The sequence below is a fragment of the Aspergillus vadensis genome (genome assembly GCF_003184925.1).
Source record: "Aspergillus vadensis CBS 113365 unplaced genomic scaffold BO88scaffold_1, whole genome shotgun sequence".
Lineage (NCBI taxonomy): Eukaryota > Fungi > Ascomycota > Eurotiomycetes > Eurotiales > Aspergillaceae > Aspergillus > Aspergillus vadensis.
In genome coordinates this window covers 718,815-1,186,992 of record NW_020292039.1, presented here as the reverse complement: position 1 = coordinate 1,186,992, position 468,178 = coordinate 718,815, and the positions used below count along the sequence as shown (strand labels likewise).

At 50.6% G+C, this 468,178-nt stretch overlaps 164 protein-coding genes, 4 non-coding genes and 1 pseudogene across 169 annotated transcripts; 91 read left to right on the top strand and 78 right to left on the bottom strand.

Moving 5' to 3' along the window:
* Positions 1 to 1,603: 1,603 nt before the first annotated feature.
* On the top strand, positions 1,604 to 5,322 carry pmcB (putative calcium-translocating P-type ATPase(PMCA-type); the record flags this gene model as incomplete). Its single annotated transcript, XM_025710425.1, has 4 exons — positions 1,604 to 2,392; positions 2,447 to 2,877; positions 2,932 to 3,074; positions 3,128 to 5,322. 4 exons carry the CDS (start codon positions 1,604 to 1,606, stop codon positions 5,320 to 5,322), a joined length of 3,558 nt encoding a protein of 1,185 aa, XP_025568232.1.
* A 712-nt stretch (positions 5,323 to 6,034) lies between these two features.
* BO88DRAFT_420862 (actin-related protein 2/3 complex subunit 5 family protein) lies at positions 6,035 to 6,705 on the top strand (the record flags this gene model as incomplete). Its single annotated transcript, XM_025708472.1, has 2 exons — positions 6,035 to 6,393; positions 6,489 to 6,705. The coding sequence occupies 2 exons, from the start codon at positions 6,035 to 6,037 to the stop codon at positions 6,703 to 6,705; spliced, it is 576 nt and encodes a 191-aa protein (XP_025568231.1).
* BO88DRAFT_400112 (uncharacterized protein) lies at positions 6,492 to 8,149 on the bottom strand. The gene is made up of 2 exons (XM_025705484.1): positions 7,810 to 8,149; positions 6,492 to 7,736 (listed from the first exon to the last, which is right to left on the bottom strand). The coding sequence occupies exons 1-2, from the start codon at positions 8,080 to 8,082 to the stop codon at positions 6,900 to 6,902; spliced, it is 1,110 nt and encodes a 369-aa protein (XP_025568230.1). The 5' UTR covers positions 8,083 to 8,149; the 3' UTR covers positions 6,492 to 6,899.
* A 97-nt stretch (positions 8,150 to 8,246) lies between these two features.
* BO88DRAFT_377646 (putative dynactin Arp1 p62 subunit RO2) lies at positions 8,247 to 10,575 on the top strand (the record flags this gene model as incomplete). Its single annotated transcript, XM_025704412.1, has 3 exons — positions 8,247 to 8,378; positions 8,450 to 8,826; positions 8,892 to 10,575. The coding sequence occupies exons 2-3, from the start codon at positions 8,486 to 8,488 to the stop codon at positions 10,573 to 10,575; spliced, it is 2,025 nt and encodes a 674-aa protein (XP_025568229.1). The 5' UTR covers positions 8,247 to 8,378; positions 8,450 to 8,485.
* A 733-nt stretch (positions 10,576 to 11,308) lies between these two features.
* BO88DRAFT_377645 (40S ribosomal protein eS7) lies at positions 11,309 to 12,864 on the bottom strand (the record flags this gene model as incomplete). Its single annotated transcript, XM_025704411.1, has 3 exons — positions 11,309 to 12,108; positions 12,257 to 12,339; positions 12,709 to 12,864. 3 exons carry the CDS (start codon positions 12,862 to 12,864, stop codon positions 11,745 to 11,747), a joined length of 603 nt encoding a protein of 200 aa, XP_025568228.1. The 3' UTR covers positions 11,309 to 11,744.
* Positions 12,865 to 13,184: 320 nt separating this feature from the next.
* Positions 13,185 to 14,999, bottom strand: BO88DRAFT_400110 (Rab family GTPase). The gene is made up of 4 exons (XM_025705483.1): positions 14,916 to 14,999; positions 14,530 to 14,770; positions 14,353 to 14,416; positions 13,185 to 14,197 (listed from the first exon to the last, which is right to left on the bottom strand). Exons 2-4 carry the CDS (start codon positions 14,611 to 14,613, stop codon positions 13,557 to 13,559), a joined length of 789 nt encoding a protein of 262 aa, XP_025568227.1. The 5' UTR covers positions 14,614 to 14,770; positions 14,916 to 14,999; the 3' UTR covers positions 13,185 to 13,556.
* A 12,628-nt stretch (positions 15,000 to 27,627) lies between these two features.
* Positions 27,628 to 29,506, bottom strand: BO88DRAFT_400109 (putative acetate kinase). Its single transcript, XM_025705482.1, has 5 exons — positions 28,556 to 29,506; positions 28,439 to 28,501; positions 28,315 to 28,387; positions 27,888 to 28,265; positions 27,628 to 27,808 (listed from the first exon to the last, which is right to left on the bottom strand). Exons 1-5 carry the CDS (start codon positions 29,248 to 29,250, stop codon positions 27,764 to 27,766), a joined length of 1,254 nt encoding a protein of 417 aa, XP_025568226.1. The 5' UTR covers positions 29,251 to 29,506; the 3' UTR covers positions 27,628 to 27,763.
* Positions 29,507 to 29,513: 7 nt separating this feature from the next.
* On the top strand, positions 29,514 to 32,843 carry BO88DRAFT_483488 (putative phosphoketolase). The gene is made up of 8 exons (XM_025712228.1): positions 29,514 to 29,882; positions 29,937 to 30,011; positions 30,070 to 30,304; positions 30,355 to 30,507; positions 30,556 to 30,865; positions 30,916 to 31,536; positions 31,598 to 32,423; positions 32,481 to 32,843. The coding sequence occupies exons 1-8, from the start codon at positions 29,720 to 29,722 to the stop codon at positions 32,516 to 32,518; spliced, it is 2,421 nt and encodes an 806-aa protein (XP_025568225.1). The 5' UTR covers positions 29,514 to 29,719; the 3' UTR covers positions 32,519 to 32,843.
* A 1,287-nt stretch (positions 32,844 to 34,130) lies between these two features.
* Positions 34,131 to 35,167, top strand: BO88DRAFT_327362 (RTA1 domain-containing protein; the record flags this gene model as incomplete). The annotated part of the gene is made up of 3 exons (XM_025702507.1): positions 34,131 to 34,353; positions 34,413 to 34,505; positions 34,569 to 35,167. The coding sequence occupies 3 exons, from the start codon at positions 34,131 to 34,133 to the stop codon at positions 35,165 to 35,167; spliced, it is 915 nt and encodes a 304-aa protein (XP_025568224.1).
* Positions 35,168 to 36,208: 1,041 nt separating this feature from the next.
* BO88DRAFT_327061 (uncharacterized protein) lies at positions 36,209 to 37,329 on the bottom strand (the record flags this gene model as incomplete). Its single annotated transcript, XM_025702491.1, has 2 exons — positions 36,209 to 36,960; positions 37,026 to 37,329. The coding sequence occupies 2 exons, from the start codon at positions 37,327 to 37,329 to the stop codon at positions 36,209 to 36,211; spliced, it is 1,056 nt and encodes a 351-aa protein (XP_025568223.1).
* Positions 37,330 to 37,580: 251 nt separating this feature from the next.
* Positions 37,581 to 40,052, bottom strand: BO88DRAFT_377628 (ATP-binding protein). The gene is made up of 5 exons (XM_025704410.1): positions 39,404 to 40,052; positions 38,985 to 39,350; positions 38,681 to 38,922; positions 38,288 to 38,628; positions 37,581 to 38,231 (listed from the first exon to the last, which is right to left on the bottom strand). The coding sequence occupies exons 1-5, from the start codon at positions 39,703 to 39,705 to the stop codon at positions 37,788 to 37,790; spliced, it is 1,695 nt and encodes a 564-aa protein (XP_025568222.1). The 5' UTR covers positions 39,706 to 40,052; the 3' UTR covers positions 37,581 to 37,787.
* Positions 40,053 to 41,369: 1,317 nt separating this feature from the next.
* BO88DRAFT_459863 (uncharacterized protein) lies at positions 41,370 to 43,392 on the top strand (the record flags this gene model as incomplete). The annotated part of the gene is made up of 3 exons (XM_025711101.1): positions 41,370 to 41,655; positions 41,722 to 42,016; positions 42,142 to 43,392. The coding sequence occupies exons 1-3, from the start codon at positions 41,471 to 41,473 to the stop codon at positions 43,390 to 43,392; spliced, it is 1,731 nt and encodes a 576-aa protein (XP_025568221.1). The 5' UTR covers positions 41,370 to 41,470.
* An 846-nt stretch (positions 43,393 to 44,238) lies between these two features.
* On the top strand, positions 44,239 to 44,365 carry BO88DRAFT_t29. Its single transcript has one exon. It is a non-coding gene; the product is annotated as a tRNA-Asp (tRNA).
* An 88-nt stretch (positions 44,366 to 44,453) lies between these two features.
* On the top strand, positions 44,454 to 44,580 carry BO88DRAFT_t30 (annotated as a pseudogene). The gene has a single exon. The product of its transcript is annotated as a tRNA-OTHER (tRNA).
* A 2,530-nt stretch (positions 44,581 to 47,110) lies between these two features.
* BO88DRAFT_448245 (uncharacterized protein) lies at positions 47,111 to 49,084 on the bottom strand (the record flags this gene model as incomplete). The annotated part of the gene is made up of 8 exons (XM_025710424.1): positions 47,111 to 47,428; positions 47,484 to 47,613; positions 47,676 to 47,782; positions 47,845 to 48,119; positions 48,167 to 48,233; positions 48,294 to 48,338; positions 48,415 to 48,959; positions 49,027 to 49,084. The coding sequence occupies 8 exons, from the start codon at positions 49,082 to 49,084 to the stop codon at positions 47,111 to 47,113; spliced, it is 1,545 nt and encodes a 514-aa protein (XP_025568220.1).
* Positions 49,085 to 49,385: 301 nt separating this feature from the next.
* BO88DRAFT_400101 (uncharacterized protein) lies at positions 49,386 to 50,914 on the top strand. Its single transcript, XM_025705481.1, has 3 exons — positions 49,386 to 49,431; positions 49,540 to 50,059; positions 50,154 to 50,914. The coding sequence occupies exons 1-3, from the start codon at positions 49,429 to 49,431 to the stop codon at positions 50,801 to 50,803; spliced, it is 1,173 nt and encodes a 390-aa protein (XP_025568219.1). The 5' UTR covers positions 49,386 to 49,428; the 3' UTR covers positions 50,804 to 50,914.
* A 771-nt stretch (positions 50,915 to 51,685) lies between these two features.
* On the bottom strand, positions 51,686 to 54,121 carry BO88DRAFT_400099 (cation:proton antiporter). The gene is made up of 5 exons (XM_025705480.1): positions 53,784 to 54,121; positions 53,389 to 53,721; positions 53,162 to 53,333; positions 52,565 to 53,099; positions 51,686 to 52,503 (listed from the first exon to the last, which is right to left on the bottom strand). Exons 1-5 carry the CDS (start codon positions 53,818 to 53,820, stop codon positions 52,090 to 52,092), a joined length of 1,491 nt encoding a protein of 496 aa, XP_025568218.1. The 5' UTR covers positions 53,821 to 54,121; the 3' UTR covers positions 51,686 to 52,089.
* Positions 54,122 to 54,667: 546 nt separating this feature from the next.
* BO88DRAFT_329346 (translation initiation factor 3 subunit CLU1) lies at positions 54,668 to 58,639 on the top strand (the record flags this gene model as incomplete). Its single annotated transcript, XM_025702595.1, has 4 exons — positions 54,668 to 54,704; positions 54,777 to 54,842; positions 54,913 to 54,968; positions 55,040 to 58,639. The coding sequence occupies 4 exons, from the start codon at positions 54,668 to 54,670 to the stop codon at positions 58,637 to 58,639; spliced, it is 3,759 nt and encodes a 1,252-aa protein (XP_025568217.1).
* Positions 58,640 to 63,246: 4,607 nt separating this feature from the next.
* BO88DRAFT_10687 (ferric reductase family protein) lies at positions 63,247 to 65,533 on the top strand. Its single transcript, XM_025701241.1, has 4 exons — positions 63,247 to 64,118; positions 64,175 to 64,236; positions 64,287 to 64,472; positions 64,526 to 65,533. Exons 1-4 carry the CDS (start codon positions 63,458 to 63,460, stop codon positions 65,396 to 65,398), a joined length of 1,782 nt encoding a protein of 593 aa, XP_025568216.1. The 5' UTR covers positions 63,247 to 63,457; the 3' UTR covers positions 65,399 to 65,533.
* Positions 65,534 to 66,152: 619 nt separating this feature from the next.
* On the top strand, positions 66,153 to 67,278 carry BO88DRAFT_400095 (glutathione S-transferase family protein). The gene is made up of 3 exons (XM_025705479.1): positions 66,153 to 66,458; positions 66,511 to 66,564; positions 66,626 to 67,278. The coding sequence occupies exons 1-3, from the start codon at positions 66,379 to 66,381 to the stop codon at positions 67,242 to 67,244; spliced, it is 753 nt and encodes a 250-aa protein (XP_025568215.1). The 5' UTR covers positions 66,153 to 66,378; the 3' UTR covers positions 67,245 to 67,278.
* Positions 67,279 to 67,442: 164 nt separating this feature from the next.
* BO88DRAFT_10621 (uncharacterized protein) lies at positions 67,443 to 68,658 on the top strand. Its single transcript, XM_025701232.1, has 3 exons — positions 67,443 to 67,716; positions 67,777 to 67,990; positions 68,054 to 68,658. Exons 1-3 carry the CDS (start codon positions 67,551 to 67,553, stop codon positions 68,472 to 68,474), a joined length of 801 nt encoding a protein of 266 aa, XP_025568214.1. The 5' UTR covers positions 67,443 to 67,550; the 3' UTR covers positions 68,475 to 68,658.
* On the top strand, positions 68,659 to 70,052 carry BO88DRAFT_10622 (uncharacterized protein). Its single transcript, XM_025701233.1, has 4 exons — positions 68,659 to 68,750; positions 68,958 to 69,163; positions 69,222 to 69,737; positions 69,792 to 70,052. The coding sequence occupies exons 2-4, from the start codon at positions 69,050 to 69,052 to the stop codon at positions 69,831 to 69,833; spliced, it is 672 nt and encodes a 223-aa protein (XP_025568213.1). The 5' UTR covers positions 68,659 to 68,750; positions 68,958 to 69,049; the 3' UTR covers positions 69,834 to 70,052.
* Positions 70,053 to 70,424: 372 nt separating this feature from the next.
* On the top strand, positions 70,425 to 73,037 carry BO88DRAFT_377609 (anion exchange family protein). Its single transcript, XM_025704409.1, has 5 exons — positions 70,425 to 71,023; positions 71,101 to 71,249; positions 71,323 to 71,410; positions 71,464 to 71,960; positions 72,013 to 73,037. The coding sequence occupies exons 1-5, from the start codon at positions 70,605 to 70,607 to the stop codon at positions 72,903 to 72,905; spliced, it is 2,046 nt and encodes a 681-aa protein (XP_025568212.1). The 5' UTR covers positions 70,425 to 70,604; the 3' UTR covers positions 72,906 to 73,037.
* Positions 73,038 to 75,626: 2,589 nt separating this feature from the next.
* BO88DRAFT_377605 (putative eukaryotic translation initiation factor eIF-2C4) lies at positions 75,627 to 78,596 on the top strand (the record flags this gene model as incomplete). Its single annotated transcript, XM_025704408.1, has 6 exons — positions 75,627 to 75,830; positions 75,879 to 75,991; positions 76,043 to 76,245; positions 76,300 to 76,448; positions 76,504 to 78,340; positions 78,400 to 78,596. 6 exons carry the CDS (start codon positions 75,627 to 75,629, stop codon positions 78,594 to 78,596), a joined length of 2,703 nt encoding a protein of 900 aa, XP_025568211.1.
* Positions 78,597 to 80,622: 2,026 nt separating this feature from the next.
* BO88DRAFT_409777 (SAGA histone acetyltransferase complex subunit SPT7) lies at positions 80,623 to 84,313 on the bottom strand (the record flags this gene model as incomplete). Its single annotated transcript, XM_025707973.1, has 4 exons — positions 80,623 to 81,244; positions 81,302 to 81,987; positions 82,035 to 83,173; positions 83,236 to 84,313. 4 exons carry the CDS (start codon positions 84,311 to 84,313, stop codon positions 80,623 to 80,625), a joined length of 3,525 nt encoding a protein of 1,174 aa, XP_025568210.1.
* Positions 84,314 to 85,116: 803 nt separating this feature from the next.
* BO88DRAFT_420843 (VanZ family protein) lies at positions 85,117 to 85,941 on the top strand (the record flags this gene model as incomplete). Its single annotated transcript, XM_025708471.1, has 2 exons — positions 85,117 to 85,141; positions 85,334 to 85,941. 2 exons carry the CDS (start codon positions 85,117 to 85,119, stop codon positions 85,939 to 85,941), a joined length of 633 nt encoding a protein of 210 aa, XP_025568209.1.
* A 138-nt stretch (positions 85,942 to 86,079) lies between these two features.
* BO88DRAFT_10365 (uncharacterized protein) lies at positions 86,080 to 86,613 on the top strand. The gene has a single exon (XM_025701209.1). The coding sequence runs from the start codon at positions 86,219 to 86,221 to the stop codon at positions 86,492 to 86,494; it is 276 nt and encodes a 91-aa protein (XP_025568208.1). The 5' UTR covers positions 86,080 to 86,218; the 3' UTR covers positions 86,495 to 86,613.
* A 522-nt stretch (positions 86,614 to 87,135) lies between these two features.
* ptpB (tyrosine protein phosphatase PTP1) lies at positions 87,136 to 90,062 on the bottom strand (the record flags this gene model as incomplete). Its single annotated transcript, XM_025709741.1, has 5 exons — positions 89,796 to 90,062; positions 88,913 to 89,023; positions 88,438 to 88,865; positions 88,037 to 88,302; positions 87,136 to 87,978 (listed from the first exon to the last, which is right to left on the bottom strand). The coding sequence occupies exons 1-5, from the start codon at positions 89,810 to 89,812 to the stop codon at positions 87,136 to 87,138; spliced, it is 1,665 nt and encodes a 554-aa protein (XP_025568207.1). The 5' UTR covers positions 89,813 to 90,062.
* On the bottom strand, positions 89,518 to 90,062 carry BO88DRAFT_400086 (uncharacterized protein). Its single transcript, XM_025705478.1, has one exon. The coding sequence runs from the start codon at positions 89,998 to 90,000 to the stop codon at positions 89,824 to 89,826; it is 177 nt and encodes a 58-aa protein (XP_025568206.1). The 5' UTR covers positions 90,001 to 90,062; the 3' UTR covers positions 89,518 to 89,823.
* Positions 90,063 to 90,067: 5 nt separating this feature from the next.
* On the top strand, positions 90,068 to 90,979 carry BO88DRAFT_483472 (uncharacterized protein). The gene is made up of 4 exons (XM_025712227.1): positions 90,068 to 90,207; positions 90,277 to 90,294; positions 90,351 to 90,465; positions 90,545 to 90,979. The coding sequence occupies exons 1-4, from the start codon at positions 90,160 to 90,162 to the stop codon at positions 90,625 to 90,627; spliced, it is 264 nt and encodes an 87-aa protein (XP_025568205.1). The 5' UTR covers positions 90,068 to 90,159; the 3' UTR covers positions 90,628 to 90,979.
* Positions 90,980 to 93,404: 2,425 nt separating this feature from the next.
* midA (putative cell wall protein) lies at positions 93,405 to 94,612 on the top strand. The gene has a single exon (XM_025701203.1). It carries the CDS (start codon positions 93,526 to 93,528, stop codon positions 94,354 to 94,356), a length of 831 nt encoding a protein of 276 aa, XP_025568204.1. The 5' UTR covers positions 93,405 to 93,525; the 3' UTR covers positions 94,357 to 94,612.
* Positions 94,613 to 95,540: 928 nt separating this feature from the next.
* Positions 95,541 to 96,977, top strand: BO88DRAFT_483470 (uncharacterized protein). Its single transcript, XM_025712226.1, has 2 exons — positions 95,541 to 96,350; positions 96,421 to 96,977. Exons 1-2 carry the CDS (start codon positions 95,753 to 95,755, stop codon positions 96,717 to 96,719), a joined length of 897 nt encoding a protein of 298 aa, XP_025568203.1. The 5' UTR covers positions 95,541 to 95,752; the 3' UTR covers positions 96,720 to 96,977.
* A 774-nt stretch (positions 96,978 to 97,751) lies between these two features.
* Positions 97,752 to 98,303, top strand: BO88DRAFT_459838 (uncharacterized protein; the record flags this gene model as incomplete). The annotated part of the gene is made up of 1 exon (XM_025711100.1): positions 97,752 to 98,303. The coding sequence occupies one exon, from the start codon at positions 97,752 to 97,754 to the stop codon at positions 98,301 to 98,303; it is 552 nt and encodes a 183-aa protein (XP_025568202.1).
* A 92-nt stretch (positions 98,304 to 98,395) lies between these two features.
* On the bottom strand, positions 98,396 to 99,980 carry pex19 (putative peroxisomal membrane protein receptor Pex19). Its single transcript, XM_025705477.1, has 3 exons — positions 99,678 to 99,980; positions 98,792 to 99,607; positions 98,396 to 98,754 (listed from the first exon to the last, which is right to left on the bottom strand). Exons 1-3 carry the CDS (start codon positions 99,904 to 99,906, stop codon positions 98,663 to 98,665), a joined length of 1,137 nt encoding a protein of 378 aa, XP_025568201.1. The 5' UTR covers positions 99,907 to 99,980; the 3' UTR covers positions 98,396 to 98,662.
* A 3,456-nt stretch (positions 99,981 to 103,436) lies between these two features.
* On the top strand, positions 103,437 to 105,531 carry BO88DRAFT_9962 (bZIP transcription factor). The gene is made up of 4 exons (XM_025713315.1): positions 103,437 to 103,747; positions 104,229 to 104,445; positions 104,554 to 105,054; positions 105,134 to 105,531. Exons 1-4 carry the CDS (start codon positions 103,559 to 103,561, stop codon positions 105,436 to 105,438), a joined length of 1,212 nt encoding a protein of 403 aa, XP_025568200.1. The 5' UTR covers positions 103,437 to 103,558; the 3' UTR covers positions 105,439 to 105,531.
* Positions 105,532 to 106,770: 1,239 nt separating this feature from the next.
* On the top strand, positions 106,771 to 108,344 carry stm1 (putative telomere and ribosome associated protein Stm1; the record flags this gene model as incomplete). Its single annotated transcript, XM_025708470.1, has 5 exons — positions 106,771 to 106,791; positions 107,106 to 107,124; positions 107,325 to 107,492; positions 107,564 to 107,705; positions 107,792 to 108,344. The coding sequence occupies 5 exons, from the start codon at positions 106,771 to 106,773 to the stop codon at positions 108,342 to 108,344; spliced, it is 903 nt and encodes a 300-aa protein (XP_025568199.1).
* Positions 108,345 to 110,391: 2,047 nt separating this feature from the next.
* On the bottom strand, positions 110,392 to 113,447 carry BO88DRAFT_328033 (uncharacterized protein; the record flags this gene model as incomplete). The annotated part of the gene is made up of 3 exons (XM_025702535.1): positions 110,392 to 112,736; positions 112,767 to 113,015; positions 113,078 to 113,447. 3 exons carry the CDS (start codon positions 113,445 to 113,447, stop codon positions 110,392 to 110,394), a joined length of 2,964 nt encoding a protein of 987 aa, XP_025568198.1.
* A 1,013-nt stretch (positions 113,448 to 114,460) lies between these two features.
* Positions 114,461 to 115,532, bottom strand: BO88DRAFT_439885 (uncharacterized protein; the record flags this gene model as incomplete). Its single annotated transcript, XM_025709740.1, has 3 exons — positions 114,461 to 114,698; positions 114,731 to 115,308; positions 115,497 to 115,532. 3 exons carry the CDS (start codon positions 115,530 to 115,532, stop codon positions 114,461 to 114,463), a joined length of 852 nt encoding a protein of 283 aa, XP_025568197.1.
* A 7-nt stretch (positions 115,533 to 115,539) lies between these two features.
* On the bottom strand, positions 115,540 to 117,579 carry BO88DRAFT_400078 (uncharacterized protein). Its single transcript, XM_025705476.1, has 2 exons — positions 116,664 to 117,579; positions 115,540 to 116,597 (listed from the first exon to the last, which is right to left on the bottom strand). Exons 1-2 carry the CDS (start codon positions 117,345 to 117,347, stop codon positions 115,977 to 115,979), a joined length of 1,305 nt encoding a protein of 434 aa, XP_025568196.1. The 5' UTR covers positions 117,348 to 117,579; the 3' UTR covers positions 115,540 to 115,976.
* Positions 117,580 to 118,233: 654 nt separating this feature from the next.
* On the bottom strand, positions 118,234 to 119,982 carry BO88DRAFT_448224 (uncharacterized protein; the record flags this gene model as incomplete). Its single annotated transcript, XM_025710423.1, has 2 exons — positions 118,234 to 119,046; positions 119,098 to 119,982. The coding sequence occupies 2 exons, from the start codon at positions 119,980 to 119,982 to the stop codon at positions 118,234 to 118,236; spliced, it is 1,698 nt and encodes a 565-aa protein (XP_025568195.1).
* Positions 119,983 to 126,741: 6,759 nt separating this feature from the next.
* BO88DRAFT_9862 (uncharacterized protein) lies at positions 126,742 to 127,135 on the bottom strand. The gene has a single exon (XM_025713306.1). It carries the CDS (start codon positions 127,030 to 127,032, stop codon positions 126,826 to 126,828), a length of 207 nt encoding a protein of 68 aa, XP_025568194.1. The 5' UTR covers positions 127,033 to 127,135; the 3' UTR covers positions 126,742 to 126,825.
* A 2,288-nt stretch (positions 127,136 to 129,423) lies between these two features.
* BO88DRAFT_9806 (uncharacterized protein) lies at positions 129,424 to 132,410 on the top strand. Its single transcript, XM_025713302.1, has 4 exons — positions 129,424 to 129,508; positions 129,662 to 131,734; positions 131,800 to 132,179; positions 132,245 to 132,410. Exons 2-4 carry the CDS (start codon positions 129,868 to 129,870, stop codon positions 132,290 to 132,292), a joined length of 2,295 nt encoding a protein of 764 aa, XP_025568193.1. The 5' UTR covers positions 129,424 to 129,508; positions 129,662 to 129,867; the 3' UTR covers positions 132,293 to 132,410.
* A 2,661-nt stretch (positions 132,411 to 135,071) lies between these two features.
* Positions 135,072 to 137,674, top strand: BO88DRAFT_400075 (putative MFS transporter). Its single transcript, XM_025705475.1, has 7 exons — positions 135,072 to 135,813; positions 135,879 to 135,981; positions 136,030 to 136,193; positions 136,260 to 136,420; positions 136,476 to 136,707; positions 136,758 to 137,205; positions 137,261 to 137,674. The coding sequence occupies exons 1-7, from the start codon at positions 135,559 to 135,561 to the stop codon at positions 137,431 to 137,433; spliced, it is 1,536 nt and encodes a 511-aa protein (XP_025568192.1). The 5' UTR covers positions 135,072 to 135,558; the 3' UTR covers positions 137,434 to 137,674.
* A 339-nt stretch (positions 137,675 to 138,013) lies between these two features.
* BO88DRAFT_420832 (glycoside hydrolase family 35 protein) lies at positions 138,014 to 141,336 on the bottom strand (the record flags this gene model as incomplete). Its single annotated transcript, XM_025708469.1, has 6 exons — positions 138,014 to 138,806; positions 138,867 to 138,954; positions 139,013 to 139,084; positions 139,139 to 139,432; positions 139,489 to 140,488; positions 140,536 to 141,336. The coding sequence occupies 6 exons, from the start codon at positions 141,334 to 141,336 to the stop codon at positions 138,014 to 138,016; spliced, it is 3,048 nt and encodes a 1,015-aa protein (XP_025568191.1).
* A 1,483-nt stretch (positions 141,337 to 142,819) lies between these two features.
* BO88DRAFT_329408 (elongation of very long chain fatty acids protein) lies at positions 142,820 to 144,516 on the bottom strand (the record flags this gene model as incomplete). The annotated part of the gene is made up of 2 exons (XM_025702600.1): positions 142,820 to 143,659; positions 143,725 to 144,516. The coding sequence occupies 2 exons, from the start codon at positions 144,514 to 144,516 to the stop codon at positions 142,820 to 142,822; spliced, it is 1,632 nt and encodes a 543-aa protein (XP_025568190.1).
* A 1,862-nt stretch (positions 144,517 to 146,378) lies between these two features.
* On the bottom strand, positions 146,379 to 147,600 carry BO88DRAFT_9743 (uncharacterized protein). The gene has a single exon (XM_025713298.1). It carries the CDS (start codon positions 147,402 to 147,404, stop codon positions 146,445 to 146,447), a length of 960 nt encoding a protein of 319 aa, XP_025568189.1. The 5' UTR covers positions 147,405 to 147,600; the 3' UTR covers positions 146,379 to 146,444.
* Positions 147,601 to 148,828: 1,228 nt separating this feature from the next.
* BO88DRAFT_420830 (uncharacterized protein) lies at positions 148,829 to 150,125 on the top strand (the record flags this gene model as incomplete). Its single annotated transcript, XM_025708468.1, has 2 exons — positions 148,829 to 148,930; positions 148,995 to 150,125. The coding sequence occupies 2 exons, from the start codon at positions 148,829 to 148,831 to the stop codon at positions 150,123 to 150,125; spliced, it is 1,233 nt and encodes a 410-aa protein (XP_025568188.1).
* Positions 150,126 to 150,364: 239 nt separating this feature from the next.
* On the bottom strand, positions 150,365 to 151,182 carry BO88DRAFT_377568 (alpha-galactosidase A precursor; the record flags this gene model as incomplete). Its single annotated transcript, XM_025704407.1, has 1 exon — positions 150,365 to 151,182. Exon 1 carries the CDS (start codon positions 151,148 to 151,150, stop codon positions 150,365 to 150,367), a length of 786 nt encoding a protein of 261 aa, XP_025568187.1. The 5' UTR covers positions 151,151 to 151,182.
* Positions 151,183 to 152,105: 923 nt separating this feature from the next.
* On the top strand, positions 152,106 to 153,481 carry BO88DRAFT_439877 (uncharacterized protein; the record flags this gene model as incomplete). Its single annotated transcript, XM_025709739.1, has 3 exons — positions 152,106 to 152,369; positions 152,432 to 152,572; positions 152,639 to 153,481. 3 exons carry the CDS (start codon positions 152,106 to 152,108, stop codon positions 153,479 to 153,481), a joined length of 1,248 nt encoding a protein of 415 aa, XP_025568186.1.
* A 359-nt stretch (positions 153,482 to 153,840) lies between these two features.
* BO88DRAFT_459813 (Zn(II)2Cys6 transcription factor domain-containing protein) lies at positions 153,841 to 155,464 on the bottom strand (the record flags this gene model as incomplete). The annotated part of the gene is made up of 1 exon (XM_025711099.1): positions 153,841 to 155,464. Exon 1 carries the CDS (start codon positions 155,443 to 155,445, stop codon positions 153,841 to 153,843), a length of 1,605 nt encoding a protein of 534 aa, XP_025568185.1. The 5' UTR covers positions 155,446 to 155,464.
* A 533-nt stretch (positions 155,465 to 155,997) lies between these two features.
* BO88DRAFT_377562 (pseudouridine synthase PUS7) lies at positions 155,998 to 158,455 on the bottom strand. The gene is made up of 2 exons (XM_025704406.1): positions 158,205 to 158,455; positions 155,998 to 158,148 (listed from the first exon to the last, which is right to left on the bottom strand). The coding sequence occupies exons 1-2, from the start codon at positions 158,417 to 158,419 to the stop codon at positions 156,150 to 156,152; spliced, it is 2,214 nt and encodes a 737-aa protein (XP_025568184.1). The 5' UTR covers positions 158,420 to 158,455; the 3' UTR covers positions 155,998 to 156,149.
* A 544-nt stretch (positions 158,456 to 158,999) lies between these two features.
* Positions 159,000 to 159,134, top strand: BO88DRAFT_t31. Its single transcript has one exon. It is a non-coding gene; the product is annotated as a tRNA-Ala (tRNA).
* A 1,086-nt stretch (positions 159,135 to 160,220) lies between these two features.
* BO88DRAFT_325184 (uncharacterized protein) lies at positions 160,221 to 160,892 on the top strand (the record flags this gene model as incomplete). The annotated part of the gene is made up of 1 exon (XM_025702482.1): positions 160,221 to 160,892. A coding segment is annotated over one exon (672 nt), but the record flags the coding sequence as incomplete, so codon positions are not given.
* A 178-nt stretch (positions 160,893 to 161,070) lies between these two features.
* On the bottom strand, positions 161,071 to 162,804 carry BO88DRAFT_377558 (DUF2293 domain-containing protein). The gene is made up of 3 exons (XM_025704405.1): positions 162,171 to 162,804; positions 161,861 to 161,983; positions 161,071 to 161,790 (listed from the first exon to the last, which is right to left on the bottom strand). Exons 1-3 carry the CDS (start codon positions 162,414 to 162,416, stop codon positions 161,329 to 161,331), a joined length of 831 nt encoding a protein of 276 aa, XP_025568182.1. The 5' UTR covers positions 162,417 to 162,804; the 3' UTR covers positions 161,071 to 161,328.
* A 4,996-nt stretch (positions 162,805 to 167,800) lies between these two features.
* On the top strand, positions 167,801 to 169,924 carry BO88DRAFT_409752 (PHD finger domain protein; the record flags this gene model as incomplete). The annotated part of the gene is made up of 1 exon (XM_025707972.1): positions 167,801 to 169,924. One exon carries the CDS (start codon positions 167,801 to 167,803, stop codon positions 169,922 to 169,924), a length of 2,124 nt encoding a protein of 707 aa, XP_025568181.1.
* An 882-nt stretch (positions 169,925 to 170,806) lies between these two features.
* Positions 170,807 to 172,207, top strand: BO88DRAFT_400067 (sideroflexin family transporter). Its single transcript, XM_025705474.1, has 4 exons — positions 170,807 to 170,966; positions 171,033 to 171,166; positions 171,238 to 171,332; positions 171,405 to 172,207. The coding sequence occupies exons 1-4, from the start codon at positions 170,863 to 170,865 to the stop codon at positions 172,083 to 172,085; spliced, it is 1,014 nt and encodes a 337-aa protein (XP_025568180.1). The 5' UTR covers positions 170,807 to 170,862; the 3' UTR covers positions 172,086 to 172,207.
* A 2,339-nt stretch (positions 172,208 to 174,546) lies between these two features.
* Positions 174,547 to 176,845, bottom strand: BO88DRAFT_327277 (putative protein kinase (Lkh1); the record flags this gene model as incomplete). Its single annotated transcript, XM_025702505.1, has 6 exons — positions 174,547 to 174,750; positions 174,803 to 174,890; positions 174,939 to 175,401; positions 175,457 to 175,804; positions 175,858 to 175,936; positions 175,994 to 176,845. 6 exons carry the CDS (start codon positions 176,843 to 176,845, stop codon positions 174,547 to 174,549), a joined length of 2,034 nt encoding a protein of 677 aa, XP_025568179.1.
* Positions 176,846 to 179,905: 3,060 nt separating this feature from the next.
* BO88DRAFT_409749 (uncharacterized protein) lies at positions 179,906 to 181,685 on the bottom strand (the record flags this gene model as incomplete). The annotated part of the gene is made up of 2 exons (XM_025707971.1): positions 179,906 to 180,552; positions 180,608 to 181,685. The coding sequence occupies 2 exons, from the start codon at positions 181,683 to 181,685 to the stop codon at positions 179,906 to 179,908; spliced, it is 1,725 nt and encodes a 574-aa protein (XP_025568178.1).
* Positions 181,686 to 182,421: 736 nt separating this feature from the next.
* Positions 182,422 to 185,585, top strand: ysh1 (cleavage polyadenylation factor subunit YSH1; the record flags this gene model as incomplete). The annotated part of the gene is made up of 5 exons (XM_025702558.1): positions 182,422 to 182,574; positions 182,632 to 182,859; positions 183,053 to 184,219; positions 184,277 to 184,937; positions 185,002 to 185,585. The coding sequence occupies 5 exons, from the start codon at positions 182,422 to 182,424 to the stop codon at positions 185,583 to 185,585; spliced, it is 2,793 nt and encodes a 930-aa protein (XP_025568177.1).
* Positions 185,586 to 187,350: 1,765 nt separating this feature from the next.
* Positions 187,351 to 188,428, top strand: BO88DRAFT_430958 (uncharacterized protein; the record flags this gene model as incomplete). Its single annotated transcript, XM_025709281.1, has 3 exons — positions 187,351 to 187,861; positions 187,899 to 188,108; positions 188,202 to 188,428. Exons 1-3 carry the CDS (start codon positions 187,534 to 187,536, stop codon positions 188,426 to 188,428), a joined length of 765 nt encoding a protein of 254 aa, XP_025568176.1. The 5' UTR covers positions 187,351 to 187,533.
* A 53-nt stretch (positions 188,429 to 188,481) lies between these two features.
* Positions 188,482 to 190,543, bottom strand: BO88DRAFT_400063 (aminotransferase, class III). The gene is made up of 5 exons (XM_025705473.1): positions 190,372 to 190,543; positions 190,013 to 190,318; positions 189,608 to 189,954; positions 189,057 to 189,509; positions 188,482 to 188,970 (listed from the first exon to the last, which is right to left on the bottom strand). The coding sequence occupies exons 1-5, from the start codon at positions 190,382 to 190,384 to the stop codon at positions 188,713 to 188,715; spliced, it is 1,377 nt and encodes a 458-aa protein (XP_025568175.1). The 5' UTR covers positions 190,385 to 190,543; the 3' UTR covers positions 188,482 to 188,712.
* An 803-nt stretch (positions 190,544 to 191,346) lies between these two features.
* Positions 191,347 to 192,635, top strand: BO88DRAFT_400062 (RNA-binding signal recognition particle subunit SEC65). The gene is made up of 2 exons (XM_025705472.1): positions 191,347 to 191,901; positions 191,997 to 192,635. Exons 1-2 carry the CDS (start codon positions 191,475 to 191,477, stop codon positions 192,380 to 192,382), a joined length of 813 nt encoding a protein of 270 aa, XP_025568174.1. The 5' UTR covers positions 191,347 to 191,474; the 3' UTR covers positions 192,383 to 192,635.
* Positions 192,636 to 192,866: 231 nt separating this feature from the next.
* BO88DRAFT_377535 (putative C6 transcription factor) lies at positions 192,867 to 197,021 on the top strand. The gene is made up of 7 exons (XM_025704404.1): positions 192,867 to 193,270; positions 193,328 to 193,860; positions 193,911 to 193,950; positions 194,005 to 195,037; positions 195,090 to 195,406; positions 195,453 to 195,523; positions 195,580 to 197,021. The coding sequence occupies exons 1-7, from the start codon at positions 193,058 to 193,060 to the stop codon at positions 196,802 to 196,804; spliced, it is 3,432 nt and encodes a 1,143-aa protein (XP_025568173.1). The 5' UTR covers positions 192,867 to 193,057; the 3' UTR covers positions 196,805 to 197,021.
* A 306-nt stretch (positions 197,022 to 197,327) lies between these two features.
* BO88DRAFT_420816 (translationally-controlled tumor protein) lies at positions 197,328 to 198,217 on the bottom strand (the record flags this gene model as incomplete). Its single annotated transcript, XM_025708467.1, has 4 exons — positions 197,328 to 197,412; positions 197,471 to 197,630; positions 197,701 to 197,986; positions 198,203 to 198,217. The coding sequence occupies 4 exons, from the start codon at positions 198,215 to 198,217 to the stop codon at positions 197,328 to 197,330; spliced, it is 546 nt and encodes a 181-aa protein (XP_025568172.1).
* Positions 198,218 to 199,269: 1,052 nt separating this feature from the next.
* sur2 (sphingosine hydroxylase) lies at positions 199,270 to 201,014 on the top strand. The gene is made up of 2 exons (XM_025713264.1): positions 199,270 to 200,146; positions 200,205 to 201,014. The coding sequence occupies exons 1-2, from the start codon at positions 199,456 to 199,458 to the stop codon at positions 200,789 to 200,791; spliced, it is 1,278 nt and encodes a 425-aa protein (XP_025568171.1). The 5' UTR covers positions 199,270 to 199,455; the 3' UTR covers positions 200,792 to 201,014.
* A 222-nt stretch (positions 201,015 to 201,236) lies between these two features.
* On the bottom strand, positions 201,237 to 202,712 carry BO88DRAFT_328646 (uncharacterized protein; the record flags this gene model as incomplete). The annotated part of the gene is made up of 1 exon (XM_025702565.1): positions 201,237 to 202,712. The coding sequence occupies one exon, from the start codon at positions 202,710 to 202,712 to the stop codon at positions 201,237 to 201,239; it is 1,476 nt and encodes a 491-aa protein (XP_025568170.1).
* A 1,378-nt stretch (positions 202,713 to 204,090) lies between these two features.
* Positions 204,091 to 206,203, bottom strand: BO88DRAFT_483443 (PLP-dependent transferase). Its single transcript, XM_025712225.1, has 3 exons — positions 206,080 to 206,203; positions 205,916 to 206,010; positions 204,091 to 205,857 (listed from the first exon to the last, which is right to left on the bottom strand). The coding sequence occupies exons 1-3, from the start codon at positions 206,125 to 206,127 to the stop codon at positions 204,213 to 204,215; spliced, it is 1,788 nt and encodes a 595-aa protein (XP_025568169.1). The 5' UTR covers positions 206,128 to 206,203; the 3' UTR covers positions 204,091 to 204,212.
* A 689-nt stretch (positions 206,204 to 206,892) lies between these two features.
* Positions 206,893 to 212,064, top strand: BO88DRAFT_354602 (putative ABC multidrug transporter). The gene is made up of 4 exons (XM_025703680.1): positions 206,893 to 207,441; positions 207,500 to 210,123; positions 210,172 to 211,837; positions 211,904 to 212,064. Exons 1-4 carry the CDS (start codon positions 207,338 to 207,340, stop codon positions 212,007 to 212,009), a joined length of 4,500 nt encoding a protein of 1,499 aa, XP_025568168.1. The 5' UTR covers positions 206,893 to 207,337; the 3' UTR covers positions 212,010 to 212,064.
* A 63-nt stretch (positions 212,065 to 212,127) lies between these two features.
* BO88DRAFT_t32 lies at positions 212,128 to 212,209 on the top strand. The gene has a single exon. It is a non-coding gene; the product is annotated as a tRNA-Ser (tRNA).
* A 468-nt stretch (positions 212,210 to 212,677) lies between these two features.
* Positions 212,678 to 213,448, bottom strand: BO88DRAFT_400056 (aegerolysin family protein). The gene is made up of 2 exons (XM_025705471.1): positions 213,214 to 213,448; positions 212,678 to 213,141 (listed from the first exon to the last, which is right to left on the bottom strand). The coding sequence occupies exons 1-2, from the start codon at positions 213,306 to 213,308 to the stop codon at positions 212,799 to 212,801; spliced, it is 438 nt and encodes a 145-aa protein (XP_025568167.1). The 5' UTR covers positions 213,309 to 213,448; the 3' UTR covers positions 212,678 to 212,798.
* A 760-nt stretch (positions 213,449 to 214,208) lies between these two features.
* BO88DRAFT_459755 (uncharacterized protein) lies at positions 214,209 to 216,492 on the top strand (the record flags this gene model as incomplete). Its single annotated transcript, XM_025711098.1, has 12 exons — positions 214,209 to 214,441; positions 214,519 to 214,635; positions 214,698 to 214,793; positions 214,854 to 214,987; positions 215,047 to 215,077; positions 215,126 to 215,428; positions 215,482 to 215,563; positions 215,616 to 215,676; positions 215,736 to 215,824; positions 215,885 to 215,968; positions 216,028 to 216,094; positions 216,179 to 216,492. Exons 1-12 carry the CDS (start codon positions 214,395 to 214,397, stop codon positions 216,490 to 216,492), a joined length of 1,425 nt encoding a protein of 474 aa, XP_025568166.1. The 5' UTR covers positions 214,209 to 214,394.
* A 167-nt stretch (positions 216,493 to 216,659) lies between these two features.
* xlnD (beta-xylosidase XylA) lies at positions 216,660 to 219,149 on the bottom strand. Its single transcript, XM_025705470.1, has one exon. It carries the CDS (start codon positions 219,133 to 219,135, stop codon positions 216,730 to 216,732), a length of 2,406 nt encoding a protein of 801 aa, XP_025568165.1. The 5' UTR covers positions 219,136 to 219,149; the 3' UTR covers positions 216,660 to 216,729.
* Positions 219,150 to 219,367: 218 nt separating this feature from the next.
* BO88DRAFT_439861 (MmgE/PrpD family protein) lies at positions 219,368 to 221,152 on the bottom strand. Its single transcript, XM_025709738.1, has 2 exons — positions 220,741 to 221,152; positions 219,368 to 220,667 (listed from the first exon to the last, which is right to left on the bottom strand). The coding sequence occupies exons 1-2, from the start codon at positions 220,987 to 220,989 to the stop codon at positions 219,459 to 219,461; spliced, it is 1,458 nt and encodes a 485-aa protein (XP_025568164.1). The 5' UTR covers positions 220,990 to 221,152; the 3' UTR covers positions 219,368 to 219,458.
* A 1,392-nt stretch (positions 221,153 to 222,544) lies between these two features.
* BO88DRAFT_420807 (citrate synthase) lies at positions 222,545 to 224,367 on the bottom strand (the record flags this gene model as incomplete). Its single annotated transcript, XM_025708466.1, has 5 exons — positions 222,545 to 222,594; positions 222,647 to 222,729; positions 222,778 to 223,542; positions 223,592 to 223,789; positions 223,841 to 224,367. The coding sequence occupies 5 exons, from the start codon at positions 224,365 to 224,367 to the stop codon at positions 222,545 to 222,547; spliced, it is 1,623 nt and encodes a 540-aa protein (XP_025568163.1).
* A 668-nt stretch (positions 224,368 to 225,035) lies between these two features.
* BO88DRAFT_400051 (2-methylcitrate dehydratase PrpD) lies at positions 225,036 to 226,245 on the top strand. The gene has a single exon (XM_025705469.1). The coding sequence runs from the start codon at positions 225,069 to 225,071 to the stop codon at positions 226,065 to 226,067; it is 999 nt and encodes a 332-aa protein (XP_025568162.1). The 5' UTR covers positions 225,036 to 225,068; the 3' UTR covers positions 226,068 to 226,245.
* A 2,498-nt stretch (positions 226,246 to 228,743) lies between these two features.
* On the bottom strand, positions 228,744 to 231,526 carry BO88DRAFT_400049 (putative ATP-dependent RNA helicase DBP6). The gene has a single exon (XM_025705468.1). The coding sequence runs from the start codon at positions 231,451 to 231,453 to the stop codon at positions 228,865 to 228,867; it is 2,589 nt and encodes an 862-aa protein (XP_025568161.1). The 5' UTR covers positions 231,454 to 231,526; the 3' UTR covers positions 228,744 to 228,864.
* Positions 231,527 to 231,680: 154 nt separating this feature from the next.
* Positions 231,681 to 233,528, top strand: BO88DRAFT_9066 (phosphatidylinositol N-acetylglucosaminyltransferase subunit A/GPI3). The gene is made up of 4 exons (XM_025713249.1): positions 231,681 to 231,904; positions 231,963 to 231,997; positions 232,048 to 232,436; positions 232,487 to 233,528. Exons 1-4 carry the CDS (start codon positions 231,874 to 231,876, stop codon positions 233,451 to 233,453), a joined length of 1,422 nt encoding a protein of 473 aa, XP_025568160.1. The 5' UTR covers positions 231,681 to 231,873; the 3' UTR covers positions 233,454 to 233,528.
* BO88DRAFT_377505 (uncharacterized protein) lies at positions 233,506 to 234,414 on the bottom strand. Its single transcript, XM_025704403.1, has 2 exons — positions 234,246 to 234,414; positions 233,506 to 234,185 (listed from the first exon to the last, which is right to left on the bottom strand). Exons 1-2 carry the CDS (start codon positions 234,339 to 234,341, stop codon positions 233,664 to 233,666), a joined length of 618 nt encoding a protein of 205 aa, XP_025568159.1. The 5' UTR covers positions 234,342 to 234,414; the 3' UTR covers positions 233,506 to 233,663.
* Positions 234,415 to 234,811: 397 nt separating this feature from the next.
* On the bottom strand, positions 234,812 to 236,083 carry BO88DRAFT_400047 (ADP-ribosylation factor family protein). The gene is made up of 2 exons (XM_025705467.1): positions 235,816 to 236,083; positions 234,812 to 235,759 (listed from the first exon to the last, which is right to left on the bottom strand). The coding sequence occupies exons 1-2, from the start codon at positions 235,862 to 235,864 to the stop codon at positions 235,062 to 235,064; spliced, it is 747 nt and encodes a 248-aa protein (XP_025568158.1). The 5' UTR covers positions 235,865 to 236,083; the 3' UTR covers positions 234,812 to 235,061.
* A 543-nt stretch (positions 236,084 to 236,626) lies between these two features.
* BO88DRAFT_9034 (uncharacterized protein) lies at positions 236,627 to 238,666 on the top strand. Its single transcript, XM_025713243.1, has 2 exons — positions 236,627 to 236,828; positions 236,921 to 238,666. Exons 1-2 carry the CDS (start codon positions 236,744 to 236,746, stop codon positions 238,477 to 238,479), a joined length of 1,644 nt encoding a protein of 547 aa, XP_025568157.1. The 5' UTR covers positions 236,627 to 236,743; the 3' UTR covers positions 238,480 to 238,666.
* A 235-nt stretch (positions 238,667 to 238,901) lies between these two features.
* On the bottom strand, positions 238,902 to 240,295 carry BO88DRAFT_439854 (uncharacterized protein; the record flags this gene model as incomplete). The annotated part of the gene is made up of 7 exons (XM_025709737.1): positions 238,902 to 239,166; positions 239,191 to 239,240; positions 239,348 to 239,493; positions 239,646 to 239,649; positions 239,720 to 239,836; positions 239,944 to 240,073; positions 240,213 to 240,295. The coding sequence occupies 7 exons, from the start codon at positions 240,293 to 240,295 to the stop codon at positions 238,902 to 238,904; spliced, it is 795 nt and encodes a 264-aa protein (XP_025568156.1).
* A 6-nt stretch (positions 240,296 to 240,301) lies between these two features.
* On the bottom strand, positions 240,302 to 241,678 carry BO88DRAFT_400044 (mRNA splicing protein PRP18). The gene is made up of 2 exons (XM_025705466.1): positions 240,734 to 241,678; positions 240,302 to 240,681 (listed from the first exon to the last, which is right to left on the bottom strand). Exons 1-2 carry the CDS (start codon positions 241,630 to 241,632, stop codon positions 240,489 to 240,491), a joined length of 1,092 nt encoding a protein of 363 aa, XP_025568155.1. The 5' UTR covers positions 241,633 to 241,678; the 3' UTR covers positions 240,302 to 240,488.
* Positions 241,679 to 241,971: 293 nt separating this feature from the next.
* Positions 241,972 to 242,610, top strand: BO88DRAFT_317577 (SAP18 family protein; the record flags this gene model as incomplete). The annotated part of the gene is made up of 1 exon (XM_025702460.1): positions 241,972 to 242,610. A coding segment is annotated over one exon (639 nt), but the record flags the coding sequence as incomplete, so codon positions are not given.
* Positions 242,611 to 243,104: 494 nt separating this feature from the next.
* On the bottom strand, positions 243,105 to 243,579 carry BO88DRAFT_448183 (NADH:ubiquinone oxidoreductase 6.6kD subunit; the record flags this gene model as incomplete). The annotated part of the gene is made up of 4 exons (XM_025710422.1): positions 243,105 to 243,158; positions 243,217 to 243,332; positions 243,470 to 243,505; positions 243,561 to 243,579. The coding sequence occupies 4 exons, from the start codon at positions 243,577 to 243,579 to the stop codon at positions 243,105 to 243,107; spliced, it is 225 nt and encodes a 74-aa protein (XP_025568153.1).
* Positions 243,580 to 243,976: 397 nt separating this feature from the next.
* Positions 243,977 to 245,164, top strand: BO88DRAFT_400043 (glutathione S-transferase). Its single transcript, XM_025705465.1, has 3 exons — positions 243,977 to 244,161; positions 244,230 to 244,630; positions 244,702 to 245,164. Exons 1-3 carry the CDS (start codon positions 244,121 to 244,123, stop codon positions 245,052 to 245,054), a joined length of 795 nt encoding a protein of 264 aa, XP_025568152.1. The 5' UTR covers positions 243,977 to 244,120; the 3' UTR covers positions 245,055 to 245,164.
* A 14-nt stretch (positions 245,165 to 245,178) lies between these two features.
* On the bottom strand, positions 245,179 to 247,134 carry ugd1 (UDP-glucose dehydrogenase; the record flags this gene model as incomplete). The annotated part of the gene is made up of 3 exons (XM_025710421.1): positions 245,179 to 246,296; positions 246,350 to 246,820; positions 246,879 to 247,134. The coding sequence occupies 3 exons, from the start codon at positions 247,132 to 247,134 to the stop codon at positions 245,179 to 245,181; spliced, it is 1,845 nt and encodes a 614-aa protein (XP_025568151.1).
* A 638-nt stretch (positions 247,135 to 247,772) lies between these two features.
* Positions 247,773 to 249,066, top strand: BO88DRAFT_354567 (glycosyltransferase family 4 protein; the record flags this gene model as incomplete). Its single annotated transcript, XM_025703679.1, has 1 exon — positions 247,773 to 249,066. A coding segment is annotated over exon 1 (1,269 nt), but the record flags the coding sequence as incomplete, so codon positions are not given.
* Positions 249,067 to 249,351: 285 nt separating this feature from the next.
* On the bottom strand, positions 249,352 to 251,039 carry BO88DRAFT_400042 (fatty acid desaturase). The gene is made up of 3 exons (XM_025705464.1): positions 250,762 to 251,039; positions 249,828 to 250,681; positions 249,352 to 249,779 (listed from the first exon to the last, which is right to left on the bottom strand). Exons 1-3 carry the CDS (start codon positions 250,865 to 250,867, stop codon positions 249,468 to 249,470), a joined length of 1,272 nt encoding a protein of 423 aa, XP_025568149.1. The 5' UTR covers positions 250,868 to 251,039; the 3' UTR covers positions 249,352 to 249,467.
* A 1,047-nt stretch (positions 251,040 to 252,086) lies between these two features.
* On the top strand, positions 252,087 to 253,280 carry BO88DRAFT_354560 (2-hydroxyacid dehydrogenase). Its single transcript, XM_025703678.1, has one exon. It carries the CDS (start codon positions 252,128 to 252,130, stop codon positions 253,175 to 253,177), a length of 1,050 nt encoding a protein of 349 aa, XP_025568148.1. The 5' UTR covers positions 252,087 to 252,127; the 3' UTR covers positions 253,178 to 253,280.
* A 197-nt stretch (positions 253,281 to 253,477) lies between these two features.
* Positions 253,478 to 254,823, top strand: BO88DRAFT_483426 (kinase-like protein). The gene is made up of 4 exons (XM_025712224.1): positions 253,478 to 253,753; positions 253,807 to 254,078; positions 254,131 to 254,348; positions 254,398 to 254,823. The coding sequence occupies exons 1-4, from the start codon at positions 253,512 to 253,514 to the stop codon at positions 254,740 to 254,742; spliced, it is 1,077 nt and encodes a 358-aa protein (XP_025568147.1). The 5' UTR covers positions 253,478 to 253,511; the 3' UTR covers positions 254,743 to 254,823.
* A 419-nt stretch (positions 254,824 to 255,242) lies between these two features.
* On the bottom strand, positions 255,243 to 257,349 carry BO88DRAFT_400041 (choline transporter). The gene is made up of 4 exons (XM_025705463.1): positions 256,876 to 257,349; positions 256,731 to 256,777; positions 256,596 to 256,675; positions 255,243 to 256,545 (listed from the first exon to the last, which is right to left on the bottom strand). Exons 1-4 carry the CDS (start codon positions 257,077 to 257,079, stop codon positions 255,293 to 255,295), a joined length of 1,584 nt encoding a protein of 527 aa, XP_025568146.1. The 5' UTR covers positions 257,080 to 257,349; the 3' UTR covers positions 255,243 to 255,292.
* Positions 257,350 to 268,957: 11,608 nt separating this feature from the next.
* On the top strand, positions 268,958 to 270,037 carry BO88DRAFT_327203 (FYVE zinc finger domain-containing protein; the record flags this gene model as incomplete). Its single annotated transcript, XM_025702500.1, has 2 exons — positions 268,958 to 269,404; positions 269,612 to 270,037. The coding sequence occupies 2 exons, from the start codon at positions 268,958 to 268,960 to the stop codon at positions 270,035 to 270,037; spliced, it is 873 nt and encodes a 290-aa protein (XP_025568145.1).
* A 569-nt stretch (positions 270,038 to 270,606) lies between these two features.
* On the bottom strand, positions 270,607 to 271,374 carry BO88DRAFT_354548 (GNAT family N-acetyltransferase; the record flags this gene model as incomplete). Its single annotated transcript, XM_025703677.1, has 1 exon — positions 270,607 to 271,374. A coding segment is annotated over exon 1 (669 nt), but the record flags the coding sequence as incomplete, so codon positions are not given.
* A 307-nt stretch (positions 271,375 to 271,681) lies between these two features.
* On the top strand, positions 271,682 to 273,647 carry BO88DRAFT_377468 (rRNA (cytosine-C5-)-methyltransferase RCM1). Its single transcript, XM_025704402.1, has 2 exons — positions 271,682 to 271,917; positions 272,034 to 273,647. The coding sequence occupies exons 1-2, from the start codon at positions 271,717 to 271,719 to the stop codon at positions 273,537 to 273,539; spliced, it is 1,707 nt and encodes a 568-aa protein (XP_025568143.1). The 5' UTR covers positions 271,682 to 271,716; the 3' UTR covers positions 273,540 to 273,647.
* On the bottom strand, positions 273,582 to 275,280 carry BO88DRAFT_8777 (uncharacterized protein). The gene is made up of 4 exons (XM_025713223.1): positions 275,003 to 275,280; positions 274,824 to 274,949; positions 274,702 to 274,770; positions 273,582 to 274,649 (listed from the first exon to the last, which is right to left on the bottom strand). The coding sequence occupies exons 1-4, from the start codon at positions 275,145 to 275,147 to the stop codon at positions 273,625 to 273,627; spliced, it is 1,365 nt and encodes a 454-aa protein (XP_025568142.1). The 5' UTR covers positions 275,148 to 275,280; the 3' UTR covers positions 273,582 to 273,624.
* Positions 275,281 to 276,522: 1,242 nt separating this feature from the next.
* On the top strand, positions 276,523 to 279,179 carry BO88DRAFT_8766 (long chain fatty alcohol oxidase). Its single transcript, XM_025713221.1, has 3 exons — positions 276,523 to 277,060; positions 277,116 to 278,227; positions 278,278 to 279,179. The coding sequence occupies exons 1-3, from the start codon at positions 276,675 to 276,677 to the stop codon at positions 279,042 to 279,044; spliced, it is 2,265 nt and encodes a 754-aa protein (XP_025568141.1). The 5' UTR covers positions 276,523 to 276,674; the 3' UTR covers positions 279,045 to 279,179.
* A 9-nt stretch (positions 279,180 to 279,188) lies between these two features.
* BO88DRAFT_354538 (glutathione S-transferase family protein) lies at positions 279,189 to 280,272 on the bottom strand. The gene is made up of 2 exons (XM_025703676.1): positions 279,967 to 280,272; positions 279,189 to 279,888 (listed from the first exon to the last, which is right to left on the bottom strand). The coding sequence occupies exons 1-2, from the start codon at positions 280,015 to 280,017 to the stop codon at positions 279,280 to 279,282; spliced, it is 660 nt and encodes a 219-aa protein (XP_025568140.1). The 5' UTR covers positions 280,018 to 280,272; the 3' UTR covers positions 279,189 to 279,279.
* A 921-nt stretch (positions 280,273 to 281,193) lies between these two features.
* Positions 281,194 to 282,846, top strand: BO88DRAFT_430928 (uncharacterized protein; the record flags this gene model as incomplete). The annotated part of the gene is given in 4 exon segments (XM_025709280.1): positions 281,194 to 281,555; positions 281,647 to 281,830; positions 281,850 to 281,881; positions 281,960 to 282,846. 4 exon segments carry the CDS (start codon positions 281,194 to 281,196, stop codon positions 282,681 to 282,683), a joined length of 1,302 nt encoding a protein of 433 aa, XP_025568139.1. The 3' UTR covers positions 282,684 to 282,846.
* Positions 282,802 to 283,526, bottom strand: BO88DRAFT_8732 (F-box domain protein). Its single transcript, XM_025713214.1, has one exon. The coding sequence runs from the start codon at positions 283,453 to 283,455 to the stop codon at positions 282,862 to 282,864; it is 594 nt and encodes a 197-aa protein (XP_025568138.1). The 5' UTR covers positions 283,456 to 283,526; the 3' UTR covers positions 282,802 to 282,861.
* Positions 283,527 to 283,675: 149 nt separating this feature from the next.
* Positions 283,676 to 285,235, bottom strand: BO88DRAFT_483417 (putative voltage-gated K+ channel beta subunit (KCNAB)). Its single transcript, XM_025712223.1, has 5 exons — positions 284,867 to 285,235; positions 284,787 to 284,809; positions 284,577 to 284,731; positions 283,969 to 284,523; positions 283,676 to 283,918 (listed from the first exon to the last, which is right to left on the bottom strand). Exons 1-5 carry the CDS (start codon positions 284,959 to 284,961, stop codon positions 283,694 to 283,696), a joined length of 1,053 nt encoding a protein of 350 aa, XP_025568137.1. The 5' UTR covers positions 284,962 to 285,235; the 3' UTR covers positions 283,676 to 283,693.
* Positions 285,236 to 286,087: 852 nt separating this feature from the next.
* Positions 286,088 to 288,622, top strand: BO88DRAFT_483416 (Zn(II)2Cys6 transcription factor; the record flags this gene model as incomplete). The annotated part of the gene is made up of 4 exons (XM_025712222.1): positions 286,088 to 286,648; positions 286,742 to 287,236; positions 287,287 to 287,764; positions 287,816 to 288,622. Exons 1-4 carry the CDS (start codon positions 286,344 to 286,346, stop codon positions 288,620 to 288,622), a joined length of 2,085 nt encoding a protein of 694 aa, XP_025568136.1. The 5' UTR covers positions 286,088 to 286,343.
* Positions 288,623 to 288,770: 148 nt separating this feature from the next.
* Positions 288,771 to 290,784, bottom strand: BO88DRAFT_483415 (putative MFS transporter; the record flags this gene model as incomplete). Its single annotated transcript, XM_025712221.1, has 7 exons — positions 288,771 to 289,009; positions 289,063 to 289,588; positions 289,647 to 289,742; positions 289,801 to 289,926; positions 290,017 to 290,301; positions 290,374 to 290,469; positions 290,539 to 290,784. 7 exons carry the CDS (start codon positions 290,782 to 290,784, stop codon positions 288,771 to 288,773), a joined length of 1,614 nt encoding a protein of 537 aa, XP_025568135.1.
* Positions 290,785 to 292,014: 1,230 nt separating this feature from the next.
* On the top strand, positions 292,015 to 293,313 carry BO88DRAFT_420780 (TauD/TfdA dioxygenase family protein; the record flags this gene model as incomplete). The annotated part of the gene is given in 5 exon segments (XM_025708465.1): positions 292,015 to 292,237; positions 292,295 to 292,389; positions 292,409 to 292,895; positions 292,949 to 293,052; positions 293,104 to 293,313. The coding sequence occupies 5 exon segments, from the start codon at positions 292,015 to 292,017 to the stop codon at positions 293,311 to 293,313; spliced, it is 1,119 nt and encodes a 372-aa protein (XP_025568134.1).
* A 457-nt stretch (positions 293,314 to 293,770) lies between these two features.
* BO88DRAFT_8631 (putative pyridine nucleotide-disulfide oxidoreductase AMID-like) lies at positions 293,771 to 295,695 on the bottom strand. The gene is made up of 5 exons (XM_025713205.1): positions 295,286 to 295,695; positions 294,865 to 295,206; positions 294,444 to 294,801; positions 294,088 to 294,395; positions 293,771 to 294,039 (listed from the first exon to the last, which is right to left on the bottom strand). The coding sequence occupies exons 1-5, from the start codon at positions 295,491 to 295,493 to the stop codon at positions 293,996 to 293,998; spliced, it is 1,260 nt and encodes a 419-aa protein (XP_025568133.1). The 5' UTR covers positions 295,494 to 295,695; the 3' UTR covers positions 293,771 to 293,995.
* Positions 295,696 to 296,812: 1,117 nt separating this feature from the next.
* BO88DRAFT_329322 (SDR family oxidoreductase) lies at positions 296,813 to 297,916 on the bottom strand (the record flags this gene model as incomplete). Its single annotated transcript, XM_025702594.1, has 4 exons — positions 296,813 to 296,887; positions 296,958 to 296,959; positions 297,068 to 297,229; positions 297,307 to 297,916. 4 exons carry the CDS (start codon positions 297,914 to 297,916, stop codon positions 296,813 to 296,815), a joined length of 849 nt encoding a protein of 282 aa, XP_025568132.1.
* A 256-nt stretch (positions 297,917 to 298,172) lies between these two features.
* Positions 298,173 to 300,296, top strand: BO88DRAFT_430921 (uncharacterized protein; the record flags this gene model as incomplete). The annotated part of the gene is made up of 4 exons (XM_025709279.1): positions 298,173 to 298,351; positions 298,408 to 299,130; positions 299,191 to 299,483; positions 299,560 to 300,296. The coding sequence occupies 4 exons, from the start codon at positions 298,173 to 298,175 to the stop codon at positions 300,279 to 300,281; spliced, it is 1,917 nt and encodes a 638-aa protein (XP_025568131.1). The 3' UTR covers positions 300,282 to 300,296.
* An 875-nt stretch (positions 300,297 to 301,171) lies between these two features.
* Positions 301,172 to 302,713, bottom strand: mpkA (mitogen-activated serine/threonine-protein kinase SLT2; the record flags this gene model as incomplete). The annotated part of the gene is made up of 5 exons (XM_025707970.1): positions 301,172 to 301,809; positions 301,864 to 302,178; positions 302,240 to 302,306; positions 302,382 to 302,559; positions 302,601 to 302,713. 5 exons carry the CDS (start codon positions 302,711 to 302,713, stop codon positions 301,172 to 301,174), a joined length of 1,311 nt encoding a protein of 436 aa, XP_025568130.1.
* Positions 302,714 to 303,538: 825 nt separating this feature from the next.
* BO88DRAFT_8276 (glycosyltransferase family 31 protein) lies at positions 303,539 to 305,385 on the bottom strand. The gene has a single exon (XM_025713169.1). It carries the CDS (start codon positions 305,208 to 305,210, stop codon positions 303,774 to 303,776), a length of 1,437 nt encoding a protein of 478 aa, XP_025568129.1. The 5' UTR covers positions 305,211 to 305,385; the 3' UTR covers positions 303,539 to 303,773.
* Positions 305,386 to 305,399: 14 nt separating this feature from the next.
* Positions 305,400 to 308,303, bottom strand: BO88DRAFT_400021 (threonine--tRNA ligase THS1). The gene is made up of 6 exons (XM_025705462.1): positions 308,166 to 308,303; positions 307,663 to 308,101; positions 307,349 to 307,613; positions 306,720 to 307,295; positions 306,000 to 306,660; positions 305,400 to 305,943 (listed from the first exon to the last, which is right to left on the bottom strand). Exons 1-6 carry the CDS (start codon positions 308,224 to 308,226, stop codon positions 305,789 to 305,791), a joined length of 2,157 nt encoding a protein of 718 aa, XP_025568128.1. The 5' UTR covers positions 308,227 to 308,303; the 3' UTR covers positions 305,400 to 305,788.
* A 404-nt stretch (positions 308,304 to 308,707) lies between these two features.
* Positions 308,708 to 309,389, top strand: BO88DRAFT_409702 (H/ACA ribonucleoprotein complex subunit GAR1/NAF1; the record flags this gene model as incomplete). Its single annotated transcript, XM_025707969.1, has 4 exons — positions 308,708 to 308,806; positions 308,866 to 309,011; positions 309,069 to 309,097; positions 309,157 to 309,389. 4 exons carry the CDS (start codon positions 308,708 to 308,710, stop codon positions 309,387 to 309,389), a joined length of 507 nt encoding a protein of 168 aa, XP_025568127.1.
* Positions 309,390 to 309,931: 542 nt separating this feature from the next.
* BO88DRAFT_327206 (CDP-diacylglycerol-serine O-phosphatidyltransferase) lies at positions 309,932 to 310,948 on the top strand (the record flags this gene model as incomplete). Its single annotated transcript, XM_025702501.1, has 5 exons — positions 309,932 to 309,983; positions 310,041 to 310,098; positions 310,163 to 310,200; positions 310,334 to 310,515; positions 310,580 to 310,948. 5 exons carry the CDS (start codon positions 309,932 to 309,934, stop codon positions 310,946 to 310,948), a joined length of 699 nt encoding a protein of 232 aa, XP_025568126.1.
* Positions 310,949 to 312,283: 1,335 nt separating this feature from the next.
* On the bottom strand, positions 312,284 to 312,851 carry BO88DRAFT_400019 (uncharacterized protein). The gene has a single exon (XM_025705461.1). It carries the CDS (start codon positions 312,834 to 312,836, stop codon positions 312,630 to 312,632), a length of 207 nt encoding a protein of 68 aa, XP_025568125.1. The 5' UTR covers positions 312,837 to 312,851; the 3' UTR covers positions 312,284 to 312,629.
* Positions 312,852 to 316,084: 3,233 nt separating this feature from the next.
* On the top strand, positions 316,085 to 317,360 carry BO88DRAFT_8168 (WSC-domain-containing protein). The gene is made up of 3 exons (XM_025713163.1): positions 316,085 to 316,590; positions 316,647 to 317,152; positions 317,207 to 317,360. The coding sequence occupies exons 1-3, from the start codon at positions 316,266 to 316,268 to the stop codon at positions 317,228 to 317,230; spliced, it is 855 nt and encodes a 284-aa protein (XP_025568124.1). The 5' UTR covers positions 316,085 to 316,265; the 3' UTR covers positions 317,231 to 317,360.
* Positions 317,361 to 319,471: 2,111 nt separating this feature from the next.
* On the top strand, positions 319,472 to 320,732 carry BO88DRAFT_400015 (flavin reductase family protein). Its single transcript, XM_025705460.1, has one exon. The coding sequence runs from the start codon at positions 319,657 to 319,659 to the stop codon at positions 320,488 to 320,490; it is 834 nt and encodes a 277-aa protein (XP_025568123.1). The 5' UTR covers positions 319,472 to 319,656; the 3' UTR covers positions 320,491 to 320,732.
* A 1,782-nt stretch (positions 320,733 to 322,514) lies between these two features.
* BO88DRAFT_400013 (uncharacterized protein) lies at positions 322,515 to 323,263 on the top strand. Its single transcript, XM_025705459.1, has 2 exons — positions 322,515 to 322,540; positions 322,622 to 323,263. Exon 2 carries the CDS (start codon positions 322,942 to 322,944, stop codon positions 323,257 to 323,259), a length of 318 nt encoding a protein of 105 aa, XP_025568122.1. The 5' UTR covers positions 322,515 to 322,540; positions 322,622 to 322,941; the 3' UTR covers positions 323,260 to 323,263.
* Positions 323,264 to 323,324: 61 nt separating this feature from the next.
* On the bottom strand, positions 323,325 to 324,070 carry BO88DRAFT_430913 (uncharacterized protein; the record flags this gene model as incomplete). The annotated part of the gene is made up of 1 exon (XM_025709278.1): positions 323,325 to 324,070. One exon carries the CDS (start codon positions 324,068 to 324,070, stop codon positions 323,561 to 323,563), a length of 510 nt encoding a protein of 169 aa, XP_025568121.1. The 3' UTR covers positions 323,325 to 323,560.
* A 5,363-nt stretch (positions 324,071 to 329,433) lies between these two features.
* BO88DRAFT_8059 (uncharacterized protein) lies at positions 329,434 to 329,907 on the top strand. Its single transcript, XM_025713157.1, has one exon. The coding sequence runs from the start codon at positions 329,491 to 329,493 to the stop codon at positions 329,776 to 329,778; it is 288 nt and encodes a 95-aa protein (XP_025568120.1). The 5' UTR covers positions 329,434 to 329,490; the 3' UTR covers positions 329,779 to 329,907.
* A 763-nt stretch (positions 329,908 to 330,670) lies between these two features.
* On the top strand, positions 330,671 to 332,029 carry BO88DRAFT_459686 (uncharacterized protein). Its single transcript, XM_025711097.1, has 5 exons — positions 330,671 to 330,935; positions 330,965 to 331,020; positions 331,084 to 331,191; positions 331,249 to 331,804; positions 331,860 to 332,029. Exons 1-5 carry the CDS (start codon positions 330,810 to 330,812, stop codon positions 331,980 to 331,982), a joined length of 969 nt encoding a protein of 322 aa, XP_025568119.1. The 5' UTR covers positions 330,671 to 330,809; the 3' UTR covers positions 331,983 to 332,029.
* On the top strand, positions 331,935 to 332,724 carry BO88DRAFT_400011 (uncharacterized protein; the record flags this gene model as incomplete). The annotated part of the gene is made up of 1 exon (XM_025705458.1): positions 331,935 to 332,724. A coding segment is annotated over exon 1 (221 nt), but the record flags the coding sequence as incomplete, so codon positions are not given.
* Positions 332,725 to 332,894: 170 nt separating this feature from the next.
* On the bottom strand, positions 332,895 to 335,097 carry BO88DRAFT_377416 (uncharacterized protein). The gene is made up of 3 exons (XM_025704401.1): positions 334,399 to 335,097; positions 334,012 to 334,330; positions 332,895 to 333,949 (listed from the first exon to the last, which is right to left on the bottom strand). Exons 1-3 carry the CDS (start codon positions 334,668 to 334,670, stop codon positions 333,206 to 333,208), a joined length of 1,335 nt encoding a protein of 444 aa, XP_025568117.1. The 5' UTR covers positions 334,671 to 335,097; the 3' UTR covers positions 332,895 to 333,205.
* Positions 335,098 to 335,272: 175 nt separating this feature from the next.
* Positions 335,273 to 337,759, top strand: BO88DRAFT_354490 (gamma-glutamyltransferase family protein). The gene is made up of 4 exons (XM_025703675.1): positions 335,273 to 335,835; positions 335,893 to 335,911; positions 335,970 to 336,319; positions 336,377 to 337,759. The coding sequence occupies exons 1-4, from the start codon at positions 335,671 to 335,673 to the stop codon at positions 337,661 to 337,663; spliced, it is 1,821 nt and encodes a 606-aa protein (XP_025568116.1). The 5' UTR covers positions 335,273 to 335,670; the 3' UTR covers positions 337,664 to 337,759.
* A 338-nt stretch (positions 337,760 to 338,097) lies between these two features.
* On the bottom strand, positions 338,098 to 342,703 carry BO88DRAFT_8015 (PE repeat family protein). Its single transcript, XM_025713153.1, has 3 exons — positions 342,310 to 342,703; positions 341,943 to 342,200; positions 338,098 to 341,891 (listed from the first exon to the last, which is right to left on the bottom strand). The coding sequence occupies exons 1-3, from the start codon at positions 342,587 to 342,589 to the stop codon at positions 338,221 to 338,223; spliced, it is 4,209 nt and encodes a 1,402-aa protein (XP_025568115.1). The 5' UTR covers positions 342,590 to 342,703; the 3' UTR covers positions 338,098 to 338,220.
* A 2,158-nt stretch (positions 342,704 to 344,861) lies between these two features.
* BO88DRAFT_400007 (uncharacterized protein) lies at positions 344,862 to 345,128 on the top strand. Its single transcript, XM_025705457.1, has one exon. It carries the CDS (start codon positions 344,927 to 344,929, stop codon positions 345,104 to 345,106), a length of 180 nt encoding a protein of 59 aa, XP_025568114.1. The 5' UTR covers positions 344,862 to 344,926; the 3' UTR covers positions 345,107 to 345,128.
* A 1,061-nt stretch (positions 345,129 to 346,189) lies between these two features.
* BO88DRAFT_439822 (MFS transporter) lies at positions 346,190 to 348,104 on the bottom strand (the record flags this gene model as incomplete). Its single annotated transcript, XM_025709736.1, has 3 exons — positions 346,190 to 346,549; positions 346,650 to 347,659; positions 347,720 to 348,104. The coding sequence occupies 3 exons, from the start codon at positions 348,102 to 348,104 to the stop codon at positions 346,253 to 346,255; spliced, it is 1,692 nt and encodes a 563-aa protein (XP_025568113.1). The 3' UTR covers positions 346,190 to 346,252.
* Positions 348,105 to 349,728: 1,624 nt separating this feature from the next.
* On the top strand, positions 349,729 to 350,845 carry BO88DRAFT_400004 (putative thiol methyltransferase). Its single transcript, XM_025705456.1, has 2 exons — positions 349,729 to 350,321; positions 350,409 to 350,845. Exons 1-2 carry the CDS (start codon positions 349,818 to 349,820, stop codon positions 350,763 to 350,765), a joined length of 861 nt encoding a protein of 286 aa, XP_025568112.1. The 5' UTR covers positions 349,729 to 349,817; the 3' UTR covers positions 350,766 to 350,845.
* Positions 350,843 to 352,178, bottom strand: BO88DRAFT_7593 (deubiquitinase OTU2). The gene has a single exon (XM_025713111.1). The coding sequence runs from the start codon at positions 351,871 to 351,873 to the stop codon at positions 350,869 to 350,871; it is 1,005 nt and encodes a 334-aa protein (XP_025568111.1). The 5' UTR covers positions 351,874 to 352,178; the 3' UTR covers positions 350,843 to 350,868.
* A 243-nt stretch (positions 352,179 to 352,421) lies between these two features.
* Positions 352,422 to 353,715, top strand: BO88DRAFT_400001 (short chain dehydrogenase/reductase family). Its single transcript, XM_025705455.1, has 3 exons — positions 352,422 to 352,911; positions 352,986 to 353,289; positions 353,354 to 353,715. The coding sequence occupies exons 1-3, from the start codon at positions 352,722 to 352,724 to the stop codon at positions 353,571 to 353,573; spliced, it is 714 nt and encodes a 237-aa protein (XP_025568110.1). The 5' UTR covers positions 352,422 to 352,721; the 3' UTR covers positions 353,574 to 353,715.
* Positions 353,716 to 354,489: 774 nt separating this feature from the next.
* On the top strand, positions 354,490 to 357,223 carry BO88DRAFT_409689 (putative potassium uptake transporter; the record flags this gene model as incomplete). The annotated part of the gene is made up of 10 exons (XM_025707968.1): positions 354,490 to 354,526; positions 354,583 to 354,918; positions 354,989 to 355,178; positions 355,238 to 355,371; positions 355,425 to 355,466; positions 355,518 to 355,850; positions 355,911 to 356,025; positions 356,082 to 356,796; positions 356,848 to 356,891; positions 356,947 to 357,223. The coding sequence occupies 10 exons, from the start codon at positions 354,490 to 354,492 to the stop codon at positions 357,221 to 357,223; spliced, it is 2,223 nt and encodes a 740-aa protein (XP_025568109.1).
* A 1,061-nt stretch (positions 357,224 to 358,284) lies between these two features.
* Positions 358,285 to 360,918, top strand: BO88DRAFT_7547 (alpha,alpha-trehalase). Its single transcript, XM_025713108.1, has 5 exons — positions 358,285 to 358,519; positions 358,592 to 358,667; positions 358,742 to 358,863; positions 358,927 to 360,665; positions 360,735 to 360,918. The coding sequence occupies exons 1-5, from the start codon at positions 358,394 to 358,396 to the stop codon at positions 360,859 to 360,861; spliced, it is 2,190 nt and encodes a 729-aa protein (XP_025568108.1). The 5' UTR covers positions 358,285 to 358,393; the 3' UTR covers positions 360,862 to 360,918.
* A 2,172-nt stretch (positions 360,919 to 363,090) lies between these two features.
* On the top strand, positions 363,091 to 365,350 carry BO88DRAFT_7443 (isocitrate lyase 1). Its single transcript, XM_025713100.1, has 5 exons — positions 363,091 to 363,443; positions 363,505 to 363,660; positions 363,715 to 364,057; positions 364,112 to 364,664; positions 364,723 to 365,350. Exons 1-5 carry the CDS (start codon positions 363,240 to 363,242, stop codon positions 365,081 to 365,083), a joined length of 1,617 nt encoding a protein of 538 aa, XP_025568107.1. The 5' UTR covers positions 363,091 to 363,239; the 3' UTR covers positions 365,084 to 365,350.
* A 537-nt stretch (positions 365,351 to 365,887) lies between these two features.
* On the top strand, positions 365,888 to 367,705 carry BO88DRAFT_420759 (hexadecenal dehydrogenase; the record flags this gene model as incomplete). The annotated part of the gene is made up of 4 exons (XM_025708464.1): positions 365,888 to 366,033; positions 366,131 to 366,353; positions 366,457 to 367,282; positions 367,338 to 367,705. The coding sequence occupies 4 exons, from the start codon at positions 365,888 to 365,890 to the stop codon at positions 367,703 to 367,705; spliced, it is 1,563 nt and encodes a 520-aa protein (XP_025568106.1).
* Positions 367,706 to 368,842: 1,137 nt separating this feature from the next.
* BO88DRAFT_420758 (kinase-like protein) lies at positions 368,843 to 369,969 on the bottom strand (the record flags this gene model as incomplete). Its single annotated transcript, XM_025708463.1, has 4 exons — positions 368,843 to 369,159; positions 369,284 to 369,538; positions 369,619 to 369,707; positions 369,791 to 369,969. The coding sequence occupies 4 exons, from the start codon at positions 369,967 to 369,969 to the stop codon at positions 368,843 to 368,845; spliced, it is 840 nt and encodes a 279-aa protein (XP_025568105.1).
* A 393-nt stretch (positions 369,970 to 370,362) lies between these two features.
* Positions 370,363 to 372,236, bottom strand: BO88DRAFT_7336 (integral membrane family protein). Its single transcript, XM_025713093.1, has 9 exons — positions 371,933 to 372,236; positions 371,852 to 371,881; positions 371,577 to 371,796; positions 371,434 to 371,468; positions 371,281 to 371,386; positions 371,181 to 371,235; positions 371,069 to 371,131; positions 370,911 to 371,009; positions 370,363 to 370,858 (listed from the first exon to the last, which is right to left on the bottom strand). Exons 1-9 carry the CDS (start codon positions 372,089 to 372,091, stop codon positions 370,423 to 370,425), a joined length of 1,203 nt encoding a protein of 400 aa, XP_025568104.1. The 5' UTR covers positions 372,092 to 372,236; the 3' UTR covers positions 370,363 to 370,422.
* Positions 372,237 to 373,368: 1,132 nt separating this feature from the next.
* Positions 373,369 to 375,308, top strand: BO88DRAFT_399994 (tyrosinase family protein). The gene is made up of 3 exons (XM_025705454.1): positions 373,369 to 374,255; positions 374,311 to 374,396; positions 374,453 to 375,308. Exons 1-3 carry the CDS (start codon positions 373,854 to 373,856, stop codon positions 375,183 to 375,185), a joined length of 1,221 nt encoding a protein of 406 aa, XP_025568103.1. The 5' UTR covers positions 373,369 to 373,853; the 3' UTR covers positions 375,186 to 375,308.
* A 129-nt stretch (positions 375,309 to 375,437) lies between these two features.
* BO88DRAFT_327790 (putative AP-3 adaptor complex subunit mu) lies at positions 375,438 to 377,477 on the bottom strand (the record flags this gene model as incomplete). Its single annotated transcript, XM_025702523.1, has 4 exons — positions 375,438 to 375,776; positions 375,924 to 376,899; positions 376,972 to 377,391; positions 377,443 to 377,477. The coding sequence occupies 4 exons, from the start codon at positions 377,475 to 377,477 to the stop codon at positions 375,438 to 375,440; spliced, it is 1,770 nt and encodes a 589-aa protein (XP_025568102.1).
* Positions 377,478 to 377,502: 25 nt separating this feature from the next.
* Positions 377,503 to 378,214, top strand: BO88DRAFT_399991 (uncharacterized protein). The gene is made up of 2 exons (XM_025705453.1): positions 377,503 to 377,870; positions 377,933 to 378,214. The coding sequence occupies exons 1-2, from the start codon at positions 377,657 to 377,659 to the stop codon at positions 378,112 to 378,114; spliced, it is 396 nt and encodes a 131-aa protein (XP_025568101.1). The 5' UTR covers positions 377,503 to 377,656; the 3' UTR covers positions 378,115 to 378,214.
* BO88DRAFT_399990 (uncharacterized protein) lies at positions 378,158 to 379,628 on the bottom strand. The gene has a single exon (XM_025705452.1). The coding sequence runs from the start codon at positions 379,347 to 379,349 to the stop codon at positions 378,561 to 378,563; it is 789 nt and encodes a 262-aa protein (XP_025568100.1). The 5' UTR covers positions 379,350 to 379,628; the 3' UTR covers positions 378,158 to 378,560.
* A 217-nt stretch (positions 379,629 to 379,845) lies between these two features.
* Positions 379,846 to 383,948, top strand: BO88DRAFT_399989 (putative SNF2 family helicase/ATPase). The gene is made up of 5 exons (XM_025705451.1): positions 379,846 to 380,178; positions 380,279 to 380,305; positions 380,368 to 380,511; positions 380,572 to 383,532; positions 383,599 to 383,948. The coding sequence occupies exons 1-5, from the start codon at positions 380,059 to 380,061 to the stop codon at positions 383,710 to 383,712; spliced, it is 3,366 nt and encodes a 1,121-aa protein (XP_025568099.1). The 5' UTR covers positions 379,846 to 380,058; the 3' UTR covers positions 383,713 to 383,948.
* A 108-nt stretch (positions 383,949 to 384,056) lies between these two features.
* Positions 384,057 to 385,842, bottom strand: BO88DRAFT_483386 (RNA methyltransferase). The gene has a single exon (XM_025712220.1). The coding sequence runs from the start codon at positions 385,719 to 385,721 to the stop codon at positions 384,216 to 384,218; it is 1,506 nt and encodes a 501-aa protein (XP_025568098.1). The 5' UTR covers positions 385,722 to 385,842; the 3' UTR covers positions 384,057 to 384,215.
* A 146-nt stretch (positions 385,843 to 385,988) lies between these two features.
* On the top strand, positions 385,989 to 390,879 carry BO88DRAFT_483385 (putative chromatin remodeling complex subunit (Chd3)). The gene is made up of 3 exons (XM_025712219.1): positions 385,989 to 386,447; positions 386,519 to 390,080; positions 390,135 to 390,879. The coding sequence occupies exons 1-3, from the start codon at positions 386,139 to 386,141 to the stop codon at positions 390,728 to 390,730; spliced, it is 4,467 nt and encodes a 1,488-aa protein (XP_025568097.1). The 5' UTR covers positions 385,989 to 386,138; the 3' UTR covers positions 390,731 to 390,879.
* Positions 390,880 to 392,383: 1,504 nt separating this feature from the next.
* On the top strand, positions 392,384 to 394,049 carry BO88DRAFT_439806 (uncharacterized protein; the record flags this gene model as incomplete). The annotated part of the gene is made up of 3 exons (XM_025709735.1): positions 392,384 to 392,827; positions 392,897 to 392,927; positions 393,025 to 394,049. 3 exons carry the CDS (start codon positions 392,384 to 392,386, stop codon positions 394,047 to 394,049), a joined length of 1,500 nt encoding a protein of 499 aa, XP_025568096.1.
* Positions 394,050 to 394,695: 646 nt separating this feature from the next.
* BO88DRAFT_399986 (mitochondrial 37S ribosomal protein mS35) lies at positions 394,696 to 396,297 on the bottom strand. Its single transcript, XM_025705450.1, has 2 exons — positions 395,703 to 396,297; positions 394,696 to 395,619 (listed from the first exon to the last, which is right to left on the bottom strand). Exons 1-2 carry the CDS (start codon positions 396,259 to 396,261, stop codon positions 395,030 to 395,032), a joined length of 1,149 nt encoding a protein of 382 aa, XP_025568095.1. The 5' UTR covers positions 396,262 to 396,297; the 3' UTR covers positions 394,696 to 395,029.
* Positions 396,298 to 396,433: 136 nt separating this feature from the next.
* alg13 (N-acetylglucosaminyldiphosphodolichol N-acetylglucosaminyltransferase catalytic subunit ALG13) lies at positions 396,434 to 397,422 on the top strand (the record flags this gene model as incomplete). The annotated part of the gene is made up of 4 exons (XM_025709734.1): positions 396,434 to 396,945; positions 397,010 to 397,148; positions 397,208 to 397,280; positions 397,342 to 397,422. Exons 1-4 carry the CDS (start codon positions 396,606 to 396,608, stop codon positions 397,420 to 397,422), a joined length of 633 nt encoding a protein of 210 aa, XP_025568094.1. The 5' UTR covers positions 396,434 to 396,605.
* Positions 397,423 to 398,114: 692 nt separating this feature from the next.
* BO88DRAFT_420745 (actin-related protein ArpA) lies at positions 398,115 to 399,381 on the top strand (the record flags this gene model as incomplete). The annotated part of the gene is made up of 3 exons (XM_025708462.1): positions 398,115 to 398,882; positions 398,946 to 399,260; positions 399,319 to 399,381. The coding sequence occupies 3 exons, from the start codon at positions 398,115 to 398,117 to the stop codon at positions 399,379 to 399,381; spliced, it is 1,146 nt and encodes a 381-aa protein (XP_025568093.1).
* Positions 399,382 to 399,558: 177 nt separating this feature from the next.
* BO88DRAFT_7188 (uncharacterized protein) lies at positions 399,559 to 400,446 on the bottom strand. Its single transcript, XM_025713080.1, has one exon. The coding sequence runs from the start codon at positions 400,246 to 400,248 to the stop codon at positions 399,736 to 399,738; it is 513 nt and encodes a 170-aa protein (XP_025568092.1). The 5' UTR covers positions 400,249 to 400,446; the 3' UTR covers positions 399,559 to 399,735.
* Positions 400,447 to 402,277: 1,831 nt separating this feature from the next.
* Positions 402,278 to 402,745, bottom strand: BO88DRAFT_420744 (DUF3602 domain-containing protein; the record flags this gene model as incomplete). The annotated part of the gene is made up of 1 exon (XM_025708461.1): positions 402,278 to 402,745. One exon carries the CDS (start codon positions 402,743 to 402,745, stop codon positions 402,278 to 402,280), a length of 468 nt encoding a protein of 155 aa, XP_025568091.1.
* Positions 402,746 to 402,965: 220 nt separating this feature from the next.
* Positions 402,966 to 404,272, top strand: BO88DRAFT_420743 (uncharacterized protein; the record flags this gene model as incomplete). Its single annotated transcript, XM_025708460.1, has 6 exons — positions 402,966 to 403,000; positions 403,026 to 403,125; positions 403,211 to 403,587; positions 403,642 to 403,695; positions 403,746 to 403,980; positions 404,177 to 404,272. 6 exons carry the CDS (start codon positions 402,966 to 402,968, stop codon positions 404,270 to 404,272), a joined length of 897 nt encoding a protein of 298 aa, XP_025568090.1.
* A 2,538-nt stretch (positions 404,273 to 406,810) lies between these two features.
* Positions 406,811 to 407,987, top strand: BO88DRAFT_399982 (uncharacterized protein). The gene has a single exon (XM_025705449.1). The coding sequence runs from the start codon at positions 406,979 to 406,981 to the stop codon at positions 407,966 to 407,968; it is 990 nt and encodes a 329-aa protein (XP_025568089.1). The 5' UTR covers positions 406,811 to 406,978; the 3' UTR covers positions 407,969 to 407,987.
* Positions 407,988 to 408,328: 341 nt separating this feature from the next.
* On the top strand, positions 408,329 to 409,927 carry BO88DRAFT_7167 (putative U1 snRNP complex component Yhc1). Its single transcript, XM_025713079.1, has 5 exons — positions 408,329 to 408,560; positions 408,749 to 408,850; positions 408,909 to 409,037; positions 409,113 to 409,190; positions 409,262 to 409,927. Exons 2-5 carry the CDS (start codon positions 408,784 to 408,786, stop codon positions 409,600 to 409,602), a joined length of 615 nt encoding a protein of 204 aa, XP_025568088.1. The 5' UTR covers positions 408,329 to 408,560; positions 408,749 to 408,783; the 3' UTR covers positions 409,603 to 409,927.
* Positions 409,928 to 410,533: 606 nt separating this feature from the next.
* BO88DRAFT_328167 (transient receptor potential ion channel family protein) lies at positions 410,534 to 412,834 on the bottom strand (the record flags this gene model as incomplete). The annotated part of the gene is made up of 2 exons (XM_025702546.1): positions 410,534 to 412,395; positions 412,462 to 412,834. The coding sequence occupies 2 exons, from the start codon at positions 412,832 to 412,834 to the stop codon at positions 410,534 to 410,536; spliced, it is 2,235 nt and encodes a 744-aa protein (XP_025568087.1).
* Positions 412,835 to 421,856: 9,022 nt separating this feature from the next.
* On the bottom strand, positions 421,857 to 423,686 carry BO88DRAFT_399979 (SIR2 family histone deacetylase). The gene has a single exon (XM_025705448.1). It carries the CDS (start codon positions 423,264 to 423,266, stop codon positions 422,286 to 422,288), a length of 981 nt encoding a protein of 326 aa, XP_025568086.1. The 5' UTR covers positions 423,267 to 423,686; the 3' UTR covers positions 421,857 to 422,285.
* A 209-nt stretch (positions 423,687 to 423,895) lies between these two features.
* has1 (ATP-dependent RNA helicase HAS1) lies at positions 423,896 to 426,425 on the top strand. The gene is made up of 5 exons (XM_025709733.1): positions 423,896 to 424,632; positions 424,698 to 424,943; positions 425,000 to 425,475; positions 425,528 to 425,788; positions 425,857 to 426,425. The coding sequence occupies exons 1-5, from the start codon at positions 424,044 to 424,046 to the stop codon at positions 426,103 to 426,105; spliced, it is 1,821 nt and encodes a 606-aa protein (XP_025568085.1). The 5' UTR covers positions 423,896 to 424,043; the 3' UTR covers positions 426,106 to 426,425.
* Positions 426,426 to 429,780: 3,355 nt separating this feature from the next.
* Positions 429,781 to 434,838, top strand: BO88DRAFT_448123 (uncharacterized protein; the record flags this gene model as incomplete). The annotated part of the gene is made up of 3 exons (XM_025710420.1): positions 429,781 to 433,143; positions 433,198 to 434,622; positions 434,683 to 434,838. 3 exons carry the CDS (start codon positions 429,781 to 429,783, stop codon positions 434,836 to 434,838), a joined length of 4,944 nt encoding a protein of 1,647 aa, XP_025568084.1.
* A 210-nt stretch (positions 434,839 to 435,048) lies between these two features.
* On the top strand, positions 435,049 to 436,657 carry BO88DRAFT_7071 (putative metallo-beta-lactamase domain protein). Its single transcript, XM_025713072.1, has 3 exons — positions 435,049 to 435,548; positions 435,686 to 436,313; positions 436,378 to 436,657. The coding sequence occupies exons 1-3, from the start codon at positions 435,415 to 435,417 to the stop codon at positions 436,570 to 436,572; spliced, it is 957 nt and encodes a 318-aa protein (XP_025568083.1). The 5' UTR covers positions 435,049 to 435,414; the 3' UTR covers positions 436,573 to 436,657.
* On the bottom strand, positions 436,658 to 437,809 carry BO88DRAFT_7058 (uncharacterized protein). The gene has a single exon (XM_025713068.1). The coding sequence runs from the start codon at positions 437,607 to 437,609 to the stop codon at positions 436,743 to 436,745; it is 867 nt and encodes a 288-aa protein (XP_025568082.1). The 5' UTR covers positions 437,610 to 437,809; the 3' UTR covers positions 436,658 to 436,742.
* A 150-nt stretch (positions 437,810 to 437,959) lies between these two features.
* On the top strand, positions 437,960 to 439,123 carry BO88DRAFT_483373 (putative haloacid dehalogenase-like hydrolase; the record flags this gene model as incomplete). The annotated part of the gene is made up of 5 exons (XM_025712218.1): positions 437,960 to 438,199; positions 438,265 to 438,297; positions 438,361 to 438,570; positions 438,654 to 438,825; positions 438,899 to 439,123. The coding sequence occupies exons 1-5, from the start codon at positions 438,033 to 438,035 to the stop codon at positions 439,121 to 439,123; spliced, it is 807 nt and encodes a 268-aa protein (XP_025568081.1). The 5' UTR covers positions 437,960 to 438,032.
* A 57-nt stretch (positions 439,124 to 439,180) lies between these two features.
* Positions 439,181 to 441,418, bottom strand: BO88DRAFT_399975 (zinc knuckle domain protein). The gene is made up of 2 exons (XM_025705447.1): positions 440,290 to 441,418; positions 439,181 to 440,231 (listed from the first exon to the last, which is right to left on the bottom strand). The coding sequence occupies exons 1-2, from the start codon at positions 441,265 to 441,267 to the stop codon at positions 439,356 to 439,358; spliced, it is 1,854 nt and encodes a 617-aa protein (XP_025568080.1). The 5' UTR covers positions 441,268 to 441,418; the 3' UTR covers positions 439,181 to 439,355.
* A 1,165-nt stretch (positions 441,419 to 442,583) lies between these two features.
* BO88DRAFT_399974 (ORMDL family protein) lies at positions 442,584 to 444,086 on the top strand. Its single transcript, XM_025705446.1, has 3 exons — positions 442,584 to 443,151; positions 443,314 to 443,672; positions 443,731 to 444,086. The coding sequence occupies exons 1-3, from the start codon at positions 443,019 to 443,021 to the stop codon at positions 443,776 to 443,778; spliced, it is 540 nt and encodes a 179-aa protein (XP_025568079.1). The 5' UTR covers positions 442,584 to 443,018; the 3' UTR covers positions 443,779 to 444,086.
* Positions 444,087 to 445,367: 1,281 nt separating this feature from the next.
* Positions 445,368 to 447,605, top strand: BO88DRAFT_439789 (uncharacterized protein; the record flags this gene model as incomplete). Its single annotated transcript, XM_025709732.1, has 3 exons — positions 445,368 to 445,790; positions 445,812 to 447,235; positions 447,281 to 447,605. 3 exons carry the CDS (start codon positions 445,368 to 445,370, stop codon positions 447,603 to 447,605), a joined length of 2,172 nt encoding a protein of 723 aa, XP_025568078.1.
* Positions 447,606 to 447,970: 365 nt separating this feature from the next.
* fetC (putative ferrooxidoreductase Fet3) lies at positions 447,971 to 449,885 on the bottom strand (the record flags this gene model as incomplete). Its single annotated transcript, XM_025709731.1, has 1 exon — positions 447,971 to 449,885. Exon 1 carries the CDS (start codon positions 449,813 to 449,815, stop codon positions 447,971 to 447,973), a length of 1,845 nt encoding a protein of 614 aa, XP_025568077.1. The 5' UTR covers positions 449,816 to 449,885.
* Positions 449,886 to 450,752: 867 nt separating this feature from the next.
* On the bottom strand, positions 450,753 to 452,610 carry BO88DRAFT_459562 (FTR1 family protein; the record flags this gene model as incomplete). Its single annotated transcript, XM_025711096.1, has 4 exons — positions 452,084 to 452,610; positions 451,901 to 452,022; positions 451,382 to 451,827; positions 450,753 to 451,317 (listed from the first exon to the last, which is right to left on the bottom strand). Exons 1-4 carry the CDS (start codon positions 452,112 to 452,114, stop codon positions 450,753 to 450,755), a joined length of 1,164 nt encoding a protein of 387 aa, XP_025568076.1. The 5' UTR covers positions 452,115 to 452,610.
* On the top strand, positions 452,611 to 453,180 carry BO88DRAFT_6982 (uncharacterized protein). Its single transcript, XM_025713064.1, has one exon. The coding sequence runs from the start codon at positions 452,733 to 452,735 to the stop codon at positions 453,129 to 453,131; it is 399 nt and encodes a 132-aa protein (XP_025568075.1). The 5' UTR covers positions 452,611 to 452,732; the 3' UTR covers positions 453,132 to 453,180.
* Positions 453,181 to 454,182: 1,002 nt separating this feature from the next.
* BO88DRAFT_t3 lies at positions 454,183 to 454,266 on the bottom strand. The gene has a single exon. It is a non-coding gene; the product is annotated as a tRNA-His (tRNA).
* Positions 454,267 to 454,579: 313 nt separating this feature from the next.
* Positions 454,580 to 456,864, top strand: BO88DRAFT_6953 (uncharacterized protein). Its single transcript, XM_025713062.1, has 3 exons — positions 454,580 to 454,761; positions 454,819 to 454,860; positions 454,915 to 456,864. Exons 1-3 carry the CDS (start codon positions 454,653 to 454,655, stop codon positions 456,591 to 456,593), a joined length of 1,830 nt encoding a protein of 609 aa, XP_025568074.1. The 5' UTR covers positions 454,580 to 454,652; the 3' UTR covers positions 456,594 to 456,864.
* Positions 456,832 to 459,356, bottom strand: BO88DRAFT_377324 (calponin homology domain protein). The gene is made up of 2 exons (XM_025704400.1): positions 458,843 to 459,356; positions 456,832 to 458,780 (listed from the first exon to the last, which is right to left on the bottom strand). The coding sequence occupies exons 1-2, from the start codon at positions 459,007 to 459,009 to the stop codon at positions 457,142 to 457,144; spliced, it is 1,806 nt and encodes a 601-aa protein (XP_025568073.1). The 5' UTR covers positions 459,010 to 459,356; the 3' UTR covers positions 456,832 to 457,141.
* Positions 459,357 to 459,652: 296 nt separating this feature from the next.
* BO88DRAFT_448111 (uncharacterized protein) lies at positions 459,653 to 460,337 on the top strand (the record flags this gene model as incomplete). Its single annotated transcript, XM_025710419.1, has 3 exons — positions 459,653 to 459,725; positions 459,794 to 459,910; positions 459,985 to 460,337. The coding sequence occupies 3 exons, from the start codon at positions 459,653 to 459,655 to the stop codon at positions 460,335 to 460,337; spliced, it is 543 nt and encodes a 180-aa protein (XP_025568072.1).
* A 903-nt stretch (positions 460,338 to 461,240) lies between these two features.
* On the bottom strand, positions 461,241 to 463,141 carry wetA (developmental regulatory protein WetA; the record flags this gene model as incomplete). Its single annotated transcript, XM_025712217.1, has 1 exon — positions 461,241 to 463,141. The coding sequence occupies exon 1, from the start codon at positions 462,930 to 462,932 to the stop codon at positions 461,241 to 461,243; it is 1,692 nt and encodes a 563-aa protein (XP_025568071.1). The 5' UTR covers positions 462,933 to 463,141.
* Positions 463,014 to 463,562, bottom strand: BO88DRAFT_6919 (uncharacterized protein). Its single transcript, XM_025713056.1, has one exon. It carries the CDS (start codon positions 463,446 to 463,448, stop codon positions 463,095 to 463,097), a length of 354 nt encoding a protein of 117 aa, XP_025568070.1. The 5' UTR covers positions 463,449 to 463,562; the 3' UTR covers positions 463,014 to 463,094.
* Positions 463,563 to 465,853: 2,291 nt separating this feature from the next.
* On the top strand, positions 465,854 to 467,545 carry BO88DRAFT_6890 (uncharacterized protein). The gene has a single exon (XM_025713055.1). It carries the CDS (start codon positions 466,194 to 466,196, stop codon positions 467,295 to 467,297), a length of 1,104 nt encoding a protein of 367 aa, XP_025568069.1. The 5' UTR covers positions 465,854 to 466,193; the 3' UTR covers positions 467,298 to 467,545.
* Positions 467,546 to 468,178: the final 633 nt, after the last annotated feature.

Sequence of the window (468,178 nt, the reverse complement as noted above, 5' to 3'; positions counted from 1 at the left end):
CAAGATTTGCCATCGTGAAGTCCACTCAGCAGAGCCTAGACACTCACCAGCCACACCCGCAGTGCCTGATCAGAGCATCCAATCTCCGCATCCGAGACAGCTCGCAGCACCAGCATGAATTAATCGCCGCATCCAAAAGCCATTCGTCATGTACAAAGCCTCAGTCAGTTGAAGTCATGACGCCACATCAGATAATCTTATTTTCTAGGATCTCGGTGATTTCCTCAGCCACAGGGGGGGGGGGGCGAAACAAACTTGAAAAGGCGAATAGGAACAATCCGTGGTAAGTGTGGCGCAGGAGGTGTGGCCGTGCACATTCTTCAGGATAGAGCCAACGTGATTGAATGCTCGAGGCGAATGAAAGGCCGGATCACCAATGCGCACTAGGAAATCTGGAACGCAACTAAAATTCATTGGCGGCAACGGCATGTCGTGACTCCTCATTGACCGACTAATCGTCTGACTTCCGAACTAAACGAAGGAGGCGCAGCCGCCCGCTAGGAACTCATTTGCTGGAACTATACCTCACCCGGCGGCAACTTCCAAGGGCCACTTTTCTCTCGGCATTTCCATTTGGAAGGGGTTTTTGAGTATGCGTTGATTGCAACGCTCCACTCAGAGTTCAGCATGCGTCATTTGTCCAAGGTTTTGCGCGCGCCTCGATACAGTTGATGAAATGTGATTGCAGGCTTGTGATCGGAGGTAGACCTTCCGTTTCTCTAAATTCCCCCCTCCTGGTTGCTTCTTGCATTCTCATAGGAGAGATAAGATTACGCTGGAGATGAACAGGAGCTCCGTCGGCGTCTAGACTGAGCAATATAACTTGCTTTGGTAGAGTGGAGGTGTCATGGCGTCTTCAACTTTAAGATAAAGCGCTTTGGGTATATACCCCCGCTCGTTAGTTGCAGCCATGGGTCATATCTCTCCACCCCTTGGTCTACGCCGTCGGTGATAGGACGGATTGAAGGAGGCTGTGCAGCGCGTTGTGATGCGACCAAGCATATGGGTCAAATCAACTCACTCACACTTCATGGTTGTTTTGGCGTATGGCAAAAGCCGGACTCTTGCTAGCCTCTTCCTCGGACCTTGCAACCGCTTCCTTTTTTCATCCCGTGCTTGTTGGGGAAGGCCCTTGGCGTTACAATATCTCTTCTCAGTGCCACGGATGATACGAACCAGACAGGAGGATTGATACGAAGAAATCCGTTATGAGACAATCAGACTATTAAATTTTAGACTACCCTTTTCGGAAGCACAGCCCCCAGACCAGATCTACTAATAACGGGTGTCGCTCGGGCACAGAACCAAACAGTAGCAGGTGCAACACTTTGAATTTGATACTGAATTCACCAGGATTTATGCCCATTTCTTTGTCTTTGCCAAATCAGATCTCGTTCCGGTCGCATCAATGCAGACCCCAGACGAGCATCCTCAGTCTGGCTTCTTGAACCCTTTCGGGGTTTCAGATAGAGAGGTATGTTCAACAGCGCTAGAGCTTAATGAGAGAGCCATATATTCATACGCTTACCAACAGCAGCACCCTATATCATCCGACTCAATACGAACAAGCATATCATCTATTCGACCTTCTTCACCCGCGGACATGGCGTCCACTCTATCGCCAGACAGGCTCAGGGTACGGAGTGACACGCGAACGTCGGCTCAATCGCTGGACGGTGAGACGTTACGTCCGCGAGCAGACTCTACCATCTCCAGTGCAGATACAGCTGTAAGGTCGAGAGCCAACTCTGAAGCCACTAATGCCCCGACCAAGATGGAGTACGATGATGTTTCGGTGGCCGATGCCTTGAATCCCGATCCTCGAAACGAACAGGACTTCATTGTGCCAGATAATAAGTTCGCCTTCTCTCCAGGACAATTGAACAAGATGCAGAACCCTAAATCTTTGGCTGCGTTCCAGGCACTTGGAGGCATGCAGGGATTGGAACGAGGACTGCGGACAGATCTGACGTCAGGTCTGTCGGTTGATGAGACTCTCTTGGAGGGTTCGATCAGTTTTTCGGAAGCGACTTCCCCTGACTATGCCTCTTTCAAAGAAACCGCTCCTCCAAACATTGACGCTCCGATAATAGAGTCCGGTACGCAGTTTCAAGACCGCATAAGCGTGTTCTGTCAGAACAGACTGCCGGCTCGGAAGTCAACGGGATTCTTGAAGCTGTTTTGGCAAGCCTACAACGACAAGATCATCATTTTGTTGACGATAGCTGCTATCGTGTCGCTGTCCCTTGGTATCTATGAGACTACGAGTGAAGGTAGTGGAGTGGATTGGATTGAAGGAGTTGCGATCTGTGTGGCTATTCTGATAGTCACCATTGTGACTGCTGCAAATGACTGGCAGAAGGAAAGACAGTTTGCTAAGCTGAATAAGCGTGTAAGTGCTTACCTTTCTTCTGTTATTAACGAAGACCACCACTGACTTCTTCAGAACAACGACCGAGAAGTCAAGGCTGTCCGATCTGGCAAGGTCTCCATGATATCGATACACGACATCACAGTCGGTGACATTCTTCATGTCGAGCCGGGCGACTCCATCCCTGCGGATGGGGTTCTCGTCTCGGGTCATGGCATCAAATGTGACGAGTCTTCCGCTACAGGAGAGTCTGACCAGATGAAGAAGACTGATGGACATGAAGTTGGGCTCTTGATCATGAATGGGAAGGCTACGAAGAAGCTCGACCCGTTCATGATCTCTGGCAGCAAGGTGCTCGAAGGTGTTGGTACCTATCTCGTCACGAGTGTCGGACCGTACTCAACCTACGGCCGGATCCTACTGTCTTTGCAAGAATCGAATGATCCAACACCTCTTCAAGTCAAGCTAGGTCGACTTGCTAATTGGATCGGCTGGCTAGGCTCAGGGTAAGAGCGACCCTCCTTTGTATTCACATGGTGTTGTTTGCTAACTGCTTCTAGTGCTGCGATTATCTTGTTCTTCGCTCTGTTCTTTAGGTTCGTGGCGGATCTATCCCATAACACTGGAACGCCTGCGGCCAAGGGAAAGGAGTTCGTCGACATCCTCATTGTTGCTGTTACCGTCATTGTCGTTGCGATTCCTGGTTAGTAGTCTCCCTATGCTAGATCTATGACTGTTACTGACTGATATCCACAGAGGGTCTGCCGCTTGCTGTAACTTTGGCACTGGCATTCGCCACAACCCGAATGGTCAAGGAGAACAACCTTGTGCGCGTCCTCCGTGCCTGTGAGACAATGGGAAATGCAACAGTTATTTGCTCCGACAAGACCGGGACCCTTACCCAGAACAAGATGACTGTTGTGGCAGGGACCTTGGGCTCGAAAAGTTTCAAGCATACCCCAGGCGAGGAACGCTCATCTGAAGTCTCGACTCCCGCTGAGTTTTTCAAGCAATATTCAGGCAAGCAGCGGGACCTCATCCTTCATAGCATCGCCTTGAACTCTACTGCTTTCGAGGAAGAGAAGGATGGGTCGAAGGAGTTCATCGGCAGTAAGACCGAGGTGGCTCTGCTGCAAATGGCCAAAGATCATCTCGGCCTGGACGTTACTGCAGAGCGTGCCTCTGCGGACGTTGTCCAATTGATCCCCTTCGACTCTGCACGTAAGTGCATGGGGGTTGTCTACCGGGAGCCTACAATGGGTTATCGCCTCCTTGTCAAGGGTGCTGCTGAGATAATGGTCGGTTCATGCACGACTCAGATGGTCGAGGCAGACTCTTCTCACGGCCATATTTCCACTGATGCCTTGCACGAGGGAGACCGACAGGTTATCCTAAACACAGTCGAAGCTTACGCAGGTCAGTCCCTACGGACGATCGGACTAGTGTACCGCGACTTCCCAAGCTGGCCGCCGAAAGACGCCCGATGCTTGGAAGATGATCCGGAATCCGCCAGATTTGAGGATGTTTTCCGCGACATGACCTGGATCGGGGTTGTGGGCATCCAGGATCCTCTCCGGCCCGAAGTGCCCGCTGCCATCCAAAAGTGCCATGCGGCAGGTGTACAAGTGAAGATGGTCACTGGTGACAACATTGTAACCGCCAGTGCGATAGCCTCGTCATGTGGTATCAAGACAGAGGATGGGATTGTCATGGAAGGACCCAAGTTTCGCCAGCTTTCTGACGAGGAAATGGATCGAGTCATCCCTCGTCTGCAAGTGCTAGCTCGCTCGTCACCCGAGGATAAGCGGATTCTGGTGGCACGGCTCAAGAAACTAGGCGAGACTGTCGCCGTCACCGGTGATGGTACTAACGATGGGCCAGCCCTGAGAACAGCTGATGTCGGCTTCTCCATGGGAATTGCTGGAACAGAAGTCGCGAAGGAAGCCAGTTCGATCATCCTTCTCGACGACAATTTCAAGTCCATTGTTACCGCCATTGCATGGGGCCGGGCCGTCAACGATGCTGTCGCCAAGTTTCTTCAGTTCCAAATCACGGTCAACATCACAGCTGTGGTCTTGACCTTTGTTTCGTCTTTGTACAGCAGTGAGAACAAGAGTGTCCTGAACGCGGTGCAGCTGCTCTGGGTCAACTTGATTATGGACACATTTGCAGCTCTTGCCTTAGCGACTGACGCACCAACAGAGAAGATTCTCAACCGCAAACCTGTTCCCAAGAGCGCATCACTATTTACAGTGATCATGTGGAAGATGATCCTCGGTCAAGCGCTCTATCAGCTGGCCATCACCTTCATGCTCTACTTTGGTGGAAATCAGATAATCGGATCGCGACTTGGAACCGACGACCCGCAGACGGTGCTCAACACTATTGTGTTCAATACCTTTGTGTGGATGCAGATTTTCAATGAATTCAACAACCGACGACTGGACAACAAGTTCAACATCTTCGAAGGCATGTTCCGCAACTACTGGTTCCTAGGAATCAACTGCGTCATGGTCGGCGGTCAAATAATGATTATCTTCGTGGGAGGAGAGGCTTTTGGCGTAACCCGTCTCGATGGGATTCAATGGGCCATTTGCATTATCTGCGCGCTGGGCTGCCTCCCATGGGCAGTTGTTCTCCGTTTGGTCCCCGATGGGCCATGCGAGGTTGCTCTCAATTTTGTCGTCCGATGCATGAATTTTATCTTTAAGCCCATCGGCCGGGCTATGAGTCATCTTGCGGCCATGATTCGCTCTTGTCTGCGACCGGTGAAAAGAACAGCCCAGCGTGTTGTGAAGCGCGGTGCGAAGGCAGAGCAGAACACCAGCACTGATGCCTTGCCCGACGAGGAGGCAGGAAGGGCGTCGTTGCACGAGTTGAAGAGAGAGCCGACGCCGGAGGCGCCTGTTACATCAATTCCGGTGCCTCCAATTACTATTACGACTTCTTGATGATTTGTATGATGTCTAATTAGCGGGTTTTGAGCTTCTGTATATATGGGTATACAGCGATTAAGCATGCGTGGGTATGCAGATAGTGCATGGAGTTGGTGGCTTTTTGTTAGATTCGAAACAAGCAGTATATGTACAATAGATGACTATAATACCCAGAAAAGTGTCTCTATAATCAAAGCATAATAAAATCTATCCGTGATAATACTAAATTATTCCCCCTAAATGTATGTTCAAATGGTAGTTATTGATTGAATAGTCTAGTCCTGACCCTGACAGGGGTTGCCTCAGGCCTGCCGGCCCGCACTCCGCAGCGACCCTCGCTCTCCGCCGCCACTTCACCCTCATTCATCACCACCATCTTCTCCAGGAGCTCTTGATTCCTTCTGTCCGTTCCAATCCACGCTGTCAATTCATCTCAGTCAAACACAGTAAGACTGTACCCACCTAACTCGCTAGGAACACCACACCCATCCCCCTCCTAGCCACCCACCGCATATCTCTCTACCTGACCACCTCCGTCATCTCCTTTCCCCGCGGACACCTGGTAATGACGCTGCCTACCTACCACCCAGCTCCAGCTCCAACCCACCACAATCGCTAACCAGAAACTTCACCACCAGATACAGACCTCCTCAATTGACACTTCAACAAACACTACCCAATATACTACACTCCCCATCCCTAAACCTCCAGCACAGCAACCGCAACAATGGCCCAACTCAACTACCGCACAATCAACATCGACGTCCTGGACCCCGAGTCCTCGATCAACTTTCCCATGGAGACTCTCCTCCCACCCACTCTCCCCGCCCCAACGACCTCCGGCGCCGCCGCCTCCGTCGTAAACCAGGTGCGCCAGCTCCTCCGCAGCGGCGACAACGAGGGAGCTCTGCGGTACGTGCTCGAGACGGCGCCGCTGGGCGGCGATGACCGCGCAAAGGGGGTGCATTTGGCCGCTGTCGTGGAGGTCTTGCAGGGTATTCGTCAGGGAGAGATGAGTCACGTGCTGGAGTCTGTGTGTACCGGTGAGGGTGGGTCGGAGAGAGCGGATTGTTTGATGAAGTATTTGTATGGTTTCCCCCCTTCACTTCTCTGTGTTATACCAAGTGGTGGGTTTGGTGCTTGTGGATGTGCATACTAATGAATCTTTGTGTTGTGTATAGGTACAAGGGCATGGCTGCGCCAGCTCCCAGTAGCGCGGCACAGTCGCCTCGCATGTCGCCGCAGAGTACGGGATTCTCGCAGATTCAGGCCCGCAATCTGGGTGAGGGAGGTGGTGGACAGCAGATGAGTGTGTTGTTGAACTGGCATGAGAAGTTGGTGGAGGTTGCGGGGACGGGGTCGATTGTTAGGGTCATGACGGATCGGAGGACTGTTTAAATTGCATGATTCTTGTTGTGTTTAGATTTGGGTTGTTGTATGTTGAAGATGGAGGTGTGTGATCTGTGTACTCGTGTTCTTCGTCAGGATGATATCCTAGATGTGCCTCTTTTTTTTTTTCCCCCTTTCCTCGTCAATATTATACAAGCACATTATTCTATACTATACATGAACCAACTCCACTGAAATCATGATCAATTACCGATAGAACCACCACCCAACAAATCCTTCAGATTCAACTGCCCACTTCCTCTCTCCAACGGCTTCGCCTGACCCTCACCCTCCTTCCACCCAATCATATAAATCAACCGAAACGTCGCCGGCACTCCCCTAGAGCCCTCCTCCTTATGCAACTCACGATAAATCGCCTCATTCGCCAACAGCACATCCCTCGACATGGGCCCCAACTCCCGATGCAGGATGGCGTTATTCTCCCCCATTGCCTGCAAATCGCCCATCAACGCAAAGGTATCCGGATACTCCACCACAATATCCTCCACATCCACCGTCAACATCTTAAATCCCGCCTTGTTCAACAATCCCCCAACATCCCTCACATCCGCCAACGGCGACACATGCGGACTGACACCCCCGCGCCGCTCCAAATCCGCCAACTGCAACGACGTCCGCAGCTCGAACAACGTATCCCCGCCGAACATCGCCGCAATGAACGGGCAATCCGGCTTAAGGATAGAGTTGACCTGCGCCAGCAGCGAGGGCAGATCATTGATCCAGTGAATCGAGAGCGAGGAGAGCACCGCGTCGAAGGAGTTCTCCGGGAAGGGGAGGGATTCGAGATCAGGCACGATTTGCCGCTTTAGAGAGATCTGGTCGTTGAAGGGCTCGTCTGCGTCACGGTACAGAAGGGCCTCGGAGGTGTCGATGCAGGTTAATTGTCCGATGCGAGTGCTGAGGGGTGGGGAGCTGCCGTTGGGAGCGTCGGGGTCTGGATCGGGCATTGTGAGAGCGCGGGCGATGTTGCAGCTGTTGGCGCCGAGATCGAGGACTTGGGGGAAGGTGCGTTTGATGTCCTATTTTTCATTGTCATTTCCCATTCAGTATTATGTTTATCTCTATCTGTAGGGGATGGTGTGGAGAGCATACCAGCAACCGCTCACATAGCCGCATGGCTACTTCGTCCTTGATGTAGTCGGTCTTGCGGCTCTCCTCGACATTGCGGGCTGCGCGGTCCTTCTGCATGTGCTTTGTTTTGCGATTGAAGATTTCCATGACTGGATTGCCGGGCGTTTGGCTTGCGTAGGTGCGGCGTGATGGACATGATGATGCTGATGATGATGATAATGTGTAGGTGGGTGTGCGTTTGGTGTAGATGCGCGGGGAGCGCAGTGCTGGTCGAAATATGTGAGATAGAGACATTTTGAGGTCTCTGGGTTTTGAATTGGAGTTGGTTTGTTGGAATTGAGAGGAGGGAGAAAGGGTTTAGAGGGAAGGGAAAAAAGTTGGAGGCAGCTCAGCAGCAGCGGAACGTGACGTCGGCGAGAAATCCCATTCCATCTCCGCATTTTCTCCCGCCACGTCGCGTCCTCTTGTCGCGGGGTTGTTCTCTCTAGAATTTCTTAATGTGTGATGGGTCTTATGGGTATGTTGGAAGCAGATTACATTGAGGTGTCAATTTGAATGGTTCTATGTGATTCGATTTATCGGTGCTTTAGGTGTGGTGCTTCCTGTTTCCCCCTGATGTTGTTTTCGGGCTTCCATACTGATTTGTTGATGATGCGCCTAGAATGCAATAAGCAATATCTTGATCGAGCTCTACAACATGTCACGTCCCTTCCCTTACACTTTTATATCTTGTCCTTGCGCCAATATCCCTGTACCTGATCCGGCGAAGAAACGGAGATCGAGGGAGTCGCCGCAGAAATCCAACCCCGATCAACCCAAATCTCTCCTGCGCCCGGATGACGACGAAGATGAACAGGCTTTTGATCCTCGGTCTCCGCGCGCCAATTTCTCTCTGTATCCCCCGGAGCAGCTGCTTTACTGCGAGGACTGCCATCAGATCAAGTGCCCGCGATGCATAACGGAGGAGATTGTGTGCTGGTACTGTCCGAACTGTCTGTTCGAGACGCCCAGCAGCATGGTTCGGAGTGAGGGGAATCGGTACGTTAAGCAGGATATACGAGCCTCAAGCTTTTATAGGTGTATGCTAATGCGGCGAATGCTAGATGCGCTCGCAATTGCTTCAACTGCCCGATATGTACCGCCCCCCTGGGCGTCAACACCCTCGAGAACGTCGTGACAGGCGGCACCAGCCAACAGGGCCCCTGGGTGTTGTCTTGCGGATACTGCATGTGGTCGACTTTGGATATTGGCATCAAGTTTGATAAGCCGACCAACATCCGGACTCAACTGTCCAAGATGACCGAAGTCACTCCTGCTCGCTCGAGACAAATGTCCCGGACATTCGGGGACCTCAAATCTCCCCTCTCCACTTACTCCTCCATCGATGAGCAATTCCTACCACCAGGAGAGACCAAGCCTGAAGATTCCCCTCTGGACCAACCCAGTGCTCCTCTCACTCCTGATGCTCGATTTCACGCCCTCAAGAACTTCTATAAGAACCAGATCTCCGCGACATCCTCCTCCCCAACAGACCCCCTAGGCATGGACTTCGGATCTGGGTTCTCCTCCCCCGGTGCCCTAAACCGCATCATGTCCCTTTACACTTCGTCATCCCGCCTCAGCAGCCTCTACGGCGGAGCCAACAAGAAGCCCAAAACCAAACCACCCGTCATGCGAGAAGCCCTCACAGCCGGCGAGGGTCTCAAGATCCCCTCCCCGGACGCCGAAGACACACTCATCCAACGCATGTCCTCCCCGGACTGCGGATGGGACGGCCTGGCTTCCATCGAACAACGCGCGTTCCAATCCCCAGACGCCCGGTTCGTAGAGGACCTCCTTCCGCTGCCCGTGTTACTTCGTACAAAACGGTCCAAACGATGCAAGTCGTGCAAGCACATCCTCGTCAAACCCGAACTGAAACCACAGTCCACGCGGTTCCGTATCCGCCTGATAGCCCTCAGCTACATTCCCTTGCCGACATTACGGCCGCTGAACCCCAGTCCCTCCCCAGCCACCACCACTACCACCACCGTTCTCCCGGCACCTTCAAGTTCCACGACGAACCCGAACCTGGATGCTCTCTCCCCACTCCGACCCATCCAACTCCTCCTCACGTTGAAGAATCACATGTTCGATCCCGTCCGCGTCACACTCGCCACGCCATCCGTCACTCCGGGCCGCGTGGCCTCCAAGGTAACTATCCTGTGTCCGCAATTCGACATTGGCGCCAACAGCGACGTGTGGGACGAAGCCCTCCAGGGTACTTCGGCTACCACTACCCCAGCCACATCCACGGGAACTGACCCCCGCGGATCCCGATCCGGAGGGCTCGGCGTGTACGAGAAAGTCGCAGAAGCCGGGAAAGTCTGGGACAAGGGACGGAACTGGACCACCGTGGTGTTGGAAGTCGTACCGGGGACATTACCTGGTGGTGCAAAACAACCCTCCGCCAACAATACCAAGAAAGACAAGAAGATGAAGAAGACGAAGGCCCCCGTCGATGATGAGCTAGACGACCAGGATGACAACTCTGACGATGATGACTCCGACTCCGACCCGGGATTTGATTGGAGCGGACAAACATCTGACCCCAATGAGCAGTTACAGCCGGATGAAGATGTGTTGGAGATCCCGGTGTTTGTGCATATGGAATGGAATTCGGATAATCAGATTGACAGTGAGCAGGGGGTGGGGAGGGCTGGAGCGGGTGGAAATGATACGGTGAAAAGGGAGTTGGCGTATTGGATGGTGTTGGGGGTGGGGAGGATAGTAAGGGAGATCGTGTAGATAGATGCATGGATGTTTAGTTCTGACGTTGCTTTGTGTATAGATGTGATGATTGATGGATGTTGGTGATACCTTGTTTTCTTTTTTTTACTAGATATACATATATCGCATCTTTCTCATTTTTGATTCCAGAGCAGTCAATAGCCATCAAATGCTGGTGGGTATAGTAGTGGTTCACGACCTATGACATGATGGCTACTACTACTAATTGACATGATATAACGAACCCACAATAGAGTAACTATAAGGCTTAGCCCCCTTCCTGGCAGCAATAGCCCTAGCGACTCCTACCAACAAGACTCAAAAGAGTCCAGTTACTTAAATATTGCAAAATAATATAACAGTCACATGCTACTAGTACCAGCTCAATCTACAGTATACTACTCAGCTACCCAACCCCCCACCTACACTCTCAAAAAAATTAAATGTCAAAGATCATACACTCGACAACACAATGCATTTTCTTTTCCAGGCAATTCCCCTAAGCCCTATAGCTAGCTAGCTACCCTAGCAACCAAGTTTCCTTCTCCTCCCCCCCCTTTTTTTTATTTTGAGAATGACATGACAAAATGAACAAATGAAACTCGAAGACAGACATGAAGATTTGAACTTTGACTTTCCTTTTTCAAACTCTCAATTCCCTTAATACCCGATTGTTTTTTGTTTTTCGCCCCGAATCCCACCCAAAGATAAAACACATGTACCATGTACCGGAACCGACCGACCGACTGACCGAAAGAAAGATACCTGACCAGAACCTCACTGTCTCAATCCTCAACCCCACAAGAGCCGCAAGCAAGAAGGTGTCTAACTGACTGACTGACTGACGGCTGAGGTGGGTGTGTGGGAGGGGAACATGCAGGAAACAAAAAAGGGGGGTTGGTGATGGGGGATGGGGAGATCGTAGTTTAATGTTTCTGCATGTCCCTGAGCCCACGTGCAATATATGGTACGTGATTTTCCGAGGGAAATCGACGAGTAAAAAAAATATGGAAGAAACGGCAAGAAAGATGGGAGGAGAGAATAGGACGGAGTAAGAAGAAAAAATTGAGGTAAGAAGGTCAAATCAAATTTTTAGTCTCTTGTCTTGTCACATTTGTCACTTGTCAAATTAAAAAAGGAAAAAAAAAAGAGGGAAAAAAAAATTTGATTCCTTTTTTTTTCACTCTCTAGTAGTCGGCACCACCCTGGGGGAATTCAAAGACAACAGCACGGCCAGTCAACCGACGGTAGACCTCGCCGTAGGCATCAAGGCGGTGGTCAACACCACCACGCTCCTTCTCGTCCAGGATGACCTTGAGGGTCTTGGAGCCGTCCTCCTTGGTGCGGGTACGCTTGCCGACGATCTCGACGGGGTAGACGAGGTCGGTGAGGATGGCGTCGTGGACAGCAGTCAGAGTGCGGGAACGGGGACGCTTCTGCTTCTGGTTGGAACGAGAGCTGGCGGAGCGCTTGGGGCGGGGCAGGATGCGGCGCTGAGCAACGAAGAGGACGTGGCGGTCGGAGAACTTCTTCTCGAGCTCACGGGTCAGACTATAGAAGGGGAGTCAGTTATATGGTTTCTGGTGTCGTTTCTTTTTGCTGCTACGCTTCTGGTAGTTGTGGGCATGTGGCTGGCACATTCCGGGGTTGGTGTATTTTTTTTTTGTCTCATGTGGAGGTGTGGAGTGGAAAATCGTACCGCTGCTGGATCTTGTGGAAGCCCTGGAGGAGAGGGACAGGGACGAAGATGATGACTGCCTTCTTGCCGTGGCCGACCTCGACCTATGGTGATAGTAGAGTCAATATCAAATTGCGCACAATCCGAGAGAAAAACAAATGAATTTTTCAAATTCCCAATTCGCGCAGCAGATCAGAGTTGAGTGTCGATTGGTTGTTGGGACGATTCAATTCGTGTTTTTCTTTTCTCTTCTTCTTCTTCTTCCTCAATGCTGGTGGTATGTGATCCCAAAGCACACACGTATACACCATCCAGGTGCAGACCGCACAAACACACAATATCCACATTGATATTTGATATTTCCCAGAACGTCTCTCGTATGTTGGCAATTTCCGCGAATTCACAAAACTCTCGACCCTCTCTGATCTGTACACGGACGGAGGCTATGAATGAAAAAACCAAATCATCCTTACCTCACGGGCAGAGACAAACTGCAGGGGCCTGAGGGTGGCCTTCAGGTCCTGTGTGTTGCTCTCGAGGTCGAAGAGAGCACCGGCGATCGCGGTCTCCAGCTCGGAGGGGTTCTGCCTCGACGGCGAGTTGATGGCGATCTTGTTGATAGCAGCCATGATTGCAGACGAGCGACGGGTAGCTGGCTGTGCTGCGGATGCTGCCTTCTGTCGTGAGGTTGGTTGTCGAGGTTGGTGGTTGAACGGAGATCTCTCGAACGTCCTCCAATTTGCGCTTGGGTCGGCTGTGGGATCGGAGGCTCGGCCTCTCGCTTAGCGGGTGGCCGTAGTCCCGTTTAGGCCTAGTTAGGGGATGTCTGGTCCCGTGACCCTTCTGCCCTTTTCGGATCATCAACCATTAACCAACTACTACCATGCAGGTTTGCGAGAAATGCTTGCTTATCTATCATACTAATCCTCATATAATACAAATTTCATTGCATTTGGATCGCAGAATTCGCATTCTATGACTATGGTTGACTGGCAATGAACCTGACCGGTTCTCTGTACAAATCTTTGCCATTCCCTTAATCGCCATACTAACTCTGCATAGTCATTGGGAACAAACAGAAAAAAAGATAAAGAAGTAGTGCAGTACCATAGCAGAGCAGAACAGAACAAAACACTCGAGACGCCGGGAAATGAGAATGGATCAAGCCGCATGTCAGTCTGGTCCTGACGGTCGGGGAATCACTGCCGCAGGATATTACCGTGTAATCAACCTGACATTGTATCGAACAGTAAAAGGACGGTTGCAAAAACAAAAGAAGCACGACCAAAATCTCATGACACGCTGCAAAAACAATCCGAGATTAGCAGGCACACCCTTCCTTTGCAGTTGCCGGGCCACGCTCCCCCAGGTTGACCCGCGAGTCTTCGGCCGGACGACCGCTGTTCAGGCTAGTCTGGCCCGTGCCAGCGCCACCTGCTCGTCCGCTCTTCAGGCTGCTCTCCGGGATCGCGTTAGCAATCGCAGTAAAGACATCCACGACATTCGTGCCCGTCTTGGCACTGGTCTCGAAGAACAAGAGACCCTCTTCCTCCGCGTAGGCGCTAGCTTCCCGTGTAGGCACCTTCCGAGCATCACCGGAAGTGACATCCTGTGCTTCCTGAGGTTCTTCGGCGGTTTCATCTGCATCGGCCGTAGACGATTCGCCCTCGGCATCAGCGGGCGACTCCCCGGCCGCCTCGTTCCCGTCGTTTGTCAAATCCAGCTTGTTACCAACGAGAGCGATCACAATGCCGGGACTAGCTTGTCGCTGGAGTTCCGCAACCCAGTGCTTAGCCTTTGTGAGAGAGGACGGTTTGGTAACATCGTAGACCACGAGCGCCGCCTGGGCGTTACGGTAGTACATGGGAGCGAGCGAGGCGAAACGCTCCTGACCGGCGGTATCCCAAATTTCGAACTTGATCGTTCGCGTAGGCAGAGAGCATTTTTGGGTGAGGAATGCAGCTGTAATAGATAGACAATGACATCAGCATCGGAGATACGGCCACTTTCGGGAACCAAGAGAACCGGGAACAATTCCCTTCTTCCTTTTCCTTTCTCTCTCTCTCTTCCCAAACTGGAAAAGTGATCTGTAACTGCTACAGTCGGGAGAAGCTTACCTCCGATAGTCGGTTCTTTGTTCTCTTGGAAATCGTTGTTGACAAATCTCAGCACCAGTGAGGACTATAATGGGCAATCATCGATTGGGTTCATTGTCAGTCTCTTTTTTTTTTCTCTCTGGTTACTCAGGTATCACGCGGAGGTCAGAGCTAGGAAAGTGACGAGGTTGCTCGTACCTTTCCCACAGCGGCTTCACCCAAAAGTACCAGCTTGACGCTGCTACTCGGCTTGGGAGTATTTGTGCTAGTTGATTCAGACATGGCTCGAGAGCCCAACGAAGGCGATGAAGGTATGCGATCAGGTCGTCTTGCAGGACAAGCCCACACTAGGAATGATTATCAATCTGAAGGATGATTTCAGCTCGCAAAGGGCGGCTCAGGCCGGGCGATACAGAGAGCACTGCTCGGGAGTAGAAGCCTGAAGGAAGACGTAAGCAAGACACACGAGGGAACTCCGGAGGAGGGGGTGTGGTGGAAATGGCCAGAATCGAGCAGGGGTTAATGTGACGGAGGGAACATTGGAGGAGATAAATGGACAAATAAGAAGAAGGTATACTACGCACCAGTACCAGAGTGAAATGGCGGTGGACGGGGAAAGGTGATGGAGAGAGAGCGCAATGACGGCGAGAGAGAGGGAGAGAGAGATGCTACGGCCTAGGTAGATACGCAGTGAGGCGGAGGGTGAAGTAGATGGCGGCGCGATGCCTGACTCGGTTAGCGCGCCCAAGGCGGGCGGGCAGTCACGGGATGTTCCCGCAATTCTCCAAACAGAAAAATTACTATCTTTATTAGTCAATTTTTTGGTGCTCTTCAGGTACCAGTCAGAACTTCGCGGGTGCTACTGGTCCCATGGGGAGGAAATGGCAGACAAGACTTAGGATGAGACAATTGTGGCTCTGCGGGTAAACCAGGTGACAACAGCGGAGAGGCACAGGTTGGAAGGGTTTAGGGCTGTTTGGTATCTCCTTCTGTCCAGTTGATTTCCCACACTCGACCTGTAGATACATCCGACGTACATGGGGAAAGCAGCTGCTGCTCCCCTAAACTATTTCCTGAAACGAAGCAGCTTACCCGTGACACCTGCTGTCGATACCCATCGAGACATCAACCGGCTCCAACGCAGAAGATAGATAGTATTTCCTCATACACTATCATTCCATCATTGGGGCCTGACTACCGCGGGAAATGCGACAGATCATCTTTCTAGAGAAACCCTCCAAACCCCGACCACAACCCTCAGGGCTTCCATGATTGGTAGGCAAGCGATCTGGCCCAACTCAACGCCAGGATTATCCATAAGGTGCATATCTATAGGTCGCAAAGTAGGCACGGGGTAAACAACAACAACAAAGACCGAGAGAACAACAGCATGCCATGGCGTCCGAGCCATGACGTGCCAATAGGTCCCTCAACGGCCCATGATCGCCGGCCAGACAGTTGGAAACGCCTCCCCAATGGCATCCAGTCGTGTCACGGAGCCAACGTTGCACGACATGATTTGTGCAGAGCCGGTGGCTGCCCAAAAAAGAAGCACATGCACGCCGTTCAGAACTTCTTGATTCTCGACCAGGGATCCACCCAGATAATGCCACTGCCTTCTCCCCGGCAAATCAGATTGAAGAAGCTCTGTGGGCTCCCGTCAAACAACCCTGAAGACAATCACGGTTTAGATGTCATCGTCGGCGTCTCGTCCGAGTGCCGAATTTCTTTTCCCCAAGTCCTCACTTATCCAGCTGACTTGCAGTTTTCCCCCGTAATGGTGCAGTGGGTTGCGATTTCCAAAATATGGAGTGACACGCCAGTGTAGTAGTACTAGTAGTAGCAGTAGTCATAATTACCCAAACCATGGACTCGGATTTATCTGTGCCAGTGCCAGTGGTAGTGTGCACATTCGCGCAAACTCATACACAATTGTCCACATTGACGCAACCACGATGAAGTTCGCTCGGTTTAGAATATAATGAAGCATTGAAGATAACTAGAATCAATTTTTAACAGCAAACTGTATTAAGGAGCAAATGATGACGAAATTGTAAGGAAAATAAAAATAAAATAAATGAAATCCAGGTATTTGACCGCGAGGTCCAACGTTCTAGTCTGTCTTGGTATCAATCCATGTATCCCAAATCAAAGAAAATAACCCCATCCCGTCTATTCCCAACGCCAGTAGTAAAGCAGACCAAGTAAAAATAACAACAAATCTCGACAAATCACTTTTGGTGGAACAGATCATAGACCTGAGCTGGTTCGTGTCGGCGGATTAAAGGTGTATGAAGGCAAAAAGAACGGTCGATCGAAGAATTGAAAAAGAAGAGGTGGTGGCCGTGTCGTTCCATGGTGAGAAGAAAAATGTCCACGGCGGAAAGGGCGTGATTAGAAAGTATGTAGAAACCGAAACCAGTGGCGGCAAAAGGACAACGCAGTAAGAGCAGGAAATAGTAGTGGTACAGGAAACTATGATTCGTTGTTAGTCGGGAACCAAACCACCCGGGAAATGCTGTGTCTAGGCAACTTACAAGCTCGACTTCATAGTAGTCACGTCAAACTCCAGGAGCCATGCGCCAGTTGCAAGTCACAAATAACTTTTCGCTCGAGAGAACAACAGAACAGCAGCATGTGGTTGGCAGATGTCTCCAAGGGTTTCATCGGGTCGAAGGCGGCGGCGGTGGTGCACCCGGCTTCTTGACTCCGGTAGTGTCGTAAGCTCCTCGTCCCATGTTGAAGGCTGACAGATCTCGCAATATCATTTCAGATTCTGAGCGAAAGGCCATGGTCAGATGCTGAAGGTTTTTCTCTTTTGGAAAGGAGTGGAAGACGGTGGGAAAGATATAGAAAAGCGAAGGCGGATGTTTTGATGGGAAGTGTGTTTCAAGCCTGGGAGAAGTGTACTCACAGGAAGATTAAATAAACACACGACGGGCCCCCCAAAAAAGAAAAATACCAATAATCAAAAAGAGCTCGATTATTATTCTGACTGTGCGTCGTGTTGATAGATCGTGTGTAGGACTAGCGAGGTACCCAAACTATTCCCGGCAGCGAACAGGCGGTAACGACGCAGACAGATGATGCAGGCTGCAGGTCAGATCGGAAGTGGGATCCTTATTAAGGCGCACAAGTCTGACACTGGGTTGGAGACGAGACAGGGTGGTGTAGTGTAGGTCGCGGCAGATCTGAGTAGGGCAGGAATGCGACTGTCGAAGTACCAAGAAATGGGCGTGTAAGAATGAGGAAGGGTGGAGTCCTTAAACCCAGTCGACAGGTCGCTTTTTTCTTTTGTTTTTTCCCTCTTTTGATGCTCTTTAGACACTCATGCGGTTCGAAGACGTTTATTTTCTTTTTCCTTCTTTCCCCTTGGGAACTTTTTTCCAGGTGGCAGAGCGATGAGAGATAAAAAGTACGCGAGACGTGCAGATGGTAATAGGAAACAAGCGCGATCTGATCAAGAACCAGCGACCAAGGACACGGAGGACGACTAATGCAGCCGGCAAGGAGGTGATCCTGGAAAGGAGCACGGAAGTGAGCTCCGTCTAATCCGGTAAAAAAAAAAAAAGAAACCAAGCTAGACTGGACGTATCGCAAGGGAGGATGGAACGCGGCCTGGTAACGTCACGGCGAGGAGGATCGGGAATAGAGCCGAGGGCGAAGGGAATGGGCGAAAGTACGTAGGGAGGAGGACGAGAGGAGCTGGACGAGGAGGAAGGGTGAGTTTAATTGATTTTAAGAATGGATGGATGAAGAATTTAGTAGCCAGATGGTTGAAGGGGGTCCATCCCATAGATATATAGTGACTAGACCTTCTTACTTTATGGTTGATTTATTTTTTTTTTTAAATCTAAATTTTTTTAATGCTCAGATTGGGGTGATTTCCAACTTGGACAGGAAAGAACCTAAACTTCTGAAAGTAGGAAGTCAAAAAAAATAGAAAATCGAAATAAAGGTGGAGGATACCTAATTCAGATATGGATAAACAGAAAAAGTAAACAGGAAAAGAAAAATCAAAAAGGAAAAAGGGAAAAATCAAAGGTGGAAAATCTAATTGGGAAAATGGGAAAACTACGGAGAGAGTAAGAGGCTAAACCTGGCCAGAAGAGTGTGTAAACTGAGCAATGACAGAATAAGAGTAATACGGAGAAGACTGGAAATTTGAGAGAGACACAGAAATTAATAAAAGCAAAATACGCATACAGTAGGAGTAATAGTAATAATAACAACAATAATAGTAGTCGAGCAACAGCTCTCTTTAGCATAGCTAGGCGGCTCTCCCGTCCCGAAGGTAAGGTACCGTAGTACGTGAAGGGAGTGGGTGCGATCCATTTCCCCCTTTCTTTTTCTTTTCTTAGGGGTTTCTGGCCCCCGTCACCAACGTCGTGACGCCTCTCTCGGACGGGAAACTTTGTAGCCACCTTCTAAGTAATAGGTAGCTCAGGTGAAAATTGGTATCTTTTTTACCTTTTCGTTGCTTTTCTATCCTATCCCTTTGCTTCTTTGTCTGAGTCGCCTCATGTTATTCCCGGTCACTCAAGTGGTTCCCCATCCGCATCCCATCCCTCTTCCCCCCCGTCAGTTACTACTACTAGACCTTCCCGATGATGGCTGATACCTAGACACGGGTTCATCTCGGAAATTGTAGGGAAACCACAGGAAGAGTCCGTCTAATCCGTAACGGAAGTGTCCTTGCCTAGATTGTTTCTGAATAGAGAAATCCATTCCATCGATCATGGCCTAGTTCGGAGAAGACTTTGCCCAAACCAACCAGTCAAGGGACCGACCTCTCCGACTACAGTAAGTAAAGGTACTGTAAATTTGTAATGGCATCGAGAATTTAGCCACTCTTCAGCAGTCATCATCATGATCATTCTGACGACCACCACACCAGTAATGGAAAAAAGGAAAATACCACTACAGAAGAAAATTTGAGGTCTCCACTGACTGTACGGAGAACATCAGTCAGAAGCTAGGAACCGATTCCTCGGACGCGACGGGCAGGTTTGAGTGCAGGTGAGTGGGGAAGGCAGCCGCTCACAGGATCCCGCGGATGGATCCGAATCCAGCACCAATGGGTCCGCTGGGGCTTGACCTGATGCTTTCTCGCGTGGTTTTTGGGGGGGTGGGAAGGGAAGAACCAAAGTCAGGGGCCCCTGGATGGTGGGAGGAGTCTGTTTCCCGGAAACCCTACGTATTCAAAATTCCATGGGATGCCAGCCATAGCTAGCTAGCTCTGTCTGGGTGCTTTTGCACAGCATGACCCCATGTAGATGTTTTGACTTTTCTCTTTTCTTTTCTTTTCTTTTCTTTTTTTCCACTTCCCTTTTTGCTCATTAATATTTGCCTCTTATCCTATGAAACGCGGTCTCTGAATTTTCGGGCTGGATCTATTATTTACCAGTGGTGGCTGCTAAGATTTAGAGCGGCGCACCCTTGTCGGTAGCTCCCCCCTAATACGGCTAGACATCCTGGAAAGGGCCAGAGTACCTGCATAGCCGCACTTATCTATCGAGCTCGACTACTGTACGATCGAGATGATCGAACTTTGATGGCGCCAACCATGGTTTGATAGGTAAGGTCCAGAGCTCTGGGCTATCACTTTAATCATCCTGGGCGTAGAAGTATGTAAGTAAGTACGAAAAGTACTCTCAGTACTTTGATGACCAGCTAGCTGTTTCTGCTTTCATCCGCAATGGGTAAGCAAGCAGGCATTCCATCAACCCTACGGGAAGCTGGCCTACTAACTACTAGTAAGTAACCGCCGGGGATACGGAGGACCAGGGTAACTAACCAGGTTCAGAACCAATCCAGAAGCTTTCCGTCCGGTAGTTAGTCACCTGCTGCACTTTAGTTTGGAGTAGTTTCGGGAGACTATTCGCGACCAAGATCACTGTTTATTGATGGACCTCTCTAGCCTGGCCCACCATTTCTCCTGGTTTGATTCATGTCAGCCACAGAGAGATTAGCACCGGTTTCTGTCACCTCTGGCCCTCGTTTGTCGTCTCTGAGTGAGCAATCAACATACACAGGTCAACTATCTACTAAGCGAATTGGAGCTGACCTCAAATCATTGTCTGTCTTTACTTTTTCTTTTTCCTCTCCTTCATTTCCCGCTGGACTTCTTTTCCGCCCTCTGATCTTTTGGCACACTCGCGTCTTCCTTCCCTTTGGTCACCGGGGAAATCGGCTGGCTGAAAGGGGCAGTGGGGCCCCCTAATAACGATCCATGATCCGGCAAATCCACTGTTACCCGCCTCCGTTACGTATTATTGTGCAACTCGCATTCTTCTCGCGCGCTTCTAGTCCTTCTAGCGCCCTCGCCCTGCCTGTTCGCCCCCGCGACCGCGGATGGAGCTACGAGCAACCAGAACCAGCGCGCCAATTTTGCAGCTTTTTGGTCCTACGATCGCAGACTACCAACCTTTAGTAAACGATAGGCTCAATTTACGCTGGGTCCAGGAGCCCTCTAAAACTTCCCGAAGAACAATCTGGATGTTCTTCCCCCCCCGACAAATTGGGGGATTCGCAGCCCTGTGCGGATTTCTGGGGGTTGACATCTCCGGCTGTATGGAGGAAGTTAGTTTAGTTATTGCTCAGGTAAGCAAGCTCTCTCACTTGTCTGTTGTTCTGTAAATTGTGGCTGGAATTACAAATTACCACTGTCGCTTGACCGTCGTTACCCAGTATGGGCTAAATTATTCGACTCCACAAGCCCATCCCACTACATCATTCTTACCACTTCTATTCCTAACCTTCGCCACAATGGGGCAAAGCAATGTAGTAACGTCGAGACGAGTGGAATTCTAGACTGACTCGAGCTGCTCAAAGCCGCCCACGTTTGCCCAACCTCTTGCTCACTCGGGTAGCTTCTGATCCTCTAATAGTTATCTCCGTTGTAGACCGTCTTGACGTCGCCGTCGATCTGCGCGGAGAAACAATGCCACAAAGCGCCAAGCGACGCATGTACCGGGATTCGCAACATGGGACACCCTGCTAGGCTGGCGCGTACGCGTGTTTCAATCCAACCGATGGATTGGAACTAGCTGTCACAGTCACACCGTAGGCGCTTTATCTTTGTTTGGGGATGTCTGATTACACCTTATCTCACAACCGGTTCGTACTTTTCCCGTCTCATCTCTGACTAGCCAATGACGTGAATCAATTGAAAGGGACATAGTTGGCCTTTTCTTTGTGGTCGAATAAGACGTTATGACTGTGTCAGCAGGAAGAAGTAGACCTAGTAGTTGCTGATAGCATCAGATTCTGAGACATGAGACCATCCCATCCAATGGCATGGCATGACTTGTATCTTTAATCCTTCATTTTTTTTTGCGACAAGCCGTCCTCGGCTACATGTGACACCTTAGCTTGGTTTTTTGTTTATCATCATGATCCTGGACCAAACAGCCGAACATACACACCCACACAATAACAATCACTCAGCAATAATAATAGAACTCGTCAATTGACCCCAGAATCCAGGCCCAACAGCCGGCACACCCTCTCACGCCCAGTCTCCAGCAATGGCTACAGAAACAGAAACATCAACAAAAAGCAAACGCAAGCAAGTGTTCCACCCACTTGCGCCCGGATGGGTCAAAGTCAACTCAACAACCTCTTCCAGAACGATTCTAGAAGGCCCATCCGGATGGTTCTTCCCTTCCCCATCCAACCATGGTTCGCTCGCGGATCGTACCATCCGTCCTGGTCCCCGGGACTTTACGCCTCTAAACCCGCTGGCTGCCAAAAAGAAAAATAGAAATCGGGGATACGCAATAAAACCCACAAATTGCAAAAAGAGCTACTGTAAGGCAGAAATAGCTATTAGATCCCCGTCTCAACGGCCCGAACATGTCCCCAAAACAGGAAATTACTCGATAGGCGAACTACCACGACTCCATCGAGAGAAGTGGATTTGACCTCCGTAATTGGTTTACGGGGAGGCTAGAACGGCGCTAGAAACCGGAGGAACGGGACTAATGAGTACTTTGGTCTAGCGAGAAGGGTGGAAAGGGAACCGTTAGGCGGTATTGCCTTTTTGGAAATGGAGGTGAAGGAAAGCCAGAGGTAAGTACTCCGTAGGTTGAGTTTTTTCTTTCCGGGTTCCGCAGACGCTAGAGTGTGTTTAACTTGTGGATATTATGGCTTTTCTTCTGATTGGGTCGGTCGGTCTTTGAAGGCTAGATTGTTGGAAGGATTGAAGAGGATTGGGAGAAACGGCATGGCATGGTTGTAGTAGTATGGATGGGATCCTTCCGATCCGACATGGTTAATTATTTACTGACTGTCGATAGATAGTTGGGATGATTATTCAAGCTATCTGGCTATCTATTTGTCCGACTACTGACTGACTGGTCTTCAATAGAGCGGTTGGGGATATATTGAATTGGATAGATAATGGATACATCCATCAATCAATCCAATCATTGAGGGTCCGTCGCGAGCTGCTACTTGCTTACTTGCTTACAATTTTTGGTAAGTGGTAGATGGTAAACAGGGATCAGACCACATGATTGTGATAGGTTTCATGATCCATCATTTCGAACTTTTTTTTTCCTTGCAAGCCACTAATAATTCCCGCACAAGGAAACAGCGATGAGAAAAACTGACCTGTCATGCGTGAACGTTCATCTTGGAGTTCGTTCGAAACATGTCTAGGATTTTCCGACGGTGGTGGTTGGATGCAGATTGATTGATTGATTGATCAATGGATGGGCCGAAGTAGTCCGAACACGGAGCAAGAAGTACTACTAATTACCTTAACCCACGAAGTGAGCCTGTACTTTACTTCACTTTACCTCCGCATGGCTCATTCGTTGGTCCATAGGTTCCCACAACCAGGTTCAAGGTTCAAGGTTCAAGGGTTAAGCATGGTTTAGTTTTCCCTACAAAAATATGACTGGACATGATTCAGCCCGCATCGGCAAGATGCATTAGCCATGCAGGAAAAACAAAACAAATCTACTTCTAGCAAATAGTACAGCACCTCAACGTCCGAAATTATTTTATTCCCCGTGGTAAGCAAACATACCAGAATGATCGAGACCCTGTTCCACTTGCCATGGTATCGCTGTATAGTATGCCGGGTATCGGGATTATTCTGCAGCAGATCATTTTTATTCCAGCCACAGAAAGAGGTAAATGGATGTATGGACTGCATGTGGCTAGATACATACATACATACATACATACATACATACATACTGCAGAGCTACATCCCAGATGAAGATTACAGTAGCCAGAGAGGATCGACCGATCTGCCGTGAAACAAGAAAAACCAAACCGAACCACTATAACTTACCCTTACTGTACTACTTAAACTATAGCCAAGAGGGAAAAAGGATGGATGATGTGCTTCTGAAGAGGGGGAGGGTCTGTTCGCCATTGCATAGTACCTTGCAGAAAACTATGGGACGGGGAATGGGCGAGGGTTATGCGACTGACGCAGGGGGAATTGCATTTGCTAGATTGATTATGGTTAATGCCAAAGCGTTTTCACCTCTTGTTGATCAGAGAAGCAAAGTACTTTTGGCGATTTACCCTGTGCAGAAGTGGGAGTGAAGACATTGTCTTGTTTTACATAGAGGGATAGTAGTCTTGCATTTTACATGGTAGCTTAGCTTAACCTGTCTCTACCCAGTAAAATATGTATGTGCGTTGAGTTGGTCAGTTAGGAGTGAAGAAATCCCCGAAGAGCTAGAGTGTATGATCAAATTGCCATTATGGGTACATGTATTTCCTTGCTGATAAGTAAATTATTCCCTTGTTCATCATCTGCACTACTAGCCATCAATCAAGGCGGCAATTTTTCAGTTCTACTACTATCCATCCAGGTGGAACACGTGCCTTGACAGTGGCGTGAAACCTGAACTTTAAGGCCGGAAAATCTACTGGTACCTGCCAAGGCTCTAGGCAAAAGTTCCTGGGCTGAGCTGAGCTGAACTACTAGCTGATGAAGCTGAGAATTGAGTTGAGCTATCTGTCCGTCTGTCTGTCATTTAGTCAATCATTTTAGTGTTTTTTGCTCCCATAACTCAAAATCAATAATGCAATTAGAATCCATGCGACTTGACTGATCCAGAGAGAGAGATACAGAGAGTACTCCGTACCAAGTAGGTAATTTGCAGTTTAACAACAAAACAACACGTCCAACCCGTTATCCCTAACCAGGTAACGATATTCCCCCTTCTTCTTTCTCTTTTTCCTCTTTCTCTCTTCCCCCCCCCCCCCCCCTCCCCCCTTTTTTTTTTTTTTTTTTTTTTTTTTTTTTTTTTTTTGAACTACAGCACTAGAGGCGCGCGGAATCACAGCCGGCTTCCCTTTAGTGTCCACTTCTCGTCCACGGGATGGCGTTCTAGAAGGGGAAACTTGATCGGATCGTCTGCAAATCCCTTTGGGTTCCCGGCTCATTATTACGAACGGGGCTGAACTGAATGAAAGAATACTAGGAAAGGGGAGATGTGTTTTTTTATTTTTCCTTTCTTCCCAATAACAGTGCGGACGGATGATGGCGACTTTTTCGATAGATGGATTTGTTTCTTTTTGATGATTCACATGATAAGGATGTCCCGTGTCGCCCTGTTAATGTATTCTTTTTCTTTCTCTTTCCTGTGCTTGCTATCTTTTATTTTCTTTTTCCTCTGCTGAGGATGATCTTCTAGATTGATTGATAGATAGAGAAAGAGATGGGATGGGAAGGCGCGCGCGGACGGACGGACGGGATAGGTGCATGATAGTTACACAGCTACAGTAAGTCACGGGAGAGAAAGAAAAGGGAAGGGAAAGAGGTCCACGGTGGATGTATCAAGTTCCATGTCAATCCAACTAACGCATCCACCCGCCACTCTGGAACCTCATTTCGCTTCCCCGTTCCGGACCATAATTCAATTCCCCTTTTTAGGTCATAGTGCATCCCTCTCCTCCCCGTCTCTCCTCCCCCCGTATCACCTCAAAGACATATTTTCTTTTATTTCTTCAGCCACCCAGCAAAACCACCAGATTGATGCGTGATGATCGCCTTGCCCCGTCCGTCAGCCTCATCGTTAGTCTGGATGCTGAGCGACCCTCCATCCGTCCCAAACGGAAGGAAAGGAAGGGAAGGGATTGAAGGGGGCCCGGTCCATGCACCCATCCCATCCCATTCCCATTTGACAGACTTCCCGATTCGGAGTGATGATCTTCAGGTCGCCTCCGTGGCGGACCCAGCTAGCTAGCATTATTATTATTATTTTTACTATATTTATTTTTTTTCCCTTTCCTGAAGAAAGCTAGATAGTTAAGTAGTAGTGAATGAATAGATAGATCAGATCATACTTTACAGTAGCTGAGTTATTTCACCTACCTATCTTCCCGGAGATGATGGCGCAAGTGAGCGATCATACATCTCCGCCGAGATGAGGCGGTCCCCCCTCCCCCCGCCTCCACTTCTCTTCTTTCGCCATGAAAGCATTGATCTTAACTGAGAAAGTTCTAGAATGGTTGCTACGCGATGTGTATGGAGTAGTAGTAGTAGTAGTAGATGAGTACCTACCTCTTTAGGTAGATGCTGGATCCCTTGTCAGTGGAGCCACTTCTTCCTTCACACGGCATATGGCAGCTATACACATCCAATTTTAGCTGCCATAAAGGTGCTCCACTAATTCAATGCCTGCCGTCAAAGTACTGACTTACTCCATATTGTAGTAAGGTAGATAGTCTAGACTACTGGGTACTTAACGCCCTCTATAATAGAACCGGAGCATTATTCTTATGATTATTATTATTATTATTATTGCTTAGTGTTTCTATACATGGATGGCCCCCGCCCCGTCTAGACCAGATTCTTGTCCCAGCTAACCCTCTAGCTGCATGAGCAGTGAGTGAATGACCCCGATAATCGTGCATCTATCTATCTTTCTTTATCAAAAGTACGACTTGACTATTAGTTTATCCTGTCAGACGGAGATGAGTGACCAACTCCGCGGGTCGAACTAATTTCTTTTTGCTTTTTTTGCTTCCTTCCTTCTTTCTTTTCTTTCTTTTCTTTCTTCCTTCTGATCAGGTGATGGGGGGGAACAAAGCGACGACTAGAGGATTTCCAATGTCTGACTGGATTTCCTATCAAACTCTGCCAGAGTGAGTGAATGAGTGAGTGAGTGACACCCACGGGGTCATCACATCATTTACCAACTCAACACCATAATTATTAGCATAATTCCTCTCATGGAGTATCTCCGAACCACTGATCCCTAAGAAGAAATAAGAATAACTAACCACCCAATCACAACCCCCTCCGTCACCGGATTTTGCCACTTTTATCTACTAAGTAGCACATTCTACACATTCCTATCTACTAATCAAGTCAGATACTACTAAAGTGTGTTCAGATTAAACTTCTCCCTTTGACAATTTTTCACAATTCAAATCCCGCGGAGAGAATTACCCGCCACCCACCGTGCCCCCCCTTTAATCCCTGATGGAAGTGTCCAGACTGTCGGGTCCGAGACGGAGGGGTAGTGGTAGTGGTAGTGATTGATGTGATGTGATGGGATGTGATTATGGTTTCACTCTTTGGAGACGCTATGCTACAGTGCGTGGTGTAAGACATGCTTCGTATCCTATGATACCATGTTTAGGATTGAGATAGAGGCGCACAAGGAGGGAAGGAAAGGGTAAAAGATGATAATTGATTTGCCAAATGTGCAAACAAGTAGTCATACTAAGGAAGTGGTGGTAGCGGTGGTGTCTAGTAACGAAAGCATCATGAACTTGATGGCGGTTCTTGGCGAGGTAGATGTCGATGTCATGAAAATTCTATCTACTACTATTTTGTAGAGATACTACGTGTGCCAATCAGGTTGATTCGTCAAACAATACCTGATCGTAGTAAGTAGTAAGTATGTATTGAGTATGGAGTAAGCGGGGTTTATACTTAACGATGTTAAGTTAATGCAGGGATACAGGGTATATACCTAGTATAGTCCTAACTAACCAGTAAATAATTACCAGTTCTTTGTTCAATTCTCAATGACTACTACAACTTTCGCAACGGATAACTAATGTTGGCTACCTGGCTGGCTGAGTTTCGGGTTCCTTCGGTGACTAAAGTGATTGGAATGTTATGTGATGGGTTTGTTGGGAGATGGCTCTTCATTCTTTCAACTCGGTTGTTGGGTGAGGTGGTCGTTGTTCATCACTTCTGCTTTATTACTATGTTCGGTTTAGGAGGCTGAGAGTAGATTAGTATGTCTGATTACTTAGTAGAGAACTACGCTTTATCTAGAAGAATGAAAGGTGAAGTGAACTTTATTTCCATACAGGAGACTGCATGCCTGAGGAAAGGGATGCCTACATTGGGCATGAGGTCTTATGACGAGTTTCCTATCTCGATTCATTACTTCGTAAATAGATACCAAATTTGTCCTGAGAAGGTGGTAGCTGTAGCTATCTACGGCTTCTCATACTGATTGACACACCCGTATGCCATCTCAAACTATATATCCATCATTAGTAACCACATTCACATGCACAATCAAGTATCATCAAAGGGGTAGAAATAAGCTATGCCTCACCTGTTCATCTGTCTGACAGATCAATACCTTAGGACCCTTGTCATCACCCCGAGAAATATCCACTACCGTCTCCCCATCCCCTGCACCCTTGTCATTTTTCCCCGGATCTACCGCACATCCTAGGCAGCGACACTTCTCCATAACTGCTTTTCGAAGCAGCGCGCTCTTCTCGCCTATTCCGCCTGCAAAGACAAAGGCGTCGACACGGCCGTCTAGCTTTACAAAGTAATTGCCGAGGTAGCCCGCGATGCGGTCAACGAGGATGTCGAATGCCAGTTTATGTTCCCGTGTCGGTGGGTTCTCGACGGCGATTTGGGCAAAGTCGGTTGTGCCGGTCAAGGCTTTCCAGCCGGACTTTTTGTTGAGAATTTCTTCGGCCTGGTTCTTGGTTAGCTAGATGTATGCATTAGTGCAAGGGTGCACGTACCGTGCTGATGTGCATTTCTTTGGTGCTGGCAGGACTGAGTTTGCCTGCATCGTTGGTGTAGTGGAACACAAGGCTGGACTTCTGTCAGTATTTAGTTTCCTGAACAGGGCATATTGGGACTTACGATGGATCAATGTCTCCGCTTCGTGTAGCGCCTGGCAATCCGGCTAGCGGTGTGAGTCCCATCCTACGTGTGAATATGTCAGTATAGATGGCCATTGACAAAGGCTGGGAATCTCACGTGGTATCAACTGATTTGCCATCCTTGATGGCACAGATAGAAGCACCGCTTCCGATATGCATTGCAATAATATTGGTCTTGTCAGCAGGTTTGTTTAGGAACTCCGCAACAGAGCGCAGAATGAACGAATAACTGATGCCGTGGAAGCCATATTTCCGCAGCCCGTTGGACCTGGCTGTCTTCTGGTCGATTGGGTAGGTCTTGACATGTTCGGGAAGAGTTTGATGGAACGCAGAGTCAAAGAAGGTGATGCTCCTGACGGATGGGATTTCCTTCCTGCAATGCCGTATAATCTCCAGGGCGGAGTAATTGTGCAATGGAGCTAGGTCTTCCAGTTTCTCGAGATGATGATAAGTTTCGTCGGTGATCACAACAGACGTGTCGTAGTCTCCACCGTGCACCACACGGTGACAGATATAGGCTAAATCATCTGTGCTGGCGACTTCGGAAAGCTCGGGATCAGAGATGCAGCGCTGAAGCAGAAATTTGAAGGCATCTTGAGGAGTACTGATGCTTTCCTTGAGTTCCTCTTTGTGTTGCTTGTCGCCACTGGTGTATTTCAGCTTTGCTGGTGGGGCAGTGATACCGGAAACCTGCGCGGCAGCAATGACCTTGGGAGTCTTCTCGTAGGTATAGAAGGTAAGCTTGACCGAAGAGGACCCGGCATTGACGGAGAGGATGGATTTGCGTGCCATGTTGTTGCGGAGCAATTGGGTGCGGGGACACGATAAATTAGCTTGCTGGCTGCTAGAGAAAGAAAGATTCAAATATAGGCTTTCTGAACCCTTGTCGAGCCTTGATCTCGGAAGGTGTGGGTTGATGCTTGTTGGTGGTGGCAGCTCAGTTCCCGGTTGCGACGGCGGGTGATGTCACTCGGGGAGTGACGTATTGTCAGGGGTCTCCATACTACAACAACCTCACCACCTTGCTTTCCTGTTCTTATTTTAAAGCAGTGCAGTCGAGGCAGTGGTATGATCTCCTTCTTTTACCATCTTTGACAGTTGCAGAAAGTGGGCTAGACTCTCTTGTTTCCACGTGCTATTAGATCTACCCCTCCATAGACCCTGGGATCTCGAACGGACCCTAATACTTAGTTCCACGGATATACTACAACTTTTGTTTTACCAAGCGACCAAGCGACCAATCTACATCCATCGAATCACCATGCCTGGAGAGGTCATCGACAGGCCAAATCCCAAGGCTGAGCCTTCACATATCCCCGACCTTGTCAATCAATTGCAGGTCAAACTCCAGGAGACGAGTTTGGAGGAATCTGACTACAATGCCCTGCTGAAATTCCGCCGAGCAGCGGCCTACATTGCTGCTGGTGAGATCGAGGCTCCCAAATATCCAGCCTACATTCACTGACCCGTCACACAAGCAATGATCTTTCTCCAGGACAATGTGCTGCTGAAACAGAATCTAAAACATGAGGATATCAAGCCAAGGCTTCTGGGTTAGTATCTCCATCCCCCCAGTGCTATCCTCCGCAAGCTCCGCTCACAGATCTGTAGGCCACTGGGGAACATGTCCCGGGTTGATCCTCATATACTCCCATTTGAACTATATTATCAGAAAGCATAACCTGGACATGTTGTATGTCGTTGGGCCTGGACACGGCGCTCCAGCTATTCTGGCTTCGCTGTGGCTCGAGGGCTCTCTTGAAAAATTCTACCCCAATTACTCACGAGACATGGATGGTCTTCATGAGCTCATCTCGACTTTCAGCACAAGCGCTGGCTTGCCAAGGTATGGCTTTGGCTGGAAATCTGAGTTGACGCCAAGCTAACTTCTTTAAGCCATATCAACGCGGAAACCCCCGGTGCAATCCATGAAGGTGGTGAGCTGGGTTATGCATTGGCCGTCTCATTTGGTGCTGTCATGGACAATCCGGACATGATCGTCACTTGCGTGGTTGGTGACGGAGAAGCAGAAACTGGTCCTACCGCGACGTAAGTACCTAACTATACCCCATTCTAGCACAATCTGACAGCAGACAGGTCCTGGCATGCAATCAAGTACATTGACCCTGCAGAATCGGGTGCCGTCCTGCCGATCCTCCACGTAAATGGCTTCAAGATCAGCGAGCGCACCATCTATGGCTGCATGGACAACAAAGAGCTGGTCTCCCTCTTCACGGGTTATGGATACCAGGTGCGCATTGTTGAGAACCTGGATGACATCGATGCAGATCTCCACGGCTCTATGATGTGGGCAATTGAGGAGATCCACAAGATCCAAAAAGCGGCGCGTTCCGGCAAGCCAATAATGAAGCCTAGATGGCCAATGATTGTTTTGCGCACACCTAAGGTATGACAATATCCGCCTTAACCTTGAATCTCCGCTAATTGTCCTTGAAGGGCTGGTCAGGACCTAAAGAGCTCCACGGGTCTTTCATAGAGGGATCTTTCCATTCGCATCAGGTTCCTCTTCCTAATGCAAAGAAGGACAAGGAGGAGCTTCAAGCTCTGCAGAAATGGCTTTCCTCGTATAATCCGCACGAACTTTTTACTGAGACCGGAGATATTATTGACGAAATCAAGTCTGTTATCCCTCTGGAAGACTCCAAGAAGCTGGGCCAGCGAGCAGAAGCCTACAAGGGCTATAGGGCACCGGATCTCCCAAATTGGCAAAAGTTTGTTGTAGAAAAGGGCTCCCAGCAGAGCGCTATGAAGACTATTGGGAAGTTCATTGACCAGGTGTTCACCCAAAACCCCCACGGCGTCCGAGTGTTCTCACCAGACGAGCTAGAGAGCAACAAGCTGGATGCAGCACTTGCGCACACGGGAAGGAACTTTCAGTGGGATCAATTCTCGAATGCTAAAGGCGGCCGCGTCATCGAAGTGCTCAGTGAGCACCTGTGCCAGGGCTTTATGCAGGGATACACGTTGACGGGCCGGGTGGGCATTTTCCCATCGTATGAAAGCTTCTTGGGAATCATCCACACTATGATGGTGCAATATGCCAAATTCAACAAAATGGTATGTTTCTGTCGTGCTTCTTCTTGGGATTACCCGATACTAACGGATACTGCCACGACAGGCTCAAGAGACGACCTGGCACAAGCCGGTCAGTAGCATCAACTATATCGAAACGAGTACATGGGCTCGTCAGGAGCATAATGGGTTCTCTCACCAGAACCCATCCTTCATCGGAGCCGTGCTCAGGCTGAAGCCCACCGCCGCGCGTGTTTATCTGCCACCTGACGCTAACACATTTTTGACCACCCTTCATCACTGTCTCAAGTCCAAGAATTACGTCAACCTCATGGTGGGTTCAAAGCAGCCTACTCCGGTGTACTTGAGTCCCGAGGAAGCAGAGAGTCACTGCCGAGCCGGCGCATCGATCTGGAGGTTCTGTAGCACCGACAATGGGCTGGACCCGGATGTTGTGCTGGTTGGCATTGGAGTTGAGGTGATGTTCGAGGTCATCTACGCGGCGGCCATCCTCCGCAAGCGTTGTCCAGAACTCCGGGTGCGGGTGGTCAATGTGACCGACCTGATGATTCTGGAGAAGGAAGGACTACATCCACATGCATTGTCCACCGAAGCCTTCGACAGCCTGTTTGGCTCGGACCGGCCGATACACTTCAACTACCACGGATACCCGGGCGAGCTAAAGGGTCTACTCTTTGGGCGGCCCCGCCTAGACCGGGTCTCAGTGGAAGGATACATGGAAGAAGGAAGCACGACGACACCATTCGATATGATGTTGTTGAATCACGTCTCGCGATACCACGTGGCGAAGGCAGCCGTGATCGGGGGATCCAGACGGAATGAAAAGGTTCAGATCCGGCAGCACGAGCTGGTCAGCGAATTCGACCACAACATCGTGGAGACACGCAAGTACATTCTGGCCAACCGCAAAGGTAAGAGCTTCACCTGCCGTGGACCGGTCGCATATTGCTCATACTGACTGTGCACAGACCCGGATGATACGTATGATATGCCCTCGTTCGAATGAATTCGAATGAGTGGAGTCAATAAGATGATCTAAGCGTGAAGCATATGAAAAAGACATGACCTATTATCAGCGCTAGAGAACAATGGATCTTAGACTGTTCGTCTTTGTGCAGCCGCCGGGGATGCGCCACGTTGATTAGGCAGGGATAACAGTAGCGTAGCATAGCATACGGACGTAGAGCTTTTGACATCTAGACTCTCACTGACGGGGCTAGACTCGAAACGCCAAGAAGTGAGTGATCCTGAAAATTTCTGTAACATGCCATGAAAGACTGTGATTAGTGATTTGTAGTTGTGAGAGGCTGAGACTTGGTAGCTGAAAGCTGCGTGGGAGACAGAGAGAGAGAGAGAGAGAGAGGGGAGGGAGGGAGGGAGTGAAGTATTATATTGATGCCTGAGGCGGGTAGCGGGGTTGCAAAGACGCGCCTTCCGTATTTGGATGTTGCCGGTGCAGGAAGTTCTCCGCTCTTCCCTGCATGTGATTACCGATCAATTATTCTTTCGCTTGCATTGCCTGAGTTACTGTTAAGTTAACTCTCCCTGCCTGGTGTTGACTAGGGTGATCGGGACGACGACCACATCCCACCCATTATGTCTGATTGAAGCCTAGAAGCCTAGCTTCAGGTTTCAATCGATGTTCAGCAACCTAACATCGGGCCTTATCATAGCTCCGATCCCGTCTCAGAACTATTTATTTACTGTACTCCGTGCTGTTCCTTATTGCTGGTAGCCCGGTGGACGGACTCCCGGGTTTCCTGTTTCCCGATCGGTCTTGGCCATGCATCACTGCTTGGGCTGCATGACATATATTGATTCTACTGGGTTCAAACGGTGACACGGCATAACTAACGGTCCTAACCACAACCCTTGACAGTCAAGGGTCCTATCAGATGAGCTGCCTTACTACGTACAGCAACAACAGGATGATCATCTTAGGGAGGTGTCTGTTCACAATTCTATCGCCAAACAGTCTAATGGAAAAGGCCGGAGTTACCGGCTTCATGCGAAATGCGCTAAACCTCTTTGAGCGAACCTTGCGAGCTATCATCTCGTCCCCCAACTCTTTTTTGGGTCTCGCCAGTCTGTTAGCCGAATGAAGTGCTTTCTTTTGCAAGGCAGGCCCTGCCTACTCTCATGAGGTGCAATCAGATTGCTCCCTGCAACGGGTGTCCCCGCCGTACCAGGTGGCGCCCAGAGACGGGCAGTCAGGAGGACGGGGATCACTATCGAACGGACGAGAATAGAGTATGGGGGCAGAGTTTGGAAGGATTTCTATCACAGTTCTTCTCATTTTTCTTCTTTATAGGCAGAGCCTCTCCTTCCTGATGCCCGTTTTTCCTTTTCTTTTCGCCGATTGGTACCCCGTGCATATTCATAGGCATATATCTATGTCCAACAGCAAATAGCTCAACCCCTCTAGGCTCGATTAGCGCTCAGCCTGCCCGTTCGGTGTCATTCGTTTTTTCTGTTTTCTGATCGTATATTAATCTGCAGCGTGTTTCGCTGCCTCAAAACCGCTTTCTCTCCTTACTCTGTCCAAGAATCGCTTGGCTTCGCCATATAATCTTCGGCAAACCTGGTCTCGACCACCTCGGCCTTCCATTTGCGCCAATATGTCGAGCCTTAACACTACTGCGGAATATGAATTCAAGAAGCAATTGACCTATGGTTGTCATGCAAAGATCGATGGCTACGGCACATCGTATGGCTATGTTCCCTCGCTAGCTGCCGGCATTGTATTCTGTGTCCTCTTCGGTCTGTCGATGTTGCTCCACACACTGCAGCTGGTGTGGAAGAGGACCTGGTGGTGCGCTGTTTTCGTTCTTGGGTGTATCAGTAAGTCAACCCCTCCTACAGGATTCCCATTCAACCGTACGCTAACTCGGCCATCACAGCGGAAATCCTGGGCTGGGCAGCACGTACCTGGTCTGCTGAATGCCCATACAATGGAACTGCCTTCCTCATGCAAATCTCTACCTTAATCATCGGTACGCAAGCACGAGCACGCATATCCAATTCATGAAACAGAAACTAATTGCCTCTCTCTCTAGCCCCCACTTTCTTTACCGCCGGGATCTACGTGCTCCTGGGCCGTTTCATCCACCTGTTGGGGCCAGAGACCTCAATTTTGAGACCAAAACTCTATCTCTGGATCTTCGTCACTTGCGACATCATTTCATTGGTCGTCCAGGCTGTGGGAGGTGGCATGGCGTCGATGGAAGTAAACAAGGTCAACGGCGATACTGCCCCAGGCACGCACACCATGGTCGCCGGTATCGTCTTCCAGCTCGCGTCTATCACGGTCTTTGTTTTCCTCGCCGCTGATTTCGTCCGTCGCACTCTCCGTATGCGGATCCTGCAAACCATGACCGGCACTATCATCCCTCTTCTTGGCGCAATGATCTTCTCTGTCATCTGCATCTACATTCGGAGTATCTATCGAACCATCGAGCTGTCGCAGGGGTGGTCTGGCTATTTGATCACGCACGAGCGGTACTTCATTGTCCTGGACGGTATCATGATGGTCCTAGCGGTTGGTGTGTTCAACATCTTCCATCCAGGATGGCTGCTGCCCAAAAACGAAGTCAAGCCGTTCCACCGCGAGATTCACTCTCCCGACGGGGTGGCTAGTGGAATGGAGATGCGGTAATTCTGTCGTTTCTCGTCTTTCCTACTTTCTATTCCAGACAAATATTCATCGACCCCATTTCAGCTTTTTAACCTTATTTCCAACGCCATGAAAGCGAGTCCACGTGCTTTGCCTCTGGTCTCTGGTATGTCAACGCAGCGTTTAAAAAATCTATAGATGGATTGGAGTGTGGCATTATGTAATTAGCTTTTTCCTCTTCAACTTTAATGAACTAGATGATTCCCCTGCCTCAGCACCATGGAAATCCATCAACTATAATCAGAATCAACCAAAGGTATACTTGACAATCATGACAATCATAGCTAAGTAGCAAAATAACTATTCATTAGAAACATAACATCGTAACATGGCCCCAAAGACCAAACCAGACAAGATACACTATCGCCCCAGATAAATCACCTCAACTCAATGATCAACAAATCTCAAAAATAAGACCACCCGCTGAAACACACCAACTTGAAACACGCCGCCGAAACACTTGACCCCGGAATCAGATAGATACCCTGTCCCTGTCCCTGTTCCTGACCCCGATCCTGATACTCAGACCAAACCTTAATTTTTTCTCAAATTTCCCACAACATCCCTGCTCCTGGTTCCGCCTTTTTTTTTGCGTTCCTTTTTTTATTCTGTTCCTTGTTTCGCAAAACGCCACGGCTGGAATTGTTAAGTGGACTAAAGCAAAATAACGAATAATGAACAGCAAACAGGAAATGACAAATTCAAGGATGCTAATTAACTAGCTTGTTGGTTGGTTGGCTGGTTGGCTTTCGGAGAAAAAACTAACTGCACTGACTGACTGACTAGCTGACAGCGGGGGGAGAGAAAAGGGAAGGAAAACCACATGTTGTGAGAATGTTGCTTTTGCTTCTGTGTCACGGAGAGATGGCATCTCATCTCATTGAACAGAGAGAAATGGGCGGAAAGGAGGGGGGAAATAAAGAGACCAACAGGAAGAAAGAAAATAACACCAAGTAACATCATCATAAAGCGGATGAAAGGAACTAGTTTTTCTCAACCTGATGATGAATGAAGCTGATGGAACTATACTCCATCCACGGCCTCAATCCATCCAAACATCGCACCGGTAATAACCGCCGCGATGGCCCACACTGCACCCCAGACCATTGCGCCTTCGGCGTCTACCTGGTTCACTGTCCCTGCGACTTGCACAACTGTGTTCGCGAACAACATGCTCGCCAGCAGGACTGTGCGGGACACCAGCACTTGCGTCTTGCGGGACAGAGTGCCCCATGTTTTGCGGTAGACGGTGTAGGCTAGGTACTCGCCTTCAGGGCTGGATGTCCCTTCCTTGTTCTTGTTGTTGCTGTTCTTCTTGGAGTTTCTGGAGGATGCACCCGTCGAGCTGGCGAAGAGGAAATCGCGCGCCGCCAAGCCAGCGGGGAGGAGGGAGAGGAATAGGCCCGGAAGAGCGGCGGGACCGGCATGGATGGCGGTGACGTCGGGGATGTCTTGGAAGTGGGTGACGAGGGTGGTGGGGAGCCAGGGCGTGGCGTAGCTGAGGGAGAGGGTGACGGTGAAGATGGCGGCCGCGGCGATGGTGGTGTAGATGGTTGTCGGGCGGTCGTTGAGGATGGACCGGTTAGGGATGCGCGTGGAATCCGAGAAAGAGTGGAGGGGAGTGAGGTTGCGGAGGAGGACGAAGGGGAGGGTGGTGGAGAGGAGGGTGATGAAGTAGCTGGTTAGGATTGTGGTTGGGCGCAGGCTGTAGAAGGTCGAGAGGAGGCTGAAGGTGGGGAGGTGGGTGAGGTAGGTGAAGGAGAGGACGTCGCGGCCTGTGGTTTTTGCTGGATTAGTTTCACTGATGATGATATGAAGTTATACGGGGATGGAAGGATACCGTCAAAGCCCATAATCCAGGCAAGTCCAACCTCGACGGCCTTCCAGGCCATCAGACCTCCTACCTCCCACCATGTCTCGAGGTGTTTGCTCACGCGGCCTAATTCGCCGAGGGTGATGCCCGTCGTTAGGGAGAAGAGCGTCGAGCTCAATGTCAAGCTGCCGAGCACGGCGAGGACGAAGCGCACGGCGGGGTGGATGCGGTCCAGGCGCGTCTTGTGACGCAGTTGGCGCGTCGTCTTCTCGGCGGTATCGTCGTCGGCTGCTGTTACCGCGGAGAGGACTTCTTTCTTGCGGGGAGCCATTGCTTTTTTGGTGGGTGGGATTGCTTTGGGGGATGGAAATTGATGGTGTGATGGACAGGGTCGGAGGGGTCAGGAAGAGGGGAGAAAAAGAAGAGGGGAGGAAAGCAAGTAGAGGAAAATGACAAGCAGCGAAATAAAGATGAGGCTGGGATGATGCGATGGCCAGAATGAGCTGCCGGGCGGTGAGAGACATCCTGACCATGATGTCACCGGTGACGATGCCCCAAAGAATCCAAAGACCCCAAGTAACTCGGATGAGATGTAGTTAGTGTATTCTATAAGACAGTCGTAAGTGGCTTCGAAGCGAATCTTCTAAATACATGGGTCGGTTAAGCCACTTTCCCACCATGTGGCACATGTAGTAGTAGTACACTCTGAGATATCCTCCGAGATCAGGTATCGCAGAGACCCTCCATCTTCTATACATCGTACAGGCTCACCAGGCTAAACCTTGGTCTTCAGTTATCCTCCTTTTCCTGTTCTGGCTCCACAACGGAGAACTCTGCCGCACCCTGCTCACGACCCTTGTGGTCCCGCATGACCAGTTGATACTTGCCTTGGTTCCAGAGGTCCTTGATCGTCAGCTCCCGAGTACGTCCCAAGCTCTCAATGTCTCCAATGCGCGTAAGAGTGCCTTCCAGATGCTCGTCGAAACCTGGCCAGCTACAAATCTCCTTAAACGCATTCTGCATGGGTACCGAATCCGCACGCACCATCGCCCGCGAGTCGATAGTGAAGATGTTCTCGTGGTCGTAGCTCTGGATGAAGTCCGCGCGCGTCATGATCTGTCGCGCTTCATGGAGAGGGATCTCTGGGAGAATGTGGCCCAGCTTCGGATCATACGTCCTGTCCATTTCCTTTCCTTTGTCCACAAGTGCTTTCGCCAGCACCATTGCCGCAGACTACATGTCGGTCAGTGCGCCGGCTTTTTGTCATCGACAGAGGGGGTTGCACTTACAGCATATTTCTGCTGGTCCATGACATCGTCATCCATCTCAGGTCCCAGGATCCAGCACTTGTTGAGGAACCACGTCTTCTCGGCCTCGCAGATGCTCTCACAGAGCTTCTTGTAGTCTAGGGCCTTGGCAACACGGTTGAGGTAGGACAGCCGTCCACCGACAAGGTTGTACACCTCCTCAAGCTCCTCGTGAGTCAATTCCTGGCCAAAGTACTGCTTGCGGTACTTTCTCAGAGCTTCCATTGCCCGGTCCTTGGGAAGATCCCGCACGGGGATGACCTCCATTCTGGTAGCGTACTTCTTCAGGCGTTCATACACCCAGTACTCGTCGCTGTTCAAAACTATTTCCGTCAATACTCAGGTATATATACATGAATCTGTAGATAATTTTACCTGTTGTCACAAGCCCACTTGCAGCCCACTGTTCGGCCCGTTGCTGGATCGCCTCAAGCAGATCCTGGCCATCGTGATCATCTCGGATCAGGTGGGCACTGTTGATTATCAAGACTAAAGGCGACTTCTTGCTGCGCCTTCTGGCAAGAGCAACCTTTTCCAGTTTGTTAAAAGCGCGCTCGATATCAAGGAGCGCGGTAGTATCCCGAGGGCCCTTGATACTGAAGAGACTGCCGATGTAACTGTACATGTGGCGTCAGCAACCCGCTGCACACAAAGGAGAAGAATACTTAAGTAGACCTACTCTTCATGGAACTCATAGTCCAAAGCCTTTCCCAGACGAATCCGGAAAAGCTCAAGATCAGCATGAGCTTCGAACATGGCACAGCCCTCGCCGTCAATTTTGCGCATTGCCTCGAGAAGCATCGACGTCTTTCCGGTTCCTTTTTCGCCCACCAGTAGGTAATACCGACCTCCAGCATTACCGGAGATGATTCTATCCATTCTGGCTTGCTCATCGCGATGCACCCAATGCTCCTCGTAGGTAGACTGATGCTTTCCGTCTTCCACACCGGCCAGCTCGAGGGCCGGATCACCCGGTTTGAAGGCGTTTTCCATCTTCTCCAGGATGAGATACTTGTAGTACCGGTGGTACGCGTATCCCACCATACTGGTAGGTATTAGCATGGAGGGAAATCAATAATAAAGAACAAGATAGCTTACCCCAGAACAGCCATCGAAGCAAGAGTAGTAGCTGCAGACTCCCCCATCTTTAATAAGGTCGACCGCAGAGTAGGTTCCTCTTCCGAGTCGTCGCTCCTCCGCCTCCTACGTTCCTTGGAGGCATTTTGTTCCGAAGAGGAGGAATCCGTATTTCTCCGAATTGAGCCCTGTGTGAAACCCCGTCGATAGGAGGGGGTTACTATGCGCGTAACAGCAGTAGTTGTGGTTGTTGTCCTGGGAGGTGTCCGCAGGCCAGCCCGAGAGAAAGAGATCACGGACCGGTGAGCATTGCGATACCACATGGTTCTCTGCTGGGTATCGGATATCCCTGCTAATTATCGGATAACAATTCCGAAGAGGATAGATGATCACCTTATAATATCAGACAACGGATGAATATCTATATGAAAAATTGAGATCGAATGAAATTGATAAAGGAGTGTGTGGAACTTTTTTAAAGGGCGGAGATGGGTCCGGCACAGAAGTGAGACACCACTCTATCTATACATCGAAAGAACCGCTGTTTCCAGATGGAATCAGATCCTGACAGCAACAAGGCTCCCAATGGCAAGAAATTGGGCAGAGAGAAGGTGCGGGAAAGAGCGAAGCAGCGACAAATGAAGGAATGAATGAAAGAAGGCCAGCGCACGGTGAGAAAAAGAGGTGAGTTGGAATCGGGCCCGAATCAGTAACTGCTACCAAAAAGTCGGTACTACTCGCCCAGATCGGATTGGCGTGGATTACTCCGCTGCTGCGCCTCGCATCCCGGGCCCACCTTGTGGCTGATCATTATTCAGATCTATTGCTATAACTAGAGACTAATTACTTGTTAGTTATGATGCAGTTGTAATCGGTGCGGACCAGCAAGATGTTGGTGCAATTTAAAATAATAAACCCCTTTTCAAGTTGCATTGTTTGTCTCAAATTCAGGCTTGCAGTGGTTTAATCAGGTTTCCTTAATGGAATACCCCGGTTTGTATCACGTGACCTATATTCCATGCACATTGATGCTATCACGGCCATAATATTATCCGCGGCTTATACTATATCATCGGTACTGATTCAAGACACGTCTATAACATCTATCTATCTACTAATCTATTACTTTTACTATAAACCAGCTTCCCCGTTGGTCAACTATTTTAGATTCTGAGAATTAATGTGATATAGTACCACTTCGCCTTCATCTGTGTACGAAAGCATTATCAGTCAGTCACCCACCTTTGCCTTATTACAGACTTAGTTCATGTTATACCTTCACGGCTGAAATTTATTGGACTTATGTTATGGATAGCCAGTTCATCCATCTTGCGCAGATGGCCCAGGACAGCATATGCAGAATTGTCAAAGTATACTGGAGGAAGTCAATATTAGTACCTGACACGATGTCCAGACCATCAAAGTTCGTCTACGGAATAATTTTCCCGTACTTATTCTTGGACCGACGCTGCTCGGGGGCTACCTTATCTAGACTAATGAGGATGTGGATCCAATCCGTTGTCGGCATTCTTCAATAATATTCGCAAGCATGTTATAGACTATACATACAAGTGACAACCCCGCTCTCGCCTAATGCCTCTATCCGCTCCTGTCAGTGGGGCATCCGCAGCCAGTTGCAGAGTAGATAGGCGGTACTCCCCTTGGGCCCCGTGCATGATTTAATCTAGATGTATGGAGAGGGGGGGAGGGGTACTAAAACCAAAAACTGATGCGTTGTTCATGGCGGGGAACCCAGGATAAGCAGGGACACAGCCAGCCAATCTTGCAAGGACAGGTTGTCGACACTCTTACTGTATTAAGTACTACTACTACTAGGAGATGCACGAGAATCCCTCGCTAATGTGCACCTCGTTGGCTAATTCCACACGGTCGGCATCTCAACGGCTTTCTAATCCCCACCATCATTGGCACATCAGCTTCATACGAATTCGAGGGGCATTCCATCCGTTGCATCGTTGACACGGGATATCAGGAACGGCTGTTCTGCATGGTTAAAGTGCTCATAAAGCACGCTGTAGGACCTTCATCCCGTAAAGTGATCCAAAAGAAGTACTACTGTTCTCAACCATGCCCGTCTTCCAATATTCTCCTCTGGATCAAGGGCCTTTCAGCACTCGCATACTTCGTCTGCTCCCAAGCAAGAACAGAGCCGCTCCGATCGCATGCCAGCTTTCCAATTATTCTCTTCTGGACGATACTGCCCAAGAGTATGACGCCCTCTCATACGTATGGGGAGATAAGGCGGACGGGCAGTGCAACATCTCAATCAACAGCCAGGCTTTCTCAGTCGGGAAGAATTTACACTCCGCCCTCCTTAGGCTTCGAGGCTATGAGTTTGAACGGACATTATGGGTCGACGCAATTTGCATCGACCAGAACAATATGAGAGAGAAAGAGAAGCAAATCCAAAACATGGCGCGCATATATGAGCAGGCTAGCCAGGTGATGGTGTGGTTGGGCGAGGAGGCGGATAATAGTACTCAGGCTTTAGAAGCTATTCGTGAAGCGGCAGAGGGAGTGTTTGCTGGAGAAGCTTTTAATCTGCCATCAGACAGCATCCCCACTGAGGGAGTTAAAAGTCTGTTCCAGCGGACATGGTTTTATCGCATGTGGGTAAGTATTACCACGCTATGGCCACCACCGTCCTCCCCCTCCTCCTGCTCTTTACGCAGCGATATCCAATGTCTAATGAGAGATAACAGATCCTCCAAGAAGTAGGTCTCGCTCGGAATATTCAGATACAGTGTGGTCCTGTCAGAATGAGCGGTTACACATTTGCCACGGGCATTCAAGCATGGGGCTCGTATGCTGGCCCTAGTGTGTTGAGTACAACACATTTGATCCGTGGAGCAATCTTTCGACCTCAGTATGGAACGCATTCAATGAAGAAGCTCTCTCTGTCCGAATTGGTTGATATGCATCATACGAACGAGGCCTCTATTCTGCATGATAAAATCTATGCTTTACTGGGACTGAGTTCTGATGCTCATAAAGCACCCGGTCTGTTACCCAATTATCAAGTGCCCTGGGAGCATCTCTTTCAACGGTTAATCTGGTTCTTTTTGGATAAACACGTAAAAGTGAAGACCTGGCCTGGTAGGGAAATTGCAAGCATACAGAGCAGTGGATGGGTCCTGGGGCTCATTGTCACCGCGGAAGAAACGCACACAAAGACCTTTTTGCAAGTGCTTCTGACTGGGGAGGCTAAAATGGACTACAAGAAAGCGTGGAAAGTAAGATGGACCATGGGGAAATCAGTGGAATCGATCAAGCAATATGACATTGTATGCCTCCTGCAGGGAGTTTCAGATCCATCCATCATCAGGTACTCGGATGGTTGTTTCAGAGTGATCGTGCTAAGGGCCGTTCTTCGGAAGACAGACGTGGCAGATAATGCAGATCTCGAGAAAATACGGTCCGAGAAAAATCGACCGGCTCTCAACTTCCACCTTGTTTGGGGCTGGAAAGAGCAGTTGTTAACTTCCTTAGATATACTCGACTTGGCAGCAGAGGCTGTTGGAACGAAGTCGGCAATTGAGAAGGTTCTGTGGGACACTAATGTGGCAATGCACGAGACAGCATGCAATTGTCAAAATATTTACTGGCAAGCCATGCTTGCAACCGAAGACATTCTCCGGCTATTCACAGAACGACTCGGATTTCAACATCCAAAGACATGGTTGGCCTTTTACAGCTTGGCGCTCTTGTACTCCAAGGGAAATATTGGCGCCGAGAGAATACCACTCCTAAACTTCGATCGAACTAAGGCAAGAGATATATTGGGGTTGTGCGGGATTCAACATCATTTCGAAAAGAATTTGGCGTTGTTGGTGGGACGTAATTACCAACGCCGGATGTACATCGATGAACCGGATTTTATTTCTGGCAGCATGGAGGTTCCCCAGCACATAAAGCTCCAACGAGCATTGAAGGATCTGCTACGTGAGACTAAGCACAGGCCCACAATGAAGCTCGATCCATTGTTTTGAGGCTGAACCGAAGAGCTATTTTGGCCTGGGTAGCCCTCAGTGCTTAGGGGCCGCTTCTGAAAGCTCGGTACTGATGGTGTGGTATCGCACCATCGATGCCAGAGATACTACAGCTATAAATAGAAGCTTCAGAATTTCATCGCTTTATAAACAGTTTTGGTTGAGTACTTGATCATGAGTGAACATACTAAGTACAGTTGCATCGCAGAATTAAACAAAAAACCCGCCGATCTCATATATATATCCGGCATTCAGATACGATTCCAAGGCTAGTAGATGCTAACCATGATGAAGACCAAAGGTACATCTCAAAAATATATAAATCACGTAGCAGTTGTTCTTCAGGGACTCATGGGTATTTATATTCATTCAGTTCCGTACTATTACTATATGTTCTTGCGCGAAGCTACGGCCATATTACTACATTTAGTATTGGTCACATTTTGTAGAGGTATACCTGCATATCAGAGTTTAAACCACTATTAGAGAGCAGAAGAGACAAGATAAGAAAGGAAGCCCTTCTGTCAAGGACCAAACCTGAGTTGTCTATGAGTTTCATCCCTAAAATGGTATCCAATTGACTCTCTGGGTGAGTCGAAAAGCCTAGAACTAGTACTGATAAAAGAAACTTAAAGGAGCACACAATAGTCTGGGAAAAACGGTTCGCAAATGGCGATGAATAAGCATCACGGAGCTGGACGTGAAAATTCTTCGAGCGTTCCAGCCATCCAAAACATATGTATATGAACGCCGCCTATGGAACACCAACAGCAACGAAAAATCTAGCATGGACCGAGCTTTTACCCTCTATATATAAGGAAAAAGCCCAAAGAACCCCACATACGAGCCCGGATGGTCTAGTGGTAAGCTTTATCCAATCAAACATTTCGCCACCTTCATCGTCTAACAAATTCATAGGTATGATTCTCGCTTTGGGTGCGAGAGGTCCCGCGTTCGAATCGCGGTTCGGGCCTATCTTCAATTCTTTTTTGGCTTTACTTCTTCGTAATCTTCCCTCTCTTAGGCTTTGTTTTCTATTTGCCACCCGATTACGTATACGAGCCCGGATGGTCTAGTGGTAAGCATCCCTCAAGTCAAACTGTCTTGGCTTTCTGTGTCTAACTAAATAATAGGTATGATTCTCGCTTTGGGTGCGAGAGGCCCCGCGTTCGAATCGCGGTTCGGGCCCATCTTCTTTCTTTTTTTTCTTTTTGTTTTTCATTTTCCTTCCCATCCATCCATTTCCATATCCTTTGTTCCACGAAACCCCTCTTCTCGTTCTCTTTTACCCTTTCTTTCTCTCCCTCTTTATTCTTTTATTTGAACGTCACAAACTCCGCTCTTTGACCCATTGGCACTTCTGTCTTTCAAGGATATGCACATTTTCAACGATCTTTGCACCCCAGTCCGATCTCCCCAGAGAGAACTGATGGATGTCAAGACGCGCTTAATTCTTACCCATGATCTTGATAAAGGCTGACAGAGAGAGGTCAAGGTACCATCCATTATCTCGAAAGACATGCCTATGCCTGCACGCGTAGTACCTATCAAAGTAGGAATTTCTGGCACACCAAGTCGAGAAAGATTGTACCTGCTAACTTCCGAGGGTCATAAGATATGAGGAATATGCTGAACACGACCGGGATTTGGAAGTCCCACTTGAGATATTAATGTCAATTGTCGTAGATTTTGTCCCATTCGAGTCTATTAATACTATGCTCAGTAAATGCACCGAACACAGACATCATCTACTAATGAAAGCTACCCTGGCTACTCTCTCTCATTGTTACTTGGTGAATATAGCGATAGTTTCATGGCATTGGAACGTGGGATTGTGATAGCAACTGGGAAGAACCGGTCTAATACGATCATGAATCGTAGTTAGATAGCTGCCATAATGAAGCTTTGTTTGGGCCTACGAAGTGAAGACACTGATCTCGTGCCGTTGTATACCATCCACTGCCTCTATTATTTCCATACAGTCATCTCTTGACAGTCAAAAAAAAAAAAAAAAAAAGGTTTAGACCTCCAATCCGAGTCAGTAATAACACCCTCTGAGCTCAAAATTGGAATGACTAACTAATGCCACCCAAGATCACTTTCTTTTGATATCAAAGTTGCTTAAGATGGCCATCCTCTTGCCAAACGCGTGCAAAATTATATCCACGTACATCGCTTGAGGCACACCATGGACCATCAAATCGGTCTGGACAGGTTTAAAATCAGCGTGTACTGTTCCTGTTACCATCCGTAACACAAACAACCCCCCCCCCCCCCCGGCTGACGTGATATCCACAAACCCGCTGATTGCAAAAGAGGAAATCCTTTGCTTTCTCCAACCCTGAAGGAGTACCATCTCCATCAACACCACAATACTCCTACAAACAAATGCCATGGGCATACATAGTATACTACCAACATTCTGAATTCGAGTTGAAACCGATTTCTGCGCCCTAAATAGCCATATACGTCCCTATAAAATTAGTTCTTCGCCCCCAAGTCCTCGCCCGACCAAGTCCTCTACTCCATATACCCACGTCCAGATGCATGCTCCATCGTCATCACTACAGCGATAAGAGTACCTACTGTCCACAGAGTCCGAGTCGGATGAAACAAACTCATTCCTCTCAGAATACTCTAGTTTAGTTATTATACACACCACCTCCGTCCTACCTCACAAGTCCCAATACGCGGATACCATCGAGCAGAAACACCTGCACCGCGACCCACCACGAAAAGCCCCGAAGGGTTTGCTTGCCTTGGCGGAGACCTAGGATCCTACTACGCACCTCGGCTTTCTCCTTTGCTGCCCTAATAATCACCTCAAGAGACCAGCTATTATACAATAAGGCTTCCATCGCCAACTGGACTATACGTATACGAAGTGAGTGCCCGGGGACCCGATGCCGGCGGCCGCGCCAATTGCCAAAATTTGGTACAACTTACAATCCTACCAATACTAGTAGTACTAAGATTGGGAGTCAACTGTGAAAGGGGGGGGGATGGATAGTATATAGTATACCTAAGTACTAGGGATTGGAGGGACCTGCTCGTTGGCCTTTTGAATACTAGTTGCTGTTCTAGTACTCTTGTCTGGGGGCGGGATTTGTGGGAATTCTAACAAAACATGATAGGTCATCATGTATGATTGTATTTGCATAGGCCTACTGTTTCTCCGCCCGCCTCTTTCCTTTTCTCCGTTGTATTATGACTCTACCAAATGGCTTCGGTAGAGCATGGTCTACTTTCTTGGGGGCACTTGGGGAAAGGTCCTCGGCAATCGTTCAAGGGGCGTAAGATCTTATAGCGGAGGCCATAGATGTACCCGGGAGGGGCTTTGTGTTCGAGGGGGGAGACTAGTAGGTACAGAGTCGTGCTTATTCTGGTTTTATGCATGCATGGATGATCTATAGTCTGCTTCTATCTACAAGGCAGCGCCCTGTGCAGTGACCACTAGACCCTAAAACCCCGGTTAGGGGCAGCAGATTGGCCTCGACAGTTGCACGGCTCTAACTAATGTCCCTGTGCGTAGTCTGCATTTTAGGTCCTATGATGTATAATCTAATAGATGCAATAGTTAAATGCTCATCCATGACGCCGAAAATGAATTGACAATCTATCACTTCAAACGATTTCTGTATATATGTCCAAGATTTCTCCTCCCTCGCCCCCCTACCTCTGAACCGTTGCCGAGCGGGTTTATCACGCGGTAAGGGCTTTAACTTAGATCACCCTGCATGGCTATTCGTACGTGACCTATGACTCGCTTTTGTGGAGTTAACATCTCGTGGACGGCGATATGGAGCATGCGCTCGGGTGGAAAATGCTGTTCATCGAACTTTACCGTGGCTCGGAATATCGCCAAGACATCCAGTTGCCCCAAGTTGTCTGGCAGTTGTGACAAGTCGCATCTGATTTTGTAGACTTTGTTCTCTGGGCCATCCCCCTCAGCAATAGACATGTGGTCAAAACCAAATTTGTGTCGCGCTAGTGTCCATCTGAAGTGCAAAGGGTGAATTCCGTTGAAGGTGTCTCCCTTTGAGAAGGTTAGTACATCGGCAACAACTTGACAGGGCAGGCTCATGGATTACCTTGGAAATAATATCTTGTCGTTTGCCTGCATAGCAGAAAGCGTAATTTTGCCAGAACTTGAAGGATAGTTGGAATTCCCCCACAATGCCGCGCGCTGTCGCACCCAGACAAACTGCAGTTACTGGTTGACTATAAGGTATCAGTGGGTTTGAACGATGGAAATGCCGTGATGAGGGTGAGGGTAGCCTTACTCGCCAGGTGGCTGGTAGACACTGATTCCGGATTCTCTTGGAAATGCACGGTTGATTCTTGTTGAAATTTCGGACGACTTGCTTAGTCCCCCAACTAGCACTAGCTTCTGTCAGACATGTTAGCCTCTCGATGCAGCTTGAGATTAAATAAATGGTGGATTGCCTTGACAATATTCCCGCCCGCGGTCATATTCGCGCAAGCTATCTGTTGTCGGATATGGTCAATGACTTTGGTTGTAAATTCATCGTAAATCTTCCCCATCTCAGCTGCTGAGAGCTTGTAGAAACCTGGTTTTGATATAGGACCATGCGGAAAATGCTTCCGGGACCATTCGACGAAGTTGGTGAGTCCAGTGTTGCTTCTGGTCGAACGACTGTGAGTTTGTTTGCTTTCCAAAGCGTTGTAGATCTGCGACTGAAGCTGAACAGCACCACAGGCGTTACCTGATGAGAAATTAGGCTGAATCACAACCTCAAGGGACCTTGCTTACTAGTGATGGCCGTAAGCCTCTGGCATTCAAAAGGGTTAGTTTGATCCACAAAAAAGGTGGTCACATCCTAGTGTGCTGTTAATATCGAAAAGAAATGGGACTGGTTGTTTCGGAAAACAGCTCATACCAGTGTGCTCGCCCCACAATCGACAACAATCACTCCATAATGAGGCTGTTAAGAGAGCTCACAGTTACTAAAAGAATAGTGGCGGTAATAACGGGGCAGTTTAATCTGGTTAGATACTTACATAGTTGAATGGTGTCATAGCAGAAGCCTGTTCATTAGCCGCAAACACAGCGGCGGCCTCCGCCTCAGTAATGAAGTTGATTCTTGTGCCTTCAGATTCCGCAAACCCCGCTGAGTAGACAGCCTGTTTCAATTTCTGAAAAGAATTCTCCGACCATGTTGAGGGATGTGTGAATACAAAGTCCCATGGCAGGTTTAGGAGTGTGGTGTCGGAATTCAGAGTGGCCCGGACACTACCTAAGATGCCACGTAGGAAGTCCGATACCACTAGTGAGGGATCATTCTTTTGTCTTTGAGGAAGTTGGTTACATGCCGACTGAACGATCTCCCCAATCAACTTGTCATTAGAGTCTTTCACGATGCGGGACTCATCGAACATATGCTTTAACCAATAAACACAGTTAGTACCCGCAGCCTGGGCGTCCTCACCGATCTCGTACGAATCTTCTGAAGTGTATGCGATTGCTGTGGGGACTATGTATTTGTTGTGCAATCGGAAGAAGTCAATGTTCTGAGTCCCTTCGTCATTGCGGCCGTAGGAGACAACTATTCAGATGGCAGACGTGAGTGACGAACACAGTCGGAGAAGAAGCAGCCTGCAGTATCATTATACCTGTCTTACTCGCCCCAATATCGATCCCAATGACCAATCTTGGACTTGAGCTTGCCATAGTCCTTGAGTGTAGGAAATTGAAGGATTAGAAGTAACGGAGACGGTGGAACATTGGTGGTAGGGCCGGTACGTTTCCGAGACAAAGAGGTTGTAACCTTGGTATATACCGTTCCAAAGATAAAGAGTTCAGACCCAAATAGGGGTGCAAGATAAAGAGACTGTCAACAGGTGGGGCAAGGAAGAGTATTTGTGGATGTTGTTGTTGTGGCGTTTGCAAGCTTGAGTGACCAAGACCAAAGTCACGGGATACTCTCTTCTTTGTTTTTCTTCGTTCTTCTTCTCTCTGTCCCATACTAATGCTGATGTATTCATCGCATCGCATCCTCGCCAGATTGGATCATCATGGTGAGTACACGAAGCCAGAAGAGAAAAGCAGAGGCTGTCAGTTCTTTCCTCATTCACCTGCCATCCTGCATCCCCCAATGCCCGCTCACTTCTCTGATCTCTACTTAGGAAATGCCGCCTGCTCTGCCCCATAAAACCTCAAAGGACGAACCTTCATCTGATTCTAAACCACTTAGAAAGCCTTCTGTGCACCTAACTGCTGAGGAATATGACGTTTACCTGAGCCATTGTAACCGAATGGCCATCAGCCGAGTCGGATACCAGCCCAGCCCAAACACAGTCAAACACAATTATGCCTTCCTCCAAGGACCGGTTAGAGAGTGGAGTGATACGTACGCATGTCAATCTACACCGTCACTTTCCGACGAACAAAAACAAGCTATCATTAAAAGTCTTGATATGTTTTGTATCCAAGAACCTTGGGATACGATCCAAGCATTACTTTCCCCTCCACTGCGTGACAAGTTTCACCTATACTTGATCCAAGCAATGATTAATAGACTGATGTTTACCCGCTTTATCGAGAAGCCGTTCTGGTTCCTGGATGGGAAAATTGACGGAGCTGATGTGACTGGGGATACGTCATTCCCTGAGAGACTTCAGTATCTGTATAAGAGATACTACGAGGGTGGGTGTCTGTTTGTTCTTTTCTTCGATCTACGGTCAATGTGAATGTCTATCAATCTTGCCTTCCTTTTCACTGACAAGCGAGATCTCTTTAGCAAGCCCCATCAATGCGATCTGGTGGAGAATGGTAACCCTTGGTCTTGCAAACCTGAAAATAGACCAAACACCTAAGTCCCCCCTAGATAAAACGCCTTACGAGTTTGGAGATGAGAACCGGAAGCGGCAGGCGGACACGGCAGAGAACCTGGCGGATCAGCTTCTAGCGGACAGCCTGTTTCAGCTCCTCCTCCGAGATTTGGCTGACGCAGAAGAGAAGACAGATCGCCGTCAAGAACTGGTAAACCTTCTTCAGGCGGGTGCGGAATATCTCACCGAGCATGAGGTCACACTGGGCGGACAGGTGAAGGTCCATCAACTTCCCGAGCTGGAGAAGTTCGATCCCTCTACGGGACTTATGTACTCAAGTCCAATTCATTCTAAGAAGCAGGACGATAATCCGCTATCCTTCCCTAAGCCACACGGCCGGGTGGTTCTCGTCGTACGGCCTGGGGTGTGCCGGTACGATCTTCCTATCGAATTCGTGCCGTTCAATCATCGACACTTGAAACGACTGGAACTGAGCGGAGCTAATACCTCCTGCTTGGCTTGTAAAGCCGAGGTACTGGTGGAAACAGTCAGTAGTGACGACTCATCTGCCGAATTTCATGCCGACCCCAACGATGAGGATGTTTCTTTCATTGTCTGATTGACTTCTACGCTTGTGCTGTTGTGTTTTGCTTTGACTTTCGCGGTGCCTTTAGAGCATTCTTTGTTTTTAGGTTTTAGGAACAATGAATAGTTTGTTTTTTCTCTTTTACTTTATGTCAACGTGCAATGGTTTGAGTTGCTCATTGTTGCTCATGCTTTGCATATCTCAATAACTGAAAAGACCTGTGTCTCAGCTATGTAATCATAGGAGGGGGCAGCGGGGGTGTTCTCTTGCCATGACTCTTCTACCCAAGCACTACCTAAGACCACCATCATGTTCCTGTCCATGAAAGCACCGGTAAAGCCCTCTTGGAAACTTTTAGTTCATAATAGAGGTAGTGCTGTATAACTTGGAAGGATATCGATTACGTTGTGTTTTGACCGCGACAATAGGCCCCGACCTACGCAAAAGACAAGTCACCTTAGGTAACTGAAACAGGCTAAGCTAGAACCCATCGCCTTACCATATCCCATCTCTGTGTTCCCACAACTGACTCAGGAGCGCGCACTTATTATCATTATACATCCATCAGCCATGAATGCACACCATTAGCTCTGCGTTACATTCTTTAGGGAGAACAGAACACCACACTCATGCTGACCCAACGGAATCCCCCAGAATGATTTTCCTGCTAGATCCAAGTTCGAAGGCGGAAATTAAGAAAGAGGGAAAGCGATAAGACTTCTGCTGTCGTCAAGTACTTCGTAGTTCACGCAACTCAGCCCTAAATCGAAGCATACTGTAGAAGTCACAGGACCCGCTGGGTGACTCAAACTGGGATGAAAGGATTCCATTGCGTTCGAGAATTCCACCCCAGCTAGTCATTTCTTGTGACTTGACACTTGCTTTTTTCCAAAACAATTGTTTTCCACTGCTACCCTCTCAGCTGAGCATCTCCCAACACACGCAGAGCATCCAAGAGATGTTTTGACAAGAATTTATTATATTATTGGTCATCCTACTTGTTGATTTCAAACCTCACCCATAGAATTTGTCTGTAGAGTACTGACTCAGCCCTTGTTGCAGTGATGAGAGCTGGATACCAGCCGCCGACCACCTGGCAAGTTGATGGCTGATTGGACTGTATCTGAGAGTGAATCACCTGGCGAGGAAGACGTGGACCAGGTTTGAGACTGAATTAGTTCCCTGGGGTATGTTGGAGTATGTCTGGTGTTTCTGACACATGTCACCATAAGCCTCGGAACAAGCTTTGAAGTCATCAAGAGCAATGGCTTGTAGTCAAGCCATGTAGTTTATATGGGAAGACAGTGGTGTACCGCATATCACCTAAGTGAGGGATCAGTGCTTAAATTACCAGCAGCAGCAGCAGGAACAGTTCCCTGAAGGCCCCATTCCCCCTTCCCTATCTCCTTTCCATAGAATTTCACCAGCAGCCCCACAGTTACAGGGCCAAGGACCGTGTTAAGCAAAATTGCCCAGACGGCGGTAATAAAGGCATCCTCGCTCACGTACGAAGTCTCATTGTACCCGACCTCGACAATGAGGAGGCCAATTTCGCCGCGGGCAACCATTGCCGAGCCGAGAAGTAGGCCAGAGAGACAGACTGTGGACCAGACTGGTTTTGTGCTGTCTTCGCTGGCGTATTCTTCGCTAGGATACTCGTTCGCCGTCTTTCTGTTCAGGAGATTGGAACTGGAAAGTAATTGCCAGAGAGGGACCCAGATTCCGACGATGAGCTGGTCATTGTTTTAGTAGTCATGTCAGAACCAAGCTTAGCGAGAGAACGGGAACTGATACCTTTGCAAACAGCATAAGAAGGGTAAAGACGATACCCCTCCAGATCCTCTTCCCCGTCCAGAGCTGCACAAAGGGGATGGCGAATCCAATACTCGAAAAGAAAAGCGGCTCCATAAGATACTTTTGCACATCTAAAAGATAGCGCTCGAAGGTGTGTACAAACGTTGGACTCTTGTTCTCCTCCCTTTCGCCTTCCTCGCGGCTCATAACCACAAACGGTCCATCTGGATGTTTACTAGGGATATAAGTCAAGAATGTACCAGCCAGAAATGCACCGAAGAGGATGGAAGTTCCCGTATACGCGGCAATACTGATGAACGCGCAAAGGACCAAGATCATTAGAGTGATGTTGGAGATGTGGTCGAACCGAGCGAAGTGATACTCGATATAGCGGCGGAACAGTGGCGCGAAGAGATACTTTGTTACCAGGGGGGTTACAATAGCCATTCCGATGGAGGCTACGATTGGGCGGCCAATTAGCCAGCCTAGGTTGACAGAGTGACCTTGACTTAATTCGCCTAGATCACTGATGACGCTGTTTTACGTGAGTTTGAACACTGTGGATGATCTGGGGCTTAGGGCAAGTAGCTTATCTACCTTAGCATTACCAGGCCGACAACATCGTCAATGACAGCTGCGCTTACGAGGATCGATCCGACGCGAGTTTGGGCGAGATCGACTGTGCTGGAAGCAGTTGAGATGACAGCAAAGGTCGTGCCAAGAGAGGTAGCAGACAAAGATGCTCCCACGATGAAAGTTTCAACAGCACCTGCCAAAATGTGTCACCTTAAAAATCTTTTTAAGTGCAATGTATAATTACTCACCATAGCCGAATCCCAAGTAGAGGAGCAGGTAAGAAAGTCCGATCGGAAAAAGAACCCCCGTTGCAGCGCCAATCATACTCAGAAAAAGATTCTTTTTTAGGAGGTCAAGACGGGCCCCTAGCCCGCCTTCAAAGATGATGAGTATCAAGCCGATATAACCTAGCGCAAGGAAAGTGGATTGCCAATCTTCATGCAGGATGTTCGCCAGTGGCGTTCCGTAAATAATACCGACGGCGATCTGGCCAATGATGCCGGCGCGGATGATTTTTGAAGAGATCCATTCCGCTAGGGAGAGGAAAAAGAAAAAGGAGATTAGGATGAGAACGTTGACAACTGATGTGGTCAGTTTTTTTCAATGATCAATGGTAGTGGTGAAGGGATCATGGTCAACGTACTGCCTGGTTCGTGATAGGGGAGGAAACCTCCAGCCATAATTGCAACCTTTTCAACCCTAATGCCTTTACCTGAATAACAGACTTGCTCAGTAATATGTAGTGGTGGGTATATCAATGGAATCTGAATCTCAGTCTCAATATAGTTCTTTTTAATCAATGAAGTCTTGTGCGTATATACTACAGATGGTGTTGGTGACAGGTCTGTCCGAGGTCGCACAAAGTAAGGTTACGGGCAATGATCTCACTGTTCAATTCTGCCTGCAAGAGCCATGGTCTATCTACTATCTACGTACAATCAATCTTCTCCGCAAAAACCATATTTTATGTTTAAAATTCAGATACTCGTTACTCAACTTCACGATGATGCAGACTTACTTTGGCTACTTTGACTAGTATAATATCCACACCTTATCTGGTCGCCGGGGCATCGTCCCAACTGATGTGGAGAAACCACCAAATCCACCAATTTAGTTTTTGGTGCCGGTTTTGGCTCTCCCACCGCCCGAGCACTTCCGAGAGTATTCCGCATCCGCGAAATTTTCTCTTGCCCGGCTTCCCCGTGTGCTTCTTCTCCAGCTTCAACCTTTTCCCTCCATCCTACCAATTCTTTCTTAATCGGGTCTTTTTTTGGGTTCCCTTTTTCTTGTCCTGGGTACGGGGTCGGGTTGTATTCGATTCAATTGCCCTTGTCCTTGTATCATACCATTTTGCTTCTGTTTTACCCTCCGTCCTTTTTTTTCTCTTCCTCTAAAACATCCTTCTATTACTTCCACCGCCACCCGCTTTACATTTGCCGTCATCAGGTAGCTCTGTCTTATCAAGTGCTACCTATTCATTCTATTATCTATTTCTCCCTTCGATCTACCACCAATTAGTCCGTCATAATGGCCCAGACCAATGGCGAATTGGAGCACTCGAAAGGTTCGCTCTCTTTTCCCGGCCGTCAATCACCGATCTCATATATGTCCGATAAAACTAACCTCCTGTCCACAGAGACTCCCGAACAGCTCACCAATGGTAACCACCCTGAGGAGACTCAGGAAGAGGATAACACTGGTGGTATGTCTCTCCTGTCGCTTCATGGCTCAATCTTGCGTACCTGTTACTGACCATGAGTCATCGTTTACAGGCCTCTTCCAGATCACCGTCAAGCTCCCCCATGAGCCCTACAAGATCCAAGTGATGGTGGGTATTATGTCTACAGGTGTCATGCGACTAGGGGAATGATTCAAAAACCCTCTAACTCGTATGCTTAGGTGTCGAGCCAAGAACAAGTTCAAGATGTGCGCCAATCGATCGTCGAGCTGCCCAGCACCTTCCAGTACACCTGCTTCCACCTCGAATTCAACGGTCAGCGCATCAATGACTTCGTCGAGCTGTCCGAGGTGCCCGACCTGAAGGCTGACTCCGAGATCACCCTGGTGGAGGATCCCTACAACGAGAAGGAAGCTCGTATGCACGTTGTTCGCATGAGAGAGCTGGTTGGCGCTGCTGGTGACCGGGTGGACAACCTCCACGGTATCAGCGCTGGTCTGTCGCTGCACGATGCCATCTCCGCCGAGGTGGCTGAAGCGTCAGAGAAGGAGCACTCCCTGTCCAAGTACGACATCACTAGCTCCCCCTCTTTCAAGACCATCCTCCCCCGCGCCGAAGCCCCCCTTCCCAAGACCGTCAAGGCCATCTCTCTCTCCCCCTGGAACCCCGTTCCTTACCACCTCCGCCAGAAGGGCCACTTGCTCTACCTGCAGGTCACCACCAACGAGGGTGAGCAGTTCCAAATCACCTCTCACATCTCCGGCTTCTACGTGAACAAGAACTCGAACATGAAGTTCGATCCTTCCCCCAAGACTATCCCCAAGAGTGGTCGCGCGCACTCGCTGCTCACCTTGATCGCTCACCTGTCGCCTTCCTTCAACGCCTCTTTCGAAGCCCTCCAGGAGTCGAACAACAAGAAGGATCTCCTGACCACCTTCCCCTTCCAGAACGCCATCCCTAACAACCCGTGGCTTGTTCCCCCTCCCACTTCGACCGCCAACGCTCACCAGCCGGACATCACCCGTTCCCAGGAGAACTACCTCATCTCCGGAGTTGACAACGCGGAGACCCTCCGTGACTGGAATGAGGAGTTCCAGACTACCCGGGAGCTGCCTCGCGAGACTGTTCAGGACCGTGTCTTCCGTGAGCGCTTGACCTCCAAGCTGTTCGCTGATTACAACGAGGCCGCCGCTCGCGGTGCCGTTCTGGTTGCTCGTGGTGAGGTCGCTCCTCTGAACCCCACTGAGAGCCGCGATGCTCAGATTTTCGTGTACAACAACATCTTCTACTCCTTCGGCGCGGACGGTGTTGGCACCTTTGCCTCCGAGGGAGGTGATGAGGCTGCCCGTGTCGCTGTCGGAAAGGATGTTGTGGGCATCAAGGCCGTCAACCAGCTCGATATCAACGGTCTCTTCACCCCGGGAACTGTTGTCGTTGACTACCTTGGCAAGCGTATCGTCGGTCAGAGCATTGTCCCCGGTATCTTCAAGCAGCGTGAGCCCGGTGAGCACCAGATCGACTATGGTGGTGTTGAAGGAAAGGATGTCGTGGCTACTCACCCCGACTTTGTGTCCGTCTTCGAGAAGATGTCCAAGGCTCTTCGCGTCAAGAAGCACGCCGTGTGGGACAAGGAGGGCCAGCGCCACGAGCTCGAGGGTAGCGTGGAGACCAAGGGTCTTCTGGGTACTGATGGCCGCAAGTACGTCCTTGACCTCTACCGCGTGACTCCCCTGGATGTCATGTGGCAGGAGGAAGAAGGTAGCGATGCCTACCCGCACCGCATGTCGGTCCTGAGACTGGAGCTCGTTGAATCTTACTGGAGACACAAGATGAGCCAGTACGTGAAGGCCGAAGTCGAGCGCCGCCGTAGCGCCAAGGCCGAGGCGGACGCTGCCAAGGCTGAATCCTCCGAGGCTACCGAATCCAAGGAGCAGGCCTCCGAAGAAGAAAAGAGCGAGGAGGCTGCTGAGCAGGAGCGCGTTGACATTTCCGGATTCTCGCTTGCGCTGAACCCCGACGTCTGCAGCGGTCAGGTTCCCCAGACTGACGAAGAGAAGGAACAATGGGCCCAGGACGAGAAGGAGGTTCGCGAGACCTGCGACTACCTGCGCTCCAAGATCATGCCCGAATTGATCCAGGACTTGCACGACGGTGATGTCGGCTTCCCCATGGACGGACAGTCTCTTAGCCAGCTTCTGCACAAGCGTGGTATCAACATCCGCTACCTTGGTAAGCTGGCTCAGCTGTCCAAGGAGAAGGGTTCTCGCCTCGATGCTCTGTCTACTCTCCTTGTTCAGGAGATGATTGCCCGTGCCTTCAAGCACATTGCCAACGAATACCTTCGTAACGTACCGGCGCCGTTCGTCGCCTCCTGCATTTCTCACTTGCTCAACTGCCTTCTGGGTGCTGATGTCAACCCCAACCCTGTTGCCGAGATCGACGCTTCTCTGCGCTCCATCTACCCTGAAGGCGACTTCTCCTTCGAGAAGGCCACCCCTGCCACTCTCCGGGCTGAGATTGAGAAGCAGGTGACCATCCGGTACCGCTTCACCCTGGAGGCCGAGTGGTTCAACTCTCTTAGACACTTGCAGCTTCTCCGTGACCTGTCGATCAAGCTCGGTCTGCAGCTTGGTGCCCGGGAATTCATCTTCGACAAGTCGCAGATCCCTGCCAAGGCTCCTGCCACCAACGGTGCCAACGGTGCTGCTCAGGAGGAGGGCAAGAACAAGAAGAAGAAGAAGGGTGGCGATTCCAGCTCTCCCGCCCGCGCCGCCAAGGAGGAGAAGCCCATCCTTGCCATTGTACCTGATGACATCCTCAACATTGTGCCCTTGGTCAAGGACGCCTCCCCCAGGAGCTCCCTCGCCGAGGAGGCCCTGGAGGCTGGTCGTATCTCTCTCATGCAGAACCAGAAGCAGTTGGGCCAGGAGCTCATCTTGGAGTCTCTGTCTCTGCACGAGCAGATCTACGGCATCCTCCACCCTGAGGTTGCCAAGCTTTACCACCAGCTGTCCATGCTGTACTACCAGACCGACGAGAAGGAAGCGGCTGTCGAGTTGGCTCGCAAGGCTGTCATCGTCACTGAGCGTACTCTGGGTGTGGACTCGGCTGACACCATTCTGAGCTACCTCAACCTCAGTCTGTTCGAGCACGCTTCTGGAAACACCAAGACTGCGTTGGCTTACATCAAGCATGCCATGGACCTCTGGAAGATCATCTATGGCGCCAACCACCCCGATTCCATCACCACTATGAACAACGCCGCGGTGATGCTGCAGCACCTTAAGCAGTACTCGGACTCTCGCAAGTGGTTCGAGGCCTCGCTGGAAGTGTGCGAGAACCTCTTTGGCCGCCAGTCCATCAACACCGCGACCATTCTGTTCCAGCTGGCCCAGGCTCTGGCTCTTGACCAGGACTCGAAGGGTGCCGTTGGCAAGATGCGTGATGCCTACAACATCTTCCTTAGTCAATTGGGTCCCAACGACCGCAACACTAAGGAAGCCGAGACCTGGCTGGAGCAGCTCACTCAGAACGCGGTCTCGATTGCCAAGCATGCCAAGGACATCCAGGCTCGCCGTCTGCGCCGGGTCAACATGAACCCTCGCTCTCTCGGCACCAAGATCCAGCCTCAGGTTGGCCAGACTGCTCCCGAGACCGCTGGTGCCAGGGCTCCCGGCAGCGCCTCCCTGGACTCTCGTAGCGTCGATGAGCTGCTGAAGTTCATCGAGGGCGGTGATGCCGGTTCTTCCAAGGCCAAGCAGAAGAAGCGCGCTGCTGCCAGCAACCCCAAGCTCCGTGGATCGAAGAAGTCTTCGGCTTAAGCGTGATGGGTTGTCTCATATTCTTTTCCTACCTTCCAGTTTCCTATGCATGGCCGCTGGCCGAGCTTACAAAAATGATCTTGGGTTCATTTCCTTGTATTATGCCTGTCTTAATAGAGGTATTATTTGGCTCTATATATCCCTGCAAAGAGTTGATGTTTTGGATGAGCGGGCCGTTTGCAGAAATCTCTCTACTCCCGCACCACATTGGGTGCTGATGGTTCTATGTTATTATTTCCTTCTTCTTTTCTTCCTATTGTTCTGTTCATTTCACGTCTTTTGGCATGGGTTCTCTCTATCGCGGGCAGTGCATAGCCAAGCCGGGCGATTCGCATGCTATGTATTATATACGATGATCGGTGGTTATCCCAATACGACTCTGTAACGATGCTATGTCTTTGATTCATTATTTCTTCTCTTCGTAGCAGCATATCCCATCATGAAATTAGATATCTGGAATTTATTTCAGTCAAAAGTCGTGAATGGCTATTCAAACTATTTGAACAGGACCGAAGCGAGAGACTCTGACTGTGTATATCCTATGAAACTAACCATAAGAGAGATGATACTGGATCTATCGAGAAATGTCCCTAAACTTACTTATTCCCTCACAATTATCTGGCCACCAACTCCTTCCGATTGACACGGAATTTACAAGACATCAATAAACATATTCGCTTTCCCTTGGTTCCTTCTCCCCATCACAGATGTAGAGCTCTCTCCCAACGTTAAGCCGCGATGTAATTGGTGCAACTTAGAGGGCGGTAGTACTAGTAGTAGTACTAGTAGCATCAGAAGGGAGAATTGCGTGTTTGTGCTAACTATCCACTACTACTTACTACACACTAACTCTAGAGATGCTACGAGGAGTGGGAACAGCATCGCTGAGATGAAAATCAAAAGCAAGGACTGGTCGGGACTCTGACCGTTAACCACCCCCACCGGCCCAGAGACAGGTTGTAGACTAATCTCTCAGACGAGAAACGTAATGATCCAGCATGAGTGAACGCTGCAGTTGCAGTAAAGTGTCTCTTGTCCGAGGTCATTGGTTCGTGCTGAAAATCTAGAATTGTTCTGCCTACGACATTGTTGGTATACCAACAGGATGCAATGCAGTCGAGTAGTAGACTTTGTCTATCCAATAGATGTTCCCATGCTGTGAGGATATCTTGGAACTTTCGAGTAATTCATATGGTGGCTTGTTCAGCTGACGATGAGCGGGGATTCATCTGCTCGCTAAGGTACCTGCGGAAACAGCAGTAGCGTTGGCGGGGGGTATATTGGATGCGCCACATCACTTCAATGTACTGATAGGAAGAAAGCATTGGGCGAATTAATGAATGAATGGATGGCGCCTGGCTCCCCACGGCGCTTCAAGTCCAGCTTCTGCGAGACCTGAGCGTCGATGTTTCAACCAGTAGCATATCGCCTAGCCCTGAACCTTCAGAGGAGGGCCGCTGCGGCATCCAGCGTGACATCTGCGCCATCAATGAGCGGGAAACGAGGGCGCGGGGGAGGAATGATTGGAGGCCACCGTCTCGTCTCCCAAGAGACTTAGTTTGATGGCTGCATCTAGTCCTGGCAGTCACGGCCAGCGCTTCGCCAGCGATACGCGGGCGCGTCCCTGTCTGCACTGATAGCCGCCCGGGCCACGGACAGGCCCCTTGGCGATGTTGTTTGTACCCCAGACCAGGCCAAGAACAGCGTTTTGAAGAAGGGCCCGAACACAACAGCCGGATCCTATCAGGTTGACTTACCAGCTCGTGGTGGTTATTATTGACCAGCCCGTGTGAAGAGCCGCCGATCTGCACCCGCCAGTGCGGGACGGCGACAATAACTGGATAGGTACCAACCTCCAACACTAAGTACTTGATTCCCACACCGTTCGGAGATGCAGCGTCCTTGACGCTCCACTCGCACGCGACCTGTCCCGAATTAAGCGAGTAATTTCTGGCTCTTATGATGACAGCTAGGACGAGCTGAGTTTCTTGTGAGCGCGGGGGTCATGGTTTTTCTTTTTTACTTTTAGGCGAACGTTGGGAAATTGGAAATGATGGTTGGCGAGGTCTCATTTTTCAGACGAACCCCATCGCTGGGTCGTTGATGATTTGGTCTGGTCTGGTTCTGACCATATTCATTCATTTCCATCCGAGTGCGTATTGTTGTGCCATTTTCCTCGGCAAATTGGGGATTAGACCGACTGATTGAATTTCCTGGTAAGAGTGGGTTGGTTGATTGATTAGGTTTCCTTTTGGGGGTGATTTTCGTGTCTTGGTGGATTGATCGACTGATTGATAAGGATACTCGTGGGTGAAAAAGTCATTCTTGCATTGTGATTCTTTGGTTCCGGTGGCTGGATTGACCGTGGGGGTTAAGGTAAAAGGGAATTGTGGCATGGGTTGGGCACGGAATTTGGCTTTGTTTTAATTGTAGATCTTTCTGAATGGATTACTAAATTTCCTTGTTGGCGTAGGTGAACTAATGTGGTTAGGTATGGCTTCACCGTCTGAAACTCCCTAGGGAATACTGTCGATGCTAGTTACTAGTTGAATGTCAGTAGAAGACCATCAACCCCCACGGTCAGTCCGTCGGTCAGTCGGTCAGAAGGGCACCTCCTGAACGGGAAGAGTGATGAAGCAACGGCAGTGACAAGAAGTGTCGCACGACTGTAGCTTAAACAATAATGACATTGACAGATGACATACATCATGCACTGACTGACAGCAAAGCAGGAGGGAAGTATAAATCAGGATAAATACGAAATGAAATTAGATTAATTCCCCCAGCAAGTTCCCCAACTACACGAACAACCCCAGGAATTATTATATTGCTTCTGATTGATGAAATGAGGGTTTGTTTATCATCCCATATTAATTCCCACTTTTTCTTGAATCGGTGAGTAATGATGAGGGACTGCTCCACCTGCTGCTTTGGGGAAGGCGTGACGATAGGAAACTTGGTGTAAATACTTAGTAGATAGACTAGACTACTTATTTTCCCCCAAAGTAAAACATTAACAATCCTTCGATCCTTGGCTGAGAGGGGTGGTGTGCCGTGTGGTTGATATCAGTAAAATTAATGTCTTATGATGTGACTGAGAGGGAATTATGGTAGTACAAAAAAAGAAAAGGATTGTGCAGAGAGTTTATTTCGGGAGCCTTTGTTTATGCTTAGCATAGAAAGGAATAGTTAGGAATCTTCCTACTTAACCAATCAATCAGTCAGATCACGGGTCTTCCGGTGCCAAGATTAGGTACCTCCTCTTTCTTTTCTTCCCTTCTCATTATCGTTGCTTGTTTTCTGTTCTCAGTAATTCTTTTCTGATATCATCAGTCAAATAGGCAATGACCGACAACCTAATCATAGCCACACTCAAGAGAGAAGAGGAACTCCTGTCTAGACTATTATTATATCTTCTGATTCGCCATTCGGGAAAAAGTCTTTGCCTATCTTGACTCTCTCCGACTCTTGTCTTTCGCTCATCCTCAAACCTCAAACCGCGCCAAATCCACTTGGGGCCCGCTCTTGTCCGCCCGCGCCGCCAAGATTGGCTCGCTCACTGGCTGTTAAACTTCTACAACGCAAGGGCGACGGCCATCACTCCCTCCAGCCAAGCCGCGAGATCTCATCCGGCCTCCGCTGGGGTGTTTCATCTAGGAACCCACTCATCCTCTCCCTGTTCCTCTCTCTCTTCTCCCCCCTCCTCTTGACTACTCGATCGATGGCCTCATATATCCGCTTCGCTTGGCGTGGATGGCAAATTTGACAGGAGTCACTCGGACGGGCCCAGCGTCTCTTGGTGACATGGCTCGACCTGTCCAATGTTCCACCTCATTCTCCCTCTCTCCACTTATCGCGATGCACTGACTTGACTCGATGGGCCCCGATGCTGGGCCCTGATGAGTCGCTGGCTAACCCGCAATGCTCCAATCCAGCCAAGGGCGTGTGCTTGATTGAGAAGGTTTTGCACTGGCCCTCTGGAGATCTTTCTCAATTCTGCTCGTTCTTCTTCTTCGTAGACTTTTCTTTTTCTTTTTCCTCTTTTCCTGCTTCTCAGCTTTCCCTTTTGTTAAGCGCTTTCCCCTTCACATATCGGCTACAGGATAGTCAGTCCCTTCTTTCCCTTCCAACCCTACTACTTTTTGGGTACTTATCCCACGCCCCCCAATCGATTTGGCTCGCTTCTGCCTCGCTGTTGGTCGGTTGTTGGCTGTTGGTACCTTTTTTTTGTTCATTCTTTATCAGAACCTTTTTCATTTATTTTCTGAAGCTGAAAAAGCAAAGGGTGTGACTGGTTCATATTCCGTCTTAAACATTCCGTTCCGTTGCCCGCCACTGTCGAGAGATTCCACACGGAAGTATCCCAGTTCCCAGGCGACCGTCCATTCTCTGTAAATCAAGACACACCAAGCTTCTTACCGTATTTCCCTTCGATCCATGACCAGCCTTGTCGCTTGGTCTTTGTTCAAGTTGTGATCTTCCCGTTGCACGACAAAGCGCCATCACAATACCCTTGTTGGTGTGAACCCTGGCTCTCAGCTGGACGTGGGATATTCTTGCTCTCCCCACGCCAGTCCAACAACTAGAGACTTCAAATACTCCTCATTGGGTCTCTTGCATGGGTCATCAACGAGGATCATCTCGGGATTTTCTTTCTTTTTTTCTTCATTTGCAATTAGTTCCTGAAGAAAAAACTCCGTCTGGGTAGAGCTGGTCTCTCCTGCAAGAAATATCCCCTATTAGTACATCTCCACGTCGATTGTCAAGACAACTTTCCGTTCTTTTTTTCCCTTCTCATTTTTCAATTCACACACAAACATGCATTCTCTTCTTTTTTGCTCGTCCCTGGTCGGACTTGCTTCTGCAGCAGAGCTCGGAAAGCGTCATGGAGGGGGCCATTCGTTTTATGAGATGCTCAATGACGACCTCGCTCGTCTCAGTCTGCTGGTCCTGGGCCTTATGGCTGCCTTCATCTATATCTGGAAGATGTGGCATCGTCTTGCCAGTCATATGAGGCGGCTGGCAAGTTTCAACAATGAACGTCAGCGGTATTTCGTTCATCCCGACAGCATGCTCGCGAAAATCCACAACCATATCATCTATGCCCCGTTGTTCCGTACACGCCATAACCGCGAGTTCCAGCTCTCCCGAGCTGTCAACATGGGCACGCTGCCCAGTCGGTTCCACTCCTTCATACTGGTGGGCATTATCGTTATGAACGTCGTCCTTTGCGTTGTCACCGTACCCTATGGGACCGAGGAGTCCACGGTTGCGGGCCTGATCCGCAACCGCACCGGAACCATGGCGACAGTGAACCTTATCCCGGTGGTGCTCATGGCCGGCAGGAACAATCCCCTGATCACCCTGCTCCAAGTGCCGTTTGACACCTTCAATCTGATTCACCGCTGGCTCGCTCGCATTGTCGTCTTGGAGGCAATCGCCCATGTGTTTGCTTTTGCGATCCCCGAGGCTCAGGAAGGTATGTAGTTGCAACCCATGTCGGATAATGGTCCATCTGTGCTAATATTTGTATAGCCGGTTGGGATCTTGTTGGAATGCTTTTCGGAGAGAGCAGCTTCATGCTGAGTGGATTGATCGTAAGCATTTATGAATGAGCAAGCTTGAATTTGACTAACTTGACTGTTAGGCTGGCTGCGCCTTCACTGCCCTCCTTGTGCACTCTCCCTCCCCCATCCGCCATGCATTTTACGAGACCTTCCTCCACTTTCACATCGCATTCGTCGCGCTTTCGTTCGCCTTCCTGTGGATACACTTGGATGGCATGGTGTCTCAGAACTACCTTCTCGCCGCCATCATCCTCTGGGCCCTCGAGGTAAGCCTCCGCTTTCCTATTGAATTGTGTGACAGAATTAACCATGGACATAGCGATCCGCTCGAATCCTCATCATCGTGTACCGTAACTGCGGAAGAGAGTGCACGACAGCGCATGTTGAGACCCTACCGGGCGATGCCCTTCGGATCACCCTGAAGATGGCACGGCCGTGGACCTTCAAGCCCGGCCAACATATGTACTTGTACATCCCGTCCATTGGTTTCTGGATGAGCCACCCATTCTCCGTCGGGTGGAGCGAAGCCGAGGAAATACCCGCAAGCGAAAAGGGCATCCCTATGACCCAACAAGACCTTGCGAGTCTTCAGAAGACGACCGTCTCCTTGCTGATTCGTCGTCGCACTGGATTCACCGACAAACTCTTCAAGTGTGCTCAGAAATCTGCCGATGGACGGATATCCTTGCGGGCGTTCGCAGAAGGCCCGTACGGCAGCATCCACACCATGGACTCCTATGGCACGGTCATGCTCTTTGCAGGCGGTGTCGGCATCACACATCAAGTACCATTCGTTCGGCATCTCGTTCAGGGCTTTGCCGAAGGGTCCGTAGCGGCCCGTCGCGTTACCCTGGTCTGGATCATCCAGTCCCCTGAACACCTCGAGTGGATCCGGCCCTGGATGACCAGCATTCTGGCGATGGACCGCCGTCGCGAAGTCCTCCGAATCATGCTATTCATCACCCGCCCACGCAACACCAAGGAGATCCAGAGCCCCAGCACCACCGTTCAAATGTTCCCGGGTCGTCCTAACGTTGACACGCTGGTCAACATGGAGGTCGAGAACCAGGTCGGAGCGATGGGAGTGCTGGTATGTGGAAACGGAAGCCTGAGCGATGATGTTCGACGGGTATGCCGCAAGAGACAGGATCAAACGCAAGTGGATTTTATCGAGGAGAGTTTTACCTGGTAAGACTGGTGGACAGCCGGCTGCCTTTAAGTGAATGTTCAATGGAGGGCTGCTCACTCGGCCCCCATTCGTGTCTCAGCACATCCACGCTTGGCGGTCATGTCCTTCGATTAGCCACAGCCTACGGGCTACCTGTGTGTTGGATTCTCTCGGTGTTTGTGGTTGCTATTGGTTTATACTTTTGTAGCTAGGGTATATATAGTTGTTCCTTTTTATGCGTGGCTCTGAAGCTTGCGATTGCACATAACAATCAGGTTTTGCATAACTTTGTGCTTATTTGTGGAAACTTGATTTTTGTAAGCCATTGAACCTAAACACTAGATTGCATTGCTTGCTTACACGACGCATTCTGTCTTTGGCCAGCTTCTTCCAACCCATTAGGACTACTGGGCAGCAGTCAGCACCCATAGTAGTAGCGATGTATGCATCCCGGCATCAGCAACACTGCAACACATTACTAACCCGAACCTACAGAGTAACATCTGCACCCCTGTACTTAATTCCGCCAACTACTAATCACGCAATCCCAAGAATAAATTAACCGTACAGTAAGCCGGCATAATCCTAGTACGGCATCCCCGCCCGATAACAAAAAAATCCCCGATAGAAACAGCCGGATGCTTTTTTCTGCAGCTTAGAAATCAAACCTCAAGCTCAAGTGGGGCTTACTGATGAATCAGCCGAAAATGGCATCATCATGTTCCCTAAGGTTAACTCGTTCCCCCCTATGAATTAAGTAACCAACGTAGCTGTTCAATTGCATTAATCATCGTGTAGTAGTTATTTGGTCGGTCATGAGCGGGGTTCGTGTAGGATCCAGAGGCCTATTTAATGCCCGTTGTCTTCGTCGCACTGCAACTTCTTTTGTATCATCATCATCACCATCATCACCTATTTACTTGAACTCGACTTTCTGTTCACGGATCCCTTCTACTTTTTCTTCTTCTTCTCTGTATAGTACAGCTACAGCTGCAGCTACCACAATGAGCCGCCCCGACATCACCCTCTACACAGCGCAGACTCCCAATGGAATTAAGATTTCCATTGCGCTGGAGGAGCTAGGGTATGCCAATATCTTTCACCGATAAATAGCAATCAACTAACCGATAATCCAGTCTCCCTTACAAAGTCGAGAAGATCGACATCACCAAGAACACCCAGAAAGAGCCGTACGCTACCTTCTCCATACCTCAACAAAACCTCTCCCCATCACCACTAACACCCATCCAGATGGTTCCTCGAAATCAACCCCAATGGCCGCATCCCCGCCCTAACCGACACCTTCACCGACGGATCCAAGATCCGCCTCTTTGAGTCCGGCAGCATCCTCACCTACCTGGCGGAACAATACGACAAGGACCACAAGATCTCCTACCCGCAGGGCACCCGCGAATACTACGAACAAAACAGCTGGCTCTACTTCCAGAACGCCGGTGTCGGGCCCATGCAAGGCCAAGCGAACCACTTCCACCGGTACGCGCCCGAGCGCATCGAGTACGGCGTGAACCGCTACATCAATGAGACGAGACGGCTATACAGCGTGCTGGATGCGCACCTCGCCAAGTCCAAGTCCGGGTATCTTGTTGGTGATCACGTCAGTATTGCAGATATCTCGCACTGGGGATGGGTTGCTGCGGCCGGGTGGGCGGGAGTCGATATTGAGGAGTTCCCGAATCTCAAGGCATGGGAGGAGCGCATGGCTGCTAGGGAGGGCGTCGAGAAGGGGAGACATGTGCCGAGTCCGCATACTATCAAGGAGGTTTTGAAGGATAAGGCCAAGGCGGAGAAGATTGCGCAGGAGTCGAAGGGGTGGATTCAGCAGGGGATGAAGGCGGATGCTAAGCACTAGTTGTTAGTTAGTGTGTTTTAGTTAGTGATGATGTATATGATTGTTTGAATTTGCAATGATAAAGTTGTGAGATAGTATTGATGTGGATGTGCATATTAACAGTAGTTACTGTTCTGTCCTGCTCCCCGCTTAGTCATCAACACGTGCCGGCCTAAAAGCCTTGCCACATCTCCCTCCCCAGCTTCTCTCGTCGCATCGCATCGCCGTCCTCTCGTCAAGGATCCTGCGGAGAAAGAAAGAAAAAGAATTTCTCTTTTTTGCTCGTATATCGGTCTCATTAACAACAGGGATTAATAGTCGTTCATCATGGCCTGGCGCAACCAGGGAATCACCGGGTCCAATAACATCCCTCTGGGCCGGAGACGGTTTGGAGGTGAGGAGGGCCCGGAGGATGAGAGTCGCACCGCGACGCCTGCCTCTATGCCTGGTGCTGGTGATTCGGCCTACAAGCGTGGTCGGAGCCCTGTCCGAGGTGAGTGCATAATATTATAACTGCCCTTCATTATTAAACAGCTGCTAATGCTATGGTTAGCTGAACCCCCCGCCGACGGCGTCAAGAAGCGCAAGAAGCGTAACCGTTGGGGCGATGCGCAGGAAAACAAGGCTGCCGGTCTCATGGGTCTGCCGACCATGATTATGGCTAATTTCACCAATGAACAGCTGGAAGCGTATACCCTGCATTTGCGGATTGAGGAGATTAGCCAGAAGCTGAGGATCAATGATGTTGTGCCGGCTGATGGGGATAGGTTCGTCCCTTCTTCCTGTTGATGGCTGCTGCGCCCTTCTGGAAAACATGCTAACGGTTTTAGATCTCCCTCTCCCCCTCCTCAGTACGATAACTTTGGCAGACGTGTAAACACTAGGGAATACCGCTACCGGAAGCGTCTCGAGGATGAGCGCCACAAACTCGTCGAAAAGGCGATGAAGACTATTCCTAACTACCACCCGCCTTCTGACTACAGACGTCCTACTAAGACCCAGGAGAAGGTCTATGTGCCTGTGAATGACTATCCAGAGATTAACTTCAGTATGATAACTAACCCTCTAACTCCTAACCATTGCTGTATTTGTACTCTCCTGCACTCCTTGACTCTGCTGTGCTCGAGTCGGGCTTCTGATGAAGACTTCGCCGCCGGGCGTTGTTTATCTCCAGCTCGCTTCTTGCGAACCCTTGCTCTACCTGTTCTTTTGCTCCCACTTGCACCATTTTGCTCACACTCACCCGCCTGAAAGTACTTAAAACAGCTTGCACTAACACTTAGCTTTTTGCTATCTTTTAAAGTTGGCTTACTCATAGGACCTCGTGGTAATACCCTGAAGAAGATGGAGTCGGAGTCTGGTGCCAAGATTGCCATTCGTGGTAAAGGTTCCGTCAAGGAAGGAAAGGGTCGCTCTGATGCCGCTCATGCCAGCAACCAGGAAGAAGATCTTCACTGTTTGATCATGGCAGATACTGAGGAGAAGGTTAACAAGGCGAAGAAGCTGGTGCATAATGTCATTGAGACGGTATGTACCCCCAAGGTATTGTACATGAAGTCCAGGTACTAATGGACACAGGCTGCTTCGATCCCCGAGGGTCAGAACGAGCTCAAGAGGAATCAGCTTCGAGAGCTGGCTGCACTCAACGGTACTCTCCGTGACGACGAGAACCAGGCTTGCCAGAACTGTACGTGCCCTTCATAATCTACTTAGAATTATAGCTAACAAACACAGGTGGTCAAATCGGACACCGCAAGTACGACTGTCCTGAGCAGCGCAACTTCACCGCCAATATCATCTGTCGCGTCTGTGGTAACGCTGGTCACATGGCCCGTGATTGTCCCGACCGTCAGCGCGGCTCTGACTGGCGCAACAACAACGGTGGCTTCGGCGGCCGCAGGGCCATTGGCGGCGGTGACGCTGTCGACCGTGAGATGGAGGTATGTTCCCGCACATTCTATTTCCAAGTACACAGTACATGGTACTAACATCCCTCAGCAACTCATGCAAGAATTGTCTGGTGGCGCGCCCGGCGAAGACGGCCATGTCCCTCGTCGGATCGAGGCTGGCCCCGATCAAGGTTATGATGACCGCGACGTGAAGCCATGGCAGCGCGGACCTCCGCCCAGTGACGTGGCTCCCTGGCAGCAACGAGGCCGCGACCGCCGTGACGACTACGGCTCCCGCGACCACGGCAGTGCGCCTCCATGGGCTGCACAGGGCCGTGGTGGTGGCGGTGGCGGCGACTATGGCTATGGCTCTCACGGTGGTTATGGTGCACCTGGAGCTGCTGCTGCCTCCGCTGCTGCTCCTTGGCAACAGGCTGCTCCCCCGCCGCCCCCTGGCGGACAAGCATCGTACGGATACGGAGCTTATCCTACGTACCCCGGCATGGGTGCCCCTGGCGCTCCTCCGGGTCTGAGTGTTCCTCCTCCGCCGCCGGGCATGCCGTCGATGTACTACGGCTCTGGCAGCCCACCCCCTCCGCCTCCTGGCGAGGGTCCCCCGCCTCCGGTATGTTTACTATCCATCCCATCGAATCTACCGCTTACTGACATGATTATGCAGCCGCCTAGTGACCAGCCTCCCCCGCCTCCCCCTCCCGCTTAGAGGAGATGCGACATGAAAAAGTGGTTAATGTTGATGCAAATGATAGCTAGGGACACCGGTAAAGGAATCCGGCCCGGGTAAATTGATAGTGCACGTAGGACACTGGCGATGATAGTTTTAACAACTCTCTCTGTGTAATAATTAGGTAGTCCAGCATCAAGCGTTCTGCTGTAATTGTTTTGCTTCCACTTTTCAATAAATTCGAGACTTAGTTTGCCGGGGGATACATCAATCCGCCTGCAAAATGTACGCATAGCTGCCCGTCGGCAAAAAAGCGTCGTTCGCTCGCTAAAGCCAATGACGTTAGGCACTAACTAGCATGGTCGCTACCGCGTAGTAACATGACTAGCATAGATAAAGACAGACCCGCCATCATGGTTTTATTTTTCGAAGTCCCCCAATTCTGATTAGACTAGAGAGTAGTGGTTATATTTCATTCCACTTCGCTTTTCTAGAATCACCACCTTCGTGAGCTTTCCGCAACCGTCGCCGTGACTCGCCGCCGGAACTCCAGTCTAGCTAGCTAGCTAGCTACTAACTAGCCGGCCGTTTCTCCACACTTTTTCCCTTCTTCTCATTCCTCGAACCTAACTTTCCCCGGATCAAGTCAACCAGTTAAGATTCCGGCTGAGAGACTTTTTTTTCCCTCTCTCCCGCCGGAGCAGCTGAGAGAAAGAGGAAGCTTACTAGGCTCTTTACGTATACTTACTCTCGTTATTATTGTTATCTTGTAGTATTGAGAACCAGCACAGCCGAGTTCTTGATAGAACCATGCAGGCTCCATCTGCCTCCACCTCAGGCTCCCACAGCGGCGGTAGCGGAGGAGGAGTACTAGGAGGAGGGGGAGGAGACACCCTCCCACCGTCGTCTTCGCATTCGCGCCGGCCGTGGCAGTCGCAGCAGTCGCAATCGCAGCATCTCCGCCCGGCGACGACGACGAGCAGTATTCGCTCTCAGCACAGTACCCACAACAGCCATCATGAACATACTACTAGGTATCAGTCTTCCACGGGGAGTGGGACAGGTAATGCTGGGGAGAAAGAAGAAGGAGAAGAGAAATGGTACAAAATCCATCTCTTCCGCGGCATGATTCAGGATGTTAAGCGCCGAGCTCCGTTCTATTGGAGTGATTGGACTGATGCGTGGGATTATCGCGTTGTGCCGGCCACGGTGTATATGTATTTTGCTAAGTGGGTTCAATCCTCTCCTTTTTCTTTTTTCTGGTGATTTTTATGTGGTGCTGATTGTGTTGTGTTGTGTCGTGTAGTATTCTTCCTGCGCTGGCTTTCTCATTGGATATGTTTGAGAAAACCAATCAGAGTTACGGCGTTAATGAGGTCTTGTTGGCGAGTGTGGTGGCTGCGGTGGTATTTTCGGTCTTCGCGGCTCAGCCGTTGGTTATTGTGGGTGTTACTGGTATGTTTTCTTTTCTATCTCGATCTCTTTCTTACTTTTGTTTTTGGTCTGTTGTTGATCTGTGGTGGGATAGGTCCTATTACTGTGTTCAATTACACGGTTTATGATATCATCTCCCCCCGGGGAACGAATTATTTGGCGTTTATGTGTTGGATTGGGATGTGAGTCTCCTTTTTGGTTCTCTCTTTGGCAGCGCGTGTGCTGATGATTGTAGATGGTCGTTGATCATGCATTGGCTGCTTGCCATTACCAATGCTTGTAATGGTCTCACTTATGTCACTCGCTTCTCGTGCGATATCTTCGGTTTCTATGTCGCCTTCATTTACCTCCAAAAGGGTATCCAAGTACTCACCAGGCAGTGGGGGACCGCTGGCGAGACTTCCGCATATCTCAGTATCATGGTCGCCTTGCTGGTGCTTATGAGCGGTTGGATTTGCGGTGAGCTTGGTAACAGCAGTCTCTTCAAACGGTGGATTCGCAAGCTTCTGGAGGATTATGGCACGCCCTTGACAATTGTGTTCTTCACTGGGTTTGTTCATATCGGCCACATGAGGGATGTCGAGGTGGCGAGACTGCCCACTAGCAAGGCGTTTTTCCCGACAGAAGAGCGCCCGTGGCTGGTTCATTTCTGGGATATCAATGTCGGCGATGTGTTCCTTGCTATTCCATTTGCGGTGCTGTTGACGATTCTATTCTATTTTGATCATAACGGTAAGTCAACGTCCAAGATCGCAAATGCTCTGCTGGGTAACTGACCAAATAGTCTCGTCTCTCATCGCCCAAGGAACCGAGTTTCCTCTGCGCAAGCCAGCCGGCTTCCACTGGGACCTCTGGCTACTCGGAATCACCACTTTCGTAGCCGGTCTTCTGGGTATCCCCTTCCCCAACGGACTCATCCCCCAAGCACCCTTCCACACGGCCGCTCTCTGCGTCACCCGCGACGTCGCCGACGAAGACGACACCAACAAAGGCAAAGCCATCCGCGTCACCGACCACGTCGTCGAACAACGCGTCAGCAACTTCGCCCAAGGCCTCATGACCCTCGGCACCATGACCGGCCCTCTGCTCATTGTCCTGCACCTGATCCCCCAAGCCGTCCTGGCCGGCCTTTTCTTCATCATGGGCGTCCAAGCCCTCCAAGGCAACGGCATCACCCAGAAACTCATCTTCCTCGCCCAGGACAGCGGTCTCACGCCAGCATCCAACCCGCTCAAGCGCATCAAACGCCGTCTCTCAATCTGGGTGTTCGTCATTCTGGAACTGATCGGCTTCGGCGCCACTTTTGCCATCACACAAACTATTGCTGCCATCGGCTTCCCGGTTATTATTCTGCTGCTTATCCCCGTCCGCTCGTTCTTGTTCCCCTGGTGGTTTACGCAGGAGGAATTGTCCATCCTGGATGCCCCGACTGCTAGTCCGTTCACTATGGAGAGCGTGGGCGGGACGCACGGGCTGAGTGACGCTGCTGCTACTGCTTCGGGTCGGGATGATGATCGTCGTGATTCGAAGAATGGGGGTGGTGGTGATGGGGTTATGATGCGCAGGGATGAGAGCTCGTCGGAGTCGGCTGTTGAGGATGATTTGGAAAGAGGTGAGGCGTATGAGATGCAGAGGTTCGGTGTAAGGCGGAGGAGTACGACTGGTGGGGTGGAGTAGGTATATTCCTCATTGAGGAAAAGCGCTGCAGTGCATATGATGGGTTAAAAGTATATAATGGTTTTGATTTTGAGGGTATATAGTGGAGAGATAATAGATAGTAGTTTACTAGTATATAATTGGAGGTCATGCATTAGTGCAGTATTTCAGGTTGACAAAACCCTCCTTTAATTAGAGTATAGAAGCCCACCCTTGAGCATCACTATTCCCAGTTACGTTTCATCGATTTTCACTTCTTTACCCACCCTTCTTACATATCATGAGAAATGTTCATCTACATCGAATGGGTGTGAATCTACCTACTTAGCTGCCTGTCAGAGTGTAATAATCAGAATAGTCATCGCATGTGTACATGATATCAACTCAATCTAGACGCCACTCCCTTATAGAGTCCCTTTCAGAGGTAATATTTACGCACTGACTACCTACCTACATATCTTTTCTAATCTACCGATGCTTAGTAGGCATATAATGGGGCCAAATGAGCGGCACCCACATTCGCCTATTTGGGCTGGTTCTCTCCTCCTAGGGTCTAGTCGTGGCCCGGAAGCTATGCCATGCGTGTTAGTATAGGTTGGTCAAATGATACGAATGGCATTGTTTTTAGACCAGGGACTGAGGCTTAGATACAGATAGGTCGATGGGCTCTCTGTCTTTGGTCGCTTTGATTGTGCTAGCTAGTCTATGGTGCAGGGTTATCTGTCTACGCTGTGCCATGGTGTCGTATTTGTGGAGTAGCGTATCTGGCTTTATTTCGCAATTCAGGGGCTCTCCTTTTTCGTTTGGTAGAGCAGATGTTGAGGATCCCGTTGAGTGCTTCTAGTGGTCTTAGTGTTTTGATAGATGATGTGCATTGAGGGGGGATTCTTCTTGTGCGGACTCTTTGCCAATGAGAGCTGTTCACTGATATTTGAGGCTCATGTTTAGCGGGATCGCTCGTGTTGACTGAAGAATGGGCCATCCTGATGGGTGATTCAGTTCATGAAGTAATTTGTAGGATAGCCAAGAATGATATGTCTCCGAAGGTAGGTGGCAATCGACTGCATAGTGAGGTGGTGTCCTTCAACTATCTTCTTGCTTGCTTATCTCTCTCAGCACATTTTTGCCCTATTGTATCTTCTGTTACACCACTATAGCAGTAGCGTATCTTTGCTCTTATCTATTGGTATTGTTATGTGATCTCCCGATCTCCCGTTCCTGCTCGTGGTATCTCATTCGTTCTCTGTGATAAGGTGGTCCCGAATACGTAAACCGTAGCTGTTCAATTTGATATGAAGGATCAAGATCGTAATTTTGTCTGAACTCCCGAAATTCGTTAGCTTGCAGTTCAATGACATAGTTTGAAGCGAATCAAAAGAAAGCCCACTAGGCGCTGGGATAAACTTCATCAAGAGGAATATCACCTCTGATCATTCTTCCTTCGAATTGATAGAAATCCAACTGTTGCAGCACTCTCTTCCGTTTCATATTTGAATTGATATTGTGCGCAATTTCGCGCAATCTCCGTAAAGTAGATACAGCGTAGATCGTCTGAGCAATCTGACGCCATCCAAATTGACCTCACTGTCGGTTCTCCATCAAGTCAGGCCTCAGACTGTAAACACGACAAACAAGGAAGGTGCGATCAATCCCACGCTGCTCTCTCCTTCCTCATCTAGATCTTAACACGCGTTGTTGCCTCTCCAACTCGCCATCGACGTGTTTTCGCTCTCTCTTTCTGTTTCTTCCTCATCTTCTCATCCTCTTACCTCTCTCTGTATCCTCACATTTGACTTCATCTTCTCTTATCTGACTTAGTCCTTTTCGTGGGCGTCAAGGTATAAAAGGCCTCTTCTCTCTTCCTCTTCCTCTTCCTCCTTCTTCCTCCCCAACCTACTCCGATCTCTTGAGCGCTCCCCTCTCTGTTACTTCCTCTGATCGTTGACCATCATCACACACAGCCTTAAACCCCCAAAAATACAATAAACAACAAAAATATCTTGGCTTTGTCGCAGCAATGCAGGCGAGCAAAGGTCTTCCACTTTCGGACCCGGCGTTGGACCGGCCTAGATTGAAGACCGACGTGTGCAAGAACGTGGACCTGCCAATGTCTGCGTTTGCGATTAACCACTTGGTAAGTTCAGGCCTCTGTTTGCATTCCCTCGATTCGTTCAATATGCATCATGTGGTGTAATGCACTGGCTTTCCTGTCACCGCCGTCGGGCCGTGTCGTACGGCGTATTCCCTTGGTCTTTTCACCGTCCTTCTTTATACGTGCTGGGAATCTCCGGGATATTCCCTTCCTCCGACCCATCACCTCTCTTCCCTGCTTCCAAATCTAAAGGAACTTGCCGGTTTTTTACTCTGTACAACCCAGTTTGAAGGGCATCACCTGCAGGAAAGTCGCCTATTCACCCCATTTCATTGGGCAAACGCCTCCTGCTGCCACTATTATGCCGGGATTCACCTTTCCACCATTCCTTCCATGTAGGAAGTTGACTTCCATATTCCTATTTCACTGGCTCTATTGCTTCACGATATGTGGGAATGTCCGTTTCTCGACAGGAATATAAATATCCCCTTGATCTCTCTCCCAGGGTTTCTTCTTCTTCCTTCTCCATCACCCTATTCTATTTTCCTATCCACCCGTGTGCTTCCTTTACAATCCATTCTCGTTTATCGCTTTTCCTTTTCGTTTTTACCTCTTCAAAGCATTTATCTTGCATTACACCTGCGTTCATCATGGACAACATCGAAGCGATCAATAAACTCCCAGGGGGTCTCCGTCACTTGAGAATTCGTACTGATGAGGAGTTCCAAAAGTACTCTGTACCAGTGGAGACTGTCCCCCGTCCAGGTTTCAATACAACTGGAAAAGAAGTCGAGCTTTCGCTTAATGCCTACCCCATTACGAAGTTCCCAAGCCGAACCGTTTATCAGTACGATGTAGGTTGCGCCCCAGATAAACCACTTCTCTATTGCTAATCTTTATAGGTTCACATCGGCACCGGACTGGAGAAGTTCATTGTCAATAAGAAAGTGTGGAACTCCAGGGCTCGAAGGGCGGCTTTAAAGAGCATCGTCTATGATGGCTCGAAGCTTGCATGGTAGGTAGACCACCGAGTATCTTCACAGGGCACTGCTTATGGTACAACCAGGTCGATGAACCTCTACAAAGACGAATTCAATGAGGAAATCAATCTTGACGTCGAAGAGGGTCGGCCCGTGAGGAAAGGCATAGAGAAGGACAAGAATACCTTCCGTCTGCTTGTTCGGCACACAAGGACAGTCAACCTGGCCGTGTTGAATGCTTGGCTCTCTGGCCAGGCGTCCTTCGACGATGGAGTGCTGGAGGCGATGAGTAAGCACTCACTCTTTTTCCTGATGTTATTAGAGACCAACTGATAATCCCCAGATTTCCTTGACCATGTTCTTAGAGAACATCCCAGCTCACGGCTTTTGGCCATCAAACGTTCCTTTTTCGATGAAAACGGCGGGAAGGGGGAGCTGGGCGGGGGCGTCATTGCTCTTAAGGGAATGTATCAATCCATTCGGCCTGCCATCGTGAGATTGCCCTTATTCTACCTTACCCCAGTCTTTGATCTAACTGTTATCCCAGGGCGGTAGACTTATTGTCAATGTCGACGTCTCCAATACATGCTTTTGGGCCCGTATTAGCCTGACTGGCGCGGCACTGGAGATTTGTGACGCCAGAGACCATCAGCATCTATGCCACCTCCTTAGGCCCAAGCCAGATGGATATGGCGGAGTTACCGAGTCGGAGCTTTTCCAAGAAGTCAGTAGGCGGCTTCGAAAGCTGGTTGTGGCTCCATTCTACGGAGGATGCCCAGTCCTGGGAGTCCGGTTCACTGTCAAGGGGCTTATTAACGGCAACGCCCGCCAGTACATGGTTGACATAAAGGACAAGGCTACCGGCAAGATTAACCGGATGAGCGTCGAGCAGTACTTCAAGAGCAAGTACAACCTTACCCTCAACGACTGGGCACTTCCCATGGTAGAGATGACCAAGAAAGACGTGGTCTACCCTATGGAGGTCTTGACCATCCAGGGTCTCCAGCGCTTTCCTTTTAAGTTGACTGAAATCCAGACAGCTCAAATGATCAAATATGCGGCGTCTCGCCCGTCAGACAGGCTCGAGACAATTCTCACTTCCAAGAGAACACTTGCCCACGACCAAGACCCTGTCCTTAACAGCTTTGGGCTTAAGATCAGCAATACCATGATGAAGACCAAGGCTCGGCTTCTACCAAGTCCCGCCGTCATGTTCGGCAACAACCAGCGCATCGAGCCTGGTGTTAGTGGCCGCTGGGATCTCCGCGGAAAGAAGTTCTACACAGCAAACCCACAGCCCCTTCAAACATGGGGGATTGGCTATTTCCCTGGAAGACGCAACGTTATCAGTAATGACCAGGTAGTCAGATTCGCCGACAACTTTATGAAGACCTATGCTGGACATGGAGGCACAATTACCCGCCGTCCTGTGATCATCGAGCTTAAAGAAGACATTGGTGAAGCGATCAAAAAGCTGTATGAGGGTGCCGGAAAGGCAAATCAAGAGGACCCTCAGTTGCTTCTTGTCATCGTCCCGGATAAGAATTCCTTTACATATACTCGTATCAAGAAGTCGTGTGACTGCCGCTGGGGCGTGCCTTCCCAGGTCCTGCAGGCAGGCCATGTCAACAGGGGTAATCCCCAATATGTTTCCAATGTCCTCATGAAGGTGAACGCTAAGCTTGGAGGAGTCACAAGTCGCGCCGTGTCAAAGGTGCAAGGAGCGACCTTGCGTCCAGGCTCAATGATTATTGGCGCTGACGTGACTCATCCTCCCATGGGTGTCTGGTCACCCTCCATGGCGGCAGTTTCCGTGTCCAAGGATCCCTATGGTAGCAGCTACTTCGGTGCTTGCGAAGCAAACATGGATCGTATAGAAATCATCTCGCGGACCAGTATGGAGTTCATGCTCGCCCCTCTTGTTCGTGAATGGATAACCACTATCGGACAGGGACGCGCGCCTAAGTACGTTTACTACTTCCGTGATGGTGTTTCTTCCGGTCAGTTCGAGCACGTACTCAATCAAGAGGTCATCAATATCAAGAGCGTCATTACTCAGCATAACATGAATCAGTGGGATGGTAAGATCACTGTGGTGGTTGCTAACAAGCGTCACCATTTGCGAGCATTCCCAAAGCCGGCCGATCGCAATGCTGCTGACAAGAACGGTAACCCACTGCCCGGTATTCTGATTGAGAAAGATGTGACTTCTCCACATGACTGGGATTTCCTCCTCTATTCGCATATTGCTCTGCAGGGAACTTCGCGGCCCGTTCATTACCATGTTATCCTCGACCAGATAAAGCACAAGCCCCATGAGCTTCAGAACATGATTTATGATCATTGTTACCAGTACATCCGGTCCACGACTTCAGTCTCCTTGTGTAAGTTCCCTTACTTCCATTCTGTGAGGTTTATAGTGCTAACATGTATGAAACATTAGACCCTGCCATTTACTATGCGCACCTTATCGCTAGTCGTGCCCGCAGCCACGAGGATGTTCCGGCCAGCTCTGGCCCACAGAGCGGTAACACGATCAAGCTCACGAACCCCAAGCCTAAGAACAGGCCAATTGATCCTAAGCTACTGCCAATCATCAACCGGAGGAACAGACTGCCCTGGCAGATGTGGTACATCTAGGCAGAAGTTGGCGTGGTGGAGATATTGGTTGCTTTTTTCCTTTAGTATTTTACACAGCGATGTCCGGTACATCGTCTGATCTGCTTGCTCTTGCCGTACTCGGATTGCGTCGGCTCGACACTGAAGTTCAGGTAGCATAACCCTTTGACTCTAACTAACCAGCCTTGATGGTAGGACGGTTTAGGTCGATAGGGATTGCAGGCCAGAGCATTGGCGTACCGTACCATAGTCCTTGAGTTTCAATCAAGTTTTATTGCTTTACCAGATGTCCACAAGAAATCGTAGTGCCAGTAGAGACCTGAGTAGACTACCTCGGAGTAACGAAAGATTCATCAGTCTATCGGTCACGGGCGAGCCAGACAGCATAGGTCAGGTTAAGCCAACAAGCGGGTGCGCCAAACCTAACAATCAGCAAACCAAGATGGAGAGATCGTACAAAGTCCAACAGAGAGCACGCCACAAACCATCGAACCACCACAAACTAAGTAGAAAGGATCGAAGATGGTGTGGTTAACAAAAAATAAGATGTAAATCTGAACCATCATACTTTACCACCCAGCCAGGAGCGTCGAGTATAGCAGAGTAAGGTTACTGCTATTCTGAGGAATGAGGGTAGCTATCTACCTACCTATCTACGTATCTATACTGAATCAGTAAGGTAGTAAGACCTGGACCTATATTTTCTATTTAACTTCTTATCTTTATTGATGCTAATAATTTGATTAGTGATGAACGGACAGATATTGGTGCAATGCAATGGGATAGTAAGTATGAAGGGCGTTTATGTAAAAATGGAATGTATTGAAAATACAATAATCTGCTCTATATGGAGTGGTATATTAGTATCTACTATAGAGGGGCTAGAGTGGTTTAGATTTTACTGGTTTTTGGAGTCGGTTAGTTAGGTCCTGCCTGCGTGCCTGCGTGCCTGCCTGCACGATTGGGATGAGAGTCTATTAGTGGGAATATGAGTTGTTGCACAGTATGTATGTGTCTACGGTCGCAGAAGATTGAGGTGGTTATTTTGTTTGTTTCAACTTGTTTTTTGGACTATGGGGATGTGTGGATGGACCGTGTTCGTAGTTGATAGCTCTAAGTGAGCAGGGGTTAGTAATATGATAGTAGATAGTATATTCGAATACTATTGGGATAGGGAGGGATGTATGCTGGAGTACTTAGGATAGATGGATGGAATATCATGCTATGTATGCATGTATGGCTGCTGCTGCTGCTGCTGCATCTTGGAGGTAGATAGGTGGTGCCTGTCTGTTCGCCTGTGTTTGTGTTACCCTGCTAGCTTTTTACCGTCTTAATGGGATGACGTTACACGGTAGTACCAGATGAGCGTTTGTTTGTGAGATCGAAGAAAAAAAGATATTACTATACCCTCGTCTAGTCTAGAACAATCAGCAACGCACAAGCCAAGCCAAGAAAAAGGAGGCTGATGCAGACGCAGGCCAGATCGTAATGGAAGGAATCATTAATCCCTGTTTTTATTTTGTATCTACGTTGAACAGGCATGCATGATCTTGTGTTACGGTATACAAGGCAAGTAAATTGAACAAGGATGCATAGTTTGTATTTGTGTATCTCATTTATCTGCTTTTTCTGTGTGTGGTTCCCCCTTGTAGTTCCGTTCTCTTGTCGCACACTGGTAATGCTGGGATTAGATAGGACAAGAGGGGCTCGAACTTGAAGTCGAACTCGAACTCAAACGTGGGCTCGGGTAAAGGCAGGCAGCTAGAAAGAAAGAGCGCGACGCCACATATCGCACACTATATATCATCCAAGAGTGAAAACAAGCGATGAGAGAGAAGGAGAAAACAAGTGAGAAGGAAGAAGAAAAAGAAGTAGCAAAAGTGGGTAAAAAAGGTAGATGAGACATAAGTGGTGGACGATATAATATACTGCAAAGAAGACATAGACGAAAGGAAAAAGGAAATAATGAATTGGTAGAAGAGGTAGGGGGAATAATCGTGGTATAGTGAGGTAGTACAGTGCGGGGGAATGAGTAGGACAAATCATATCATGACGCTTCATCTGCCGTTCCGTTTGGTAAGGCAGCAGCGCTGTCGTTCGGGTTCTGGTCATCGTTGGAGGTCCCAGCTGGGGCTTGATGCTCAGCACCAGTCCCTTCTGGCGCGGTTGAGTTTTCCTTCTCGCCCTTGATAGTTGCATCCGGGGCAGAGGGCTCGTCCGCTGAAGCGGCCGTAAACAAGGATCCGTTCGACGGCTTGGTGCCATCTACTCCAACGGCGGCGGCATCGTCACCTTCAGCTGTCGCGTCGGAAGCGCCCAGGCTAGGCCCATTCTTCTTAAGTTTCTTTTTACTCGGCTCCGACGTACCAGACTTAGCGCCCGACTGCCCCGATGCTGAGGGTGGGAGGGGTCGCTTCTGGGGACTGGTGGTCACGCCTGAAGGAGCGGAAGGCGGCGGGATCTTGCCAGATGCGGGCAGACGAGGTCGCGCGGCCATGGGGCGTTGTTTCGGTGGTAGCTCAAGATCTTCGATCAAAGGCTCGTTGTTGTTTGCTTGGAGCTTAGAGCTGAAGAACTCCTGGACCAACCCGATTTGCAAAGCGAGAGAGTCATTGGTGATGCGAGGGTAGGGAGCGGGCGGAGGGAAGAGAGTGACAGCTTGGGCAGCACTGCCAAAAACCATCAGTATCAAGCAAGCAATAGTCGATACAATAAGAGAAACATACCTGGTGTTCTGTGCCTGCGCAGCGTTGTACATTCTGTTCTGCAAGAGATGGAGTGGCACGCTGAGTGTGGCCAGACCAAACTCCTTGTCCAGCCCCAGTTCCTTAAACCCGAAGAAGTCCTCATCGATATCTTCTGCAAAGTCACCGCCGATGAACTGTTCACTGCCATCCTGGAATGCGTTGGAGCCATCCTCCCCGCCATCTGCAAGCGCAGGTCGCAGGAGCTCGGACAGCAGCGAGCGCAGCCGGTCATGAGCTGTCGAAAGCTTCGTTCCGAGCCGCTCCACATCGTCCTTAATGTACGACTCCAAAGACTCTACATCGATGCCAACAGATGAGAGAGTATGTAGTACGATCTCCGGCTCCGTAAACGCTCGCTTCCACTGAGCTGTACCCGTAGCCTCGGTCGCGTCGGTAGTCGGGACTTTCGGGGATTCCATGTACGACTTCAAGGTTTCGCCGATCTTCTGGAAGAAGTCGGAAGCAATATCAGTTACTGCATCCAGGGCCGAAGGCTGATACTCCTCAAAGCCAGTGTGGTAGAAGATCTTCGCCACGGAACGCTGCAAGGCCGCCTTGCAAACCCAAGGAGCAATGACAGGACCCCCGTCATTCATCACATGCGGTGACACATCCTGCTCGACGAAGGGTTCCGGCTGGTATTTCTGGAACTGATTCTGGTACATCTTTGGAGAGTCAGACAAGGAAATTCGTGATTCGGGAGATCGCTTACCTGAGACTGCAGTTGCATCTGCTTGACGATGCCGATCTTCGAGCAGACCTTTCGCGTTTCCTGCATTTGGCGCATGTTTGCATCCATTTTGCGGGCCAGCTTACTATCTGGTTGAGTGAATGAGCCTTGCGGGAGGATCCTCAAAAACTCTTCGGACGCATCCACAATGTTGCCGTCTGAGTCTTCCTTCCAGAGTAGCTGAGAGGGTAGATCGGGAACCCCTGACATGACATCGTAATAGTCGGGGATCACTCGATCCTCATCCACTTCAATGCCTTCCGCGAGCGTTTCGCCCGCGGCGCCAGGTTCCATGCCTTGTGCTGTTGACTCGCGCGCCTTGTCGTTCTCTGCAAGATTATGCTTTTGGTTTCTGATCCACCGCCGCATGCCCGCTTTAGTACGGAGCAATGCTGGCTCATCGGAGTTGAGCTTGTCACCTTTGAAGAGACGATGCCTCTCTGCGGCAATGAGAGCGCGATCCTTCTTCGTGACCTGTTTCCATACTTTGTATTCGGGGTCTTCGGAATCCACACCCGACGCGGGCAATGCGCTCAGCGCAGTACTTGTCGGGACTAACCCATCAATGTCCATAGCATCACCCTGACTTCCAGGTACACCAGAGCTGACGCCCGCAGGGTCAGACGGCGTTTGCGTGCCAGGCGGCGGCGTTACAAGCCCGTTCTGAGTCCCCTCCATCACAACATCAGAATCCGAACGGACCGGCCCCGGAGGCTGAGAGCTCTGACCAGGGGGCTCCGATCCGCTGGGAGTATTTCTAACAGGCGCAGTGCCTTTCTTCGATGATGACTTGCCGGGGGCCTTGCGACCACGGGACGACATGATCGGTTCGTCGTCACTCTCTTCGGCGCCATCCATTTCGGCCATCTGCAGTCGGCGCTCTTCTGCTTCGACCTCGGCGCGGTCTCGGATGACGATGTCTGGAATCAGAGGGACGAGCTTCTCCGTCTCCTTCTTCATGTATAAAGCATGCTTGCGCAAGAAGTGTTCTGGGTTAGTATTATATTTGAAGCAATTCGACCATATTAAATTGATGTCATCGACAAATTCCTGCTTCGACTTGTATTGCAGCGCTTTCAGCTTCTTCGTCATGGTTCCTAGGTCCATCGGATGTTTGATAACTAGCGCAGGGGGTCAGCAACGAGACACACGGCGTGGTTCTTCGTCCGCCAGGGTATCTTACTTGTATAGTAGTCAGGCGCATCGCGCTTATTCACACGAGTCAAGAAGGCGCTTGAATGCTCGGTCATCGCCTTGAGCTCACTAAGAACCTTCTCTGCAGCTTCATACAGCTCTTCTTGGCCAATCTTGTCCTCACTAGCCCACTTACTACGGTTCTTACGAACCTCGCTCATCAGGCTTCGGAGTTCCGCGTCGGATGCTTGGACCAAACTCCGCTTCATGTCAATTCTTGCGATCAGGTTCTTGAGGGTCAGGCTCGAGGCGCCCAGGTTGGCGCTACTCAGCGACCCATATCCATTGGAGGTTGGGTTCGCATTGTTGCCCGCATTCGCCTGGCCCGACATTTCCGCTTCTACCTGTCGCTCCGACTCTTCTAGCCGCTGCTGGTCCAACATGGCATCTCTATCATTCTCTAAAGTATAAAAGAGTGTGTGGAAACTTCTCCTAGCAGCTTCCTCGGTCGCCTTCTTATCTTCCTCTAGCTTCTTGCGGATATCCTCCAAGGTCTCCTTCTTGGGCTCCTTCTGCGCATCGGGCCCGACCGACACGGAGCCGCTGGGCGGTCGGCTGGGCGATGGGAAGCTACTAGGTAGCTGAGAGGTAGCGAGAGACTTGGGCTTGGGAGGAGATGCGGCTTCAGTATCTTCAGCGTCATCTTCGTCGTCATACTCATCGTAGTCATCGTCATCTAACTTCCTGGCGGGCTTCTTGGGGGGCGCCGGGGGCGGAGCGGGTTCGTCGGCGCGTTGGCTCTCGGGTTGGGACTCGTCGGAATCGTTCGCAGGGCGGGCATCTTCGGCAGCTTTCTGGTTGGCAAAGAGATTGTTTATTTGCGCCTCACTGCGTTTGTACAGATCCCGGAACATGGCGATGCGCGGGTCCTCGTCGCCTGCAATATCGGCATCTGATATCAGACCGCCCGCGTGAGACCCGTCGGCGTCGGCCGAAGCGCGCATCTGGGGGGTTCGCGAACCGGAAAAAGATTTGGGATAGCCATTGACAGACCGCGCATCATGGAAATCATCCGGCGGGCGCAGATGACCTGGGGGGAGCCAGGCGTGGTGGTGTCCGAGCGACATGCTCGCTCCAAGACCCCGGTTCTGGGGCGGGCGAGGGGGGCTCGTTTCTCCACGGTTCGGATCAGTTCCAGCTAGGGTACAAGGGAGTCTTTTGAGACGCTGAAAAAGACATATACATTAGGGGACAGGGGTCAGGAAATGAGGGACGATGATTTGGAGACCCCAAGTGATGAAATAGTGGGGGATTTGATGGGGGACTGAAGGGCTTCTTTATAAGGTTCTCTGCGCGAACGGATGAGATGAAGTTGGTTGCGTGAAGGCGGAACGGCGACCGCAGCTTCAGACCAACCGCGCAATTCGTTGACTCCAGCAGCAGCAAAGCTACTAGTAACAGAGTAACTAGTAACTAGTAGTAGTTGTGAAGGGAAGATATAGTAATAGTAATGAGACAAGATAACACTAATGACAAAAAGGAATGAGCCGAACGAAAAAGTGAATCCGCATTAATATTAAATAATAGAATTAAAATCAAACAAGGCGAGCCATAACCCGTTCAATGAATTGATTGAACTTGGGGAACGGGGGAACAAGCAACACTCAGCCTCGATGAGGACAAGAAAAAGACGAAGAATGGCAGGGAGTTTCCCGAGGATGTTTCAACCACAATAAACCCAGTTTCAGCCTGAGGCTGCGCCGTCTGTCTGTATCGTAAAGTAACTAACTAACTAAACCACATGACATGCCATCATCTTCATCGCTTCATCATCCAAGTCTTCCCTCTTCCGGCCTTTTTCTTTTCTCCTTCCACGACCTCCTCTCTCTACACTCCCTCCCCGTAACCATCTCCTTCCAGATCGCCCATCATGCGAATCCGATACCCTTTCGCGGGTATGTCTTTTCCCCCGATCTTCCCCATCCATTGAGCTCTTCCCACCCGTTTCCACTCTCTTCCGAAGCCAAAGTGAAGCTGTATGATACCTAATCATCCGATTACATCAAGAGCTTCACCAGCTTCCCACACCACACCAACTAATACCAAAATACCACCATAACATGCATCGCTAACACCACTCTCACCAGGCGCCTTTTTATTCCTCCTCATTCTCGCCGCCTACATTGGCCTCCTCCCGCACAGCACATCATCCACTCTTCCGTCCCAACTCCAACCCAATGACAAGTTCCTCCATGTCGTCACCTTCTTCCTCCTCTCCCTCGTCTTCTACTGGATCTTCGACACCACCCGTCGTCGCACCCTCCATTTAACCCTCCTCGTCTGCACCCTCGTCCTCGGCATCGGCTCCGAAATCATCCAAGGTCTCCTCCCCAACGGCAGGTCCTTCGATGCCTTTGACCTTCTCGCCAACATCGTCGGCAGTCTCGGCGCCGTCGGCCTTTGCGGCTGGTACCACCGGCGCATGCTCGACCGGCGACGCAAGGCGCGCTTCGGCTCCCTAGGCGGCGACGGCACAGAGAATGATGTCGAGCTCGGAGTGACGGGCCACCACAGCGACGAGGAGGAGGGTCTTGGACCCCAGGAAACAGGTGTTATGAGCCTAGAGCAGGAGGTAGATAACTGGGATGAGAACGCTGTTGATAATTGGGATGAGGAGGACGAGTCTGGAGATTTGGCCGTTGATACTTCCAAGAGGACGTCGCCCGCTGAAGATGGGAAGAAGCGGAGTGATTAAGTCGCAATCTAGCTAGCTAGCTAGCTAGGTCTCTGGTTCTTGCGCCTTGTCGCTAGCTACCTATATTCTATCATGCTTTGCACGTCTCTCGGGCCGTGAAGTCCGCTTCATTCAGCAGAATGGCATCGCTGCCCATCATGTGATTGCGACGTATACGCTTACAAGGCGTTGATGCGCTCACCACCACCACCTGTCGCTCTCTACCACGCTTACCATACACTCTCTATCTGCCAATCGCCCCTCCGCGACACCGATATAATTCCAACCCAACCTCCACATGATACGGAAGACTATTCGTAACCCCACCCGCTTCGACGATTGCTACGCTACGCAGAAAAGAACGGCAACGAAACGAAAGGAAAAAGGAAAAAGTTACCATACCTATCTATCTATTCACAGCCACTACTACAACTACTACTCTCGCTACGACCGTGTCATGACCCGACTCGTTATCTACCGGCGTTTTGAGTTGATCGTTACATTCTGTTTTGTGTTTTCTTGTTTCTCTATATCTTCTGCGTCTCTCCTCTACGAACCCTACTTATCTATCTAGCTATCTCTATTCTTACTCCTTCGGGTTCTGGTTCTGGTTTTTGCTCTATAAACCCCTCCGTGGAAATTATGATGTACATAGGATAACAGAGATGAGGAGGGAGGAGTTTTGTTTCCGTTTAATAGTATAAGAACGCTTTGTTTTATATTGAGTGGTCGATTGATCAGATGGTAGGTAGTTTTCTGGTAGGGTGTGTAAGAGAGGACCTTTCAGGGCACGTGTATGAACAGATGCATCGTTATTCATTTCCAGGCAGATCCACAAGTCCAGTATGGTACACCAGTTCTAATGCTAGGGGGGAAACAGAATGAAAGCTGAAAGACAGATAATCGCGCGGGAGTAGGCACATCAGCTTCGGGTGACAATGTTCAGGACGGTTTGCTTGTGAAAGCGTAAGCATCCTGGGCACTGGAGGAAATAAAAGCATCAGGTCGTATACTGAAACATAGTATGCAGGGTGGCGCAAAGGGCAAAAAATGCATGTTGAAGATGCAGGTCAGAACTCGTAACTAGTCATGGCAAAAAGAAAAACGACAAACAGGGCAAAAGAAAAACATCAATAGGCGATTAGAATGTTATATATGTACGAGGGAAGGTAATATAATAATGCTGTCTGAAACAGGAACCGGTCGTCCCTAGCCTCATTCGTTATCGGAAACCTCGGGGGTGCCCGACCAGCTTCGGGTGGGAGTAGATCGGTGATCTTCAGCAGGTTCGAGCTCAGGTTTGGATGACGGTCGGTAGCTGTCGTCGGTTGACAACTTGGCCATCTTCGTTGACCTCTCATCCGACTTGCGCCCGCTGGGCACGGCAGTCTTACCGAGCTTGAGATCGGTCTGCTCCCGTAGGACTTCGTATATAAATTGGAGTTGCATCTCATTATAGACCATCATCATTCGCTGCTCGCGCATTTGGTTGACCGTTTCGAAGACAGGGTCGATGTCGGGGTCAGTCGCCTCTAGTAACTGGCCGGACTCGAGCTCCTGCAAAAGATGGTCCAGCGCGATAAAGGTGCCTGTCCGGCCGACACCAGCACTGCAGTGCACAATGCGGGGATTAGTACGGGTACATTTCGAACCGGACAGTCTGATCAACTGAAGGAGCGCATCGCGGTCATCGCCCTCAGGCTTTGAATAGTCCGCCCAGCCGGCGAACAGAAAATGCCAAACAATCTTCGACTCGGTGCCGAGGGTGAGTCGAAGTTTGCGGATTTCCGAGCGAGATGTTGGATCCCATTGAGTCTCGAGCAGTGTAACATAGCCTAGAAGGTCCTCGTCGGCTTGCTGGTGGTGGTTGTCGTTCATGAACGGGTCTTGCTCACGTCGCAGGGGCATCGTGGCGTTTTCGCGGTCCAGTGGGAAGTACTGGGCACATTTCTCTCTGCCCGCCTCAAATGTCTGCGTGAGCATAACGATGACGCCTACATCCTCGCTTTCATGGAACACCATATGCCAAAAGTGGGATAGCTGGTCCGGCTTCGGTCCCTACAGAGCAGCGGATTAGCGACCAACTTTCAACGCTCAGCAGAATGTATGCGCCCACCTGCGTCGCGATATACCGTCTCTCCTCCTGCGAGACTGAGTCTTCGAGGACAATCGGCGATGCGTTAATAAAATCGCATTCGCCTTCTGGCACCCGCAAATGGATGCGGGAGTTGGCCCATGCCTGCACGTTCACGTATCGGTTCCTTGCCCTGACCTCGGGGTCTCCCTCTAGCGCCCAACGGTGTGAGGGGTCGTTGGCTAGCATCCCCTCGTGTATCCGAGTCCGCTGCATCCATTCGAGTTCCTCGAACTTTTGATGGATTTCTAGCACAGGACAGATATATTAGCCAAGCTGTAGACAATATTTAAAGAGGTGCAACACATGCAACTGCGCCAGAAACGACTGGGAAACCCAAGAAGCAGCAAGCGGGGTGAAGTGCTAGGCGGGCGCATACTGACCTAGGACCGACTGGCAGAGAAATGGAGGAACAGATTCATTATCGCGCGCTTCCAGGCCAGGATCGTCGTTCTCCGGACCATCTATAATCTCGAAGCCATCGTCATTATCCTCGGGAAGCGACCGCTTGGTCGCTTGTACGCTGGTATCGATCTTGATGGTGGGATGAGCCATCTTGGCCGCAGCGATCCTCTGGAAGGCCCGAACCTTGCCCAGGACGCCGCGCGCCTTCTTCGAGACCCGCTTCTTAGTCGCTGCGAGTTTTCGGGGACCACTGCGTAGACTGAAGGTATCGGGGGAGGGCGAGCGGGAGGTTGGGGCAGTGATGACTTCCCCCTCGATGCCGTCGGGCGGATCCTCGTGCGCGCCGTTGGGGGGATGCGGCAGGGATGATATCTGTAGCGTGGACAGATCGGGACAGCTGTGGAAGCTGCCCCTCGACGTAATATTATGCTTGGCCAGATTTCTGGATCTCACGGGAACAACGCGCGGCCGAATAGGAAGACTGCCTGGCAGTCGATAATATGGAAGATGACTCGGCCGGCAGACAAGACCCGACAGCCAACTTCTTCGTGCAGCCCACAACCCCTGCAACTTGTAGAATAAAAAAGGATTGGGTGATTATTAGAGAGGAAAGAAAAATTATGGACGAACAGGGAGAACCACCGGGTCAGTGAAAAAATGAAGTAATAACCTCGTCAACAAAATGCGACCCGGGGGAAACAGCAGGCGAGAGGGTCCGGCCAGCAGCAGGAAAAGAAGGAGAGTATTTGATGCAAGACCCCCTCGCGACACCGTTTGGCAATTGCTGTTCTCCCCGCACTCTCTCGTCTTTTTTGGTCTTCTAACCTCAGGACGTGGCCAGCAGTCCAATCAGTCAAGTCATTAAATATATTAGAAGAATAATGAGGTTGTTAAGGAGAGTGGGTTTGGACTAATAGAATAAGTATGGGTTATACAAGGAAGAGAAAAGAAGCAGAATTGGGCAGCCAAGAGAAAAATATTAGAAAAGGAGATATTTCTATGGCAGGTTGGCAGAGTTTGTATGTATCGAACAAGTAGAGATCCTTCTCATTCCTGGTAATTTTCTATTTCTTCTGATTTATTCGGGGTCCATACGGTATGAATCCCTTCAGGAGATTATTAGTATTATTATTATTTTTATTACTACTACTACTGCGCATTACGACGGCTTCCATGCTTTAGTTAAGGGTTGGGGGATGGCAGAACAATGATGTAATTCAGGAGAGCGTCTCTCAGGAACAGATAGTACAAGAACACTTGCATTCACCATTCAGAGCCATGCTCCGTCCGAGGCATGATTCAGATCTCCAGTGGTGCCTTGAGATCTTCATCCAACCGGCCATCGTCAGCCATGATGGTCGGCCTCAGGCGGTCGATCTATCCACCTTCCATCCCTTTAATGCGCCCGGATCATCGCTTTCTCCGAGACAACTTGCCGCGGGCGGAGTATCGAGTCCTTTACCTCTGATTGGTGGAGCTCCCTGTTGTGTCACCAGCCTCAGGCTTAACTCAAGTTGGTGGCTGGACCTCACTGTCGCCATTTTTCTCTCTTCAAGGGTGCAACCACGCGTTTTCTTCTTCTCCCTTTCGCTTCTCACCAGCCCCCCCACGGTGCGCTGGCTTCATCCCTTTTGCACTCAAGCTTTAGTCTAGCTTGTGTTGCCACGGATCCCACCTGATCTACGTAGTCCACACCGAAGATGTTTCGGGCGTTTCTCAAAAGCGCATTCCTGCTACGGCCTCTCGAGGTGTGTATGAGGCACTTGTGTCTGGACTCTCGCACACAACCCTCCATACTAATAGTCTTCTTCATACAGGAATGGCTTACCTCTAGGGTAGGTGTATGATCATGTCTAATCCTTGAGCTTGATGCTCATGTTGCCACGTATAGCTGCTGGCCAGCCGGTCGTTTCATAAATTGGTTGGGGGGATTCACCGCAAAGTTCATCACCTGAAGACGGGTGTCCCACTGGAAGAGGTGCATGGCCCTGACTCTGGAAAGTCTGGTATGAACTTCGCCCATACCGTGATCCGGTCATGGTAGCTGTGTAGTATCATTTGATACTAACCTGCCCCTCACTCTAGCTTCGAAGTTGAGCCAGTTCTTTGAGTACTTCAAAGAAGAGCTGAAGGACCAGATGAAAGGAAATCCCCGCAAAAAGCATTGATGAGAAGGTGGTGTTTCTTTCAACCGGGCTTTTATGACAGCCCTGCTTTTTATGACTTGTGATACCCATCAATATTCATATACTCCGTTATTTTCTGTTTCTCTGTTCGTACTGTCCATCCTGATCTGTCTACTATACCGTCTGGTATACCGGATACAGATTGGGCTGTAGCTCTTCTGCACCATGAGCTACATCCCTCATTCCATCCGGAGAACGATTACCATTGCTTCATCCGCTTTGCCTAACCGTGTATCTTTGGACTGTTGGGTTGGGCCTTGAAATGTCGAAGCGTACATATATAGTCTTAAATAGAGTCGAACGTAACCGAATATCAAACAATTAGCAAAGCCATCGCTTATATCATCCAAATCCCCTACATAGGCAGAAAAGATCTTATCCCTTGGTCATAGCCAGCCATGGCTGGGCACGACTAAAACCTTATCCCCCATGTGATGTGTACAATATCGGGAAATCCGGATGGCAGGACCTGTATGTTTCAAGGGCCGATTCCCAGGGACTCCCCGGCACGAGTGTGTGTGTCCTCGCTGCCAGGGCTACTTTATTCTTTGCGTAACCTGCATATGCAGGCGAGGTGTTACTTGTGCGACCACAGAATACAGAGGATGTGAAATACTTACATACTACAGACGCAAACACCTACGTAACCTAACCTCGTCGAAATATCCCCATCTGAGTCACTGCACATTTTCATAACTGATTACATACCAGGTAGACGGACAACTAATGCAAGCGAAGCAAAAGGAATGATAACGAACGCCTTTGACTAACCCCGATCACTAAGCAAGCAGGAGAAAAGCAAGCGAGATCACTCATCCTTGCCACGCGATCAACTGGCGGACGGAGTGGCTGCAGAGACCCGAGTCGACCCGTAATAATCTCTACCTCCTACTGGGAGGGAGGGTATGATGGGGAACGGTCTAGGCACACGCACCATTGAGGAGATATACGTAACCTCGATGAGCACACACACGCACACTGGAACCCTTCCAGACCAAGACCACTCTAAGAAGTCGTCAACCCCACGGTATGTTAATTAACAGAAATATGGAGTCTAATCAGGACAACAACGTTCCAGAGCGCCGTGTCATGTCTAGTGAGGAGTAGTAGACTAGTATGGATGGCCAGCTGGGTACTTGGTAATTAGCAGAGAGGAATCTAGAACCGTCAGATGCTGCCGATCACCCGACTCGAACTCGAAAGTGGCTAGCTAGCTAGCTAATTCTCTCTCACGGTGAGAGAGAAGATGATTATTAACTCGTCTTATGGAGAGCAGCAATCAAGTATTATTATGAAAGTGTCGGGTGGCACCCAGACTAAGGTTTATGAAGGATGAATCATTTACGAACAAGACCAGTTTGACCCTTAAGATGCAGGGTCTTTGGGGCTTAGTGATAACGCTACGGGGAAGTAGACTATGTAGTATGTACTACTAAGCCCCGTTGGTATTGCCATAAGGAAAGACAGCTCAGCAAGAAACGCTGTGGGAACGGAGTCACCGGCCCAATTGCCGCCCTGGCGTCCATTAAGCGGGCAGCTGCTGCAGTCGGGTGAGCCGGCACACGTCGATGGCCATGTTTGGAAAGATGGAAAGATTTTGTTCTGTCGGATTGAAACACGTGAGAGAGAATGTACGTATGTGCGTATTCCCAGGAAAACACCGAGGAGGTGGATGCTCGGAAACTACAGAATTTTCTTTTCTTCTTCCTTATTTTGCTATCGAACCGGAGCCACGCGGATACAATGAAAGGGACCACCCAACATCAAGAAGCATTAAAAAAATATGGAATATACACATATCCAGTCATCATAGTAAAAATGTGGGTTATTATTGTTGATTCGGTGCTGTTGTTTGTTGGTTGGTGCCGAATCTTAGGTAATTCCTCCCAAGGAACAAAGTTATTTTCTATGGTACGGTCATTAACCGGTACCTAAAGACCCATGGTACATGCCTTAAAATAGCAACGTGTGTACCAGAATTACTCTAATGGATTATGGAACTCATTAATTTTGTAAGATCGCTTTGTGATCTACCATACTATGGACTTGCTTGCTCCTCACTCTAGCCGAACAACCCGGAGCACTACTGCTCAGGTACCTCACTAGGAGGTTAGAGTGGGATCGGGACGACCCAGAAAGCACCGTATTGGGCATAGTAATCCGAGACAAGGGCCGTGACAGCCAACGGGCAGAAAAAGAAGAATACCCATAGTACCCATAATACTCAGTACCAAATACTGGGCGGAAAGTCAGGCGCCCCAAAAATGCAAGAACAAAACACTAAAAAAACACAAAAAACACAAAACGAGGGGCGCCCCTGTGCAGAACTGTCTCAACTGGCAGCCGCTGACTGGCTGGCATGTCGTTCAGCGCCGACGCTAGAGAGCGCCGACTCCTGGGCACGACGCTGGGATTGGTGTTGCGCAGCCAAAAGTCCCGTTGGTGGCCCCCCCCAATTGAGCCGGCCAGTGCCCTTCCACCATCCCGTTCCCTTCGTCTCCCTCTCTTCGTCTCTCTTTCATCTCCAGTCCCTTTTCATCTCCATCCCGCCTCCTTACGCTCTTTCCTGTCCTTCTTACCACACACACCACCACCCACAACTCTATATCTGCAGTCACTCGTTAACCCCTCCTTGTGAATCATATCTCCCGACAGCCTCTTTTTGTCCTCCCTCCTGCTGTCCTCCCGATTCTCAACCCTCCAAACGATCGTTTCCTACCATCTGGACACCCCCGTGTCGCGTTGGAATTGTAATCTCGCCTCCCCGGTGTCGGTTCTCTCCACTGTCCTCCTGCCTCATCCGTGTTGGCTCTGGAAGCCTCGAAAGAACGCCTTGATTACCCCGAGTCCGACTGATCGATCTCATCCGACGTGCCCACCATGCGAGCCGCTCGTCTTTCGTTCCTCCTCTACTCCTTGTCCCTCGTGGCTGTCGTCGCTGGCCAGAGCGCTGCAGTCACGAGTGTAGGCAACGCCGTCACCTCTGCCGCTGCCGCCGCTACCACAGAGGCCCCTTCTACCACATCCAGTGAATCATCCTCGACGTCTGAGTCCTCTACCTCGACTTCGGAGAGCACTTCGACCACCAGTGAACCTACAACTACGTCGTCTACTTCGGAAGAGACTACTTCCACTACCAACAAGCAACCCCAACAAACCACCCAAGCGCAACAGACAACATCATCCAATAACAACAACAACAATGCGCAGACAACTGCAGTCACTACAACGGACAAGAACGGCAAGACCACCGTCGAAAGCACTACCCAGCAGACCACCGCAACCCCGGTTGTGCAGACGGTCACGACTATCGAGACCATCAGCGGAACCCCCGTCCAAACTACTCTCACCACTACGTCGACTCCCGCCAGTGCTGACTCCACGGGCAGTCCTGGTCTGAGCGGCACTTCGTCTGATAACTCCAACAGCAGCTCTGGTCTCTCGTCCTCTCAGAAGAAGATCATCATTGGTGTCGTCGTCGGTGTGGGTGGTGCAATCATCGTCGGTGCCCTTGCCGTTGTTGGCTGGAGGATCCACGCTCGCAAGGCTGCGCAAGACAACGATGAGGCTGCTGATCTCATGAGCGGCACGGCAGTCGGTGCGGGTGCTCGCGAGAAGGCGCCCAGCCCGGGTGCTGGTGGCACGCCCTTCAAGACCACGCTTGACCAGTATCACAACCCTGGACCTGTCAACGCTGCATCAAACTTCTAAGCCGACCCGGCATCTTGTCCATGATACGAACACATCACCCTTTTCCAATGTTTATACTGCGGTAACGAACAGGGAAGGCATATGGTCTGGTCTGATACCGTTCTTGAGACTGTAAATTTGTACGATTATGACGCAGTTATTGTTGGCGCTTGTGGAGAGGAAATCCTCTGATTTGTTGTTTCTTCACTGCTATCTTGGGTTGTTTGCTTTGCATTCAAGAAGCTACCGCTCTTTTCTCGCTCTGATAGACCATACGTCGGGTCTTTACCGATATCACGCTCCTTTTACTTAGCACAGCGATTTTGTCCTAGCATTTATGGTTGGTCGATTTAGTTTGATTCCCCCCTCGAGCATTTGATTTCTTTTCTGGCGGAGCGGTGAGCGGCACAGTGTCCCGTCTCTGTCTCTGCTGTGGATTGCAGATCCCCGATCTCAGCCTTCAAAAGCTTTCGATTGTATGTATTTAATCAAAAAAAAATGACTTGAGAAGGATACAGCAGTAAATGTATTGTCAATGATGTAATGGCACTCTTGCTAGATAAGATCTGCTGCATGCGTAATTATCTGATTGCCATGCAGGTAATACATCGTAGGCTTCGTAGCGTCCGATGATCCAAGCCTTTTCACCATGTTTGATACAGACGACCTCGGTAGGAAATAGGAGAATCACTGGCATGTCTTGATCCGCACTATATGCCGGTAGTGAACAGTGCGCCAGGAACATGCGATCCTGCAAGGTGAGTTTATCGTCAACTTGCATTATCTAAACCCGATCCAGGTCTATCTCTCTCTCACCCACACACAACACCAATGAGCAGCAACTCTACCTCTATATTGTAACTACTCAGAATAAGGAGTATGCGCGATTAGACACCCCAATACCCATTCCTCGATCTACGACAACACCAGTGGCACAACAGCACGATCAGCTATAAGGCCTTCGGAATATATCTATCATGATAATGTACGATGCAAATGACCGCATAATCATATTGTCCGTCTACATATGATGCGTCGCACAGTCAATGATGCCGTGGTGCCTGACAGCCTGAGGAATGTTATATATCCCGAAGGAGACTAGTGAGCACGTGGCGTCGTGTCGGACGCGCTCGCGAATCCCTGCCGCCTTTCACGTTGTTTCGCCGCGGCCGCTGCTGGTCTCTCCGGACAACCATCTCTACTATCGTCAACTGGATAGATACGTCTGAGTCGCAATTGTGGTTACTGAACAACTAACCTGTTTCTATCTGTGTCGCATGGGTGACGATTATAAGGAATCCAATTTCCAATCACAACGACAGTCATACTACGTCCACGCGTTACGAATTGACATACCCTTCATCCACCCATCCGGCTGAATCGCATTACTCCAATCAATCAGCTACAGACATTCACAATGATGTTCGCTCCCCTCCCCATGCAGCAACAACCAGGGTCATCACCACCACCGCCTCAACAACAGCACCAACAATACACACCCACCCGACCATCCCCCCTCTCACCACGTCGCCTCACAAACACCCCCTCAGCAACACCCAACATCTTCGCCGCCACCTCCAACAACACCCAATTCAACATCCCCTCCAGCCCCTTCACACTTCCAACACCCACGAAACTCCCCTCCATATCGGCATCAGCACCACCATCCCCGACGCCACCACAGCAACAACAACAATCACACCACCAATTCTCAAGAAGACAAAGAAACATCCAGTCCTCCCCCAACTATGCCCACCGCTACGCCAACAACATCTCCAACCCCATGACCAAGCACTTAAAATCAAGTGCGTCCCCCTCGGCACGCCGGAATGTGTTTCTGAATCGCGTGAAGCGGGATCGGGATGATGGGCGGTTCGGGGATCGCGGCGAGCAGTTGGTGCTTATGGAGCATGTGGCGGAGGAGAAGAGGTGGGGGGAGGTGATGAGGCGGAGGGCTGAGGAGATGGTGGGTGTTGTTGAGGAAGAAGAGGAAGAGGGGTATGCCAATGGATATGGTATGTTCGACAGCTTCCTTGTCTGAGACGTCCTGTGATGATGTGACGACGCTAACGATTGCTCGCTCAGATGATGTAGACGCATACGCTCTAGACGAGTATCTGCAAGAACAAGCGGCCGAGATGGAACGGTTGGAGTATTTGAACCAGCAGTCACAGCCACAGCAGCAGCAGCAGCAGCAGCATCACCACGGAGTGTTTGATTCAGGTGGTCCTGCTGGTAGGGGTAATGGTGGGATGAACATCTCATTTAGTGACGAAGAAGAATACGACGATCTGTTCATGGATCTAGCGGGGCATGATGGTGATCCTGATTTTCCTGGGTCAAGTGGGGGGTTTGCGCATAGTCAGGATATGGATATGTCGTGATTGTTGCCTTATCTGTGCGTGTATCTGTATTGGATATGGATATGGGAGTGTCTTGTCGCGGGTCGATGGGACTGCTGTCACTACTAGTATCACATTGGTTTTTACGGACAGGGCAAAAGCATGGTCTGGTCTGGTTTGATATGGTCTGGCGTTGAATGAGGTACATGGATTGGGTCTATAATGATATAGGGTACTACTACCTACCCACCCACTCGGTTATCTAGATAGTAGTTAATTAGCAGATCATCCAGTTTAGTCAATCCTCAGATAGTAATCTAGTCTATCCACATACTTAATATCCTGTGTTCTGCTTAGCATGCAGATGTGCCACTGCTCACTAGGAGTGTTGGTAAGCTACTATATGCATAATGCTCTGACAAACTATCCTCATAGAGATTTTCCATCTCTAATTTCAAGACGGCCATTCGCCCATTGAAAAAACCCCCCAAGCCTAATGGATCAGTTCATGGTCATGTATCGCAAGGAGGTTCCCGCCCCATAGTATGTTTAGTACTCGTTCCGTTCCGTCTCTGATATCCCTGATCCCCCACAACCCCAACCTCCACCCCGCCCAGTACTCAAAAGCACAATCATTACCTATCGTCCAAGCTCCCTCAACCACATCTATACTAAGTTTGGCTTATTTAAATTAGAGAAGATTCCTTCGTCCTAATCAGGACAAGCTGGACTCAACTTGAGGTATCAGAATCAGATACTATACTCCTCCGAGTGATCGGATACCTTCGAAGCCAATCATTACTCACAAACCCTTCACCTCAACTTACTCTTGCAAAGGGATGTTGGTTGATTGCTTACTTGCTTCAACTCTTTTCTACAAAGGTGGACACACACGGAAGATCATTTCTCCTTCTCCTCCTCTGATTAATGACATCCTTTGATTGAATCCGAATCCAAGAACTACTTCATTCTCTATTCATAAGTATCAAAGAAGCCAGAGCAAACATTCACCATAGTAATCCCATCATCATAGCACACCATCCCCTTTTAACCGCGGGAATCCTCCCTCTCATCATGGACGCCTCAACCACAGCAGATATCCGCGACCGCATCCTCCACCAAATTCACGGACTTCTCTTCGAGGTCCTCCGAGAGTCTGAAGACACAGGCCCGATGCGAATACTCGGAGATACTCCAAATAGCATACTCGATCCTAAAGATTATTTGGCATCTATACGCCCCTTTGTTACAGAAATCCAGAATTGCATCCATGAATTTGATGCAAATAGCAAGACTTGTTTCATTGCAGTCAATATCTACCCTGGAAAGCACTCCTACTTTGTGGTGGACCTAAATAATACCGAGTATGACTATCAGACTGCTCATGAATGCAAGACATTTCCGGTACCTGTTCATATCCTACGCCTATCAAAAAGAAACCCCCCCAGGATTTATAGGAAACGGGAGCTGGATGGACAACTTGCTGAGACTCTTAGAATCATGCATAATGGTCACGGTCAAGATCCTCTACCTTTGGTTGACAATTACTGTGATCCAAATAGACAATACAGCAACCCTCGAAGCCTCAAAACGTTGATGTCCAGGGTGTTCAGATTTGCGCATTGACAATGCTGTTCACGGGGTCTGATGCATCTGTTGATAGTAGTAATACTGTTTGTAGTCAGCAGTAACATAGTTGGTTCTGCTCTATTGGGTTTATGGACTATGCGTCTTAGCCCTAGGGTTGGGAGACTACGGGATTTGAAAGTACTATCATAGGTGGTGAAGCTGTTTTTCAAACAGGTTCTGTACGATAGTAGACATTGAGTCTGGGTCAACAGGAATACTATCCCTCAGCCCAAGCGTGTATATATATTAGAATTCTACTAGTACTAGTACTCATCATTGCTGCGGACAATCAGGCATACCACCCGCGCCAGCACCACCACCCGGACCCTTAAGATCCTCCATCCAAGGAGCAGAAATCAGCTCATCAGGCGGGTTACCCGCAGCTTGCATCTAAACCCCCCGTTAGTACTGAACAGCACGACAAATAATAGCAATGGGGGAGAGGGGGCTTACCTCCTGCATCTTCTCCCACACGTACTCCCTACACTTCGGATCCTCATCCGAATACCCCTTCTCCTCGAACTTACTCACAATCTGCCTGACCACTCCAGCCTGCCTCTCATACCTCGCCATATCCTCATCAGACACCTTCCCCTTGCCCTTATTCTCCTTGATCCACGGCCCGAACTTCGTATCAAGCTCCTTGATCGGCTCGTACAAGATCTCCTTATTCGACAATTGCTCCATCATGCCCATGAACATCTTCGTCAGATCCCCCTCGTCACCACCTTCGCCTGACGATGCCCCCGCCTCGATCGCCTTGATGAGTTGCGCTACCAGATCATCCGACATGTCGTCCTCCGAGGCTGCCGCTGTGGCTTTGTCGCCGGATTCTTTCATCCGTTCGATTGTGCGCTGGATGGTGTCATTGAAGGTTTCAGGTGCTGCGGTGCCACTTGTTGATGGCGTTGATGATGCTGCTGCTGGTGCTGGTGCTGCTGAAGAGCCCGCGGTGGCGGCCGTAGTGCTGTTATCGTCGTCGCCTTTCATCATGACGTCTCCGACGAGCTGTTTCAGAAAGTCGGATGGTGAGACTCCGCTTTCCTCGAGGATCTTGGCGAATGCCTCGGCGTCTTTGTCGAGGCCGCCGTCGTTGGTATCGGTGGCGCCAGCCGCAGCCGCAGCCGCAGCCGCAGCAGCGTCGTTGCTGGCGCCGCCACCACCGCCCAACATGTTCGCCATATCTTGTTCGAGTTGGCGGAGGAAGGCCTCCTCATCGAAGTCATCGGGGGCAGATGGTTGCGCGGCATCAGGTTTAGCGGGGGCGGGGGCTGGTTTTGGTTTGAAGTCGTCGAGGACCTCTGTTATATTACATTGTTTGTTAGATAACAATATATCTGGGAATTGAAAAGAGAGAGTGTGTAGAAGTACCATCTAATTCATCAAATTCCGATTCGTCGTCATCGTCATCGTCATCGTTGTTCGTGCGCTGTTGTTGCGCGGGGTTCTCTGCTGAGGGGGCATTGTTCGGGGCAGTTGTCGTGGCGGACTTCTGCTGGTCATCCGCAGAAACCTTTTCGGGAATCTGTGTGGGAGCAGCAGAATTCTCAGGCTGGGGGGTTGCGCCAATGTTGGCGGAGGGAGCCGATGAGGAGGCCATGACTGATGATCGCAATAGCCGAGGGGGGAGGAGATTGGGGGGAAGAGGGGGAAATGATGCGGCGGGTTCAACTTGCAGTTGCTGGATTGCGGCGGGCGGAGACGGATTGCATCGGCGCGCAGGTGAGCCTCTTGTGTTGTTCCTTTTCGAAGGTGCAGGGGACAGAAAGTCTGACGGGCGGGATTAGATTAGATGGGGTGGTTGACGATGGGGAGCTGAGGATGTAGTTTTTTTTTTGGTCTTCATGTGAAAAAGAAATGAAGGGAATGAATAATCAGTCAGTCCATCTTTTCGGTGGTGGGGGAAGAGCCGATGGAAAGCCGATCGCCGCGGTTATTTTTTGGTTTTGATTTCTCGGAGTTGCGCTCAGGGGATGGTGGATGGGGGATGGAAGGATAGCAATCATTTTTTGGAGGAATTGTATTGACATTTGGAATTGTAATGAATGGATGTGATTTTGTATAGGAGTCGAATGAAAGAAAGGGTACGGAGTCGAGTAGTAGGGAGTGAGTGAGTATAGTTAGACAAGACCTGGGAATGACATCAGGGTCCAGGCGCTGTCACCGGCAGATCTGATGGAGATTCGATTACTAGTTAACATGTTCGAACAACTGACTCGGTCTGGATTCAGATTTACTCCGATAGGGATACGTTCTAATTTACGGAGTACAGAAGGGCTACGCTCTCTCCATTCTGATATTCATCTTCCAAACACAGCAACAGCAGCAGTAGCAGCAGCAGCAAGCGACAACAAATCCAAGTCTGCCAAGAAGGATCTGGTCAATAGTTGCTGCTGGTCATCGGTAGTCGCCGCAAGTCCACCCAGCAACAGCAACAGTACAACAGGTACAGGCACTGGATTTCCTTCCGATCAGCCCATCATCCTCAGATGATCCCGTGGCGGATCCTCGTGATGTCAAGTCACAGTCACTTTGCCTTTTTCTTCCTGAGGCGGAGTTTCGGAGCGACGTACGATGACGGGACATAGGCGAGGCCCTGGATGTGGTTGGCTGGCGGAGACCTCCTTCATCGGCAGTCTCCTAATACTAGGGTACTTACTACTGTGTATATCCCACAAGTAGTATCTAGTATTATTAGTGTCTTCTGTCTAGTCTGGCTGTCCTGCAGGTACATCCTGGGTTAGTTGGTTTGGTATGAGTTGAGGGGGAATGGAAACCGGAAGTTCGGCTGTCGGATCAGGTGCTCTCATTGTATACCCAAAGCATACAGAAGGGAGTCTCTTCTAGTCCGACTGTTCTATAAGCAGACATTGCCAAGGACTGTCATCCAACTGGTTATCCTCGGGGTTCCGAACAGACCAGACAGATCAGACTATCTTATGTACGGAGTAGTATCCAAGACTCTGAGAAGATTTCTGGGAGGATGAGAATGGCAATTTAGTCGAGATGGATTCGTGGTACCGTATGGTCATCATGCCGTATTATGCCCCCAAATGGCCACTGGTCACGGGGTCAGGGACGAAACTTTGCCGTATTCACCTTGTCCCGTTTGGGTCTGGTCTAGCTGGATCTGCGTGATTTTCCTCGCTGTTTCTTCCTCCTTCAAGGGTCCCGGGCATTTTGTACGACCTCTGTCGTAGAGTTAGACCAGAATATTCTTGACTGTCGGATTACTTCCTGCCACGGTATCTGGACCGAGGTTCAATCAATCAATCAATCATGAACCCACCGCCTTCAATAGAAAAGAGGAGTCAAAGGATAGAAGGGGAACCTGGTGTGTGTCCACGCAAGACCCCCGAGTTCGTACGACAGGAGGACAAGGAATCCGCCCCAGCTGAACCACGGAAAACTTTGTCTTGACCTGCCGGAACATCTCCGCGGCATGATGAAGATATTAACAACGTGCCCACCAGAAAGGGGCAGGGAAGTCTGCTCATGACTTGTCGATAGGAGAAAAGACAGGCATCTACTTTATCGCCTGCAATAGATACTACACAGTTCTGGTCCAGACTGAGCTAGCTGGAACCGATGCAACAATGGCATTGCTTTCAAGGTTGCTCGCATCCACACCCCAGTAGCCACTTCCGAGAGAAGCGGAAAGGAATAAAAAAGGACAACGACACGTTCTCCTGCTCTCCACTCCGTTTCGGAGCCTGCATCGCCTGGTGGACGGACCACCACCAGCACTACCAGAGGAGTAAGCTCGTTCGAATAGGGCTTAAGTGCTAACTTGGACCACGGAGGCAGTGACGAGTTTGACGACTCACCCTGGGCGGATCTTCGGCTGGGTCTGACCTTGCAGTGGATCTCGCTCAAGTTGGTGCCGCGGCCGAGGAAAACCGCTCCTAGCAAGGAGGGAAGAATTGCATCGAGGACCTGAATGGACAGAAAAGCGAAAGAGAGTGCCAGTGTATGTGAGAAAGGTGAGAGGAGAGGGGAGGGAGGCGGGTGGGGGGTTGTAACTGGGCAATGAGGGGAGAGTGGCTCTTGTGATGTTGGATGGACAAAACTAAAGCAGGGGCAGGGAAGAATGCGTAGAACTACTACTAGAACTACTAGAAGAAACAGAAACCGGACGGGCGCGAGAGAACATCAGTTGTTTAAAAGCAGCAAAAAGTAAAGACCAGACGAGGCGTCGAAAAAGTAGTGTAAAGTCAAAAAGAGTTTTGACCAGCGGCGGCGAAACCGAAGCTCGTTCCGTTCGGTCCATTTTCCCCTCTCACACTCATTGCACCGTCTCGCGTGAGTGGATGGAGGGAGTGGATGGGGATGATGGGCTGGATTTTTCCCCTGGGAAAGTCTCTGCCTTGACCTAAAAGGAAAGTTCGAAGAGAAGCCAAAAGAAAAATAAAATAAAATTCTTTTTTATTTTTTTTCCTTTCCTTCTGCTGTCCCCATTAAATATTATTTTTGCCCACTCTTTGCTCGAATTTTCCAACCCACCAGGCTTGGACCAAGAGAAGAAGGCCCTTATTCGACCTTTTCTTTCCCTTTAATAACATCCCCGTTCTTTTTAGTAAATAATTTTACCTCACATCTTTCCCACTCTCACCTTCCCACCCTTCCCCTCTTACTGTCCTTCGCGCTTCTTTCCTACTTTCCCTCCGAATCTGCTGGCTATCTGGGTATTCCATCATCAATTTCCTTTATGTCACCTCTTCCGCTGGCCTCCTTGCGACCCTTTGCCAGCCCTCGCACGTCCCTTTCTGCCGCCCAGCCGCGCGTTTCCTGCGTCTGAATTATCAGATTCCATAACCCCGCCGGCTAACTTTTTTACCTGCTGTGTATTCTATTACCATTTTGTCTTTCGTGATCGTTCACCGCGTCTATTTTGTGTGAGGGGGAAATTAAGTCCGCTGTCTTGTTAGCCCGGTCTTTGGGAGAGAGACAGACAAAAGAGAAGAGAAGAAGAAGAGGCTTTTGATATTCGATCCCGGCCGTCGTCATCTGCCTTTTTTTCTTTTTCTGTTTTTGTTCCCTTTTCTTTCCTTGCTAATTTTATAATATCCCACACCCCCGGATTTCTTTCTTGTTGGGTGCGTCATTCTCCCTCCACCAAGCACGCAAGGGGGGATTTCCCATAACCGACCTGTCTTTTGGGCAATCCGGACAGGCAACAAGAACGGCCAGCAGACAAAGAAAAGAACGAGGCTAAATTCCCATCCCCCCTTCCTCATACATAGCCAAATCCAATGGTCTCCATGGTTGAGACAAGCAATTCCACACAAAATGACAACCCGGCCACTGAGCCGGTTGTCCCCAAGACCGAGCCGTTGCCTGAAGGCTCGATCAGCTCGGCGGTGTCAACGCCTGAGGCCGAGGGGGAGATTCTGATGCAAGATGTGACCCAGACTCAGAAGCGCAAAGGAGGAAGAAAACCAGTACGTAAGAACTCTTCCAGGGTGGCTGCCCTCAACTCTGTTTTTTTGTTGTTTTACCCCGGATCCAGATCGACCGACCCTTTTGGCTTTTTATACCTCGTGGTGGTCGTTGCTTGTTTTTCTCTTATCTCATTTCTATTACCTTTATCTATCTATCATCACATCCATCACGTCTTTTGGTGTTCATCCAGCATCATCACTGGCTGTGCTGTTGGTGCCTATCGCTGCTCCTCCCCCAGTGATTTGTCCCTGCGTGCCAGTCCGGGGCCCCGCACTGCGTTTATTATTATCATTTATCATTGCGATTGTTCATCCCTTATCGTCCTGTCATATCCCTCCATTCTTGCTGTCCCCTTGACTACTACTTATCTCCTCTGCACCTTATTACTCCCTTCCCCTCTTCAGCCTTTATCGATCTTGTTATCTATCTGGACCCTTGATCCCATCCCTTCCCCGGCATGAAGCTAACAGCCGCCGTCAGATCTATGCTACCTCGGAGGAGCGGAAGCAACGCAACCGCCAGGCCCAAGCCGCCTTCCGTGAGCGTCGCACAGAGTACATCCGCCAGCTCGAGTCCACCATTAAGCGCAATGAAGACTCCCTGCAGACCCTTCAGCAGAATCATCGTAGCGCCGCTGATGAATGCTTGATGCTGCGCTACAAGAACTCCTTGCTCGAACGTATCTTGCTCGAAAAAGGTTGGTCTCTCCCGTTCGCATACCCAACTGCAAGCCTGCAAGCCCCCTTCCTGATAAGCGCCCTCGGGGCGATCCTTGTCCCATACGTGAGATACTGACCGACCGTAGGAATCGATGTGCAAGCAGAGCTGCGACTCAAGGCCGGGGCCCCTGGCGCGGGCGCCGCTAAGCCCACCCCAATGGCAGCGAAGCCTCCTTCCACCCTGGAGCGTGCTGCCGTAAACCGAACCTCGGCTCAACGGCATCCTGGCATCGCTCCCAAGGAGCCCTTCGGCATGGCTCAACATCGTGATGGTGCGTATGGTATTCCGTCGCCACAGTTCCAGGCCACGCCTCCATCCCATGTCTCCTCTCCGTCCCACGCCAAGTCCCCCGGTTTCCCCTTCCAGGGAGCCATGTCGCCGGTTGGGGTGGATCCCCAGGCCCAGCAGCGCTCGCAGATGCTGTCGCACTCGCGAAATATCAGCCAAACCTCGCCGCCGATGAGCATCGGCCAGCCGGAGTCGACCGACCCAAAGGCCGCCATGCCGGGTGGTACGAATCCCCGAGCTCCCCGCGTCCCCTCCGCGTACTACCCATCGCCATTCCAGAAGCACTATGACCAACTGGGTAAGCTAACTCCACTGTCGCATTGTTGTTTTCTTCCAGGTCCGTGGTGGTATTGAACCCTTGGTTAATGTCCGCATAGAACAGGAGTACGATGCCCAGGCCGACATGATTGATGAGGAACATGATTCCACCGTGGGTGCCTCGCCCTACGTCTCCGGCTACAACAATGCCGCATCTGTGCCGGCGGGCTCTCACCCCATGGGGGCGCATAATCTCAACCAATACACCCAACATGCGGGAGAGGGAGCTAATGGCGCATACAATAATGCGAACCACCTCATGGGGAACTATGAACCTATGCTGGATGCCGATCCATTTGGATTGAGTGCTAGCATGCATTTCCAGACTCCTTTCAGTTACGAGCAGAATAATACCCGCCATTAACCCGTTTGTTTCTTGTTTTGTAATCTCACATCCGGCACTTACTTCCCTCTTTCGGTTCGAGGGATACCACGGTCGGAAGAGAGAGACACGCTTGACGGATTTCCTTCATAGCTTTCTTCTATGACTGGAAGACAAAAGTTGAAACTTTGAAGCATTGCCTGGCGTTTGCGGTTGATACCATTTGTTTATATTGGTTCGCTTGCTGTTCTGCTGTTGCTGTGGCGCTTTTGATTGATTGACGCCTTTGAAACTGGAAAAAAAGCGGTTGGCTGTTTGTTCCTTTGAGCGCGAAATGAGCGGAGGAAAGAAGGGTTAAAAGGGAAAGAAAAAAGACGCGATAAAAGTTGGAACATGGTTCTTTGTGTACATGCATGACTGGTATAATGGGCCCGACGGCGACTGCGGTGCAGTTCGAATCGGGTCGCACTTCTTACTCTCAGCTCTTGCGGACATAGCTATATGATGTTTTTCTTTTCTTGCTATGGTGATGGTGATGATTTGGGCTGCAGTGAAACGGTGGCTTGCATGTGTATTTCTTGCTGGTCTGGGTTATGTTGCATCCCTGCGGCATTGCATTCTATTCTATTCATCTTCATGAATCATTTTATTACTTCTCTGCTTCTACTTATATTCCTCGGTTCTATTTGCTGCTACTTTCTTCTTCTGGAGATACTATGTGGATAAGTTCCTTCTTGGGAGAGCTCTGAGAGCTTGGGGGAGGTATCTACTCGAATAGGGAAGTAACTAGAGTTGGCAGGTGACCAGCTAGTACGGAGCTCGGCAATTGGGGGGAAAGCTACAACGGTCTGGGGAGGGAGAGAGAGAAAGAGGAGAGAGGAATGAGTAGTGACGTATGACAAAAGAGGGGAATGGAATTGGGATGGCAGTGATCTACAGATCACCCCCAGAATGCTGTAGGGGAAGAGGAGCGAAAAAAAGCAACATCCAACCATGCTACATACTGTCGAGCGTAAGCCGAACTGAAGGCAGCGATGCAGAGCATCATCTCAGCGTCATCCGCTGGTGTTTTACCCTAAGCCCTAGCTGCTGTAGACCAATCACAGGTCGCATTCCCGGATTCGCTTAGCAGCAATTCGCACCTTACCGGATCGGGCGAGTGCAACCACAAACGTCGCCTCCATCCACCGTCCAGTCAACCCCCTTCACTCCAACCACTATCCTATCCCATCCCCCCTAAACAAAGGAGAGGTCAGATACCGTTCGTCGTCGAGGTTCCTGCCTGTGTCGACTCTCCCCGCCCGCTCCGTCGGACCGAATTGTTGCGATAAGAGAGAAGCCTTCCCCGGAAGGCCCCGCATAAAACCAGGCGTCATGGCGGAGATCCGGTCCAAGGTGCGTTGCTTTTGAGAAGAGAATGGCTCTCGTTTTCTCTCCGTCTGTTGCTGTGCGAGGGTGATGGAAATCCGCGATTTGAGGGGAGGAATGATTTCCGGGCTGGATTGATGGAAGAATGCTGGGATTGGGTTGGGAGCGCAGTTGCATTGCAACGAGCGGGGTTTTGGGGGACGGCAGGAATATTGCACAAATCTATCCTGCTCTTCACCAACTCGCACCATCACCACCACCACAGATGAGACGGGAGAGAAAGCGACAGCTTCAAAACATCCAAGGAATGCGATGGCTAACATATCATCTACTATCAACAGAACCTCTACGAGCTTCTTGGTAATTCTCGCCCTTCCCTTGTCTACCTACCTACCTACCATACCTGAGTCCCATCCTGCACTTTGCACTACCTATCGTGTTTTGACTTGCCTTGGTCTCTCTTTTCGCATGTCGTCGATCCATCTACACTTCGAATTCGTGAAGGCATTACATCATTTTCTAACCTCGAGCGTGCTTTTGCTCGCGCTGCGCAACTACAGGCAATGACCCTGAACTCGACCCCAACAGAGCTCCCGAGCCCCCTACGAAAGCCGTAGACAGGCCCGCTCCCCGTGTTGGCAAGCGGGACGCTCCCAAGGAGGCCCCTGCCCAGCCCCGTGAGAACAACAACTCTCGCCGTGGTGGCCGTGCCACTGGCAACGAGGCCGGTATGTATTCCCAGCTACATTGGGTTCCAACTTTTGGCAAGTCCATTCCGACTGATTCCGATCACGTTCAGCTTTCCGTGACCGCAACGCCGGCAGAAACAACAACCGTGAGAAGCCCACCGATGAGAAGGACGCCCAACGGCGCGGATTCCGCGCCCGTGAGGACCGTGGTGAGCGTGTCCGCCACGACCGCCAGTCCCGCACCGGCCAGACGTAAGCCTTTCCCTTTACCTTTTTCCTCCATGGAGATGGGCGATAAAGGAGTCTTGGGACTCGACCAAAACTGACGAACTGGATAGCGACACCCGCAAGCAGGTGAACCAGGGCTGGGGTAACCAGAGCGGCGAGAAGACCTGGGACGACGAGAAGGCCGGCGAGAACATTGCTCAGACCGATGAGACCGAGCCCCAGACCCCCGGCGAGGAGAAGCCCGAGGAGGCTGCCGACAAGTCCAAGTCCTACGCCGAGTACCTTGCCGAGAAGGCCGCCCAGGGTGACCTGAGCGCCAAGCCCGTCCGTGCTCCCAACGAGGGCACCAAGCTCGACAAGAAGTGGGCCGCCGCCAAGGAGCTCAAGCGTTCCGAGGAGGAGGATGCCTACATCAAGGGCAAGGAGGACAAGGCCAAGCGCGAGAAGCAGCGCAAGGAGAAGAACATCCTCGAGGTCGACATGCGCTTCGTTGAGGCTCCCCGCACTGGTGGCCCTGGTCCCCGTGGCCGTGGTGGCCGTGGTGGTCCCCGTGGTGGCCGTGGCGGCCGTGGCAACGGTCCCCGCTCCGAGCGCCCCGCTGCCGCTGCTGCTCCCACTGTCGCCGTCGACGAGAAGAACTTCCCCAGCCTTGGCGGCAAATAAATGCAGTTTTTCCCCTCATAAACTTGCATTTATAGGCTAGCATCCATGCATGCATGCCCATGCTTCCCTCACACCTTTTTTCTTTTCTTTCTACGCATGATCCTCACTACCATAAACCCTCCCTCCCCAACACCCCTTTTTTTCTCGCTAGCAACTTAGGTAGTCGAAATCCAGGGATCCAAATGAGATGAGAACGAAAATGAAAGTTTTGTGTGTGTGCATGAGAGAAGTGAGAGAAAAGAGTGCGTCTTGTGTGTGCTTGCATGTGTGTATGAACTTGAATCTCAAATGTGAAAACAAAAAACGATCAAGGGGAAACAGACAAAATAGGGAAAGGGTGAAACATAAAAGGAACAGAAGGAAAAGAGAGAAAAAGACACCAAAAAAATCCAAAGGTTCATCTGTGCAATATGCCTCTTTTTATCTATGGCTTTATGGGCCCTTTTCCACATATTTCTCAGTTTTATCGTACAGTTGTTTCTATGGAATGATGGAATAATTATTTCTTCCTTCTTTTCCCTGCCTCTCGACCGTTTCTGTATCTTTTTCCCCTATGACCATGTTCAAATAATTCTGTAAAAGAACAAGGTGGATGGAATACCACACCATGTAATTTTGTTGTTCTGAATGTCCATGTCCACTACTAAATGACTTAAGCCTCATCCTGCTCTGCTGGTACTACACCCTCACCCTCCCCCTTTAGGTAACTAAATTAGCCGATGTAAAGTTACTTTTGATGATAACTAAATGAATACTCAGATAACACCATGTACGAGTGAGTAGTATTCTACATTAGGCAATCAGTGCAGATAACTCTGAATTGATATCCCCGTCGATTATACTATACTACTACTGACCACCGGTATAGATCTGATAGTCCTATAGCTAAAGCATGAATAGATTCATCAAGGTTGATTACTAGTAAACTGTTGAAGCTAGGTAGATAGTAGGGTCTACTTAGTTACTATCTAGCTCCCCTCTCCTCTGCTCTGCTTAGTTTTATATGATTTTATCATTACATTAACTATGGTAGTAATTGGTAATTAGTAAGTGTAGTGACTTCTAGATTGCTAAGTTCTTCATCCCACACTTAATGTATACTTACTACTACTGCTCAAACCATACTTACTAATACTATATGATCATATAATGTGGGTATTATGTATTAACTTACTGTCCATATTTACCCAGTCCATATATACTATTATCTATCACAATTCTGGGTCATTAGACAGATTAGATATATGAATGAACTGAACTGTTCCATAACCTCCGACTTCCTGGTATTTATCCTCTTCCACCGACCACCTACCCCTCACCAACTTAGCCATCAACATCCCACTCAAAAGGAAGCTTAGCTCTCCGTGTGCTGCTCATTTATTATCGGTACTGTCGACGGCTAAATAATTAGTATTCTAGGTGGGGGCTCTAATTCAATACATAAAATTGGGGGTGGATTGTTGGGATGATTGCTACCTGTCGATTAGACAGTCTTACTTATAACGAATTATATCAGTTCGCTTCAATTCGATTCTTATCAGACATCAACGTCAACATCAGCATAAATCAAAAAGGGGACACCTGTACAAAAATGGTATCAAGTCGGTTCCTTGCTCCCCTAAATTCAACCAGTCCATTCCCGTGTGGTACAAGCAAATCAAATCGCCAAGCGCAAACCAGGAAGACAAATATAGTAGAGTAAAGCAAAGCAAAGCAAAATAAATAAGGATACCAAAAAGAAGAAGAAGAAAAGGAGGCCCAAGTCATACAAGAAAATATAAAAACGCCAACCTCTTTTGCCTTGGATCCCAATACCTTATGCACAATCTCAGAAATGAAGATAAATAAGCGGGGACTTGAATAGAAGAAGAAAAAGAACAGAATAATCCCAATGTATAATCGTGGAGGTTCGTGGTGAGCGCCATGCGCTGTCCAAATCCGATAGAAGGTATAAGAACGGTAGGGTTTGAAGAAAAAGGGTAAAGATGAAAGAATAGCCCTGCGGCGTATTGTAGTTAGAATGAAAAGAAAAAGAAGGTAAAGCAAATCAGCTACTTCCCCGGGCGTTCTGCATCATGTTTTGTTGCTGTTGCTGTTGCTGATGTTGCTGCTGCATCACCTGAGCTTGAACATGAGCAACCTGGTTGGCACGTTGCTGAATCAGCTCGCGCTCTCGTCGAACAATGTCATGAACCCAGGCTTTGGCATTCTGTTCCAGTCCCGTGGTGTACTGTCGTTGTATATGTGGTGGGAACTGAGACGGTGAACCGTACTGTGGCATCAATCGAGCCGCCATTTCTTGCCTAAGCCGTACCAATCGCTGAGTGAACAATTGCTGGTAGCGCTGTGGAGTGATGACGTTCTGTGCCAAATTTACTCCTTGCATATTTTGTGGCAGATGACCTCCATTGGCCTGAGCCGCCGCCATTAGCATTTGCTGCTGTTGAGGGTTCATATGTGGGCTGTTTTGGTGTACCTGTCCCTGTTGATTCTGTGATTGCTGGCCTTGCTGCTGTTGCGGTTGCTGCTGTTGTTGCTGTTGCTGTTGCTGCTGCTGAGCCATGTGCATCTGCGCGAGCTGCGCACGCATCAACTGAGCCTGATAGGCTTGTGGATTCGGGAACTTGGGCTGTGCCTGGAAATTCTGCTGCTGGGCTTGTAGCATCTGCTGCTGATGGGCTTGAATATTCTGCTGCGCATGTGCGTTGGCCTGCATCTGAGCTACTTGCTTTGGCGAGAACTGATTCTGTACCATATGCCCTTGCTGGGCGAGAAGTTGTTGTCTCTGCTGCAATAGCATCTGCTGTTGCTGTTGAGGTGTGAGGCCCATTCCGCCTCCCATTTGTGGTGTTCCCATCATGGTAGCCTGGTTCATCACCGGTGTTGGGGCCATCGTCGTGTGACTCGGGCTGGCGTGGCTCATACGCTGTGTTGGTGTTACATTACGCATGATAGGTGTAGCATGAGACATTGCTGGCGTTCCTTGAGTCATCTGTGGTGTCCCGTGTCGGCTCTGTCCTTGTTGGCTTCTGGAAGGTGCCATCGGATGGCTCATTACTGTAGGATGGGCGTGCTGCAATGCAGATGGCGGCCTCGGTGGGCTGCCTGCTCCCTGCATTGAAGGCGTCATGCTCATAGGAACACTTGCTTGTGCGGCCATTGTGTTGCCAACAACAGGCGAAGAAGTGTTGTGAGGTGTCTGATTACGGACCACCGGCGAAGACTGCGGCGCTTGGCTAACACCGTTAGTTTGTTGCGCCATGACATGCCGATTCTGCTGCTGCTGCTGCTGTTGCTGTTGCTGTTGTTGCTGCTGCTGCGCCGCAAGTTGCGCCTGAGCCTGCGCGGCAAAGTGCTGTCTACGAGCCTCTTCCTTAGCGTGCTCTTCATTCTGTCGCTGCTCCAGTTGGCGACGTTTTTCCCTCTCCTGCTCTTGCTGTTGTCGTTTAGCCAACTCCTGTTTCATCTTGATTTCATGTTCGCGCTTGGCCTTCTCCTCATGCTGCATACGGATATTCTCAAGCGTCTTGAACCTTGAGAATCGAGGCTCAAATGGTGCACCACCACCCGTATCATCCACAACCGCGGATTTCGGCCCTCCAGCACCACCGGAGGAGGTAGGCTCCAGTCGCTCATCCATGATGAGCATGAATCTCTCTTCCTCGGCAGCCAGCGCCTCGTCAGCAGCGAGCTCAGCCACGGTACGCTTCCTCCTCTTTGGTGAGGGTGGCGGATCGCGGTGGAGCGGGCTCTCCATGATCTTCAGCAGATCTTGCACAGCGTCGAAACTGTTGACAGGATCCAAGAAGAGAGGTGGAGCCAGTGCTCTTGTCAATCTCGCTTCACATTCCAGAAACTCCTGAGGTTCAACCAACATCCTCTGTCGTTTTGCAGGATGTCCACGTTCGGTCTGATTGGATGACCCTCCTGGAGATGGTGGAGCTGTAGACGAGGACTGCTGGGGACGCGAGGCAGCATTTGATGCCGACTGTTTCGCCGCTTTGGGATCGGGTGTAGTGGCAAGCAAAGTGAGTTCCGCTTGCAAGGAACGTGGAGTCGGGTGGAGAACGGTAGTGAAAACTCGGGGTTTTGGAGGCTGCTTGGGTTGAGCGGAATTCGATGTAGCTTCCTCTGCACGATTCTCGGAGTCGCCGGACTGCTCGCCGTTGGTTTTCGCATCGGGTTGATTTCCGGTTGGGGTTTCCTTGGCGGCCGGCTTATCGGAGTTTAATTGGGATTGTTTTGGGTAGGGCACATAAGCCGATGGTGTAACATGCTCGTTATAGTTATGAATCGAGAATGGGGTGTTATTCTCGTTGGAAGTCGGCGCAGTCGACTTCCTGGCCTGGGCTGACACCGACTTGTGATCGACCACGCGAACGATGAGGCAGCCTGTGAATTGCAGAGGTTAGCCAAGTCCACCAGACAAAGGTGAAGTTGAGGCATGTGGAAGCGTGCCTTCATAGAATCGGACGTTAGCCCGCAACAGCTCCTCCATCATATCATGGGGAACGGTTCCGGCACGAATGTGTTCGATGATGACCTTCATCTCGGAATTATAAGGGAAGCTTCCATCTTGTTGCTCGAAGCGGAAATGTGTTGGGTGAAGGTGGAGGATAAGCGAGGGCGGGCATTTGGAGAACTTCTTGAGGATGTAAGACGACGTTTTGACTATGACGCACCCGATGGTCAGTACGCAGGGGCTCCGCATGTGGATCGGGTTGAGAGCTTACCATATGGCTCGGGACACCTGTTCCCTGCGCGACGATCATTGTCAATGGATAAAGACCTCAACAATGGTTTTTGTAACCGCGCGGCCTGGTCACCGGGCTTTTGCGCTTCCTTCTTAGGTCGATTCTGAGTAGCCTTGTTCGAGCCGGCAGCCGCATTAGCCGCGCCATTGACGCCATTTGACGTCGGGCCGCCGGCGGAGCTTGCTGAAGCCGGTTGATTCGAACCGGGCAGACGTTTCGCGGAGGAGGGGGGAGAAGAAGAGGAGGATTGTTGAGACTTGACTCCGTTGACTCCGGTCTGGACGAAAGGCGGGGGCGGTCGCTTCATCTTAGGGGTATGCGAAGACGGCTTCGAAATTGCGGTCGCCATAGTCTCGGAGATGAACCGCGGCGCGATTATGGTCGCAAGCTGATAAATGCGACCTTGGGGGAACCGGATCCAGGAAGGATGAGAACAGGGCCGTGAGTCGTGGTTGATGATACAGCCGGAGCGCGAGACATGTGGGGAGCGGAGATCGGGGGCGGCACGACAACGAAATGGCCCGATCCAATGCGGACACTTGCACAAAGCGCGGGTCGCTACAGACAAAGGGTATGAAAGTCCATCGAACAGACACCTGCAAAGAAGGCAGGGGAGGCTCGGAGCGAGTGGGAAGAGTCGGTCGACGGTCGGTTGTGGCTCTGCAAAGGGAGTTTGTATGATGCCAAGCCGCGGGCGACGTGAAGGAGGTCGGGGTCACCTGACTACCGCTTTGGGTTTAGTGCCGCGCGCCTGCGACATGGAGTATTCCAGATATTATATCTATACCTAAGAGGCTACTGAAGAAGATTTGTGTTATTTCCGATTTGGGATATCATTCAGGTGATCGCTAAAATCTAATATGTTACTCTCGATACATAAAATGAAGACCAACTACTACGGTGTCATTCAATAGGTGTATGATCATCATTAATGCTACCTTGAGCTTTTCTAGGAACACCGTTCTGCATAGTTGGTATCCTTCCTATTGTCTCCAGAGGTTGTCAGGAAGTAGCCTTAGTAGAGCTGGAATCAGTAGACATTATATATGTGACCCTGTGAACCTTGGAGGACCCTTGACCCCCTTTAAGGGAGACTGCTGAAGGGGAGTGCCTTAAGTATAACTACTGCAGATAGTCAATGTGAGGTGCCGATCTTAACAGTGATGGCCGTGGTGGTGGCCTTTAGGGGCTCTGAGGAGAGTACGTTACAGAGGCAGTAAGGGACTCAGGCTAGTGGCAGCTCTTAGCAGGCATGTAAGGCGGACCTCATTAGATTTGTGTATCTAAACACCAAAGTGGCCCTATATATCACTATATAAACCGCGAAATCTCACGAAAACCCTCATCATCAATAACCATATCTCACTCGGCCCCATTCGGTTTCTGATCAAACAAAGCCCTGAAAGGTATCACAAGAGGCTGACCCATAATCGACTGAGGCGTAATGACTACCTCCTGAACACAGAAAGCAGTTTGCACACCTGCTGGCAGCTGACCAAGAGGCGGCATCAAACCAGGATGTTGGCGTAACTCCTCTATCAAATGCCTAGTGACAGGACTCCCGGACGGAACGAGCTGCCACTTCTCAATCCTCAGCTCTCTAGTTCCAGCGTTAATCGCAAGCAGAAGTACGATCCAGTATCGCCCGAAGAATGCTGAAACCACCATGTAGCATCTCGACGAAGCTTCGTTAGGGATTCCGAGACGCCTGTTTCCACGACGAGCGACGGCCAACCATCGCACTTCCCACCGCGAGGCTGCCGATTTGGAGGGAAAACGCAGGCATCAGGTTGCTTGCCCTGTGGAGAGGCAGCCGAATCGGGTAATGTAACTGCCATTCCCCAGGTGAGCTGCGTGCGTGGCACTCCCATTTCAGAACACTGGGAGTCAATGTAACGGACTATTTCTGTTGTAGGAAAGTGGTGGGGAGCACCGGCGGCTACTTTGAGGAGTCCTGTTGTTCCCATCCATGTAAATCGGACCGAGATGCCTGCTAGTAAATCGTGGTCTTCGTTTAGCTTGTCGATGGCGGCTTGTGACATGTCGGTGAGAGCTATCCATTGGTTTCCTGACCAGTTGTGCTGCTCTAGCTGGTTGTATATGGCTTGCACGGCATTTCGTAGTTCTTTCCAGGATGGGAATGGGCGTAGTTGGTAAGATGCTGGTAACCCGGTTAGGATGGTGTAGGTATCGCTGATTACGGTTGAGGTCTGTTTGAGGGGATTTAGTCAGTATTGCCACGGAGTTGTGTTAGAGGTGGGAGAGAGATATATGAGTATGAGAACAAACTAGTACTAAGGGTAGTAAGAGAGACAGGTCCAGTGGTTGAGGAAAAGAGGTCGTGGGTATATATATATATATATATATATGCTCGAAGGGCTTTGCCTAATACACGTACCATTTTCAATGTTGGATCAGCAGGAGCTGAGATCATGCAGTTGTACTCGATTGGGAATTAAACGATGAGGCAGTAGTAGTTAGAAAGGAAGTGGCCAGTTAGGCACCGAACAACCCATATCATACATACATCATGTGCCACTTAAGTGTTGACCACATATGACGAAACTTTATACAGAGTTTGTACTCCTGAGGATGTTAACTCGTAAAATCACTGCTATGTGCAAAGGCTCATTTCATTCAACATAACGCTTCCGTAGAAGCTGAGTAGACCATGCTTCGCGGTCATCATGCAATCAATATTCACACAGGGGTAACAACACAACATGAAGAGCAAATCCTCTTCATCTCATCAAGACAGGGGAATCAATAACAAGAAAAGAGAAGGTTCATCAAACAACATAAGGCACACCTATACGCAAGGCAACCGAGATGTTCAGCCAACGCTGAAACATCGACATTTCCAATACTTGACTTTAGTCTAGTCGTGCCCAGACACCCTCCGCCTCCAATCATCACCAATGCGGTGTACATCCACCACGTTGATCCGCTTGCCAATGCCAGTGACACCCTCCTTCTGCCACCATTTCTCGCCCTTGTCTGCAAGAGCAGACTCATCGTCGCTGTCAACAAGACCACCGTGACCGATCTCGCCTCCGACGACGATGACCGTATCCCGAACCCAGCCAGAGAAGAGCTTTACATGCTCTCCTGCTTCCCCGGTAAGGGACTCCTGAACATAAACTACCTCCGGCGAAAGGTGGCGAAGAAGATGCACAAACCCTGTCGCGGTGCTGAAGGGCATGATGGTGTTCTCCTTCTCCACAAGTGCCTGCGCCTGAGTGTACATCGTCTTGAACAGTGGTGTAGAGCCCTCTTCCTCATCGACCTGGCGAGATTCTGAGGGCGACTCTCCCTCGGGAAGCTCACCAGACGCAACAGCTTCTTCGGGGGCGATGTTGGAATAGGAAGAGGCAACAGACAAGTCCGGCTGAGAGGAGCTTCCCTGCTTCGGGGCGTGCTTGAGACCGGGGGCATAGATCATGATGAAGACCCTGGCCGTATCCAGGTTGACGTGTTCGGGGAGATGAGACAAAATGGACTGCGCAGAAAGTAAAAGCTCATTAGCATAACCCGCTTTAGCACATACCAAACCATCGAGACTTACCACATGCTGAGAGACAATATCATCCGGATCCACCTGCGCAGACTCCGACGAGACCACAATCGCAACAGTCCTCTTTTTCGTAGCAGACACTGGGCCGCCAACACCAACATCACGAACCGGCAACGCCCCCGTCATAGTCGGCGCAGACTGTTCCGCGCGCTGAGCTCTCGAAGCGACCTCCTCCGACCAGCGAGAATGATCCTCAAAGTCACCCCTATCTTCCTCACGAATCGAGGTCAGCGCACCACCCACGAAAGCTCCCGCGGCAGCGACTCCCGCAGCCACCTTCTTGCTAGCGCCGTCAAAGATCTGCTGAGGACTAGGAGTGCGGCGCAGCGCACCCTGCATGCGCGCCATCATGCTAGCATCGTCCCCTGGTATATCCGTAGCGGTTGAACGGGCGTAATCGTCCGCATATTCACCATGAGGGTATCCCTCGGGGGCGGGGAAGCGGTCATCGTGCGGAGGGGGAATAGTAGTATCGCGGTCATTATTGTTATTATTATCGTCATCGTCCTCGCTGCGTTCGCTCCAGATCCAGGCTGCAATGCTAACAGTTGCGATGCCCACGGTAACAGCAAGAGGCACCCAGTATCCCAGGACGGTCCGATTGCCAGTGGAGCTGAAGCCGGCGCCGGCTCCGACCCGCCGGCGGCGAGCATCCTGGGAGTAAGGAAAGGACATCGCGATCACACTGAACTTGGGGCTTAATAGTGGCGCATAGACTGGGATGGGTCGCGGTGAGCTGCAAGTCACATCGCAAGTCTCTGTCTTAGGGAGGGGAGAGCGGAGGGGGCTGGGGGACGTGTGGTAGTAATGATGGGGATAAGAAAGGAGGAGCTAAGTCCAAGTAGTAACTAAGTAGTAGTAGCTGCTACTTTGCCGCGCGGGCTGGGCTGGCCTCGGACGAACCGAGAAACATGTGGCTGGTGATATGACAATAGTTTCCCGCTGTTTATTGGTACCGCGGGTTGCTTTTTCTGCCAGGAGCAACCAATCGTTTCCCTTACGGTATGGTACGGAACTGCCCGGGGTAGACTACTTCTCTCTTCTTCCTCGGCCCCATGTTTTATGCTGCTTACTCCCTGTAGTTATGCAGTGCCCGCATAAGCCGATTCAGCTTGCCGTCGGCACGTGGTTCTGGGGTAGTTGAAGATCACATGACTAGTATTGGATGTTATAGAACAAGATCTTGATGTGCAACTGTTTCGCTAAAAGTCAGAAAAAAACGGTAAATGCGAAAAGAAGATCACGTCATTAAGACAGAAACTAACGACTCCCTTCTTGCCATTCACACCGTCTACCCCAGAAGCAACGACCCAATATTCGAAATAACCCCAGCAGATAATTAGCAAGGAAAAAGTATGGACGAGAAAAAAAAAAAAAAAAAAAAAACCTTTGTGTACATATGCGCAATTGAATGAAGAAAAGAATAAAATATTTCGATGAAGCACGAAAAAACATACTTATAGCGAATGCAAATGAACCCAAAGGGAAGCATAGATATCATGAAATCGTGAGTCGAAGGACAAGGCCGCATTCCTCTCACTTGCTGCACAAACCATTATTTTCAGATCATCATATTCGCCTCCAAAGGTATTTCAGATTGTTCTTCGGGCAGCAAAAAGTTGAATCCATCGAATAAATTGTGTTCAAATCCAAACCCAAATCCATATTGATTCGGGTTGCTTTCTTCTAATTCTGGAGTCTTAGTGAGTTGCCGCGCGGCCAGCTCCTCTACAGTATACTGATCCAAAGTAGCTGAAAATAGATCCGTATTATAGCCGTTCTCCGTTTCAATATTGAAAGCTAGCGAGTCTGCATCTTCCGCATTCTTACCACCTGGGGAGCCGACTTGGAGCTCATGTTCGGGATTTTCTGCGGGCGAGAGTGATCGAGGTCTGATTGCAGCAACATCATACGAGGGTTCAATAGACGGATACGTCTTGAGGCCATTCTCAAGCATGAGCAAGGAGGGATTGACGGTCGTGCATGTGATAGGTGGAGTATCACTAGTGTTGCACACAGGCGATCTTTGATTGTTATCGTTCTTCGAAGCCACTACGGGGCTGCCAGCGGAGGAAGATGCAGACTTGGAACGAGCGTTAACTGCGTCCTTGAAAGACGATTCCGATGCGTCTTCCATGGACCAAGTCTCACCATCATCGCAAGATGCAGAAGTACCATTGGCGAGTGAAGTGGGTTTGTAGGACTTCTCCGAATCTCTCCTTCGATTAATTTCTCGCGCAGATATCCTTTCAGGAGTTGAAGGTGTCGGGGAACCAAGGTCTGGTGATACATTCCTCACCATTGGCCCGGGTAGTCTGAGTTGGCGCTTCAGGTCGGCGATATGGTCGTCTTGCCTTGACCAGCTACCCTCCCCCTGCCACACGGTTAGTGATGGAACCATTTGAGTATATGAGCTTGGGGATACCGGAATAGGCTCGATAACGAAAGGATCATCTAGGGCCACGGAGGGGTCCATTCTCACAAAGGGCAGAGACACCTGGGAGGTCTGGACGTTCTGCATAGCCGTAGTGGTATTGTTCTGGGTACCTACCTGCTGTATGATATCCTCATGGCAGGGACTCTGGCTCACGCGGGAAGAGAGGCTCTGATCTGAAGAAGCAGTCCGGGCTGTATCGAAAGAAGACTGTGTCGAACCAACACTAGACTCTGTTTTCCTCATAGGTGTCTGTACTAGATTGGACGAAGTCTGTGATCCCAGGGAAGATCTCTGTGCCGAATCATAAGAACCCTGCACTGGCCTGACAACGGGCTGCGCCATCGGTGACATTGACACGTAATAGTACGGACAAATTGGCATATAGTTCGTCCCAGACCAATTGAGGAGCTCGTAGTTGTCTGGCTCCGACCGCTTCACCTCAGCCAGAGCAACATCGAAGAGATAACCAGGCCTAGTCCAGAAGTACAACTCGCCCAATGTGTTCCTCCACGATTCCATCATCAATGCATGCAAATATGGGTCTGGTGCTAAAAGCTGAGCATCAGGGGTAGGCGGCTGTAGCCATCTTAAATGGTCGCCTCGGGCATAAAATCGAATAACCCCGTGCATGAATCCGCCATCGTTCACGGGGATATCGATGATCTTTGAGAGGGCAGTGGCGGTCATCAGAACAGACTTTCGTGCCTCTTGGATCTTGCTTGGTGGATCAAGGCAGACAGAGCAGTCGTAGCCGTGTAATGCAGCTGTAGGGCGGAGGATAGTCCCAGGAGATGCCCAAGGAGGTATGGGGGTGTTCCTCCATTCAGGGTAGAAGTGATTGCACGCGAACCAGTGAACAACCAATTGGGTCATGTTGACTTGATGTTGCTACCACTGGGTTGAAGCACACGAGGGGATGTGGTTGATGAGAAGTATCCCCGGGGAAGTCAAGATCGGATGGAAGAGATGAAGTAGATTGGAAATGCGTCTAGAAGAAGTTTCCATCTCTGTATGGAGTAGAAACTCCAATGCTGGTGGGAAACAAAGAAGGCCATCTTGTGTTATCGACGCAGTGAAGGTGAGGGTCTTCAACGCAGTGAAGGACAAACAGACAATGTCCTTCTGGACATCGATGCAAATGGGCAGTTTGAATAGTAGACAAACATGTTGCTGCTGACGGTGAGGGTTAGCACTCTCCAGATCTATTTGAGAGATGGAAGTTGGGCAAACGCGGTGGATGGATAGTATGTCATGTATACCTAGAATATAATACTAGAATCAAGTGTCATCAAGTTGGCTAGTGGCTTCTAGTACTAAACTTGCAGTGTGGGCATACTAGATTCTCTGGGCTAAGCTATAGAACGATAGGAGAAGCCTTCCACACTACATATTATAGGATAATTTCAACATTTTGTACGGGATATGAGGGAATTTGTGCTTCTATCATGAAAACAACTTGTGTCCATTATGCAGACACGATGCCAGATTATATATACAGTGGATCGTGAACAAAAACATGATCAGCTACTAAATTATTTGACAATGATTGTACAAGCCTCGTATTGTGTATAAGTATAAGTCACGGTCCGCAATTTCATCCTGTTTGGAGTAGATTTGTAGAAGAAGTATAGTATATATCTATTCTAATCACATCATAGGTCACATATGCTACTCTATCGTACATCCAGGTCAGCCTCCAGAGTACTACATGATTCGTAGATACTGCAAGGTTGTCTACATCAGACAATCCTCTAGCCTATTATATTGATCCCGGAGCAATACAGTATGAACCCGATGGCCCGAGGAAAAAGAGATAAACATCCTGCATTTCTTTACTATTTTCGTTACTATAGTCCGCACAAAGGTCTACTTCAATGTACAGAATGTCCACACCGGTGAGCGAACGTGCGTGTCTCACGCTATCCCACCAATACCAGAAAAGCTGAAGCGAAATCAGCGACAAGGACCTATTATTAAGTACCAAAAATATGAGGGTCTCCACTGAGTAGCATCTCCACTCATAGCTGAAGCAAAGCCTTTCTCATTTCCAGACAAGAAACAGTCATTAAAGAAGCAGGAAGTGCCGGAATAATTGCGACACTGTGAGTGAATAAGGGCTTCGCATAGCAAATGAAGTTGCAAATCCAATCCACAAACAACATCAGATCACGCAATGGTATGATATCGACTTATCATCGCCCAGACCTGATCAGTTCATGAAGAGGGTTCCGGTTCCTCAATCCTTCTATTCCCGAAACCCGTGGACCCCGCAGTGGGTCGAGATAGGATTATTTGTCTGAGATAATCCCGTGCGCGGCATCTCAAGTCTCATTCATTGCCCTGGGCATAAGTTCACGGTCCGGCGAGCATTGGGCTAATCAATCAGCATGTTGGATGGAGATTGGAAGGATCCTTGATCTCAGCCAGCCTTGATCATTCAGAGCTCCACTTGCTGATCACCTTGGATGTTGTCGAGAATTGGAGATAAGAGCCAGGCAAGTGCAAGGATTGTAAGTTAGTATCTGTATCTGGCTTCGTCTTATCAACAATAGATTTCGAATTTTATTTTCCTTTTTCTTTCCACACTTTCCATCCAGCCACCAGACAAACTCGGTGTGGTTTCCAGAGCCGGCAGACAATCGGTAGGCCGCCGCCCCTCTTCACAGGGCGACTGCAGTAAGCACGAAGTGAGAACGTTTAGAAACCAAGGTCACCAAGAACGAATGGATTTTCTACTAACCGGGCAACACAAACCCCGCTTGGTGGCTTTCCAGTTGCAGCGACATGCAGATTCCGCTAATGGCTTAACCTCTTCTTTTTGGCCCGAGAATCATGTTGCCGCAGTTACACCACTTATTCCTTTTTCTTTTTTTCTCTCGTTCTTTTCTTTTCTTTTTTCTTTTTTTTTCTCTCTCGTAGACTTCTTACTGTACGAGTTCTTGGGTGCTCCACTGGTTCTCTTTTAGTGACTAATGATGGATAGAACAGGATGGTTAAGGAACTTCCGATCGGGGTAACAAACGGAACATCATACTTGGCGGGAAGGTCTCACTGTTGGCAATGTCTTAGTTCTTGGTTGTGGTGGTGGTGGTAGTAAATGATGGTGGTAGTGAGGGAGATACGACATCCAGTCAGATGACCGTTCCTGGCACAGGCACACGAACCACATCAAAAATTAGTTAGTAGTAGAAATCGTTACCCACGGGCACAAGCAAAAGCAACAACAACATCAACATCAACAACAACGGAAAAGTTCAGGCAAGATAGTGCGGAGTACCCTGTACCGATGTCCCCCTTTCAAGGTAGTATCTCTCTTCATCTCCCCCTACCGTGCAGCTTGCAGGGAAAAAAAGAAAAATAAACAAACACAATGTATCGTTAAACGGCTTATTATGCCAGGACAGATCAGAGGGTCACTCGGTGTTTCAGGTATATCCCGGTTACAATGCTTGCAAGAACATGCAGTAGGTCGATACTTAAATGCAGAGTGATGTGTCCTGCTTAGCTCGATCAACTAGCGGAACTAAAGGAAAAGGGAATTTCAGGCATCAAGGCTCTGCCATTTTAATTAATAAGTTATAGTATTTTCTCTAACTAGTTATAGGAAGGAGAAGGGGATCTCAATCTCGGCCGCAGAAACCAAAATGGCGGGTGGGCGGGAAATTTCCAGTTTCCTGTGACCAATCATAGATTTATCATCTATCCTGGTGAGGGATAATTGCTATGATGGTTCTTTATCCCTTGCCTTCATTTTTGACTCTTTGATGTGTTGTTGTTCTTTTTGAGGGACACCATTTGGTGATAAGCCGGTAAGTATGCGCCCGAATGATAATGCGGGATTTACAGTAGAGGTCTCAAGGGGGCCGAGGGAAATTGATTGGCTTAGTCAGTTCCTGCCTTTTTGAGGAGGTTCGGATATAAAGCCCAGGCTGACTAGTTACTACCGTCTCACCAGTTAGTAGTCACATAGGTGTAGCGATACTACTATATTATCTAGCTCCTGGATGGTTGCGACCGGACCAAAGAGGGTAAGCTGGTGAAGTACGGAGTCCGGAGTAATTGCTCCCAGTTTCTGCCTAAAAAAGTACCATGTCTGAACCCCAAGATAACACCAGGGGAAGGGAAGATCTGGGTTGGTAATGAGGCGCCGTTTCCGACCGATGACTGTCCGCAGGAGCCATGTCCGCAATGATGAACTCTTACTATTCCTTACTAGCTTGATACTATGGAGTACTATTCTGTAATACTAGCAGTCTAGGTGTAAAGGCCACCTGACATGTTTGCGTGCGAGGGATCCATGGCATGGCTAGACTACAGTAGACTAGACGGTGCTTCGGTGCTGCCCACTAGTGACTAACTACTGTATGTACTCCACACTTTGGTTTCCCCGGATATAAGGGATGCGCCGTTTGAGGCGGGATTGGAACAATCAAGCGCGCTTTGCTCGTGCTAGGTTGATAGTCCCTAGCAATGGGCCCATAGCCACCAATAGCGCAGTAGAGAGTGTTTATTTGGTGAATCAGATGGTTCAACCTCTCACCTAGACGAGAATGTTGGGTCTTATAGCCAACGTTTTGCAGACACTCAATCACTGTAGTCATCAAGAAAGAATCCGTTGGTAGGAAGCTCGTCCATCATCTCCATGGAAAAGTCAGCATCTACCACTCCGTTTGCGTCGTAGCTACCAGCATGTCCGTGCCAGGTTACTCCCCAGGTTTCAAGGCTCCTGGGCTATATATTAGAGAGGACCGTGCGGTTGGGCCATCCAATGGCAGGAACCTTGTCAGGATATCTGGCTTTTTGGACCTGGATCTCTCAACTCCGCATTTTCGCTGTCCCCGCTATTGAGATACACGTCAACGTGAGCTAGTCGAAAGCGCCACTGATTTAACACAACGGTCGACCATGACACCGCTTGGGGTAACTGACAGCCGTTGACATGGTACGGAGTGGTGCAAATAAGCATTAGGCAAACCAGTGGTCAGGCACCCCACGCAGGTTGGTCGGTCGGTTCGATGGCGTTCAGGCCAGCAATTGCAATCCCTTGACAAGTTGTATTCTATTATCATTAGCTAATTAATTGGTGGCATCATGATGGGTCTATGACATGCGGCCCTTTCGGCCTTTGCTCGGATGTTCGGATAAGCAGTCCAGCATCCAGGGACAACAAACAAATATACTATCTGTGTTAGTAGCATAACGGCACAGTATTTGACCCAGCTTTCGACAGTTCGGCATTCGTATGAACCTCGTTCCGACTGATAGATAGTCGGGTTGAAACGGTGGAACCGCGGTTGACGTCCGATGCTACGGAGGACACTCTCCGCACCGTATGATGTTCGTCTGGTTAATGTGTAGTAGTGTGTATAATTCGGACCCAAAGATATCCACTTTTTTCTTCTTTTCGTACTTTGCAATTCGATGAGCATTCAGGCAACATGCTATCGAGTCAATCCACAATTTCTCAAAATTGTTTTCCCACTGCAATTTTTTTTTCTCTCGCCGAGGTACTCTGCGATAGTGGATCCTGGAGAAATTACATTGAGGAGAGGAGCTGAAATTGATGCTTCCTGACTCGCTGACTCGTCAAGTTCAAACTTGGCCCAGGATCCATGGTTTATGCAGTGGAAGGGAAACCACGCGAATGAGAATCGCCCGTGCTTGCCAACTGCGGCATCGGAACTTACTAGGTACTGCTACTGTGAATCAACGAACTGATCTGATTACGGCAGAACGTTTCCTCTTCCTTCGCCTCTGCAAAAGGGAAGGATGGATGTTACTAGAAGCAAAGGACTCCATACACTGGTACGCCAACCATGATTTAGACTGCAGGATAGGCGATGATATGCGCCCGCCGGAGCCCGTCTGTCAAGTTAGCATGGAAGTGACGCGGTTGGAAGGCAAAGCCCCGAATAAGATGTTGAGATGGCGACGTTGCTTGTCGATCACGCGGGAACTCCTTACAGGGGATCTGCAATGGCACTAAACCGGGGATAGACGATAGATGGAGGATATATCCACTTCCTGGGAAAGTTGCAGCTCAGGCCCCGTCTTTCTCGCGACGACCGTTGAAAATCGATGCTAGTCAAGCGATGGCAGTTGCCTTTTTGTTTTTGAAACGGTCAGACTGAAATTGTAGATGATCTTGACAAGCTGGTAGCGAAGGGGCGGAATGTGGATGACAATTTGTGCTTTAGTACTTAGTACTTAGTAATGGTGGGCCTTTCCACTAAGTACAATCTCCGCATGCACCACCGAGTCAAACCGCGCCCGCGACTTATCAGCCGGCCTGATGTACCGTCCTCATCATCCGTCCATCTAGATAACCATTTGGGCTTGTGTGGTTTTGGGCCGTAGCTTACACACCCAACACGTGCGAAAGACAGTGACCCAACCTAATGGAATCTGTATGTAGGCGGTCACTCTCTTAGTGAGACCAGTCAGGCAGGGTTGCTCACCGACAGTCGCAAGTAGGTTGGAATACGGCGGATGGGATCCCTTGTGGCTAAGCTATTGAATCTTTTGCGCTCTCCTCGCTTCGCCATATTTACGTGTAGCAAATCTTCATAGTTTCAGCTTGCATGCTTATTGATTATATACGAAGTATAAGTACGCTAAGCCCGCGATTGTCGTGGTGTTTTGGAGGAGAGGCAGTGCCGAAATATATGCAACTAGGATTCGAGTGCATTGACCGATTCCAGAACCCCCCGAAGAATATAGCGCATACTTACCGACCTGCGGCATCAGTACTCCGTAGTACTAGTGAAAGTGTAGTAGAAGAGAGGCTATCACTTCCTTTCTCTGCTAACGGGCATCATTGCTTGACCAGGTGTCACCTCCGTCGTGTTAGTTCCTACTACTGTATACTAGTAATCTTCAGTAGTAAGCACAACACCTAGATCCATCATCATGATGATATATCTTCAAAGCGGGGAGAAACCGCAAACCGTGTCACTGGAAGCAAACTGGTATGTCAAATACTGGGCATTGCATTGCACTGCATCAATAGTCCAAATTCTAATCTGAAGATTGACTGTACATCAGTCTCGTTTGCAATTGACCCGGCATCTCAGATCACTCAGATCCAATTCAAGCCTATTGCGCTGTCCCCGCGCACCCAACTGGGATACACACATTCTTTCTTGGCTATAGCTTGTAGCTGACAAACAGGTGGCCATAGGGTTTGAGGATCCAGCACAACATATCCTCCGCACTGCTGTAGATGGATTCTGAATCGGTCTCAGGGATGAGAAGATGCGTTATGAGTCTCGAGTATCATCGCTGACATCATGTACACAACCGTAGTAAGAGAGTGAATAAGGTTCTCATCCATTGATTCGGGAGTCTGAGCCTTCCCATGGTACACAACCGGGAGTGTGAGAGAGTGTGTTGGAGGCTGCGACAAGACTCCGTGGAGACCGGTCACTTCAACTTCACGGCATTGAGGGGGACACGGACCGTGGCTATCGATTAGGTTACTCTTGGTGGAACAATCTGAACCGCGGAATCCCTCACGGGAGGTTTCCACTGGTTGGTTAGAGATCAGCATTCCCTGAGTCGGGACATGGCCAGGAGAGTTTTCCTGTCACTGGTAATGTAGGAAAATAAAAGATTAAATCATTAGTCTGATACATGTACTCCATACACGGTCCATAGAAGAAACTATTAGTCTAGGGTTGGGAAATTGGGGATTGGCAAATCCCCCTCAATGTTTCGTCATGCTTTGTGCGTTGGGCAAAGAATCTGGGGTGGGCGATAATCCTGGCTAAGATCATTGCAGGATAATCGTCGAGAATCTTGACTCGTTTCATCAGGAGACTCGAGAAGGGACTGGAGTTTGGTAGAATCAACTTGGCAACCTTTTTGTTGTTGCAGTCTTGGCATAGCGTTATCCTTGGATAAGAAGGATAACAATATTGACATTAATCGGTATTTTTTGCAAATGCGATCGCCTAGTCATCCGTAGTGCCAGCGGCCGAGGTACCAATGTTAGTTACCTAGCGACTGTTACTACTACTTAAGTAGTCAAATAATACAAAGTAACTAGTAGTACTGTGGTATAGTGTTAGCTAAGTGCTACTAGTTATTAGCTCTCTCCAGGCTGTTTCTCCGAGCTTCCGTGCTTGGGTTCAGTTCCTTGGAGGCAGACTCCATTTGGTAGTCATGGCGTGACAGCTAAGAAATTTAGCAGGCGTGTGGTCGCAAATCAGCTTCCAATTTGCTCGTCCGATTGGACTATTCAGGTTACTAGACAGTACTAATTGGTTCCAGTTGATTATGGTCTTATGCATTCAGCACGTTCTGTTGTTCTTCAGTTATTAATACTCTCTGGTATCAATTATCGATTTCTGCCGCACACCAAAGATCTGAAGAAAGCACCGCACCGAACTCCCAAAAAAGTAAAAACAAAAAAGAAAGCGAGAAAATAAGAAAAGAGATAAGGAGGCGGCTCTCTAGTTCTCTACTATTGCGCGTACTCGGCAGTTAATCACTAATACCAACCATTACGGAGATCTGGTAATGTAAGTAGGAGGAGGTCCTACTTTTTTTACTACTACGACTCTCCGTGTCGGAGGGCCAAATCCCCCACAACGAACATCTCCTATCGAACGAGGGAAGATGGGCCGATGAGGCGAATGCAAAGACATCTTCAGTCAGTCAGACCCGCACATCGTTTGTCCAAGTTCTCAAGTAGCGTCGCCTTCGATTACCTCGCAAGGATGGAGCCGGGTTAGGCCATTGTAGGGGGGGGGGAATGGTTGACCCGCTCCTAACGTAATATGGAGGTATTATTGGGGACGAATCGTATGTGCGGTACGATGGTTACCGAATGGCAACAACGGCCGCAGAACTACAACCCGCTAGTTTCCCAGCCTAACTTTAGTACCAGTTACCAATATGGAACCGGACTTACCGTACAGCCCCAAAGGTGTCTTAGTCTCACCCGCCTAGCTGGTCGAATCAGAGTGGTTGACTGATGCAGAAGGGGAGAAAAAGAGAAAAGAAAGAGTGGAAAGAGATTCAGGAGATGTTCGAACATTTAATCTACCTGATAATACTAGCTTCGATGATACGATAAGTGAAGGGAGGGTCACCCTCTCGAACCGAGCAAGAATGCTCGTTTACCAGACTTCCCCCCATTCCTTGTCTTTCAAGAAATACTCATAATAATAGTATGATGGAAGATATGATTATGGCGCGTTCTCCTTGTATTTTCTGGTATGACTTGCAGCTGCAATAAGAGTCATCGTAGAATACATCACCCCTACTTGGAAGTGAGCTTTTAGAGATCAGATCAGAGCCTTTGAAGATTTTGTTTCCTTATGCGTACGTTGCGTTGCATACTACGTCCATACGATACACTTCCATCGGGTTTCCCCTCGTGGATTTTTAATCGGGCGCCCCCCCAAATTGATCTCTTTACTTTTTCTGCTCCTTGTCGGTTCAACGAACTTAGATTGAACAAGAGAGCGAACGTGAGAAAGGCGAACAAAATAGAAAAATATCTAAATAAATATGAACGATTTTTAAAGATCATCACTGGATTGAACAAAAAGTGACACACGAAGGAAAGAAGAAAAAAGAATTAGAAAATAAAAAGGAAAAGTAATAAATCAAGAAATACTAACCAAAGAATCAAAAAGTAAAAAGGAAATACAGGGCACGGTTCGGGAGGGTGTGTGCCTGGCGTTCCTTCTCGCGTTCTCTGGAAAATCCCGTCCGCTTGTCTCCGCCTGTCAAGTCAGTCGGTCTCCCCTAAAGTTGAGAGCGAAAGAGAGAGAGAGTGAGAAAGTTGTAGTCGCATCCCATCATTCCCTCCCCTCTCTCTCTCTCTCAAACTCTCCCCCATTATCTCTCCCTCCTCCCTATTCTATTCCCTTTCCCTTTCTACTCCCTCCCACACCTTCAGCCCCTCTTGCTCTTCTTCCCTTTTTTTCCTTTCCCGACCCATCCTCTCTGCTTTTCTTTTTCCCATTCTTCCCGGCTCTCACCATCCCTCCTCCCTCCTCCCCTCCCCCCTGAGCGGCCCGTCTTCTGCTTGATTCAGAAGACAAGGTGCCTAGGATCTGGTTATCGTTTCCTTCTCGATCTCCTATTTGATTTTGGCATTGTTCCCTTCTTGTCTCTATTCAACATTGTTTGTTAGCTCTGCTTTTCTCCTCTTCTCTTTTCTTTTCTTGTACATGGCTCGACCGCTCTAGACAGCTTCTGCCATCCCTGGAGCCTTGTGTTCCGCACGTCGTACCTCGTCGCCAGCTCTCCTCCCTCTTCGATCGCCTGATCCCGAGCCTTTCGTTTCTTTTGTCCTCATCAGCATTCGTTTTTTACATCGACAGAACGCTTTTCCTTAATTGTTGTATCAGTATAATTCGGTGGGGACATCTTTCCTGCGAAACAGGTACGACCCCATTCCGCCGCTTGCCTTTGCACACCCCCCTTTCGAAACGGCAACCACATTCGCGTTGGAGAAACATCGGTCCTCGAGAGTTCAACTAGCCTTTGAACCGGCTTGTTCTTGTGCAATCCTGACTGACAACTGTGTGTAGTACAGACTTTCCCCCTGTTGCCTTCTTACAATCTGTCTCCTTTTTCTACCCTTGTTACCTCTCCTCCAGACTTGATCGACGTTAGGCTTGGTTCATTTAGATTGGGCGCTGCGGACAGTCGACGAGCTTACCTGTCGACACATCTCTCCCCGGAGACGCTGTCAGCTACGCGTCGGATGTTATTTCGTTCCGGGTAGTGGAGGAGAACACCATGGCTGCGTTGGTACAGACAATCCCCCAGCAAAGTGGCACGGTTTCTGTGCTTCAAACCCGACCATCCTCTTCTTCGGGCACCTTCACAACTTCCTCGCAACCCGGGCAACAACAGAATCCGCGGAACTCGACGATGTCCTGGAACCCCTATAACAACAACGGCAGTTCGGGAAACTACAGAGTGGGCCACCAGGTCGTGGCCCCCTACGCCTTCACCAGCACCCCCAACCCCTCGAATCCAACCAACATGCAAGCACGTCAGTCACTGTCCCCTCATCTGAGGCCAGAGCATCGCACATCCTCGGCCCCTTCGGTGCCTCAGGGGTCTGCAAGTCCCGCCAACGTCGGAGTCAACTCGCGTTTCGCCCATCCTGCAGCTGGTTCTGTATCCACTTCTTCCTCCAACTCCTCCGTCCATTCCTACATGTCGAAAGACGACTCGGCGATTCCGACCAGACAAATACGTACCGATGCTCCCTTGCGCCCGCTCTCCACAGTTAACCTTCCTTCACCTTCCTCTTCGAATTTCATGAACATATCCTCACCAACTGTGGCCCGTCCATCGCCCGACCGCTATCGTCGTGGAAACCGGCGACCGGAAAATGCTGCGGGCGCCCAGCCCGCTTCCACGCAGCCTAACGGACCGGCACCTGCACGCTCTGCAACGTTAGCTACAGACGATAGTGCCCTCCATATGAGTACTCCTGGCCTTGCGGGCGTGTCTCTGGATGCCCCCCGCCGCATTGGGCATGTCCGCGTGCCCAGTGCTGATGATACTACGCGCGCAGATAAGCCTCAGACAGAGTTAGCCAAGAGGTATAGGCGCCGGAGCTGGGGAAACATTGATAACGCTGGTCTCATCAATATGCAGCTACACTTGCCCACATCATCGCCGACGCCGACAGCAGGTGGCCATGACTACTTCGATCAGAGCACGCGGCCCCGATCGGCACAGTCTCATAAAGAAGTCCAGGGAAGCATTCCGTCCGCCCATTCTTCGACTTCATCTGTACGCGATGCAGGGCACAGCGAATCTGCATCATCCTCCAGTAAGAGCGGTCCCAAGACCGATGACAGCAAGCGACCGAACAAACCCTCACCGCTGTCTCAGCCGGTCGAGGTTGACTCTAAGCCCCCGACTCCCAAAGCATCCCAGCCTTCCACAACGCCAAACCCTGCTCCCACGGAAAGCCTCGCTTCCCAGCGTCTTGCCGAAATAACAAAGGGCGACCCCAAGCGACCAGGGAAATCCAGGCTGAGGAGGGCCTTCTCGTTCGGTAGCGCATCAGAGCTCCTCAAAGCATCCTCGCAAAACAAAAGGGAAGCGATGGCTGCGGAGAGGGCTCGCAGGGAATTGCTGCAAGAGGAATTGGGTCCAGAGCAGGCAGCCATAGCCGAACAACAAGAAGCAAGCGGCTTGGGCGAGAGCATTTACTCCTCACATCACCAAGGTCGTATATTCAACAGCTCTACCGACAACCTTTCCGTTTCATCGACAGCATCCTCCGCCTCTATTATGCTTCGCAAGATGGGCAAGGGAATGAAACGATCGACGCGGTCATTGGTGGGGCTTTTCCGCCCGAAATCGGTAGTGAGCACATCCTCGACCGATGGTGTGATGATTGAGCCCATGGCACCCCAGCTGTCCGTGGTCAATATTGAGGCGGAGAGGAAAAGCACAGCCGTTACTTCGGACTCGCAAGACCATCCTCTTGGTAGCACGTTGTTCTCTAAAGTGGAAACCGATGCAGCGAACGCCGTGAGCCATGAAGATGATGCCCTGGACAAGTCGCGTAAAAGCATTGTCGGAGGAGACAGGGAGCGAGCGGAGGTTCTGGCAGCCGTGAGGAAGGGCATACTGAAAAGTACGTCTTGGTTACCATGTCATGATCTTTGCTTGTGATATATCTCGTACTAACGTCCCATTTAGAGACCTACTCGGACCCGGCTAACCAGACATATGTGCTCAAATCGTCTGAAAACTTGAACGGCAATGACTCCCCGCATTCCAGCGTTCCCAGTACCCCTGAGGACCAGACACGGTCAGGCAATCGACGAACCGACGTGGTTAAGATTGCCGGCGAGGATGATTATCTCTCAGAAGGGCGGTTCCAAACCTCCGAATCTAAGAGCGCGCCTATCACCCCACAAGCTGTGATGCCGAAAAGTCTGGTGTTCAGTCCCCGGATCCAGTTCCACGAGACATGGCCGAGCGGGGAGTACGACCGACGCGGTGACATCGCCACGTGCAACCGGTTGACTCCCCTCCTTGCTCAACAAATCAAGGAGGAGCTGAACAATTTCAAAATGGTGAGGAACCCGTCCCAATCGCCCCCTTTCCCAATGAAGTCGATCGAGTGCTAACTATATCGCAGGAGATGGAGGTCCACGAGACGTCAAAAATCTATACTCACTTTCTCTGAGCCGCTGCATTTCGAATGGCGTTCTTATTGCGTGTCTTGTGTTATTTACCCTTAGGAGGAGTGTTGGATCTATCAACGGCATGGTATTGAGCCTTGGTGGCTTCTAGACCTGTTTCCTTTTCGCTAGAGAGTCTTTTGGTTTCCGTCTTCAGTCCCATGCTGACTCGGTGTCTAATTGTCCGTCGTGTGTACGGACGTGACCGGGTCGCCCCTTTGTTGTGTTTTTTTTTTTTGCTATGCGTTCTGGGAGTTATGGCGACATCAACATTCAGGTCTTGGTCTTGTGTCGTGTTCTTTCGTTATTCTGCGCATGGAGATTTATGGGGATTCTACTACAGCAAATGAAGAATAGTGGATCGGCTAAGGGAGGCATCGCCTATGACCCGGTTCCGGATCATTTGGCTTCGATCTACGTCGCACCCAGGATTTGGGCACCGATTTACTTTTGCGCTTCCTTTCCCCCCTTGGCGGCCTGTCACAGCTCGTGCTTTTCGCTTCCTCTTTAATCGTCTTCCTTTCTCCCTCGAGCCCCGATTCCTGGCCGACCATTGCATGCAAGCCACACCGTCTCTTTGAAGTCTCGTTTTGTTCTGCAAGCGTGAAAATTGGGCAGCATCTCTTTGCACATTGTCTCATAGTGTTCATTGTGAAACGTTCTTTTGCTGTTTTCTATTTCCTGCAAGCACCGATCCTTTTTATCGACGTGTTGTTGTCCGTGTACAGCTTTCTGAGACCGGTACACAAGTGAATGTCTCGCAGCATCATCATCCATCATCAAAGCATTGACTGGCAATATCAATGCAATTTTTTTTCTTCTTTCGCCCTATCTTATGCAATGCTTCCCTGGGACTACATACAGCTGGATTCTAATTTTGAGGGTAATTGTATGGCAACCCAGCAGACACATCGAAGTCGTAGAAGTGTATCCCCGATGAATTCGAAATCGCGTAGCCCTCGAGCCTCTGAACAATTCCATTATGATCTGGGTCTGTCGGACATAGGGGAGAGAGATGTGGAGAGTGTAATTCTGCTTCAGACCATAAGCACCGTATTATGTATTCAAAGACTGAAGTAAAAGAAAGGAAGAAAGAAAGAAAAAGTAAAACCAGAAAGCGACGACAGCGACAGCCACTAAATAAATAGATAAATAAGACCTCCAGGCAAGAAAAGGAAAGGTAATAGTAGTAACTAACCCCCACGCTTTCATCTACATGGGAAAGCGTATGAGTGGACCTATGAACATGCAAACCCGGCCCCGGTCCCGATACTTAGTAAGTACCACGCGAGAGATCCCGAGGGAAAAAGCCAATGGGACGAGATATGAATAATCAGGAAGAAAAGGAAATGAAAAACAAAAAATAAGAAAAATAAAAATAATAAAGAGGAAAAAAGAAAAGTCTCTGCGGCATCAGCTGCCACATGTTGTTGCCGGGGTTCAGGTTAGTTAGTTAGTTACTTAGGGGGAAACACATGCTTGGCAAATCGAGTATTTTGCCGAGGGGTGGACCTGGGGTTGATACCCTTGCCTGCTTAGTTGGGTAGTACTTTGCTTGGCTACTTGGATGGATGGAATCTTGGTGGTTATGTTGTATAGTTATTGGATTGGGTATGGGGAGGTACTGTAGGTATCTGGGTTGAAAAGTAGATAGATGTAGACTCGGCTGCTACTAGTAGATAGACTTGTTATGGGATCCCGATGGACGGATGGTGGATGGATCAGGTACATACGAAGTAGCTGCACTGCTTGGTTGTTCCAACCGGGTAGTACTTTTTTGAACCATGGACTGGTCACTACTACTTACCTTCATGGCCTGATGTCTCTCTGTGTGCGTGTGTGTGGCGTTGAGAATGAATTTTCTCCATTACTTTCCTCCTTCGGGGGGCGGGGAGCAGACGGGGGGCCGAATAGATGATCTAGCCGGCATGTGCGATATAAGCCCGTGTCGCTAAGCCAGCAAGGAAGTAATCAATCCCTCTTTCCCGATGGTCATGGCCTTTTCTCCTCTTCTCGATGAATATCGGGTCCATCCGCCGGTTAACTCTCCAACCTACCATCGATGACGAAGATGGTTTTTGGCTGACTGACCGTGATTGATGATGATCAATCAAACCAGCGGTGACTCTCGTGCGTGAAGGAAGGGGAAGAGGGGGTGGTACTCCCGTATGACCAACCAATATCCACCATGGTGGAGTTGCATCCATCCATCAGGAAGTACGGAGTATATGATTGATGATTGATCCTTTGGAAAAATACCGGTTGAAGCCAGAGCCGGGGTTGAGGGTAGGGATCTTCCGCCTGGGGTCGACACCGTGAGAGCGAGCTTTTTTATTTTTCGGGCCGGTGTTCCTTGGCACCGACCAACTTGGTTTAAGTTTTTCTCGGGGAATTGGATCGGTCTGGGGTTGAGGATTGCGGGATGGTGTGTTAATGTGCCTTGCAGTCTTTTTGTTACTCAAGAAAATGTACACGTTTGGAGTTAGGATTAAAAAGAGTTCTCTTCTTTGCAAAGAATAGAAATTAGATCTTACCCGATGGATAAATGTATCTCTTCTTTTCTCGGGGATTTTAGATGAAGAAGAGATGCAGAGGTGTGCCTGGTGGAGTGAAGAGAAAGAGAAAAGTGGAGAGAGGAAGAGGACCCTCGCTCGGGAACCCCCACGGAATACTGCTGATGGCCTCCCACGCTCTTCTCTTCCCTCTCTCTCTCTCTGTCTACTCCATACTACAGTAGCAACACCATCATCATCATTCTTCTTCTTATTCTACCCCCACGCCAGTCGGCCCTCTCCACAAATGGCATCCCACCAGTCCCGACGGTTTCCCCTAATGATCCTGATCTCATCTCCAGACTCTCTCCCCGCTTCCGTCTTCCCCATTGGCGGGGTTGGCTGTTTTTAGTCTTCTACCATGTCTTCATTCCCGATCCCCATTGCCATTGCGGCTTCTCTTCCCCGTCTGTCTCCCCATCCTTCGGGAACTTCGTCGGGTCGTCATCGCTCGGTTCTCTACTCTCTGACCACATCAAAAAGGTCCCCTGGTCCCGACTGCAGCTGGCACCATGGTCCCGTGGTTTACTCTACTCCTCCCTTTCTCCCTCTCCTCTTCCTAATCTTTCCTATCTCTTAATCCCCTTGCCCTCCCCTTACTTGACCGTTTCCCCCCTCTCCTGTTGATCCATTTCTTCTCCTCACGTTGTCATTGTCATTGTCACTGCTCCCTCCTTTTTGCCTCATAGAAGGCCAGTGTCAGACCATCGGAGACAATCATGTCCCCCAGAACTTCTCATGATGTCGAACGGGACTTCGACAAGAGCCATGTCGACAACGTCGAGATCGTGACCGATGGAGTGGCTAATGCCGATAAACCAAACCCCAAGAAAGAGGCCCCGGCCTATGTGGCCAGTCTCTCCCCCGAGGAGCGTGAGAGAGCCGAGAAGGCCCTGGTCCGCAAGATTGACCTGCGTCTTCTGCCCATGATCATCATCATGTACATTCTTAACTATCTGGACCGGAATAACATTGTAAGTGGCATACTTAAGTCTATCGATATACTCAATCCTGTGCTCACGATTCTGGTTGCTATCAGGCTGCTGCCAAACTCGCTGGTCTCGTCACCGACTTGAACTTGCAGGGTGTGGAATACCAGACCTGTGTCAGTATCTTGTTCGTGGGTTATCTGTTGATGCAAAGTAGGTGCAGACATCTATTGGTAGAGTAGCAAATACTGACCGTATCAGTTCCCTCCAATTTGCTCCTGAACAAGTTCGGAAAGCCTGCCCTCTATCTTCCGGGTGCTATGATGCTATGGGGTATTATCTCGACGTGCACGGCGGGAGCTCAGAACTATGCCGGCTTGGTCGTAGTTCGTTTCTTCCTCGGTTTCGTTGAAGCTGCTTACTTCGTATGTCTGCCTAAACGGAAAGAATCTATTTCAAAGCGCCTTACTGACTTCTATTCCCCCTTCCAGCCTGGCTGTCTTTACTTCCTCAGTGCCTGGTACACTCGCAAAGAACTCGGCTTCCGCACGGCAGCCCTCTACTCGGGTTCCTTGATTTCAGGAGCATTCTCCGGACTTATTGCCGCTGGTATCACCGAGAACATGGACTACAAGATGGGTCTTCGTGCTTGGTTAGTTCCATAGTCAAGACATGAGACGTGGAAATCGCTGACTTGACTGTAACAGGCGCTGGCTTTTCATCATCGAGGGTGCAATCACCATAGTTGTAGCCGCCATCTCCGTCTTCATCCTGCCCAACTTTCCCAGAACCACCAGTTGGCTCAGCGAAGAAGAGAAGCAGCTGGCCGCTTGGCGGCTGGAGGAAGACATTGGTGAGGACGACTGGGTGGATAGTGAACAGCAAACCTTCCTCCACGGTGTGCAATTGGCCTTTACCGATATCAAGACCTGGATTCTTGTAAGTACCCAGTCACAAAGACATAATTTCCACCCAGCTTACACATTTAGATGCTGCTCATCTTGTGCATCGTCTCTTCCGCCTCAGTCACAAACTTCTTCCCCACCGTCGTCAAGACCCTCAACTACGGCAACATCGAGACGCTTCTGCTCACCGCTCCCCCATACGTTCTGGCTGTCATCTGTGCCTTTGCCAATGCCTGGCATGCCGATCGCACTGGCGAGCGTTACTTCCACATCACCCTACCCCTATACGTCTCCGTAGCGGCTTTCATCCTCGCTGCCACCACCACCAGCATCGCTCCCCGCTACGTCTCTATGATGCTGATGGTCCCATCCCTGTACACCGGCTACGTGGTAGCCCTGGGTTGGATCTCAAGCACCCTCCCCCGTCCGGCGTCGAAGCGTGCTGCAGCTCTGGCAGGTATCAACTGCGTCAGTAATGCCAGCAGTATCTATGCCAGTTACATGTATCCTGACAGTGATGCACCACGATTCGGTAATACTCTCATCCACTTATCCTTTCCCGAAAACAAGTCTAACAATAACTCTAGTCACCGCCATGACCGTCAACTGTGTCACCGCCTTCGTGGCCATTTTGTCGGCAACTGCCCTCCGCTTCATCCTCGTCCGACTGAATAAGAAGCTCGATCGTGGCGAGGGCCTGGGCGATGGCGGAGGTGTCCCTGGCCAAGCCAGCTCCAGAGGCTTCCGTTTCTTGGTTTAGAATTATATTGTTTTGTTACGACATTGGATTGTTATGGGTTGCTTTATATACCCCGAGCGGGTTATGTTATGGTTATGGGTTTGGTAGTATACTTTGCACACAGCATTCTTATAAGATTTTGGGACACATAGTTGTTGGCTAGTATCATGACGAGTATGCACGATGCAAGATGCAAGATGCATTATGATGTGTTATTTACCTATTCAATTCTGGGTATTGAATGAAGACATGATATGATCTACTGTAAACATGATTTCGACTACAAAGACATACCACCAAATACATCAATCAAAGCCTATTAGCCTATTACCAGAACTCTCAAAACCACTCAATTAACCCAAGCCTACTTGGATAAAGAAATACATGAACTGAAACAAAATGTGATTTGAACTACGACATACCAGGAACTCAAAACACCTGTCCCCTATCCCACCAGAACTCTCAAGACCCCTCGATCTACAATCCAAAGCTTACTTTAATATAAAGACACAATATGATACAAATCATGAATTGAACTAAAACAACATACAACCAAAACACAGTCCAGTCCAACAGACTACACTAAACCTCTCTACATCAATCAAGCAAACTTCAACCTCTCCACACTCCACCCCGGCCTCAACCCCCCAGTTTCCAACCCAGCCACATCCAACGAACTATCCGCCACATAATTCACCTTCCAATCGACCGTAATCTCCGCCCCATCCTCCGTCTGCGCCCACACCGCCACGCCAATCGTATTCTCCCCACTGTAATCCAACACCCCCACGGGAACCGGGAACACCACCTGGTTGCCAATATACGGGTTGAACCGTCCGTATTGGTATCCGTTCACGAATAACTGCGCGCGGTACGCATTCGGTGCGTTGGCTGGTGTGCCCAGTACGAATGAGATGGAGACGTCCAGGCCTCGTGGGATGTTTAGGGGGATGGTGGTGCGGAAGAATTTTACTGTTGCGCCGGTGAAGGATAGACTTGATGCTGATGATACACTGGGCCATGGGCTGTCGTCGAATCCGGGCAGATGCCATCCGACTCGCTCCGCGTAGAGCCCGTCTTCGTTCCAGGCGCCGCGGACCGGGTCGAGGTTGGATTCGCCGCCGGCGGTGCCGGCGAGGCGCCAGTGGGTGAATTCGGGGGAAGTGGTGTTGTCGGTGGAGGAGGGGAGGAGGCGAGCTTCGAGAATGCCGCGTGGGTTGAGGGCCCCGGTGGTTTCGTCGTGGCCGGTGTCGTCGTGGATTATTAGGAGGGTGTTCTGGGTGGTTGAGTGGGTGATGTTGGTTGGGAAGACGAAGGTTTGGTTGGCTTGTTCGATGGAGGCGTTGCCCAGGTAGGAGCCTAGGAAGTGGCCGTTTAGGTAGGCAGAGAAACCGCTGGGTTTCTTGTTAGATGGGGGTTGGGGTGTAGGTGGATGGGGGAGGGGAAGGACTTACAATGCGCTGCCTCCTTGGACGTTCAGGAAGACTCCGCTGGCGGTGCCGTTGAAGTAGCCGCGCCAGAGGCGGACGCCGTTGTGGAAGCCTGTGGGGTAAGTATATTAGGTTTGTGTGTTAGGTATAGAGGAGGAGGGTAGGCGTACCGTATTCGTCGGCGTATAGGACGGGCAGCGTGGCGGGTTTACTGGGGTTGGCGGTTGTCATGTGGTTTGCATCTGGGATAGAGGTTAGTATCGGGTTGGAGGAGTTGAAGTGAAGAATGTACTGACCAACCCACGCCGGACCGGAGGCATCGTATGTCGGAAGTCGCTCCGGCAGGCTGTCATTGACTTTCCATGAAGTGAAAGCTGGGAGTTGGATGGATACAGGCGCAGCAATGGTGGCCTTGAGGCTACCGTATGAGGACTTGGATGTCTTCAGCTGCTTGCCATTCCATGTGACGGTCTTGACATCCTTAGACGCGAAGATTTCCACAGCTGTTTCGTTGATCGAGTCGCCCTTGATTGCGAGAGTCGATTTTCCAAGGCTAGCAGAACGAACGAGGTACGGGCCCTGGATGAGCACTACTCGTGGGTTAGCACGTTACTCTGATGATCAGGAGTCTGTCTTCTTTTCTTACCCGCCTCGTCCTCCGGAACAAGAGGGTCCTCTGTTAGAGCAGGGGCCCAGAACTTGTATGCTGCGGTCCTGTCCAGTAGGATCACCCGAATGTCGTTGTCGATCTGGACGACACTCATTCCCTGGGCTTGCGTAAATCCGACGATGAGGTTGTTGCCCTGCTGGTGGAAGTTGATTGCAGAGCAGTCTTGACACTTTGATACAACAGACCCGGATTTTGCGCCCTTCACTGCGAACTCTCCAGACTCGCCTGTCGGAACCCAAAGGACGAGGGTGGGCTTCTTGTCCAAGATGGCGTAAGTGAGGACTTCGGCAGTAGAATACAGAAGGGTCTCCGACCCGAAGGTGAAGTCGGTAACAATAATCTTGGATTGATGACCATTGAGACGGATTGAGCCTCCGAGCCTGGGAACGATGAGGTTGCCCGCGGATGTGTTGACGCGCAGGCTGAACGCCTCGTTTGTGCCGACAGTTGAGTCATCATGAAGCGTGACGTAGAATCCAGCGTTGGTTGTAGGGTTCCGCAGTTCGTATGCTTTGACAGCAGTGTTGTTGGTGTATTGCGTTCCGTTACCGATCAGATCGGTCATTGTCAGATCTCGTGCACTGCGCGTAAACAATGAGAGCAGCTTAGTCTCATAGTACTTGGACGAGATGGAGCGGTCCTCAGAAATAGGGGAGGAATAGTCGTAGCTGGTGGCTGTGACAGGTGCAGCAATCGCTCCCCAGTTCGTCCCTCCATACAACATGTAGAGACTCATGGCTGTGACTCTCTGGGCGATGTTCCACCGGTAGAAGAGATTGACAAAGTCCACTCCAGTATCGTCACCACAGCCACCCTCAGGCCCAGCCCAGGGGTTGTATGAGCCGCCCTGGAACTCAGGCATGAACGACGGCATTGTCGGCGAAAATTCGAGGAAATAGTCATAGTATTCGACAACCTGATAGGCTACATACTCGCCATTGGTGGATGTACACTGGCTGACATCGCAAGTCCAGCACTTGAAAAGTCAGCTAAGTCAAATTTCAATAGCGACAAGCCACTTACCGAAGGATAGGAGTCCAAGCCCACTACATCGACATTGCCTCCAGCGTTAGACCAATCGCGACTCCAAGCCATGGCATTCATATTGGGATCATTTGCGGTGAATGGTACAAGAATGCCATTCTCACGAGCGCTGCTTTCAAGAAGCTCCATGTACGCGATGGCCGTCTCGTTGGGAACCCTTTCGCTGGGATCACTGAGCCATTGATCGCCATACTCGTTCTCGATTTGGTAGCAGAACGTATTATGACCATTCGTAACCTGGTAGCGACTAGTGATCTCCGTCATCTTCTCGAAGTATGGCTTCCATGCTTCCGTGTATCGCGAATCGTTGTTGCGCAACGTTCCATAGTCGCCAGTCGTCAGCCACAGAGGAAAGCCACCCGCACTGGCTTCTGCATTGATGTAGGGACCCGGGCGAACGATGATATACATCCCAAGCTCCTTTGCAAGTTCGAAGATTGGTGTGATGTCGCGGGCACCGGTGGAGAAGTCGACCGTGTGATTGTTCGGGGCATGCCACGCCCAGCTCGAGTAGATCGAAAAAGTCGTAAAGCCTGCAGCTTTGATCTTCTCGAGGATATCCCTCCATAGACCAGGTACTGGGATGCGCCAGTAATGGAATTCACCAGAGAAGACGAAAATCCTCTCACCATGGACCTTGAAACTGTAGTGATCCCACTGGATGTCTGTGGTCAGACCGTCATCGTAAAGGGGCCATCCAGTTTCCGTCTGGTTCTGGGCAGCGGCCAGAAGACCTGTACTGGAGAGTAGAAGAGCGCATAACTTGGTGATCCGCGTCATGGCTGCTCCTTGAACTGACCTGATGGCGGATCAGGAATGCGTGCTTGTAAGGATTACCCATTTTTGACACTCCGGGCCAGGAGGACCGATTTATAGCCCGCCTTCAACTGAGGAAAAATGTTTAACATCTTTTCTCCCATGACTTCAGGCCCCGCCGTCTAGCTAAATTAGTGGCGTAAAACCCAGAAGCCCAAGTTTATTTCCGAAAGACTCTCAGAGCGTCAGCGTAACTCCGAATGACACTATCCACGACTGGCTCTGTGATGAAATCAACGACCGCCAAGCGAACTCATAATACTCGTTAATTTGAATAGCACTAGGCTACCATTCGTTTGAGAGGCCATGGAGGCCAAAGAGCCAATGACCAAACGGTGCCGATAGTGCCAACTTAATGAGACCGGGACAGGGTTTGGGGTGGAGTACACCCAGGGACCAAAACCTTCGTAGATTCAAGCTTGCGCTGCACAAGTCCGGCGGAGGTGTCAGACAATGTGGGGTGGAACTAGTCTGTGGGGAAACCAGTCCGGGTTTTTCCTCCATTCAGAGGAATTGTCGGGGTGCAATTTTCCTGTGGGGGAATCGGATGGCTTGATCGATGCCTGTCTGACGCAGAGATGCTGTGCCGAGGTAAGCAACACCAGTCAGCTTGACCAGAAACCCAGCACGGAGCGAGTAAACATACTTCCAGGTTCAAAGGGAGAGCTAGATGATATTTCAATGAGTGAGGTCATTAGTTGATGTAAAAGGTAGTATTGTAGGGAATTGTGATGAATTTCGAGATGGAGATAATGACGGGAGAGTGCAGGATTCCAGCCCACACAGTAAGAGAGCCCAGCGCGCACATGACCGCGACGCCACCACCAGATCAACTGCATTGGTACGAGATCATGATTTGAGATCTGAACAAGATAATATTATTGCCCAATTCCAAACGATTTCTGTTGACTAAATTACAAAAACTTTTCCAATTCCATTCCGACACCTTAACCAACAGCCTCCATGTCCAACAGTGGATGAGGTTCCAAAAAGAAGTATGTACACACACAATAATAGGGATCTGTCACCAGGTAAACGGGGAAAGATTATGAACAGCGGGGGTGAAACAAGGAAGACAATAATCCAAGAGAAGCTGTCCAAGAGAAGCAAAGTACATTAAGAAACCGTATGTAACCGGGCCCGTGGATAGGCTGCTAGCCTGACGGCGACCACATCAGATACCGTGGGCCATCAGACAGGAACCAACCCGGGCCCGGCGGGGGGAAAACCGCGGGTCCTGCATCTTGCAGGATGGTCGATGAATCCCGAGGGATACCGACCGACGTATCGTACATCCCCGAACCGCCACGATGAAAGGCCGATTTCGCGATTCGGGCCGAGGCAACAGGTTATGTCACCTCGAGTTGATCTTCGTAAGAATAGTTTTATCCTTCTATACTGGTTTAGGGCTCCAGAGAAGTCACCCATAACCAGCGCTGCCGAAGACTTAGGCAGAGCGATCCAGAACCTCGTAGGGGTTGGAGTCTTTAGTGTCCACGACAATGGTCGAGCTCTGAAGCTCTTCCTTAGTCGCCTTCTTGGCACCCTTCTTGCCGCTGACGGTCGAGAAACCCGAGTCGGAGTCAGCATCACTGCCCGCGACACGCGATTTCTGCTTGGCAGCAGTTGCGCGGGTGCGAATAGGAGAGTTCTCAGCAGGCTTCTGCTGGTTCTTCTGTGCCCGGAGGGCCTGGATCTTGTTCACAGCCTCATCTTCGGTAGCTTCACTGGTCTCTCCGTTGACCTCGACGGCCTTGCGGATCTCGCGACTCACGCCTCTCAGGGCATCCATTCCGGCTTTCTCAGCGGCGTGCAACTGAGTCGGCTGACGGGGACCGGGCTCCTTGCGGTAGAGATACGAGCGAACGAAGAACCGGGCAAAGAGGTAGGTCAAGGGCAGAAGGTACATCACGTTGAGCCAGATAGCGAAACCCTGGCCACTGGTGTCCATACAGGTCACCATCGGTCCGACATGGAGGACGCGCGCACCAGCAGCAGCTTCCGGAACGCCCACATTCTCGGCAATACCTTCCGCACCCGCAGCGCGGAACCCGAGCTTCTTGAGCCATGGCCCAAGTCCAGCACCGGCGGTACCAGCCGGCACAGTTGGGGTGTCAACAGGAGAGGCCGGAGCGGTCTGGCCCACAGGAAGAGTGTAGCTGAAGAACAGGTAAGAGGCAGCCATGGTGGAGCCAATGATAAACTGGGTGATTTGCATGGTGGTCAAGGATCTCTTGATTACGGTGGGGACGCGAATGCGCAGGGCAGTCACAGTGTAGTAGGTGTACTGCAATGGACGGTCAGGGCATATGAGCAACAAATCAAAAACAACCCGAGAGGGACTTCACATACCATCAAAGCATGAATTCCAGAGTTGACCAAGGTGAAGATCCAGATAGGAGCTGCGACGTAACGGATACCGGCCCACATGCACATCATGGCACCGGCGTGATGGTAAGTCTGCAGGGTCGAGCTCTTCTTACCCTTGGCCAGGATAATGACGGTATCAAGAACCTCGTAGAACTTGGACAGGTAGAAAATCCAGCCGAGGAAGGCCAGACCCTCATTCCAGAGACGACCAAGATCAGAGGGGTCCGGAACACCGCCTGCAGCCAGGCTGAACTCGGGGTTGCGGAAAGTCCACTGGTCGACAGTAGAGTCGTACGTAGCCGCGTTACCGTAACCACGGGGTCCATTGATCTTGCACAGCGTATCGGCAACAGCTGCGACGTAGTTGGGATCATCCCGACTGGGCCACGAGCTGCGGAACGCACGGATCATGCCCGCAAAAGTCCATGCCGAGTAAATGGCCAGGAAAACGTTGTGGAGGATGACGAACAGCTTGAAAAGACGCGTCTGACTGAATCCATAAGGCTTGTAACCCCGGCTCTTGTTGATGCGATTGACGAGGACCACGGTCACAGCGTACACACTCGCAATTGTGATCGGAACGCGCACGTCCAGTAGCTTGTTGTAGAGCGTCGGGGGGATGTTGAAGGGCTGGTTCCATGTCGGCTCGGAGATCACAGGGGCGGGGACAGTGGCCGGGAGCTCGCTGGGAGGGAATTTCAAGAGGGACGAAGGAGGTAGGCCGATGCGAATGACGGCCGGGTTCGCCTCGCCGTGGACGGTGAAGTCGTACATGGTCGGGACGCGATTTCGTGCGACTTTGGGACGACCCGACGATAAGGGAAAAGATACGGATGGGAGTTTGAAGAAAAGAATCAGGAGGGAAGAGAGGGTGAGAATTGACCTCTTTAAAAAGAAATGGTGGGACAATTCAGTTAGCCCGAGCCGAAAAGAAGAAAATCACCAGAAAAATTTCCAGGCCAAGCAAGCAAGTCCACTCGCACGACTGGAGGGGAGATGGCGCAAATCCCGCTGTGAACTGGGGATAAGCAGCAATTGTAAGGCGCGACCAAAACCTTACGCGAGCGTGGAGGAGGGGAGAGGGAGGAGGAGGATAGGCAACGGTTGGTCGAACGAACGGTGATCGCTGGTGACAAGGAGTTAAAGCAAGGCCGATGTGATTAATTCATAATTGAGGTCAGTCAATCTCCGGATTGCAGTTGGACCGTGGATCAATGAGAGTCACGATGATCGCGGCGAGTGGAGCCGCGCAGCGTTTTGTTGGGAATTCGGCCAACCTTCAAGCCTCGGCCCAACAAAGTGGTTACTGGAGAGCTCTGGCATGCTTGTGAAAGATACTGATAAAGATGATGATGATGATGGATTGGCATTGGAATTGCATGGGGGTTTGGGGGGTCTTCCCCCTTGAAGGAAGTCATCCTTCATCCTATACAAGCTGACTGCATTTGTTGGAGATGATATAAGATCTTGTCTCTCCCACTCACATGATGACCGGCCCGGATTCACTGAATATTTCTCCGCCTCGACAAACAAACCGAACAGGTCACCCTCCGCAATTGCTCTCAACCGCATGAAAACAAAGTAGTACAACATCTCCCATTGCCCCAATACACTCCCTTTTCTTTATCAATCACCTAGGACAACACACCCAGAAATGAATTGAGTTGCCTTAAAACGGCATGACATCAACCAGCGGAAGTGACAGCCATTCCAACCACGCCATTTAAGGATTTGGTTTTCTCCAACAATTCGATTTCCGGCCTTCCAGAAGCAGCACAGTGGATCCCGTGACTGCACCATGACTCGTGGTGCTGACTCAGCGACTGACATCACCCAACCATCATTGACTCGACGAATCCGGCCCTCATTGGCCAGAAGGACAAGTAGATACTGGCAAGTACCTGACGTACTATTTGTAGTAGAAACGCAATTGCCTGGCAGGAATTGCCCTAAGCACAACTCTAGGTTTACACGAGAAGCTGCCCAGTTAGACGTTTGTCAGTAGACAAGGATTCTGAGCCTAGCGGGTCAGAACGCACATCACTCGTGTTTCTCTATGATGATCATCAAGGTCATGCCGTCAAGTCTGGAGTTCATCATGTATCGACTCACTGGCGTGTGTTCGAATATTAGCAGCTTCTGTGGTCGTAGCTTACTGTTTCCCGTTAACACCAGGATTAGAGGGAAGACAGCAGTTCCATAACAGAGTACATGCTCAACTGAGAGGCCTCGTATTATTCGGTAGTATTACTAGCAAGATTCTGTTACTCCTCATCGTCCTCGAATACAGGATACATAAGCCTAGTATTACTGGATAATGACACAAGCGTGGCATGTCACCGACTAGTGTCGGAATAAAAGAAGTGCGATTTCCAATCCGGCATTTTGATTCAAGTAAGTACTCCCTTATGAACGCCTCCACACGCAGAACCCCGTCTGTTAATCCACAATCCATCAAAGTACCAGTTTCCGTATTCCACATACTAAGATGCATGTATATACAAAAGCGAGAGTGGGTATGTATGTATGCATGCACGTACGTATCTTCACATGACAAGACAAGAACGTAGACAAAGCATCGAAAGCGAATGGTAGCAACTTGGTATATTTATCTTCCAAAACTGAATTGAAGATCGCTTGCTAATTGGAAACGAGAGAAAAAGTATCAAATGAATAAATTTTTCTTGAGTGAAAAGGTAATTTCAACGACGCATAGCCGGCCTTCGCTCATCATCTTCAAATGACGATACAGACGATACATCATCCATATCCCTAGCATGGGTATACGATCGACGTGATATCTCAGATACTGCGTCGTCGAGTGGATGATCAAAGGGCGATATTGGACGGTCAAGTCTTGCTTCGGGGGAGGGCCAGGCGGCTGGCATGGTGGGCTGGGGGCTTCTCTCGGGATTGTTGTTGTCTCTGTTGGGGACTTCTGCTGCTGCTGCTGCGGCTGCTCCTGCTCCTGCTCCTGCTGCGGCTGCGGCTGCGGCGGTAGCAGCGGTATGAAAGTTGTGGTTATTCGTACTTGGTGGGCTAAAGTCGCGGGGATGATTGTTCGTAGGGTTGATATGCTCGGGTTCTTGCGGAACAGGGCGACCTGGGATGGGACCCGTGAAGGGGATGTCGTGGGAATTTGTGGGCGCAAATTCCCATGTTGCGCCGTTTGCTGCTTGCTGTGGTCGTTGCTGTTGTGGAGGTGATCGTACTTGGCGAGGGACTGCGCCCATGCTGACTGGGGGTTGATTGATGTTGGTCTGTGATATGGTGGCACGGTTGCGCTTTTGACGCCTGCGTCTTAGAATGAAGAATAGTAGAAGTGCGATGATAGCTGCGCCAACGACTGCAACGGGAACCGCTATAGCGATGGTTTGGTTGTTGCTGCTAGAACTGCCGGAGCTGCTGGTGCTTTTGACAGCGGTAGAGGTGGAGGTACTCGAGGAGGTTGAGGATGAATGGGTTGCAGTTGCGGTGGCAGTGGTGGGTTGTGAGCTTGACTCACTAGTGGTGATCGGGGTCCATTGCTGGGTGGTGGTCCTGGTGGTTTCTCCAGGATAATACGTTGCTGTGGTAGTGTGCTCCGATCCCCATGGGTCCTGCGTGGTGAATTCTGACTCCCCGCCAGGGTTGTAGTTAGAGCCTCCGCCTATGCCGGCCATTTTGCCAATGCTCAAATTCTGTTCTCGACTGGTTTTATCCCGCCTACGTGGTGGTGCAGAACAATGGGGGCTTTATATGTGCGTCGTGCCGGGATACAAAGGAAGGTGGGCAGTGGTGATAAATCTTAAGGAATGTAGTGGCCCTACACAAGGGCGATCTTTTATTGAACAAGGTGGGATATGCCGGACTCGACTATAGCCATGATTAAACAATGGAACACCTGAGATTCACGTATGAGAATGGACCTACCACATGGGAGCCCTCGGGCTGATTCTGTAGGCTCTTGTTGAGAAAGCTTTCTATACTAATGTACGTCGGGAACACCCAGACATGCCAGTCACAGAGCAAACAAAGAGCCTATACGCGCCTATGCGTATGTGAGAAATGAGAACATACGGGGAGAAATAAAAGAAAAGCACGGATCCTGCCCGGGAAATAAAGATGGGGAAAGAAAACTGCCCAAGCTAACACAAAGGAAGGCTGACATGGCGCAGCAGCTCCTAGTGAAGGACTACTGAGGGTACCAAGTATAGATTCGGACGGAGGGTCGCTCACTGCCAATCAGCAGTAAAGTTGGCGGCACAGCACGAAGCGCTGCCCACCATCCAGGACGACACGCATGCATCTCGCATCCGTTAGTCAACAGAGACGAAACAACGGACAAGCCTCTCCTCCCCGAGGCTCAGTTAGTACGGAGTAACTAACTACGATAGGCGCCGACATTGACAGGCGGTTTAGTCTGGGAGGGCGGTTCCATCTAGCGCTGTCGTGGACCGGGACCGTTTATATATCTGCCCTATGAGATACAAAGACAAGGCGCCTAGCAGGCATCCAAACAATAATAATTTTCTTTGGCTGCGAGGTGGGATGGTGCTAATAGGGCCGCGAATTTGGTAGCCCTGAGAGGGAGTGACTTAGCTCCAATCATCGGCCCGCTAGTCTGATCGACGCATTAGTTTGTCGTGTTAAGAGAACGGAGACGTAGCAGCGTTGCGTGGCCCCGACATGGGGGCCAAAGGATCCTTGACCGTCGCAGACAGCCAGTTATACTGTGGCCTAAGGAGACCCCAGGGATGATATGAGATCATCGCATACCCCGGATGACCAGCCGGTGTGTTTGTGGGACGAAAATAACTTAGTTATGCAGTTGAAGTATGTAAGAAGAGTAAGCAGGAGCAATGCATGACTTGAAGCAGTTCGTAAATCCAGCGAACGGCCATCACATGACCCCGGAAATTGGAGATGGCCGGATCCGGTTAGGCGCGGGGTGGAGTGCGGACCGCCCACCAAAAAGGGACTAGTGCCACGGCACTGCCTCGCTCTTCTTATCTCTCCGGTCCCGGTCGGATCGGCGTCATTGCAACTACCTAAGTACTCCACTGAAACAACTTATTTGCTGGTTCAACGCCGCTGTTACAGAATCATGAGTGGACTCAAGGGGGTAATGAAAGAGGGCTGGCACCCTAAGGGTAAGGATGGAAAGAAGGAAAGTTGGAGGAATGACTTTAAAGGCATAAATCAAGTGGTTAGTGTCTTCCACCCCCGGCTCCAATCAGGCCACTAGCTGATGTGAAATTACCTCATTCTAGGCAGGATGGATGGGGAAGGGGAAGGACAACACCAACGATCGTGAAGAGCATGTCTCGGCACCTCTTTCTTCGCTCAAGGACCCAGCATCTTTTGGACCACCGCCGAAGCATATCAAATATCATGGCGCTGCCGCTCTGCCGAATGAGACAACGCCGGATCGGAGAGGTCTAGGTGCTCCGTTGCCACAAGAACAGATAGATCGCCAAAATGCTCAAATGCAAGAACAGCAGCAACAAATACAAATACAGGAGGAGGCTGCTCAAAAACCAGCACCCCCACCGCTGCCATATCGTGCAAACCGGACGGGTCTGGACACCTCTAACCTTCCGCCGCCCCCAGTCAGACGCATGGGTTCTCCAGCAGATTCCATACCACCCCCCAGTTCCAGACCCAAACCCAATCTTCCGCCGCGACTTCCTTCTCGCAACAATTCGACTCCATCCCCGCACCCGCCTACCCCACCCCCAGCTTACTCTCCCCATTCTCAGACCCCTTCGCATGCCGAAGAATACATAAACCAAGGCGCTGCTTCCCGCCTTTCCCAAGCTGGTGTGTCAGTACCTGCACTTGGAATAGGAAATAGTGCCGGTCAATGGGGAAGAGATAGCAGTTCTCCCGGGACTGCATCCCCGGCAATTGCAGGCTCCGTCGGTCAAGCACCGGTGAACGAATTGCAATCACGTTTCTCGCAATTGAGGACCACCTCCTCGAGCTCTCCTGCTCCTCCCCCGCCGCCAGCACGAACTTATACGAATGGCAGCACGGCCCAGTCTGTATCCAGCCCGGAGCCCAGAAGTGGCTCCTCTACAGTCAGTGAATTTCGGGAGCGACATAACGACAAGATCCAAGCGGGAAAACAGAAGCTGAATGGGCTGAACGAGAAGTACGGGATTTCCCAGCGAGTCAACAAGTTTTTTGACGACCAGAAGACTCCAAGCACTCAAGCACCTCCGGTGCCACCTCACCCGAATGCAAATAGCTCGACATCCAGTGTTGACACGGATGCATTGAGTAAAAGAAAGGCTCCGCCGCCACCACCTCCTCCAAAGAAGGCGGGGATGCGTTCAACGCCTGTCGCCGGGTCAGCCCCGACGCCGCCGCCTCTTCCTTTGAACACCAAGCCCCGTTGAGCGGAGGTCTTGACTGATGTGTTAGCAGTCCGCTTGGCTCATTGATGGGTCATGTATCATTAGTATATATATCGTTGCATAGCCATGTCACACTGTATGGCTATTATCACTATAACTGTCCCGACATTATCGGGTGGGGCATCACAGGGTTAGTGCTCAACGCAGAGTAGAATCCCTGCCAACTACCGATTGCCAGGCTCTACAAATTGAACTCATCTGATCCTAGTACCCAACAATGTTCAGAGAAGGCCACCACCCCCTCTACCAGATCGATCGTCCAAGCACGCAGCTAAGCCATCCATCTCTTGAACAAGCACAACCCGATCATTACATTTTCGAGCGGTATCAAAGTCAATCAACGTAGCTTTCCCACCACAGATAAGAAAATTAAATGCATTCGTATCCCCATGACAAACCCCCAGATCATGCAGCCGCCCCAGTACCTCCCTGCAGCTCTCAACATCCCGAATCCCTGCATGCCGCGCACCTCCTATATATTCAATCAGAAACCCAATCACGCGTCCACTCTCCGTTACGTGACCAAGGAACCCAGGCCCAATACCATGACCCGATATCCACTGATACGCCGTAGTTTCATTTCCAATGTACTGGACCTCCCAGGGAAACCGCGCGAACTTGGCGACGACAACATTATCGTACTGTGGACATTTGACCTTATAAACTCCCGTCCGTAATTTCCTTTCCACCGTAAGATCCAAGTAGTCGACTTGAGTCCCATGCCAGATGTCTTGGACCCCGGGAAACTGGGTCCATTTGATGGATGTAAAGCACGGTTGAGTATCGTTTGCGTCTCTGGAAACTAAGCCTTCGTTCCAATCTCCAGAGGGAAAATCCGGTAGAATGGAAATTAAAGACGGACCGAAACACATCTCCTCTGTGCTGTAGATACCGGGTTCAACGGTGATGTACTTGATGGATTGGCCGTTAACTAAGAGGCGGAAGAAGCTTTGGTCATTCTCGTCGACTTCGGCTTGGAGGAGTTCGATTTGCTGTTCATTGGCCATGATGGGAAAGGAAGGATATGGGTATAACCTAGGCTATGGTGTGATTTCTTGGTGTGGCAGTGAAGCATAAGTGACTGTGGTGGGCTTTATCTGAAGATGGGCGGTTGTAGGAAGGCTCCGATTCGATCGATGTACGGTGCTCGGACCTTCGTGCGTGGTTGCATCGACTTTATTTCACTAATTCGGCGCTTATATACATGGCTGCTAATTAGAAGAAGGGTGCGCTTTTTATTTTGTAAATCTTCATCTGTAAGGGGTATCTCTTTCAGGTAGGGCGGGCTAAGAAGGTATTAATCACGCATATGAACAATTTGCCCCATATTTGAAGACGACGCTCAATAGAACCTTGATAAACTTCGTTTCTCCAGCTACTACAATCAAAGTTTTGTTTATTCATGTTTTAACTAGGTAAAAGTGGGCCTTACCAAAGCAGTCTATTCGTATGATTCTGCTGTTCTATATCTGGAAAGCACTAGTCAACTAGTTTACTGTGCTCGTCTGTTGTAATTAGGGCTTTATGCGTGTATCATGATAATGTCTTGAATCAATGGATTTGATGAAGTATCCTCAGAATAGCATATGTCCGCGTCAGTTTCATAGTAGTAGTCGGCGAGAATCGTATGATATTCATATCATTATGTTCGGCTTCGGTGAACTCCCGTTTAGGTCAAAACGCACCGAACGTAAGGAATGAACAACACATATACAGCAACAATTAGTTAAATTCAGCTTAATGCACAGATAAATGAATAACGCGGTTACCGCCATATATACTTCCTCGTGGACACTCCTTATACCTCAGCAGAAATGTACTTGAGATGCACATTCGGCGGGTTTTACCCAAAGTGGTTAGCAGGGAGGATTGCCATCTCCTCCTTCATTGTATTTATGAAATGGGACCATTCGGTCATATCAATTCTCCTCCTTCATTTTGTCACTGATGTTCCGTGTCAAGATGAAACGCCCTTATGATATAATTGTATATGGTGCCACCGGCTACGTGGGTTCACTGGTGGTGCAGTACCTGTGGACTCACGGTCCAACAACCCTCCGATGGGCAGTTGCCGGACGCAATGAGCAGAAGCTGACAGTCCTTGTTGACTCCTTGGATCAGACTCAATCCCACAGCAAGCTGCTTAATATCCTGGTGGCCACCAATAGCGACGAGGACTTGAAGTACATTGCATCCCAAACACGTCTTGTGCTCAATACAGTCGGAGTATGTACCTGGCTATATCGTACCGGATTATCACCAAATTGAACCTGACAGACGGTATATAGCCTTATTGCAAGTACGGAACGCCTGTCGTGACAGCCTGTATAGAGAAGTCCACCGCGTATGTGGATTGCACAGGGGAACCTGTCTGGACGCAGCAGTTAGCAGCACAATGGCACGAAAAAGCGATGGCGAACAAGGCAATTGTATCCCCCCAATCCCTCTCTTCCCCAGTGCGACTATATAAAAGAGAGATAAATTAACAAAAGCAGATCATCCCCCACTGCGCCGTCGCAGCAACCCCCCCAGACCTAGTGACACTCCTCCTATCCCGGCGAATCCGCCGACCTCTAGGTCCCATGATTTCTACAATCCAACACTCCTGGACCGGCCACAGCGGAGGCGTTATCGAAAGCATCCTCGCCGGCCTGGAGACATACTCTCTCCGACAGATACTGGCCGCCAGTTCCCCACTTGCATCCTGTATCCCAGACGCCGGACCACACCGACCCCATCCTACCGCACCGAAACTCCCCGTCCAACGGAACTGCTTCCTCGGCGACCTCACCTTCAACCCCTCTGCAGTAGCGGAGCAACTTGTCGTCATGCGCACCTGGTCACTCTTCCAGCGGTATGGGGACCGCACCGAGCAATATGGTGATCAGTTCAGCTACCACGGCTATACAGCTGCGCCGGGGTGGCTGCACGCGTGGTCTTCGTTTCTAGTCATGTCCGTGGTGCTTGTCTGCACTGTGCTATTCCGGCCTCTCAGGTCGCTGATGAGGTGGCTTGCGCCGCAGCCGGGGACAGGGCCGCAGTTGAAGCCTGGGGAGAAGCATTTCGTGGAGTGGAAGGCCACGGTTGCGGCGGCTGATGGAGGCGGACCGAGGGTCTTGGGTGTCATGCGCATGGAGACGGATGTGTATAGCGTCTGTGCTATACTAGTTAGTGAAGCTGCACTGGCCTTGCTGCAAGTTTTGGATGGCAAGGATGACGAAGACTCAATGGTGAAGAAATTGCGAGGTGGGGTTCTTACCCCGGCTTCATTGGGAAATCAGTATGTGCAGCGGTTGGAGATGGCGGGATTGCAGTGGAAGGTCATGAATATCGAATAGTAGCAATACTATCTTCTCTGAAATAGTTATCTGCATATAAGAACAACTTCGATGTAGGAATCATTCTCCAACCAGCCAAAAATAAAGGCATTAACCATTTCCCAACTTTATAAACCAAGTTCACCATCCTGAATGGACTGTTTGTAGCTTGTTATATGGTATGACGAGACTCTTTTGTTAATCAGGTCTTGTTACCCCCATAATGTATGAGCTGTTGGACGTTAGCAGACACCCTGGTTCGAGTCCGTCCACTTAGGCAAAATACTCAGAGGAAAAGCCGTGACTTACTTGCCCAAGTAGATATATATGGCCTGTTGTAGTCGCTACAATTATCGAACCAAAGTAGCAGGCTCCGTACTCTAAAAATGCATATTCTTCTCAAGCTCCTTCTTCAGCTGTCGGAGTTCTCTCCGCAAAACCCCAATCTTCCCCGTTCGGCGCTTATTGTTTCCTGACTCCTCCCCTTGAATGACAAGCTCAATCATAGCAGGGGTGAGCAATCCCCTTCCAGCTCCAGAAACACAGATTTCCTCGATATCATCCCTCTGATGGGACTGCCCATGCATCTGAGGGTGAGAGGAGGATCTCTCTTCAGACCGGGATTGCGCGCGCATCACCAGGCCACGTTCCCACTCGTCGACACCAAGGGCGCGCTCAATTTCGGTGAGAAGATGGGATATGACCTGGATGATCATCAAGATCTGTAAGGCACCGTAGCTGGCAGGTTGGAATCCACCCCACTGCAACTGCGGGATAACGGGGTGCATTTTTTGGCGATAGTCCGGGCCCCCGGACCTCGACTGTACGGAGAGTGCGTGGACGAAATGCGACGTCTGTGTCAGGACGGTCAGGTAAATGTCGAGAATCCGCGCGTAGCCAGCACTGAAGAGAAGCGCCGTGGGTGAATCGCGGTTGCTTGCTGTGTAGGCTGGTCGGACTTCTCGGGTCGTGGTGGTGGTAGGAGACGCAGAGTGAGGAAGATACCCGCCCACTGGTGGGGAGATAGGTGATGACCCCTGGCTTGAGGTGTCGTCGCTGTCTGGGTGTGACGGTTCCTGGCCTATGGAGGACGAGGTCGTCGCTGACACAGACGGGACGGGCAGTGATGCGAAATAAACGTTTGCTTGCTTTGCAATGTCGATGAAACGTTGTGTTTGCTTGAATATTTTGATCAATGGATACTCGCGAGCGAGCGTGTCGTCTGGCAGGTCACTACCGCCACAGGTGCTTAGTTTGGTGATCACGGCGGCTGGGGACGCAAGCATCGGACCCCATGGCTCGGCGTGGAGAGACTGTTCGAGGTCCAATAGCGACAGGTTGACGTCGGAGATCTCTCGGGTGATGTCGCACAGAGAGTCTAAACCAGAGGGTACACTCCTATCTTCGCGGATCCCGGGTTGAGTGCCCAGGCCTGCTAATCCATGGGCAGGCAGTTGAAGAAAGTCAGTTAAACTGGGCATCGGAGGAACAACACTGTCCGGAGTCCATAAAGGAGGAATGGCATTCTCCTGCGAGCTATCATGAGAGCTTGCGAAGCTGAAGATATCGAACATGTTCCATTCAGCAATGGATGGTGGTCCTGATGGCGGCGGTACCCCTGCTATCCCGACAGTAGCAGCAGCAGCAGCAGCAGCAGCAGCAGGAGGAGGAGGAGGAGGAGGAGGAGGAGGAGGAGCCGAGCGACCGTTCTCTTCTGGTGTCATTTCTGATATATTAGATGCTCGTTTGCGACGTTTCGCCCACGCATTAGGTTCAGGCTCGGCAGTAATCCTTGCTGGACGACCGCTCCGTGATGGAGGACTCCAGATGCATTGCCGGTTCAGGCGGTGGCATCGAACGCACACTGTACGGTCCTCCAGCTTGGTGCACCGCAGCTTTTGTGTGTGACACTGGTCGCAGGCAACGCGGCGCGCAGACGGATTCACAATGACTCCTACATGAGAGGAAAGTGGCTGGGTGGACATGATATGAGTTGGAGGCAACTGGGGAAGAATCGGGCAAGGAGGAAGTAGCGGATAAGTATTCTATGTTCAATTATTGAGGATTCAACAGCCTATAAGATGAACCTTGCCACAATGGGCATGAAGCAGAGGAAGGAAGCAGGATCGGTTAGTTATTCCAAAGGCCTGCTTAGTCTGACCAGGATGTTTGACTAGGTGATTGTGGCCGCATGGTACAGCTAAAAACGGTGAGGTGACTGTCTCGCGGACGTTGGACTCGCTCATTGATACATTGTTATATTATTCGTCAAATCGATTGTCCCATAATTTGGAAGAGGCATAATTTGCAAAGGTTGAGTGAAATACAAATAGATATGCCTTATGATGATATTATCACCGAGTCTAGCCCTCATCTCACGTCAGCCCAAGAAGTGAGCACTGACCACCACTTTTCCTCCCATGGCAGTTTGTTGGTTGAGGGTATTACCTCTGCTCCTCTTTACTACTCTTATTATTCGCATCTGCTGTCTGTTGGAAACTTACTCTAGATATGGGGATAATTGTTTAGCATACAGACTGGATCTCTGTCTAATAAATTATACTACTTGAATCTCCTGCAACAGACATTGACTATATGGGCCTATCACGTAGCGTTCATTTATGTTGCAAGTCAATCTATACCCACAGTATGTACAAAAAATAGCTTATACTATATATACATCCATCATCTATCGACCCTTGCCAAAATCGGGCTGGTAGGCCTTAACTTTACCCTTGGACAGCTCCCGCAGAGCCATGGTGGCATACTGGCTCGAACCAAGCTGGAACTTGAGCACAATAGCAAGCTTCTCCTGTGCATCGGAGGACGGTGTCGCTTCACCAGGTGTTTCAGTCTCAGCCTTCTTGCCTTGGAGCTTTTCCAAGTCGGTCTGAACGAACTGCTCATCATCCTGGCTATACACGTGCACATCGAAGGAGAAGTCGGGTCCGGGACGGTTGAGCAGCTTGCGGTAGCTACCGGTAAGACTGACCTCCCTCCACTTGCGACGCATGTCGAAGGGATCGAGACCGCCACCCTGGGCACTGCCCATGAACTGTTTGTAGAAGTCCGTCATCTTGTTGGACGGGTAGAGCACATCGTAGCCGGGCTGGGTCAAAACGACATCGAAGATGCTGTACTTGCCGCTGGCTGCCTCTTCGGCCGTCAAGGCGCGCGCACGGGTGATTCCTTCAGAGACATAGGCGCTGTCTCCCGCCTGCGGGGTGATGATGACTTCGCCATCGGCGTCAACGTCGCCCGCAGCGGCAGCTGCTCCGGCGTCTTCCTTGTCGCTGTGCTCGTGCACCAGCACGAGATCACCCTCCACGACCTTGTCGCCGTACAGGCGCCAGCGCTCACCGGCGGCGAAGTTCCACACCAAGGACTGGTATGCGTGGACATACATCAATCGCAGATTACGAGGGATGGCCTGGAGAGCGCCAAGGTAGTCGTTCTGGGCACGGCTAAGTTGACGCATGACAGTGGATTCCGCAGCGAATTTCCGAGGAAGCTTCTCAAGAGCCTTGTTGGCGTTTCCGGTTGTTTCGAAAATGTGGATTGCTTCTGCGCGGGCCTTGTCGTCGGAGCTGACCATGGCAGTCGAGTTCTCGCCCTCCTGAGCGGCAGCCAGAGCATGAGGGCTATACTGAAGGATAGCATCGCAGGCGCCCTTGAAGTCGCCCTGGAGCATCTTGACGCCGACTGTGTCTGTGCGTGTAGCGAAAGTACCGAAACGTTGCAGACCAAAGTAGTTGAAGTAGCCACGCTCGCGGAGATTCCGTAGTGCGGTGCCCACGACGTCCTTTGCCTTCGCAATGGCAGCCTCGCGGTCACTGAAGTCAACACCCGGAATATCGCACTCACGGAGACTGATGACGAATTCGTTGCCATTCAGATCTCCCAAATCAAGGCCATGTTTGCAATGCTCGAAATCGCCAAGAGCAGCATTGCGAAGCGTAGGGTTGATCTTTGCGAGGCGCTCAGCATGTAAACGGTGCGCACAGGCTCTCTGAACAGTAACACCGCGGCGGTCCTTGGTTCCGGCGAACTGGAAGTTCTTCGTGTTTATTTTCAGCTGCCGCGAGATGAACGAGAGGACCTCCATGGTATCCTTGTTCTCCTTGTACAGAGTAAAGTGCAGATAGGGGCCACCCAGCTCATCCCAATTGACCGGTACACGGGGGCGTGCATTGTTACGTCCACCCTGCGCACTGCGGTTGTTCCGGTTTGGCGCAGCAGAAATGACCATCATTCCTTCGCCATCGGTTTGAGACTCGAGTTGCGATTTGAAGATGCGACGGATGGCCTGGTGCATCTTGATGCGCAGGTCGCGGTCATCGACAACAAGAGTGGGAATTTTGGGTAGGTCGCTCGGCTTCGATTTGGGATTGAGGACGGCTCGCTTGTTCAGCGATACAATCTTTTTGGTGGATTCTTCGCCGAACAGGGATTCAAGGAGGGTCATGTCTTCCTCGGGGATCTGGAATTCGGCCGTGTTCTCTGCGCTTGGCGCAGCATCCTTCTCTGCAGAGCCTTCTGGCTTCTCCTGTTGGTCATTCTCTGCGGGTTTGGGCGTGGGAGTTTCCGCGGGCTTAGGCTTCTCCTGTTCTGCTTCCGGGGTGGGGATATTGTGTAGATGCAGGACTTCGCCGGACGGTACGATCTCGTTGACGAGGAAGTCGGTATATCTAGTAGAAGAGGTCGGTAAGCTCCTGTATGCTGGCGTAGTTTGGACTGTAAATACCTCTTCTTCAGGATGCCATAGAATCCTTCATTATCGCCACTGACAAACTCGGTGATTCCAACCTCGAGTTCTCTCGCCTCCTCCGCGGAGAGTTTGGCGGCGTCCGATGGCGCAATTGCCTCGTTGGAGGAAGGAAGCTCAGCATCCTCGGTGATAGGAGTGTTATCGGTCTTGAGGCGCTTGCGCGGCGACTCAATAATATCGGCACCTTCCATAGTAACGGTGGCAGTGATGTTCAACTGTAGTAGTTGCAGCACCTAAAGTCATGAGCGGCTCCAGTCTGGAAAAGTTACCGTCACGTTTTTGCTGCTCCGCATTGGGCTAGAGTGGGGCTAGCCCTAGTGTGGTCGAATGAGGAAGTCTGTTTACATGATCTGATCTATACCACTGACATACCTTCAGTCGATATACTTCAACAATTGTAGCAAAAGTCACCAACATGATTTGCATGAGATTTTCGGAGTTCTCCTCTGCTTGATCTATCTTCCTACTCAGCTATGCACGTATATATTGTACTTATTGCTCCAGCCTCTGTCTTTCTCTCTCGCACTGATTGGAAGTATGCAGATAGAATCTTTCGATTCCCAGATCTGCCATGAGATTAGCCTTGCGTCACCCATATTTTGAACATATATCCAGATGATGAGATGTGATGGTTCTCCTACAGTACATCAGTATCGAAGAAGACATGCAGCCATGCAGACGCTCAAGGGTGTGCTTTCGAGAATACATCATTAACAGTACACATGAGCATATTTATCATTCTTTTAATTCTGCCGCAGATCCACACAAGTGGCCCTTGTGGCGCAATCGGTAGCGCGTAAGACTTGCAAGTACCCCCGACCACGCCTTTAAACGAAACTCCCTACTAACTGTCTCCGAAGCTACTCTGAGATCTTAAGGCTGTGGGTTCGATCCCCACCAGGGGCTTTCAATTTTTTTTAGGCATCCGGGTGCTGTAGTGGGGATCATTTTGTATGTTCTGAAGAGATTCTGACTAGAAGGGGGCTTGATCTGTTCATTATAAGAGAAAGTACGTGGGTGAACTCTGTATTTGACTCAATCACAGTAGAGGATTCGAGGTATGGAGCATGAAATTGTACTGAGGAGATATCTCAGGGTATTCGGCGGCATGGTTCCATTCAGACATTTCTAGAGTTCTCTATATCAAGTACATAAAGGGTTTTTGTAGGTTTTGGAGATTTTCCCCTTAGGGCTGGTATATACATCTGCTTCTGCGGATGAACCTGCAAGGTATGGTTAGTGAAGATCCGGCTCTTATGCCTCTATGTATGAAGATGATACAACATGCAAAGTATAGTCCCTATGGGTATACGCAGTATACCAAAAAAAGGACGGAGTGCGTCACTCAGCTATATAGGCGGACACATGCGCACTGGAATAGGACTCCTACTTTATACCACAGACTATCTACACCTCTTGTCATGCGAGTATTGTCAGACCTCGAACTGATGCTCCTGGAGATTAATCAGTAGCAAATGGACAACGTAGGTGTTAGTACATGCTGCCTAGGGCCACAATATGGCCACCATGATATGGAGCCTTAGCATTACAGCTGCACCTCTAAAATCAGGGAAAGGATGTTCTAGGCCCATTCTGTTAGCAGCAGGTGTTTTATAAAGTCACCATCTACGGCAAATCCCGACCAAACTCGACCAGATGGATGATTTTACGTACAGAAGACCACAACAAGATCCATCATTGGCTTACCGGCCTAGTATAGCATCCATTAGGCACATCAGGCTCATGTGTAGGCTCCTACATGCATTCTAAGCTCCCCTGTGAAAGCCCTATACTGGAGACTCCCGCAACAACAGCAGATACACATTTCCAATCCCCATTCCCACCATAAGACCTACTCTACCACCCCCCAATATAAAACCACTATAAAACGCATTCTACCACCCCAAAATTGCCCACCTCAGGGCCCCTCACCCCCCTCACCCTCCTCCCTCCTCCCCTGCTCAGCAGGCCAAGGGAAAAAAACACTCAAACATGGACACCCTCCTCTATCCCACCCTCCTTCACGACCTCCATCCCCACCTCGACATGAGCCACTGGCCAACCCTCGACCATCACCTCTACCCCTTCTACCCAACGACCACCACCATCCCCCTCCCTCCCCAAACCACCCACAGTGACCCCATCCTCGCCCGCCGCCTCCGCCTCAAAGAATCCGGAATAACCTTCGAATACTACAAGAAACTCTTCTACACACCCCTGGACAACCTCATCCTCATAACCATCGGGTTCTCACTCGATACTCTCCTCACCAACATGCCCGAATGCGATACTCTCGCCCACACCCCAATCAACAGACACCATCCGCACTGCATCTTCGCCATCCTGCGGTCCGCGAAGCAGCATCTAGCACACTCTCTCCGCACGGGGAATTTCGCTAATAAGGCGATTAATCGGACCAAGTACCATGTGCTGTGTAAGGTTGCGGCGAGGGGGGATACCGCGCAGGAGATCTTTGGGAATTTGTTGGAGGATCTGGATGCGGTGTTTCTGGAGTTGGAGGGCGGGGTTAGGGAGGTGGGGTTTTTTCCTTATAGGAGGGATGGGGATAGGGGGAGGTTAGAGATTTTCTTCTATGAACCTGGAGAGCCGATCGTTGGGTGGAGGTCCAGGGGGTTGAGGGTTTGGGAGGAGGGGGGGAGTGGTGAGGGTTCTGGTTCGGGTCATGGGTAGTTGGGGGTGGGAGGGGAGAGAGGAAAGGTAAAGATAGTAAGGCTGAATGGGGTGGGGGTGAGAGGGGTGAAAGGTGGTTGTGGAGGATGTTTGTTCTTCTTCTTCCTCTCTTTCTTTCTTCTGTTTGAATAGCATAATCCAATATTAACCTGAGTGTCTAATGTCTATGCTTAATCTAATCATGAATGCTTGTGGTCATCACGCTGTGCATCAATGTCAAATAAGCCAAAACAGAACGCCGTAGCCGTGGAGGTGTTGCGGCCTCGCACATATGTAATGTTAACCCTGATGCAATCTGTTTACAGTCTCCAACATACCAGAAATGAACAGTATTAGGGCATCGCTTTCGTTTGAATGTCGTTAATTTGAGTTGCTGGTTTGGGGACCAATTTATTCCGCCACACAGGAATTAGTCAATCACAATCACTCGATCGCGCATAGTCAGGCAATCCGTTGGCTCTGCATTGCCACCTGCCCATGCGGTCCTGATAGCCTGGACCATCTCCTTCGATGCTTGACGAGCTTCACCGCGCGTCTTCCCCGCCTTCAAGAGTGCTTCATAGCTGGTATGGGTGTGTCTGATATGAGCCTCTACGGCTAACTTGGCTTTGTCTTCATCTGATAATTTGGACGTCCGGCCCACGCGGCCAGAGCCCTTCAGAAAGGCATGTTCGAGAATAGTGTCCAGTGACTCCTCAGGCATTAAAGGAAACTGGGCGCGTAAGAGCTGACGGGCTTGCGCATAATCTTTCTCATCACGTACTTGAACAGCTTGAGCGCGAGAGTGAGCTGTTTCGTCAGCTAATCGGAGGACGGCAGTGTGAATATCGGCCGGAACACGTAGGCCAAGAGTGCTCTTGCCTCTATCATCCTGTGAAAGGGTTAGAAACCGGGTACAAAGTAGCTGCTAGTAGTAGAATGATTTGGGTTTGTATCCTCACATAAACCACGTAGACGATTCGGTCAGACTCCTTTGTCAGTTTTCGGCAATTGCGAGTAATGTAGATGTCGCCCTTGGGGACAAATCGGTAGTTTGCAGGGGATGGATCCCGTCTAAAGCAGTTCTGTCCACGGCTCGGGTGTCAGTATGTATTTAGTGATTGGTACCCCGAGTTGGCGCTAGGATATGCAGGCAATGCAAGGATCAAGGCTGGGTGATCGGGATCCCTGCTACAACACCGGGAACACAAATAACTATCAAGGGCAGAAGAGAAGCCCGAAGCAGGTCTCTCAGTTTTTGTCATCACTCACCTTTTCTCTTGGCTCGGTCGACAGTGGAAGGAGATTCAGTCTGAATGGTCTCCCTGGTTTACTCCTGCGCTCCGTAAGTTTTGTCTTGCTGCTGCTGACCACGTCGCCGCGATCACGTTTCTTCACGGCGCTGTTTTTTCGAGTCTGGGCCAGGATAGACAGGGGCGATCTCGGGGTAATCTTCCGTTTCCCACGCCGCCTTCTGGCGGCCCCTGAGCGGGAGGCTTTCTTAGGCGTGGGCGACATTATCTCCGATCTTTTTGAAAGGAGGGAAAGGCCATTCAGATAAGAGTCTGAGTAAGGACTAGGCAAGACACGATCCAAATCTGATTATTATTGTATACTTGGAATCTGACGCTGCACTAAGGCTACTGCTGCTCTGCTGGTATGGAAAAACGGTGAGGCGTGTAGGGGAAGAACTGAATAGGTGCTTGCAGATGGTAATCTTATGGGTCGGGATAGTGAAAGGAACGTTCATTCATAGTCAAAGAACGACGGCCCAGCTGTCCTTCTCTTTATGTATAACAACCCATGCGGGTTGAGTTGGTTATGCCTTGTAGCAAATGGTTGTTAATGATTGTGGTTATGGCTGAAAGAAAGGCTGGATACTGATGCCCAATGGTCAAAGAGTGATTTGACACAGCACAATGGATGGATTGGATGGACGAATCCACTCACTTTCCTCTTCTCGGCGGGCGGTGGATCTTGGCGGGGTTGTGGCTGGTGTGTGTGGCGGTGTGTAGAGCCTGTAGTTTCAGGTATCAAGTATGAGTAGTAGATCCTCAAGTAGTCGCATGTATCATTTCGGGGTCTCCTGGTCTTGGACTAGTATACACTATATATGATATACAATAATAACCTCATCAGTTATATAATCTCTTTATCTCACACTTTTAATGGGGATGGCCGTCTTCTTATCCTGTGAAAGGCTCTTTTATGGAGGCGAAACAGAGTATCTACAGTATGCCACTCAGCATGGGCTACAGAAAGCACAAATTTTCTTTAGTAAGAGCCTTGGTGACGGAGTACTCCGCACGATGAAGTTACCAGTCGTCACTATCGATCTATACTGGCAACACTTGTATGAACTATCAGCAGCCCTTATGCTTTATGCATGCGCTGCATACCACTTTACGAATCTCCTGTAGGATCGATCGCACTGACTCTACAAAGCACCCGCTCCAGGCCCGTATCCCCATGGTAACAATCCTACATGTAAACGGCAATATCCGCATAATATTTGCCACTTTCGCAGTCGGTGTATGAAGCTGCACATTATGTGCATCTGATCCGCAGATATTGATCGATGATTATGCTCCGCCGGCATTCCAGTCAGGTCATCCGCCCACGGCCCGGATCTTACACATCGTGAAGAGCAAGAAATTGCTATAGATAGATCTATGGTGCAGCTCAGGTATGCAGTCCTCAGGGCCATGTGCACTCAAATCTCACTTTAGCTGCACAAAAGATAAGAACCCCGGCTGTTTGCCCAGGAATTTCTTGCACGGGGTGAAAGCAAAGCAAACCCTTTTTGTAATTAGAGGAAGGGTGAGCCAAACATCACCCTGGGCAGTGCTGTTCCTTACTGATGTCTCCAACCTTAATCCAGCCAAGATGTGCCTGACGAGCTGCGAGATGGACAGGCTGGCAGGACACTAAGCCGGTGCTGCATCAATCATCATGTCAGGGGCTTCCTCGAAAACTGAAATCATAGATGCTCAATGGAGGGAGAGAGGAGAGACTACTGCGGGTTACACCGCAGGGCGTCTAACTACTGCTGCAGGTCCCGTCGCTCGCGTGCAGCAGCTCTTACTGGTTCAGCCCCGATGGCCTGAAAATGGTGGTTTGCTGACTTGTAAAGGGGGGAGGGACTCCAGACAGCAAGTCATCGTTGGTGGACGCTTGGGGCCTATCGGAAACGGCTTCCATCTCAGTCGGCTGGATTAGCATCGGCAGAGCAGATCAATGCCCCCAGAACACAGAAAAAAAGGTCATAATAATATTGAATAATAGTAGGGTTAGTTCGGGACGGAGTAAGTATGTCACTGCGAATCAACTCAATCTGGGTTCGGAAGTAGTGGACGGCATTACCCATTGAAGACTGGAGTGTAGTACTTTAGTTTAACCGATCGGGGAGAATTCCGCCCCTACAGTACCATAGGCTCTCCCCTTTCCAATAGTGCTCGACCAATAATGTTCGCCAGAGACTAAAGCATTGATCTCTTTTTCTTCTTGCTAAACGAGTTACGGCAGGCATTAGAATCCTCCGTCCAGGAGAACCGATAGATAGTAGAATTGCAGATAGTAGTCAGTACCTAGTAGTCTAGACTCGCGTTGGGTCGCCTCACGTCCCCTCTTTTTCGTGGCCCAATGAATGAACCACCGGGCGGGTCGCGGTGAATCTCCTTAATCGGGTAATATTACTTTCGGGGACGGAAGCTCACCCTACCCTTTTGCCCTGCCCAGTATCCATCCTAGCTACCACTTACTCTTACTGGTACTAGTATCCATGAAAGTAGATACTTCCCTCGCGGGCTGAAACATCTGCTCCCCAAGAAATAGACTAGATCAGACAAGTCTGACCCGTTATGTGTGGGAACTGGGAGGGAAAAGACCTGGAATCAGTCGAGTCTTAAATCCAACGGTTTCTGGAGACAAGCCATTTGGTATTTGCCTACGTTTTCTGTCACCTCGCCTGTCCCGAAGTTTGAAGCATGGATAGCTGCAGCGGGTGCAAATAGCGTCAACATACTAGCTTCGAGACAGCTGAGTTAGGAAAGGGAGCGAGACCAGGGATTATGCCGGAGAAGACACGGAGCTGAATTGAGGAAATTGAAAATGGGTTTAAATGTCGTCATTGGGGTCGGTCCCAGGCCCAGGAGATCGTAATTACGGGGAGCTATTAATATTCCGGGCACACACATACACAGTACTAACACAGTATTAACACAATCTTGCGAGACGTGGGATGAGATCGAGGCTGGAGCTGAAAAGAGGGCCCCAGTGGATTGACTATTAGTGGTTAGTTTTAGTGGTGGTCGTGGCCGGAGTCGGGGGGTTGTGGGAGGATGAAGGACCAGAAACCCCAGGGCGTCCGAGGGTCGTTAGTGTTGGCGGTGGTCGCAAGGCTCAATCTCCCGTCGCCCAATCCGGCCTCGATCGACGCTTTCGTAAGGGAAGGGAGGTTGACCTGCTCACATTCAAACCTTGTCCGGGTTGATTCCTACTCCAGTAAGTACAGTATGGAGCAAAATATGGAGTAAATGCTGACCGGTATGATTCGATCTACATACATCGGTGGTTTAGAGAGCGGTCGAGACGTGCGGCCACAATTCTGGGATCAAAGTGAAACCAAAGCCCTCGATATCTATCACCTGTGACGGTTGACATATCGGTCACCCTCTCCAGCCAAGTGGGAAGTCTATTCGATGGCCACCCGAGGAATAATGAACAAGCCATAAGATACGGGGGAGGGAAACAATCGAAGACGGATGCAGGTCCAGAGCCCGGCGTCAGCACCAGTAAGTAACTTGACCAACCGATCACGCTGGAGACGGTGATAGATGACCCACGGAAATGGACCGCTGTTCCTTGTTCTTGGGACCGCCCGCTGGTGCCTTGGAGCGCGGTTCACTAGTCATGGATTATTATGGATACGTTCGGTGGTATAATCTCGCGCTGAAAGGACCAGTCTCTTCCCGTCGTCTCCATTTGTCGACAATTTCAAGATGATGCCGGTGACCTCGTATACGTTTCTCCGGCATTGACGGTAAGATAATAGGTACAGTACAGTATAGCATGGTTTGATGGGTGGATCACTGTCTATTATTCTCTTACTACTATCTTATACAGTACAATCACAAGCGGAGTATACCTTCCCTAGGAATGGATTAAGTCAGTACTAGCTGACTATCCCATCCGAGGTACACAGTACAGTAACTACTAGAAGTAGTGTGATAGTTCACTATTCTCGGAACCAGAACCATTGGAATTTGATAGAACCACCAAAGCATGATTTTAGAAGTAATCAGCTAATGTTCTGTTTCATAAGAGGAAGTAAGAAAATAGAAAGGTTATTTATTATTCTATGTTACAATCCATTCACTTTTCGTACCCATCCGGTGCGTCATGAAGGCTCCCCCTTCGCAGCGGGAAGGTCAAGGTGTCGGTCGTGTGCAGCGGTCCCAGTTCATCTCACCCAAGGCCCGTAGCTCCACCAGCCAAAAGTGGAGGACGATCGGGAGGAAAGGCAGAGTTAGTTGGTTGGTTAATTAGTTAGTTAGTTCGATGATGATTCGAGAGGGGACTCGATGACCAAGGACTAGATGAATACTAGAATACTATAACAAACACTATAATAATGGCGGGGGATTAAGATGGCAAAATCAAAGACGATAATTGGGAGCAGCCTCATTTGTCACTAGCAATTGAAGGTACCAAGTCCTGGTTGCAGCAAAACCGGACCTTGACCCTCCCAGGGAACGTAGCAGTTCATTAGAAAAAAAGTCCCCAGCTGGTGGATCTGCGGATGTAAGTAAAAAGGAAAAAAAGAGGGCAAAAAAACTGTCAACTTATTACCAAATTACAAACAGAGGAAAACGAAAACACAAAATTTCCCATTCGGCTTCGCTTCTTACTTTCTTCTCTTCCTCTGTCTCTTTTTTTTTTCTTTCTTCCTCCTTCACAACGAGCCGGTTGATTCTTCTCCTGGTCTCCTTTTCTTTTTCACTTTTTCCTGTTCACTCCTGTTTGAAGGGCAAGGTTCGGCCAAAACAAAAGAGGGAAGCATCAAAGACACAGCGTCCTAATCTAAACGCATTCCGCTCCTCCCTTTGTTCAGGAGAGCTCTGTCGTTCTTGGAACCTTCCATACTAACCAACCTAACCCAACCTTCAATCCCTCGACCCCCCCCAGCCTGCCTGGTCTGAGTCTATCCTCTCTATCTCCCTCCTCCCCTCTTGACTCCTCCTCTTTTCTCCCTCTCTACCTTTTTTCTTTGTCCCCTTCTCCAGATTACCAGCCCCGGTGACCTCCCGTCCTTCAGACCGGCGATAGGACTATGTGCTAGCGTCGTCCTCCCTTCGTCCAACCCCAACCTTTCCTTCGGAAGGGTCAAACACTCTTGTTTCCGAACCTACAACTCCAGTCCGAACTAGCTTGGCTTCAATGACCCTGTGGAGGAGGCTCACATTCGTCGGCACAGCGATCCCTACCGAACCAACCCCTCTCCTCCAACATTCCTGACGGCCCCCGAAATATCTGGACTTCCTACAAGAGGGTTGCCTGGCAGCTTGTGCATTGTATGGTTGCTGGGATCACAACGTTGCTGACATGAGTTGGGATCAACCGGTTCACAGGTATGTCGGTTGAATTTCCTACTCATCTTGTATTACCGGCACACGCGGGGCTGCCTCTCTATCACCACACTCCTTACTAGCTACAATTTCTCCCTCATACTGTTTCCTTGCTCTTTTGTTACTTCTATTTGTCACTGTCTTCCGCTTGATTTCGGACTTTTATCTCTATATGCACATAAACCTCCACCCACATTGGTCTCCTCTGGCAGTATATCGTGTGGGTTGCGGAGCTCCTACCGAGCTCCGACCCTCCAGCGGTAGCTAGTGTGCAACATGATGCTGACAGAGCCGTCTTTCTCGTTCAGCTTCAGCTATCCCAACGGTGAACCTCAGACTCCTACGAGGACTCCCCCGACAACCACAATCTTTGGCGATTCCGCTTTTCAGACCCCTAAACTCGAATCCAGCTTCTTCGATCCCCGGGTTACCTGGGATACTTCGGACCCCTATGCCTCGAGTCCGGAATTCCTCCGCACGCCCCAGAAGTTTGGGCTGAGCACACCCTCCATCAATCCTCTCCGGCTGCCGGATACTGCCCCCGACCGACCGACCGATACTGAGGACAATACCCGGAATGGGAAAGCGGCGGAGCAGGACACTGATACGGCCAAGAGACGTCGCCCGTCCAGGCCACATGGGCATGTGGGAGAGGATGGTCCTCGCACGGTAGATTCAGCCAAATCTGCTGCGACAATTCAGACCCCTCCTCCCAGCAGTGCTTCGAGGAAGAAGGTGACGGGGCTTGACGAGGCCACTGGTACAGGTCGACGGCCGTCCGCCTCTAGCATGATTGGCGGTCATTTAGAGACTCCCAGTCGGTTACTGGGGGCTTCCCCACGGCTCTTTGGAGACCTTCAATCATCCTCAGACCCATTCCAGCTAGGATCAATCGATTCCGGCGCCTCTTCATTCTTCCCACAGCAAAGGCTATTCTGGGACCATGATCTCAATCAGCACGAGAGCAATATGGGCCTGTCGGCCAGTAACAATCTTGACTTGTTTGACCTTCATGCCAATGACTCCTTCCACGTCAACCACACCACCGCCCCGGATTCTCACATCCCACAGTTGCCTATAATCGAAGGGAACATGGACCTCCCCGATTTCAATAATAGTAGTACATATAACCTCTCTTCGGGGGTGACCACTACCGACGCCGCCCTCTTCCCTGCCCCTTTCTCCACTTCCCCTCGCCGCCCTATCACGAAAGCAGAGGATCCAGCACTGTTCCTGAGCTCCCCTGCACGCCGATTTGGTGGACTGCAGCCGACTCCTGAGAAGAGGCTCTTCTCCCGACCGACTCGCCAGCCCTACCATCACCAAACGGAGGAGTCTAAGAGAGAGGAACTCCGCCGCGCTCGCAGCGTCAATCACCATATCCCTGTCTATGAGGATGATGATGACGATGACTACACCCCCCGTCAGATGAGGCCGACTTTGACTCGTAGCCTAACGCACAGTGCTATTGCAGGGTCTGCCAGCCGACCAGGGTCTGGGAGTATGATGGCTTCCAGCAATGGAATCCGGAAGAGTCCCTCCAAGGGTCGCTCCTCTCCTATCAAGCCCGTTCGCCATCAGCTGTCGAGGGCAAATTCAGTGGCTGCTAGTCTGCCCAGACGCTCTCAGTCCGTAGTCCTCAAGATAGGCAAAGACGGTAGAGCTAAGGCGGAAATGCAACCTGTGCCAGAGGCATCAACCGGTTTGACGGACCCCCTGACAGGAATGGACTTGGATGGCTCCACCACGGAAAGCGAGTATGACTCGGTGGACTACTGTGAATACCCAACTGTCCCCAGCCGCAACCCTTCATTTGCATTCTCCGACGCCAGTGGGGCGACGATTGCTCGTAGTGACTGCGGTTCACGGCCCCATTCGAAGGGTTCCTATACCTCTACGGCAGCGTCATCCTCAGGACGAGCATCCCCGTGGGCTGACGCCGCTCGAGCGCCTTCCAGACGACCACAGTACAAGCCTACTTTGGATGACTGGAAGCGCACCCCGAAAAAGCAGTTGACAACGCTCCACTCAGACCTATCTTACCTCAGTGCCGGTTCCCTAGGCGAGCCTTTTGCTGATCCCGAGGATGACAGTGGTGATGCCCAGCATGCACTCCGAAAGGTCCTCCAAGAGAGAGGTCGGATCCCTCGTCCGCACACTGTCAGCTACGGGTCGCGGATCGGCCGTTCTGCTCGCTCTCTCGCTCACCTCCGATCGTCCCCGCCACGATTCGGTGTGGAGCTTGACCTCAGCTCACGAACCACGAACACATCGCCCACGACCATGACCGACCCCGACATAGCCACCCCCGTCACCGACCGCTTCAGCAACCCGAGCAATGGGACCCGGTGTGTCTGCAATTCCATGGACAATGGTGGCCACCTCATGATCCAATGGTAAGCCATAGCAATAACTGTCTATGGATGGCTACTGATTGATGAGCAGCGAATCATGCAGTCACTGGTTGCATACCAAGTGTGTTGGACTGGAGCGGGCCAACCTGCCGTCCGTGTATGTGTGCATCTTCTGCGCCCAGACACCCACTCGAAAGAATCATCGGGTCCGAGTGCCTGTCGGGGCTTCTGGACATGCCCCCACCTCGCCTCTAGCTCATAAATCCTACCGATTTCGATGAATGTAATGACCATGGCGCCCGATTGGCGTCCTTCCCTTCTTCGTGTACCATTCTCGCACCGAGTCTTTGTACGACTTGACCTACATCCCGGGTGGGTTCAATTTTTTGCATTGATGGTCTCGCCAGTGAGCAGGCCTACGCCTTCGTTTTTCTTTCTCCACCGGGTTTCCTTTGTTTATCTGTGTGCCAGAGCTTAGACATACCCCCATTTCCTTGCGACGTACATTCCATCCGCTTCGGGCGGTCATGTATCAACATCCCAGCGGTAACTGCTCACCTGTGGATGTTGGATGTTTTTAATCTGTTCTATTAATTGTGTGGCGAGAGACTTGTGATACCTGTACTCTTATATGTTCGCCACCTCGAATGAAATCACTACCATGAAGTACGACATTAGCATCAAGTAGATCTGAGTAGATCTGAGTAGACCTGACTCCTACCAGTACATACTCCGATGTAGCGTTCGGTAACGGAAATACCGTACCGCTTTTAAGGCGGTGAGACGTTCCTGACGAGATCGGAGATTGACGCACTCCGATTGGTGGACCTGACGCTTATCGGCTCACCGCCCGCGATAGGCACGTGTGTGGTCCCGCCTCAATGATTTTCGCCGTGGCGCCGATGACTCCTCCGATCCTCCTCCTTTCCCTGAAGTGTCTCTGTCCATCCTGTCTTCGCGACTCTCCTTCGTTCGTCTCTGCAGATGTCCGCCTCCCTCCCCGGCAGCCGGGACCTCCCTCGGTCTCAATATGATCTGACAACCTACTGGGGCCGCGTGCGGCATGCGGCTGACCTCTCCGACCCGCGGTAAGTGGGAAATGCGCTCGATGTGAATGAGTGTGTGTGAACTTTCGCTGACGCCAATTCCTCCAGGATGATGTTCGTGTCTTCGTCCGGCCTGGAGCAGGCCAAGCAGCTGGTCTCCTCCTACAAGCAGAACCATCTTCCGCATATGACTCCGGAGCTGTGGCGCGCGAAGAAGGTGGTCGATTCCACCCTTCACCCTGGTGCGTTCTCTCCCCTTAGCTAGCGTTTGTGAGGAAGAAACCACCTAGCATATACTCATACACATCAACAGACACTGGCGAGCCGGTCTTCCTTCCCTTCCGCATGTCCTGCTACGTTATGTCCAATCTGGTCGTGACAGCTGGTATGCTTACGCCTGGACTGCAGGTAAGTTACACACCGACACGCTCCAGCCTTTAAACCCGACCATGGATTTTCAAATCTGACCAATAAACCAAGACCACCGGAACTCTTCTCTGGCAAATCGCCAACCAATCGCTCAACGTTGCCATTAACAATGCGAACGCCAACAAGTCCACCCCGCTGTCCGTCCCCCAGATCGCCAAGTCCTACCTCATGGCCGTGTCGGCCTCCTGCTCCGTCGCTCTGGGTCTGAACGCCCTCGTGCCCCGTCTCAAGGGCATCTCGCCCAACGCGAAGCTCATCCTGGGTCGTCTTGTGCCGTTCGCCGCCGTGTCCAGCGCCAGCGCTCTGAACGTGTTCCTCATGCGTGGCGAGGAGATCCGTCAGGGTATTGACGTGTACCCGGTGCTGTCGGAGGTGGAGAAGAAGAAGCTCGAGGAGTCCGGCGAGACGGTGCAGAGTCTGGGCAAGAGTAAGAAGGCTGCTACTATCGCTGTCGGTGAGACGGCTATCAGTCGTGTGCTGAATGCTACTCCTATCATGGTGGTCCCGCCGTTGGTGCTGGTGCGGTTGGAGAAGACTGCTTGGTTGAAGGCTCGTCCAAGGATGATTATGCCTTTGAACTTGGGATTGGTCCTGGCGACGTCCCTGTTTGCGTTGCCGTTGGCCCTGGGTGCGTTCCCCCAGAGACAGGCTATTAGCGCGACGACTCTGGAGCCGGAGTTCTGGGAGAAGGGTGGTAAGGATGGTCAGGTGGAGTTTAACCGGGGCATGTAGATAAAAAGTTTACCTTGGTTGGGAAGGGGGGGCGTTTGTTCATAGCTGTTGTCTTCGGGTCATTGTGCTTTGCAATGCTTTTTAGATCGTTAGACCATTTGTGGATAGATCGTGTGGTTGCATATATACTATTGTGGGTGAGCATTGGTCTTGAGAGAAGCTAAAGCTTCATCAATTAGAAGGAATTGCTATTCAAGTGCTACAAGTGCAACGCATATACTACTTGGCACGTCATCACTCCTTCGGTTACAACTGAAAAGAAAATATATATATTTACTTACTACTATGACCTCTTTAAGTTACATAGTACTAGTAGAGTACTGGTATTGCCTACACTGGTACATTATATCATGAAGGGTCTTATACATATATAGTAAACAATTAGTATATAAAGTAGTTGTTAGCAAATCATTTCACCAGTAACTAAGCTATAGATATATTCCGAACACACTCTTCTATACCATCACAAAATAGTTGTACGATAGTTTTTTAAGTTGTAATACCCTCATCATTACAGTACCCTACTAATTTCATCTATATATAATTAAGTGCTGAGAATATTGTCTAGCTATAGGATTATCATTTAACAGAACTTATTACTTATTATCTTATAAGAAAAGCATGAGACTTATATAAGATAGTATGCTAACCTGTGCATTGATGGAGGTAGATAGATCTCTTATATATATAGCATGTGTAGGCTTACCCCCTCCCCCATCACTAAAAGGCTAGCAATGATGTCTTTCAAAGACGCCCACACATTCTCTCGCGCAATAATACTAACACCCCCATGGGCGCCCCTTGATCGACTTCAAGTCTTCAAATCTACTTTTTACTGAGTCAGTGGTACTAATTACTATGCAAATCCAGTATTAATTGGAATTCACCTCCTTAGTCCCAGACCCAGATTCAATCATATACTTCGTCGGAGTCGAAATCCGTCATTTTATATATATTTCATGGAGATTCTTGAGAGGTTGGATAGAAAAGTACAATGAAAAACAATCCATAACACTGCACCCAGCCACCTTCCTCCATCTATCTTTTCTCCCAGGTGATTCGTATAATGGGATCACGGAGGCTAAGGTCATTAGGAAATCTAGTTCGTGGTGTTTGATTCGGGTTTGATATTGGGGGAATTGGTGAATGTTGTTTTCTTGTAAGGAGGAATAAGTATAATTGTGGTGGTAGTAATGTTTTGGGTTTCGGTTGTATGGTGGAACAGTTGGGTGCATGCACAAGGGTGAGTCTGTTGTAGAGGCTTCTGTTGGTGGTGAGTGGGCGAGTGGTAGGGATGGATGATAATTTGAAGTGAGATGTTGGAGTGTGTAGCTGTAAATAGAGTTGATGAGATGCTTTGAGGGAGAATAGGAGGAGGATGAGGAGTAAGGAAAGGATGGATTAGTATTGTAGTAGCCATTCTGTCATTTGGGAGGGGAATATGATTTCCGTACCTGTCTTATATCTATTGTTGTGTGTACTGGTGTGATAGGCAGTAGGGATGGCTGTGAACATGATGCTGTTTTGAAGGTCTTCAACTTGTCCATCATATCAAGGTTGGTATTGGTATTGGTATATGAGATGGTAGATGGTAGCGCCAGAGAACTCCGGGTCCGTTGATCAGTCGTAACGAGCTCATAAAAGTAAGTAGGTAAGGTAGTATCAAGTGGTATAATATATATACATCGGTAGGAGTGGTAGTTCACAATGCACACGTCTATGCATCATCATCACCTCGGCCCATCCGAGGGAAACAGACAGACAGACCAGAGGGTACTGCTCTACCGCGTCGAAGAACAAGTCAAAAAGGTCAAGAATCATAGTCGAAGCTATGCAGGAGATAAATCGTCATGTCACCAGCGCCCGTAGACGTCAATAAGTTCCGAGTATGAGAAATCACATCGAACGATGCTGCGAGAAGAAAAAGAGACGATATAAAAAAACGATGAAGCACAACAGAAATCCCACAAGCCCACAAAGCCCCAAGTCCAGGCCGCCCGGACTGTATAAAAAACACATGAATATAAAATGGTATGTCCCTCCGATGATCAATATATGTCGTACTGCTTTTTTGTCCTCGTCGGGGACTGGTGTAGTCAGGCCCCGACCAACGGTTTCTTGTGTTCACAATGAAGCATGCAAAACCCCATACACCTTGCCCGATTGCGGGCATCAACTCCGGGATATCCCATCCATGTACCCTCCGTCAGTTCCATTACCCAGTTATCATCAATCGGCTAGCACTATCGCCAGGCCATCCCTGAGAAGTAGTATCCAAACAGAAAAATAACATCCCTCTATCGCAAATGTGGCTGTACCCATACATGCAAACGCCTGGTGGCAGTCGAAGGGTTTACCTCGACGTACCGGCCTCTTGGTATAGAAGGGCTCCGCAGCATCTGAATATTAGCGCGAAGCTAGATCACACCCGATAAAAGTGTCCAGCGCAAGGCAGTCCAACTCAACGCCGCTGAGTGGTGCGTTGCAGCTGCTCCCCGATCCGTAGGGCCTCGGTGCCGTCATCCACCAAGGACTCCTTGAACCACTGGTGCTTCAAAGCTTCCTTGGCCGTGATGCGGTTCTTCGGGTCGTACACGAATATCCGCTGAAGGAGATCGAGGAATAATTTGTGGAACTTGGTGTTGGTCGGGATGAAATCCTGCGGCTTGTTAGCAATCCTGAACCGGGTTTAGTCCATGCGTGGAAGGGGCTCGTACCGGAAGCTGCTTCATTGCCCTCACATACTTTCGTGAGGCACGAGTGGTCTGATCGTTCGGGTATTCAAGCTTGTTCCTGTTGAAATACCTGGGACAGTCAGCATCATTCGGCGGGTGTAACCACGATGTAACTTACTTGGCGGCCTGGTTCTGGCCTGCACTGCGACCGCCTTGCATCACCTGCCTCACTAGTCTAGTGTCAATGCGGTCGCCGATAACAGCTTCCATCATGGCAAGGTGCTCCAGGTTGTCATGCGTCTGGAAAAGGGCGTCCCCGGTGAAGAACTCCACGAGGATGCAACCGATACTCCAGATGTCGCAAGGGAAGCTCCAGCCCAGATTTAAGATAATCTCGGGGGCCCGATAGTGTCTAGTGGACACCACGGACGAGTGATACTCATCATCAAATGTGGCTGACCCAAAGTCAATCAGGCGGATCTCACTGTCCAACAGCACACGTCTTTGACGTGCACTCCGGGAGATGGCATGCGAAGAGGATGGGATGGTGCGATTATAGGTAAACGTTTGGTAGGCGTTGCTGACCAGAAGGATGTTTTCGGGTTTAAGGTCGGTGTGGATGAGATTGAGGTCATGAAGGACTGAGAATGTCAGCTAGATATCCCCGATGATAGGCATATTGCCAAAAGTACTCACAAGCTACACTGGTGAACAGCTGTCGGGCGAAGTTTTGAATCTGGCTGCTGGGGAACGGCACAAAGCCGTTTCCCTTCAGAAAATCGAAGACACTCTGCCCCAGCAGATCCGTCACGATACAGATGTGATTGCGATAGTCAAAACAGTCCCGTAGGTGGATGCACTTGTTGCGGTTCTGCTTGTCATTTGAGGCCAGTGTGGACAGCACCCGAAGTTCAATCCGCGAAGCATCCCGGTACTTTTGGATCGAGCGGATGATCTTGACGGCACAGCGGGTCTTACGCTGCTTGTCAAACGCTTCAACCACCTTTCCGAATGTACCTTGCCCCAAGAGTTTGATGATCGAGTCTGCGAGACGTTAGCATCGATCGCATCTGGAGGAACAGCAAGGCAACACATACATCGCTCAGTCAAGGGAGTATTAGGATTGACAATATAATGGCCATCGTCGTCATCATACTTTTCGCCTCGATTGGCATACTACAGTTGGTTAGCAAAGAAGGGAAGAAGGAGGATGGGGAATGATTTATGACATACATCGCGGACCACAGGTACCGGAACATCCTTTGCCTTGATGGGCGGCTTCGGCGGCGGGACATAGCTCAAGAACGCATCCCCTGCGTTCTCTAACTCCCGCCGCTTTTGCTCATCGCGAGCGGACTTGCGGGTGGTTACGCGCTTGCGTTTCTGGCCAACATTGGCGTCCTCGTAAATGATCCCATTACTGGCCCCGGAACTTCCCTGGGACAGAGATGTAGGAGCCGTGGTGTGCAGAGAGGTTGTCCGATCAGTCGACAGGGAGGCAGCCGATGACTCCTCGCCATAGTGTTGTGGATTGATTGAGTACGAGGGCCGATCATAATACGTAACGTCGTAGGCTGACTCGATGCCAGTGCGCCGTTTTTTCCCGGCTGGCTGAGGAGCGTTGCCGTTGGCTGCCGTGACGGTGGACGCTGTCGCGAGACTGCGCGAGGAGGCCTTGGACTGTTCCGGAGGGGGCGTGTCATCGATGACAATCACCTCCTTTGGGATCCCATTTTTATAGAACTCGCCCCAGTTAGGCTTCCTCCTCCGGGTACCTTGCGCTGTTGTGCCAGCGCTCACAGCGTTGTGGGCTGGAGGCATTGTTGTGGTGGCAGTGGTTGTGTTGGTGGTTGTGGTAGTCGTTGGGGTGGGTGCGGTTGGCATAAGCTTCGGAGATTGCACGAAAGGAAGGGTAGCAGGCGTCGGGGCGGTAACGGGATAGGGATATGAAGAGGGGACAAGGCGAGAAGTGGCTGCAGCGGAGGTGGTGGGATAGGATGCGTTCGGTTGGTAGGGTTGATGATGGGGGTATCCGTAGTGTTGCTGATGCGGATGCGTCGCGGTAGCCGTGGAAGGGGTGGACATGATGCAAAGAAAAAGTGTATACTAGCCGGATGTCCTCACGGCGGATTCCGGCTAGATGAAGGAGAGAGGGGGAGGGAAGAGAGTAAAAGAGAGAGGGGGAGAGAGAGAGGAGATAAGGACGTGAAGAGGAGGAAGAGAAGAAAGAGGAAAGGAGAGAGAGGGTGGTGGTGGAGGGGAGGAGATTCACAGTCGCCGGATGGTCGTCGGCCGTCCGAATTGTCGTAGTAACAAGCGGCAGTCGTTCGTCGTAGTAATCCTAATCTCTGCGAAACTACCTGGGAAAGCAGGGTTCGAACACCCGGGGATTCTCGTGTTGAAATTCCAGCAAAAAGTGGAATGAAAATTGATGAGGGTATAGGAAAGGATCAAAAGATAAAAAGGATTGCAAGAGAAAAAAAGAAAAAGAAGAAGAAGAAGAGTCAAGGAGAATAATATCGGGCAAAGGAAAGGAAGAGCGATTCGAGAGGCGTGGGGATCACTGGCTGGAGGGATGGATGGATGGCGAGGCGGTCGGTCGGGGGAACCAGCAGGCGTCCGAGAAACGCTTCGTACGGTACGGATGAGCTCACGAAGGAAGACTCATTGGGTCATCGGGTGAGCCAAAGGAGAAATCATTGAAGTGTCGAAGAGCATCAGCTTGGGGTGGTGGGTTTCTCAAAGAATGGTGAGCATCGATGAAAGGGGGAGAAAAGCAAGAAGTGGTGGTGGTGGTGGTGCTCCGCGAAGACTGGAATTTGAAAATGGGGAGAGGCGATGAGATCTGGTGACAGATAGACGGTCTCTAGAAAGAACTGAGTTGCGCTGGAACGGGAAACTCCAGCGCCCAGAGAGCAAGAGAAAATGGGAACCTTCCCAAGAAGTAAGTAGTTGGTAAGGACCAGTTTATCCTCGTCAACTCTTGCCTGGATTTAAACAATTCGGCCTACAGCGACAAGCACTACAAAGAAGACGGACAATAACAACTACAAATCTTCTTCTATGAGGGTGCAGAACTTATTCCTTCAGCCCGCATTACTGACCAAAAAGAATACAGACCGAACAGAACCTCCTCTCCACCATTACGGCGGTCTCAAGGGTCATGGTGGATGATGGCGCCTCGCCGCACGAGCACCACCAACAGAAGGTTTGTTCGGTTACGACACAGACACACACACACACACATACACTCGCCCTCTTCATCCTCCATTCCAGTCGGTGTCATTGGGCCTTCTGGATCAATCAATCCTCCGAGGAAGCCTATTCTTCGGCTGGACACCGTCTTCGATATCGGGTGTCTTGCTTGCCCTTTGGCAGTTCCCCCTTTTCTCTATGCGGCAATAGCCCATGAAAGGGCAATCGCGATTATCAATAATAGTAATTCCAATCCCAAACAACGATCTGGCACGCTTTTTGTAGGCGCAGATCGCAAGGCTCCTCTAACCCAACCAGCCTCGGAGGCAAAACATAGCGCCGGAGTTTGAGGCGAGTCTAGGCTTCCAAGCTCTGGATGACACCCACCGGTTGAGGTCCTTTCTTCCGCGAACCGAAATGTCAGATATGAAACACGTTACCAATTACCCTGCGAGACCCAAATGGTCCGGTAAGAAAGAGGGATAATGATGATGATGAGGTATGGGTGGCATTGTAGATGTGTTCAACCGGCCTTTCTTGTCATCGCTCTACTCGTCTGCGGTCTTCGCCGTGCAGTGTTAGTCTACTTAGTAGTAGTGGTGATGGTCTGGTGGCAATATGTCGTCGTGGCTGCTGCTGTTGCGTTTCGGGCACCTTCAGACGACCGGAGAGGGCTGCTGCATGACATGCGTTATTTCCACCTGGTGGGAAGTAAACTAAGAGAACTCGTTTGCAGTAGTGAGAAGAGATGCCTCGTACCGCCAATTTGCCCTGGGAGAAGGTTTAATAATAACCCGAAAGAACGATGCTCTGAATGATGACGCCGCGGAGGCGTTTGATTGGATTTGGGGGCGGCGAATCTCCGCTTTTCGGCCTTGTGCTCCCTTCGTCCCAATTCTTTAGTCCCTGATCTCTGACATCATTCCCCCGAAGTTGATCCTCTTGTTTTTGAAGTTGGGGGTGGTACCCTTCCCCCCGCTGAGTTGATCATGCTCTTGGGGAACCCCGCTTTGCTGCTCGCGTTTGCAGAAAAAGGGATCAATCGTAGGGATGAGAGGGCGATGATCCGAGTGTGACTGGAACGATGGCTGAAAGTCTGGTGGACAAGCTGATTGGCAACTCTCCCCGGGCAAATGATGAAGTCAGATTCAGTTGTTCCGGCTGAAAGACACTTGCGTGTTTGGTCCCACCCGATGCCCCGAACGATCTAGCGTCAACCCTAAACTGCTCTGGGAAACCTCGGGCTTGGCATGCAGTACAGAAGGCCTCAGGTACGAAACAAACTACAACTACGCGGGAAATAGTATGGAACGAAGGGATAGAAGATGATCAGTCTGCTAGGCAAATATGTCATATCATTTCAAACGTATGAAATGCAGTGACCTAGTCGATGCACGGAGAGACGGAGTCTACCCATGTCGTTTCTTTCATTTCTTTTTGTTTTGCTCTCTTCCCCCCGTGGCACACTGGCAGAGCCAAATATTCTCAGGGCGTCAAATTGTCGTCTTCAAAACAACATGTCACTGAACTTTCCGACAATAGCCACAACCCCCATAGATTGGCGTTTGCTGCTCACTACCATCGGTTAGGAGATAGAGCAAGCGGATCGCAATAGCAATACCCTGATTCCCCTCCGTAACACACCGGCATAAGAAAAGTAATACATCCACATGAAATATCGGGCAGAGACCCGGGACAATTAAACAGGGGGTAGTAAGCTTGGAATAATGGAAGAGAATCGGGTGTTTGAGTATTACTCAGACAATAGTCCGGGGCCTCACAATCGGATGCGAAAAGGCATGGGCAAATGCACATACAATGAATGGCAAGAACACCAACTGCGAGCACTGCGGAGTATGCAACCTTGCCAAGTAACCACGATCCTGCGCAGTCACAGCACGGAACCCAAAACGGAAATACAAACCGCTGAAGCGACACATGCTAGGTATCTTAGTCCGCTCGATCCTCCTTCACATCTTTCGAATAGGCCTTTTGTACGTGTCGGGGGCCTCTGCCATCCAGCTCCAGCATGAATAGAACATCCCGGACCTGGATGCCGGCACCTTTATCTTTGTCTTCTCGCCATGTTCCCAGACGTTTTGCAGGCGCGGCGGCTGGCTCACCGGAACGTCCGGGTTTGTCGGTGCTTGCAGGCGGCGTGGCGGTGTTGACCCGGGACGGCGTGGAAAATCCACTGCCAGCTGCTGCACCACGATTTAACCACGAGTAAGTTTTTTTGCTTCCAAACATGCGACCAGACAGCATGCTGTTAGTAGCCAGGCGCGCGGTCTCTACAGACTGCTGATGTTGCTGAGCCTCGCTGGCCTTGGCATCCATCAGCTTCTTGGCTTCCTTCTTCGACATTCCCTTCTTATCGATGCTAGGGGCTCTCTCTCCGATCGGTGTGGAAGCGCCGGAGCCAGGGATATCCACAGATTCTGATCGGCTCGGCCCCCCTTCTCCAAGGATGGCATTTGCGCTGCGCTTGGTACGTTTCGCAGCACGGGCCTCTTCGCTGGAGTTGTCCCTATCCATAAGCAGGCGATACTTCTCCGACAGTGGTTTAGTACCCTGCGATTCGATTGCTGAGTGTGGGCCTATATGCCAATTGATTAGTCTGGAACACTTCTTGAAGCCTTAGGGTAAACATACGCTTTAGTGGTGTGCTAGGATTTTCCACATTCCCGTTGACAGCATTAGCCGATGTAGCAACGTCCTTCCAATCAGTGGGGACAACTCCATGTGAGTGCGCGCGTCGACTGCGAGCCAATGTTGAAGAATAATCGACCACCGTTCGCAACCGCTCCTCACATGCGATGGACATTAAGCTGAGAATGTCCAATAAAGGTGCACCGGTCTGGTTCAAGATTGTCTGCCCGGAACGTATGATCGATGATCCATCCGGTCCAGTGACTTCGATAGGCTGTTGGCGACCGGGTACGGGATGATACAGTCCTTCTGCCGGTATACGGACTCCGAGTTCGAATCCACGTTTCTGCAGCCTCTGCTCCAAAACCTTAGTCCACAAGAATGAGTCCTGTAGAGTATACTGTGCGCGCCGAGCTGCCTCAGTGTCTTCGCGGGTCGGCTCATTGGGATCTTTGAAGGGCGCAGGAGGCTGCGTTGGCGGCTCCCTGTAGAAGGAATCCTGCGTCGTCGCCGGCTTATATGGGGAGGGTTGTTCAAAACTAGGAGTCGTAGGAACGCTCCCAGTCGTCGAAGCTTGTGAGGTGAACGAAGTATTCACAGCAGGTGGCACCGGTTGTTGAGGTTGTTGCTGCGGAATCTGTGGCTGTTGAGGGCGAGGTGGTTGTTGAGCCTGCACCGGAGGACCAGAGTAACTGCTTGTCAGGTACGCCTCTTCTTCCCGCACATCAATTCCTGATGATGCTAGCACATCTGTGAGCTCAGCAGCATCGGTAGCCTTGTCTGCCGGTCGAGACGGGGGTCCCATCGCGCCTGGAGGTGGAGGTGGAGGAGCGGGAGTCTGGGGGACGCCGTTCATATTCATTGTCGGTGTAGTCATGGGAGCCGGCTGGTGTTGCGGTAGTTGTAACGTCCCGAAGCTAGGTGAGGCGTAAGGAGACTGGGACTGAGGGAGAGGTGAAAGATGTTGGCGCTTGAGGGGTGGAGGGACACCACCGTTGACAGGCGATGGGGCACCAGGTGAAGGTGAGGAAACCGGCGGGGAAAATGACTGCGTCAAGTGTTGTTGCTGGGGCTGCGCCATGGTGAATGAATATTGTGGCTTCGATGAAAATTCCAACTCGAAGAATTAAAGGCAAGACCGAGTCACGGTTGCGCTGGACGCCAGAAGGGAAGGTGTTTCGCGTTGTATGTATGTAGGAAAACCGGGCGGACTACTTTAACCGCCTCCGCCACCAAGTGAGACCATCTCAGGTCATCGCAAGCAGAATATGAATGGCGTAGAGAGATCGAACAGGGAGTCTTGGGTGAAGAAGTGAGCACCGGAGGGAGGGAAGAAGGTCGACGGGGTTTATCGGTGTTACTCTCGCGAACGGCGAAGGGGAGCTTCGCACCGACGAGGTTTGCTGTTGCGGCGATCCGCCCGGGAGCATCACGTGGCTGGCTTAGGTAAGTCCGCGCCATGTTGGACCTTGCGCTTCTTGGTTTCGCGACTTTCCGTGTCTTTATTGCGCCCAGTTGCAGGAAATGCAGAAGATATAACACACTTTGCCTGTTGTTCAAGATACTACTGTGGCGGATGCTGCACTGACTGTTTAAACTCCCGCAGATTTAGATCAGGTTCTGTGCAGTACATGTCATGGGCAGTCAATCCCGCGTCAACTGACATCCTACGGAGCAGAGGCAGCTAGTTTAGGAATATCGGCACTTCCAGGAACACACCATCCACCTACGCTTGACCCCGTCGCATCTGTACTGGTCTGCTGCATACTCTCATCAGTTCCGAATCGCGACCTGTAGCTTATCCGAAACTCCCAATCATGGCCACAAAGCGAAAGGCATCGGCCTTAAATGCCGCGGTGGATGACGAGCCGGCCGATCCAACGGATGAATTGGCTTTCTATTGTCTAGGAGGTGGAAATGAAGTCGGGCGATCATGTCACATAATCCAGTATAAGGGCAAAACAGTGATGGTGTGTCATTCGCAACCCAATGCTGTAACTACTGTTTACTGACTGTGGTTTCATTAGCTTGACGCTGGTATGCATCCTGCGAAAGAAGGCTTCTCAGCCCTGCCCTTCTTCGACGAATTTGACCTCAGCACGGTAGATATTCTTTTAATCAGCCAGTATGTGGGACAGTCTCTCTTTTGCGTTCCCCTAGTCACCCTTCCTACACCGTCGCCCCCGAGCATGCGGGGATTGTTCATGGCCGTGGATAGCATCCCACACCACATCTCTCCTTGGTTTCCCAGCATGGTGGCAGAGAAGAACTCTGCCATCATAGCAACTGCATCTGCTCATGTACTGAGAGACACAATACAATATATGCTAGTTATTCATCTTGGTCTTTGCGTTGTATCTCTGTATCCGTGCTTTTTAACGCAGCCTCTGCTACATCATTGCGATTTCACTCTTGCTCGACCATCTCAATCGGACAGTCGGCTGATAGATACTCTACTTAACCCATAGTTTCCATGTTGATCATTCCTCCGCGCTCCCCTATGTGCTCAGCAAGACCAATTTCAAGGGCCGTGTATTCATGACACACGCCACCAAAGCCATCTACAAATGGTTGATTCAGGACAATGTGCGTGTGAGCAGCACGGCCTCGTCTTCGGATCAACGCACCACTCTGTATACCGAGCAGGACCATTTGTCTACGCTTCCCTTGATCGAGACGATCGACTTCAACACAACGCACACCATCAATAGCATTCGCATTACTCCCTTCCCTGCTGGCCATGTCCTTGGTGCGGCAATGTTCCTGATTTCAATCGCCGGCCTCAACATCCTCTTTACCGGTGACTACTCTCGTGAAGAAGACAGACATTTGATCCCGGCCGAAGTTCCCAAAGGTGTGAAAATCGACGTGCTTATCACAGAGTCGACGTTCGGCATTTCGTCCAATCCCCCCCGCCTGGAACGTGAAGCCGCCCTTATGAAAGCCATTACCGGAGTCCTGAATCGCGGAGGCAGGGTCTTAATGCCGGTGTTTGCCCTAGGTCGCGCCCAGGAGTTGTTGCTGATTCTGGATGAATATTGGGAGACACATCCCGAACTTCAGAAGATACCTATCTATTATATCGGAAATACGGCTCGCAGATGTATGGTCGTGTATCAAACATATATAGGTGCAATGAACGATAACATTAAGCGACTCTTCCGTCAGCGTATGGCGGAAGCGGAAGCTAGTGGTGACAAGAGTGTCAGTGCAGGGCCCTGGGACTTCAGATTCGTCAGAAGTTTGCGCAGCCTGGAACGTTTCGATGATGTAGGGGGGTGTGTTATGCTGGCTTCACCAGGTATGCTCCAGACAGGAACCAGTAGGGAGCTTCTGGAGCGGTGGGCCCCGAACGAACGCAATGGTGTGGTCATGACAGGCTACAGTGTTGAGGGCACGATGGCCAAGCAGATCCTGAACGAACCGGAGCAAATCCCTGCGGTCATGTCAAGAGCAACGACGGGATCGGTGAGACGAGGCATGGCTGCCGGAAATGAAGAAGAGCAGAAGGTTATGATTCCCAGAAGATGTACAGTGGATGAGGTCAGTTTCGCAGCCCATGTAGATGGAGTTGAGAACAGAAATTTCATCGAGGAAGTCTCTGCACCTGTTGTGGTATGTAGCCCCAAAGTCCTCCCGTCACAATATGTTTGGATTACTCATTCTCTTTAGATCCTTGTCCACGGTGAAAAGCACCAAATGATGCGACTCAAGTCGAAGCTGCTCAGTCTCAACGCCGAGAAGACCGTCAAAGTCAAGGTCTACACGCCGGGTAATTGCGAAGAAGTTCGCATCCCGTTCAAGAAGGACAAGATCGCAAAGGTAGTGGGTAAATTGGCTCAGATCGCACCACCTTCGGAGCAAGACGATGGCCAGCTCATGTCCGGCGTCCTTGTCCAGAATGGCTTCAACCTATCCTTGATGGCACCCGATGATCTCCGCGAGTATGCTGGTTTGACCACCACCGCCATTACATGCAAGCAGCATATTACGTTAAGCTCTGCAAGCATGGACCTAATCAAATGGGCTCTTGAAGGTACCTTTGGAGCCATTGAAGAAGTCGGCAAACCACAGCAGGAAATTGCCAAGAAGGGACAGGAAGATGAATTCGACAAAGCCAACGGAGACAAACTCAAGGAGGAAGCCGCCGATGAAGAAATCCCCATGGGAGATACGCAAACCTATCTGGTCATGGGTTGCGTGCTCATCCGATACTATCCTCGCACTCGCGAAGTTGAACTTGAGTGGGAAGGGAACATGATGAACGACGGAGTTGCTGATGCAGTCATGGCGGTCCTCCTGACTGTTGAGAGCAGCCCTGCGTCAGTGAAACGTAAGTGGCAACCACCCATAACAATACCTATGAAGAACCATCCTACTAACTACGAATCCTACAGAATCCGCAAAGCACAAGCATCACCATCACCACCACCATCACGAAGATGACCACGCCCACCAAATTCCCAATCCCCACTCCAACGTCGGACCAGAAGAGCGTTTCCGACGTCTCCTCATGATGCTTCAAGCACAATTCGGCTCCGAAATCACAGCCATCGAGCGCCCACGCCTACCCCCTAATAATATCACCAATGGCACCACCGACAAAGTTGACTCCGACGACAAGTCGACCCCTGTGAAGGAAGAAGAAGAGGAGGAGGAAGAGGAAGAAGAAGACGACCTAACAGAGCTAGAAGCAGCCGAGATCTCTCGTCTCCACGCACTAGGGATTCCATTCCCCGGGCTTGAAATCAAGGTCGACAAGCACATCGCTCGGATATGGCTGGAAGATTTGGAAGTGGAGTGCGCCAACCCTGCGCTAAGGGATCGGGTCCGCGTCGTCGTCGAACGAGCCGTGGAAACCGTGGCGAGCATGTGGGCAGAGGGACCTGCGCCTGCTACAGTGGTGGCCGCAAATGGAGAAAGCAAAGATCAGGATGCTTCTACGGGATTGAAGGCGACAGCGATTGAGGCTAAAGCGTGATATGAATCTGTAATTGGTGTATGTAACTATAAGCTTCTTGATATGTTCCACTTGAAATAGTGACTATTTCCTCCCAGCCAGTACCTTAATTTAGTAAAGGCCGGCTATATCGGGTATATGAATTATCCTCCTCCTCCTCCTCCTCCTCCTCCTCCTCCTCCTCCTGCTGCTGCTGCTGCTGCTGCTGCTGCTGCTGCTGCTGCTTCAATGCTGCTTAATGATGGGTCAGGTGTGGATTTGTGCGGGTAGTCAACATTGCTGCTAAGAATTGTGTGCTGCTGAAGCCATTTGCTATGGGATATGAGAAGAAGAGTTCGAGCAAAAAGCAAAAGTGTTCAACAACACAGGGTCCCCATTTCGCTATAGTGTCCATCAGCTACGCTGATGACACCAACTAGGTCGCGTTCCAGAATTCTCTGTATGCCTATTGGAGTTCCTTGAAGTGATGATACTCGGGAGACATCAAATTGAGGTAGTTTCCGGGGTAACCGGCTCTTTCAAGGCACGTAGAAACGTGTCAAACCGTGCTTTCAATACTTCAGTAGCTTCAAGGTGGTCGGAGGCTTCGATAGTAGCGTGTCGCTCCAGAACTTGAATAGTTGGAGTGTAGTCTTAACGTAGTTAAGGTCAATACATGACTTAAATGATGGATGCAGAAATTGCAATTGAGATAGGGTGGACTTGTTCATCAAGACTTACTGATGATCTCCGCTATATTTGGCTCAACACCATAGAGACATCGGAATGTGTCAGTATCATATCGTGGCGGATGCACTATGCCATCTTCATCAATGTACCGGCCTTCTTCCCGGTATAAGTAAGCATCCGCATTGAGATGGCCGCCGTGCGCTTTCGCGTGTCCTTGGCTGATAATTCTTTGATTATCGGCCATGTGGTCATCGGTAGCTGGAAATAAATCTTCCTCGGATCTTAGCAAATCCAAGGGTATACTCAACACTCATTCTCTGGCCAGTTTCGTCTCTAGGATAGGTAGTCTTGCGTTCTGGCGAGTCAACTCGACACCAGCATTATTTCCTGTTATCATCTCGTCTTTCACAGCTTCCACGGGCATTTCATCGGCTTCAAGGAATTCAGAAATTTAATATTGATTTTCGACGACACTACAGCGGTTGCTCGTTCGTCTGTGTATATCTCAAAGTCAGCAGGAGCAGGGCCTTTTGATTTCTTGGAGCGTTTTTCTTTGTGAAGAAGGAAAAGTGGATAAACGGGAAGTATGAGTAGAGTGGGCGTAATATGTGGACAGAAAGCAAAAGGGAAGTACCCAAGCAGAAAGAATTAAGCTTCTTGATATGTTCCACTTGAACTTCACTATTTCCTCACTGAACAAAATACCTAGCACAGCTCAAAAGAAACGAGAAACTCATAATAGAGTGACATGCCTGTAAGCCTTCCTGTAGGCCAAGCCTGATCCAAGGGCTTAATCATTTCATGTTGAGCCTTGGGGAGTACTGCGTGAGACGACATGGTTCCAGAGGACAGAGGAAGGACGAAAGGGGGAAGAGAAAAGTGAAGTTTGCAATCACCATTCACTGTACATTCACTTGCTGTGTTACTTCTTCACTTGCTCGGAATCACAGAGCTTTCCGTACTATTTCATCAGATCCCCGTCAGTACCCGCCTATGGATACGGTACCCTACGTAGGTACACCATAATGCAGACATCATCTACTTACCTCCCGGTACATATATTTCACCCCTCACATTCTCACCTTACTACTTCCTTTATTCAAAGCTCATAATCATACTTTTTACGACGTGTTATCCTCCAGCGTTTCTTAGCCTTTCACTATCTGACCCACGCCTTTAAGAACGGCAGTACCCCCATCGGAGCGACACCTTCCCAAGACGCAGTGTCAACGTGCTTTCCCAAACAACCTTTCTACCGCGGCTTCCCAGTCAACAAGTAAATCTTGGGCCCGAGTCTCATATGGTTGCTGCTACAAAGCGGTCGCTTTCTGAATTCCTTGAAGGCGATGAACTGTTCGTGGAAGCTGAGAGAGACGAGATGATAACAGGAAATCACGCAGGTGTTAAGCTGGCTCTCCAAAACACTGAAATCCCTGTTATACACTCAAAACTTGATCAGCTCCGCAAGGATGTTGAAAAGCTTGGAGCGGAACTGGCCGGAACTAAACAAGAACTGGCTGGAATTGAACAAAGACTGGCCGGAACTGAACAAAAACTGTCCGAATCTCAACATGCATCTGATCAGTTCGGGCAGCAGGCGCGCGCACAATTCAGCAATGGTTTCATCGGTATCATGAAACAGATTCCTCTCCTCGTTCCGAAGAGATGTTATGAATGATACGGCGGTTGAAACTCAACGACTTATCCATATTGGAAATGTAAGAGCCCATGGAGGCCATTTCAAGGCGGATGCCTACTTTTATGAAGAAGATTCGCGTTATCTCAATGAAGGTGGAAAGGTACACCCACCATGCAATGGTCGGGATACCTTTGTGCTTCTCTATGGGGTTGATCCTAGCCTTGCTAAGAAGATCGGTAAGTTTTGATATAATATATCCGCCGGATCACTATTGACATTCCTGTATTGCCCGTTTTGTTTATCCAGGGGCTGACCTTACCTACATTAAGACTACATTCCGACAATCAATGTATTAGAAAGACATGCTACAGTCAAGGCCTCTGAGAAGAGAATAGGAATCGACTTATTTGAGGAACGGTTCAACAAATTTCTAGATGCCTTGGTTTCAGCTGGGTATGCAGGTGACTACTTGGATCTCATGCAAGCAGATGCTCAGCTTAATGAACTCCATGAAGCATATAAGGCTTTCTGGGTTGCTAACAGATTGGTGCGATGACAGCATTGGCAGGCTTGAAACGATGACGTGGACTGCGTGAGACCGAGATGGCTGTGGCTTTGATTCTTTTCTTTCTACTCGGATGCTTTATTGCTTTTGTGTATTATAAAGAGACATCAATTGTATTCTCCTTGAAATGGATCCTGTTGACTACCCTCCATCCTTCAACAAGACAGACGGACCCTCGCATTGATTGCTGATGCAATCAGTCAATGCACCATCGCAACAACTGCGTACGTATCCTTAGCAGCAGAGTCTACCGCAAGCAATTCCATATCCCATCATTAAGCTGCATTAACTTTCGCAAAAACAACATCAAGCACCTTGACCGCCGTATCCACGATGATATCGATCTCCTCCTTGGAAACATTATACGGCGGCGCCAGAATGATATGGTCCCCTTTCATACAGTCCACCGTCCCGTTAGCAGCGTACAACGACACCCCGTACTCCGGTTTCAACCCAGTCTCTTGGATCTGGAAGGCCACGCCTTTGTCAGGGCTGAATGGCTCTTTGGTTTCTTTGTCTTTGACGAATTCGATCTGCAGATACATGGTATATTAGTCTTCATCCAGACCTCAGGTACACTGATGGTAGATAGAACTTTGGAATGAGAAGAATAACTTACACCCCAGAACAGGCCCTTCCCTCTGATATCGCCCACATACGGATGTTGCTCTAAGCTGCCCCGTAACCTTTCTTCCAAGTACTTACCCATGTTTCTGACATTCTCGAGCAGGTTATCCCGCTTGATGACCTTCTGCACGGCCAACGCGGCAGCGCACGCAATAGGATGGCCTTGGTATGTTTGGCCGTGTCGGAACACACCCGTGCCTTTGTCGAGGGCTCCGACGACTTTCTCGCTGATGAGGATACCAGAGACAGGTGCGTATCCGCCTCCGAGTCCCTTGCCGATAGTTTGGATATCAGGAACTACGTCCTCTTGTTCCCAGGCGTGGAGGGTGCCGCAGCGTCCCATCCCGCTCATGATCTCGTCTAGGATGAAAAGCGCACCATACTTTTCGCAGATTGCTTTCATGGCGGGGAAGTAGCCTGGGAGGGCGGGGACGGCGCCTAGGGCCTAGTTTGAGGGTTGCTTGCGTTAGTTGCTGGGCTTTGTATGGAAGAGGTAGTTCTATCGAGGGCTGATGTTGATTTTTAGAAGGGTTGCTTGCTTACCGCTCCTACAACTGGCTCTGCAATGAATGCGCAGACATTCTCTGGTCCGACACGTTGGAATTCTGCGTCGAGCTCTGCTGCTAGCCGGGCAACGTAATCCGCGTCGGACTCGCCCTGTTTCTTGCCTCGGTAGGGGTAACAAGGCGAGACGTGGGATGTGTTGTTTGATAGAATGGGTTCAAAGGGCTCTCGACGGATCATGTGTCCGCCAACTGACAAGGCACCCAAGGTGACGCCGTGGTAGGAGGGTTTTCGGGCAATAAATCTGGACCGTTGTAGTTGGGGGGTGGGTAGCTCGACGAAGTATTGACGAGCTAGTTTCAGTGCGGCCTCAACAGCCTCAGAGCCTGAGAGAATGTAAGTGTTTGTCTGGCGAGGTCGTGAAGAGTAAGTGTGTAAACATACCAGAATTCACAACGAGCAACTTGGACAGCTTGCCTCCAGTCGACTCGGTAAGGAAGGTAGCAAGCTCTTCCGATGCATCCGTCCCAAAGAAAGCCGTATGGCAGTATGATAACTTGTTGATTTGATCAATCACCGCTTGGCTGACCTCCTCATGGCCATGGCCTAGGCAGGAGACGGCGGCACCACCGGTCGAGTCGAGGAACTTGGTACCATCCTCGAGGAAGATGTAGCTGCCTTTACCGCCGATGGCTTTCTTGGGAACGAAGCGGGTATCACGGTGGAGAACGGAGCTGTGAGTGACAGTGTCTGGCACCCATTAGCTGATGGCCATTTTGATGAATGTCTGGGTCAGAGTATACCTTGCTTGGTCATGATTGAAGAGGATATAGATAGCCGTATGAGTAGATCAAATATAAATCGAGGGCATAGAGCTGGATGAATATTTCTGGAGCCATGACTGCAGCATGATGCAGAGCTATTTATGCCTGCGATAAGCCAGGTCGACTGCTCCCTCTTCTTGATATCACGCAGTGACTCAGGGTGTGGGGAGGAGCGGGGATGGAGTCCGGCGGGGAGCCGGCAACCCAATCCTGGGAAGCCGAGCGCATGGTTGGCCGTCTCCGCCGACGGGCCGATCTCCGACCTGATGGTGGTTATCGTGCTCGTTTGAGTCGTCCATCTCTCCATCAACTGCTGATGCGGAGTTGAGTAACCTCCCTCGCTTGAGGCGATGCAACATCTTGGCTTTGTCATTGATGGATCATGAAGGGGATGCATTGCGACTGAACTTGTCCGTCGCTATATCATGCCTTCGAGAGGACATCAGATACATGGCAACGTCTATACATTGATCATGTTGGCTTATATATAAGATCGGAGGTTGTTGGTCATCATGTTAATCAGGATTCTATCGCTGGATGATCTATGGTTATGCCATCCTCTCTTGGTGCTCTACGATGCCCTCTATGCCGAAGTCGATCCCTTTCTGGGATATCTCTTTCATTGTCAACCCTAATTAGTGTCCAGGCAGAACTGCGGGTGTCATGGAGGTAGAAAGCTGGCCTAACACATCGTAACCCTTGAGCCCGGATAGGCGATGTGGGAAGTAAGGCTCGGCGTGTAGGACCTATTAGAGCGATAACTTCAAGACATTATCATGTGCATCAACTGCAGCAGACAAAGGTAAGGTTTGTTTGGTACATAATAGAGCAGTTGCTCAGAAGCAAATCAAGGGCTGCATGTAGTAATGATGGGTATCTCCGCTGCGATGCGGGCGGTGGGCGGACAAAGCTCTCCGCTCCGCAGTTGGTTGGCCACTAAAACTCCCTGCCGCACAGAAAGGCCACCACGGCTTCACTACAACAGCCCACCTGCTCAACCTTCCGCTCCGGACACATTAGCGTGTCTTAATCTTATACATATTTTTCTACGCTGTTATTATTACCTATACTGAGTTTTAATCATGTCACGACACGCCCAAGTAGAGGAGGTGTACGACTCTGACCCGGAGGAAGTTGCTCCCTCCGATTCCTCGCCCGCCAACTTCGCCAATGAGTCCATCCTTTCTGGAGCCGGAGTGCCCATGTCCGGCTCAGTACCCATGAGGCCCGCTCCTGAACCCCAGCGCGAGATCCCCAAGCATTATCAATGCTTGTACCCGATATACTTCGACAAGTCGCGGTCCCGCGCGGAGGGCCGCAAGGTTGGAAGTGAGCTGGCGGTTGAGAATCCGTTAGCGAGGGACATTGTCGATGCGGTGCAGATGTTGGGATTGAATGTCGGATTCGAGCCTGAGAAGCTGCATCCCAAGGACTGGGCCAACCCGGGACGTGTGCGTGTCCTGCTGAAGAACGAGGACGGGAAGCTGGTCAACTCGAGAATCAAGAACAGTCAGTGTACCCCAACCTGTTCGCAGGTTACCATCAGAGTCGACCCCTTTTGATATGGCTTGATTGCAGTTTTCTTTGTCTAACCATAACTACAGAACACCACCTTTACATCCTCGTGGCGCAATACCTTAAGGCTCACCCTACCACCGAAGAATCCCCCTACCGTCTCAGAATCCGAGGACTCCCCATGCCCGAGAAACTACCTGCCGCGCCCGCCGCCCCCCGTGGATGGAAGATTGGAAAGATTTTGCCGATACACTCTCCGGCCTACAGTGGTGGTGGAGTCAGCGATAACCCGCTCAAGGACGCCATGGCTGAAATGCAGAACATGCAGGGTATGCCCGGCATGCCCCAGATACCTGGAATGCCGGATCTGGCGGGAATGATGGGAGGAATGGGAGGAATGGGAGGGATGGGTGGAAGTCCGTCAGCTGGAGGCAGCGAAAAGAAGAAGAAGGATAAGAAGAAGGGCAAGGCGTGAAGCACTTCTCGATGTTTTCTTCATGTGGTACATAGGCTTTTGATTGCATTGGCACGGGCGAAAGGCGTTATGATGATTCATGTATAGAGGGCATCTCTGCTGTTCTCTTGATACCAAGTCGAATGAAATGATCAATGAGTGGGGACATGTCTGGATTGTGGTATTGGATGTGGTTGATAGGTGCCATCTTCCGTCTCCGCAGTGGATGGCAGCTGTAGCTTCTCTACTTTATTCCGCGGAGATCATTCCAAAAAAAAAAAAAAAAAAAAAAAAAAAAAACTATAGCGTACCTAGACCATGCTCTGTAAGACCTCACACCTCTCAGTAAATAATCATGGAACAATCCAAGTCACTCCGAATTTCTCGGGAGGACCATCCGGCCGTCTTGCGTATATGGTCGCTGTCATTGGCCGAGCCGGCGCAATCGCCGATAAGTAGAACCGCGGCCTCTTTTACCCCAGAGTCATCCTCCGCCGCTGTTCCACTCAGCTTCAGCTTCAATCACTGCGCGGTTGCCTCTATTATCTTTTACCCATCAAGTGCACAATTGTTCGATCGGCACCTGAATAGTCGCGACTCACATACATGGGTTGACACTCATGCGCACTCCCTCATGAACCCCTCCTTACGTCCTGTCGATGGATCATAGAACCCCGCCACTGCGACCGACGGACCATGAATACAAGCCCACCGAGCATTCTGCCCGGCTACGGGCAGATGAACGGAACCCCCCGACCCCAATTTCGCTCTAGCTACGACTCCCCTGCCTCAGGCTCTTCGTCCTCTGCTGCTCCCAAGACTGGGAAGGCTGGAAGCCGTCAAATCACCCGCAATCGCGCCAGCTACAGCTGCCACACTTGTCGGAGGCGAAAGGTCAAATGCGACAAGGTGCATATCCCTAGACTGCTTGTGAATCCTGAACTGGTCTGATAAGCAAAATTGTAGGTCCACCCGATTTGCGGCAACTGCGTGAAAAACGGTACCGAATGTGTCTACGATGCGGCGCCACAGAAGGATACGGAGTCGCGCTCGAGCATATCGAAGAACGGACATGGCGTCAAGCGGAGGAGGGAGTCGTCGCGACCAATCGAGGAGGATATTGATGATATACAATCCATATACGGTCATTTGAAGCAAAGTGGAGCTTCCGAGCAACGGTCGCAAGCCATTGAGGCGCGTTTGGACAAACTCACCTCGATGATCGAGAGGCTGAGCAAGACGAACCAGCCGCTGGATGTCGCAGGAAAGCAACGGCTGGCTCCAAATGTGAAACTCGAGCCGGCTGAGGGTGATCCTCGTTTGAGCAATATTGCGGCCTTGAAGCCGGCTGCTGGTTCCCGCTCGGATAGTCCGCGTCGCGCAGCTGAGTCTAGTGGCGATGAATTTCCTATACCCGCGGGCCATGCTACTGATTTGGTGGATCCCGTGGGGAGCTTGAATCTTGGCCATCTGAGCTTGGAGGATGGAGGGCGATCAAGGTATGGTATTGTTTTGTAGTCGGGAGGACTCTATATTGACCATGGGTTAGATACGTCGGGACGACTTATTGGGCTTATATTTCTCATGAGGTATGTTCAAAAGTCTCCAGCCTTTCATTGAAGGACCATGCTAAGTATCACCAGATAAATGAGCTCAATCAGTTGCTCAGGGATCAGAATCGATCGCACAACGAACCAGCCTTCAATGAGAGCCCCGTTGACGATGCTGGAACGGAACCTATGGTTACAACACCGGGACGCCAATGGAAAGAGTCGGCTGACGGTGTCAGCGAGCCCGCCGAGAAGCTTAGCAGAGTACAGACATTCCAGAAGTCTGTTTTGTTTCCGTCAAGCGAATCACCTTCCGTGAATGACAAGATAGTGGAGCCAGAAATGCTTGAGAATATGCCGACAAAACGACAGAGCCATATCCTGTACAAAGGATTCATGTCTGGCATACACGCCATTACCCCAGTTGTGCACCCGCCTACCATCCTGAAGCTTTACAACTCTTTCTGGGATTGGTATGATTCAAGCAGCTACTCTGGGGAGTCTTGCCCTGACCCATCCTTCATCCCTTTGCTTTATGCCATCTGGTATGGCGGTTCCGTCACTGTCTCAATACGAACAATCAAGGCTGAGTTCAACGTGACATCCCGCTCAGGTCTGTCTAAGGCATATAGTGAGGAGGTAACGCGCTGGCTATCCAAGATATCGTTCCCTCGCAGTCCGTCCATGCAAGGTTTATCTGCATATCTGCTGGTCCAGACCATCCTTTCCAAGGAGGAAGAGCCTCTGACTAGTAGTCTCTTCATCAGTCTTGCCATGAGGGTGGCTCAGACTATGGGTTTGCATCGGGATCCTGCTAAGTTTGGCATTGGCCCCAGTGACGCAGAATACCGTCGCCGTATATGGTGGCACATTGTACACATGGACGGTGTGGTGGCCATGTCTAGCGGTCTACCTCCCCTGGTCAGTGATGAGAACTACTGGGATGTTCGCGAGACCAGCGAGGTTAAAGACACGCTTCTTGGAACTCCCGCTGCTGAGAAATATGAGAGACTTGTCATGACCGGCATGAGGCCACCGGATAACCCCGATGACCCAACCGTATGTGGAGGACCTTCTATGGTTAACGTGTACTACCTATCGGCCAAGGGCAAGTATACGATGGCTCGTAAGTATCCGAAGTAAACGTCTATAGGTTACGAGATCTAACAACCCTGCAGGCGCCGTTCGCCGGATCATGAAGATCCAGCTTGGTACAAAACCCGTCACGCGAAGGGACATGGAGGAGCTGAGGTCGATATTGGTCGATCTGCAGTACAAGCTGAACTCTATTATCAACCGGATACCAGAAGCAAACTCGCTCGATACTTCGTCTCCAGTGTCATCTACTAGATCATGGTCTTTATCCTCACAAGCGGATTCTCGCACCGAACTGCCGGCGGATGGGCCCAATGGATGTGCAGAGCAATACCATTCGCCTGTCCTTGTATCCTTCCACAAATGGGCTAGGATCCTCATGTCTCTTTTCATCGATAAAGTGGGTGGACCTTGAGATCTACTCTGATACCTGCTAACCCTGTCAGGCTTTTTGCGTCGCTTATCAGCCTTTCCTGAAGAACGCCAAAAGTCGAATCTGGCCGGCTGCAAGACAGAGGTATTGTCCAACATCACCATCCAGAACCCAAGACAGAGACCACTAACAAACCACAGCGCACTCCGCCACTGTCACGGATTCATGGAGAAGTTTGTCTCACTCGCAACCGACCCCGACTTCCAACCCTTCCAATGGAGTTGGCCCGGCAATCACCAACCGATGCACGCGACCATGATCATGCTCATCGACCTCTACGAACGACCCTACAGCCCAGAGGCCCCCAAATCCCGCGCCTACATCGACAAGATCTTCTCCATGACAGGCCCCGACGGCGGCGTCGTCGGCGGCGAAGACGGCGTCTCAACCCAACGACCCCTGAAAGACGGCGGCCGCGAAGCATGGGACATGATCCGACGCCTACGCCAAAAAGCATGGCAAAAAGCCGGCCTGGATCCTCACAGACTATGGTCCGAACAAGCCCAGATCCAAGCAGGCGTCACCTCTCTCCCCGAAGATTACGCCAACAACGACCCCTGCTACACCAGCGGCAGTCCCTCCCCCTCAACCTATCCTCCTCCCGTCACCACCCGCCGCCAACTCAACGACTTCTCCAAAATGTTCTACAACATGACTCGCTCCCATCAACTCCCCAACCCAGCTACCACTAATACTAACTCCCGTCCAAGCCCTCTCCGCTATCAACTCCCCCCTCCAGCCCCTACGCCCATCCTCCCAAGCCCGCAATCAAGAACCGTCCCTCCTCCATTCCCTCAATCCCCAACACCCCCCAAGTACCCCATGGACACTACAGCCACCACCACCTCCCCCCTGGCCAGCGGCTCCCCCATCTCTTCCCCCGAAAGCATCGCCCCCTTGAACCCTAACATCTTCGCCAGTACCTTCAACAACACCCCGCAGCAAGCACCACAACTACCAACTAATACCCCCCCTCCTCCTCCTGCTCTACAAGCAGCTCCTCTTCCTTCCTTCATGGACACAGCCATCTCACCCACCAGCCAACCCATCCCGGGGGCCCCCACACCGCCCTCAATGGTGGATCCGAACTTAAACTTCGATTGGGACCAGTGGGACGCTGTCTTCGGGCAGCATCTGCCGGTGGCGGATGAGTTGATGGAGTTGGATCCGGTCACGGGATTCGAGTTTGGGGATTTGAGCAGTGCGGCTTATGCTAATGCTGCTGCTTCGCCTTCGAGGATGGGGCTTGGTGGTGGTGGTGTGGGGAGGGGTAGTTTTGGGAATGTTGGTAGTGGTAGTGGTGGTGGTGGTAATGAGGTTGGGATGGGGGAGGTGAGGGGGGCTGATTGGGTTGGTTACTGTTAATTTACTTAGTACTTAATGTATGTCTAATTGGAGGTGTTTGGTTGGTTGGTTGGAGGGTATAAATTCAGTTCTCGATTATTGTGTATATAGCGGTTCTAGTCTTCTACTTTTTTGATTGAACTCATCTTTGAGGTTGAGATCTACTTTTACAACTGGATTCAGTGTCTTGAGGTTGGAAGATGATTATGTGTCAAACGGAAGAACCGCTAGACGATGGAATAATATGTGATCAGAAATAAAAGAAGACGTAACAGTTATGGATTTCATGAGGCGTGACTTTAATCAAGAAGGACGCAGAAGATATGCGACGCAGGAGCATGATGTGATATCAAGATGCGAAGGGAAAGATAATTAGCAATAGCCAGAAGGGACGCGTTAGCGGGAACCCAGGAGTCCAAACTCCTGGACAGCTAATTTCCGGGGACCCTTGGTTGCTCGTATTAAGAGATCGCATTTTCAGTGTCTCTTCTCTTTCTTTTTCAATTCATGACAACAATTATTCGCATGACTGCAGTGTCTGAATTTAGACCTTGACCTCCTGGAGACCGTGCTTCCAGAGGGTAGCGTAGGGGGTGACACCGTCCTCACGGAAGTCAATCAGGATGTGCCTGGTTCGGTAAGTTAATTTTAGTTGCAACCAGAAGATGGATGGCAGAATAAACGTACATAGCATCACCGTCCATGGACTGACCCATCATAACATCGTAGTTGTCGTAGTTGCCAAGGATCTTCTTGACAGCACCGGCGGCACCAGCCTTGAACTCATCGATGGTCTCCTTGGAAGCACCGGTCTCGGTGAGCCTGGCAAGGACCTTCTTGACGTAGCCTGTACAGGGTAGACTCGTTAGCATTGGGGTGAAATAACTGAACCGTATCTCAGAAGTGCGAGAACATACTCTTGAGGTGACCCTTGAAGGCATCCTTGGAGGGCTTCAGGCCCTCCTCGGTCTTGAGCCAGTTGAGACGGAACTGGTCCTCAATGTCGTGGACCATGACGGCCTCACCCTCACCACCGGCATCCTCATCACCGCCCTCAGCGGAGGGGTTGGCACCCTCGAGCTGGAAGTCCTCGTTGCTCTTCTTGAGGTACTTGCGGCAGTCGCAGGTCCAGAGGAGCTTGCTCTCGGGGTCCTCCTGGATCTTGTAGGTGTCGGCGAGAACCTCGTCGCCGGAGACGATATCCTATAAGGACGGACGTCAGTAATTTAGAGGCATGCAAATTTCAAATGAGAGGATATGATGATAATAATGATGATGAAAATGGTTGCAGGTAAGGAAGCAGAGGAGACGCAACAAGGCTGCAGGATTGATGCAACCGTTTGTTGTTCTTTTCACGCATCCTTGCATTGCTGGAGGATCGCAACAAGGACAGAGGTAGACTCAGAAGGGTATACGAACCGTGTAAATGATCATTTTGGCGGGTGTATGAAGAAGTGGACAAAGTCACAAGAGGAGAGAAGTGGCAGGTGAGGAGAGAGAGACGGAGGGAAGAGGAGAAGAAGGGGAAGGAGGGGAAAAATGAAGATTAATATTTAGTGGCGCTTTTCCTTTCCAGTTTCTCGTGGTGGGGTTTTTTTCACGGTCGATTTTCCGTCGCTCGAGGGGCACCGCTTGCCGCTAGTCCTGTTTGGGTCTGGTCGACTCGTCTGGCCCAAAAAGAGAGATCCCAATCATCTTTTTTTTTGTTGTCTTTTTTCGTCCATTGCCCCGATGGCAAATTCTGACAGGCGATGAGGAAAAAAAAAATTGAGGCAAAAAAGAAAATGAAGGACAAGGTTGTGAGTCCAGACTACGGCGGCATCAATCCTTTACTGTAAGGGAATTTGTTTTACTCTGTAGTTAGATGTTGGGGACTTGGGGTAGTATTATTCTAGCTCGGCTGACATGTCAGTTGGGCTCCGGCATCCAATCTTCCCACTCCAGATATTCTTGTGCCTGAGGCATAATCACTGTGGCTAAGGGGTCTTCTGTCGGTAACATACAGCGGTATATTACTGATACATAACAATTATCTTTCATAGTAACATCATACTGAATAGTGGTATCATATAATGTAATACATACCAGTACAACATCGTGCAGCTATCGGTCGGCCTCACGATCCCGTGGCGCCACTCCTGCTTGCCAATTCCACCCGTGACTTTTCTCTCCGTCTTGACCTTCCAACTCGCGGTAGACACTCCTTTGGCCGGCCTTCAACTATTGTTATCTTCTTCATCCCGGTGTCGGATTCCTTGACTACTGCTACAGTCGATGGTAATCTGAACCTCGCGGTCATTCTTTTTGAACCCTCCCTCCTAATTAATCCCTCACCACTACCCCATCGGTTCCTCGGCACTTGGTGCCATTTGCGTCCCCTGATTTTGGTGGGCCTTGACCTGACCAGGATCCCCGATCAGATATCTCGCCATCGCCGGTCCATAATCATTGCGTTGTCCCACGGGCCCTTAAATCTCCTGCTATATCTTTGGCCTGCGCCAGGAACCTCTCACTGCCCTACTTGCATCCGACTGTGATTGCGATCTCATTTCTCTTTCATTCGAATCTCCTTTCCGTCTTTGATCTCCGCGACCGATGCGGTAGGTCTGTCGAATAACCTTTCCCAATTCTTGACTTGCATAGTCCTGGCGATCGATATTCCTCGTCCCATCATGGCTACCAACGCGTCGGTCGTCTTTGACCTCCCCCCTCTTCCGACCTATACCTTGACTCCCCGCCCACCGGTTCTTGCTCCGATCCCCGACAATATCCTCGCTTTGATCTTACCCATCGTTGCTTACTGGGCCTTGTCCATGGTATATCACTTTATCGATGTCAACGATTACTTCCCTCAATACCGCCTACACACCCCCGCGGAGGTGTTGAAGCGAAACCGAGTCACGCGCTGGGAAGTAGTGAGAGATGTTCTGCTCCAGCAAGTAGTCCAGACAATCGCGGGCATGGCAGTGAGCTATTTGGATGAGCCCGAATGTCTGGGTAAAGAAGCATATGATGTGGCAGTTTGGGCTCGCCGTCTTCGCCTCATGCAAAGGGGCCTGCCTCACCTGCTGGCTCTCTTTGGTATTGATGCTATGGGTTTGGGGAAGAATTTGTCGCATAAGGGCTGGGGAATGCTTGGAGGCGCCATTGCAGGCGGGCATTACCCACAATTTACCCAGTCCCTTATTCTGGAGAGTGGCGCAGAAGCGGTGGTCCCTGCTTTCACCAACTGGGAACTTTCTACGGCTGGATTCATCTACTGGTTCTTCGTCCCCGCGTTGCAGTTCATCTGGGGCGTTTGCGTCGTCGATACCTGGCAGTACTTCCTGCACCGCGCGATGCATTTGAACCGGTGGCTTTATGGTAAGTCATAGTTTCTTCGAGTCATTCCGGCTTTGGGCAATCGATTGACAGTCTCCAGTGACCTTCCACTCCCGCCACCATCGCTTATACGTTCCCTATGCTTTCGGCGCTCTTTACAACCATCCCGTTGAAGGATTCCTTCTCGATACTGCTGGCACTGGCGTCGCATTCTTGACAGCCCGGATGTCGACTCGCCAGAGCATGTGGTTCTTCACCTTTTCCACCATCAAAACGGTTGACGATCACTGCGGCTATGCTTTCCCCTGGGATCCGCTGCAGCATTTCACATCCAACAATGCCGCTTACCATGATATTCACCACCAGAGCTGGGGAATCAAGACGAACTTTTCGCAGCCTTTCTTCACAATCTGGGATCGTTGGTTCGGTACTCAGTGGAAAGGCGATGTCAAATTACGTTACGAACGTTCCCGTGAATCTGCTCAGAAGCAGCTTGACAACGATGCTAGCTCCGCCACCAATTCGGGTGCTGATACTCCGGCATCCGGGAGTGTCACTCCTGCAGCTGTTCCCCAAGAAGGACCGGCAGAGTCCACTCGCTCTCGCCGCAGAAAGACCGTCACTCTTTCTCCTCATGTCGATGGTTTCCGAAGCGTGAACCACCCCGTCGCCAGCAGCGTCCTATAGTCAACTCTTTTTGCCTTCATAATTCGTTGTAATAATTTATTCGTCACCTTTTGTCTTCGCCGCCCAGCGGGGGTCTTTGGAGTTGCGGGACGTCTCCTACTTCCTACTTCGCTGTCTGTTCACTGCATTATTCTTTACGCTGTATTAATAGCCAGGTTGATGACAACCTGCTACGGACCTGTACAATGTCTTTTCACCCACCTACCTACTGTTCGGGTTATCTACTAATCGGGCATCCTGCATGACCACGGAGATTTGGAAATTGACGAGCACTTCCCTTCTGTTCATTCCACTCAATTTAAGTCTTTACTAAATAATCTGTATAAATTTCACTTCTACCACATTCTGATGGCTTACAGCAAACTGAGTAATCGCGGATTATGGGGTGCGCCTGAAATAACGTTATACGAACATGGAGCAAATTTCAGCAACTCGAGTGACACGATCATGACGACGTTCTGAACCTCAAGAAGTTCTGGGGCAGGCGGCTCCCATGCACAGGTGCAACATGTCTGGGCGCTGCAAACTTCACCGATTTCTTCCCTGGCGTATCAGGCATGAGTCGAGGGATTGCCGATCCATTGCTCTTGGCCTCCACCGGCAATCTGTCGCTACTTCTGCGAGCCTCCTCGATAATAGAAAGTATGGGTTCATCGTCACCGAGACGCGACCGAATATCAGTCGCTTGGTCTGTATTGGATGATCCAGTCGCAACTGTGGGCGGACAATACGTCGTGCTATTCAAGCTGTTGGCACCTACGACCGGAGGCTCTTGTGACCCAACACCGTTTAGGTTAGAATGGTAGCTGGGTGCAGGCGTCATGTCCGTTTCTTCGCCGTTGATGCTCGGGTTTTCCGATAGACAATCGCTGACTTCCGCTTCACTCACAAGACTAACACGATGATGGCTAGGTGCAGGCATTGGCACTTGCTCGTTGTCCGCATAGTCTGGGAGCTTCTCATGTTTAGCATCGACTGTGCGTTCCACGTCGCACTTGAATTCTCTAACCATGTCATTAGCAAGATCGTCCAGCTTTTCGGAGGGCTCGCCTTTAAGACGTGCCAACATCTCCAAGATTTCTTTTCGCTCTTTTTCCGCTTCCTCGGGCGTTTCTGCTTTCAACTGGATGGTTATACAATGGGATCTCTTCTTCTTCTTCCCTTTATAGCGCATTGGTCTTGGCCCCTTCATTTGTTTTCTCGCGAATTTGCGTGCTGCCTTTCGGGCTGCTCTGGCTCTGGCTGCCAATTCCATGCCATCTCGAAGCATATCAGGGGTAAATCCGGATGTACTGATGGCTACTTCAACGAACTTTTGAAGCTCAGGGTGTTTTTCAGACCTATCTTCTCTTGCGCGACTCAAAAGCGTGGCGTGAAGATTCTGCAGATCGGGAGCCTTAGTAACAACACGCGCAAGCATACACGCCTCGCAACGGTTCTCTTGGTAATACCTCGCATGGAAAGGAGGAAGGTCGTGCCTGCTTTTAGGACACCACCACATGCCGGCAATAGAATTAAGAGTGCGCAGCATCTCCTTGACATCGTCTTTGAGATACTCCAGGAACCAGTACAGCTCATCCAAGAACGATGTGACCTCTTTGACCAGTAATTCGAAGAGGCTGTGGATAATCCAGGGATTAAATCCCTTGTGCACCTCACAGAGGATGATCTTGGAGGGCCCGAAGAGCAATCGGAACAAGGCGTTTGCTTGCAGTTGCCATCGGAGATTCTGAATCCCATTTTTGATGTTCTTAGACGTTCTATAGCCTCGATACTGGCCCAGGTACGCGACTTTCGCACGATCCTTTTCGCTATCAATCAGGAGGATCTCGATGATCGAAGTCAGATCCCGCTGGTCGAGCTGAGTGACTGATAACGGATAGGTAATACGGTTGCGGCGCTCAACAAGTTTCCTGGGCATGATATCTGCCTGGTGAGACATTCGGTTGTAGCGATAATTGCGGTGGCACCGTACAATCGAGTCAAGCACGGTGGATGAGAATAAGAGATAATGGACTGCTAGAGAAACAGGGACACTGCCTCTCGAAACTGTGGAGGGGCTTATATACGCATTTTACACAATTATACAGGGAGCTTCTTATTTCGGAGAATGACATTGTCATAATGCACGTTGTTCGGCTTCAGCAACTTTCAACAGTCTGTGCTGTGCAACCTCGCACCTTAAAGCTTGTCCGCCACTTTGAACTCAAATTGCTGAATATATGACTGCTGGACGTGCGGCTGCGGGGTGGTCTCGATGCTGAAACCATCTCTTTGTACCACCAAACGAATGGCATGAGCAAACTTCCGTGCGCAGACGACCAACAGTAGTAGCACATAGCAGGGCTGTCACCGAGAGAAAGATGTCTTTTCCTCGGTATGTCCCGTTGTTTCTGGGGCGATGCATGGGCTTGGTACACTACATTGGGTGTCTTGGGATTCGTGACCTGCATGCTTCGTGTTACACTTTGTTCCACTTGAGATGTTGTTTAATGGGGGTTTGGGATCAAAGATTCCTTGAGTTTAGTGACTGACGCAGTGGATGACTCGACTTGGGGTGGGAATAGCCTCTCCATAATAAATAATATAGTGCCTTCGAACGAAAATAGTACATTTTTCTCTAACCAAACACAGTCAACCCAACTCACCATGGGACATACTCGAGTATATGTATTTATCCCAATCCATCTACCATCCACAAAATTCACGGAATTATCCCGCCTTGCCAAAATATACCTCCCTCCCTACAACGCACAAAATATCATAGTATCAACTAGCATCTACCCATGTCCTCCGCAACATCCCCCCTCCTCATCGAAATATACATTAATTTGATCTCAACTCCCCCATTTCCGATCAGCCATTGCCAGTACAACACATTCCAACTGTCGTGCCACGGCTGCAACTGGCCTGTGCCGCCCTGCAGCTTATCCATGTAACACAACACAACATCACCCACCCCCGTATCCTTACCCTGATTTGGTTAACTAGGACCCAAAAAAGTTTACTTTCTCCCCTCATGCATGAAGGGATGAGAACTAAGCGAAGTTTCACAAAGGCCTCTCCGTGCCATCGGAAGTATGCGGCTGAGTTGCTTGTCGTCGGAAGTTTACGCACGGAGGTGATGGTACTACCTAGATAATTCTGGATTTTTATTGTTGTGCTTGGTTAGGGGCGGTACTAGCCTTACTGTTGGCTTTTGCTGCTAGTAGGTTAGTTGATTGGTTTATGGGGTGGGGGTTTGGATAGGGCCTATTAGGTCTTGGTACTCGAATGTATGTGTGTGTGTGTGTGTGTGTGTGCAATGAAATATATTGGTGTAGTAGTACCTGCTACGTCTGGTTGAATGAAATAATAAACATGGTACAAGATTTTGACAGGTTGAAGTGTCAGAAGTTATATGCAACTCGCTTGTGCAAAATCAGGAATCGACCGCCTCAGCAGCCTTCAACGCAACCACAAACCTCGAAAGGAGTTCCTCCGTGTCTTCCACACCAACACTGACGCGGATCAAGTCTGGAGGTACCCCAAATCCACCTGCCCACTCCAACTCCCAGTAATGAGCCAGGAGAACATACGGTGAAGTCAAAGTGAAGTTAGTGCCCAGACTAGGTCCCTTTGCGGTCTCGATGCGATCGTAGAATGCGATTGCGTGTTCTTTCTTGTGAAAGAAGAAAGACAGCAGACCACCATATCCACCTTCTGGGGTTCGGCAGTCCTCGTAGAATTGCTTCGTTGGACTGTACTTGGGATAGTATACGTCTTTGACGAGAGGGTGGGACTTGAGCAGATCACAGATGGCTTCCGTGGTGTGGTTGATTTTCTTGATTCGGTTGATGAAGTCGCGGCTGTTGCGTTCCATGAAAATGATGTCTTCGGCCCAGTAGTTGGTGTTGTCTTTGTGGTCTGCTTCGTAGGCTTTCTTCAGGGAGTCGTAGTATCTTCCTTGAGGGTTTAGGATAGCGCTGCCGCCCATGACGTTGCAGTCTCCGGAGAAGATCTTGGTAAGGCTGCTGACGACCACGTCGGCGTAGGGGAGGACGTGGACGTTGATGGAAGTCCCGATTGTGTCGTCGACGACTACGGCGAAATCATAGGTGTCGGCTAGCTTTCTGATTCGTTTGAGGTCGGGACATTTCAGGAGAGGGTTTCCGGGAAATTCGCAGAATAGAGCTAGATATTTTTCACCGGCCTGGAGGCGGGCTTCCAGGTCATCCAGGTCTTCTGATGAACCGTGTCCGTAGAAGATGCATCCAGGGCCGAATTTTTGGAGGATCTTGAGAGTGTCCACGTATGGGAAGCCGAATGATATACTCTTTAGCTGGCCTCTAGACTGGAGTAGCATTCGGTGGGCGCTGAAGATAGCGTTCATTCCACAGGGGTAGAGATATACGTCGTCCTGGGTCGCTCCGTGGGAGTTAGAAGTTTGCTCGGGGGTTTTCGGTTCGGCGAGATTCACTTCTCCTGTCAAGGAGCCAGCAATGCGTCGACGGAGGGAGATCTTGGCGTTATCAATAAAAGATAAATCAAGATTCCGACCGAATCGATCCTCGAGGAACTGCGTGCTTTCCTGAATCAATGCTGCATCCTTGACTCTTTCTGGGCTGACCTTTTTGTCTGTTGGGGCGGAAGTAAGGTCAATAGAACCTCGCTGGTATCGCCTGGGACCCCTTTTCTGAGGGATCACAGGTTGCGGCGTTACCGCAGGCACGAGCTTGCCGTCCACAAAGAGTGAGTGGCAAAACTCAGCACGTCTGCTTGAGATTCCGTCACCAGAGTGTTGCCAATACTGCTTCGCTACTGGGAAGAGGTCGCTGTGATAGATCACAGCGGATATCGAGGGGGAAATCTTCAATATGATTTCTGAAGACTCTTTCCCCTTATCAAGGGTTAGATCAATCACCTCGACATCTTTGGTGAGATTGGGCTCTCCTTTTTCCTTGACAAAGTCGCGACATCTTTGGGCACATGCTGGGGACGGAAATAACATGGCCTTTTGGTTTGGGCTACCATATCTGGCAATGATAGCATCTGCCAACGCACAAATAGATTTATGAATGAAAAATCTGGCCGTGACATTAGTTTCCATGATTCGAGCGTAAATGCATACAGGTTGAACAGTACCGTGGATAGCCTGTTGTCATTTTGTCCACGACTCGTCTATCGCCTTCCTCATAACCTACATTGTCCGCCCATGTTGGCAGGGACACGCTCACGGCCTGTGGAAGTGTAAGTGTTGTTGACTGACAGGCTTGAATGCGGACGTCGCATGAACGGATGTAGCTTACATGGGAGGTGAGCGATGGAATAGAGTCACCAAGCTCTATCACCGACATTCTGATATTAATCTTAATGATTGGACGATATTATTCATGCAAATGGAATGATACTATGGGTTGAGCTATGGTAAGTCGATGTAGTTGACTAATGAATTATCCGTGCGTTGAATTTTGAGTCATAGGGCGGAAATGGCCGGAAAGGGACTAGGATTGCGGGAAGCCGCAGCAAGACTTGCTTTTCCTATTTAGGAAACTCGATTATAGGCAAAAGGATGTCCAAGATGGGTGTTATTTCTTTCTTTTAGAGAATAGTTGTTTTAAATCAAGATACATCAAAAGTATCCGAAACTGTTGGGCGACTCAATGCGGGGTAGGCGGCTCCGCCTGTTCACCGGTAATCGCGCATTAACATTCCTTAGTATGGGAAGAACTTCCTCGACACCGTGAATGTAAGGCATCAAGGGCAGCAGCTTGATAGATGCCCTAATCCTCATGATATTCTATAAGGGCCTTCAAAGTCTTACAGCCTGGTTGCTCTATAATTTGATAAGGTGTGCTAAGCCTCTTGACATCCGAGGAATCGTGCATCGGCCGTCTTCCCTATCGTTATCAGGCGGTGGCTATCGTGGATGACACGCTAAGCGATGAGAGTGGGGGGTTTAGTGCTGATCCCACAGCCAGTGAGAGAGGGGATGATGTGATATGTGCCGAAGCTTGTCAATGGATCCTGCGTTGATGACGGAATATGCCGCTCAATAGTTCCAGATCGATGAGAAAGCATTGTACTTGCCTTGATACCTTCTGTGTTCATGGCAGGGAGAATGGAACGGACACAGATTGATAATGAAAAGAATGACTGCCTCAGGCGGCCATCCTGACTCAGCTGGATGTTATCAGATGGATTTTCCTCGAGGCGATCCAAGGATCGATCCGGGGCAGAATTCGTCCGGATCCAAAGATTGAAGGTCCACCGCTATCGGCAATATGACCGTCAAATTATTCCCTGCTCTTAACACCGCTTCCTCCGGCTGCTCCAATTTCCCGGCCCCTCGCTTGCACCTCCGGCTACTGTGCAGCCTCTCATTACCGGAGTCTTTAAGACAATGGGTAGTGTCCTTTCGACCCGTGCTCTATAACTGCCTTCCACCACCCTCGCCAATCTCCAATGCTGTCGGGCAGTTTCCAGAGAGCTCTCACTTGGTTATGACGAAAGCGCCAACTGCCCATGAGTGAGCTTGTCTGCCCGTTGCAGACTACAATTTGACCGATGGAGCATCTTGCGGCCATCGTGCCCGCGGCCGTGGTGCCTCTAGCAATCCAAGGCGGGGCTGGCGAGATTGCTTATACTCCGAACCCTGGTCTGGTGCAGAGGTGGGTTTATTCCAGCAAGATCGTGGGCAATGGCATCACTGACTTGCAGCTGCTCTAGGGAATTATGGCAATATCGGACTCGGAAGGCGTCCGCCTTTGTTGGATCCGGCAACCTGCACCTGGCGGCGATACTAGCATCATGGACTGTGATATTTTTGTCGATAAGTCTGCGCTACATCCGTTCCTACCGGAAGAAATCACGATCGCCGAAGACTACCCCGCATGGTCAGTCCGAAATTGTGGTATCTCTGCCGTTCGCGTTCGCACACCTGGCTGTCGCTATTGCGGCCTGTTGCCTCACCTGGGTCGACATACAGAATGGGGAGAGTTGGAAACGGTCCGCCCTTTTGACCTACGTGGTATTGCTTGGTATCGGCCGGCTCTGCAGCAAGAGCTATGACTACCGACGTCATATGTATTGGCATATGAATGCAATGGTGACAACGGCTCTCATTCTGGCCGTGGTGCAGGATATAGTACCCATGATGGTGATCGGAGCTACCTATAGGCCAACCCCTATTGGAGTTGCTATTGTGGCCTGTTTGGCGGCGGCTGTGGCAATTGCAGCGGCTACGCCACGTCCACGACGCTCGGTTGTTCATGACGCAGAGACGGACGATCTAGTGGTTGAAGAGAAGGCTTCTCCAGAAGAGACATGCTCTCTCTTTTCCTACTACTGCTCGTATGAGTGGATCACCCATGTGATCCTGCGAGGCTGTCAGAGGGATCTGACTTTGGATGATCTACCCCCACTGCCGTCATACGACGAGCCATTGAAGTGGCTAGCAAAGATCAAGAAGCAGCGGCTCAAAGGCGGCAAGACCTTCCGCACGTTATGTCGCATGCTGAAGACGGAAATCAAAACCATGATGTTCTGGGCGGCCCTTACGGCGGTGGTGGACTTTCTTGCGCCATACTCTATGCTGCGGTTATTAGCCTATCTGGAGAACCCCAGTAGTGCAGTGCTCCATCCTGCATTGTGGATCGCACTACTATTTGCTGGTCCGGCGACACGCTCGCTCTGCTACCAACAGTATATCTTCACGGCAACCCGACTACTGGTTCGGGTGAATGTATCACTCGTCCAGGAGCTCTATCAGACTGCGATGCGCTCGTACATCTACGACGACTCTGTGGGCCACTCTTCAGGGAAGCATGCGAAGTCGAAGCACCGGGCCGAGTCCAAGGGTGCCTCCAAGTCGAGCCAGGCCAATCTGACTAGCTTGATGTCTTACGATGTTGACGCTATCTACAACTCCCGTGATATTTTCTATATAGCCACCGCAGGCCCGATCTCGACTACCTTGGCTCTGGTGTTTCTGTATCAGATGCTAGGATGGCCGTCGCTGTTTGGTGTTCTCATGCTGCTGTGTTTGTCTCCGCTGCCTGCCCTGGCTTCGCGGAAAGTCTCCCGCATCCAACGCACTGTTATGCAGGCTACGGATGCTCGGCTGTCCAAGATCTCCGAGTACTTGGGGTCCATCCGCACGTTGAAGTACTTTGGGTGGGAGCATGCTGCGATGAACAACATCAACGACGTTCGCCGTGTAGAGCAGCGCCATCTGTGGAGACGCAGCGTTTTTGTGGCTCTTATCTCCATGGGCGGCGAGCTGCTGCCGCTCCTTAGTCTTCTCGTCATGTTTTCTGTTTATATATTGTTCACTGATCTTCCTTTGAGGGCACCTGTCGCCTTTACTTCATTGTCTATCATGGAAACGCTGCGCGTTCAGTTCATCTGGTTGTCCAATATCAGCCGCTATACCGCGCAAGGATCAGAGTCGCTGCGTCGTGTCGACCACTTTTTTGACACTGCTAGTGAAATCAAGCGGCATCCAGATGGCCCGTTAGAGTTTAAGGATGCCACCTTTCGCCGCACCCCAATTGCCGCCTTCAGGCTGCAGGATATCACCCTCCGCTTCAAGTCTAACGCCCTCAATGTGGTGACGGGCCCAACCGGCTGCGGGAAGACGTCGCTTCTCCTGTCCTTCCTGGGAGAGACAGTCTTGGAATCTGGAACTGCTACTTGCCCGCGCGATGTAGCATACGTTCCACAGGCACCTTGGTTGCAGAACGATACGATCCGTCAGAACATCGTTTTCTATAGCCCATTCGATGAAGCCCGCTATGCCATGGCCATCGAAGCCAGTGGTCTAACCCAAGACCTGCAACAGCTTCCGGCAGGTGACCTCACCATGGTAGGAGAGCGAGGAACCTCGCTTTCCGGCGGTCAGAAGCAGCGAGTATCTTTGGCAAGGGCACTGTATTCGCCGTCGAACACGCTGCTATTTGATGACATCTTCTCCGCACTCGACACCCATACAACCAGTCTTGTCTATGAGAAGTGTTTCCGCAGCGGTCTACTCAAGGACCGCACGGTCGTTTTAATCACCCACTACCCAGCCGCCTTGCAGGATGCCGACTTGGTGATCCGGTTGGAGCATGGTAGGATTGTCCCCGCTCGGGCTATCTCCAAGACTACACTATCTCTCATGTCCTCCCGATGCACCACACCCGGCACTGATACAGACTCTTCGGTGTCGGAGAGCAATGTGCGCGTGGCAGACGAAGCCCTGGAATCCCCGTCGGAGCCCCCACCCATTGCTGCTGGGGGAAAGCAACCGCCCGCGGAAGAACGCATAGCTAAGGAGACCTCTGCTACGGGACGAGTGCCTCGCACGCTAGGTAAGAATCTGATGACTTAGATGGCTTTGGGCATTGCTAACAGATCAGCGCTTCGTTATATGATGCTATTCGGTGGCGCTTCCTATGTCCCGCTAGTCGTGATTGCAACCATCTCCGTGCAATTTGCCTACTTCGCCATCACGTACTGGCTATCTATCTGGACCGGGGCGTACGACAAATACGAGCACCCCAATACGTTGTTCTACCTCGGGATATACGCAGCGTGCATCATCACCTTCTTGACCTTGCAGTTATGCAACAATCTTATTTATCAGTATGGCAGCTGGGTGGCTGCTAAGAAGACGCACCACCGGCTGGTGACGGCCGTGCTATCTGCACCGATTGCCTGGTTCGATCAGAATCCGATCGGGCGTGCCATCAACCGGTTCGGAAATGACACACGGTCTCTGGACACAGTTCTTGTTGAGTGGCTGCGGATGTCAATCGAGAATACCCTACGCTTTCTGCTTCGAATTGCCAGTGTCGCTTCCATCATGCCTATCTTTGCTCTCCCGGCAGCCGTTATTTGCGCTGCAGGGTTCGTCATCGGAGAGATGTACACACGTGCTCAAGTATCGATCAAGCGGCTGACCTCTATCAATTACTCCCCTGTTTTCTCGCACTTTACCGACTCGTTGTCAGGACTGAGCGTGATCCGAGCTCGGCACGGTATGGACCAGGTGTTCCAGAATCTGCTGGCCGAGAAGTTGGCAGTCCACGCCCGCTCCTCCGAGGCACAATACAACTGCAACCGCTGGGTTTCAGTCCGGACGGACTTTTGCGCCGCGTCTGTAGCAGCCGCAGCCGGCTGCGTAGCATACTTTTGGTCCGGATCAGCAGGTCTGGTGGGATTCTCTCTGACGAACGCCATCGGCCTCAGCCAGACGATTCTGACGCTAGTCCGGACGCTCAATGAGCTCGAAGTGGAGTTGAACTCCTTCCAACGCATGACAGAATACGGCGACATCGAGCCAGAGGAGAAACTAGAAACAGAAGAGCAACGCAAAGCCGACGCTCTACCAGCCAGCTGGCCAACCTCCGGCCGCGTCGAATTCAACAACGTCACTGCCCGCTACCAACCCGACGGGCCCGACGTACTCCGCAAAGTATCCTTCGTCGCGTACCCAGGCGAGCGCGTCGGCATCGTCGGCCGGACCGGCAGCGGCAAGTCAACCCTGGGGCTATCACTGCTCCGCTTCGTCGATATCGTCGACGGCAGCGTAACCATTGATGGAGTCAACATTGACCAGATCCGCCTAAACCGGCTGCGCACCAACGTGACGCTGATTCCCCAAGAGCCGGTGCTCTTCTCTGGCGACGTGCAGTCCAATCTCGACCCGTTTGGGGAGTCCAGCGAGACCGAGCTGCGCGCGGCGCTATCGGCGTGCACGACGGTCCATGTCCCTGGCGAGGGCGAGGGTGAGAGCCGGACAATGCGGCCGCTGGCGCTGGACACGCCGGTTGCTGCGAACGGAGAGAACTTCAGCCAGGGTCAGCGACAGGTTCTGAGCCTGGCGCGGGCTATGTGTCGGCGATCAAAAGTGGTGTTGCTGGATGAGGCGACGGCGTCGGTGGATCACGAAACAGACTCGCATATGCAAAAGGTATTGCGGACGATGTTTGCCGATTGCACGATCATAGCAATTGCGCATCGATTGCGGACGATCATGGACTATGATCGAGTATTGGTGATGGCGGATGGGGAGATTATCGAGTGCGTCAATGGCACACCCTTTATCATCATTTTGATTTACGAACGAAGCTAATTGAATATCAACAGGAATGATTCACCGGCGCGACTGGTCGCGAAAAAGGGCGTATTTTGGGAAATGGTGCGGAATACGGGCGAGTACGAGGAACTGATCGAGATGATGGAGAGTAAATAGTGCATAGTTGTATATGATTAGTATGAATATGGCATCAATGATTTATGATATAGACAGGATTTCTTGAATGCATCTGTTGACGATCTCTTATAGCATATTTGCGAGTGCTTCATCATAAGACGATATGGCCGAGCGGTCTAAGGCGATAGACTAGAAATCTATTCTCTTCGGAGGCGTCGGTTCAAATCCGACTGTCGTCGTTTTTGTTTTTCAAATTATTTTTAGCTCTGGGAAAGGGGTTCAGTTGTGTGCAGTAATTGCTACAACTGCTGTTTTGTGAGTTGAGTTGTTTTTGTTGTGGTGGTGGTCGATGAAGAGTTGATGCCTCTACACCGATTGCACTGTTAGGAAGATACCAACATGTCCGAAAGACCTCAGTGTCAAAGCAGACAAGACAAGTATACGGACAGATGAGGCAATACAGTATTATATATCTTGAACATGGTCGACACTCTATCTAGAGTACCTGTCAGTTGATGATCTATCATATCAGCCTTTCAATCCAAACTTCAGTCCCTGCGCTAATGCAGAGCAAATCCCGATAAGGGGGAAGATGTGTCGATCCTACAAATTTTATGATTTTCTACCTCTTTACTCGTGCTGTCCACTATAAACCATCGGTTGCAATAAGATAAAAACGATAATTTAGTCTTCTGTCGCATCAATGACAAGGAGTTAATCATGACTCAACCACATCACACCGATCCATCACCCTCTACCCAAACACATAATCTCAACAATCCAACCACTCCTGCATTAGCAGGACAAGAAGCACAGATTCCACCCTATCTACAGACTCGACCGAATCGCCCGATCCCTCCTCCCAATTTCGACCGTAACACTACCAATAGCACCGCCCGATTGATTCCAATAACCGGTCTCCACCCAGTAATCATCAGCAATCCTGTCAACGCGGAACTGGTTGCGCTTCGAGCCCCAAGGACAGTCCCAGTAGATGTAAGCGACGCGTACATCTCCATTGAACACATCGAAGCTTCCCTCTGTGCCAGAGGGCGAGTGTGCTCTGCCGCACGCGAAGACGTTGAAGGACCCGCCAGGAGCTGCCCGGAGTGCGTTGATGTCGGAAACGGGGATTTCGGCGCTCTTGTTGTTTTCTTTGTGGAATTTGCCCCTGATAACGTGTTAGGGAAGAAGGAGAGAGAGATGGTGCCAAGATGGGTAACTTGATGATTTTTGAACTCACCAGCCCAGCCAGGTGTTTCTGACACTGAGGGTGTCGAAGGATAGGGAGTTGACGACGCGGATGTGCACCCATTGGGCTTCTGCTCGTTCGGCCATGATTAGATCGGGGGTAGAGGCTGTGGTAAAAGTGTTTGGTAGAGATGATTGTCTCGTAGACTTATCTTCTGAGCGACCGGAAGGGGGTCTTTATATCATCTCTGATACTGGCTGCTGAGGTCTGGACACCATCGTCATCGTTTAGCCTAGTTGGTATCTGTAAGTGTGTGCCTGACTGCACAATCAAGTCTGGATACTGGATTCTGCTAATCCATCTCATTACGTATTCGCAGCAGCAGAAGTAGCAGGGATTGTGCAGCTCATGCCTTCTCATTCCCAATCGCGGGGTTTCCCTGTGCCTTGCCCTCGAGGAACATCGTCGAAAGCCAGCCAGACAATTGCAAGAATTTCAACGATGTAACCCTCCGACAGTGTAAAGTGGAGTAAAACCTCTAGCTGAAGGGCAAGCTGGGCGTTAAGATGAGGGGGAGAGGTTTGCGCGATGTTCAGCTCATGCACCTCTGATGACATGCATTTGCCACTGCAGGGGTACTATAGAGCAGTTCCCGAGCAGTCCATGTCAACACACTATATTGAGGTAATTGAGCACAGGCAGGTTCATTCTTCCCCGAACACTTCCTTGATCACTTGGGTTGATTTACAGATTCTTCGATATTAATCCCCGCTTCGTGCAGCGGAATCCAGTGCCCGTCCAGTGGCTTTTCGGAGTCACCGATAACAAATCAGACATCAATTGCGAGTCTAGACATCAGCTTGAGTACTTGCGCCATCTGGTGTTTGTATCCTTGACACTACTATTGTGATCTCTATGGCTCTTGCTCCGCCGAATGTCCGGTCGTTGTTGTCACTCGATGGAATCTACTTCTCCAAAGAAAATGCCTCATCTAAAGAACTGAATGATGCAGATCGCCACCACGAAGTTACATTTTCGAGGACATTGCATCGGGGTTTGTTGTGAGTGACGTGATGTCTGTATAGGTCAGGGGATTGCCCGTACGCTGGTGCTTTAAGCATATAAAGGACCAGCATTTGGTCGGAATGTGATGCAACTACCAGTCAATTTTGAGAATCATCTTCAAACCTTTCATACCTCATTACCTGATCAAAGCAGCTAGATATTTCAAGATGGCCGAGCTTGTTCCATATTTCGATGGCATGCAGCAAGGGCAGGGGTACGATCGATTCCGTTCCTCTCCATAGATACAATTGTGTCCTTGCTAACATACTGAACAATTTGTCCCTTATCTAGATACAATACCTACCTTCAACAAATTGGTGTAGCAGATGCTGTCACTATCACTCCTGGTCAACCGGAGTCCGTCACTTACGACCTCTTCTATAGTAGTGAAAGAATCGATGATTACACGTCCGCACACCCGACTTCTCAGTTTAAAGTGTATTGCTGACTTCTATTCCTTCTTTCTTCAGAAAACTTGCACAGTCCTTAGAGATAAGTGCTGGCGCTGCTATTTCCGGCTGGGGACAGTCCTCCCAAATCGACGCTGGCTATCTTGATCGGCTAAGGCGAGTGTATTTGTTCTGGCTTGACTTGGGCATCAAATCAGCTAATCTTCATCGACACAGTTTTGAAAGCAGTACGGTGACCTATCAAGTCCAGGTGTCATCCAGGCAGCAGGCATCAATCGGGAATTCATATTCCTTCAATCAGATTAACACTGATACCCCGAATAAACTGTACGGAGATCGTTTCATTGCAGGTAAGATAAACGAAGCACTATGTCCTAGCCAGTGGGTAGATGCTAAATGCCCGTGGCAGATTTCATTCGAGGTGGCCAATACTTGCTCGCGTCTCCATTTCTGCAGTCAACAAATCCACCAGTCAAGAGATTAGACAGGCGTAAGCTTATCACTGAGTCCTTAGACTTATTACCTCCTGACACTTCTGAAAGATCGGAGGTTGCTTTCTCAATGTACGGAGTCACCGGCTCTGTCACAAATGAAGTGAGAAGTGCCGTGGAGACAATCAACAGACACTCTCGCGTTACTGTCTGGATCCATACCTCTGGAGGCGGAGGCCGGTCTGGAGTCATCCACGCAGAGCCACACGACGGTGAAGACTCGCCTCTTTTTGCGATCAAGGAAGGCGCAGACAACTTCTATCAGGAATTGAGGGAGGGAAAGCATAGATATAGACGATTGTGAGTTTTCCCTCTTAATTTCCTTCGATTATAGGATACTTACACCGACACAGTGCACTTCTGTGGAGATACACCAACGTGCCGAATTTCAACAATGCATTCACGCCTTTTGACTATACTTTTGCCAATCAGAGGGTGAGACCTGCTCCGCAATGAGTATTCATGAAATGCAACTAATTGAAACCAGAGCTGGTACCTATTCGAAGACTTTACGCAGTACGACGCGTACCTTGAGCTCATCAGGAAGAGTATAGCTTTCACACGAATCATCGCTTGGTGCCATCTACTAACCCTTTATGTATGATAGTCCCTGTTTCAAAGTTCATCAACGGCAGAGAGCAACAAGCCGAGCTGTACGAAGAAGGGGCCAACATACTCTCCGTGACCCGCAGCAAAGTGAGCTTGCGCATCCCCAAAAGTCCTTTAGCTATCATTACATGACTGACAGGAAACAAGGTCCAAGCCATCAACGAAAACCCCGAGGAAATAAATTCCCCAATCTCATATCCCATCCCAGAGGACTACAAGAAATTAGTGCTAGTAAGTACACAACCAACCATATCCCCGATATCCTCTACTAACCCCCAACTCCGAAACAGCTGGCCATCAGGACAATAACCATGATCGCCCAAGAACGAACCCTCGACAACGGCAGTTTCAGCGACAGTGAGTCCCCTCTCCCTCCCAAAGCTGGTGTATGAGTATGGCCATTCGATAAAAAATTAAGCTAACGCTATATACCTTCTACAGTTGCACTCCCCACCCTCCAAGGAAACGCCCGCACGCTCTTCAAATTCCAGACCTACGACTTCGACACTGGATTCGGAAACACGGTTGTTTCCTTCGGAAGACAGGGAACATCATTCGTATGTCTGAGCGGCCAGCGCGTATCCGACGGATATCAGGAAGAAAGCGTCTTCTGGGCATTCGAAGACCCGGTTGAAGAAGTCTCGGAGCAACAGGTTCATGTGGCCAGTATGCGAACGAGAGATTTACTTCTTTTGAGTCGGACGGATCCTGGTCCCAGGCCTTTGTTTACGTTTTATGCTAAGAGTAGTTGGTGATGATGATCCTGTCCAGGACAGGCGTGCAGGGCGGGTAGTAAGCCATATCGCAGAACCGGCTAATTGTGAATAGCCTATAGCTACTAGCTAGTCAGTAATAAAGTTTATGGAACCTTTCTTTTATTCGCCCACGATGGAGAGCTAGCTCTTTATGAGTTAACATTTAATGTCAATTGATAATAAATAGTTAGGGGCTATATACATCGTCATGATGATGATTTAATCGCTTGGAGCGATCTACTCCTCCCTCCCCGGCCACTTCAACACCACCTCTTCCTCACCACTCAACACAACCTTGACTCTAACCTTCCTCTCCAGATTCAATCCCAACTCGAACGTCCCCGGAAACAACACCCAATCGCCATCTTCATTCACCCTCGCAAAGCTCCCCACCTCAACGGGAATCTTCAACTCCCTCGTCTCCCCAACCTTCACATCCCCAAGCCGATCCCATCCGACCAGCCACTTCACCGGGTACGGCGCCGGGCCTGCATCAGACGTATTGGCGAAGACCATGGCGGTGTAATCCGACTCCACCTTGCCAGTGTTCTTGATATTGGCGGTGAAGTTCAGCACAGGGAGCTGGGTAATTGACGCCAGGTCATCGTGTGTCTGGGAAAGAATGTCCTGGATGTTGAGTTTGATTTCCTTCGTGGTGGTGTTGCTGGATGACTCCGCGAAGGTCGTGTAGAATAATCCGTGGCCGAACTCGTACACTGCTTCGCCGGTGTACCATTTGTATGTCTGGCCGGGGTTATCTCCCTCAGGACGGAGATTCATATCCGTCGCGGGGAACTCCTCAGCGTAGCTGGCGGGGTATTGTGTGGTGACTAGTCTGCCCGCGGGGTTCTTCTTTCCGGTGATGATGTCTCTCAGAGCGAAACCGCCGGATTGGCCGGGGTATCCGCCCCAGAGGAGTGCGGAGACGTTGGTGTTGTTCTTGAGGGACGAGGAATCGACCTGTCCGCCGCCCATTTGGAGGACGATGAGCGGCTTGCTTCCGGCCGACGAGGCGAGTTTCTGGATCAAGTCCAGTTGGTTACCCGGCCATGCGATGCTCTCGCGATCCAATGCCTCCGCTTCAAGGGTATTGTCGATGCCACCGGCGTAGATGATCACGTCGGCGGACTGGGCGGCGGATAAGGCGGCTGCGAAGCCCGAGGTGCTTGTGGAGGAGATACCGGTGCCTTCGGCGAAGTTGACGTTGTATCCGGCTTCTTCGAATGCGGCGCGGGGGCTGATCATGTAGGGAGCATTGCCGTAGTAGTTGCCCAGGAGTTGGGTGGTGGCGTTGGCCCAGGGACCGATGAGGGCGACGGTGGTGTTGGATGGTGGGTAAGCTTTCTCGGTGAGGGGAAGGACGTTGTTGGAGTTCTTGAGAAGGACAATGCCCTGCGTCGCGGCTTGGTAGGAGATGTTCCATGCGTCGGTCTCGAGGACGTCAGACCAGGTGAGGTCACGGTAGGGGTTGTTCGCCTTAGTGGTATTGGAGTCAAAGTATCCGGCCTGCACGAGGGTCGTGTAGAGACGGATCACACCCTTCTCGATATCATCGCGAGAGAGATCTCCTGCAGTGATGGACTCGTTCAGGTGCCATTGGTAGGTGGTACCGCAGTCGATGTCGGTGCCAGCGAGGATGGCCTCAGCGGCAGCGGCAGCCTGGGAGGAGGCGTAGCCGTGGGGATTGTAGATGTTGTAGGCGGCGTCGCAGTCACTGGAGACGTAGCCGTGGTCGACGAATCCGAAGGTGTCGCGGAGGAGGGTCTGGAGGAAGTAAGAGTCGGCGCAGGCAGGGACGCCGTTGACGGCGTTGTAGGCACACATGACACTGTGGACTTTGGCGTCGCGGGCGGCGACGTGGAACTGGGGAGTGTAGTATTCGGAGAGGTCTTGCTGGGTGATGTTCATGTCGTTGCCCAGGCGGGAGTGGTTGTGCCAGTTCTCGATGTCATAGCCGGCGTAGTGCTTGGCCGTGGCGGCGAGTTTGAGGTTCGAGTCTGGGTCGGGACCCTGGATGCCGGTAATGTATTCGTAGGCGTAGACGGCGGCGAGAGAGACGTCCTCTCCTGGAGTTTCTTGTCCGCGACCCCAGACGGGGTGGCGGAAGGTGTTGATGTTGGGGGCGTAGACGTCGAGGCCGTAGCGGCCGGCGTTGTTGAAGGCGCGGCCTTGGGTGGAGATGATGGAGGCGATTTGGTGGATGAGGGTGCGGTTGAGGGCCGCGGTGGTCAGGATAGGCTGGGGGAATGAGGTGGCCCAGTTGTAGGAGCCTGAGTCGCTGAAGTTGGCACGGTCGAGGCCGTGAAGTGCTTCACTCCATACTTGGTATGCAGGGAGGCCCAGTCGGGAGACCCCGAGGCCGGTGTTGCCGGTGTTCGCGATCAGCTCGTCCAGCGTGAAGAGCGAGATGAGCGATGCTGCTCGATCATAGGGGGTGGCTGATTCGTCGCAGATGAGGTGGCTGCGCAGGGGGCCATTCTGGCAGTCGGGGAAGCTCAGTGGGATGGTTTCCACGCACAAAGGGTACAAGTCGGGGTTGGCTTCGACGTTGTAATCAACATAGCTGGTGTTGGCCTGGGCAAGAGCTTGGGGAAGAGCCAGAGCCAACAGAGCAGCGGCAGTGGCAGCCACGGGACGAGACATTGAGTGCGCCATGGTTGAGCCAGTCTGTGGGGGGAGAAAAAGATGGTCGGGGACTGAATCTGGGGTAGATTTATAGAGTTTTGCGGAGATGCGGAGATACGCCGGAGAATGGCCGATTGACTTCATCGCGGGGTTTAGCCTGAATGATTTAGCCGGCATGGGGAAGAACTGGGAATGCTTGCATTTAGCAATTAAGAGTGTACGAACATTGGCATTGTTGTAACAAGTAGAGATCTGCTCAGGCACCGGGTAAATGAGTCTTTGGTATGGCGTGACATCGCTTGGGAAATATGAAGCCATCCCCGTCCAAAAGGGGTAATCTTCTATTGCAGCACATTCACCGTCTCTCCCCTCAACAACTCGCCCAAAACACCCGCGACATCCTCCACCTCTTCCAAGTTCAACACCACCTCCTCGATCTTCTTCTGCCTCTCCTCCGGAATCACCCCCTTCGTCACAGCCCGCCACTTCTCCAACACCTCCTCATTGGTCACCCCGGGGTAGACTCCCTTGGGCGCCTTCAACAACTTCTCCAGCACCTCCCCATCCTCAAACGTGATCTTGACCCTCTGCGCCCACGTATTATCCAGCTCCTTAGCCTCCCGACACTCCACTAATCCAATCACATCCCACAACTCCTCCCGGTTCAACATGCTTGGCGCAAACTGCCCCGGCACAATCTCCCCATCCACGACCTGCAACGCCACCGCGTACGGTATACTCATCTGCGCCGCTGTGACGGTAGCCGGCTTCTCCGGTGCCCAGCCACCCTTCTTCATCGCAGCCCTCGCCATCTCCGCTTCGATCTTGACGATCTTCTTCCACTCGCCCATCTTCGCAGGATGCTCGGCCTGAAGATCCTTAACACAATCCACTGTACAATGCGTCACTGCGCACAACGCATGCAACTTCTGCTTGATTTTCTTGATCTGCCATACTTCGCCTAATCCCTTACTAATTTCTTCTGGGTGAAACTTGGGCTCAGTCTCCGCCCCGAGCGAGAACATCTTCAAGAACCCACCATACTCGCGGTCAAAGATCTCCTTGATTCCCGTGAATCCCTGCTTTGCCAGGTATGTGGCAAGTACTCCGCTCCGTGATGCGAACCCATGCTGCATGCGCTTCACCATACTCTCGAACTGTGCTGACATGAGTCCGCAGGCCTGTGTGCACGCCATGCCCAGGGCATCTTCGATCTGCGCGGCGGGGAGATTTAACAGCTTGGAGACAGCTGCGGCAGATGCAGCAGGGCCGAAGATGGCACCGGAGTGCCATCCGATTGTGAGCATGTGTGTTCCGCCCAGGGCGTAGCCTACACGGGGTCCCGTTTCGCAGCCGGCAACTGTGGCGGTTAGGAAGTCTTTGCCGCTAATAGGGCGAGCCGAGCTGCCGTGTTCCTGTTCTGCGGCTGCGAGAATCGCTGGGACGATGACGGACATATTGTGCAAGGGGGCCTCGATGTGGATGTCGTCGAGGTCGAAGCCTTGAATGAAGGTGCTGTTCAGGAGGGCGGCGGCATTGGGAGGGAGGGTCTATCACTTCATTAGCATCCTATCTATCACATCTATAGTCGTGCAGGAGTCTGATTAGAGGAGAAAAAAATACCTCATTCCATCCGATCACGGTACATTTGCCCTCTCCCTCAATGGCAGTGATGGCATCATGGGCCTTGACGGACCAGGGGAGTCGTGCCCCCAGCAGAGCACAGGCCAATCCATCGAGAATGAGGTATTTGGCCCGTTCACGGACTTCGGCGGGAATGGACTCGGGAGTGAGTCCTTCCAGCCAGTTGGAGAGGGTGTGAGTTACGGGAGTGCCGGTGGAAGTGGCGGGGGGAGGTGTGTGAGAGGTCATTGTGGTACAACTTTATTAAGTATTATGTGACCGAAGGACAGGTATATAATTGGAAATGATTGATGGAGATAGAAGAGAGGAGTATGATAGCAAGTGAGAAGAATAGCTTGGCGAGGAAAAAGTGTGAAGTTTGTTAGTTATAGCCCTATAGGGGTATGAATGATTACCCAACAACAAATAGAAAGAAAGTAAGTAAGAATACAGGGTGCTGCTTGGCGAACCCAATCGTCTTCAATTCTATTCGATTCATTTCTGGATACATTCTACTAACTATCTTTTAGACTATAATTCACTAGGAGTATTTCGGTACGGAGTTTAGACACGGCGTAGAAATGCCCGGATCGACTGATCAATGACCCACTATATAGACTATTATTGCATTAGACCAGAATAGGAGATATATCAAAATTAAAACTCATCAATAGTCCAACTAATATGCAAAGATCGATATTTAATTTGTAGGAAGAACATGTCATTGTCGATCTTCAATTTTTTGGTTTCTGGCATGCCGATCACTGCCGCCCGATTGTAACTAGCGAAGCTAATCATTGTACGAGATAACACTACCTACATTGACCGCTATTTAGGAGTCTAAGGGGTTTAATTAAGGGTGCAGGCACATATATTCCTTTAGGTTATGTGGAGTCGGAGACAAAAGAAATATGATGGGTTCTGGCGGTTGTTTTCTGTCCGGTCAATACTAGACAGACACATACTCCTGGTCTACTTGCTCTGATGTTTTTACAACTGTTATGTAGCGGGATCTACTGCACTGACTGATTAGTTGAACAAAAATGCCATAATGATTCAAAGACTAGCGATTTATAGTTGTCGAGAAGTGCCCTCTGTTTTTGAATAATCGTAGGGGACAGGGAGAATAGCATTGAGTTCTTAAGGCTTAGTACAGTCCATTGATAATTTGATACATTGATAAAGTGGAGAGGAGCTCCATTAGTTGATTTTTATTGGATGAATACTAGATATGCTTTAGGAAGAGGTGTTGGTGAGGTAGTGGTACATATTAGTAACTATTCTCTTCAGCCGCCCCATGTTACACCCATGATGCTACTACTGTTATACTTACCTGAGAGTATATACTACAGCAACTAAGAAGGCCTTTTTTAAAGAGAACAATTGCTTTCCAAGGAGACTGTTATTGAGGCATTAGAATATATAGGCTAGTACACCTTATCGATTACATCCTACTAGTAGATGCAATTTTATGTATTCTTGGTTCTTGTACTAGTAACACTGGTTACTATCCATCAACAATCGTCTAGCTAAAGATGAATCTATTCATAGCCTTATTGTACTTCTAAGAACCACAAATCAATAATCATTGTAATAATAATAATAATCGCTGGCACCTAATTTCTAAAACAATAGGCTTCGTCATACGGTATCATGGATAATGAGGATGACAATCAAGAATTATTGTTGAAATAGATTAACTGAAGAATATAGCGCAAACTATGGAGTAACCAAGACCCAGACCCGAAAACAATAGACTCCTATGATGACCCATTCTGTACAATTCCATCCTAAACCCCTTTTCCTAGTTCGGCACGTACACCTGCAGGGGCCGCCACAAGTCCGGTGCGCGTTCTACATTTGTTAGTATCTCTTGTTTGCAAGAAGGGGAGTGACAAAAACTTACCAGTCTGTTCCTTCCAGTGTGCCATCACACCAGATACCCGTGCAGTTGCTGCCAGCACCGTCGCAAATTGCGAGTCAATACCCCTGCATGGATTAGTAGATATCCTCTTGGAAAATGTGGGGGAACCTTACAGTGCCGTGTACACGAAACTTCCGTACAAGTCCGCATTTGCCTGCAGGTTGCGCTTGACAAAATACTCGTGTGTGCTCGCAATCCGGTCGATCTCCATGGCCACCTGGAGCACAGGGTCCATCTCGCGAATGTCACGATCCCGCGTCAATTCGTCCAGCATCTCGCGCACGTACTTCGCCCTAGGGTCCACCTGCTTGTAGATCCGATGGCCGTATCCGGATAACCGGCACTCCTTGTTAATCACCTTCTCGATCAACTTGGGCACATTCTCCGGTCCACCAATCTCCCGCATTCCTCGGTATGCCGCGTCGATGGCACCTCCGTGCAATAGTCCGTAGCCAGACATGCAGCATGCAGCCATCGCCGAAAGTGGGTCGGCCAGGGAAGACGAGACGTGAAGAAAAGCCGATGTCGAGTTGGTCATCTCATGATCCGCATACAGCGACCACGCCTTCGTCAAGATCTCCGCTGCCTTCTCCCGTGTGATTGCCGCGTTGTTATCCACATACCGGCCCATCCAAAGGATGTTCTCGATGTAGCTCAGGTTCGGGTCGGCTGCGCGGAGCTCCTCTCCCTTCATGTGGCAGTGAGCTATCGACCCGGCTATCGCCGTGACTGCCAGTGTGCGGATGATCTGCTCATCGACCATTTCTGGGCGTCGGTTGTACAGGTTGGCACCCGCATGGGCGGGGATGAGCTCGGGTTGATCTGCCAGATAACCCGTCAAGACCGCGCAGAGAATGACCATGGGAGGAGTGTTGCGTCTGCTTCAAGGTTAGCAGCATGCATAGCGAAGATAAGGGGCGGACTTACGGGAAAGTAGCCACGAGCTTCTTTACGTTCTCGGGCACCACCATCATCGCCTCGGCAATTCGCCGCTGGAAGCGCAGACGCTCCTCGGGTGTAGGTAGCGAGCCCCAGATGAGAAGGTGGGTAATCTCCTCGTAGCTCTTTCCGATGAGCGATGCCAGGGGGTGGCCCCGGTACAGAATGACGCCCTCGTTGCCATTGCTACCTCAGTCAGTAAGACAAAGATGACCAGGGGACAAAAAGCAAGCCTACATGTAGGTGATGCTGGACATCTTGACGGCTGTGTTGCGGTAACCAGGATCGATCAACCGGAGCCCATCCTCGAATTGCTGTCGCGGGCTCTTTCCTGCACGGTCGACGCAGATCTGACGGAATCCCATGGCGGGTACTGAGTTGCGCACGATGGGAATCGTATACTTCGATCCCGTCCGGTTATCCCGCACTGTCAATGTGCCTTCACGCTCACCAGGCAGCTCCTGCTCCAGTAGGGCGTTGATGTAGTTGCCCTGTAAGGGCAGCAGGCTCTTGCCTGCATCGAAGAGGCGACCCAGCCAAGATACCAGTGTGTATGCCATGATGTAGAAGGGGATGCGATGAGTCTGCGAAGGATTGTCGCTGCTGCTGTCCTGATTCTGTTGGGATTTGTCTGGCTCTGAAGCACATATTTGTACCTCGTCTGGCGTGGCAGCAGCCGTCTGTCCAAGACCATCCAGTCTCGGACGGAATAGTTCAAAAGGACGAATTAATACGCCGAGATAGTCTGTCAAGCTTTGATCCATCGACTAGTGACAGCCCGCAGAGACTATCACCGGCGATCTAAAGGCATCTGGCTGACACGGTCTGCCCGACGGAGCATAAAAGGGCGGTTCCCTTTGCGGTCTGTTTCGTTCGCCATCACTCTCGTCGCTTTCTGAGCCAATCCAAACATTTCTTCCAAATCCTATCTACTCCAAAGTCATTCCGTGCACACTCCGAAAACCATGTCTTCCACTTCCGATCGACAGTATGACGAAATGATAACTCGCCTAGTCGAGTATGTCTACCACTACGAAGTAACAAGCGACCTCGCTATTCTGCGGGCCCGCTATGCTCTCATGGATGCTCTTGGTTGCGCTCTGGAGACTCTTCAACAAAGCCCCGAGTGTCGCGCTCTGATCGGCCCATACACACCAGGTCTGGTCGCTCCTTATGGGTTCAAGCTGCCGGGCACCTGCCACCAGCTCGATCCAGTCAAGGGTGCCTTTGACATGGCAACCTTGATTCGCTTTCTGGATCACAATGATGCATACCCTGGTGCCGAATGGGGCCACCCATCTGGTAAGGCCCGTCGGCAAGATCTGCACTCCCAGAAGCTTGGTTGGATATAGGGCTAACTGATCGACGAACAGATAACCTGGGCGCCATTCTGGCGGTCACAGATTGGCTCAGCCGTACAGGCGCCACCAGCCAGCCACTGACCGTCCGGACGGTTCTGATCGCGATGATCAAAGCCTACGAGATTCAAGGCTGCTACCAGATTCGCAATGCCTTCAACAAGGTGGGGCTGGATCATACGCTACTTGTGAAGATCGCCTCCACAGCTGTTGTAGCTTGGCTGATGGGTCTGACGGAGAAACAAGCCGCCGTCGCTCTCTCCCATGCGTGGGCTGATGGTCACCCTCTGCGCATCTTCCGTCAAAGTCCCAATGCGGGGCCACGCAAGGGCTGGGCCGCTGGGGATGCCGCCATGCGTGCTGTACACTTGTGCCTACTAGCTCGCGCCGGCCAGCCAGGCATCCCCAGCGCGCTAACTGAGCCAGAATGGGGGTTCCTGGCTGTCAGCTTTGGGGGTAAGGAGCTGCAGCTGCCACGGCCTTTCAAGACACGGGTGATGGAGGAAGTGTTCTTCAAACTTATCACTGCAGAGGGCCACGGCATTTCCGCAGTACAGGCAGCCATGGCGCTGGCCGAGACCATGGCCAGCAGGGGGATCGATCCCGCTACTGAAATCAGTCGCATTGATATCCGCACGCATGAAGCGGCTGTCCGCATCATCGACAAGCAAGGCCCGCTCACCAATGCGGCCGACCGCGATCACTGCATGCGGTACATGGTGTCGGTGGTGCTGTTGAAGAACGCGATTATTGAAGCAGAGGATTACCACGATTCGAGCGTGTGGGCCCATGACCCGCGTGTTGAGGCCCTGCGCCAGCGGATCCATATGGCCGAAGACCCGCAGTTCACCTACGGCTACCACCACAAGAAGGCGGCGGCCAGCGGACTCACCGTCTTTCTGACCAACGGGGAGCAGTTAGACGAAATAGTCGTCGAATACCCGATCGGGCATCCGATGCACGAAGATACTTTGCCCAAGGTGCGTGCCAAGTTTGAGCGAAACATGGAGGGCCTGTTCACGGCGGAGGAGACAAGCCGGGTGATCGACGCGATCCACCAGGACAAACTTCCGGTGCATCGATTGGTCGACCTGCTGGGCCGATGATCGCTATTGAAACTACTAGATGGTATGGGAACTGGTGGATATTGAACAGGAGCTTGACGAGCTTGGCGGGTCTTCGCTGCTGGAATCATTGGAATTATGGTGCATATAGTTTGGAACTGGTCGGAAATAGACTCGTACAATCATTTTAATTAGCATAACTCAGTAATATGATGTGTGGTGATTTTTGATCCTGTATGATAAAACTGTCATGGCAATGAGACCCCTGAAAATTGCTTCTTCAAGTACAGTCTCTTGCTTTGGGAGTTCCGAAGAGAAACAACTTATCATTTGCACTACTGGGTACCAGATGCCGCCTATTGGTCGTTTTCTAGGATGTCAACGTGTTGATACTTTCTTCGGCAACGTTAACCAAGTGGGGAATCAGGCTGTTCTTGCGTTATTGTATGCCACCCACAGTAGTCTGCAAGCCAGGGATTCCCCTTCACGACCAGAATTACCACAAACAGCCGGAAAACAGTTCCTAAAAGCGTAATAGGAGGCCCAAGCTCAATAGTATAAGCCGGTACTGCCGATGAGCGCGGCAATTTCCTAATTTTCCTGGCGTTCTCGCCCTACTTACAAGCGACGCCTCTCGTCGTGATCCTTCTGCAGCTGGTCGATCACTGCTGTAAGCCATGAGATTCGATAAGCTTGAAGGCGCGGATTATATCCACGCCGAGAAATACTCCGCCAGAAGGCCTCCGAGGCAGTGGGGGTTTAGTAGAAACTATTAAGTCGATAGCGGGAAATCTGGAAAATTAGTGATGGTCCTTGAATCACATAGTCATGGTGCTTCCTCTATTTGTGGCCCCATTTCTTTGCTTTTGAATTTTTTTGAAGTTCTCGGTTTGCTTCGTCACATGCATTCGAGTACAGACAGCATGCTTTCCCCTTTCTTTTGCTGTAGTGTATGGAAATTTGCCTTGCCGTTACACTGTAGGCCCGGTTCCCCTTGCAGGGCAACACATCTGACAGGTATCAGACCATCACAGGTGCCTTTCACCACCGCAGGAGAGCCATCTAGACCCTGGACTAAGCCCCGACGCACTCCGCAAGACGGTCGCCACCACGCTCGAGCGCCGTCTGCTGAACTATATGCAAGTTCGCTTTCGTAATATTGGATACTCTTCCAAATCTAGGATTCTGTGGTGAAGTGCTGCGTAGGCATCGCCACCGATGGGAAGCAGTGGAAAAAGTCGCGAGTGCTGCTCAAACCCACCTCCGCCCTCTGCTACATCGCTGACTTTGGAACCTTTGAGAGACATGTCCGTAAGTCAGGATATAGCAGGACAGTTGGGTGTACTGTCTATCCGATCTGCAACCGCAACAGTTAATATGGAATAGTTTCCCCCTTCATCTCTACCCCCCTCCTTTTCTTTCTTACTCTTTTTTCTTTTCTGCGCCTGAAACAATTTCTTGTAGATAATAGCATTGCTATTAGTGCAGATTATTGACTCTGCTATCGACTTCCTTTTCCAGTTAAAGCGTTCAAAGTGGACGATCACGAGCTGCTAGAGTTCTCCCGTGTCACAAAGCCAAATATGGCGTTATGGCTTGCGCACAATGGGGTTTGTCCATTTCCGTGCAGCCCATTTCCAAACGCAGTTTCAACTGAGCTGCTGCTGGAACCAGGGTCTATGTAAAGTGTGAACAGTAGTGCGAATGAATCCGTGCGAGCGCGTAACATCCCCTGTGTGAAGGCTCAGGCTCTGAGCTGCTTTTCTCCGAGGTGGTCGAACTCACTGGCGACGCGACCGGGGTTATTGCTGAGTGCGCTCCTTGCTGGCTGTGACACCACTGCTGGGCTTCTGTCCATTCTGTTCCACGTCGTCGCTCGCCATCCAGATGACCAGGCCGAAGTGCGCACAGAATTATCCAGCTTGAAACAGGCAGCCATCAATTCGGGAATACGTATCGACGGTTGTCAGTGAGAGTGCTCTTCCTGCCAGTCCTTCAGGCCCATATTCGACCTGTCACGACGAATCCTGTACAGCTCTTTGTCAATACCCCATTCTCATTTGTAACTTGCGTAGGACCGTCGATCACACCGTGCTTCCGAAAGGCAGGTCAGATGGGCAACCACCACCTCTCAGGAATTTAGTAACACTTCCGATGTGCGTAATTTTTATGGGATACGGATTGGTACGGCCTCAAGGGACCAGCTCGGACCAGGACGACCATGGAAGACGTGGCGACCTGGGTGAATGTATCTGCCACAGCACCGGTTGTTTGGTGCAGCGATTTGAGCGGCGCGGGTGGACATATATAAATTAGTGACATGAGGAGGAATTAGACCATCATATTGGGGAATCGGCACGGTCGCTGGTAGGATGCTCTGCTGCCTGTAATGTAGTAAAAGGATCAGCTCATGCCATAAATATGTGACTTAGTATTTTGGAGTACGGCACGAGTAGTTATATATATTGTACTAGCATACCTCTTGACATACTGCCAAAGCAGAGATAAGTCAACGGCAACTGGACGGTAGTACTTGACGACGATAGGAACGAGGAACTGAGAAGAGGAGGAAGAACGGCGAGTCCAACAATGAGATGGACTGCACCTGACACTCTCGGCTGAGCCGGGCACCTCAACACGAACAGTGATATGGTTACTAATAACCTGATAAAGCACAGAACCGTTGGGAGAGCTGTTGAGTGTGATCTGCGGGGGTGGGGGGTTGATAGTTATGTATTCAGCCTGGGTCAATCTTTCGAAACAGAAAGGGTCACCAGACTGGTCTGCATGTATTCGGGCTAACTATATACACTTGTCCGAGAACTACCTAACATCAAGGTCATTGTGCACTAGGCTTGGAAGCTTTGGTCCCACCCGTTTTCACTTCATTCTCGAGCAAGTCCAAGGCAGATGCATAGCGTGCCTTGACCTCCTTCATATTATCCAATTTAACTTGCACCTTTCCTACCTTAGTCGACCGAGTGATCTTCCCATCCGACCCCTTGGCGATCTGGCTTGCGAACCACTTGCCCTCTCGGTGTGCCACAAGCGTCCACGCCGATCCTTCCTGGCCAGCACGAGCTGTACGACCGACCCGGTGCACGTAGGTAGTGATGCTAGCTGGCACATCGTAGTTGACAACATGGGTCAGTGACCGTAGGTCCAGACCACGCGAGGCCCGATCCGTTGCAATAATCACAGAGATCTTGCCCCGGCGGTAAGCTGTGAGAGTCTTGCGTGAAGCAGACGACTTGTTCGATTTAATAATCGTGCCAATGCGGTCGGAGAGGGAGGGTTCGAGGAGTGCCAACAGGCGAGCCAGTCGTGATGCGGATTCAGACGATTTCGTGAAGACCAAAACTGTGGTCTGCGAGGGCCCTTGTCGGTCCGACTTCTCGTCTTCTAGTTCAGAGTCGCTGTCGGACGACTCTGACTCGTCGCTCGACTCGTCCTCCGAGGTATCCTCAGAGTCTGAAGACGATTCAGAACTGGTATCAGAGTCCGAATCCGAGTCTGAGTCGGAATCTGAATCATCAGAGCTAGACACGTCCGACGCGTCATCGGAATCTGATCCAGAGCTTGACTCGTCGGAATCCGAATCATCAGAGTCAGAAGTATCGTGCACAGAAGGCTTGACACTCTTAGTCTCAATCTTGATGTGGGACAGCAGGAGGCGCAGGAGATACAGCGGCTTCTGCGACCCATCTCCAACCGATACGGTATGCTCCTTCAAGGTAGGCGGGAGCGTAAACTGTTCGTCTGACGGTGCAACGCCACCGCTCTCATCATCCGTTGCGGTGGCATCCGCGCCGATGACGACTAACTTGGGGTTGGCAAGACGTAGAGAGTTAAGCTTCGTCACATCTCTAGTCATGGTGGCACTCAAAACGACTTTCCGTGGCTCCTTGCTCTGGATCGGCAAGCCAAGCCCGGACAGAAAGTTGCCGCTAAAACCGAATGCACCAGGGGCTTTCCGGGCGTCCAGGGAGGTCATCACGACGTCCACCCATTCCTGAAAACTTTCATTTAGTAGTCGATCTGCCTCGTCAATGACAAGCCATTCGAGATTCTTCAATGTGAACCCCTTGGTATAGCGAAGATGGTCGACCAGACGACCGGGTGTACAGATTAGAATGTCGACATTAGGTTCTGACCGGTGAACGTAGCCTGGCAGAGACTCGCTTAGATCACCCGCTTCTGAGATGTAGTCCTGCAAATTGAAGTTCGTCCAATCATCGCCTGTCAGTTGCACGTTTTGGCGAAGCTTGAACGTCGCAGGGCCATAGACCTGATCGACGCGCATCAACGACCGCTGCTCGTCTTTGATCGCAACGTTTCCAACTGCAGAGGCGACGCGGAGGCCGGATCCAGCGGCACAGAGCTCACAGGCTTCTCTGGCCTGCTTCACAAGCTCCCGAGTAGGCACCACGATGAGTCCTCGTAACCTAGGCGCAGGAAGCGGCTTCAACGCCGTGACCAATGGTAGGACGTAGGACAAAGTTTTTCCTGAACCAGTGGCGGCGGAGATGCAAATGTCTCCCGGGTGGTTCGTTGGTCCTTGCAGGAGGAGAGGGATGACGGTTGACTGCACGGCAAATGCTTCATGATAGCCATTGTCTTCCAGAACTCGGAGAAGGCTAGAGTCAATCCCCAAATCGGCGAATTTGCGTCGTTCCTGAGCCGATGCACGGACGGGATTGGCCAGCCATGGCGGCAGCGAAGAGTAGGTTGGCATTTCATCCTGCTCAGGCGCTGCTTCTGGTTGTGGTAACGGCTCCAGACCTTGTGCTACGACCGGCTCTGCTGTCGTTAGCTCAGTGGAATCTTCATCCTTCATGCTTTCTCTTGTCTTTTCCAGCTCCCGCGCTTTCTTCGACCTCTCAAATTTGGACAAAATGCCGGCAAATTTGTTCTTCGTAGGTTTGTCGTCGTCATCCTCTGTCGTTGCAGGCTCAGAAGTCTTTCGGCTTTTCTTCGTCCCTTTAGCTTCTTCCTCTTTGGTCTCTTCAATGTCGTCCGCATCCTTCATATTGACATCTTCCTCAGCTGCATCGCTAATTGTTCCGCTTTTCCGTTTCCCATCCTTCGACTTCTTCTTATTTTTCTTAGTGAGGCTGTCGTCTTGGTTTGAAGTAGTCGTTTGGCCGCCGACCGGCGAGACAGCACTCTCTTTCTGGGGCGACGTCTCTTGAACAGCACTTCGGCTTGCAGTTCCTGAGTGCTTTTTCTTCTTCCGGCTTTCCTTGACTGGGGTATCGTTGGCTGGAGAACCCTGATTCTTCTTGGATTTCTTCGTCGGGGTGGGAGTGGATATAGCGGTGGCGGAGCCATCGAGATCTCTCTTTCTCTTGTGAGACTTCTTGGCGCTCGACGGAGTTCCTGAGCTTATGCGGGCAGAATCGTGAGATGCGGAGCGATCACCGGCCATGATCGCGGCGGTAGCGCAGGATCAGCGCGAGGTTGACAAGGGAAAGGGGAATGTAGCACTGGGTCGGTGTTGCCAGAGCAGCTCCGAAGATTAAACATCAATATTTCTTTTCCAGCGGGGAATATTTTCCCGGCAGAACCTCCCCACCGCCCCCACCGCCGCCCGGGTCTGGACCAATCCGGGCTTCATCGCGTCTCTCCATCGCCGCAGCTTCGATCGACGGCCATCTGCTATCCCCTGACGCTGGTCTGGTCCTAACATGGATATGCTGGAAACGGCCCTGTCAAGGCCATTGTTGAAGGTGTCATTTGGGTAGCTCAGAGACTACCGACTGCCATTATGACATATAACATTGCGTGAGTGTCTGCTTGCGTTTCGAGCGATCTATCAAGGTTGGCCTACTAATCACCGGTCCACAGTATGGTCAGTGACTTTTTCTTCCCCCAACCAGGTTAGTTGTTCTCTCTCATTCCAATAGTCCTTCGATGACCAGCTACTGATGACTTCAGGCGGAATTGAAAGTCACATTTATCAGCTATCGACCGTAAGATTACCAGACCTCATTCGCTCCAGCCAACGCTTATCGCTCCATAGAAGCTTATCGATCGCGGCCATAAAGTCATCATCATCACCCATGCCTACAAAGGACGCACCGGCGTTCGCTATCTCACCAATGGGCTCAAAGTCTATCATGTCCCCTTCTTCGTGATCTACCGGGAGTCGACCATGCCAACGGTCTTCTCATTCTTTCCTATCTTCCGGAACATTGTGATTCGTGAGCAAATTCAGATTGTACATGGCCATGCAAGCTTGAGCAGCTTCTGCCACGAAGCTATTCTTCATGCACGGACAATGGGCCTCCGCACGGTTTTTACCGACCATTCGCTGTTTGGGTTTGCAGATGCCGCGTCAATTCTCACCAACAAGCTGCTCAAGTTCATCTTGAGTGACGTGGACCATGTTATTTGTGTCAGTCATACATGGTACGTCAATCGCATGATTATGCTCAACTTATAATAACTCCAGGGGATAGTAAGGAGAACACAGTCCTTCGAGCCTCGCTAGACCCGTTGATGGTCTCTGTCATTCCCAATGCGGTGGTTGCAGAGAACTTCCGACCCCCAGAGCCACGGCCAATAGCGCGACCCATGGAGCCCAACGATATTATCACGATTGTTGTCATATCCCGTCTTTTCTACAATAAAGGAACCGATCTTCTTATTGCCGCCATCCCCCGGATACTTGCGTCCCACCCGAATGTACGATTCATCATTGCTGGATCAGGGCCCAAGGCTATCGATCTCGAACAGATGCTAGAAAGGAATGTACTGCAGGACAAAGTTGAAATGCTTGGCTCGGTGCGGCACGAAGAAGTGCGTGATGTGATGATTCGGGGACACATCTATCTACATCCGAGTTTGACTGAAGCGTTCGGTACTGTCCTTGTGGAAGCTGCAAGCTGTGGTCTATACGTGGTGTGCACACGCGTTGGTGGCATTCCCGAGGTGCTCCCCCAACACATGACAACTTTTGCGAAACCGGAGGAAGATGATATCGTGCTTGCCACTGGAAAAGCCATCGCCGCACTGCGTTCGAACAAAGTCCGCACGGATCGATTCCACGACCAGGTCAAGATGATGTATTCTTGGACGGACGTAGCCGAACGTACGGAACGTGTCTACAAAGGCATATCCGGGGACATTAGCCCCGAGGAATTCTACGGCTACTATCCCGGACAGGGATGGGAGGCCGGTCGGGACCGGGTGCGAAGCTTTGCCCTTATTGACCGTTTGAAACGGTACTACGGATGCGGGGTGTGGGCAGGCAAGCTGTTCTGCCTTTGCGTGGTGATCGACTTCTTACTCTATGTTTTCTTGGAGATGTGGTTTCCCCGTGCGAACATTGACATTGCGCGCAGCTGGCCTAAGAAGATCAACCAAAAAGAGAACAAACGGCCAGGGCCTACGTACAAAGGCGACCGTCTAGGACTTGCATCATAGCATGATCCCAACTGCACCTACAATTTCTATTACACCATGATCAGGCCAACCTCTTCTCGACTTGCAATTTTGATTCGCTTATGATACAGAGACAGCACGATACCCATACCGATAGACGCAGGAATATTTTGTTCATTAATATATTGCCGTTAAATTACTTCCTTTCTAAGCATGTTCACTGTCCAATTAAGGTCCAGCCTGTGGTGACGCTCAATGCTTATGCGGGTTATCCCTCTTAGTCGAAGGCTCATACTTCCACTCAGCAGCCGCCGTCTCTGCCGACTCCGGCACGCGATCCTCTGCAGCCAATGCACCCTTATCACCGCGCTGACCAGGGCGCGCCTCATCGCGCTCGAGTCCACGCTGGCTCGGCATGTCTCTCTCAAAGGTAGTTCCCCGACTAGCTCCAACTTGTTCCAAGCCCGCACTCTGGCCCTTGCGTCCATGCTGTCCATCATGACGAAGCTCGTTGCTGGTCTGTCCCGAAATAGGCTGACCCATACCCCGGTGCACATCCTGCGATGTAGCGCCCATCAAAGTATCGCTAGCGTTGGTCTTGACAGATTCCTTGCCATGGCTGCGCTCAACATTGGGGTTGAGTGCCTGGCCACCAACCTCGCCGATGGGATTAGGCTGGTAGGAGCTGCTGGCGGGCGCGGTACCAGGGGGATGGCTCTCAGCACGGAATTCGGGAACGAAGTCGCTAGGAGCGACCTTTCTTCCTACTTGGTGCTGTTCCTTGTCAGTACAATAAAACCTGCATGAATGGACGCATTCCACTGAGATACATACACCGCCCTGCTGAAGAGGACCCGTAGGTTTCACAGAAGGGTGGAATTCACCCTGCTTGTTCGTAGCGACGGAGTCGGTGTTGTTAAAGTGGCTCATGGTGGATGTGTGCGAAGATTATTGTTTTGTGAAATTCAGGATGATATTATAAAGTATACAACTTCTGCATTTGATAGATACTAAACAGAATTGAAGCAGACAGTAACCGGACAGCTATATATACAAGCTGAACCGTCCGGGATGGCAGTTTAGGGCTTCACGGGAATGACGTCAAAGTGACCGGCGTTGACTTCATGGCTTGCATGCTTTTCCATCACTTCACTTTCATCGAACCATTGCTTTGACTGGGATAAACGTCATGCACTGGCATCGAGAATGTTCAGTGCGTCCAATCAGTCCGGTTTTCGGTCGCGTGCTTCCATGGATGTGGTGTAACTCTGCAGTATCTGGTATGGGATGATAGGGGATGTCTCCGTCAGATGCCGGTCGCATTGAATTGGCAGTTTGTTTTGATCTAGGCCATGGAGATGATAATTATGATGTAGTAGGTGTTCACAGTGTTATATGGTCTACTATGCTGTGGTCATTGCTGGATGTAGATATGGCTGTCTACATGGTTGGGGTACAACATGCGCTAGGTATAACAGTTACAGCGAAAGCCAATTGAACAAGAGCCAAGTTGAAAACAAACAAATGCAATTAAGGTATCTTCCCGATCACATAACCTCTTAACGCCAAACTCAAGCCCGAATAACACGAATAAGAACAAGAAAAGAATCGAAATTCTTCGCAACAGACCATTCCAGCTCCCCAAGTCTATCACTTCATTAACGGTGGTCGTCCCTCTTTATTCCACTTGACTCGCGTCTGCACCCATTCCACCGCTTCTTGCACGCCCGACCCCATCAACGCGCTGACCGGCAACACACGACTATCCCTCACCCCGGCCCCAGACTCTCCCTCAAAGACCTTGCGCACAAACCCCTCCTTGATACGAACAACCTCCACCGAGTCCTCCCGATCTTGCTTATTGGCGAGAACGAGAATCGGTACACCCGCCACATCCGCATGCTGTAGAACCGATTCTAGCACTTGCCGACACTCGTCGAGGCGACCGAAATCGCTTCCAGGCGCATTGATCCCGACCATTTCCTCCGTAAATGCGCCTGGGTGGCCTCCTGACGGACCGGATGCAGAGCTAGGTCGTCGACTCGGAAGCCGGGTGATATCTGGGTCTTGACCGACGTCGGCACTGTCGACGACGAAGATAATGGCATGGCAGCTGGTGTAGTAGCTTTGCCAGAGGTTCCGCATGGAGATTTGTCCCCCCACATCCCAGATCTTCAGATACATGTCCGGTAAGGATATGGTCGCGACGTTTTGGCCGACGGTGGGCACGGTTTTCCCGGGGTTAGGGGCGGGGGCGCCATCTGGTCGGGGTTGATAGAGGGCTTTGATTTGCGACAGAAGGGTAGTTTTGCCGGCGTTATCGAGGCCAAGGAGGAGTACGGAGTATTCTATTACCGTGATATTAGCGCGCAAGGATGGGATTATGACAAAGACATCGACTCACCCTCCTTGCTAGTAGCGTACATATACAGGGACTTGGCCAGATGATACATGATTGCGGAGAGGAACGGACTGCGGAGACTAGACCAGATAACCTCCGGCGGAGGCAGCCTCGGAATTCCAATTAGAACCGGCGGGACGACAGCTCAGGTAACAGAATCATGGCAGCAGCAGAAGGCTGGATTCTTAAACTATTTCACCTGCTGCTTGTATCGTCTCTTGCGCTTCGATACGGAGAAGTCTGGGCCAGCGCCGATGGCGATAGATTGATGGCCTGGGGTTCCACGCGTCAGCCGTGTCTCGAACAGGAAGGTAGGGTATAGGGTACATATGATGCAGGCCCCGAGCCCTACCTTCCGGAACAGGAAGACCCCGCAACGTCAAGTCATGCATTGTCGATCTCTTCATTTATTGGGAATATTATTCATTATCCGGGAATGCCGTTATCGCTCCGAAATGTTGCTCTTCCATTCAATGAAAGTATCTCGGAACCCAGATTGACGGGGTCCATTCACCACGGCCTGCCGGGTCAATTGTGGCAGCCAAACTTCCCAACTTCTTGACCCCGGATGCGCCGGTGGCACGGAGCAACGGTCATCATTGGAGGCTGGCAAGCAATCGCCCCCCCACGTCCCTTGGCTGGATCCATTCCTACTGGAATAAGTAAGGATTACATAGTCGAGTTGAGGGTCTTGCATTTGTCAGTTTGTCAGCGTTCCCCAGGCCTGCCTTGTCCGCTCGCGGAATCGGCATCCCCTCTCCCCCTTCCTCTTCCTATGGCTTCCTTACAAGCTTAATCTTTCCTCCTTCTTGTCAATGTAACGGCCACTCGATGGCCCTCCGGTTCTCTCCCTTAAGCTGGAGGTAGTGGCTTTACTGTAGATATTCAATCTGTGTGTGGTTGGGACTAATCAGAGGAACCCTGCTATCGCATGTCGCAAACAGCATGCCCCACGATGGTTGGGCGGGCGAAGGCGCAAGAAATGCCTTCATTGGAGACTGATACCATTATCGTCGGTATGTCGCCATTTCGTGCCAACGGAGATGCTGGATTTTCATCTGATTTCTCCCCCTGGTCCGTGTTATCGTGCTGATGTGATCCCCCACAGGGAACGGGCCGTCGGCCATGATTCTGTCGTATATTCTTCATGGCCATCTTCCATTTTATTCCTCCAATCCTCCTCATCCTGACCCGCTTCTGCATGCGAAGCTGCAGGATTTCCCGGAGTTGCTCCATGTGGACGTGCACGCTTTGACGGATCATTTCGCCGCCTCGAGACTGTCGTACTCTACGCAGGCTCTCCCTGTGAACGTGCTTCTGGACACGCTGGTGCGTCCCAGCGTGGATGTGGAAGAGCTTGAGGCCATCACGAATGTCGAATGGCGGTTCGTGCCCGAAAAGGCCGTTCCCCATTTGGTGTTCGGGAATGCTCAGCATGCAGGGGGTCAGTGGACCGATAATCCCGTGCCTGCCAGCTGGGACATCCAGACCCTCAGCTATGCGTCGATGCTGTCTCTCCCGGGCTATTCGTTCGCTGAGCACCACCGGAAGATCACGGGCAAGGAGCTTCCGGCATATACCCGACCCAGCCGGGAAGAAACAGCAAGCTACTTCCGCACGTACCCCGAGGCGGTTCAGATTGATGATGTGTTTCGGTTTAATGAGACCATCTCCGGCATCTCACGAACAGATGATGGGTTTTACATTCACTCTCACAACATCCACTGCAAGCACTTGGTCCTGGCTAGTGGTATATTCACTCAAGTGCTGCAGCCCAGCCCAATGCTGCAGCCTTTGGCCTCGCTCCAGCCCACTTCGCAGACTCCGCTGCTTGTGATCGGCTCTGGATTCTCTGCCGCGGACATCATCATCTCTGCGCCGGCAGATCAGAAGATCATCCATGTTTTCAAATGGGATCCGGAAGGACGGTCATCACCCCTGCGTGGCTGCCATCACCAAGCATATCCCGAATACGCCGGAGTCTATCGACTGATGAAACGAGCTGCCGTTGCAGCAGACCCCACGAAGAAGCGAGTAAAACCGCGGCGCACCACCTCGATCCCTTTCTTGGAAACTCGCTCATGGGAAGATATATACGAAGGATTGCCTAACTCGGAAGTTCTGGACGTCGAGATGCAAGAGGGTCAAGCTTTGGTCACATTCCGCCAGCCTGACGGGAGCACCATCACCCGCGCCGTCCGCGGGATGGTGTACGCTACTGGCCGACGAGGCACCCTCGACTACCTCGACCGTCCGCTTCTTAATGAAGTACTCGACCAAGATGCAACCACAGAAACGAGCCCCGTCATCTCCGCCCGGTCCTTGCGCAGCAAAGTGTATGAAGATATTGAGATCGCGCCAGACGTGTTCGTAATCGGCAGCCTCACAGGTGACTCTCTCATCCGATTTGCGTACGGTAGCTGTGTTCAAGCCGCCGGGAAGTTGGTTGACGCGCGCACGGGTAAGGAACGAGTCCGCAGTGGATCGAACAATACCTCTCGGCCACAGTCATCGTTGGGTGTCATGCGCGGCATAGATGGACACGATATCTCGCCACCTAGCGAGTTCCGTGCTGTGGATAACGACCGCATGGCGTCGACTTGGCCGCAGAGGGTTATGCCGAACGGATTGTGGAGGTGGCTCTGGAGATGGTTTGACGTGAGGTAGGAATGATGAATGATACATGATAGATGATAGATGTGATTGATGATTGTACATAGCATGCCGTTGGCTTTGTTTATAAAGGGAGGATATGTTGTTACTCATGTATAGCTGCTGAATTGTTCTAGTGATCTGCATATATTATGACTGGAGAGGCCTTGTCATTACTTGCAATAAAAGAAGTCTTTTAGCATGGTATACTACCACAGAAGTACACCCGCGATTGTACAACCCTGGCCACCACCTTAACCCCTACTCATTCCCACATAAATGTAAGCCGAGAGGTAAGCACTGTTCTAACAGAATTCCGCGATAGTACTAACGTAGAACTATATACTACTCTGCGCGTAACCCATTTACCAACCCTCCCAGAGCAACCATAGCATCCACTTCACTTTTTGACATCCCCAACCCTTCCCTCAAATTAATCACCCAAACCAAGGTTGCTCCAGCGCCTCTTTCAAGGTAATCCTCCCCCTCGGATCAAGATAAGTCATCCTAGCCACCAAATCCCTCAACCCCGGCTCCAGAAACCCCCGACACTCAACCGGCTGTCTCGGATTCTCCGGTCCAAACGTATTGATTAGCTCCAATATTCGATCAAAGAATGAATTTTGCGCCCCTATATGCTCAAGAAAGCGCTCCACGCCCTCTACGTCGGCAAAGTATGGCAGTTGAAGACGAAGAATATACCTTCATGCATCCGCAGCAATCAACTGCTCATCAGGAACACGAAGGACCATTTCATTGGCCATCACATAAACCATCTACCGTGATACGTCAGCCGAATCACAATCAATGAAGAAATAAGACGAGACACAGGCTAAACATACAACCAGGGCAAACAAAAACACATCAGACGCCTGGTTCTGACGCAGCTCTCGGCGCTGCGCCAGAGTGCGTTTCCGCAGAGGGGTCCGCGCAGCCATTTCCCTGGTGGGACGATGACTGTATCTTCCAAGTCGGAGATTTGGATTGACGTTATTGATGGCTCTTTGTTATTGTTCGTAGTGGTGGGGTCTGTGTGGTCGATGAGGATGTTGTTTGGTTTATGTCTTCATGGGTAGTTAGTATAACGTATCAATTAGCAACAATCAAGGATATCTACCAGTATGCACCATATCCCTCTCATGCATCTCAACTAATCCACTTAATGCATCGCGGAGAATCACTTTTCTCGTTTCTTGGGAAAAGTTTCTCTGACTAAAGCGGAGCAAATCTCCCCTTAGAAAGGGGAGATGAATACTTCTGTCTCGCGGACAGAATCGACGAATGTCCGGATATTCGGACAGGATGATAGCTGGTTCTGGATGTTGAGCTGGTGTTGGAAGTCGCCTGGGATGTTGTTCTTTATGATGTATTGCTATTTGTTGGTGGTGGTGGTGGTGGTGCTGTGGTTGAATAAGCGGGTTGGTCTAGGGTTAATGGTATGGTATGGTACATGGGATGGATGTACCTCGCTCGGTAGACGTGTAAGCCAGACTTACCGCCGTGAGTGAGCAATTCTTCGATTCGGTAGGTCTGGTTTGAGTCGCTTGTTATGGTTGTGCCGGGTGGGAGTGGTGTTTGGCGGGATTTGGTGAGGGTGAAAATGCATTTCCTGTTGAATTGGAAGAGTTGATGTCGGAGACATGGTTACAGATACTGGGGAATGGCGAACTTGGTAGAAAAGGGTAGCTTATGGGGAATTTGTATCGCATTTTGCTAGTGTTTACAGGGTCGTCTGTGTTTACATTCACAGATGTAGTGCTATCTGGGCTGTTGTCTGCTGCATCAGGGCGGCTCCTGAGTCAGCTGGGATCGCCCTTGGCAGATCAGACATACCTTAAGCCTCTTGGTGGATGTAGATCTGCCGAATGATGCAGGTCAACCGCTGGCTAAATGGAATATACATGAGTAAAGTGTTATTGGATTGCTTGCTTCTGCTCAGGAGCTTTGCTAGTGTTTACTGATCATGTAGAGGTAATTGTTGAACAGCATAAGTCTTATGGGTATAGATACATATCAACATCAGGCTAGCCCATGATCTGCAACTGATCATCCGGAGGCCACCGCGTCTGCGCAAAGCTGAGGCATCGCTTTATGCTCTGCAAGTACTTGCGCGTAATCTCATCACTCAAAATATGCGCCTGCTGATCGCTCTGATGCAGCTTCTCTCGTGCGGATCGCTCGTGAATACCAACCATGGTAACACCAATAGGCCAAGCACTGCGAAATATTAGCCAGGAGCAAAACCTCAATACAGAGGGAAGACACGTACGCTTTTCCAATACTCAGCCTCAGATAGGCATCATTAGCATCGACATACCGCCGCTGCTGCGCCTTGGAGACAATCTCAACCACATGCTCAAGCACCCCATCATCGATATCCACCTTCTCAAACTTGCGAAACAACGGCTTCATATTCTCCCGCGACTGCACCATGGCATTATACGCCTGCTTTCCCTGCAAGCTCAACTTGACCGACGCATCTCGCTTCGCCAACGCCAACTCCCACTCCCGCAGCACCATATTAAAGTACGACGCCAGCTGACGAAACAGGAACTTCTTCCCCTCCAGATCCTTCGGCGCCGTCTCCGGAATCTTCATATCCACCTCCGGCACCAGTTCCAACGTCGTCGGAATCGGCCCATCCGACAACTGCGGCTGCGGCGTCAACGACCGCTGCAACAGCCGCCTATACCGTCTCAGCCGGCTCTTATGCGTCTCTCCAAACAATATCGCCGGCTCTTCCATATCCCGCAACTTCTTCAACAGCTCCTCCTCCGGTATATCCTCCTCGCCACCTTCCTTGCCCTCACCCTCTTTATCATCTCCAGACTCCGTAGGCGGCAGCTCCGGCAAGCCGAGTCTTTTCCTGCGCTCTCGTTCCCGAGCAGCTTCTTCCTCTTCGCGCTTCTTGCGCGACTCCTCGGCCAATTTGCGCTTCTTCTCTTCCCGTTCGCGACGACGCTCGGCTTCTTCGTCTTCGAGCTTGCGTTTCAGGGCGTTGCGCTCTTCGCGTTCGCGGGCGAGGCGCTCTTGTTCTTCATTGTAGGCGGCGATGCGGGCGGCTTCGAGGTCGCCGCGCCGGGTGTATTTGGGTTTGGAGGTGTCTTGGGAGTCTGCTTTGGGTTTCGCTTTGGAGATTTCTTTGGACATTAACGATGCGAAGTCCATGTTGGCGTTGTAGTTTGATGCCAGTAAAGGTGTAGTGCTGGTTGTGGCGATTAGATAGATAGAGTTGGGTGAATCGGAGGTAAAGAGACACCCGTGTTCGGCAAACTTGCCGCGGCGGAACTTCCGCCGTCCAGATCCAGCAGAAACACCCGCGCCTGGATAGCTTGTTTGCTGCAAGCTTCATCCTCCACTCTACTACTCTACCTCAGTCCATTCTCTCTTTCAATGCAATAACCACCATCCTATACTACACACTACAATCGCACACTCTATCTCTTGGAACCGACCACATCAACAAGCGACTACCAAAACAAACGAAAAGTAAAGAAGAGCAGCAAAATGACACCACCTCCAATCGACCGCCAAACCACGACCCCCTTCCACCTCAAGCTCTTCTACCGACTCAACAATTACCACCATCTCTCCGACTTCTCCTCCTCCTCAGCCCCCTCCTCATCCTACAGCGGTCCCACGAGCGGCCCCAACGCCATCCGCACGCGCAGTCCCCCACCACCACAACAACTCCCTCCACATCTCCAAATCTACACCTGGCAATCATGCACTCTCCGTGAACTCTCCCACCTCTTGACCTCCGCGCTACCTAGTCTGCTTCCCGACCCGCCGGTCGGTACGCGCCTCTGCTTCCGCCTCATATACCCGGACACCAAAGGCGCCGCGACGATGGGGCCCGACGCGCGGGGCAGATATCTCGCGAAGGATTTGGGGAGCGTGATTATCGGTCCGAGGGAGAGTGCGATTGCGAATGGTGGGGATGAGGATGAGAATGCGAATGGGGAGGAAGGAGGGCAGAGGAAGGGTAGTGGTGCTGGAGTAGGAGGGAGGTTGAGGATCCAAGGCAATGATGCGGATAAGACGCTGCAGGAGGCAAGGTTCGTCATTGGAGATTATGTCGATTGTGCGGTACTGCCGCCGCTTGAGGATGGGTCTGTGGCGCCGCCGGTTAACCCCGGTCGCGGGATGGCGATGGGTGGGGGGATGAGGGCGTTCCCTGGGGATGCTGGTAGGGGGGAGAGGTATCGTGGAGGCGCTGGTGGTAGTGGGATGAGAGGGGGGAGGATTCCACCGGGGGATTGGAGACGGGGTGAGAGGGTTCCGGAGGAGAGGGGTGGTGGTGGAGGTGGTGGAGGGAGAGGAGGGAGAAGGGGATGGGCGCCGTACTAATTACTTGCTTGAATGATTGATTTTGATGCTGTATGTGTATGTATGAGTGTTAGGAGTTGAGGATACCCGGTTCGCTACAGGGATGTCTAGTCTACTATCTACTAGTAATGCGTCTGTCTGTAATATTGACTGTGCTCTGCTCATCAGCAATGCAAAGAACCTGCTGTAGTAAACGAAATCTTCAATAACGGTATAATAGTAGTAGTAGATACACATCCAGCCCGACCCATCACATCACATCACATCACGCTTTTCTCCCGCCCAACCACACATGAGAGGATCGAATCAATCTACCACTCGACAATCGTATCGCCCCTGCGCTTTCCACGCAGCTGGTACAGACCCTACACAACCATTAGCATTCACCCACACAGCTCACCCAATATAACCCAGATCACTCACATCAGTCTTGTAAGCGACATAGCCCAGCGCACCAGGAATCAGCGCCATATAAAGGAACGAGAACCAGGCATGGCGCGGCGTCCACCGGAAGTACTTGTAGCGGTTGGCGTTGAGTTCTGCAAAACCCAATTGTCAGTTCTCATCCATCCAAGTATGTATTCCTCCTAATGCCCCCTTTGAGAGGTGATTGTTGTTTTTTCGAGGGAGGGGAGTAATGTAATGCGTCAAGTCTTATTGGCGGGAACAAACGGACCGTAGTATTTCTGGAGGGCCGGATCAAGGATCAAAGCTGGAGGTAGCGGTTAGCAATTGGAATTGAGGGGAATCAGAGGTGAAGGACATACACTTGCTGGGACCGGCCATGGTTGCGGTTTGGGGAGCGCTGGTTTATTGCTGGCGAGCTGGGGGTATATGCGTATTGGGTGTGGTGGTGATGATGTTGAGGTTGGGTCATGTGATGAGCGGCATAATTAGTAAGTGGCATAACATTGTTATACTATGCAGCTATGCATGTATGCAGGTATGCAGGTAAGTGGATATCAGAATGTTATTATGATCACTATATCATTACTGATGATTATTTCAGATACAATCTACATAGTCAGCAACAATAACATACACAACTCACTGCTTATCTACACTACACGATGTTGAATAGTAGAAGCCCTCCTCTCCGTGGTCTGGTATCTACAGTATGATCGCAAAAATGGGCGCCCCACTCATGGCGTCAGTCTTCACGAGAACATCCGAGGTTCGCTCATGATAAGCTCTAATTTATGTGTGATGAGCACTCAATCACATTCATCTCTAGGCTTGTCACATATAAGACAACATACACACCTTCCTCCTATTCACCACACCACCTATCCCCTTCAAATTAATCACATCAATCAACACCCTCAAAATGACCGACCCCAACAAAGGCACCAAAATCACCCTCTACTGGTAATACCCTCCCTCCCATTCCATCCACCCCAACCACTAACAACGAAATAATTCTATAATGTGTACAGGCTCTCCCAATCCCGCTCCCACCGCATCCTCTGGCTCCTCGAAGCCCTGCACCTAACCTACGAGCTAAAGATCTACCACCGCGGCCCCGACAAGCTCGCACCGCCGGAACTAAAAGAGATCCATCCTCTCGGAAAGTCTCCTTTGTTAACAATCCAACCCGCGAACGCCCCTCCAGACCAGAAGCCCATCGTGCTCGCCGAGTCCGGCATTATCATCGAGTATCTGCTCGATCACTTCGGCGACAACGCAGCAGAGAAACCCCTCCTCCCTGCTCGATGGAAACCCAACCAGGAGGGTGTGGTCGGCGGTGAAACCGAGGAATGGATGCGCTATCGCTACTTCATGCATTATGCTGAGGCAAGTCTCATGCCGTTTTTAGTTATGCAGTTGGTTATGGATAGTAAGTTTTTCCTCTCCTTTTATGGGATATGTCCTGCGGACAAGGATGTTAATAAAGAATGTGTGTGACAGCGGTAAAAAACCCCCCCGGCATGCCCTTCTTCGTCAAGCCGCTTCCGCGCCTTGTGGCGGGCCAGGTGGAAAAGGCCTTCCTGGCGAGGAATATCCAGTCGCATTTGGAGTTTTTGGAGGATCAGTTGCGGAGTAGTCCGAATGGGGGTGCGTATCTGTGCGGGACGGAATTGACGGCCGCGGATATTATGATGAGTTTCCCCGTGATTGCTATGTCCGGGAGGTTGCAGGATCAGTTGGATAAGTTTCCACTGTTGGGGAAGTATGCGGAGAGGTTGCAGAAGGAGGAGGGGTATATTAGGGCTGTGAAGAAGGTGGAGGAGGTGGATGGGAAGTTTGAGGCTTCTCTGTAATTTTTCTATCTGTTGTGTTTGATGTGATTGGGATTGGGATTGGGATTGGGTATGGTATATATGATAGTATTAAGTAGTATTTAATTTGCAATCTATCTATCAATGAAATTAAATGGTAGTATGATTACATCCGCCCAATAGCTTCACTCTCCACCCCCAACTTCTGCAACTCTGCCCCATCTAAACATCCCCGTCCATCATACACCCACTTCGGATCCTTCAAGTTGTACGCAATGCGCGCCCACTCCAACGGCTCATTCACCACAGCCACAGACCGCGGTGCCCAGCTCCGACAGGCCGCGCAGTCACTCCCGCACCCTTCCTCCGGCGTCAATCGATAAGTAGCCCCATTGTACGTCCACTCCTCATCCTTGCGCATTGGCGAAAGCATCTCATCCAGACTCTCAAACACCTCCGAGTCCGAGCGAGCAGCACTGCGCTTCCGGCCATTCTTGAACTGCTCGCAGTCCGTCATGACCAAAACCGCATTAGCCTGCGAACAGGCCAGATACGGATCCGACAAGACCTTAACACTAGCAGCCACAGCTTCCTTCCCACAGACAGCCTCCAACTCACGCAGAATATCCTCCTCATGGCAGAACAAATCAAAGATATCAATCTCCGCCGGCCTCTCCTCAAGCAACAGTCTGATGACATCCACAACCGGCGACTCGCGCGTATCCCCGGTATCTTTCTTAAAAGCGAACCCCAGCACGGCAATCTTCCTACCGGAGAGATTCCCGTCGAAGCGGTCGATGACTCTCCGTGCGAACCGCACGCGCTGGTACTCATTCATAGCGTTGACCTGGCGCCAGTAGTGCGCGACTTCGTCTAGTCCTAGTGATTCAGCGAGGTATGTCAGACTGGCGATGTCTTTGCGGAAGCAGGATCCGCCGAATCCGACTCCGGCTTTGAGAAACTGTGGTCCGATGCGGGCGTCCATGCCAATGGCGCGCGCCACTTGGTCGACGTCTGCGCCGGTCTTTTCGCAGATCGCGCTGATGGAGTTGATGCTGCTGATGCGCTGGGCCAGCATGGCGTTGGCGACGAGTTTGGCGAGTTCCGATGACCAGGCGTTGACTTGGAGGATGCGCGTCGGAGGGACCCAGGAGTAGAGGTGGGCGAGCATGCGGGCTGCGCGCCGGCCGGGGGCTGTTCCTGAGGAGCCGATTAGGACGCGGTCCGGGTGAACGAGGTTGTCGATGGCGGAGCCTTCGGAGAGGAATTCGGGGTTGGAGAGGACTTCGAAGGGGGGTGTTGGGGCGGAGGGTGGTGAGCTGGTCCGTCAACTTTACTTCTCGTTATGGGAGAGGTGAGGATGAGGCTTACTGTATGTCGTACTCGCTCGGCTGTTCCACATGGCACGGTGCTCTTCTCGACGATGATGGCTCCTGGCTTTGCGTGCCGTGCTATCTCCTGCACGGCACCGTCGACGGCTGTCATGTCGGTGGCTCTACCGGCGCCGAGACCGAACGTCTTGGTGGGTGTATTGACGGCCAGGAAAATCATGTCTGCGTCTGCAATGGCCGTCGAGTCGCATGTGAAGAACAGGTTGGGCTGTCGGCGCGAGTACTCTGAGCCTTCGGTGCCAACATTTTGAGCCACGTCCGAGCCATCGCGTGTTGCGCGCACGACTTTGTACAGGGTGGGTTCATGTACCGGAAGATGCGCCGACTTCCAGCTCTGAATGCGACGAGGATCCCGGTCCAGCACTGTCACTGCGACGGAGGGATTGTATAGCGCGAGAACAGCCGCGGTTGGTCCGCCTGTAGGGCTGGCTTAGTTTGGCTCGTAGATAAGGGCAGTGTGCCAGCAGAAGCCTACCCACGTATCCTGCACCCACCACGCAGACGCTCTTTACACGGTCATCGGCCTGTATACGCGCTGAATTGGCGGTCGCAGCGTCGTTGTGGGCTCCCTGGGTGTCTGTTGTGATTCCCGCAGGCGAGGTGGAATGTGACGAGATATCGTCCACCTTTGCGGCGCGAAACAGCGGACTCGATGCGGGAGTAGTCGGACAGGTTGAACTGTCATCTAGACTCCATTCGAGAGAGCTTCGTGGTGAAGTAGCGAGATCCATTGTGTTGCTGCTGCTGCTGCTGCTGTAGTGTTTCTTGTGTAACCGTCGGCGACAGACCTCACTCACCAGTCAGTCCAGTAAACTGACGAGACGACTGAGGGGCAAGACAAGACAAGACAAGAAAGACGGGGCTACAAGCAGTATAAGCATCTGCCCAGACACCTGGAAGCAAGAGATCGTCGGGCGACCGAGGAGATAAGGTCTTGCGCGGAGGGCGCATGGCCGTTGCAGCGGAACGTGAGCAGCAGAGCATGAAGGCGAAAGAGGGAGCCAATGCCACAGAGCTGCATGGGTTGATGCACGCGGGGGGCAGTACGGACTGCCACTGGATCAACCATTCGGGGGGATGCAGGAGGCATTGAAGGCATGAAATTTGGCTGGTGATCCGCCCGAACGAGCGATTCTCTCCAGCCAGCCCACGTGCCCGCATCCAGCCCGGCGACACGAACGATTCTTGTGCATCACCTGCAGTGATTCTCAGTGAAGGGGAGTAATGATCTGTGGGTGTTAGTTTTGTCCTTCTGGTTCTGGTTGCTCTGCACACCGTATTGTCTATTCTTGTAGAACATAAGTACGTGTGTGCATTCCTGGTCATTGTTGTAGATGCATAGATGTCCAGTCCGCCAATCAGTATACTGGCTGAATAGTATCAGCATCATCAACATGCCCCAACTCACACCCCCCTCTGAAGACTTCCCCAGCATCCTCAAAGGAAAACGCATCCTCCTCACTACCGAATCCCTAGGTCCAGTCAACGGCGTCAGTCGCACAACCGGCAAATTGATCGAGTATCTGCGTCGCAATGGCGTCGAACTGGCCGTCGTGGCACCGCAGTTCACCTTACCACCACCATCATCGTCGCCCTCACCATCACAACATCATCAAACCCACGAAGAAGAAACAACAACAATCCGCCTCCCCGGCTACCCCCTCCCCTACAACCCAGACCTCACCCTCGTCTATCCCTTCCACCTCACCACAACAATCTACCCCCAAACCTTCACCCCAGACCTAATTTACATCGCCAGTCCAGCCAGTCTAGGCTTCCAACTCCTCCTCCAACTCCGCCAACTCCACTCCCCTCCACCAACGCTCCTAAACTACCAAACAGACCTCTCCTCCTACAGCTCCATCATCTTCCCTAGACCCCTCTCCACCTTTGCCGTCTGGCTCCTCTCCCTCGTAGAGGGATATCTCTTCCGCACGCCCTGCATCCACACGATCTTCTACCCGTGCAGCGATGTCCTAACCTACTTGAAATCCACCAATACTCCCGTCCACAAAACCCACCGGTTAGGACGGGGAGTCGACACAACTCTCTTCAACCCGTCCCGTCGATCCCAGGCCCTACGGGATACATTAGCCCCGAATGGCGAGGCCATACTCCTAACAGTCTGTCGGATCGCGCCAGAAAAGGGCTTCGAGTTCCTCGCTGAAGCCATTACCCATCTTCTCTCCAGTACGAAAATCCCCTTTAAGATGGTGATAGTCGGTGGGAACGCCAATCCAGCTGTGACAGCACGCATTCAATCCCTCTTTCGCCACGTCTCTTCACATGTTGTCTTCCTCGGATTCAGGACTGGGGTGGAGTTAGCGGAGGTCTACGCCTCCGCGGATATCTTCCTGCACTGCTCTGTTACGGAGACATTCGGGCTGGTTGTGCTGGAGGCTATGGCGAGTGGGGTGCCGGTCATCGCGAGGGATCAGGGGGGACCGTCGGATATCGTGAGGAATCAGGAGACGGGGTATCTGGTTCCGGTGGCGGAGGGGGAAGTAGGTGTGTTCAGTGGGATTGTGGGGGAGGTGTTGCGGGATGGGAGGTTGAGGGGGCGGTTGGGGAGAGGCGCGAGGGTGTTTGCGGAGGACATGACTTGGAAGAGGATTAATCGGAGGGTGGTGGGGAGGATGGTGGATGCTTTGGAAGCCAATGGGGTAAGGGATGAGGAGAGGGCGTTGTTGGGGGGAAATGGGGAGGTGAAAGTGTCGTTCTGGGAGAGGGTGAGGTTAGGGTTTGCGGTTGCGGTGGTGTATGTGATGTGGATGGTAGCTGTTGTGCCGTTGATTGTGCATGGGTCGAGGATTGTGCCCAGGGTGCTAAAGAGGGTGCCGCTGTTGGGGAGGTGGGTTGGTCGGGGGTCTGCTGCTCCTGCTGCTTAGTGGGGAGAAGGCATGGCATAGATGGGTATGTGTATGTGTATGCAATAGATTATGTATTACATCTTCTTTTAGAGTATGTGAGTCTGTATATACAACCCTACCTCCTCTTCCAGTATCGGAATCCCTTCCAAAAGCAGCTAGGGTATAGCACAAAATGTAAGAATGGAGAGAGGCAATCAAGCAAACTTCCGCTTAATTTCCTCCTCGCTGAAGCGACGCGTCTTGCGACGCAGCATCGCCGCAAGCTCTGCATGCGTCATGCCGATCTGGTCGCCCATCGGCACCAGACACCGCGCAAGGTGGTCGTAGTCCTTGCGCATCAGTCGCACCGTGATCATGATGTAGTCGATGTTGCGGAACACGAGGGCATGCTCGGATGCATACCGGTCCTTTTGCCGCAGGAAGGCGAGGGGGTGGTCGCGCCAGTGACGGCGCGGGTTCAAGTGGTGCGAGGTGTGGTAGCCATCATTGTAGCAGAAGCGGTTGCTCTATCCATAGTGAGTATGTGTTAGAATCGAGGAATAATTGGAGCATACCGCTACATCAATCAAGGTGATACTGGAGCGAAAGTCACTGTTAGGATCCGTCTCGTCGACAAATGCATGCTGTCCCCAGTTTCCCACCATGAGACCCACACGCAGCTGCAGGAACGGGAGAACAAAGACAAACAGCGTCGCTCTCCAGCTGACGTAGTTCCAGAGCAGATACATCATCAGGTAGCTGCTGAGTTCCCAAAAGGCGGCTTTCAAACCCAGCAGGGTCTTTCCTTTGCGCAGGAAGTAGGTGGGCAGCTCCAACCAGATGAAGAGGTAGAAGCGGCCGACGTAGCAGGCGAAATCAGCCAGACTGTCGCGCTGGTACCGGATCGTTGAAGATAGGTCATCTGGGCCGTTGCCTTCGACGTGGTGATGCTTGACGTGATGGTAGAAGTAGGAGTTCCAGGTGTGGCCCATCAAGGGGTCTGTGATGTAGGGAAAGATCGTGTCGAAGAGCCACCAGTTGCGCTTCTTCAGGATGCCGCCCATGTGGATATGCTGATGCATCATCAGGGTATAGGTGCCTACGTAGTAGGACTGCATGATCCAGTGCAGCACGCCATGGAGCCAGTGGAAGTTACGGAAGAGATAGATGGCACTAGGCACAGAAGTGGTAAAGTAGAGCAAGAGGTGGGTGAGCATGACCACATCGGTGTCCACCCGGACGATGGACCGCGCGGCCCTGATGTACGGTTGCAGCAGCCATGCATCTAGCAGAGGAGGCAGCTTGATGTCCTTCAAATCCCAGGTGAAGAAGATGGTCGGGACAAAGTCGGCATGCCGGGGGTCATTAAAGGCCTCCAGTTGGCTGACGGTCGCGTCGGCATCTGATGGGACATCGGGGGTCCCGCCGGCTTTAGTGGCAGGAGAAAGTTAGCATGAGACCCGGAAGAGCAGTGGCAAGGAAGTTAGTTGACGGCGGGTGAGAATGTACATGATCTGGGCTTTTCCGGGGTGGATTGGCTATCGAGCAGCAGGTTATCGAGGACCAGTCGATCGGGCGGGGTCAGATAGGGATCGATAAAGGTGGAAGGGTCCATGGCCAGCAGAACAGGTTTAATCTCCTGGAATTGGCGGGAAGCAAGGCACGTTTGGACAGTAAAGCAAAGGGAGGTATTGGCCCAAAAATTCCTGTTGGAGTGACAATCGAACAAGCTTTAACGGACCGGCGAAGAAGAAAAAAGGGGGTGGGGCTGACAGCATCGGATGAGCTGGAAGGATGGTCAGTTAGTATCTATCTGCCTGGCATATTATCCGATCTATCCCTGTGTTTCAAAATCCGATCAGACCATCCAGACATACCCCAGCTTGCTCCTAATTTAGCGTGTCGCTAATGGAGGACTTAAAAGTCCGTCGTGGTGGTGATGTGTCTGCCAGCTGTGTGCCTGGGGACAGCAACCATGGGTGGAGATAGTGGGTCAAGAGCATCCATGACGAGCACATTTCATCCAGGGCAACTCCATCAGTTCCTCTCATGATCAGGTCATGATGTCGACTTTTCCCGTCCGTGAGGTGTGACGGAAGATGTACATATTCACGTCCAGTCGAGATACTATCCAGGGTCTGAAGTCAAATTCGAGACGTTCCGATGGGGGCAGGAGATGGGAGATGCCCACTTTGTTGGCGGGGGCGGAGTCCCTTTTCCGAGAACAGCAAGTGGCAGATGTCTTTCAAGCAGTAGCTCCAGTTAGCTCCCCCGCGCCGATCCATTGGGGTTAAGGCAATATAGTAGGTATCCCGATGCTGCGATTGAGTCGTGTAACTCAGTAGATAGACGTCGTGAATGGCAGGTGAGCTAAATGTGTAGATCAACCCATTGAAGCTCAATACCCATTAGATAAATACGCTAGTGCCCTATCTATAATTAGCAACAGCATCAAGATTCCGGACAACTCACAAACAATTGTTATCGTTGAAGCTTGAGTACAGGCGTTGCTCGTAACTAGTATACACTTGCATGATAAGTATGTTATAGCCAGATAGGGGGCCCATATAAGCTTCATTCCCGAAGACATGGAGAGGGACGTACCAGCTGCGGGCTGCCACTACATACCAATCGAGCCGGTCGGCATCACCAAATGCGCTCAACACGCCATTCACTGCATCCAGCCATCCATACAGCATCACCCCATGTAAACCCAAATAAACTCCAATAAACTCAATAAACTTAATATAGGATACGTCATTACCCCTCCCATGTGTAACCCCGCCAGCCTCTCATCCATTCTTCTTAAAAGCTACTTACCAGCACTTATTTCATGCAATCTACAGTACACCCAAACAAACAAACAGCCAGCACAATGAAACTCACTCTCTTCTCCGCCAAATCGTACGACACCCATTACTTCAATCAGACCCTCCAAACTCTCCACCCAGATCTAGCCACCATCACCGCCCACCCCTTTGCTCTAACCGCCTCCACCGTCTCCCTCGCGCGCTCCAGTGATGCTGTCTGTGTCTTTGTAAACGATACCCTCGACGCTACTGTCCTGCACGCTCTACACTCCTATGGCGTCCGTGCCATTCTCCTCCGCTGCGCCGGTTTCAATAACATCGACCTCCCCGTCGCCGAAGCCCTCGGCTTCTTCGTCGCCAATGTCCCCAGCTACTCCCCGGAAGCCGTGGCCGAATTCGCCGTGGCGCTGATTCAAACCTTGAATCGCAAGACACACCGAGCGTATAACCGTGTTCGCGAAGGCAATTTCAACCTAGAGGGGTTCCTAGGTCAGACCTTGGCAGGAAAGACGGTGGGAGTGGTGGGATTGGGTCGCATTGGAATGGCATTCGCGAGGATCATGAAGGGATTCGGCTGTGTGTTGCTAGGAGCAGATCCATATGGTGGGGAAGAATTTGAGAAGGAGATAGGAGGAAGTTATGTAGGAATGGATGAATTGCTGGGACGCAGTGATGTTGTGAGCTTGCATTGTCCGTTGACAGAGGGAACGAGACATTTGATCAATGCGGAAAGCCTGGCCAAGTTGAAGAGGGGGGCAATGGTGGTGAATACCTCGCGAGGTGGGCTGATCCATACAAGAGACGCGGTGCAGGCGTTGAAGGATGGAAGACTGGGTGGGCTGGCGTTGGATGTGTATGAGGAAGAAGGGGATCTGTTCTATAATGACCATTCAGCGGAAATCATCCATGATGATACATTGATGCGACTCATGACGTTTCCCAATGTCCTTGTGTGTGGACATCAGGCGTTTTTCACGCGCGAGGCACTGAGTGAGATTGCCCAGGTGTCATTGAACAATTTGGAGGATTGGGCGAAAAAGCGGTCGTGTAAGAATTCGCTGGTTAGAGAGGGACATTTGTGTGTTGAGGAAGATAAAGAGCCGGTTCGATTGTAAATGTGTGGGATATCTGTAGCGATATACCTGCCTGATCTTGAGATAATATTAAGGGCTGCGTTTGGCCCGCGATCCCTAAATAGATATTCAACTAGAGCCTGTGCAGATCTTACTCGATCATAAGCTTTAGTGATATGCCAGATTCAAGACGTGTTCAGCGGTCACATTGCTTGCTGAGCGCAATGTTGTGACCCCAGCCCTGCCACAGTGGCGTGCTCCCCAAGCACCCCTTGCAGCTGTCACCTGATGTTGACTTCCATTCGAAGCCACACAGCTTTTGTCAATATCCTCTCAATTAAGCAGACTTACTACTCGAGTCAGTCGCATTCTCTCGATGTTGCCAATATGTTCTCCAATTGTGCACTCTTCCAAGACACGGGCATACTCGGCTCTCGTGAGCTCAAGACTCCCTAGCTACAGATCAATCGTCAGCAGTTGTCTCCACCGCAGAGCAAGCACAATTTCAACTTCCTCAATTCACACTGATGAGTATATTGGCCAATCTGGCCGTCATTATAAGGTTGAACGGGTTCTTCAGAAAGTATCATCACCTCCACGTCAGGTTCTCCTTGCAACGTGAGTAGACTTGACTACTACTTCTCATGACCACTCCCTTACTAGTCCGTTAGCGCTGGTGATCAGAGATTCATATTGAAGTATATCCACGAGGTCAATTTCAAAGACCTTCAAGACGTAAACAATAGTCTACGCAACAATGCCAGCCATGTTCGTCTTGCCCAGGACATCATCCCTGAAAAGTCCATGTTTGTATTCGAATACCTCACAGGCCATCTCCTCCACTTGGCTCAGAAGGACTTGTCTCTTGGAACAAGAAAGAGACTTCTTAAGGAAGCACTTCTTGGGATTGCAGAAATGCATGACAGAGACATTGTTCACACAGGTGAATTAATTTACCATGAGTGGACAGACAGACAGCAGCTTACTCTAGATAGACATCAAAGCGGACAACTTCTTCGTCAGCTGGAAACAGTCCGATAACGGCATTACCATCGAGAAAGTCCAACTTGGCGACCTCGAAGACGCCGTACACATCCCCCCTGGCTCGGCCATGCTTGGGAAGCAAGCAGGCAACTGGATGTGGAGGAGTCCTGAAGCCCATGCCAGAGGACGGGTGAATAAGCCGTCTGATATCTTCTCGTTCGCTCTTGTTGTAAGCATCACCACTCTATCTAATTTCTCACTTCGTTAACTTTCACTAGTGTATCTACGTGGTACATAAACGGGTCATATTCGCAGTCGGAGACGACGAATTAGATGAAGGCATAGACCGCTTAGCCATCGTGATTGAACGTCAAATCTCCTACTTCGCCGACAGAGACGGATTCCATGGCTTTCTCGAATACCTCGGTGACAATCCCTGGGCCTCTGTCTTCAACATAACCCTGAATGGATTCAATCAGGACAACCCGGTCAGGCCATTCTCTCTTTGGCAGGGGGTCGACGATGATTTCAAAAGCCTTATTTGCGCCATGACGAATCTTGATCCAAGAAGGAGAATCACAGCGCGTCAGGCATTGGCGCATAGCTGGTTTGATGGTGTGTGAGACTTGCTTTTACTTGTCTTCATTGCCTTGGCATGTACTAGAACATCTCCTCTCATGTTATTCAGTTCTCCTAATCTATCTATACTCCTGTCTCTTTCGTGCTGGCGTCAGCGCTGTCACCAAGTGTAATCCGATCGTAGGCCAAGATTCCCTGTACTGACCTTGTAGTAGTAGACTCACAAACTCGAGTCATACCAATCAGTCAAAGAAGGCATTTTATTGAGCGTAGTGAGATTGAAGCTGGATAGGAAGGGGAGGTAAGATGTATGGTTAATTTGGTAGAGAGTGTGTATTGTGTTCATCTGAAGGATGATGGGAAGGAGGTACTGAGTGTGGAATACGGGGTGTAGGAGAGTAAGGGTAATATATATATTGCACTGAAGGCAACCACCAACTACATGCATGTTCGTTTCAAGTACTGCTACTACTACTCATAGTATTAGTTCGAAATGTACCAATAGCGCTCTCATGTATTATTTCATATTAATATAAATTATTAAACCCATCAAACTTTTATCCTCCTATATACAGTACAACCCCCACACCCACATTAAATAGCATCCTTAGCCAACGCAGTACTCTCCAACGCAATAGCCTTCGGTCCAGTATAACTACCCTGACGAACGAACCAGAACAGGGCAATGAAGATAGTGAACCCACCCGTGATCAAACACGTATAGTTCATAGTTTCGGCATCCACAGGCATCGAGAACGGGAAGCAGAAGATGACAATAAACACGATCATATACAAGCAAGTGATCGTGTTCACCAGATACCCCGTAATGCCGCTCATCCAGAACCAACCGCGGGGGATGCCCTGACGGCCACGAAGCAGGTGCGGGAGGATAGCAGCGGAGTAAGACAGGGTCGTCAAGACGACGAAGGAGCTGACGAAGGCGCTGAAGGCAGTGGAGTTACCGACGTAGATACAGCCGAGGATGATAGCGATCAAGCCGCAGACGAGAACCGAGTTAAGCGGGTTCTTGAAGCGGTGGTTGACTCGGCCCAGGTAGCCGCTGAAGGGGGTAGCGCGGTCGCGGGCCAATGTCCAGAGGACACGGCTGGAGGTGAGGTAGCAGCCGACGATGGCGACGAAGAGCGGCAGCATGGAGACGATGATGAGGCCGAGGGAGCCGCCGCGGGTGCCGGTGATTTGGAGGTAGATTTCGGTGAGGGGGAAGAGGTAGGGGGCTTCGAGGACGGCGTCGAGGTCGGTGATGCCGTAGAAGATGACGATCAGGTAGAGGAAGGCAGTGAAGAAGCCCATCACGTACTGGGCGAGCATGCCGAGGGGGATGTTCTTTCCGGGTTTGGGGACCTCCTCGGCCAGGTGGGATATGACGTCGGGGGTGCCGACGGCGAAGGCGCCGTTGAGCATTCCCAGACAGAAGACGAAGCCGTCGCTGCTGTATCCGGCTTCGTTGAGCCAGTCGCGCCAGACGAAGTCGTCCGTGGCGTAGGGCTGTCCGTTGACGTGGGGCATCACGGCGCAGACAATGACGGTGACGAGGAAGCCACCGACGACGAGGAATCCGCCCAAAGATTCGATCATGGGGAGGGCACGGTTGGCGAATGCGACCAGGAAGCAGCAGAGAATGGAGCAGATCAGGTAGGCGATGAAGACGTGCCAGCGCTCGATGGTGTAGTCGGGGTGGAACAAGGCGTATGCGGACACGACCTGCGTGCCTAGAATCTGTGTCGTCGACGCAGCACCGAAGATCCAGGCCAGGAAGTTCCACCAGCCGGCGAACCAGCCGCAGACGCGACCATATTTTCCTGCTGTGACGGATGCCCAGTGGTAGACTGTAGAGGTCAGTGTGTTGTTCTGAGTGTATGCAAGGTGAAAGACGAACCTCCACCGGATGATGGCATGGACGAGGCAAGTTCAGCGAGAGATGCAGCAATGAACCAGTAGAAGAATGAGGCTGCGATCCTGTGAGAGCATTAATTTTATTCCCTTCTTACAATTGCTGTGGTAGTGGACATACATCTCATAGATCACACCGGGCGGACCTCCATCATAGATAGCCGTGACCTGGATAGTAGAAAGTATCAGTTATCGGACGGTCGGAGACAAGCAAATGTAAAGATGACGACATCTATAAAGCAAAGACATTGGGAGAGGTCACTCACAATACTCCCACCCAAAGCAATCCAGGTGTTTCCACTAGTCAAAGCCAAACCACAAATGTTAATGAAGCCAAAATTGCGCTCGAGCTCCTGCTTGTGGCCAGAAGCATTGATCGGCACATCCAAGGTGGATGGACTGTCGGAATGTTGTAAATCGGTGGCCACCACAGGATCAACCTGCTGCTTGGGCTCGTGCTCGAACTCCATCGTGTTCGTCGATTCCAATCTTCTCTTAGCACGCAGACATGGAAGAAGACAGAGATGGAGAGATGAGCAGGAAGAGATTATGTTTAAAGATGGCCGGGAGCAACAGCAGCAGCAGCAGCAGCAGAAGAAAATTTTCCGAGCTAAAGCACGATTAATATGCAGGACTCAGAACCTAAATTGCCATTTAAATGAACACAGTTTTCCTGCATGACTGATCGTACGACGAGGGGGAAGAACAGCCTGTCGCTAATGCATGCGCGATCGGAGGCCAAGAGACACCGGTTGCCAACGACGGGACGCGATAATGGGATTGTGGATAGAACCGGTCTGTTCGGTCTGTTAGTCCCTGTTTAGTTCAATGCTAGTGGTCGGACCTGAAAGTTTAATTGATGCGTTGATTTAATTGTCTGGATATGAACTTTGCCTGGAGGCAGGGATCGACATGGTTCCGGGGGTCGGAATGCAGGAGACGGAGAGGAAGGAATTCGAGATTATGAGTTTCTGATGATGAGCTTATCGATCAGGCACGAGATCAGATGCGATCGATCTATTGTCCCTGCATGTCGGCTGATTGATATCAGAATACTTGATAAAAAGATGTTTCTACCTCTAGTTCCATTGTCATCGTGTCAGTACGGTTGTTTGGCTCGCCCGCCAGATCGTGGATTGAACTGTAAGATGAACAATTCTATTTAATGGACAGCACATAATCGGTGTAACAAGTCTACAGTATACCAAGAACTGTGCTGGCTATGGATACCTTGCCTCGACACTCATTCGAACAGCGTGCCCTACATGGTTATCCCTTGCCGGCAACTCTGGCGGGAGGTTTCGCCACATCATCTGCGACAACGAGCAAAGCTTATGAAGCTGAGTGCAGTACCTGTAGCTCATCAACCCTGTCTTCTTACCCCTTGTCAAATACCACGACTGGTGGAAATGCTATCCGCATATCCTAGAATGTCATCTTAACTGTCAATCGTCGTCCTCCATCTTGCCTCTGTTCCTTGCAGTGTCCTGATCTCGCCATCTCAATTTGGCTTAATGTACACCTACTGCTGAGGACATAATAGGCGACTTCTAGAATTAGCCGTATCTTATGGCTAAAGCCCGAAGAAAAGCCTGCCAAGTCCTGGATTCAGGTACTTAGAAAGCATTTCCAGCTGTCAGGACTGCGAGAGACACGTACTCACCACTCAACTCAACACCCTACCGGTAAAATGTTAGCCAGCCACTCTCCTTGCCAAGCAGACCAATTAATCCCATAGCAAACTAATTAACTTGACACGGAGCTAACCATAAGGCTAGTCTATCGACAAAAAGAAACCGGTCCGTTTCCACCACTAGCCGAACCCATCTCATGTAACCGTGGAGTCTGCCTACAAACAAACGAAAGCAGCAGCACACAGCACTACTTACCAACACTCCTAATCCCATCAACCTTGTATCACGACCCTCTCAACCTCACTCACCACTCACCAACATCACATACCCAAAGCATGTTATATCCGTGGACCACCAGCAAGCCAAGCAACCGAGGGCCGCCCGGACCGAACCCCTGAGCACAGATCATCCCGGGGCAGTAGTAGTATATCCGCTTAGCCAAACCAATTTGTCACCGCAATCGGCCATCATCCGCGATAACTACTGAACTAGTTTAAAACCACGCATGGAGTTAAGGAAAAGTGACTCCACCCCTAGCCAGGCAACCCAGAAACTGAAGGAATATGATTCGTCCTGCCTCATTGATTTAGATTCTTTCAACTTGCTAAAACGCTGCGTAAGACGGACGCTGCGCTAGTGGAGTTCAAATATCCTCCGCGGTGGGGATTGAGTGCGCTCCGACACGCTAAGATTGAGACTGGTTGAAGTTTAACTCATTGCTTTGGATTCTGGGCCTTGTAGATTTTTGTTAGTCTTTGAATGGTCGGATGGTCGGATGTTGGTTAGCGAGGGTTGGGTCTAGAGCACAGGGCTGGAGGGAGAGTTATCTTCAAGGCTTGTAAGTGTGGGTAGAATGACCATTGGTTTTGCGCTCGTGGATTTAGACCAGCTGTCTGCGGCTAGCGAGGTTGCTTCGGTTAGCTGATGGTTTCAAAAGGTGTAGGGACACTAATTTGCTCACAGATTAAATCATTGGCTGTCTTTGACATCGGGTAAAGGATGAGCAGGGGACAGAGATTATACAAGCCCAGAGACACTAGACTATATCCTGCAGATGAACGCATACCTCCGTCTCAGTTCCTGGTATGGTATGCTAGGTTCATACTCGCGGCTATTGAGCCTAACCTGTGCCTAGCTTACAGCACTTATGATTCCGTGGCCTGTCTCGGAAGGGGAAGGTCAACGAGAAAAGCTGGTAATAGAAGCTGTGAAAGATAGATATATCAGTATCCAACACATACCATCATAGTAATACATCTCACTTTCCTGCTCCACGTCCTCAAAACGGTATATGTCTGTTTTGATCTACTTGGACACAGGAGTTCTAGCATAGTATCCATCTGCAAGAAATTTAGCAAAGGTGGTCTGTTCAGAAAGTTTTGTACATGTGTGATGAAGAGGAAGGCACTGCCAGTGGAATAATTCTTCACGATAAAACAGCATAGACCTAAACGGACTCTTTTGCTGCGGTCCCCGGGCTGGTGTAGCTCCTTGGACTGTGAGACAGGCTGTGGGAAGCTCTGGATAGCATCAAAGTTGTATCTCTGGTTAGAGCTGGTCTTCTGAGTACGCCATTGAGAATAGCGTTTCCTAACTCCAGATAATAAAAGTGTGCTGGTGGTGCCTACAGCATCTTCTTGTATGCATCATGCTCCTCGAAGATACCCATAATTAGCACTCGATGTCACGCTCGGCTAGATATAAGTCTACCTTGATGCATTCTTGTGGAATATAGTCCGCATGAGCAGACGTGATGATCCAACCGATTCGCTCATCCAGGGATACAAATTGAAGTCATTGTAGCGTCACTATCTCGTAGTACTTGTATAGAGATGAAGCTAGACTCAAGAACGTTGCGGGAGATAGGATCCCATCATAATCGTAGATAAGTTTCCACGGTGGGCATACTAGGATGTGTTAGATATGGTACGCATGTCTTTAAATCTGGGCTTGCTCGTAAGTAGTGCTCTTGCTTATCTTAGTTATGATTAACAAAAAGCTTTGATATCCGTGTTCATGTAAGGTACTCATGTCCATTTTCTAGAGTGTCAGTCATTCAACCCAGTGATGACATGATTAAGGTTATCTTTCCAAAGACCGGCAGATTGTATGCTTCGTGTGAGGTGAGTAGGCAACTGCGACTTGCGCCGGTTTGGGTGATATGGAACATTTTGATAATTTCTTGACTGTTGTTCTATGTATCTTAGATGGATGGTATCATCTGGTAGCTTTAGGGGTTGGGTTGACGATACACAAGTCTGATTGAAATGAGTTGATGTGAGTTGAGATAGAGGCAGTAAGCATGCATATCTTGCATTATCTCGATATGATAGACTTGCGCTCTTGCTAATCACTACAGACACTGGGATTAATTGGCGCCTGCATCCAGCGTGATTGACACATGTCTCGCTAAACATATCTCAGCGCCATTTTGCATATGCGATTGCTTGACAAAGGAACAAAACTATTAAGTGAGGGGTTGTAGCGATATGAGGTGGGCAGGTGAAGGTGTTCAAGCCCAAGTCAAGAAGAACATGTGAATGAATCCGTTGGAATAGGTACTACAATGGGCCAGTCGAGACGGTGGTGCCATGGCAGCTGTTCTGTTAGTCCTACTGCCATGTGAATGGACAATTCCATGCCTAGAAGCTATCTGAAGGACTGTGTCTGATAGTTTACCACCTATGGGCAGGACACAGCGGCGTCATCGGAATTCGATATTCATGATGGCCTACGACACCCAACATCGCGCACGTTCCGATGGATAGCAGCTATGGTCATCACCCGCGCGCCATGCGTCCTGGCACGGACTATGACCTCTGGCACTCTGGATGACTTGTCGCAGGTCATCAAAGAAGACATACCCGCGATAGCCCCGGGTTCACACGTGTCAAAAGCTAGAGACAGCCGGATGGTGTAAACTATCTGGCCAGCACGATTGGACGAGTAACATCCCAGGCAGATGAGCAGCATGTGTCCGGGCAGGCCCGGAGCAGGCTAGCTGCAGGGTGCGGGGTATATACACACCCATCAACTGGCACCGGGCCTTGAAGCTTATAGTGGTGACAGCTGGATGTAAGACATCATTCTTGGACGGAACAGGTCAATGCTCATTGAACCTGACCTGGCTGGATGCCGGCATGCTTACTGCCTTGGTTCCGAGCCCATGGCCGGCCTCAGATGACGCACAGATTGCATACTGGACGGCCGACACGTGTCCGTCTGCCCGCGCGTCTGGATGCGTGCAGTTCTAGCTTGTAGACAAGGCACGGCCAGACTCGGAAAGTCGACGATGTACACTTCGTATCGACAGAGATCGGAATAAAGAGGGGGCGGGAGTTCACGCGTGACTCAGTATGGCTGCAGAGACCCTAGTTGGCAATCTTCCGAGCGCAGCGGTGCTTCTTTGTCAGGCTGACCCTGCTCTGCCCGGTCGTTGGTCTTTGTGGCTGAGGGATCCATGCTTGACTCCATTGACGAGGATGAATGTCAATCAGTCAGTCAGTCAGTCAGCAGATGTGGACGATGGCAGGCTGCGGGATTCTTTCGATCTTATCTCCAGATACCAGGTATGCAGCAGAGGGGATTCCAGATGTTGTGTATGTACTCGGCCGATAGGTACTCCACCGTGCTGGATCATCAGCATTAAGGACAGAACAACTCACCGTGCGGCCGGTAGGTGCATGAGTCCTCAACCCAAGTGCAATGTATCCATCTGTATCTCAAATAAGAGGTACTCCGTCGTGATGTCACTTGAGGTAGCGCTAATGGCGGCCAGACGCGGCTGGCGAGTGTCTATCATAGATGGAAGAGGGGCTGCGGTGAGAATCAAAGAAAAGTTGAGTGAGGGGTAACTGGAAATCACCCCGCCATTGACGCTTTGGGCATCAACAACAAGCCGTAGAGCAGGACAGCCTTGTCTAGACTATCACCTATGTGGACTGTAGACCCTCTATTAGTTAGTTAGTATTCACCGGTCGCCTGCCGGTCGCCTGCAGAACAAAGCACGCCATTCAGCCATTTGCCCTCCAGCTGAGAGGAACTAAATCGAGTGGATGGATACTATGTAGATTGTAGATGGTTAGTAGCCACCGCCACAGCAACAAGAAACAACACTAATCCATGCCGGTCACGAGACAGATCCAACGCCTGAGGAAACCAACTCGGACTAGTGCTTCCGCGTCAATTTAAAATCGTCGATGCTTGACAAATCCAATATGATAATTTACGGCAAAGAATAGGAGCTCGCCTAGATATCCATCTACCCTCGTTTGCCGCCGAGACATCCAGCTCGATCTCGATCTCTATAGATCCCGCCTCCTCGGTTGCGGGAATTTACTGTATGTGTTCTGTCAAAGAACCACTGTTATGTCCGAAGGCGGCGATACTGTCGCCATCATCGGAGTGGCGGGGCTCTGGTGGCATTCGTGGCGGGGTAACTAGTAGTAAGAGTATATTCCAGAGAGAGACAGGGATGTGTTAGTAGTATCTGTGCTGATGAGTTGGTCTTATTCTTGACCTTTATCTGAACAATAGCATGTGATGGTATCTGGTATCGATTCAAGAGTTGTTTATTTCCAGGCAGTATTGATGATGTTTCAACTGATCATGTCCATCTAGCAAAGTAGTTCAAATAGTCATTGATACCTGTAATACCCATTAGCATTCCTATACTCAGCCACGAAATACAGTAACTACATAATTAATTCAGACCAGTCAAATCATGCAAAGTTCTGTAGTACTTCACTCCTTATCTCCCACAAATCCCCAAGAAAACTGGAATATATCCACATCATGATCCTAGTCACTAGCAATTCCTTCCCAACTTACCCTCACTGCAGCCCAAACCTTCCCTCCTCGCTCCTTCAATCCCATCCTTCGCCAGCTAGCTAGCTAGCTATCTACCTATTACCTCACCACCAAGCCAGAAGCTTCAGCACAGATACCTCAAGCAACCGTGCGCCATCATCAAAGCACACTTTCGTACTTTTTTTGACTTCCCGAGATGGGTACTAGATTGGGCAGGACAATGTAGGTTTTGATAGCCAGCCTTATTCGTATAGCTTTAGGTTTCTTACTTCGCTTGGGGGGAGGACGGAAGGGAAGTTTGAGGCTCTGGGTGCAGTGATCAGCATATTGATCCCTACTGGTTAATAGCCAGCTATCTGTCGTATTGAGTGCTGGCATTGGCTTTGGTACTTTGTCTAGTAAGTAGTTATGCAGTGGTGTGCGGTGAGGGGGTCGGGTAGGTTTGGATTGTGATTGTGTACAATGTAGGTTAATTATCTTGGGGGGCTAGAGTAAGACTGCTACTGGTCGTAGTACTGCTTGTGTTTATTCTAGGATTCGAATAACTGTCGTTCTTCAGTACTTAGAAGAGTCCTAATCATTTTGCTACCAATTCATGTCCAAGTTGTGTTGGAGGGGTAACGTAACGGCTCAATCTCAGCTGTATATATTTGTGTGCTACGCATCATTAATAGTGCCAGTGCATATATATGCACAAGTGCAAAGTCCCCTGCTTGGTTGATATGGGTTACTATGCAATCAAATGGAGAATAAATCGGAATTAGAGTGTATGCCATACAACGCCCAAACAAGCAAGGTGAACGTTAATCCCACTCCAATGTGAAAGGACGCTGAGAGTCAACCGATCTAACCCAATCAGGATTCGGATGCATCGGATGAAGCAGCGACCCAATAATTGGGCTGCAGTTCTGCAGCGGACTAAAATCTCCTGGTGATGGTTACACAAAGAACACCTGAAAACAAAAGAAAATATCATGGTGTGGCATACGTTAACCTCAGGACGAATTGACGAAGATGATGTTTCACCGTTAGAAGAAACAACAGCCAAGCGACATACGTATACTCGACTCTATTTTAAGGTTGGAAACAACAAACAAACATCCACGAGTGGTACGGAGTCAACCCAACAACTAAACTAGACTACGCGGTCTCAGTCTCCATCGCAAACATTGGTTCGCTGCCCCGGCACTGCCTATCTACACTCTACAGAGGACTTGACTTATCTTAGGCTGGTCTGGTCGGCTCGGCTGTGTCTAGTAAGTTTAGTCTAGTGGCAGTGAGTTGTGGCACGTATGCACATCCACTTTTTCTTTTGATCACTGATCGTATCATGTGTACGGTTCGCCCTGGCCCAGACATCCACCGCCAGTGATCTTCGGATCATCGTTGTTCATCGCCCCGAATTTTTGCCTTCGAGGGGCGGCCGAGCAGGCGATTCCTCGGTGAGGGGCAATTCTCGGGCACGGTGGCTTCGACGAGTGTTCGATGAGATTGCCTGTTCGGGTGGGATCGACGTTGAGCTGTCTGTCCGGCTCTGCGTTGAACCGTGGTTCGGGGTTGGGGAGGGTGTCGGGCTACGCGGATATGGTAGGGTTTGGAGATGCCGAGAATTAACCACGTCTCCTCCTCGTGTGGTTGAGGATGGGGGGAAGGGACTCGTATACAGTATGGTTCCCGCGTTATTATTGATAGGGTGGATATGATTGGTTGGCAGTTCCCAACCGTCTGAAGAGACCTTGTTTTTGTTTTGCTCCGTTCGTATGGAAGCTCGATAGGGAGTAGGATGGGTTCATCTCAAGAGGGAGGGATGTACCTGGTTGCTGGTAAAGGGTGATCAAACCCGTCGGTCTCCTAATCTGATGGATCGACTGTTCTTGATGCTTAGCTTGGCGCTTAAACACGGAGTCGCCTCAGTTATCAGTTCCTAACGCAGGAGCCTGCTCTGGGTTACATCCGTGTTTGATGTCTACTTAGCGGTCGATCCGGCGAAGCGCTTAAGCGGCCTGCTTCACGATCGTATCGAATCGCCTCGAAATTGAGACGCAAGCGCATTTTCCAGGCGCTTCCATATAACGAGCAGCGATTATAGTTCCTAACTTGCTTGAATCCCTGCTCGGAAACAAAGCCATCGTCGTCATTTCCTAAGCTGGACATATGAAGCAGCTAGTATTCCTGGGTGCCTCTCTGGTGCCAGAGAGGGATCCTGAGTAGTCAGGTACTAGGTACATCCTGCCACCGCCTCGCACCCGGTCTAGAGCTGCAGCGGCAGGGATGTGCCTTGAGGATAGTTCACGGCCAGGCTGTACGGTGCATGTAAGTCCGCGGATGTCTTACATCCTGAGCTGCACGTCTGCACCAACCAGCAGGCGGCCTGTCAGGAGTGGGATCCTCTGCCGATTTAGACTCACCGTAGCGGCTGCTAGACTAAGGCCGACTAGAATATTCGAGGCGGGTTTCAGCTGGGTATAGCACCAAGTTGCACACCGGGGCAGGCAATCAAAATACTGACTTGCCTCGGTCGTGTGCCGCCATGAATAATTTGACAGGCCCAAATCCACGAGGCCAGTCCAATCATCACGGTTTCAATAGTCAGGCGCATCCACCACGGGCGCAGGGGAAGCCGAAGAAAGTCGACAGCGGCAAGTCAAAGGCTCAACGGCCGAGGTGCACCGGAAGCGCTAACCCGAAGCGGTACCGAAGGTGTCTACACGCGACGCGGTTTGTTGTATCTGTTACATAATCTGCTCGAGGCAGTTTGCCCGACAAAGACACCAAGTCATGAAAGTTATAGTGCACAGTAGGAGAGACGCCCTGGAGAGGCGACTGGTTCGGGGACTGTCCGTGCTGGCCTGGAGGGGCACTGACCAATGGCAACGTGGCAAGACCATTTCAGCCAATCACAGTACAGCGATAACGAGCTGCAGGAGGACTCCAATCCGGAGGCGAGGTTCAAGGGATCCACCGACTTTGGGAAAAGCGGTTCTCCAGCTAATTGGTTTCCACTCCCACTGGTGCAAAGGCCCCATTCTGAGCAGCCATCCATCCAATCCAACTCAAACCCAGTCCATGCTTTCCGTTCCATCTCATCTCCCCTTCATCACCCTGTTTCTTATCCGATCGGATTGATTGGCACGGGAGAGCAGTCGGACACAACGGTCGGTCTGTCACCGCCAGAAAGACGTTGGACTTGATGGAGTCTTGCTTGCAAGGGGATGGGGATAGCAGTGGATGTATGTGTGGATATGTAAATAGTAGTAATATCGTAGTAAGTAGTAACTGCACACTGACTCCCCTTCCCGTGATCATTGGAAATAGGATAGACCATTCCTACTTCCGAGGCTGTGGGAAGGGAACACCCATGTACACAGTAGCAGTACTACTAGCAGTTGGTCTCGTGAACTCTTCCTAAGAGAGCAAGTCATCGCGGTCAAGGCGACCAGTGGGTCTTTACCTCGGGTGGAGTCCGCTTGCCAATGAGAAGCCACCCTATTATGATTTGATGGGAGATTCACCGGTCGAGCGTTCCGTGGTCTGTAGCCGTCGCTCAGAAGCGTGTCTCTCTGTGTCTGTGTCTGTCTCTCTTTCAGCTGCCACTATTACAAAGTAGTCTATCCGATGGCGGTTGGAGTCCGCGTTAGGTGTCCGCTTTTTTTGATGGAGAAGCGGACCCTCATTCATGATTAATTGTGGTACCTTGCACGGTAGACTCCCGTGCTTACAGCAGAGTGAGTGATATTGGCAGTTGGTGGGTTTGGAGAAGGGGAGAATAATGGGGACAGCTGTGTACATCGTGAGGAGTAGTGGGGGGAAGAACAATGGGGATGGCTCAAAAGGGAAAGTTATCAGATGCGGGCATTAATCCATTTTCGATGATGATACCGTGTTCCAAGTCTTGTTGCCACTAGACCGGGATGCATACTTGATTGCCTCAGGGTCGAGAGTTGGCAAGGTTGACTCTGGGCCGCCCTGTGCATACCGCGGGGATGAATGAATCATCGATGGGCGGTATGGAGGGGAAAAGATACGGAAGATCCTCGATCGAAGGAATGCCCGGTGCGGGTGGGAAGCAAGAGGCGGTCAAGAGAGAGCAGGGGGGGGTGGTGTGTGTATGGTTGTTGTCATCATGACTTTCGGCGGAAGGGGGGGAAGAATGAATGGATATCGAGTGGTAGTGACTGGTTGGCGATGCAGCCATCCTCCAGTCTGGATATTACCGTGGACGGGCAGCAGGTAGTAACACCGCATTTGTCCATCCCACCCACCCGGTACAAATGTCATGGATCTGCCAAGAACCGGGCAGAAGTAGATAGATTGAATGTATTACCTTTATTTTCATTTTCATATGACTATCACGGAGGAATTGCCGGGTATACAGGGTAGCGAGTATATTGCATCTCTCGTCATCATTATTATCCCCCATCATAATAATACCAAGTATTAAGACAATCGGAAACACCCAGCAGAGTAACACTCCGGCGTAGTATCCGATATTCGTCTAAATCCCGACTTTGGCAATTATCAACTCTTTCTCAGGGCGGCCTCGGTAAAATGCCGTGCTGGTTTGGGGTTAGTCTAACCTGAATCCGTCCGATCTGCTGTTACGGATTGGTAACGCCGGACGATCGGGGAGTCCGTCCAGTTCCAAACAAATCTCCTGGATTTTCCCTCCAGTCCTCGGCTACGGATTCGTCAGGGGAAAAACAATGGTTAGTCGAGTAAGAAATGAGTATGGGAAAGGAAAGAAACATGAATTAAGATGAAACTATCAGTAGGTCACGATCACATTCTTATGACATCTTGCAGGGCGAAAGGGGTGAGGAAGAGAGGAGAATATTATCCGAAGAAGCAAATAAGATCCCAAAAAGTAAAGTAACATTCGAGTCGTAGTAGATACATCCAGTAAAAGTAAAGTAATAATTATTCCCCCTTTGTTACTTACAGTGTAGGGTAGGGAAAGTAACTTCAGTCAGTCATCGTCACGATCAAGCGTAACTTTCTGGGAGTGTAAGGTCGCCTCCGATCCTCCAACAGCTCCACTCCCTGCCTTTCTTCGGGACTTTCTAGCCTCAACCTAAGCCGCCGTCGGAACTACCTATCGAGTCCAAGCAGACGAGACTGCGCTGCTCGTCGGGTTAATTTAGCGTGTTCAAGGATGATGATAATTATTATTATCATCGGGGTCTCCATCCACTAGCGCATCTCCACAATGCATGGCAAAAAATCGCCCATTCCCTATTGCCCATTTCCCATTTTCCACCCACCCCCCAATCCCCGTCCGGCGGATGCCACTTAATAATTCATTCATTCCTGCTGGGAGTGCCTGTAGTAGGAGTAGAGTCTCGCTCTCTTATTAGTAGCCCTTCATCGCCCACCATTATCACCTGCTTCTCCCCCTTCCCCTTCACTCGTCCCGATTCGTTTCGAGTACCACCCACCCACTACTTAACTATTTTATCATCTCACTATTAACTCACCTACTTGAACATCCCCCCCACGCGGTTTGCTTGTGCTGCAACCCGATTCCCTGGATCGATCCTCTCTATATCGCCTATCTCCAGATCCCAGCGTCATCGCGAACTTTATCCCACCACTCTCCCGCTTGCCACTGCGATGCGCTTCTGGTTCCGTCCAGCTACTCTGTCAATGGCCATTAACTGATCTAATCCTCTCTGGTTACTGTTGGCATCATAACCCATCAATTCACTCGACACCTTACTGAAAGCGATAATTCATAATTCCCTCAACACCCGCTACTATTAGTACTTGGTCTACTGTCACCTTATCTTCCACTTTTGACTTCCATCCTCTCAACTACTCTCCACTCTACCAACACTTGATAACCAACATCTCCTCCACCTTCCACCCAAACTCTTTTTCAATATTTCAACACCTGATATCATCTCAAATGGCTACCCACGTTGTGACTGCGACTACTACTGCCCCTGCTTTCACTGGCAAGCAAATCTCCGTCTACGGCCATCCCTCTCCTGTCAACTCGGCTGAGACTTCTCCCGCAAATAACTCTCCTACCTCTCCTCGCTATCAGCACTTGCCGCTTCAGTCGAAGCAACTTCGTCCCCTCAAGGGCCCTCTCTACGTTCCTGCTGCCTTGCGCCCGACTGAGCGTCCCCAGAAGGCCTCTTCTCCCCCGACTCCTCCCCGCAGCGTTCACGGTTCTCACGGTTCTCTCGACAGCCTGAACGAGGGCGAAGTTGGTGCACCTGTTACTCGTCGTTCGACCATGGAGAGCTACAACAGCGGTCCTGCTGTCAGCAAGCTGGCAGAGGATGAATGGATGAAGAATGAGCACCTGGGTGAGGTCACTGGTCTTCCCACTCGTGATCACTGGAAAGTAAGTAAAACCAACTTCTCAGTCCCTTTGCCCCTGGGTGGACGCGTCTACTATATAGTGTTGTCATGGCGCAAGCCGAGCTCCGGGTCGCGCCATTCTTGCGTTGCGCGATATCGCGTGATCGCCATGACGACATCCGGACAGCCTTGCAACAGACCCCCTTGCAAAGAAGCAAAAATGAACTTGTGCTAACAAGCCTCCCAACAGGCGGACTCTGCTTCTCCCAATTGCGACTCTCCTACTTGCCGCTCCTCTTTCGGTCTCTTCCTTCGTCGCCACCACTGTCGCCATTGCGGCCATGTCTTCTGCTCCTCTCACACTCCTCATGTCGTCCCGCTTGATCAGAATGCTCGCTTCCACCCCGACGGAGTTCCCTCCCGCGCATGCGATCTCTGCTGGAGCGCCTACCAGCGCTGGGAGGAGTCTCGCACGGAGCGCTTGAGCAAGATCCAGAGCCTGCTTGATGCCCAAAGCAGAGCCTCCGACAGTGACAATGAAGAATACAATACCGCCTCCGACCGCTCGGATATCTCGCCGGACGAGAATGCGAAGCCCGCCCTGACCGGAGTGTTGGCACAGAGCACCGAGATCGCCGCCAGCGTCCCTCGTGGCTGGAACTGGAGCACTTTTTAAACTATTACGACAACTACGGCTGATGAACAACAACATGTCCATACCACCCATGTCCATTGACACTACGACATCGGGACGCAACTTCACTTCGTACATACCTGTTTTAGAACATACTTTCTGTCGCTTTTCGCTTCTGTTTTACACCGCCTGGGTTTGTCTTTTCAACGGTTTCGGTCATCGCTAGGAGTTTGCTCGGATGAATTGCGGATTAATGGCTAATGGGTTTTACGGGCGTTTGATTTCTTCTTTATTTGTGAGCTGCGACAGATCGTCGACAGAGATGCGGGGGGCTTCTTTTCTTAATCTTGTTCTCCTTTTACTACTCAGGATACCCCGTCATGGTTGCTTATGCACGGCGATCTCTTTGTTGGTTCCTTGTTTTTCGCTTCGGTGTGAAGTTTACTTGATGAGCTGTGGAGTTTGACATCATCATGATATGCAATAGACTTATTCAACAACCAACCAACCATCTATCCACGTAGCTGTATACCCACATGTAGATCTAACCTCTTAACTACCCTTCAACACATACAGTATATACACACGACCCCCCAAATCTAAGAAGAACCCAATTGAACCCTCCTCCACATCCCCACATGCTCAATCCCCTCCTCATCCCACCTCCCCAACGCCTCATCCGTCTCAAACCCCAACCTCTTATACATCCCCTCCACCTGCACCTGCGCATGCACCAACACCAACCCCTTCCACTCCCCCTCGACCCCAGCAACATCTCTAAACGCCCGTCCAATCTCCCCCGGGTTCTGCGCCGCCCACTTCAGCGCCTCATCCACCAGCACACGTCCCAGTCCATACCCCCTCCAATCCTTGACCACCGCCACCCGTGTCAGTTTCACATACGGCTCGCTTTTCAGATCCCATTTGGGGAGATTTGACGCTGTTTCAGGGTGCGTGAGGATCTCGTGCGGTGCGTGGGGTGGTGGCACGAGACGAATTACGGCCACAGGCGTGGGGGTGATGGTTTCAGTGTCTTGGTGTTGTGCGTAGACTACCCATTGCCAGCTGCGCGGATCGTCCGAGTCGATTTCACCCTCCGGCGTGCAGTTCTGTTCATGGATGAAGACGTCTCGGCGGATGAGGAGGGCCGTGGTTAGGGGGTCCGTGGGGATGGTGAGGGTGGTTGTTGGTGGGGGGACGGTGAGTGGTGGGTTGGAAGAGGGACCCGGAGGTGGGATCAGGGTTGTGGTGAATGTTGGCTGTTTGGTATTTGTAGACATTGTGTTTCAGGGTGTAGAGGTGGTGTTTTAGGGAGGTGTGGAGGGAGTTGGTGAGATTGTAGGTGGAGGGAATTGTGTGGGATGTGGATTGGGGGGATATGCGGGTTTAAGTATAGATCGGACGGAGATGCGGAGATAAGGCCATTCCAGCTATTTATGTGCCTCGTATTTGGTTGTACATGATAGGGTTGGGTGTGTTTGCCAGATTACTTACTTCTTGTGCTATCCAGTCTTAACAGGAGAGAGAGGAGTAAATTAATGATACTGATTTTTTTATTTGGTGTTTGGTTACTTGATCTGAATGTAGTTCATCGTATTAGCATACTGATAACCCAACCAAACAATGCAAACACCAAGTTTTCCTTTTCCATCGCATCGCAATTATCGCAACTCACAATCTCCACAACTCTACCATGCAATAACCACCATATTCCTCCCATCATGTCCCTTTACTACGACGCCGTCTCCATTCTCACGGCGCCCTCCACCACCGGCGGCTCCTTCAAATCCCGCATCTACAACGCCCGCAACATCAAATCCGCCCCGGCGCAAATCTACGCCCTCATCATCGAAGCCTCGAAATGGGATATTCTCCTCAAGGAAGTAATAGAAGCAGCGGGAATACTCAAGCTTGAACCGAAGGTACATACACATACCTCCACACATACACAGACACCACTTATCCCCGCCCGCTCAACACACCCACGAAGCAATCCAATCCAGAGAATACTAACTAACCAAGCCCAACTGAATAACAGCTAACCCCCCTCCTCTCCCTCCTCCTCGTGCACGACCTCCTCCTCGCCAAATCCGGCCTGGCCGCCAAATCCACCCACCCCCTGCGCCAAACCATCGAGCGACACAAGACCCGTCTGCGCGGTGAATTCACCAAAGCGCGAGTGCGACGCGGATGCGCCACGATCCCGGCGCTGAAAGATGCCATCGCGAGGGAGAAGCTCGCTCTGCAGGGCGCAGCAGGCATATCCACAGCAATCTACCCGCGCTGGGTACGAGTGAACAACATCCGCACGACGCTGGAGAAACAGCTCTCCACCACGTTCGCAGGCTACGAACAGGTCTCGTCACTAGCGGAGCTTACCCTCCCGAAGAGGATGGTTCTTGACCCCCATGTCCCGGATTTGATTGCCGTTGCGCCAGGAGCGGAGTTTACGTCGTCGCCGGCGTACAAGAACGGGGAGATTATCCTGCAGGATAAGGCGAGTTGCTTTCCTGCGTATTTGCTTGTTGGGGATGAGGATGAGGGGTGGGATGATGGTGGTGGCTTGTTGGATGGGTGTGCTGCGCCGGGGAATAAGACGACGCATATGGCGTCGTTGTTGGCGAAGCAGCAACATAAACATACCAAAGGGAAAGCGAATGGGACCTACCACATCTTCTCAATGGACCAATCTCCCATCCGAGCAAAAACCCTCCAGAAGATGGTCTCCACCGCCGGCGCAGACACTATGGTGACCGTCCTCCCAGGACAGGACTTCCTCGCCCTGGACCCAACTGATCCCCGCTTCGAGAACGTCTCAGGCCTGCTCCTCGACCCGAGCTGCTCCGGAAGTGGAATCATCGGCCGCGACGACGTGCCCAAGCTTACACTCCCTGAGTCTACCACTACAACCTCCTCCTCTTCTTCGACAGGGAAAAAGCGCAAGCGTCGCGCCAACGACGAGGACGACAGCCGCGAAGGAAAGAAACCCTCCACCACCACGACGACAGAATCCCCCTCAGCAACAGACGAAAACGACGTCCCAGTAACCGGAATGACAGAGGAGCGCCTCATCAAGCTATCGAATTTGCAGACGCGGATTGTAGAGCACGCGCTGAGTTTCCCTGCCGCGACGAGGGTGACGTATAGTACGTGCTCGATCCATTTGTTGGAGAATGAGGCGGTGGTTTCGAGGATTTTGGCCTCGGAGGTGGCGAAGACGCGCGGGTGGAGGGTTCTTAGGAGGGATGAACAGCCCGTTGGGATGAGGAAGTGGGTGCATAGGGGGATTAGGGAGGAGAGAGGGGGTACCGCTGGTGGTGGTAATGGTGGCGATGGTGGTGGGGTTGAAGTGACACTGTCGGATGAGGAATTGGAGGGGTGTTTGCGGTGTTGGCCTGGGGATGAGGAGGGGACTGGGGGGTTCTTTGTTGCTGGGTTTGTGAGGGATGGGGATGTAGATGGAGAGAGTAAGGAGGAGCAGAATAAGGATGAGGTGGAAGAGGATGAAGAAGGGGAAGACGAGTGGGAAGGGTTCTCGGATTGAGTTCATGGGTCTATCATAAAGTAAAATAAAACGGGACATGTACAGTATAAAAGCAAAGTCATGTATAGGCAGGTATAGAACGAAATCAAGATGAGAGGAACTTCCTCTGCTTATTCCGCGTCCGCTGCAACGTATACACCTCCAACTTCACCGCAATCATAACGATATCCATCCCATCTCCCTTGGCCCTCGGTTGCATGCACAGCCGCCACTGTCCGTTGCGGACAATCCACGGACGATTAATGGAGGCCTCTTCAACGCGCTTGCGCTTCCTCGACGGCTCCTCTGACAGACCCTCCGAGCCGGACATGCTGTCCCGGAGAATGTCGGGGAAGTACTCCCTTTCTCCGTCGACGGTCATGTCGGTATCCATTGAGAGAGAGGCCCACAGACGGTCTTCCGGTGCACTCTCTTTTTGTCCCGCTGGACGGTTCTGGTCGCCCTTCTTGCCCGCTATCACCTGCAGAAGGCTGCTTACGCGGGCCTTTGTGGTGCCCAGAAAGGTGGGACGTCTGCTGGTGATGTCGAGGATGGTGCTTTCGTCCCCTATCTCGAGGATCAGATCGTACTTCTTGTCATCGACAAACGGACGAGAGTAAGTAACCAGGGCTGCCGACATGGTGTCGGCCTGAGTGTGACCGGGAGGAAGAGCGATGTCTTCTACGTCGATGCCCGATCGACGGACGTCCTCGAGTCGAATGACAATCTCATCCCGTTTGCGGATGGGGTTGAAGCTGATATGGTGCGGGATGAGCTGCTGCTCTAGACCGCGCAGATGAAAGTAGCGGCAATCCCGCAGGAGCTCTGCCCGATGCGCTTCGTTTCGAATATCCAGAGGATATCCGCGAAGGAGATGGAGGAGCTGCGCAAAAACCTCGCCCGAGCGGCTGGGGACGCTGGGTGGGGTGATTGCTGGAGGTCGCAGGAGACCCTGACGGTCCAGCCCGGGAAATACTTCCAGTGGCGAGGCGAAGAAGGCGGCGAATCCCAGTGTGAAGAAATTCGGCGAATCCCCTGGGCTAGAGAAGATATCGCGAGGAATCTGGAAGTTGTGGCCGCCAATTCGGACGAAGATCTCCGACTCGAAGAGCTGGGAGATCAATCGAGGAACTGGTAGTGTCAGTACTTGCTTTCTCGAAATGTTAAGGACGGGGTCTCCTACGGCTATAGAATTGGGCATCTGCGAAGAACTTGACGAACTGCGGCCCATCTTTCGGCTGTATATGGTAGCCTGGTTGCCGACAGTTAGTTGAGACGCTGCATCCTGCGATACGTGCTACTTACCTTGCAGATGTCTGGCAATTTCCTTGAATGTGGTGGGATCCCGGTCGATATACAGAGTCCTGACGTTGGAAATGTCTCCGTTCAGGCGAAGCTGCTCCTCGAAGAAGCGGGAAAAGTATGACGGGGCTTCACAAGTTTAGCAAGGAACAGCATGAGGATGACTGGTTGGATCGACTGACCATCGGAAGCAATTGAAGCTCCCGAGAGACGGAAGAGCTCAGTTCCTATCTGGATGGAGAACACCTTCTCCAGAGGAAGGGTGCATTTGGGCTCCCCATTACTGGGAGATTGGCTTAGCGTCGGTCGGCCAACTTCACTCGACATTGTGAATTATGCAATGATGTTCCGCGATGGAAGGCTTTGTTGGACTGGATCAGACGTGTTCAAGCCCACGCATGTGGTGATGCTCAAGATGGAATGCACGGCACGTACTGCGGTATGACCGGGCCAGCAAGGGGTCCTTCACTCCGCGATGCACGGTCGGAGATGAAAGCAGCTTCTCCAGGACGTGTGTAGTACAATGGTCTTGCCTCTCAAACAATATATAGTAAAACTATAAGAAAATAGAACCACGAAATCACAATCCGGAGATGTTGTGCACGCAGTCGACTGCTCCCTTTCGGATCAGCTCTGGACAAGAGAAGTCGATGAGTTCAGTCCAGCTCAAGAGGAGAAAGACGACAGTTATATGCAAAAATCTCAACCGTGAGCTGGCGAGAAGACCAGTTGAATCACATCGTGAACCAACAACAGCCCTGGGATGTCTGGCAGCGGAATCAGCCAGAGTTACGCGCTCGGAGGTTCGGCGCGCGCATTCCGGGCGATGGGATTGTCACGCACAGCGGTTAACTTTGGCTTCTGTTCTTCTCGCCGTGAGGGCAGGTCTGTTGGACCAGGGTTATATTGGAGTTTGATTCAGCGGATATCAGAGCAGCAGGAAGACTGGAGCAATCATGATGGAGTGCAGCGCCTTGTCCTCGCAAGCCACCCGTTGGATGGACCGGCGGGACATATGCCATCGGAACCGTATCGATCGTATGGATGTGAACTAACCCCGCTCACGACATGGTGACGCTTCAATTGCAGTAATTGCAGTAGAGCGAAGAATTGCTGATTGAGTCGAGTCGAGTGTAATATCAGGGACAATCAAATATGACATTGGCATGCGCTCTTCACATGGCAAAATGTGAGTGAGTGAGTGTCTAAAGTAAGTGCATTATTCCCCGCACCCAAAGAATGGCTTTTCTTTTTCCCTCGGCGGATCCGCAACATCCCCCCATTAGCCAACCGACCAACCAACCAACCAGCAAGGACTTGCAGCTTCAAACATTCCGCTGATGGCTCCTGTGTCTACTCATTATACTTTATAGACTTCCGGATGGCCCCACTGCTCTCCAGTTCAGGTCTCCTTTTTTTTGATATGCCTCGGGTGCCGTGCGCTGATCGTCACATCGCCAAAAATCACCCAAAAAATATGGGGAGCCACCCCCGTGTTCACCCCGAGTTGGGAGGACGTTCCCGGCGTGCCTGGCGCATTTAGCATTTAGCTCTCCTCGATCGCCCTTTCCGAGTGGCAGCAACCACTAGACTTTAGTCACTTGGCCTCCCCTCACTCTCGCAAGCATTACTTCTCTGGGATTGTAATCGACGCCTGGGTGGTTGGCTGCTCTGCTCACACGCCTCGTCTTTCTCCGCTATTTGAAGGCGCCGAATTCATTAGCAACCGCCGTGGGCCATCATCTCCGCTCCACTCCGGTTCCTCTGAATATGGTTTCTGGTTATTCTTAATTCATCCATTCATCTTATAGCTACTACGGAGCACCTTCTATACATATATCGCTATCCTAGCAGATGGACACGCACACCATGGCGGAACCAGCCTCTCACTACGTTCCTCTGGACGTACCTCTGCCTCCAGTCCCAGCCACTAAAATCTTCACAGAGCAACAATGGACCACTCTTCTATCGTTGGCTGACACGGTCATTCCTTCGATCCGGAGTCCTACTGCAAATAAATCAGCCTCGACCAAGGTCATCCCGCACTCCGAGCTGAACAAGTCTCTGGCGACATTGACTAAATCCATTCACTCTCCGGACGCTGGCACCATTGCAGCACAGTACCTAGAGGAAGACGCGTCGTCAAACCCTCTGTTTCGGGAAGGCTTGCAGCGCCTATTCGCGCAGTATGTGCACGACGAAGGGAGAAATGGCCTGGGATTTATTCTCAATGCTCTCAAGTGCGTATTCATTCTCAGACGTGGCCGTAACAGCCAAAAGCTGACGTGAGAATAGTACTCGGGCGGGATCGCTGCTCCTGACAGGATCTGTAACTCCGATCCACGAACAACCGTTACACGTCCGGGAAGAGATCTTCCGAGGATGGGAGACGTCTCGGCTGAGTCCGCTGCGCGGTGTCTACAGGGCTTGCACGGGTATGTTCAAGCAAACTTGGGTCAAGTTCAGCCCGACTCTTGCTCCTGTACTGGGCTTCCCAAGAGTGCCAGTGCACGGCAAGCCCGCCGATGGTTTCAAGCACACCTTCCTCCAGTTTCCTGCCGCAGATGAGCCGGAGACCATTGAGACCGACGTCGTCATCGTTGGCAGTGGTTGCGGTGGTAGCGTGGCTGCGAAGAACCTGGCCGAAGCAGGCCACAGAGTACTAGTGTTGGACAAATCTTATCACTACACTTCAAACCACTTTCCCATGAACTTCAACGAGGCCTTTACTAGCATGTTCGAGTCAGGGGGTGCCGTCGTGACCGATGATGGCTCGATGGCTGTTCTGGCCGGTTCAACCTGGGGTGGCGGTGGCACGGTCAATTGGTCCGCTGCCCTGCAGACCCAGGGATTTGTGCGCGAGGAATGGGCGAAGAATGGCCTGCCTTTCTTCACCTCGATGGAGTTCCAGAACTGTCTGGACCGTGTCTCGGAACGGATGGGGGTCGACGTTGAGCATATAAAGCACAACAAGACAAACCGCTTCATCCTCGAAGGAGCTCGAAGATTGGGCTACGCTGCGAAGACCGTACCACAGAATACGGGCCACACTGAGCATTATTGTGGCTACTGTACGCTTGGCTGCCATTCCACGGGGAAGAAGGGCCCCACGGAAACTTTCCTGGCAGATGCCGCGACAGCCGGCGCAACCTTCATTGAAGGCTTCCGTGCAAACAAAATCCTGTTCACTGACACTAAAGATGGCCAGGTAGCGTCGGGGGTGGAGGGAGTATGGACATCCAGGGATGCATACCTAGGTCGTTCAGGTGCAACCGCAGTTACGCGGAATGTCACCATTAAGGCGAAGCGGGTTGTCGTCTCTTGCGGCACTCTGCAAAGCCCTTTGCTACTGCTTCGCAGTGGATTGAAGAATCCCCAGATTGGCCGGAATCTCCACCTCCATCCTGGTAAGATGCTCTCTGCGGGAAGGGAATGTCATTGCTAACGTTATCCACAGTTGCAATTGCGGGTGCAGTGCTAGATGAGGAGTTCCGCCCTTGGGAAGGCGCTGCGCTGACCACCGTTGTCAGTGAGCTCGAGAACCTAGATAACCAAGGTCATGGAGTTAAGATCGAGGCCTTATCAATGGTGCCCGCGGCTTTTCTCCCTCTATTCCCCTGGCGCAATGGTCTCGACTATAAGCTCTGGGTGCAGAAGTTGCCTCGCATGGCCGGTCTTATCATGCTTGCGCGCGATCGAGGCACTGGGCGGGTTTATCCAGACCCGGGTGATGGACGCATTCGCATTGACTATGCTGTTTCACCCACGGATCGTAAGCACATTGTCGAAGGTATAATTGCCAGTGCAAAGATGGCATATGTTTCGGGCGCAAAGGAGTTTCACACTTCATGGCGCGAAGTGCCCCCGTTCATCCGCCCGGTGGAATCCGATGCCGAGGATACAGAAGGTGCCAATAATGCAGCACTTCAGGCTTGGATCGCGGAAGTGCGTCGCAAGAAACCCCTTGATCCGGAGCGAACCATGTTTGCCAGTGCGCATCAGATGGGGACATGTCGAATGGGCAAATCACCAAGGACCAGTGTGGTGGATTCGGACTGTCAAGTCTGGGGCACCCGGGGTCTGTATGTGGTGGATGCCTCCGTCTTCCCCAGCGCCAGTGGCGTCAACCCCATGCTCACCAACATGGCCATTGCCGACCGGGCTAGTCGTAATCTGGCCCGATCGATGCGGAGGGGTGATCAGAACTTCCATGCTCGTTTGTAAATGAATCCTTCTGCTCGTGCAGCAAGCCCTACCTGTCCCTTGTCCATACATTCATACCAGACACATTCATAGCAGGGCTGCTGGTTGTGGCTGGACCCATAATGGTATATATCGCTAGCAGAGAATCAATACATTATTATTTCGGTTGATCACAGTCAATTTGCATTGCTTTTCCTATTAAGTCAAGTCATAAATCATGGTCGCGGACCTGCCCCAATCCATCTATCTCTCTGACTTAGTTCTCAGGCTCCTTCCTCTTCTCCACAAAGACCTTAGGTCCAAACGCCTCCTTGACATGCTCACTCTCAAGAACCCGCTCATACCAAGCCACCACACCGGGATACTCCTTCCTCATCTCGGCATCAATACTCGTCGAGAAACCCCAATACAACGCCGCGGCCAGACTAATATCCGCCAAGCTCAACTTCTCCGTAGCCACCCAAGTCCTCTCCTTCAACCGATTCTCCAGAGCTCCCAACGCCCGGGTCAACTTCTCCAACCCACTCTTCTCCGTCGCCTCATCATACGGCTTGTACCCGAGCCGCCACAGCACCAATGAAATCACCGCGCTCTGCACCTCTCCGTCCGCGAAGCAGATCCACTGACGGATCAGCGCCCGTTCGGCGGGCGTGCTGCCGAGCAATTGGCCCGCTGCGGGTCCGCTCTCGGCCACGAACTGCGTGATGGCGTCGGATTCGGCCAGGAGGGTACCGTCCGCGCCTTCGAAGGCGGGAACCTTGCCCATGGGGAATTTGCTGAGGAAGGTGGGGTCGCGGTTTGTCTCGCCCATCTTGAAATCGGCCAGGGTGAGGGTGAGGTTGTTGAAGTTGGCGGCTGCTTGGGTCTGGTTTAATGGTGTTGGTGGTCAGTTTGGGTGGTGGATGGGGGGGATATAGGATATAGTGGGGGGGAGGGAGAGTACCTTCATGACCCGGGGGTTGTTGGGGTAGGTGTAGATGGTTCCGAAGGACATATTGGCGGTTGTAAAGTTGGTAGTATTTGGGTTTGAGGTATTGAGATAGAATTGAGTCTGGGTTTGGGTTTGGATTTGCTTCGAGACAAGATGAAGCACTGGGCTTAAATATATCTCTAGGAGAATATAGATCGGATCAAGGCGGAGTGGAGAGAGAGGGGTTGATTCCTAAACTTGAAGCTGAGATGACAAATCAGCGGAATGGCGGTGGACGATCATACACTCTGATGGAATGTGATGGAAAGTACTATTACTCTGATTCAGTTTGATGTTATGTTTGTTTGTAAAACCGGGATATGCTTGATGCTTACTGTGTATTGCTTTTTTTGCTTGCAAATACATTACTTTCGCTGGGAAGGATTGATTGGCTTGTCAGCAGGACTGTTTATTTCCGAGTGGCTTGCTTTTTGCAGGGAAATGTCGGGTTTGCTGTGGGGTCAGCAAGGGAGATTTTGTAGATACTGGGAAGTACCAAGTATGTAGTATATTGAATTTATTACTGCTATGTTGATATCTACTAAAAGTTTATATTGGTGATTTGTTTACGATATGGCGTCATTAGAGCTAAGTCCGGTTGATCCGGTCTGATTGGTATATCTGCACTTAAGGTTGCTTGGATCTGGATTCCTGCCCCTGGGTTAGTCATCTAATTGGGACGGCATTCTTCAGGTTATCTCAGGGCTATCACTTGGATAAATAATGCCTTTGCTATTGGTTGTTTGTATATCTTAGTTATGGTGCTTCGATTCGTTGGAGGATTGTGTATCAGTCTAGTGTAAGTATGACATGAGGGCTTATTGACAGTGTTGATCTTGCGCTCAGTGCATGCTATCGGAGTATCTTCGCTTCTTAGATATGAGCTCTAACTAGCAATCTTTAATTCCAACTCTTCCTTGGTTTAAGGGATTGCCTGTCCGTTGCAATATCTATGATTCCTAGTAAACAACCCTCCCTAATATAATATGTATACTACCCATCTCATCCCTAGTATTACCAACATAATCTCTATCACCAATATCAAAGCCCTACCCCATACAGAGAACTATACCCAACCACACCACCCTACCATTCACTACCACCTCTACAATCGACATAGCAACCAAATACAAGTAAACCCAAGCAAACCAATAATCAAACAAACCCAACACATCCAACACACATACCCCCTCATCCATAATGCACAGCCCAACCCATCCACCTCCTTCACCTCAACACCCAACCCAACCCCCAACCATGGACTCCATCATCATCAAAATCCCAGGATCATATCCCCGTGACCACCGCTCAAGCCCCCCGATCGTGAATAAACTCATCACTAGTAGCGGCACCCAACCATCCACAGAATTCACTCCGCAGGTCACAACAGCCCTGCTCTCAAAGTATGATGTTCGGGTGCCGCGCGAAACTGCGCGTAGCATATTTAACCAGCAGTCGGATACAGCCATTATGGGTTTTGAATGTATGAATGGGATTGTCGGGGGTATTTGGAACGTTATCTGTTCTGTTGTGTGCGCTTTGTGTTCTGGGTTCTGGGACAGGTATGTCATATTTTGATCATCACCTGACAAGCTTCACAGATACTGACATAAGTATTCGTCCCCTAAGCACATCACAATCCTTCGAAAACAGTGTGAATCACGAAACAGCCGCCAAAATGATCAAACCTATACTCCTGTTGCTTGCAGCTTACGAAGCAGGGCAGATGTACTCGATCACTACTGATGGTGACGTTCTGAATGGGGAGATCACGGTGCGCGCTTGGGGTCATGAATATGAGTTTGCTCGGACGTTGAGGCGATATGATGATTTGATGGTGCGTGATGAGTGTGCAGAAGATCGTGTGGCAAAGGCAATGGGTAGGGTTGTATGTGCAATGGGACGCAGTCATAATAAGTGGGAGATCCAGTACCTCATAGTGAATGTTTGACTGATGTATCTGCAGGCTTACCTACATTATGGCCACGGCTGTTCTAACCGAATGCATCTGCAACATTCTACATCTTGGAAGCTGCTACGGGTTGGCGGTTATGATGGCGTGTATTCTAGCTGTTCTGTTTGCGGCAGCGGAGGATTACGTTGGTTGTTCGGTTATATCTACATCTACATCTACATCTACCTCTGTGAAAGAGGGTCGTGAGGTGACGCTTCGGGATTTGATGATCGGTGCATTGAAGAAGAGTGGTATTCGCTATGCTAAAGTTTGGAGTATGCCGACTTTGCAGAAGCATAATACTAGTGACACGGAAGTGCTTGAAAAGTACCTTATCAAGGGATTGAAGGCACCCACCACCGGAACCGTCCACGATGTATACGTGACACATTATAAACATGGGATGGTTGTCGAGCGATTTACCCCCGAAGAAGATACTGCATCCCCCGCCAGTCCTGCTGACTCTCCCGACAATAATCACGACGGATACAAAGTCTCCTACGGCCTTCGGTACTTGGCGGAGGTGAATCCGCAAGATCAGCAAGCCATAGCAAAGGGCATTGGTAGATCATGGACCTGCTTGGATCAGACCAGCACCATGATCTTGACCGAGTGTGATATCTCTGACGAGCACGCGGACTTTTACTTCGACTTTGATGCACGGAGTGATGACGACGAAGACGACGAAGAGGATGGGGACATTGAGATCGCCGGCTCGTTGAATGGTTTCCTATAACTAAAACCTTGTGTCCTGTCAGGCTGTGTTGGTATTCCTGTTCACTCATGTTCTTAACTAGGAGCATATCTTACACTTACCTCCCTCTTCCCTATCCCCTTCTCAAGCTCATCCCACCCCAGCACAAAAGCAATAAATAAACAGCAAATGGGTATCACAACACCATCTTATAAAACCATCAAATCCACCCCGCCATCCCCCAACACCCCTCACAAACAACCCTCTCCCTCTTCCCCCCACCACCAACACCACCCGCAACGCCCAACACCATCCCCACCCTCCTCAACCCACCACAACCACCACAAAACACCCTCAGCTCCCCTTCCACCCTCACCAACGCCCCAGCTCCATACCTCGCCTCCTCGCCCTCGCCCTCCCCCCTCGGCAGAACCCCACAATCAACACAGAACCTCTTCGCCCTGTCCCGTCCGTACCGACCTCTGCCGCGCCGGAGCATCCGGTCCGCGAAGACAGAGCCGGGACGTAGCCGCAGACAGTATCGGCAAGTGTAGAGGTCGTGGGCGATGGCGTAGTCGGTGGTTTCGGCTGCGAGGAGGGCCGAGTGGCTGGGTTGTGGGAGGAGAGTGTAGAAGTAGGTGCAGGTTGCTTGGAGGGAGTAGATATCTGGGAGGAGAGGGAGGTGCGAGGTTATTTGGAGGTGGAGTTCCGGGGGGAGGGTGAGGAGGGGGGGTTTGTTTTCTTGTTGATGGTGGTTAGAGGGGTGTGGTGTGGGTGGTGGACTGGGGGTGGTTGGTGGGGGGTGTGGATTCATTAAGGGTGGTCATTGTTGGTATGTATTGTTGATGATAGTAGATGAGGTGTGATGTGATAGGGAGTATGGGGTGTCTGGGTGAGAGGGGAAAGTGGAAAAGGAAAATGCGGGGGTGATGTAATAGGTGAGACGGGATGCGGACACGTGCTTATGGTTCTATGTAAGGATTTGATTCAACTGAAATTTGTATTTTGCTTTTGTTCTGTGCTCGTGTCATGTCCACATTATTGATAGTTGGCTAATCCTGTCTGGCTGGGTCCTGGTCTGGCTTGTTCTGCAAATACTCATCAATCTCGGCCATGATCTCCGGTGTCAGACGTGGGAGTAACTTCAGACTCTCTACATTGTCAACAACCTGCTCTGGCCGAGAGGCGCCGGTGATCACAGCGGAGACATTCTCGTTCTTGAGACACCATGCCAGAGCCAATTGCGACAGCTTGACGCCCATCTTGTCCGCAACCTCCTTGAAGTTTGTCAGCGATATGCCTCAATTGATCGATTGGAGTAGCATACCTTCAATCCAACGATCTTCTTGATATTCCCAGCCCATTGCTCGTTCTCCCAGTCTCTGCGCACGCTGCTTGCGAACTTGTCGTTGCTCTCTGCGAAGCGAGATCCTGGTGGAGGCTGCGTCGTCGCATCATTATACTTGCCACTGAGGAGACCCATCTTCAAAGGTGAGAAGGTGGTCAAACCAATGCCGCAGCGGGAGTACAGTCGCTGGTACTGCCCTTCCACCTTCTGCCGGTCCAACATGTTGTACAGAGGTTGTTCGACAATGGGCGCAATCAGTCCCAGAGCTCTGGCAATACCACAAGCCTCGCTGATCTCGTCCGCAGACCATTCCGATGTACCCCAGTAGAATGCCCATCCTTTCTCAATGACATGATTGAAGGCTCTCACTGTCTCTTCCATGGGTGTTAGACGGTCGGGGCGGTGGGCGTATATGATGTCGACATATTCGAGCTGTAGACGCTCAAGAGATGCTCGTGTGCCTTCGATGATGTGTTTGCGGGATAGACCGTGGTTATTGATTAAAATCTCGCCATTCGCTAGACCCCAATTGAGCTGTTGACGGATTAACTTGCGTCTACACGGGTCGCATAATGAACGGTACGTACCTTGGTGCTGATGACGAGATCGCTGCGCTTCCAGCCAAACTTCTTGATGGCTTGACCCATGACGATTTCTGATTGTCCGCCCGCATAGCTCTCAGCTGTGTCGAAGAAGTTGATCCCCAAGTCGTAAGCTTGCTTCATGCAGTTGAAGGTGATTTCTAGGGCAAGGAATTAGCTGTTGTTGCGCCTTAAGGCAACTTTAGTGATTATTACCGTTGTCGACATGACCGCCAAAACTATAAGACAAGGATTAGCCATGTACAACTCTTCTCTGGAGGAGACCAGTTACTCACGTCAGCCACCCTCCCAGACCGAGTGCAGAGACGTGTAGACCAGAATTGCCCACTCGCCGGTAGAGCATGTCCTTGTTCTTGTTTGGCCACGCCATGATTATATGTAGAGTATCTTCTTGAGAGCCAGTTAAACGTAAACAGGGAATAGGACGAAAAGACAGAGCGTATTTATTGCCATCTGTGAGGGGTCATGAACCAATTTATCTGGTTGCGACAGCCATTGCGTTGCGCCCGGGGAGCTGCCATCGCGATCTGGCCGCGATTGGTCAGGCAGAGACGGTCATTGTACTGGAATCGAATGAGAGCTGTTCTTGACAGAGTCTCCGGGTCCTCGTGCTTGTGAAGACCAATCATATGAGCAATAAGTCAAGGAGGGGCAAATGCGGAGGCCAGCAAAGGCGTCGGAGGAATACTCGGAGGGTCTGGCTCTGCTTTAGCCTGGATGTTTTAGCATAGGCACTAGTGGTCTTAGCCAGTTCCGAGGAAGGCCTCTCAGGGTCTATCTCCGTTTTCCATGTACTGCTAATGAAGTGTAGAAATGAGAAGACAGCAATAGCCATGAATGTGGAGGAAAGGCCTTAGCAATAATAATTGGAGTAAATGAGTGCAATCTGTGATTATTATCCCATTCGAGATAGTATGCTTGTCAGGTGACAGCAGGCAGACTGCCGTTTATAGTCCAGCCAGCGGCGACCGAGTTCCTATAAGTACATCCATCCACCTTTGCTGAAGAATTTCTTGATCTTTTGCATTTCTACCATGCGTTCTACCTTCTTTCACAATTATGGTCCAAGAGTGGCTTTGGATCCCACCAATTGCTTCGCCATTACCTGATGGGATGCCGAAAAGGTCCCTGTGGTATATTTGACGCCAATGAAGAAGATGCGTTCTCCTGCAAACCACTTCAACATCCTGTGATCGTCACTACAATTGTTTCCGCCGCCTCTCCTCGTGCTTAATATCTATACATCAGCTTTGTGACTCTGCAACTATCAAGGCAATGCTTTTCAGGACGAACATCCCCTGATGTCTGTGATGGACAGTCCAGGCACACGAGGTGGGTCTCGATAATGGCGTGCCGCGTGGAGTTGAAGGCGCAATCACCCGCGATCATTAGACATCCTCATCGTATCATTGCAACACCTTTTCGACAAAAATCACAAGTCAAGCAATACAGCACCTTCGCAGCGGAGTCACCCAGAACTGCTCCGTCGAACGACTCGGATACGCCACGTCTGCACCAAGCGTCGCTTCAAGCTGCACCACTCAGCGAATGCGTAGGCTTTGCCCCGCAATGACCTCGGGTTAATCGTCTCCTCGCATCATTTGGGATATGCAGCGTTACGCTACTGGCTGATTTTCGGCTCAACTGACAGCCCATTGCCGTTCAACTTTTCTCGCAACTCCGTCCTGTTTCCTTTGTCATGCATTCAATCGAAGCAATTTGCGCTACGCCTGCGACTTGACAACCAGAAAGATGTCTTCCAGAGCAAGTATAACGAAGAAAGCATGCGACGGCTGTAAGATTCGAAAGATTCGCTGTGGTGGTGGTCAGCCATGCCGGTCCTGCTTCAATGCACGCATCAAGTGTACCTACATCCGGGTCCAGCAACCTCGCGGTCCTCAGAAGCTGCGCGCAACTACCAAGTACCTTATAGACCAAGCTCAACGCGGTATCGAGGTACATGATGCTCTACCCTCGATCCCTCAGAGCGGGGAAATTTTGGAGACCGACCACGCCTCGACACCGGCACAGCGAGAATGTGGTGCAAAATCGGAAAGGTATGTTAATGATCATTCTCGTATCTTCCGGGTCGTGCAGCCAGAAAGCCACTTTATTGTGCTTATTATCGACTAACACTTTGAGCGACACAGATCTCGCATACCCACCAATGTTCTCGCATCCCCGCTTTATATATACCACGTGCGAATGTACCCAGTCTGGCCGATCGTCGATGTCGAGAATGTCATGTCCAGTTTGCAACAGGATGTCGAGGAGAATGACCACGAGACATATGCATTGGCAACTGCTGTGGCAGCGGCAACGATCGCTCAGTTGAGGCTAGGGCAAAATTCTCTACCTGACAAGTCGGTGACCGCGGAAACATTTGCAGCAGAGTGCATGAAGGCCCGAAGATCCTGCGATTACCGATCAAGGCTCAATTTGAATAACGTCAGGACGGCCTTTTTCCTTCATGTATACTTCGAGAACCACCAATCGGGCGCCAGCGAATCACTGTTGTACTTGAGGGAGGCTATTACACTCGCCCAAATGATGTGCCTGCATCGAGAAGTCTCGTACGCTGGCCTTCCCTCGGAAGAGCAACAAATGCGTCGCCGTGTGCTATGGCTGTTGTTTGTCACCGAACGGTAAGTAACCGCTCTTACTTTGTGTTGACTTGCCCCTAACATTGTCATAGCGGCGTCTGCATACTCCACAAACTCCCCGTAGTCTTGAGAACAGATATCTCAACCCCAGAACTTGATGCGAATGATGAGCCCCAGGTTCTGCCGGCATTCCTGAAACTGCTCAATCTGTTCCGACTGTTTGAACAGTCAAAAATGTTCGACATCATTGAGGATGATCAGGGAGGCTTTGAACCACTGTCCAGCGAAGTTCCTAACCTAGACAGCCGTTTTCTTAGGCTACTACAAGATAATTTGCAGGACGGATCAGCTTTGTTGGACCATATTTCAGACGTACAGAAGGCAGACCTTTGCGTTACCAGACATTGGATGCGCATGATCTTGTGGAAATTCTCGTCCAAGAAAAGCGCTCATGGATCTTCTACTTATTGGCCCACTTCTCCATCATTTCCAATCTTGGTCGCAAAGGAGCTATTGAACATAGTATCGCAACTACCACGAGCGGCCATCGAAGCCCATGGGCTCGGTATGGTATGTCACTTTCAGCAGCCCCAGAGGAATGACCACTGATTAGATCTTCAGGAGTTGAAACTCTATGAAATTGCCAGCTCACTCGCCGATGCCGTAATAGACCTCGCAATGTTGCCAAGGGCGCCTTCTTGGGATAACGAAAGCCGCCCCAGCAGTATTTTAGCCCGCTTACACTCCATCCTCTCCACTTTCAGAGGTGGGGGGAACAAGGAGCTAGCTGAGTTACTGTATAGAAAGATGGCAGATGCTCAGGCTAGAAGCGGTCCTGCTTTATCACCTCCAATAAGAGAACCACAACCACCAGTTAAAAGTAAAATGCTACCTGCAGCTACCACAACTTCTGCGTCAGGTGGAGAGGACCTAACACATAAACGGGCTACTACTGCAATGGAAGCTGCAGGTCCCATAGCTGACGACATCAGCCCGCTCAATAATTGGTCCACTGCCACCGAGGCTCAGCTCCCTACAATGCAGTCTGTGGGCCAAGGGCATATACAAGATAGTCTTAGTCTTGTGCACCATGCGCAGAGTGGGTACAGCGGTCTTCAGCCACTGGAAGACATGCTATTCCCCGAGTTTGCGGAGTCAACATTTCCTACTCAACTGGAGTCTTCTGAAAGCGTCTATGACCCCTCTTTTGGCAACTTGCTACCATATTCACTACCTCTGGAGGGTGCGAGAAGTACACCCATGAATTTCGCCTCGCTGTCGCCTGCTTTACCCTCTGGCTCCGTTGAAATGCTGATAAACGACTTTATTTCGCAAATTCCGGAGGGTCAGTTTACACCTGAACCCAACTTTTCAAGCAATGACTTTCCAGATGCAGTCTTGTCTGGCGAAGGATTTCTGCTTTCTTAGCTAAGATATTCCCGATCATTCTATGAGCACCATTATGAATATACCCATTTGCTGTTTAAAGCGAATTCAGTCATATTATGCCCAAGAAACCAATTATCAAGTCCAAATTACCATTACCAACATGTTTGATTATAATACATTCGTCTCATCAGTATTTGAAGCGGAAGTCTAGCCGCTTATTTCCTTCCTTTTCTCGTTCTTCCCTGTCAGATTGGTACAAAACCCGCTCCTCGGGAGACATGGCTTGCCATTTCCTCTCCTTTTGTCTGTTCAGGTGCCGCAAGAATTCACGTTGGGCGACAAACACCGCCAAGGAGAGCACGCACAGCGCAATCAGCACCTTGTTTCCAGTGTAATAATACGGCGAATCACTCGTCCGATAGATCTCTGTTCAACAATCAGTCAACTTGCCAATATTTCAACTGGACCAAATCACTTACGCGAAGAAATAATCGACCCAATCTGCACAATCACATTATATGTGGCCGCCGTAATCGCTCTCTTCTTCACATCAAACGTATTCTCGGAAATCCAGGCCGACACAATCGGATGAAAATACGGATATCCGGAAATCATCGTCGAAACGGCAAAACGCGCCCAGTTATATCCATAATTCGGCAGCGCAACCAAAGCCGCCAGCAGCGGCAGGGACCAAAACTCGCCGAAGAAGCAATGGAACGTCCGCTCGCCAAAGATATCACTACTCTTGGAAACAGCCAGCATGAGGATGATTTGCAGCGCGGCGGACGGGATTGAGAGCATGTTTGCGTCGAAGGTATCAAAGCCGAGACGAGTCAGGGTGAGCGAGAGGTAGGATTGCACGGGACTTTGAGGGATATAGGCTACTAGACCGATGAAGTAGAGTCCCCACATTGAGGGGTCTTTCCATGCTTCAAAGATGTCATGTAGTGTGGCGCGCTCGTTGATGTGCGTTAGGCCTTTGGAGGGGTCATCGCGGAGGAGGCGCTGTTGGGGTCAGTCAGATTCCGTTCAATTGGAAAAGTTATGGTATACGAGCACTTACGTTAATCATGATCACCTCTTCGCGCTCAGAATACCACGGACGGGGGAACAGAACACTCTTGGTATTCGTTGGGGAACTGGGGAGGTAGAAAAGACTCTATTTGACTGTTAGCAAATACCTCCTCTCTGATGCCTCGAGATAGAGAACCACTTACAACCAACCCAATAAGGAACGTAAGCAACCCATCAATCAGAAAAAGCCAGAACCAGCCCGACTTTCCCTCGACGCCGCGCATCTGCAGAATACCAGCAGCCAGCAGGGAGGAAACGATGCGAGCAACCTAAATCACCAATCGTATATTAGCCCCAATTCCACCACTCTCTCTCTTCCCCATCTCCAACACCATCACGCAGTAAAGAGATAAACTTACATTCAACGTCGACCAAAAAAACGCCAATCTCACCGACAACTCCTTCGTCTTATAGAAATATGTCGCGAAGAGAATCGTACCGGGGATAAACCCTCCCTCGAAGGCACCAATAAGCGCTCTCGTCACGTAGAATGACGCCCGGCTGGTCATCCATGCCTGCGTCCAGGAGACCAAACTCCAAGCGAGCATCATGACGGGCAGGACGCGCTTGAACCCAAAACGCTTAATTAGAAGCTGGACAGGGAATTCTGCGGCCAGGAAGCAGACGAGTTGGATTGTTGAACCCTGTGTTTTGGAGAAGGTTGGTCAGTAGGTGGGATGGTGGTAAGGGGAGAGGATGGGGATGGGGATGTGTACGTTGTTGTAGTCGTCTGTGGTCATGTTAAGGTCTGCTAAGAAGTGATCTGTGAGTGCGTTGGAGAGATTGCCGCGGTCGAGTTGGAGGCCGAAGAACTGATTTAATTTTCTATCATTAGATTTGGTCTGATTAGGGATATATGGGTATTGGGGGATGGGAGTTACCATGAAGCATATCCAGCTTAGAAGCATCAAGTCTGTTTTGAAGACGAGCTTTTTCTCTTCTTGGGGTGTCCATGTTGCCGTTGGATCGAAGCGGTGATAACCTTCGAAGGATTCGTGGGGTGGAGTGACGCCTGCGAGATGCTCCTGTCCTACTTCGATTGAGGCTTTGGATGATTGGGAGTCTTCGAGTACATCGTGGGCTTTGATGGGGCCCTTGTTGTAGCCCTGCTCGATGTCGTCGGGCATGGTTGCTCTCTCTTACTGTATCACCACTGGATGTGGATAATGGATATGTGGAGAAGAGCAGAGGAATGGCACAGGTAGGGTTAGAGGCGAAGCGTGGGAGAAACTTCCCATGGCTACTTATATACTTGTTTCATGGTGTATGCCTTAAAAGGCATGATTTGTTGTATGGAGTATACATACTACGGAGATGGCTGCAGTGCCAATACGATTCGCGATGGCGGAAGACAATGTGGTTATTCTTCCAACCAACCATATCCGGGGCGATTGTACGAATGAATCGATCCCTTCGAGCCAGAAAGAGACTAACCGGATTGCACAAGACGGATCACCGAGCACATCATCGCCTAGGGCGCCCTGGTGTGCGCAACCTGGCCATATCCCCAGCGGCACCCTCAATTACATAGCCAATAACCCTTTAGTTGCTTCGGAGAATCGCCTCGAATAAGATGGGTCCGGTTGAAGTCTTCATACCCATCTCGTTAATGCAGACAGTTGTTGAAGATCCTCGATGCGCTTCCCCGGATGCTTCTCTTTTTGCTGCAGCTCGGTAGATGGGATGGACTATTCCACTTACGGATAATCTATGTATTTCCCCAGGTTTGGCACTTTAATGGTTGTTACCATAGAGCAGTTTTGGCTATGCGCAGGGAAGCTGGACAGGCAGCTGGCAAGCCCGTTCATGAGAGCACTGTTCATTCGTCGAAGGGCGATTTTAGCGGCCGGCACTAAAGCGACACAAGCTGGCAGGATGCAAGCCTCCTCCGAAAATTTCGCCGATGCCCCGCCGATAACAGCACCGTTGACTTGTGACTGGCGCTCAGGGATAAGACGAGACCCTTTCACCGTGCTGGATGCGGGGAAATGATTCATGTCACCAGACGGCTAGGACTCCGGGTCGGGTTGTCGCAGAACAGTTTGGAACATGCGACAAATGACAAAAGCAGTAGATAGCATCATTTCACTCGTGTGCCAGTCGGGTAGAGGTGGAACGATCGACTTTTCATGATTCTCTTCTCTCGCGTTCCCGATACTCGTCACTTATCGAAAGTGGAGATTGTTCGTCGGCAGCAGTCGTAATTCTCGCAGAGATCTCGTGGAGATTGTATACCTGCTAGTATATAGTCACCCATAAATCCGTCGGAGGCCGCGGAAGTAATTGCTTCTAAATTTCATAAGATAGCGCTTCACTTGTGAAAAAATATATCGATCACTGTCAATCAAGAAATCACCATGCCGTCAGCCGTCGAGAGTGCTTCGGTCTCGACAATCCGCGGAGGACACGAGGAGTCCCGTCCACGGCTTTCAGAGCCCCTACAATACTCCGGATCGTTGGAGTCATATACCCACCAAGACTTGACTCCAGTCATTGGGAGAGAGTACAAAGGACTTCAGGTGGCCGATATACTCAAGGCGGAAAACTCCGACCAGATTATCAAAGACCTCGCAGTGACAAGTATGCTTTGTGCTTCCTAGAAGTTCGTGTAATATGGCATATACTGACAATCGGCAGTTTCAAAAAGAGGCGTTGTCTTCCTTCGTGACCAGAATGTCACACCCCAGCAAATGAGAGAATTTGGCGAAAGGCTGACTGTTCTGGCTGGCTGCGTAAGTAATCCTGGCGAAGTCTGGTATGGTCAGTGGAATAAAAAGCTCATATTTTCCTCTACAGCCCGAATCATCTGGCCTCCATGTTCACCCCTTGACAGAAGAAGGCAGCGAACTCGGCGACCAAATTAGTGTCATCAGCAGCGAAAAGCAGAAGAAAGGAGGCGGCCTTACCCACCAGCTCAGCGATACGAGTCGCTTCGCCTCTGTAGGATGGCATACCGATATCAGTTTCGAACGTGTACCTTCGGACTACGCCATGCTCAAGATTCACACTCTACCCGAAACCGGAGGAGACACTCTCTGGGCTTCGGGATACGAGATATACGACCGCCTGTCTCCTGAGATGGCTGCCTTCCTAGAGGGTCTGACAGCCACACACGATGCTAGCTTCTTCCATGACGAAGCACGCAGGCTGGGAAATCCCCTACGCAAGGGAATCCGAGGATCACCACTTAATCAGGGCGAAGACCTTAAGGCGGTCCATCCTGTAGTTCGGACTAACCGTGCGTATCAACCATCATCTTCAAAATAGGTGAGAGTGCTAATGTTGTTATAGCGGTCACCGGTTGGAAGTCCGTATATGTGAACAAGGGATTCACTAAACGAATCAATGGGGTAACCAAGGACGAGTCCGATATGCTGCTGCAATATTTCTTCAATGTGAGTAGAAACAACCTATTTTCCAGTATATGGTATACTGACATTCGACAGCTCGTCACGCAAAACCACGACGCGCAGGTTCGCTTCAGGTGGAACAAGAATGACATGGCCATCTGGGATAACAGATCCACCTGGCATTGCGCCACTTATGACTATGCTGAAGCCCGGGCTGGTGACCGGGTCTGCAGTCTGGGTGAAGCTCCTTACTTGGACATCCAGTCCAAATCTAGGAAGCAGGCGTTGGCAGAGGCTCAAGCTTAAGCCTGAAATTTGGTCTTGTAGGACTTTAGAATCTATTCATGTGGCGGGTACCATAAAGTATATAATAATGAATCTTCCGTTCCTTAGTTCTCATTTGACTGGCTTCGGATTGTGGAGTGGACTAAAGGGTATCATAATCGGAAGCGAAACCAACAATGGTACCGTCTTCAGTGGTATCTCCTTGATTTATATAACTTGTACTTTGGTGCTCGTTGGCTTTGACGCTAGTTAGAGGATGACTAGGTGCCATCAAGTTCTATGACTATCAAACAGTCATGTCTCTCGGCTGGATCTGCAAATCAGCTGACCCCCTCCTTCCCGTTGTGGTCTTCTGACGGTCTCACATCACTTGTGTCTGCAACCACCTTACCTATCTTCATCACACCACACATACAACATCTTGCTTGATGTTTCATATACAGTCAAACTCAAACAAGAATACCCAAGTCGAATTATAGTACGAATCATGTCAGACAAGCTATGTAAATCCAAAGAGTCAAAGTCCAAACGCCAGAGTCCGGTCCCACACGATAACCGCCGACTAGGCAGTGCCAGTTAACCAGCAAACTGTGTGTGCCTAACAGCATAAAGTAGTGACGAAAGGTCTATAAGTCTTGCAATGGCAAAAAGGCGACAGATACCAGATCTGTCGAATTGAAGTGAAGAGTCATGTGTGGGTGCATTATGCCTGGCAAGGCTCAGACATTCTCATATAATTCCAGCAAACTGCATCATGTTAGACACTAATCATAGATGAAAGCCAGAATCACTTACTGCTATAGCCCATATCCTCGCCGAACATAACGTCATGGACATCTTCTCCGTCCTTCGTTCCCGAGTCCGGAGTATATGTGACTGCTGTCTTGCCCATTGAGAGCGCCATGACGGGAGGTACCTCCTGAAGGTTAATAAACTCAGGCTTGTAGTTCGAATCCTCCGACAGCATGAGCTGATGAGCATTGACGGCTGCGTGATAGCCCATATGCATTGCAGCCCCGCAACGTTTGATTCCTGACCAGGACACCATATCACCGACAGCAAAATGGGAATCAGCGTTCGGGAGGTTCTTGGGGAATTGCGTGCTACCTAAGGTTAGCTTTGTTTGAGTAATCCTTCTTCAGGGAACCTACGATGCTCGGATCTTGACGTAGCCTTCCTCGGTGAGGGCCTCTTCTGGGAGGTACGACGTTGTGGGAACAGATTTGGAAACGGCGTTCATGACATGGCCTGCATAGATGATTCTTCCATCGGCCAGCTCAAGTCTCCAGAGCCGTCGCTCTCCCTCGGTCTCGATAGCTGTGATGTCGAGGACTCGTTGTCCAAAAATAAGCTTCACACCTGCTTCACGCAGAATGGATCCCACACGCTCCTGAAACTCAGCCGGCAAAGGTTCTGCTGAGAGTACACGATCACGAGAGTGAATCAACGTGACGTTGCGGTTGGGATGAAGAAGTCTGAGCTCAGTGGCCATTTCAACACCAACAGCGCCTAAGTTTGTCCTCGGTCAGTCATACAATGTTCAAAGTACATGACGAAGGTCAGGCTACATACCCCCTCCGATAACCACAATTCCATCCTGGGCATTGTGGATGTCATCTACGTGCTTCTTGGCTTCCTCCACAAACTCATCTCTGCGAAGAGACTGGGGGACGGTTGGGAAGACACGTCGCAGTCCTGAACTAGCAATCAGGAAGTCGTATTTCTCCTTTCGTGTTTCTTTGGTGTGGGCGTCAAGGATACGGGCCACTTTGCTTTGGCAGTCAACGGAGTTCACACTACCGCGCAGGAATCGAATGTCCGGGGACCTCAAGGCCGGAATGTCCTCGAACTTTGTCCAGGTCTTCGATGCATATTTTTCAGATGCCAAGGCTCTAGGAGAGCCAATTAAGTGATCTAAAATAAGAAATACGCATTAGCGATGTGAGCCGCGGAGATTAGACTTTGGGGGAGCCAGATCAGTGGTGAGCCTTACAGAACCCGTCACGTTCATCCACGACGGTTATTTGGATTGGAAGCTGTCTCTGTGGCGGCTGCGCATCTGGCGTTGAATTGAAACGGGCTACTCGACCACGAGATAGGTCGAGCAACGTCAGAGCTGCGGTCAAGCCACCGTATGAGCCTCCGACGACCAAGACACGGAACTGTCGCGTGAAAGATGCGATGCTTGTAGCAGATGGCATTATGGAAAGCTTGGTCCAGGTGTTACAAGAGCGGAGACCAAAGAGAAGGGAGGGGAGATCACGCAAAACTTGAGAAGTCAACAGGAAATGAATTAGAGGGAACAAAGTCTGGGAGTAGAGCTGCTTTTAAGCACGGAGACCGCAATAACTCCGGCGCAAGAGGAGGCCACAGGAGCCGAGACCGAGGGACCGGTTCACTAACGGTGGAGCCGATTATATTGGTCAATATCTGCGCTGAGAAGAGGCAGAGAAATTAACTGTTTCTATTTCTATCGCCGAATGAACCGAAAATCTGGCACAGACTGACGTATATGCCGATTTTTGCTGCTCAAGACTCCACCGTTGGGAAAGATGACTGGAAGTGTACGAAGTGTCATTTCCCGCAGCATACCACGGCGTGCCTACTAGTTAGGTAGTCTATTGGGTATATCCCCAGCAAGACCCGTAATACAGGGTGATCCGGAGGACATGGAATATTCGACACCGGATCGTGTGATTCCGGGCACTGCCAGAAATGGGTCCTCGGCGGCCAATAGGGGTCGTTCTCCACAGGGGGTCATCTTATCAGATGGAACGCCAGCGAGATCGGAACGGAGGATTTGTGAGTTGATGGTCCAGGAAACCCGAAGTTCTATGTTTTCAGCTGTAAGTATCATACAGAGAATGAGGTAGGCTTATACATGTGAGCTTTGCCGAAAATGCTTCAGCTTCACAGACACTAATGATGTAGAAAAGTGGCTCGTCTTGCGCTGGCATCCCTAAGTCGGAAAACAAAAAGTTATCTGATCCGCCTCTGCATTCCAGATTGACACACCTGCCGCTATTCTTTCCTAATCTAGAGTAGCGCCGCTCGCCTACTTTCGCAAATCTGGCTGCCCCTCCTTCTTTCTCTCCCAATCAGTTCTCAATTAAGTTATCAGATGGAAGGTGGGTGTCACAGTCATTCCCGAACTCGGAATTTGAAGAGGTGCCACAGCCTCCTTTGAAATTCGACTCTTGGCTGTGTGCTCGGCGCCCCCCTCGGTTCGTGCATCAGCTTGAGTAATTGCGCAAGAGGGCCGAAAGGGAAAAAATGAGTATTCGCCGCCGTTATCCTACTTGGAGAGGGGCTGGTTCAAACGCTTGGTCACAAGGGGGATACAGGTGGGCTTTATGGATGAGTCGATTTCCAATCGCGTCCTATTGACAGTAACCACGTCTACTTTCTAGCTTTATCTTTTTCTGCCCAACTCTGGGGTCTCCTGGCCTAGCGCACCCACTGGCTATGAAGATCAAAGAACTATCCAAGCTAAAGAGGTCATGACCGAGAAAATGCGGGATTACAGACGCAAACTGTCGATCAGGTAGGCCAGGGCCGCAAGGGCTGGGACTACCTCGCTGGTCCCACACTCGATCTACAGCCGTAGATACTGCAAATGATATCAAGGGAAAGCCATATGCTTGATTTTGGAATAGCTAAGGCACTACTAACCCCGAGCCTATGTACGTCACCGCGCGTTTAATTCAGCCCGACAACTCATGCAATATTCACATTTCACATACTTAGAACCACCTTGACTTATCCCCATTATGACTGAGGAACAACCCGCTAGACTCAGCATTCAAATTATCAATCACCTGGAGACACTTCCTCACACTCTCCTCGGGCTGGATCTGCCCCTTGAGCTCAGGCTCAATTAGCTGAAACATCTTCAGCAGGAGCTCATTCGCGTATACTACCCCAGCGGGTTTCTCCCCTGTGTCACCGACTACATTAGCATCTCCCGTCTTACAGTCCAAAGACAAACAATTCAGAGCAATGGAATTGACTTACCCTCCCATGTGTCAACCCATCCGGGGCTCAAAGCCAACACCTTAATCCCTCTAAGCGCAAGTTCCGCCGCATACTTCGCAACCGTGACATTCAATCCAGCTTTTGCAATAGAATATGCAACGCCGTTACTGACGCCAGCCTTATTGATAAGGTCTACATCTGCCATGCCGCTAGAGATGTGAACGATTTTCTTCTGCGCTCCCTTCTCGATCAGGGGAAGGAAAGCGTTCGTTGCCCATATACCGCCGTAGATAGCTGTGTTGAGCGATGGGCTGAATATATTTTGAATCGCTTGAGCATCAAATGGCAATTGGCTCGGGGCAGATGCCATGCTATCCATGTCAACGGCGTTGGAGTTGTGGATGAGCACGTCGAGCTTGCCGTCGGTGATCGCGGCTGCGGCTGTGGCCGCCTCCAGAATGGAATTTGGGTCCGTGACATCGCCTTTGATGATGTGCACATTGGAGTGCTTGGAGGCGAGATCTGATATGTCGGCTGATTCAGGGTTTCGCACGATTGCTAACACTGTGTTGGTTGAGTCTGCGGCGAGTTGGCGCACGAATTCGCGGCCAATGCCTTTGGAGGCTCCAGTGATGGCGTATGAGGACATTCCGAAATTGAATATGAAATGTAATAACAACTTAAGTAACCCGTATGTATTAACTGAGTAAATTCTGTCTGATGCTCTTGCGATATTCTCTCGCTATACTCGTCAATATTTATATACATTTGGCGGATTACCAACCCTCCCGACCGGACGATCCGATCCCCCGGTTTTACTACTCATTGTCAGCAAGCGGGAGTAAGCAACCTCATCAACCGGCCGCTCCGTTTCCCCCGTTCCCGACTCCTCATGATGCGACATCATGAGCTCCCCAATTTCCGCAATCAAAAGGAGAGCATGCGTGGCGTGCACCACCGCCAAGGCGAAGTGTACGCCACAGTCTGCCAACCTGTGCCAGCGGTGCGCTCGTCTAGGCAAGTCGTGCACGTACCTTGACCTTCCGCAGACAAAGCGTAAGCAGAGACAGAAGGCTGCACCGAGGTACTCCCTCTATCAAAGACGAATAGCACAGCAAGCGTTAACCACAATATATGCAGCCGTGTAGAGCTCCTAGAGAAGAAAGTCGACCAGCTTTTGTCCCAGCTGGCTACGTTGACCCAACAGCAGAACGGACAGACCTTATCGCCTGATACCTCTACTAATGATAGTCTACCGACTAACAGTAACACAAACCTGCCATCATCTTCTCATGATTCCTCCTCCCAAGGAACTCCAACAGACACAGACATAGCCGCACTGCTAGACGCAGCCAAAGACCCGTCCCATGGCCCCGACCCGCCAACCAGCTCCGTCCTCGCGGGCCAGCCATCACTCGTAGACCGAGGGCTATTGAGCCCAGCTGAGGCCGAGCGTATGCTCACAGTTTTCAAAGCGGATTTCGCTGCCAAATTCCCGTTTGTTTTGATCCCGCATGGCGAGACAGCCGATCGACTCAGGGTCAGGGAACCGTTTCTCTTCTTGTGTGTTGTCGCCGCGACAATGGGCAGTGCGCATCCTCTGCGCAAGATCGTCGCTGAGGAGATTATGAACCATGTTACCTCGAGAATTGTAGCACGATCTGAGAGGAATCTCGAGTTGCTTCGTGGGTTGTTGGTTCATTGTGCGTGGTACACGTATCCTGCGGAGAAGTATCATCCAAGGCTGTTGCTGTTGATTCAGCTTTGCGTTGCGATTGTGCATGATTTGGGGTTGCATAGGAGGGGTAGATTGGGTGTGGATGAGCAGAGGGCGCTGCTGGGGACGTATTGGTTGTCTGTAGGGTGAGTGGCTGCTTCACTATGTTCGATTTCATGCTAATAGTATATACTATGTGCTGTTAGGTTCTATGGTACACTCGGCAGACCCATCACCATGAAGCGTGATGGCCAAATCGACGAGTGCATCAAGAGTCTAGCATCATCTACCACCATCACAGAGTATCCATCAGATCGCTGGATCGCACTATTCATCAATCTACAATCATTCATGGCAACGATGGACGAAGTCTACGCTTCGATGCCACCAACCGGCGGAAGTGCCCTCGTGCAAATCACGCGCGGCTCTCTACAGCGACAATTCGACAGCCTACGGACATCTATCGAGAAAGATCTCCCAAGCTGCCCTCCATCAACAGGTACCTAATATCCCCCACCCACCCACCACTCCCCCATAGCCATCCAGAAGAATAACCAACCAAACCAACCCACCAGCAACTGCACTCACCACCGAACTCAAATACACCGAAATGCGTCTTGAAGACCCATCCCTCCGCGAAGACCTCTGGACCACAGACCCCGCCACGACCATCCGAACAACCATGCTAATGACCCTCATCCGACGAAGCAAGGAACTCATACAAACAGTCACGGATCTCCCTGTATCAGAGATCCCCCAGTTAACAGTCATAACGAACGCCCGTATCTGCGCCGCGGTGGGATACATCCCCACTGCTGTTTTGGCACTTCTCAATCTCATCACTAGCTCTTCCTCAACACCGAACCAAGACCAAAACCAAATCCAATCCATAATCACCACAGCAGACTACCCCACCCTGGTTACTTCGCTAGCCACCGCACTGGAAACGAAGCTCCAACATGAACAGGGAAAACGGATGTTATCTGCCACTGACAAAGAGATGGATGTGGTAGGGAGTCTTTGTTCCAAGATGCGGTTGTTGGCCCGTTGTTATCCTTATCAGGTTAGGGCGGTCGTCGGTAATGACGCGACAAGGCGGGATAATATGTCGTTGTCCACGGCGACTAGTATGGATCATCAGCTGGATGTTAGTAGGGATGATGGTGAGGTGGTGCCTCAGGACTGGATGCCTGATGATAATAATAATAGTATCTATGGCGATGTGGAGGGTATATTTAATGTGGATGATATTCAGTGGGATGCGCTATTGAGGGATTTTACGACGGGGTTTGGTTAGATAGGTTGGTAGTTGGTAGTTGGAATAGTACTGATGATTTTCATTGCTTGGTTGGTTGAGCAACGGTCGGGGTCTATGTACTTTGGTGATGGATGTTCTTTGTCCCTGCGGATGGAAGCGGATCTTCCGGTGCGGGTGGGATTCCGAGTAGAAGATCGCGGGATGATTTTGCAGTAAGTATCTTCTAAGTAATAGGTGTATAGGTAGGGTTTAGTAATATATTTTTGCGATTGGTTGCGTAACATGCTTGCTTGCTCTATCACCGTATGCATACTGGAATCCCATGATGACAGGTCATGCTTATGGCTGGCTTATAACCTGCAGTGCTTGTGAAGAACATTTGGGTACAGTATTGAAAGCAAGAAATGACAAGAATCGTGGGATGAGAAGCAAAATGCTATTTATCAGACTACTCTATCTATTGAATCAGGCATTCAACCAAGGCAGACCGTGTTCGAATCAGCGCTCAATTGCAAAGCAGCAGGTTCCCGGCGAAGATATGTCTCCAAAACGACACTTCCCGGATGCGAGTAGAACCAGTTCTTTCTTTAACGGGGGATAATAATGACCAAAAACAATCACCCAATGGTCCAAAGATCCAATGAGGACAACAGCCGACCAAGAGCGTACGTTTTGCATTTCAAGAATTCATAATCCCAGCAGACAGGGAGTAAGGGCATAACACACAGGACAGCATAACGGATAGATAGCGATATGGGTAATATCGTATAACAGCGGTAGGTAGTCCAGGAAACGCCCGCGACTTCCGGAACGATAATGATTATAATCCGTCTCAAATAGTCAGGCCTCTCCTCCCCACCATTGTCTTAAACTGAACACATGTACACTGTATTTGAAGAAGGCAGCGGCAGATTGGAACTAGTAGTGGCCTACTGCACATCCATGCCCCGCTGCAGCGACGATTCCAGATCGTTGTGGTGGCCACCGCCTGCGGCGAGCGCTTCCTGGGGCTTCGGTTCCTCCGTCTTCCATCCGCCTTGTTGGTTGTCGGGGATGGGCACGTTGGTCTGCTGGGCAATCTGCTGCTGCTGCGCGGCGGCCTGCGCCTGCGACTGCTGCCGGACTAGAGCCCGGAAGCGCACTACCTCGTCGTAGATCATGTGGCGCATCTCCTGCACGTCCTCGACCACCTCAAAGTGGAAGTCGAAGGTTGTCGGGCAGGTGGGCTCATCCGAGGCGTCGTGCCAGATGTGCAAGTAAGGATGTTCAAGGGCCTCCTCAACCGAGATACGCGACGTCGGGTCGAACGCAAGCATGCGATCGAGCAGGTCGAGAGCATCGGGGTTGGCGTTAGGGAACAGGCGCTGGAAGGGGATCTTGGGCATGAACGGCAAGTTGCGAACGTACTCCTGAGCACGAGGTGAGCCGATGCGGCTCAGAGTCTCCTCGTTAGGAGTACCCAGATAGTGGAGAATCTGGTTAAGTTGGTCGACATAGTCACGGCCCTTGAAGAAGGGCCGGCCACCCAGCAGCTCGGCCAGAATGCAACCTACGGACCAAACATCGACTGGGCATTGATCAGCTACAGCGCTGGGGAATGGGGGTTATCAGGGACACATACTGGCTTTCGTGTAGCTCTGGAAGCTCAGCATGATTTCCGGCGCACGGTACCATCTCGTGGCGACATATTCCGTCATGTATCCTGCATTCTCCTCCGGGTCGATGGAGAAACCACGGGCCAAACCGAAATCGCAAATCTTCAGCTCGCAATCCGCGTTGACGAGAAGGTTTCCGGGCTTCAAATCACGGTGCAAAACGTTGGCCGAATGGATATATTTGAGACCGCAGAGGATTTGGTAAATGAAGGATTGGAAATGGGCATCGGTGAGGGGTTGTCCGGAGCGAATGATAGCGGCCAAATCGCACTCCATCAATTCTAAAGAAGTATAGAGTTAGCAGCAGGAAGAGAAATCTGTAGGTAGAGAAAGAAGCCTCACCCTCGTACAGGTACGTCTCGTTGAAGTTGTCCGGGCGGGGAATGTCCATGTCATACAAACAAGTGATCTAAGCCATCTTCACGTCAGCCTCGAGGCTCGGAGCAACCATCGGAAGGAATAGGAGGATAGAAGGATAACGCACGTTACGGTGACCTCTGAAGTGCTGGAGCAGCTTGATCTCTCTGAGAGCGCGCTTGGCTAGGATCTTCTTGCTGAAAACGTTGGTGACCTTCTTGATGGCGACACCCTCACCGGTGTGAGCATTTGTCGCGGCGCTGATATTGTTAGAACAATGAGATCCATCGAAACGATAGCGAATGCTCCAGGATGAGTGACTCCATCGGAGAATATCAAAACCTACCAAACAATGCCGTATGCGCCCTGACCCAGCTCCTTGGTGACATTGTAGCGCTCATCGACAATAAAGTCCTGGTTGAAGACCTTGAAGATCTTGCGACCCTGCAAGTCGGCCATGATAAACACACGTACAAAGTAGAACACAAACAAGAAAGATAGTAAAGGAAAAAAGGAAGCGAGACGAGGGAAGGCGGGGGGAAGTAAAGGGGAAGTTATGAAGGCCGATTGGGGGAGAGTCGATGAGGTAGGGAGAGAGTTGTTCCGATGGATGGCACCAGGTGGGGTAGTGACTGAGTTAAGTCAGTTAATAGTAGCAAAAAAGTAGGCGCTGGGCTGGCCCGGCGGTGCGTTTTTGAGTCTCTTTTCTTTTCCTCGTGGATTTAGGCGTCTCTCTCTCTCTCAGACTCTGACAGAGAAAATTCCCTCCGGCTTTGGTTGCTTTTTCCTTTTTTTTTTTTCTTCTTTGTCACTTATTCTCCAGACAAGCTCTCGGCGGGTTGAAGGTACAGAACCAGTCAATCAATTCACAAGGAATGGCGTCTGTCAGGCCGTCGTCTGGGTCAAGCGCCCCGCCAATGTCCGGGAGGGTCTGGATTTACTCTGAAACAGGAGAAGCTGGAATTGCGGGATCAGCAGAGACACGGCAAGACAGACTCGAGGAATGTCAACAGGCTGAAGCTGAAAAAGAAAGAAAAACGAGAGACTAACTAAATACCCATCACCGACAGGAGAAATCAACAGAACCTGGGAGATGAGTTCGTTGAAAGTGACGAGGTGTGACGGGCAACACACATTGCCTTCTGATTGGACCCTGCGAAGCGCGCAGCTTGCAGCAATTGAGGGGAACCGTTCATAGTCGGAGATGCAGGAGGAGTTGCAGCCCATAGGAAGGCAGCAATGCAACTAATTAGCGAGCATTGGTCTCCATAACGGCGTCGCGAGGATGCGAATGCAGGAGCCTCTACAGTCCGGAATACTTCATACAACAAGGTGGGTTCAATTCAACGGGTCAATCGCGATCTGCTCCGATGATCTGGTGCCTGAGGCACTCTACATCTTCCACTCCAAAAAGATAGTCTTCATCATCACAACTCTGAGAGAACAATCTGTATACGGTATCTCACATATTTATCTGTGTGTGTCTCTACGTCTATGTGTATCTAATCAAACAGTCATCTTATGCAGCAGCATGGTTCCAAACCACCTCCAACACCTCCACCTCCTCAGGTGTTACCTCATGCACATAAACCTGTCTCACTCGATCCTTCTCCTGCACTACATCTCTCACCCGAAAAGAAATCTTCTTTTCATCCTTGCGACGTAATGGCCCCAAGCTGTAGGTAAATGGGTTCGGACCGGTATACTTGCTAGCATTCCAGGTTTGCTCCATGGCCAAGGGATCGTCTGACACGGTCGAATACTTGATCACGGAGAACCCGTTGACAAGATACCACTCATCTTGTAGGAGCCACCTGTGGAGCAAGCACTCCTCGCCACAGATGCTGGACGCCTTGCTGAGAGCCACCATATCGGCCTGGAACCATGACTTCCAATGATGCACCGAAAGAGGCTGAGCCCGCCCAGCCTCGTAAAATCCTGACGCATCTCCCCGGAGATCCAACTGGAAAAGATCTCGCTCCCAGGAGAGCTTGGTATTCGTATGCTTATAGATGCACTGCGAAAGCATGTGGTCACCACCCCCTTTGAACACGTAGCATTCATCGAACCACGGCTGGAGTTGCTCGAGAAGCGGAATAGATAGGAAGATCCCTGCACCACCATATGCCATGTAGCCACTGCTGTACATCTGCTGCAAGTCCTCCGTCACAGCACCAACATACTGAGGCATTGAGGCATCGTAGGTGGCCAACCGATCCACCAGCCGGGTCATTGATGGGAAGAACGTATCATCATCCATCATAACCACCCACTGAGTGGTCTTTTCCTTGTGCTTGTACAAGTACTGCACCAGATAGAAGTATCGATCCAAGCGCTCATTATCTTCCTCGACGATGGTGAGCCGGATTCCTAGCGCTTGCGCCCGTCTCTCAGCCTCCTTCTTTTGTCCCCCACTATCCACGACAACCAAAATCCGTGCATTGGTTCCTGCAGCCCAATGCGCAAACGCGTCCAGGGAGTCAATCAAGCGATCAATCGATGTAGAAAGGCCGAATATGATATGGGATGCGTCCCGGGGTGCACTGGGCTGAGGCCCCTCGATGGTCACGGTGGCAGTACATTTTTCCGGCGACAGATTCTCTCGATGGGCTTCGGTGTCTAAGTGTACGGTGCGAAACTTCGGAAAGCGCGTGCTAAGGGTATCCGCATAGCCAGTGAAGTTTTCCGTAGGTGTCACGGCTATCTCGAGCCTAGCATATTGTACTGTGGCGGTACTGGAGTACTGCCGGAGAAGATCGAGATCCACAAAGCAAGGATTGGTGTCATCGGGAGAAGCTAGAGAAGGACTGGACTCGAGATCGGGAATTGGAGCAACATAGCTAGGTCTGGAGTAGAAGAATAGTATGAAGCCTGCGGAGAAAAAGGCCGCGGCGATGATTAGTGCCGACGCCCTTGATTGGCGCCATGACCGACGGTGCAACGGCGGAGCCATCATGGATCAGTCATGACGGTGATGCGATTGAGTCTTCCCGTACGCGAGATTGTGTGCACCACTAGGATCATCCTCACCCCGGTCAGAAAGGGCTTGATGTGGTCCTCAGGGAGTGCAAGTTGGGTTGGGAAGAAGTAAAACGTGGTACATTAAGTCCGAGCAGTCTGGCTCGCGTTTCGGGAATGGACGGTCGGACATCCGAAACGCAATCGGCGGCCAGCCCTTGGGGCCAGACTTTACCCCCTTTCTTAAGAGGTTTAAGACTTGAATGAATTCATGGATTGAGGCTCAGTTAACAATCAACAGCTAGCTCTAACGCCCTTGCAATTCTAAACAATATCCTCTGCCGCCATATACGTGAACTTTTACCCCAAAGGCTATACTCAATCACCGTGGAAGAAACACAGTATCACGCAGCGCTCGCTTCGTCTTACTCTCCGGGTCTAATCTCTCATCACTGCCGACATCGCCTCTTATGCGATCTAGTATCTAAGTCATGGTATATTGACACGTAGATCTCGTAGCACGTAATTCAGAACCCGCGATGCAACCGATCAGATGCAAGAAAAATGATGTTTCGCTTAGAGAGCGTTGACCAGTCTCCGCTCCTTTCTCAGGGCCCGGAGCTTCTCGCGGACCTCGTCGAGAGGAATCATCACGCCCTGTTTCTGGGTGGCAGGGTCATCACGGTTACGGATGTTGACCGTACGGCTCTCCTTTTCGGAAGCGCCAACAACTATTTCATATTATTAGCGCAGGTACAAAAAAAGCAGGGATTCAGATGTCACTTACCGAAGATGAAGTTGTATTGCTGAAGCTGTCCAGTACGGATCTTCTTCTGCATGGTGTTGCCGCTGAGGTCAATGTCCACGTTCAGCTTATCGCCGCGGAGAATCGTCTGCAACTCCTCAACGTAGTCGTTGACAGCAGGCATGACAGGCACGATCAGGATCTGACGAGGGCTGATCCAGAAAGGCCACTTGCCACCGAAGTGCTCGATCAAAATTCCAAGGAAACGCTCAAAACTGCCGATGATAGCACGGTGGATGACAACCGGGCGAGCACGGCCAGGACCAGGCTCGTTGGGCTTGGCCTCGCCCTCCTTAGCGGCATCAGCAGAAGCCTTCTCGTTGCTCATGTACTCGAGCTTGAAGTTAATGGGAGCCTGGTAATCAAGCTGGATGGTGGCACACTGGAACTCTCGCTTGAGGGCGTCGGCGATGGTAATATCGATCTTCGGACCGTAGAAGGCACCATCACCCTCATCGATGGTCCAGTCATTGCCCTTGAACTTGGTCATGGCCGCCTTGAGCTGCTCCTCTGCGTAGTTCCAGGTCTCGAGCTCACCCAGATACTTCTCGGGACGGGTGGAGAGCTTCAGCTTGAAGGTGAAACCGAAAAGGCCGTAGATGGATTGCAGAAAGTCGAACAGACCCTCGATTTCAGACGTGATCTTTACAGTGTTAGCTTCGGATGATTCAATAGGGTGCGATCCCGATCGTGAAAACTCACCTGGTCTTGGGTACAGAAGATGTGAGTGTCATCCTGCTGGAACTTGCGAACACGGGTGAGACCGCTCAGGGCTCCGGATGCCTCATTTCTGTGCAGGACACCAAAATCCGCGATTCTCAGAGGAAGCTCTCTGTAACTTCTCTCGCGGTGGCCGAAGAGCACAAAGTGACCGGGGCAGTTCATAGGCTTAAGAGCCCACTCCCTCTTCTCGACATCAAGCTTGAACATGTCATCCTTGTAGTGGGCCCAGTGACCAGACGTCTTCCAGATGCCGACATCATACATGTTGGGGGTCTGAACCTCCTGGTAGCCGCGCTTACGGTACTCGGAGCGCAAAAGGGATTGGAGAGCGTTGAAGATCTTGGTACCGTTGGGGAGAAGGAAAGGGCATCCTGGAGAAACCTCGTCGAAGAAGAACAGCTCTTGCTCCTTGCCCAGCTTAACGTGGTTGCGCTTCTCAGCCTCCTCCAAGAACTTCAGGTGCTCTGACATCTGCTTCTTATCGGGGAAAGCAACACCGCGGATACGCTGCAGAGAGTCGTTGGACTGGTCACCGAGGAAGTAGGCGGAAGAGTTCTTTGAAGTGTGAGCCATATATTCACGAGGTATGGGTTCATCTTGGTACACACCTGCATGATCTTGAAGGTCTTGACCTTGCCGGTGCTCTGGATATGGGGACCTCTGCACAGGTCGACCAAAGTACCACACCGGTAGACAGTGCTCTTCTCTCCGGTGACGAGCTTGTCGATGTAGTGCAGCTTGTACTTGCTGTACGCGAACATCTTCTTGAGGTTCTCCTTCGTAACCTCCAGTCTATCGAAACTCTGCTTCTCCTTGAAGATGCGGTTGGCGTGGCGGTCCAACAACGGCCAATCGGTCTCTCTGACGACGCGGCTATTTCACTATCAGTATAACTCTTCCGCACTATCTCACCCACACTTACTTTTCCGGCATGGCCATGTCATAGAAGAAACCCTGGGGCGTGGGAGGACCGTGGGACAGAAGACATCCATATTCGCATTCACAAGCCTCACCCAGACAGTGAGCGCTAGAGTGCCAGAAAACCTCCCTACCCTCGGGGTGATCGAAGGGGACATAAGAAACGGTGCAATCTCCCTCGAGCGGACGGCTCAGATCCCACAGTTCCTTTCCAACCCTCGCGAGAACAACATTGGCGCTCAACTCTTTGGGCACGTTCTTCAGAAGCTGTGCGGGGGTGGTCTCCCAGGCGTTTGCGGTGACATCGATGGAGTTTCCGTCGCCAAGCTCGAGGTTGACCTTGATTTCGGGGTGGGGCTTGTTCTTGAGTTCCTCGAGGTATTGTTGCCAGAGTTCTTCGAAGAAGTTGTTACGTTCGACAATGAAATCGGGGAGCCCGTCACCTGGCGCATTCGAAGGTTAGAAGAGGGGTTTGGGAAGCGTATGGCGGGGCAGGCAGTGGCTCACCAGCAGGTTTGGCGTCGGCCGCCGGCCGGACGGGAAGGTCCTTTGCGCCTTCAGAAGACATTTTGTATCCAGAAGCGTCTGAAGAACGACCTGGGAGTATTAGACCTGGGAAGAGGGGCAGGGCCAGCAACGATGTCTGACTCACTATCTCTAAGGAATCGGACGATCATGAAACGCAAATCGACAGTGAGGGACCGAAGGCGGTGAGCCACGTGACAGAAAACTGCCCTTGCGGCTAGCGACACTTTACCGTTTCGAGCTTCCCACCATTTGAAAACTTCTCCGGACTCCGAGATCCAGGTCGACCGCATCAACAGCAATTAAACATGTCTTTCCGTGGAGGCCGTGGCGGTTTCGGTGGCCGTGGAGGTGAGCTCGAGCAACATTAGAGGTCGATTGCAGTGCTGGGTATGAGCTAACGAAAATTTCGTCGGATAGGTCGCGGAGGTTTCCAGCAACCTCTCGGTCCCCCTGCCCAAGTTCTGGGTAATTATACGCCAAAATGCGATTGGAGTGTTGGGACTAACGCGGAGTAATTAGAGATGGGAACTGTTATGCATTCTTGCGAAGGCGAGATGGTTTGCGAATCCATCAACCCCAAGATTCCTTACTTCAACGCCCCCATCTACCTCGAGAACAAGGTATGCTCGACTCAGATACTCTCCGCAAATCGCGATGCGCTAACGCAATTTTTCAATAGACCCCTATCGGTAAGGTCGATGAAGTCCTGGGCCCCATCAACCAGGTCTACTTCACCATCAAGCCCCAGGAAGGAATTGTCGCGACCTCCTTCAAGCCTGGTGACAAGGTCTACATTGGTGGCGACAAGCTTCTTCCCTTGGAGAAGTATGTTGCATGCTGTTATTAATTATGACCAAAACATGTCTAACTTTGCAAAACTAGGTTCCTTCCCAAGCCCAAGCCCGCTCCCGGTATGACATCGCTCGCTTCGCGCAACAATCCTATGTGCTTGATCCTAACCAGAATACAGGTGCTGCCAAGCCCAAGAGAGCTGGCGGTGGTGCCAGAGGCGGTCCCATGCGCGGTGGCCGTGGTGGTGGCCGTGGTGCCCCCATGCGTGGTGGTCGCGGCGGCGCTCCCAGAGGACGTGGTGGTCCCCGGGGTGGTGGCTTCCGTGGTGGTGGCGGTGGTGGTTTCGGCGGTGGTTTCTCGAGGGGTGGTGGCAGAGGAGGACCTCGCGGTGGAGGCTTCCGCGGACGGTAGACAGTCTCTGTCTTGCCTGGTAGTACTGTCTTCTTACGGCGTTATGGGAAACGGGAGCTTTTACAGGAATTTATTTGTCTCTATATTCTTGTGCATCCTAGGAAAAATTTGCTGCTTCTCTGTACGCAGAGGCTGTCGTGAATCTCAGCCATCCAATTCATGTATTGCTACGATCGATTATGCGGAATATTGTTCTTTCATTATTTGTTTCTGGTCTTCGAAGAAGCCATAAAATGCCTATATGACTGGATGGCAAATGTGGCGCAGTAAACTTTTTCAGCGATGGTCAAGAGTGGCTAGTGTCCGTGTGTGGCGCATGACAACACCGCCTTGCAATGACGTCTGGCCACGCTTGTGCCGTAGAATCTGTGCGCCTGTCAACACTTCTGAAGACAGCTGCCTAGTACCATTGCATCATTTCTTTCCTATCCCCGCAACCTGTTCTCGAATATATCCAACCTACACCCCTACTTCGATTGTTTGTCCTGCGAGAATCTTCTTTTTGTCAAATTCACCTGAGCATGTCTCGCAGAGTTTCTGCCATGCCGTCAAATACTTCCACGACTAGCGGTGTTCCACCTGCGGGTGACGGTGGTGAGCCTGCATCCCTGCGACAAGATCCTTCAAGCTTGGGAAGCTAAATGGTAGCAGCTCAAGAAAAGCAAAAGATGCTTCTCTCTTCCGAAACAGGTCACTTTAGCATGATCAGGTCAGCCATTGGGAGTCCGTTGCTTTGAAAACGACCACTTCACTTACACAATTACGCACATCAGGGCTCTGCATCTTGCTGATCTGGTAACTGAACTCAATGGTAATATACCAGATCCTTCCTCATATCCTGAAATATCCATTCGCTGACACCCATTATAGGATTCTGCGGAGGCAAGCACAAATTTTCTCCTTCCTTCGAGCCCGAGGACCCGGAACTAACCGCCCATAAACAGTGATGTCCGTCTTCTCCTCGATGCGTTACTGTCTTGGTGACCCTCGCGATTTTGGCGCAATTTGGGCTGCTCTGATATTCATGCCCTTTGGGCTGTTCTTCGACTTCATGGATGGACGGATTGCTAGGTGGAGGAAGAAGTCGTCACTCATGGGACAAGAACTCGATTCACTGGCCGATTTGGTATGGTCCCCTAGTTCACTTGTTATGCGGCTCTTTCGCTCATTGTTCGCTTTCTGTGCTCTAGATTTCCTTCGGAATGGCACCTGCCGCCGCAGCTTTTGCCCTCGGAATGCGCACCAGCCTCGACCACCTGCTCCTCTCCTTCTTTGTTCTGTGCGGCCTGACACGATTGGCCCGCTTCAACGTGACTGTTGCTGTTCTGCCGAAAGACAAGTCCGGAAAGTCGAAGTACTTTGAGGGCACCCCCATCCCGACCACATTGTCGATTACCTTTTTCCTGGCCTACTGTGTCTCTCAAGACTGGGTGCTGGAAGATCTACCCCTTGGCCTTGTAGCCCAGGGCACAGCGTTCGAATTCCACCCGCTGGTACTACTGTTTGTTTTGCACGGCTGCCTTATGGTCAGCAAAACGCTGCATATCCCTAAGCCTTAAATGCAGGGAGAATCGAACGGGCAATCAGGCACTTGTCCGGATCAGGATTCCCACATGTGATAGAGATGTTTTTTACGAGCAATATACACCTCGGGAGACCAGATAATAGGGAAAGAAAAAAGTATGGTACGATGTATCTGTGGAAGATAACGCAGTTGTCACAGAAATGAAAATAATTTGCATATGTTGCATAGTGTCTTGTCCTTCATGTTTAGCAAGGAATTGTATACAGGGGATTATCTGCTTTTACGTTATTGCAAAGACAATATCAGACAGCTTGATAGTACGGCCATCCTTATTATGTCATTGTGCAGCACCTACGCAATACATCTTGCCTTGTCTTGAATACTGAGTATGTTTCGGAAATCAAGATCCTCTGAACAGATAGGGAAGACACGACTTTGATCATGTTATAGATTGTTTTTGGAGATGGCTATCATGTGTTCGAATAATTGTAGCATTAGCTGTGCACTTCGAGACCAAGTATATGCTCAGATTCGTGCAGGGGTATACATAAGTACAACCTCGTAGAGGATATAACGGTGCAGCTTGCAATAAGCTCCAAAGTAGGAATCCGAAGCCCAACGAACTGATCATCCATCCACATCCGATGTTCAAATTATCGATGTGTCATATAATCGACTCAAAGATACCACATGACCTACCCAGATATGGAGGGAAGACCAATGCACGCCGAGTCCGAAATCATGGGGAACAGTTAGTTCCTCTCGTGTTGATAAGCAGATCAGGAACTAGACGATGGAGCCGATGGCCACTCAAGCCCTCTATGGAGGTTCTAGCCTGCCAACTTCGACCTACTAGTATTACAGAACAAGATGTCTTAGAACTCCCTACGCTCTCAATAATCAGCAAGATACATGATCATCATAAATATCTTCGTCCAAGCCCACCAAGCAGAAAATAAAGTAAAAGAAGCCAAAAGAAATGGAAGTGAGTCAGTCACCAAGACCAACCCTACCTCACCCCCGGAGTCAGTAATGGTCACACACACACACATACCCAAAAACCAAGTGAGACCCTTGAGGCTATCGTTACCCGGTCAAGTCCCAATGATCCATCCGCGTGTTCCCTCAGCCAACCCAGGTAATTATTGTGAATCTAGAGCCGAGATTTCCCTTTCTTGGCAAAGCAATAGAAAATCCTGCGCTATTGTCTCTTGCGCGTTCACGATTGGGTCTATCATTGACGGAGCTTTTAAAAATGGAAACCCCGGGAGAGACATCGTGGATCCTGGTGACACGTTCTAGACCACTCGGTCAGGGTTTCACTTTGAGTTCGGCCTTCTTTCTACTGGGTCGCTTTGACTCACTCATTTGCTTGCTTGCTTGCTCGCTCGCTCACCGTCTCTAGGCTAAATGGTAGGACCTCTTGGTAGTCGGAGGTGGTATCCGGTGAAGCCGAGAAAAGCGTTAAGTGGTGAATTGCCGGCAGTGCCGGTGATCTTTCCATTGATTGCCCTGCGGATGGATGGTTGGGGTTGTGGTGTTGATAGTTTCTATTTCTACAATATTTTTCCTCGTCATTTACTACTAGTAGGTGGGAATTGGTCTTTGTTTTGCTTGCTTTTTTTTTCTTCTTTCTTTTTCTTGCTCTTACCTTTATCCTTTCCCGGTGTATCCGTCCTATTTTGAGAGTTCTGACATAGGTGGATGGTGTTCGATTAGTAGTTAGTAGTCGAGCCTTGCCAGTGCAAGCCAGTGAACTGGAAACCTACTACAGCCATCGCAGCATAGACAGACCCGACACGACAAACACCTCGGAGAATGCTAAATTTCAGGCACCCGTTCCTACTAGGCCTGGAATGATGAGAAAAAAGGGACGATAAGCTTAATCGGCATGTGAAGAATGATAGTTGCTGCTGCTCCATACTTCTAGAATTCCTCCTATGGGCCGCGGGAAACGGAACAGTTGATCGTGCATGTTCGTTCCCATCTTCAAGATCGAACTTGTGGGTATGTAATTGGTGGCGAAAGATCAAGCATCTTCCTTCCACGCGCGCTCCAAAGGAGTGAAAGTAAAAAGTAAAAGCAAGATGCACGATGTAACGGACATGTGTCTATTACTTTCCTGTAGAATGGGCGGCAAGAAGTCGCCGGTTGTTTCCTATTGAACATAGTAGTTTCCGACCGAAGGAGTCGTCATCAGTTGCACTTCCCCATTGCCCATCAATCAACTAATCAATTAAATCAACCTCCTACAACTGGATCAGCCCATTTACAATTTATCAGCAGCTGAATTTCGTCAAGAAAGCGCCGTGATTCCAATTGCCTGCATAGAGACTTGCAGATATACGCGTCAAGGGGGGTGGGAGCGGAGAATCCTTGCGTAGGTATTACTACTAAGCGGTGTTTACATTTACAACACTTACTAACTTACTACTTATTTTTTTTTACGGGGCGCAGGCTGCACTTCTGCAGGGGTTCCAAAGGTCCCACTATCTACCGCGCGCCCACCGCACCCCGGAAACGACCCGACCGTCTTGAACCATCGGAACCATTCCTGTCGCAGGTTGGTAATGATGCAAGAGGATCTCCCTCGACCGAAACAGTGCTGTGGCAAATGAAGCTCTGATACGTAGAGCATAAGTGCGTTGTGTCGCGTTGTAAATCGCTACCCACTATTGAGTATTGACTGCTTCAACGGTAAAGCCAAGCACGAGGTAACTCGAACTCTTTTTTTCAGACTCGAAAGAGGAGAAGGCCCGCCGGTCGCTAACTACTTACTTACTAAACCAACAGAATGGACCACTCGAGTCCGTGACGGCGTGCATAGCTGCCCCCAAGCTGTGACATCCCATTGGGTAGACCATGCGGATCAAGGATCAAAAAGGATTAGTTTGGATGCTCTCAGCGTCTGTTGGAATTGCGATGCGATGATGGGCCCCGGAATTTGGGCGGTTAATCGACTCCCCTGACCAGTGACATCCTCCGCCGTTCGTCTTCGAGGTGTGTCGGCTCCAAAGTTTGGGGGAGAAGACACACACTCCTCACTACTGACGGTTGTGTCTGATGCTACTAGTAGATGCGTCGTTGGTTTACGTTTTTGTGTCTCGAGATGGATGACGCAACGATTCAGAGACCGAATACATTATTGACGCCAGAACCAATTTCATTACCTAGTGGTTTGGCCGGACATCTCCTTACAAGTGGGCAGGGGAAAACTTCGCGCTGCCCGTCATGCAGTCATGCAAGGATTGGTACAAATGAAACCTCGTACAACTCATCATTAGTCAGTCGGATTTGAAAAAGTCCATCGTGGAGCAGACGTTTCTATCGACATTCAATGGCTGGTGCCAGCACCCGAGCAGCAGCAGCGTTGTTACTTGCTGAGTTTGGACGGGTGAGTTTGCGCGAGGCTTGTGTCCTCGTACAGAGGGCATCAGTGCCCGAGGTCGTACCGAGGATCTTTACTATTTATAAACCTCTTCCCGGGCAAAATTCGAGTTGCTTCTTCCAATTTTGGTCGCTTTCCAATTCTTTATGTTTTTGATTTGAATACGTGTATTTGGCTTGCCGGGAGTGCCGAATAATGATCGTAAGGGACAGGCAGATGTTCAGTAGGGAAGATGCATGGAATGTCGAAGTAGCCATATGGAGATTACATGAAGGGAAAGGGAAAGGAAAATATTCTCACCAACTAGATCACAAGATGCTGGTATGTGCCTATGTATGAGTCGAGTCGCACATTTCATGCCTTTCGAGTTCCGACCGCGGCATCAGACGGAAGGAAGGAAAGTATGTTATGGAGGAGCTGAGACGAAGGGGAAAAATCCCCCAAAAAACGCCTGAGCATGTGCCTATTCTCTTCCCATCCCCCCTCTTTGTATGGGTAAATATACAGCGCCGCCACCAGTCACCATGCCCGCCCACCCCATGACCGGGTGGATTGGGAGGGGGGGAGATGAATTAGTTAGTGCATGCCAGCAGCAGCTCCAATTGTTATTGTGCCGCCCGTGTGGCCCAGAATGGAAAGGGATGAGCCCTGCCCCTGGACGGGTCTGCTGATGTAATACAGTTTAAGAAATATCATTGGATCACAGGGACAGGTACGCGGGACATGGTAAATTACCGCCCTGCACATCCAGGGTCAGGTCCCGTCGGGGAACCACCAACAAGAGAACCGCGTCTGGATTCACGCCCTGCCATTGGGGGAGAAGGCAGGGAATGGATGGGAATGATGCTCCTCCCTCACGCTTTGTTTGTCCCTTTTTTTTTTCGACCGTTCCAGTAGGGGAAACTTTAGTACGCGGGCGAACTCAGCAGTCACTCACTAACTAACTCACTAACTAACTGGGTGCTGCAGACAGGCAGGCACACAGAGGCCCCCTCCCCTCTCCCCTTCTCCTCCTCCTTCTGGGTGTCTCTGACCTCCCCCTACGACTGTAATACTAAGTACTACTTACTTACTAGTACTAGTTCACCCGTCAGTGCGTCGCTTAATGCCTTCCCAGTCTAGTCCTCCGCCTCTGCAGTAGTCACCCTGTTGTGTCCCAGGAAGGAGTCTGTCAATCGTTTCTGTCGCCTTCCCCTTCCCTGACCCTCTTTTCTCTTTCCTGCTTTCAACCCAGTCGCTCTTTTTGGCCTTCTATTAGGACATTATTGTTTTTGTGCAATTTTTTTATTCCTATTCTCATTGGATTTTCATTTTTCCAACTCTTCATACTACTACTCTCGCTTCTACAGAACTGTTGTGGCCCCCAGGTCGAGCTTCTATTATCTGGATAACTCGAATCTATCGCAAAGGGCCATAATAGAATCTCCCCTGTTGCTGTGGGTGCGAATTGACCCTTGGCCGATTTCCCTTCCTGAACCGCCCGTTCAGGCTCGCTCATTAAACTCTTCCCGACAGAAAGGGGTGCTTGAAACGACCGGTCCAAAGGGCCCTTCCCCGCCAGGGACCGCTTACCCCCAGGACAGACACCACACTCTTTCATCGCTATCTTCACTCTAATCCTCACCTACTACCATCCTCTGACCCTCTGCTGTCGGTCTATACCCGACCAGTTCTCCACGTCAAGGCCTGGTCCCATCTACGTCACTCGTCACCAAGTCGGCCCTTGCAAACTATCTGTACTCTTCCACTACCCCGGAGGACCGTCGCGACACGTCCAGCTCAAGGACATACGAGTGAGAAAAGACCACCAGGACTATCAACTTTGAAAGTGGCTCTGAGAGGTTCAAAGGGTTACGCAGGTCGTCCCTTATTCTTCGATCAACCTCCTTCGCTGTATCGTTGAGGTCACTTCTCGCCAAACTCAACCAAACCTTACCCCTTGGGATCCTTTCTTACGTCGACCATGTACCACACCACGAAATCATTCACGATGCGGTCGGCTCTTGCAGCCTCAGCCCTTCTCCTATCCATCAGTCTGCCTGTAACATATGCCTACACCGAGGAATACAATGGCTGTTACTCCGACTCGACGCCACTGAAAGATCAGGGAACCTATACATATCAGAGTGATGGATACTGTCAGAAGCTGTGTTTGAAGGACAACTACTCAGTCTTTGCCCTGCATAACGGACAGGACTGTCTCTGCGGTAACCTGCTACCAGCCTCGTCAGCAAAGGTTGATGACAGCAAGTGTAATATCGCATGTGCCGGCTGGCCTTCTGTGGACTGTATGTTTTCTGGTTTTGGGCCTCATATGGCACATCTGCTAACGGGAACGATATAGGTGGTGGCAGCAATACTTATTCGGTCTACCTTACTGGCATTGAGAACGACGTCGACCATTATGCCGCATCGAGCACAAGTACCTCCAGCAGCGACAGCGAAACGTCTACAACATCCACCCAAGAAGCCCATGTCGTCACCAGCTCTGGCACCACGCAAACCGTGTATGCAACGTCCGGGACCGATGCGAGCGCATCTGCAACTGCCGAGGGTGCCACTGAAGCTTCACAGAAGAAGAGCTCAAGTGCCAACACTGCTGCCATTGCAGCAGGCGTTGTCGTAGGTGTAGTAGGAGCCTGTGCTCTTGCTGGCGCCGGCTTCTTCCTGTGGCGCTTCAAGAACCGCAAGTCGCAATACCGTCGTAGTGTTGGTGTGGACAACTATGGCAACCCGATGTCCCAGCACTCCATGTCGGATTCCCGTTTCGATGGTGATTTCATGGCGCAGCGCCGTCAGAGCAATGGCAGCATCGATGATGACCAGGACTTCTCTCGTCGCATTCTGCAGGTGGGCTTAACTGAACGATGAACAGAGATGAAGAGTTCCGGCTAACAGTACTAGGTGACTAACCCCGATCGACGCTAGAAGGGATGCGATCGCCAGCTTCCCATGGACAGCGCCATTTGTGGACCAACATCCTATCTGTGCATGTCTTTTAACGATAGAGCCATGTCCTGCCAGATACCTCTTCCTACCTTACACAACCATCGCTTGTCACCATAAATTCACCCTTCACGACAGCTATCCTTTCCCTCCTTTTCTTATTCCTGCTGGACTATACAGCGACCTTGCAATACCAGTGCATGTTTGCAGATAGGATATGATTACCCCTTCAGCCACTGGCTATGAAAAGCACATTCGCTCCATATGTGTGGTATGTGCCGCTCGTGGCGGATAGCAACCCTCCAGGAGCGTTGTTGAGAAAGCCGACCGTGACTTTTACTTTGGTGAAGGCTTGCGGCTCTTCAGAAACACCCAGGTCACTGGCCATTGATGGTTACATTTTCGACTTGGTGTTCTCTACCTCATCAAAGGGCTTCTCAAGGTCAAGACTCGACGAGTCGGGCTGAGGTATATCAGTTCAGGATCTCATTTTTGATAAGGCGTTATTTGAAGTGGGCTGTATTCTAGTCGATTACCCTCGTGGACAGCATTTATTTTCCCATATTTTTTGTTATTGAGCCGAGAACCCCCCAATTGTTGTATTTCTGCGATGCTTGTTTCTATGGCGGTGGGCCGCGCGTGCTTGTCATGGGTACTACATACAGTAGCCTTGACTGGAAGATTGTAAGTAATGTGACGGACAGCCCTGTAGTTAATGTGAGGATGAATGTGTACCATGTGCGTGATGCATTGATTATCAGTCAATCATCTTGTAGCTGTAATCACATAGACCTCGAGATATGGTAGCGTGATGAAGAATAACAGTATTCTTTTCAAGAGTGGGCAGGATACTATATATAATTGTCGCCAATCATGTAATTGGTGTTTTATCCGATTTGATATGATTGAATTTGTTACTTTGTACCTATCCGGACACTAAGTATTACTACAAATAGTATGTATACTATATATATATATATAACGCTCCTTCACTTGTAGTATTTAGTCTACCACAGAACTTAGTAGTAACAATCACCATCTTAACATCATGCATTAGTGCTAGTACGACAAAATATAGTAAGAACAATAATTCAAAACCAAATCACTCCAAAGTAATTAGTAATACTACTACTGATAATAAATATTACTAGTACCCAATCACCTTGTAAGTCAAAGGTAACATCATCTAGTAGTACTTACCATATATGTATGCTCGGAGTCAAAATTGTTCGGGGAAAATCAAGTCGCATCTAGATGCAAGTAATGCTAATGCTAATGTAAATAGTATGTGAGTTTGTCAGACACTCTAAGTATAATCATAATCTAGTTAGTAGTTTTCTCCTCCAAATTGAATGAATTCTTAGTTGGTGAGTTTTGGGAGGATGTCTGGTAGGGGTATACTACTTATATATATTCTCTACTTAGTATATGCGAACCGCCAGCACCAGCAGTACTATTTCAACAATGAGGTGGCATATTTATGAGGTTCTGATAGTATGAGCAACTACTAACCTTACTATGAGTCGCCAGTAGTAATTTTTATTTACTAAGAGGTTTATATCACCCTAGTAGTTGAGTTTGATCGTGAATATAAATAAGTACTTAGTACTTAGTTGTAGTCTTTCAGTTCGGAGGCGTACTTTACTACTACCCACCCACCCATCTATTGAATCAAATACTACTACTGACTAATAAGGATGATAGTGGATTAACTAGAATGTATATGAAGTGCATGAGTATACATACTATTTACAAAACTCACGTATACTACTAATAACGGGAAAAGTAACTATCATGGTGTGTGTTTCTGGATGTACGTGGAATGTTGATTGTGGAAGGATAATAGGCTGGATTTGGTTGTCTATTATCTAACCTACGTTCAAGGCGGAAAGGGTAAGTAAGAGTGATATCAAAGATGATGATGTGTTTGTGGCTAAGTTGGAGGTAGATACTAGTATATTTTCTGCATTCTGTCTACAAGGTAGGAGAGTGTGTCTTTTCGATGGCAAAGTGGAATTGCTTTCATTACGTTCAAAGTGGACATAAGCACTGCTTGTGATATTGTCGATAAAGTATTCATTGGAGAACATGAAGGGAAACAATGGTTGAGTACGTCACTCACTAAAGGTGGAACAAAGAGCCGGCCAACAGGATTGCGCGACCCCGAGTTCTTAGGAATGCGGGGAGAGACAGTCTGTTCCGCAAGCAAGTTTGGTGCACTTCTTTGTCTGGATGTTCTCTGACTTAGCAACTTCTTCACTTCTCTTCACCTTGATCGCCTCTGAATGTCTTCCTGACGAGATACATCGCAAGTGGTGTATGTACATTTTTGTCTAGATTTAAACCCGCACATACCTGTAAAGGAAGGAGACGAGAGGCCTACGGCAGTTATGTCTCGCAGGAACAACATGAATACGAAAAGGGATGTCAATGTCAGTCTGCAGCAGCCCCTGAACGAGTCGGAGTCGGAGCCGGACCGGGCACCGAAAAAATCGAGAATAGAAATCGGCTCCAACGATGGCGATGATAAGCGCAATGGTCTGGACCAGTTCGTGGCCTATCCTATCCACAAGGTCAATCGGCTCCTGGAGCCTGGACCCATTTTGCTTGTGGCGACCGGCTCCATAGCCAACAAGACGCACAACATAATGACAATGGGTTTCCACATGATGATCCAGCACGAAGGACCAACACTTGTCGGTGCCTGCATTGGGCCGTGGGACAAGAGCTATGATAACTTGAAGAAGACGGGCGAATGCGTGCTCGCCATTCCTGCGGTGGAGATGTTGGAGAAGGCCGTTGATATCGGCAACTGCAGTGGGGAAGATGTCAATAAGTGGGTGAATTTTGGAATAAACCCGGTCCCAGCTCCTGATCCTGCAGCTGTAGATGGGTCGTGGCATAGAAAAGGGGGTGAGGAAGGGAGAGCACGGGCGCCTTTGGTTGGAGGGAAGGATGTTATAGCCAACATTCAGTGTATGGTTGAGGACCGAGCGTTGGTGGCAAGGTACAATCTGTGGGTGCTGAAGGTGACTGGAGTATGGATCAATAGAGACATGGATCTAGAGTATGGTCAGGGAAGCAGAGACCCAGCAGATGACGACGATCGTGTTGGTGGTGGCAAACGAAGGAAGAGGGAAATGAAGATGGCTCACCATCGCGGAGATGGCCGGTTCGTGATTGACGGAAAGGAAGTCGATTTGAGAGATAGGATGGTCAAGTGGAAGGAATTCCAGGATTAGGCTCGTCAGGGGCAAGATCTGTGTTGTGATCCGCTCATCCATGACCTGCAGCTCGATGTAACAGGATTGCAGTATGCTGTTTCGTCTCATACAAGGTATGCACACAACTCTGCCATTGTTTTGGTAAGCAGATGGTAGGGTTTAGAGGTACTGAGACAATTGTGACAAAAGGCCTTGCCTAGTGCATCCTAGTCTGCACCGCTGGCATCTTTGCCCTGTTGATAGTGTCATGCTTAAATTGCGATTGCAGGATCTGTGAACGAGTCAGCGGTGAACAGCAACCCAACATGTTGGTTCTGGTTGGTGCCTGTTGGTGGCTGTTCCTGCTACGTTGCCCGCATGAAAGTTGGTTACACTGTGGAGGAATATCGGTAGTCCATGTGGAGGAGTAGCGATGTCTCAGCAGAAGTGCATGGGCTAGGAACCATACTGGCATGCATCTGTCGAATGACGGCATTGATACACAAGGCGGAATCACCATACTAGTTCGAACAGCGCTCTTCTTCTCGCGTGAAAAGATTATCTGGAATCTTCTAGGGGCAAAGATGCCTCGTGGCAAGTGACCCCGCTGTCTTGCGATCCCTGTCGTATCGAAGTACTGCATGATCGCCGTCATGCTCACCAGGGGGTGGCTCCGCAGCCAGCACACGTGTAGATGGATGAAACACTCCTGACTGCCATGCAGAAGACTGGGTCCGGGTCGGGGTGCCCGGCATATTAATCCGGGCGCAGTTAATTTGTTCTGCGCACATCATTAGTCGTCGGGTAAAGCCATTGTCTGAAGGATTTCTTAGATCATTTGGACTAGTGTTCCCTCGCTAGCAGGGTATTCGTTCCTTCGTGGTTAAGCCCGTGATGAAAGTGGGCGGCACAGAGCTGCGTGGGAGGGGCGATACTGCTAGCTTGGTCTGGCAAGGTGATTCTTCACAAGCTGGTTGTCAAAAAGGTCCTTGATAGTCCGAGGGAGAACAGGCATATCTGGACCCTGGACAGACCGGCTCATGCTGACACGCAAGGGCCATTTTCGATTGCTCGAGGAAATGCTAGTCTAGCAACTATCGGCTCGCAAACCCATTGACACTTTAGGATACTATAAGAATTTGCAGTAAGCCGGATGTGGCAGGAGTGAGATCAGGCCATGTGGATATCACCCATTTCAGAGCGCATGGCACCCCTGTCATGGCGCAAAGTAACAGACCTCGTGGCCCTGTTACCTGTAACAATAGTACAGACTAGGTTGCAGTAGGTTGCGAACTAGAAGCTGCATGAAGATGTACCTCTCCCAAAGTAGTATCCAACGTAAAGCGTAGGCTGAAGTGTGGAATGTTCGACGCAGCACGGAAGCTGCTTCTTCACCAATAAACGCTAGAAGGGTTGTACGGCCGATCACACTTTCCTGCTCTCCAGGTGACTAGGTTACACCGTGTCGAGCTCAGCGTCGGTCATCATTCGCTACTAGGGCCCTTGCTAGCAGGGGGCCATGCTGACAGGGGCTACTATGACAGGGAGACGTTATTTTCCGGTTTTGGAATTAGTTCGTGCCTGTTATAGGAGTCAGCAAAGAGCTTTAGAAATAATGGAACATATGGAGAAGAACACAAACAACAAGTTAGCTACGCCCTGGAGAGATCAGAAGCACTAAATCTGATCATTATTCATCTTCAATGAAGAACAGATTGAGACATGATGTTGATGCTCGCGCAACTGTGGCTGCTTGTGTGGAACAGACACCGGAAGGGCCGTTCCGCCCTTTGACAAGCCCAACTGGTCTGAGTCCTTCTGGCCAACACATACGGCGTGTGTGGTGACGATCGCGGACAGCTTCGGCATACGTGCCCGGTCGGATTTTCCGGTGCTCGACACCCTGAAGGTGGAACTGATGAGGCTGATTCGTCTGTTCGTGTATGAAAGTCTAGCGGAGGGGGTGGACAACCAAGCCCACCTAGATAGACGAACTCGAAAAGACCGCTTGGCAGTGGGTAATAGACAGCCTCTTAAAATCTCTGTTGAGAACGGAAAAATGGCGGGGATTCCGTCGCGGCGTAGCCGTCTACTCATCTAATGCTAATTAGTCAAGGGAATCATAGTAGCTACAACGTGCGTAGTGTCTTGGCTGGCTAGGGAGCCGTCCCTTGGTCCCTCAAGCTTAGCCCCAGAGAACCGGCTCAAGCGATTTGATTAGCGTAGTGCACGGCGTGCTCCAATTTGCTGTTGCTAGCTTCCTGAGAGGTTAGTTGCAGCGCTTCAAATGTTAGTGAGTGCGCCGGTCTTATCTGATGATAACGCGTTGGAGCAGCGGGAGCATTCCGTACGAGACTGGAGAAGAGGCCGTCCAGTGCCCACAATACACACCCATAGCGTGAGCTGTTCACGATTGGATCATGGACAACCTCCCCACTTTGACGAATCAGGGAGGTGGCGGAGTTATGGTACTGTTGTTTGTTGTTGTAGATGTGTAATTTGGTCGAAGAGTTTCTAGCACATCACCGTGTCTTGTGGAGGTTAAAGACGTGGTCCATATTCAGCCATCCGACAGTGTACACAGTACATGTAGGAAGCCTGCAGCCGTCATCGATTGCTCCATTTAGTAAACAACAGGGGAATTATCCGCAAGACAATATGCAGACTTATGCTTCGGGCAGACTTGAACAAATTAAGACTGCCTGCCATGGACCGGAACTGCGCTCGGGCTCAGATCGTCCGACGGGGATACTGGAGGTTGTGAAGACCCAATTTCCCAGTTTCTTGGAGCGGGTCCAAAGTGGATGATGGGATTACCTAAGGCAGGTGGTGACTTTCACTTGACAGCCTCAGGCAAGGCTGATTTGGTTTCGGGCTCGGGTTCGACACCTGATCTATCACCTCTGTTATTTTTGATGATGGCGCAGGAAAAACCTAAACCCCAAAGTGGAATGTGCATCGGTGATCGTCGTGACATCCACAGCAATCACAGTGCATGTTTCAAGTGCTAGGCATACCGCAGGCCTCCTCTCTTAGGTTTGCGAGTCGAGATGAGGTAAGCTGATCATGTTTGTCATGCCACCCTTTCCCCTTCCCCCTGGCTCCTATCTTATGCGAGGGTACGAGGTTTCGAATAGATGAAAGTGATTACCATCTCGCGTGGTACAGAGTTGTTCATCAAACCTTCGGGGTGCGGATCATCAGATCCTACCTCGATGTCATCGACAGTCTTGTGTTCAAAGTTGATCCTCTCATGAAATTCCTGAATTCTAAGGCTTCGCGAGAGGAACTTTTTAGACTGCGGGATCACGTTCCCACTTCTGTAGCTCCAAACTGTAAATCCTCCAGATGGCCTTCTCCTTCCATGGCCTCTCGATGGTAGATAGATACATCCTCCGGGAGTCTGGAGGGGTTCCGGACGATGATTAGCCTCCGGAGACCGGAGTGCAGTGTAACCCCCCCTCCCATTCCAGGGAAGATCCAGATCCTGCTGTCCTCGAGCCGGACCGGGGCAGATTCTGGCTCCGGCAGCCATAACCCACCGACGGATTCCACTTTTTGCCGAGAGTCCGACGAACTTTACCTGATCAGTATAGTAACTCTTTCGGGCAAGAGACATGGATAAGCAACAAGCTGTGAACCTATGGGTTGTCATGGAAGCGTTTCAGAATCATCAGCAACAAGGGCAGTTTTTTTCCGACGCAATGATGACTGCAGAAGCTATCGTCACTCTGCATGGCTAGTGTTGTCTGGCATCGCACATGCTTCACACGGCATCCCTCGCGAGTCGCGAGATGACCGCAGCGCCCGGCGTTGCGCTAGAAGTTGTACTTTACCACTAAGATACGCCCTAGGAATTCGATGCTTACTATTCTGATCCAGGGTTGCATCTAGTAGCGGGCTCCATGAATGACCTGTTGGCCAATTAATCCCTAGACTGACGGTTAGTATGATTATCATGTTCCATCCCAGGCTAGTTCATATGTCGGTTTGGAAGAGATGGTGGGGGAGGCAACTGGCACATGACAGCTCTTGATCGCCTAGTACTGATCAAGAATCTCGTAGTTTACTAGAATGGGTATGTTGTCAGTATAATCATGAAGTAGTACGCATGCACATTAATAGTATAACAGAGACGGGAGGCTTTGTTCTGCATCATCATTGGTCTGTTCGTATAGAACATCTGTGGGTGGATACCCTGTGGTACTGTCAATTTGTTCACTTCATCTCCTTGTGCAGCGCAGCACCTATTATGGAGCGGTCGTGATTGACCTTGTTTCCCGTCTCTAGCCATCATGGTAGCACGAGCCGCCGGTGGGCAGGGGGTCAGTCCAGGGCTGCTAACCCAGTGGTTCCTTCTTCCTTCCCCACAATTCGACCACGTTGTCGACTCCTAGCTTTCCCTCGTGGCTTGAGAGGTCGGATTATGTCATTAGCGACGGCGTTTTCTGTGCTACTGTTCGTATCCTTGCTATCATCTTTGTCTCAAGACCCGTCTCATCGATTTGTATGCCGCATACAGAGGTGTTGCCAACGACGTAGATTAGGCAGAACCTCTTTCTCTCAGTCTCAGTGACATTGTTTCTAGAGTACTTTTGTCATGAATACTACTCCCCGAGCACCTGTCTCAGGTATCAGCAGAGAACATCTCAGATGATTCCGGCGAAGTCTCCTAGGTGCAATGAGAGCCAATGAAGCCAAGCTGATTGTCATGGCTGGTACCCTAGTGGATATAAACAAACATGATCTTGTCCCAGTCAGAAAGGGTGGGAGAAGATTAATCACCCTGTATGGCTCCCTTACGGTTGCTCCTATTGCCCGACTCATCATCGTTCTGTGAGGGATCACAATCCTAGCATGGGGGACCCGCCACGTGAAGGCCCGAGAGCCAATGTGGGCTGCGGGCGGCCTGGTGTCATGGCGATGCATGATGGACCTGGTGTCTAGGCCTGAGGCACAGGTTTCCTATCGAGTCTGCAGTAGCTAAGCCGCCTCCTGCATTTTCAATTAGTTACTTCAATTAGTTGCTTGACGAATATTCACGGGACCCGCTCTCCTAGAATGGACCACTAGCAAATTTCTCCGATATGGCACCTTGCAGCCCCTCATCAGAACAGAGGGGTTTCAGCTACACAGTTTTGCTCTTACTGTTCTCATTCCTATCACAAGTGGTGTGAGGTTTCTCAATTTGTACTCTTCAAATGACTTTTTTTTTTTTCTTTTATTTCTTTTTTGATTCAGTACAATTCTAAGTTGAGATGAACTGATAACGTAATAGAGCTGTAGAACCCTTTTTGTTGAAGTTCGTTGGAGTGTGTTGTCCTGTATCACCCAGTTGGTGTCTGTCGGGAAAGTATACCACCCCTGCTTAGGGTAGTTTCCCGAAGAATCCCGCTTATCAAGGGCGAACGAGCTTCTCCTATGGTGTGGTGAAAATCAGACCATGTTGTCGATCCCGGACACATGGCCTCCAGGATAATCCGTGGCTTAATATCAGACCTGCCATCTGTCATCCATATTAAACACCCTATAATAATCGGTATTATTATATAGAGGAATGGCTGAATATGTGACGGGCAATTTCGGCATGGATCAGCCTCTATGCCTATTCCAGTCGCACTTACTCTAAAATGAGACCCAGCCACAACTCCATTGACGGTACGGGAGTGCCGCGAGTCCGCAACTTTCGTCTCCGATGGGGACAAGAAAGGTGACCCAGGCTCGTATTACACCCGTTACTCTTCCGTGGGCTGGCTGGGCTCTATCTCGCGGCGTTTACTGTATTTGCTGTTTCGCTTTCTATCCCGAAAAGGGGTGTTTGTCTCGGTTATGAGATCACCATTCAAAATTTGAGCTAGAACAACTTAATGCTTATTCACTTTTCTGCCCCTCGAAGCGTAAGGCAGAATGCAGTTCGAAGCACTTTGATCCACGACCTGAAACAAGCTAGAAGCCCATGTGAAGGTCAGAATGACAATGGCCCCCATGCTTGTTGGGACCTCTACCTCCTTGAAAGGATGCACGAAGCGAAAACATTCTTCGTTCCACAGCGCTAGGCATTTGTGTACTTAGTATGGACTATCTAACTGTGTTAGGATTTCAGTAAGGAGGCCTGAGGTAGCATCATCCCAAGGCTCCCTTGCTCGGAGAAGACGCTACGGAATGCTTCCACAATAGCAGCCTATGGACGGCCTAAGCATCTCACCCATACATCTGTGTGTAAGGGGAATACACCGTCTTGTTACACGAGTGGGTCTCACAACACACTGATTTCCCAAACAGGTTAATTATCTACAACACCACTCAGCTCCGTTCATCACATCGTTACCACAACGAATTGCTTGCTCACTGGGCCTAACGACCAACATCACTTTCCAACATTGCTCTGAACATCTGATTGTTCATGTCTCTTCTGAGTAGTGAGTAAGAGTTTGCCCCTGAAAAGCTGGTTCCTGAGAATGGTCATATGGTAAGGATGTAGGGTGCTTATCTCGGCTATTCCTTTCATCCTCCTTTCTCTGGAAACTTCGTCTTCATCTTCATCTGCTGGTGCTAAGGCTTCCTCCCGTTGTCTGCAGAATCCCCAGGCCCCCCGAGCAAGACCGATGCTTGGTCACGTGGAATTCAGGGTAAGCGCATGTACTCCGTACAGACCTTCAGTATCCATGGAAAAATCACTTGGCAGGCAGACTCGAATTGACCGGCTAAAATCCGGTACAGTTAGCGATCGCCAACGGAAGTAGTAGCCTTAAGTCTACCGAATACAGCAACAACCCTGTCGTCGCACGTGGGTAATAAAACAATTCTCCCTACTACTTTTCACTACTGAGGGCCGGGCGCTATGTGAGACCATGGAATAGCGCGCACGTCACCACTAGACTACTGGTAGATTGCAATTTGCAACACCTTTCTTGGAATCGAGCCAAGAAAAAAATTGAAAATGTCAGCAGATACCTGAGGGCCATCTGGCCCCATACAGATAAGACGAGCAACCCCCCCCCTCTCTCTCTCTCCACAGCGCTAGAAGAGGCTCGATCGATTGTCCATGCTATGACAGTGGACACTTGACGGGATCGCTTGAGAGGAGTCACACCCGTTAAGGAAACAGTATAGATCATCTCAAGCTAGCGGGGCGCCGTTGAGAGGCTTTGCTGCCCGCCAGGCGGTTGAGGAAATGAACAAGGCGCTCCGTGACAATGGACGATCTCACCCGAATACATAGGGTCGCGTCAGTTCGCAAATATGGTCCAATAGTAAGAATGACTGAAGCTGCAGATGGGTTATAATTAGGAGTGCTTTGCATATGGTTTTCCCGCAGTTGGAATCTTGATACGGGCGAGTTTCTTATTCTGACATTGCATTTGTCGACAAGTGGCCCGGGCGGCTATCTATCGGGCAAGCAAATGTCCTGGAAACCGTCGTATGGTGGTGTGTGCCGCAGTACCACCAACTGAATTGAACCCTATCGCTCTCGTACGGGATGTTAATTGACAAATTTAAATGGTCAAGGTGGGTCGCCCCACTTGGTCCATGTTTAGCTTGGATGGAACTTTGGCCAGTGTGGCCCGTGGAGTACGGAATAGCCCGATCTTATAAGCCTTTTCCTTTTTAGCCTAAGGACCTTGGCTAGCTCCCTGAATTTGGCAGCCCGTCTCCAAAGTGGACCGTCGGATGGGGGGTTGCTTGAGGCTTTGATGAGAAGCCTGAGGAGCGACACCGGGGGTTGGCTTGCTTGTTGGGCTATCCTGGTAAGTCAAGTCTCTGCCACTACTTTAGCCTGCTTAAGTCTGGAGTTGGCTCGAAAACTAGAGGGCAGCAGACCTGGCCAGAATACTTTGGGTCCTCCATGTCATAAACGAGCCCCCCAATCATGAGGCTCAGACACCCAACAACTTCCCCAATTTCGTACAGTAATGGTGTTCGACTTTCAGGCTCTGCATGATGTTCTTTCTCCTTATCAACGATATCCACCATTATTATCGTAAACCCCATACTGCCTTGCCTCTAATAGAGACTGAGACAGACACCCCTGCACAATACTCGCACCTCACATCCACCATGTCAGCAAATTAATATAACACTAGTAATAGTAGCACTGCAGCAGGGGTAAGAGAACGGTCTAGGGGAAGGAATAGCCATGTGGTTGGCGGTCTTAGCTTGCCAACCCTTTTCATGATGATGCCATCTGTTTGGGTAGTATAGTAGGGAGTAGTATAGGTGGGAAACAAGTAAGAGTAGCTACAACACATCTACTTACTACACCACACCGGACCACAACGGCCATCACCCGAACCCATCAGCATTCCACAATGCAGTGTATGACTCGTATCTTCATAGCTGACGGGATCGACTGGGATCGAATCCTGAGCCATGTGCACAGGGTATTGTTGCCCAGGAGTGGGGTACCCCTTTCTTTCCCCCCTCTTTTTCTCCATATCCGTCTCCGTGATCCCGTCCGTCTCCTTCCTCCTTCGCACGAGTATGAAGAGTCCGGTTCCGCTAATTAATTTGTTTTTTTCTCGTGAGTGAGCGAGTAAGTGTGCCTCTGGTTGGGTTACCCGGGAAGCCTAACTTTCGCTTTTCTGATTTTCTCGTGCCGGCCGGGACTGGAGATCTGGAAAACCATGGCTCAGCTTATGCAAGTGGAGTCTGGTAGTAGAAAAACCAACAACAAACGGAGCCGTTGTAGTATGAGTATTCGGTCGGTCAGTCAGTTAGCCCTGAATTAGACGAACAAGGTAGGTTAGATGTTTTCATTTTTCAATGTTACTTTTTCTTTTCTTTTTTTTTTTTTTTTCCCCGTCCTATTTCCCTGCCGAGAAAATTCGACGATACAGGGCGGGTTCTTCTTCAACTCCAATCTGCAGTGCGCCTCAGCCGCAACACCACCAGGACTTGCTAGTCAAGTTATCGCTTGAAGGGGAAAGGGATGTTGGCCCCATGGCCGCTGTCATTTGCCCGTTCGACCAACGGGCCCCATAGTGACGATGGATTTAACCAAGCCTAAAGAGGGAAACCCATCGTTCCTGCCAAGTGAGTATGACAAAAACGCCCTGCCGCTTTTTCTCTCTTTTCTTTTCTTCCTATTTGGTCTTGTCTGACTGTTTATTTTATTTTATCTTATTTTCTTTCCTTACCGGATCATTTAAATTGAATTGGAAAATCCTGATCGGGAAAGAGATGACAGGAATGGATCCATTCCACTTTCTGATTCCCACTTTTTGTAAAGACACACTGGATGCGTCGGTTAGCCTCGCTGGGGAGAGCGGATTCACGGTTCCGTCTCCATCTGACCTGGTGGAAGTCAAAGTAGTAGTAGTCTACTAAGTCTAACATAGCCATGGTAGCAGGGCTAGTCCTGAGTGGTTGCTTGCTCTGATCACCCTACAAACTGATCATCAAACTGCAGTGCACTGGCTCTCTCGCTTACCTGCCTTAGGTACAATTTTTTTCCCTATCCCTCCCTCCCTTGGTGCAGAGCCTGAAGGAGATTGGACGATAATCGCATTGTCGTATTTATTTTTATCTCTGATTATTTTTAATATTATTATTGTTATTATTATTATCTGCACGATTTATTTTAATGATTTTTCATATTACCATAATAATACATTTAATTTTTCAATTTATTCTATTTACTATTTTGTTACTATGCTTCCAAATCATTTCCCACCTTCGCTTTCCCCGGCGATCGCTCGGGAAGGACTAAAAAATACCAAGTTAAGTAATTAAGTAGTAGTTAGTGGTTCAACCCAGGTCTAGCCTCATACAGTGGTGCTTCTATATCACTTTTGCTTTGCTCCCTCCAAACTATCCACCCTGACAGCCTCTCCGCCACCATTCCGCCCGTTTCAGATCGTCACTTTACCTCTTCTTTATTTTTTTTCCCCATCTTAATCTCACTGCCCCAATCCGGCCTGCAGATGCGAGGCATTTTCCCTGCCTCATCCGTTCTGATCTCACCCTGGTCTGTTCCCCAATTCTGTTAGTATAGCTGCATCACAGCCCACCTCCCACTCTAACCCCCAATCTCCACACTTACCACATGTCTATCCCGTTCCTGACAAGTTCTGGGTCTGTTACAGAATGATCAGGGGATAGCCTCCTTCAGGAACCAAATCCTATATCTATCGCTCACTCGCCAATCTGAATCCTCTCTCTCCTCACTCCATCACAACCAACTCTATAAGATCAAAGCCTCTTCCTGCCTCTTCATCCTTCAGGCTCCAACAACTCAAACCTCAAACAACTACAACTACTACTACTACTACTACTACCAATCCTACTCCTGCTACAACAACATCCGATACCTTCTACAACACCATCAGACACACCAAGTAGACAGACAAACTTGAACAATGCGTCGAAGCACTACTCAGTCGGAGATCCCTCTCCCTATCACCTACACTCCAACTACGCATCGCATCAGCAAAGCGAAGAAGGGAAAGCGTGTGCATGCTTGCGAATACCCAGGCTGCAACAAGGTTGGTACCACGAGGATGCTGTCGCACAGACTTGGAAACAAGCTGACCCTTCAATTCAGGTCTTCACCAGAGCCGAGCACCGAAGGTAAGCCGTTGCACTTGTGTCGCAATAATCTTACCTTATTGGTATGCTAACCAAATCTTACAGACGCCATGAGCTGAACCACAACCCTGAAGCCCTATTCCGCTGTACCCACAGCCACTGCAAAAAGGCATTCCACCGCCCTGACCTTCTCGCCCGCCACATGGAAAGACAGTAAGTACTTTCTGCCACTACAGCTTGCTTGTCACCTTTACTGACGATTCCCTCCAGCGAATTGGAAGCACAGATGGACAGGACTGCCCAATGGCACCAGCAGAGCCGGACTCCCATCATCTCTGAGCCTTATGTCCCTGCCACCACGTCTATGCCTTCAACTCAAACACCCTACCTGGCTGTCACCCAACCGCACAATGCCATGTCGGTTGGTGCCCTCGTGGCGCCTGCCATCCACCCAGACCTCTCCAATGACTGCGGCTTGATGTGGAATAGTGTCGAAATTACATCTGGACACCAGACTCCTTTGTACCAAGGCCCCCATCAGATTCACGAGTCCGTAGAAGACAGTCGGTACTACGCTACCCCGGAAACGTGCCCGTCTCCTCTCTCGGATGGCACTTCCCTTTCAGTGCACTCTCACTCCCGTTCGTCTGTCGTCTCCACACCGGTTACGGTCGCTGAACCGTATCCCGAGAGCCTCATGGAACCCGACCTGACTTCCTCGCCAATGTCCATGCAGTCGAATATGCGCTGCTGGGAACAGCCAGACACCAGCCTCCCGTCCCTAAGCATGATGCCCCTTCCTCTCACCGAAAGCCTCCTTCATCCGGTACGTCAACCAGAGAGATATCCACCATAATATCATTGCTAATTTCCCATTGCAGTCTATCCACTGCCCCTATCCATCGCCCAGCTGGTCAGCGAGCCCAAGCCTGACCTACGAGGAACACGTCCTCCCTCCCGCCTCTTACCCACCCGCAATGAACTGGAAGTCATGGGCGATATGAGCAACAACAAAGCCAACAGGCGGTGATAATTTTCATCTATCCACCACCGACAACAGGCCGGTGCCTAATTAGGGCTTATGAGCCATGTTCCAATACGACTGATACGCTAATACTCGCCCCCCTTTGGACGACACGCAGTGATATGTATGCATATCTCTGGTACTTCTAATTTGTGCGGACCGAGGATAATGCGACTGTACGAGAAGAAGAGAACCACGCAGCATCACCGTTAAGCCGGTCTCGCACCGTTCAAATGAACATAATACGACATTAATGCCGCCATGCATTGACGTTGGCATTACCAGGCCCATGAGGCCATGGGAACGAGCCACCAAAGGAAAGGGTGGTCTTATCCCATTATTGATCTGTTTATCAATCCTTGTTATCATTTCCTTTGTCTATCTGCACATATTTCCTTTGTTTTGGAGAAAAAAAGCCCTGGTCTGCGATTTGGCTACCCGGCTACTGGATGGCGTCCTTTGGGATCTTTATGATTGATTATATACCCATGCTGTGTGGCTTTCTTATTTCGCAACGTGCACTGATTGTCCATATGCCATGTTATACTTATTGAGTTATGCCAGCTTGATGGTTTTTTCCTTTTTTTTTGTCTTGATGCTTTATCTGAGCCAATGATGTTTTTTCTTTTCCTTTTTGGTTTTTCCCTATGCAACCTTGTACAATGTGCTGCTTTTACCTTATAGAATATCTTTTGGTATACTAGTATAGACTACACTTCTTGCTGCAAGACCTATCTATTCTACACCATACTTCTGATATCCTCCTTCATAATTTTCTTGAAAATCCTTCCGTTAGTTCCTCTGATAATGCTCCTGATAATTTATGTTTGGGTAGATAACTTGGTTTGAAGAACTGGAATGATTAGGGCTTTTTGAGAGACTCTGCATTGCTGGTAAATCTTTTACTGAATGCTACATGGAGGTATTGACAAAAACATAGACAAAGATACTCTGCTCGGAATAACCTGGGCAATGCTAACATTCATGATACCAGGAATAATCGACTAGTGACTGCTGCTAGGCATGTTGATCGAGCCATGAAACTATCTCAGTTCAACCAACCAGAGGACACCGAATGCCAGCCAAAAGTCCAATTATATCCAGGATACCAAGTCGCGTTCATATCCTATCTTCGCCCACCAGGCAAGTTCGCTACTTAAGCCCTTAACATATACTTGATCTAGCTAACGGTCGTAAAGTCATTTAACTCCATAGCTCATCTCTGGCCGGGATGACTCTCCAACACCATCCACACCAGCTTCTATGCTGTCCCCGCTCCTCTCTAGTAAGATACTCGCCTGTTTCACGCTCATCTTCGTGCTCTACTACGCAAGCACCCACCGTGACTCGTTTTTTTGCCTTGTGTTTGACGCGGCCCCCGATGCCGATGATCTCCTGTCGAAAGTAACCCGGCTCTTCTTCCTCACGATGCTCCCAGCCGTCATGGGCGTGGTTGTGGTGTCGTGGAGGACTCTGGCTGTGACGATGTTCGTAGTAGCGGCCATAGTCAGGGGGGCTCCCTGAGGCTTCGTCCGCTTCGCATTCTACCTCTAGCTCAATTTCTTGGGCCGCGAGGCAATCCTCTCCTCTACCACACTTGACGCCTTGACAGCCTTCTCCGATTCCAGTGCCGAGGCCGCCAAGATAGGTACTATAACGGGTGCGCCATGTCCATACCCGTCGGTAGGTTGTATCGCTGCTGCGTACTTGGTGTCCGCATTGATGACAAAGCCATATAGCATCATCGCAGGAGCAAGGCGTACGTTGATAGGCCGAAATGATGGACCGAGGAGGATGTGAAGGTGTTTGTGTGTAGATGTTGTGTGAATGGGCATGTTCGTAGGGTGGCTCGATAAGCTCATTCAACGGGGCCGTACGACAAGTGGTGCAGAGACGACGAATGCGGTGTCTGAGCATGTGGCTGGATGGAGGCTTGATAACACAATTCTAGATGGCATAGGTGTCAGTATTCACATGGGACGACACAGAACTTGGTGGAGCGGACTCACCCGGCACACAACCTTGGAACATCGACGGCATTCAGCCACCATATCTCGGGCGCATTTGGAAATCTTGCCACTGGTCAGGCGCCCGGAACTTCTGGCATTCTGGCTGAGCAAACGCATAACCGACTTGACGCTGTCGGGAATGCAAGCCCCGCTGTCCAACATGTCCGATAGTGTCTCGATATACTCGTTTTCACAACGCAAGGTCTGCTTAACCAGCTGCGGGCGATAGGGGGACAGATTGGCGTGGAATTGACGGCATGTTCGTGAAAGGGCGTGTAGAGTATTCAAATCCACCGAGCGAGCAATAGCCTTGATAATTCTGTATCCGCAGTCAGCACACCATACCGAACCAGACACTGGAGCGGCCTGGTTCAAAGTGTCTCATACGGATAGCAGCTCAGAGCAGCTGAGAAAGCATTCCGATTTGGGTTTTGTTGTGGCGCTTTAGGGATGGGAGAAATGCTGTGTAACGGGTCTGCGGAGCGATCACTGTCTGCGGATACATCCGCTGCACGATGCGGCTCGTCCGGTTTGACAGGTAATAGTTCGGATAACCCAGGCTTTCTGGGTTCTATGTAGGGATGTAGGAAGGGATTGGAAGGGCCCGAGATATGATGCGGGCTAAGCGCATCGTCGTCGAAGTCAATGAAAACCACCATTCTGTTTCGAGGGAAGTATTTATGGCACAGGCGGAGGGGAAAGAAATCCACAGATTCCGAAGAGGCTTGCTAACCGGCAGCAACCTGAATGAACGAGCAACAAGAATTGAGCACTAGAAGCGAGACAGGCAAGCCAGATCAGTCTAGTTGGGCCATTATAAGTATATAAGACGTCCAAAGAAACACAGGAAGCCTGTTGAAGGCTACAGTGGGATGATACGGCAGGGAAACATCCAGCTCCGCTCCGTATTCGGCGCGGGTCCTGAAGATCAACAGCAGAGTGGTTCGTCTCGGCGATCGAGAACCCGTGGGCGATTTGGCTGGGTCAGATGGGGAATCCCAACGTGGAACCGAAACCTTCAGGGGCGGTCCTTATTATATTCGAGGCAGACGAGTCATATCCAACACGCCTCGTGGAAGATAGATCGGGAACGATGTTGGTTGCATCGATTTCTCCCAACGTCATGCCTTGTTGGGGTCACGCGTCGGCCGCCAGTCAGGTGTCACGCCTTTCCCTATCGGGAAGGTACATTTCTTTCTCTCTCCGCTCCTCCGCATTTGCTCGGCTTCCCTCTTCTTCCACTTTCTATTGCAATGTTAGACTCAATGAAGAGAATGAAGTTGGCACCATTATAAACAGGACTCTGTAATACATTCCATATGTTCTATCAACTCAATTGGCCGTGGATGATACCCTCTACGCCCAAGGATGGACTCGAACATCTCCCTCCACGGCGGCCAAAAGGAGGGGCGAGACTCATCTTACCCCACCAGGCAGTTGGAGTCACTATTTCTATCTTATCGGGGAAGTCGGGGCATTTCCCGAGGATAACTGATCGCCTCTATCGTATCCCCTAGTCGAATCCTTAGGGACAAATATACTTCTTGCCTTGTGTTTCTTCCTCTTCTCTACTACTTGTACTTGACTATTCTGCTGGACTCATTCCTCCGCAAGAACCCCCCTCCCGCATCGCAGACACCCCCCGATCACGCCATCAAGATGCCATTGAACTCCAAAGCTGTCTATTCTCGGCTCAACCCCGATTTTGTCCCTTTCGCCAGTCGGAGGAGTACGGTACATAGCACAAAAGGAATTGTAACGTGTACTCAGCCATTGGCAGCCGCCGCAGGCCACAGAATCCTGAGTGAAGGAGGCAATGCCGCCGTACGTTCTTGAGGAACCCCGTCATCTTCTGAGATGTAATGCTGACTTTGGCATAAGGATGCTGCTGTAGCTGTCGGTCAGTGGAATAAATGACTTTCGAGAGAAGATGAAACTAAGAGAAATGTGTCTACTAGCTGCGGCATTGAATATCACAGAACCCTCATCCACAGGCATTGGTGGAGACATGTTCTGTCTCTTCTATGATGCCAAAACGAAAAAAGTCCATTCATTGAACGGCTCGGGTCGCTATCCTGCCAATGCGACCCTCGAAAAGGTGAGGAAGGATCTGAACCTCGGCCCAGATGAGTCTGGAAAAATACCAATGACCAGCGTCCTCGCTGTGTCTACTCCCGGTGCAGCGGCAGGCTGGGTTGATACTGTGGAAAAATTTGGTAGTGGAAAACTCTCTCTGGAGCAGATCTTGCGTCCTGCTATCGAACTTGGCGAGGAAGGCTTTCCTGTCTCGGAGCTGGCATCTTTCTTTGTAAGCGCACCTTCACTTCATCCGACTTATACAAGCAAGCTGACTGACTCCCTGCAGTGGCACGAAAGCGAGCATCTGATTCGCGCAGCATCGCCGAACTACCATGAGATGCTCAAAGCTGACCCGAACGCTGAAAACGGTGTTCGGAGCCCTCTCCCCGGAGAAATTCTGAGAAACCCCACACTGGCCCAGACATTCCGAGCGCTTGCCGCAGAGGGAAAGAAGGGATTCTACGAAGGACGTGTTGCAGAAGAACTTGTCAAAGTCGTCCAGGACCTGGGAGGCTATATTACCCTGGAAGACCTGAAGTTCCACGCCGAAACCGGAAGTCAGGAAACAGAAGCTATCTCCCTCAAATTCACCGGTCAGGATATCGTCGAGAAGCAGGCCGCCGGTACAACCGGCGAGGCTAACCAGGGAGTGGAGATATGGGAACATCCACCAAACGGACAGGGTATCGTGGCTCTCATGGCCTTGGGTATCCTCGAGGAACTAGAGCGCACAGGAAAGATCCCAAAGTTCACTGAGGCACAGCACAACTCCGCCGAATATCTACACGCAATCATCGAAAGCCTTCGCATCGCTTTTGCCGACGCCTCCTGGTGGGTCACCGATCCCGATGTGGAAAAGGTCCCAAGCAAGGAACTTATATCCCGCGAATACCTCGCGGAGCGTGCCAAGCTCTTCAACCCTGATAAGGCGTCCGATATCCTTGATCATGGCAGTCCAGCCCACAACCACTGTGACACGGTATACTTCGCAGTGACAGACAAAGAAGGAAACGGTATCTCCTTCATCAACAGCAACTACGGTGGATTCGGAACATGTATCATACCCAAGGGATGCGGATTCACCCTCCAGAACCGGGGTGCCAACTTTTCACTGACCCCCGGGCATCCGAACGTTCTGGCCCCACGCAAGCGACCCTACCACACTATTATTCCCGCATTGATCACCAACGTCTCCGACGGATCTCTCCACTCGGTATATGGTGTGATGGGCGGCTTTATGCAACCCCAAGGTCACGTCCAGGTCCTCCTCAATATGCTTGCATTCAACTACCACCCCCAAGCTGCGCTCGATTCCCCTCGAATCTGCATCTCCGCTGGGAACGCCGATGAGGGAAAGCCCATCGACAGAACGGTCTATGTTGAGGAAGGTGTCAGCGATGCTGCGGTTGAGGGCCTGAAGAAGCTGGGCCATCAAGTTGAGGTTCTGACTGGATGGAAGAGAGGCATGTTCGGCCGTGGACAAATCATTCGTTGTCACTACGATGATGGGAAACTGGTGTACAGCGCTGGTAGCGATTTGAGAGGTGATGGAATGGCGATTCCAGCCCTGTGAAGTACTCCTCCGGTGGTTCAGAACCTTATTGTTACGAGCTGAGACAATACGTATCCTAGAATGTGCCAATGCAGCCTAGATAAATTTGATTCAAAGGTACCCCACAGCGCGCTTAGAATCTCATAAAATGAGAGGAACAAAAGTAGAAATTACCCGCTAGTTTTCATACGCTTCATCGCAGAAATAGCACTTTTCAAAGGAGAAGAAAAGAAAACATTAGAAGTAAAATATAAGTCCACATATAGAAAACTAGTCATATCATTCATAATAATCATGAAGTGCAGGCAGCATACATCAAACGTAAGATACATGAGAATAGAACCGAAAATAGGCTAAAATGCTTTCATAAAAAGGTCACAAGCACCCCAAACCATATGCTATTCCCGCTGATGCATGCATGCTGTGAATCTGCTGCGCAAAAAATTGCAAAGAAAAATAGACAAAAGAAAACAAAGAATAAATAAATACATCGAGCTGACAGAGAGAGAAAGGTAGAAAGCGAACCTAGGACAGCATTACTAAAGGGGTAATGAATTTGGTTCCCATGCAAACTACCATCAGTGAGCAGCAATCGCACCCAAGAGAGTCTTCAGCTTGGAAGGTCCACTGGGTGGAGGAGACGGCTCGCGTCGATGTCTGTGATGACGATGGCGATGTTCTCCGCTACTGCGGTGATGGCGACGTTGCTCGGGTTCCTCCCTTGCCCTTGCTTCCTGCTCCATCTCCATTCTCTTGCGCTCTTTGCGAGCTTCACGCCGAGCTCGAGCCTCTTCGTCGTCCTCGGGACGTGGTCGACTGGAGCGCTCACTGCTGCTCTTGCCTTCTTGCGACTGACGTTGACTCTGGTGGGAGGATGACCTTCTCTCACGATCTTTGTAGACGTTAGCGGAGGCCTTGGCAGCGTTGATCTTCAGAAGTGGGCCATTGGTGTCTGACTGACCCTCCATATACTTCAGGAAGAAGCGAGGCTTGGGTTCTGTAGATTGGGTGTGGCGCGACGACGAGCTGCTCTTGCGCTCGCGGTCCTGGCTTCCAGAGTGATCTGACCGTGGGTGTGACCTGGTGTGTGCGCTCTCTTTTCCGCTCAAAGATCGTTCGGATTGTTCCAAGTTCCTCGATCTTGCGCTTCGCTCAGAGCGCTTTGCGCCTTCTCGCTCCCGCTCCCGTTCAAGTTGTTCACGTTGTTCGCGCTCGCGCTCGCGTTCGCGCTCTCGGTGTCTGCGCTCACGCTCTTGTTGTTGGCGCTCTTGCTCTTGTTGCAGACGCTCTTGTTCTTGTTGTCTGCGCGCGCGTTCTTGCCGTCTTTGCTCACGTTCGCGCTCACGCTCGAGCTCACGTTGGCGTTCGTACTCTTGTTCCCGTTCCCGTTTCCGCTCGTCGCGATCCCGGTCACGCTCCCGCTGCCTGTCCTTTTCTCTCTCTCTTCCACGGTCCGAAGAGCGGCGCTCTTTCTCAACAACCTGAATCTTTTGCTTCTGCTTCTCTTCGTGAATCCTCTTGGACTCCTGTAAAGCTTGTGCCCATCGACCTACGATGCCAATACGCTCACCCTTTGGCCTTTGTGATCGATGACCATCAGAAGAGCTCCTGGACTCCTTCCGATCATAGTCGGCGTCGGGCGATTTTCTGTGCCTCCTACGTGAATCTTTCCGGTGGACTGCTGCGGTGGCGGCAGCGGCGGCTGTGGCCCCAGCTAGGGCTCCAGCTAGGACTTCACCTCTTGAAGAATCATTAGCCTCGGTTTCTTCTGACGGCTCTGAGCTCGGATCTGCTTCATATCCTTCGCTTTCGCCCTGTTCTTCCGGTGGGGGTGCTGCGACTTCTGATGGCTCGATAGGAACGGCTCTTTCAGCGGGAGCTATATCTTCTGCCGGTCCTGGTCCATCGACTGAACCGGGTTCGTCAGCAGGTGCAGGATCTTCTGCGGGTACTTCCACAGCAGCAGGCTCTTCCACGGCAGCAGGCTCTTCCACGGCAGCAGGCTCTTCCGCGGCAGCAGGCTCTTCCACGGCAGCAGGCTCTTCCGCGGCAGCAGGCTCTTCCACGGCAGCAGGCTCTTCCGCAGCAGCAGGCTCTTCCGCAGCAGCAGGCTCTTCTACAGCAGCAGGCTCTTCTACAGCAGCAGGTTCTTCTACCGCAACGGGCTCCTCCGCTGCAGGAGTAGGTTCTTCCGCTGGAGCAGGTTCTTCAGGCTCCTCCACCGGGGCAGGCTCTTCTGCAGCAGGAATAGCCTCTTCCGCTGTAGCAGGTTCTTCGACCACAGCGGGTTCTTCAGCAGGGGTAGCTTCTTCCACTTCAGGCTCTTGCTCCGCGGCAGGCTCATCTACTGGAGCAGGTTCGTCAACAGCTCGTTCAGCGGAAACCTCTTCCACAGACGAAGACTCTTCTGCCGGCGGTTGTTCTTCAGCGGCAGTGTTCTCCTCGGGAGCAGGTTCTTCAGCCGAAATTTGCTCTTCTTCAGCCGGTGCGGGCTCCTCGGCGGCGGGCTCCTCGACAGTTTTTTCCACCGGGGCAGGCTCTTCGATAGGTTCAGGCTCTTCGGCAGCGGGCTCTTCAGTGACAGGCTCGTCCGCGACGGGTTCCTCAGCGGCGGCTGGCTCTTCAACGGTAACAGGTTCCTCGGTGGCGGGCACCTCGACAGCTTCTTCGACAGGTGCAGGATCCTCAGCCGGTTCTGATTCTTCAACGGTAGCCTCAGCTTCGGGTTCAACAACAGCTTCAGGTTCCTCAATCGCGGGCTCTTCAGAAGCAGCGGGCTCGTCGGCGATAGGCTCCTCAGCAGGAACTTCCTCTTCAGCGTCGGCCTCTACTGGAGCAGACTCTTCAACTGGGGCAGTCTCCTCAGGCGCAGGTTCAGGAGGTGTCTCATCTGGAGCTGGAGGTTCTTCAGCTGTAGGTTCTTCAGCGATAGGTTCTTCTGCAGGAGCGGATTCTTCGGGCACTGCTTCTGTGGCCGGCTCTTCGGCGGGAGCTTCTTCAGGAACTTCACCGACACCCTCTTCTGCTGGCACTTCCTCAGTCGATGGTGTCTCTTCAGGGGCCGCTTCTTCTGTTACTTGCTCGGGTTCTTCGACATGAACTGACTCTTCTGCTGGCGCATCCTCGGCGAGATCAGCAGGAGGCTCCTCAGATCCCGGTGCGGCACCCTCGGCATCTTCGTTCGGAGTCGCTTCTTCGCCTGCGGCCTCCGCGGGAGGCTCCTCTGCAACTACTTCCTCGGTCGGCTTGTCGTCAGCTGGCTCTTGAGCATCTACCGGTTCATCCTCGCTAGCTGCTTCCGGAGTAGTCTCCGCTGCCGCTGGAGTTTCATCGGTAGGCTCTTCAACTGACTCCGATGTCGTGGCTTCCTCAGGAGATACCTCCTCGCTTGCTGCCTCCTCCGCTGCGGGTTCTGAGGCGGGTTCCGCTGCTTCTGCATTTTCCTCGGCCGGTACATCTGCTGTGTCATCCGCGGTGGGCTCTTCAGCCGGAGGTTCTTCTGCAATACTCTCTTCGGCGGGCTCTTCCGCAACAGCGGCTTCCTCAGCAGGTGTCTCGGTGGGTGTCTCTGCAGGTGGCTCAGCAGAATCTTCTTCAGCGACAGGTGATTCGGTAGACTCTTCGGCGGGTGCTTCGCCGGAGTCAACTTCTGCTGCTGCCTCATCGGTTGTTTCAGGCTGTGCGGCCTCTTCAGGTGACTCTTCGGGGGCAGCGGCCGGTTCTTCCGGTGCCTCTTCAGTTGCATTTGCTGGTTCTGCTTCGGGTTCAACGTTGGCATTGTCCGCCGCTAAATCTTCTGTCGACTCTGGAGTACCCTCGTCTGCTGGTGCTTCATCCGCAGTTTCTGTGGTGTCGGGACTAGGTTGTTCCTCTGGAGGTTGATCCTCCTGTCCTTCTGGAGCGACAGGGGTTTCCGTAGATTCTGGCGCAGGCTCAGGTTGTGCTTCAGCCTCATGTTCTTGAGTCTCCGCTTCTGCAGCCGGTTCTTCGGGCGATGCATCGCCGCTGTCGGCTTCGGGGCCCTCGTCGTTGCTAGGGGGCTCAGCCTCGCCCTCTTGACTCTCTGCCGGTGGTTGTTCTGTTGCGTTCTCCCCGTCCTTACCAACGTCGATCAAGTCGGCCGTCGTTGGTTCCGTCGACGATTCATCCTCGGGCTTGGCGTCTTCAGCCGCTTGTTGTTCGGCTTCTTCTTTTTCGGCTTCGGCATTATCATGTTCTGCAGTAGGATCACCTTCTATGAAGTCATCCTCTATGTGTAAGGTCAGCTGACTTTGGGAACTGAGATGACCATCAGGCATACCATTGCTGGGGGCTTCAGTGTTCTCCTCGGGCGGTGTATCATCTATATCCGCCGGTGCAGCGTCTGCTTCGACTGGTTCCGGTTCTATGTCCTTTGGTGCATCCTCAACAGGTTGATCACTGGGAGGACTATCTTCCGGTGGTGGGGTGGACTCGTCTGCTTCTGGAGCGGGATTCTCGCCTTCCTCTTTTGGTTCAGTAGTCGTATCGTTGGAGGTCTCTTCAGCCTCTGGCGGCGGCGTTGTTGCTTCGGTGGCACCTGATGAAGCTTAGTACAAGGAAGCAAAGGATGATAACAGTCACGTGAGGTGACATGATAACAACTGTTTCAGGCCAGAATGTATTATCAAAAGGCAGGTACAACATACCTTCAGACTCGGGAGACGTTGAGCCATCAGCAGGGGCACTATCGGATCCTTCTGTAGGGGTAGTCTCGGCGGCCGGGGCATTATCTGGTTCGACGGGGTTGTTGTTATTGTCCTGATCCTTAGGCGGCGTCAGATGATCCGTAGATGCAGTATTGACAGGGTAATATGAAAAGCTAAAAGTTTGACGGTCGAAGGTCTGATAGTGACGCTCGAAAGTCTGGTACTCAAACTTGGGAAGTTGTGCATACTGGACCGGGCGTTGCTCCATTTTCTCCGACATCAACCGGTGCCTCTGGGGTGGGATCGGGAGAGGGGGTTTGCTCTTTGGACAGTTGATTGTCGTTTACGGGGAGCCTTTGCTTATTATTATTGTTGTTGCTCTTCTTTTTCTTGTTGTTTCCTTTTTTACCCATGGCATCGGATCAGTGGCGTTTCTTGGGTCTCTGATGACCTCTTTGTGGAACGGGAATGACAAGCGGATATAAATCTATTGAAGGAAATATGACATATGCCTGTCGAATGTCTAGACAAGGCGCAGAAGACAGGGGGGAAGGCGAATGAAGAAAACCCAAAAATAGGGGCAACGCAAGAAAAAGGAACGCGAAACGAGGGGTGCTGTGTAATTGCTGGGTTAAGCAAACGCTGGGGTATGAGAGGTTGGAAGCGCAAAGGGCAAAAAGGGCATAGGCCCGATGGTCCGCCAACAACATTGTGGTTCCTTTTCGAGGACGAAGACGAGGCGACGTATAGTAGTGCCTTCGCTATCCAGTGCAATGGGTCACTGTCCTGGAATGGCTCGGGCTTGGGGCTGGGGACGTCATGAACGAACTGCCCGACGGCATCTCGTATCATTGGGCCACGTCTCACGGGCCCCATGGCCCTCCCGGACGGACATAGAAAGAGGGTCCTCTTCCGGAAGCATCACTGGGGCAAGGGGATAACCGGCGGAGCACCATCTGCAGCAGAAGCATGCAGTCGCAACTAGCAAGCAGGTGGCGGCGGGGAGTGGATGGACAATTGTGGTCCAGATAGGATAGCAACACCACAGGGAATTGGGTGCTCCGTAGGGTGTGTCATTAGTGTGGTGGGGGTGGTGCCACAGCTCCATCAGAAGTGCTTTCGTAATTTAATTTTTTTTTCCCGTCTGGTGTCAATTCTTTTTGTTTATTTGGCCTCTTGTGGGCAGAAGTATTGCATAGATAGTTCAAAAGTATCGTTGTTAGCCAATGCCCTGCAAGTACTTTGTACGGGATCGTAAACCCAGTGGGAGAGGAAAAAGCAATCGGAGGGTCGATAGAGACCTGCGCCTTGAGCATGCAAGGTCAAATGATTGATCTTAGGCCCAATGAGTGAGCATTCTAAAACAGCCAATCATGCCGGCATCCGGGACAATGAAAGGCGAGAAAAAAAAAAGCCATCGAAAGTGTAAAGGGCGCTGCCCATGGTTACTCCGACCTGTCGAGTGTACCTCATCAACATAGCCGGAGCACCAGTATCATAATCATTCATGCCCAACGGCTGTTGCAGCAATAGTAGTAAATTAGACGCATGGTCCGTGAGTAGCGAGACTGGGTCCCTGGTTAGGGACGAAAAAGCTAGGGGTGGTTGGGTGTAACTAGGGTGCGAATGGTATGAACATGGGTAAGGATTACTGTTGTGACTGTGCACCGTTCGGTGGGTAAAGGCGATCAATCATCGACAACAGCATCACTCCCCATCACCGAGATGACAGGGGGGTAGTGAGGGAAAGCTGGTCGCGAGAGGGGGGCGATGAAGATCTCCAGAAACCTGGTCAAGTCGTACTTCTGGTACTGATGAAGAACCATCGAAGCAAAAACGAAGCAAGCCAGAAGGGTCAATGGAAAAACAAACGCCTGGCGGAATGGTGAGGAAAGGAAAAGAGATAGGGGAGGAGGGAAAGTGAAGCCGGATTCGAAACTCCACCGGACAATTCAGCAGCCGCAGATCACTGGACCACCCAACCAGGAATAGTGGGAATTTCTTTCGATCGGGTTTCAGTTTGAATCATTTCAAAGTGCCTTGATTATTCATGATTTCATTCAACAAGAGGTCAATTCCTCTCAGGCACCATGAAGAAGGGAGGCAAAAATGAAATCGTCCATCGTGTCTCCAATCCCGATGACATTTTCCCGATCCACGATGGGAAAGATCTGTCATCCCAAATCCGCATCGCAATTGCTTCCGAGTAATAATCGAGAGATTGATTCAATAATTCCGAGGAAGGCCCAGATCATGGGCGGTGGGCGAGAAAAGAAGCCGGACTTGTCGCATCCACCGATAAGTGAGGCGCATTGCTGTTCTGGCAGCCGGTGAGTGGCTACCAGTGCACGCCCCCCATCCAGGCCCGTTGAAGGAGGCGTCATTAGTGATGAGATGAATGGAAATGGCTGCAAGCTATGGAGCACACTAAATCGTAATGCTAACTAACCCCATTCCTCCGAGACCCTCCATTTCTCCCTTGGCTACCTGCCCATCAGGCAAGCTGCCCAGCATTGCAGCTCGCGCAGACAGTGTTGTGTTTTGATGGGCTCCCCCGCTCGGGTCTATACAAACCCCAATTCCCAATCATCCCAATCATCCCAATCAGCCAGCACCGATGCCTTCTCCCTCTGGCACAAACACCTTCCACGTCAACACCCCCCTTCCCCCCTCCCAATCTATCTATTGCCATCGCAACTGCCTTAACTCATCATCTCAGATACTCAGCCAGATACCCGAGATCGTTATGTGCGTGTCATTTATTTCATTAGATCTTTCTATTGCCAGCACAGCATGAATCTGTCAGGTTCAGGTCGAGATCGCCCGCAGATCTGACCTAAGTACGTATAGTAAGGTACCCAGTATAGATTACTATCTACACGTAGCGAACAGGCGCCCAAAAGAATTGATGGTCACACAATAGCAGATGCCAGGTCCGACAGAATGACATTCTCTCTCTATGCAAGTTGAACAAATTCGCCATCATGGGGTGCTTTCTTTTTGTCTCCGGCAATCCATTTGCTGACCACCACCGAAACCCTAGTCGATACTTTCGGTGTCATCCCACGCTGGAACATGCAACGGGCCGGATATGGCTGCCTCCCCGCTGGATTTCACCACCATCCCTGGCCCATAGCCTTAATGTTTAATCCATCCATCTGGTGTTACCGCTTATGCATGTTTCCGCTTCGTCCCGGCGGTGCGAATTGCTGGTCCATTCTATTCGCAAATCCCCCCACCTGTGGCCCCGTCAGGTGAAGTTGCCGTCTAAACTATACGCGTACTTTGTGCTTGAGCGCTTACCTGGTCAGCCTGTGCTGTCAAAGTTCTGGCTGCCAATCACCGAGTAAGGTGCTAGAATACGCTTACTAGAAGCGCGAGAGCTATCAGAATCAGCTACACTTGCCTTGGTCTGCGGATGCTTGCGTAACCACTGTTGGTAGTGACATTGACACTGGAACCTATTATGAAACAATGCAGAGTGTTGGAATTGACACTACCCCAAGTTCATCCAATTAATTATTGACTTGGCTATTCTATTGATCTCGACCTCGCTCTATTATCGTTAATCCAGGCGATAGCTGTCGTTCGCCACAGCCTAGCAGGAGGCATCTGGCCTCACTTGGGCTTCATCAAGTCTAAAAATAAACCATCATGCTTTTGGGTATCCTCAAGACGTAAACGTTCTCTGGCGAATTCGAGACCACTTCCACCTGTCATATCGACGCGGACTTGACTCCTAGTACCACCAGGCGTGACCCTTCGAGAAAAAAAAAAAGAAACCCGGCAAATACCCCGAGACAGAAAGCCAAGGAAATGCTTTATGCAACCGTCTAGTATGATCATGACAAGACATGACACTTACCAACAGAATCTAGACCCAAGTATCAGCGTTTGGCACCCAACACAGCGTACCAATGACCATGACTGGTCATAAAGGACGTCATGTTCTCAGAGCATCCATCGATTTCCTCCATCGAGGCCCGTAAACTTTCATCACGAAGAGGACGGAGCTGCTTGCAAACGCAACCAGTCCAAGGATGGTGAACAGCCATCCATTGCCAATGGCATCGATGATTGGGGCGGTGACTACTGAGCCCACGCAGGAGAAGATATTTCGCATGAAGTTGTTCAGTGCGACACCTGCAGAGGATTTCTTGGGCATGAACTCTGTCAGCATGGTCGTTGCCATGCCGAAAATGAGCATCGATCCAACGCCGAAGAAGAAATTGGCAATCATCTACACAAACTTGTCAGTAGGATGTCATAAAGTGCATGAAGCAGAGGTGACAAGCATGGCAGATGTGTGAAACTCTTCTGTCAGACATCAAAGAACATACCGGTGCTAGCCAGAACACGCCTCGATCCGCGCACCATCCATACCAAATCAGTCCAGCAGGGTAGAGCATAGCGCCAAGCCAGGCATTCTCACGCATCCGGTCTTCTGGACGATAAATCAAGTTTCCATGTTCGTCGTATCGTTTGGCTTTCTTTGCCTCCCGTTGCATAATGCTATCCATCCAACGGCCTCCAAAGGTGCTGGCAACAACATATCCGAGCGAGTTGGGTATATAAAGTAGGCCAACGATGATTGTGCTGAAGTTATATGGGCTAGCGCTGAATGTATGCTCAACACTGACGTTTAGCACATAAAGAGATCCAAAAGTGATACTTGCGTAGTATACAGTAAGTAGAACGGGAGGATAGCGCAGGTAAAGAATGATCTTCAAAGGGTCGAGAATCACCATCTTGAGGAACTTCAACCACCTAGTGGTGAACTGAACGACCTGTCGAGAGGATACTCGACTCACTTGACGCCTAATAGGTTCCTCGTGCTCGATATTCGCCTCCTGTGTCTGGAGTTTCGTGTTTGCCAGTGTTTCTGGAAGGGCGAAAAAGATAAAAACCACGGTGAGCCCTCCATAGGCGGCCAGAAACCAAAGCGTACTTCGCCACCCCCAGCGTTCAGCTAGAGCACCTCCTACAATCGGGGCTATCAGAGGTCCACATAGCGGACCTAGATAGAAGATATTCATAGCACGTCCCCTTTCTTGGGGGTCCCAAAGGTCCGCAATGGTTCCTGCACCAACAGCCTGAACTGATGCAGATGCACCACCACTCAACATTCGCAGTACAATAAGCATAGCTATTGAACTAGATATGGCGCAGAGAGAGTTGAAAACGACGAAGAGGCTGAAGGAAACGAGGTATATCGTTCGTCGTCCCAATCTTTCACTGAAAGATGACCACCACAGTGGGAAGATCGACATACTAAGCATGTATAGGGAGATTGATAAATTGGTTATGGTTGTTGAGGTCCCCAATTCCTTTGATACTTGGGAAAGGGAGGCTAGCAGTCACGTAAGTACACGACCAAATCGGGCCACGACTGGAGAAATGGACGACTTACGAAAGAATATTGAGCTACCCATTGGAGCTGCAGCTCCTGCCACTGCTACCACGAATGTGATAAACCATTTCGTCTTCCGCGGATATACCTTGGGGTTCTCAACCTCAGCCAGTAACGAGAGCTGACCAAAAAGTCCCCTTCGTTTCAAACTAGGTACCACTATCGGACCCTCTTTCTCTCCATCTGAAAAGGTAGTGCGGACATGTGATTCCTCGTCTTTGCCTTCTATCACAGGAGTGTCGTCAGAGCCTTGAGATATGGAGTCAGGGTCGCGCTTCTCGTCGATCATCTCATCATTAGATCGTATTGCTTCCGGGTGAGTATGACCAGCTGGGGAAATTTGCACCAATTCGGCATCAGGAATGCCATTTGTTGCTGTCGCCATCTTCCTTTCCGTACTGCCTTTCCATATGAGAGGCTAACAGTCCAAGCAGCACGATAGGCTCGCTTCACAAGGGACACACTAAGAGGTCGGGACAGAATAGAATATCATGCATGTGATAAAATGAAAGTAGCATCCGCTAACTGGCCTTGCCGGCGGGGCCAGTGACAAACTGTTAAGACGAGGTATAAGAGTTGCGTATCATCATAGACTGTCAATAAGTCGTAAGTATAGAAGTGAATAGTGGTGAGAGAGTGTGTATGACGAGCTGGTCGGCCAGATAATACAGTTGGAAAAGATCAAGTTTGGAGTAAGAAAGAAGAGGAGGAAGACTGGGGTGCGTCTTTGCTCATGAGTTAGTTTGTATCAGCCGGGGTTGGTTCGTCCTAATCGGGCAGGAAACTGTATGTGCCTTCCCCACTTGCTCTGGTTGCACCTGCCATTGGATCTCAACAAACCAGGATTCCTTGATAGATCGATTCTGCTTACAAAGGATATAGATCCTGCACGGGCTGCAGGCTCAATTTCCCAGTTCCTTATCTCTACACTACACCTTCTTAAATTATACAAACGTATCTCTGGCCGAGAATCAACATCTCGAGAACCCAGAGAATAACGCCATCTAGCTGAAATTGACAAGCAGCATGTAGTACACCGCTACACACGCAAGGCGCCAGTATGCATACCGCAGTCAAACCCTTTTGGTTGCCAAATACTATCTGACATTTGTGTAGTTTACTCCATAATTACTGACCAGGTACTCGGTCAGTGTGCTAAACCTATGAATCAAGCAGCATCTAACCCTCCCTCCATACTCTAGGGGGCAAAGCCAAATTCAGGGCCAGCCATTCAGAGACCAACCAACTGGTGCCGTCCCATCCGATGGCGGTCATTTCCGCCCCTGATTTGGCACTAATTGGTGCTTTGCCGAGGTCAAGCCTCGCTAGATAGCCGGACGTTAGGTGTCCCGCTCGGTAGTGGGGACTCACAGTATGAGGAACAGGAAGGGAAACAGTATAAACCTCCGAATGCACATGGTACATGATATCACAGGAGCTCACTCTTTGAGGCTCGAGAGTATAACCGCAAGTAAACGATAATTGACATCAATGATGTGATCGAGCTAAATTGCTCGTTGATAAGGGCTCTCGGGGTCCTCTATATGGTATTGATCGTCATGTCGGGGAGAAGAAAAGCACCCGTGACACTATTTCAGCGCAATACTTTCGCCATGTTCTCTCTTACAGTCAGATATCGATTGCTTCATTCAGATCCACGTTGCTCCGACTATCGCTCTATGGACCGTCCTCCCTGATGACAAACTAGGCATGTCAAAGGGTATTACTATGAGATCTAGGAAAATCCCCTCATTCGGGAAACCCCCAAGCAGCAACGATGTCACTCAAGCAGTCTGAACAGTACAATGAACGTAGCTATCCATATTGACAGTACATCTGCAACATCCAAGTCTATCTCCAGGCAACAGCTATCTATGGACGACAAAACCCTCCCTCCAGCCCAGTGGATACACTCCAGCACGACCCGCCGGCTCAGTCACTTGCCCCACGTCCGAGCCAGAGCCAACCTCATAGACAGTTCCAGAATACGAACCCAACCCAGAATGACAACATAATTCACCACCTACTTACCCCGTACATCCAAAGTACCTACCAATACCTATCTATCTACATACCTAACACCCATCATCAATCCACCATGACCGACCGGCCCACCCTCACAGCAGCCCAACAATCCGTCCACAACACGCTCGCCAAATACCCCGGCGAGAAATACGTCGACGGCTGGGCCGAGGTCTGGAACGCGAACCCCACTCCTCCCTGGGACAAAGGCGCCCCGAATCCAGCATTAGAAGATACCCTGACGCAGCGTCAAGGTACAATTGGCAATGCCATCGCCACGGACGCGCAGGGGAAGAAGTACCGCAAGAAAGCGCTAGTCCCGGGCTGTGGGAGGGGGGTGGATGTGCTTCTGCTGGCGAGTTTCGGGTACGATGCGTATGGGTTGGAGTATAGTGCTGCGGCGGTTGAGGCTTCTAGGCGGGAGGAGAAGGAGAGTACTACTAGTGCTAAGTATCCCGTTAGAGATGAGGAGGTTGGTAGGGGAAAGGTGGTGTTCGTGCAGGGAGATTTCTTCAAGGATGATTGGTTGGAGGGGTTGGGACTGGGGTTGAATTCCTTTGATTTGATATATGATTATACGGTGAGTTTTATGATGTCGCTAGACGCTAGAAGAGGCGACGGTCTACGGGTGGTTCTCTAGATGAACAATTACTGATCTTGAGCGTAGTTCTTCTGCGCGTTGAGCCCGTCCATGCGACCTGACTGGGCGCTCCGGCATACTCAGCTATTAGCCCCTTCGCCACATGGGAACTTGATCTGCTTGGAATACCCAAGGCACAAGGACCCAACGCTCCCGGGCCCTCCGTTTGGTCTCTCCTCGGAGGCTTACATGGAGCATCTTAGTCACCCGGGAGAGCAGGTCTCTTATGACGCCCAGGGTCGATGCAGGGGAGACCCCCTCCGTGAGCCAAGCGAGCGAGGACTGGAACGAGTGGCTTATTGGCAGCCTGCCCGAACACATGAGGTGGGCAAGGATGCCAATGGGGAGGTTCAAGACCGAGTATCGATCTGGCGCCGCCGGTAAGGCCATATCCGCGGTAGATGAAGTATCGCCGGGATGGGAGTCACTGCCTTGATTGGTCAATAGCCTAATCTTTGATTGACGTTTTTTTGTTTTATACGCTTCTCTATGTATGTTTGGAGAGTGCGTTGTAATGCTCCCCGAGTCCGTATGTGTGTCTGTAGTAAGCCAACCAGATGACCCGCTTGCTTCCCTCTTCGTCGCCTGGCTCTTCGACATCGCCCGGTTCGATCTTTTCGATTCTCCCATCTCCTTGAATGACATTGATCTCGACACCATATGCCCTGGCGATCGCTTGCAATTCAAGTTGTCCGCCCCATTCGGCTGTCAATTTCACTTTCCTGGTATATTGGTCCAAAGGCTCCTCCATGAATGGTGCAAAGTCGTCCTGGTGGTCGCTGATGAAATCTGCCGCCACAGCTCTAACCGCCCGATACCCGTCATGCTTAGGCGAAGCCACGGTATCAATGCGAGACTGAGTCGGAGGCTGAAGGATCATCCTCTTCGGGTCAGGTTTCAGACCGATGCCTTGCTCGTCCAATTGGCATGCGATGGCAGAGAATAGACAGTGTCCATCCGGGTTTATGTCAACCTCCTTCAACTGTAAGCGCTTGAACACGCCCTCCATGACCTCCTTCTCATTTCCACGATGATCGGTCTGGTTTGCGGCCTCCTCCGCAGCAATTGCCGATTGCGCTGCTTGTTCCGCGGCACGACGTGCTAAACGGGCCTTCTGGCGATTGGGCTTCTTGGGACGAGGACCGGAGGGCTGCGGGGTAATGGGGGTAGAGCTTTGAGGGGACGATGTTGTTGTCTCCGACGGGGTATCTGCATTTTGCTGATCGGGCGAATCGCCAGCCTCATCAGCGTTTCGGTCCCCTTCGCTGGATTCGTTCAGACTGAGGTCTTCGATGCCATCCACGGGCTGGTCTGATTCGCCGTTTAGTTGCGCGATCTCAGCTTGTTGCCGCTCGGAGAGCTCTCTTTGTAGCCTTTCGCAATCATCGTTAACTCCTTTGCGAGTCTTCTTCGTGGCGGACTTCTTCTTCTGAGTGATTCGAGCCTGGAGATCTTTTTGTTCCTTGCGGTGTTTAGCTTGTAGCTCCTCCATCCTGGGAAACGGGGGATGTGCTGGTCCAACTGAAACTCTATGAATGACTCTAAGCAAATTGTCGAGAATCAAGACGTTGAATGAACGCGAAGAGGAGCTATGCAAAAATACAAATCAGGGTATCGTGACAGAGGAGGAAGTTCAATGCTGGACATGCACGAGTGGGATGAAGCTCAGCCCCGCCAAAGCCTGTCGTGACTTTTTCTGGATCACCCGATCGGCCCTTGATGTTGGTGCCTAAGGCAGCAGGTCCCCTGGTCGCTGTTCGGCTACATCGAACGACCGTCGAGAGGAGATAAGATACCGGCAATGATAAGAGCTGCCTCATGTGCCTCTACCAGCTTGATGATTACTGTATACTCTGTACTGATTGAACTCCTGCTGGCCATTGCCACCGACATGTCATGCAAGCCACTACTAATCACTTCAGAAGCACTGCAACATTGTTCTTCCGTTCCGCCCAGCCTCGGTATCTTTTGTGACACTGTAGAGTGATCCCCGGTTGTTCGGGTATCCCCATTATCCCCAGGCGGACCTCCAGGCGGTAAAGGTAATATCTATAAGGGGTAGATCAGCGTCTCTGTCCAGACCTCACACGTGCGGCTGACCGGGTTATTTGCAATCGGTCATCCATTAATTAAACTGACTTCTTCGATTTCCTCTGGCTTTCAAGTACGATATTACCACATAAACCATCATCATGGACGTTCAGCAGTTGTTCAACGTCAAGGTGCGTACTGCGGAGATGCAGAGTAGAGGCCCCGGCCTGTACAGCTTAGCTGGAGATCTAACCATGCGATTAGGGCAAAGTCGTGCTCGTCACTGGTGGCGCCAAAGGAATCGGTCGGATGATCTCAGAAGGCTTCGTAAAGAATGGCGCCACTGTCTATATCTCGTCGCGAGACGCCAAGTCTTGCGATAAAGCTGTAAACGAGCTCAATGCACTTGGCACGGGCAAGGCCTATGCTATCCCTGCCGATTTCTATAAAGAAGAGGAAGTCAAGAGATTGGCTGAAGAGATTGCTAAGCGTGAGAGTAGTAAGTCTAGCCCCTAGAGTGCTGCTCCTTAGGGGAGAGGGAGTGCCAAGTGCTCTAGCTTAACACATTCCCAGAGCTGCACGTTCTTGTCAACAATTCGGGTTCCAACTGGGGTGCCCCGTATGATGAATACCCTTCTTCCGCATGGACACGAGTTCTCACCCTCAATCTTCATCGTGTGTTCGACCTTACCAAGCTTCTCACACCTCTACTGGAGAGAGCCGGCTCATCTGGCGACCCGGCTCGCATTATCAACATCGGTAGCGTTGACGGCATAAGGGTTCCGGCTCTGGAAACCTTTGCCTACAGTGCGAGTAAAGCTGGCTTGCACCATTTGAGTCGTGTCTTGGCACACCACCTTGGAAGACGGAACATCACGTATGTGTAACTCCCATATGATCGCTTATCAACGGCGCTTGGGCTGACCCGGCACTACCCGCAGATCAAACTCTTTGGCCTGTGGCCCATTCGAGAGCAAGATGATGGCTGCCACATTGGAAGCACATCGGGAGGCAATCGAGGGAAGTATTCCTTTGGGTCGCATTGGTACCCCCCAGGATGTTGCAGGTGCGTGCTTGTTCTTGAGCAGCCGCGCCGGCTCGTATGTGAATGGAGCGACTATCACTCTGGACGGCGGTAGCGTAATCGCAGCGAAGCTCTGAACTGTAAGCTGTAAGCAAGAAGGAGTGGATATTCGGGGTAATCCATGTATGCGTATGCAATGCAGAGTTGATCTAAGCCTACATACAGAAGGTCCAACCCAACTAATGGATTGTTTCTTTTAAACTTTTTGATCCGTGGTAGACCTGGCAGTCCGTGCCCAAGTCATGCAAATTATAATGTTCCAAACTTAGTCCAAGCCACCCATCGTGTGTCTCCCCTACCATGAAGAAGGCAATACGACTGGAGGCTGAACAACGAGCTTGACATCATCCCATGGTTGGCATAAGACAAAGGAGGATGTCATGCTGAGCGGTTAACTCTCATCATTGGGAGGAACATGGCTGAAGGGATTCACTCCCTCAACAAACCTTCCACTAGTATTGCAAATGGTTGGCGTTTGCCTGCCTTGCCTTCTGACAATCTCAATATCATCTCCGGTGATCGTCTACTCCAGTCAGCGCACTTCGAAAAAGCAACCTGGTGTTCTACATTTTCCACGCCGAAGGTTGCTGCGGCGATCTTCGCTCGCCGTCAGCCACCTTTTCTAGTGTGCACTAGAACCGTTGGCTAAGAAAATTCCCTCCTATATCGCAAAGGTGCATCTATACAGCCTCCATCTAAGCTCTGGTGACCGATCGCGTGGGGTCGTGATTTACTGGAACGGTATTGGTCCGGACAAATCGCTCATTCTACCAGCGCGGGGCTCTATTGGCACAGAATAAAGATCTCACAGCGGGCTCTCCCAAGATCCTAGTCCCGGTAAAGAGTCAGAAACTGCTGTCGAATTTGGGTAGACTAATCTTTTCTAGTTTCGTCTCTTCAGTCATCGCATGCTGGTATTCGTGATTGGCTTATCCCTTACCGCGCCGGAATCGTTTTGTTCCCGATCTATGAGCATACCTGCCGCGACGCAGTATGTGGAAGCTGCAGGCTAATTTTATCACTCTACATTGTGCGTTGACTATCATTGCGATATTGGTGGCACAAATAGCTCATCTACTGGGACAGATGCATATATTCTTTTCCTGGGTCTTTTGGGATTGGTCGTTCTTTACCCCTACGGCAATCTCCGCGCCATCGATGCATACTTCTTCGGTGTAAGCTCTTCGACCGAGTCAGGGCTGAACACGTTAGTCGATCGTTTCTTTATTCGTGCTATTGACTTTCGGCTCATAGGAGAAAAGTCTGACGTGGATATTATTTTTAGAGTCGACGTTAAGGACTTGAAGCTCTATCAGCAGCTCTTCGTCTACTTTGTCCCAATCGTCTCGAACCTCGGGTTTATCAATATTCTGGTGGTGGTTGTCCGCTTGCTATGGTTCGAGAAACGCCTCAAAGAAATTGGTAAGTACTATAACGAGCTAGTGCTAAATTGCGCGATGTTCACTCTCGCTGATGCGATGAACTTCAACAGCACCTGGTGTCCTTGATCGAAAGAGTAACCCATCGAACTATGATTCCGCTCGCTATGACCCTGAAGCGCATCCTCGGGGGCAGAGTGAGCCTACTACGTCAGAAAACGTACCAGGTGATTCAACAGAGAAGGAAGTCGATGATGGCCAGCGCTTTGTTGGCTCGAAAATGGGTCATGTGGTACCAGAAAGGTGAGAATGTGGCCCGAAACTTGAAGTGACTGTGAGTTGTATTTCTAATCGTCATATAGGCCTAGAAGCACTGGAAGAGTACGACCTGAAAACGACAGCTCAGATCCACCTACTGTTGGTTTATCGCGAAGTATCTCCTTTGCCGACACTACCAAGGCGCTCTACATCCCTTCACCGCAGGAGCGTGACAGAGGTACCTTGATTTCATGGCGCGTTGACGGCCAGGCAATAGCTTATAGGAAATAGGGGTGCCGATAGCAGAAGTCCAACGAGGACCGGGAGAGGACGGTAAGCCTAACTACAAGCTCTGTCGCAATCACTCAGTCTGACACCGGGTAGTCATCGAAGAGGAAGATGAGGACGCCGCAACTGAGCGGAGAAACTCTGAAAACACGGATGACCTGTCTGAGAATGGTAGAAGCGCTACCGGTGGCTTACCATTCGAGCGGGTAGCATCGTCTCTGTTCGTGATCGGAAAACAACCTAGCAGAGCCCGAGAGCCATCTCTGCGGCCGGCCATATCTCTCTCCAAAGACGCAAACCTGCCGGAGCTCTCCATACAAGCAACACTTGGAAGGAACTCGCAATTCCACAACCTGACCGCTGCAGACCGAGAGCGACTTGGTGGCATCGAGTACCGGAGCCTGAAGCTACTCCTCAAAATTGTGATCGGTGCGTATATACAGTTTCGTTCCCTCTTCTGCGTTCAGCAGGCTCATCTGTCATCAAAAGGTTATTTTGTTGGGCTTCATGTGATTGGTGTGGTGTGTCTTGTCCCTTGGATCTTGCATTCGAATCGCAAGTATAGGGACTACCTCGACGAATGTGGTCAAAATGAAGTCTGGTGGTAAGTCCTGGTATATATGCATCTTACAGGCAGTCTGTATATTCTAATATTAATAGGGCGATTTATTCGGCTCAGACGATGACTAGCAACCTGGGATTTACACTTACTCCAGATTCCATGATATCATTCAATGATGCCGTGTTCCCTATGCTGATCATGAGTTTTCTCGCTTACGCTGGAAACACTTTATATCCTTACTGCCTCCGTCTTCTCATCTGGGGCATGTCCAAGTGTATCCCTGAGAGCTCTTCTCTTAAGGAACCCCTGGAGTTCTTGTTGAAGTACCCTCGTCGCTGCTACTTGCTCCTCTTCCGCAGCAAGCCAACATGGATCCTTTTCGGGATAATTTTTGTGTTGAATTTTGTTGATGTTCTCTTGATCCTGGTTCTTGATCTCGACAACCCTGCGGTGAATGATCTACCCGGCGGACCTCGTGTAGCGGCAGCTATCTTTCAGTCAGCATCTTCACGGCACACAGGGACAGCATCGTTCAATCTTGCCGACGTGAACCCGGCAGTCCAATTCAGCTTACTCGTCATGATGTACATTTCGGTGTTCCCTATCGCTATCAGTGTACGAGCCTCCAACATCTATGAAGAGAAATCAATCGGGGTATTCTCATCAGAAACCGATATGGACGAAGGTGATGGCAAGAGATACGTCTTGATGCACATGCGAAACCAACTCAGCTTCGATTTGTGGTACATTTTCCTTGGAATCATGTGCATCTGCATTGCAGAGTCCGGGAAAATAATGGACACCACGAAGCCGGTTTGTGACCCTCCTTTACTGTGGGAAGCATCGCTCTGACCTGAACAACAGGCATTCTCCGTGTTCGCGATATTTTTCGAAGTCGTCTCAGCCTAGTGAGTATAGCCACGCCATGGTTACTGCGCGTAGATGTACCTAACGTATGCACAGCGGAAACGTCGGCCTAAGTCTAGGATACCCGACCGCCTCCACCTCCTTCAGCGCTCAATTCGATATCTTCAGTAAGATAGTCATCTGTGCCATGATGATTCGTGGACGGCACCGGGGACTGCCATATCAGCTCGACCGCGCGATCCTCATCCCCAACAACCGCCTTGTAGAGGATGATAAAGTTGAACCTCGACCAAGTATCTCCCTGCCACGCATTCGCAGTATGGATCCGACGGACAGCAGATACATGAAGATGAAGAAAGCCCATACCAGATAGCAGGAAAACTTTGTCTTTTGGGTTTGGGCGACTCTCTTCAGGCTTTCTTGCTTTGCCGGGGGAGGTGAAAGGTTAATGAGTCTTGGGTGTGTACAGGCTGTCCCACACCGAAGAAGATCTAGAATGTACGTAGACTGAAAGATCATCCCACTTTCATTGTTGCTGCGTGCTCCATACTAGAGATATATCTATCGAGTGCCACGTCAAGAGCTCGACCAACAGATGCCGCGGAGACCCACAGACCTCCTTCATTTTTTTGCTTTATTGGTTTGGTCCTCGTGACCACTCGTTATCTGGCAGTAATTGCTTTTTTTTCTGGATTACTCCTTTTTCTTCACATTTTCTTTTAATTCTTTTTTTTTGGCCTGAATTGTCCAACAACTTATCTCCAGAGTCCATTCAATGCAGCACAAGTAGGGCGGAGGCAGCCGGGGGAAATACCGAAGGGGGGGAATTATTGAGTGGAGCGGCGACATCATCGGGCCCGTGGCGTCATAGTCTCCAAGGGAACTTCATTCTCTACATCGATGGGATGCTGTTGGGTGCTGCCGCTCAATCCGGGCAAGAAATAACAATTATAATCATAATAGATAACCGAAATTCCCCCTGTTAGCGAAGAGTACAAATTCAACAGTCTGAGACTACTTCTCCTTTTTTTTTCTTCCTAAGTTTTCGATCTCAACCAGTATATATTGAGAGTTACACACCGCCGAATTGCACACAAACAAAAACCTTCAAAGGAACCAGCCAAACCGAAGACCGGGTGTTGTGACGTACCCCCCCAAATCGCACGGGAGCTGAACCGCCGCTGGTGGCCAATCCATCTTACACAAAAAACTCCCTTTGTCGTGTACTTGCATTGTCTCTCAATCTTCTTACTCACCCAATACCCTACTGTTTGTCCTACCATCCTACCCAGCTTTAGCGAGATTGTCTGAGGTACGAAGAGCATAACCTCTATTTTTTTTTCTTGGGTACCGTCTCGAGTCCAAGAAGAGTTACAGCGCCACGAACGGGCCTAGCGTCTTCAATAATTGGCGTCGCAGTGTCACCCCTTAACTCAACCATCCATCCACCCCTGCTCGGATCCCCCGTTTTCGCTCTAGCCTTTCGTTTGTCGGGCCTGTCATCGAACGTCTCTTCTATCTACCATCCCACAATCTTCCGACGATGAGCTCGCCAAGTGCTCAGCATCGACGCAACACGTCTCTCGATCCATTCTCCGATCCCGACGTCTACTATGGCGATGAGGATAACATTGCTCGCATGAGAGACCGTAAGCGGGCCTTCTCTTCGGTACGTCCGGATTCCATCGCTCCCCTAAGATAAGCTGAGAATCAGCTGTGCTGACCCCACGCCTGTGAACAGACTCTCAAATCTTTCAATCGGGATGACATTCAAGAATTTCTCGGAGGCCAATTTCCCGCAAGAAGAGCGAGTCATGGTACGTCAAAAGAAGAGAAAAATCAATTTATCAAAGTTATCCAGGGATTGTGGGCTAACCCGCGGGGTATACAGATGAGACACCGGCCGTTCCCCGCAAATTTCTCATTGACGTTGACACAACGCTCCACAGTTTGTTGGAGCGGGAAGACACAGATCGGAACATGCAGATAACGATAGAAGATGTGGGCCCCAAGGTATGTGTGGTCGGATGTCGAAAAATTACGGCCCTTTCGAGTCACTAATGCACTGTCTTGCAGGTATTCTCCGTGGGAACCGCTGCATCTTCGGGATACAACCGATTCGACTTGCGAGGAACATACATGCTTTCCAACCTCCTTCAGGAGCTCACAATCGCCCAGGACTACGGTCGGAAACATATTGTTCTCGATGAAGCCCGTCTCAGTGAGAACCCTGTCGCCCGGCTCTCTCGGCTCATTAAGAACTCCTTCTGGAACGCCCTGACACGGCGTATTGATGGTCATAACATTGCTGAAGCTGGTCGCGATCCCAAGGATTGGACAGACGACCCCCGACCCCGGGTCTACGTCCCTCCGGGAGCCCCGGAGCAGCTTGAGTACTACAAGGGCATTGCGGAAGCGCATCCCGAGCTGCGCCTGGATGTGCAGTTGTTGGACTCTAATATTACTCCGGAGTATACCAGGAGGCTGAATGACAAGCCTGGTCTTCTGGCATTGGCCATGGAGAAGAAGGTTGATGAAGCCACGGGGAAGACCGAGTATAGTGGAGTTCCGTTCGTGGTCCCGGGAGGAAGGTTTAACGAGTTATATAACTGGGATAGCTATATGATGTCCCTGGGTCTGCTGGTCAGCAACAGGGTCGACCTGGCTAAAGGCATGGTGATCAACTTCTGTTTCTGCATCAAGCACTACGGGAAGATCTTGAACGCAAATCGTTCGTACTACCTCATGCGTTCCCAGCCTCCTTTCTTGACCGACATGGCTTTGCGTGTCTATGAACGGATCAAGAACGAGCCCGATGCGATGGAATTTCTTCGCAATGCGACGCTTGCCGCGATCAAGGAGTACTACAGCGTCTGGACGGCCGAGCCGCGATATGACCCGGTTTCTGGTCTTTCCAGATATCGACCCGAAGGTGAAGGAGTGCCTCCGGAGACGGAGCCGACTCATTTCCTTCATATTCTGACTCCTTATGCCGAGAAGCACGGCATGAGCTTTGAAGAATTTGTTGAGGCCTACAACGAAAAGAAGATCCTGGAGCCAGAGCTCGACGAGTACTTCCTGCACGACAGGGCCGTGCGAGAGTCGGGACATGACACCAGCTACCGGTTGGAGAGAGTCTGTGCCAACCTGGCTACCGTCGATCTGAACTCACTGTTGTACAAGTACGAGGTGGACATTGCCCGCATCATCCGCACCTACTTCAAGGACAAACTCGAGATCCCGCAGGAGTTCCGGACAGCGTCGACCCAGGATATTCAATTCGAGTCATCCTCGGTCTGGGACCGTCGCGCACGCAGAAGAAAGATGCGTATGGACACTTACCTCTGGGATGAGGAGAAGGGAATGTATTTCGACTACGATACTGCCAAGCAGGAGCGCACCTCGTACGAGAGTGCCACCACCTATTGGGCGATGTGGGCTGGTCTCGCGACACCCCACCAAGCATCGCAGTTGGTGCAGTCCCTCAAGCGGTTCGAGGCCTACGGAGGCCTGGTCTCGGGAACTGAAGAATCTCGGGGTGCCGTTGGCCTGGATCGGCCTAACCGGCAATGGGATTACCCGTACGGATGGGCACCCCAGCAGATGCTGGCATGGACAGGTTTGATGCGCTATGGCTACCAAGAGGAAGCCGAGCGTCTGGCATACAAGTGGCTGTATATGATCACCAAGGCCTTTGTTGATTTCAACGGCGTGGTGGTCGAGAAGTACGACGTCACCCGGCCTATTGACCCACACCGAGTGGATGCCGAGTACGGCAACCAAGGTGTGGATTTCAAGGGGGCTCCCCGCGAAGGGTAAGCGTTGTTCCCTTCTTGATGAGTAATAACCATGCGAATGCAACACTAACCCGGTCATTTCTCTAGGTTCGGATGGGTCAACGCCAGCTACGTGTATGGACTGGAAATACTCAATGCCCATCAGCGACGCGCCCTGGGAGCCATCACGCCGTACGAGACGTACAACAAGGCGGTGGCTGTCCAAGACTACTAAAATTGGAATCCGAGGATGACAAAGAAAGGAGAGAGCATGATCGCATTGAGCGCGGCTATTTGTTTTCGCCCGTCGTGGCACTTGTCGACTTTCTGCACAGTAAGGAAAAAGGGTTATGCGGGCACAGTTTCTATAGCTTTAGAATCGGTTGGACGAGGTGACATCTTGGCTTTTTGGTTATAGAGGATGCATTGCCTACTATGATTCAGTTGACTTAATAGTTGATTTACGCTGATGCAAAGAGAGAGAAGGGAGCTTGTTATTATTCCGAGGTGGACATATCCCCGAGTAGAAGTGACGAATCTTCTTGAATGTGGCGTTTGTTTTTTGGGGCTATTGTTCTTTTTGATGTTCATTGTTCGGGTTTGCGTTTCCAGCCACAAAGTCCACGATAAAACGATTAGGTAGTAACGAGAAATAGTACGTAGTAGTTAATGCATTCTTCCGGATTTGGATGATAATGATGATGAAAATGGTTTTCCTTTTACCCCGTAAGCAGATGCAGCTAACAACGATCGGAGATCAATCCAGGGTCTGAGTCTGAGTCTGACTCAGAAGTCACGACTGTCAGATGTATGAATGGATGGATGACCTCCCACAGACAAATTCACATGTGAATTTCAATCATATCTTGCTACATACATTCCAAACTACCTACAACCCAATATTTCTGTTTTCTTTTTCAACAGACATCCCTCCCTCCCAATTTATCCATCCATCCATTTCATTCCCCCAAGCTCATACCGTAGGTGGTAGTCCTAGTAATTGACACACGACCACGCAGCCCCGAAACCCCCAATCCCATGCCCAGCTGAAAGCTCCATGCATCAGCCCCTAGAATCTCCGAATACTAACTAGTAACTTATCACCCAACCACTCATCCCGGTAGATAGCAGTACCTTTAAAAGGTATATGGAGTAGATCTGCACACACTCATCTTACAACAACACAAGTACATGTAACTACCACTATTCCTGTAGACTAAAAAAAACACAAGAGCTACTCATCTCCGAAACACACCACCCACGCACTCCTCACAACATCCAACTTCCGATGAATACTTACTTATTTTCGGCCATCGTCCGAAATCCTCCTCCACATACAGCATCACTCTGCACAAATAAACTCCAAGTAAATAGACACGAAAAGTAATAATAGTAGTAGATTACTCGGAACACCATCTCCTTAACTTCCCGACCTTGCGTGGCCCCTCAAGGCAATGAAGAAGACTATACGGAAGGCGGGACAGCTACTACCTACTCTATGATCGTGGATCGGCTATGAAATGGACAGCTGATTGGGTGGCGGGATGCCGAGGTTTGATCGCTCTCCCCGTGTTGTATTGATGCCTGAGGGGTATGGATACGGGTGTGGGGAGGCATTGAGCCTATGAGATTGGAGGCATGGGGAGACGGGAGTGGTATGGTATTGTAAATGGGTAGAGTCGGAGGTTGTTGTAAGTTCAGTTGGTGCTAGGCACATGCTTACTTACTAGTACTTAGTAGTTATGGCTGGGGGTGGACAACGTCATTTACTTAGGTTGTTACTTAGGTTGTTTCGTGGGGTAAGTACTACTTAGCTAGGTAGTTTACTATGATAGTTGGATGATATGCTACTTAGCCGCTTGTGGGAGAGGGTGTGTTCTTGTTTGCTAGTATGTAGTAGGAGTTGCGATGAGAACAATTCAGTAATAAGTTAATTCTGTAAGTGAAAAAGTAATAATGTAGAAAGTAGAATAATTGCATAGTAATTGAATCTAACTACTAAGGTAACTGCAGTGGCGACCTGTTTTCGGCTTGGTCCCTTTAGACCGAGGATCTTCGTCTGGTCTCGATCCTCTCTTCCGAACCAGCCAAAACCACTCACTCCCTACTGCGACTCCTCCACTAAACTTGGCTTGTGAAACCCTTGGTTCAACCTAATTGTTTTCGACTCACCCCCGGTTTTATTTTGTTGCAAGAAAATCAGATACTCCGGGGGCGGCAAAGCTGACTGTTCTGTCCCCTTTGGTCCTTGGCCTTTGGCCCTTCTTTCCTTCTTGTCCCGCTGAACCGAACGTTTACCGACCAACCTTGTGCTGGTGCTGGGTGGCCCAATGAACTTGTGACGCATCGAGGGAATATGGCGCATGCTTTAAGTAGCTGGGTGTTTCCCTTTGGCTTGTGATTCCGGTTTTCTTCTTTGATGATTGACTTTATTTGAACTGTATCCTTGTTCTTCTCTTTCTCTCTCTCTCCTCTACTCTCCTCTCTTCTTCCTCTGTCTTTCTCTTGTCGGTTGTATGTGAACATTGTTGGATACATTGTACTATACTATATCCATTTGCATCAATTTAGATCTTGGCTTATATTACCCCCTCGGCTATACCATACATCATCATGGCTTCCTTTGAAGAAGAAGACCGGAAGTATCTGGACGATGTCCAGGCCGTCCAAAAGTGGTGGCAGGACTCCAGATGGAGACACACCAAGCGCCCCTTTACTGCTGAGCAGATTGTGGCCAAGCGTGGTACCCTGAAGATTGAGTACCCTTCCAATGCTATGAGCAAGAAGCTGTGGAAGATCTTGGAGAGCAATTTCGAGGTTCGCATGTCCCTGCTCTGTGGTGGTTAGGTCAATCATGAACTCACCTCTCTTCCCATAGAACAAAGTACCCAGCTTCACCTATGGCTGTCTCGAGCCCACAATGCTCACCCAGATGGCCAAATACCTTGACACCGTTTACGTCTCTGGCTGGCAGAGCTCCTCCACCGCCTCTTCCACCGATGAACCCTCTCCCGATCTTGCCGACTACCCCATGGTAGGTCTCAGAGCATGTTGATAATTGTGGGATAACCGCTAAGATTTGCATTAGAATACCGTCCCCAACAAGGTCAACCAGCTGTTCCTGGCTCAGCTGTTCCATGACCGGAAACAGCGCGAGGAACGCATCACCACCCCCAAGGAGCAGCGTGGCAAGGTGGCAAATGTGGACTACCTGCGCCCCATCATTGCGGATGCTGATACCGGACATGGTGGCTTGACGGCCGTGATGAAGCTGACCAAGCTGTTCGTTGAGCGTGGTGCTGCCGGTATTCACATTGAAGACCAGGCTCCGGGTACCAAGAAGTGCGGTCACATGGCCGGAAAGGTGCTTGTGCCTATCAGCGAACACATCAACCGTCTGGTGGCTATCCGTGCGCAGGCGGATATCATGGGTGAGTAGCATCCTGATTTGCTTAATCCGCATAGCATCAACTGACTTTTTTCAGGCACCGACTTGCTTGCCATTGCTCGAACCGACTCCGAAGCTGCCACTCTCATTACCTCCACCATCGATTACCGTGACCATGCCTTCGTCGTGGGATCGACGAACCCCAACCTCCAGCCCCTCAATGACCTCATGGTAGCTGCGGAGCAGGCTGGTAAGAACGGAAACGAGCTGCAGGCCATTGAAGACCAATGGACTGCCCAGGCTGGCCTGAAGCTCTTCAGCGAAGCTGTCATCGACACCATCAACAAGGGTTCCTCTGGTAACAAGAAGGCCCTCATTGATGAGTTCCTGACGAAGGCGAAGGGCAAGAGCAACCGCGAAGCCCGGGCTATCGCCAAGGACATTACTGGAGTCGACATCTACTGGGACTGGGACGCCCCTCGCACCCGGGAGGGCTTCTACCGGTACCAGGGAGGTACCCAGTGTGCGGTGAACCGCGCCATTGCATATGGACCTTTCGCGGATCTCATCTGGATGGAGAGCAAGCTGCCCGACTATGCTCAGGCGAAGGAGTTTGCCGACGGCGTGCACGCCGTGTGGCCAGAGCAGAAGTAAGTGCTGTCCTACTCTGCATCAGTGTAGACTTTGACACTAACCCTGCCGCTTTAGGCTGGCGTACAACCTGTCGCCCTCGTTCAACTGGAAGAAGGCGATGCCGCGCGATGAGCAGGAGACGTACATCAAGCGTCTGGGAGCCCTGGGATACTGCTGGCAGTTCATCACCCTGGCGGGTCTGCACACGACGGCGCTCATCACGGATCAGTTCGCCAAGGCGTACGCGAAGCAGGGAATGCGGGCGTACGGCGAGTTGGTGCAAGAGCCGGAGATGGAGCAGGGAGTGGATGTGGTGACTCACCAGAAATGGAGTGGTGCCAACTACGTGGATAATATGTTGAAGATGGTGACGGGCGGCATCAGCAGTACGGCGGCTATGGGCAAGGGTGTCACGGAGGATCAGTTCAAGCACTGATGATGATGGAGGGGTGAGTTGGTGGCTGACTGCAGATCTGCATATTTGCTTTTTTCTTCTATATTGTTCATTGTCTCCATTGTTCCCGTGAGCTAGCTTTTGATTTATCATCGTATATACCACAATGTGATAGTTCGTTGACATTAAGTTGATGAGGATGATGAACAAGGGGGAAATAAGCTCCTAAGCTATCCGCAAAACAGAACCCCTTGCGAGGCAAGTGGGTCGCGTGCATGACTCAACCCGTAGCTGTCATTTGTTAATCAAAGATAAGTCAGTAACATGTGAGCAGTGGCCAACAACGGTTCTCCGTTCGTAAAAAGCAGACCTTGCGAGTGGAAAAGTCCTCGGTTGTGCCGCGGAACAGATGAGGGGAAAAAAAGGAGGGCATGTGCCCGGAAATGGATGAGGGATGGAGAATGCATGGGGTCTTTTTGCCCCTAAAAAATGAACGGCTCGGTGAATTTGCTGATCACCAATCCACCCGGTCCTCGGTCGGCGGAATGTTAGCTGCTGCTCATTATATTATCTGGCCTGACGAACATCCTCACTTCCAGTTGTTTCTTCGTATTCCATTACTCATTACTCATAGGAGTAGATAAGGCACTCGTCACGGTTTTCTGAAAGAATCAGGGGCTTGTCAGAAACAAGAGCTCCGCATTCGGATTCCTTCTTAATCTACTAGTCTTCTCGGCTGAACTTCCGCCTTTTTTGATCCTTCGTTCCTCTCCTCTTGTTCCCATTCCCTCCCTCCTGTCATCTTCATCCCTTCCCCTCTCTCTCCACCACCTTAATTTACTCACCATGGGTGCCATTGAAATCCCTCCCCTGGAGTATACTCCTGTTGACGAGGTCGCTGACCGCGTCTCTCGCTGCCGCAAGACCTTCCATGAACACACCACTCGCGATGTGGAGTACCGGCTGGTCCAGCTCCGGAAGCTTTACTGGGCGTGAGTTGCTGTCCCAAAGTACCTTATTTTGCCTACCTTTCGGGTAGCTCCCCGCATGGCTTTAATATGTAGCTAATTAATCTACTGCGCGCAATAGCATCAAGGATCGTGTCGACGAGATCCACGAGGCTTTGCGTCTCGATCTGAACCGGCCTCTCTTTGAGGCCGTCATGGCTGAGAGTACCTGGCTGCTCAATGACATTGTGTTCGTTTGCCGCAATCTCCCCAAATGGGTCAAGGATGAGAAGGCCGAAGATATCGACCTCACCTTCAAGTTTACCAGTCCCAAGATCCGCAAGGATCCTTTGGGTTGCGTCTTGGTTATTGGGTATATTTTTCCTTTTTGTTTTTGATTTCTGTGGGATTTTCAACAAAAATTTCTCCCCTCCCCCCTATTTTGTTTTGGTTGGGGTTTGAGACAAGGCTAACGGCGACCGTTATGGGGTCAGTGCTTTCAACTACCCTTTCCAGTTGACGCTGGGTCCAGTTATTGGCGCTATCGCAGCGGGTAACACCGTTGTCATCAAGCCTAGTGAAAAGTCCTCCAACTGTGCGGTGGTCATCCAGCAGATTATTGAGGCTGCTCTCGACCCCTCTGCCTACACCATCGTTCAGGGTGCTATCCCCGAGACTCAGGCCCTGTTGGCCGAACGCTGGGACAAGATCTTCTTCACCGGCAGTGCTAATGTCGGTCGCATCATCGCTAAGGCAGCGGCTCCTAACCTCACCCCTATTGTTCTGGAGCTGGGTGGCATCAACCCCGCCATCATCTCCAAGAATGCCGACCCCCGACTGGTCGCGCGCAGACTATTCTGGCCCAAGCTGATGAACGCCGGTCAGCTCTGCACGTCGCAGAACTATCTCCTGGTCGAGAGGCCGCTTGTCGATGCTGTCGTGGAGGAGTTCAAGAAGGTCTACAAGGAGTTCTACCCCCAGGGTGCCAAGGGCTCTGCGGACTTCTCCCATATCATTGACGATGCTTCTTTCCACCGTATCAAGGGCATGATTGACAACACCAAGGGCAAGATTGTCATGGGTGGCAGCATGGATGAAACGGAGCGCTTCATCGAGCCCACCGTTGTTGTGGTCGACTCGCCTGAAGACTCCATGATTACACAAGAGAGCTTTGGTCCTCTCATTCCGATCCTGCCTGTTGACAGCGTCGAGCAGGCTATCCAGATCGCCAACGGCGTCCAGTCCACGCCTCTGGGACTCTACCCGTTCGGTTCCAAGGCTGAAGTTGAGAAGAGTATGTCCCTGAAGCTGTAATTTTCCGTACAACTTGAAATACTGACGTGCTACAGTCCTGTCACAGACCCGCTCCGGCGGTGTTGCCGTCAATGACGCCGCCCTGCATATCCCCACTCTCCCCTTTGGTGGAGTTGGCGAGAGCGGTCAAGGTGCTTACAGGGGTAAGGCTAGTTTCGATGTTTTTGTGCACCGTCGCACAATCACCACTAGCCCTGGCTGGATCGAAAGCTTCCTCGCCATCCGCTACCCACCCTACAATGGCAAGGATGAGCTTTTTAAGAAGGCTACTACTTTGATTCCCGACTTTGACCGCGACTGTAAGAAGGTCCAGCTGAGCTGGCTCAGATACTTCTTGACTCTTGGTGGCGGCAGTGCCAAATCTGGTGCTGCTCGTGCCACTGTTGTTGCTGCTGGTGAGTAATTCTTTTACTATCATCGTTTGTCGTTCTTTCGCTACGACCCCTTCCACCACTGCGTATCGTTTGTTTGATATGCCAGACTTCTTACCTCCGCATCCCCTTCAGACCGAGAGTGATATATCCCGCACATCGCTTCCACGTTAATTGGATACCCCGATACCCTGGATACGTAATTTACATATACACTAAACATAATATCTATCGATAATATTGCTTAATGTTCTACACATAATGTTTTGCTTAACGTTCAGACGATGTACGAGCATTTACTTACAAGTCTATGATTAGTGGCCTATATCGCACGTCAAGTGCTCGAGCGCCGATTGGCGAAGCTTTAATTGCTCCAGCATATCTTTACCTGATTCGGTCTTCTATTTGGAGTTAGTCTTGCTTTTGGACGACTATATGACCGTGTGCCATTCGTTGATCATTTCCTTTTTTCCTTCCTTTTAGTCTGTTCTTTGGTTTTTGTTTGGGGTGGGGATTGATTCACCATGTATGTAAGATGATCTAACTAGCTGAAAGTATGCGAACACGACGAGGTAGGTGGGTGGGGATGCATGTACATACGGAGTAGTAGTGAAGCTATCTAACTCAAGTGAGTGGTTTAGGTCGATCTTCATCAATTTGGTAATTCAGAGTAGCTAGCTCGCTTAGGAAGTCGAGTGTAGATCATACAGATAGAGAAAAATAGCCTCCAAGTTGTTGACGTGACGTTATCCTTAGCCTGCAGATGGCGTAGAGATAGATATCACCAAGCAAGGTCCCTTCATATGATCAAGTAAATTACTACCAAACAGGCCTTCTCTAAATTTGTACAAAGGCTACTGTTTGGAATCCTGTTTTAGACACTTGAATATATATCTAGCCAGCTATACCACTTAGTTGATTAATCACACACACAAGCCACTGACAAACTATCTTTACCAAAGGATCAATGAAAGAGATATATAAAGCAGAGACATAAACATTCCAACTCCGAAAATATAAGAACCATCCATTAACCCCAATCTATACATCATTCGCTTCACGTAGTGAGTATAACCACCCAACCCCACTCCCCACTAACCCATAAATATATAAATAAGAAAAAACCGTTACACTTCCAACTTTCAGAATGAAGAAAACATGAAGCGAGATCACGCCGTGACACCGTCAATCCCAAAAAGCACAAAGAGCTTGGTATCAACAACCATGATTTCCATGATAGCTCTAAACGAAGGGTCACGCAGAAGCTGGGATGCGGTCATACGCTTCGCCGGGTCATAAGTTAACACACGAGATATAATGGAAAGCACATGGCTTCGCTCCACTAGGTCGGCGTCGGGACGAAAATATGCAAGTCTAGACTCAAGAGTCCATTTGGGATCGGGAGTAGTTTGGTTCTGGTAATTATACCAGGAATCACGGCTCTCGGAATGAGTATATAGTCCCTTCCACTCCTCAGGCAAAGGACCTAAAGACAACACGAAACCACCAATAATTCCACCATTGAAAAACGTAGAAAAGGGTACGTTGCCAAGGTAAAGTTCCGAAAAGAGGATCATGTAACTCCACATGTCGCAGGCGGTCCGGGGAACAATATTGCAATGGTGGATAGCCACAGGGAGTCACGGGATCGCTCAGTTTCTTTGCCAGACCAAAGTCACCGAGATAGAATTTTTGGGTTTGTAGGTTTGGGGGGATATTAGCAGGTCCAACGAGCTCTCCTTCCTTCCAGAGATCGTCCACCGGTATTGTTTGCTTCAACGGCCGACCCAATGCCTTGTATTTGGCATTCCTGGGTAGATGGTGGAGGGGTTGCATTCCCCACATACAATTTCTCTCATTCAAATCTGTTAGAAAAAACATCAGCATAAACATCAGCATGTGGGCGAATAGAGAAAAAGAGCAGGATCCTTTCGGTGTCACTCACCACGGTGAACTATTCCGGCTTCATGTAAAATCCCCAACGCCTCTAGCAATTGCAGAGCGGCGGACATGCAAGTAGTCATGGACAATTTTCTCACGTTCGGACAGTAAAGACATGGGTGGCCATCCAGACTGTCGGGAAGCCGCCGGATCCAAGCTTATGCTCTTCCAGGTACCTCTCATTGATCAGGTCTCCAAGGCGGATGGGATAGAAGACATCTGAGGTTATCGTTTTATCATATCTGTCCCAGGGCTCAGCAACTTCTTCCAGGTCCATTTCCTCGTCTTCATTGCGCACAAAGTCGCCGAAGTCTTCCTTATCATCTTGGTTGCAGTATTGAGTTGCTGCTGTCATCTCGATCACATCTGAACTTGTTCAAGGAGAGAGGGGCTTGTATTATTGTTGGTTTGACACAAATATGAATTTAGCCCTAATACATGAAACGGTTCAAACAAATCTGGCAAGCTGACACACTTGCGGAGTTAATCCACTAGTCCATCCGGACGGGTTCCAGGAGGCGAATGTGTTGGGGATGACGAGGTTTTGTACGAAGTGGAATATGCTTGTGAGGAGTGCGAGGGAGTTGCCGCGACGGATTGATGAGGCGTTTGGGGTGGCGTTGAGGGGGAGGCTGGGCCCTGTGGTTGTGGAGGTGCCGAAGAATGTGGGGGCTGGGGTATATTCTTGATGATTCATTGTATTGGGGTGGGTTGGAGGTAGAAGTGGGATTGGAGTGTTGTTGGCAGGTCTATGTAAATATGGCTTGATAGTATGGTATTTAAGTAGGTGATAGAAGTGACTGTAATATTATACCTCCTCATTCGGTGACTGTGTTCTTTTGCCTCGGTTGTTTCGTACTACCTCTTCCGCTGTAGTATGTGTGACCACCACCTCTGTCGTGAGCACGATTCCCGCTGATTCTTGACGGGTCAGGATATATTCCTCGCTGGTGTGGCTACCATCGCGGTAGTGGTATTTGGTCGTTGTTGTTCCGTACTTGGAGTTTCTCTGGGCAGCACGGGGATCGCCTTCTTCTAGGTCGTCCGGGTCCAGTACGCTGAGTGGTCTGCTGCGGATGGATGGCTGTGGGTAGGATGGGGATAACGATTGTAGTCGGTACTTCTTACTGCCGTATGTGTAGCGCCGTGTTTTCGTTTGGGATCCATATATGCCCAGGAATTGCTTGAAGAGGGGCTTAAGTGTGGGTAGGCTGCCTGCTATAATGCCCATGTTGGACTCGACGCTGTGGTGGGTTTTGTCAGTTTGGGTGGTAAAAGGTAGGGAGTTTTGCGTACACGACCCAAATCGTAAGGGTGGAGTAGTCCCATAGGAGGTCGCCGGTGCGACCATAGTTGGGCAGGACGGAGAGCTTAACGATTGCTGCGGCGCAGGCACTGACGTTTGGTTAGAGGATGTAGTAATGGGGGAAGGGGGGAATATATTGGTTGCTTACAATATCCCCAGTCCCAATATGCAGACTAACGAGGCCTTGACACGTCGGTTAACCTGCAAATGTCTGTGGCTGTCAGTTGGGGAAATCTTGCAGTTTTGAAATGAGGACGAACCGTAGCATTATCGCCGGTAGAATGGCAAATATGAGGTCTGTCAGGATATTGAGACCTGGGATCGTTAGCAATATCCTAAGAATCCGAGCAAGTTCCCTACCGGTATTTGTGTAGCTCAATTTTAGGAGCTGTGAGGATGTGAAACACTGTGATTTCACATTCTCATCCCAGATAGATCGGATATCCTTACACTCAAACATGAGTGTCTGCCATCATTAGTAGTGATTTATTATACAGGACGGGTGTGACAAACAAGAAAGCATATTATGGTATAGAGTAGCATGACCACTGTCACGTTCATTAGCATTCGATAGAATAGAAAGAGCAGGACTAGCTGATCAAAGCAGTTCCCAACTCCCTGCAAATATCCAGCATACAGCTAGGTTCATGACATACCCATGACTACCCAGATGAATATCTTGTAGCTCCGTCGCGGGGCAAACCGCAGGAGAAACAGCCCAATGGAGATCTTGACGAGCCCGATTGCCCACATATAGATACCCTGAGTGGCGAAATTCAGGTGCGTCGCTATGGAGGCCGTATCCTCCACATAGACCGTATGTCTCCCTGCACCATATATGACCTCTGGTATTATCACAGCAAATCCACCGAGTGACTATGGGCGTCATTGTCAGATTCCAGGCTGCTAGTGCGTCGGGAGGGGAGGTTACAAGTGCCATGGTCAGCACCATGATATAATCCTAGCTAAAGGTCAGTGTCCATTCTCCTGCTGCTATTTGTCCTATACTCACATCGGGCCCGACATTCCGGATGAAAAACACACGGACATACATCCGGGCTAGGACCGTGAGTAATGCAAAAGCCGTGGTGATCGATGTAGCTGCCAAGATCTGGGGTCCCTGGCTCACGTCAGGCAAGCCCGCGCCCCCCAGATGAGAATTTGCCGCCATAATTGCACTCAAACTGGGGTATGCTTGTCATGGTACGATCATGAGTGTCCTTGGAAAACAGAGGGGGCAAATGGGCGATATAGCATCGGGTCACCCAGATCGCAGGATCAGAGCTTGCGAAAGCCTTCCACACGAGCTAGCGGCCTATTCTGCCGGTCGTATGCTTGTAATCCTTTTCCAGGAGCGTCGCAATGAAAGTTAACGCTAGAGAACTAGAGGAATGTCTAGGAAGCTAGGATTTCCTGCTGCTCTGGACTCCAGTGGTAAAGGATTCCACTACCAAGATCTCCGATGCTAGAACTGGTAATCATCTGCTTCGTTGTCCATGCCGCAGTCGACCCGTTCGGTTCAGCTCTGCCACCTTCCTCTGTCAGGTACAATCTAATCAAAGTCGCTCAATCTCAGCGAGGGGACCCAGTCGGTCCCCTGGGAAGGCCTCCAATAGGTCACGGTATCTACAGTATGTCCGAGGCATTAAGGACGGCTGAACAGGAACATGACCAATGAGATGGCTCAAGTACATGTGTTGAACCTTGAACGTTCAGGTAGAACCTCGGAACGGCTCAACAACGTTTGTGAGTGGAGCTGACATCGTGCCATCCGCGCATCAGCTTGAAGTCCCACACACTAAACACAGGCCGAACGCGAAACCCCTGGCGATTCCCCTGTAAGAGTACGTGTACTCGAATCTGTTTATTCCTGTCATTGCGAGCGGAAATCTCCGGCGGCACAGCACTTGTTTACTTAGCGTAAGAGCTAGGATTAGGGTTCATCTAGATATAAATTAATTTCTCTCGCCTAGTCAAGCACCAAGCCAGTTGGTCTGGAAGTCTCACACAATGGACCATAGTAAGATAGCTTACTAGTAAAAATGGCTTGAAGCAAGCCAAAGACAGCAGAATGTTACGCATATACAATGCTCCATTGGTAGATCTGGCTCGCAATGTTTACTGATCGTCTGTGTTTGGTCTTGGATGGAGGATCACACTTGGACCACAGGCGGGATCGTTCAGGGATCGATCGATGAGCGGGTCAAGCCACTGAGAGCAGCGATTCCACTTTCAGGGCATTGGGAGATATTGGGAGGGATCGAAGGATCCGATCCAGCCGGGGAGGAGGGAGCCTTGGTTGTTGGAGGAAGGAGAAAGAGGGTGGAACCGGTTTGGTGTCAGACAGTCGGACCCGCGAGCCGCCATCGCTTAGCGGGTTCCGTCCCATACCGTATGATACTCTCGAAACTTACTCTTCTCCAGGCATCTTCTTCATGGAAGTACAACATTGGGATAGCCCTGCATATATGACATTCTCACTATTAACATCCACCATCCACGTTCTCCTTTCGATGGCTCAGAGCCTTCCGATCCTACCCCAGCAAACATGATTCTCACCATTCATATGTACTCATCCCGTCCGGTCAACTCTGGCGGAGTCTGGAACCGATAGTGGAGCTTTCGGACATGCCTAGAGCAGACAGCGCATCACCCTAACTGCTTAGACTGCCATTGTTATTGGAGCTGTCTCGAACTCCATGTTTGCTCGGCCAGCATCCTAGTCCATTAGGGCTTTGTGCTATTTCTCGCCGGCCATCCGATCTCAATAGCATAGCCTCGTGCCCATAGCGAGATACGAGCATCTAGGCGATCTAAACAAGGGATGAACACTTAAAGGGTTGGCATTCCCCTTTCGGGGACCCTCTTTCTCTGCTCAGGCTGCGTTCCCGTTCTGTCCTGCCTCTGCCTCTCACTGCCCTAAAGCCAACCCAATGGTTGCTCTCAAGGCCCTCAGTCTGGGCCTGCTTGCTTCGCAGGCCTGGGCCGTGCCCACAGCCTCCCATACGGCTCTGGCCAGCCCACCTGCATCCGACGCTGCCGTGGCTGCCGCAGCTGCCAAGCTCGAGCAATTGTCGAGCTATGCCTTTGACCAGACTCTGGCCAATCTCCCCAGCAGCTCCGAGGACAAGCAGGCCTGCACGCGAGGAACGCTGCGGATCCGCCGTGACTGGCGGACGTTCTCGAAGCCCGAGAAGAAAGAGTACATCAACTCGGTGCTCTGTCTGCAGAAGCTTCCCTCGCGCACCCCGTCGCATCTAGCCCCAGGTGCTAAGACTCGCTACGATGACTTCCTCGCCACGCATATCAACCAGACTCTGGAGATCCACTATACGGTATACCTTACTACTTCTCCGCTACACCCATCCAGAACACTAATAAGTGTTTCAGGGAACCTTCCTCGCATGGCACCGCTACTTCACTTTTGAATTCGAGCAAGCCCTTCGTGATGAATGCCACTACACAGGCGACTTCCCGTACGCCCCTCTTTTCTCCCTCACCCCCAAACTCCCCAACTAACCTCAACCCGCAGATACTGGGACTGGGGCTACGACGCCATCCACACAATGGAAGCGTCCGAAGTATTCGACGGCTCTGAGACCTCCATGTCCGGCAACGGTTACTACATCCCCAACCAAGGCAACATTTCCCTCTACCTCGGCAACTACGCCGCCATAATCCTGCCCCCGGGTACCGGCGGCGGCTGCGTAACCAGCGGACCTTTCAAGAACTACACTGTAAACATGGGCCCCGCCGCGCTCTCCCTCCCCGGCGGCAGTACCGCCTCTGTCTCCAACCCCCTCAACTACAACCCCCGCTGCATGAAGCGCAGTCTCACCACCGCCCTTCTGCAGAAGTACAACACCTACCCCAAGATCACCTCGCTTATCCTGGATAACGACGATGTCTGGGACTTCGAGATGACCATGCAGGGTGTGCCTGGCAGTGGGTCGATTGGTGTTCATGGCTCCGGACACTATAGTATGGGTGGGGATCCGGGACGAGATGTCTATGTTAGCCCTGGAGATCCGGCTTTCTGGCATCATCATGGTATGATTGATCGGGTTTGGTGGATTTGGCAGAATCTGGATTTGAAGAGTAGGGAGTATGCGATCTCGGGAACGGGAACGTTCTTGAATGAGCCGGCTAGTAAGAATACTACCTTGCAGACGGTTGTGGATTTGGGGTATGCCAATGGAGTGCCGAGGAGGATGAAGGAGTTGATGAGTACGACCAAGGGGCCGTTTTGTTATGCTTATGTTTAGATTGGGGAGGTGTGGGTGTATATACTGTTGAGACTGATGGGTTGTATAGTCCTAATGAGAATATGTATATAGTATGTGTGATGCTGAAATGTGAATTTCATAATCTTATTAGTACGAGAGAAAGTCAGAAACTCATACAACAGTTCATACTAGTATGTCCTTCGTTTTACAGTAAGTGCTGGAGTTGGCAGTAATCCTAAAGTACTTGTCATATCCAATATATCAATTGTTAGATGTATAGCAATGTAGTATCTAGCACCTCCGTTCCACTCCCTTCCGACTCATACAGATATATTTCACTCCCTTATATGGTTTCACTCCCTCGCCTAGTCCGCGACTCCGCCGCGGATCGATGTTCAGGCTCTCTACCTTGAGCCCTGAGGGAAGCCAGCCACGAACGGAGAACGACACCGCTGCCGAATTAGGCATTAGTGTCGCGTTTAGTTGGGTCTTGGTTTTACGGGGCGCCGAAAGGAAGATGGAGGAATCCGAGTAGGCTCGGCTGGGTGACTGTTTCTGTGATTGTGACTGTGACCGGGGAAGTGACGGTGGAGGTTGCGGCGAGGATGATTGAACGGGCGGTGTAAGCGTCTGCGATTGTTCGGGTTCAGGAGTAGGAGTATGTGTGAGTTGTTCGGGATCCTCCGGGTTCAAGGAGAGGGGTTCAGCGGGCGAAGAAGCTGAGGCTTCTGCTGCCGCTGCCGCTGCTGCTGCGCGGGAAGATGATTTCTTGACGACCTTCTTCTTCTTCTTTTTCTTAGTCTTGCGTTTTGTCGTGTCTGCCTCAGGGTTCTGGTAAGACGCGCTGGCGTCGTAGTAGCCCTGAAGGAGATTGGTGTCTGCGTCGATTTCTTCGACGTCGTCGTCCAGCTCGTCATCCGCATAGTGTCCTACGACGGTGCACCGGAGCGTCGCCGTCCCGGAAATTGTGCCGGCATCTTTGGTCGGCACGCGCCATTCTAATACGCCGTTGCCCGGTGAGAATAAAGCCTCTCCACGGCTGGCTTGCATGTCTGTGATGTTCCGGACCGATTTCGGAATCGGGACGGTCACCACAACCTCTTCTAGCGCTGGCGCTGAGGAGTTGCCGCCTCCACCCCCGAGAAAAGAGGGTGTAGATGTGCCTGATCCGCTACGCCCGACACCAGGTCGGCTAGAGGACGAGTATCCCGGGAAATTTGTGTTGAGAATAAGGCGGACCTCAAAGTCTGAGCCAGACGGCCCAAGCGATTTACAAATGTCCACAATAGCCGGCAAGAAAAGCTTCTCCATATGACTCGGGGGTTGATCAAGTGTAGGGTCTGTGGGCATAAGGTCCACCTCGTACCCGGCAAGAATGAACCGCCCGTCTGGTGGTACAAAGCTGAGCTCGCCAGGGTTCTCCCGCCAGCGCGCCAGTCGCACACATGGGTGAAAAACCGGCAGCTCCAACTTACGTCCCAAGGCTTTTTGACCACCGGGTGCTGTTAACGAAAGAAGCAGATCAGGGACACCGGATATCTTGGCGGTGAAGGCGATAGTACCGGAAGACATCGCAGAGAGTATTCGTCCTGATGGCGCCATCGTCACCGAAAGTGACTCGATAATATCAACATACAGTTCGTTGGAAGTGTGTCTCACTCCGGACTTTCTCCAGGGAATTGCAGGTCCTTGGGCCGCGGCGGCGGCTGATTGCTTCATGGCACTGGGTTGTCCCAGGATCGGTGTCGACGATCTGCGCATAAGAAAGCCGTCAATTCACTGTATATAGCATGGTGACCTTCATCCGGTAATGGTGGGCACTCACCCAGGCAATCCAACGCCGCCTAACAGCTTCCCCATCCATCCTGGCATTTCCACTACCTCCTGTAGCGCATTGGGCTCTGTATTGCAAACAACCCCCGCATCGCACATTTCGTGCAGAAGCTGTGCGACCACATCATAGTTCGCCTGGATCTTGGTGGAAAGCAATGGTGCTCCAACGAAGTCCTCGAGAACATCAACAACCCGATGAATGAATTCTAAGGCGAGCAGCGGTTCCGTATCTACCTCGGACAGCGCCAAGAATAGCAGGTTGGACTGCACTACCGAGAACACTGTTACCGGCGGGGTTGTGTTTGGAAAGTAAATGAGTGACGGGCGCGGAGCTGCATAGGCGTTATAGAGGGGGAGAATGGCCGATGCGGAGGGCGGACGGGAGCGATAGACCTGCTCGACGATCGGATTGCTGGAAGAAAACAGGTCAGTGACTGCTGAGAATCAGAACATTGGAAGGAACGGCGTGCCTCTGCTCATCATAGATATAAAGCGCATCGATCTGGCCGCTCATGATGGCGAAGGCGACCTATCCCGACCGGTAGGGGCGTAATGTAGTAGGCAGAGGTGGTCATGGTGCAGCAATGATGGTCGGTGATCCATCGGCCCCCATTTAGCGGAGTCCAAAAGCCCCTCGTTCTGCCGCCGATCCCCGCCTTCTCATGCATTTCCTTTGAATGGCTGCAGCTCGCCGCAACGAGCTAGTCTCCTGGATCGAGACTCGTCTGGACTGCTCTCTAAACGACCCTTTTTCTTTTGTGTCTCTCATTGATTCTATAACAATGTCTTCGTCTACCCAGAATAACAGCGCCTTGGATGTCCAGCCCAAGGACGCGAAGCGTGCACTTGCGGAGGACGCATATGATGACTGTCTATCGTGCAGAGTTACTGGTACTTTGATCTTTCTTTCTGGGCGATAATCATGATACTATAGCTAATCTGATGGCTTGCAGGATCCGCCGCATTCATCGGTCTCGGTGTATACAGCTACTACTCGGGATTGAAGAACCTCAAGATGAATGAAAAGGCAATCATGCAAGGAACAACCAAGTATAAGATGGGATCTCGACGTCTCGGGCTCTTCACCATCTCTGCGACACTAGTTGGGATGGGGATATATAGAGCTTTCAACTGATGAAACCACGACGCTTTGTATAACATGTACTCTATACCATATATTCTACTCTGGAGTTGGTTCTTCTGATGACGGGAATGCACATCAAGTCAAGCGCTTCACCACTAATGAACATGTACAAAACAGTATATAGAAAGGATCGTACGATTAATATAACACTAGCCGCCTCACCGGGTATCGCCATGTCTGATAACCTCTATATTTAATAGTAATGATGACCGAAGGAAATGGGATATGACAAGGAAATGATGTAAACAAAGAGAATATGAGCACAAGGATAGAATGAAGATGACTGCGGAAAGATGACCCGTGGCCCACCAAAGGGCCACATGCAATACTCCTACTAATGCACCGAAAGAAAAACAAAGAAGAAACCACAAAAAATGCAATTGACCGCTGCGTGACCGTGAGAATATATGCTCGTCTATTCGTCGATACCATATTTTCTAGGTGAAGCGGCCACGTTTGCCGCCCCCAAATATGTCTCGATTGCCTAGACCAGACAAGTCGAAGAAATCGGGCACGTTCAGCTTTCGTTTCGAACCGATCCCGACGGACGGTTCATGAGGGGACGACCGAGTGTTTGAGCGGGTGAAGTTATTATGACGATTCTGTTGCCGGGCGTTTCGAGGCAGGACGGAGACGCTGACCGGGGCACCATCTTGAGACGCTGGAGTCGAATTGTCGGTTGCTTGCATGTCCATGTCTTGTTCTGGGAATTGCGGAAAGGTGGGCCCGGCAGTAAACGTAAAGATAGTTGGTCGATCGAAGTCGTTTGATTCAGAGGCATGAGGGGTCGAAGGTGTTGGCAGCTGTTGCTGCGGCGGGGCTGGAGCTTGCTCCTCCGACGATAACTTGGAAGGCTGTCGGATCGGTTCGGATTCTGGCTGTGCCTTGCGGGCGGCAGCCGGCGTTGCGCCTCTGGTTTGTTTCTCAACCTCATCATCGTCGCTAGGGGCACCACTTCCATCACTCCGTTCCGTGGCCCATTGCCGAACTTTCCAGCCCTCCCCGTCCCCAAGACCGAGGTTCTCCCGGTCTAGGAAGTGCAGTAAATCCTCAATTGCTTCTTGGTATCCAGCTTGCTTGGCTTGCGACTGTTCGTAGACAGCATTCTTGTAGAGGTTCGTGACGGAGAGAGCAGCAGCCTTGAACGACTGTAGGAGCTGCTCAGGAGGTTGTGGCCGAGGCGTCGAGCTGGGCAGTGACGTGTTTAGGGATCTCATCGAGTCCATGATGTGGTGTGTGGTGGCAGAAGCAGTCTGCCTGGGAGACTTTTGACAATAAATACTAGCGTTGGCGTCACTAGGAGGGGTGACTTGAACCGTGCTTCTGGGAAACAGGGGGTTAGGCAAACTCCGAGGCAACCCCAAGAAAGATCAGGAAGAGGCAGATATGACTGATAGTCTGGACTAAAAGAGACAGGCCCAAAGATGGGGCGTTATAGAGGGAGAAACAACAAGATCCGCAGGCAAACAAAGGACGTTGGCTGGCGATGACCGTTCGGAAAGGACGCTGGCGCAGCTGATCTTTCTTTGCGTCTGTCCCGGTAACGTGACCCACAGCGGGGAAACTGGTCTTCCGCCAACTGCTGACTCAGAAATGACTCAGTCACGCCCTCGCGTCTCCCGTCCAATGAGCGCGTGCCCTGGCCGCGCTTTCTCCGACGAAATTCCATTTGCCATCCCATGAGCGCGACTGGCGGTGCTTCTTCGTCCTTTCATCATCCGTCACTGTTTGTTCCTTTCGCACCTCCTTTGTGCGCACCCCCCGACTTCAATTTCTCCCACCAGATCTTCTACAGCCAGCTTTTCAAGAGGTAGTTGATCTTACATATTCCTAGGGGTCTTATCGATAGCTTTCTACCCTGGGTTGTTACAATATCAAACCGTGTCCCGCTTTGTATAGTACCGAACAGCTGCGCTCGGTGCGCTGTGGATGGCGATGGCTCCTTCAGTTGAACCGACACCCGACTCGCCATCACAGGCAGATACCCCTATGACAGACGCGAATGCTGAGCCTGTCACGTCGGTACCCGTGGATAGCGCAGACGCGCCGATGACGGTGAGTTAGCGCAAATCCCCTCTTTTGCGCCATGTATTATCTTCAAGCGCGTCCTTGATTTGACGGCAAAGCGCTCCCGCTGACAACATTCCTAATTCAGGGCTACCAGGACACTCCAGACTACACGGTAAACGCGGTTCCAATTACTCAGCGATCTGCCTGACGTATGAGCCGACTAACACAAATTAGGACTCGGATACAAACCCAAATACCACGGCGAGCAGTGTTGCAGGCGACGCAGCGCCTTTGGATGGCCGGAGACGGAGGTCTGAAGCTTTCCACATGAGAAAGAGTATCTTGGGCAAGAAGCATGGTCGTTTGGATGAATCGAAGGTACGCCAATGCGATGGTCGTGTTTTGATGATTTGTCGCTCACGGTGTGTGTCACTATAGGAAGATGATTCTATCCGACGATTTCGCTACCTCCTCGGCTTAACCGATTTATTCCGTCATTTCATCGAAACCAACCCTAATCCGCGGATCAAGGAGATCATGGCCGAAATCGACCGGCAGAATGCTGAGGAGGAGGCAAAGGCCAAGAAGAAGGGCTCGTCGCGCTCAGGCGGTGCAGGTAGTGAAAGGCGTCGCAGAACAGAGCAGGAAGAAGACGCCGAGCTGTTGAAAGATGAAAAATCCGGCGGCGAAACCAACACGGTCTTTCGGGACTCCCCGCCGTTCATCAAGGGAGAAATGCGCGATTACCAGATTGCAGGATTGAACTGGTTAGTCTCGCTGCATGAGAACGGTATTTCAGGTATCTTGGCGGATGAAATGGGCTTGGGCAAGACTTTGCAGACCATTTCTTTCCTTGGCTACCTCCGACATGTATGCGAGATCACCGGCCCGCACCTCATCGCCGTCCCGAAATCTACCCTCGATAACTGGAAGCGAGAGTTTGGAAAATGGACACCTGAGGTCAATGTCCTTGTCCTTCAGGGTGACAAGGAACAGCGACACAAACTGATCAATGAGGAGCTTCTCGATGAGAACTTCGACGTCTGTATCACTAGTTACGAGATGATTCTTCGAGAAAAGGCGCACCTTAAGAAGTTCGCTTGGGAGTACATCATCATCGACGAGGCCCATCGGATCAAGAACGAGGAGTCTTCTCTGGCGCAAATAATCCGTGTTTTCCATTCCAGGAACCGACTACTGATTACCGGTACCCCACTGCAGAATAACCTCCACGAGCTTTGGGCCCTCCTCAACTTCCTGTTGCCAGATGTTTTCGGTGATTCGGAGGCATTCGACCAATGGTTCTCCGGACAAGACTCCGATCAGGATACAGTCGTACAACAACTCCATCGCGTTCTGCGACCTTTCTTGCTTCGTCGTGTCAAGAGTGATGTCGAGAAGAGCTTGCTGCCCAAGAAGGAGGTCAATCTTTACGTCCCCATGTCGGAAATGCAGGTCAAGTGGTATCAGAAGATCCTCGAAAAAGATATCGATGCGGTCAATGGCGCCGCTGGCAAGCGTGAGTCAAAGACCCGTTTGTTGAATATCGTCATGCAACTTCGCAAATGTTGCAACCATCCCTACCTTTTTGAAGGTGCTGAGCCTGGCCCACCCTACACCACCGATGAGCATCTCATTTACAATGCTGGAAAAATGACTATTCTTGACAAATTGCTGGCGCGTATGCAGAAACAGGGAAGTCGCGTACTCATCTTTTCCCAAATGAGTCGTGTCCTTGATATTCTCGAAGACTACTGTGTTTTCCGCGAATACAACTACTGCCGCATCGATGGTACAACGGCCCACGAGGACCGAATTGCTGCTATCGACGAGTACAATAAGCCGGGCTCAGAGAAGTTCATCTTCCTGCTCACAACAAGAGCCGGAGGTCTTGGTATCAACCTGACGACGGCCGATATTGTCGTTCTCTTTGATAGTGACTGGAATCCTCAGGCGGATTTGCAAGCAATGGACCGTGCCCATCGTATCGGACAGACGAAACAGGTCGTGGTGTTCAGGTTTGTTACAGAGAATGCGATCGAAGAAAAAGTCTTAGAACGTGCCGCACAGAAGTTGCGGCTCGACCAGCTTGTCATTCAACAGGGACGCGCGCAGCAGCAGACGAAGAATGCCGCGTCCAAGGAAGAATTGCTGGGTATGATCCAGCATGGAGCTGCCAATGTTTTCAACACCCAGGCCAACACCACCATATCTGCGGAACACCAGATATCCGAAGATGATATCGACAACATTCTGCGAAAGGGCGAGGAGCGGACTGCGCAATTGAACAAGAAGTATGAAAAGCTTGGTATCGACGACTTGCAGAAATTCAGCTCCGAAAGTGCGTACGAATGGAACGGCAAAGACTTCACCGATCGCAAGAAGGATATTGGTATCAACTGGATCAACCCGGCGAAGAGAGAGCGAAAGGAACAGTTTTATTCTATCGACAAATACTATCGCCAGGCTTTGGCAACTGGTGGTAGAACGGCTGATCCCAAGCCCAAGGTTCCTCGGGCGCCAAAGCAGATCACTGTCCATGACTGGCAATTCTTCCCGCCTGGGCTTCAGGAGCTGCAGGAGAAGGAGACGGCCTACTTCCACAAGGAAATCGGGTACAAGGTTCCTCTGCCTGATGGTCCGGAAGAAGAGCTGAGCGAGCGCGAGGCCGAACGTGATCTCGAACAACAGGAGATTGACAATGCAGTGCCACTAACGGAGGATGAGCAGGCGGAGAAGGCGAAGATGTCTGAAGAAGGCTTTTCCAACTGGAACCGCAGGGATTTCCAACAGTTCGTGAACGGTTCGGCCAAGTTCGGCCGTACTGACTACGTTGGGATCGCCACCGAGGTGGACAGCAAAGAGCCGGAAGAAATTGAGGAGTACGCGCAAGTATTCTGGGAGCGGTACACGGAAATCCAGGATTATCCCAAGTATCTCCGTGTCATCGAGCAGGGCGAGGATAAATTGCGGAAGATGAATCATCAGCGCAAAATGTTGCGCAAGAAGATGGAAATGTACCGCGTACCACTTCAGCAAGTCAAGATCAACTACACTGTGTCTACCACCAACAAGAAGGTCTATACGGAAGAGGAGGATCGGTTCTTGTTGGTAATGCTGGACAAATATGGAGTCGATGGCGAAGGTCTCTACGAGAAGATCCGTGACGAAATCCGCGAGTCTCCCCTCTTCCGGTTTGACTGGTTCTTCCTTAGTCGAACCCCAGTCGAGATTGGACGTCGGTGCACCACCCTGCTGAACACCGTGGCAAAGGAATTCGAAACTGATGGAAAGGCCAACGGTGAGAGCGGCAAGGGCCGGGGACGTGACCGTGACGACGATGAAGCCGAGGAGGATGAGGGCCCACCCGCCAAGAAGAAGACGAAGGGCGGTGCAGTTGTAAGTTTCCTTGACATTCCTATCATAAACAGTCATAAGAGAGTAGCTCGGCTGACCAATGCACAGAACAAGCAAGTCAAGGCCGTCAAGGGTGGCAGCAAGGCAACTTCTACCTCAACATCGCGGGCAGCCAGTGTCTCTTCAAATGCGGCACCCAAGTCGAGGAGTCGCAAGAAATGATCTCTTCCTGTAATCAGAGGTGGGCGATGACGAGGATTGTTACGACTATTCTGTAGACTGTTTGGGAAGCCATTTTTCTTGAGGAGGGAGGGTTTGTTGGTTCTATTTTGTTCCATATATGTCGGTCCGGCGTTGGCAGATAGATGCCATTGTAGTTTTATGATCATCTTCCATCTCCTTCGCTTTTGTAAAATGACACCTTGTGGTTAAAAAGACCTTTGAATGTTGTCTTCCATCACATAGTGCACTCGAATTCGTAACCTGATCATCCAGTATATTACTCAGCTCGGTGACTTCTGAGGTTGAAGCCTCAAGGACAGGAGAAAGAGCTCTTCATACCTCGACTGGTCATGATTGCTTAACTTGTATGACAGTCTTGAGAGATTCTTTTCACGTTCGAGAAAAGCCTCTCAGTATAGTAGTATGCTATGAAATTATACTATGCGATTCAGACGTAGGTGTACATATGATGTCGTTGTTATTACTGTACAGATGCTCACTCCTCACCAGACCCTAGTATCCTCCTTCTTGGCCCATGAAACCGGCACCCGAAGGAACATATTCATCAACAAAGCAGCCGCAACGCTGACATTGAGACTGTCCACCCTGGCCGGATCTGACTCCACGCCCAACTCGGGGCTGATTTTAGCACCAGGGATTCCAACAACAGCATTTGCCTGGGAAAGGATGTGGGGGCTCAGCCCCGCGCCCTCACTGCCCATCATAATGACACTCGGTGCCTGGGAGACAGTGCCCTCATTCCCAAACTCGGCCGGGTCCATATATACAGATGAAGATCCTTTGCCCGGCGCATCAGCGGCGTAGAACCGCCACCCATTTTCTTTCGACTGTCGAATGAAATCGACTTCATTTCGCACGTGAAGAAATGTCATATGTTCTGCGGCTCCCGCAGATGCCTTGATAACTACTGGGGATATCTCTGCTGAGTTTCGGCCCGCGAAAACTATGGCGTCAGCTCCCATGTAGTAGGCGGAGCGAATGATGGCGCCGAGATTCCCGGGATCGACGATGCCGTCGAGTAGTACAACAACAGGATATCTTTTCCCGAAGGTGTTGTTGATGTCAACTGTATTGTTCATAGTATTGACCTGTGCTTCTTCTCGCGATTGCGCTCCCAGCTCTAGGCTGAAGTGGTCTACCCCAGGAGATGGAACGGGCCTGAAATATTGCACTGGCAGCCGAGGCAAAGGGGATACCTCAAGAATACAGCCTTGGTGAGGTCGGCCATCACTCATCTGATCAAGTAACCGGCGCCAGCTTGCAAAAGCCATTTTCACCGGCACGTTCTTCGAAAGTGCCAGTTTTCGTAGAGCTATTTTCTCCGGGGTTAATTCTTGGCCCTCTGATTGGTAGAGGTAGAGTTTGTATAGCCGGCGACGGCTGCCACGTAATGCAGCCATACATGCAGAGATTCCATAAACAAACTGCGATGCAGGCGTGGTATAAGGCACTGAGAGGGGAACTTTGACGAAACTTTTGACTTCTTCGGGGAATTTGTCGGTGGGGCGATGTTCGCGAGGCGGAGGACGCCTGCTCTGGTAATCCTGGGATAATGTGCGGAAACGCCCACTCCTGATTTCCTGATCATCGCCGACATAATCAGGGTGCCTCATTTCCTCATTCGTATAGATTTTCTTTCCATCTTTCCCTCTTTTATTTACAGTTCTTTCTGTTTGATATGCGCGAGGCAATGCGCGAAATGTCCCTTTCTTGATGAACTCTTCCTCGTCGAATGCGGTTCCAGACCGGTGCTCCCGCGCTTCTGGGCGTTTGTCACGCTTGGCCATGTTTCTTCTGCGCCCAACATCCCGAGCATCGCGGGCGGAATTGCGTCGTTGAGGTACATCATCGACATATTGTGACCTGCGGATGCCCCGGCCAATGGCCGAGTTCAGTGATGCATGTCTGACGGGGTGCAAATGAGCTGACGGTGCTATTGAGGGTCGAAGGTAAGCTCGAAGAGAGGTGAGAGACGATTGGAGAGACATCGTAGTCCAGAGAGCTGTGACGGACAGTAGAGACCGGTCTATAGAGATTAGAAACCCTCTCTTTCCATCCACTCTCGAACAATGAGCTTGAAGACGGTAAGAATTCTGCTGGCGTTGGGAGATGTATGCTAGGCGGAGAGTCCTGCCAACGACGATCTCCGCCTTTTTGGAGGTGGTTTTTTCCTGCTCACCGCCCGATAAGATAAGCGCATCAATATTGCTCCGCCGCGGAATTTCGCGTTTGTCGGGGAAACGCGCGAGTCTGGAATCTCATTATCACCCGCTTCGGAATTGGGGGTCCAACTGCAATTATGTTAGCGCGCATATTGCTCATTTAACGGTCGTTCTATGTGGTCACTTGCTTTAGAATAGCGTTTGTTGTTGAGTATTTTGTTGCTCTAATAGTCTCCCCGCATCATGGATCTCCTTTTACAAACGCTCGGTAGCGGCGAGGGGCCGGATAATGCAAACAACGATGGAGATATGGTCAAGGAGCTCTTCGCCAAGTTCAACAATCCCACAGCGAGTCGTGAGGAAGAGCTTGAGCCGCAATCAGTATCTGAGCCTTCTGTCACGGTTGAAATCCCAGCCACATCAACCAGTGATCTGTCGCAGTACGAGTTTCTTCCCGGACATTTTGACGTCCGCTATGTCATTAGTGAAATATCCGAGGCAGATGCTGGACTGAGCTATCAGGTGAAGCTGCAGAGTGGTGAAACTGAAACTGTAGGTATCTCGTGGGCTTCTTTTGACTCTCACTTCTCCGTCATATCACTGACAATCGACTTCTTTCTTAGATGTCCTTCGCGCAACTACAGTCCCTCCAGAACGGTCCCGAGTCTCTCTCCAACTTCCTCAACTACGGACCAGATCACTACATCTCCTCTCGGTCAGCTTCAGCTGTTCCTTCCGAAAAACAGTCTCCCTCTTCTGAGTCAGATATACCCGATATGAGGCGTTCCCGGCGCACTACTCGTGGTCAACGATCTGGTTTCACAGCATTCTTTGAGGCCATCAGCAGTGATGAAGGAACCCGCCGCACCAGAAGGAAGAGGTCGCCTTCAAGCGAGGACATAATTGCGTCTTCAGGGGCTACCTCTAAGAAGCGTCGAGTCTTGCGACGCCGCGAAAAGCATACGCGTTCGGTCGTCTCGCTTTCCGATGAAAGCGATTATAGTGCACCCAACGGCACACGGCATTCTACAAGGACGCGGAAGTCAAAGAAGAGAAGCTTGCGCGAGAGGAATGAAGATGACATTTCAGATGCTGAGGATGCTCCTCGGATGCAGAAGTTCTTTGGGGCTAAAGAGTTCTTTCGCAAAGTCCCAGAGCATGATACATTTCGCCAACGCCATAGGAATGTATGCGAAGTCTGCCACATCATTGGCGATGACTACGCGAAAGGCCCTCTGGTTTTCTGTCAAGGATGTACGAGCGCCAACCACCAAGGGTGTCTCGGTCCACGCTCTGCGCGAGAACATCTTGTCACAAAAGTGGCTGAAGATTTATTTCTTCTCCAGTGCCGGCGCTGTCTGGGTATTTCTCATGCCAAGGACCCCTCTAACCCACATCAAGGCCGCTGTTCAATTTGCAATATCAAAGGGAATATGTCTAAACCGATCCGGGAGCGTCTGACACCCAAGCAGGAGCAACAACTCCGGCAGCAGAATGATGGTAAAGATCCTATAACGCCCTTTGACATGTCCCGGGTCAACGACGTCGAGAACCTGCTCTTCCGCTGCACCACCTGCCGCAGAGGCTTCCACTTCGAACACTTATCCGAAATAACGCACATGACATGGCAGTGTGAGAGTTGTGCATCAGTACCTGGAGAAGTTGGCGCGATAGTCGCATGGCGCCCTGTGGTCCACAAGTCAGATGCCGCGAAGGGAGCAGATAGGGAGTACCTTATCAAGTGGAAGAATAAGTCCTACAACCACACCACCTGGATGCCGGGCAGCTGGGTTTGGGGCTTTGTGAATCATCACATGCGACGTGCCTTTATGAGGTCAGATAAAAGCCTCGAACCCTGTATGACCGCCGAGGAAGCAATTCCTGAGGACTTCTTACTCGTGGACATTGTCTTTGATGTAAGATTCTCCGGCACCTCGCCTGACACAGGCCGCAAACGTACCTTCGAAGAAGACGTTGCACGTGTGGATGATGTGGTAGAAATGTACGTCAAATTCAAAGGTTTACCGTATGAGGAGGTCACCTGGGACACGCCTCCCGAGCGCAGCAGCAACCCTGAGAGGTGGGAGAGTTACCGAGCTGCATACGAAGACTGGGTCAAAAGGGAGTATACTCACATACCCAACCAAGACAACCTCAGACGGCGTATTGCTCACGTTCGGAAGCAAAACTTCAGCTCCAATGTTGTCAAAAGTGGGCAGCCAGAGACAATGACAGGCGGACAGATCATGGATTATCAGAAGGACGGACTTGACTGGCTCTACTACATGTGGTACAAACAGCAAAACGCTATCTTGGCTGATGAAATGGGTCTCGGTAAGACCATTCAGGTCATCGGCCTAATCGCAACCCTTGTTCAATATCATAAATGCTGGCCTTTCCTGATTGTTGTGCCAAATTCGACGTGCCCGAATTGGCGGAAGGAGATCAAAACATGGGTTCCCTCACTGCGGGTAGTCACATACTATGGATCGGCATTCTCGCGGAAGTTAGCACAAGACTATGAAATGTTCGCTGATGACGATACAAGCCTTCGGTGCCACGTTGTCGTAGCTTCGTACGAAACCCTTGTCGACGACGCATCCCGAAGACTGCTATCGAAAGTACCTTGGGCTGGCCTCATCGTGGACGAGGGGCAACGGCTAAAGAACGATAAAAGTCAACTGTACGATGCATTGTCACGAATTAAATTTCCTTTCAAGATTCTTTTGACGGGCACTCCCCTCCAGAATAACATAAGAGAGCTTTTTAATTTGTTGCAATTCTGTGATCCGTCTAAGAGGGCAGATGACCTCGAAAACGTGTATGGGGATTTATCAAAGGAGAATATACTTGAACTACATAATATGATTCGTCCATTCTTCTTGCGACGGACAAAAGCCCAGGTGCTCAGTTTTCTTCCCCCAGTGGCACAGATTATTGTCCCTGTTTCGATGACTACGGTGCAGAAGAAACTGTACAAATCCATATTGGCTAAGAACCCTCAGCTTATCAAGGCAATCTTCCAGAGGAAAGAAGGCACCCGTGCCTTGAAACAGACTGAAAAGCATAATCTCAACAATATCTTGATGCAGCTGCGGAAATGCCTATGTCATCCGTTTGTTTACAGCAGGGCCATCGAAGAAAAAACGAGCAACGCTGCCGTTTCGCATCGACATTTGGTAGATGCAGCTGCCAAGTTCCAGCTATTGGAACTAATGCTGCCCAAACTCAAGAACCGCGGCCACAGGGTTCTGATATTCAGTCAATTCCTTGAGAATCTGGACATCATTGAAGATTTTCTGGAAGGTGTCGGTTTAATGTATCTTCGCCTCGATGGGAGAATGTCATCGCTCGAGAAACAAAAGACTATCGATGCATACAATGCCGAAGACTCACCGTACTTTGCATTCCTCCTATCAACTCGATCTGGTGGCGTTGGAATTAACCTAGCTACCGCTGATACTGTAATTATTATGGATCCCGATTTCAACCCACATCAGGATATGCAGGCATTGTCCCGTGCTCATCGCATAGGACAAAAGAACAAGGTCCTCGTCTTTCAGCTCATGACCCGGGCAAGTGCCGAAGAGAAGATCATGCAGATTGGCAAGAAGAAAATGGTTCTTGACCATGTCCTCATTGATCGCATGGTTTCGGAGGAAGACGATGGACGAGACCTGGAGACCATTCTGCGGCACGGTGCTCAGGCCTTGTTTGATGACGATGACTCTGGCGACGTCCGCTACGATCCGGAATCGGTTGACAAACTTCTTGACCGCAGTCAAGCCGAGCAAGCTAGCACACCCGATGACAGCAATCAGGGTAACCAGTTCAGTTTTGCTCGGGTTTGGGCGAACGATAACCAGAATCTCGAGGATCAACTGCAGAACGTGGAGGAAGAGCCTGCGCCAAGTGCAGATGTTTGGGAAAAAATCCTGCGGGAGCGAGAGCAGGCAGCTGCTGAGGAAGCCAGACGAAAGGCTGAAACCCTTGGTCGTGGGAAACGTAAACGGACTGCTGTGGATTATGCGAACGATACTTTAATGGAGCTGTCGCCTAACAAAGACCGCCATGCTCGTGAGGAGGTGGAAAGTGACAGGGAGTTCAGAGCGGACGACGCAATGGAATCAGAATCCGATTTTGCGCCCGAGCTGGATTCCGACGACATGGACCAGGTCGCAAAAGGTGAGAGCGCCCTTGCATCGAGTAAGGTCTTCTGGCAACTAACAGAAGCCACAGTGCGTGCTTTCCAACGCGTTACCAAGCAGAATCTACCGCCCCCGTTAGATGGCAATGTAGACCCCGTCCTCCATCCGGGGCCACCCTGTTTAGCGTGCAACCGGGTCCACGTAGTTGGACATTGCCGCCTGAAGATGGCAGGCGTCGAACACTGTCCTCTGTGCGGGCTTGCCCATTATGGGTATTCGCGTACATGTCCGCACTTGCGGTCAGATACTCAAGTTGCCAGAATGCTTGCCGCTCTGAAGCAAAGTACTGAGGACCGTGAACTTGTCCAGCTAGCTAAAAAGTACTTGAATGGGGTCCGTGGGGACCTTGCACAGCGTAAGAGGAAGCAAGCCAGTAAGGCTGCATCGAGTCTCACAAATCCTGGCATACCCACCACCGATTCGAATGCCAGTGCTGCTGTGACGACGAACTCTCCGATGATCGATCTTACCGCACAACATACCACACAGGCCACACATGAGGCACCTAGTGCCGTTGGCGCGACCACCACCTCCATCATCGATCTCACCTCAAACGATGGCACACGGCAGTCGACATACCAGCAACCAGCATGGGCCCCCCCTTCAGCCATTTCGCAATCCTTATAGATATTCGGGACATGAACCATAGTTAGTATTAAGACAGCGAGGAGTTGATGGTGCATGGATCAAAAGCATATACGGGGATTCTTCGGGGTTATTGGGCGTACGGGCTGCAATCTTGCATCGCTATGGATGCATGTACATACATAGTACATAGACATCATACCCAATCATATCATTGGCATGACTGGAGATTTCCGAAATGAACCTGAGGCACTTTCCCTTTGAGGCTGTAAACCGAAATGGTCACATGTTTTTGTGGCCTTTCGGTTTCTGCCGCCGTCATTTTCCCTCCTTGCAGCTGTCATCGCATTCCTCACTGGACCCCTGGCCGATATACTTACACTTAAAGCAGACCAGTTCCCCTGTCTCACCTGACGAATGGTTATATCCGGGGCCCCCGTTCAAAGCTTGTGGGATAGCTTAATTTCTTCCAGAAGATGTCAACATTTCTCGAGTCGCACAATGGCCTTGGTGAAAAAGGCCGCACCATCGCTGATAGGGCTGTAAGTGTAGAAAATGTCCGCATTGTGTCTCAAACGCTATCCCTATTTGACTAATCACAGGAAGCCGTTTACTGCTGATCTACTGGGCAGTTGGTGTCGCTATGTCACCAACACCAATGGCTGATATAGCCGTTTGTATCGCCACGTTTTATCGGCACTCAATGTCTCAAAGAATGGGAATATGCCACCAGCATGATTTATACAGAGTATGGGAGCTTCCCAAAGTATGGCGGCTCTCGGAAACACCATACGAAGTGGCCAAACCATATACACTACCAATATGGGTGTTGGTAGCTTCCCGCCTTTGACAACCATCATAGGGGAACAAGGGAGTCCACGGGATACAGGGAGATCATGGCAGAAAAGGTAAAAAATAGATGACTGTCAAAGGGCTCCATTTTCAAGGATGGGGCATTGTGTCCCCAACGAAACCGACAAGACAGGCCAGAACAGCGTGTGTGCCAGGGTGGGAGGGCTGCAGCCATCCGAGCCGGATGTTGTACTGACCAACATCATCGGACAAACACTGGCGGAATTGAGCCACAACTGGACCCAAGTCGGAGCCTGCTGTTAAAGCGCTTTGGGGGCTCTTTCACGTTACTCTCCTGCTGCTTTTCCACCCTCTTGGATGTCTGCTCCGCAATTTAGCGGAACCTTCCTTTCCCTAACTGTGGATGTTTACGGTGACTCCCGAATAATCCCTTGTATCCTGCACCTGTTGCCATCCCTTCTATCTTACCTTTAATGGCATTGTCCGTATAAGCTTTCTTATCTTATATATTATGCATTCATCTATATTTAAGTTCCTCTGCTTGAATTAGTTTTAATGATTCCAAATTTTCCGTGTCAGTACTGTTATCCAGTCCCCACTGCCGGCTTCAGTGAATGGTAGTGACATTTCTCTCGCTCATACACCCAAGCCATTCACCACGCGCTCTGAAACGCGCACTCGCCTACCGTCATTCTTTTTTCTCCTCCTACCTCTTGGTTCCCTTGGCTTCTTCTTGAACACTTCCATCTCCCTTCTCATCTCTTTCCTCCCGCAAGCCACTTACCACTACACTTTAATCTAGGATCTATAATTCCCGACTCTTCATCTCTTTACGAGACATCATCCAAATATCTGGTTGCAGTTTTATGCTGCCAAGTCATAATGTCCTCCACGATTCATCCCCAGTACTTCTGTACTCGTCCTAATGGCACCTTCACTCCCCTTATCGCCGTGGATGAGCTCCCCTCGCATATCTCGATTCGTGGAGCTCCCCGTGTGCTAGCAGCCAGTGAAACCCAAGGAATGACGAGCCTTGGGATTGTACAGATGAGACCCCAGTCTTATGTTGTCGAAGGAGTTGGCCCCGCTTCCACTCGAGGGACGTCCACGAGTTCGACCGGACACCGCACCCGTGACTCCGATTTACAGGCCGCGTTGATGAGACTTCTTTCCGATGAATCTCTTCCGACAAACGAGCGTCTGGCTATTACAACGCTGATACAGCATGGTCTTTCTCGCGGCATGTTTACGCCCAGTTCGTCCAGTAACGGTTGGTTGGTGCCTAATAGTGGTGGTAGTATTGCTGGCAATGTGGGTTCTAGACAAGTAAGTCCTAATGTGTAGCATTACAAAGGTTTTAAATAAGAGAAACGCGTGTGACTAACCCTCGATCAGGGACCTCACTACAATACCAAGAAAGAATACTGTTCGTACTGGATTCGCCATGGCGAGTGTGACTATCTACAACAAGGCTAGTAATTCAGTCGTCTGGTTGTGTAGTATGACCACTAATATGACCATAGGCTGCCTTTACAAACATGAGATGCCTGGCGACCCGGCGATGCTCGAGAAGCTTGGCCTCCGTGACATTCCCCGCTGGTATCGTGAGAAGTATGGCATTCCCAGTCTACTACCGAATGGACATGTTCATCCTCGTCATCAAATCGGTCATGCTCTGCCACTGACTGACAATGGGGGTTTCGGAGCGGTCCACAACCCATCTCGCCTCGGGACAAACGTAATCTCGGACATTTCTGATTTTGAAAGGGACTCTCAGCAGAAGTCTCATTATGCTATTCAGCACTCGCCAGCGGCACTTCCTGGAGCGTCACGGCCTGTCTATGCCGCCGCAGGACCGTCCAGGGCTCAAATACCCCAGAGACACGGAGCAAAGAATTCTTCGAAAATGGATCTTTTATCCTTTGACCCTCTTCTAGAGTACCCCAGCTACACATCCGTGGAATCTGCGCCCGGGAAGATGCGCGGGCTGGCCAACGCAAATGGCACCGCCGCCTTTGCGAGTGTCAACAGCGAGCGTGAGGACTTCGTCCGCAGTATACAATCTCTAATGCCGACTCCAATGTCCGGGAGCTCGGAGTACCTGCTGGCCGGTGGTTCTACCTATAAGCCTCGTTCCAAGAAGGCACAAAGATCCCGCCGGTTGTATCAGCCTCGGCCTGCTGTCCTGAAGCAGGAGTCCGAACCTGAAGCAAGCGAAGTAGATGCATTCAGTGGGGGTTGTAGAGGCTATGGCACTGCTCCGCCGAGCGTTGCATCTCCCATTTCCAAGGTTGACCACCCAAGCCCGAACATCCGGTCTGCCCTAGATAGCGCGTCCGAGCCGGCTACTCGCCATGCCTCCCCTTTAACACAGTCCGGCACTGCATCTTCGGACTCGAGTCCCGATATTGTCCGCGACCGACACAAAGATAAGAAAGAACACAAAGCGACCTTCGGCGCTATCGGTACCAAGAGAGGGTATGGTAAATCGTGTGACGGGTCCTTCGAAGTTGATCTGTTAGGCCTGGGCACCAAGGACGATGATTAAAGCCCGGCCGTCCAACGAATCCCGCTGCTTGAGTAGTCCTGCACTGCTCAAGCCATTCTCAATTAAATATGAGACGTAACTATACAGGGTCTCAATCCTTTATGATATGATACACGACACGGCGAGTACTAGTCGAACTAAATATACTTACAAGGTTGATGAGTCCGGCAGGTGTGAATGGCTCAAGGATGCCAGGTCATTATATTATTGCCATCGGCATTTAGTTCTCTCTGGTCCTCATCTGTGCCCTAGACCAGATGTCTCTCCTTTCGTTTACGATTAGGTTGGAAAGGGAAAAAGTGGTCGTCAGGATACATACCACCGGCGCAAGGCGCGGCGGATTGTCAAAATTTCATAATCGACGTCCTGTGCTGAAGGTTCTCGGTGGTTTGTTTTGTCTTCTGTCCTTTGATTCTTTTACATGTGCTAATTATGAGTTTCGATTCCCGTTGTCTTCTCTTCTTTTCCGTGTGTTTTTACTACCTTTGCTTGCTCTGTTCCTCTAGTTTTCTCTTCCTTTGTTGAAACGGTTTGGTATGCTGGATCTTATGGCATGTGCCATGTCTATAGTACCAGGTACATATCAGAACCTCATAATATATGGAATGTAAAATCAACAGAGCCTTTGCGGCGTAGTGTATCATCCCCCGATGCTAATAGGTCCAATCAGACAGTATCAGGATTTATGCAGTTGAAATCAGTAGAGGAAAGTGCTAGTTAACGGTGAATGAGATATAATACATTGACATAAGATAATAGTGTCTAATACAACCTTGCGAAATATGCGCCGCCCTGTTTTGTTTGAGCTTACACAGGTCAAAGAAAATACTACAGTATACCCTCGAAAACAGACACATCAGGTTACCATATGGACATACTCCCTCCGTTTCTCGTAAATAATAACGATCACGGTGGAAGTGAGGCGTGGTGTTTGTTTCCCTTGAATTCCCTCCAGAACTCATCACAGCTCAATGCTCGGCTCACCGAACCCTCTTCCTCTGAGCCTTTGCATTGACCTTCACCGCAACCTTCTCCCGCTCTTCCGTGGCCTTTGCGTTCAACGCAGGGTTCAGAGCCGGCAGGGTCCGCGCCGCCTGCAGAACGACCTTGTTGCCGTCCACCCGCTCCTGCTCCTGACGCTGTCTCTCAGCACGAGTGGCCTCCAGCTGCTTCTTGCGCTCGGGTGTCATAACCCAAGACTCGGGGAAGCGGTGCGTAACCTTGGGCTTGTGGTGACGCAGATCGAGAGGGACGTCGGCGAACGAGTCACCTTCCTTCGCTTCCTTGATCAACGACTTGATGGTGTCACCAAGGTAGCGCTTGTTTTGGGCGCGGAGCGGGAATTTCTCGCAAGACATGCGCACAATATCGGTTTGGGGGTTGTAGCGGACACCGACGAGTTTGAGGAAGGTCTGGCGTTGCGCTTCAGTAAGGTATTTGGGGGTCAGATCTTTGGAGGACAGCTCCACAACGACCTTGGGTTCGGCGGGGTGCTGCTCGCCCATGTATGTTGTGTAGCGGAAGCGGAGGATGTGAGATTCGGGAGGGAGAGTGAAGGGTTTGGCGAGCTCTATTGCGAATTATCAGCAAAGGAATTGTGTCTGGCATGAGGGGAAAATTATGTGGAGTCTGGGTGTAGGTGTGGCTGCATACTGCTCAGCAATGGCATATCCCAAGCGGCGATTCGAGCGTATTCTCTGATTTCACGATGCTGTTCGAGTTGTGCGTAGGCCATGCTCGTCATTTCGTCATCGTTGAAATCCTCATCGCCGTCCTCAACGAGAGCCAGATCATCTGGTTCGTCTTCCGCCCAGAAGCCGTTCGATCTGACTTTCGGGGCCTCGAAACGCATATGTGTTTCTCTTTCGATCTGGAAGACTTCCTTGTCGAGCTCGGCGAACATGGCGGCACGGGCCTGGGGGTCGTTGTATTCGGAGACAAGAGCACGGTTCGCTTCGTCGAACGCCTTTCGCTCTTCCGGAGACATCAAGTCATATTGCTCCCGCTCCTCTTTCGAGAGGAAATCAGGCGAGTATTCGGGTGCCGGGGGCAGGTCCTGCGGACGAGGGCGCTTGGGCTCCTCAGGGACGGGCGGATCTTCTGAGACGAGGGAGATGGGCGTCGCGGAGAATTGGCGGACGGGGGTGAAGATAGGCCCTCTCCGGGCCAGGAAGAAGGCCGAGCGGCCCAGCGACCGAGCTACTGAGGCCATTGGGGGAGGGGAAAGTCTGGGGATATTGGGAATGAGAGGCGCAGTGGAGGAAGTTCGGCGGATGTTTTTCATTTCCTTCCATCGCCGCGTGCCACTAAACCGTTTCGGGAAGGCAGTGACTTTCACCGCCGAACAATTGGCTGGAACTACTTACCTCAACTGCAACTTCGTACTTGCCTTTGCATCTTTCCGTGCCAACTCCATCTAGAGTCTGGCATGTTCGGTGCCAGTCTTTGGATGTTACGACACTGACTATATTCCCTAGAGACTGAGATGGTTGGCAAGATTGGCCACGTTTGAGTCTTGTTCCGTGCGGGATATCACCCGCCTACTAACTAACCATCATGCCGTCTCCTCTTCAACCAAATGCCACTACAAAGGTCTGCTTCGTGACTGTGGGTGCTACAGCTTCTTTTCATCTTCTTCTACAGTCAATCCTGGCAGACCAGTGTCTGCTGGCATTACAGAAACTAGGGTTTACCCACCTACTTATGCAATATGGCAAGGACGGCCAGGCTCTTTGGGATGAGTTCCAGAACAGATGCCCTCCTGATAGTGAAAGCCGCCATGGACTTGAAATCGCTGGATTCGACTTCAACCAGGCTGGATTAGACGAGGAGATGGGCTTGGCTCGAGCTGATCCGTCTGAGGATCGAGTCGGGGGATTAATCATCAGCCACGCTGGTAATGCCCATGTCTACAGTATCTCCAATGCTTAATTGAGGTGGCTGACATGGTTTGGGTCCAGGATCGGGAAGTATTCTTGGAGCATTACGGCTTGGTGTGCCGCTTGTTGTTGTACCGAACCCAACCCTGAAGGATAATCACCAGGAAGAACTGGCACAGGAACTGCAGAAGCAGGGATATGTTGTCGCCAGCAACTACTGGTACGCTACTCTTTCGGTCTTTAGGCTCGGGTGACATAGACAAGCTCACTCTCTTTCAGGGAAATTTCGAGCGCACTCGCTCGTGCAGAAAAGCTGCGAGCTCAGATGCTGGCTTGGCCGCCTGTGTGTGGAGTAAGCCAGCGGCGCCAGCCAACGCTGGAGAGCGTGATGTCTGACGAACTGGGCTTCCTAGATTGAAGCCGCTTTTGGGTCTTTATCACTAGCACCGGTCGAATCCACTCTCCCGGGCGCATTGAAAGCGATACATCTGTAAGTTGTTTGGGATGACGCCGCCACTATGTGGTACGATTATAATTATCATGACTATGGAAGTCATCGGGTAGCTGGCCGTGAGCCTTGAGCAATGAGGAGCTTTGAGACCAAACAGCCATGGAAGGTAGAACGGACGGTTCTACTTACGACTGGATTCATCAGTGTCTTGGACAATCCGCTCAATGGTGGCTTAACAACGCTTAGATATAGGTTATTGGGAATGTATCTGTAGGAGTAGCCAATCCGGTTGGGACGATTGAAGAAATCAGACATATTTATGATTCTATTAGTTGACCATATGGCGAGCAAAGCATGATGATTGTAATGCCTTCTACCCTACTGTGATGGGTTGTAGATAGTAGATAGAGTTATAGTTGGGATTTCCGAGAGTTTGGAGCGGTGCTGGTCTGTGCTTCCCATTCCTCGACCCCAAAAACATACGCGCAGAACAACCCGCAGCTATCCTTCCCTCCGGCCTGGTTTGCTCTACTTCTTGACCTCGCAGAAGAGCAATCGAGCTCAAGCACTCTACCGAGAGAAGTTCTGCGACATCGTTCGAGTTCCGCGTCCTCGCCCAGCAACCGACCAGGCCGCGGGGCCTCTCCGTGCCTTTTGACGACAACAAAACACCCGCGCCCTTCGATCTCTCCTCTCTCTTCCCCGATCCCCAATCCCCAACGTTCTCTCCACGCAATGGCAGAGGCCACCCTCCACAACGCTCCGATCGTCATCGACAATGGCAGCGGGACCATCCGCGCCGGCTTTGCTGGTGAGGAGATCCCCTCCTGCTACTTCCCCTCGTTCGTGGGCCGGCCCAAACATCCGCGGGTGATGGCCGGCGGTCTCGAAGGCGACGTCTTTATCGGACAACGAGCTCAAGAATTGCGCGGCTTGCTTAAGATTCGCTACCCTTTGGAACATGGAATCGTAACAGACTGGGATGATATGGAGAAAATCTGGCACTATGTGTACGAGAACGAGCTGAAAACGCTGCCGGAGGAACACCCGGTGCTCCTGACGGAGCCACCGCTCAACCCACGCAAGAACCGCGACGCTGCCGCCCAGATCATGTTCGAGACCTTTAACGTTCCGGCGCTGTACACCTCGATTCAAGCTGTGCTGTCATTGTACGCGTCTGGTCGGACAACAGGTGTGGTTCTCGATTCAGGGGATGGTGTGTCCCATGCGGTACCGGTGTTTGAAGGTTTCGCGATCCCGAACAGTATACGACGGATTGATGTCGCGGGTCGGGATGTGACGGAGCAGCTGCAACTACTGTTACGAAAGAATGGACATGTGCTGCATACCAGTGCGGAGAAGGAGGTCGTCCGCATGATCAAGGAGAAGGTGTGCTACGTTTCGCTGGATCCGAAGCGGGAGGAGAAGGACTGGATGAATAGCTATCACAAGTCGGAGACGAAGTCCGTCGACTATGCGCTGCCGGATGGACATAAGATCAAGGTACTTTCCCCTTACGTTATGGTGATCGGGTTGGAGGGGCTTGCTAATGTCGAACTATGGCAGATCGGACAAGAACGCTACCGCGCCCCCGAGATTCTCTTCGATCCGGAACTTATTGGCTTGGAATACCCTGGTGTACATCAAATCGTGCAGGACGCCATTACCCGGACGGACCTCGATTTGCGGAAGTCGCTCTACCTCAACATCGTCCTGTCTGGTGGATCAACGCTGTGCAAGAATTTCCCGGACCGGTTGATGCGCGAGATTAAGCGTCTGGCCGTGGAGGATATGAAGATCCGAATCTCTGCCCCCGCGGAACGGAAGTACACGACATGGATCGGAGGTGGTATTCTTGCTGGTTTGAGCACCTTCCGGAAGGTAGGTTTCCACCTCATCACCCTAAAATCATGGACCATTAATCTAACTCCTTCAACAGATGTGGGTGAGCGCAGACGAATGGCACGAAGACCCCGAGATCATCCACCGGAAGTTCGCTTAGAGGTGCTTGCGTTCTCGAATGAAACCAATATCAGGAACCTGCACGATCGACGTATCCACTTCCGCGCCTGCAGCTCGCACACTCCGCGACAGGATACGTTCACTGCAAAGACTGAACATGCAAGCTACTAGCTAGAAAAGACATCAATGGTGATGCTCACAATGGTCAGCAGCAGCTTTTAATAGATACCCCTCTTTTCTGTTCGCCTCGATTATTCAAGCTGCCATACCCATCTGCCACTCATACTACGCTTTCACCCTTCCACTATTTAACTATCTTGATGCGAGATACATCTTCCATGAGCGGTGTTTTGTGTCTATTCCACATCGGATGAGCTCACTAGCACATCTACCCTTATCTTATGCTGCTTCCCTTAGCCTCTAACCATACATACCTAGCGACATGTACCCGGATTACGAGGAAAGACATGAATCTAGATGCTATCTTGCTTTTACTTCTTCCACCTTTATCCTGTCTTATCTCATATCTCCTCATTTCTCGCTGAAATTGCGTGCCACATTCTGAAGTTTTGTGTACATATTGGATGGATAGATGAAAATATACGAGTCCCAACAAACCATCTCCGTTGACAAAGTAACCTGGAGCCTGGAAGCTCCGCAATTGACACAAGATGCTCAAAAAAAAACCCCCTCCACATAGCCCTATCTGATCGTTACCACCAGTAAAAGAAATAAATTTAAAATAGGTAAAAATTAAAGAGAACAGTGGAAAATAAAAACTAATTCTCAATTGACCTACCATCAACCAAAGCTTTAGGGGCCTGTCTTTATCCACTACACTGAGGCCACGCCCCCTCGCACCAGAGAGTCTTCCATCCGTCATCCCAACAGCCACCCCCATAGTCATCGTAACAGTCTTGTGTGATATATCCCAGATCAAGAAGATCCTTTATATCATGGTCTCGGGTAGTATTCACTGCCCCTGTGGGGGTCTCCATCGTATCGCAATAGTCTGCCATGTCCTGGGGGCAGAATGGTGCGGATCCTACCCAGATGCATGTTCCTGAATCAATCTCGTACATGCTGTTATGTGGAAGTGGTACAACTATCCACCTTTCCTGGAGCATGCAGTTCGCTCATTTGACGTCGTCTAGGCTTCTAAGAGAAACATAATCTTCGGCATAAACTCCTCAAGTAACTTGCTTCTGCGGGGAAGCACATATCGACAGAGTAATGGTCATCATTCAACGGTGTTGGAATGCGGCAATCGGCACGTCCAAGTATGCATGCTGAGGTACGCGGATGAATTATCCGTTAGCGTATTTCTGCTCTACAAGTAGGCTTGATCATTATCCAACTGAGAGAGTTAGGCCCTTGGTGGATGATCAATATATGCGTTTCAGTGAAAGCGAAGCTGTAATGCTAGTGATAAGCATGAGCAGGGAGATGGATGGTAATAGGATAAGGCAGTTACTAGTTGGGGAAGGAGCGTTTAGCTCCACGCCGACATCTAAGTTAAGAAACCACAACCACCACCTCAACCTCAAGTCAAGCCCATCTTCATGTGACACGCTAAGCTTAGATAGATTAGTCACTGCATTAATATTTCTATAACTACTCCCGAATACAATCTATTGCCTTTTGCTGCCCTGTTGTCCTATGCACTGTTGAAGACAACATAGTGTACCTCCAGGGGAGTTTCAGCCATAGTAAATTTATAAGGCAGCAGAGCCGAAAATCCGGTTATTTACCAGGAATATTCACGCAGTGCCAAATATCTACTAGTGATCGAGCAAGTGTACAACAAACAGTTAGCTAGTCAACTAGCCAGCCACATGCATAAGTAGTCTCGAACCAAACATTCACGCGCGTTTATTTACCTCTTCCTCCTCCAATGCAACTAGTTAGTGTAAGAAGAAAGTCTAGAACACTTTCATATAGTTCTAACCTAAGGTAACCCAACCCAACTCCACTGTTCCAAAGAGTATAGTAATGTAGGTGGCCGGCGTCATTGTAACCCTGGCATAGAATGATATTGTCAAGACATTTTATGTTTGTTGTCGAAAAAGGCAAGTCGTGTCATTGAATTGTTTGATGATGTCAAGTCACGACATCAAAAACCGGAGATCCCGTCATTTGCTGAAGGGATGGTGCATCGAAATGGTTCGGGTACAGTCGTTGACGATGCGCTCCACGGCTCCAAGGGTTTTGGTGAGGTAATTGTGGTTACCTTTGTGTAACGGACGGTTTCGGCATCATTACGTGAGATTGCACAATTTGTGACCAACATTACTTGGGTCACAACCTATTACTACTACTTTGTACGCAATCGGACAGAATCTGGTTTTGTTGGGGTTGTTTTGGTTTGGTTTGATTTCACATTTAACTAGTAGGGTACATGGGAAATCTTGGCTCTATTGGCCAGTGACACATTATGCTGTGGTAGTGAAGCACGGAGATGCAGTGATCGATCCTATGCTGTAAACAAGACAAAATCCAGTCATTGTCCTAACAAATCACAAAGGAACAAGTGAACAGGGCAATGTCAACGCCATGCTGATGTCCGCGCATATAGACGAGACCATGGCTAAAGGGGTATCATGTTGAAAAGTGTTGATGTGGAGGTTGAAAATAGAAAAAAAAGAAAAGATGAGAAGAGAGCTGAAGTTGGAGGGGTAACAATAGACCCCTTGATTCAATCGAGTGTTGAAAAGAGAAAGTAGGATTAAAGGCGTAGTTGAGTGAGATGATTGGGGTGCAGGTAGCAATCTTCGAAGGTCGAATCGAACAGTGAAAACAAAAACTTTTTTGGTGGTCGTAAGTCGTGAGTCATGATCTGGTGATGCAACGCTGGTAGGCGGCAATAGGCACAATAGAAATGGCGCTGAAGATGGTCGGAAAGAAACCCAGTTTCACTCCCCCCTAACTCTTCATACCTATGCCATGCCCCTGAGCTTGCCCCAGCCCTTCTCAAGACCGCGGAGAGCCCGTTCACGAGCAGAACCGGAGCTGCTCGAGCTGCTGCCGGAGAACTTGCGGCTGAGGGTGCTGGAGGAGTCGTCGCTGAAGACCATGTTGCCGGCTCCACCACGGCCGACGTGGTAGACGGGAGCGGCACGGCGGAGATCACGCTCAAGCTCCTCGTCGAAGCTGAAGATGGCGCGTTCGCTGCTGCTGTGGACGTTGCCGGCACCGCCACGACCGGACTTGAAGGTGCTGGGGACATTCGAGTCCAAGCGGGTCAAAGAGGCAGGACCAGTAGCCGAGCGAGAGTCGGTGGTCTTGGTGCCCTTCAGGTTGATGACATTGCCAGCGCCTCCGCGAGCCGTGTGCAGAGCAGGGCGGCTGGTATGAGGGACCGACGGATGCGGTTCAACGACACGGTAATTCACTGATGCAGGCATGGTGATTGAGTTGTGATAGGTAGTGGTAGGTAGTAGAGTGGTGTTTGTTGATGTTATTGAGGATGCGTGCAAAAGCGCTTGCGATGCGGGAAGTATAAACTCGCGGTCTATATCGAATTACTCGAATTATTCGAAACGCGGAAATTCAATCCGATTTGCGATAATGGCGTAATAAACATGTAGACGCAGTATGAGTCAATTGGAGACGAGGTGATAGGCAATGGGGACCTATGGTCGAGTGATTCGCGAAAAGTGGTAGAATCTTGTTTGTTTGGTGAAGGTGTAGTAGGCAGACAGTCAGACAGAGAGGAATAAAGCAGAAGCAGTCTGGGAGCGAGACTATTAAAAAAGGAGAGGAGAAACTAAAAAATTTCCCTCGTGTGTTTCTTTTTTAGTGGTATGAATGACTCTTCAAACTGGAGCTGATGAGCATCCACTTCTATAGCCTGGAACCAGACCTCGCAGCGGGGAAGGAGTTATATAGTTGGACGCAGACGAGGCGGGCCCAGCGAGTTACCGGGGGAAGAGTCAGGACGGCCCCCCTTCGTGACGGCAGGCAGACTCATGATTGCACCATGGCCACTGCGTGGTTTCCATTTCCAGGCACCGCGCCAGGGTCACGCTTGGCTGGGGTGGAGCTGCCCAGAAAATTTCATCCCCAATAACTCGTTACTAGTAGTGACTGGGTTGAACCTTCCCTCTTTCTGCATTCTGCGGTTATGCGCGCGCTACTCCATCATCACCGCTGCTTTCAGCCCTGCAAATTTTCACCCCGTTAGGGCGGCACCCAAAACGTGCAACATTTACGGCCAATCATTGTCCGCCCGTCCCCTCTTTCAACAGTATCATTGGTCAAAATCGACCCACCGCCCCTGCCTATCCTGGCTGCTTTAAAGAATTTCTGTGCGATCATCTGACATGCACGGCGCCAATCCAAGGCGTGGCGAAACGTAACAGAAATTGGCGCTACAGCCAATCACAAGCCATGGGAGTGCCCGAGGGCTGGCTCTGGTGGTTTCCTGGGGGTAATGGAAATTGCTGAGTCGGTCACGCGTCATCGGCCAACACATTGCGTGCGGCCTGTTCTGATTCTATTTGGGTCGATCCTGTTGAATGAGGGGGAAGACTCTCGCAATTTCGCCATCAATAATAGCAATAATTCGGTGTATCCAAGGGGCTATGGTATGCTTGGGCCCGGGGCTGAGTTGATGCTGCTTCCTTGGTCTTGGATGTATGTACAAAGTAATACACAGCCCGTCTATAGTCTTCTATTACTGTTTATAGTTTCTACTTGGTACACTACTAACACGTACGTAGATAGAAAATGACTTGTTATTATTAGCTTGGCAGGACTGCCTATGGACTTACTCTTTTCGGTACCAGCAAGAGAAACTAAACTGAGTAACTGACGAACTCTTGCGCTACAAAGAGTTCGTTGTCCACTTGCACTATCCCTTCAGCTATCCCGTAATGCCCAATATTCAAGGCAAGCCCTCGTGGCTTCACCGTCAGCCGGTCAACCGGTAAGAATATTCTACCAGTCCATGACTATTATTCCCCGCAACTATTAGGCCCGGTGCTACCTGAAACCGGCAGCAGCACAGTTGCATCATTATTCGTGCTGCATCTGAAATTGGAAGCGTCAAGTTTAATGGCTAAACTCTGATCCCCGAGAGTACCGAGGGGGTGTTGTTCTTTACAACCATGGCGAAAGGGCATCGTCCAGTCAAGTCCCGGTTCACAAATCTCAGCTAACCAGACTTACTCCTACATATTGAACGGCGTCTACTGGAAAGGCAGGTACCGGGGAAGAAGCCCAATGCTAAAGGCTCAAAGGGGCAGGCCAACCAACTCCGTATGCACGATGATGATGGCATTCTACATGAAAGTCACATCTAAAGTCAAGACCGGTGCGCAGCGTGGGATTTCCTTCTGGGAGTGACTAAGACTTTGCCGGGACTACCGGTCGAGACCATTTTTAGTGCAGAAATCTCTTTCAGTATGGAGACGGTTAGCGGAGATCATCAAACAACAGCCCCTCACCGCATCATCCGGGTCCCCATCTGACTGTCCCTCATTGCGCCCCAGTTTCTTTCTGTGTTGGCTGGTTGAAATTCGTTTACTACTCGTATGATGTTGGCCGGTGTGCGTTGGCCATGGGGCAATGGCAGGAATTTGGGGGGGACTGGATTTTGAGGGATCTCCCCTGGCTGTCATGAGATCTGAACGGCACAAACGGAAAATTGAAGAATGCCTCAGGAACCCCACTGCCCATCCACCGCGCTAAACCCAAGCAGGACAGCTTCCCCAGACAGACTGCCGAGGGGGGCGCCACTCCAAAAAGAGAAAAATGACTCCATAAATCTGGAACGATCGAGAGGGGAAGTCGACCAGAAATGCCTCAATGACACGAATCACACTCCGACAGTCCGACCATCGTGATTTCTTCTACACTGCTCATCATCCCCCACCTGTCAGGACTATTACCATTAGTCAAATGAAATGTATGCTAAGGACCAACGACTTCCACTAGTGAAGCGCTCACGGACTGCATCTCCTTTCTTAGGGGGTCAGGGGTACAGTCATCTTAACAAAGCAACTCATCATCTCAGCCCCTGAATGGCCACATCAACCGAGCCGGTTGGACCGGCAAATGGCCGCCATTCCCGTCGTTCCTGCAAACCCGCTTCTGGTTCCCGAGGCAAAAAGGAAAACGGCAAAGAACTTTTTGGAGGACACGTCGTTGCTTCCCCGGATTTTCGACCCCGGAGCATCCTAGCCATGCAGGTCTCATCACTCATCACTCCCGGCTGACTGCCACCACCGGCGACATGACGTACGAGTAATTTTTCCGTGCAGGATGCACCCCTTCTTTCAGCTTCCTTCTTGCCGGAGACGTGGCCAGGAGGTCGTCGAAGTTTCCATGCTTCTGGACACGGCCACCGCCTGACTAGGTCGCTCGTGTGCTTCTTTCCCAACCATGTCCGGTGTCGTGACCCCTCCCTCGTATTTCCCAACATTCCTATCTTGCCACTTCTCTATGATCGAGTCACAGCACACATAATGATACACCAGATCATTCATTGTAGTCATTTCGAGGGTTTGCAACTGGCATTACGCATTGGCCCCTTGGTCCCTTGCGAGTCGCTCAGGCAGTCGTCGGTCACGACATTGCGAATCCCTTGCTAGTCCATTACTACAACAAGATCTGGGGATACAGTAGTGACGGCAACAAATTAACTGCATCTTCTTATGTCCTACCCCATAGTTCTGACACAGTTCCCCTTGCGTTTATCGGCCGTTGGGCGGCTCATTGGGCAGTGCAGCAATGCATACCAGTCTTAGTAGTATTTGTCTGTCATGTCAAAATAATCTGGTTTCTAAGATATGCAATTCTTCTGAACATGCAGACACCATGAATATCACAATGACTGACCGCAGCAGTGAACCTGGTCCAAAAGTAGTAATGCTTTTAACTCCACTAATTGCTCCATATATTTCATATTACCGATTATCCTACTGCCTGTTTCTTAATCACCTCCTCGCATTGCTTCCAGGGGGGGGAAAACAGGATCATATAACGGAGAATAAAAGCAAGGAGTCGCCTTCTTACCATATCGCACATTGAGCGCTTTGTTATGTAAACTATAGACGACCAAGCAGCTTCCGTAGCCATTTGGTGAAGCCTAGTCTACGGCGCATCGCTCAACTTCAACTACAGTTCAGCTATCCAAAACGCAAATGTCAGCTAGTAATAGCAATAATCCATACGACAGCCGAGATATACATCTCGGACGAAGAGTATCATGGGTAGAAAGCAACTATAGAAGTATAATAATCCAACAAGTATACAGTTCAAATGATTCTGCCACCTCCCACCGCCCAATGCTTTTTAAACAGAATCTCAGGTCAAAGTTCTGGGACTGTATGTTTCCAAAATCCGCTAAATCCGAGATTTTTGCGACGAGGTTCACTAGTTTCTGCCGTGCTGAGCGGTCTGTATAGCGGTAAGGGCATGTTTTGGGCTGGGGGCCAAAGGAATATGCGGAGTAGCAGTCCGGACTACAACCATAAAACATCAGCTTTTGCCTAAGTTGAGTATTGAATTGCCTGTGTCTTGCGGCTAACTCCGTCGAATATAGCCACTTCTAGATCATCTAAATACTGAAGATGACTTCCTCGGCCCTTTTTTCCTCTTTTACTCTATCCTATAGAAGTCTGACCTCATCTGAGATGGAGAAACCCTCGGATTCGGGCCGTAATGAATGCCCACCATCAACAGGACCTTTGTATACTATTCTACCCTCGGCCGACCTCGCCTTGGTCCGGAGATATCACCCAGAGGCATTCAGAGGCATTGAAAAGCTCAAGGAGACAATCAAAGCCGCCATTGATACACTCGAAGAGCACGATATTGATCAATACCTGTCTCTAGGCTCTGTATCTGAACAAGACTTCCAACAGTTGGTTGAGAATCGCCAGCAGCTCTGTTATCCAGTCAGGTTTACATACTTCCCAGACATTGAAACTCTTATTGTCAAGCTCGCCATACAAAGGCAGAACGTGGCTCGCATGGCATTTAGACGAGAGATCACCTCCCACTTAAGGATCATGAGTCTCAATGTCAAGGAGCGCCCTGGCCTATGGCCGTCCATGCACGTTGGCCCTACTGGTTCTGTGAAAGAAGCTGACGATAGTTGGTCCCATCCCTTAGTAGAGCCTAGGAATAAGGATTGGCCAAGGATCGTCATTGAGAGTGCGGTAGCAGAATCAATGCCCAGACTCCGTCAAGGTGCCTCTTGGTGGATAAATAACTCTAACGGGCAAGTGCAGATCGTGATCTTGATCAGTGTGCACAAGTACAGTAAGCGTATAGTATTCGAAAAGTATTTCCCAAAGCCCAATGTTTCTTCCAACAGCGGAGCGCCATTTGGGACAGCTTATATTCCAGACTTGATTTCAACTACTGAAGTGTGCTATGGAGATGACCCTCCAACTGTCCGAGGCCCTTCAGTCACGCTGGAGTTCCAGCGCTTAGTGGGTAGAAAACCGGTGTTGTCTGAGAAAGATGTCACCTTGTGGCCAGAGCTGCTCTTGGAAATTGCTGAAGACATCTTTGAGTATGACAGCTTTCCCCCGCTCAGACTGGCACGGTACAGAGCTCCCCATATGTTAACCTCTCATCTGGATAGTGGAGGCGCCCATATTTCTAATGTTCGTTAGTCATAGGATCAGGGCTGGGAGACATGAAAAAGACGAGCATTTAGTCAGATAAATAAATAAAATTAGACGGTTTCATGTTCTTACTAGTACGGGAACGTAAATCATTCACCTTCTATATCTGTTTAATAGATAGCACCTGATTTAAGATTAATAATAACAAGGCCATCCCTACGCAGCTTATCCTATTCATACACCAATTGACTGACAAGTAGCTTATCAGATTATTTTGCAACGACCTTCGCTGCACACGTGAACATGGTGATATAGTTAGAAATGCATCTCTGCCTGAGGCCACAACATCACTTCCCCAGTATATTGCCGTACCTGACCGCCCTGATATCGCAGCGATCTCCGCCTCAAGCAGTGCGTCGCCATTGATTTCTCTCTAGCTAGCATCGACGGTATTTGTGCCCATTCATTTTCCAGCTTCTTTCTCTTTTTATACGCCGCTACAAGTTCAGCCAATACACCGCCATACACTTCCAACCGAGCCATCTCTCACGCGCACCGCGCCACCTGCGCGCATTCAACTCGAGCTTAATTCGCTTGCAAAGAGCAGTTGCTCTCTGAACACCAAAATGCCCAAATATAAGTCTCCCACTCACCTTTTGATGGACCCTTGATACTGACAAAGAGATCACTCTTCTGTAGGACGCCCCCAACCCCCTTCACATCAACCCGCGGACTTGTCCATCGCGCATGCAATTCCTTCCATCCTCCTATCCAGCCATCATTACCGGAGTCACATCCCCACTGACCAATGTCTCCAATTGAATATAGGCGACTACTGCGATGTCTACCTGACGCACGACTCGATGAGCGTGCGCAAGGCGCACAACGCCGGACGTAACCACCTCAGAAACGTTCTGGAATACTACCAACGTACGGCGGCCCCATTCTCCTCAGACCACCCCAATGCGTGCTGCTAACGCGACACCAGAAATCGGACAAGAAAAGGCCCAATCGGTCATCGACTCCATCACGTCGTCCTACGCCGCTGAAGGCCAGGCTGTCCCGAACCCCGCGATGGCTCCTCCGGGTGCTTACCCTCCTCCATTTGGCTTCCCTGGTATGTCACGCATCGCCACTTACTACCTACATGCACACTACTGCATCGACCAACAAGCTAACAACCTCTCCTCAGGTCGACCAGGTCAACTCCCTCCCCCTCCGTTTGGAATGCCTCCTCTGGGCGCACCCGGCGCGCCGGGCATGCCTCCTCGTACGTTGCAACCTACCCCCCACAAACCAAAACAACACCCGAAGTATTTCTCTAACCTTTAATGAAAACAGCCCCCGGAGCAAGAGGTCTCCCCTTCCCCCCTCCCTTCCCCGGTCCAGCAGGCGCCGCCCCTCCTGCCGGTCTCCCTCCTCTCCCCAACATGCCCCCTGGCGCCCAGGGCTTCCCTCCTCCGCCTGGCGGATTCCCTCCCAACTTCCCGACCCCTCCCCCTGGTGCTGCTGCTGCCGGGTTTCCCCCGATTCCTCCCCCAGGTCAAGCTCCAGCAGGATACAGCCCCAGTCCCACTCCCGGTATAGCTGGACCGCCGGGACAGGATGGCGGTTATGCACCACCGCCCGGTATGGGCGCCGGTTTGCCTGGTCCGCCTCCGGGATTGGGTGATAAGCGGTGATGGTGGGTAGTAGTATCTTATCTGATGTTGTATCTGTATCATGTGTTGCTTGATTTGTTTACTACGGGGGTTCTTACTTTCTTATTTTCGCCTTATTTGTTTGTCTAGATTCAAGTGATTCCATACCAGCGTTCTATCTATGGGGATTCGGTTATGCAATATTTCTTTTTCTTTTGTTTGATTGAAAGGAAAGAAAAAGTTGGTAAATCAAACAGAATTTGAATAAAAGGATTTATTGGATGGATGGATTTCTCTATGTACTTTGTCATAATGCGTATGTGAGTTGCGTGGTACTAATAACTACCCATGAGACATCTTAAAGTAGTGCTACGATAATCTTCATAGAATGTTATAAACACGTTACAATGGACTACTCTATATTTCTAGGATGACATGTCAATGCAACTCAGGCATAGCATTATGATTTCTTTCCATACACGATGAAATCACAAGAATAATACAGGGATATCGGATCAGACAAGTAGACAAACCCCCTGCCAGCTAATAAAATAAAAGGAACACTTCACGTAGTCCACACAAAACCCAAGTACCGATCTCCAGATCCAGTATTTCAGAACGCCAGCGGTGAAAATAAGTCGAGAGAGAAAAAAGGGGAGGAAGGAAATGAAAGGTAGATTGCCTTTGGTAAGGATTCGGATGTGAGAGCCAGAGGAATTGGGAGAAAGAAAAGAAGGAAACAAGAAGTTTTCCTGTATATCATAGTATACGACAAGGAATGGTAGCCAAGAGCATATAGGCAAGCAAATGGGAGGAATCGCAATATAAAAAAGCAAAAACAAACGCACATAGCGCGGGGGAGGGAGGATGCAGTCAGTGGAAAGCTAGAATAGGGCCCGAAGAATCAACCCATGCCCGCACTAAGCCATAACTTCATCTCAAGCAAGGCTAGAAAGCAATCATATTAAGTCTTTCAGTGGTCGTAACCTGCTCCCCGTTGCCATGGGCTCGGGTTGTTTTGTTGCCGGTATGCATGTGGGTTTTGGAAGGGGGAGCTATTGTAGTTCCGTGGTACAGGAGACGGCGAACGCCCGAAATTAGCATCGTAGGCAGGAGGGCCATTGCGGGCCGAGTTGTCGCTAGGGAATAGCGGCAAAGACGGGTCGACAGGCGAGACCGGGGAATGACGAGCGGTCTGGTGTGTCGTGGCATCAGGGGCTTCGAGATTCTGACGGCTAACACTGGCACCGTTTCCACTCGAGAAGGACGTATTGTCATCCTCGAACGGACTGGATTGGTATGGTGACCCCTTCATGTCCCCACGGGCGGTAGCACCCAGAGCATCCAGTTCGGTGGTCAACTGACCCCCGTTCTTAATGAACGAACCCCGGTCATCTCTCATGGGCTGGTACCGTGTGTCGGGGTTCTTGGAAACGATGGCGTAAACAGATGCAATCAAGACCAGGATCAACAAAACCAGAGCAAACACAGCGTTGTATACGAAGAAAACAACACCCATAACACCAGTGACAATTCCAGGTTGGTTGAACACATCCGAAAAGAATAGCAGGAAAATCGTGTTGAGGAAGTTAATGGCGGCAATCGAAATGTTGTAGATATTGGTCTTCTTGTCCATCCAGGGCCGGAGAACGCTGACAGCAATGAGCATACCAGCCTCAATGATGACAAGAGCGATGGTTTGCACGACCGGAGCGGGCTGGCTCAATCCAATGAACAGGCCCTTGATCAAAATATAGCCCAGGAACGGGACGATGAAGTAGTACGCAGTTGCGCGGTACTGGACATACAAGAATCCCCACTTATTCAAGCAGGTAGGGTCAGAGTAGAGGATATAAGCCGGGTTCTTGTGCATGATGACAGATCGCTTGGCCAGACGCAACACCTTCAGTGCTGCCCAACCCAGCGCTGCAACCACCGAAAGGAACATGATCACAGCAAGAACCACCTCCGCAGCTGAGTCGACCCGGGTGAATTCCCACAGGCAGAGTACACACATTTGGGGGAAGCCGATCAGCGTGAGTCGGAACAGGATTCCACGTGCGACAACCTTCCATCCGTTACGGAACTCCTGGAATTTGTCTCCCTTCATCTTGCCGTTCTTAGCAAGGACCTCACAGCCAAGTTTGAAAATAGCAACAAGGGCCATCACCAGCGCAACGAATACAACGAAGAATATAAGACCCGTCAGGAAGATATTCGTGGTTTCAATTCCAGCCTTGAAGCCAACACGCTCAATACCACGAACAATGACGCTAGAATCCGTGGCAGTTTGGGTACTGGCATCCGAACGTTTCTGCCAATGCTTGAAATACCCAGTGGCCTTCCTGATAATGGGCTCGTCATCGAGAGAGCGCTTGCGTCTGTACAGTTGAACGGACGTAGTGGACAAGTCCGAAAGAAGGGTTGAAGCCGTTCCTCCAGTCGAGCGCTGGTACCATGTACAAATGGTTTCCAGGAAGCCCACATGGATGATACCCATACTCCACTGGAAATTTTGGGTCCAAGACTCCACGATCGGAGGCATTGCAACGGACGTCATACCAATCATTGCTTGAGACTGCATGAAACCAAAGAGAGAGAGCGCATTAGCTGCGACGTGAGCAGCCGTGTTCGAGTGTCCCAATCCAGAGGTGATAGCAGAGGCAGCCAGACCGAGACCGGAAATAATGGCTGTAGTCCAGCCAACGCCCTTCTGATAAACTGTCTTGCCGTTGGAGAGGGATGCTTCCACACAGGTAATGGCTTCACCGGTCGTGGTGGAGTTGATATAGATCCGCACGTTGGCATCAAGATCCGGGACGGTGTATGCAATGTCTAAGCGCAGGTTGTTAGTGAACTAGGGCTCACTCAAAGGGGCCGCCGATGACGGAGATCACTTACTCGGAATGGACTTGACCACCGACTCAGGCACGGTAATGACGGCTTTCGGAACATCGATCGTGCCTGCATTCATGGGACAGAGTCCAGTAAGATCCATCTCACAAGGGTCGAGAGTCTTGGTCAACACCTGGATACCGTAGGCCTCGAGCACGAGCTCTGCAGTGACCTTTCCAGAGATTGCAGACACTCCATCGAAGCTGAAGGTGAGCGAGCGGTTGCCGGGGGTAAAAGTAACACTGAAGTAAGTGGCCGTGAAATTCGAGCTGTCCTGGCAGATACTCAGGGCATTGGATTCGATGAGCTTGGTGGCGGCGGCCTGCGGGGAGTTGAGCAGGACGACCAGAAGGCCGATGAACATGGATATTAATCGCATTTTGGCAAGCTATGTGGCCGACAACTTGTCGATTCGTAGGAAATAACGAGGGCGCCCGTCGACCAGTGCGGGAGACGCGGGGATAAAAAATCAAGTCGATCGAACAATAAGGTGGTACTCCAGAGCACCAGCTTGGCGCGGCCGGATGCGGTCGTGTAGGAAGTCGGCGGAAGCTGTAGGGGAGGAAGTGGTACCGCAGTGGAAATCGCGGAGGGTAGGATCGTAGAAGGAAGAGTCGGATAGGGTAGTATGTAAGGATTATCGCTCGATGGGGGGTGGGATCCTGTTGCGGTTACGGTTCACCACGTCATTGGTAGCCCAGGGCGCTTGCTTTCCGGGATACTGGAACAAAAGGAGCGGATGAAACGGGGTTACGTCGGGTTTGAAAGAACGATTGTAAAAAAAGGATGCGATATATAAAATGAGTGTCGACTGTAGTAGTAGTATAAAGACTTTCAAGAGAGTGTGGTAGTTGGAAGTCGAAATAACAAGAAAAGCGAGCGTGGGATGGCGACACACAGTATGGCCGGGGGGTTGGTGGTTGTTGAGTTGGAAGAACGACGACACACGGGGAAGGGGACTGGAAGATGGGATAAGATGGTTGCCTGAGTCTCCCTAAAAAAAAGCGGGAAGGGGAGGGAAAAGAGGGGAGAGGTGTTTCGCACCCTCTGGGGAGACGGGGGGTGCGCAAGGTCGAATTGGCGGAAAGAGAGGGATGCAACGAGAGAAAGAAAAGAAGAAGAAGAGGAGGAAGAAGTAACAAGAAGATCCAGACAAGAGGGAAGAGAGAGAAGAAAGAAGAGAAAGCGACGTCCTCCCTTCGAGAAACACCAGACACAACACAGTCACAGCGAGTTGGACGTGTGTGTATTATTTTCTTCAGGGGATTTCAGCTCTTCGGGGTCGCAGGAGAGACGGCCGGGAATGGAATGCTGTCGTTTGAATTGGTTTGAAATGGTTTGAAACCGCCCGGGACCCTCCTCTGCGCTGACTCAGCTCGGGGGCCGCCCTCTATCTCACCAATCACAAGTCTCAATGGCACTCTGTCACGGGAAAGTGGAGTCGAACCACCACCGGGCGGAGTATGTACAATACGGTATCAGGTCGGTATTTGATGGATGGGGATGGATGGAGATGAAGTACTAGTAGTAGTAATGGTGGTACTTCAAGCACGCAGGAACAATAATACTAGTAATCATGAACAATAGCCAAGACAATAAGAATGGTTGACAGATGATAATGACCAGTGAATTGATCTCAGTTTGGACCAATCACTTACACGCATGAATCAGACTCTCCTTGAATTCTTCTCACTGAATGATCACACGGTTCATAGGAGGTTAGAAAGCATAAAAGAGAGCAGGTCACTCATCCTGCTCAGCTGCCGACCTCATATACTATTAGGGCTCTGTCCCGCTGTGCAGCTGCCACACCAGGAATGATCGGAGCCAATGTCTACCTGATTACGAACTAAACTAACTGACTGCTTTGCTGCCAGTCTGTCGGTACCAAGTTGAAGTCATATTATTTGCCTTTTTTTCTTGCCCCAAGTCCCAAGGCTCACCTTCAGTCGGACTCCAGTGGGTGCACGCGCGTCCCTCAGGGGGTTGGGTCTGGCCAAATGCGGATGCCTACTTATGCTTTCCTTTACCCGCCGGGCCGCACTCTGATTTGTCTAGCATTGGGCGGGCCAGAGCAAATTTTATGGCGCCCGGGGGTGCAAAAACGGCTGGCAATCATGAATGGTTCCATCCTCCTACGGCATTACGAAATTATCATCCTCCGTGCTTGCTTGTGGGGTGCAACCTGCAGCCTCGTAGAGGTTAAAATTCAATGTCAGTGGATCTATCTATGTAATGTCTGCCGCTGTTCGTCGTGATCGCAATGCCGTGGACATGGACTTACACAGGACACAGGACACAGTCCATCGTGTCTTGTGCTGTATGTGCGAGGAGATCTACATCAGCGCTCGCTTCCTGGTCTTACTGCCACATTGACCCAGTAGTAATTCACCCACGCACCTAACAAAATACTTTGTAGCTGTTGTCGAAGAACAGACTTTGTGTTGTGCTTTCTTTTGCCCCTCCTGCTTCATTTCCTTTTTTTTTTTCTTGTTCCCCCGCTCACCGCCTGGATCGGAATACTTTACATCGATGCTATTAATAACTTGGCCTTCCCACGAGTTGTTGCGACGACCCAATGATACGCACTACTGCAACTGAAACGTCGAGGTGCGTACCCCATCCAGCGCAAGCATAAGAGGACAATGCAACGTAGGAAAAAGAAGAAGCAAGAAGAAATCTCTTCAACTGCCATCATCTAGAAAGACAGCATCGGCCTCTACAAACCCCATACATATGAGATGTCAGGTCGTTTATCGATCAACTGGAACTGTCAAATCTCGCAGCATAGGTTATCTTCCGACCGATCTATTTGTGTTTCAACCGTGGACCTGGACCCTGTGCCTGAACCCCGTGTGTAACACGGTAACGTAACTCCCGGCCGCGCCGGCCACCCGCCCGCACCGGCCACCCACCTACTACACACCCACCTACTACACACCCACCTACTACACACCCACCTACTACACACCCAACGCAAGCAAGAATGAAGCTATTCAAACAACATTATTATTAGCAAAGCCTACATATTATTACTTATTACGGAGGTTTGAACACTGATTTCTTCTGTGGTCAATTATATGGCACTCACTGCAGCGGGGAGGTGCCCGAGCAGGTGGTTGAGATACTGTCTTCTCTGCCTGGATCTTCTCTAGCTGTTGTAATTTAACTCTTGCTTCCTGGATCAAGATGCCTTCTTTAAAGACTATCTGCTGCTTTGATTACTTCTTTTTTTGGAGTTGCTTTTCATGTGCAGCGCGTAGATCCCGGTTCTCCTTTGCTAGAATCACTGTACTACCCATTGCTAACTCGCAGCCTTTGATAACTTGATTTATGAGTGCTTTTGTAGGTGAAGATAGACCTCCAGTATGTCTGTTAAGGATTTCTGTAAGCGCGGATTCATGCTTTCGAAGTTGCTGTATATTATGGGGGGTCTGGAATACCGAACCAGTTATCTGACTGGTTGAAGTAGTTAGTATTTGTAGTTGAATTCCCAGCCCTTCAAGCACTTGATCAGGATCTAGGAGAACAAGACCGATAGCTCTAAAATTACTGATTATATTGCACTCGCTTAGAGCATCAGATCGTGCCTGGGGATAGCATTCAAGGAAGTCCAGCTTATCAATATGATTAAATCCGAGACGCATCTTGTTCTCAACTAGACAGCCGTACGCGCGTTTAAGGGGACCAAAACAGCTGACATTAAGAGGTTGAAGCAGGTGAGATGAATGCGGAGGCATGCAGATAGGTATAATATTATTCTGTGTGCAAAGATTATTAAATTCAGGAGTTAGATGACTTCCATGGCCGTCCAAAACAAGCAATCAAGATCGACTAGCAGAATGTGCAATCAACGGAATAAAGTGTTTTTCAAGCCATTGTAAACCAATAAGATCAGTAGTCTAATTGTTATCACTGACTTCGATCCTCCAATCTGCGGGTAGATTGGTGTTTTGGAACCATGCTTGCAGGTGCACCTTGCCTTTGAAGATCAGGATTGGGGGTAGAGCTGATCCAGAGGCTTGAATACACTTAATTAAGGTTATCCATTCCCGATTTCCTGGTTGTACGAGTAATGGCTTGCTTTTGATCTCACGCCTGGTAATAACCTGCGGAGTTCCAACAACACCCATTACGAATCCTGTTTCATCAAAATTATAGATATCATCTGGTTGGATCCCGTGTTGGAGAATCGTTATTCAGACAAGATTAAACTATTTTTTGATTATCTTAGAATTCTTGCACTTAGCCCGTTGATGATTATAGCGCCTTGTAAACCTCCGCTTTAGTTGATCATGTCGTTTAACAAAGCAAGAGACTCAATTTCAACCAATACTTTGGGGTTTGGAACTACCTCTTTTAGAGAGTAGAATATTAGCCATGTCTTGTACTTGAGAGGGTCGGGGAGGTGCTTCATATTAATCTAATAATAAGATCCATTGTATGAGGCATTCTTCTTCATTAGAAGTTAATTTCTGAGCGCTATTAGGAGTCTCTTGAATAAATAGAATGCCGCGTAATCGATCTTGTAGAGTAGAGCATGGGACAGCAAAGAAGCATGCAGCACCGTGAATACTGTTAATTTGATGCTTCTTTAGGGCCTCAATGGCAAGCAGAATCCTGTCCTCCTGCTCCGCTGCATCTTTTGATGCTTTAGACTGTATTGGTGGCATGGTTGGTGGTTGAATAGCTTCAAGTAGAGGGGAGGGGGGAGGGTGTTTGTATGTAGGTTCGAACGCGTTGGGTGTGTAGTAGGTGGGTGTGTAGTAGGTGGGTGTGTAGTAGGTGGGTGGCCGGTGCGGGCGGGTGGCCGGCGCGGCCGGGAGTTACGTTAACCTGAGCTTGCTGAGTAATTCCCCTGTAGTACTCTCCGTCAGGCGCGTGGAAATTTCGATCCTGTCGCATGTCAGATTGCAGATAACCTGCCTCAATGGGACAGAGAAACGGCAGAGAGTTGGGTCATGGCTCATGCGTGGTTTTACCTTGGAACCGTGTTAATAACTGTTGATCTGGAAGATCAACGGAATAGGACAGCGGATCGTACTCGTATGTCTCTTGTTTGATTGACATAAGTGTTAGTGCGTGCGGTAGGGCGCCCCAGAGGGCGTTCCCGGAATGCCACTAACAGCAAGCCTGCCGTCGAGGGCTTAACTATAGGCTGCTTCTTTTTAATCTACTATTAGATAGTTTGGCGAGGGGGAAACCTGGTCTGTCTGCACAGCCGCCTCCTTGCCCAATCTTCCAGAAACCACTAACCAATCTACCACCTCTTTCCGATTTAATCAACTACAAACCAATTCTCTTTTCTTGCAGGAAGAAACATAATACTTCATGCTTTTCCAGGTCTCATCCTTCCCTTATTACACAGGATATATACCTGCTACCATATGTCTCGGACGACCTTCCCAGACACACGGACATCGTAGTCAAGATTGCTAAGATGCCACCGCATCCCGCATCCCTGATCAACCACCCCCCCAAGCGAAAAAAGGCAGATCATCAGACTTTGCCCGTCCGTGACTTGCGCATCATGACGTCCGGACCCCATTGATCAACTGCTCCTCTACTCTCCTCCCCCAACCCCGTGCATTTTCTCCCCCTTCCTCCATCATACCCAGTGGGCGGAGAAAAATTATCCACAACAATGCAATTCTCCATGCTCTTTCCTTTCTTCCTTTAGAGCGATCAAAGGGAAGCAAAGCAACACCGTAGTATCGGATCATCCATCCACAGGGTCCTAACCCGCTGACGCCTCAACCTTGGGTCTGGCGGAAAGGCTCGTCCTATTTTTGGTGCTCCTGGCCCTAAGTTACTTACGAGTGCAGAACCACGGATTGCGTGTCTCTCGGCTACGCCACTCTTCCTGGTTTCCTGGTTCTTTGCTAGGGCCTGGGCCATGAGTGTTAACCGTGGTGTATACCTGGTGATTGTTTCAGGATTTCGTTTTTCTCGAGTTTAAGCGGTGTTTCTCGAGGTTTTAAGATTGTTGTGAATGGTGGTTCATAATTAGGTAATTGTCATGTTTATGCTTGTTAAACTGTGTCATATAAATGGTGTGACTACTGTTCATCGGACTCAGGACGTAGTTCGCCAAGTGGACGAATGCTAAATCATGAGGTACAAGTGACTTATCTATAACTACCTAATTATACTTTGCATTTACTACCTATTCCGTACATTTCCGTCGTTCTAATAGTATTGCTACTAGTAGTATTGTGATCGCATGTCTTTCTAGGATCCTACAATTGGGACTCGTGATGGTTGTTATATATATTCTCGATTTAATATGACATTTCTACCTGAACTGAAATATAACAGTTTCTATTGCTCTGGTTTCTCGAAATCCCACCATGATCCTAGCCAAATACCAACAAATATATATTTCAGTCACTCAAGATCTAGCACTACTAGTAGCATTCCTCCATCACCATCAAATTCTCGAGCAGCATCATAAAATGAATGATACTATCGCTCCTTAATCATTTATCCCATCACCCTACTACTAGAAGTTTCTCATACCAGCCAAGCTTTCCCCTCACAGATTTCCAACATAAGCCCCTCTAGCCCTACAAACCCACTGGCCCAGACCTCTACCGCCAAAATCTTTTAGTCAATCTCAGTAATGCCTTGTATACGGCAGTTTCTAGTTAAAGTATACACGGCATTTTCATAACTTTTTTTCTTGGAATCTGAGTAAAGTAGCATTTCAATACCTTAACCTGCCTTCCTACATAATATAGCAATATTACAACCATTGATCTAGCAATCCTCTACACTGGACAGTTATGTCCATACCTTCCATCAGACAAGACACTGATGACGTGTCTTTATATAGAGTCTACATCAACTTACGTACTAGCCGTCCCCAGCAGGCCCGCTTATGCTAAGAAGCACATACGCAAAAGACACACAGTGGTAGTTGTAGGCTACTCCGTCTTGCCCGTGCGGTTTGAGACGGAGTGCTGTTATCCGTTTCTTAAGTACACACCGTGCCTTCATTCCTTGGTGGATACTAACTTCGACATTCTGTGCAATGTGCACAGTAAGTAGTGTTGGGCTGATCTCCGCGGAGTCGGAGGAGGCTAGTTTACTGTAACTACATAGTATAATGTCTGGTCCTACACAGTGAATATGGCTTCCTACCGCATTAACTAGAAGCGAAGCTTTGTTTCCAGAAGTCTGTTGACTAGAGTCGAGTCTATCTAAGTATAGATACATCTGAAACGTCGGACCAGTCTTCTCCAAACATTAAACAGAGTGAACTACAAAGTAGACTAGTTTGATGTTCTACGTTCGCTTGCTTACAAAGGTGCATCCCTGGCAGGGAGCCGAGCTAAGCCACTCTCAGGGGTAGATTTGGATATCTCAGATGTTGGTTTTGACGAGCGTGGTTGACCGGAAGTAAGTCACATTCAACGCCTGTGTGTGTGAGAGAAGGAACAGAAAAGGGGTAACGAGCCTCACAGCCATGACTAGCGCTTCATGGAATCCAATCCCGGCAGACTGTGTTGGGTTTGGGGCTACGCAGCCCGTGTCTGATAGCTGAGTTCGTTCGAGGATGACCGTAAGCACTGTAGCAGGATGGGAAACTTTTAGTGTAGGGTGCTATGTTCGTAGTAGTAGTACTTTCTATGTGAGGTGGTAGGCCTGTATTTACTTTGTTGTTCTAGAAACACAGGGTATGCTGCCTCGGCTTAGAAAAACCTATACTCCTCTAGTCAGGTAGTATGAATTTGAATAGATGCTGGAGGCTGTATAGTATTGAACTGTGCCTCCAGTCTCTTACAACCCATAATTATGAATCGCGCATGAAACAGTGACATGAAGCTCCAAGGCCGAGCTATCCGGAGTTCGGGTCTCGGAAATTCGGGCGAAATTTCCCTATATTGTCTAAGAGGTCAAGATCCACCCAAAATATATGAGAAATAACTATTGTAAATCATTCAATGGTATTATCATGGTCTTAATTGAACACATTGAGTCCGACATAACGGTAGAGAGAACGTTAAAGTCTGAGTGCCGGATTCGCCGGTATTCGTCCGAGATAGTCCATCGAGATTTCAATTGGTTCTGTCCTAAATAGGGAATAGGAGATTCTTAAGTGTGTATACCTGTAGGTGTAGATATAAGTTGCCGATGTTGCTTTTGAATTCTGAGTTTCTTACTACTAAGTAGTAAGATATATAATGGCGCGTGCAAAAAGAATGTCTCATTGGCAAATAGTAAAGACGTTGAGAGGATATTGTTCTTCGGGGATAGCATGGCACATAGTATGGGGAAGTATCACCCGATGGACAAGTAATTAGCACGACAATTATCTGATTGAAGTCTTGAAGTCGCTTCATATTCTCTTGAAGTTGCACAATATGCTTCGTATGTACGAAGAGCAACCAGTAGTATACGGAGTAATTGTCGGTGACGGCGGAAAGACCATGACTGTGCGTGGTTTTGAGAAACAAAAGCGTGATCTTTCCGCGCTACGTGTTGGTGCCTTAAACATTTTAGGCAGACTGAACCCAATTTTGTTGTAATACCAACAGACCATAGCGACAAGAAGTTCTAGACTAAAGAGGTTGGGGGTAGGGGGTCATTAGGTCGCTAATAGATCTCCCAAAGTTAGAGGTTATTATCGCTAGATGGAACTCTGGGAGAGAGAGTGTGTAGTGACAGAGATAGCGCCGACGCGGCTATTGGCAAAAGTGAATCGCTTGTAGAAATTTCGCACCCGCTAGAAAATAAGAATGATCCAGCGTCTCCTTATAAATCGGTAGAGTGAAAGGCATCTCTGTTGATATTTTGTATGGCGCGGTAGGTAACTTAATGTTTAAGAGTATGAATCGCGTGCGCCATCCCTACGGCTACACAAGACATAAAGGTTATGATAGCATGTAATATGGCTTTTATATGATAGAGGTCTGTCGCGGCCCTGCTAGGGGGTTCTGGATGTATAAAACTACCAGCGACCTAGTATAAAAAGTCAGGCTAATGGCGGGCCGGATGGAGGAGGGTACGATAGACTGCTCCGTTTATAATTACCGGCTACGATCTCTCTGTTGTAGATTCGAACTACGTAGAGACTGATAGACCTGTGGTAGGGTTTTCTATATGTTTGACGACAAGAATAAGATAATTCATGACCGTGGGAATGTTTGTGTGCTGTGTTAGCTGACCACCCGAGCTATTAAGGAGATATATAGCGACAGGAGGTACAATGAGGCAGAAGCGCTGTTGTTGCAAGCCTTGATGATAAGGAAACAAGTGCTGGAGCCAGAGCATCCCGACACCAAGGACGATGGAAGAAGCAGAAGAGCTACAGATACAGATGCTAAAGTTCTCATAACGAGTACTTGAGCCCGAGAATTCCGACACTCTGACGAGTATAGAAAACCTCACAGCAAGCTACCGGTTCTAGGAAGAGTGGAAGGAACGGGAGAGTCTGCAGGCAGAGATATCAGATCTACGCTACAAGATGACAGGTAATCTGACGCGCATCGGCACCTTTGATTCAACTTCTAGGACGAAAAAGGATGGCAGGAAGCTGAAAGGGTAGAGCTGGAGGTGACTGCGTTATGGGTAAGGCAGGTGTTCCGCTTCTCTGGTCATGGCCGATGCTGCAGGGCTCGACTCCTTGGACGTTTGATCACTTTTCCACCATGTATATCGACGAACGACCGTGGTGCTGCCCCCCTATTGCCTATATCACCGTATGGCTTCAGATGATGTTGGAGAGGCTTCCCAATTTGAACGCAATTGGAGACAAGAGATGAGATACGTATTGATTTATGTTCCCTGGCTTGTCAATAAGCGTATCTTGCTGCATTCGTTCTGGTCTAACTCGACCGAAGCAAATGGGCAAATTTTGACTGCAAGTGTGTTTCTAGCATGCGCTTATGTCCGTCGGACACCTGTTTTCCTTGGTTCTCCTGGACCAATCGATTAATACACTCGTCTAGGCTGATCTCTTCCTCGTCATCGGTCGGCTCTTCTTTCGCAGCCGCAGCCGCAGCCCAGAGACTGTCCAGTTCATCCGACCAGCCTAGCAGATCGGCTAACTTTTCCAACCCATCATCACACGATCCAAGGATTTGAACATCCTCTGGTCGTGTACCAAAGTCCCCCGCACTCTCCATGTTGATGAGGATCCGTGGAACTCCCTCCCTCGCCAAACGCGGTAGCCGCGAGCACGGGGCAACCTTCAAGCTTGTGCCCATAACAATCACCAGATCCGCCTCGGCTACCAATTTCTCTTTTTCATCAAATGCAGCGGGAAGCGACTGGCCGAAGAAGACCACATCCGGCTTCACCGCTCCCTTGCACCTCGCCTCAAGACAGTACGGTACTTCTCTCTTGGCGATGGCCTTCTTCATCAGCTCGTCCGGGTACGGCGTGTTGCATTTGTGACAACGCTGCGTCTTCCAGTTCCCATGCACCGCAAGCATCTTGTCTGCGGGGACGAAGGCATCTTCTTCGAGACCGTCGGTGTTCTGGGTAAACAGGAAATGGAGCAGGCCTTTCTTCGCGAGCAGACCGAGGAATGCGTGGGATCTGGTCGGTTTGAGGCAGCGGGGATGGCGAGCCTTTGCGATGGCGTAGAATGGCTCCGGAGTATGGGTGAAATAGCTGATATGGAAAATCGCCTCGGGAAAGGGCAGCTTGAGGGGTGCCAGTTTCTCGTAGAGACCACTGGTGGGGGAGCGGAAGTCGGGGATTCCGGCGGCGGTGGAGATGCCCGCGCCTGTCAGGATGACGATTCGTTTCGCCTTGGCAAGGTGTTGGGCGGCTATCTCGATTTCAGACGAAGTACTGGTCATGTTGTGATATGGATGCTGTCGAAGAGGATCTGGTCGAGGTAGGACGTTGCTATGAGCATGTCTTGTCATGTGATGTCAGCATAAACACGTCGGCAGATCAGGCTTGTCTCGATGACTTGCATCAGAAGCACAACTGTATATTGTTGTTGACCTAAAGCATTCCTATGGATGAGTCCGATGGTTGACCTGTACTTCTCAAATTGGTCTCTTTGTTTTATACCCTCGCTACAGTCAGTGGCCCCGGAATGAATATCTTCTAAGGACAAGCATCCGCAATGAAGAGTCCCAATCCGAGACGTCCCATTGGTCAAGCTCAGTATAGTCGACCCTACTATGCGGAAGGGGGTGGCGAAGTGCAGGACACGGAGAGACTGGCCCAATGGGAAACAATAGCTTAGGTTAGTCTGAGTTGACACGGCGTCAAAGAATAATAGGAAAGCAAGAGGAGAGGCAGGCGGGCGAGGAGACTATCTATACTGTATAGACGCTTTCCCCGATCAGGCACGCTATACCGGATGCAGTATTTAGCCGTCACCGTATAATACGGAGTATGGTAGCATATCTATGTCTGTTACCGCCTCAGGCACCACCGCGCGGACTTGCCACAACCAATTATCGCCCCTTATCAACACGTGACGCGGACTTTGGCAGAATCGGACCAAAAAAAAAGAGGAAAGAAAAAAAAGGGCCGTACCAGCTTCACGTTCCAGACTCAACCCCAACGTCGAATTTTTTTGTTCGCAAAGGGAACCTGTCTACGGAAGGTACTCAGTCAAGATGCCGATCCCTGTGGATACCGCGAAATCTATCAACAAGAAGCGCAAGAGAAAGCACGGTGCGCGCGGTGCGACCGAAGCCGACGATGCTTCCCCGAAGCCCGCTGTCGACAATGGAGAGACGACCGAAGTGACGGAGACACCTACGGAAAAGAAGTCGAAGAAGAAGGCTGCTAAGGAGGCTGAGAAGGAAGAAAAGCCCAAGAAGCGCAAGGTTGACGACTCCAGCAACGAGGATGAGAATGACAGCGAGGAAGAAGTCCGTCAGGCGGAACCCGAAGATGAAGATGATGAGGAGGGCAAGGAGGCTGAGAATGGTGCAGACCTTCCTTCTCTGGACGCTGTGCGTCTGCCTCAGACGGATGGCGAGCCGAAGAAATTTACGGAATTGAACCTCTCTGAGAAGACGATGAAGGGTATTCAGGATATGGGCTTCGAGACTATGACCGAGATCCAGCAACGTACTATTCCCCCGCTACTTGCTGGTCGTGATGTTCTCGGTGCTGCGAAGACCGGTTCCGGAAAGACTTTGTCCTTTTTGATTCCTGCTGTGGAGATGTTGAGCGCTCTGCGATTCAAGCCTCGTAATGGTGGGTTCCTGGCATCTCTACTAGGTGTTCGCTCGACTGAACAAATGCTGATTTTCTACTTCTAGGTACTGGTGTTCTTGTCGTTTCTCCCACCAGAGAGTTGGCGCTGCAAATATTCGGTGTGGCCAGAGAGTTGATGGCGCACCACTCGCAAACATATGGTATCGTTATTGGAGGTGCCAACCGTCGAGCTGAGGCGGAGAAGCTCACCAAGGGTGTCAACTTGCTGATTGCCACTCCTGGACGCTTGCTTGATCATCTGCAGAATACCCCCGGCTTTGTGTTCAAGAACCTGAAGACTCTCGTTATCGGTAAGTGTGGCCTGATTACGAACACAACAGACGAATGTACTCTAACGTCTGTGCAGACGAGGCGGACCGTATTCTGGAAGTCGGTTTCGAGGACGAAATGCGTCAGATTGTCAAGATCCTGCCCTCCGAAGAGAGACAGACCATGCTGTTCTCTGCTACCCAGACCACGAAAGTCGAGGATTTGGCGCGCATATCGCTGCGCCCTGGCCCCTTGTACATCAACGTCGACCACCGCAAGGAGCACAGCACAGTGGAGGGTCTGGAACAGGGTTATGTCATCTGTGAGGCTGACAAGCGCTTCCTGCTTCTCTTCTCCTTCCTCAAGCGCAACCTCAAGAAGAAGATCATTGTCTTCTTCTCCAGCTGTAACTGCGTGAAGTACCATGCTGAGCTGCTCAACTACATCGACCTGCCGGTGCTTGAACTCCACGGCAAGCAGAAGCAGCAGAAGCGGACCAACACATTCTTCGAGTTCTGCAATGCCAAGCAGGGAACCCTGATCTGCACTGACGTTGCTGCCAGAGGTTTGGATGTGAGTACCTGCCCATTAACAAATCACCCAGAGCACAATCTAACAATCATAGATTCCGGCTGTGGACTGGATTATCCAGTTCGAACCCCCGGATGACACCAGGGATTACGTCCACCGTGTCGGTCGTACGGCTCGTGGTGTCAACGGTAAGGGACGCAGTTTGATGTTCTTGCAGCCTTCCGAGGTTGGTTTCCTGAAGCACCTTAAGGAGGCTCGTGTTCCCGTTGTGGAATTCGACTTCCCGGCCAACAAGATTGTCAACGTTCAATCTCAGCTCGAGAAGTTGATTGGTCAGAACTACTATCTGAACAAGGTGCGTTCACAGAATTTTTTTTGGCTCCTATCTACGATATCGATCCCATACTGACTCCACCCGCCTAGTCCGCCAAGGAAGGTTACAGAGCCTACCTCCAGGCGTATGCCTCCCATTCGCTCCGGTCCGTCTTCGACGTGCACAAGCTTGACCTGGTCAAGATTGCCAAGGGATTCGGATTCTCGACGCCGCCGCGCATCGACATCCAGCTGGGCTCCAGCCTGAGTCGGGATAAGAAGCAGCAGCAGCAAGGACGCCGAAACTACGGCAGCCAACCGAAGGGGCTGAAGTTCAAGCGCAAGCACGAGGATGACTGAACTGACTGACTAATAAGCAAAGAGAAAAGCAAGTGGTTTGTGTGATTTTCTTGAGACCTGGCATTTTAGTTTCGGAGTTTACCCTGTGGATATCTGGACTTGTCTATATTATTATTTCCAATCGTTTTCTTGAATAGATCATATCATTCAGAAGCATTTATCTGTTGTGTCAGGTGTACTCAGTATTCCCGTTACCTTTCGTTTTCCTCCGGTCGGAAATTACTCCCTAGAATAAACCCAGAAGTACAGAGCGAGACAGGTGACTGAAGAAGCGTTCTAAGTCTCTTTCTGTGAAACCGAGATTATGGTCGAGGACAGGTCATTGTAGCTCCCTCGGCTGGATTGCCGATGTTTTTGGCAGCTTGGAGTGTCTCACGGGCTAGTATGGATGGCTGCAATGCATGTCATTCATGTACAGACCTGGTACAGAAAGGAATAAAGTATCTGGTAGGCTGGGCTATGAATAGATACACAGGGGACTAGTTTGTAATGATCGGTGAATCTTATCTACTGTTGTTGCTGCAAATGTGGAAACTCTACGCATCTTTCACATGTTTGGTATAGTACTTTAGAGTGGTCTGTTCTATATCTGGCAAATCTGCTCTACCAAAAGAAGAAAATTGGCAAGTCCCTTCGACATTAAAAAAAGATATCAAAAACCCACCGCAATAAATAAATCAAGAATTCTCATAGGCTTGAAGTAATTTTTATTTTTTTCCTCTGCAGTTTACTTAGTATGGCTGCCTGTTGATAGAACTCATCTTTTAATGATCAAACATTATGAGCCCAGCCCCGCCACAACCCCATGCAATCAAGACCAATCGAGTGACAAATCCCATCATCAGATATTGAGTTTTTCATTTCACATCCCGGCAGACACAAACTTGAAAGGGCAAACAAGACCACGCTGACCGGGGGAGCATGGACTATCCCAGCAAACTCATCAAACTCTACACTTAAATCCGAGGGTGGCTGGTCAAAAAGGTGGCTGGGAAAGACAAAAAAAGGGAAAGAAAGGAAAGGGACGGGACGGGATCCGCCGTCGAACCCAACTTTCCTCCCATCCCATCCACTACTGGAAAAAAGAAAAAAGTACGAGCACATCCAACGTTGCAAGTGGCCGTAAGCAACACTTGGTCCTGACAGTCACCTGTCCTACTCTAGCAGGATGATCGTTGCAATGGAGAAAAAAAAGGTGAAAAAAGGCTACCAATCAGCCGCGAAGGCTGTAGTCAGAGTTGACGGAGGGGGACGGAGGGGATTGATGAGCTGGCAGCCTTAACCGCCAATGATTGCTTGGGAGTTGGTCGTCCTGGAGACCGCCTGGTCCTGGTCCTTGACTGCCTCTTTTCCTTTCTTGCTTTGCGGCCCATGAGCCAGTCAGTCAATGGGGGAGATGAGAGACTGTCTCTTGCTGGTTCCGTGTGCGGGTCGGGGGAAAAGGAACACACACACACAGGGAGGGGCGTGGGCTCCACCCACTCACGATTCATCCATCTACTGGTGATGAACCTTTTTTCCTCGATTCGGACTTTCCTAATCCCAGTAACCCAACGAACGTACCTACACTAGTCATGTTCGTTCGGGATGCTGATGCTGTTCCGGTAGCCTCCTCCGCCAGTGGTCTTCAGAATTATCCGATTCCCAGCCAGGTACGGAGTCCGGAAGACAGGAGATCGTGGCTTCTAATGTGACGAGTCATTCCGAAACCAAACGACCCTCTGGACATTGGGTGCTGGCAGGACTCGTGTTTCAAGCTGTATATATGGCAGCCAATTCCTGAGCATCACGCTCCAGGTTTCACCACCATGAGTCTCGGGAGGCAAAAAGCGCTGCTCTCTCTCACACCTGTACAACGGTAATAGGGCCACCCAAGATCGGGAGTGGCAGACAGACAGGAAACAGATCACATCTCGGGTCGCACTACGAAGGCAATAACCCGCTCTCGTCCAGTGGGAGGTGCGCGCATGAACTTGTATGGATTTTAGGAAACAAGAAAAATCATTATTTCTCCAAGCCTCACGCTTCTTCCATCCCTGGTGTGTCTGGAAAGAAAGATGCGAGTGGATGAGGAGTCGGATTCAGCCTTAAGCTTGAGGAAGCATCATCGAGCATCGTGAAGATCACTTCTCGGCGACAGGGAGAAACCGGCAAAGCCGACTACTCAATAGTATTTGTATCCTCGAGGCTGATCTGATGGAAGAGAGAGAGTGTGTGTGTTGAAGCGCAGCTTTGCTCGGTCACCATGCGTGGATCTCATCTGGTGGAGGAGAAGGATGGATCCCGGGGAGGGATACACACACGTAGGAAGCAAAGCAGTCCACTTCTATCGAACCCAACCGATAATGACACCCAAAGTGAAGGGGGAAATCCCGCTTCAGAACGAAGGTCATCAGCAGTATAAGAGCCCAGGAAACGCGATAATCGCGAGGCTGGCAGAGACAAGAAGCTCATCTTTTTTGGGTCGTGGCCAACTCATCCAAGGCCGTACCTTACTTAAGTTTCAGTGACTGTTTTCTAAATCAGTGCCGGCCACTGACTTTTAGTTACTTTGACTTTGAACTTGGGGGTGGACACTAAACCGCCAACTCCAGCATCCATCCATCCATCCTTATACTCCCTTGACTAGTTCTTTAGTGACCGACCTTACCAGCCTTCTCTAATTTTTCCCCTCCCTCACCGTTCCCACCCCATCGATCAATCAATCAATCAGTCAAGCAAGCAAGCACATCCACTTGGGCGTTTTCCCCCTCTTCCCTGCTGCTGCTGCCCTTCGATTAGATTTTTCTCTCTTGTTCTTTCTTTAATCTTGGGCATTTTCCCTGCATCCGAATCATTATTACCCAGCCCAGCCCCGACCAACTTGCAATCATACCTTCAACCCAATCAATGCACGGGTGAACTCTTGCGGTGAATGTACATGGCCACCATCCATTGATTATCCACACCGATTGTTGGCTTATCGCAAGTGAGGGTGCTGCCTCAATTCATTCACTTGCCTCATCCTCATCCTCATCCTTAATTCTCATTTTCTCTCATTCTCACTCTCTTCTCTCTTCCCCCCCACCTTTTCCCTCGTTGTGTTAATTCGAATCACCGGCAACTACCGCCTCGGGTGTTTCCTCCTCCTCCTCTACTACTGCTAAAATCTCCGCTGTTATTGCATCTCCCTCCCAACTCTCCCCCAGCGCTGGTACGCTTCTTCTCTTTTGCTTTTTGTGATATCGCAGCAATCCCTCACAGCTGCCCTTCTTGCGTCCCCACTTGCTCTGATCGTCATCCTTCCTTTCCCTCTTCCTTTCCCCCTCCCCAATCCTCTCCAATCTCTCTCTTGCTGCCCATCTAATTTACCCGCCTGCTTCCTTTCTCCTCATCCGAGCTGCATATCGATCGGTCCGATCTGTAGTGACACTTCAGTCTGTTAAGCAGTCGGACCCAATCCCCAGCCTTAATCCTTTCAACTACCCTCCTTCACCCCCCTGCACACACACACTTCCTGCCCCTGAAATTTTGCCTGCTTCCCAAAATAGGCAAAAAGGGAAGTAAAAAAAAAGAAATTAGGGAAGACAAGACAAGGCAAAAAAGGAAAATTATTGTTCCCCCTCGCCCAAGCACAGAGTATGGTCTTGTCTGGCTGAAAAGAAAGGATTCTCCGCTCTCTTCTTCTCCTTCATCATGGGCGTCGACACCCGCAGACCGATCTTGCCTGCCCCCACTGAATCCATTGTCGATACCAACGGCAGCATTACAGGCACTGATCTGGCAACTGACATATCTCGCCGCACAGACAAGACCTCATACTCCATTCCAGACGACGGGAGCCCCGTCACCATCCCCACTCGTCGGAAACATCGCTCCCGCGGGGACGACTCCAAACTGTCCCGCTCGTCGCAGCACTCCCAGACCTCCCTGCTCATCGAGTATTTCGAGGGCGGGAAGGGTTCTGGCTCCCTCACTTCCCGCCCCAGTGTCCGTGTCCGTGTCACCCCTTCCTCCGCGCGGAAGCTCAAGGACCAGAAGGACCACATTCAGATCACCGAGTCGAGTGGCAATCGGAAACCCGTCTATTCCCGCCGCATCTCCCTGAGCTCGCCCCACAAGCACAAGTCGCTGGAGGAGTCGGCTGTGGATGACAGTTCTTCCAATTCAGCCACTGATGAGAACCAGCCTCCCGGCCATTCTCCCTTAGAAATTGAGCTCATGAATCGCGACCAAGGTAGTGAGCTCTCCGCCCTGTCGCGCGACAGGTACTTCCACCCAACCTCCGACATCTCGTCGATGCCGGCGGATAGCATGCTGGAAGCCCCCTCATCTGGTCCTCGACGAAAACGCAGTCAGAGCTTGGAACGTGAATCCAAGGAGTACCTCAAAACCCCCCGGCGACAACGTAGTCGCAGCCTCAGCACCGAACGCATTGCTCATCGAGTCGCAGAGAAGCTCAGCAACGATCCTCGGGACGTCTCTAGGCAACGCCGGCGTGCCGAAAGAAGTAGGTTCGAAGACGGCAGTGATCTCCAAGATATGGATTCGAAGTCTCCTCGTCGTCGGGCTCTTCCCGACGATATGATGAGTCCAGAATCCAGCCTCCTCAGCGCCTCGGCTGTGTCCTCGCATCGCCGATCCGGTGACCAGTACTCGTTCAAATCCGGCACCTCGAAGTCATCGATCAACAATCCAAAGCTTCTTGAAACTGTTGAAGACGCGATCCGAAGACTCATACTGCCTGAGCTGAAGGAGCTTAAGAAGGACCAGAAAGTCATCACCAACACGTCCAAATTTGAACGCGACATGAACACCTCACATTCATCAGCCAGCACGCCCTCTCGGGACGAGCTGGGCAGGCGACTTTCCAAACACGCAAGTGCCCCTGATGTCCGAAAGCCCAAGGTCGTCCTGAATAAGGATAGTCGCGATGAGGGCATCGTCCTTTCTGGCGACTCCGTCCCATCCCAAAAAGAACGAAGATCCAGCAAGGACAGCGAACGAAGCCATGGCAGAAGCGAAAGAAGCCAGGATCTCGGTTACATCAGATGGGCTAACCGTCCCGAATTGACGGAGCAAGAAAAGCTCCGTCGACAAAAGAGCAAAGGACTGCGTGACGCAGAAAAGGCTGCACTCGTGGGGACGGCCCTAACCGCTGCAGCCCTCCAGCATCACGACTCACGGTCCAGCCTCGGAAAAAGCGAGGGAAGAAGAAAGAGCAGTGGGGCCCGAAGCCGCACCGGCAGTATTAACGAGACCGAACTAGTCTTCCAGAAACACAATGTCGCCCCCATGCCACTGCGCAGTGCAATTGAATCCGACCTCACCAGAGCTTCCCTTCTCTCCGAGCAGACCGCCGAACCAGCAGCACCGTACGGAGACACCAAATTCCATGAAGACTTCCGCGGCTCCCCTTTCCAGTCTCTCTCGCCAGCACCGTTGTCACCTGCACCTCGCACGCCAAATAGGACGCCTCTGGACGTGCGGCATGAGCTGAAGCTCAAGCACAGCAACTTGTCCAGCCACGACTTGTCGATGCATAGCCCCTCGAGTCGGTCGCCCGTCGGGGATGCCGCCGCAGGCGCTATCGCCGCTGCCGCTGCCGCTAATTTGCTCGACTCCCACTCCGAGAATCATGACCTCGACTACAGTGATCTGGCGAGCCGTCGGCGCACTCTTAGTCCGATACAGAGCGTGGCCAGCAATGAGAGCCAATCTCCGGTCAAGCGGGACTTGACCCATTATGATAGGTACGATTACTCCGAAGATGAACGAGAATTGGAGCCGCGTCTCTCGATTGACTCTCTTTCGTCTGCGCCCAGTACGGATTTTGCAAGATCTACCCGTCCAGAAGGCCTCAGCATCACGAGCCAGACGGAGTCCCTACGCCGTCGACAGGAACCTGGCCCCGAGCTCGGCTACGAGGAGACCCCCCGACCGTCCCCCAGAGAGGAAAGACACTGGGAGGAATATTCCGACGATGATGAAGACCAGCATTCGCTAGCAGAAACTGAGACGCAGAGCACCGTGGGTAAACGCATGACCGGGTACACCGATGACAGCGAGCTTGATCACCACGATCAGGAAGATCAGGGCCGACCGGTAGCTGAAGGCCTTGCTGCCAACCCCCGATTCGTACATCCGATGGCTGTTGAATCGGCGGTGGCCTCTGTCCTCGAACCCACGATCCTGGACACCAAGTCCAGCCAGTCTGGAGCGAACCGCTCCATGGCTGGTATCCCGGAGCAAGAGGAGGAGGATTGGGAGCCGGAGCCTCTGGAGCAGCATGAGCAGCATGAGCCGGCAGAGCACGAATCTCACCGAGGAAGCCCTCTAAAGCAGCGCGAGGAGGTTTCCAGCCCCGACGCGACCTCGTTCCCTAGACGCATGGGTGCTACGTCGCCGCCCCAGAGTGTCACCCAGTCGCTGGACGACCACTACCCGAATGAGCCGGCGCCTTTGTTCGCTGGCGACCTCGACAGTAGCCCAATGCCGCATGAAGGCGACCGGAGTCCTGATTCAGAATCGGAAATCAATACCAATCCTTCCATCATTCAAGGTCCCGCGGCCCACGAAAACAGCTGGTCGTTCAACCGCACCCCTTCCAAAGACGCTCCGTCGCCCCTATTTGACAAGACTGGAGCTGGTGCAAGTGCTGGCTTGGGCCTGGGGTCAGTTGAGCCCTCCCACTATGGCCAGGACTATTACCCGGAGGATGACTACGGTGCGAACGACTACTATGAACAGCAGTACCACGGAGGCCAGATGCTCGGCACGCCGCTTGGTGCCAAAGACGAAGGGTATGTGTCGGCCGCGAACCCTCGCTCCCCGAGTGTTGAAACCCCCGAGCCACTCAGCAAGGGTATTGCTGGAATCGACACAAATGGAATGGGTCTGTTTGACAGTCCCCTTGGTGGGGAAGACCACTTTATGCCTGGTCACCAGCGGCAATTGAGTGGCTACTCTCAAGGAGTTGGCTCACCTCTGTATGACAGTGCAACTGGGAAAGGAATTGATCGAATTCAGTCCAAGGACATTGTTGCACTCATGGACCATGTTAGTAAACATATCATCTTGCTTGAAAGTATCACTGCTGACTTAATTGAACAGCTCACGGTTCGCGATGCCCAACGGAATGCCAGGGACACGGAGATTCTCGTGACTCTTGTTCGAAGCGCTGCAGAAATGCGCAATTCATTCGAGGAGATGAAGAAGTTCATTGCCCTACAGGACGGGATGCTCATGGAAGCTAGTGACCGACAGCACGAGCGGACCTATCGGGCTCTTGGTGGGCCGCGCCCCCAGCCAGCTAGCACGCGCAGTGCTCGCCAGGTGCCTATTGACGACGGTGATGAACTGCGTTCGAAGCGGAAGAATATATTCAAGCGAGCACTCAAAGGCCTGAGTCTCAAGAACTCCAACGACCTCACCCGAATTGAGGATATGTTGGAACAGCTCCTCGATGAAGTCGAGGCTCTACGCTACGGTCAGGATGACCGGTACATGCGGGGAGGCAACCGGGCCGCCAGTGTGGATCCAGAGGGCTATGAGCCGGAGGGCCATGCTGGGACTTCATCGCCCGGAAACCAGTCGGAGTACCTTTCCACCTCTTCCCAGCCTGTTCTGGAACCACTCGTGGGTAATGGACTGCGGAGGGGCATGGAAAACCGCGTCAGTACGGTGCCGGAACTGGATGAAGACATAGATGAGCAGGCGGAGTTCCCGAGCCCAACCATGCCTTCGCAGGAGACGGCCAACAACCGCCAGGGCCGGGCTGGCTCCGCTCCTGTGTCAACACCCCCTCGTGAGCCTATGGCTTCGGGTGCCCTCAGTAACGAGGCGACTCCGAAGACGACGGAGAAGGCCAAGAAGCACAAATCGAGCAGCTCTTCATTCTTTCCCAAGATCTCCCGTTGGTCCAAGACCACGGCGTCTTCGATGGGAGACAACATCCGTAACAGCATTCAGCCTGGCCGCAGCAAGGAGAGAGCGTCTTTCGATACCTCGCGCTCTGGATCCGAGGCTGCACCAGGACCATACAAGCCGGACTACTATGATCCCCAGGGCGAAGACCGACTGCGCTCGACGTACACTCTGGAAGACCCGCAACAGGAGAATCGGCCGCCGTCCCCTCTTGTTCCGTCTCAAGCATCGGGACAAGCGTCAGAGGCGCCGAAGTACCGGGCTCACCGGGGCAGTCTCGATCTTCACCATCCCCAGCCTCGCCAGGGCCCGTCTGGGCGATACCAAAACCAACTGGAAACGCAAGCGCAGGTCTACGGCGTGCCAGCGGGCGCACCTTCGGACCAGTGGGGGTCCAATCCCAGCTTGTCTGGCGTGAACGCCAACCCGCGCTACAGCGGCGCCAGTCGTCTTTCGCCCATCTCGGACGCGGGCTACTCGGAAGCGAGCTCGCGGCACACGGGGCCTCCTCGTCCGCCTAAGATCAAGGATGAGGGACCACTGATCCCGGAGCGGCCGCCCAAAGTCAAGGAAGACGATGAGCGATCGTACATGGAACGAGTTGCTTCGCGGGTTAGTGATCATACCCGGAAGGGACGTTTTATTCGCATGATGCTGACCATATCTCTGTAGAGTTCGATCATGCGCTCTCCCCGTAGCACACCGCCTCCCCGGAAACCCACGGGGCCTCGTCCCCTAACGTCGGGCAGCCAATTCAGCCCTGCGCGGCGGCAGCGAAGCCAGTATCGCGCCAGTCCGGAGCAGGTGGATGCCGACCATGACTATTGACGCGACAGACGTTTGATACCCAATATTATTTTTTCTCCTCTCGTCATCTTTTCTTTTCGATTTGAACCTGTTATACGAATTGTTATGTTCACGACTTATGACCCGCGCAGCGATAGCAAGCGTGCATGAAATGGATGGTTGTATGGGCCGAAAGGGGGGATGTGTCGACTAGTATTGTTACTTTTGTACCGACTTTTGCATTTTTGTGCTATATGATTCCCTTCTTGCAGCATATTTTTCTCGATTAGTGCATAATGGATGGGCTGTATGCCATGCGATGGATGGAATGCAAAAGTTTTCACCTTTTTACTAAGATTCAGATAGTGTTGACATCATTGTGCCTAAGTCGAGCCCTGGTTTGCAGCTTATCAGTTCAGCTGCAGACCAGCAGCAGTTCAGCTGAGGTTCAGCTCGGCGATCCATGGCTCCAGTACATGCGGGGTCAATGCGGAGAACAGCTGATGTTCTTCCATACATTTAAGCAGTGCATATCTCCCTTTTGATGGATGTCTCGATTTTGTATCTCTACATTGTCAAATAACTACTACCAGATACAGATACAATATTATTATCATCATGACCAGTGATACTATTATTGACCCCCTCGACCTCCCCATCTGCACCACCTGCGGCACCCAGTTCTCAACTCCCACGCCGCCAACTCCATGTCCTATTTGCGATGATCCCCGTCAATATCTCCCTCCAACTGGGTATATCCCTATGCCCCATTCTTGAATACACTACATACACCCCCACTCTATCCCTATACACATCCATACTCACCACCACTACCACCCACAAACTACCACACAACATAACTAACCCACCATACAATAAAAACCAACAGACAAGACTACACAACCCTCCGCGCCCTTCGCGCCCCCACCCACGAACCCCAACTAAAGAACATCCTCGCCCCGCTCCCCTCCCACCCCAACTCCAACAAGATCTACACCCTCCACACCACCCCAAAACACTGCATCGGCCAACGCGCCTTCCTCCTCCTCACCCCCCACGGCAACATCCTCTGGGACTGCATCCCCTACCTCGACACCGACACCATCACCAACATCAACGCACTAGGCGGTATCTCCGCGATCATCATTTCCCATCCGCACTACTACGCCACGCATTTAGTCTGGGCGGAGGCGTTTAACTGTCCGGTGTATTTGTCCGGGGAGGATAGGGAGTGGGTTATGCGTAAAGAAGAAGAAGATGATGATGATTCTGGAAAGAAGCAGAGGCAGATATTCTGGGACGGTCAAGAGGTAGAAGTCCTCCCCGGCAGCGGGGTGATCGGAGTCAAAACAGGCGGTCATTTCCCGGGTAGTTCGGTGCTGTGGTGGAAGGATGAAAAGGTAATGTTTTTGGCGGATACTATTGGGACGATTCCTAGTGGGGTGGGGGATTATGGGGTTAGGGGGAGGAGGGAGGGTACGGCGTCGTATACGTTTATGTGGAGTTATCCGAATATGGTGAGTTGACCCTTTCTAAGATATTATTTCTGGCGGGAGAGGGGATTGCTGATTGCGGGGATAGATTCCCCTGCCGCCGGATGATGTGCATGGTATTTGGAAGGCTCTTAAACATACCGAGTTTGATCGGGCGTATGGGGCGTTCATGGGGATGGATACGGTTGGGAATTGCAAGAAACGGGTGTTGGATAGTGCGAAGATCTTTGTCAGGGCTATGGGGTATTTGGATCATGCGATTCATGAGGAGGAATGTGCATGATTGATTGATTATTTGGATTGGATTACATACTTGCATTACACAGTACATACTGCATGGTCTTTATTGGCGCTTCTGCATCTGCATCTGCACCTGCACCTGCATCTTCTGCTCCAGATAGCTCCATCGAGGAATAACATCTTGCATTTCCATCCCTCCCCCAAAGCTGCTTGCTACACATCGGTAAACGGCCTCACTGAGGTCCGCACCGCCGTGGCCTCGCTGGCCCCATTGTTGGCACACTGCGCCGTGGCTAACGAGCTCGGCTCCAAGCCATCACTGATGGGAAACGGTCCCGGATAGCTATCTGCCGTGCGCGTCTGCTGCAGCTGTGCCATGTCCAATGTCACCTGCTCAGGCTGCGACTCATCCGCCAACACACTATCCATCGACCACGGCCGACTCAGAATACTAAACCGCAACCTATCCGACATGAAACCCGAGAACCGCACCCCCGGAAGCATACCCTGCTGCGGGCTCGAACAGTTCGAGTTCGGATCACTAATCGATAGACTCCTCCGGACAATCGACGAGTAAACCGAGTCACTAGGAAGAGGCTGGTGGCCCAGGAAGTGCACGCTCGCGCGCGTGCTCGTATGGTCATCATACCCCCGGTCTCTATCGGCAATAGCGAGCTCCAAGCTCCGGGTAGGCGCGCTGTGAGACAGTTGAACGACCCGCGACGGCACCGGCATGAGGGGGATGACCAGACTGGAGGAGGGGACGCTGTCGGCCGTGGTGGGTCTATCGTCGGTGCTGGAGAAGCCTGCGTTGGAGGGCAGACTGGTATTCACCGAGGTGCTGCTCTCGGGGATGATTTCAAGTAGGATCTGGATGATGTGCTGCTCTTTGCGACTGATGGCTTGACCGACGTAGCTGTAGGGATATCGGGGCGAGGTGCGTCGTACCCCCGTGAGGCATGCCAGCAGGTTCAGGAGCTTGATGGTGAGAAGAGTGCCGAGGAGGGCGAGGACGGTGCGGATATTGATGGCATTGAGGATAGGATCGCGAGAAGCTGGATGGTGTTTCTTGGCTGACATGGTGGCCGGCAGGAAGATTTATACTGGATGCAGGGTGAAAAAAAGGATGAGGACTGCAGGGGAGAAGCAGAGATAGATCATTGTGAGGTGTCAGACTCGGAGATATGAGTGTGGAAGTTGATGTTGATGGTGCAGAGGAAGGTGCAACCGTTAAACCTTGACAATATCTTGTGGAAATTATTCTGATGTAAATGGTGCAGATATTATGCAGTTCAGCAGTACTGTTGTATGGAATGGAGTCTATAGTAGCATGAAGTATAGAACCGAAACTAGTAATTAAGGGAACCCAACTTGAGTAACTCCGCATGCCAGTCTCCACTCCATCTTATCAGCCCATCAACCACTTCCTTCTTCAACGTCACTTCTCCACTCTACATTCCTCTGCTTCTTTTCTTCCTTCCTCCTTGCCTTGATACCCTGTCAATGTCCATCTCTAATCCAGCCCTACGCATCTCCCGTTCCCTCATGGCATCCCTAAACAATTATTCTCTCCGTCAACGGCGCTTTGCTCCTCTCCTCCCCTCTTCTGCTTCTTCCTCCTCCGCACCCCCACTCCGCGGAATCGTCTTCGACGTTGACGGCACATTATGGTATACCTATACCTATACCCTCTCAGCTACCAATTCCAACAATAGCTAAACATAAATATATACAGCCTCCCCCAAAACCACATGTTCTCCGAAATGCGGTACTTCCCCCACCTCCACCCCCACCCTACAATCCAACCCATACCAACAAACAGATAATCTAGACAAGCCCTCAACATCCCCCCCAAAGTCGACATCCTACATCACATCAGCCGTCTCCCCACCCCCGAATCGCGTCTCGAAGCCACAAACAAAATCAAAGCCATTGAGCGCACCGCCATGGAATCCCAGCAGCCTCAACCGGGTTTAGTCGAATTGATGGATTTCTTAGAAGAGAGGGGGGTGAAGAGGGCTTTGTGTACGCGGAATTTTGAGTATACCTCCCTCCCCCCACGCCTTAGTCTTGGAAGTTGCCTTGGTTGTAGTATGTATAAATGCTAATGAGGATGTCGTTTAGAGCACCCGTCCTCAACCTCCTCAACAACCATCTCCCCGCACACGTCTTCCTCCCGATCGTGACACGGGAAACACCGGGCTTGTTGCCCAAGCCGGATCCAGCAGGGATATTGCATATTGCCAGGGAGTGGGGGGTGCAGGATGAGGGGGGGATGGCCGGGGGGTTGATTATGGTAATCCTATTCCATCTTTTCTAGCTCTCGAGGTCGAAGATGTCAGACTGATTTTTTGTAATTTTGTGTACAGGTTGGAGATTCTCTCGATGACATGACAGCTGGACATACCGCCGGCGCGGCGACCGTGCTTCTGCTCAACGACCATAACGGACATTTGAAGGACCATGCGCATACGGATCTCTGTATCGAGCGACTAGATGAGTTGATTCGCATTCTAGATGAAGGGTTCGTGGGACATCGCGGGGGTGACAAGACCCCTACGTCTACGGATAATGCCGTGGAGAATGGCGTATAGACTACTACTACTACTACTACTACTACTACTACTGTCATACTATACACATCACGTTGGATATCTATAGTATCATCTCATCTGTACATATAATGAGCTCTAAGCTATGAGCGACGATCTAACTCACACAACTTTTGAAACATGCAACATCAATCGTTCCACCCTCGGGGTATATATACGCACACAGGAAACGCCAGGTTCAACGACCTGTTCATAACGATAAAAACCCACCCCCTCACAACCGATACTTATCCCACGCCTTTTTCGCCGCACTCGGTAACGGTCGATACGCATCCCCACCACCACCACCTCTCTTCCCTCCACGACCTCCTCCACGGCCGGGATTCCCACCTCTCGACGGCGGCCGACTACCACCACCACCGCCACCGGACGACTTCCCCCGTCCACCACCGCCCTGCCAACTATCCTTCCCACCTCTCCCGCGCATGGAACGAGGATTCGGCGACATCGAGCGCTGTCTTGACGGGCCGAAATCAGATCTATCGCGATACCCATTACCACCCGAGATATTCTTATTCCCTCTGCCGATGCCGCTTCCAATACGGATATTGCCGCGGCCGCCGCGATGGACAGGCGCACGTCGATGAGCCATCATGTCGTCGCTATCGGAGGAAGGCGGGCGGTGGTCGGCGCGGCCGCGGATCTTCAGACCTCCTCGGTTATTACCATTATTGCTGTTGCTATTGCTGCTGTTGTTGTTCCGTCGATGGTTAACGACGGAGTTGATGTTGGTGATCATGTTAGGGTCGATGCCGCGGACGGTCCAGGATGAGGAGAGTAGGGTTCGGGTGGATGGGAGGGAGGGACAGTCGCCGATGAGGTGGCGGTTGCTGGTGCAGTGGGCGCAGGAGAGGGAGACGAGGACGGGTTCGGAGTCCGGGCGGGTAGTAGTGAGCTTCCACATCAGGTCGCAGTCTTCTTCGATGTGGGTGGTCGAGCCGCATAGTTCGCAGGGGAATTCGCTGGAGGAGCCTTTCAGTGCCGACGGGCAGTTGTCGTCGTCATGGCCGCGCGCGCGACACCGCTGGCACCGGCGCCAGGTCGGGCAGAAGCTGCTTTGGTGCTGGTTCCAGGCGCCGCAGTGTATGCACTAGAATGGTTTGATTAGTTAGTGGTTGTGGGGATGATGGGGAAGGGGTGAGCGTTACCTCTCGGGACGGGCAAACTTCTGCGAGGTGGCCCTCGAGTAGACATTCTGTGCAGGCGATGGGGAGTTGGAGGTCGATGGCGTTGACGTCGCGGTCGTAGAAGCGGTATTTGGCTTGGATGTCCATGTCTTCGCGGTCGAGATCGGCGAGGGTAGAGGGGGCGGTCGGGTATTTCTTCGAGAAGCGGAGGAGCGCGTCCTCCTTGGATTGGTTTGTGGAGGTCTGCCCGTTGGTAGATGTACCGTTGGATACTGGTAATGCCTCGGGGTCGTAGTCGTCGTCGCCGTCTGGGGTTATCAAGCCATCCTGGTCCTGACCGAGACTTTGGCCGTTCCGTGACCCGATATTCAGCAAGATTGAATCGTCTGCTTCCGATCCCAAAGACTCCGAGTCGTCGGAGTCGCCGGAGAGCTGCATCTGGCTGGACTCGTCTGAAGCCTCCTCCTCATTCACTTCACCCTCTTCAATACCATCAACTTGGGCGGGCTTTGATGCTTCCGTTTCGTTTTCGCCTTGGGACGAGACAGATTCACTGCGACTGCGCCAGAATTTGTCATTGACAGAGTCGAACTGTGACGTAGGTTTGCTCTCCTCTGGCTTCGCGCGACTGCGAAGCGATGTCCGAATCGCACTCTTGCTGCCCTTATTCCAGCTCGCCGGCGGCGCGGGCGCGGACTCGGTCTGCGCATCATCATCATCATCACCACCGTCGGACGACCCGTCGTCACTGTCGGAACCGGAAGAGGAGGTAGCGTCTACATCGACACCAAGTCCCGCTGCACTAAAGGTAGCGCCTTGGGGGACAAAGTCGCGGACATTGCGAACGTCGGCGGAGCGACTGCGGCGACGCCTTTTCCGCGGGTTCGGGTTGGGATCGTGGGAGCTCTGACGCGAGGAGTGGCGGGAGCCGGTTGTCTGAGCGCGGGGGCCGACTGCGGCGGTTCTGGAATCGTTGTCGTCGGATGGAGAATCGGGCATCCTGGGAGAAGACGGGACTGGAAGGGGGAAGGAGCAGGAAGTTGAGGCGTTTGCTTGCTGCTGCAAGATTCGTTTCGGATTTACCTTCAGATTTCGCGGAGAGAATTTTACGGCGGGTGGTAGGAGCCACTTGTGCCATGTGGAGGTATTGTATCGTCACGAACGAGTATCAGCATCACATCATCGTTGTTATTGCTTCTGACGTTCATTGTTTTAGACAGATGGCTGTCTGGTACAAGTTGATGGTGGAGAGGGGTGAGAGGCAAGCTACGTAATGAGCTGCAGTGTCTGGAATTGGCACATATTGTGGCATTTTTGGAGATATTTCGATCTTGGATGACGGCCGGCCTATTCCTAGGACTCCTACGAATTGCTGATTGTGGTTGATCTTCGTCATGACGCGAGTAAAGGATGGCTGTGCTGGATATATCCAATCCAGATGGGTCCTCTCAACGAGAGATGGCCTATCAGGAATCCTAGAGATGCGTTGGTAACTCAGATATGATGACCGAGAGGATCTTAGGGGATCAGACATCAGCTATTGGCATTTCTTAGGGAAACCCTGGATCAAAGCGACAAATGCCATGTGATTAGTGTAAAACGATCCGATGTTCGCGACCTTCTCAGTTTCCAAGAGATTCATTTGCTTTTTTGCTCCGGGATTAACGGAGTCGGAATATTTTATGAGTGATTGTCAGGGCGTGGACAATTCAATTGGATGGTTTATCATCTTATTGGATGATGCCAGAATGGAGTATTCAGCCATTGAGACTGAGATGGTTACTACACGCTTCTGAAGCTGTTCAGCAGTAGATATCTGGTCACTGCAGCTGGATGGTGTGTACACTAGACGAACCTAAGTAAAAGCTCTTAGCCAGTACTTACCGTAGTATTCTCTTAGTAGATGCTAACAACGAGAGGATCGTAGGTTGCGTTTATCCACTTCAGTCTCATCCTGAGTCAGACACTCCTAGTCAGATTCCACATGATCGTGATAAGAAATAAAGGGAATATGGAATAGGAGAGAACCCTTCATAGATAGCATAGATAGCAATATAATCATTAATTAAGGTCTCGAATCAACCCAGACAGGAATGGCATTTGGTTGGTGCAGCGATGGTGTGGTCTAGACTCTATCTAGAACGATGGGATGCAGCAAGCGTCCCGGCTATTCTTAGCCACGCCGACAATTAGTTTGAAGTTGAGGATCTGCTCGGCTGCCCCTCGGGATGTCGGACTGCTGGCTTCTTTTTATTTTATTTTATTTTTTTCCTTTTGACTTTTTTTCTTCTTCTCTTCCATTGTCTTTCATTTGAGATTTTTCTTCTCCCTTTCTCATCCTGCAAGACATCCACTCGCTTTTTTCTTTCGTGATAATTTATTATCTTAGGGTCCAACTCCATTCTTTGGCCCGGCGGTAACTTACCCCCTGTTCCGGTAATACGGAGACCTGCTCCCGTGACCAACACCGCCGCCGATCGTCTTCAAGATTGCCTCCCAGTCGAAGTCACTCCAGTCTCTCGGTATTCCAGCCAGCTTGCTCTCTCGTTCTCTCGCCCGCGGCGTCCTTTTCACCACTCTGCCATTCTCTCACGACCATTTCCTCTTCATTCCTGTCACTTGATTCCTCCTTTCTCTTCGCTCGATCTCCGATCAATACCGCCAAAGTGTCTTCCCTAATCGTTCCCCGTGCCATCTCCTTCCCCCCGGACGTCGACGCTGCGTCGCGCCGGTTGACCCCGGAGACCACCATGGCCCAGGGCAAAGCTGGACGGAGGAGACGGTCGAGTAGCATCATCTACCAAGAGCCTCCCGAGTCCATTGAGCACACCAGCGACCAGGCTGCCCTGCCCAATTTGAATGCGAACTGGGTCAACGCCAAGGGTGAGTAGTGGCCACCTCCATCTCCACCATTTCCCCCCATCATCACCACTCCGTCGTTGCAGAAGGAGGGGTTCAGGTTCCGGCGGGGACTTGTCACCAGCATATGTCCCCATGACTTTCATGACACCCCCCAGTGGCTGACCACTTTGTACTACCCTTTAGGAGCCTGGACCATTCACTTCGTTCTCATTATCGCCCTCAAGATCTTGTTCGACATCATTCCCGGCGTCTCGCAGGAGACCTCATGGACGCTCACCAACATCAGCTACATGTTCGGTTCTTTCCTCATGTTCCACTGGGTGCGGGGCATCCCTTTTGAATTCAACGCCGGCGCGTACGACAACCTCAATATGTGGGAGCAGATCGACAATGGAGACCAGTATACCCCCACGAAGAAGTTCCTCCTCTGCGTACCCATTTGTCTCTTCCTCCTTAGCACACATTATACCCACTACGACTTGACGTATTTCACCATCAATTTCCTTGCAACCCTAGGAGTTGTCATTCCGAAATTGCCGTTTGTATGTGCTGTCCTTGCTTTATGTGGTGGGTGAGTCACTTGCTAACTGCTTTGATTAGTCGCACCGTCTGCGAATAGGTCTCTTCTCTGATATACCCGAAGAGTAGTCGCTCTCTCTCTTCCTCTTTCCTTTCCGTTTCCTTTTTGGCTTTATCTACTTGCTCTCATTCCCTTACACTTAACCTGTGTGTTATTGCTTCTCACTACTAAACTACTACTTCTCGTTCTTGATAATATTCTCCGCTTGGCGTCGCTGTCTCTTTCCTTGCCTCGCTGTTCTTTTAACGTCTTGCTTTATCCCAAACTTCTCTATTGTGCTCGATTTCGTGGGTCTCGTATCCCGGCATGCAATGGGCGGACAGATTCGTCAGTCTTGTTTCGGAAAACGAAAAGAATGGAGGAGGCAAGGAAAGGGGGAAAATGTGGTTCGGTTTATAGAAAGGTGCTGGCGTGAATGGGGTATGCGGAATAGATGAAGATTAGGGGAGGCCGGTCTGATGGTTCTGGACTCTCTTCTCATCACTACACTCTATATAAGAAGATATTCCTTATGCTGTGGTATTACCTGTAGACCTGGTGTAGCTGTCCGTAGGCAGCAGTCCGGCATTGATGGCGTGATCTTAGCGGAGTAATTTATAGCCTCTGATTAGACTCGAATCCGGCTGGCAATATGCAACTCTACCTACGCGACCCCACAGCCTTGGGAACAGCTGAGATAACCTACTATGATACTGGTATACATATCGTACTCCACAATCCCATCAAACAACAGTGAAGTGGTTTGTCAGACAGACTTCTGTCCCTTGGCCTGCTGTTATCTCCCCTGAAAGAGATCAGCAATCCTCAATCAGAGTAAGAGTCCCACGGTGAATACTAGGGTCCCAGCAACTCATCGAGCAATACAGCCATGTCCAATGGCAAGAGTTATCCAAATTGTTTACTCGTCCATCGAGGCCTCCCTTCCCTTCTGACGATCTACTGTGATATGATTGAAGAAACCCATTTAGTGTGTAATGTTTCCTTTGGGGGGGTAACCCGCCAAACAACTGGACAGTACGCAATCTGTGCACTCCACGGTTACACTGCCATGATGCAGCTGATCAAAACTTGATAGGAACTGTTACATGAAGTGTCAAGTAGTGATCCCAGCAAAATCGGAAGATCAGAGTGAATGAATGCATTTCGTGCCCAATTTGAATGAAGACTAGATTAGCAGGCCACATGGGTCTTGGGGCAATCTGCTGGGTCTGTAACTCCAATGAAGATGATGGAGAAGTGATCTATGATTGATGAATATCCCAACAGTCACACTGTCGTGAGTAAGGGTAAGATAGTCTAGATGTATGTGCCAAGGCGCCTAAAGCTGCACAGTTGGTTCACAGCAGAACGGGGAAAGCGGTCTCCTATAAAAGAACCTGAGCCCCCCCAGGTGGAGACTTTGTTCTTACTATAACTAACCCACTCCATCTCATCTCCAGAGGACGATAATAATCACTTGTGCTGCCCTTTGTGGCTTTTCTCTTCCATACTGCAGGTTGTAAGTGGACCGAAACAAATGTTTGTTTCTTTCTTTCACAGTCCCACGTTCTATCAACAATTAGCCAGCAGTACCGCAAGTTCTTGTCGCCCCCGAAAGGGATAGATACTACTACCTGCTATTTACAACCAACAAACCATATATTTACTTGCTCGCGCCATGGAGCATGATGTGAACACATTGTTGGAAAGACTCCGCCAGGCAGAGCAGCGAATAATTCAGGCAGAACAGCGAATCAGTCAGGCAGAGCAGCGAGTCGAACCAAGCACCCTTCTTGGTCTTCTCGAAGGATGTCATGAGCTTTCTCTTGCTATACGTGTTGAGGCAGATGCCACTTTAACAACCCAGGGTGACCCAACGAACCCTGTCAGTAGAATCCGGCCTAAACGCTTAGTACCTTGGGAAGTATTTCCTGCCTCTCAGGAGACCATCTGGGAAACATTCGATAATGAAGGCCCCGGTTTTTCCACGCATCGCGCTTTCGCGTCCAAGCATCAACTGGATTTCATTCGGCAAGACATTCTACCAGTAAGGTCCGAACTTCAACTTGAATACTTCCAACGCGACACTGTGGATAGATTCGTACGTTCAATTCTAAAAGAGATACATAACAACGACAGACTTCGTCGGCGCTTCAAACTCCATGGACATATTAGTTTCGAGGACCATAACAATGCCGATGACATGACCTCTCCACTCGAAACGTCAATGCAACAGCTTCGAATAGCAGAATCGGTACAACGCGCACCTTCTACCCGAGGCAGGTCACGAAGTGCACAGCGGCCGATCCACCGGAGACGACGCAACCGTCGTGCTGACCAGTTCTGCGTCTATGTAATATCAGACGATCAACGAGTGCCCGTGTACGCTGTCGAACACAAAGCCCCACATAAGCTATCGCTGGCTGAAATACTCGCCGGCCTCCACGAGATGGACTTGGAGAAAGATGTCATTAACGCGGATGGAGATAGCTTCGAATACCATGCTACTCGGCTCGTAGCAGCAGTAATCACCCAGCTTTTCTCATACATGGTAGACGTGGGAGTCCAACACGGCTATATCTGCACCGGGGAGGCCTTCATCTGCCTTCGCATCACCGAAGATCCATCGGTTGTGCAATACTATTTGCTCGTCCCCAACCGTGATGTCACTGACGAGGATGAGCTTCGTCTACACCGAACAGCAGTTGCTCAGGTTCTGGCCTTCACGCTCAATGCCGTGCAAGCTGATCCTCCATCTCAGGCGTGGTACGATGCAGCCGATCATTTGGACACGTGGGAAGTCGAATATCTGGATATCTTGAAACAGATACCGGAATCGGTCCGCAAAGAGCCACCATCTTCCGAATATAAACCCCCGTCGTGGAAACCCGTGGATCGGTCTCCGTATATGCTACGACGGCGTTGTCAGCCTGATTTCCAGCCGTCACGGAAAAGCAAAGGAGCTGACTATCAGGAAGAGCATGGAGACGAAGCAGGAGCTCCTACAAGCCCGCCTTCCCCTTCTCCGCCGTCTAATAACGCCTCTAGAGGGGCTCGAGGCGACCGAGGGCGGGGGCGGGGGCGAGGACGACGACGAGGAGGAGGACGAGGGCGAGAATCCCAGGAAGCTAGCGGGTGCAGGCTGAAAGGAGCCGAAAATCCAAAGAACGCGATTCAAGACCAGTATTGCACGATGAAATGCCTGCGTGGTTTGGCTAAGAAAGGCCCTCTGGATCCTCAATGTCCGAACGTCAAAAGACACGGACATCTAGTCCACAGCATCAACGCTCGTGATTTGACGCGTCTCCTGTCTGATCAATTATCGCGCGATCGGGAAATTGGTTTCGAGCAGCTACACATCGTCGGTAGGACTGGTTTTCTCTTGAAAGCCACCCTATTATCCCATGGATACACTGTGGTTCTAAAGGCCACTAGCGCCGAGCAGCTTCCAAGCCTGGGGCAAGAAATCAAAGCCTACCATCATCTCCGCTCTCTTCAAGGCACACATGTTCCAGTATGCGGGGGGGATTTCGCTCCGCGCGTTCGGTACTGGTACCACGGCCAGTTGATGGCGCATATGCTTGTTTTAAGCTGGGCAGGTATTAGAGCGAACAAGGTTATGACTGAGCAGACTGCCCCTTCTTTCCGAGAGCAGCGCAATGAGGTCTTGGAAAAGATTAGTGCTTGCGGTGTCATTCATAGCGATCCAGAATGGCGCAATATACTTTGGAACGAAGAGACTGGCGGCCTCGTGATCATTGACTTTGAGTCGCCTCCAAAAAGCTCTGGCAGCAGACGGGAAATATTTCGGGCAAGACAAAAACCAACATCTCGGTTACCGTTAGGTGAATTGCCGGGCAATCTAGTAGCCCAGGAGTCCACTTTTCCCAGAAAGACAAATCAAACCGGGCAGTAAGGGTTGGCCAGACCACCTACTACAAGACACGGCGATGAGTATATCGTCGGCTGGCTTCTATCGATGGCATAGGGGTGGGGAGGCAGTCCGACTTCCTTATATTGATACGATTCATGCTGGCCATGCATACCACTATCCCGCCATGTGCGGAACCTGGATAACCCTTTCCCTCTTAGATAATTATTCTATGCCCATCTTGTGGGACTTACGAGTTACGAAGATGACGATAAGTCAAGAGTCCTTACACTTCTAATACATTACATACTTTTATATCCTATCTAATTCATCGGGTATCTGATGCAAACCAGAGCATCTTCTTCAAACCCCCTTATCCAAACAAAACAAAAAAAATATAAGTAAAACAACTAATCCTCATGCTCTCTCACCTCCTCCCTCCTAGTCTGCACCTGACCCCCACCCTTCTTAATATCCGACAATCCATAGAAAGCAATCATGCCCATACCCAAGAAGGCGCTCACACACGAGAACACCAGGGCCACAATACCCCTAGCCGTGAACCCACCAGGCAACCACGCAACCTGCTTATTCTGGCCCGTAAGATCTGTATAATCCTCGGTATTACCGGCCGCATTACCCGCCGTAGCGATACCCGCCGCCTCACAAACTTCATAATGCTGCTGGGGGATAGTAACACTAGACTGAATGGCCAAGGGGGCCTCAATGAACACCATAGCCAGACCCTGCGCCAAGTGCCAATCAATGTGACAGTGGAAGAACCACACACCGGGGTTATCGGCCTTGAAGCGCACAACGAAGTAACCCTGGGGCGGAAGCACAAAGGTATCTCTGCGGGGCGGGTACTCCGGGAACGCGGTGTGGTTCGAGGCATTGTAGGTGATGGGATCACCGTCGGCGTAGTCATAGAAATGAGGACCATACGGCGGGTACCGATCGATCATCTGGAAGGCATGACCGTGAAGATGGAACGGGTGGGTACCGGTGTCGCCGTTGTTGAGGATGATCTCGACAATTTGGTCCTTCTCCAGCACGACGGAGTGCGTGTAGTCGCCGTAGACTGTGGCATCTGTGGCCTGGTCGCCCGCAGACATGACGGTGTACAAGGCGGGGACTTTGGGAGCGGTGTAGGAGATGTCGTTGAGGAAGGCGTAGTCGGCGCCGTCGTCGAGGACTTGCATGGTGACAGTGAGATCGAGGGAGATGTCGGGGTTCTCAAGAAGGGCCATTCTGTCATGGGGGACAAGGCCCATGTCGTCGTAGGGGTTGAGGTCTGAGCAGTCGGAGACGGTCATGACGGCTTGCTCGAAGGCGGCGCTGGAGTTGTACTCGAGCCAGTTGGTCTGGTTGAGTTGTAGGTCTGAGGGGATGGTGTCGAGCAGTTGGGAGTCGGCGACCATGACGATGGGGTAGTTCTTCTCCGTGGAGTTCTTCATCGTCACTAGGACGGTGTAGCGCTGTGCGGCGGAGATGTAGAGGATGTCTGCTTCGGCCTCGTCGGTGTAGATGCCGTCGACTTCGACGATGCGCATGGTGTGGTCTTCTATGTAGAAGTACTGGGCGACGAAGGCGCCGATGTTGATGAGACGGAAGAGGTAGGTTTTTCCTGCTTCAACGGGGATTTTGGTGTTGAGGGTGTCGTTGAAGAGGAAGGAGTCTGGGATGGGCTCAGCGCCGGTGGGGTTGTCGACGGTGATGAAGGTCGGGGCGATGGTCTCGGTCAGTTCATGGTACCAGTCTGTCATGGTGATGGTGAGGTCCTCGTCGTACTTGTCGGCGAAGTAGGAGGAGTTGTCGTGCACGATGAGGGCCTGACGGTAGCCGTCTGGGTAGCAGTAGTCGGTGTGGCAGTGGTACCAGTACGTGCCGTTCTGGTTGACGGTGAAGTTGTACGTGATGGAGCTGCCCGGCGGCACGGGGCATTGGGTCAACATGGATGGGCCGTCCATTTCCGTGGTGTTGGTTTGGTACATGCCGTGAAAGTGGATGGAGGCGCTCTTGTCGCCGAGTCCATTGTGCATGTTTACTACGAGGCGGTCGCCCTTGTCGACCTCGATGATGGGCAGGGGCCATTGATTGTTGATGCCGACGACTTGGCGATCGGCCAGCCCGTCAGGGTTGGCGGTCACCCAGGTGACGTTCCAATCATAGGTCACGGTTTTGGCCTGGCATTGGGCGATGAAGAAGAAGATGGTGGCGGCGAGCCAGGGGAGAAGACGGCTGGGGAAGGCCATCTTGTCTTGTCTGTCTGTCCTATCCTGGATGAAAGGGCGGACGATGAAGGACGAGAGAGAGGGAGTGGAATTGCTCGGACAGGGAAAGAAAGAGAGAAATAGGGAAGGGGGGGAGGTTCTACGTTGGGGGTTCTATATACCCTGGGTTGGAGGCCCTTTGGGGGTTTCAGTTGGCAGGGTGGAGTACAAGAGAGAAAAGTAAAAAAGGTAAGATGAATTAATGACTAGTATGACTACCAGATACTATGGATCAATCATCCCACTTATCAATCAGTCGGGCCGCCGGATGAAGGTAAAATGAGGAGGAGCCATCCACGAATGCGAGGCTTGAGACGAATCAGATAGCCCATCTGATATTGACTAGTACTACCGAATACTGGGCTGTACGTGAGGAACGGTTTTCCACCATCGCCCGAACTGGTAGATTTCTCGGAGTCCCACCCAGCATGCAGTCCCACAATAGCTTGATCCCCAGTTCAGGTAGAGAACGCCGACTTGGCATGGCTTGGCTATAATATCTCCGACAATGAAATGGCTTAAAGATGGCAGTCGAACAGATTTTTTCTTTTTCTCGACATTTGCAAGCGAGCAGATGGTGTCTTGTGCCCCCAATCTTATCAAACTGTCTGGGCGTTGGCTTATCTGATGCTGGGCCCGGTCGCGCCAAGAGCGGGTATTACGCTAGTATTCTTGCGGTAATGTGTTGTATGATTTAATTACGATTGCCCTACTTTCATTTACTACGCAGTATTATCCTGTCTTGCTCTGCATTTTGCGGAACTGGCGCCTATTATTTTTCTTGGTTCGTCAAGGAACCATAAAGCCGTCAGATGCGATTACAAATTATAATCTACTTACATTACCCGCATGACGCGGTTCAATGAGAAAACCCCCCGCTCCGTTGTCTATACTAGCAGTCTAGCACATCGGTCTATCGCTACGCAGCCCTAACCTCCGCTTCCCTCACAGACATGGGCCCTCCGGCACCAGTCTCCTTCGCCTTGCCACTCTCTGCAAAAATCCCCGACTGCTCCACCGGCTCAACGTTCTCTTCTTCCAGTGGCCGACGAAGAATGGTTGCTATCAACCGGGCCTTGAACGCCTGGTAGCGCGCAATCATCGGGTCAATAACGGGGATTGCACCACGCCGCTCCCGATACAGCATCGCAGCATAGGCGAGCATCACGCAGAGCCAGAACAGATTATAGCCAATCACGGATCCGTATGTGGCAGAGTTGGTCCATCCCAGCAAGGCGTTGAAAATGCCCCATCCGCCGCCACCTCCCAACTCGGGGTTGCAGCAGTTAACATGCCAGATGCTCTGTCGGATGTCATAAGACCCAGGACCTGATCCCGTTTCGGAGGCATCCCCGCCAATTATACTGTTCCATGCGTGGTTTTGGAAGTACCATACACCGCGGGAGAATAAGCCCGCGGCTACCAAGTAAAGGAAGCAGGTCGAGACAATTAAGAAAAATTGCATGGTCGATTCGCTGCCTCCTCTATGACATGCGATGTCTGCATTAGTCTGTGTCATCTAGCGAGTAACGGTACCTGGTCACTTACCGATAAATCAAATATCCGACCAAGCATCCTGCAAAGAGACCGACCACTACCGCCAAAGGGAAAGAGGTAGCCGGCAATCCCAATCCAACACCACCAACATACACCACTGCCTCCAGTCCTTCACGAAGTACGGTGATGAATGGCAAGATAAACATGACGTATTTCTCGAGCCACATCTTCACACGGCCCTTACGCGAGGTGTTGGTGTTGCGGTGGTGCTGAAGAGCCTTGGTGAGCTTAACCCGCCATTTCTCCTGCAGTTTTGACACTCGCAATAGGGCTGCTCCCATGACCGCAATGATGAGAGATGCTAAGATTCCTAGAACACCCTCCCAGATATCTTCGGTGCTAGAGAATGTGTCCGTGCCTAGGCTGTAGAAGGCGCCAATCATGCCTGCGCCAACGCAGAGGCAGATGAATAGTCCGAGTGCGCATCCTAGCCAGACCTGGTGTGGAAGAGACAATCATTAGCAATGAATTTCGGCGATAATGGCACGTTGAGGTTGTGAGAACACTTACCTGTCTCACGAGTCGCTTATACGTATCGCCCCCGTCATCCCCGAGAGTCTGCTTCAAGAAAGCCAACAGCACAGACACAACCACGCTTGTTTCCAGGCATTCTCGGAAGCAGATGAAGAACACTGACTGGAATCAGTAACCCATCATCTCATGGATATCTCTGTTATGTTGTGATGAACCTACCAGTGACAGCAAATACCGGATTATTGCCCATGTTGACGACGAAGGGAAGAAAATTGGCCCTATGAACGCAACACAAACACACGCGACAACAAAAAGTTATTTAATCAGATCATCTCTCGAAATACGAGATCCGCTGATTGATAAGTATTCGCTCGCTTGGCGGGTTTCTTCCGCTTTTTTTTTCTTCGAGCCACATCCGTCTATCTTACCCCTCGCCGTAAAACGGATTTTTTTACAGGTTTCATCTTACCATACCGTGTATGACACATGCATCAGGTATGATATGATTGCTATTGGGGTGATGCGAGGTGGGAAGGGAGGATTTTCACCCTCACCGTGGTCGATCTTGTTTATCACCCCACGTCCAACGAGCCGATCGGATTGGGTATCCGTCCGCTTATCATGACCAGATTGAGACATAGATCCATTCATCAACCACCCCAAACACACGTGCTGGTTGAGAGAAATGCGCCTATGGCAGAAAGATTGGTTACTTATTGGGTCTGTGGGATATGCGGGTCAGCTATCAATCCCGTCAGGAATGCCAGGGTCTTTTGCGGTGGTGAGTCGAGTCTCAACTGAGACATCCGATAACTACGCCCCTCCAATCAGCCTACGGAGCATCGTTCGGACCAGCTAAATTAGTGGTATGGACCTCGAGCATACTCTGAAGCCAATCTCTATCTGGATATTGTCAGTGAATTGCTGTCATCTGGCTCCAGTGACTTCGTATTGTGCACCCTGGGATGGTGAATCCCGTTCGACTGCCGAGATCACCAATGGGAATGCGGATCGTCTACCGGACGGCTCGCGCGCAGCTCCCTACCTTTCTGGCTTGTATCACCCACTTCATACGAGGTACGCGGGGCATCAACTGGAAGGTTCATCCAAACTTCACCGACATTGCGCACAGGTTTCAAGGGGGCGCGGGGGATTCATCCCTGCCATATGTTGTCCCCACTACTGCTATAGAGGCATTCAATTTTGGGGGTACATACACTCGGCAAACGAAAAAGAGGATGATACACGAATGATGTTGGGAACGTGAATCCTCAAACGATTGGCTCAGGTCAAGCTTTTCGTGGCACGGGGTGTGGGTACTTCGGCCAAACTTTGTTCGGGCCCGAGCGAAAGGAGTATAGCTTCATGTTCCTGGACAGTCGGGCTGGTTGGGAAAGTGGCTGTGGATGATCCGTGGGACTGCCCACGGTCTTTTCAAGAAGATTCTGTCTGACTTGCCGTTCAGATAGTGGTGTCTGGTCATATTTTCCATCCATGTGACCTAATGGACGGTGGCTCTCCAGGGTGGTGCTGGGCAAGATAGCCAGCATGCTTGCTAATCCACGAATTGTGCTAGGACGACTAATCTGCTGCAGAACCTAACTCCCTGTCTTGTGCTATGGTGGACCAGAAGTAGGCTTGGGATTCTTCCTGGATAGTATGATTCTCTGTCGAATGGGTATCTTGGGAATTCATCGCACTTGTGCTCCTACGGTGTTCCGTCCAAGCGTCGGATCCATGGGAGTAGCCAGCCACTAATTACACCACAGGTTACTTGCTAACTTTTGTGCATATGACTTTAAGAGTGACCACTTAGCTCTATGAGATGCTCGTTGCTTATCTCTCCTGGTTTTCGTGGTTAGGTGCCATATGGCTTTTCACTATCCTTCGGTGTAGTGGTGTAGCCCTTCTATATATAATCGGCAAGGTATTTAGACACACCAACCACTCGTACCACTAATAGATGGAGTAATCATATAGTACTACTACCTAATATTCATTAATTGCTGTATAGACTACTACCACCCCGATGAGACTGCATACTAACTTGTATATTAATATGGTGATGGCGGTTCATGCGGAATACTACGTATCTCGGTCCCTCTGCCCACAGAGATTCGGTGGCTTGAATGTAGCAATGGAAGAAAGACACTGATGAATGTAGCACAGTATCGGAAATGAAAGCAGAAAAAGGGCTATTATATTGTGGCCGCCGTAGACAAAGAACATGGTGTCGAATGAAATAGAGCGATAAATAAAGTGTATCTATCGCACAAAATGAAAAAAAAGAAAGCAGATCAGGCTCAAACGCCAATTGTTGGCGCTGCTGGGAATCGAACCCAGGTCGAAACGGCGCTGCGGAAAACCACAACGTTTCATGATGACCACTACACTACAGCACCCTGATTTGCTGAAAGTTGGATCATTATTATGCATCATATTCTATAACTTAGCAATCATCATTTCTCCGCAGCTCAGGAAGTTTCAGGCTAACTCTCAGGATACTTGGTGTATCCCGTCCATTTCAGCCAAACCTTCATTTCTCTGTTGCAAACAGTAGGGAACAAAGCGAATTGGTCTCGCAGTGTGGACTGCCTGATTGTGGCCCGCATTGTCAGGCACCACCTCTGATTGGCTGGCACACGTGCTGCCCCGGCTGGGTTATCGATAAGCATCGCGTCGCTTTCTTTATCGCTCCGCCATCTCCATTTCCATTCCATCTCCATCTCTCCCTCATCTTCTCCACATCCTCTTCGTTTCTCTACCTCTCCCTTCACTCCCATCCTCTATGGCGGCTTCAGAACCTCTAGAGGCGGATCTGCCTGTTCACCGACCCGCCAAACCCATTCCATTCGAGCTAGCTCAACATGCAGCTATCTTCTTCGAAGAGAGACTCTGTCCGTTCCCTCCGCATCGCTGTTTCTTCTTTGTCCACATCTGACCTCTTGGTTTAGATACACAAGCTATCAATTTTCTACTGAATATCCTCACATCCGGTACCGTCGCCTCAGCGCCAGTATATACTCCACCCGTCCAACAACTCGCCCTAGCCGCAACTCTTCTCATACACCCCTCCACCACCACGCGCGCAAAAACAACCGAGGAGGAAGAAGCACCGCTGGCCGCATTACGTCTGCTTCGACTGACCAATACCCTCGTCGGACCCATCTCTGCGAAGCTAGACGTCGCATTCTCTTTCAACTTTCCCGATTTTTCCCGCCATACAAGACGACGTCCCGTGGCAGAGAGCATTCCCCCACCCTCAGACCTATCTTCCGATGATACGAAACCCTTGAACTTAGATCTCGGCCAGTCGCTTTCCCTGTGGTCCAATGCAGAAGACTTTTGGCATGTCGTTGGCTGGGCGTTCAACTGTTCTGTTCGCCATCGTCCCCGCTGGACGTGGTGGCAGGTCTGGCTTGAATACATGTGTGATATTCTAGAGAGTGATTGGAACGAACGGTTTCGACAGTATAAGGAGGCTCACACCGGAAACACCATTAGTGAACAGGGACCACCGCCCTCCCCGAAGAAGTCCCGAAGGAAGAAAACGCATCATGACGATGACCCAGCCCTCCAGATTCTCAGAGAAAGCCTCATATTCCGTTACATCCACGGAGCTAGCACCACGTACGGTCCATACCGGCGCATTGTTCGCTCCATCTTTGCAGACGGTGGCTCGACCTCTCGCAACGAGTTTCGCGAAGTGTTCGACAATGAACTCAAATACGCAAAAGCTCACACCTCCACCAGCAGAAAACGCAGCGCGCAGGTCAACATCGATGAGAACGAGTTCGGCGACTACCTCACGGACGATGATCCGATCGAGGATGGAGACTATGACGATGAAAGCAAGGATATCAACGAGGCGGACGCCAATTCCGACGAGGAAGTATATTCGTCTGTTTCAACCACCAACAGGTCCAACCGCTCTCGAGAAAAACCCACCCCTCGACGGGCACCCCAACCCAAGCGCAGAGGCAAATCACTCGCCATAGGCCCCAACGGCATCAATACACCACCCGGCCCATACGGCGGCTCTGCCCCAAGCACTGGCGCTCGAGTGCCCATTGAAGAGCTCCCCACAAGACACATTCCCTACATGCACGGCGACGTCGGCTTCTACGGAGGCATGCGCTCGCTCGGTCTCCGACAACGACTCCTACAACTCCTATCCACCGTCTCCCAATACCTCCCCGACGACTTCATCCCCCTCGAAGACCTCTACCACCTCTACGCCGAAAACATCCGCCACCTGCCCCTCCCTGTCTTCCAAGCCTTCATCAGCCCCTCCACCCTCCCCTACCTCTCCGGCCCTGCCAAAACCACCCTCTGCGAATTCCTCCTCTTTCGCATGCGCGAGACCGCCGCCCCCGACACCGACGAGGAATATCTCAGCCAAGCCAAGCTGGAACAATGTTTCCTGCCTTACGCGGCCAGCACAAGATCCATAGCCGATAACGCCAAAATCTCCATCATTCTGGAGTCACTGATCATTCTTCTCGCCGATAACGGCATGCTAAGCATCACAAAAAGTCTGCGAGAAGCTGTTCATAAGGGCGTTAACCGTCGTTTCGACCGGTCCGAATACCAATCGCGGAAACATGTTCAAGAAGCTTACAGGTGGGCGGATGATATTGAGCGTGCGTGGTTGGAGGAGAGTGCGGAGCGGTTGCAATTTCTCGTGCTTTGTATTCTGCCGTTCGAGGGTGATGCCACTACTACATGATGCTTGAGGTATTAAATTGTTTCTTCTTTTTCTTTCTTCTATTTGCATGCGTGTGTGATTGGAGTGAGCGAATCAAAAGCAAGCGCGTCATGTTGTTTTTTTTTCCTGTTTGGTTGGGTATAGTTTTTGTTTCGCTCGTCGACTCTCATGCTGTCTTGAGACAGGCTTTCGGCTACATTTTCTTAATGCATAGATAGTACAAATACCCATTTTAGTTGGAATTGACATGAAACTGACTCTGAACTTTGAAATGTCTATCGAATATCACCTGAAAACTACTTATTCATTTATTTACATTTAATTTCCTTTTAATTTTAATTTTCTCTTTTCCCGAACAGAAATATATTTTGGACCACGCAAACCAAGCAAACTTCGCAGTTGCACACACACCACTGCCCCAAGCGGTGCGAGGGGGATAAAAAAGGAGGCAAAAGAAAAGGGTATATTCACAACACAGGGGAGACGAACTAAAACCAGACAGGCAGACAAAATAGATAAAGGGGGTAGAAAGAAGGCGAACTATGAAAAGGCCACACTCCACTTTATATTTACGGAGGTGGCCTCGGCCCAATAATCTGCCGCTTAGCGCCCGCAGTAGAAGACCCAGCCCTAGCTGCTGCCTCCTGTGTCTGGCGCTGGTTTTCCTCCCACTCGCGCTGACGTTCCCGTTCGCGCTCCATCTCGCGTTCCAGAAGGGACTTGGAAGCCCAGCCACCGGCCTTGGTCTTCTCTTGAGCGGCGGCGCGACGGCTATTCTCGGCGTCTACCTCCGATGTGGTGGTGTAGTCTTGGGGCCGGTGGGCGACGGGCTTCGGGGCAACAGGGGGGCGGTTGGATGCGAGGAAGCGGTCGACGCGGCTCTCTTGCGTGTAGGGGCTTTGGGATGGAGGGGTGTAGCTTGTGGGATCGGGGAGGGGTCGTGGAGGCATAGGGGGCTTCGCTCCGGTGGGGTCGGGCAAGGGGCGAGGGGGCGTGGATGGTTTGTCCTCGGCGGAGATGACGGGCTCTGGGAGGGGTCGGGGAGGCATGCTCGGGGGGATGTCTGATTCTGTGAGTGGCTCGTCGTGGTGCTTTTGCCATTCCGTGCGTAGCATGCGACGCTCTTGCTCGAGGGAAGATAGGTCGTAGCTGGGCTGGGCTGGCCGGGGGCTGCGAGGCGGCGATTTGGTGGCCCGTTCTTGGATGTCTTGACGTTCACGCTCGTATTGGCGTTCTCTCTCCTTGGCACGTTCTAACTCGCGCTCGAGTTCGCGGATTCGTTGTCTCTCGCGGTTCTCGCTGGAGACTGGGGGAACGGGAGCTGTTGGTAGACTGGCTTGATACTGGCTGAGGAACTGTCCGTTGAGACGGCTGTCTTGCGCCTCTCGTCGTTGCAGTCGCTCGCGTTCTAGCCTATCTTCCGTTTCTTTTTCTTCACGTAGGCGTTGACGCTCCTCTTCTTCCCATTTGCGCTGTTGCGCGTCCCAGCGCTTGCGCTCCTCCTCGACTTGACGCCGCTCTTGCTCCCTTAGACGGTTGGTTTCCTCCTCCCAGCGGCGCTCTTCCTCGATGCGAGCACGCTCCTCTTCCGCTTCGCGCTCCTGCTGGCGCTGGCGCTCTGCTTCCTGCTTTTCCAAAACTTGCCGTTCTTCTTCCTCCTTTCTCCGCTTTTCTTTCTCTGCCAGACTGGGGACACGCGGGGCGGCGGTAGTGATTTGCCGACGAGCACCAAAGGCAACGCCCATGCTGCCCTGGTTCGCACCGCCCATGTATCCGTACTGGTGAATATTCCAGGCGGGGGCCGTGACAAACTCATCAGACTTCTTGCTCCAGCTGCTGACTGGCTTCGGAGATCTTGCCGGGCTGGAGTGACCGGATACACTCGACTTGGTGGGGGTATAAGCGCCTTGACTGGAACCGGTGGCATGCGGGCTCAGAGTGGCTGCCTTGCTTTGAGGACCTAGTGCGCGAGGGAACTTGCTAGGCTGGAGAGCATTGGCCCGACGACTGAAAGACGTAAGACATTGTAGGACTTGTGCGGGGTCCTTGGCTTCGTAGAGATCGACGGTCAGGAAGACATCGTGCGGAGGGAGGCTGATGGGCTGCATTTGGCATGCGCGAAGGAAGTGAGAGATGTTCTCCATTTGCACGAATGGCATCGAGGACTGCTTGTACTTGACGCCGGGGGAGACGGCCAAGTTGACCAGCCTGCAATATTGTTAGTGTTCTTGAACGGCCCTGTCTTTGAAGGAAATTCGCATTATTCTCACCTGCAGAGTGCAACGCCATCTTTCAAAGCATCCAGGAGATCGCCTGGCGGGAGCTTTTCGTGTAACACTTCTTCAATCCAGTCGCGGACTTCCGCGGCTGCCTGCGGGGTATAGCGGGACAAGCGCAGACTGCGCAAGTCCTTGTCAAGCGAGGTGACGGAGGCCATCTTGTAGTTCGAGCCGTCTCAATCAGAGCGTTTGGGACATGCAGACGAATTTAAAGGACCGTTAGGCAGCTTGGGCGCAAAATAATACGAAAAAGAATAAGGGGGAGTGGGTGTTTATAGTGGCTTTCCGGTGGGACGAACCGGCAGTACGTCACAGGGGTTCAGGAGGGGGGTGGAGGCTTATGTGAGGGCGGATGAACCGGAAGATCAATTCAGGGTCTAGATGAAGAGAAGAGGAAGGGATGAAGAAGACAGATCACCGGGGGATTATGAGGGATCAATGCAGAAGATTGACCGAAGAGGCAGAGACAAAACAAAAGCAACGAAGCCAAAGTTGAAGGGCGAACGGAATGCGGCGTGGAATGGAAATCGGACACTCGAAGCCCGAAATAGAAAAGAAACGCCCAGAACAATACCGTATTTGACGCCCCGTGACCGCCCAATCTTACCGATGACGTCCCGTATGCCTGAGCTTTCGGGTGTCCATCACCACCCAATCATCGCCGCTTCAATTCATCTCGGCTTCATCATTTCGATGATCGGAACATCTTCCCTTCTCTCCGCGCCACTCCACCACCATTGCACTGCCTCACTCTAGATCGCATAGCCTCCGATCGACCACCATCCTTACTTCGGTCTTCCAATGAGTCCGATTAACAGTCTTTGGTTCAAGTGGAAAGGCCTTCGCCTACCCTGGCGCAGGTCGTTCCTCGTCGGTAAGCTCATCTGCCATCTTCAATCTATAGCTCCCCGGAAAACCTCCTAACAAACATCTCTTCCTCAGGCACCGACCTACACGGAAACACCTTCTGGGAATTCAAGGACCAACTCAACGCCGGCCGCTTCCGCCGCATCGTCAAGACCGATCCCAAAACCCACCTCGCCGATGTCCAAGTGAGCCGTAAGTGGCACCCTCAGGCTCTCAAAGCACACCCCCAACAGCCGCAGCTAACACCGTACCCCTGGTAACTACAGCACAATGGCACCAATGGCTCCGTTACGTCCGCGCAGACCCTCCGTCCATCCAAGAACAACAACAAGATATCATCCGACAAATGCAAATCAAGGAATTAGCCCGTCTGGCCGATGAGCGTTGGGCCAGCAAGCCATCATATCTGGATATGCCCAAAACCCAACAACAACCGCTCCCCGCCACCAACACGAGTGATGCGACAGTAGCCCAAGCAAACAAGAGTCCCTCGGAGGATACGCAGACGGCAACTGCAGAGGCTGCGAAGAAGAACGACCCCTGGGCGAAGGCGGCGGCAGGCGCTCCGGGTCAGAAGTGGCAGCCTGATTCGTGGAGCCCGACTGCATCGAAGAGATGAGTGAACGAGGTGGAGAATTGCAGCTTGGCTTGAATACTCCGTCTTGGGTCGCCGTTCTCTCGCTTCAATTCTGAAACGCATATGTCAGACTCGTCACCTCTAAACTAGGCATATCTGGGGTTGCCTTGCCAGGTTGCCGTCCGTTCCCGAAATGCGGAACACGCCAGACATACGGAGAGAGAAGCTGATTGGCTGTGTTTCGTTGTTGTCGTCGGAGCAACATTACAGACAGCTGCGAAACAGAGTATCTGTCGATGAGAGACATCACATTTTCTGGTGATCAGTGACGGGTTGGGATGTCTCACATGGTACTAGGCCATCTAGAGCTCTGGCTTAAGTAACCCCCAACTCTTGTATATTACGAACTATTACTGTATTATGAATGAACTATGTACATTATTTTCATTGGCATTTTCTACCAGGTTGCCGTTAGGCGAATCTTGTTCAAGCCGTTTCTGTAGGACGTGAAGGTATGTCAAAAAAGCATAGTGCTTGATTTCTTTTGTGTCGCCACCTAGCTGCAGGTATACAGATCAATCGCTTCTGTGCAAACACAATTATCAAGAATGCAATATTAGTGGTATATATTATATCCAACTAGTATGAGGTTGATGGAACCTGAATGCCCGCCAATCTAACGCTTTTGATGAAAGTCAAACTCCAAATCCTTTTCGGCTCAAAAAGAAAAAGTGATGATCAGACGAACACCCAAACGACCGTTGCCTTGTATCGAGAACTGAAACAAACAGAAAAATAAAAGAATAATAACAACAGACTCTCGAATGGTATAACGAACATTCAAAAACTGGCTAGCCGCGGAACACAAATGACGACGAATAAACGGATACTGGCAAACGAGCGATGCACTGGTTCGACATGTGAGTATTACTATTACATATGATATTAGCATAGGATGGCCTCCAGAGCTTCAACATCTCCGCCGGCACTCCGGACGGCTTGCAAGGCAGCTTCGCTAATTTCGCGGCGTCGAGCGCGGGCTTCTTGCTCACGTCGTGCCTTGGTCTTGGAGCTGCCACTGGGTGCGACACCGGTGAGGATCCTTTTGGAATCATTCTGTGTGAAATTCACGAAGGATACAGTGACGGCCTTGTTGCCTCCCTTTGGACTTCCTGATGAACTGTGGGGGGCCTTGACTGGTTTTGGTGCGCTCATAGAATTGGAGGAAAGCTTTCGGTTCATACTCTGGCGCTGAAATGACCTCCGGTGACCATTGTGCATCATGCTTCCACTCTTTGGTGAGCCTGAGCCCGGAGACAGCGACGGAGAGCGTGAGTGGGTAGGGGGAATTTGAGGGGTGACGAATGACGATGAATCCACTGGTGCTGCAGTGGGCTGCATGTAGGCGCGGCTCTCATGACCATTTGGAGCGGAAGGCAGGCCGGCCGAGGGGAATGACGAATGTGTGTTAGAAAGGTCGTATGACGACGGGTCCAGTTGAATCATAAGGCCCCCTTGCAGCATGTCACTCTGACTTGCAGAGTTCTGGATCGGTCTCTGTGCAGCTGGGGACGCCACCATCTGCTGATACGAAGGCTGTCGCTGTGGGACTCTCGAGGCCATTGGCGACCACCATGCTTGGCCATCTTGTCCACTCAGATCGGGGGTGCTGTACGGAATCCCAGAAGAGCCAAGAGAGTCGGAATGCCAGGAAGACATGGACTGAGGGCCTGAAGAATGTGGGGAGGAGAAGATGTCGTCAGCCGAAGGGGGGCTTGAGGTGGGCAACCCCGAGCCGCTGGACTGGCTTAAATATCTCGGGGGCTGCCCCGCTAGCGCAGCTGTTGATGGAGAAGGCATGGAGATAGCGGGCGATTGGTTGAAGATGCCGGTGTCATATTGGGGAGGCATTTCAGCTGATGCCTTGGGTAGTGATTCGGTGCGGTTCAGGTGGGCAGCAGAGTTGTCTGCAGCCATATTCTCTTGTTGAACGAGGATATCGGAAGGTGGTGGGGACAGAGGCAAGCGTTCATCCGCGCTGCGAAAGCTGAAGTTGTTGAATCGCTGCGCCCAGGCTTCTTGATACGCCATTCTGTTCCGTTGAGGTTGAGAGGAGCGTGTTATGCCAGGAGAGAAGCTCTGCTTGTGCAGCGGACCACGACGATCATTAGGTTCGCGATGACGACGGATCACCTTGGGCGTAGTCACAGCACTCTTGGTGGTCTTACGACTAGGAGTTGCTGGAGGAGTTGACGGAGAAGGGCGGGTTTCTGGAGCGCACGCTGTCGGCGGAGCTTCAAAATTGATACCCAGCTCAGAAACGGCAGATGGGTGAACAGTATCCTGTAGAGAGAAATTTTGGCCTTGGCTGGTAGAAGAGTCCGCGTTCTGGGACAAACACCAGAAGTCTTTGCTCCAGTTTTGGGCTGTTTGCTGATGGGGTTGCGCTGTTGATGTGGAGATGGCCGGAGAGTGCTCGCCACAGTCGCTGGACAATGACTCAAGCTGAAATATTTGGTCAAGATCGCCAGGGAATGAAACATCTTTGTTGCCATCCACACTGGAGTTGTCCATATTGACGTACTGATTAAATAAATCTAAATCATTCAAGGAATGGTCGAACTGCTGGGCGAACATTGTGCCAGACGGGGTGCCGCTTTCCGTTTGCGGCGACGACCAGAGGAGCTGTCAAAGGTCGACCCAACGAACACTTGGGCCGAGTAGATATGACTGGCGACGAAGGCCGCGGAAGCACAGAAGCTTGATGCAGAGGAAAGCTTGACGCAAAGTAAGGGACGGCTAAGCTAGCCGAGTATCCGTCCAAAATGGCCGCGGTGATGACGATGGCTCGAAGTGATGATGGAATGCACTGGGAGTGTTGGAACAGTTTGACGAGTTGACAATCGAAGAAAACAGTGCAGAAAATGCAAAGTAGACAAAGCAAACAAACAACAGACAGAGGGCTCCTATTTGAATTGCTACGATGGGCCCCAGCCTCTGAATTCTCCGCTGGATTCTGTGCACATTCCAAGAGCTCTCAACAAGGGCAAGATAGGCAGGGAATGTGCCATCAAGGAATACGCAGCCCCTCGATATGGCCCACCCCATCCCAATTGCTCGAGCAGAACGGCCCATGCCTTTCCCACAAGCCATTGTCGCCAATCAGGAGGAGTGCAAAGTCGGTGGCTGATTCGTGCCATCCACTGCCAGACACCCTTCACCCAGTGGGCTCGGAGCACTGATGGCCACCCGCGGGAATGCAACCTTTACTATACCAGAAACAGGGTGCAGAGGTATCAGCAGGGCGGATATGGGCGGGTCTTAGAGGAACCAGCGAGCGCTTAGCCAATGACACCGACCTCGCCATTGTTTGATAATCGATGTCGAGGCTGGATCGAACTATGAGTGTCACAATGGAGGTCGACCGGCTTCGACGGCTCGACGCGTCAAGGGACGACGTGGAGAGGGGGCTCAACGGGCTGACTGACACCTGGAGTGTAAGCGTCATTGGGTTGCTTTGGCTCATCCTGAGTCGTATACGTAGGATAGCAGCCTCAATGATTTGCACTAAATTACCCCGACCGAACCTTTGCTCCACGCTCTTCCCGCATGGTGGAGCTAATGATCTTCGGGTACTCAATGAGCTACCGTTGGTGAGCTGGTTGGCCTGAACATTGGAATGCTGGGTCTAGGAAGAATGCACACCCCCCGTAACAATGCGTGGACAGAAGGATTTGGCATTCTGGATCAAAGCCCTTCCTGTATGCTTTTTGCATTAAGCATTAGCTCGAAAAAAGAAAGAAAATTCTTCTCTTCAGATCTGTAGATTAACTCGTCGTTTAACACGAGTTTCTATTCTTATCCCCCATTACGGGTGAAGTCCTGGCGAGGGAGGGAGGGCGTAGCTTTTCGCATTCAGCTCTGGCCTACACCTTCAGTGAGCGTGCTGAGCTCCGTACCCATTGGCTTTGGACTACGCTGAAGAATAAGCGGTCCGTATCGTAGATTCGGCTTTGCGAGGGCTCGGAACTCTAAGTGTGATGTTTCATCGCGAGTTCTTTGTTCCTTGTCTCAAGATAGACAGCCTGATTCGCCAGTCTGGGGAGACTTTAGTACAGCATAATATCGTCCTAGAAGCGAGGCCGTCTCATTTCCCTGGCCAAGTTGCCCTTTCTTTGTCCAGATTCCTCAGCATCTGGTGGAGCTGGGGTTCGTAATACTTAGGCTTACGAAGCACAGGCGATCGGAACAAGGTCACACTCTTCCGAAAGACGTTGAAGGCAAGTGGTGTTTTGGAAAGTGTCTTATCAGGGGTCCGCCGAAACCGTCGTTCTGGCGGTACAGTGAGTCGAGCAAGCCACCCAGAAGAATTTCTAGGGCCAGCTTCTTTTAGTGCATTAAGCATACCAAAACCTAAACATAGACAACCGAGCATGGAGTAATGCTAAGTGTGGAATACAGATTCTCTGCATCAATTGTAAGTCATTCTCGACTGTGAAAGTCGGACGAAGATGGTGGGCATTGTAGCAAAGGCAAGTGGTAGTGCCGCGTATTTCCTTTTTGGGAAGTCACTGTGCCGCTGTCCCCTCGACAAGGACTGATTCTCTTTCAAAGAAAAGCAAACCATCAGCCCGAAATTGGAGTGGAGAAAGAAGCCAGATGTGGATTAGAACCCAGAAGCATGGAGAGAATCTAAGCGAAGAAGCCAGCTCCAGCAGTGATCATGTTCGACAATCAATGCTACCTTCAGAGTACACAGCAGCCCACACCCATGATGAGAAACACTCACCGGCGGCACGTAGAGACTCCGGGACGGAATTACTCGCGACTCCGAGCCGAGCAGTAACCAGCTCTGATTGGAGGAAATAGCGAGACTCAGCCGCAACAGCTAGACCTAATTGAGCTTTCCGCGATCGGCCCGATGGCAGCGCCGGAAAGGAAAGGAAAGGAAAGGGAGGCAACAAGGCCAAGGTCATGTGGTGATGACGGAAATCTGACTGACACCCGCGAGGTTCGCCTTGTTCCCATCCCTTTCTTCCACCCCAGCACTGGTTACTGTGCTATTTCTCATCCATTCTAGACACTTCTCGGCGGACAGTCGTCGAGACTTATCATACTCGAACTTCCTTTGAGGGACTGTCTCTCAACGAATTTTTGTTTCTTACCCCTCGTCTCCTCCCGTTGCACCACTCGTATCCCCACGAAAAGTGGGCATGACATTATAGCGCCAGGGCATCGGCCATCGGTTATTGCCCCTCTTTACGAACAAAGCACCCAGCCAAGTTCCGAACAGAGCCCATAACGCCGTCATCCTCACGCAGAGTTGACGGATACTACCCAAGCATTACTCAACGCGTCGCGGTATTTGTCTAGCATCAAATACTGCGCATTCTCATTCAACTCAACAACCGAGTTCACAAACGACCCAACAGTCTATATGTATCACGTCAGACACTCCATCGAAATCGAACGTGTTTTCAAGGGAAAGAAAGGGCTTAAACCGTATATCTCGGCCAAGAACCTTTCCAACAACCAAACGCGCATGCGTCTTGACTCAAAACAATCCCCCAACTTGAAGTGAATTTACAGATATCCATAATGTTTTGCGAGGTTATTCTGGTCAAGGGCCTTCTCGGCTCTCACTAGGCGGCTACTACCTTTGCGCCTGTGCTTCACCATGGATTCCTTCAAACCATTTGGAGGCCTTCGAAGCCACTTTCTGAAATCCAAAAATCTCCACTCTTCTACTTTTGCCCAAGGCAATTGACCTCTCTTCATCCCAGTCGCTACAAGTGCGAGTGGGAAAACTTTTGTCAAGTCTGCTTTGGGTTTTCTTGGTCATCGCCGCTGTTGGCATTCTTTGTTGACCAGATCATTCTGCAAAAGGCCTCTACCAAAATGAGCCCTCAAAACATGAACAAAAAGTCATGGGAGTCTCTCTCTTCAACGTTCTCTCAACTTGAAGTATCGATCTCTCATGACAGTTGCTATGCCTCGGACGAAGTCTCTGTCGTGTCGACCAAGCAAACCACCTCGAACACCTCTGGTGTATCAGGCCCGGTGACTGCAACCGAACCGTCTCTTGGTTCCTTCCTGAAGCCCATCTTGAAAAGACCGTATTCCGAAATCGAAGAAGATGAGGAATCAGAGTCGGGCTATGCATCGGAAAACTCGGAATACGACTATGATGCGATATTCGAAGACAGTGATGACGATGATGATGATATGTACCATGTCTCCGGGTGGGACGACGCATCTGATATAATGTCAGACTCATGTGACGAAGACGATGCCGAATCCCTGGATGGATCTTTCATCTCTTTTGGACCCATGGTTCGATTTGACACGAACATACGCTATATCGATGCGCCAGATTCGCTGGACGACGATGAAGACTCTGAAGCAGAGCTGACTGGCCACGAGCTAATGGAACGTGCACTGGCATCTGGCACGCTCCGGTTCAAGGAGTCAGTTGACGAACTGGACGTCAACGACATCGAGGATGACGAACTCAGCAGTACGCTCGAGTCGATCAAGCAGCTGCCTGAAGAGCACACCAGCGACATCGTCGATCTGGACAAGAGGCTGTTTCTTGCCTACATGAATGGTATCAACGGGATTCGCGATCTCGAATACAAAGCCCGCCTTCGCAAACAGGCCAATGACTTCTACATCGGTCGTCTGGACTCGCCGTACCTGGGCCTGGATAGTGCCAGCGGTACCTATTTTGACAATGTGCTGAATCACGTCATTGGGCTTTTCCGCAACATAGTTGCCAAAGAGGACTTTGGAGAACTTGCCAGCCTCGTTAACGAAGAAGGCGCCTCTGAACGTCCCTCGAGAGCCGGTAGAAGTCACAACAAGGACTTGCTGGCCAAGATCGAGAATCTACTCTCCGAAAGACTAGCGTGTGACACCAACGTAGGGCCAGACGAGCTAAGCTTCTTCACCAGCGGTGTTGCGTATGCACTGGAAAACTGGAATGGCTTTTTGGTCCACTAGAGTCAAAGATCATACAGAAATGATGACATGACGGATGAAAAGAATTTGCAAACTGGAACTAGCCCAGATATTGATATTTGCTTGACATTTTTCTTTTACGGTGTGCCATTGCACAGCACAGCCGATTTCTACCAAAAGCTCATGAGCGGGGTTCAATAGTCTTGATAATTTTATCAATAGCATGACGTTGAAATAAAAGTGCCATTTCCTCCTACATATCAAAGGTCATCGAGATCCCTACCAGCCAAAGAAGGCAATAGACACGACCCGGGCCATCAGAGAATTCTGTCTCATTATCGAACGGTACTTGAAACATAGAAGTGTGAAGCATACGCTCAGATGATGGTATTAAACAAACCTTCCCTGTCTTCTTGAAACAAGTCGAGTCCGTCAAGCAAGGCACAGCCCGTCCAGCTGTAACACACATTGTCATAGTAAGTACCTAGTTGGGGAATGTGGATAATCCACCTGACCTGAAACGAGCGAGGCTTGGGGTAGCTATGTATGATACCCGGTTCTGCTGTGAAACCGATCACTTGGGGGCCAAACAATACGTACAGGGTGGTAAGTACTTACTTCGGTACTATGGCATGGCCAGATACCTCCGAGTTGAGTCCCTTAGTAACCAGTATTTAGTGCATGTCAGCTTACACTTACACCGGCATAGTCACCACCTATCACCTTTAATTACTTTGCTGGAAGGAATGTTAACTAATGACTCCAACAACAGATCAAAGCTGATGTCAGATCAGATCAGATCAGTACCTTACTAACTATTCCATTAGTGACTAACACTAACTAACAGGCCGTCGCAGACAACATGACATAACGAATACTAACCGAGTGTGCTAAGCCCAGCCAACCAGCCAGCCACGTCACAA

Excerpts from the sequence above, each read along its gene's own strand:
- BO88DRAFT_400112 (XM_025705484.1), bottom strand. The coding sequence starts at position 8,082 with ATGTCTCTATCTCACATATTTCGACCAGCACTGCGCTCCCCGCGCATC. Across the intron at positions 7,737-7,809 it reads GGCTATGTGAGCGGTTGCTG|GACATCAAACGCACCTTCCC; the intron begins GTATGCTCTCCA and ends AATGAAAAATAG.
- BO88DRAFT_400110 (XM_025705483.1), bottom strand. The coding sequence starts at position 14,613 with ATGTCTGAATCAACTAGCACAAATACTCCCAAGCCGAGTAGCAGCGTC. Across the intron at positions 14,417-14,529 it reads GTGAAGCCGCTGTGGGAAAG|TCCTCACTGGTGCTGAGATT; the intron begins GTACGAGCAACC and ends TGCCCATTATAG. Across the intron at positions 14,198-14,352 it reads CAAAGAACCGACTATCGGAG|CTGCATTCCTCACCCAAAAA; the intron begins GTAAGCTTCTCC and ends TATCTATTACAG.
- BO88DRAFT_400109 (XM_025705482.1), bottom strand. The coding sequence starts at position 29,250 with ATGGCACGCAAATCCATCCTCTCCGTCAATGCCGGGTCCTCTTCGGTC. Across the intron at positions 28,388-28,438 it reads AGCGGAGACATTGATCCATC|CCTTGTGTTCCACTACACCA; the intron begins GTAAGTCCCAAT and ends ACAGAAGTCCAG. Across the intron at positions 28,266-28,314 it reads AAGAAATGCACATCAGCACG|GCCGAAGAAATTCTCAACAA; the intron begins GTACGTGCACCC and ends ACCAAGAACCAG.
- BO88DRAFT_483488 (XM_025712228.1), top strand. The coding sequence starts at position 29,720 with ATGCCTGGAGAGGTCATCGACAGGCCAAATCCCAAGGCTGAGCCTTCA. Across the intron at positions 30,305-30,354 it reads ACAAGCGCTGGCTTGCCAAG|CCATATCAACGCGGAAACCC; the intron begins GTATGGCTTTGG and ends AACTTCTTTAAG. Across the intron at positions 31,537-31,597 it reads ATGCCAAATTCAACAAAATG|GCTCAAGAGACGACCTGGCA; the intron begins GTATGTTTCTGT and ends CTGCCACGACAG.
- BO88DRAFT_377628 (XM_025704410.1), bottom strand. The coding sequence starts at position 39,705 with ATGTGGTATCGCAATGCTCACCGGTCCGTGATCTCTTTCTCTCGGGCT. Across the intron at positions 38,923-38,984 it reads GACTATGAGTTCCATGAAGA|TTACATCGGCAGTCTCTTCA; the intron begins GTAGGTCTACTT and ends CCACATGTACAG. Across the intron at positions 38,629-38,680 it reads AAGTGGGCTTGTGACAACAG|TTTTGAACAGCGACGAGTAC; the intron begins GTAAAATTATCT and ends TGACGGAAATAG.
- BO88DRAFT_400101 (XM_025705481.1), top strand. Across the intron at positions 50,060-50,153 it reads GTATAAGAGATACTACGAGG|CAAGCCCCATCAATGCGATC; the intron begins GTGGGTGTCTGT and ends AGATCTCTTTAG.
- BO88DRAFT_400099 (XM_025705480.1), bottom strand. The coding sequence starts at position 53,820 with ATGGCTGGAGGTTTCCTCCCCTATCACGAACCAGGCA. Across the intron at positions 53,334-53,388 it reads CTACTTGGGATTCGGCTATG|GTGCTGTTGAAACTTTCATC; the intron begins GTGAGTAATTAT and ends ACATTTTGGCAG. Across the intron at positions 53,100-53,161 it reads GTCGGCCTGGTAATGCTAAG|CGTCATCAGTGATCTAGGCG; the intron begins GTAGATAAGCTA and ends CACGTAAAACAG.
- BO88DRAFT_10687 (XM_025701241.1), top strand. The coding sequence starts at position 63,458 with ATGCATTCTCTTCTTTTTTGCTCGTCCCTGGTCGGACTTGCTTCTGCA. Across the intron at positions 64,119-64,174 it reads GATCCCCGAGGCTCAGGAAG|CCGGTTGGGATCTTGTTGGA; the intron begins GTATGTAGTTGC and ends ATATTTGTATAG. Across the intron at positions 64,473-64,525 it reads TCATCCTCTGGGCCCTCGAG|CGATCCGCTCGAATCCTCAT; the intron begins GTAAGCCTCCGC and ends CCATGGACATAG.
- BO88DRAFT_400095 (XM_025705479.1), top strand. The coding sequence starts at position 66,379 with ATGAGCCGCCCCGACATCACCCTCTACACAGCGCAGACTCCCAATGGA. Across the intron at positions 66,459-66,510 it reads ATTGCGCTGGAGGAGCTAGG|TCTCCCTTACAAAGTCGAGA; the intron begins GTATGCCAATAT and ends CCGATAATCCAG. Across the intron at positions 66,565-66,625 it reads AAGAACACCCAGAAAGAGCC|ATGGTTCCTCGAAATCAACC; the intron begins GTACGCTACCTT and ends ACACCCATCCAG.
- BO88DRAFT_10621 (XM_025701232.1), top strand. The coding sequence starts at position 67,551 with ATGGCCTGGCGCAACCAGGGAATCACCGGGTCCAATAACATCCCTCTG. Across the intron at positions 67,717-67,776 it reads TGGTCGGAGCCCTGTCCGAG|CTGAACCCCCCGCCGACGGC; the intron begins GTGAGTGCATAA and ends TGCTATGGTTAG. Across the intron at positions 67,991-68,053 it reads GTGCCGGCTGATGGGGATAG|ATCTCCCTCTCCCCCTCCTC; the intron begins GTTCGTCCCTTC and ends TAACGGTTTTAG.
- BO88DRAFT_10622 (XM_025701233.1), top strand. The coding sequence starts at position 69,050 with ATGGCCCGTGATTGTCCCGACCGTCAGCGCGGCTCTGACTGGCGCAAC. Across the intron at positions 69,164-69,221 it reads CTGTCGACCGTGAGATGGAG|CAACTCATGCAAGAATTGTC; the intron begins GTATGTTCCCGC and ends AACATCCCTCAG. Across the intron at positions 69,738-69,791 it reads GCGAGGGTCCCCCGCCTCCG|CCGCCTAGTGACCAGCCTCC; the intron begins GTATGTTTACTA and ends ATGATTATGCAG.
- BO88DRAFT_377609 (XM_025704409.1), top strand. The coding sequence starts at position 70,605 with ATGCAGGCTCCATCTGCCTCCACCTCAGGCTCCCACAGCGGCGGTAGC. Across the intron at positions 71,024-71,100 it reads GTGTATATGTATTTTGCTAA|TATTCTTCCTGCGCTGGCTT; the intron begins GTGGGTTCAATC and ends TGTGTCGTGTAG. Across the intron at positions 71,250-71,322 it reads GGTTATTGTGGGTGTTACTG|GTCCTATTACTGTGTTCAAT; the intron begins GTATGTTTTCTT and ends GTGGTGGGATAG.
- BO88DRAFT_10365 (XM_025701209.1), top strand. The coding sequence starts at position 86,219 with ATGATACGGAAGACTATTCGTAACCCCACCCGCTTCGACGATTGCTAC.
- BO88DRAFT_400086 (XM_025705478.1), bottom strand. The coding sequence starts at position 90,000 with ATGGCGACAGTGAGGTCCAGCCACCAACTTGAGTTAAGCCTGAGGCTG.
- BO88DRAFT_483472 (XM_025712227.1), top strand. The coding sequence starts at position 90,160 with ATGTTTCGGGCGTTTCTCAAAAGCGCATTCCTGCTACGGCCTCTCGAG. Across the intron at positions 90,466-90,544 it reads CCCTGACTCTGGAAAGTCTG|CTTCGAAGTTGAGCCAGTTC; the intron begins GTATGAACTTCG and ends CCCTCACTCTAG.
- midA (XM_025701203.1), top strand. The coding sequence starts at position 93,526 with ATGCGAGCCGCTCGTCTTTCGTTCCTCCTCTACTCCTTGTCCCTCGTG.
- BO88DRAFT_483470 (XM_025712226.1), top strand. The coding sequence starts at position 95,753 with ATGATGTTCGCTCCCCTCCCCATGCAGCAACAACCAGGGTCATCACCA. Across the intron at positions 96,351-96,420 it reads GGGGTATGCCAATGGATATG|ATGATGTAGACGCATACGCT; the intron begins GTATGTTCGACA and ends TTGCTCGCTCAG.
- pex19 (XM_025705477.1), bottom strand. The coding sequence starts at position 99,906 with ATGGCCTCCTCATCGGCTCCCTCCGCCAACATTGGCGCAACCCCCCAG. Across the intron at positions 99,608-99,677 it reads GGAATTTGATGAATTAGATG|AGGTCCTCGACGACTTCAAA; the intron begins GTACTTCTACAC and ends GTAATATAACAG. Across the intron at positions 98,755-98,791 it reads TTCGGATGAGGATCCGAAGT|CCCCCTCTCCCCCATTGCTA; the intron begins GTAGGGAGTACG and ends GCAGGAGGTAAG.
- BO88DRAFT_9962 (XM_025713315.1), top strand. The coding sequence starts at position 103,559 with ATGGTCTCCATGGTTGAGACAAGCAATTCCACACAAAATGACAACCCG. Across the intron at positions 103,748-104,228 it reads GCAAAGGAGGAAGAAAACCA|ATCTATGCTACCTCGGAGGA; the intron begins GTACGTAAGAAC and ends AGCCGCCGTCAG. Across the intron at positions 104,446-104,553 it reads ACGTATCTTGCTCGAAAAAG|GAATCGATGTGCAAGCAGAG; the intron begins GTTGGTCTCTCC and ends GACCGACCGTAG.
- BO88DRAFT_400078 (XM_025705476.1), bottom strand. The coding sequence starts at position 117,347 with ATGTCCTTTCCTTACTCCCAGGATGCTCGCCGCCGGCGGGTCGGAGCC. Across the intron at positions 116,598-116,663 it reads ATATTGTCTCTCAGCATGTG|TCCATTTTGTCTCATCTCCC; the intron begins GTAAGTCTCGAT and ends CTTTCTGCGCAG.
- BO88DRAFT_9862 (XM_025713306.1), bottom strand. The coding sequence starts at position 127,032 with ATGTCAATATTGTTATCCTTCTTATCCAAGGATAACGCTATGCCAAGA.
- BO88DRAFT_9806 (XM_025713302.1), top strand. The coding sequence starts at position 129,868 with ATGGCTGCGTTGGTACAGACAATCCCCCAGCAAAGTGGCACGGTTTCT. Across the intron at positions 131,735-131,799 it reads GAGGAAGGGCATACTGAAAA|AGACCTACTCGGACCCGGCT; the intron begins GTACGTCTTGGT and ends CGTCCCATTTAG. Across the intron at positions 132,180-132,244 it reads AGCTGAACAATTTCAAAATG|GAGATGGAGGTCCACGAGAC; the intron begins GTGAGGAACCCG and ends ACTATATCGCAG.
- BO88DRAFT_400075 (XM_025705475.1), top strand. The coding sequence starts at position 135,559 with ATGTCCCCCAGAACTTCTCATGATGTCGAACGGGACTTCGACAAGAGC. Across the intron at positions 135,982-136,029 it reads GGGTTATCTGTTGATGCAAA|TTCCCTCCAATTTGCTCCTG; the intron begins GTAGGTGCAGAC and ends TGACCGTATCAG. Across the intron at positions 137,206-137,260 it reads CAGTGATGCACCACGATTCG|TCACCGCCATGACCGTCAAC; the intron begins GTAATACTCTCA and ends CAATAACTCTAG.
- BO88DRAFT_9743 (XM_025713298.1), bottom strand. The coding sequence starts at position 147,404 with ATGGCCGGCATAGGCGGAGGCTCTAACTACAACCCTGGCGGGGAGTCA.
- BO88DRAFT_377562 (XM_025704406.1), bottom strand. The coding sequence starts at position 158,419 with ATGGAAGGTGCCGATATTATTGAGTCGCCGCGCAAGCGCCTCAAGACC. Across the intron at positions 158,149-158,204 it reads TATGGCATCCTGAAGAAGAG|ATATACCGACTTCCTCGTCA; the intron begins GTATTTACAGTC and ends CTCTTCTACTAG.
- BO88DRAFT_377558 (XM_025704405.1), bottom strand. The coding sequence starts at position 162,416 with ATGTCGCCCACGCCTAAGAAAGCCTCCCGCTCAGGGGCCGCCAGAAGG. Across the intron at positions 161,984-162,170 it reads CGACCGAGCCAAGAGAAAAG|AACTGCTTTAGACGGGATCC; the intron begins GTGAGTGATGAC and ends AGCCGTGGACAG. Across the intron at positions 161,791-161,860 it reads GAATCGTCTACGTGGTTTAT|GATGATAGAGGCAAGAGCAC; the intron begins GTGAGGATACAA and ends ACCCTTTCACAG.
- BO88DRAFT_400067 (XM_025705474.1), top strand. The coding sequence starts at position 170,863 with ATGTCCGCCTCCCTCCCCGGCAGCCGGGACCTCCCTCGGTCTCAATAT. Across the intron at positions 170,967-171,032 it reads GCTGACCTCTCCGACCCGCG|GATGATGTTCGTGTCTTCGT; the intron begins GTAAGTGGGAAA and ends CAATTCCTCCAG. Across the intron at positions 171,167-171,237 it reads CGATTCCACCCTTCACCCTG|ACACTGGCGAGCCGGTCTTC; the intron begins GTGCGTTCTCTC and ends ACACATCAACAG.
- BO88DRAFT_400063 (XM_025705473.1), bottom strand. Across the intron at positions 189,955-190,012 it reads GTTGCTCGTTGTGAATTCTG|GCTCTGAGGCTGTTGAGGCC; the intron begins GTATGTTTACAC and ends ACATTCTCTCAG. Across the intron at positions 189,510-189,607 it reads CAGAGCCAGTTGTAGGAGCG|GCCCTAGGCGCCGTCCCCGC; the intron begins GTAAGCAAGCAA and ends CCCTCAAACTAG.
- BO88DRAFT_400062 (XM_025705472.1), top strand. The coding sequence starts at position 191,475 with ATGTCACGACACGCCCAAGTAGAGGAGGTGTACGACTCTGACCCGGAG. Across the intron at positions 191,902-191,996 it reads CAACTCGAGAATCAAGAACA|AACACCACCTTTACATCCTC; the intron begins GTCAGTGTACCC and ends CCATAACTACAG.
- BO88DRAFT_377535 (XM_025704404.1), top strand. The coding sequence starts at position 193,058 with ATGAATACAAGCCCACCGAGCATTCTGCCCGGCTACGGGCAGATGAAC. Across the intron at positions 195,038-195,089 it reads GGGCAAGTATACGATGGCTC|GCGCCGTTCGCCGGATCATG; the intron begins GTAAGTATCCGA and ends ACAACCCTGCAG. Across the intron at positions 195,407-195,452 it reads TGTCTCTTTTCATCGATAAA|GCTTTTTGCGTCGCTTATCA; the intron begins GTGGGTGGACCT and ends TAACCCTGTCAG.
- sur2 (XM_025713264.1), top strand. The coding sequence starts at position 199,456 with ATGGCTACCAACGCGTCGGTCGTCTTTGACCTCCCCCCTCTTCCGACC. Across the intron at positions 200,147-200,204 it reads TTTGAACCGGTGGCTTTATG|TGACCTTCCACTCCCGCCAC; the intron begins GTAAGTCATAGT and ends GACAGTCTCCAG.
- BO88DRAFT_483443 (XM_025712225.1), bottom strand. The coding sequence starts at position 206,127 with ATGTCGGTGATAGAGCTTGGTGACTCTATTCCATCGCTCACCTCCCAT. Across the intron at positions 206,011-206,079 it reads TTCCATCGCTCACCTCCCAT|GCCGTGAGCGTGTCCCTGCC; the intron begins GTAAGCTACATC and ends ACACTTCCACAG. Across the intron at positions 205,858-205,915 it reads ATGACAACAGGCTATCCACG|ATTTTTCATTCATAAATCTA; the intron begins GTACTGTTCAAC and ends TGTCACGGCCAG.
- BO88DRAFT_354602 (XM_025703680.1), top strand. The coding sequence starts at position 207,338 with ATGGAGCATCTTGCGGCCATCGTGCCCGCGGCCGTGGTGCCTCTAGCA. Across the intron at positions 210,124-210,171 it reads ACGAGTGCCTCGCACGCTAG|CGCTTCGTTATATGATGCTA; the intron begins GTAAGAATCTGA and ends CTAACAGATCAG. Across the intron at positions 211,838-211,903 it reads GCGGATGGGGAGATTATCGA|GAATGATTCACCGGCGCGAC; the intron begins GTGCGTCAATGG and ends GAATATCAACAG.
- BO88DRAFT_400056 (XM_025705471.1), bottom strand. The coding sequence starts at position 213,308 with ATGGCCGAACGAGCAGAAGCCCAATGGGTGCACATCCGCGTCGTCAAC. Across the intron at positions 213,142-213,213 it reads AGAAACACCTGGCTGGGCTG|GGGCAAATTCCACAAAGAAA; the intron begins GTGAGTTCAAAA and ends ACACGTTATCAG.
- xlnD (XM_025705470.1), bottom strand. The coding sequence starts at position 219,135 with ATGTCTCGTCCCGTGGCTGCCACTGCCGCTGCTCTGTTGGCTCTGGCT.
- BO88DRAFT_439861 (XM_025709738.1), bottom strand. The coding sequence starts at position 220,989 with ATGACCTCTCACACACCTCCCCCCGCCACTTCCACCGGCACTCCCGTA. Across the intron at positions 220,668-220,740 it reads CCGTGATCGGATGGAATGAG|ACCCTCCCTCCCAATGCCGC; the intron begins GTATTTTTTTCT and ends ATGAAGTGATAG.
- BO88DRAFT_400051 (XM_025705469.1), top strand. The coding sequence starts at position 225,069 with ATGATCAAAGCCTACGAGATTCAAGGCTGCTACCAGATTCGCAATGCC.
- BO88DRAFT_400049 (XM_025705468.1), bottom strand. The coding sequence starts at position 231,453 with ATGGCCGGTGATCGCTCCGCATCTCACGATTCTGCCCGCATAAGCTCA.
- BO88DRAFT_9066 (XM_025713249.1), top strand. The coding sequence starts at position 231,874 with ATGGTCAGTGACTTTTTCTTCCCCCAACCAG. Across the intron at positions 231,905-231,962 it reads CTTTTTCTTCCCCCAACCAG|GCGGAATTGAAAGTCACATT; the intron begins GTTAGTTGTTCT and ends TGATGACTTCAG. Across the intron at positions 232,437-232,486 it reads ATTTGTGTCAGTCATACATG|TAAGGAGAACACAGTCCTTC; the intron begins GTACGTCAATCG and ends TCCAGGGGATAG.
- BO88DRAFT_377505 (XM_025704403.1), bottom strand. The coding sequence starts at position 234,341 with ATGAGCCACTTTAACAACACCGACTCCGTCGCTACGAACAAGCAGGGT. Across the intron at positions 234,186-234,245 it reads GTCCTCTTCAGCAGGGCGGT|CACCAAGTAGGAAGAAAGGT; the intron begins GTATGTATCTCA and ends GACAAGGAACAG.
- BO88DRAFT_400047 (XM_025705467.1), bottom strand. The coding sequence starts at position 235,864 with ATGTATCATCTGGCCAAGTCCCTGTATATGTACGCTACTAGCAAGGAG. Across the intron at positions 235,760-235,815 it reads GTACGCTACTAGCAAGGAGG|AATACTCCGTACTCCTCCTT; the intron begins GTGAGTCGATGT and ends TCACGGTAATAG.
- BO88DRAFT_9034 (XM_025713243.1), top strand. The coding sequence starts at position 236,744 with ATGTCGCAAACAGCATGCCCCACGATGGTTGGGCGGGCGAAGGCGCAA. Across the intron at positions 236,829-236,920 it reads GACTGATACCATTATCGTCG|GGAACGGGCCGTCGGCCATG; the intron begins GTATGTCGCCAT and ends GATCCCCCACAG.
- BO88DRAFT_400044 (XM_025705466.1), bottom strand. The coding sequence starts at position 241,632 with ATGGACTTCGCATCGTTAATGTCCAAAGAAATCTCCAAAGCGAAACCC. Across the intron at positions 240,682-240,733 it reads AGGCTGAGTATTGGAAAAGC|TGCTTGGCCTATTGGTGTTA; the intron begins GTACGTGTCTTC and ends AATATTTCGCAG.
- BO88DRAFT_400043 (XM_025705465.1), top strand. The coding sequence starts at position 244,121 with ATGACCGACCCCAACAAAGGCACCAAAATCACCCTCTACTG. Across the intron at positions 244,162-244,229 it reads ACCAAAATCACCCTCTACTG|GCTCTCCCAATCCCGCTCCC; the intron begins GTAATACCCTCC and ends TAATGTGTACAG. Across the intron at positions 244,631-244,701 it reads TATGCAGTTGGTTATGGATA|CGGTAAAAAACCCCCCCGGC; the intron begins GTAAGTTTTTCC and ends TGTGTGTGACAG.
- BO88DRAFT_400042 (XM_025705464.1), bottom strand. The coding sequence starts at position 250,867 with ATGGACCCTTCCACCTTTATCGATCCCTATCTGACCCCGCCCGATCGA. Across the intron at positions 250,682-250,761 it reads CCCGGAAAAGCCCAGATCAT|CCGGCGGGACCCCCGATGTC; the intron begins GTACATTCTCAC and ends CTGCCACTAAAG. Across the intron at positions 249,780-249,827 it reads TCACCTTGATTGATGTAGCG|AGCAACCGCTTCTGCTACAA; the intron begins GTATGCTCCAAT and ends CACTATGGATAG.
- BO88DRAFT_354560 (XM_025703678.1), top strand. The coding sequence starts at position 252,128 with ATGAAACTCACTCTCTTCTCCGCCAAATCGTACGACACCCATTACTTC.
- BO88DRAFT_483426 (XM_025712224.1), top strand. The coding sequence starts at position 253,512 with ATGTTGCCAATATGTTCTCCAATTGTGCACTCTTCCAAGACACGGGCA. Across the intron at positions 253,754-253,806 it reads CGTCAGGTTCTCCTTGCAAC|CGCTGGTGATCAGAGATTCA; the intron begins GTGAGTAGACTT and ends CTAGTCCGTTAG. Across the intron at positions 254,349-254,397 it reads TCTTCTCGTTCGCTCTTGTT|TGTATCTACGTGGTACATAA; the intron begins GTAAGCATCACC and ends AACTTTCACTAG.
- BO88DRAFT_400041 (XM_025705463.1), bottom strand. The coding sequence starts at position 257,079 with ATGGAGTTCGAGCACGAGCCCAAGCAGCAGGTTGATCCTGTGGTGGCC. Across the intron at positions 256,778-256,875 it reads TTGCTTTGGGTGGGAGTATT|GTCACGGCTATCTATGATGG; the intron begins GTGAGTGACCTC and ends TCTACTATCCAG. Across the intron at positions 256,676-256,730 it reads CCCGGTGTGATCTATGAGAT|GATCGCAGCCTCATTCTTCT; the intron begins GTATGTCCACTA and ends ATGCTCTCACAG.
- BO88DRAFT_377468 (XM_025704402.1), top strand. The coding sequence starts at position 271,717 with ATGTCCCTTTACTACGACGCCGTCTCCATTCTCACGGCGCCCTCCACC. Across the intron at positions 271,918-272,033 it reads TACTCAAGCTTGAACCGAAG|CTAACCCCCCTCCTCTCCCT; the intron begins GTACATACACAT and ends ACTGAATAACAG.
- BO88DRAFT_8777 (XM_025713223.1), bottom strand. The coding sequence starts at position 275,147 with ATGTCGAGTGAAGTTGGCCGACCGACGCTAAGCCAATCTCCCAGTAAT. Across the intron at positions 274,771-274,823 it reads AATTGCCAGACATCTGCAAG|GCTACCATATACAGCCGAAA; the intron begins GTAAGTAGCACG and ends GTCGGCAACCAG. Across the intron at positions 274,650-274,701 it reads AGATGCCCAATTCTATAGCC|TTCCTCGATTGATCTCCCAG; the intron begins GTAGGAGACCCC and ends TGACACTACCAG.
- BO88DRAFT_8766 (XM_025713221.1), top strand. The coding sequence starts at position 276,675 with ATGGACACGCACACCATGGCGGAACCAGCCTCTCACTACGTTCCTCTG. Across the intron at positions 277,061-277,115 it reads TTTATTCTCAATGCTCTCAA|TACTCGGGCGGGATCGCTGC; the intron begins GTGCGTATTCAT and ends ACGTGAGAATAG. Across the intron at positions 278,228-278,277 it reads GAATCTCCACCTCCATCCTG|TTGCAATTGCGGGTGCAGTG; the intron begins GTAAGATGCTCT and ends CGTTATCCACAG.
- BO88DRAFT_354538 (XM_025703676.1), bottom strand. The coding sequence starts at position 280,017 with ATGTCCTTCGGAACCATCTACACCTACCCCAACAACCCCCGGGTCATG. Across the intron at positions 279,889-279,966 it reads ACAACCCCCGGGTCATGAAG|ACCCAAGCAGCCGCCAACTT; the intron begins GTACTCTCCCTC and ends CCATTAAACCAG.
- BO88DRAFT_8732 (XM_025713214.1), bottom strand. The coding sequence starts at position 283,455 with ATGAATCCACACCCCCCACCAACCACCCCCAGTCCACCACCCACACCA.
- BO88DRAFT_483417 (XM_025712223.1), bottom strand. The coding sequence starts at position 284,961 with ATGGCGTGGCCAAACAAGAACAAGGACATGCTCTACCGGCGAGTGGGC. Across the intron at positions 284,732-284,786 it reads TGGCGGTCATGTCGACAACG|AAATCACCTTCAACTGCATG; the intron begins GTAATAATCACT and ends TCCTTGCCCTAG. Across the intron at positions 284,524-284,576 it reads ATCTCGTCATCAGCACCAAG|CTCAATTGGGGTCTAGCGAA; the intron begins GTACGTACCGTT and ends ATCCGTCAACAG.
- BO88DRAFT_8631 (XM_025713205.1), bottom strand. The coding sequence starts at position 295,493 with ATGCCATCTGCTACAAGCATCGCATCTTTCACGCGACAGTTCCGTGTC. Across the intron at positions 294,396-294,443 it reads TACGTCAAGATCCGAGCATC|CACGCAATTCCCCAAGAACC; the intron begins GTAGGTTCCCTG and ends AACCTTAGGTAG. Across the intron at positions 294,040-294,087 it reads CGAGGATATGGGCTATAGCA|TTTGCTGGAATTATATGAGA; the intron begins GTAAGTGATTCT and ends AACATGATGCAG.
- BO88DRAFT_8276 (XM_025713169.1), bottom strand. The coding sequence starts at position 305,210 with ATGATGGCTCCGCCGTTGCACCGTCGGTCATGGCGCCAATCAAGGGCG.
- BO88DRAFT_400021 (XM_025705462.1), bottom strand. The coding sequence starts at position 308,226 with ATGTCTTCTGAAGGCGCAAAGGACCTTCCCGTCCGGCCGGCGGCCGAC. Across the intron at positions 307,614-307,662 it reads GACATGGCCATGCCGGAAAA|CCGCGTCGTCAGAGAGACCG; the intron begins GTAAGTGTGGGT and ends ATAGTGAAATAG. Across the intron at positions 306,661-306,719 it reads TCTTCTGTACCCAAGACCAG|ATCACGTCTGAAATCGAGGG; the intron begins GTGAGTTTTCAC and ends AACACTGTAAAG.
- BO88DRAFT_400019 (XM_025705461.1), bottom strand. The coding sequence starts at position 312,836 with ATGGAGCAGCAGCAACTATCATTCTTCACATGCCGATTAAGCTTATCG.
- BO88DRAFT_8168 (XM_025713163.1), top strand. The coding sequence starts at position 316,266 with ATGTACCACACCACGAAATCATTCACGATGCGGTCGGCTCTTGCAGCC. Across the intron at positions 316,591-316,646 it reads CGGCTGGCCTTCTGTGGACT|GTGGTGGCAGCAATACTTAT; the intron begins GTATGTTTTCTG and ends GGAACGATATAG. Across the intron at positions 317,153-317,206 it reads TCTCTCGTCGCATTCTGCAG|GTGACTAACCCCGATCGACG; the intron begins GTGGGCTTAACT and ends TAACAGTACTAG.
- BO88DRAFT_400015 (XM_025705460.1), top strand. The coding sequence starts at position 319,657 with ATGAATACGAAAAGGGATGTCAATGTCAGTCTGCAGCAGCCCCTGAAC.
- BO88DRAFT_400013 (XM_025705459.1), top strand. The coding sequence starts at position 322,942 with ATGTGTAATTTGGTCGAAGAGTTTCTAGCACATCACCGTGTCTTGTGG.
- BO88DRAFT_8059 (XM_025713157.1), top strand. The coding sequence starts at position 329,491 with ATGACAAAAACGCCCTGCCGCTTTTTCTCTCTTTTCTTTTCTTCCTAT.
- BO88DRAFT_459686 (XM_025711097.1), top strand. The coding sequence starts at position 330,810 with ATGCGTCGAAGCACTACTCAGTCGGAGATCCCTCTCCCTATCACCTAC. Across the intron at positions 331,021-331,083 it reads ACCAGAGCCGAGCACCGAAG|ACGCCATGAGCTGAACCACA; the intron begins GTAAGCCGTTGC and ends CAAATCTTACAG. Across the intron at positions 331,805-331,859 it reads CCGAAAGCCTCCTTCATCCG|TCTATCCACTGCCCCTATCC; the intron begins GTACGTCAACCA and ends TTCCCATTGCAG.
- BO88DRAFT_377416 (XM_025704401.1), bottom strand. The coding sequence starts at position 334,670 with ATGGTGGTTTTCATTGACTTCGACGACGATGCGCTTAGCCCGCATCAT. Across the intron at positions 334,331-334,398 it reads GCTGCTCTGAGCTGCTATCC|AATTATCAAGGCTATTGCTC; the intron begins GTATGAGACACT and ends CTGCGGATACAG. Across the intron at positions 333,950-334,011 it reads GTTCCAAGGTTGTGTGCCGG|AATTGTGTTATCAAGCCTCC; the intron begins GTGAGTCCGCTC and ends TATGCCATCTAG.
- BO88DRAFT_354490 (XM_025703675.1), top strand. The coding sequence starts at position 335,671 with ATGCCATTGAACTCCAAAGCTGTCTATTCTCGGCTCAACCCCGATTTT. Across the intron at positions 336,320-336,376 it reads CGGAGCTGGCATCTTTCTTT|TGGCACGAAAGCGAGCATCT; the intron begins GTAAGCGCACCT and ends GACTCCCTGCAG.
- BO88DRAFT_8015 (XM_025713153.1), bottom strand. The coding sequence starts at position 342,589 with ATGTCGGAGAAAATGGAGCAACGCCCGGTCCAGTATGCACAACTTCCC. Across the intron at positions 342,201-342,309 it reads AACGTCTCCCGAGTCTGAAG|GTGCCACCGAAGCAACAACG; the intron begins GTATGTTGTACC and ends AAGCTTCATCAG. Across the intron at positions 341,892-341,942 it reads CACTGAAGCCCCCAGCAATG|AGGATGACTTCATAGAAGGT; the intron begins GTATGCCTGATG and ends CCTTACACATAG.
- BO88DRAFT_400007 (XM_025705457.1), top strand. The coding sequence starts at position 344,927 with ATGCCTTCTCCCTCTGGCACAAACACCTTCCACGTCAACACCCCCCTT.
- BO88DRAFT_400004 (XM_025705456.1), top strand. The coding sequence starts at position 349,818 with ATGACCGACCGGCCCACCCTCACAGCAGCCCAACAATCCGTCCACAAC. Across the intron at positions 350,322-350,408 it reads ATTTGATATATGATTATACG|TTCTTCTGCGCGTTGAGCCC; the intron begins GTGAGTTTTATG and ends TCTTGAGCGTAG.
- BO88DRAFT_7593 (XM_025713111.1), bottom strand. The coding sequence starts at position 351,873 with ATGGAGGAGCTACAAGCTAAACACCGCAAGGAACAAAAAGATCTCCAG.
- BO88DRAFT_400001 (XM_025705455.1), top strand. The coding sequence starts at position 352,722 with ATGATCTCAGAAGGCTTCGTAAAGAATGGCGCCACTGTCTATATCTCG. Across the intron at positions 352,912-352,985 it reads GATTGCTAAGCGTGAGAGTA|AGCTGCACGTTCTTGTCAAC; the intron begins GTAAGTCTAGCC and ends ACACATTCCCAG. Across the intron at positions 353,290-353,353 it reads CTTGGAAGACGGAACATCAC|ATCAAACTCTTTGGCCTGTG; the intron begins GTATGTGTAACT and ends CACTACCCGCAG.
- BO88DRAFT_7547 (XM_025713108.1), top strand. The coding sequence starts at position 358,394 with ATGAGCTCGCCAAGTGCTCAGCATCGACGCAACACGTCTCTCGATCCA. Across the intron at positions 358,520-358,591 it reads GTAAGCGGGCCTTCTCTTCG|ACTCTCAAATCTTTCAATCG; the intron begins GTACGTCCGGAT and ends GCCTGTGAACAG. Across the intron at positions 358,864-358,926 it reads TAGAAGATGTGGGCCCCAAG|GTATTCTCCGTGGGAACCGC; the intron begins GTATGTGTGGTC and ends ACTGTCTTGCAG.
- BO88DRAFT_7443 (XM_025713100.1), top strand. The coding sequence starts at position 363,240 with ATGGCTTCCTTTGAAGAAGAAGACCGGAAGTATCTGGACGATGTCCAG. Across the intron at positions 363,661-363,714 it reads ATCTTGCCGACTACCCCATG|AATACCGTCCCCAACAAGGT; the intron begins GTAGGTCTCAGA and ends GATTTGCATTAG. Across the intron at positions 364,058-364,111 it reads TGCGCAGGCGGATATCATGG|GCACCGACTTGCTTGCCATT; the intron begins GTGAGTAGCATC and ends GACTTTTTTCAG.
- BO88DRAFT_7336 (XM_025713093.1), bottom strand. The coding sequence starts at position 372,091 with ATGGCGGCAAATTCTCATCTGGGGGGCGCGGGCTTGCCTGACGTGAGC. Across the intron at positions 371,797-371,851 it reads TGGTGCTGACCATGGCACTT|TCACTCGGTGGATTTGCTGT; the intron begins GTAACCTCCCCT and ends TGACGCCCATAG. Across the intron at positions 371,387-371,433 it reads ATACCATAATATGCTTTCTT|ACACTCATGTTTGAGTGTAA; the intron begins GTTTGTCACACC and ends TAATGATGGCAG.
- BO88DRAFT_399994 (XM_025705454.1), top strand. The coding sequence starts at position 373,854 with ATGGTTGCTCTCAAGGCCCTCAGTCTGGGCCTGCTTGCTTCGCAGGCC. Across the intron at positions 374,256-374,310 it reads CTCTGGAGATCCACTATACG|GGAACCTTCCTCGCATGGCA; the intron begins GTATACCTTACT and ends TAAGTGTTTCAG. Across the intron at positions 374,397-374,452 it reads CACTACACAGGCGACTTCCC|ATACTGGGACTGGGGCTACG; the intron begins GTACGCCCCTCT and ends CTCAACCCGCAG.
- BO88DRAFT_399991 (XM_025705453.1), top strand. The coding sequence starts at position 377,657 with ATGGCTGCAGCTCGCCGCAACGAGCTAGTCTCCTGGATCGAGACTCGT. Across the intron at positions 377,871-377,932 it reads TCTATCGTGCAGAGTTACTG|GATCCGCCGCATTCATCGGT; the intron begins GTACTTTGATCT and ends GATGGCTTGCAG.
- BO88DRAFT_399990 (XM_025705452.1), bottom strand. The coding sequence starts at position 379,349 with ATGGACTCGATGAGATCCCTAAACACGTCACTGCCCAGCTCGACGCCT.
- BO88DRAFT_399989 (XM_025705451.1), top strand. The coding sequence starts at position 380,059 with ATGGCTCCTTCAGTTGAACCGACACCCGACTCGCCATCACAGGCAGAT. Across the intron at positions 380,306-380,367 it reads AGGACACTCCAGACTACACG|GACTCGGATACAAACCCAAA; the intron begins GTAAACGCGGTT and ends AACACAAATTAG. Across the intron at positions 380,512-380,571 it reads GTCGTTTGGATGAATCGAAG|GAAGATGATTCTATCCGACG; the intron begins GTACGCCAATGC and ends GTGTCACTATAG.
- BO88DRAFT_483386 (XM_025712220.1), bottom strand. The coding sequence starts at position 385,721 with ATGTCTCTCCAATCGTCTCTCACCTCTCTTCGAGCTTACCTTCGACCC.
- BO88DRAFT_483385 (XM_025712219.1), top strand. The coding sequence starts at position 386,139 with ATGGATCTCCTTTTACAAACGCTCGGTAGCGGCGAGGGGCCGGATAAT. Across the intron at positions 386,448-386,518 it reads AGAGTGGTGAAACTGAAACT|ATGTCCTTCGCGCAACTACA; the intron begins GTAGGTATCTCG and ends CTTCTTTCTTAG. Across the intron at positions 390,081-390,134 it reads CATGGACCAGGTCGCAAAAG|TGCGTGCTTTCCAACGCGTT; the intron begins GTGAGAGCGCCC and ends CAGAAGCCACAG.
- BO88DRAFT_399986 (XM_025705450.1), bottom strand. The coding sequence starts at position 396,261 with ATGGCCTCAGTAGCTCGGTCGCTGGGCCGCTCGGCCTTCTTCCTGGCC. Across the intron at positions 395,620-395,702 it reads GGATATGCCATTGCTGAGCA|AGCTCGCCAAACCCTTCACT; the intron begins GTATGCAGCCAC and ends AATTCGCAATAG.
- BO88DRAFT_7188 (XM_025713080.1), bottom strand. The coding sequence starts at position 400,248 with ATGACTATGGGGGTGGCTGTTGGGATGACGGATGGAAGACTCTCTGGT.
- BO88DRAFT_399982 (XM_025705449.1), top strand. The coding sequence starts at position 406,979 with ATGGAGAAACCCTCGGATTCGGGCCGTAATGAATGCCCACCATCAACA.
- BO88DRAFT_7167 (XM_025713079.1), top strand. The coding sequence starts at position 408,784 with ATGAGCGTGCGCAAGGCGCACAACGCCGGACGTAACCACCTCAGAAAC. Across the intron at positions 408,851-408,908 it reads CGTTCTGGAATACTACCAAC|AAATCGGACAAGAAAAGGCC; the intron begins GTACGGCGGCCC and ends ACGCGACACCAG. Across the intron at positions 409,191-409,261 it reads CGCGCCGGGCATGCCTCCTC|CCCCCGGAGCAAGAGGTCTC; the intron begins GTACGTTGCAAC and ends TAATGAAAACAG.
- BO88DRAFT_399979 (XM_025705448.1), bottom strand. The coding sequence starts at position 423,266 with ATGACCAGTACTTCGTCTGAAATCGAGATAGCCGCCCAACACCTTGCC.
- has1 (XM_025709733.1), top strand. The coding sequence starts at position 424,044 with ATGCCGATCCCTGTGGATACCGCGAAATCTATCAACAAGAAGCGCAAG. Across the intron at positions 424,633-424,697 it reads GCGATTCAAGCCTCGTAATG|GTACTGGTGTTCTTGTCGTT; the intron begins GTGGGTTCCTGG and ends TTCTACTTCTAG. Across the intron at positions 425,789-425,856 it reads AGAACTACTATCTGAACAAG|TCCGCCAAGGAAGGTTACAG; the intron begins GTGCGTTCACAG and ends CCACCCGCCTAG.
- BO88DRAFT_7071 (XM_025713072.1), top strand. The coding sequence starts at position 435,415 with ATGACCAGTGATACTATTATTGACCCCCTCGACCTCCCCATCTGCACC. Across the intron at positions 435,549-435,685 it reads CAATATCTCCCTCCAACTGG|ACAAGACTACACAACCCTCC; the intron begins GTATATCCCTAT and ends AAAAACCAACAG. Across the intron at positions 436,314-436,377 it reads TGTGGAGTTATCCGAATATG|ATTCCCCTGCCGCCGGATGA; the intron begins GTGAGTTGACCC and ends TTGCGGGGATAG.
- BO88DRAFT_7058 (XM_025713068.1), bottom strand. The coding sequence starts at position 437,609 with ATGTCAGCCAAGAAACACCATCCAGCTTCTCGCGATCCTATCCTCAAT.
- BO88DRAFT_399975 (XM_025705447.1), bottom strand. The coding sequence starts at position 441,267 with ATGCCCGATTCTCCATCCGACGACAACGATTCCAGAACCGCCGCAGTC. Across the intron at positions 440,232-440,289 it reads AAGTTTGCCCGTCCCGAGAG|TGCATACACTGCGGCGCCTG; the intron begins GTAACGCTCACC and ends AAACCATTCTAG.
- BO88DRAFT_399974 (XM_025705446.1), top strand. The coding sequence starts at position 443,019 with ATGGCCCAGGGCAAAGCTGGACGGAGGAGACGGTCGAGTAGCATCATC. Across the intron at positions 443,152-443,313 it reads GAACTGGGTCAACGCCAAGG|GAGCCTGGACCATTCACTTC; the intron begins GTGAGTAGTGGC and ends ACTACCCTTTAG. Across the intron at positions 443,673-443,730 it reads TCATTCCGAAATTGCCGTTT|TCGCACCGTCTGCGAATAGG; the intron begins GTATGTGCTGTC and ends TGCTTTGATTAG.
- BO88DRAFT_6982 (XM_025713064.1), top strand. The coding sequence starts at position 452,733 with ATGGACCTCGAGCATACTCTGAAGCCAATCTCTATCTGGATATTGTCA.
- BO88DRAFT_6953 (XM_025713062.1), top strand. The coding sequence starts at position 454,653 with ATGGCGGCTTCAGAACCTCTAGAGGCGGATCTGCCTGTTCACCGACCC. Across the intron at positions 454,762-454,818 it reads CTTCTTCGAAGAGAGACTCT|ATACACAAGCTATCAATTTT; the intron begins GTCCGTTCCCTC and ends CTCTTGGTTTAG. Across the intron at positions 454,861-454,914 it reads ACTGAATATCCTCACATCCG|CCGCAACTCTTCTCATACAC; the intron begins GTACCGTCGCCT and ends AACTCGCCCTAG.
- BO88DRAFT_377324 (XM_025704400.1), bottom strand. The coding sequence starts at position 459,009 with ATGGCCTCCGTCACCTCGCTTGACAAGGACTTGCGCAGTCTGCGCTTG. Across the intron at positions 458,781-458,842 it reads GATGGCGTTGCACTCTGCAG|GCTGGTCAACTTGGCCGTCT; the intron begins GTGAGAATAATG and ends ACAATATTGCAG.
- BO88DRAFT_6919 (XM_025713056.1), bottom strand. The coding sequence starts at position 463,448 with ATGGCTTGTGGGAAAGGCATGGGCCGTTCTGCTCGAGCAATTGGGATG.
- BO88DRAFT_6890 (XM_025713055.1), top strand. The coding sequence starts at position 466,194 with ATGAGCCCTCAAAACATGAACAAAAAGTCATGGGAGTCTCTCTCTTCA.